Source organism: Semicossyphus pulcher, unplaced genomic scaffold (assembly GCF_022749685.1).
Source record: "Semicossyphus pulcher isolate SPU_LCO1_2020_fin unplaced genomic scaffold, fSemPul1.0.p SCAF_6, whole genome shotgun sequence".
NCBI lineage: Eukaryota > Metazoa > Chordata > Actinopteri > Labriformes > Labridae > Semicossyphus > Semicossyphus pulcher.
Genome location: NW_027211737.1, coordinates 30,950,721 through 31,520,452, shown reverse-complemented (window position 1 = coordinate 31,520,452; position 569,732 = coordinate 30,950,721). Strand labels below are relative to the sequence as shown.

The following is a 569,732-nucleotide window of genomic DNA, read 5'->3' as shown; positions in this document are numbered from 1 at the left end:
TCTTGATCTTCCTCTTATGAACAAGAAAACAAAGATTATCTCTACAGACCAGCAGAGCTTACAGCTGTTCCAATCTTTCTTTGCTGAGCTGTTGTCTGTGTCTTTATTTGTAATGAACAATAAGAAGTCTTTATTCCAAACCAAACAGTACAACAAACACACCACAGCATAAACAGGAGGCCTTTGTGTCGGCCCCTTGTTCCTTTAGGCTCCTCAACTCAACACTGTGATACTTATCTCACCAAACTGAACAAAAAATTATCCAAACAGAAAATTAATCAATTTTACTTTTACACAATATTTTTCAGGTATAGTGATGTGAAGTTGAAAGAACATGTTGTACAGAGTTATTTGAGTAAAGGCCTGCTTAAATCAACATTTTGTCAAGAGTCTAACTACTCATAGCGACTGTTGCTATGGCCTATTGTTTAATGTTGTACAAACTGCTGATTTACACACCCATCAGCCAAAGACAAGTATTTATGTTACCATGGTCTGCATTACAGTGTAATCCACTGCAAGACATGACAACGAAATCTCTGTCTCTCTCCAGTTTCTGAAAGCAAACAACGATAGAAAGGAAGCACATCTGAAACCTTATGAAATGCAACAACCATTCTCCTCCTCAGACGCAACTTCCTGTTTCACCTCCTTATACCATAGACCTGTCCATGTCCACTGAAACCAACCTTCCTCGTTTTTCAGAAGTGTCTGTATCAAATTAGTGATTTCTTTGTCATGTGTTTTCTGCAGAATCTTCTTTTCTTCCTCAGTTTTAAGCTTCTTCATGGCTTCATTTTGTTCATATAGTAAGTTGTTGATTTGTGTCAGATATCCTGTGTTTTTGATCAAAGATTTTACTAAGTTACAAATTTCAATGTGTGATTCCTTTCTGTGTTTCTCTTTGAATTCATTAAACTCTTCTGCTTTCTTTCTGGCCTCCTCTTCATGTGTCTTCTTCATATTCTCCATTTCTGTCTTGTGTTTCTCCTCAGTGTCTTTTTTCTCGTTTTCCTCTTCTTCTCTTCTGATTCGATCCTCTTCTTTTCTTTTCTTTTCATCATTTTTTCTTTCCTGTTCGTATTCTTCTTGGAGCTCTTTTATTCTTGTTCGTTCCTCCTGTCGTCTCTGTTCGTCTTCATGAAGTCGTTTTTCCCACCATTCTTTTTGCTTTTTCTCCCAGTTCTCTTTTTCTTTTTTCATCTCTTCTCTGGTCTCCTCCAGCTTTCTGTCAATAGTTTCCTTGTCCTCTGACTCTGACTTGATCTTTTTCTCCAAAGCTGCTAATTGCTGTTCCAACTCCTGTCGGTGAATGTCTTCCTGTTCTTTTCTCTTCCTGTCTTCTTCTTCTCTTTTGTTCTGTTCTTTCTCTCTCTCCTCACGTTCCTTGTTGATTTTTTCCTCCTTTTCTTTCAGCTGTTTTGCTCTCAGTTCTCTTTCCTTTTCAGTTTCTGCTCTCTGTTCTTCCACTCTTTTTTTCATTGCTTCCATTTCTTCTTCATGTTTTCTTTGAAGTTCCTCCCTCTCTCTCCTCATCTCTTCTTCCTTCTCCTTCAGGATCCTCTCCATCTCTTTCTTTATAGCTCCTTCAGCCTCCTGCAGCATCTCATTGGTGAAGCAGCTGCCTCCATTTTCCTTCACCATTGTGTCGATCTTTGTTATCAGCTCACTGACTTGTGTTTGGTTTTGTTCCTCATAGTTATTAAACACATGGTATCTTCCTCCACAGTCAGTGATCAGTTTCTTAAATGAATCATCACATTTCTTTTCAATGTATTCTTCAATTGATCTCTTCTCATGTTTTAGTGTGTCTCCTCTTGTGAAAAGAATGATGGTGAAATTTTCAACATTCTTCCCAAATCCTTCCTTGATCAGTTTTAATGTCTCCTTCTCCTCTGGTGTAAATCTGCCAATTTGTAACACCAACAGGAAGACGTGTGGTCCTGGAGCCAGAAGACTGATGCATTTTATCATCTCTTCATGAACCTCTTCATGGGACAAAGTCGTGTCAAACAGACCAGGAGTGTCGACCACAGCTACAGGACGGCCGTTCACTTCACCATGTGCTTTATGACATCGTTTGGTGACTGATGTTTGACTTGATTCAGCCTCGAAGTTGTTTCTTCCTAGAATGGTGTTTCCTGAAGAGCTCTTTCCACAGCCAGTCTTCCCGATCAGCACAATCCTGAGACACTCTGGGCTCTGCTTCTCATCATCACCTGAGAAATAAGAAAGCTTTAAGTTACTTTGAATGCTGATGTTTTTAAATGATGGCCTGCAAGGTAAAACGTTAAACAGGTTGTTTATGACCCAGAAAATGTATCTTATTTATATTTATAAAATGTATGTTACTTACAGCTGAGCAGGCTTTTTGTTTTCAGCTCAGCCTGTAGTGTGCTGATCTTCTCTATTTGTGCATAAGCAAATGTTTCTGTTGTGTAGCTGATTGGTTTGTCTTCGTAGAGTCTCATTCTTTCCACCTTGTCCAACAGCTCTGGGATCTGCTGCTTGTCCTTGATGTTGAGAACCAAAGATCTTCCTCCACAGCTCTGAAGGAGCTCCTGGATGTCTTTGCTTTCTTCTACAAAGTTAACAACAGCTGGATCTTTAGGATCTGACTCCACAGTGAACACAATCATGGTGAAGTCATTGACTCGAGAGCTGAAGGTGTTCTGGAGGGTCTTTAACTCTCCCTTGTCTTCATCAGTGAGGGGACCCACAGGTAGGACCAGGATGAAGGCGTGGACACCCTCAGGATCACAGAGGGAGATACACCTGAGTGATTCCTCCATCACTGCCTCCTGAGGTTTTCCATACAAGGCAGGCAGCTCCACCAGGGAAAGCCAACGTCCACACACCTCTCCCTGATGTTTAACACACTCTGATGAGCTGGAGACTGAATGAACATCTGTCTGACCTAAAATGGCCTCGGCTGCTGAAGTCTTCCCTGCTCCTCTCCTCCCACACAGAAGCAGGTTTAGAGCTGCTTTGTTGGGTCCAGACTTTGGTCTTAAGGACTCTTCAGTGAAGGTGAGGAAGGTTCCTTTGTTTTCATGCACAATGTTCTCAATCTTCTTCATTAACATGTTGTGATCATCTTTAAACATGATGTAGTGTCTTCCTCCACAGTCTTTAAGGAGATGATTGACAGTGTATCTTTCAGTCTCCTTGTGTGTCATGATGACCATCGAGTGTTTTAAAGCATCTTGTCCAAACAGACTCAGGATGAACTTCAGTGTTCGTCTGTTCTCCTCAGTGAAATCAGAAGGTTTCACTAACAGCAGCAGAACATTTGGTCCAGGAGGACAAAGACTCTCACAGCTCTTCACCTCTCTTCTCACAGCCTCCTCAGTCAGACTGAACATGTCTGGAGTTTTCACTACTGTTAATGGTTTTTCTCTCCACTGTCCACACGTGGCGACACAACGCCTTGTTGGGGAAGTTTGGTGATGAAAAGCTTGACCGCTGATAATGAAGTTACCAAGTCTTGTCTGTTTGTCTTCACTTTTTCCCAGCAGCACGATCCTGAATCTAGATGCTTTAACACGACAGAGAGAAAATAAATTACAAACTGATAATGAGGCTGAAATCACACCTTGTTGATGTTCAAGTGTTATTAAACTGATTTTGTTCATGTTGTTAATCTAATTTTTAAAACAATTACATCTGGAAAGGAACTGTTTGAAGAATCAGAATCAGAAATACTTTAGTAATCCTTGTGGGAAATTCGGGAGCCTGGATATAAGATGTCCATTGTAACTATACTAAATATGGCAATAGAGAGCTTGAACTAATTTTGTTTTAAATGTGAACATCATCCTTAATTGCTACAAAATGAGTAATTTTAGAAAAGAAACAATCACAGGAATTGTTGTGTTGTTTGAAAAGAGCGAGTGGATGGAAATGTATCTGTTAGCCTTTCACTCATTTATTAGATGTTTTATTTGAACAATTGCAAAACTTTTAGAAAATCAGCACAGCATCTGTTTCATACAACATTACCACAACGCCTCACAACCCTTCTTCAATGCTTTGGTAGATCACTATGCAGCAGCTACTAGCCGGGCTAAAGCCAAATGACAGAACAATTTTATACCAACAAATTGCTGTTAAGTGGCTCTCTGTGTGTGAGTTGTACATTTTACATTTTAGAGGCTTATTATTACAGTTTTGTATTTTTCTGCAATGTAGCAAAGTGATGTTGGTGATACAATTATTTTATACCAGTCTGCAGCCAAATTAAACTCTATATTCAAATAAATTAATGTTATTGTGTGGCACTGAGGCTCAGTGGTAGAGTCGGTCGTCTTTCAGTCAGAAGGTCGGAGGTTCGATCCCCAGCTCCCTCAGTCTTCATGTCAAAGTGTCCTTGGCAAGACCCCCAAATTGCTCCCGGTGGCATAGCCAACGGGTCTGAATGTGATAACTGATTGACAGTCGGCACTTTATGTAGCAGCCTCTGCCATCAGTGTGTGAATGTGTGTGTGGATGGGTGAATGTGACATGTAGTGTAAAAGCAGCTTTGAGTGGTCGCAAAGACTAGAAAACTATATAAGTACAGTCCATTTACTTAATAAATGTAATTGAAGGGAGAGCTGGCATGTGACATGATCAAAGACAAAAATAGTTTATTGCCTTTCAGTGCTGGAGAATTGTGTGACATGTTCGTGAGAAAAGATGAATCTGCAAATACATTATCAATACTGTGATGAATTTACTTACTTTGAGACAACACGTTTTTCTCTGGGAAGTTTAGAGTGATTATCCTGCCTGCAGACAGCCCTGTGAAAAGATGACCTCATTCATTTGCAGCTTAATTCTAAAGATAAGAAAAAACATGTGAACAAGGTGTTTTGAGAAATGTTTCTGCACCTACCAGCAGCTTTAACAGCATCTATGAGAGGAGTCTGTGTTTCCTGTTGTTTTGGTCTTTCATCATCTGGTAAGCTATCTGTCGCTTCCTCAAATACTTCATAGCTGACATGCTCTCCATTGTTCTCCTTTAAGATTTGACCCAAGCGTGTTAACAGCTCTGAATGTTCGAGGTTCTTCTGCTCCAAGTATCTGTATTTACACTTTCTGATCATCTCGTTCAATAGAGGGTGTTCCTTGTACTTCTTGAAACCTGGACTCTCCTCTCTCTGTGTTGATATCAATAACAGTGAATGATCAAATGATCGATCACTGAAACTTTCGAGGACTCTGCAGAGACTCAGTTTGTGTTCCTCAGTGAAGTTTTCAGGCTGTAGAAGCAGCAGGAACACATGAGGTCCAGGATCAGAGACACTCGCACAGTTTGTCACATAATCTGTCAGCTGTTTGTGAGAGATGTTGACATTTAACACATCTGGAGTGTTGATAACAGCTATTCTTTTCCCCTCTAATGTTCCACTAATTCTTTGACACTGGTCTGGTTCCTTCTCAGTGTCGAACACAGTCTCTCCCAGTATGAGGTTTCCCACTGAACTCCTCTCAGACCAGCTGTTCCCCAGCAGAACAACCCTCAGCTCAGACACTGAAAAACAAAGATGAGGAAAAGATTGACTCACATTTACATTTATTTAGAGTTTCATTGCTGTTTAGTTTCAGGGGTTTGGTTACCTACTGACACATGTTACCTGCAAAACACTGAAAACACAGATTTGTTTTTAACATCAGGATTAAAGTTTCACTCACTTAAAGGTGGCAGGAACTCATAGCTGTTTCTGCGCCTCAGAGGATGCAGATCATCTGTGATTGGAAGGACACAGACAAATGTAGTCACAGGTAATCACAGTCTTTCATTGCATTACATTATCACAGTTAGATTAATAAGGATATATAATATAATGTCATGCTGCATGTAATACACCTGCTCATGATAGAAACAACAGTGTCATTGCCATCAGGTGCTCCAGGTTTGTTCTTTGTTCTTTAATCCAGGACTCACTGAGCTGATTCAACATGTGAGCACAAAGCTCTTTGGTTGTCTGTATGATATGTAGACAGAGAGAAGAGAGTCATCCAGACTAATAAAGTCTGACTACACTCACCTGCTGCTGCAGCCGCCATGATGTCACTCTGCTGGAAACATCAACAGGAAACTCAATGCTGGGTTTGAGAGCCTAAACAGAGAATTTAAAAGAATGTTTTTCACAACAAAAGAAAAGATGTTCAGAGCGATATGGAGCCCAGTTTGTTTCCTGCAGACAGCAAACATTGTTCTGTATTTCTGTGTTTCATGTTTCTGTTTATTGTTTTATGTTTAGTGTTACCTATACAATAATTGATGCATGTCTTGCCTTTACCTTTCAAACACACAGGTCTGCCAAAGAGTTGCAGGTGTCAGTGAAGCCTAAGTAAAGCTTCACTTTAAAAAACTTTAACCTGCAGGTGATTTAAACTGAAGGCTTTAAAGTTGAGAGAACAGTTAGACGATTTAACACTCAGAAGGTAACTTTGATCAGAGTTGCACACAGACAGCACTGTTTCAGATGGATCTCTACTTCTCCACAACTCTGACTGAAAATATCTGGTCTGAAGAACAAAAACTAAATAACTTTCTAAAATCATCATTTTCTGGTGTATTGTTTATTTCTGTACTTTTCCATCTCCAGTGACTTCAGATTAAACAAGAGGATTTAAATGTTGGTCCTAAGCTGACGGTGTGACAGATGAAGTTTCTGTTTTACTATCAGGCACTATGATGTGTGTGTCATTGGCCCAATCCCAATCTCCACACTCACGGACTTTGAGGCGCGTTCCCGGTAAGTGCGTGAGTGCTTAGTGCTGTCCCACTGTCAGATCAGCAAGTGTGTGAGGGCTCTGATGCGGACTTTCCGAGAGTCAGCATATCTGCAGACTTTCCTGTGGGATTTACCCAGGATTCATAGCAAACTTGGTGACGTATACAAACGTGATTGTCCAGCCCTCCACTAAATGTAAACAAATGTTTGTACATTGAAGTAGTTCAATAAAGTTTGACCAAAAAATAATAATAAATGTAAATAATTCGAGCATGGACGGTGACGGGAACCGCAAATACGTTTATCTGTAAGTGACAACAATTAAATATTCACAAATGATTAACATCAATGCCTTTCTGACTTTTGATACTTTGTTAAATGAAGCTTATCTTATCTTGAAATATGTAAACACTGTCAGACACACAAGTACCTGCTGCAGGTCGGCTTTTTTACTTCTTAAATGTAATGGCCCATCTGGTTTCCAGGCAACGTGTGATGCCATGATAGTGCGTCCCATTCGTCATTTTTATGCAGTTCTCAGACCCTCACGGACTGACGCACTGGACGCCTGACGCCATTAAAGTCTGTGAGTGTTCAGTGCTTAGGCTTTAGGGTGGAGATTGGGATTGGGCCCTAGACTCTGCTGGAGCCTCCTGCTCCTCTTAGACCCCACCCTCTCACTGCTTCTCCTGTGCACACACCCCTCTGCTCATTATCCAGTCAGCACCTGCAAGCTTCTTCCATGCCACTGACTCTCCCCCTCATTTGTCTGTCAGCCAATAGTTTGCCAGCCTGCTCATCCTGCCACACACCTGTGGCTTGTTAGCTCATTACCCCTCAGTACTTAAACATCCATCTTGCCTTTGTCATTTGCCAGATCGTAGTTTGAGCTTCTGCCTGCTTTGCATCCTCTCTATTTCTGTATGTATTGCCTTTTGGATTTTGACCTGTGTTTGCTGCCTGTTCCTGAACTTGTGCCTGTCGCCTCTGCACTTCTGCCTTACTCTGATTTGTGGTTTTGACCTCTGGAAAGGACTGTACTTTGCTCTGCCTGACAAACAAAGTAAAATAACTGTTGCTGCCTTACTCCTGCCTCTGCCCTGTGATTCTGCGTATGGGTTCTCTCTGATTTGTGACAGAGTGAGCGAACAGAAAGCTGCTCCAACTTGGTTATTAGAGTTCACAAGCTGTGAACGGACAACACCCACCTGAGGACAGGTGATTACATTTAAAGTGCTGACATCAACAATCGCCTTGTGCTGATGTAAAATTACTGATAGAATATTCTACTTTATTTATGTGTCGTTGAGACCTTTGACGGATTATTTGTCACTGAGTGAAAAAAGTCCTCATGAGGCTTTAAACATGTTCAGGGGGCTGGATGCGTGTGGTGCAAGTTGCTTCATAAGAACCTGACCTGAGTTGAAATAAAGATGCATGAGACTAATTCATATTGAAGAGGAAAGATAAACTTGGAACAACTCCACATTATAAAGACAAATCAATGATGCAAAGACCAGAGACAAAGAGAACAAAGATCAACAAGGAGACACAACAGACACCAACAAACAGGAAATGATTAGTTAAAGCAAACACTGTCAACAACATAACAACATAACATGAAGTTAAATCTTTTAGAAAAGTGGATTAAAACAGGAAAGTTACTTTTCACACACCAAATAACTCCCAAACATTCAAAGCTGTGTAACCATGGCTTCTGTTTCCTTTTAAAGTCTATTAAAGAAAGTCTTGATAGATATTCAGCAGGTCTCATCTCTTTGATGGAGCACAAAGACATTTCTTTAAGCTGATACAAATGGCCGAAGAGAAGATCTCACTGAGTCTCTCACATGGAATAACTGCTGCAAACAAAATGTCTGATCACAACTGGAACAACTTCCTCTACTGACGTCTGAAAATTCCTTTCCGCCTAAATGCTTGTCACAGACTTCTCAGTCAATCAGCTCATTTCAGAGACATTTCAGAGATTAAACAGAGACTGAAAAGTCATCAGGACCGCTTGATTCAGACCAAAACACATACAAAACATTTCATCACATTGTTCCATGGATGTTATGTATTTTCACTTCACAACACAAAGCCTGACTTGGATGATCACAACCAACAAGCGACACATATTACATGTTACAGCAGGAAAGTGTCGACACATTAAACCTACACTGGATCATGTTTCCAGAACAGTTAGTTTCTGTCATAAGAAACTGTGAATCTGATGTTAAGAGTCGACTGACGAGAGCATGTTGTGGGAATTCTTGGATAACATGAATCTGGAAAATCCTGCAGCTCTTAAATCAACTCCTCTAACAAACAAACAAACACAGATATCACATCATTACTGTAATTACTGGGTGTTTTTCTTTCTCTAGTTTTGGTCGAGGTCACTCACCTGATGAATTTCTTGCTGCGACACAATCAGCAGTCAAAGTGAAAGTAATAAAAGTCACAAGGAAAGCTAAAAAGAATCAGGTTCTGTGAGATTGTTCACTTTGATTATTGGTTCTCCAGACTCTGTTCTTATTGGCTGTGTCTGATGATACAGACTCCTGATAGGTGTGATGACCACTCCCACCCTGCCTACCTGTCATCACTCACTGCTTGTCTTTCAGGTATTGTGAGTTGGCATGTGGGTGCAGCTGGGCTGGGCCTCCAACACACCATGAAGGCCTGCCTTTCTTACAGTCACAGTGTATTTCTCTCTCAGCTGGGCCGGCTGCATCCTCCTCAGCCTTTGTCCTGTTTGGTTAGCAGCATCCATCACAGGCATCACACCACATTCTCCCTCATCCTCACTCTTCAGACATGACTGATAACTCTCATACTTGCACATCACACCAGTTTGTATGTTTGGTAATTAAAGTTAAATAAATTACTTTATGACTGATGTATGAGTGTGTGGCCTCCCTTTGTGTTACCAGCCCTGAGCCAGGTGGTAACAAATGGGGGCTCGTCAGTAAATTAAACTACTGTTGTGTAATTAATTTACAAAATGTACAAATGTTTTAATATAAACCGTCCAATCTTTCCACATGAAGATTCACAGCAGTTGAGTTTTAAAAGGGATTTGTTCTATTTCACCTAAAAAGGTGACATACTGATAAAGTAGCTGTAACAGTTTAAATGCATGGTGTGTTCAGGTGTTCCTCGTGTAGTTGTAACTGTCTTTATTCATCAGGTGTCTGTTTTAGGGCTGGGGGTTAGTTCGAAAAGCTGGAGCGTTGAAAACATCCTCTAAGTGACTAAAGACACATGATGGTGCAGTTTGTGTGAATAAGACTTCAAAGGCCAGTTTTGTATTGTTGTAACATTTAAACAAATCCATTATTATGTGTATCACACTTTTATTCTGTAGTTAATACATATTTCTTAACATCGTTACAACAAATGAAAAATATTACTGCTCAAGTTCTTGTTTGTAAATTTGTTCAAATCGGTCCAAAACAGAGAGCTTGGGGGTCAGTGGGTGACAGCGATATTGTTTGAACTTGGTATTTCTTCTATTAATAATAATGTCCTACAAAAAATATTGCTATGAAACAGTTAATAGTCTGGTGTGTTTGGATATTTAGTGTTTGTCCACATTCAGTCAGAAATAGGTACGATTAGAGAGTTTAAAACAGCCGAGATGTGGTACGTTCAGAGCCGGGCCTCTGAGGGTTTAGCATGTTTAAACACTCATACACTGGTACTTTTGATTCATGCAAACATTTGAATGCAGGACTTTAACTTTTAACAAAGTTTTTCTACACTGTGCTACTTTTATCGAGGAGAAAGATCCGAGTACTTCTTCTGTTTCAGCCACAGATAAACTACCCCTGCTTGTGAGGGGAGAATTAAGAGCAGCTCTCTAGTTCCCCCTGCTGGCAGAAGAGTATAGCACTCTTATGACAGAGGCTATAGAAGTTAACATGTCTGCAGCCACAGCCGAGCTGTTAAAGACAAAGGCCTTCATTTAATATAATATAAAATAAAAAGCATTAAAAACACTCATTCTGTACGATAAATATAAACTTCCAGTTGTGTTGTGACAGCGGTGATGGCTGACAAACATTACAATGGTTCTTTTTAAAAGAGCGTTTTGACAATTGGCCCATTTTATGTTAAAAAGCTGAAAATCTTTTGCTAATTTATGCAAACTTCTACAATTTGATTTTAATGTTAAATATAAAAAAAAACTTGTTAAAGGTCCAACCTGTCATGTAAGTTTGTTCCTCTATGAATGATCAATAATAAACAGTCATAGTAAATGGACTGTTTTTCTGGTCTTGTGACCACTCAAAGCTGCTTTTACACTACGTGTCACATTCACACACACATTCACACACTGATGGCAGAGGCTGCGACGTAAGGTGCCCAACTGTCAGTCAGTCATCATATTCATACCTGATGGCTACTGCAATTTGGGGTTCAGTGTCTTGCCCAAGGACACTTCGACATGTAGACTGATGGGCTGGGAATCAAACCAGCAACCTTCCAACTGAAGGACGACCAGCTCTACCACTGAGCCACAGCCGCCCCACCGGACATAGCCCTTTCTCTTTAGCTGGTCATCCTTAGTATCAGCCGCTCAGTGGTTAAACAGACATTTATTAATTAATCATTTTGATCTTTTCTTTTATTGCAAAAAAACCCACATCCTGTTTAGAGTTAGCTGGAATTGGATCTAGTCCCCTGCAACCCTCTACGAATAGGCTGTACAGATACTAAATTGCATTAATAAAGTGTGTTTCTAAATATTGAATTCACTATTATCTTGTCAGCTGTAGTTTTAAATGTCAACACTAAACTCTCTTGGCTGTTACTGTTCTTGTCTGTGCGCCACCAGGGGTCCGTTTCACAAAGCAGGTTTATTGAAAACTCTGAGTCTGTTAACCCTGAAATGAGGGAAACTCTGAGTTTTCCGTTTCACAAAGGGAGGTAACTTAAGCTCTCGGTCAGTTACCGTAGTAACAGACTCTATGAACCTAACCTGGTCGCGAGCAGGTTTTCTTCAGGAAACTCAGAGTTTCGCTCCGTCTCCTCCCTCTAGAATATAAAACCCTCATTACTTCTTCATTCATTCAGCCCGTCTCACGCGTGTGTTTAAGCGGTTACCGAATTAAAAGAAGAAACGTTGCGTCTCTGTGCTGCTCTGACCGCTTTGCAAAAGTCTCATATTAAAGTCTAATTATGATAAAAAAAATCAAAAGACAAATCTGTGTCAAAGTCATCATTTGTAGATTTTCCACCACCACTGCCGAGAGCACTCAGATAAGACACCGTAAGTTATTGAAATTTTTATATTTATTTAAACTAACACATTCAGTTTAATCAACATGAATTATAATGTATGTGAAGTCAGCATCATGTTAGGGATAAAGCTGATGCTCATTAAAACAGCCACTGAATGATATTTAATCTGTTTAATATTTAAAATATGATCGAAGTGCTTCCATGTATGTTTTTTTCTCCCGCTTCATTGCTCCTAAATTAATATAAATTTTAGCTTCCGGTCGTGATTAAGTATTAAATAAATAGACCAGTTCAAACTTGCGCATTAACTCGAGCAGCAGTTTCTTCCCACGCTGCTTCTCTCTCTTTTGCAGCTGCAGCCGTGTTACTTTATGTTTCTAAAAACATGCTCGTATTCACTGAACACCCGCATGAGGATTTCGAGCTCCACTGGTGTGACGTAGAGGACCTCTTTTTGTGTACCGTTGCCATGGTGACTCGTGGTGTCGGGGCTCCATTAATGCTGACTTTTTACAGTCAGCGTGCACGCACTGAACTCCGGGTGAACCTACTCAGAGTTGATTGAACTAACTCTGATCAGCTGTTCTGGAACCGAAAACTCAGAGTTTCCTATCTCAGAGTAGATCGACTCAGAGTTCAGGGTTAGACTCAGAGTTTGTTGAACCTGCTTTGTGAAACGGACCCCAGGACACAGGACACTGGATGTTTTCCTTTCAAAATATTTATTCAGTAATCCCCTAAATTAAAAATACGTATGAAAATTAAAATGATACAGAAAGATTAAACCAATGATTATTCCTATCTTTGGGAGGGCAAAAGGTTAAAATATTTTGGGGCATCCATTGATTTTCAACGTCAACAGTGAAATCAGAATCAGAATCAGGTTTATTGCCACGTAGGTTTACACACACAAGGAATTTGAGTCCAGTGTGCCTTAATGTAACACGTAGTCTGAATTACAGACTGAATACTTGTGAGTGTGTTGAGTGACTGAGGGGCCGGATGAGAGTCCGTGTCACGTGGGGGGGTGGGGTGGGGTTGGGTCCTTGTTGATGAGGCTGGCAGCAGAGGGGAAGAAACTGTTCCTGTGTCGGGAGGTTTTGGTCCTGATAGAGCGCAGCCTCTTGCCAGAGGGGAGGGTCTCAGAGAGACTGTGACCGGGGTGAGAGGGGTCGGCCTCGATCTTACCTGCACGCCTCAGGGTCCTGGAGGTGAACAGGTCCTCGAGAGATGGCAGATTGCAGCCCATCACCCTCTCTGCAGAGCGGATGATACGCTGCAGCCTGCCCTTGTCCCTGGCAGTAGCAGCAGCGTACCAGACGGTGATGGAGCAGGTGAGGATGGACTCAACGATGGCGGTGTACAAGTGCACCATCATTGTCTTTGGCAGGTTGAACTTCTTCAGCTGCCGCAGGAAGTACATCCTCTGCTGTCCCTTTTTGATGAGGGAGCTGATGTTCAGCTCCCACCTGAGGTCCTGGCTGATGATGGTAAAAAAACGGTGTTTCCAAACAAAACAAGACAAAACAACGCGCACCAACACAAGAGGCAGCCATCCGCGGCACCATACTTGCCAGGTATTGATAATAAGAACTGGTGTATGTGTTGCTTATGTGCGTCTTAAAAATAAATTGTGTGTTGCATTAAAATTCTTACTCTCTCATTGTCCAGATCGCCTGTGGTTTTACATTATGAGAGAGAGCTACTTATAGTAGGCTATACTGACATTAGTCATTGAAATGACATTGGTCCGTCATCAACCATGAGCTTGAATCCGTGCAAATGTAGCATACATTTTTTTTCATCACCCAGCAGTGGTCTGTCCACCAGAGAGGAAAGGCGGAGTCTAACAACAGACTCAAATACCAACTCACTTGGGTTTTTTTCAGGTCTCTGCTAGCATTGCGAGGAAACAGCTGGCGCTATTTGAAACAGTGTATTAGCCCAACCCTTCTATGGTCCACTGAAAAAGCAAAACAAATGATGTTCCATCAGCTAACGTTAACGAGAGTCGATGGAGAGATCAGAGGATGATACATTTGTCTTTGTATTTTTCTTCCAGTTCATTTCTTGTTCATGCTTTTTCTTCAGGTCCTCTGTTTGTTCTTTTACATGTTTTTCTTTACTTCTTGAAAAGTTTTCTAACAGTGAACTCTTTGTCATGCCTCCCCTCTGCCTCTTGCACTTGTCTGTTATGTTTTAGCTTCAAGTCGTTTATTTCCTCCATGTGTCTCTCAACCAGCGCTGCAAAGTCCTTTGTGTATTTCTATCTGAACTCATTGAGTTCTTCAGCTTGTTTTCTGGCCTCTTCATACTTAGTCTTTATTTCCTCCATTTTCTTTTTATAGTTTTCCTCTAATTCTCTTCTTTCCTTTTCTTCCTGTTCATGTCTCATTCGATCTTCTTTTCTTTTCTTTTCATTCTTTTCTCTTTCCTGTTTGTATTCTTCTTGGAGCTTTTTTATTCTTGTTTCTTCGTCCTGTCGTCTCTGTTCATTTTCTTGGTGTTGTTTTTCCCACCATTGGTTAAGCTTCTTCTCCCAGTTCTCTCTTTCTTCTCTCATCTTTGCTCTGGTCTCCTCCAGCTTTCTGTCAATGGTTTCCTTTTCCTCCAATTCTGCCTTCATCTTTGTCTTTAAAGCTGCATGTTTCTGTTCCCACTCCTGTCGTAAAATATCTTCCTGTTCCTTTCTCTTGCTGTCTTCTTCTTCTCTTTTGTTCTGTTCTTTCTCTCTCTCCTCACGTTCCTTGTTGATTTTTTCCTCCTTTTCTTTCAGCTGTTTTGCTCTCAGTTTTCTCTCCTTTTCAGTTTCTGCTCTCTGTTCTTCCACTCTTTTTTTAATTGCTTCCATTTCTTCTTCATGTTTTCTTTGAAGTTCCTCCCTCTCTCTCCTCATCTCTTCTTCCTTCTCCTTCAGGATCCTCTCCATCTCTTTCTTTATAGCTGCTTCAGCCTCCTGCAGCATCTCATTGGTGAAGCAGCTGCCTCCATTTTCCTTCACCATTGTGTCGATCTTTGTTATCAGCTCACTGACTTGTGTTTGGTTTTGTTTATCATAGTTATTAAACACATGGTATCTTCCTCCACAGTCAGCGATCAGTTTCTTAAATGAATCATCACATTTCTTTTCAATGTATTCTTCAATGGACATGTTGTCCTGTTTTATTTTATCTCCTCTTGTGAAAAGAATGATAATGAACTTTTCTGCATTTTTCCCAAACACTTCCTTGATCAGTTTTAATGTCTCCTTCTCCTCTTCTGTGAGTCTGCCAATTTGTAACACCAACAGGAAGACGTGTGGTCCTGGAGCCAGAAGACTGATGCACTTTATCATCTCTTCATGAACCTCTTCATGGGACAAACTGTTGTCAAACAGACCAGGAGTGTCGACCATGACTACTGGACGACCGTCCACTTCACCATGTGCTTTCTGACATCGTTTGGTGACTGATGTTTGGCTTGATTTGGCTGTAAACTCGTCTCTTCCTAGAATGGTGTTTCCTGAAGAGCTCTTTCCACAGCCAGTCTTCCCGATCAGCACAATCCTGAGACACTCTGGGCTCTGCTTCTCATCATCACCTGAGAAATAAGAAAGCTTTAAGTTACTTCAAATTCTGACGTTTTTAAAAGATGGCCTGCAAGGTAAAACGTTAAACAGGTTGTTTATGACCCAGAAAAATAAGTGATTTATTTTATTTATAATTAGAAATTGTATGTTACTTACAGCTGAGCAGGCTTTTTGTTTTCAGCTCAGCCTGTAGTGTGCTGATCTTCTCTATTTGTGCATAAGCAAATGTTTCTGTTGTGTAGCTGATTGGTTTGTCTTCGTAGAGTCTCATTCTTTCCACCTCGTCCAACAGCTCTGGGATCTGCTGCTTGTCCTTGATGTTGAGAACCAAAGATCTTCCTCCACAGCTCTGAAGGAGCTCCTGGATGTCTTTGCTTCCTTCTACAAAGTTAACAACAGCTGGAGCTGTAGGATCTGACTCCACAGTGAACACAATCATGGTGAAGTCATTGACTCGAGAGCTGAAGGTGTTCTGGAGGGTCTTTAAATCTCCCTTGTCTTCATCAGTGAGGGGACCCACAGGTAGGACCAGGATGAAGGCGTGGACACCCTCAGGATCACAGAGGGAGATACACCTGAGTGATTCCTCCATCACTGCCTCCTGAGGTTTTCCATACAAGGCAGGCAGCTCCACCAGGGAAAGCCAACGTCCACACACCTCTCCCTGATGTTTAACACACTCTGATGAGCTGGAGACTGAATGAACATCTGTCTGACCTAAAATGGCCTCGGCTGTTGAAGTCTTCCCTGCTCCTCTCCTCCCACACAGAAGCAGGTTTAGAGCTGCTTTGTTGGGTCCAGACTTTGGTCTTAAGGACTCTTCAGTGAAGGTGAGGAAGGTTCCTTTGTTTTCATGCACAATGTTCTCAATCTTCTTCATTAACATGTTGTGATCATCTTTAAACATGATGTGGTGTCTTCCTCCACAGTCTTTAAGGAGATGATTGACAGGGTAACTTTCAGTCTCCTTGTGTGTCATGATGACCATCGAGTGTTTTAAAGCATCTTGTCCAAACAGACTCAGGATGAACTTCAGTGTTCGTCTGTTCTCCTCAGTGAAATCAGAAGGTTTCACTAACAGCAGCAGAACATTTGGTCCAGGAGGACAAAGACTCTCACAGCTCTTCACCTCTCTTCTCACAGCCTCCTCAGTCAGACTGAACATGTCTGGAGTTTTCACTACTGTTAATGGTTTTTCTCTCCACTGTCCAGATGTGGTGACACAACGCCTTGTTGGGGAAGTTTTCTCATGATGAAAAGCTTGACTGCTGATAATGAAGTTAACAAGTTTTGTCAGTTTGTCTTCACTTTTTCCCAGCAGCACGATCCTGATCCCAGATGCTGTAATGGAGAGAAAATAGAATCACACAAACCTAATGAGGCTGAAATCACTACACTTTGTCGACATGAGGAGATTTCCAGCCAATGACACTAAAGAAATTGATGATTGACATGAACAATTAACCTTGTTTAAAAGGTGAATAACCAAAAACGACATTTTTGAAAAAAAGATCAAAACCAACACAGAAATATTGTTTGACCAAACTGAGCAGTGTATGTGGAGGTCATGGTGGTGGATGGAAATGTATATAGCCCCTTTCACACAGGCACTCCTGACATTTTAAGGACCGTTTGACCTTTGAGTGACATTACCCAGAGTTGCCCTTTGACACGTCCCTCACAGCGGGAGATTTTTGCCTTTCTGACACGGAGGGGTGGCGGGGGCGGGGAGGGGGCCAAGTTTATTTAGTGACTAATACTGTCGTGTCTTTTTTTTATCTGTCAAAAAGATTGTCATCCACGATCGATTAACTTACTGGACACTCGCCCCTCGTGTTCTGTCTCTCCCATACCTGCAGCAGTGTCTCCCACATGCTCATCAGAAAACACACACACACACACACACACACACACACACACACAAACACGTTCTCTGGTCCCTCCTGTAAATGCATTGATTGAGGAGCGACATCTTTTTTAAATATGGACCTTCTGATTCTGTTTTAAAAGATCTTAAGTGCAGCTGTGTTGTGTCTCATTGGTCGGGTTTGATCGTGTCGACATGTAAAAGGTAAATGGACTGTACCAAAGCTGCTTTTACACTACATGTCACATTCACACATTCACACACTGATGGCAAAGGCCCAAGTGCCAATCTCCTATCAGATCTATGCCCATTCATACCCGATGGCTATGCCACTGGCAATTTGGGGTTCAGTGTCTTGCCCAAGGACACCTCGACATGTGATGTAGCAGTCAGGGATCGAACCGCCAACCTTCCGATATAAAGACGACTGACTCTACCACTGAGACACAGCCGCCCAACTTAACAAGGAGTCTCCTTCACGCGCGGCTCACCTGCTGCTGTGGAAACTAGATGCAGGTGTTTTTTTGGGCGACTTTGTAAAACATGCAGCTCATGATGAATATGAACAGAGCAGACGGATAGGGAGAGAGAAACAGAAAGAGCTGCTGTGTGCAGGTACAGCAGGTAAAGGTGTGTGGGAAGCAGTACCCACCGCCCCCCTCCCTTCCCCTGTCGCTCGCTCGCTCGCAGTGAATGTTCCTGCTGAGTATTTCCTGCTGTGTTCACACATCGGCCGACCTGGACTTTCTCCTGACGTGATACTAGGTCGCTGGCAGGACAAAGTCGGGGTAATGTTGGGGTCAAAATATCGTCCGTTTGCTTTCACACATGCAGCCCACCCGGGTAATGTCAGGAAATGTTCAGGAGGGCAGTGCATGTGTGAAAGGGGCTACAGTTTGCCTTTAACACTCTTGATTGCTGTTCAGTAACAACATTTGGATAATTTGAAGAAAAGGCAGCTTTGAATTATTTTACACAAGGAAAGGCACTAAATATGAACCCATAGGGCATGCTAACTGATTCATGTTAAAAGTTTGTGTTTTTCCTTTTTAACATTGAAGAATTATGCAATGTGTTTGGTCTAATGCTGGAAAAAAGATGCCAAAATCATGATTAATATTGCAATATCTTTACTTACTTTGAGAAAGGAGCTTTTTCTCTGAGAAGTATGAAGACAATCTTTTAACCGCAGACGGTCCTGTGAAAAGATGACCTCATTATTTACAGCTTAATTTTGTCATAAAGGTAAAGAAGTTTGTGTGAACAAGGTTTTCATCAATGTCAAAATTGTTTCCGCACTTACCAGCAGCTTTAACTGCATCTGTGATCTTTTGTTTTGGTCTTTCCTGAGCTGGTAAGCTATCTGTCGCTTCCTCAAATGCTTCATAGCTGACATGCTCTCCATTGTTCTCCTTTAAGATTTGACCCAAGCGTGTTAACAGCTCTGAATGTTCGAGGTTCTTCTGCTCCAAGTATCTGTATTTACACTTTCTGATCATCTCGTTCAATAGAGGGTGTTCCATGTACTTCTTCTTGAAACCTGGACTCTCCTCTCTCTGTGTTGATATCAATAACAGTGAATGATCAAATGATCGATCACTGAAACTTTCGAGGACTCTGCAGAGACTCTGTTTGTGTTCCTCAGTGAAGTTTTCAGGCTGTAGAAGCAGCAGGAACACACGAGGTCCAGGATCAGAGACACTCGCACAGTTTGTCACATAATCTGTCAGCTGTTTGTGAGAGATGTTGACATTTAACACATCTGGAGTGTTGATAACAGCTATTCTTTTCCCCTCTAATATTCTGCTAATTCTTTGACACTGGTCTGGTTCCTTCTCAGTGTTGAACACAGTCTCTCCCAGTATGATGTTTCCCACTGAACTCCTCTCAGACCAGCTGTTCCCCAGCAGAACAACCCTCAGCTCAGACACTGAAAAACAAAGATGAGGAAAAGATCGACTCACATTTACATTTATTTAGAGTTTCATTGCTGTTTAGTTTCAGGGGTTTGGTTACCTACTGACACATGTTACCTGCAAAACACTGAAAACACAGATTTGTTTTTTAACATCAGGATTAAAGTTTCACTCACTGTCAGGTGGCAGGAACTCAAAGCTGTTTCTGCGCCTCAGAGGATGCAGATCATCTGTGATTGGAAGGACACAGACAAATGTAGTCACAGGTAATCACAGTCTTTCATTGCATTACATTATCACAGTTAGATTAATAAGGATATATAATATAATGTAATGCTGCATGTAATACACCTGCTCATGATAGAAACAACAGTGTCATTGCCATCAGGTGCTCCAGGTTTGTTCTTTGTTCTTTAATCCAGGACTCACTGAGCTGATTCAACATGTGAGCACAAAGCTCTTTGGTTGTCTGTATGATATGTAGACAGAGAGAAGAGAGTCATCCAGACTAATAAAGTCTGACTACACTCACCTGCTGCTGCAGCCGCCATGATGTCACTCTGCTGGAAACATCAACAGGAAACTCAATGCTGGGTTTGAGAGCCTAAACAGAGAATTTAAAAGAATGTTTTTCACAACAAAAGAAAAGATGTTCAGAGCGATATGGAGCCCAGTTTGTTTCCTGCAGACAGCAAACATTGTTCTGTATTTCTGTGTTTCTTGTTTCTGTTTATTGTTTTATGTTTAGTGTTACCTATACAATAATTGATTCATGTCTTGCCTTTACCTTTCAAACACACAGGTCTGCCAAAGAGTTGCAGGTGTCAGTGAAGCCTAAGTAAAGCTTCAGTTTAAAAAACTTAAACCTGCAGGTGATTTAAACTGAAGGCTTTAAAGTTGAGAGAACAGTTAGACGATTTAACACTCAGAAGGTAACTTTGATCAGAGTTGCACACAGACAGCACTGTTTCAGATGGATCTCTACTTCTCCACAACTCTGACTGAAAATATCTGGTCTGAAGAACAAAAACTACATAAGTTATAAGTCATAATTTTTCTGGTGTCTTATTTATTTCTGTACTTTTCCATCTCCAGCATTTAAATCATCTTGTACATTAATCTGAAGTCATTGGTCTAAAGCTGACGGTGTGTCAGGTGAAGTCTCTGTTTTACTATCAGGCACTATGATGTGTGAGTGAACAGAAAGCTGCTCCAACTTGGTTATTAGAGTTCACAAGCTGTGAACGGACAACACCCACCTGAGGACAGGTGATTACATTTAAAGTGCTGACGTCAACAATCGCCTTGTGCTCATGTAAAATTACTGATAGAATATTCTACTTTATTTATGAGTTGTTATGAGTTGAAATTTGACGGATTATTTGTCACTGAGTGAAAAAAGTCCTCATGAGGCTTTAAACATGTTCAGGGGGCTGGATGCGTGTGGTGCAAGTTGCTTCATAAGAACCTGACCTGAGTTGAAATAAAGATGCATGAGACTAATTCATATTGAAGAGGAAAGATAAACTTGGAACAACTCCACATTATAAAGACAAATCAATGATGCAAAGACCAGAGACAAAGAGAACAAAGATCAACAAGGAGACACAACAGACACCAACAAACAGGAAATGATTAGTTAAAGCAAACACTGTCAACAACATAACAACATAACATGAAGTTAAATCTTTTAGAAAAGTGGATTAAAACAGGAAAGTTACTTTTCACACACCAAATAACTCCCAAACATTCAAAGCTGTGTAACCATGGCTTCTGTTTCCTTTTAAAGTCTATTAAAGAAAGTCTTGATAGATATTCAGCAGGTCTCATCTCTTTGATGGAGCACAAAGACATTTCTTTAAGCTGATACAAATGGCCGAAGAGAAGATCTCACTGAGTCTCTCACATGGAATAACTGCTGCAAACAAAATGTCTGATCACAACTGGAACGACTTCCTCTACTGACGTCTGAAAATTCCTTTCCGCCTAAATGCTTGTCACAGACTTCTCAGTCAATCAGCTCATTTCAGAGACATTTCAGAGATTAAACAGAGACTGAAAAGTCATCAGGACCGCTTGATTCAGACCAAAACACATACAAAACATTTCATCACATTGTTCCATGGATGTTATGTATTTTCACTTCACAACACAAAGCCTGACTTGGAAATGACTTTAATTTTTAAAAGTACAATTTTACAACAAACTTTTAAAAACCTGTTGCAAACTAAATCATGAAGAGCAGCTACTGATCATTACATAATCAATTAATCTGTACATTATTAATTAAACTAATGGACTATTAAATGCTAAATTAAAAAGTAAAAAAAAAGACAAAGGTGACGTCTGAAAATGTGTTTTGTTGAGAATATTTTTATTAACAAAAGCACAATGAAAAACAGCTCATTTTACATCGAGAAAAACTTAAAATCAAATCTAAAAATAAGTCCTTATTATTTTTACTGGCTTGTTAAATGTTTATAAATGAAAGAACTGACAGTAGAATGCATCAAAGCAAATACAGGAAACACACAAACATCTTTTTCAATAATAGAAACTTTTTTACAAAATAAAACGACCAACACCTCGAGAAAAAATTCTACCATCAATGATTGGAGGAACGGGAACCACGGGTATGATGTGCATTCAAACTGAATTAAGAAGCAGTAGTCAGACACACACTGCAGTATTGATGCCCCGCCCCTTCCTGTACCTGACACACACCTTTACCTTGTGTCTTTGCTGTGTTGGAGCCCTCAGGTGGGCTCAGTCTGCAGCAGAACAGCTTCTTGTGTCGGTCTGAAGCAGATAGTCACTCTTATGGAAAGTTCATATACACAGGGCGCCCTCTTGTGGCAGCTCACCCTCTTAACATACATTTAAAACAGATGACAGTTTGAGTAATGTTTAGTGTCTGAATGACTGAATATTGTAATTTTGAGAATAATTCAATGAGGAGTTGTGAGACAGTTTCAAATATAAAAAAGCAAAACAAAAAACAGAAAGCACGTAAACTTATTGGAAACAATATTTGCTTCATAAATCGACACTTCATCATCTGCACATTACACTGGTCATTAAACATAACCTGAGCTCCATACAGCAGGTTCCTGACAAAAGTTACAATTATACAGCATGTGTGGCTTCCTAGTTGCACATACTGTATATAAACAGAACACTGTGACTGCTGATAAAAAACAAAATATTTGAATTAAGAGAAAAAAATATCAAGCAATAAGACACTATCAGTATATTGCTGCCACAGTCATGAAGATTTCCATTTCAATGAATGTCTGTTATATTGCTCAGGATGAGTAAACACAATGGAGGCTTGTGTATTGGTATTACAAACAGGGTGTGTGAGGTGACAAGGAAAACTAACAGCTGCTGGACAGTTACACGTATATACACGTGGATTTAGGCAGAAGGTCGACCTCAGATGGACAACTCTCCCTAAACAGCAGTAGCAAAACAAACAACCTGATGGGTTGGCGGGACGACAAAATGAAACCCACATTAAGATATTTGATGTTTTTAGACAAAGAATGTAATAATTATGTTCAATAGAATTATTCTGGGTTTTTATCTCATGTCATTATTGTAATAATACTGACTACTGTTTGGAATCTGTCAGCTATCATACGACAGAGATAACCTCTGGGAGCTCTCTGGTGAAGTCAGCAGTTACTCAGATGAGTGATAAAAGATTTCCAGGCCAACGCTTCCTCTTCCTTTGTCTTATGTCTGTGAAGCACTTCGGTCCGCTCACATTGTTTTAAATGTGCAATAGAATTAAACTTGACTGGACTTGTACGTGTGCTGGTCATAGTTTACAGTCCAACTGTGAATTGGAGACGTGAGACAAGTTAGATTATTGCCTGTAATATTAGGAATTTTGTAAGTATTCGATTTCAAACTGATCATTTCTGTGAACTTTGTCCGTAGCGTAAAATCATACAGTGAAATGAGAACTGCACTTGGTGTATTTGTTGCTTAAGTGCGTCTTAAGAAAAAGTGTGTGTTGCATTAACATGAACCAGATCGCTTGTGGTTTTATATTATTATTTAAGAGAGCTACTTTTATATTTGCCACTAAAAGCTCATTGGCCTGTCATCAACCATGAGCCTGAATCCATGTGAATGTAGTTTTTTCAGCACCCAGCAGTGAAAATGAGACCATCAAATTGTTACTGAAATGAAACACAGAAAAAGTCAAGTCCTGTTTATGTCCCAGAAGTTTCTTAGCGGCCTCATTGGACGCATTGATCATGTTGTCGTGTCATGTACATCAGTCATTTAGAAAGAAACATTCAGTGTACTAACCCAACCCTTCCATGTTCCATCAGCTAACGTTATGATGAGAGTCTGATGGAGAGATCAGAGGATGATACATTTGTTTCTGTATTTTTCTTTCAGTTCGTTTATTTCTTGTTCCTGCGTTTTCTTCAGGTCCTCTGTTTGTTCTTTTAGATGTTTTTCTTTACTTCTTGAGAGGTCTTGTAACAGAGTGTACTCTTTGTCATGCCTCCCCTCTGCCTCTTGCACTTGTCTGTTATGTTTTAGCTTCAACTCATACATTTCCTCCATGTGTCTCTCAACCAGCGCTGCAAAGTCCTTTGTGTATTTCTGTCTGAAGTCATTGAGTTCTTCAGCTTGTTTTCTGGCCTCCTCTTCATACTTGGTCTTCACGTCCTCCAGTTTCTTCTTATAGTTTTCCTCTAATTCTCTTCTCTCCTTTTCCTCCTGTTCTCTTCTTATTCGCTCTTCTTCTTTTCTTCTCTTTTCATGGTTTTGTCTTTCCTGCTCGTATTCTTCTTGGAGATTTTTCATTTTTGTTTCCTCATCAAGTCGTTTCTGTTCATTCTCATTTCTTCTTTTCTCCCACCATTCATTTCTTTCCCACTCCCAGTCCTCCTTCTGTTTTTTCATCTCTTCTTTGCTCTGCTCCCACTTTCTGTCAATAGTTTTCTTTTCCTCCGATTCTGATTTAATTTTTTTCTCCAGAGTTTTAAATTTCTGCTCCCACTCCTGTTGTTGGCGTTCGTACAGCCCTTCCTTCTCCCTGTCCTCCTCTTCTCTCTTTTCCTGCTCTTTCCTTCTCTCCTCACGCTCATTGTTGATGTTTTTCTCCATTTCTTTAAGTTGTTTGTGTCTCTCCTGTTCATTTTCTGCTTTCTGTTGTTCCATTCTTTTCTTCACTGCTTCCATTTCTTGCTCATGTTTTCTCTGAAGCTCTTCCTTCTGTTTCTGCATTTCTTCTTCTTTTTCCTTCAGGATCTTCTCCACTTCCTTCTGAATCGCTGCCTCCGCCTCTTGGAACATCTCTGAGGTGTAGTAGCGCTCACCATTTTCCGTCAGCATTCTGTTAGACTTTGTTAGTAACTCTCTGACTTGTGTGCGGTCTGTTTGATTCTTATTATTGAAGACCTGGTATCTTCCTCCACAGTCATTTATCAGTTTTTTCAAAAAGTCATCACTGTCTTCTATGTATCTCTGAATTGACTCACTGAGGTCGTCCCCTCTGGTGAATACAATGATGATAAAATTTCCTGAATTCTTGCCAAAATATTTTTTGATCAGTTCCACAGAGTCCTTTTCTTCCTGTGTCAATCGGCCAATCTGCAGCACCAGTAAGAACACGTGAGGTCCAGGACTCAACAAGCTGATGCATTTCAGAAGCTCCTGTTGAACGTCATCATTGGACAGAGTCGTGTCAAACAAGCCAGGGGTGTCGACCACAGCGACAAACTGCCCATCAATCTGTCCTGTTGCTTTTTGACAAAACTTGGTCACTGACTTTGAGCTGGCAGTGGAGTTAAAAAGCTTATTGCCCAAAATGTTGTTTCCAGTTGCACTTTTCCCATTTCCAGTCTTCCCAATCAGCACCATCCTGAGACACTCTCTGTTCTGAATTCGGTCATCCATTCCCATCTCACTTGGATTTTTTAGATCCCTCAGTTCAGCTTCTAGTCTTGAAACCTTCTCAGTGTGAGCCTTGCTAAACGTCTTTATTGTGAAGGATCTGGGTCCTTCAACTCTCATCTTTTCCACCTCGTCCAGCAGCTCTGGGATCTGCTGCTTGTCCTTGATGTTGAGAACCAAAGATCTTCCTCCACAGCTCTGAAGGAGCTCCTGGATGTCTTTGCTTCCTTCTACAAAGTTAACAACAGCTGGATCTTTAGGATCTGACTCCACAGTGAACACAATCATGGTGAAGTCATTGACTCGAGAGCTGAAGGTGTTCTGGAGGGTCTTTAACTCTCCCTTGTCTTCATCAGTGAGGGGACCCACAGGTAGGACCAGGATGAAGGCGTGGACACCCTCAGGATCACAGAGGGAGATGCACCTGAATGATTCCTCCATCACTGCCTCCTGAGGTTTTCCATACAAGGCAGGCAGCTCCACCAGGGAAACCCAACGTCCACACACCTCTCCCTGATGTTTAACACACTCTGATGAGCTGGAGACTGAATGAACATCTGTCTGACCTAAAATGGCCTCGGCTGCTGAAGTCTTCCCTGCTCCTCTCCTCCCACACAGAAGCAGGTTTAGAGCTGCTTTGTTGGGTCCAGACTTTGGTCTTAAGGACTCTTCAGTGAAGGTGAGGAAGGTTCCTTTGTTTTCATGCACAATGTTCTCAATCTTCTTCATTAACATGTTGTGATCATCTTTAAACATGCTGTAGTGTCTTCCTCCACAGTCTTTAAGGAGATGATTGACAGTGTACCTTTCATTCTCCTTGTGTGTCACGATGACCATCGAGTGTTTTAAAGCATCTTGTCCAAACAGACTCAGGATGAACTTCAGTGTTCGTCTGTTCTCCTCAGTGAAATCAGAAGGTTTCACTAACAGCAGCAGAACATTTGGTCCAGGAGGACAAAGACTCTCACAGCTCTTCACCTCTCTTCTCACAGCCTCATCAGGCAGACTGAACATGTCTGGAGTTTTCACTAATGTTAATGGTTCTCCTTTCCACTCTCTACAGGTAGCCACGCAGTGCCTAGTATGGGAACTTCTTTGGTAATGAACAGCGTGACCGCTGGTGATGAGGTTATCAAGTTTTGTCTGTTTGTCCTCACTTTTTCCCAGCAGCACGATCCTGATCCCAGATGCTGTAAAACAACAGAGAGAAAATAATGACAAAGTGACAATGAGGCTGAAATCACAACACTTTGTTAACAATTATATCTGTAAAGTCAGATAACCCTAACCCTGTAAAGTCTGAGGGAGACTTGATTCAAGAATGAATTTGCCAACAGCTGCTTCACTGTAATTGTTTTGTATCTGACAGTAAAGAACGTGAACATGAATTATCCTTGTTTTAAAGGTTACAACACAAATCCCATCAAAAAAGAAATACATTAAATAAGTAGATACAGCAGACCTGTATTGTTAATACAGACAGCTCCCCATAAGGGTGTTGTAGTTGTGCATAATTAACAGAATATGTTTTGTGTATGATGTGTGACATAATAAGGGGGAGCACTGTTAGAAAGTGGATGCTGTTCAAGAAGTAGAACTGTATAAAATGACAGCTGCTTTGTAGTTATTAATGAAACATCAACAATATGATTGTAAGACATTAGAGGACAACAAGTTTTTTATCTTGCTCCATTATCATGTATGGTACATTTGTGTTGCTCTCTTATCTGTACATAATGCACAAACGCTGCAGCTTGATTGGCTGTCTTGATGTGAGCAGCGTTTACATTTTCATTCTCGCCGCACCACCAGCTTTAACTGCGATTCCAGGTTACCCAGCATGCTTTGAGCAGCAAACAGTTGCTTGGCATACACAATGCAGTGTTTCCCACACATGGCGGTGGAACTCTTGATCAGTATTAGATAAAAAATACATTACACTGTTTAAGTAATTTACACATGTTTGCACCTTTCAATAGTGCTGCATTCTTTACCTGATTTTACTTATGCCCACTTAAATGTACCTCGCTTCCCTTCACCCCCACCCTGCCCATACCCCGGCCCCGCCTCTTTCAGTTTCTCTCTCTGTACGTGTCTGCTGCTTTGTTGACAGGAAACATGGAAGCAATCTAAGAACAGCGTCAAACAGAATGACAGCCCTGAAATCTATTAAAACAGCGGGTCCATATTAAACACGAGGCGTCACACCTCAAGCAATGCATTTCCAGGAGGGATGTACCAGCGGACATCCCTCTCACTATTTCTGTATGTGTGTGTGTGTTTCTGATGAGCATGTGTGGAGACCGTGCTTGTGACCAGGAGGCAGGGGGAGACTGTTCACTAGTTTACCAACATTACCACGACATCTCACAACCATTCTTCAGTGGTTTGGAGGTTATCGAGGTAGCAGCTCCGAGCCCGACTAAAGCCAACTGAATCAGCCTAAAGAAACCAGCTGTCTCCAGCTTCGGTTCATAGGTTAAAGCAGGGGACTAATATTATCTTGTGTTTAAATAATGTTCAGTCTTCTTTCTGGTTTTCTGGACATGTTAAGCTGCAGCTCTCTTTATGCAAATGCTGTAAACTTTCTATGTTAAAGTCTTATTATAACAGTTGTTGTATTTTTCTGCACTGTAGCACTGTGTTAAATACTGCTAATGACATTCTTTTTCAGACCATTTTCTGATCCCCTGCCAAGTTATATATTTAAATAATTTAATTAATATTGACGAGTAGGAAATCCTTCAGTCGGGGGCTGCCTGACTGAGTAAATGTAACTGAAGGGAGAGCTGGCGTGTGAAAGGATAAAAGATATTAAAGGGATTGTTTTTATGGCCTTCCAATGGTGAAGAATTGTGTTAGTGAGAAAAGAGGCTTCTGCAAATACATGAATAACACTGTGATTTACTCACTTTGAGACAAAAGGGTTTTCTCTGGCAAGTTTGCAGTGATTGCTGTTACTGCAGACAGCCCTGTGAAAACATGAGCAAATTCATTTGCAGCTTAATTCTTATTAAGATAATGACAACCGATGTGATCTGATGTGAAGGTGTTTCTCGCCCATTTCTGCACTTACCAAGAGATTTAACAGAGCTCATGATAGAAGTCTTTTGTTTTTTTCTTTCCTGAGCTGGTAAGCTAGCTGTTGCTTCCTCAAATGCTTCATAGCTGACATGCTCTCCATTGTTCTCCTTTAAGATTTGACCCAAGCGTGTTAACAGCTCTGAATGTTCGAGGTTCTTCTGCTCCAAGTATCTGTATTTACACTTTCTGATCATCTCTTTCAATAGAGGGTGTTCCTTGTACTGCTTGAAACCTGGACTCTCCTCTCTCTGTGTTGATATCAATAACAGTGAATGATCAAATGATCGATCACTGAAACTTTCGAGGACTCTGCAGAGACTCTGTTTGTGTTCCTCAGTGAAGTTTTCAGGCTGTAGAAGCAGCAGGAACACATGAGGTCCAGGATCAGAGACACTCGCACAGTTTGTCACATAATCTGTCAGCTGTTTGTGAGAGATGTTGACATTTAACACATCTGGAGTGTTGATAACAGCTATTTTTTTCCCCTCTAATGTTCCACTAATTCTTTGACACTGGTCTGGTTCCTTCTCAGTGTTGAACACAGTCTCTCCCAGTATGAGGTTTCCCACTGAACTCCTCTCAGACCAGCTGTTCCCCAGCAGAACAACCCTCAGCTCAGACACTGAAAAACAAAGATGAGGAAAAGATTGACTCACATTTACATTTATTTAGAGTTTCATTGCTGTTTAGTTTCAGGGGTTTGGTTACCTACTGACACATGTTACCTGCAAAACACTGAAAACACAGATTTGTTTTTTAACATCAGGATTAAAGTTTCACTCACTGTCAGGTGGCAGGAAGTTGTAGCTGTTTCTGCGCCTCAGAGGATGCAGATCATCTGTGATTGTAAGGACACAGACAGATGTAGTCACAGGTAACCACAGTCTTTCATTGCATTACATTATCACAGTTAGATTAATAAGGATATATAATATAATGTCATGCTGCATGTAATACACCTGCTCATGATAGAAACAACAGTGTCATTGCCATCAGGTGCTCCAGGTTTGTTCTTTGATCTTTAATCCAGGACTCACTGAGCTGATTCAACATGTGAGCACAAAGCTCTTTGGTTGTCTGTATGATATGTAGACAGAGAGAAGAGAGTCATCCAGACTAATAAAGTCTGACTACACTCACCTGCTGCTGCAGCCGCCATGATGTCACTCTGCTGGAAACATCAACAGGAAACTCAATGCTGGGTTTGAGAGCCTAAACAGAGAATTTAAAAGAATGTTTTTCACAACAAAAGAAAAGATGTTCAGAGCGATATGGAGCCCAGTTTGTTTCCTGCAGACAGCAAACATTTTTGGGTGTGTTTTAGTGTTTGATGTTTCTGTCTCATGGTCATTGTCTTATGTATAGTGTATCCCGTACAATACTTGATGCGTGTCTTGCCTTCATCTTTCAAACAAATGACAGAAACAGATCTGACAGAAGTCGAGGGGTCAGTGAATCCTTAAAAAACCTGCAGGTTATTTAAACTGATGGCTTAAAAGTTGATAGAACAGTTATAACATACAGACCCCTCCAGTGAAAATCCAGTGTTCCACATCTCCATGTGGTGTCCTGTGCTACAAGACACATCAGGGACAACATAAGCAGTCATCCTGTCTGCTTTTGAACTGCAGTGTACCAAGGACAGGCTGAACAACACGTTTTCACATTGGCAGGTTTGAGACGTCACAAACCTAAGGAGCCAATCCCGTTAATGGACGGGGTGACACTATGCACATCATTATGTGCAACCTACGGCAACCACTTCGGCGATGAGCGAGCCAGCTGTAACCGTCATCGTCATTTTAGTAAACTCGCTACTGACTGCTAACGTTAACGTTACTACTATAATTACTACATTTCAAGCTAGCTAAGTTTCAACTATTAGCCACTAAACGATGGCGTGTTTTGAATTCGGCTGTAATTTTATGAAAAGAGAAGCTGAACATTCCAGAACCAGTTAGAAACGTGCACAGTGGGCGGGGATTCTGCAGATTCAGGAATTTTTAATGAGGGAGGAGGAGGAGGTGCCTTGGGAGGATTTTTACAAGGTAATTAAACAATTTGCAGAAGAACATATCAGACACAATGTATTATTTCAAGCAGAGCATTTTATATGTCTTAAACATGCCTGGAGCTGCTCTTTAACACTCAAAAGGTAACTTTTATCAGTTGCACACAGACACAGCTTTGTTTCAGATGGATCTCTACTTCTCTACAACTCTAAATAAATATATCTGCTCTAAACTAAATAACTGTTTCTAAAATCATCATTTTTCTGTTGTATTGTTTATTGCTGTACTTTTCCACCTCCAGCATTGAAATCCTCTTGTACATTAATCTGAAGTCATTTGTCTAAGGGCCCGATCAGACAGAGCGCGTTTTGCAGGCTGTTTTTTTCTGCTGTTGTTAAGGCAACCACCGAATCATTAGCTGTCATTAACCTAACCGTTACATTGTAAACGGACAGAAGGCCCGCCTCTCCTTTCATCCGATTGGACAATCAGAAAAAACAGCCATGACGTCAGGCGCTTTTCTGCTTTGAGTTGAAGATTTTTCAACTCGAGGCGCTCGGAGCGGTTCCTCAAAAACGCGAGGCGCACAGAGCGGAAAAATGCGCGGGGCTCTGCAACACAAAAGCAGCACGCAAAAAAGCGTCTCATTGAAAACAATGACAAAAAAGCCCCCAACTGCGCTCTGTCTGATTGGGCCCTAAAGCTGACGGTGTGTCAGATGAAGTATGAATCAGGCACTATGATGTGTGAGTGAACAGAAAGCTGTTCCAACTTGGTTATTAGAGTTCACAAGCTGTGAACGGACAACACCCACCTGAGGACAGGTGATTACATTTAAAGTACTGACGTGTGATAGTGCTGACGTAAAATAAGTTCTATTTATCAAAAACTACTGATAGATTATTCTTCTTTATTTATGGGTCATGAGTTGAGTTGAAATTTGAATAATAATTCATCACTTGCCACCATTTCAAGATAAAAAAAGTGGAAGTCAAAACAGTTCAAAGAACGTGTGAATGAAAAAAGCCCTGAAGAGGCCCTCATGTGATGCAAGATGCTTCATAACAACCTGAGTCCAAATAAAGATGCATGAGACTAATTCATATTGAAGAGGAAAGATAAACTTGGAGCAACAAATCAATGATGCAAAGACCAGAGACAAAGAGAACAAAGATCAACAAGGAGACACAACAGACACCAACAAACAGGAAATGATTAGTTAAAGCAAACACTGTCAATTTTAACCTCAAATTAATTATTTTATGAACGTTGATTCAAACAAAAAGAAAATCACTTTCCAGACGCCAAAATAACTCAAACATTCAAAAAGCTGCGTAACCATGGCTTCTGTGTTTTCTTGTAGAATCTATTAAACAAGAGGTCCTGATAGATATTAAGGATGTCTTATGTCTTTGATGTAGAGTGAACAGACATTTCCTTCACATGGAGTCTCTCACATGTTATATTGCTGCACATTTGCAGTAGAAAAAACATGTCTGATCGGAGGTATCGACTTCCTCTGCTGACGTCTGAAACGGCGGCCTGACATTTCCTTTCCTGAATGTTTGTCACAGACTTCTCAGTCAATCAGCTCATTTCAGAGACATTTCAGAGATTACACAGAGACTGAAGACTCATCAGGACCGCTTCAGACTAAAATACACACAATACATTTTTCACATGTTGTTTGATGGATGTCATGTATTTTAAGCTCAACACACAGACTGCTGATTTAGGCCTAGTTGTAAGAACAGGCACAAAACACATATTACATGTTACAGCAGTAAATTGTTCACACAGTAAACCTACACTGTGACAACATGGATCACAGAGACACCACGTCACAGTGATCATAAACGATGAGTCTGAAGAATCTGATGAGAGCATGTTTGGGGATTTTTCAGGTAATGTAAATCTGTAACATTCTGCAGCTGCTAAATCAACTCTTCTGACCCATCACCAACACAGATATTATACATTATAGATTATTATCACTTTCATTACTTTGTTGTTTTTCTTTATCTAGTTTTGGTCGAGTTCACTCACCTCATGAATTTCTTGCTGCGACACAATCAGCAGTAAAAGTGAAAGTAAAAAAGTCTCCCACCAGCCACAGCATGTCGGACTGAACAATGCTTTCATTTCCTGTTTGCTTAGAAATCTGTCAGTCAGAGTCGGTTAACTCAGACTCTGTTCTTACTGGCTGTGTCAGACAATACAGACTTCTGATTGGCTATGGGAAGCAAGTCCCACCCCTTCATGCTACAAGTTCAACTGTACAGTACAGAGAAACAAGAGGAGCTGCTCGAGTTAGGAAGATGTTCACACATCATTTTACCTGTTGATGTAAAACGTGAATGTGACATGTAGTGTCAAAGCAGCTTTGTGTGGTCGCAAAGACTAGAAAAGCGCTGTATAAATAAAGTAAATTAAATAAATTAATGATCTAAATCTTATAAAACACACATAACAGGTTTAACCTATAACGTGAGTATGCTTTTTCTGTGTAGGATACATACACTGTGAGCAGAAATACGGACCGATCGCGACGTCAGAGACGGGTACAGAGCATGAGACACACACAGATCTGTCACATCGTCTCCTCTCCTGATGTCTGTCTCCTCCCCATGCAGCATGATAACTCTGATAAACTACACGTGGATGAGATGTAGTTTAAGCTTTATAAAGGTTAGAACTACGGGACCGATCGTGATCCTATCGAGTCGGGGCGGAGCATTAGAAACACACACAGATCGGTGTCATCACTGCGCTGCATGATTATAAACTGCTCACTGCTGAATCACATTGTTATGAATTCTGATAAACTGCTCATAGATCACACTCTGGATCATCTCTCTCTGACCCGCGCCGTCTCTCCCTCTCATCAGTTCGGGATCGTCCAGTATTAAAAACTTTAAAGCAGTCTCCTTACTGAAGAAAAATACAATGCCACCCGCCAGAGTGGCTGGTAAGAGTGAGTGACTTACCCGCCGCTGCCCAATTCTACCCGCATGTGGCGGGTTGGCGGGTGTTAATGTCAAGCCCTGAGTGTATCCCATATAATAATTGATGCACGTCTCGCCTGCAGAGTTGTAGGTGTCAGTGAATCCTTAAAAAGCTTGACTTTAAAAACTTTACGCTGCAGCTTATTTAAACTGAAGGCTTTAAAGTTTATTGAACAGTTACGAGATTTAACACTCAAAAGATAACTTTGATCAGATTTATTTCAGATTAATTTCCTTCTTACACTCTGAATGAAAATATCAGAGTGTAAATATAAACTATAACAGTGTTTCTAAAATGATTGTACTTTTCCACCTCCAGCATTTAAATCCTCTTGTGCATTAATCTGAAGTCATTGGTCTAAAGCTGACGGTGTGTCAGGTGAAGTTTCTGTTTTACTATCAGGCACTATGATGTGTGAGTGAACAGAAAGCTGCTCCAACTTGGTTATTAGAGTTCACAAGCTGTGAACTGCTGTCATTTTTATGCAGTTCTCAGACCCTCACGGACTCACGCACTCGACGCCTGTTGCATTAAAGTCTGTGAGTGTTCAGTGCTTAGGCTTTAGGGTGGAGATTGGGATTGGGCCCTAGACTCTGCTGGAGCCTCCTGCTCCTCTTAGACCCCACCCTCCCACTGCTTCTCCTGTGCACACACCCCTCTGCTCATTATCCAGTCAGCACCTGCAAGCTTCTTCCATGCCACTGACTCTCCCCCTCATTTGTCTGTCAGCCAATAGTTTGCCAGCCTGCTCATCCTGCCACACACCTGTGGCTTGTTAGCTCATTACCCCTCAGTACTTAAACATCCATCTTGCCTTTGTCATTTGCCAGATCGTAGTTTGGGCTTCTGCCTGCTTTGCATCCTCTCTATTTCTGTATGTATTGCCTCTTGGATTTTGACCTGTGTTTGCTACCTGTTCCTGAACTTGTGCCTGTCGCCTCTGCACCTCTGCCTTACTCTGATTTGTGGTTTTGACCTCTGGAAAGGACTGAACTTTGCTCTGCCTGACAAACAAAGTAAAATAACTGTTGCTGCCTTACTCCTGCCTCTGCCCTGTGATTCTGCGTATGGGTTCTCTCTGATTTGTGACAGAGTGAGCAAACAGAAAGCTGCTCCAACTTGGTTATTAGAGTTCACAAGCTGTGAACGGACAACACCCACCTGAGGACAGGTGATTACATTTAAAGTACTGACGTGTGATAGTGCTGACGTAAAATAAGTTCTATTTATCAAAAACTACTGATAGATTATTCTTCTTTATTTATGGGTCATGAGTTGAGTTGAAATTTGAATAATAATTCATCACTTGCCACCATTTCAAGATAAAAAAAGTGGAAGTCAAAACAGTTCAAAGAACGTGTGAGTGAAAAAAGCCCTGAAGAGGCCCTCATGTGATGCAAGATGCTTCATAACAACCTGAGTCCAAATAAAGATGCATGAGACTAATTCATATTGAAGAGGAAAGATAAACTTGGAGCAACAAATCAATGATGCAAAGACCAGAGACAAAGAGAACAAAGATCAACAAGGAGACACAACAGACACCAACAAACAGGAAATGATTAGTTAAAGCAAACACTGTCAATTTTAACCTCAAATTAATTATTTTATGAACGTTGATTCAAACAAAAAGAAAATCACTTTCCAGACGCCAAAATAACTCAAACATTCAAAAAGCTGCGTAACCATGGCTTCTGTGTTTTCTTGTAGAATCTATTAAACAAGAGGTCCTGATAGATATTAAGGATGTCTTATGTCTTTGATGTAGAGTGAACAGACATTTCCTTCACATGGAGTCTCTCACATGTTATATTGCTGCACATTTGCAGTAGAAAAAACATGTCTGATCGGAGGTATCGACTTCCTCTGCTGACGTCTGAAACGGCGGCCTGACATTTCCTTTCCTGAATGTTTGTCACAGACTTCTCAGTCAATCAGCTCATTTCAGAGACATTTCAGAGATTACACAGAGACTGAAGACTCATCAGGACCGCTTCAGACTAAAATACACACAATACATTTTTCACATGTTGTTTGATGGATGTCATGTATTTTAAGCTCAACACACAGACTGCTGATTTAGGCCTAGTTGTAAGAACAGGCACAAAACACATATTACATGTTACAGCAGTAAATTGTTCACACAGTAAACCTACACTGTGACAACATGGATCACAGAGACACCACGTCACAGTGATCATAAACGATGAGTCTGAAGAATCTGATGAGAGCATGTTTGGGGATTTTTCAGGTAATGTAAATCTGTAACATTCTGCAGCTGCTAAATCAACTCTTCTGACCCATCACCAACACAGATATTATACATTATAGATTATTATCACTTTCATTACTTTGTTGTTTTTCTTTATCTAGTTTTGGTCGAGTTCACTCACCTCATGAATTTCTTGCTGCGACACAATCAGCAGTAAAAGTGAAAGTAAAAAAGTCTCCCACCAGCCACAGCATGTCGGACTGAACAATGCTTTCATTTCCTGTTTGCTTAGAAATCTGTCAGTCAGAGTCGGTTAACTCAGACTCTGTTCTTACTGGCTGTGTCAGACAATACAGACTTCTGATTGGCTATGGGAAGCAAGTCCCACCCCTTCATGCTACAAGTTCAACTGTACAGTACAGAGAAACAAGAGGCGCTGCCCGAGTTAGGAAGATGTTCACACATCATTTTACCTGTTGATGTAAAACGTGAATGTGACATGTAGTGTCAAAGCAGCTTTGAGTGGTCGCAAAGACTAGAAAAGCGCTGTATAAATAAAGTAAATTAAATAAATTAATGATCTAAATCTTATAAAACACACATAACAGGTTTAACCTATAACGTGAGTATGCTTTTTCTATGTAGGATACATACACTGTGAGCAGAAATACGGACCGATCGCGACGTCAGAGACGGGTACAGAGCATGAGACACACACAGATCTGTCACATCGTCTCCTCTCCTGATGTCTGTCTCCTCCCCATGCAGCATGATAACTCTGATAAACTACACGTGGATGAGATGTAGTTTATGCTTTATGAAGGTTAGAACTACGGGACCGATCGTGATCCTATCGAGTCGGGGCGGAGCATTAGAAACACACACAGATCGGTGTCATCACTGCGCTGCATGATTATAAACTGCTCACTGCTGAATCACATTGTTATGAATTCTGATAAACTGCTCATAGATCACACTCTGGATCATCTCTCTCTGACCCGCGCCGTCTCTCCCTCTCATCAGTTCGGGATCGTCCAGTATTAAAAACTTTAAAGCAGTCTCCTTACTGAAGAAAAATACAATGCCACCCGCCAGAGTGGCTGGTAAGAGTGAGTGACTTACCCGCCGCTGCCCAATTCTACCCGCATGTGGCGGGTTGGCGGGTGTTAATGTCAAGCCCTGAGTGTATCCCATATAATAATTGATGCACGTCTCGCCTGCAGAGTTGTAGGTGTCAGTGAATCCTTAAAAAGCTTGACTTTAAAAACTTTACGCTGCAGCTTATTTAAACTGAAGGCTTTAAAGTTTATTGAACAGTTACGAGATTTAACACTCAAAAGATAACTTTGATCAGATTTATGTCAGATTAATTTCCTTCTTACACTCTGAATGAAAATATCAGAGTGTAAATATAAACTATAACAGTGTTTCTAAAATGATTGTACTTTTCCACCTCCAGCATTTAAATCCTCTTGTGCATTAATCTGAAGTCATTGTTCTAAAGCTGACGGTGTGTCAGGTGAAGTTTCTGTTTTACTATCAGGCACTATGATGTGTGAGTGAACAGAAAGCTGCTCCAACTTGGTTATTAGAGTTCACAAGCTGTGAACTGCTGTCATTTTTATGCAGTTCTCAGACCCTCACGGACTCACGCACTCGACGCCTGTTGCATTAAAGACTGTGAGTGTTCAGTGCTTAGGCTTTAGGGTGGAGATTGGGATTGGGCCCTAGACTCTGCTGGAGCCTCCTGCTCCTCTTAGACCCCACCCTCCCACTGCTTCTCCTGTGCACACACCCCTCTGCTCATTATCCAGTCAGCACCTGCAAGCTTCTTCCATGCCACTGACTCTCCCCCTCATTTGTCTGTCAGCCAATAGTTTGCCAGCCTGCTCATCCTGCCACACACCTGTGGCTTGTTAGCTCATTACCCCTCAGTACTTAAACATCCATCTTGCCTTTGTCATTTGCCAGATCGTAGTTTGAGCTTCTGCCTGCTTTGCATCCTCTCTATTTCTGTATGTATTGCCTTTTGGATTTTGACCTGTGTTTGCTACCTGTTCCTGAACTTGTGCCTGTCGCCTCTGTACCTCTGCCTTACTCTGATTTGTGGTTTTGACCTCTGGAAAGGACTGAACTTTGCTCTGCCTGACAAACAAAGTAAAATAACTGTTGTTGCCTTACTCCTGCCTCTGCCCTGTGATTCTGCGTATGGGTTCTCTCTGATTTGTGACAGAGTGAGTGAACAGAAAGCTGCTCCAACTTGGTTATTAGAACCAAGCTGTGAACGGACAACACCCACCTGAGGACAGGTGATTACATTTAAAGTGCTGACGTGTGATAGTGCTGATGTAAAATCAGTTCTATTTATCAAAAACTACTGATAGATTATTCTTCTTTATTTATGGGTCATGAGTTGAGTTGAAATTTGAATAATAATTCATCACTTGCCACCATTTCAAGATAAAAAAGTGGAAGTCAAAACAGTTCAAAGAACGTGTGAGTGAAAAAAGCCCTGAAGAGGCCCTCATGTGATGCAAGATGCTTCATAACAACCTGAGTCCAAATAAAGATGCATGAGACTAATTCATATTGAAGAGGAAAGATAAACTTGGAGCAACAAATCAATGATGCAAAGACCAGAGACAAAGAGAACAAAGATCAACAAGGAGACACAACAGACACCAACAAACAGGAAATGATTAGTTAAAGCAAACACTGTCAATTTTAACTTTAGACTTCTCAGTCAATCAGCTCATTTCAGAGACATTTCAGAGATTACACAGAGACTGAAGACTCATCAGGACCGCTTCAGACTAAAATACACACAATACATTTTTCACATGTTGTTTGATGGATGTCATGTATTTTAAGCTCAACACACAGACTGCTGATTTAGGCCTAGTTGTAAGAACAGGCACAAGATTCATATTACAAAAAACAAAGCAGTAAGGAAAAGAAAAAGAAAAGCCCGCACACTTGCTCAAAAAAGATAACTTGTTAAAAGATGACTTGTGTATTACCATGGTTACATCATCGTACGATGATCCACGACATAACGTGTTTAACAATTGCAAAACCAGAGCAGAGACTGTTTGTCGCCTACATGTAAACTGTAATCAAGCACGAAAACTCGCGTCTCCTGCTTCCTGTCGGCACACACAACCTCACACTGTGTGATGCAGGTGTAGCCACTATATGTAAACACTCATGATCCACTCCCTGAACTGTCCGTTTATGTAACCACAGCGTTAACCAGCACCGGAAGGTGCCGGGAATATATTCACTTACAAGCCACCCCGCATAACAGTAGTTAACAGTAATTAACTCTGTGTACTTTGAGAGCTCATGCTTGTTCACGTGTTGCTGCACATTTAAAACTATAAAACATGTCTTGACACTACATGTCTCAGCACTACTGCTAACTATGGCCTTTATGTTGATGTAAACATTTGTAACAGTCCTACAAGTGAAATATTTCTTCATCTAGTTTTGGATAAAGAGTTTACTCACCTGCTGGATTACTTGCAGTGACGTCTTTCTTTCCTTCTTTAACCTTTGTGTCTTTCATGACCTCTTTAATTCAAAGGCATGTATGCAGCACCTAAAGTTATATGAGAGACAGACGCAGAAACAGAAAAAAGTCTAAAATATTATTTCGAATATTTATTTTATTTTTTTAAGTTGCACCAAGGTTGTATGAATGTTTGCTCATATTTATAGAAAAAATAAGTATGTGTTCAGAAGTATGTGAAGTGATTAATTTTATTAACTGGTATAATTTCAGTTCACTTACAGATACATACAGAGGTACCATGTCTGGATCTCAAATATGTTTGTAATAATTAAGCTTGAAGCGGAGTGTTCTTTAAGCTTGTTGTCATGACGATCGTCCCTCGATAAAAATGTATTTTATGATAGCATGTATTTTTTTTATTGCTAAAGTGAAGATGGAGGTATAAAGTTAATGTGTTGAATGAAACGTTATTCTGAACTTTAGACTCTGGTAGTAAAAAACAGACAAGATTTGTCTGTACATCTATAGACTTCAGTTTCAGCAAATATAAAATACTATTGCAAACCTAAAAGCATTTGGATTCATTCTTTAGTCTTTGCTGCCAGGTACAGACAGCAGATATGATAGACTCACCTGGGACAACCTTTCCTTTTAGCAGAGTGGGCTGGACAGGTGATATCTGTAATGATTTATCAGATTTTATATCAAATAGCCTGGTTAATGTTTAACATTTAAGTACTGGAAATCTCATGCATATCCTCCCTCATCAAAAGTCATGTCATAGTTTTTTTTTAATAACTAACTAACCTGCTTTTCTCAGGATTTTTCATCATTCACACATTCTAAATGTTTAAGGAAAAAAAGTCGTGAAAGAAAAAAAGGTGAGTATCTTCCTCCGTTGGAAAAGGGCTGCGGTAACCCCATGCACAAATGACATCACAACCTGCGTTCACCAGCCGTCCTGCTGTGTGATTATAGGAACAGTTATTGTGTCATTTGGCAGCACTTTTGATTGCTCTCTCATTCTCTCTCTTTCCCACACACACTTGCATCATACTACCCACATGCCTCTCACACACACCTTTAAAGGTGCAGGTAGCTTGGAGACATAACCCAGCCTTGCTTAGGCCATCTTGTGGAGTGATCCAGGCCAAGTCTAAAACATTCTCATCCAACTCTTGCGGCCCTATCCAACATGTTGAACCCGTACAAGAAGCAACCACCTATGTGGTAGCACCAGCTCTTTCTCTCTTTATCTCCCCCTCTCTCCCACACACATATGTGTGCCACTCTTCTTGTTTGGTTTCATAGACTCAGCTGCTTGCAGAGTAGTTGTATGGTAGTTGTTTATTTTGTTGGATGATACGTGATTGTGATTATGCTACTATTAAAGAGCAGTGTTCTGTGATTAGGTGAGCCTCTGCATTGTAGAAACAGCTGGTTATGAAGGTCAGTTGTCAGATTCAAACCTTTAACTTTTAGCATGTGGTAAGGGAATGACTTACTGATCCTAGTGTGGCCTGTAATTATTCATTCCTATTCATGATCTTTATTAAAATGAATACTTTGATTATTTGTCATGTTTTACTTTTAACAAATCTGCTCAAACCAAATCCATATATATATATTCAAAAGTAAGGATTTTAATTGTGTTACAAGGGCTAAAAATATGAGAAAAATAGGCTTCTGTGCTTCAATTAATCATTAAATCAAATATTCAAAGTGTATTTGTATCACCACTTCCAGATTATACAGAGAAGTGCAATTTAAAGTTCAAAGCTCACTTGCATTTATGACATGATTTCTGCTGTTTGATGACGTTAATGATGCTTATAGCTGGAAATAAAAAAGTATCCGTCACAGTGGAGTGTGTTTGTTTGCACTTTAGATTACGCTACACAATACTTACAAGCTGATATTAAGACAAACGTAGACTCTAGAAATATTTATACAAATAAGACACAAAATAAAAAGATTGTATTTATTTAGAATATAAATACAGTAAAATAAGTTGTTAAAATCCTTCATGAAATGATTTTTAATCTTAAGCAAGGCTGCAGAAGTTTGAAGTTCATGTTTACAGATATGAGTGGCTAAAAGCTGCCTCGTCTTGTAAGCTACTTAATGAGGTCCCATTTTTTTCACCTGGTTGTCCACGTTTCAGATGCATGACACAAAGTTTGTTAGGCCATAATTAGTAACATTGGAACCCTGAAGTCCAGTAACAGCCTTTCTGAATGTTTCTAAATGTGTAATGGATTTACTTGTGAAGCTCGGTGCTCCAGTGTTCAGGTTTTGGGAGGTGCTGCAGTAATAAAGGGAGAGATGCACCTATAGCCAGTACTGCAGTACTTGTAAACCCAGAACAAGAGGCCTTGATAAATGTGATTATACCTGGTGTTGACAATATAAAAAAACAGACGCTCTTTGAGGCTCACAGTGTTATTTTAGATGCTGTCATTTAGACCGGAGTTAAACTACTAGTTCAAAGTGTTTCCTAAAAATCCAACTCCTAATTTTAACTTTACAATATGTGTTGTAGGCAAAAACACGTTTTTTTCTTTACATTTCTGATACTAAGTAGATTTTTTCCAGCGTCCACAGTAACCGTAGCTTAGCTCAAGGTGTGAATTAAAATGTGTTTTAGATAGAACCCAGTTCCTCCCACAGTGTCTCCTCTGCAGGGAGAAACAAACTAATGAGCTTTAGTCTGTTTGATCAGTTCATCACATCTTGTATTAAAAACAGATCACACAACAGGGATACACTTCCTTTTTATTCCTTATTAATCTTTTATAACAATAAACACAGAACACAAAGATCAAACACAGAACATACAATTGACAACAACATGAAGGAAATCTACATTTTTTGTTTCCGTGGCATAACAAATATCGTGTTCATACGCTGATGTACAAGAAACTAACAACATCTCTTCTGAACAAGCAGAGTTTACAGTCGCACTTTAATAAACTACATTTTTATTTAATCTGTAACTAACATCACCGAAATTAAGAAAAGCAAAACAGAAGCAAAATCCCACCAAAGTGTTTTTTTTATAAATGATGTCATATTCAGTTATGTGTAATCATTAAGTATTATTAGAGCAGTGGCTGCAGGCTGTGTTTAAGAAGTCCCTATAGTACTGTGGTCAATGTCATAAAATGTCTGAAGTTCATCACAACACAAACCACAACTTCCTGTCCCCTAATTGTTGCTGTTACAATCACATATTGTCTCTTAGTATTACACACAAATAATTATTTTTATTCATTTATTGACGCTAACAAAACGTAGTATTCTTCTCTAGATCATCGTGTGGTGTGATTAGTTAATGTCCGCCATCGAAGATTTGTGTTCAATAAAGGGTCATTAAATTGTTTTTCTTGTCTCCGGCACCAAGTTTCTTATGTCTTATTTAAGCTGTAACTCCAGCCTGGTTAAGCTTTAAGTATATTTAAAGACATGTAAATACCCTGCATATTTCTGGGTAATGAGTCACGTCTGATGAACTTGTATAAGCTGTGCTGTCGTGACTTCTCCTGTGTTTTTGCTCTATTTTGCAATCATGACCACCGGAGATAAACTGTAATTCACCACCACAACAACATGATCAAAGCCTGAGACAAGAAATGTCTGAGCTGTACAACAATGTGAGATTTTACAAATGATGTATTCTGTACTCGGTCAGTTAATGCCATAAGGTTGGTGGATATGGTACCAAGAAACCTGACGGTCACCGAGAATGGTAAGCAATACAGTGTATTCCACGGCAACATTTGCAATGAAATTCCTGTTTTTTAAAGCGTCAGTCTTCAGAAAAAATCATTAATGAGCCCAGGTATAGGAATCGTTGCCAGAATGATCTTTCGCCTTCACTGAATAGTTCTGGCATCATGTCATTTATTTGTTTTTCATGTACTTGCTGCAGACTTTTCTTTTCCTCCTCATCTTTCACGTTGTTCATTTCTTGTTCTTGATTTGTCAGTATCTTGTTCATTTTTGTCAGAGTTCCTGCCTTTTTGGTCACAATTTTCAGTAACTCATATGTTTCTCTTTGATGTTTTTTCTTTTGTTGTTCTTCGTTGTGGGCTTTAAGTGCTTTTAGGATGTCATATTGATAATCTTTCTCTTTCATTTCTGTCTCATGTTTTACCTTCAGGGCTGCTGATTCCTCTTTGTGTTTCTCTTTAAATTCATTAAACTCTTCAGCTTTCTTTCTTGCTTCCTCTTCATGTGTCTTCTTCATATTCTCCATTTCTGTCTTATGTTTCTCCTCAATGGCTTTTTTCTCCTTTTCCTCTTGTTGCCGTCTGATTCGATCCTCTTCCTTTCTTTTTTTTTCATCAGTTTCTTTTTCCTGTTTGTATTCTTCTTTGAGCTTTTTCAGTTTTGTTTGTTCCTCAGTTCGTATCTGTTCATTTTCTTGAAATCGTTCAGTCCACCATTCTTTTTGCTTTTTCTCCCAGTTCTCTCTTTCTTTTTTCATCTCTTCTCTGGTCTCCTCCAGCTTTCTGTCAATGGTTTCCTTGTCCTCAGACTCTGACTTTATCTTTTTCTCCAAAGCTGCTAATTGCTGTTCCAACTCCTGTCGGTGAATGTCTTCCTGTTGTTTTCTCTTCCTGTCTTCTTCTTCTCTTTTGTTCTGTTCTTTCTTTCTCTCCTCGCGTTCCTCGTTGATTTTTTCCTCCTTTTCTTTCAGCTGTTTTGCTCTCAGCTCTCTTTCCTTTTCAGTTTCTGCTCTCTGTTCTTCCATTCTTCTTTTCATTGCTTCCATTTCTTCTTCATGTTTTCTTTGAAGTTCCTCCCTCTCTCTCCTCATCTCTTCTTCCTTCTCCTTCAGGATCCTCTCCATCTCTTTCTTTATAGCTCCTTCAGCTTCTTGCAGCATCTCATTGGTGAAGCAGCTGCCTCCATTTTCCTTCACCATTGTGTCGATCTTTGTTATCAGCTCACTGACTTGTGTTTGGTTTTGTTTATCATAGTTATTAAACACATGGTATCTTCCTCCACAGTCAGTGATCAGTTTCTTAAATGAATCATCACATTTCTTTTCAATGTATTCTTCAATTGATCTCTTCTCATGTTTTAATGTGTCTCCTCTTGTGAAAAGAATGATGGTGAACTTTTCTGCATTCTTTCCAAATCCTTCCTTGATCAGTTTTAATGTCTCCTTCTCCTCTGGTGTTAACCTGCCAATTTGTAACACCACCAGGAAGACGTGTGGTCCTGGAGCCAGAAGACTGATGCATTTTATCATCTCTTCATGAACCTCTTCATGGGACAAAGTCGTGTCAAACAGGCCAGGAGTGTCGACCACAACTACTGGACGGCCGTCCACTTCACCATGTGCTTTCTGACATCGTTTGGTGACTGATGTTTGACTTGATTCAGCCTCGAAGTTGTTTCTTCCTAGAATGGTGTTTCCTGAAGAGCTCTTTCCACTGCCAGTCTTCCCGATCAGCACAATCCTGAGACACTCTGGGCTCTGCTTCTCATCATCACCTGAGAAATAAGAAAGCTTTAAGTTACTTTAAATTCTGATGTTTTTAAATGATGGCCTGCAAGGTAAAACGTTAAACAGGTTGTTTATGACCCAGAAAATGTATCTTATTTATATTTATAAAATGTATGTTACTTACAGCTGAGCAGGCTTTTTGCTTTCAGCTCAGCCTGTAGTGTGCTGATCTTCTCTATTTGTGCATAAGCAAATGTTTCTGTTGTGTAGCTGATTGGTTTGTCTTCGTAGAGTCTCATTCTTTCCACCTCGTCCAGCAGCTCTGGGATCTGCTGCTTGTCCTTGATGTTGAGAACCAAAGATCTTTCTCCACAGCTCTGAAGGAGCTCCTGGATGTCTTTGCTTCCTTCTACAAAGTTAACAACAGCTGGAGCTGTAGGATCTGACTCCACAGTGAACACAATCATGGTGAAGTCATTGACTCGAGAGCTGAAGGTGTTCTGGAGGGTCTTTAACTCTCCCTTGTCTTCATCAGTGAGGGGACCCACAGGTAGGACCAGGATGAAGGCGTGGACACCCTCAGGATCACAGAGGGAGATACACCTGAGTGATTCCTCCATCACTGCCTCCTGAGGTTTTCCACACAAGGCAGGCAGCTCCACCAGGGAAAGCCAACGTCCACACACCTCTCCCCGATAGACTTAGACTTAGACTTAGACTTAGACTCAACTTTATTGATCCCTTTGGGATGACTCCCTCTGGGAAATTCAGTCTCCAGCAGCTTATACAGTACAATACAATAGGAAAGAATCAGCACACAGAGGGTAAAAAATAAAGATCAAAATATATATATCTATCGATATATATATATATATATATATAAAAAAGTACAAACGATGTTTAACACACTCTGATGAGCTGGAGACTGAATGAAGATCTGTCTGACCTAAAATGGCCTCGGCTGCTGAAGTCTTCCCTGCTCCTCTCCTCCCACACAGAAGCAGGTTTAGAGCTGCTTTGTTGGGTCCAGACTTTGGTCTTAAGGACTCTTCAGTGAAGGTGAGGAAGGTTCCTTTGTTTTCATGCACAATGTTCTCAATCTTCTTCATTAACATGTTGTGATCATCTTTAAACATGATGTAGTGTCTTCCTCCACAGTCTTTAAGGAGATGATTGACAGGGTAACTTTCAGTCTCCTTGTGTGTCACGATGACCATCGAGTGTTTTAAAGCATCTTGTCCAAACAGACTCAGGATGAACTTCAGTGTTCGTCTGTTCTCCTCAGTGAAATCAGAAGGTTTCACTAACAGCAGCAGAACATTTGGTCCAGGAGGACAAAGACTCTCACAGCTCTTCACCTCTCTTCTCACAGCCTCATCAGGCAGACTGAACATGTCTGGAGTTTTCACTACTGTTAATGGTTCTCCTTTCCACTCTCTACAGGTAGCCACGCAGTGCCTAGTATGGGAACTTTTTTGGTAATGAACAGCGTGACCGCTGGTGATGAAGTTATCAAGTCTTGTCTGTTTGTCTTCACTTTTTCCCAGCAGCACGATCCTGATCCCAGATGCTGTAAAACAACAGAGAGAAAATAATGACATAACCTCATAATGAGGCTGAAATCACAACACTTTGTCGACATGAGGGAGTCCCTTCAGTCATCTCCAGGCTGAACAATATTCTAGTTCTATTCAAAGTTTAAAGATTCTGTTAAAATGTAATTTTTAAAACACAATTACATCTGGAAAAGCACTGATCCAACAGCGCACTGTTTTTGGAAAGAAATGAATTCATATGTTGTCTAAATAGAGCACAGGGTGGATAGAAATGTTTGTAAGCACATCACTTTTTGATGAGATGTTAAACTTGAACAATTAGATTATTAGAAGATGTAAATAGATGATCTCATTTCTGCAAAAATGTATCATAGTTGACCTGATGGAAAGAGCCTTAGCCCACCAAGTTTTCATTGGTTGGGTTTTCGCAGAAAAAAAAACTAACTCATATTCAATCCAGGAGCTGCAGCTTGACTGTTGTTCGAGAGTCTGTTAGACCTATTTTTAGTGGAACCAGCTGAAGCTTCACTTTTAAATCTCCTGTGAGGAACTTTCAGTTTGTGTTGATTTTGGCGCCCCCTGTGGACGAAGCCGCACCTCTCATCTCTGATTTTTCCCCGTTCATCCTGCTTAAGTGGTGGTTTTTAACCAGAAATCTCATCCTGCTTTCTTTAACAGTCATATGTATCACTCAATTTAATTGTTTGCCCTGGGAAATGTAAACAAAGACACCATGCAGTTTATAGCTTTGACTGACGCCTACCCCCCCGCCTGCAGTTTCAGGCATCAAACATAACTACACAGAAATGATCAAGCTTGTCGCTGATGGTCTGGTTTGCATTTGTAGGTCATATACAGTCATCACATTTCAGTCTGTTTCATAACCAGATAAAAACTCCTCACAGGAGCTTTAAGGAACGAGGCCTTGTGGGTAACGTATGCATGTGATGTAGTCTGTTATTGTGAGTTACAAGTGTGAGGATGCAGCATGAACACAGTGAAGCAAATGTTTCTATGTGTTGTTGAGTAACAGCAGTCAGCAGAAAGAGTCCAGATAAACTCAGGTTCAAGTACAGCGGTTGTGAAAAAAATGGTGCGTTGTGTTCACTGCTGAGGGATTAAAGCACGTTTTATGTAACATTAGCACAACGCCTCACAACCATTCTTCAGTTGTTTCTTAGTTAGCTAGGTGACGGCTTTGTGCCGGGCTAAAGCCAACTGAATCAGTCAAAATGTACTTTTTGCCTTCCAAAGGGGAAGAACTGTGCAAAAGATGTTTCTATATGATTGATACTGTGATGAAGTTACTCACTTTGAGACGGAAGGTTTCTCTCTGAGAGCCAAAAGTTTTGAGTGATTCTTTTAACCGCAGACAGCCCTGTGAAAACATCAGCAAATTAAATTGCAGCTTAGTTCTATAAATAAGATCAGGAGAGCTGATGTGAACAAGGTGTTCATTGTTGTCAAATTGTTTCTGCACTTACCAACAGATGTAACAGAGCTCATGATAGAAGTCTTTTGTTTTTTTCTTTCCTGAGCTGGTAAGCTAGCTGTTGCTTCCTCAAATGCTTCATAGCTGACATGCTCTCCATTGTTCTCCTTTAAGATTTGACCCAAGCGTGTTAACAGCTCTGAATGTTCGAGGTTCTTCTGCTCCAAGTATCTGTATTTACACTTTCTGATCATCTCTTTCAATAGAGGGTGTTCCTTGTACTTCTTGAAACCTGGACTCTCCTCTCTCTGTGTTGATATCAATAACAGTGAATGATCAAATGATCGATCACTGAAACTTTCGAGGACTCTGCAGAGACTCTGTTTGTGTTCCTCAGTGAAGTTTTCAGGCTGTAGAAGCAGCAGGAACACATGAGGTCCAGGATCAGAGACACTCGCACAGTTTGTCACATAATCTGTCAGCTGTTCGTGAGAGATGTTGACATTTAACACATCTGGAGTGTTGATAACAGCTATTCTTTTCCCCTCTAATGTTCCACTAAATCTTTGACACTGGTCTGGTTCCTTCTCAGTGTTGAACACAGTCTCTCCCAGTATGATGTTTCCCACTGAACTCCTCTCAGACCAGCTGTTCCCCAGCAGAACAACCCTCAGCTCAGACACTGAAAAACAAAGATGAGGAAAAGATTGACTCACATTTACATTTATTTAGAGTTTCATTGCTGTTTAATTTCAGGGGTTTGGTTACCTACTGACACATGTTACCTGCAAAACACTGAAAACACAGATTTGTTTTTTAACATCAGGATTAAAGTTTCACTCACTGTCAGGTGGCAGGAAGCGAATGCTGTTTCTGCGCCTCAGAGGATGCAGATCATCTGCGAAGGACACAGACAAATGTAGTCACAGGTAACTAAAGTCTTTCATTGCATTACATTGTCACAGTTAGATTAATAAGGATATATAATATAATGTAATGCTGCATGTAATACACCTGCTCATGATAGAAACAACAGTGTCTGTAATGAAGAGCCCATCATTACTGGTGACTGACGGCTTGGTTGCCATGTAAATATTGCACACTGGGTTTGGTTAGAGGCACAACTTAAATTATTAATGGCACTTAGCACTTTGATAGCGGTATTTGCACTTTATTAGCGATCTTTGCACAGTACATTTATTACATTGCATATTTGCACATTTCAGGATTAAACATTATTTATTGATTGTGTACAAACAGTATTTATCTACGTGTTAAGCCCATGATTGAGGTGGTCTTCCGGCGGGTGCTGGCTTGAGAGCGCTGCTCCGCCTAAAAGAGAGGGGAGTTAGAAAGCTCCGATGATGCTGTTCGTTTACGTGCATTAATAATTAACAAACGGTGACATGTGTTCCGTTTAGGGTTTGCAGTATGTTGTATGTGTTGATCGTGGTAATAAGTGTGTGTATAGAGATGTTTCGGTCCTGAACGATTCGTTCAAAAAGAATGAATCTTTTCAGTGAACGGAATGATCCGTTCACTTTCATGCATCAAAGTCGTTCCTTTCGTTCACTTGGTTCCGCTCGCGGCTCCCCACTTCTTGTTTTAGGAAACCAGACTGATTGATGTTAGCACGAGCCAATTGCGTTTCAGAGGAGGGCTGTTTGTATCACATCTAATGTATCAAATCACCATCATTGGTTAGGAGAATGACTGAACGTATCGCTTGACCGATCGTCTCTCTCTCTCTCTGTCTCTCCCTCGCTCTCGTTCACTGAACGAAGACCATTCTCGTTCACTGAACGAAGCGAGCGACCCGATTAGGTGCATCTGTGTATACAGGTCAATTCACAGATGTGTAAACCACTGACAGATGAACACAAACTAAACTATGTTTATTTATTTATTTAGAAATTATAATGTCAGAAGGTTTTGTAATGGGCAAGTTGGGCCAAGTAGACCAGTAATGCAATGGGAGCCGTATTTTTCGTGAACGAGTGAGAGTGAGTGAGTTACGGGTAAACCGGAAATGTCACTGAACGACCTGGTGAACGAATGTAATGAACGAATCGTTCAGCTGAACGAGATCCGAAGATCCGGGTCACTGAAGTGAACGAGAGTTGACATCTCTAGTGTACTAGTGCCTTAAATGTAGATTGATTTATAAGTTGTGTGATCACTCACCTGTCTTGTCCTGTGTCCGCTCCAGGGTGTTCGGGCCAAAAGATTCCCCCGGGTAACGGACACCCAGATAAACGTTCCGGGAGGGACCAAGGGATAAGATAGGCAGAGGGGAGGTGGAATAGTGTGGTGTATATTTATATTTAGTGTAGATACAGGTAATGGGGTTTATTTGGTGTTAAATAGCAGTCTATGTTTATTGTTAATATTAAAGATAGGGGTATAATGTATACCTATTTCGTCAGCTCATTTTCTTTATTTCATAATATTTTGGAGAGCACCTCCAAATAGAATGGTCCAATACGAGTCTACCAGTGGCACAGTATAAAAGGCGCCATACATCATCTGTCTGGGTTGCTGGTCATAGTTATGTTGGACCCGGTTAACCGCTGCTGTTTTTTTGTTGATGGCTGAATAAACATGTCTTTTGGTACACCTTACCACCGACTTTCTGTCATTTTCCACCCTGTACACTGCATCATCCAGCCGCTGAACGGGTCATTCTAACAGTGTCATTGCCATCAGGTGCTCCAGGTTTGTTCTTTGTTCTTTAATCCAGGACTCACTGAGCTGATTCAACATGTGAGCACAAAGCTCTTTGGTTGTCTGTATGATATGTAGACAGAGAGAAGAGAGTCATCCAGACTAATAAAGTCTGACTACAGTCACCTGCTGCTGCAGCCGCCATGATGTCACTCTGCTGGAAACATCAACAGGAAACTCAATGCTGGGTTTGAGAGCCTAAACAGAGAATTTAAAAGAATGTTTTTCACAACAAAAGAAAAGATGTTCAGAGCGATATGGAGCCCAGTTTGTTTCCTGCAGACAGCAAACATTTTTGGGTGTATTTTTGTTTGTTTGATGTTTATGTTTGCTTTATGTATAGTTTATCCCATATAATAATTGATGTATGTCTTGCTGTTATGCCCCGTCTGGGGGTGGCTGAGACATGTGATGAATGAGACCCATCTCCCTCGAGTCCCAAGCAGCCACAGACAAAAAAGTCAATGTTCAAATACGGCGTATTTAATTACAGCAAAAAAAAGTATATAATTTAACGATGACAAATTAATTCAACTGAACTTCATGGTGAATCAAAGTAACAAACAAACAATTCTAACTCAGAGGGCAAATGATCTAACCTAACAGATCAAAGAAAACAGAAATACAACCACTTACCTCCCCAACTAATATTTCAGGAGAAAACAACCTTAAATAAGATAAATAAGAAAATAAATAAGATTCACCCTACGCTCCGGCTTCTTACGCCAGCTGTTTTCAGATGCAACCAACCACCTGGAGAGGCTGATGATACACCAGCCAATAAGCTCCGGGGACTGGCGCACACCTATTGGAATATACGCTCACTCACAGATGTATTCAGCACAAGCACATACACAACTTAAGAATAATAAATAACAAAAAAACACATTACGACTATACAGTCGTAACACTTACCATCACCTTTTTAATTAACAGGTCTGTTAACTTTAAAAAACCTTAACCTGCAGTTTATTTGAATGAAGATTGATGGCTTTAAAGTTGATCTAACAGTTACAAGATTTAACAATCAATAGATAACTTTTATCAGAGTTGCACACAGACACAGCTTAATTTCAGATGGAATTCTCTACTTACACTCTGACTAAAAAATATCTGGACATGAGAACAAAAGCTAAATAACAGTGTTTCTAAAATCTAATTTTCTGGTGCATTGTTTAGATGTTTTAATGAGATGGTTATGGTTTATTGTTAAATTCACTTGAACATTAATATGAAGTCATTTGTCTAAAGCTGACAGTGTGTCAGATTGAGTTTCTGTATTACTATCAGGCACTATGATGTGTGATTAAACAGAAAGCTTGATTAGTAGAGTTCACAAACTGTGAAAGGACAACACCCACAGGACAATTTTTGATTACATTTTCAGTACTGACGTCAACTAAAATTGACCCTTGAGGAGCACCTTGGCTAAAACGGGAATTTCCAATAACCACATAAAATTTTCTATTTGACAGATAGAAGCAAGTTAGGAGTTAATTAGCAATCAGTTTCGGGGCAATAATTTACATTGGAAAGATAATTTAGAAATCGGCTGACGGTGAGATGGTCAAGATTAGTTTTATTAAAATGGGCTGACTAGTTGCATGTTAAAATAAGAAGGGAAAATACCAGAGGCCATGGAACAGTTCATAGTGGATAAGATGAAGAGACAAATAGTGGACAGTATATATTTTAAAAGCTTAGAGGCAATAATGTCAAGCTGGGAGAAGGATTTAATTTGAGCAACAGTTTTACAGGACAGGGAGCGAAAATGGATGAAGTTTATTCAGCACTGCACAGTTCAAGGGTGAGACAAAGAGGATGCATGTGTCTGAGACAATCAGAGACCTAATAGTCTCCACCATTTTCACAAAACTGCAAAACTAATGCAATATCAATTACCTTAAATAAGATTGTGAAATTGTGGCAATTTCTGGAAATCAAACCTGAAAAATAGGCTGACCTTGCTTCTTTGATAGCAGTCTGATAGTTGGTCATATGACTTCTTAGGCTGGAGATATACTTGCTTTATAAACTTGCGTTCACGCACACAACCGGCTGTGTCATGAACTAAATTGTTCACATACTTGGCTCTCCAGTACGGGTGTTACTGGAGGATACCTCCAGAGGGCACACCAGAGAGCTCAGGCCATATGAAACTTCCGTGCAGGATGTAAACAACAGACATGGCGTCACTCGATGAGGTTACTGTTATGTTAATTCTGAGATAAAGGCAGAACAGCGACAGCCGTTGCCACGGGAATCCACATTTCCCCGGCTCCTACATGTTCCTACGTGCACGGGCGTAACGGTCCGGACTTGTTTCCATTTAGTTTTGCAGGTTTCCACGTCAACTTCTAAAACAGAACTTATCTGTCTGCAGCTGTTTGACAGGCGTGTTTGTCTCTGTGCAGTGGCAACAACACATCGTACAGATTTGGATATTGCGGACTTGGTCTATCAGCTTATAATAAAAACTCAGTTCACTGCAATTGTACATCATACTCATGACTCACATTCCTCTCATCAATGTTTTGTTCGATTTCTTTTTTTGGAACACAAAAACACAAGTGAACACAAACTGGGTGACAGATATAAGTGAATGTACAGCAGTAATGATAGCATATTACAAAATATTACAATGTTACTGTTACGTTTTCCTTTTTGCAGAAACAATAACGCTGACAGCCAACAAAGAAAGAACTCAGGGCGGACGTGAGGCAGTCAAAGAAAAAAAATTAAATGAAAGTAAACAACAAACATAGGTTTGAAAAATGTGGTGGAAGGAGGAACTGTGGGGGTTGTGCAAACAAAATAAACAAAGTACAACAAAATAGGGCCTAGCTCAACTCTATCTGTGAGGAAAGAAAACGAAAACTAAAGGCCTGACTACCTTATCTACAAAGTGTCTGAATATAATAAAAGTACAACAGTGGCAACAACCCATAACCTGGTGTGGTAACAATTTCCTGCTAAGTGCGTGAATGTAAAGGGTACCCCAGCCTTACCTCAGCTCTACCTCCCCACCACAAACCATCTTAGACAGAAGCAACAAGAGGGCAAAACAAAGCAAAAGAGAGGCTTTTAAAATGGTGCCCTACGTCTCTGATTGGCTAATTGGCTGGAGTGTGAGCCAATCCACAGCTCTTCTGGAGCTCACAGGTGGCAGCCAATCTTCCACTTCTCACCTGCAGGACAAAGGGAGAAGAGAGCAAGAGAGAGAGAGAGAGACACCTGCACACACAACTCTATACACTTAACAGTTACAAATATATTACAATGTTACAGGGTCCCTCATTATGTGACTCCAGAACCTAATCCCAATAAGACAATCCATTGCCCAAAATGTCACTTAATCTGTTCAGCGTGCTTTCATAAGATGCCAATTCAGCCATTGCATTGGCCCATTCCTAGTTCAATTCATTTTGACCACGACCTATCACAATCTGCCAGAGCTGAAATGGCAGTTCTTGTGGCTGCAAGGGGAACTGCCTGTTTTTTCCGAAGCAATACATTTCTTTTCCCACTCCTATCGCTTTATATCTTAGGGTTAGGGTTAGGGTTCCTTTTGTTTTCTTTCCCTCTCTTCCTCCTCTCTATTTTTCTGTTCTCTCTTTCTCCTTCTGCTTTTCCTTCTTGCAGCATCTCATTGGTGAAGCAGCTGCCTCCATTTTCCTTCACCATTGTGTCGATCTTTGTTATCAGCTCACTGACTTGTGTTTGGTTTTGTTTATCATAGTTATTAAACACATGGTATCTTCCTCCACAGTCAGCGATCAGTTTCTTAAATGAATCATCACATTCATTTTCAATGTATTCTTCAATGGACAGCTCCTCGTGTTCAAGTGCGTCTCCTCTTGTGAAAAGAATGATGGTGAAATGTTCTGCATTCTTTCCAAATCCTTCCTTGATCAGTTTTAATGTCTCCTTCTCTTCTGGTGTTAACCTGCCAATGTGTAACACCAACAGGAAGACGCGTGGTCCTGGAGCCAGAAGATTGATGCATTTTATCATCTCTTCATGAACCTCTTCATGGGACAAACTGTTGTCAAACAGACCAGGAGTGTCGACAACAACTACTGGGCGACCGTTCACTTCACCATGTGCTTTATGACATTGTTTGGTGACTGATGTTTGACTTGATTTGGCTTTAAACTCGTCTCTTCCTAGAATGGTGTTTCCTGAAGAGCTCTTTCCACAGCCAGTCTTCCCGATCAGCACAATCCTGAGACACTCTGGGCTCTGCTTCTCATCATCACCTGTAAAATAATAAGACCCAGAGTTACTTTAAGTGCTGATGTTTTAATAGAATAGCCTGCAAGGTATTATATTAAACTCGTCGTTTATGACCCAGAACATATATTTATAAAACTTATTGTACTTACAGCTGAGCAGGCTTTTTGCTTTCAGCTCAGCCTGTAGTGTCCTGATCTTCTCTATTAGTACATAAGCAAATGTTTCTGTTGTGTAGCTGATTGGTTTGTCTTCGTAGAGTCTCATTCTTTCCACCTCGTCCAACAGCTCTGGGATCTGCTGCTTGTCCTTGATGTTGAGAACCAAAGATCTTCCTCCACAGCTCTGAAGGAGCTCCTGGATGTCTTTGCTTTCGTTTACAAAGTTAACAACAGCTGGAGCTGTAGGATCTGACTCCACAGTGAACACAATCATGGTGAAGTCATTGACTCGAGAGCTGAAGGTGTTCTGGAGGGTCTTTAACTCTCCCTTGTCTTCATCAGTGAGGGGACCCACAGGTAGGACCAGGATGAAGGCGTGGACACCCTCAGGATCACAGAGGGAGATACACCTGAGTGATTCCTCCATCACTGCCTCCTGAGGTTTTCCATACAAGGCAGGCAGCTCCACCAGGGAAAGCCAACGTCCACACACCTCTCCCTGATGTTTAACACACTCTGATGAGCTGGAGACTGAATGAACATCTGTCTGACCTAAAATGGCCTCGGCTGCTGAAGTCTTCCCTGCTCCTCTCCTCCCACACAGAAGCAGGTTCAGAGCTGCTTTGTTGGGTCCAGACTTTGGTCTTAAGGACTCTTCAGTGAAGGTGAGGAAGGTTCCTTTGTTTTCATGCACAATGTTCTCAATCTTCATCATTAATGACAAAAGGTTGTCTTCAGCCATGCTGTAGTGTCTTTCTCCACAGTCTTCAAGGAGATGTCTAAAAGAAACGCCTGTTTCACCCCCCCCATGTGTGCTGATGACCATCGAGTGTTTTAAAGCATCTTGTCCAAACAGTCTCAGGATGAACTTCAGTGTTCGTCTGTTCTCCTCAGTGAAATCAGAAGGTTTCACTAACAGCAGCAGAACATTTGGTCCAGGAGGACAAAGAGTCGGACAGTGTCTCACCTCACTTCTCAGCATCTTCACAGACGCACTGGAAGCTTTCCCTACTGTTAGAGGCATTCCTCTCCACTGTCCAGCCTCCACCAATTGTTTGGATGCAAAATGCTCTGTTAAAAACTCAGTGATGAAATCACCAAGCTTTGTGATTTTGTCGTCCTTGTTCCCAAGCAGCAACATTCTGAATTCCAATGCTGTTATAAATCAAAAACAAGAAACAGAGCGATATTAAGTCATTAACATGATTTAATTGAAATTTGGAGTTGAAATCTCTTTATCTGGTCAACTCTTTTTTGAAAAGAAATAACTATACACAGAAATGTTTACCTTTAACTTGTTTCTAAATGAATCTTAGCAACACCATACTTACTTACTTACTGACTAACAAACATACATACATATATAAGTTAAGCATAAATAAATGTTACCTTTTGTCTAAGGTTTGCCTCTGTGTATTTACATTATTGCAATCAGCTGATAACACTTTTTTTTTTAAAATATAAATGCTGCATAATCTTGAACATAATTTACTGTGCTTTAATGTCATATAATAACTTTCCACTGCAGCTTCCTTTGCGCACAGCAGACTGGACTAAACAAAGTCCAGTCCTTGTAACAAATAGGGAATTGATTGTGAATCTGGAACCAATTTAAATCCAGAATTTAATTTGGATCGAATCGTGACCTCAACAATCAAATCCAATTGTGAGATATTGGAAGATTCAAACCCTTTAAGCATAACCTCTCTGCATTACAGTTTACCAATTTTCAAACTTTTCTTTACACTTATTTAAATGTTTTATTTTTACATATATCATATCTATCTATATATATATATATTTTTCACTTCTGATCTCTTTATCACCTGTCTTTGATTTGATTTTATAAGCAATATTTTCCATTTATGCGTATTGTATCAGCATTGTTGGAGGGAGACTAACAACAAAGAGTATCACTTTCAATAACAACTGAAACTATTTTACATGACAAATAGAGAACTTGTATCAATAACTTGAATGAATGTCTTACTGAACCTGATTTTAAAAGAATAATAAACTCTCAAATCAAATCAAATGATGCCTGCCAAGCTGTAATAATGTGAGGCTGTTTTATTAAACTTGTATCATGTTTACCAGTTTGGGTTTGCTTTTTTGGTAGTTTACTTACTTTCTCCTGAGGGAGGCGCTGTAACACTGTTATCACTGCCACACTGCCCTGTAAAAAGATGACACCATTAACTTACAACATCATGTCTTCATGTAATCAATAATAGTTTTTGTAAACAATGATTCACTTTTTTATTTGATGCTGTTCCTGCTCTTACTAGCAGAAGTAACAGCGTCAATGATCCCAGGTCTAATCAAAGCAAATTTTATTTGTATAGCGCCAAATCATAACCAAAGTTATATCAAGACACTTTACAGAAAGAGCAGGTCTAGACGGACTCTTTGTTATATTATTTAGAGAGAGACCCAACATGAATCCACCATGAGCAGTACTTAGCCTCATTTTCTCTTGTTCTAGGGTTTGTATGTCACCAGTGGCATCCATGAACACATCACAGCTGACATGTCTCATTATTCTCCTTCACAATTTGACCCAAACGTGTTAACAGCTCTGCTCCAAATATCCGTATCTACATTTTCTTGATATGAGAACCAGTGAATGGCCAAATGATATATCACTGATGAGTTGAAGGACTGCAGAGTCTCACTTTGTGTTCCTCAGTGAATTCTTCAGGCTGTAGACTCACTCACTTTTAAACCTGTAGATAACATTCTAATTCCTGTAAATAATTTCTCTTCTTGAGCGTTTTTTCCTAGAAATATAGAGGTATGGTGTAGGTAACTTTGATTAACTTAAACATTTCTAGTGTTCAGTAAATGTGTTGAGTTCCGCTGTACCACTGCAGAAATGTTGGTGCCACTTTAGAGCTAAACACAAAATCAACTGCTGAAATGTTCTATATATTTTTACTCTGTGTCATAAAGCTCCATTGTTGTCTAAAATGTTCCTTCATTACCCTGAACACACACAGAGGTTTATTTTGACTCAGTCACAAACACTGTCCTGCTGCTCAAATTACTCACCAAGTCTTTTGAAGAAATAAAATATTTATTGGTGAAAAATTAAGTTGGAACATGAACTTGAAGATGAGTGCTGTAGACAGGCTAGGGAAGTGAGACATTTGGAAGAAGAGACAGGCTAACTGATTCAGTCTTTTCAATGAATTTGTTGACCATAAGAAAAACAATGGCATCCTATGGCAGCCCTATTATAATTTATTCTCAAAAGGTTTACGCTGCAAAGGTTTAAACCTTTGAAGACTTGCTGGCATGCTTGGACGGCAATTTAAGCTAGGAGTTGTGGTAGAAAAGCATAAGGAGAAGAGCTACCAGTACTTTGAGAGAAAGGCAACACCAGTTTTGGGTTTTTTTAAGCTAGAATATTGAGCTAATTCAACCAAAATGACAAGGCAGAATTGAAAAACTTGAAAGATCATCTCATCAATCTAAATTACATTAAATTTGAGTCACTTGGTAGTATGAAGGTTAATCATTTACTTAATCCATGTCATATTTCATCCCTGTTTTCTATGAAATATATTTCAGTGTTCAGATTTAATTTCCTGTTATACTTTGTCCCCTTCTCCCTTGTTGTTGTACTTCCTGCTTTTGTGTGTTTTCCTACCTCTGTAATTGTGTGACCTGTCCTTATTGTTTTCACCTGTGTCTAGTTACTCACACATGTGTCTGATTATCCTTATTTTCCCAGTATATGTAGTCTATTGCCGTGTTCGTAATGCCATACTATGCTAGCAGTACGTACTGATTTGGCCAAAATGTAGTACATATGCAAACAAAAGCAAAATGTGCAGTATGACAAAAATAGCCGGATGTCGTACTGATTCGGAAACAATCTCCAGTATGCATCGGCCCAGTCTACCTGACATACTGTATCCCAAAGCAAAATAAATTTGAACAGCTCAATACTACATACTACCGCCAAAAGCAGTATATAGTATGTAGTATGTAGTATGTAGTATGCCATTTCGAACACAGCCTTGTTTACCCCGTTTCTGTATTCCTGGCTCTTCCAGTGTTTTTATTGTTTTTCTGGAACTTGTTACTTTTTTTTTTGCATGTTCATTTTTATCTGCTTCTCTTGGACTCCAATCGTGAGCCTTTTTTTTTTTCTTTTTTGTGTTGCATTAAATCGTTTTTGAAGTCTGTAACAGGGTCCTCTCCCTTTTTGTATGATTACCTTAAATGTGACAATCCTTATATAATGTACTCTTTGAAACCAAAGAGATTCAGATCTTATAAAGCACAGAATGACTTTGACTCACTTTGAGGTGGGAGGATTTCAAAGCTGCTGCATTGCTTCACAGGTTGCACATCATCATGCGACACTGTAAGGGGACAGAAATGAAAGTGAAATGTATTGTGATATTCACATTAATATCACGTTTGTGTAAATATAAAACATTTTATTTTTGCTGTAGATTATAAATGTGAATTCTTCCATAACAACTCAGGGACACATGGACTTTATTTGTCCCATTACAAATTTCTCTTCTAATCATTTTGAATTTAAATCTCAAGGAATCTGGCCAGTGGCAAGTAAGATCAACGGTGTTTACTTCCTAATCTGCAACACTTTTTCCATCACAAAGCAACCTCTAAGGCGTGAGACATTACAATTTTTTTCTTCATCCTCTGTATGAAGAAACTGAACTCCTCCCCTTTGATTCTGAGATTAAAGCTCCTTTTTCCCCTCTCAGGTAAACAGGATAATCATCTGCTTAATTCTGATAATGATGCCGTTTCCCGTCACTACTGATGATGTACAGTTTAAAACATGGTTTTACATTCTCTTGGTGTTTGGTTTCCACTTTACGTATTATTTATTTTTCCATGTGTTTGTGTCATTGTCATTGTGCCTATGTCTCCATGTGTTTTGTTTTTGTCTATAAGACAAATAACCCCTCAGATACAATAAAGTTGAAGTTCAACCATAGATAGGCTGATTCATGTTGGCTTGATTATGACAAACATCATATTTTAATTTAATATGATTATTTGGTGAGCTCAGGCTCCTATCCCGTCCTTATATGTCTCATACAGATTATCGAGGCAATGGTTAATGGCATAAATTTAGAAAACACCCCACATGGAGGATTTTTATCAAACCAGAATCTGTCAGTATGATCCAACTCCATGTTGAGCAGATTAAACAAAAAGATGAACATTTTATTTACTCTGGCCGTAATTTGCTGGCTAGTTGTTGACAGTCAAAGTTAAACCCTATAATTTTAAAGTGGATATTTTGCAGTCAGTAATGTTCTTTTTTTTTCAAATAGTTAACAGATCTGTGAAAACTGTTATTAAAACTTTGACTTAAAATAATAATAATAAAAAAAATAAAAAAATAAAAATTCAGCATTATGAAACAAAAAACAAATTCTGGCAGAAAAGAAGCTGTTTTCTCTTAAAACATTTGAACATAGTGCACAAACCTGGAAATAAATCTGTTATCTTGAGCAACCGCTGTGCCATGGTGTTTTTTTTTTCTTTGGTAAAAGAGTGAATTAAGTAGAATTTCCTTCCAGTTGTTGAAGTAACAGTTTCAAGCTTTGACCGTCCGTCTGATCCCCAGGCCTGGATCAAAAAAACAAATAAGATATTGTTTTTAGTTTGCTGTGGGCAAAACAAAACAGTACTTTGTAATGAGAGACACGAGTAAACAGAAAGAAACCAATGATCACTGTAAACTGTCAAACAAAAGTCTTGAAATATGAAATTTTATCTTTCTAAAAACAAATATGTTGACTCAAGTCTGAGGTTATTTTTAATATTCTGATATAAGAATAGATCAAGTCAAAAAAAAAAAAGGTCAAGTATTAATGTGTCCAAAATCTGAACTTTTGATGTAAACTTTTGTAGTGATGAGAAGAAAGTTGTCAACCCCCCTGAACAGCTGGACATCACCTCACAAGTTTTTGTATGACGAGGTTTACATCAGAAAATCTGTTTCAGATTAGGTTTCTGTCAGATTAGTTTATGTCTGCTTGAATCACCCTTATTTGAAACATAAATATTATTCTATTACCAGGTTAAAGTTGATAAATTATTGAAAGAAACATTCAAAACAAATTGGAAATCAGTGGAAAATCATGTAAAGTTGTATAAATTAATGATCTAAATGTAAAGATTTCAAATATACATAGATACTGATATGCAGGTAACCCTTGATCTTGGACTTTCTCCTGTTGTTTTTTATGAATATGATCCATTCACACTTGGCAGGAACTCACAGTTCATCAACTCATCCATCAAGGACATATTCGGCATTTTGACGTTTATCGGCATCTGCATTTTTTTTTTTTTTAATCCGACGGCCGATAACAGATCAATTTAAATCTGGGTTATTTTGGCTCTGATGCAGCCGCGCCTCTCTGTCTGCAGTCACTACTCTGTCTCCAGCATTGTCAGAGATTCAAAGAAAGCAACTGGAGAACACAACTTTGCCCCTTTTCTTCTCAAACTCTGTGCTCCCATAATCTCAGAGCACATAACACATATTTTTAACTTGACTGTTTTAACTGGCATAATTCCTAAAGTATGGAAGTCAGCTCATGTTTTTCCTTTGCACAAAGGAGGAGAAAAAAGTGACCTAAATAATTACCGTCCCATATCAAAATTGTCTATCTAAAACCCTTGAATCCTTAGTGAACAATCAAATCAAGGCATTTTTCATTAGTTATTCTGTACTATCCCGCCACCAATCAGGCTTCAGATCAGGTCATAGCACCATCTCTGCTACTTCTCTAATTTTAAATGATATTGTGTCAGCTGTAGAAAAAAGGAAGCACTGTGCTGCTCTTTTTGTGGCTTTATTAAAGGCCAGTTTTATACAGTTGATCATTCCCTCCTCCTAAAAAAACTGCTAGGAATAGGATTTAATAATATTTCCATAAGATGGTTCAATAATTACCTCTCTGACAGACAACAGTGTGTTAAAGTAAGTAATGTTAGATCAGAGTTTCTACCTGTTACAAAAGATGTCCCACAAGGTTCTAGGACCTATCCTTTTCACTATTTATATAAATTATGTCTTGTCTTTGCAAACCTGTGATGCCCACCTTTATGCAGATGACACTATTTTGTACTGTTCTGCTGACTCTATCAAATCGGCTACTGAAAATCTGCAGCTTTCTTTCAATGCTTTGCAAGATGGACTCAAAAATCTGAAACTTGTGTTGAATGCAGATAAAACAAAAGGTATGCTGTTCTCCAGAGCCAAAGATATCGAATATGATACCTTCCAAATTTGCACTTTAAATGGTACAGTCATTGAAAGAGTCGAACAATATAAATATCTTGGCATCTGGGTTGACAACAAATTCATATTCAAACCCGATATTGATGCACTCACTAAAAAATTAAAAATGAAGCTTGACTTCTTATACAGACATAAGTCTTGTTTCCCTCTGCTGTGTAGAAAGAGGATTGTGGAAGCAACTGTTCTTTCAGTGCTGGACTATGGGGATGTTATCTACAGACATGCAGCAACATCCACTCTTGCACCCTTAAATGCTGTCTACCATTCAGCCCTTAGATTTATAACTGGAGAAAACTATGGCACCCATCACTGCCTTTTATATCAAAATGTGGGTTGGCCTTCTCTTTCTATTAGAAGAGACCAGCATTTGTTTTTATTTATTTATAAAGGGCTTCTTTAAAAATTGCCTCTTTATTTGTCATCCCTTCTTGGATGGAGAGTTGCAAAACATAACACTCGCTCACAGGACTGGTTAGTGCTGCAGGTCCCCAGAGTTCACAGTGAACTAGGAAAGACTGCTTTTAAATTCTTCGCACCGAATGCTTGGAACAAATTACAGTGCACCTTAAAGCTCGACACTCTGGTTCCAATGGGTCAGTTCAGAAATCTTCTCAAAAGTCTGATTGATTTCAGTTGTGATTGTTTTTAACTTCTTTAACTCGTTTTAATTGACCTTTATTATTTTTATGGCTTTCATTGTATTATACTTATTATGGAAATGTATTGATGGATATTGTACATTTAAATGCATGTGTTTTATGTTTTATTGTACTATTATGTACTCAGGTCTCTCTTGAAAATGAGATCTTGATCTCAATGGGACTTACCTGATTAAATAAAGGTTATTTATTGTCCCACCCCTGCACTGATTGGTTACACGCAGAGCCATGGCACGGGTAAGAGCCAATCAGCAGTGAAAGCTGTGCATACAGAGTGCTCACACACACGGCGGAGAGGAGAAAAAGTTAATTTCTTTGCAAATTGTATTTAACTTTGTTTTATTTACTTTATAAAACTTAGGAAAGGAAGTTAGTTATTTATTTATTTAAATTTTCAGTTAACTTTATAAGAGGTGCTGCTGACCCTGGGAACTCCCTGCGCTTTTTGTTTGTTTGTTTAATAAACATATGCTTAAAGGCATCTAAACAAAGTTAAGTGTTGGAGTTTGTATTATTCAAAATTTTGACGCCAATATTTTCACTTTCACTGCAAATGAATATCGGCTCCAAATATCGGTTATCGGCCTCCTTGACTACTAATAATCGGTATCGGCCCTGAAAAAAACATATCGGTCTATCTCTAATTATGACCACTCAAAAACAAATCACAGCAAATGATTAAAGGCCCAAAGTTTTTTTAAATTATTCAGATTCTTACATACATAAACTCAAAGAAAATTAGAGTCTGACTTTTCTTTCTGTCCCTAATTTCAAAAGTAAATTCTGAAGTGACTCTAAATCTATCTTGAAGCCCCGCAGGGCGTTGTCCACTGACGATAGACCAATAGATTTGTTTGATATCAGGTTTGAATATTAGATCAATAAAGTTTAACTGCAGGTTGTAGTCCACTTTTATTGGTATAAGGTGCTGGAACAGGACCCGATTTTCACTCCTACCCTTGATAGTCTTTTATTATATATTGTTAAAATGGACTGAAGGAATTTCTGTGCAATTAAAATAAGGTTAGCTTGTTATCTGTGTACAGTGGTACTAACTAACATTTATCTAGTACTTCACAATCTATTACTATATTAAGGTACTTTTATTTGCTCTAGTATATCCATTTTGTGCTCTATTGCTTTTCAGACAGAAACATTGTACTTATTACTCCACTACATGCAGCAGCTTAAGTCACTGGTTAATTTTCAGCTGAAATGGCTTATATTTACGATATGTATCCACAGTAATTAAGTCTAATAATAATAGATTAAAAAATGACAAATAATGAAAGTATAAATAAAAAAGGATAAATCATAAAAGGTAAAAAACATATTCATGATGAAGGCAGTTTTCTCTCACTTTGATAAAACTTACTGTAACAGAAATTCATGGAACCAAGATTTAAAATTAACTGTTATAAAGTTACTATAAAGAGAGTATTAAATTGAAAAGAGACATACACCAACTTAGTACAGTCTATACAGGCTGGTGTGTATGATCGAGGTCAATTGAAACCTTGTATGGACTAAACAACCAAATTAAATACTGCTGTTTGTAATCCACTTTGTCAGTTCATTAAATGTATTAAAAAGTGTACTGAACTGTCAAAAGTAACAACACAGACATAAAAACATGGTTGAATGAGAGCTCATGCTTGTTCACATGTTGCTCATTCAAAACTATAAAACATGTCACCTCAGCACTGCTGCTAACTATGGCCTTTATGTTGATAGAAACATTTGTAACAGTCCTATAAGTGAAATATTTCTTTATCTAGTTTAAGTCAAGTTTACTCACCTGCTGCAACAACTTCTTTCTTTCCTCCTTTAACCTTTGTTTCTTTCATGACCTCTTTAATTCAAAGGCATGTATGCAGCACCTGGAATGAAATGAGAGACAGATGCAGAAACAGAATTTAGAAAAGATTTAAAAATGGTATTTCAAATATGAATTGTATTTTTTTGTGTGGAACCAAGGTTGTATGATTGTGCTTATATTTACAGAAAAAATAAGTAGGGTGTTCACAAGTATGTGTAGTAATTTTTATTTACTAGCATAATTTCAGTTTACTTACAAATACATACAGAGGTACCATGTTTAGATCTTTAATTTATGTGTGTATAATTAAGTTTTCAGACGAGTGTTCTTTAAGCATGTTGTCGTAACAATCGTCCCTCAATAAAAAAATATTTTATGATAGCATTAATTTTTTCTATTGCCATAGTGAAGGTTGTTGTGTAAAGTTAATGAGTTACAAATGAAACTTAATTCTGGACTTTAGACTGGTAGAAAAAACTAAGATTTATCTGAATAGACTAATAAAAGCATACAGACCTTTTCTGTGTCAGCAAATATAAAACACTATCACAAACTTTATTGAATCCGGATTTACCTTTTTACTTTACAATTTACAAAACATTTAAAACAAACAATTCATCTCAACGAGGAGGTAGGCGTTACCTGAGGTAGGTGTTGCTGTGGTCCTCGGTTGTCGTTCTCTTGTCGTGGATTTCTTAAGTGATTTACAAAAAGAATATATTCTCTTCAGCTGAATTCATGCAGTAACTCTGATAAACACAGACGATGTATCTGGTCCAGCTAATCACCAGTCCTGAATAGTCAGCACACACCTAAGGATCAGAAACAATCGCTATCCTCAGTAATCCAACAACTTTGTCTTTCTCACAATGAAGCACATTTGTTCGTCTGAATTTCTTTGGTTTAATTTATATTTCTGTTGTGTTGACTCACCAGAAGAGATCGTCTTTGCTGCCAGGTACACCTCAGAAATTACAGACTCACCTGGGACAACCTTCCTTTTAGAAGAGACTGGGCTGGACAGGTGATATCTGTTATGACTCATCAGAGACACTAACAGTTAAACAGCGTAGTTAATGTTTAACATTTCCTGCAGTTCTACCCCGTGAACCAGGAAGCCTTAAACTCCATGTTGCCAAATATATAAATGTATGTGTGAATAAACATATTTATAAACATGTGTGTGTTTGTGTCTTTAGAAATTCATTTTTACCTTAAAGGGATAGTTTTATTTTGGGTTGTATGAAGTTTTTATGAACAGTGAGCTTATAGCTACAGCAGATGATGGTCAGCATGGCCGGAGACTGGAGTACCAACACAGAAGCTAAGCTATATAGCACTGTGAACAGGGTTTGAAGCAAAATGTATTTTTGTCAATAAAAAAAATGTTCCACCTAAAAATATCTATACAAGTGTAAGTGTACTCAATGACTTGTATATTTTCACTGCTTTACGTTGTCGTCAAGTCTTTCACACAGCTGTACAAGTTCCCTTTTCCTACCCAGGCTGCACATAGCTTCAGACGAGCTGTTTGGGTGAGAACGTGCCAGGGCTAGCTAAACTGAAATCAAACTTCACTCTTCTGAATATCTAATCATGCAAGTGTATCTTTCTGGGCTTTTCAAACAAAGAGTGTCCTGCTCACAATACCGATTTCACTGTGTACCGTTGAGCCATATTGGCCTCAGCTGAGGCTAGCTGCACAGAATATAGACTCTATTTAAAGATTCTACATAACAATGTAGAAATTCACCTGTGCTGGATCGACGGAAACATTTCCCTGTGACTTCCTGGAATGCATCAGAAATGATAAATCTGACCTCTCAAGTTGCAGTCGCACCGCTGGCTACACCGGAATGCCAGAAAAGTTCACCTTCACTCTCGGAGGATTTCACCGTCAGATCATCGTCAGTTGATAGCCGTGGGGTTCGGAGATTGCACAGAATAAGCATCGACACTTAACGAGCAACAGAGACAACTCCGCATTACCAGTGATCATTTTTTTTTAAGAGGGTAATGAAAACCACTGTGAATTAAGATAGCTAGACATTTGCTGAACTCACTCTGCAGTGTACACAGAGGAATTAACTATTCCTCTGTGTACACTGGTTCATATTAGTTTCCTCTCGTCTCCACAATTAACGACTTGTCGTTTCCATCATAATTTCATTTTCTTATATGTGTTTGTCTCTTCTATAAACCGCCGACCCAAAAAGCCAGTATAGTTTACAATCAACTTTGTAGATTTGTTTTGAGGTGTCCTTATAGGACCCTTCTCTGTTTTATGCATCAGTTGTTAAGATGGTTACACATTAATCTAAAAAATAATGAACTCTACATGTAAGTAAAGGCACAGTGTTAGTTATCATTTTGGTTGAGAGCGATGTGTTTTGTTTTTCGGCCTTAATTGAGAGCTCCTGTAAATCCCGTGTTGTTCATATAAAGGTGAATATAATTCTTGTTATTGTGCTGTTGGTTTTTCTGTAAAGTTACTGTAAATCCTGTTGATGAATTAGGTACTATGCTGTTCGCTGTAAGACTCTGTGCTTGTCTTACTTGGTGACAATATAAATATAAATATGACTATGAATATATGACACTGATCTCCCGATACATCTGTTACGTGCCGTAGTTTTGTGTTGTGTTTTCTGTGTGTGTCTCTCTCCTGTGCTCCTAAGGTGCTGATCTCCACTTGCTGCAGCAGGTGATCAGGCTCACCTGTTACCACTCCAGCAATCAGGAGAGAGTATAAAGAGCAGCAGAGAGGAGACAGCCAGAGCCAGTGGGCCATTCAGCTTTGTGTGTGACAGACCTCTGCGTGTTCGGGTTATTTTTTCAGTGGAAAGAGGGCGTTTCTTCAAGGCCTTAGTGTTTATTGTTATTTGCAGGTTTTGGATTATGCTATGTGTGATTTGCCTTATAGAACAGCTTCTCTTTTGTTTAGTAGAAGCTTGCTTTGTGTTTCCTTTTTGCTTTAGTAGTTAATAAATCCCTTCAACTTTGCCTATACTTTGTTCATCCCTTCTTTTTCCTGGGTTCTAATTTATTGTTACTCCCCTCATCCCCTAGCCCATTCAGGGGAACGTAACAACATCGACTCGTTCGTGTGAGAGTGGGTTGTTTTTATGAGACTGCTGTCACCGCCTGTCACTGTTAACAGAGGCTACAGGTAGTTTACACACTTCACTGATTAACCTGAGAATTACACAGATTTACTTCAGACTTCTTCATCACACCTGTTTCTGTTTCGCGTCTGCACTTCTGTCCGTGTGTCTGCGCTCTCTGTTTCTCTCTCTCCGCGGGGCTGAGGCTCATTTGAATAGTTTTAAATTAATATTCACGCTTCACAGATGGATATGAAAGTCTATACTGCCCAAAACACATGTTCCTTTGTGAGAGACCTGCCGCGAGACGCAGCACTTTACAGGAAGTATTGTAGACTAATTCATATTGATAATTAAATGATATAAAACAAGGTAAAACATCTGGGAGTCGGTAATGTGTGTATGCTGTTAGGGAAGGTTTGTGAGTGAGGTCTACAACTATTTATTTATTCAAATCAGTCCGACTACAAGCACAAATGATTGATGACATAACAGCCACCTCATTTTACTTTGTGTGGACTCCAGGAAGAATAGCTGTAACTGCTGTAATAAATAACGGGGATCTTTGGTAAATAAATGATCAATAAATAATTATTATTGTAGGTATTTGTTGGGTCATTAATAACTCCTTTAGGAGGCAGATTGCAGCTGAAGTGAGTGAAGCAGTAACCATAATATTATTATTGAATCACTTGATTTGTACTCTGGTGACATTAAACTACTCAGGGATGAACTGACCGTTTGAATTCTGGCAGTTAAAATCCTGCTGGGATTTAAACTTCATGCAGGGAGCATTAGGGAGAATACTCTTTACCTGCACTGATCACCTGCACATGATTGACAGAAAGCTAAGTGTTCTTATTTTTCCTCTTTCCAGTATGTTGGTGCCGCCCTTATGTTCTGGTCCCTCCATCTTCAACATAATCTGTGGAATAATCCCAAACTGGACCAGGAGACCCACCGTCCAGCCTGCAGGTAAAGGTAGGCCTGTTCTATTGTGGGATTAGCTGATTGTTTAACTGACTGTGGTGGACTTTTGAGGTTAACAGAGTTCATCATCAATTTAACACATTTGAGTTATGCTCAGATTTAAGATTGGTCTCTTGATCTTCAGCACCATTAAATAACAAAGCTCAGGTGTTGTTCAGGTGGTTAATAACTCATCTGTCTTTGTCAACATGCAAACTGTGTTATGATACCAAAAGAGCAAAAATCTGATGGTTTACTGTTTAAAGAAATCAGCTCCTCATCACTTTTGTCTGCTAACAGTCAACAGAAAGATATTTTAAATACAGACTAAGGAGGAGTCACGTGAGGAACAAGAAGAAGGAGCTGTGGATGCAAAACAGCTTCCTTCATCCTCATTATTGCCCTCTGACCTCCAGTGGGGCAGAAAAAAATCACCTTATCAAAATGATGTAAAAACCGAGCCGGTTTCTCTACACTTACCTTTCTCATACAAATACACATTAGCGGCCTTCCAGAAATCCTACTGCATAAATAACAAACAGATTTCCTACACGTGCTGCAAAGTATGAAAATATTGTACAAATAAACCACTAAACAAGCGTCAAATTAGGGCTGTCGATCGATTACAGAAACTAATTAATCGCACAATTTGCTGTGATTAATCGCGACTAATCGCTTTTTTCTTCTTAAGACTGAAGCTTGTAATAATGGATATTTAAATGTAAATTCAGAAATTTCATGTCGAATCAACTTAAAACAAGTGTATTTAAGTTAAAAGACTTTTGTTTAATAGCATCTTTGAACTCTAAACACAGATTCTCTCCTGTGAACCACAGATTTCCAATAAAACCCTCCCTGACTGCCTGCGCAGTGCTGCTGCGCACGGGACAAGAGAGAGGAGAGAGAGCAACTCTGAGCGGTTGGCAGAGGAGCCGTGAACTGCGATTACTCTGAGCAGCACACATGAGAAGGAATTACAAAACAATATATTTCACTGGTCTAAAAAAGACGCTGAACTTCGCTTTTTAGAAAAAGTCGCCGAGAGGGAGAGAGAGAGTCGCTAAATTTGGAACACTCCCAGGAATCGCCACAGGAAGTTAACGTGTTAAATATTTCAAATTAATCACAAAAACAAACGCGTTAATTTTGACAGCACTCGTCAAAATACGAGTACTTTAAATCTTTTCTACCAAAAGACCAAAGTTAAACAAGTTAACGTTCCAGGGGTCCGTTTCAGAAAGCAGGTTTAGTGAAAACCCCGGCTTTGTTAACCCTGAAATGAGGGAAACCTCGGGTTTGCCGTTTCAGAAAGAGAGGTAACTTTAACTCTGAGTTAGTTACCATGGTAACTGAGTCTGTGACCCTAACCTGGTTGCGAGCAGGTTTTCTTCAGGAAAGGAGTTTCACTCTGTCTCCTCCCTCTAGAATATAAAAAACCCTCATTCGACTTCCTCATTCATTCAGCCCGTCTCACGCGTGTGTTTGAGTGGTTACCGAATTAAAAGAAGAAACGAAACCACTGCCGAGAGCCCTCAGATAAGACGCCGTAAGTTATTGGATTTTTTTTTTTTAAACTAACACAATTCAGTTTAATCAACATGAATTATAATGTATGTGAAGTCAGCATCATGTTCGGGATAAAGCTGATGCACATTAAAACAGCCACTGAATGATATTTAATCTGTTTAATATTTAAAATATGATTGAAGTGCTTCCATGTATGTTTTTTTCTCCCGCTTCATTGCTCCTAAATTAATACAAATTTTAGCTTCCGGTCGTGATTAAGTATTAAATAAATAGACCAGTTCAAACTTGCATGTTCACTCGAGCAGCAGTTTCTTCCCACGCCGCTTCTCTCTCTTTTGCAGCTGCAGCCGTGTTACTTTATGTTTCTAAAAACATGCTCGTATTCACTGAACACCCGCATGAGGATTTCGAGCTGAAAATGAAGATGAAGAAAGAATGCACAAGGCAAAAACCCAAATTAACCAAGCAGTAGCTCGAATTTAACGTTTGCATTTATCGTCTTCATTTCAACAAGTGTTCCTGCTTCGTCCATTACATGGAGGAATCTTTTGGTGCACCTGTGGTAAACGAGTCTCCCAGCAAGCATCTCACATCAACAAGCAACAGTGATGGAGTTAAACTCACACACGTAAGTTATCTGTTTTGTCTTTAAACTGTTGTTCTTGTCACCATGATGAGGCAGTACTGGGGGGATAATGTGCTGGTGATGGTGGTTGTGTGCAGGAAGGGGGAACCGATTCCTAATCTCACCTGGGCCATAAATCGGGTTTGAGGTGACCCAGGTTTTCCTGCGTGACCTATTCTGTTTTTTTCCATCTTATCTTTGTTAATAATCTTCAACAAAGACCAAAACATTCCAGATTAAGTGTTTTTTATTCTGATAATACACAACCCAATAATGCAGCTGAGAAAAACAAACCTCTTTGAAGCAGACTTCTGAGGCTGATAATGGACATTGTTCAACTTTTAGACACTGTAGCGTGGCATCGGGATAGGCCTGATCCAGGCCTTACCTGGTCATTTGACCCCACCAGGAAGAGAGCTAGACCACTAGCTCTGTTCTGGATCAAAGTGGACACTAATGGAATCAAAGGGGGGTTTACAACCCTCTCCCCCATTTGTTCATACATTCCACAGAGTCGAGAGGTAGACCTCAGGACAACCTCCAATAAACTACAATGATTGTCGTTGTTTAAATGTTTGCATTTGGAATACTATGGTGAGGATAAGTAACCAAATGCTTTTATCCATGGACTGTGAACAACAGGGACGAGTCACACCTCAGATCCCTGGGGCTTGAAAAAGTTTGTGGGTCACTTATCTGCTTTCCCCCCTCTCCCTCACACACACAGGAGAAGGGAGGGGTGAAACAGAGCCAACTCAGGACAGTGAAAATGTTGATTCATCTCTGTGGCTCTTTTGTTTGGTTTTAATAGTCTGTAAACACACACACACACATATATATGCACACACATATCCACACATATACATTCACATATAAATGCGTGTTCACCATGATATGTTCTTTGCTTAAGTAACTATTACTTTCATGAACTGTTTATTTAATCTCATTCTGTGAATCATAACCCAGCGATGTTTGGAGTCTACACACAGCTGAGAGTCCAGAGGTATCAAATATGGGGGGGTTAGATAGATGAGATTAACTACTTTAAGTTTAGGAAGAAATAGTTTATTTAATAAGAATGTTCTGGAGGAAGGAGTGGTCAACTTCACGCCGCTTTGATTGGACACTGCCCTCTTTAAATAGGAGACGACACCCCAAGATCTCTCTCTTACCCCCTCTCTTACTTTTCTCTCTTTTCACCCTTCGCGTTCCTGCATCCTCTCTGACCCGGCAGCTGACGAGCGCCACCCCCTCCTCTCCGGACTTTCTTTCCTTATCTTTTAAGTTTTGACCCGCGAGAAGGCCCAGATCCTGCGTGCGCCTTGCTGCGCTGAAGACCTCGCGAGTAGACATTGCTCAAAGTAAACTTCAAGCTGTTCTAGCCCTGTGTTCTGAAGAACTGAAGACAACAGCTCTCTTTTTGCTCCAATCCTTGCGCTCTGACAACATGCTACCCGGGTTTAAGCCCAGGGCACCTGAAGCTCCAGGCCATGCCGGTCCGACGGCCTTCACACGCCTCACCAACAGCGCGGTTGACCATATCCTCCATCAGAGTAGGTCTGACTTTGCTTTACTGTATATCGGAGTTGATGTGGTAGTATTAAGGGTATTAAGGGTTAGAGTAGAACTTTAGCAAAGATACCTCCCAATATCTCAGGTGCTGCACCGCGCTCCCTTTACAGGTTTCATTTACAGTCCATCTTTCATCATATTCATCCTGTTATTAATCGTTTTCATGTTCATTACCATATTTAGTTATCTCATGTATGTTTAGTAGTATTAGTTAATAAATTCTTCATTTATAAAGATCTGCATTATGTGTTTTGTGTGTGTGAAGTACTAAGCCTCTGTACACCGCGAAACGAACTCCATTCTAGACTGTAGCAACCTTCAGATTATGAGACTGAATTAAAATAATTAGGTAACTAATTATATGTTTGTATATGTTTTCCCTGTTTTATCAAAATAGGGTGGTGCCCCGTTAAATACCTATGATAGATTAAGTCTTTTAATTAACGTTTAAGTTAACTTCTCGTCAATATAGAGTGCAGGCATTCTATGACGAGTCTAATTAATCATTAAATAATTAATCGACCGATTTGCGCTACAACACACAAATACAAAATCTCTTCTGATACGTTCTTAATAAATCGTTGGGTAGAATCCAGACTAAAAGTGCACATATACACAAAAGCCAAAAATAGACCCCACAGACATAATAAAAATCAGTCCACCAAGAAATATGACCACATGAATCAGCTGAAAACTCAGACGGGTTATCGTCAACAGTTTTCCTCAGAGCATAGCTTGCACAGCTGGGAGAGGACACGGCACCAAACAAGTGTACAGTCATTCTATACTCCTCCGAATCCTTGAAGTCTCCATCCGGCCACCAAAGAAAGTGAAGAAAATCTCAATCCTGCAACTTTCACGTGATGAAACATGGCTTTTATGTCACCTATGAATGCCACACGTTCCTGTCTGAAGCGAAGGAGGACTCCCGGCAAAGAGCTGATTATATATTATTTTTGTGGCACTATTTTCTCTCTTGACAAATCCAGTATCACTACACCTGCAGCAGGCCGGGTTCTCAGGTGACGTGATCCATCAGCTGTTTCTAAGAGAACACGCTGGAACTGGTAACTTGTGAGACGACGTTTGTTGTCACAGAGGAAATACATCGAAATGGTGCCAATTTGTGATTTTACTGGCTGTAGTAATAAAAAAATTCCACCGCACGTATTTCATCGTTTTCCTGACACAGATCGTGACCTAAGAGGTCACGTTGGATCCAATCCGTTAGGCCCAATCTCCACCCTAAAGCCTAAGCACTGAACCCTCACAGACTTTAACGACGTCAGGCGTGCAGCGTGTGAGCGCGTGAGGGTTTGAGAACTGTATAAACATCGTAAACACACTATCATGTCATCACAAGTTGCCTGGAAACCAGGGGGGTATACTACGAGAAAGAGATTTGCGGGTATCGAGGTAACTTCAGGGTTAACTCTGAGTTTTCAGTACAAAGGGGGTTCACTTCTTACCGGAGTAGATCACCATGGTAACTTATGCTGACACCGCCTCAACCTCATGTTGGATTTTTGTTGATTCCCTGATTCTCAACAGTGAACCTTTGTTCTGCCTTGTTTTGTCTTTTTTAGTGTTGGAATAAATCATCTGCACCTGGGTCCTCCCCCTTTTTGTTAATACATAGAACTTGGCAGAATATTTGGTATTTATGAACAGGACTGATGCTGATGAAAAGATTTGAGTCAGTGAAAGTGGAAAATTATATGAGAATATAATAATTATTTAATGACAGTTTTTTGAGGTGAGTTGTAAGAATAAAAACAATATATATATATATTAATTCAAAATGAATTTCTGCTGCTGATCATTGACATGTCCCAGACTGTGTTAATCATAAAAACGTTCCTGTCTATCGTTTAGTAAATGGGAAATAATTAGTTTTTGGTTTTTCCCATAAAAAATATAATTGGCATGATGCAAATAAATTCACATTTAAGGTTTAAAGTTCTGAAAACTAAAATGCTGACATGCAGGTGAAAAGAATCTGTAGTCGATTACCTTCAATAAGAATGTATTGTCTCTGTGTTTCTTTACTAAGTCTTGTTCTACAATGTTTTTTAGCTTCCAAAAAAATGATGCCGGATTTAAAACAAACAACAGAAGCATCACATGGTATGTATTTATGGTGTAAGGTAGCAACACTTTCTTTTCAAACTCACCTGCTGATGAGGTAAAACAGCTCATCTTCGCTAACATTAGCATCCTAATTTATAAACCTAAGATTCGGTCGGCCTTCATTGGTAACATTTGAACCCTGAAGTATCGTGACAGCTTTTTGACTTTGTTCCTGTGTGTTTAATTCATTTCTTTCTTTGGGTGAGTTTTCAGGGTTTCTGAATTCCTGCAGTAACAAAAGATATTTGTTGTTCTTGTAAACCAACAACAGGTCTTTATAAATGTGATTATTCAGGATGTGGAATAAATAAAAGCAACAGAAGCTTTTTCATGCGGAGGTGAACCGTTACATTGACTCACTCTGCAGGTAGAAACAAACCGTTAAGCTGGATTCTGTTTCATCAGTTCATCACAGAGATTATTAAATTAAAAACAGTCCACACTGAGCCACACTTCATCTTTTATTCTTTATTCATCTTTTATAACAACAAACATGAAAAACCAAAGATCAAACAGAACACACGTTTAAAGATTGATGTGATCAGTTAAACAGTATCCACTCTGATATGAACAACAACAACAAAAGATGCATCACATAATTAATTGTCTGTCGTCATTCTTCATCGTTTCAAATCATCCAATGAGCTGCTTACATGATATATGTTTTGGAATATTTGCAGCATTATATGTGATTATGGATTACAGAGAAAACAGAGTGAATGACATCTAAACATTTAATTTCACTGACATGACAAATATCTTGATCTTCCTCTTATGAACAAGAAAACAAAGATTATCTCTACAGACCAGCAGAGCTTACAGCTGTTCCAATCTTTCTTTGCTGAGCTGTTGTCTGTGTCTTTATTTGTATTGTGTGTATTTGTTTCCTTTAGGCTACTAAACTTTTTGACACACTGTAATACTTATTTTACAAAACTTAAAAAACAATTAAAACAGAAAATGAATGAATTACATTTTTACACAATATCCCTCAGGTATAGTTTAAGTTTAAAACAATGCATTGTACAGCTTTTACTCAAGAGTCTGACTTCTCATCACTGCTGTTGTTATGCTTATCTGCAGTTTAATATCAGCACAGTTTTGTTGTTGTGACTTTTACATGAAACAAATCTCTTCATGAAATGCAGCAGCTTGATTTGTCCCCTTCACTCATAAGTTCCTCTATCAAGTCAGTTATTTCGTTATCATGTGTTTCCTGCAGAAACTTTTTTCTCTCCTCATTTTTTACTGTTTCAATGTCTTTTTTGTGTTTTTTCAGCAAGGTGGTGATTCTTTCCAGATTTTCTGGCTTTTTGGTCACACATTTTACTAAGTCATGAATTTCACTGTGATGTTTTTTCTTTAGTTGTTCTTGGTTGAGGGCTGAAAGGGCCTTTAAGAGGTCATATTGCTCATCTTTGTCTTTCATTTGTTTCTTGTGTTCTTCTTTCTGAGCTGCAGATTCATTTCTGTGTTTCTCTTTGAATTCATTAAACTCTTCTGCTTTCTTTCTGGCCTCCTCTTCATGTGTCTTCTTCATATTCTCCATTTTGGCTTTAAAGTTCTCCTCAATGGCTTTTTTCTCTTTTTCCTCTTCTTCTCTTCTGATTCGATCCTCTTCTTTTCTTTTCTTTTCATCATTTTTTCTTCCCTGTTCGTATTCTTCTTGGAGCTTTTTCAGTTTTGTTTGTTCCTCCTGTCGTCTCTGTTCAGTTTCTTGAAATCGTTTTTCCCACCATTCTTTTTGCTTCTTCTCCCAGTTCTCTTTTTCTTTTTTCATCTCTTCTCTGGTCTCCTCCAGCTTTCTGTCAATGGTTTCCTTGTCCTCTGACTCTGACTTTATCTTTTTCTCCAAAGCTGCAAGTTTCTGTTCCCACTCCTGTCGTTGAAATTCTTCCTGTTCCTTTCTCTTCTTTTCTTCTTTATGTCTTGTTTCCTGTTCTCTCTTTCTCTCCTCACGTTCCTTGTTGATGTTTTCCTCCATTTCTTTAAGTTTTTTTGCACTCAGTTTTCTCTCCTCTTCAGTTTCAGCTCTCTGTTCTTCCACTCTTCTTTTCATTGCTTCCATTTCTTCCTCATGTTTTCTTTGAAGTTCCTCCCTCTCTCTCCTCATCTCTTCTTCCTTCTCCTTCAGGATCCTCTCCATCTCTTTCTTTATAGCAGCTTCAGCCTCTTGCAGCATCTCATTGGTGTAGCAGCTGCCTCCATTTTCCTTCAGCATTGTGTCGATCTTTGTTATCAGCTCACTGACTTGTGTTTGGTTTTGTTTATCATAGTTATTAAACACATGGTATCTTCCTCCACAGTCAGTGAGTAGATTCTTAAAGGAATCATCACATTCATTTTCAATGTATTCTTCAATGGACAGCTCCTCATGTTCAAGTGCGTCTCCTCTTGTGAAAAGAATGATGGTGAAATGTTCAGCATTCTTTCCAAATCCTTCCTTGATCAGTTTTACTGTCTCCTTCTCTTCTGGTGTTAACCTGCCAATTTGTAACACCAACAGGAAGACGTGTGGTCCTGGAGCCAGAAGATTGATGCATTTTATCATCTCTTCATGAACCTCTTCATGGGACAAACTGTTGTCAAACAGGCCAGGAGTGTCGACCACAACTACTGGACGACCGTCCACTTCACCATGTGCTTTCTGACATCGTTTGGTGACTGATGTTTGGCTTAATTCAGCTTTAAACTCCTTTCTTCCTAGAATGGTGTTTCCTGAAGAGCTCTTTCCACAGCCAGTCTTCCCGATCAGCACAATCCTGAGACACTCTGGGCTCTGCTTCTCATCATCACCTGAGAAATAAGAAAGCTTTAAGTTACTTTAAATTCTGACGTTTTTAAAAGATGGCCTGCAAGGTAAAACGTTAAACAGGTTGTTTATGACTCAGAAAAATAAGTGATTTATTTTATTTCTATTTAGAAACTGTATGTTACTTACAGCTGAGCAGGCTTTTTGTTTTCAGCTCAGCCTGTAGTGTGCTGATCTTCTCTATTTGTGCATAAGCAAATGTTTCTGTTGTGTAGCTGATTGGTTTGTCTTCGTAGAGTCTCATTCTTTCCACCTCGTCCAACAGCTCTGGGATCTGCTGCTTGTCCTTGATGTTGAGAACCAAAGATCTTCCTCCACAGCTCTGAAGGAGCTCCTGGATGTCTTTGCTTCCTTCTACAAAGTTAACAACAGCTGGAGCTGTAGGATCTGACTCCACAGTGAACACAATCATGGTGAAGTCATTGACTCGAGAGCTGAAGGTGTTCTGGAGGGTCTTTAACTCTCCCTTGTCTTCATCAGTGAGGGGACCCACAGGTAGGACCAGGATGAAGGCGTGGACACCCTCAGGATCACAGAGGGAGATGCACCTGAATGATTCCTCCATCACTGCCTCCTGAGGTTTTCCATACAAGGCAGGCAGCTCCACCAGGGAAACCCAACGTCCACACACCTCTCCCTGATGTTTAACACACTCTGATGAGCTGGAGACTGAATGAACATCTGTCTGACCTAAAATGGCCTCGGCTGCTGAAGTCTTCCCTGCTCCTCTCCTCCCACACAGAAGCAGGTTTAGAGCTGCTTTGTTGGGTCCAGACTTTGGTCTTAAGGACTCTTCAGTGAAGGTGAGGAAGGTTCCTTTGTTTTCATGCACAATGTTCTCAATCTTCTTCATTAACATGTTGTGATCATCTTTAAACATGCTGTAGTGTCTTCCTCCACAGTCTTTAAGGAGATGATTGACAGGGTAACTTTCAGTCTCCTTGTGTGTCATGATGACCATCGAGTGTTTTAAAGCATCTTGTCCAAACAGACTCAGGATGAACTTCAGTGTTCGTCTGTTCTCCTCAGTGAAATCAGAAGGTTTCACTAACAGCAGCAGAACATTTGGTCCAGGAGGACAAAGACTCTCACAGCTCTTCATCTCTCTTCTCACAGCCTCCTCAGGCAGACTGAACATGTCTGGAGTTTTCACTACTGTTAATGGTTTTTCTCTCCACTGTCCACACGTGGCGACACAACGACTTGTTGAGGAAGTTTTCTCATGATGAACAGCTTGACCGCTGATAATGAAGTTACCAAGTCTTGTCTGTTTGTCTTTACTTTTTCCCAGCAGCACGATCCTGATCCCAGATGCTGTAAAACAACAGACAGTAAATAATGTGACAATGAGGCTGAAATCACAACACTTTGTCGACATGAGGGAGTCCCTTCAGTCGTCTCCAGGCTGAACAATATTCTAGTTCTATTCAAAGTTTAAAGATTCTGTTAAAATGTAATTTTTAAAACACAATTATATCTTGACTAGCACTGTTCGGAGGAGCCTGGATCGAAGATTTCCATCGCAGCGACTGCACCCAACTGCTGCTCATATGATGAGAATAAAGCACTTGAGCTAATCTTGTTTTAAATGCGTACTTTAAACCTCAATCGCTGCAAATAAAGACAAATAAATATAATAAAATGAGTCACTTTCGGAGTTATGGTTTTGTCTAAATAGAGCATAGGGTGAATGGAAATGCATGTTAGCCTATAACTTTTTTATGAGATGTTAAATTTGAACAATTTGATTATTTTTACAGAAAATGTAAATAGATGATCACATTTCTCCTAAAATGTATTATGCAAAAACAAAGTTGCAAAATAAAAGGGCCTCCATTTAATAGTTAAAGTCAAGGTGAAATATAAAAAGGTAATTTTAATCCCCAGTAATATTGTGCATCTATTTGACAATATAGGCCAGAAAATCAATTTCTTCGTATTCTTATATCAAAATCCGATCATTTTTTCTTCCTGTAAAACAAAATATCACGTGTGCTTACGTAAGCTAGGACCAACCAATTTAACCAATAATATCACGACATCCACCTGTCAATCAATCTGCAACATTTAGCCGCAGAGCACCAAGAACGCTCGGTCAGTTAGCTAGCTACTGCGCTGCGGAGAACGTCTGTCTACGCCCACTTCCCAACGATCAAATCAAATCCCTCTAATGATATGTCCCGCCTGCACGTCCTGTTTCACTCGGAAATACGTCACGATACGGAAGCTAGATACTCTCCAAATGCCGTTTCAGCTCGACTTTAAACAAGTGTTTAATACAGCTAATGTTAAGAGGCTTAGTCCACCAAATTTTCATTGGTTGGATTCCATCCAGGAGCAGCAGCTTGTCTGTTGTCTGCGAGTCTGTTGGACCAATTTGTAGTGTTACCAGCTAAGGCTTCACCTTTAAGGAGGGAGGCCTTGTAGGTAACGTATGCATGTGATGTAGTCTGTTATAGGAATTGAGTCTGTGAGTTACAGAAAAGTGGGAGGATGTACCGTGGAAACACTGAAACAGGCTTTCTATATGTTAAGTTAAAGCAGTCATTAGAAAGAGTCCAGATAAACTCAGGTTCAAGTACAGCTGTTGTGAAAAAAGGGCAGTGTGTTGTGTTCACTGCACTGAGTAATTAAAGCATCTGTTTTATGCAACATCACCACAAAGCCTCACAACCGTTCTTCAATGATTTGTCAGCTATGTGCCAAGCTGAAGCCATCTGACAGATCAATATTTTTCCTGTTTAAATAATCAGTCTCGGTTTTTTTTGGACAAATTGCTGTAAAGTGGCAGCTCTCTTTGTGTGTGAATACATTTTAAAGGCTTATTATTACAGTTTTGTATTTTTCTGGTTTTAAGTACTTTGTCGACAATGTTGTTTATAAAATGATTTTAGACTATTTCAGAACCCCTGCCAAATTATGCTCTATATTTTAAACAAATTAATGTAACTGTGCAACGACAAGGAAATTCTCAAGTCAGGGGCAGCCGTACTGAATAAGTGTAATTGAAGGGAGAGCTGGCATGTGAAATGATTGAAGATGTAATATGTTTTTTTATTGTCTTTCAATGGTGAAGAACTGTGTGACATGTTTGTGAGAAAAGATGCTTCTGCAAATACATGAATAATACTGTGATGAAGTTACTTACTTTGAGACAAAAGGTTTTTCTCTCTGTGTGGAGTGATTTTTTTAACCGTATACAGCCCTGTGAAAAGATCACATCATTAATTTGCAGCTTAATTTTCTAATTAATAAAAAGAAAACATGTGAACAAGGTGTTAATTGTTGTCAGAATTGTTTCTATACTAACCAGCAGCTTTAACAGCATCTGTGATCTTTTGTTTTGGTCTTTCCTGAGCTGGTAAGCTATCTGTCGCTTCCTCAAATGCTTCATAGCTGACATGCTCTCCATTGTTCTCCTTTAAGATTTGACCCAAGCGTGTTAACAGCTCTGAATGTTCGAGGTTCTTCTGCTCCAAGTATCTGTATTTACACTTTCTGATCATCTCTTTCAATAGAGGCTGTTCCATGTACTTCTTGAAACCTGGACTCTCCTCTCTCTGTGTTGATATCAATAACAGTGAATGATCAAATGATTGATCACTGAAACTTTCGAGGACTCTGCAGAGACTCTGTTTGTGTTCCTCAGTGAAGTTTTCAGGCTGTAGAAGCAGCAGGAACACATGAGGTCCAGGATCAGAGACACTCGCACAGTTTGTCACATAATCTGTCAGCTGTTCGTGAGAGATGTTGACATTTAACACATCTGGAGTGTTGATAACAACTATTCTTTTCCCCTCTAATGTTCTGGTAAATCTTTGACACTGGTCTGGTTCCTTCTCAGTGTTGAACACAGTCTCTCCCAGTATGAAGTTTCCCACTGAACTCCTCTCAGACCAGCTGTTCCCCAGCAGAACAACCCTCAGCTCAGACACTGAAAAACAAGATGAGGAAAAGATTGACTCACATTTACATTTATTTAGAGTTTCATTGCTGTTTAATTTCAGGGGTTTGGTTACCTACTGACACATGTTACCTGCAAAATACTGTACAAACAGAGTTTCTTAAACAGCAGGATTCACATTCAGGATTCACAACAGTTTCACTCACTTGAAGGTGGCAGGAACTCGTAGCTGCTACTGCGCTTCTGAGGCTGAAGATTATCTGTGATTGGAAGGACACAGACGGATATAGTCATGGAATTCATTGCAATTACTATCACAGTTAAAATCATAAGTGTATATAATATGTAATGCTGCATATAATACACCTGCTCATTATAGAAACAACAGTGTCATTGACAGAGAGTTATCCAGACTAATAAAGTCCGACTAGACTTGTAGCATGGAGACCACTTTGGACAATGACAACTACACATCTTATTTTGGTGTTTTTTTGTATATCTAGAGAATTGTTGAACATGTATAGTTTAGTGTATCCCATACAATAAGTGATGGCTGTCTTGCCTTTACCCTGTAAATACACGTCTAATGTGAGAACAACTTATTACATTTTTAGTAATGAAACTCTAGTGAAAGTTCAGACTGTTTATTTTTTCATATTGGTTCTATTGGTTATTTCTCATACCATTCAGCTCACACTCCCCTCACATAGCTCATTCTTATTTTTTCTGCAGTCATCAGCTGTTCTCATCACCTGGTCACATCTATCCAATAGCACACAGCCTAATTAACACGTCAAATCAAATCAAATCAAACTTTATTTATATAGCACCTTTCATGCAAAAAGAATGCAACACAAAGTGCTTCACAGACAAATTAAAATCATATCACTAGAATTAAAAACATATCACAATAATACAAATACTGGAAACCTGCCCCTCCCGACCCACCCGCAGAGGCACACATACACTTTATCACACACACAGACAGACACACATGTACACGTATGCACATACACACTCACACACATACACCCACCCACACACACGCTCGCACTCAGGATAAAACATGGTAAAGAGACATGGCAGGACACTGAGGAACAGGTGAGGAAAATGCCACATATGGGAGCCATCCGCACTGGGAGGGGTCACAGTCTACGCCTGCAGGGAGTGCCACCCACAGAGACCACCCCGACCCGGAAAGACCGGGATAGACTCCGCACAAGGTGCAGAACCCCACGGTCCTCCGGGCCTGAGGGATCTCCAGGATGACGTCCCCGTGGGCAGACCAGACACAACTCCCAGTGTGGAGGGCTCCCATGAGGAAACACTGGAGCTAAAAAGTAAAAGGCTAAAAGACAATAAGATGGCTGAGATAAATGTAAGAAATAAAATGATAAAAATAGAAAAAATAAGATAAAATGTAATAAACTTTGAGATAGAAAGATTTAAGAATAAATAAATAAACAAATAAATAAATACAAATAAAACTAAGGCTTAGAAGATTTAATAATAATAAAGTGCAAAAAGAATTAAGAATAAATCATTAAAATTATTAGATATTAAAAATAGATAGATAAAACAAAATAGATAAAAGCATGCATCAGCACCTCCGTGTTAGCCTGAGAGAGAAACAGGCGGACCCTGGCAATATTCTTAAGATGATAAAAACCTGTTTTTGTTACGTTTTTAATGTGTGGGATAAAAGTGAGCTCAGAGTCAAAAATGACGCCCAGATTCTTTACGTGTTGTGATGGTTTAAAATCCTGCAGTTTTGGTAAAAGTTTCTCTCTCTTGCCTTCAGGACCAAAGATTAAAACTTCTGTTTAGTCCTGGTTAAGCTGTAGGAAATTCTCTATCATCCATGACTTAATATCTAAAATACAGTCACATATTTGTTCCAGATAAATTGTTGTTGCAAAATGTTGCATTTTATTTCAGAAGTTTATCCTAAAATTCAGAGCAGCATCTCTCCACATACATACAGGTTTTTAGTGTCTATGTGGGGTTTTAGACTTGTATGTCCAGCCATCCATTATCTACACTGCCTATCCTGTTCGGAGTCATAGGGTGAGAGGTATGGGTACACTATGAACAGGTCTCCATCAATCACAGGGCTGACACAGAGACAGACAACCTTTCACACTCACACCTATGGGCAATTTTAGAGCCACCAATGAACCAAACGAGCATGCTGTCAACGTTTTCTTAAAGTTGTACTACATGGAGATTAGTCATTTATTTTTATGTTCTCATCACTGTAAGCTTTATCGTGTCAGGGTTATTGTGTCCCTTATTGATCCTTATTCTGGACACTTGTACAATGATTAACCTATGTAGTTACTCTATCTATAAACTGAAACAATTTAATAACTACATTAGAGTATAAAACGTTGCTTTTAAAAATGATTTTATTATTGGTGATTTGAATAAATCTGTGGTTTCTGACCCCAAACAAGCAAACATATAAAATATCTCGTAGTGTATTTGACAGCTGTAATCTAATCCAACATATGAACATGCTGCACGTACCTGAAGCTAAAGCCGTCATCATGAGCGGTCCCTCGGCCATTGCGTTATTTTATTTGGTAAAAAGCATAAAAAAGCAGAGACTTCTTCCAGTTTGGTCCATCTGTTCAGGCCTGGATCAAAAACACACATTCAAGATTGTTTCAGTTTGTAATATGCAACACAAAGATGTACTCTTTATTAAAAGATAAACATGAGTGAACAGAAATATAGAAACCTGTGTACACTGTAAATAATTTCCCTGCATAACTGACTCACTGAGAACCAAGAGCAGAGAGGAAACAGAAGGTGTGACAGAAGAAAAACAAGAAACTTGATTGGTCCTAACTTTGATCACTTTTTTATTGAGAAACCCCCTCTTCTTCTGATATGGTTATCACTGGCTACGGACATGCAGTGTTAAGACCCACACCATATCGGGCAAATAATACAGTAAATATATCTAAACATCGTCTCATTTCTTCTCACGTGTAAAATATATCATCTTTATTTGAAGGATAAAGACTACATTTGCATTGCATTACCAAGCAACAATAATAGGTTACAGCAGATTATTTATTTTATATTTAATCTGCAATAGGTTTCAAGCAAAGACTGTTGTCATTGGTTTCAAGTCTCTCTATAATAAACTTTAAATAAAAGTAAGAAAGTGGTTAAATGGAGGGAAGAAGAAACATTGAAAACTAATTGCAGTATAGTTTGGTAATCAGTGGGAAATCATGTAAAGTTTTATAAATTAATGATCTAAATGTAAAATGTAAAGATTTCAAATTAACATAAATACTGATATGCAGGTAACCCTTGATCTTGGACTTTCCCCTAATGTTTTTATGAATATGATCCATTCACACTTGGCAGGAACTCACACCAATAGTCCAATAAATTAGACCTTTGAACTGCAGTTTGACTGTAAAACTCATCCATCAAGGACATTAGGTTTCTGTCTGGTGACTTGACATTATGGCCAATCAAAAAACAAACCACAACAAATGATTAAAGACCCAAAGTGTTGTTAAATTATTCCGATTCTTACATACATAAACTCAAGGAACTATGAGTCTGACATTTCATTCTGTCCCTAATTTCAAAAGTAAATTCTGAAGTGACTCTAAATCTATCTTGAAGCCTTGCAGGGCGTTGTCCACTGACGATAGACCAATACATTTGTTTGATATCAGGTTTGAATATTAGATCAATAAAGTTTAACTGCAGGTTGTAGTCCACTTTTATTGGTATACGGTGCTGGAACAGGACCCGATTTTCACTCATACCCTTGATAGTCTTTTATTATATATTGTTAAAATGGACTGAAGGAATTTCTGTGCAATTTAAATAAGGTTAGCTTGTTATCTGTGTACAGTGGTACTAACTAACATTTATCTAGTACTTCACAATCTATTACTATTTTAAGGTGCTTGTGATGTACCTTAGTATATCAGTTTTATATTTGTCCTCCGCTGCTTTTCAGACATTATTGTACTTGTTACTTGACTACATGCAGCAGCTTAAGGGCCCGATCAGACAGGACGCACTTTGCAGGCTGTAAAATGCGAGGCGCACCGCACTGCCTTTTTTGTGGAAGTAAACACCCGATCAGACAGCGCGTTTTAGCAGCTGGGGGCGGCTTTTTTTCCTACTGTCGTTAAGGCAACTACCGAATCATTAGCTGTCATTAACCTAACCGTTACATTGTAAACTGACAGAAGGTTTTCTGCTTTGAGTTGAAGTTTTTTCAACTCGAGGCGCTCGGAGCGTTTCCTCAAAAACGCGAGGCGCGCAGAGCGGAAAAAAGCGTGGCGCTCTGCAAAGCAAAAGCAGCGCGCAAAAAGCCTCTCATTGAAAACAATGACAAAAAGCCACCCCCAGCTGCTAAAACGTGTCCTGTCTGATCGGGCCCTAAGTCACTGGTTAATTTTCAGGTGACAAAGTGCTTTTCTTATATTTACGATATGTATCCACAGTAATGAAGTCTGATAATAAAATAAAAAAACAATACATTAAAAATGACAAATAATAAAAAGGGAACAATCATAAAATGTAATTAACATATTTATGATAAATATGATAACCTATTATATAAAATAATATACACAATGATTAAAGTACTGAAGTTCATCTAAAGACAAGTTCTGAAAGTGAGTGTATTTAATTTTATGTTGTACTGATGTTTACCTGTACTTTGTCAGTTCATTAAACGATTAAAAAGTGTACTGAACTGTCAAAAAGTAACAATACAGTAATTAAAACATGGCCAAATGAGAGCCCATGCTTGTTCACATGTTGCTGCACATTCAAAACTATAAAACATTTCAACTCAGCATTAATGACTCAGCTATTGACAGCTATATATGGCCTTTATGTTGATATAAACATTTCTAACAGTCCTTTAAGTGAAATATTTCTTTATCTGGTTTTGGTCACGTTTACTCACCTGCTTCTTTCTTTCCTAACATTTGTTTCTTTCATGACCTCTTTAATTCAAAGGCATGTATGCAGCACCTAAAGTTAAATGAGAGGCAGATGCAGAAACAGAATTTAGAAAAAGATTTTAAAATAGTATTTCTATTTTGCGTTACACCAAGGTGGTATTACACTTGTGCTTATATTTATAGAGGAAAAAGGGGAAAGGTGTTCAAAAGTACGTGAAGTAGTTCAGTTTATTCACTGGCATATTTTCAGTTTGATTCATGTCTGAATCTCAAATTGATTTGTTTATTATTATAAGTTTTAAGTTGAGTTTTCTTTAAGCATGTTGTCGTAATGATCGTCCCTCCTCCCTATTTTATGATAGCATTTATTTTTTTACAGTGGTTGTTTAGTTAATGTTTTACCAATGAAACGTTACTGAACTTTAGACTCTGGTATTAAAGACTAAGACTTTAAGACTTATCTGTACATCTACAGACTACTGAAGGCAGAGAGACCTTTTCTGTTTCAGCAAATATAAAACACTATCGCAAACTTTATAGAATCTGGTTTTATCTTTTTTTTTTAAATAAATTAAAAACAATATATAAATATAATTAATCTCCATGTCGCTGCTTACCTGAGGTAGGTGTTGCTGTGGTCCTGGGCTGTCGTTCACCTGTGACATTAATAAATACAGACAATGACTCTGGTCCAGTCGTGAATAGTCAGCAAACTCCTAGGTATCAGAAACAATCGCTGTCCCCAGTATTCCAAAACATTGTTTTTCTCACAATAAAGCACATTTGTTCTTCTCAACTTCTTTGGTTGAATTTATGTTTCTGTCATGTTGACTCACCAGAGGAGATCGTCTTTGTTGCCAGGTGCATCTCATGAATTACAGACTCACCTGGGACAACCTTCCTTTTAGCCGAGTGGGCTGGACAGATGCTATCTGTCATAATTTATCAGATTTTATATCAAACATCTTAGTTAATGTTTAACATTTTCTGTCGTGTTGCACCAAGAACTGGGAAGCCTGATACATATGAGCACTTTATATACTTACCAAGCACACAGTCCTTTAGTTCTACTCCATGTTGTCAAATATATAAATGTATATGTAAAACAAACATATGTATAAACAAATATGTGTCTTTGTGTATATTCCTGTCTTTATAAATTACTTTTTACCTTAAAGGGAGTTTTAAGTTTGGTTTGTATGATTTTTTTATGAACTGTGAGTTCATGACCTACAGTAGATGATGGTCAGCATGGCCATAATGCCAACTGGAGTACCAATGCTGAAGCTAAGCTTTGTATCGCTGTGGATGTGGTTGGCAGCAAAATGTACTTTACCACCTAAAAAAATCTTTATGAAGTTAAGTGTATATTTTGTATATTTTGACTACTTCGCATTGTCGTCAAGTAACTGCACAAGTTCCCTTTTCCCAGGTTGCACACAGCATCAGACTAGCTGTTTTGGTGAGAAAGTACCAGGGCTAGCTAAACTGAAATCAAAGTTCACTCTTCTGAAGATCTAATCATAATGCATGCGTGTCTTTCTGGGCTTTTCAATACGTCTATTTAAGTGTTAATATTAGTCTTATAAAAATGTGTATTGCTTATTGTAGATTTTAAGATATTTATAAGCACTTCTAAGAAATGTATAATTTATAGACAGCTAAAGAGCATTAATAAAAGGTTATACCTTATAGGTTTCTTATAATTGTTTATAATAGCATTACAAACTCCTTCATTCAGTCTTACTTACCTAGACCATTTGTAAGCCTTTACTAAACTTCACAGTTGCTTTATTAAGATGAATACATATTTTACTATGCAGTAATGGGCAAATAACTATGCACTTATTAACAGTTAATTATGCTTTTTTGCCGCTACAGGATCTTAAGCGAGAACAGTGCCTTGTTAAGGTAAATAAATCCTTTATTATGCACTTAGTAACAGTTCTGCTTTTTGCGGCTCCCATTTGTAATGAGCACTACATGGGGGATCATGGTTGATAAAATGTCAATAAATCATTACATACAAATAGAATGTTTTGATAAAAAAAAAAAAAATCACATTTTCAGATAGCTCCTCTAAATTGTTATAACACTTTAATTGTACATGGTTGACACATGCGCCTCAAACAGGCCACTGGAAAAAATTAAGTTATTATATATATAATATTTCAACTTTATACATTTACATTATGTACACAGGAACATACATGTCCCCTGTACTTTATAGTGAGTTAATAATCATGCTTCACCAAGTAAATTCATAACATAATTATATCTTTGTCAATCATAAGCTAATGACTTATTTGAACAGATTATAAGTTCACTTTGGGACAATAGCCAGTAAGAACACAAATGGTCACTACAGCCAGCAATTCACAGTGAATCTGAGTAAGAGGCCTGCATGTCATGACCTGAGAAATAATTAAAAAATAACTTTTATCATCAAAACAAAAATTTTTTTTATAACTGACTAGTTATAATTAAAGGAATAGTTTGGTTAGTTTGAAGTGGTGTTGTCTGAGATACTTCAATAGTAAGTGAAGGCATCCTACAAACCGTGGATGCTGGTCAGCACAGCTCGCGTTGAGAAACCGGCCAGAGTGCCTGCACGGAAGCTAGGCTATATGTCGCTGCAGATAGGGCCACAGGTAACAAGTCATTTATCCACTTATAAGGATGTCCCGCTTAAAAGCCAATAATGGTTTTGATTACCGTATTGTTCTGAACATAAGACGATCCTGGATATAAGACGACCCCCTTTTTCCAAGACAGATTTTTGGAAAAAAGGCTTTTTGATGACAAAATCTTGTTTAACCACGAAGAACATTTTATTTGAAAATTCTAATAAAACATTGACAAAAAACAATATCATAGTGCAGCTCATATCACAATGGAGAAAAAAAATATGATAAAATAAGGTAGACTGTTGTTTATAACAGTATAATAGTGCAATATCTAGTGCATCCAACATTACAGTGGGTGGGGAAAATGAATGAAAAGGTAGGCTGTTGATTTTAACATCTAAATGAAACAATATTGCATCCAATATCTTAAGAAAAACATCTTAATAAAACATTAGGCTGTTTCTAACATCCTGTTCGACAGTGGCAAAGCAACCACAAATTTGCAGCCTTTCACATTTTCAATAAGGGAACCACCCGTCTGTTAAATTTGACAGAGAGGAAAAATCAAAGACATGCCTTATTGCAATAGACCTCTAACTAAACAAAACATCCGTGCAAACTGTTAAACTTTTCTCTTTTCTCTTTTCTCTCCATTTAAGCCTCTCTATTCCTCACAAGCAGCGTCCTCTGGCTCACTGGGTTCATTCTCACTATCCTCCCCATTGTCACTCACCGTCACTGCATCCCCCTGTCCAGTCTCTGCTTCTCGCGGCTCCTCCCACAAAACATCATCCTCGTTGCCATCCAAGGCATTTGATATGCAGCATCGCTTGAACCCGTTAATGATGCTCTCAGGGGAGACGGCAGCCCATGCGTGCAGGACCCATTCACAGAGGAGACGTACTGTAGGTAGGTAGCTTCTTGATTTTTCCAGTCGGGGTTAGGACATGATCACCAGCCAGGAGCCACTCTGTGTATTTTTTACACAGATTATCCTTGAATGGCTTGTTGACGACCACATCCAGCACCTGTAGCTGGCTTGTCATCCCGCCTGGAATGATCACTAGGTCTCCATTCATCTCGTGCGGTGTTTTTTTGACAGGATCAGTCAAGTGTCCGCGGAATGAATCTAACACAAGCATGTTCCTTTCTTTTCTGAGTCCCCCACGCCGTCTGCCCGACACAACTTTGAGCCAGTTCACCACCACCGCCAGGTTCAGTTTCCATCCAGCCCTTTTCCTGGGCACGCACGATAATGCCATCTGGCATCACCTCTTTGGGTACAATCTTGCGTTTTAAAATCACATACGGGGGCAGCTTGGTCCCGTCGGCCAGGCATGCCAACATGACAGTGACACGCCGCTTCTCGTTCCCCGTGGACTTGACAAGGACAGATTTATCACCTTTCTTATGCACAGTGACAGATGTGGGCATGTCAAAAAACACCGGCGTCTGATCAGCAATGCCAATCTGATCAAGGGCATATTTGTGGTTTTTGCGCAACTTAATCACGTAACGCTGATAAGACACCAGCTTCTCATTGAAGTCCTCAGGCAGATGTTGGGCAAATGTTGTCCTGCAACGGAGAGAGAGGCCATTTCAATGCATCATTCTTTTACACCAGCTAAGGCTCGCTTTAAATTCAGTGGGTGGTGTATTGAGCTCTTTAGCCACCTCCACAGCTTTCAGCTGCATTATGGCTCTTGTAACAGGCATACCATCGTTACGTTTTTCTGCAGTGTACTCACACACTCGCCTGTCGATTTCTTGGAAGCGGCCACTATTGGGGCCGCAAAATGCTTTTCGCTGAGTGTTGGTATTTTTAAGACGTTCTTTCTGAGCAAGCCATCTTCGCACGTCACACTCTGTGACTCCGTTTGGCCGCTTGAACATTGTTAGATGCCTTGGCCGCATTCACCACAATAATCTTAAAGTGAGCATCATAACTTTTCCTGATTAGCTTTTTCACTTGTACAGCTGTCGAGCCGCGCCGCTCTGGTATGTTTCTCCTCTCTGTCACTTTGTATGTTACCTGCCACTGTAGGGAGGTTTTGTGGAGTGACAAGTGAGAGAGAGAGAGACAGACAGAGAGAGAGAAGGTGGAGTAGCTGTTCAAAGCCTAGTCCCTGAAAATAAAACGACCCCACTTTTTCAAAGGGGATTTTCCCTTCGTCTTATATTCAGAACAATACGGTATATGCTATATTTATATTTTTCTCCTTGCTTTCCTTTTCAGTAAGAAAGCCTCTTTATTTGTTACTACATTGTGTGGACTGCAACACATACGTGTTACTACGCCTGCAGCATACTGTTAGCCGCTGATCAGCTGTTCTGATCCGAGAGCGACGTAGTGGGGCTGAATTAAATTTGAAGATTTCAAAGATGCTACGTTCCTGTGTTTATCTCGGCTGTTTAAACAAGCTTCCTGGTCACCAGATCTCACCGTATTCCATAGAATGACATCTGCCTTAGGCAACCATGGCTTCTTGCACTAGATGTAAACATCGACACTCCACGTGCTACAGAGACAAGTTGTGTTTGCAGTGACCATTTTTCTGGAGAGTATTATTTAAAACAACGGCCTAATAAAAAGGATAAACACCTACTGAAGGGCCCTGCTCTACCCAAACTTCAGGTAAGCGCTAATTACCAATATGAAACGTCATACAGAAGAACATTTTGGTTCAGGGTGCCTCTCACTCTATACAAGTCACCGACCCTGGATCCAGCAAAACAGCCCCAGACCATGACACTTACTGCTCCATGTTTGACAGTTGATGTCACACACTGTGGAACCATCCTTTCGCCTGCTCGACCGCTGTTAACTCTCAAAAACTTGTCATCAGTCCATAATACCTTCTTCCAGTCTTCAGTAGTCCAATGGTGGTGTTTCATGGCCCAGGCAAGCCTCTTTGTCTTATTCTGACGTCTAAGCAATGGCTTTCTTGCTGCAACCCGTCCTATCAAACCTGCAGCTCGAAGTCTTCTCTTCACAGTTGAAACTGAGACTTGCTTACTACGACCACGATTAAGCTGTGCTTGAAGCTGTTGTCCTGTGAGCTGCCTATCACGCAAGCTGTTAACTCTCAGAAACTTGTCCTCTGATTCAGTTGTGGCTTTGGGTCTGCCAGACCTCTTCCTGTCAGAGTTTCCCCCAGTTTCTGAGTGCCTTTTGATGGTGAAGGAAACTGTACTCACTGACACCTTGACTTTCTTTGCAATTTCTCTGTAGGAAAGACCTACATTTTTAAGTGTTATGATGGTCTGTCTCTCTTCCATTGTTAATTGCCTTTTTCTTTCCATTTTTGTAGCAACACACTACTTTCTTCAGTACAATACTGTTCAACTGATGCTCATGAGGGTATGGTACCACAGTGTTTTCCAACACTGCCTTTATGCAGACAGAGGTGGTTGTAAGTAATCAAGAAAAGTTGGAACACCTGTAGGAATTAGTAGCACCAGCTTTCAAGGCTTGATCAACCTCCATTGCTGCAGAACAGCTTTAAATTGTTAACCCATTTCGTGTGGCCTTTATGTATCATTCTGAAATGTACATTATTTTTCAGTTTTGGGTAACCTTACCTTTTTTTTTAACCTCTGGCAGTTCACCACTTACCTTTGTACCATTTCAAGCTATTCATTGGACTTGAACGACTTGAATTGCAATACAAAACTGGAAAAATTGTGGTGTTCTAAAACTTTTGACCGGTAGTGTAGCTTTTCACAAGCAAAGACCACACCATCAATAGAATGTGATTTAACAGCTGTTTATTAATATTAAATTGATAATGTTAAATTAAGTGTTGTTAAACTTCTTGATGCCATCGTTTTGGGGAAGCTTCTTTGGGGATCCGCCGTAGCACCACCCTCAGGGCCGTACGAATATGAGGACAGAAAAAGAGAGAGAGAGAGAGAGAGGGATGGATGCGGAATGGGAGAGCGAAAGGGGAGGAGAGGGTTAGGTTTGAATTTATGAAAATGCTGGAAGAGGCGTGATTAAGGTGTGGTCCTGCTACTGAAACTTTGCTATGTAGCATCACTAATAGATGACTGCGCAAAATAAATGATGTCTGATCTTGTTCAGGTAAATTCTGTTAATTTTTGATAACGTGGGGACGTGTCTGTCATTTTTATGTCACAAAAAAAATGTAAAGTGTGACACTAAGAAAATGCAACAAAAAAATATTTCAGTTAGTCGAGCAGACCAGCCAGGACTTCAGGAAGGACCTAGTGAGCATGTCTTCCAGCAGACAGGACACTGGGCTGAGGGCAGATGATCAGCAGCCTTGTATCAATCCACCTGCAAACATACCTATATAGCTCCCACCCCAAAGCCAGACAGAGTGATTGCTGGTACAACATCAATTACAGTTTAAAAGCTAAGTTGCATTATGTAGTGTATAAATAAATCATACGTTTTGAATATATTAATGTTTCACATTTTTATTTGTTGCTTTACATTTAGGGGGGAATTCACCAAAAGTATGCGTGGCTTTTGTGCCCGCAAAACCTGTGCAAATGACACAAAAAGACTCAAAAAGACATCATTCTCAAAGCACACACAGAGATTTGAAAGCACCTCAAGGAGCGCTGCAGAGCAAACAGCGTCTCTGTGCTCCGGTGCCGTTTGCATGTATTTAAATGAGTCATTATGTCGACGAGCAGCTGTGGTGCGCTTGTTAAAAAAATGAAGCTGCGTTACAGACTAGTAAACACCTATAGAGTCTGGACTTTACAGTAAGCTGTTAAAGAGTTGTCCCCTCCTCTCCTTGCTCATCATTGATCTGTGAATCTGTGGCTCAGTTGTAGAGTCGTTGTCTCTCAATCGGAAGGTTGGGGGTTCGATCACAGTCACATGTCCAAGTGTCATTGGGCAAATTGCTCCCAGTGGCATAGCCATCGTGTATGAATGCATAGATCATTAACTATCAGATGTACGTTGCTTTGGACAAAAGCTTCTGCTAAATGAAATTGTAACATTGAAACACTGCATCGAGTTGAGATCCATTAGTGTGCGCTCAGCTGAAAGCGCAGCAGAGAGTGGAGGTGCAGACAGCTTCTCTTCACAATCAGACATAAAACAACAGCAAACTGCTGTTGGATCTGTAAATATATCTGCAAATCTAATCAGTGCAATTTGCTTTGTGAATCGGACCTTGAGATGGAGCAGGTAGCGGTTGCAAATGATGCGCAATTTATGGAGCTATCAGCGGTCGCAATTCATTCTTAGTGAATCCCCCCCCTTAGTGTTGAGCACATCAACAATTTGTCATCAATGTGTGTTTGACTAAAATTAAACAAGGTTTAGTGCATCTTCAGATTCTTTGAAGCCTACATACTGTCCATTAGGTGATGGATGTGTATTCCTAACTTTTGTAACTACACATGATGGTAAAGCTGTCTTGTATTCTTTTCCTAGCTGTTGCCCTCCCCACTCAAGTACAACCTGGTAAGCTACCAGTCTGAATTGCCTGAAACAGAACAAAAAAAGACGAATACTTTTGTCAATCATTTTGTTACAAAAATAATGTGCAGCATAACAGTCAATATTATTTCAAATGATACAGAGAAAAATAATACATCACAAAAATACTACAGGCATACCAATATACACTGAACAAAAATATAAACGCAACACTTTTGTTTTTGCTCCCATTTTTCATGAGCTGAATTCAAAGATCTAAGACTTTTTCTCTCAAATATTGTTCACAAATTTGTCTAAATCTGTTAGTGAGCACTTCTCCTTTGCCAAGATAATCCATCCACCTCACAGGTGTGGCATATCAAGATGCTGATTAGAACAGGTGTTCCTTAGGCTGGCCACAATAAAAGGCCACTCTAAAATGTGCAGTTTTACTGTATTGGGGTGGTCATAAAACCAGTCAGTATCTGGTGTGACCAGCATTGCCTCACGCAATACAACACATCTCACTAAGTGCTCACTTACACAGATTTAGACAAATTCATGAACAATATTTGAGAGAAATAGGCCTTTTGTGTACATAGAAAAAAGTCTATCTTTGAGTTCAGCTCATGAAAAATGGGAGCAAAAACAAAAGTGTTGCGTTTATACTTTTGTTCAGTGTACATTGTGATGTTATTTCACATACAATAAATGTAAATACAGTGTAGTATCTGAACCGTTTGCTATGTAGATGTAAAATACAGAGGTATAGTAGGTGTATCAGCAAAGTATTTATAAGTAATGTGTTGATATGTTCACTACAAATATTTGTAAAAACAGGTATTCGAGTGAACTATGGATTGTCTAATTAACATTATCAGGCAATAAAATAGCAGGGAGAGCCATGAACCTACTTTGAAGATGAATTTCCATTTGGCCACTCTGGTCAGGTGCGTTTTTTCCAATTTATCTTCGGTACCACCGATTTCCTCTGATTCAGAAAGATCCTGCTGTTACCAAGTCCCAAGCCCATGGACCCACTAGCTCTCTGGGTCCCTGGGCATGGGCTCACAGTTTACACAGCTACACCTCCAGGTAACCTGGGCTCTTTCCTGTACTCCAGTGACCATTGAAGTTTCCCCTCTCTCTCTTTCGGTCCGTTCAATGTCCATCTGCAAAAGTTCTTCCTCTGTGTATTCTGGTTCCTAAAGGTATCCTCTTGTATCTACAGTAAACGGCACATCGTCTTTGCTGTCAAAATCGCTCATTTTTTAATTAAATAATTTTTTAAAATGTATTTATCTTTTATTCTTTTTTTAAACAAAACATACATCACCAACACATAACAAACATAACCCATCGAGTCACATTAAAGTAAAACACAAACACATAACATATTTATACACCAAATATACTCAGGTCACACAACCCACAAAAGAAAGTGAGGATTATACAAATAAATAAATATTGTACAAATCTCAATCCATAGCAGAAACAAATCCACTCATTATTATAATAAACTTAACAGTCTGTCAGAACGAAAAAAAAATAGATAAAAATAAAGAAATAAAAAGTAAAATTCCTACCAGCCTTCCACCTCAATAAACCTTTTCCACCTTTCCAAATGTTTTTTAACGTCTTCATTCATATTTGCAATCTAACTTTCTAAAATAAAATGATGTTTGATAAACATGAAATTATATATATTCAAGGTATCTGCACCAGCAGCTTTAAAAATAAATATTATTCCAAACAAAATAATCAGATTAATAATATAGCAATCTGTCTTTGTAAGCTAGCCGAATATCACAGAGAAAAAAATCTATTTAAAGGCACAGTTTCCTTACATTGCACATCTCTTTAACCTCCCTCCAAAAGGCAGACACAACATAACAATACCACAACAGATGTACTGCTGACTCTGATCTCATACAAAAAAAACGGCACTCATCCCTTTCAGCAATACCCCAAATTTTTTTAAGGATCTTAAAAATGAATCGCCTGTTGTCCTATACATTAACTTAACACTTGTGTCCATGGTATAGGACAATCAAAAATGTCCTCCCATTTATTATAGGTACTATAGAGTAACTCGAACAGATGTGGAAGTTAACATTTTTTAAAAATAATTGTATCTTATTTCTTCATCCTTTTGACAATCTTGTATTTCTTATAGCAGGTTGACATACCAATAGTTTAGTCATCCCATTATTATTTTTTTGTTTCCAACCTTTTCCTAAAACAAAGGTCAATTGTTTATATAAGTGAGGGGAACAAATAGTAACATACAATTCAATGAACTGGTTGTATCTCACAAGTTTCCCATTTTCACACACAATATAATTTATGAAGAAAAATAATCAATTAAATTCAATTAATTAGGGCAATGTAAAAATTTTAAGGTTTTTCCCTTAAATGGTTGTAAGATCATATCCATCTTTTTTGAGTTTGTTGTTGTAATTCATCGTGCAAAGGTCTCCTACGTTCTCAGGAATCTCAACACCTAAAACATTAACTGGCCCATCAGTCCAGATGCTTGGTAGCTTACACAGCAATTTATTTTTTGTACCTTTCAGCTCCCCAAATCCAGAATTTTACATTTTTCATGATTTGGTTTCAAACCAGAGTACTGTTAAAAAAGTTCCAACAGTTCAAGAAGAGATTGCAAACAAAAGGGTTTTGGACTCAATAGGAAACTACTATCATCTGCATACATTGAAATTCTTGTTTGTATATTCCTAACTTTCACCCCTCTGTGTCAGGGTTAGAACTCAGTTTCGCTCAATTTTTTTATTTGGATGTCTTTGTCGTCTCTTCTGAAACTTTCAGACTGGAACAGCTGATCAGCGGCTAACTGTACGCCGCATGGTAAACATGCGTAGTAACACCAGGGGTGGACAATAAGCACAATTTTCCACTGGCACTCCGGGCCAGTAACTTTACAAATTCACTGGCCCTGCCATTAAAACCACTGGCCCTGAAATAATTTGATATTTCGGTATTATTTTAACGTCAAATGTGTTCTATTTTGGAATTTTGGAACTATTATAAACTCGTAAAAATAGACCAAAATAATCATATGGATATAAAGAGGCTTCTTTTACCACTCTTGGTTCAGCAACTCTGACACCCGCATGAATAAGTAGTAATAGATTGATTGAGTATGTTACCTACCATTACTGACGCTACAACAGTCCGCGGCACGTCCGCTCTGTGAAAGGTCTGTTTATGTAGCCACAGCGCTAACGTGCACTGGGACGAGGTGCCGCTGATAACAGGCATACACGCACTTATTGCCGCCTCACATAACTGCCCGTCTGCCTCGATCATCCCGCAGGCGCATCTGTGATTGCCGGAGCGTCGTGTGCATGTTTACAGTTTACAGGAAGGTGACTGACACACAGACTCTGCATGCACAGCGGTCAGTTTACTCTGTGCTCTCATTAAAAGCTGCACTATGTGATATCAGACGGACTTTTCCTGTTGTTCTATGTGTGGGAAACACTGCTATGGGTGTTTAGTGGCTCATCAGCATTGGGGGAAGTAAATCTCCCTCGCGTGTGTATGAAAACTAAAACGTGTGTTTATACTAGTCCGCGGTAGCTTGCTAATGTCAATTAGCCTGTTCTAGAATGACAGCTGACCTGTCGCGAGTGCAGCGAGTAGCGTGCAACGTGTTGTTGACAGCAGTAGCCAAAGTGCCTGCAGTGATGCTGACATCGGACTGAGATTACCGCGGGGTTCTGCGTAGAAAGTAATTCGTCCCGTTCATCAGTACTGTGAATCTCGGGAGGGCTACTATATTGTCCACATTGTGGGCTTGAAGATCCTACTGGCACACTGGGCCAGTTAAATAGTTAATCTACTGGCCCGGGGGGTTACAAACATACCGTCGGGCCACCGGGCCAGTGCTTATGTCAAGCCCTGAACACGTATGTGTTTTGGTCCACACAATGTAGTGACAAATAAAGATTCTTACTGAAAAGTAAAGCACGGAGAAAAATTTAAATATGGCGCACAATCGAAAACACTATTGGTTTTTAGGTGATGCGTCCTTATAAGTGGATAAATTAACTGTGGCCCTATCTACAGCGGCATATAGCCTGGCTTCTGTGCAGGCACTCCGGCCGGTTTTTAAACACAGGCCGTGCTGACCGGCATCCACTGTATGTACAACCCCACTTCAAACTAACTGAACTATCCCTTTAAGAAGAAGCATATACTGTTGCATTTTCTGACAAGACCAGTTTTTACTACATTTTGTATTCTGTATTCTATGCCTGTCATAATGCTCTGTTTTAACTGTGTAAAGCACTATGAAGTCCTCTATGTATGAATAGTGCTTTGTAAATAAACTTGCCTTGAAACATTTTTTACTGATCTATTTCAAACGGTACATAAAAAACAAAAATACAACGCAGCGTAAACAGTAGCTCTTTGTACCAACCCCTTCTTCCACATGTGTTTCCTGCTCATTGTTCTTTTCCTCCTCAGTTTTAACTTGCTCAATGGCTTATTTTTGTTTTTTCAGTAAGTTGTTGATTTTTTCCAGATTTTCTGGCTTTTTGGTCACACATTGTGTCATCATGAATTTCACATTGATGTTCCTTATTGTGGGCTGAAAGTACCTTTAGAAGGTCACATTGTTCGTCTTCAAAGACGTGTTTTTTTCTTTCGAGCTGCAGATTCCTTTTTGTGGTTCTCTTAAAATTCATTATACTCTGCTGCTTTCTTTCTGGCTTCCTCTTCATATGTCTTCTTCATATTCTCCACTTTTCTATGATAGTTCTCCTCAATAGGTTTTTTACTCTTTCCAAGTCTTGTTCGTTCCTCCTGTCCTCTTCTTTCATTTTCTTTTAATCGCTCATCCCACCATTCGTCCCACCCCTGGTTATCTCTTTTTTCTCTCATCTCTTCTCTGGTCTCCTCCAGCTTTCTGTCAATGGTGTCCTTTTCGTCTGAATCTGACTTTATCTTTTTTTCCAAAGCTGAAAGTTTCTGTTCCCTCTCCTGTCGTTGGATTTCTTTCTGTTGTTTTCTCTCCCTCTCTTCATCCTCTCTATTTTTTCGTTCTATCTTTTTCTCGTGCTCCTTGTTGATGTTTTCCTTAATTTCAAGTTGTTTTGCACTCAGTTCTCTTTCCTCTTCAATTTCAGTTCTCTGTTCTTCCACTCTTCTTTTCATTGCTTCCATTTCTTCTTCATGTTTTCTTTGAAGTTCCTCCCTCTCTCTCCTCATCTCTTCTTCCTTCTCCTTCAGGATCCTCTCCATCTCTTTCTTTATAGCTCCTTCAGCTTCTTGCAGCATCTCATTGGTGAAGCAGCTGCCTCCATTTTCCTTCACCATCGTGTCGATCTTTGTTATCAGCTCACTGACCTGTGTTTGGTTTTGTTTATCATAGTTATTAAACACATGGTATCTTCCTCCACAGTCAGCGATCAGTTTCTTTAATGAATCATCACATTCATTTTCAATGTATTCTTCAATGGACAGCTCCTCATGTTCAAGTGTGTCTCCTCTTGTGAAAAGAATGATGGTGAACTTTTCAGCATTTTTCCCAAATCCTTCCTTGATCATTTTTAATGTCTCCTTCTCTTCTGGTGTTAACCTGCCGATGTGTAACACCAACAGGAAGACGTGTGGTCCTGGAGCCAGAAGACTGATGCACTTTATCATCTCTTCATGAACCTCTTCATGGGACAAGTTTGTGTCAAACAGACCAGGAGTGTCGACTACAGCTACAGGGCGACCGTTCACTTCACCATGTGCTCTCTGACATTGTTTGGTGACTGATGTTTGACTTGATTTGGCTTTAAACTCGTCTCTTCCTAGAATGGTGTTTCCTGAAGAGCTCTTTCCACAGCCAGTCTTCCCGATCAGCACAATCCTGAGACACTCTGGGCTCTGCTTCTCATCATCACCTGAGAAATAAGAAAGCTTTAAGTTAGTTTAAACGCTGATTTTTTAATAGATAAGCCTGAAAGGTATTCTATTAAACAGGTTGTTTATGACTCAGAAAATGTATCTTATTTACATTTAGAAACTGTATGTTACTTACAGCTGAGCAGGCTTTTTGTTTTCAGCTCAGCCTGTAGTGTGCTGATCTTCTCTATTTGTACATAAGCAAATGTTTCTGTTGTGTAGCTGATTGGTTTGTCTTCGTAGAGTCTCATTCTTTCCACCTCGTCCAACAGCTCTGGGATCTGCTGCTTGTCCTTGATGTTGAGAACCAAAGATCTTCCTCCACAGCTCTGAAGGAGCTCCTGGATGTCTTTGCTTCCTTCTACAAAGTTAACAACAGCTGGAGCTGTAGGATCTGACTCCACAGTGAACACAATCATGGTGAAGTCATTGACTCGAGAGCTGAAGGTGTTCTGGAGGGTCTTTAACTCTCCCTTGTCTTCATCAGTGAGGGGACCCACAGGTAGGACCAGGATGAAGGCGTGGACACCCTCAGGATCACAGAGGGAGATGCACCTGAATGATTCCTCCATCACTGCCTCCTGAGGTTTTCCATACAAGGCAGGCAGCTCCACCAGGGAAACCCAACGTCCACACACCTCTCCCTGATGTTTAACACACTCTGATGAGCTGGAGACTGAATGAACATCTGTCTGACCTAAAATGGCCTCGGCTGCTGAAGTCTTCCCTGCTCCTCTCCTCCCACACAGAAGCAGGTTTAGAGCTGCTTTGTTGGGTCCAGACTTTGGTCTTAAGGACTCTTCAGTGAAGGTGAGGAAGGTTCCTTTGTTTTCATGCACAATGTTCTCAATCTTCTTCATGAATGACAAATGGTTGTTGTCAGCCATGCAGTAGTGTCTTTCTCCACAGTCTTTAAGTAGATGTCTAAAAGAAACGCCTGTTTCACCCCCCCCATGTGTGCTGATGACCATCGAGTGTTTTAAAGCATCTTGTCCAAACAGTCTCAGGATGAACTTCAGTGTTCGTCTGTTCTCCTCAGTGAAATCAGAAGGTTTCACTAACAGCAGCAGAACATTTGGTCCAGGAGGACAAAGACTCACAACATTCCTCATCTCTCTTCTCAGCATCTTCACAGACGCACTGAAAATATTTGGAGCATTCACTACTGTTAGAGGCATTCCTCTCCTCTGTCCAGTCTCCACCAATTGTTTAGATGCAAAATTTTCTGTAAAACAGTCAGTGATGAAATCACCAAGCTTTATGATTTTATCCTTCCTCCCAAGCATCAACATTCTGAGTTCCATTGCTGTTATATAATAAAAACAAGAAACAGAGAAATAAGTCATGAAACATGATTTATTTGAAATTTGGAGTTGAAATCTCTTCATCTGGTCACTTCTTTAATGGAAAAGAAATGACTATACACAGAAATGTTTACCTTCAACATGTTTCTAAATTAATCTTAGCAACTCGATAGGACCTCGTTACTTTTCTTTTTGGATGTTCATTTTATCTGCTTCTCTTGGACTCCAACCGAAGTTGTTTTTCTTTTTTGTGTTGCATTAAATCATTTTTGAAGTCTGTAACAGGGTCCTCTCCCTTTTTGTATGATTACCTTAAATGTGACAATCCTTATATAATGTACTCTTTGAAACCAAAGAGATTCAGATCTTATAAAGCACAGAATGACTTTGACTCACTTTGAGGTGGGAGGATTTCAAAGCTGCTGCATTGCTTCACAGGTTGCACATCATCATGCGACACTGTAAGGGGACAGAAATGAAAGTGAAATGTATTGTGATATTCACATTAATATCACGTTTGTGTAAATATAAAACATTTTATTTTTGCTGTAGATTATAAATGTGAATTCTTCCATAACAACTCAGGGACACATGGACTTTATTTGTCCCATTACAAATTTCTCTTCTAATCATTTTGAATTTAAATCTCAAGGAATCTGGCCAGTGGCAAGTAAGATCAACGGTGTTTACTTCCTAATCTGCAACACATTTTCCATCACAAAGCAACCTCTAAGGCGCGAGACATTACAATTTTTTTCTTCATCCTCTGTATGAAGAAACTGAACTCCTCCCCTTTGATTCTGAGATTAAAGCTCCTTTTTTCCCTCTCAGGTAAACAGGATAATCATCTGCTTAATTCTGATAATGATGCCGTTTCCCGTCACTACTGATGATGTACAGTTTAAAACATGGTTTTACATTCTCTTGGTGTTTGGTTTCCACTTTACGTATTATTTATTTTTCCATGTGTTTGTGTCATTGTCATTGTGCCTATGTCTCCATGTGTTTTGTTTTTGTCTATAAGACAAATAACCCCTCAGAGACAATAAAGTTGAAGTTCAACCATAGATAGGCTGATTCATGTTGGCTTGATTATGACAAACATCATATTTTAATTTAATATGATTATTTGGTGAGCTCAGGCTCCTATCCCGTCCTTATATGTCTCATACAGATTATCGAGGCAATGGTTAATGGCATAAATTTAGAAAACACCCCACATGGAGGATTTTTATCAAACCAGAATCTGTCAGTATGATCCAACTCCATGTTGAGCAGATTAAACAAAAAGATGAACATTTTATTTACTCTGGCCGTAATTTGCTGGCTAGTTGTTGACAGTCAAAGTTAAACCCTATAATTTTAAAGTGGATATTTTGCAGTCAGTAATGTTCTTTTTTTTTCAAATAGTTAACAGATCTGTGAAAACTGTTATTAAAACTTTGACTTAAAATAATAATAATAAAAAAAATAAAAAAATAAAAATTCAGCATTATGAAACAAAAAACAAATTCTGGCAGAAAAGAAGCTGTTTTCTCTTAAAACATTTGAACATAGTGCACAAACCTGGAAATAAATCTGTTATCTTGAGCAACCGCTGTGCCATGGTGTTTTTTTTTTCTTTGGTAAAAGAGTGAATTAAGTAGAATTTCCTTCCAGTTGTTGAAGTAACAGTTTCAAGCTTTGACCGTCCGTCTGATCCCCAGGCCTGGATCAAAAAAACAAATAAGATATTGTTTTTAGTTTGCTGTGGGCAAAACAAAACAGTACTTTGTAATGAGAGACACGAGTAAACAGAAAGAAACCAATGATCACTGTAAACTGTCAAACAAAAGTCTTGAAATATGAAATTTTATCTTTCTAAAAACAAATATGTTGACTCAAGTCTGAGGTTATTTTTAATATTCTGATATAAGAATAGATATTACATGAAGTCAAGTATTAATGTGTCCAAAATCTGAACTTTTGATGTAAACTTTTGTAGTGATGAGAAGAAAGTTGTCAACCCCCCTGAACAGCTGGACATCACCTCACAAGTTTTTGTATGACGAGGTTTACATCAGAAAATCTGTTTCAGATTAGGTTTCTGCTTGAATCACCCTTATTTGAAACATACATATTATTCTATTACCAAGTTAAAGTTGATAAATTACCTATATATTAATCTGCAATAATGTTTACCTCTCAGCATATTAGGTTTAAGGAAAAGAAAGAAAGCATTTATATGGAGGGAAGAAAGAAACATTCAAACAAATTGGAAATCAGTGGGAAATCATGTAAAGTTGTAGAAATTAATGATCTAAATGTAAAGATCTAAATTAACATAAATACTGATATGCAGGTAACCCTTGATCTTGGACTTTCCCCTAATGTTTTTATGAATATGATCCATTCACACTTGGCAGGAACTCACACCAATACTCCAATAAATTAGACCTTTGAACTGCAGTTTGCCTGCAAAACTCATCCATCAAGGACATTAGGTCTCTGTTTGGTAAATTGCTATTTTGACCAATCAAAAAACAAACCACAGCAAATGATTAAAGGCCTAAAGTTTTGTTAAGTTATTAGTAATCTTACATACATAAAGTCAAAGTAAATTCTGAAGTGACTCTAAATCTATCTTGAAGCCTTGCAGGGCGTTGTCCACTGACAATAGACCAATAAATGTGTTTGATATCAGGTTTGAATATTAGCTCAATAAAGTTTAACTGCAGGTTGTAGTCCACTTTTATTGGTATAAGGTGCTGGAACAGGACCAGATTTTCACTCATACCCTTGATAGTCTTTTACTATATATTGTTAAAATGGACTGAAGGAAATTCTGTCCACTTTAAGCAACATTTACATTTACTCCAGTACTTCACAATCTATTACTATTTAAGGTACTTTTACTGTACTTTAGTATATCCATTTTATATTGATACTCCACTGCTTTTCAGACAGAAATATTATCATACAGATATATATATATATATCTACTACATGCAGCAGCTTAAGTCACTGGTTAATTTTCAGGTGACAAAGTGCTTTTCTTATATTTACGATATGTATCCACAGTAATTAAGTCTAATAATAATAGAATAAAAAATGACAAATAATGAAAGTATAAATAGAAAAGGATAAATCATAAAAGGTAAAAAACATATTCATGATGAAGGCAGTTTTCTCTCACTTTGATAAAACTTACTGTAACAGAAATTCATGGAACCAAGATTTAAAATTAACTGTTATAAAGTTACTATAAAGAGAGTATTAAATTGAAAAGAGACATACACCAACTTAGTACAGTCTATACAGGCTGGTGTGTATGATCAAGGTCAATTGAAACCTGGTATGGACTAAACAACCAAATTAAATACTGCTGTTTGTAATCTACTTTGTCAGTTCATTAAATGTATTAAAAAGTGTACTGAACTGTCAAAAGTAACAACACAGACATAAAAACATGGTTGAATGAGAGCTCATGCTTGTTCACATGTTGCTCATTCAAAACTATAAAACATGTCACCTCAGCACTGCTGCTAACTATGGCCTTTATGTTGATAGAAACATTTGTAACAGTCCTATAAGTTAAATATTTCTTTATCTAGTTTAAGTCAAGTTTACTCACCTGCTGCGAAACCTTCCTTCTTTCCTCCTTTAACCTTTGTTTCTTTCATGACCTCTTTAATTCAAAGGCATGTATGCAGCACCTGAAATGAAATGAGAGACAGATGCAGAAACAGAATTTAGAAAAGATTTAAAAATGGTATTTCAAATATGAATTGTATTTTTTTGTGTGGAACCAAGGTTGTATGATTGTGCTTATATTTACAGAAAAAATAAGTAGGGTGTTCACAAGTATGTGTAGTAATTTTTATTTACTAGCATAATTTCAGTTTACTTACAAATACATACAGAGGTACCATGTTTAGATCTTTAATTTATGTGTGTATAATGAAGTTTTCAGACGAGTGTTCTTTAAGCATGTTGTCGTAACAATCGTCCCTCAATAAAAAAATATTTTATGATAGCATTCATTTTTTTTATTGCCATAGTGAAGGTTGTTGTGTAAAGTTAATGAGTTACAAATGAAACTTAATTCTGGACTTTAGACTGGTAGAAAAAACTAAGATTTATCTGAATAGACTAATAAAAGCATACAGACCTTTTCTGTGTCAGCAAATATAAAACACTATCACAAACTTTATTGAATCCGGATTTACCTTTTTACTTTACAATTTACAAAAAATTAAAACAAACAATTCATCTCAACGAGGAGGTAGGCGTTACCTGAGGTAGGTGTTGCTGTGGTCCTCGGTTGTCGTTCTCTTGTCGTGGATTTCTTAAGTGATTTACAAAAAGAATATATTCTCTTCAGCTGAATTCATGCAGTAACTCTGATAAACACAGACGATGTATCTGGTCCAGCTAATCACCAGTCCTGAATAGTCAGCACACACCTAAGGATCAGAAACAATCGCTATCCTCAGTAATCCAACAACTTTGTCTTTCTCACAATGAAGCACATTTGTTCGTCTGAATTTCTTTGGTTTAATTTATATTTCTGTTGTGTTGACTCACCAGAAGAGATCTTTGCTGCCAGGTACACCTCAGAAATTACAGACTCACCTGGGACAACCTTCCTTTTAGAAGATATTGGGCTGGACAGGTGATATCTGTTATGACTCATCAGAGACACTAACAGTTAAACAGCGTAGTTAATGTTTAACATTTCCTGCAGTTCTACCCCGTGAACCAGGAAGCCTTAAACTCCATGTTGCCAAATATATAAATGTATGTGTGAATAAACATATTTATAAACATGTGTGTGTTTGTGTCTTTAGAAATTCATTTTTACCTTAAAGGGATAGTTTTATTTTGGGTTGTATGAAGTTTTTATGAACAGTGAGCTTATAGCTACAGCAGATGATGGTCAGCATGGCCGGAGACTGGAGTACCAACACAGAAGCTAAGCTATATAGCACTGTGAACAGGGTTTGAAGCAAAATGTATTTTTGTCAATAAAAAAAATGTTCCACCTAAAAATATCTATACAAGTGTAAGTGTACTCAATGATTTGTATATTTTCACTGCTTTACGTTGTCGTCAAGTCTTTCACACAGCTGCACAAGTTCCCTTTTCCTACCCAGGCTGCACATAGCTTCAGACGAGCTGTTTGGGTGAGAACGTGCCAGGGCTAGCTAAACTGAAATCAAACTTCACTCTTCTGAATATCTAATCATGCAAGTGTATCTTTCTGGGCTTTTTAAACAAAGAGTGTCCTGCTCACCATACCGATTTTACTGTGTACTGTTGAGCCATATTGGCCTCAGCTGAGGCTAGCTGCACAGAATATAGACTCTATTTAAATATTCTACATAAAAATGTAGAAATTCACTTGAGACTGTGCTGGATCAGCGGTTAGATTTCCCTGACTGAATGAATGCATCAGAAACGATGAATCTGACCTCCCTTCAACAAACCAAATAGTTTTCTTCTCCTCTTGAGGACACACCTGACAAAGCTTCATTTGGACTTTTTACAAATCAGCATCATGATGTTGTTATTTCCGCAAACTTAAGAGCCGTTAACTGCAAGTCCATCACAAGAAAATCTGTTTCTTTTTCAGATTCAAAGCGCTGTAGTGCCGCTTCTGTGTAACTTACTATTTACAGTGAAACTGAGACTCACCAGATGAACGAGCGGTCCTCAGCTGAAAATGAGCGCTAGTCGGTTTCCATCAAATAAATCTCTTCAGGGGACGTAATAAAACAAATGATGGCATTTATTCTGCAGACACATCTGGGGTGAATTTCTCTCCTTTTCTTGATCTGAACTCACTGTTGTGTCTCAAGTTGCAGTCACACTTTAAACAAATCAATCAATCAATCAATCAAATTTTATTTGTATAGCGCCAAATCATAACCAGGGTTATCTCGAGACACTTTACAGAAAGAGCACGTCTAGACCGACTCTTTGTTAAGTTATTTAAAGAGAGGCCCAACATGAATCCACCATGAGTAGCACTTAGCAATTCGGCACATTGGCAGAAAAACTTCCTTTTAACAGGCAGAAACCTCGAGCAGAACCAGACTCATGTTGAACAGCCATCTGGATGGGCCGAAAATGCAGCGCACGGACAAGGAAGTCTCGGTTGGAAATCCTTTATCGCTAACCGCTGGCTACACCGGAATGCCAGGAAAGTTCGCCTTCACTCCCAGAGGCTATCATCATCTGGCTGTTGTCAGATGATAGCTGAGAGGTTCGGGGATTGCACAGAATAAACATCAACACTTTACCTAGCAACAGAGACAACTCCGTGTGAGCAGTGATCATTTTTCTAAAGACTGTAATGACAACCACAGTGAATTAAGATAGCGAGACATTTGCTGAAGAGCGCTGCTGTACCCAACCATCAGAAAGATAGCACTAAATAAAAAACAACTTGAAACAACTTACCACAAACAACCACAGAGGATCTCTGTGTCGGCTCGTCACGCTCTGAAAAAAATAATTCCTCTGTGTACACTGGTTCATAAAAGTTTTCTTTGGTCTCCACAATGAATGATTTGTCGTTTCCGTCGTAATTTCATTTTCTTATATTTGTTTGTTTCTTCTATAAACTGCAGACCCAAAAAGCCAGTATAGTTTACAATCAACTCTGTATATTTGTTTTGAGGTGTCCTTATAGGACCCTTCTCTGTTTTATCCATCAGTTGTTAAGATGGTTACACATTAATCTAGAAAACACCTTCAGTTACTCTCGTGGAGCAGGGTAGCTCTCCAGGAGCAGGGTTGGCCACCCCTGTCTTAGGGCATACGGATTAGGCTATCCCTTTTCAGGGAAAATTTGGGTGAGAAAAAACTGTCAGCTGGTTTGGGATGATCCCAACCTTGCTTCTTAATTTAGCTAATTTGCAAACGAATTCCTTTATAGACTTGTGTCTGTTGTGTGTGTGGTGTTATTTGATTCATGCAAATTTTTCCCCATTTAATATTACAATACAAAACATAAATAAATTTGTATCAGGTTAAAATATTGTTATCATCACTTCTGGTAATTTCATATATAATTAGTCACTGCTATATCTCACCATCGTTCTCGATACTATATCCCGTTTCTAATGCAGTAAAAGCTGTAACATCACCTTTTGATCTTGTTGACACCGGCGCCATCTTGTGGAGCCCCTGCGAACTTGAATCAGGAACAACCCCCAAAATCTGCAACCTCCTGTAGTCCGGGTAGACTGTGTTGATCTGCCACAAAAAAATACGCAAATAAATTAAGTTGTGGGTTTTAAATAAGTTGTTTAAGCTTAAAAATGTTTCCATTTTCTGTTGTAAGAGATTCACTTACCATATTAATCGTCTGTTATATGTTTTAGATTGATTTGTTAATCAATGTATCTCATTATTAGTCACTTAACGTACCTAGCTTGATTGTTTCCATGAGTCACGTCGCCTCAAAAGCAGTTTTTGCTGTATCTTCAAGGTAATTTGCGAAGTACAAGTTAGTTGAAGTTTGTTTTCTGTATTTTTGGGGAGAATGAGCCGATGACGCTTTCTATGACAGACCTTCTATAGGCAACCGGGCAGGCTCGGACTGAGTCTGGAGATTCTGGAAAATGCCAAATGGGCTGGTCCAATTAGTTGTCGGCAAAGCACCAAACCAGCGATTTAAGGGGTGGTCAAACATCATGTTCCCATAATGTTTAAGCAGTTCATCTTATTACAAGTTACACGATCATATAATTCAATAAAAAGGCAATAAGCTACCTTCTCTAAGTCTGCGAACAGGTGGAGCTGTACCGACTGTCGTCACCTACCCCCACCCACCTTAGGTGGACCCGTCCATGTAGTGTCAGAGGTCAGGCGGGAAATAAAATAAAGAAAAGAGTTGAATGAAAATACAGTTAAACTGGATATTCAAAGCCCAGAAAGGCGAAAAGGGTCAGAGAGAGATGAAAAGAAGAAAATCTCGAAGCTGATGCCGCAAAGTGTTTAAAGATGACACCATTGTTATTATGCTCAAATAACGTCGTTACCGTCAATGATGCCAGTGCCGAGAAACGTCCTCCAAGCAGCAGCTGTGATACGAGTCCAGCACAACATGAACTCACAAAATGAAGAGGTCATTTTAATCAGCAAAGACAACCAACAGCAGCTGATTCCACCTGAGAACAGGGGCAAGAGGAGGCCGCTGCTCAACAGGTGATGAACTCTACATATAGAAGCTTAGTCTATTACTAAAGCTGCCGATGTGTTTGGCTCCCAGGAGTGACCTGGCTGACGCGCTGTACAGTTCAATACGTTACCGTTTGCTTTGTTGTTTTAAATAAGATCTCTGCAGGCGTCTTAAGTTTGCATCACACAATCCATTTAATTGAATCACCATGCAGCGTTAATACATCATCCAGTTTCCTTATACGATCGATCAACAAATACAAACGATACAGCTGCGGTTTGCCATGCCGCCTGTCATCACAGCGGTCAAAACCGTTTGCCCTTCCGGGGTCAAAAACACCTACATTTACTATCACCACACCTTTTATACCTTAAGCAATAGTGCAGCGACACCCAGTGGCACAAAAACAACAGCTTTCCCAAAAACATGAATATGGCTCTTACACTACATGTAAGTAAAGGCACGGTGCTAGTTATCATTTTGGTTGAGAGCGATGTGTTTTGTTCTTCGGCCTTAATTGAGAGCACTTGAAAATTCCGTGTTGATGATATAACGGTGAATATAATTCTAAGTTTGACATTGTACTGCTGGTTTTTCTGTAAAGTTACTGTAAATCCTGTTGATGAATTAATTACTAGCTGCAAGACACTGCGCTTGTAAATATGCGTGTCAACTGTGTAAGGCAAGGTATGAATGCTGCCATTACTTGGTGGCAATAATTTGGATTTAAATATAAGACACTGATCTACATACATCTATTCGTTAAAACGAGACGGCTGTCACCGCCTGTCACTGTTAACAGAGGCTACAGGTAGTTTACACACTTCACTGATTAACCTGAGAATTACACAGATTTACTTCAGACTTCTTCATCACACCTGTTTCTGTTTCGCGTCTGCACTTCTGTCCGTGTGTCTGCGCTCTCTGTTTCTCTCTCTCCGCGGGGCTGAGGCTCATTTGAATAGTTTTAAATTAATATTCACGCTTCACAGATGGATATGAAAGTCTATACTGCCCAAAACACATGTTCCTTTGTGAGAGACCTGCCGCGAGACGCAGCACTTTGCAGGAAGTATTGTAGACTAATTCATATTGATAATTAAAGGATATAAAACAAGGTTAAACATCTCGGAGTCGGTAATGTGTGTATGCTGTTATGGAAGGTTTGTGAGTGAGGTCTACAACTATTTATTTATTCAAATCAGTCCGACTACAAGCACAAATGATTGATGACATAACAGCCACCTCATTTTACTTTGTGTGGACTCCAGGAAGAATAGCTGTAACTGCTGTAATAAATAACGGGGATCTTTGGTAAATAAATGATCAATAAATAATTATTATTGTAGGTATTTGTTGGGTCATTAATAACTCCTTTAGGAGGCAGATTGCAGCTGAAGTGAGTGAAGCAGTAACCATAATATTATTATTGAATCACTTGATTTGTACTCTGGTGACATTAAACTACTCAGGGATGAACTGACCGTTTGAATTCTGGCAGTTAAAATCCTGCTGGGATTTAAACTTCATGCAGGGAGCATTAGGGAGAATACTCTTTACCTGCACTGATCACCTGCACATGATTGACAGAAAGCTAAGTGTTCTTATTTTTCCTCTTTCCAGTATGTTGGTGCCGCCCTTGTGTTCTGGTCCCTCCATCTTCAACATAATCTGTGGAATAATCCCAAACTGGACCAGGAGACCCACCGTCCAGCCTGCAGGTAAAGGTAGGCCTGTTCTATTGTGGGATTAGCTGATTGTTTAACTGACTGTGGTGGACTTTTGAGGTTAACAGAGTTCATCAACAAATAAACACAACTGTGTTATGCTGAGATTTAAGATTGGTCTCTTGACCCACAGTGCCGTTACACAACAAAGCTCAGGTGTTGTTCATGTGGTTAATAACCCACTTTCTTTGTCAACATGCAAACTGTGTGTGGCGGGTGGCACTGAGTAAAAAGGGGAAGAGCACCACCTAGTGGCGTCTATAGAACATAGGTCTACCTGTGGTGGGAACACAGGTTGTGATGCTTAATTCAGGTCGGTGGAGTGAGGCAGGTGCACACCTCATTCCACGCTGTTGTAGAGGGGAGACGCCAGGTCCAGCATTAATCGGTAGGACTTAACGTGTGTGGCGTTTGTTGTTTCATGTATTTCAGACCTGCTGCCATGCTGGGTTGAAGGCGGCTGGAGGTTAAATTTGGTTGTGTGGCTTTGACAATTAATCAGTTTGTATTTTAACGTTTGCATAATAAACTGTGTGTTTGATTGTTATTTGTTTCCCCGCAGAGCTTCAGTGGTCCATTAGCTGCTCTTTTTTCAGTAATGCTCTTTTGTTTATTTTAGGGTTTTTTCTCTAGTCCGCCCTGGCAAGTGAGCTGGTAGAGGCCAAATAAAGATATGGGTATTGCCCTGGGGGCGGACTAGTTTTCTTTCTTTTTTTGTTTGGTTTGTTTGTTTGGTTTCTTTGTTTGTTTGTTTGTTTGTTTGTTTGTTTGCCATCTGTGTGCGTCACCCCATCGCTTCTTAACCTCACACCAGTTGAATCCTGGTCAGTTAGTCGGGGCAGGCTGAAGGTGTGTTGTGATTTTTTGATATAAGGTTTGCCGTGAAAACAATCATGTGTGTGATCTCTGAAATACCTTGACTCACTGAGTGTGAAAGAATTGATTCGTAAAAGCGCGCACTGCTGTGTTAACAGAATTCACCCCCTGCTCTGCTAACACAACTGGAACATCAGTTCTCGGGAGGTTAAGGAGGGCGAGCGAAAATTTTTAAAGCTGAACATTTTTGTAATAAAAGCTCTTTCATATCTACCTCCTCGGTTTGTTAAGTCATGTGCTAATTACCTGTAGTGGGTGTAACGTGTGTTATGATACCAAAAGAACAAAAATCTGATGGTTTACTGGATCAAGAAATCAGCTCCTCATCACTTTGTCTGCTAGCCTTTAAGAAAAATGCAAAAAGACTTCTCTGTGGGGAATCACTACCACAGACTTTTTATGCACAATCAGAAAGACTTTGGGCATGAGCAGGGGGACGAACAAGCTGTAGAGAAGGGACACTGAAGATCAACAATGTTGAGTTTGTTAAAACAGCTTTTTCCTCTCAGGTAGAGAGCACTGTTTTTTTGTTACACACAGTAAATGTCTGCGGAAAAGGGAAGCGACATAAAGCAGATGGAGTCAGTCAGGCAGAAGTTGCTCTTTATTGTTTAAAGAAAAAAATATTTGTTAGCGTTCAGATATTTAAGTACAGACGCAGGAGGAGTCACGTGAGGCACTGAACAAAGAGAAGCTGTGGAAAGTACAAAATCCTCAAAACTGAACGGCTTCCTTCATCCTCATTGTTTTCTGGTATTCATGTATTTAGTTTTATCGTTTATACTGAGATCTAACTCCGCTGTCATTTCAGGGCCGGCCACTCCCGGCTGTCTGCATCGCTACCTGTAGAGTCACCTCACCTGCCCATTCCCCCTCACTCACCTGTTCCCTATTGCCTGATTAGCTCCCAGTACAATTAACCAGTCCACTTTCACCAGCTCTCTGTCAGATAGTCTTTGTTCTTACGATGTTACAATTTCATGTAGCAGACGCTTTTGTCCAAAGCGACGAACATCAGAGAGTTAATACGACACAAGCAACGACCGAGACAGGAGGGAACGAAGTCAGTAAGAGCCAACAAACAGCTTCAGGTGTGATCGGACACTGGTGCCGACAGGAAGTGTACAGGACGTTTTTTTTTTTTTTATAAAAATAATAATCATCAGCAACACAAGATCAGTATAGTCATCATCATCATCATGAAAATCCTAGTCAGTCATCATCATCAATAGCATCAGTATCAGTAAGGTCAGAGGTCATAAAGAGCTGGGTCTTTAGCTTCCTCTTAAAGGTGAAAGGGACTCTGCGGACCGAATGGAGTTTGGTAGCTCGTTCCACCACCAGGGGGCAACAGAGGAGAAGAGTCTAGTTAGAGACTTAGGGTCCTGTTGTGATGGGAGTACCAGGCGCCTTTCATTGGCAGAGCGTAGTGGGTGGGACGGAGTGTACACCTGGATGAGGGCGTTCAGGTCGGCAGGAGACGTTTGTGTGGCTGTTTTGTAAGCGAGCGACAGGGTTTGAATTTGATGCGAAGCCAGTGGAGGGATATGAACAGTGTGCTGTTTTGGGTTGATTGAAGACCAGTCGCGCTGCTGCGTTCTGGATCATCTGCAGAGGTTTGAATGTGCATGCAGGAAGGCCTGCCAGGAGGGAGCTGCAGTAATCAGTGCGTTCTTTGCCTGAGCGTTTCAGCGTTCCAGTCTGTTTTTTGATCTTTGTCTTAGTTTGTCTGCTGGACTTTGTATCTTTGTGTTTTTTGTTGTCAGTCAAGAGACAAGACAATATCCCTCCCGTCCTTGCAACTTCACTTTACTGGCTCCCTTTTAAGTTTACAAATGATTATAAATTCTTAGATGTAAAGCTTTACGTTGCCTTTTTGCAGCCTTTATCATAGACTTACTCACACCCTTTGAAGTGAGCTACTGCCTGCACACCTTTCAGATCCTTGGTTCCAGGTTGACCAGTTACCAACCCTTACGACAGTCACTAGAAGCAGATCAAAGGATGACACATTTGCTTTTGCTAACAATTATTTCTGGCTCATGTGCTGTCATCGAGCCCCCCATTTCTTTGACTGTCTTTTCCATCTCTTTGAGTTCCTCTTTGAGCTTTGTTTCTTTGTGACTTGAGAGATCCTTCAACAGTTCATACTCCCTCCTGTGTTCTTGCTGAAGAGCCTCCTTTTCCTCCATCCGCTCCTTTATCAGACCTGCAAAGCTCGTGATGTATTTCTGCCCAAATTCATTGAATTCTTCTGCTTGCTTCCTGGCTTCCTCCTCGTATGACCTCTTCATATCATTCACTATTTTCCTGTGTTTTTCCTCTAACTCTTTTCTTCCTTTTTCCTCCTGTTCCGTTCTGTTTTGTTCTTCATTTTTTATTTCCATTGCATATTTTTCTCGCTCCTGTTCATATTCCATTTGGAGAGTTTTGAGTCCTGCTTCGTGCTGCTTCTGTCCATACTCCACTTCTCTGCTGCGGTTTTCCCAGTATTCTTTATGTGTGTTCTCCCATGCTTCTTGTTCCTTTCTCATCTCTTCTCTGGTCTGCTCTAGCTCAGCTCTTTTTTCTTCATCTGATGCAGAATTTTTCTGAATTCTTTCCTGCAAAACCTTTAACTTGTACTCCCACTCCTGTTGTTCGATGTCTTCCTGTTTCCTCTTGTTGCTGTCTTCTTCTTTCATCTTGTCCTTTGCTTGCTCTGTCAGCTGAAGCTCCTTGTTCATGATTTCCTCCACTTCTTCAAACTTTCTTGCTTTCAATTCTCTCTCTTGTTCAGTTTTGGCTCTCTGTTGTTCAATTGCTTTTTCCATCTCTCTAATTTCTTCGTCATGTCGTTTTTTAAGTGCCTCCCACTTTTTCTGCATCTCTTTCTCCTTGGCTTTCAGGATCTTCTGCACTTCTCTTTTTATTGCTTTGTCAGCCTCCTGCAGCATCTCATTGGTGAAGCAGCTGCCTCCGTTTTCCTTCACCATAGTGTCGATCTTTGTTATCAGCTCACTGACTTGTGTTTGGTTTTGTTTATCATAGTTATTAAACACATGGTATCTTCCTCCACAGTCAGCGATCAGTTTCTTAAAGGAATCATCACATTTCTTTTCGATGTATTCCTCAATGGACAGCTCCTCGTGTTCAAGTGTGTCTCCTCTTGTGAAAAGAATGATGGTGAACTTTTCAGCATTCTTCCCAAAGCCCTCCTTGATCAGTTTTAATGTCTCCTTCTCCTCTTCTGTGAGTCTGCCGATTTGTAACACCAGCAGGAAGACGTGTGGTCCTGGAGCCAGAAGACTGATGCACCTCATTATCTCTTCATAAACCTCTTCATGGGACAAAGTCGTGTCAAACAGACCAGGAGTGTCGACCACGGCCACAGGACGACCGTCCACTTCACCATGTGCTTTCTGACATTCTTTGGTGACTGATATTTGGCTTGCTTCAGCTTTGAACTCCTTTCTTCCTAGAATGGTGTTTCCTGAAAAGCTTTTTCCACTGCCAGTCTTCCCGATCAGCACAATCCTGAGACACTCTGGGCTCTGCTTTCCATCGTCTGTGAAATAAGAAGGCCTGGAGTTACTTTTAATGCTGACACTTGCAACAGTATAGTATTAAACATGTTCTATGACACAGAGTTGAAATTCAATGGAATATTATACTCACAGCTTATTGTGGTCTTTGTTTCCAGGTCCTCGGGCTCAGCCTGTGTTGTAGGGATGCTTTTGTCTGGTTGGAGGACCTCATCCAGAAGGATGAGTGTTTCGGATGTATAGGCCTTTGATGGCCTCACCCTTCCCACAGCATCCAACAGCTCTGGGGTCTGCTGCTTGTCCTTGATGTTGAGAACCAAAGATCTTCCTCCACAGCTCTGAAGGAGCTCCTGGATGTCTTTGCTTCCTTCTACAAAGTTAACAACAGCTGGAGCTGTAGGATCTGACTCCACAGTGAACACAATCATGGTGAAGTCATTGACTCGAGAGCTGAAGGTGTTCTGGAGGGTCTTTAACTCTCCCTTGTCTTCATCAGTGAGGGGACCCACAGGTAGGACCAGGATGAAGGCGTGGACACCCTCAGGATCACAGAGGGAGATACACCTGAGTGATTCCTCCATCACTGCCTCCTGAGGTTTTCCATACAAGGCAGGCAGCTCCACCAGGGAAAGCCAACGTCCACACACCTCTCCCTGATGTTTAACACACTCTGATGAGCTGGAGACTGAATGAACATCTGTCTGACCTAAAATGGCCTCGGCTGCTGAAGTCTTTTCTTCTTCTCTTCTCCCAAAAAGAACCAGGTTCAAAGCTGGTGTCGAGTGTTCGGACATAGTTCTTATGGACTCCCCTGTCAGTGTTAGGAAGGCTCCTTTTGTACAACGAACAATGTTTGTAACCTTCTTCATTAACAATCTTTGGTCGTCTTCCAACATGTTGTACTGTCTTCCTCCACATTCCTCAAGCAGCTGATTCAAAGTTAAAGTTTTAATCACTTCATCGGTTGTGATGACCATTGAGTGCTTTCGAGCTTCTTGACCAAACAAACGCAGAATTGACATAAAAGTTTGTCTCTTCCTCTCTGTGAATGAAAATGGTTTCACTATCAGGAGCAGAACTTTTGGTCCTGGTGGACAGAGAGTCACACATTCCATCATTTGATCTTTCAGTGCTGCCATGGATAACCCAAAGATGTTTGGGGTCTTAACAACTGCTACAGATTTTCCTCTCCAGTCTCCATAGGTGACCACAGACTGACTGACTAGAGAATGCTTTTGGAAATGACCCCCTAGATTACTGGTGATTAAGTTTCCAAGTCTTGTCTTTATGCTGTCACGTTTCCCCAACAGGACAATCCTGATTTCAGATTCTGTAACAAGACAAAATAAGAGAGAAGAAGAAATGTTTTAGTGAACAGACCCAGAATCTGTACTTAATTACCCATCTCAATGCTGCCATTTCTATTGTTTCCAATGTTACAATTTCATTTAGCAGTTAGTGGACGCTTTTGTCCACAGTGACATACATCTGAGAGTTAATGATCTATGCATTCATACCAGATGGCTCTGCCACCGGGAGCAATTTGGGGTTTAGTGTCTTGCCCAAGGACACTTCGACATGTGTAGCAGTCAGGGATCGAACTCCCAACCTTCGAGATGACAACTCTACCACTGAGCCACGCCTAATATTTTTGGCTGACCACCGAGGTCAGCCCTACAAATGGGTCTGTATGTGACTGACTGACTGACTGACGGACTGACGGTACTTTCAGAGCCGTAGAGACAGAGAGAGTTGCGACATCGCATTGGCAGATCATGGAGCACATTGGACCTCCACTGATGCCACTCTCTGTCTACATGGCTCTGGATACTTTGTTCAGGGAGTAAGCGGGGCTGCTCGTCCGCTGTGCTCACCTTTGTCTGTAGCACACACCTGCTTGAAATGTTGTCATCGGCCTCATGAGGACAGTCCTTGTAACGCATTGCCCATAAAAGCGCACACTGACCTGCTGCGGTCAGCCACATACTAGGCTTTGATCTACTCTTGTTTAAGAAGATTCAAATCTTTCAGTCTGACTTTTGCTCTCCATATAGCACAAAGCCTGCCCTGGTCAAGATCAAATTTGACTTACTGTTTGACAAAAAGATTAATTTTAATTCTCCTTGACCTGAGCTCAACCTTTGCTACAGTGGACCACAATGTGTTACTCCAACAGGTACCCCTCCCGGGTTGCCATATATTGACACATTCCTTTGCGTCTCATTTATACACACATGGTTTCCTTTTTGCATGTTACAGATGCCAAAGGTAGTGTCATTATAGATGCATTTGTTAGCATCTGTTCTTTTCCTGTCTCACACGTGTCTCAAACATCAAATTGTTTTCCTAGTTAGGTTTAGGCAAAAAAAAACTACATGGGCAAAGGTCTTGAGTTGTTTAACACAGACCTGACCGCCACCCTAAGCAGACCTTTCTCTGTCTCTCTACAAAGTCACTTAAGCCCTTTTCCCACTGGTCAAAAAACTCCCGCTAACACCTGGCTCTTTTGCTTAGTGGGAAAGGTTACAATCGGCATTGAGACCCGGGTCAAATGACTCAGACTCATGACTCATGTAGTTATCGCCTCGGTTCAGATTGGCAATGATAAGAACGAGAAAACCCGGGTCGACTCACTAATCTCTGCCTCCTTTCCGGCGCGATGCTACGACCACCCATCTCTGTCCAAGCAGCGCTCAAAAATCGTTCCAAATTTGTCAGCGCAAAGTTTGATAGACTTTATCAGTAATAGATACAATAAAGACCTAACCACTGTAACATCTTCATTGGTCTCCATGCTGCTTACGAAAGAGTATAATGTAAGTTCTTTGTGCGTACTATTGTTTACCGACCCTGTTTGACGTCAGACGGTGACGCAGCAGAAAAGAGACCGAAAGGAGGATACTCCACTGGCAATAGGAAAAGAGACAATCGGCGTTTATTAGCGGGTTTTCCCGGGTCTGACAAACCAGTGTCAACATGTTTTGATGGGAAAGTTGTAGAAGAGTCGTTTTTCTCAGCCTCTTATATTACGGGGGATGGGTTTATATGACATTTAGGTGAAAGCCGGTTGCTTCACTTGCAGAAAATGAAGGGTTCCTCGTACATCTGTATGAGACACTGGGGGCCATGACAAAGCATCTGTATTTGACGCCTTTGGTATGAGAACAGGCTGCTTAATCATCCAATTGAAAAACTCTGCTGGTATCAGTTATCTGGCTCTGGATTGGCTCATCTGTTTTCTGTCAAACGGGTCCTTTTAGATTATGCTTTGGATGCCCAGTCTTCCCTCTCCTTTGTCGGGTTCCCCAGTGGTCACTTCGTGGTCCTATCACATTAACTACTTGGTACCCTTGGGGCTAAGCGTGCATACACATGAAATCGATTTTGTTATGGACAACAAATGATGACCCTTGTCCCTGAAGGATTATGGTTTTATCCTGTCTGCGTTTATTACTCTTTACAGATATCAGTACTCAGGGAAAAAAGCCCAGAGAGAGCAAAGTCTTCATGTGATAACCTGTCATACAAATGTCCTGGTCACAAGCCTTCGATTGTTCCCTCGGTTTTGGAGCCCACATTAGACCATTTCTCTCTCAGACTGTGAAAAACGAATGTGTGCTTTTGTAACCTCTTGGCCTGACTCTTGCTATGCTCCTTGTTCGGACTACCTAGAAATGTTTTTAGCAGCATACAACTTGTTCAGAACACAGCAGCCGGACAAATCAATATAGGATTCACACTTGAGTCTTTGCTTTAACTAATTTAATCTCCTCAGATGGACTTTGAGCACAAGTGAGACAATAGTTTGATGTCTCTTTTTTAATGTACCTTATTTTGTACTTGTTGGAACTCTTGGAATCTTAGTTACTTTACAATTTTTAACTATAATTTCATTTCTTTATATTGTTTTACCAAACCTGTTGTAGTTTCAACCAACTGACTGTCTTGTGTGTTGATCTTTAGTGCTATCAATCAATCAATCAATCAATCAATCAATCAATCAATCAATCAAATTTTATTTGTATAGCGCCAAATCATAACCAGTTATCTCAAGACACTTTACAGAAAGAGCAGGTCTAGACCGACTCTTTGTTATGTTATTTAAAGAGAGGCCCAACATGAATCACCATGAGTAGCACTTAGCTACTAAGTGCTTAGCTGCTATGCTCTGATATATCCTCACCTACTTAAATCCTATGTGATGTTATTGAAGGTATTTCTTCTTATCTTAAAGTATCTTTTATTATTTTCATTTCAAATCTCGTTGACCATGCCACTACGTTGAACATACCTGTATTTGTTGATAGGGTATTTTTTATTTGAAAGGGTTAACTCCAGGAAAGTGAGATAACACATACTCACCAATAACTTTGACAGAGTTCGGGATAGCAGACATTGCTTGCTGTTGTTTCGGTCTTAAAGCAGATGCTGTATCTGCAGTAGCTGCACAGCTCACATGTTCTCCTTTGTTCTCCTTCACAATTTGGTCCAAGCGTTCCAGCAGCTCTGGAGGTTCAGTGGTCTTTCCCCATAAAAAATGGCCCCTACACATCCTGACCATGTCTTGTAAGGGTTGATAGTTCATGTATTTCACCCATACACCTGAGCTTTTCCCTCTGTGAGTTGATATTAGAACCAGGGAATGTTCAAATGATTGATCACTAATATATTTGAGGACTGTGCAGAGCTTCTGTTTGTGTTCCTCACTGAAGTCTTCAGGCTGTAAAACCAGCAGGAACACGTGAGGTCCAGGATGAGAGAGACTAACACATTCTGTCACATGTTCTGTCACTTTCTCTGCAGAGATGTTGGGATGAAGCAGATCTGGGGTGTTGATGAGAACTATGTCTTTCTCCTTTAACCTTCCTCTGACTTGCAAACAGCCGTCTGGTTCTTCCTTAGAGTCGAACTCAGTCTCTCCCAGTATGAAGTTCCCCAGCAAACTTCTTTCAGACCAGCTGTTCCCCAGTAGAACAACCCTCAGCTCAGACACTGAAATGCACAACAGAAAATCAGGGTCATTGTAGATTAAAATGGTTGGTTAAGGTTAAGATTTAAAAAAGACAAAGCTTGGAAATTTGCTGGCAGGGATGGAGGCTAATGTAAGTGAGGAGTTGTGGTGGAGTAGCACAACGACACGGGCTTCCAGTGCTGGAATGGAAAGGCAGACTGCTGAAGCAACTCAAAGTTTTGTCGGTGTATTCGTTCAAATTTGACAAACATTTGGGAAGGAAAATACATTTCAACCTCCATTTTCATAACATGAACTTAAACTTGAAGGTTTCATTTTAGTTAATGGTACACTTAGTCATAATTGGTACCAAATGTGACAAAATTGTTCTTTATTAAACTGTAAACAAACACAGTTCAGTCTAGGGCTGTCAACGAATATTCTAAATTCGAATATATATATAAATATATATTAATATCCGATAAAAAAGGGATATTCGGATATTTAAATTAATATTCGTTGTGACAAAAAAATCAGCACTACCGCGGCTGCTCGCAAGTTCTCGTATGTCCTCACGCGCACTCTTGGTTACGGAGCATCCTTGAATGCATCACAACGTCACTATGATACATTAATAATTAACTTTAGTCTCGCTGAAACGAGCTAAAACAACAACCGTGTGGCGTGCGGTAATGATGTCGGAGAGATTCTCACCCCCAGCAGAACAGACAGGTGTAAGTATGTTGATTTTTTTTTAAAGGCTATGTTTGAATAAATATACCTGTCACAGCACAGCTCGCTTGGAACGCTGAATGTCCGTTTAAAATTTGTTTATTTTGCAAGGTGTAGGATCTTTTAAAAGGCACGTTTCTGTTTAAATCAATATATCTCAGTTTGTCTCTCGGTGTGTTGGTATGTCCTCTTATTGTGCAAAAATAGATATTCGAATAGTTCGAACATTTGTGGGGTTTTTTGAAGAAATAATCAAACGTCATTTTTGGCCAATTTTGACGGACAACTCGCGTTGTTATAGTTCGAAATGTTTGTTGCAGCAGCAGAACATAGCTTGTGTTTGGCGTCTCGGCTCCGACCTCATCTCTCCTCACAGATTTATTTTACATGCAGAAATTGAGGAATGATGAGATAACATCTTGAACCCCCTATTTGGAGCCTGCATGTCACGATCTGTGGCTGCAGTGTCGGTGTTGTGTGTTTGTGCTTGTGATTGTCTACTTTCAGAGGTGCACCGGAGGGCTGGGCGGAGTTGCGGTCTCGGGAGTGATCACACCGACATGCACCTGCAGCAGGTTGATAATCAGCGCCTGGTTAAAAGCCCTGATCCTCACGCTGTCTGCTGCCAGATGATTTCGTGAACCACACGCGGTATATGGCTCAGTCTTTCGTATTGTTTAGACCTTCTATAGTGCTCCTGTGTTTTTTCCCTGTGCTACAACTAACTTCGTCCTGCTCTGTCTGCAGTGTCCTCCTGAGCACCGACCAACGTGCGACTCCGCTTCAGTGTCTCGAGCCCTCAGCACCTCTGCGGCACTCAACCTGCCCTGCGCTCCGCCGAGCAGCAACACACCTCGCAGCTCCTCAGCCCCGCTGCCACCCGCCACCTGCCCTGCGCTCCTCCGAGCGACAACCTGCCCTGCGCTTCCCCGAGCGGCAACACACCTCACAGCTCCTCAGCAGCTTCAAGCCTCAATTTACAGCAGCTTGTATCCAGTGGTGTTCAAATAAATACCTTGTTCATCCGACCCCAGCCTTGTGTCCGCTTTTGGGTTCAACCCGTTCCTACCGAGTGTAACACTGCAGGTGGATGCTGGGCTGGTGGTGGGGCTGAAAGTAAGAGCGCAGTACTGCTGCAGGGCAGCGATGGCAATGACAGAGCAGACGGAGAGACAGGAAATCTTGCAGCTTAAATAGACGATTGGGAGGAAGTGGTGTCAGGTGACTGTGCAAGTGACGCATATCAATTATTAAATCAGTGCAGCTCGAGTTCTATCTGCCTGAATTAGCTCGCAGGTGTCGCCCCATCAATGTTCTAATTAGACACCACACACCTTATTATACTGTACAGACGGATCATTTGACCCAAAACAAAGTGTACGCTGAGAAACCAAACAGGAAGTCATAATATATACTGTCACAAGATTATAGTGTAATTAGATGCATGCAGGTGACTATGTGCACATATATGATTATGTCTGGCGTTTACCTGTCATTGCAGGTATTCTGTATGGTTGTATGTGTGCATATGAGGTAAATATGTGTATTTATGTGTATGTATGTACATAATTATATATATATATAAGGGATAGACCGATTATCGGCCGGGCCGATTATCGATTAGAGATCAATTTAAAACTGGGTTATTTTGGCTCTGATGCAGCCGCGCCTCTCTGTCTGCAGTCACTACTCTGTCTCCAGCATTGTCCCACCCACAGCACTGATTGGTTACACGCAGAGCCATGGCACGGGTAACAGCCAATCAGCAGTGAAAGCTGTGCATGCAGAGTGCTCACACACACTGCGATTTAACTTTGTTTTATTTACTTTATAAAACTTCAGGAAGTTATTTATTTATTTATTTATTTATTTATTTAAATTTTCAGTGAACTTTATAAGAGGTGCTGCTGACCCTGGGAACTCCCTGCACTTTTTGTTTGTTTGTTTAATAAACATGCTTAAAGGCATCTAAACAAAGTTAAGTGTTGGAGTTTGTATTATTCAAAATTTCGACGCCAATATTTTCACTTTTACTGCAAATGAATATCGGCTCCAAATATCGGTTATCGGCCTCCTTGGCTACTAATAATCGGTATCGGTATCTGCCCTGAAAAAACCATATCGGTCCATATATATAAATATATATATGTGTGTTTGTATATGTATCTGTGTGCATGTGTGATTGTATACCAATCACCTGATCCTGTATTTAAGTTGCCTATTATATTCTATATTCTTATCCGTATAATTCTAAACTTGGCGAGAAGGACAGGCTGTAAGATTTCACGTACCACCCCACGCTACCCCTCTGCCAGGTTTTGTTTGTTATTGTTTTGTCTCTCTGTCTGCAAAAATATTAAATTAAAAAAATAATAATTTTATAGTGTAATTAGAAATACCATGCCATATCTGATCCAACATATACAACATATAGGTGCTGTTCTACTGAAAGACTATTCAATCAGACACCACATTTAAGGCTGCCATTATGGTCATATGACAGCTTGTGATGACATCACAGGCTTCTTTAGACAGCTGTTATACCCGCTCTCCTCTGCAGGCTCCAAACATCACAGACAGAAGGCAGACGCCGTCTCGTAGAGTCACGCTGCTGTAAACTTGCAGGTTTCAGAACATGAAACAAGTAGCTGCAAGTTACAAAACTTTGACTGAACTAACTTTGAGACTAAAGGGTATTAAACAGAACTGACCTGTAAACTTTCGTGAAAGTAAATGTGTATAATAATTCAATCGTTGGATGGAATAGCATCTATGTGTCTCATACTTTAGAACACATGTAACCTTGTACTTTGTGTCTAATTAGGTTCCTAATAAGAGTTCCTGTTTGGTCTCGAACTGAAGAACAATTTGTAATATTGTCTAATTAAAGTATATTTTGGGTTTTATATACAACAAATGTGATTTCTAATCAAAGAATAATTAGGTCTACGGTGTGTAACCTTTTCTATTTGAAGCAAAGCAGAGCTTGTTACGATTTATTAGTGTACCATAAAATAGTGCAACCTGTTTTAATACTGAACGCTGCAGGAAGAAACCGGACGATCCAGGCTCACTTACGTTCAGGTCGCAGGATTTCATTGCTGTTCCTGCGCTCCTGCGGTTTCACATCACCTGACGCTGTAGGAAAACATGTCAACATTTATTGTTCATCGATTCACCAGCACTTTACAGTCACTCTGCTTACGACAGTAATAACTATAGTGCAACAAGTTAAAAAAATATGTTTTTAAAACCACTTTCATTGTCTCACTGCAAACAACTATTAGGACCGTTTAGGTGTGTCAGTTACATGCAGACAAATCCATATTGATCCTTGTAACAAATCGAGTGTAATTTGCCATTAATTAATTAATGAATTAGGTACAACATACTTCACGGTCTGCACTGCGTGTTTCCAAACTCTTACTGTAATTGATGATTAATTGATTGTGAAATTATTTTGGTGGGATCTTTTTGCTCATCTGTCACCGCGCCCCGCGTCTCCAGCTGCTGCTTCAGAATAATGTATCCCAGACTAGTTCATGTTTATGAGATTATCACTAACGTTCAGATACTTTACTTTGTCATTAGTTCATTATTTTGCTCGTGCCCCTCTGCAGCCACCTGACCACCTTCACAATCCTGTAATGTTCACGCTCTGAAGGCTGGAATAAAGGCAGTGAAATAAAAAGCACACCCGGGGTACTTTCACAAAGAGCCTGTAGGATCAGTGTGATCCAACTTAATGCCAAACAGATAAAACCAAAAGCTGACAATGTGCTTGTGCCGTTTAATTGTTGATTCTAAAACGTGTTTATGCTGTATTTCTTTGTCTAAAGTCGAGGTGAAATGAAAAATGTCATTTTAATCCTTTTAGATCACATCCCCGGTAATATTGTGCATCTATTTGACAATATAGGCCAAATACAGAAAATCCATTTCTTCGTATTCTTATATCAAAATCCGATCATTTTTTCTTCCAGTAAAACTAAATTTCAGGCGTGCTTACGTAAGTTAGCACCAAACAATTTCAACCAATCAATCTGCAACATTTAGCCGCAGAGCACCAAGAACGTTCGGTCAGTTAGCTAGCTACTGCGCTGTGGAGAACGTCTGTCTACGCCCACTTCTCAACGATCAAATCAAATCCCTCTCATGATATGTCCCGCCTGCACGTCCTGTTTCACTCGGAAATACGTCACGATACAGAAGCTAGATACCCTGGAAATGCCGTTTCAGCTCGACTTTATACGGAGTTTGGATCAGTTAAACATTCCCATGAAACAGCAAGCAGAGAAACATTTGATTCTGCATATTTAAGTGTTTTCTTTTAAACTCAAAGCCAGAGACGGACGCGTTGCAGATGCAGTTACCGTAGCCTATAGCACTAATACTGAGGACCTACAAACACAATGACTGCTATAGCTAGCTCTGGGTGTTTTGTGTCACAGGGGTGGAACGAAAACATTAGAGCACTTCAGTGGATCCAAAATTGACTTTCAAACCCTAATACGTCATGTATGTTTTCCAGGATATAACCTATTCTAAAATATCAACAAAGCAAAATATAACTTTGATTATTGAAACTTAAATTAGAGAAACTTTGGTCATTTAGTCAAACTGCAGGGATCAATATATTCTCTGCCGTATGGATCGTTTGAATGTAAACTTGATTTTACTCACCAGACGTTTCAGCCATGCTGTCACTCTGCTGCACAGCCACAAGAGAGACGATCAACAGGAGCTGCTGCTGACTGGAAATACAAAGAAAACAGTCGATTCTAGTGAATGACTGAAAGGGCAACAAAGAAACCTTACATTTCTGATTAAAGAAATATGTTGTTTGATAAAGGTAAATGACACTGACTGACAATTATAATATTTTATTGATTTATTTTACACCCTAACTCCTTTAGAATATCTGGTGGTGAAAGGCCACAGTGCAAAACTTAATCAAGTTCTAGCTTTCAGTGTCTTTGACCTTTTATCACAGAAGAGAATACATGTACTTTTCTCATCTCTGCCCTGCTCAACATTGAGTTCACACCACAGGTTCACACCATACAGTACAAATTGATTCTTCGTCTGGTGACAGCTGAAGGAGACTAACAGACAGTGTCTTGCTCACTAACTTTAACTTCTTCTATATTTTTTTGGCATTTATCTCAAGTTTACTCACCGGGAAATGTTGCTGCGCCATTTTCCGTCCAATAAAAGAAGTAAAAACAGAGATACTGACTCGGCTGACAGCAGAGCAGACAGAAGGTGTTACAGGAGGAATCAAGGCACCTGCTTCGAAGGACTTTGATCCTAACTTTGATCACGTGGAGCTTAAACACTCCCTCCTCTCTCACAGCTGTGAGCCTGCAGAAATCTGTACCTGAACTCACCTGAATATTTGTCCTTCAGCAAATAAAGGGAGGAGAAGTCAATTCAACATCCAGTGCAAACGTCATCAGGATAGTTTCACACACATCTCTCCGTGTATGAGCACATTAAGGTGTCCAGCAAAGAACAATACAGTTTATATCATTGTCAAACTTTTAGTACTGTCCTTCTGACAATCAACACTTTTTTCTTCATTTATTACATGACCATCTTCTCCCGACATAAATCAGACACCTGTACAGAGGTGGATTACAGGTGTCGAGGTGGCTGAGTGGTCAGGACGCGACCTCTAAACTTTGATTCCTCATTTACGCTCCAGTTTGGGATCTTTGCTGAGAGTCCCTCGTCTTTCTCTTCTGTTGTTTTCTGACTCTTCTTTATGCAATCCAAAAACAGAGAGCCATAACACTGGAAAAAGTTCAATATGAGTTATTAAAACTTTGGTCCTTGTAGCTATGTTATTGATTATTGTACACAATCTATTCATTATGGGTCTCATTAGTTAAAGAAGAAGATATTACATGATATATGATCGTTTTAACCAAAAAGTTGTCGAACTTGTGTTTGAGTTTAAAGCTCACAATCAGAAATCTGCTTTGGATGAAACATATTTTAAACGCGTTTTAAGGACTTTTTTTTGAGTTCCTCCCCAGACAAAAATCAATAATATATCAGACATTTAAAAGATTCTAATTTGCAGCAAATCTCAAGTCTGTATGTTAATGTTGACAGAAGGAAGGAAAGTGGTCTGAAGAGAAGAGAAACATTCAGAACTTACATACTGATGAGCTGTGCTCATGATCCACTCACACTTACAATCACAACATGCAATAAAAGTGAACTCTGACCTGCAGTGAGACATGACATCACTAAAGGTGTTCAAAAGTCCGTACATTATGATCAGCCCGTAACTGTGTATGAAGATGGACGACACAACTACCTCGTCTTGTTGAAGCCCAAAAAACGCTTAAAAAAATAAAAAAACAATTGCGAAGCTATTATTTCTTTAAGCTATTTTTAAAGTAATAATCTCGAAGATTTTCATGTAAATAAATGTCTGTTAGTGACGCGTTTTCCATCAGCCAGCAGTGGTTGGTCTGCCAGAGAGGGTAGGCGGAGCTAAGCGGCTGCTTTTCCGCTCTCTGCAAGTGTTGCGAGTAAACAGTAATCTACTATGGCTGAACAAACAAAGAAAAGATGGATGACTACAGATACAACTTCAACAAGAAGTGAAAATCCAAAGAAGAAGAAACAAACTCGACGCTCAGATGAAGCAAACAGTCTGAAAAGGAAAGCGACCGTCAGCCAGGAAAAACAAGAGTTACAACCGGAGCCAACTGTGGACGCCACACATGCAGCACTTTGAGATTACAACTTTAAGGTAAAAAAACAGATGCTTGTTATTTCCAGACTCTAAAGTAAAATGGTTTGTTGTGTTTTTCTGTAAATGAAATATGATGTCATTCTGAGCTGATTAAGTCATTTAAAGGCATCAATTTGCACCCAGATACGTTGTTTTAGGCGTTATTCACGTCTCTTGTTTTAACAAAAGTGATGAATGGAGAAAATAATGAGCAGATAGCGAGTTGAAAAGCCTTATTTTATACAAGCACAAACAAAAGTTATCAACTGAGTAACACAAACTTTATATATATAATTCTTTATATGCCGACAATATTTATTATATATTTATTTAGTATATTAAGTACACATTTCTTTAAAGTCCTGTAACTATATGTTGGCCGTCAGATTTATACATATTCAGACAACTCCAAATTAACAAAAGAACCACATTTATTGTTGGTTTGTCACAGACGAGTTCACTTTCCCTCCATTCTGTCACAGAAAAAGATCAGCTGTGTAAATTATTAAGATACCAAACTGTCAAACAAACAAACAAATCAATGTAAAGATTTCCAAACTGTATAAACATGTTTATCATTTAAAGTAACTTCATATCATATCATGAACCAAGGGACAAGCACCTTAATAATGTGATACACCATCATTGAAACAAACACAGAACTACATCAAGAACATTTTCATTTCAATAAACTGAACATTTTAACGTGTTGAAACTCTCAGTCTGTCTCATAATGTGGTCGCCTCCTGCTGCAGAGGACTCTGGTATTTATGAGCCTGAGGGGCCACCTGGACTCCTTCATAAAGCTGCTGGTGCATGTTGGGACATTTTTGGAGTCTGTGGTGTCTCTGTGGGTCCGGAGCCGTAATTATCTGTTTGGTTTCTTTTTTGGTTTTGGCTTCTACAAAAAAAAAAGTGAACATATATTTAGTTTTAGTGCTAACATGAAGCGTCGAGTGTTTAGTGATCAGATCATTTTATTCTCAAAGGTTATTTTCATTCAAGCCCAGCAAATCTGTTTTTTCCACTTTCCAGCAACATACCACAAATTTGGGTTCGACTTATAGATGACGTTTTAATTTTAGGGAATAGTTTGAGGGGTTGTTTTTATGTCAATGAGATGTTTACCATGAAAAAAGACACCACCATGAAATTTAGACCAAAAACCACAGCAGCAAGGTAAGAGATTAAATAAAAGGTTTGGTTCCCTGAAGTATTTAATTTTACATTGTGGTGGTTTTTTATTTCTATTATATTTTTAGCTACTTTACTCGAATGTACATGATACGGTCCATCATGGAAGTATAGTGATAATCTGACTGTTTGGTTTTTCTGCTCCACTTAAGTTTCTTTAGTACAAGATCCAGTGTAGAGCTTTGAAAAAAGATTGTCCGAAAGTGAATACGCAACAATTTCAATCAATCAGTGAATCACAAAAATAATAAGCAACTCAGTCAAAAAGTATTTATGGTTTTAATTCATTTACGTATCCGTCCAATAGACGCCATTTTGAGAGAAGCCAAAAAGTTTGACACAAAAATCTGTTTTAATAAAATTGTATAAATGTTTCGATTGACTGACAACCTGTAGCGCTGCAAACATCTCATACACACCACTGTGAAGATGATTGTGTCTTCATTGTTAATCCCGCCTACAAGCTCTGATTGGCTCGCTTGTTTCTGAGTTTAGCTTCCAGGACTCAGAGACGACGACTGCCGATGTTTTTTAATAACGGATGGGCGATTCAGAGATCTGGAGCCAGATTAATGAGACAGCTTCAGATCTTTAACAGCCAACCATGTTTGTTCACTGGAGTATCAGCGAGTCTGTTTCTAAGCTGTCACAAAGATGAAAGTTGCCCGTACATACGTGTGTTCTTCAAAACACGCTCATTCTGTAAACATGTGCCTGTTAGCAAACATTGTGGAAAACAGATCCAGATGTTTTTCCTTGAAGCCTCGAGCTTCTTAATGAGGAATATGGAGCAGAACGAGGTGCAGCTGGGATTTAAAGTGTTAAAGCTCCTGAAACCTGTGGATTTATAGATCGCCCTTCTGCAACCTGCAGGGTTTTACACGTTCATCACATCTGGGTCAGGAGGCCCTGCATGCCTGCAGCGGCGGGACAGGCGTCTGCATGTCTGCTGTCAGGACGGACGCATAAATACCTGCACACACAGATGCTGCTTTCACTGTCAGACTGTCTGCAGGTGGAGGACAGAAGAGGACGCTGAGAGACGCCAACATGGTCCCAATGAGGCTGGTCGCCTTCGGCTGTGAGTCCGCTCTGCTTTACTCTCATTCGTTCACACGCTTTTGTTTTTAGTTTGGGCAAAAATCTCTCCGGACATTCTGGAAACTTTTCACACAAATGCAAAGTGTAGTGATGCTGTTAGATGTTCAAACTTGTGAAAAAAGAGTTGTAGTTCAGTAAATAAAGGAACGTAAACGTTTCATAACAACGGTGTGCTATCGAGAAATAGCAGACCTCGGAATGCCGTATTTAACCAATCAGAATCAAGTATTTAACAGGCCGTGTCATAATAAATAATCGTTGTCAGAATGTACACTTATGGTGGACTCACGGCTGGGATAAAAAGAGAATACATTTTGACAATGTTGCAACAAATCTATAAGAAATATCTTTGTGAAGAGAAACAACTTCTTTACTTTATCATCAAAACTGTCTTTAAGATTTTATTCATCCAGAGGGAAACTTTACAGCTCTAAATAAGAGTAACAAAAAATATCAACTCAAATTTAAGTGAAATATGAAAAAGAAAGTGTGCACGGGCTAAATGCAAAATCTACAGTGCTTAATATGATAACAACAGTACAATAAGTTACTTACGTTAAGCTGAGTAGAGCTGATGGAGAGTTATGCACTGTGCATATTGTCCACGCTAAGTGTGTTAGACGTTACAAAGATCCACAATGTGAACACAACTGTTTATAAAGCTGAAAGAGCAATAGCATGTTGTTCCTATCATTGTGGTGTAACGTGGAGATATGTGCCGCCTAAAACACAAAGCTCTTCTTGGTAAACTTCCCACCTATTTATAATAATAATAATAATAACTTTATTTATATAGCACCTTTAAAAACAAGAGTTTACAAAGTGCTTTGACAACGAAGCAAAGCAAAACAGGAAAACAAGCAAATCATAAAACCAGCAGATCACAAAAACAGGCAAAGCACAGAATCCGCAAATCAAGTTATCTTCTCTGTAAATTCGTAACGATTCGTAATTATTTTCTCCGCTCTCAGAACTTTTTACATTTCGTTGCTTCCAAAGTCAGAACCGAATTAGCAAAGAGAGCGTTTAGATTCTCTGCTCCGACTGCACGGAACAATCTACAAACTGAGCTTCAACTGTGAAACAAAGTCCCTCCATGAGTCTGAAGGAATGGTCAAATGAGTGCAGGCTGTCTGTGTGTGAATGTTTTATCTCATCATTTGTAATGTCAGTAAATCTGCGTGTTTTTATGTCGATACGTTTTAATGGTTGACACCTTGTTGCTGCTGCTCTTGGACAGGTCTTCCTGATAACAGAGAGCTTTGATCTCAATGAAAAACTAGCTTAACGTGGTCAGCATTCTGCGGGTCGATCAAAGTGTATTGTGTCGTGTAGTCAGCGTTTTGTTTGACGTTTATATTTTGTCATTTTTTACTTTATGTTGATTTTATAGTAAATGTTGGAACTGATGATAAACTGAGCCCACATTTGGATTTTTTCCGTGTCAGCCGGCCACATTCAGATCTTCAGCAGGTTTTATGTTATTCAGATTAAACAATGATAGTGTTAGAAAGCTGTTTTTTAAAAATACTTTCTAATTATCCAGCACCTCCTTTTATTTCCTTCTATATCAGCTGTCATTTTATCAGAACAAAAACTTCGTCAGGTCTTATTTTGGCCGCAGAGCAGAAATGTTTTCATGTCCGTGTCGTCTAAACCGGTTCTTTGTGAAGTCGTTGACCTGTTTTGTGAATTAAATGTTACGCTGCTAAAAGTTGTGACTCAGGTGATCTTGTGTTGTGTTTCAGTGCTGGCTGCAGCCTGGTACTTCACTCGTGCTGCTGGTGAGTGTAAACTTAAACAGAACAGTTTGTTTGAGCCACAAGTTCAGACTTTATATTTATAGTTATGTTTAAATAAATGTGTCTTTCCTCTGAATCATCCACTTATGTAAAATCAAAACAATGAGCTTTAGAAACCACTTTGGATGATTGTTCAAGAGATAAACCGTCGAGTTCTGTCCAGAGAATTCTCTTTCTTTTGTTTTATATCATATTCAATAAATCTGGAATTTCTTTTTGTAATTTACTGGTTATTATGTGTTTTTAAAACGAATAAAAGAAATCACAATAAAAAGTTTTTTTTAACCTTTGAAAGTCCTTCATGGAGCAAAGAACCTTTAACCGCTCAGACTCGGATCGTTCTTTACGTTTTCCTTTAAGCATCTTTGATGTTTTTTTGTTTCATAACAGTGTTTTTTTTTTTTAGAGAAAATGAATTAGCAAAAGAAAACTATGAGCAGTAGAGCCAATTACTCCTCCATTATAGTGATACAGCAGGTTGCATATGTAAAAAACAAACACCATAGGCCATAAATATATCAGTTTTCACTCTAAATAAACTAATTATAGTTTGCTTAAATAATCAAAAGTTTTATGAAACACATAATTCATAACGTGCTAAAAAAGGAATATTGATAAATGACATTAAATAGCTGCTGCTTCTAATTTGATACACACATCTTCTACATGATTTGACTTTAAAATAAGTTAGAAAATATTAAGTTATCACATGTTACCTCAGTAGTTAATGTTCCTCTTTAAGGTTCGGTTACAACTCCCAAACCACACATGGGTCACAGACTGACGACCTCCAAGGAGTCTCATCCAAAGATCCTCTACGTCTTACACTCTGCCCCCTGGTGGATTATCTCTGCACTGCAGCCGTCTGGTTGTATTCAACCGGTTTTTCATGAAAACAAAATATCACACTGACGAGGTAGAGGTCTCAAAAACTTGTGTATCAAAGATGATTCACTTTGGCTTTAAAGGTTTAAATACAGAATAAGAACACAAACAAATCTGAAAGACTCGGCATAATGATGATGATGATGATGATGGTGATGAAGGTGATGATGATGGTGCTGTCACTCCTACCGTCTGACCTGTGTGTGTTTTCAGAGGGAGAGGTCATCTATGCCTGCCATAATGAAACCGCTGAGATGTCGTGTGGTAAGAAACAGTCTTAAAGTGTTTCTGAATCCTGTGTTGTTCTGTTTTATTGAAAGAGCCATCTGAGGACGGGGTTTGCAGAGTAGCTTATAAAAGCTGCTGTGTGTTGCATCAGTTTACTTGTTTCACACTTGTGCCTATACAAATAAACATTAAATGGTTGTTACTCTAATTTAAACTTAATTGTATATTTGACCTTAAAGCAAAAGTTCAGCATTTTAGGATAATCTGAATGTATTGACTTGCACTTTGAGCACTTCTTGTTTTTGTGTCCACACTTTGGTTTTTTTGCTCAGATAAAACAAGTACAATAAAAAATGTTAGTAAGTGAGCTTTAAAGATACTGCTAGATATGTTTTGTTTTTTTACCTCTTGGACAAACCCCGGCTCGCAGCGTTTTGCCATGTCCAGCTAACAAGCTCATGGCTGCAGCTTCATATTCAGCAAACAGACACGGGAACTCTCAGCAACAAAAATAAGAAGAATAATTCAGAAGTTACAAACTTGTTCCTTGAAAGAAAACTTTTAATCTTAAACTATCACTAAAGCTTCAGGTTAAGGTCCTCAGACTTTAATATACACAAACGCACATTAAATCTGCTCCATATATATCTTTGCTATAACAGCCCCTCCCATAACAATATCCATTTTGCGTTCATATTAAAGATTGAACATGCTCTTTAAACCAGAGGGGACTGATTAACAGCTCTGTCACTGCACAGTGTTAAACGCTTTGACATTCATATAACACACGCTGTCACAGTGAATTACACAACTCAGCAAAAAACTCATTTATTCTATTCTGTCTTCCAGACGTCGGCACGAAGATAAAGCTGGAGCACATCCTGTACAAGGTCGGGGTGGGGACGAGGTGTGGGGAGGGAAAGCCCCACCCAGACGACGGACCCGACACCTACTGCTCCTTCCCCTGGGCCGAGATGGTGGTGGAGGATCTGTGAGAAAACTTCTCCTGAGCTTCTCATTAAATGACCTGTTGACAGAAAAGTTGCAGTAACGATGTAATCATTGGATAAATGATCTTTTAGAGGAGACATGACTACAGACCACAGATGTTTGGGTTAGGGGCAGCAGGTTTTACATCAGATTATCCAGTTTTAGTTTTATCTGAATAAATCCTCCACTTTGTGTTGATCCTTCACGATGTTGAGAAGCATTGGGATAACTTTGATCCAAAAGAATCTGGAAGATCCTGATCCCGGCAGAGGGGAGGAGTCAGGCTGGATTTCAGGAACTAAATGTAATTTAAAATAGTCAAACAAAACAACATTATTACGGAGGAGTTTATACTGTAGACGTGTGTTTTCATATTTTTTTCTTGAATTTTATGTATAATAGACACAGTAGACAGAGTTGTGAAAAAATAAAGGATTTAGACCAAATAGTGTCAATATCAGATATCACATATTTACTTTCAAGCAGCAGGGCTGCACGGTGGTGCTTTGGTTAGCTCTGTTGCCTCACAGCTAGAAGGTCACTGGTTTAAACCCCGGTTTGGGAAGGCAAAGTGGGCCTTTCTGTGGGCAGCTTGCATGTTCTGTTCTCCGGGGTCTCCTCCCACAAAGACATGCTTGTAATGCTTCATTGCCCGTGGGTGTGAAAGGCTGTCTGTCTGTCTGAACTTTTATGTAGTGTGGATTTTGCCACCCCCTGTGGACAATGTCGGTAGTGTCTAGTCACATTTAGAGCTCTGGGTATCTGGAATTGGTCATCTCGAAAAGGCTCTATCTGGATCAGATGATTTAATAGAGTTTTATTTTGAAAAACTAGGACAAAGAAAAGATGGATGAGCTGATCCCAGACTGAAAAATGAGACAGGCCTCTGTCCTGTCCTGGACTCATCAGCATCTCTCCACAGAGACTTTTTCTGTGCGTGTGCTGCACTGACTAACGTGCTTCAGAACAGACGGATCACCTCTGACTCTGTTTGACTTCTGGAAAGATGTCAGACTGTCTCTGACCTTCTGTCTTTCTGCCTCCAGCTGTGGGAACAAGAGGTCCTGTAAGGTCCCCGTCACTGAGCGGGTGTTTGGTGAATATCCCTGCATCGAGGAGACCAGGTACCTGGAGGTGTCCTACACCTGCGCCGCACCACCTCCTCCGCCTCCTCCACCTCCTCCTCCAACCAAACCTGACTGTATGTACACACATGCATAAATGCATGCTTTTACACTCTCACTTACACATATCCTAACATGATTCATTTTAACCCTTTAACCGAGTCTTAACCCTCAGACAGCCGCTGTAAGTGAGGAGCAGAAAAATACAACATTTTATTTTAAGTGAACACCTGTGTTCTTCCCGTTCACACCCCCCACACAGACACGAGTTCATATAGTGATGTACATTCTTAGTGTAGTGAAAAATATCTGCGTACTTAATATGTTAACATTTCAGCTCTAAGGTTACTAAATTCCAGAGATGTGGACTTGAGACCTGGTGACTTGGACTCAAGTCGACTCGAGTCACTGTTTTGATGACTTGTGACTTGAGTTGACAAAAAATAAATGACTTGAGGCATGATGACTCGGATGACCTGCGTGTGTTCATAAGTTTGAATGTTAGCTGTTCAATATAAAATGATAAAGTTGTCAAGTTGTACGCAGCGCAAACTGGGAGTCATGATTGGACGACTCAAAAAGCTCCCTGGTATGTGAATGTCATGATTGGATGACTGGCTGTCAGTCAAACTCCTCGCTATGGCAACACGGTCTTAGAGCAGACCATCATCATGGCTGCGTCTGTGCCAAGATAACACAGATACAATTCACTGTCAGACTTTATGAACAGGTTATATAAATTAGCCAATACTTTCATTATTAGACGGGCTGCTGACACCTTGTGTTTTCTCTTTATAAAGACCGGATACTACAGGTAAGAGTGCTGCATCTTGGGCGGAAAAAAAGTGACTTGACTTAACTAAGGACTCGACTTGACTTGACATAACCTGTGACTTGACTTGGCAAAGAAAAAATTACTTGAGACTTGCTTGAGACTTGGAACAAATGACTTGAACAAAGATGACTTGGTCCCAACACTGCTAAATTCTAAGAATCAAATACATTTAAAAACGTAACTTAAACTTCAATGACTTCCTCCCTGAATTATATAATACCTAACCATTGTTGTTTGTTAATGAAGCACTGAATGTTTTATTAATCGACAGAAAATGATCCCGTAATCGCGAGAAAACCAGCTTTGTTATCTCGAGATAAATACGTCGAGATCTGGAGAAAACAACTGAAATGACTCGTTATCGCAGGGAAATAGAGTAAATTAAATTTATGGATGCATGTCCGCTTAGGGCTTCCGTAGGGTTCTATTTTAACTCAAATTAACTGTATTTATTTATATAACAACTTTCATACAGACATGCAGCCCACAAACAAACAAACAAACAGATGACAACAAAAGCTAGATGTTTGAAAGATTAAAAAAATACAGCAAACAACCTTAAAATGTTAGAAATCAATAAATAAAAATCAGTTAAAAGTTAAATGAGGCAAAAGAAATTCCAAGTTATTGCAGAAACAATTAAACATTTTTTATACAACTTATACAATTACTACAAATAAGAAGCCAATATAAAGATAGCTTTGATCTCCAGAGACAGTGAGTTTGACAGTTTAGGGGCATAAAAACAACTTATATAAATATTCTGTTTTATTTTGCTTGAATCCTTTTTCTTAATGCCTTTCTGTCTCATTTAAAATAACTTTGAATCACCTTATTCTGTAAAAGTGCTGTGAAAATAAACCTGCCTGACCTTCCTCTTTCTAACCTAAACCATTCAGACTCAGCGCCCCCTGGTGGCAAAGTTAGAACACTAATATTTCTCCACACAGCTCAAGTTATTGTTGTTGTTTCTTACCTGTTTAGTGTTCTCACTTGTGTCTCTGCAGGTGAAGACAAATCAGCCGGTGAAGCCTGATGATGTTTTATTGATCATCACTTCAGAACAGAAAAGTATGAAGACGCATCCTCACCTGAACATCTCAGATCAGACGTCGTCTCACTTAAACCTCATGTCTCATCTGTTTCTCGGTGACTGTTTCACAAACCAGAAACAACCTTTGATTTTAGATCCTAAAGTTTGAGTTTCATCCACTTTTTGTTTGGTTGGAGTGCGTAAAATGTTTTAGAGCTTTTTTTACTCGAAGGATTTTAAGTCAGTTCAATAAACGTTTTTCTCCAACTCTGATCTTTGAAATGAATCGTTTTCTTCTGTTTGTTTCTCTGTGATGTTTTCACTTCATCTTATCAGCAGTTTGTTGACATGAGAATAACAGCTTTTTAAATGTATCTTAAAAGACATAAAAACAGCGACTTACAGGTTAAAATAAATGATACATTAAAGTTAAAATATGAACAAAGCAGGTGGTTTGTATCAGGATTGTTTCTAACAGCAGTGGAGCCGAATTAGTCGACTAATTGATTAATTGATGGACAGAATGTATCTACAGATCGTGTTCCTCTAAGGAAGAACTTTTTAAATTCTGGAAAGTCCTTTTAAACAATGAGACATAGATGTTTTTAAAAAGTCCTCTTTTATAAACTCAGCAGTTCCTCCACTGGGTGGCGCTGTTGATCCATCCAGCATGGTTCATGGAACAGGTGCTTAGAGTGTGGTCCGGGGACCTGTGAGGGCCTTGATGGGGTTTCATTTTACTTATGACCCTGAGACCTTTAGAAGATCGTGTCAATGACTTCATAAAGCAAGTTTAGAGGCTAAGTTTATTATGATTATGATTTATTATTAATTATTATTTACATTAAAATCAATCAGTGACTTAATCGGTTGCAAATTACCAGTTAATACACAAATCACCGTTGCAGTCTTTTTTGACACTACTACTACTTAATAATAATAATAATAATCATGATCATCATAATAAAATATCATTTTCATATCTTTTAAAATGCTTTACAAAAAGGGAATTGTAACACAATTATTACTTCAAATGGAAAAAGAGAAAATGAACAAAGAAAATAAGACGGAAAAAAAACCACGAATGAAATAATGAATACTAATATTAAAAGTAGTAAATATAGCAAACAAACAAAGAAGAAAAAAGCTGAAAACAAAAGATGAAACGATAACTTGGTTACTTGTTGGTCAATTGAAGAAATATCCTAGAAAGTGAATATTCGATCATAAATCATTGATTAGAAATAAAGCAGTAAAGCAACTCAACTCTCCTGTATCACAACACCTTCAACTTCATGTGAATAAAACCATGTGTGATTGTTATTTCTGAACAATGACTTAATATTTGTTCTTATCACAACTTTACCAAGATAAAGTCATCTCTATGTGCTATTTAAAGCTTTATACTTTATTCTAACGTCGTGTTTCGGTGACTCGTGTGTACTGAGCTAAATCGGTTCCATTTTTCCGTCATTTATCGGAGAAACGAAAGTGAAAGCAGCCTGAAGTCTGAGTTCGCCTTTCCGTCTGTTTGTGCCAGTCTGTCGGTGTGTTTGTACCGGGAGGGCAGCATGGAGGGGATCGAGTGTCCGCCGGTGACCGTGGAGGGGGACTGGAGTCCGGCTCAGGCCAAAACAGTGAAGAACAAACTGCAACTTTACTTCCAGAGCAAGAAGAAGTCCAGCGGGGGAGACTGCCGGGTGGAGGCGGAGGAAGAAGCTCCGAGAGCCGCCGTGTACTTCAGATCAGAGGAGGGTGAGTCTCCGTCCGACGGTTAAACTACGAAACACGAAGATAATCCTCCGCTTAATGTCGATAAATCGGATTTCAACAAAGTTTCGACTCAAACACCGAGTTTAAACACTTATGAACAAGATGACACGGAACAGAAATACGCAGGCCCGAGTTACACTGCGACACACGAGGCTGTGGCAAAATACAACTAAAAACTATAAAACACGAAGATTCATTTTTTTATTTGTTTTCAATCACATGCTTAACTGTGAAATTAAACATTTTCTGATAAAAACTCGTCTCATATCAGATTAAATAAACACCCAGATTTTATCAGCTGACCTCCCAGCATGCACTTGATGTGTGCAGCCACCACTCCTACTCCGTACTGTTCTGATGAGTCACAAAGATTGTGTTTAAGAAGTAGATACAGCATCTGCTTTCATGAGTGAAGTCAGTGCTGGAGCGCTTTAAAGGGGTCTTATCTTTTAAATGGATTTTCTTATATTTTATGGGTTTCACATTTTTGGGTGTTTGTTGTTCACAGTGAAAAAGTGAAAACTGTGTAATTTCGTGTTTTTCCAGAATTGTTAAAAAAATCGCCTCTGAAATGGGCTGTTCAGAACAGCTGCAGGTTTCTACGCAGAACCTTGCTTTAGCTGAAATCGACCAATCGTCATCCACCGTCATTCACCTCAGGCTGCCTTCTTACACGAGCTTGTAGTCAAGTCGTCGTCAAGATTCTGACTTACCATTCCGATACCGCCGATCGATTCTGAATCGTACAAGGCGAATAACCGATCCTAGAGCAGCCATGTTTTCTACAACTTTGGAGTGACAGTGCGGCGGCCACTCCCCTACATTGGATCGCACATGTGGGGGAGGGGCTATGCGGTCACTCCAAATACTTGTAGCCAATCGTGGCTAAGGTCTGACCTTTGAATAGCAACAGCTTGTTGGTTTGAGGAGGAAGGAGAGGCTCCGAAAAATAATTCAATTAAAATATGTATACAGTTTTTAAAATGAAACAAACTTCACCAACGCGATTCGAACACATTAGAGTAACAGAGCCCCCAATATAGATGTCCTCTTTAGACCCACATTTTGTCTAATGGCCAGCAGGGGGCGACTCTACTGGTTGAAAAAAAATGAGCTTGTATGGAAGTCAATGAGAAAATGAGCCTACGTCCCTCCTGAGTTATTACCTCGTTAACATTTTCTTATGAGTTTAATCTGCTGTATCAGCAGGAAATCGTTTTGTTTTTCAAAATATTTGAAAAAGATGTAACATGACAAGACTTTCACCTTTGGTATAAAAAAAAAGAATTGGCTTATTTCCCAACATATAAATGTTTTCCTTTAAAGCTTCCTTGTGTGATTTTGAGTGTTTGGTGTGATTCCAGTGAGAGAGAGAGTCCTCGCCCGTCAAAACCATCAGATCATCCTGGACAACAAAACTGTCGAGTTACGTCTGAGCTCTGCAGCCGTAAGTACAGCTGATGTTAAACATATACAGACTGTTTCACTAGAATCATGTTACAGTCACATTGATATGAACCTCTCAGTGCCATTATGACTACATTTCCCATCAACTTAACTCATGGTCCTCTTCCTAGTTTCTCCCCGACCTTTCAGCTAAGTATTCATGAGCGATCGGAGCTGTCTTAGTTGTCATGACTGGTTGGTCAGTTTCACGATTACAGTAAGTCACATGACGTTGACGACTGAAACATGTCACTGAAGCAAACTCAGATACAGACTGTGAAATACGCCTGAAACGTCCAGGAAAATTCTCTTAGCTGGTCCTTAAGTCAAAAATAGTTTTTCAAAGTTTTAAAATTGTTTTTGTCCCAAAGCTTTGGTAAAACAAGTCCCTGCTAGCAAGCATTGGCATACTAGCACAGTAACTCCTGACATGCTAACGTTTGTTAGCATTAAAAAGTGTTTTTGTCCAGTGTCGTCACCCGGCCCGTAAAGAATTGATTACAAAATGAAGTTAAATGAACTGAGGAGTTTACAAATACTATGAGCTGTGTGAAAGCTGTGGTGTACATGTGGGTGTGTGAGTGTGCTGTGGTAAGATGTTTGAAGAGTGCGCTAACACAAAGCTAAACAAACTATGGTGCTGTCGTTGAGAGAGAGAGAGAGAGAGAGAGAGAGAGAGAGAGAGAGAGAGAGCCGGAAGCTGCGCTGTTTATACCCATGGGGCAATGGGCCCAGGTGCTCCATGTCGCTGCAGCTCATCAACCAGCTCCTCTGCAAGGACACAAATATGCAGTAATACTATGCAGGGGCCGTCACACCAGAGGTTAAAGAAGTGACTGCCAGCAAATGTTAGCGTACTAGCACATTCACTCCATAATCCCCAACATGCTAATGCTTGTTAGCAATCAAAATACTTCCAGTGACTAACTCTAAGTTATTTTTGTCCTAAAGGATCTTACTCGTTAAAAAAAGGACGATCTTTTTTGGGGTCTTTTCCGTATTGTTGTCGAACACCTGGGGTAACAATCGGAGCCTGTCGGTGGCAAAAACGAGCACTGTTAGCGGAGGTACTTTGATCGGGCCCAGTTGCCCCGGTCCGTATCGCAGCTACAGCGGATGCTACCTACTGGACCGATTCCAAAAGTGTTTGTTGCTATGGGTCACTTCGATGCCCAAATTTGTAAAAATAGTAGAGAACTTCTCCTTTAAGGCCACTGGGGCTCGTGTGTTATCATTGTTGTTCTCAGGTCTTAAAATAAATGCTTGAGTCATACATGGATTGTTAAATGATACTGGGAGGAGCCTTCAGGCTGCAGTGGATTCCTCGAGATTTAAATAAAGGTTGAATGAAAGAAAAGTTGGAAAGTTCCCAAAAGTGATTTGGGTGGGGCAGGAAAGAGGAAAGGACAGAGGGAGGGGTGATGTGGCAGTATTTGTTCTCATTCCCTTTAGTCCAAAAACACCGAAAAGTTTGAAGTCAACTGCTCATTTAAGTTTCTTCTTCCCTGGAAACAAATTCCTGGATGAGTTTCTGCAGCAGGAAGTTGGACTCTAACACATCTGTTGTTGCTGATTGTGTGTGTGGACTCTGCAGTGTGACCGGGTGTGTTTCTTTTATAACCTGACGCACTGGCTCAGCACTCTGATTGTCTTATAATGACGATAATAACGTGAAAATCATAAATAATAAAAGAGAGATATCATGTTCATGACTATTTTAAGCAAAGTCACCGTATTCTGATCTATAAAAGATTTGATTTCCACAGTGTCTCATAATGTCACACATGGAGTATTCTCTTGTTTCATCAAAGTGAAGCTAAATAACATTAACACCGAGTGAAACATCAACCCTGTGACATCATTCAGATTTAGTTTCTTTAACCACTTTGGAAAATGTTAAATAAAGTTTAGTTTAACATCAACCTGAGGAGAAAATAAGACATGAAAACTGTCTGGACTTCCTGCATTGGGTGAAACTTGGAGCTGAAACTAACTGATCACCTCAGAGATCTTTACAGCAGGTTAAATATTTACACGGAGCAGCTGTAAAACTGTCCTGTGTCAGGTTGGGCTCTTTTATATCGACATCCTGGCATTTTAGTAGATGTCCGTGTGGAACCAGTGGAAAACATGATGTGCTTTTTACTCGTCTTAACGCATGATATCCCTTTATTTGTACAATTGTGCTCTGTGTGAATACTTTCTCTTCAGATGCTGCACATTTTTCTTTTTACATTAAAATGACCGTATGAAAAAGTTGATTCACTTTAAAGGGTCCTTCTTGTGTTTCGGTCAATGTTAGCTCAGTAAAGACACCTGGTGGTAGATATGTGTGATTGGTTGTTATATATATTTTTAAACTTTTAAAACTTTTTGTTAGTTTTATACTCGTCCTATTTAAATGTTCTTTGTTCCCTGATGAACATTTTGGGGGGTTTGACCCCTTCAGATATTTATCCTTTTCTCCAGAGTACCAGTAATAATAATAATAATAATACATAATTTTTATATATATGAAGTGTAAGTGGGCTGCACGGTGGTGCAGTGGTTTGCGCTGTTGCCTCACAGCTAGAAGGTCACTGGTTCAAAACCCCGGTTCAGACGTGGCGGGCCTTTCTGTGTGGAGTCTGCATGTTCTCCCCGTGCATGCGTGGGTTCCCTCCGGGTGCTCCGGCTTCCTCTCACAGTCCAAACACATGCTCGTTAGGTTCACTGGTGACTCGCCCGCAGGTGTGAGTGTGAGCGTGAAAGGTTGTCTGTCTCTGTGCGTCAGCCCTGTGATTGACTGGCGACCAGTCCAGGGTGTACCCCGCCTTTCGCTCAATGACAGCTGGGATAGGCTCCAGCCCCCCGGGACCCTGAACAGGATAAGCGGTATAGATAATGGATGGATGAGTGTCAGTGTGAGAAATCTCCACCTCGCTTATTTCAAAGTGAAATAGCAGTTTTGATGAGTTCATAGTTTGTATATAAAACAGATGTTTAGAAATGTTCTTTCTCCTCCCATCATTTTTTTCAGTGCGATTAAATTTGTTTTTGTTTTCACTTTTCAGAGTCCAACGAACGATAATGAAGTCTCAGGTAAAACTGATTCTCTGGTGTCCTTTTAAAGTCATGTTAATGGTTATTCTGTGTTTTCATTCTTGTTGTCAAGACTCAACTTACACCTTAAATTCAACTGCTCAAAGATATATTGTTTATTGAGAAAATGCAGCTTAAACAGCTGCTCTGAACTGTAGGAGGTAATAGTGCATTTGTCGGGGACTACTTTAAGCAGAGGATGAATTCACATGCGGTGCTCTGCTGCTACATAGTTGCATTTTTAAAATGCAATAGAGCTCCGTGGAACAGAAGATGTGTCAGGCTTTGATACACAAAGAAGATACATTCAGTGTTTGATTCTGAACATATAAGAATACAGACTATAACCAGCCTTTATTTAAGCTGGAAGTATTTTATTCCCATCCGTCATTTATATGTGCATTCATACTTTTATTGGATGTTTTGGACGTGCTCATCATAACATGTTTTATAAAGTTTAAACACTTCAAACTTTTCACAAGGAAAAACAGCTCATTGGAAGTTCTGAAACGATTAAATATTTTATAAGCACACTGATGTTTTCTGTTTGCTGATTTAACACTCTGCTTCTCTCCTGTGGTTCACTGAGTTTATGTGTTCAGATAATCTAAACCGAACAAACCTGATTGTCTGGATTTTTAGAGTCACCTGCTGATTCAAAGACTCCGGAGACAGAGGTTGCTCCTGAAGATGGAGCCTCTGCAGAGAACAAAGAAAAACAACAAGGTAAAACAATCCGTTGGAGTAAGGGCTGGGGCGACTCGTCGACCTCATCGATTACAGAAATACGTCTATTTGTGTAACGTGCGTCGATGCGTCACAAAAACAAGAGGGCTGAGTTCATAATAATAATAATGATAATAATTATACATTTTATTTATATAGCGCTTTAAAAGGTACTCAAAGACACTTGACATGTAAAAACAAAGTAGCAAAGACAGTAAAAGCAATATACAGTTTAAAACAACTGTTCTTAGGTTCTGGTGAGCGCGGGCTTGAGCCTCAAACGTTTTGAATGAAGCTCCGGTACGATGTTAAATATAAGCTGTTTCTCTCTGCTCCGCTCGTATCTCCCGTCACTCTGCTGCTCGCTCTCTCTCATACTTGCTCGACCACTCGCTCAATAAGCACTTCAGGGCAGCAAGTTACAGCGACAAGGGAAGGAGGGATGCGTTCAGGACCAGTTGGGAAAAACTCAAACTCGATCTTTTAATAGAGGGGAGGGTCAGAAGCAGACCTCTAGTACCTTATCAAAAATAGTTGACTTTTTTGAAGTAGTACGTTCTGTTGTTTATCAGCTCACCCTGCTCGTTTTAAGTACTAAAGTAATAACAGTGATTCTCCAGTTCAGGGAAACGGTTGCTTTGACATTCAAAGATTAAATGAATCTGTGTCACAGCAATCCTTCTGAAATTGAGGTCCAGTATTTTTCTGACCAGGCGTCTGACTGTTTTTTATGTGTCTCCTCTCAGAGTCCGTTCAGAGCGCCTCTGTGGTGTTGGACAACGTTGCGGACAGCATGTCCAGAGATCTGCTGCTGATGCTGGTGGAGAACATCTCAGGTCTGGACGACAGTTTCTACAGTGTGGAGGTCATCTGTGAGACCAACAGAGCCGTGGTCACCTTTCACCGCCCAGCAGGTAGGAAGGAACACGAGACTTAATATGCACATCCACAAAACCACAGTGAGACCTGCAGAGCGAATCTTTAACCACATCATGACCAGTGTATGTTAGAAAAAGTCAGGTTGTAGTTGTGCCTGAATGTATTTCTAACAAACAGGTGTAATGGTCACCAGACTAAACCTAAATGATTAATTCAGAGTATTTTGCAGATGTGGAGAACTTCCTCACTGTGAGTCAGTCCAGCAAGAAGCTGCAGAAACACAAAATGACTGCTTGGTTGTTGGACGCAGCAAAGAGCGTCAGAGTGGAGAGACTTCCTTCTGCTGTGGTTGATGGTAAAAACTGTTAAATCACTGACTGCAACAAAGTCTGTTAACAAAGACTTACACTCTTTTCACAAAGTTTTCTGTGTGCAGTTATTAAACTTCTTTCCTCCTGATCCTCTTGCAGACATGCTGGAGCTGTATTTTGAGAAGAACTGGGCTCTGCCAGAGAACATCCTCATGATCCCAGATGAAGAGGCTGCCATTGTCACTTTCAGTGACTCCAAAGGTTTTTTATTCTTGTTTTTTTACCTATTTATTCAGAGATACAATCTCAAACATTTCAGTTTTGTGCTCTTGAGCGCCACCCACGGGTGATAATCAGACACTTCCCAATTGAACCAGACGTCTACGGCTGGCTTCCTTTGTCACGGTTGTAACTCTTGATTTTCCTGGCTGACGGTCGCTTTCTCTTTCAGACTGTTTGCTTCATCTGAGCGTCGAGTTTGTTTCTTCTTCTTTGGATTTTCACTTCTTGTTGAAGTTGTATCTGTAGTCATCCATCTTTTCTTTGTTTGGTCAGCCATAGTAGATTACAGTTTACTCGCAACACTTGCAGAGAGCGGAGAAGCAGCCGCTTAGCTCCGCCTACCCTCTCTGGCAGACCAACCACTGCTGGCTGATGGAAAACACGTCACTAACTGGGCGCCGCTTTTTTTCCATGAATGTCGCACCAGACACCCAGTCCATAATAATACTATATACTGCACATGCAAAGGCTTTCATCAGTGGGCCATAGGCTCAATCACCATTGTGTTACCTCATTCGGTGATAGATAGTGACTTAACAGACGTTCACCTTCAAGTGTGTTTAAACTAAGTGCAAAAGTGCAAAATAAATGAAGAAGTGTAATGACACCAAACTAAAAGATCTTGGCAAGCCCAGACATCTTTGAGACCAAAGAATAAGAAATACACTATTTGTCGAATTGATTTGGACATCAGTTCACCTGCATGTGACAGTTGAGCCTGTGAGTGGGTCACGACCCCCAGGGCTGAGATGTGAAGCGACGCGGAAATGCAAAAAAATGCATTTCGCTTCTATCGATTAAAGAGAACACCTGCTTTGACTGACAGTGGCTTTTTCCAGGGGTGAATTTCTCCTTTAAGGGCAGGGGTGTATGCGTATTTTTTGGCAAAATTTTATCTTTTCACCTGGATAACTAACTTATATAGAAACTTGATATTAATTCAGTATTATGTAAATGTCTTGTAGCTAAAAACAACTACTCACCCGAGCTCTCCGTTTTTGTCTGCAGCTGTGGAAAGCATTTGCATCAAACAGGACTATATTGTTGGATCCATTCCTGTCAAGCTGTATCCATATTATGAGTCCCTGGGCACCGCCTTGTACGGCAAAGAACGACCAACATGGAAGATGCCTGAGCCCATCACAGAGAGTGTTCACCCTGTTATCTGGAATTTCCTCCTGATGAAGAAACTGTTTAAGACCGTCAACGATCAGATGCGTCCGTACTTCTGCAGCGCCAACATGGAGAACCCTGAGGTGAAGCTAAGCCCTATCCCAAATTTTTTGAGGCAGAAAGGTCTGACGGCCCAACGAGTAGATATGTGGAGGAGCACTGCCCAAGATGCCTTCCGTCAGCAAATGTCTCGGTACACAGCCTTCGAATGTACGGCTACCAGGCCTGCATGGAAAGCTGCAGAGGAAGAAGTCCGTTCTGTTGTCAGGGATGACGCCCTCCTGGTTTTGGATGCTTCCAGGGGTGTTTTGACTGTGGCTGGTCAGGCTGACAATATAAAACAAATCAGGGCTCCTGTGGAGAATATCGTTCTTAAAGCAATGAGTCAGATTGAGCGGCAGAAAAACGGTGTCTCTGAGCAACTTATTTTGTCCCCTGCAATGCTCTACATCCTGCAGCAGGAAGGATTGCAGAAAGCTGCACAGGACATTTCCCCTGAGATGAACCTCTCCTATGATAAAGGCACCCAGAAGTTGACCATTACAGGACTTGCTGCAGAGGTTTTCAAAACTAAGTCATGGATCTTGGAGAGGAATGTGGGTATGAGCAAAAAGCAGATAGATATCCCTCCAAGTCTTTTAGACTTCCTCAAGACCGTCGATGCCATGGACATGTCGCACTCCCTGTTCACATCCCAGGGCATCTGTGCCATCTTCACTGTTGAAAGCAAGGGGGTTTTGCTGTTGGGGAGTTCTGACAGTGTCCTTGCTGCGGCACAGAATAAGATGAAGGAGGTTTTGTCCTTTAAGATTCTGGATGTGGAAGACCAGGAAGTTCTGAAACTTCACAACTGGGCTAACCTCAACCAACAGCTGTTGGACATCTACAACTCCTCAATGAAAAAAGCAGTGTCCATCCAGATCCACCCAGGGAAAAGAGACAAAATAACAGTTGCCGGCTTCCTGAATCCAGTGAAAGAGGTCAGTAGCAGTCTGATGGAATTCCTTGTGAACTACTCACATGTTCAAGAAACCTTTCCTGTAAAGTCCTGCGCTGTTGTTCAGTTCATTGAGAAGAAGAAAAATCAAGAATGGGTCAGTATTGCCAAAGACAACGACGTGAAAGTGAGTTTTGATTCACCAAGGCCACGAATCAGTATCGCCGGGGCTCGTCTTCACGTCCAGAAAGCCAAATCCTGCTTTCAGGAATTGACTAGTGCTCTCTTTAGTGACGACTTCAGTGTGAAAAAGCCTGGAGCAAAGAAGTACTTCCAGTCTCAAGGAAGCCTGTTTCTGTCTACCATAATGACAGAGTTCAGCTGTGTGGTGATGCTTCGTCCAGAGAATCAAGAGGAAGAGGAGGAAGAGAGCTATGAGGAAGGAAAGGGCTTTTGTTATTGCAAAGTGAAGACTGCCAGTGGAGTATTGGTGTCAGTAAGCAAGGCAGACATCTGCAGCTTTGGCGTCGACGTGGTGGTCAATGCAGCAAACGAGGATTTACAGCACATTGGCGGCCTGGCTCTGGCATTGCTCAAGGCGGCCGGACCGGAGCTGCAGAAAATCAGCAGCAACTACGTTTCGAAAAATGGAAAACTACGTGCAGGTGAAGCCATCGCAACAGGTGCATGTAACCTACCTTGCAAGTACGTCGTGCATGCAGTTGGTCCTCGGTTCTCTGACCATGACAAGAAGACGTCAGTGTCTCTTCTGAAGCTTGCTGTTAAAGAAAGTCTGAAACAAGCCGAAAAAGTGAACTGCTCCACCATTGCACTGCCAGCCATTAGCTCAGGTGTGTTTGGTTTTCCCGTTGATCTCTGTGCTGAGACCATAGCTCAGGCAGTGCGGGAGTACTGCGACAGTCCAGGAAGTCCAGGATCATTGACTGAGATTCACCTGGTAGACAACATTGATAACACTGTGAGAGTCCTGGCCACAGCTGTCAACAGAGAGTTCACTGACCTCAAACCAACTATGACAATACCACAGCAGGCTGGAGGAAAAAGCCCAAGGGCTTCAGGGTAAAATGATTAATTTATTTTATAATAATAGATTATAAAGTACTACAAGGATTTGGAAATGGGTTATTTTAAGAATTGATTTCAAAATATGTTGTATTATGTTGTTTTCCTTAGTCCGTTTAATAATCCATCCATATTTGTTTGCTTTAATGTAGGCCTACCTTAGCATCGTTTTGTTTTTAGGATGTCACTGCCTGTCTATTTCCCCTTTCCCACCAAAATTGATTGTGTTGACCCAGGTTTTTCAGACCCGATTGTCTCTTCTCCCATTGTCAGTGAAGTATCCTCTGTTCCGTCTCTTTTCTGCTGCGTCACCGTCTGACGTCACAAACGGGCCAGAGACAGGGTTAGCAAGCAGTGAAGATGTTACGGTGGTTAGGTCTTTATTGTATCTATTACTCATTCAGTCTGTTTATCAAACTTGGCGCCGACAAATCTGGAACGATGTTTGAGCGCTGCTCGGATGGAGACTAGGGCTGGGTATCGATATGGATTTCTCAATTCGATTCGATATTGATTTTTATAATTATTATTAATCGATATTGGGTCACTCAAATGAGAATTGATTTAAATTTTAAACCCGGCCCTAATGGAGACGGGCAGAATTTGTAGCTGAGATGACAAGGAGTCACAGAAGTTAGCGACAGAGCATAGCATGCTGGAAAGGGGGCGGAGATTAGCGTGTCGGTAAGGTTTTGTGTTCCCATCAATGCCGATCAGAGCTGAGGCGATAATTACCCGGGTCTACTGCAGAGTCATTGGACCCTGGTCTGAATGCCGATTGTAACCTTTCCCACTAAGCTAAAAAGCCGGGTGTTCAAGGGGTTGTTTGGCCAGTGGGAAAGTGGCTTATGAGAGACGCTGTGAAAAAGATGAGCTAGGGTTAGGCGGTAAATCTAGCGTACTAGCTACCAGCTACCAGCCAGACTTGAATGATTGCTGACTAGCGTACTGGTTTAGTAGATTTAAGAGATAGGACAGAGGATAGACCTGAACGCCGACTATGAGGGCTTTAAAGATGCTGCCCAGGGATTGTTTGTCAACAGCTGCAGCACGTACAGCCACTAAATCAATCTCCTTTTTACATTCTGTTCAATTGACAACATACAAAATGTAAATCTGACAGACTTGTTGGAAGTTGGATTTTTGTGTGTTTGAACTTTATTGCCTACTTTCCAGCGGACATCAACAGGGCCGAGGTCGAGGTGGACATCATATGCCGCCACCAAGGGCGGCAGTTCAGTTTAGTGAAAGAGGAGGATATCGAGGAGGAGGACGAGGAGCTGGTGATACAGGAGGTAGATTTCAGCGAGGTCATGGTAACAGGGAAGGTCAGAGCCCCAGAGGAAACATCAGACATGGAGGGTAATGTCCTTTGTCTTTACCTTTTTCTTATCTCTTTTATCTTCTTCCTAATTTTTAATTTAGCTCTTTAGCGCCTAAAGAGTCTGTAAAATGGGCCTGCCATTTCACAACAAGCAAACAAAAACACTTCAGAAGCAGTAATGGTGACCATACTCACTGTGGTGACATCAGTTCTGTTTTCCGATTGGCTGTAGGCCGGGGAGGATGGAGCAGACCACAGCTGAGGGTCTGAAGATTGTTCTCTGGAAGGGAAACATTCAGGACCAGACTGTGAGTACTGACTCTGATCTGGTCTACCACTCTGGTGGCGCGTGTTGAGTACTACTATACACCAACCCATCACAGCACCTCTATATTAGTTTAATAGCAAGAGGAGTGTCCCAAGTGTGGCTGATTGGTAACGGTCAGTTAGTAGCAGGATGTCCTTCAGTCATATTGTTGTTGTTTCTTCCTGCACGGACTTTTAATGTTTAGTGTGCCTGTTTTTTTTTTTTGACAACTGAACAAATTTCTCTGATCACATTGAAGCTGTAATCGGCTCACATTAGAACACCAAGGAAATAACTGATCTTTAAGCTGTAATTCTCTCCTTGTGTGTGATGCTTGATCTGCAGACCGACGTCATCGTCAACACCATTGCAGAGGACATGAACCTACGTCAGGGAGCTGTTTCCAATGCCATCCTGCAGGCGGCCGGGCCCGGGCTGCAGGCCGACGTTAGGTCTGAAGCCGGCGTGACCACGATGCAGTACGGAGACGTCATCATCACCGGCAGCTTCAACCTCATGTGTCAGAAGGTCTTTCATGTTGTCTGCCCTGGTTGGGACAACGGAGGCGGCGAGTCAGAGGAGGTGAGCGGACTTTAAGGAGCATGACATTTAACGTACTAGTCCTAAGTCCTAAGGTAACTGATGGTAGGTGAGTACAGTAGAAGGATTAACCTACAGGAATATTCCTTTGAACTTTGAGCTGACAGAAAACATCACTCCAAAGCCCACAGACATGTGCACCTACACCTTCCTGACTACAAATCCAGCCTTGTTACGTAACCTTACTCGATATGTTTCAATAAGGACAGGGATTTTAAGGACAGACTACCTGCTGGTCTGCAACTTGTTTTTTGTAGTGCAGTCTCTCATGTTCTGTTGGTCGTCTTTTTGTGTCAGATGTTAACATCCATCATCAGATATTGTCTGGTTGAGGCTGAGAATCTTCAGATGAAGTCGCTATCCTTCCCGGCCATCGGCACAGGAAACCTGAGCTTCCCCAGAGACGTGGTGTCCAGAGTCCTGCTGAAAGAGATCCACTCCTACAGCCGCAGTCAAAGTCCTCGCTTTCTGAGAGAGGTGGCCATCGTCGTCCACCCGAGTGACAGCCAAACCGTGGATGTGAGTGTTCATCTTATTGAAGACGACAGGACGTGTTTAAGTTCTTATCAAGTTCTGAAAGTAGCAACTATGACTGCATGTCGTTTCAACAAATACCGGGCTTTGATTCTGCTGCTTTCGATGCAACGATCAACTTTCATACAGTTGATTGACAGGTTACCAGGACATGAATGCTATTTATAGATATCAATATTGGAATTGCTGATCCAATACAACCTAAAAAGCTCCTCGGTACCTGAGAGTCGCCCATTGTCGTTCACCTGAGTGACAGCCAAACTGTGGATGTGAGATTTCATCCTGTTAAAGACGATTGATTGACCTCCCCAAAAAATCAGCACCAGAACAGCAATAAAACATAACTCCTGTTTCAGAGTGAAAAAGAAGGTCTCATTTTAGGTACAAACACTTGACAGCAACAAACAACAACAGTGCCAGCGGAGAGAGCAACTTTAATTATAGCAGGCAAATGATCACCTACCAGGGAGTTTTTTTAAACATCAGTTAGAATAATTTAAAACAGCTATCACACAAATTAAAGCAGTTTCTATGTTAAAAATCTGTGTCTGTACAGATGTTTGTATATTTTATCAGAATCCGTTTTGGGAGGATAAAATGGTATGGGAACATCTCCAGGCTGAAGCGTTCCAGGCGGGCCGCCCAAGTACATTTGGGGACTAATTCTATCACTTCTTATTTTAGCTGTCCAAGATCGTCATCCACCATCGATTAATTACTGAACATTCTCCCCATCTCCATCCATTATCTTCCGCTTATCCGGGGCCGGGTCGTGGTGGCAGCAGGCTCAGTAAGGTGACCCAGGCGTCCCTCTCCCCAGCAACATTTGTCAGCTCCTCCTGGGAGATTCCGAGGCGTTCCCAGGCCAGACGGGATATGTAATACCTCCAGTGAGCTCTGGGTCTGCCCCAGGGTCTCCTCCCAGTTGGACGTGCCCTGAAAACCTCCAAAGGGAGGCGCCCAGGAGGCATCCTGACCAGATGCCCGAACCACCTCGACTGGCTCCTTTTGATGTGAAGGAGAAGCGGCTCTACTCCGAGCTCCCCCCGGATCTCCGAGCTCCTTACCCTCTCTAAGGCCGAGCTCAGACACCCTCCGAGGGAAACTCATTTCGGCTGCTTGTATCCGCGATCTCATTCTTTCGGTGACGACCAAAAGCTCGTGACCACAGGTGAGGGTTGGAACGTAGATCGACTGTAAATCGAAAGCTTTGCCTTCAGGCTCAGCTCCCTCTTCACCACGACGGTCCCTACAACGCCCACATTACTGCTGATGCTGCGCCGATCCGCCTGTCAATGCCTCGTGAACAAGACCCCGAGATACTTTAAGTCCTTTGCTTGAGGCAGAGACTCACTCCCCACCCGGAGGGGGCAATGGAGTCACCCGTCACGAGCAGCGCTGGTACATCCCGCCTGTATATGCATTTAATGAGTGCGCCTCCTGTTAAACATGGACCTTCTTACCACTGTGTGGTGACACCAACGTGTCAGAACCACATTGGTTTCGAATTGTTTCGACAGGTAACCCTGATCGATAGGACGGCTGAAGAGAGACAGGACATATTGGAACAGGTGGGGGATGATATGCAGCAAACTGGGTGGGAGGGTGGGAGCCTGAGGCTGCTGAGTCACTGACGATAGCCTCTGTACATGGCACACCTGCTCTACTGACTGAGCTAAACCAGCACCCCAATGAACAATTCCAATGGTGAAATACAGAATATACCTTCTTTAGATGTATTGCATTGTTTGCAATAAAACTATTGATCATTTAAATAGGCATAGATATTGAATAACGTGAGTCTAACATTTTTGTTAGGAGTGATCAAATAAACTGGTGGTAAACTTGGTAAACCAGAGACACAGAGACGAGCTAGTTTTGAGCAGCAAAGGTTGGTTCTGCTCGCAGCACGTGTGATGTTTGAAAAATCCTCTTCATTTAAGTAATGTGCCAATATCTTGCTTGTCAGCGTTTCACCAGGGAGTTCAGAGGTCAGACTGGTGAGAGAAACTTCCAACGTGAAGCCCAGGAATTTAACAATTCACCAGCTGGACAATCACAACAGTCCTCAGGTGAGAAACATCCAACACATTTCATTTAATCGTTTATATTAAAGTAGATTTTATAAATGCCCCATATCACACAGAGCTTTAGCAGCCCAGCGTTTGACTCCGGTTCTGGTGCAAAAATACAGTTACAGCCCCAATTTAAACAGTGTGTGTGTGTGTGTGTGTGTGTGTGTGTGTGTGTGTGTGTGTGTGTGTGTGTCCAGCCTCCTTCAGCCAGGTGTCCTCCCCCTCCCTTGGTGTGTACCAGATGCAGATGGGTACGCTCACCCTCGAGGTGTTGTCTGGAGACATCACCAAGGAGACTTGTGATGTCATCATCAACTCCTCCAATCAAACCTTTAACCTTCAATCAGGTGACTGTTTTTCTCCTCGTCAGCTTCCTCTGTTGGTCCGGGAGAGATTTTCACAATAAAAGTAGTTTACTGAATATCACGTTTGCTTACGTTTTGAGATCATAAATAATATATATAATGATATATTAAATAAATATGATATATATATATATGTATATATTATATTTAAATATAAATAAATAACTGAAAATAAATAAATGACTCGTTATAATGGATAAACGAGTGTATTAAATGTATGGATGCATGTCTGCTTCGGGCTTCCATAGTTACTTGTATGTGGATTGATTATTAATTTGCCCTTCTATTACTACTACTACTATTATTGACTTGTGCAATTAAAAGTTTTGGAGTGGCCCGCAGCATTCTTAAAGGGATAGTTCGGATTTTTGGACACCAAGTTGTTTGATATACTTGCCAGTAGTGTCGTGGATGCAAAGCTATCAGCTCACTCACCGAGAGCCGCAGTCGGAGTTCTGTCCGGTTCTGAACATAGAATAAGTTGTTCCGGTGAGACGCCGGGGTCATGAATCCAGAAAGTTTGACCCTACAGAAACAACACGCAGGCGATGGTGATCCAATTGGTGGTCCTACGATTTCATATACTGCGCTGTTCTTTTGGCACTATTTTCTCTCTTGAACAATCCAGTATCACTACGCCTGCAGCAGGCTGGTTTCTCAGGTGACGTGATCCATCAGCTGTTACTCAGAGAACACGCTGGAACTGGTAACTTGTGAGACGACGTTTGTTGTCACAGAGGACATACATGTCAACATGGTGCCAATTTGTGATTTTCCAGGCTGTAGTAATAAAAAAAATTCCACCGCACGTATTTCATCGTTTTCCTGACGCGGATCATGCCCTTCGAGGTCCCACTGGATCCGTTGTTAAAGGTAAACCTTCCTCATCACTTTCATAGTCCGACATGTTTACTTCAAAATAGCGCCAAAAGAATGGTGCAGTATATGAAATCGTAGGACGATGATTTAGTGTTTAATTGGATCACCATCGCCTGCGTGTTGTTTCTGTAGGGTCAAACTTTTTGGTTTCATGACCCCGGCGTCTCACCGGAACAACTTATTCTATGTTTGGAACCGGGCAGAACTCTGAGCACGGGACTCGGTGCTAATAGCTTCCGAACTATCCCTTTAAGTTTGGGAATGTCTGGCTTAGGTTATGCAGATACTGGGGATATGAAGCTTTTAAAAATACTCAAAGAAATTAAATCACAATAATCTAAAACAACAACACAGGCACTGGTGGACCATTTGTAATGCAGAGGAGATTGTGAGGGTTATTGATCCTTCTATTAAGAACCACTTTGAGCAGTTTTTAAATTATATACAGCATCCATCAATGATTTCTTTGTTCATAACCTCTGACTTGTTTCAGCATCATTTATTGGACTCTTGTTTTCTTTGATCTCTCAGGAGTGTCCAAGGCGGTCTTGGACAGCGCTGGATTGACAGTTCAGCTGGAGTGCTCTCAGATCGGTACGTATCTGAGGATGAACCGTCATCGATCTACACACAGATAAATCTTCACATTCACACAGTGTAGCGCTCTGCACGGGAGCGGCTAAGGTTCCAATGCCTTGCTTTAGGGAACATGTAATAAAACTCATTACACATTAAGGATTTCAGTGTATAAATACAATGCAACACTAAGCTTTTCTTTGTAGAGCCACAGAAATGAGAAAGGGGACACTTTAAACAGAATTAAAACGTGTGCTGAGCTAACTCAGTGTTTCTACGTCTCGATCAGATGAGCTCAGGTTCTTTGCCATCGACTCCACGTTATGTTGAAAATGGGAACATTTCAGTTGGATTTTAAGGAATATTAAATTGTTAAATCTGTTTACGTTGGTTCGGTCAAACTTGCAGGTGAACTTTTCTAAAACAACCCATTTTTCTTTCGACACTTTATTTACTAACTGATGGCGGTTTGCTCGGCAGAAATGTAGGCTCTTACAAGGACTCTGAAGTTGAGCTGAAACGGCATTTCGAGAGTATCTAGCTTCCGTATCGTGACGTATTTCCGAGTGAAACAGGACGTGCAGGCGGGACATATCATTGGAGGGATTTGATTTGCTCGTTGAGAAGTGGGCGTAGACAGACGTTCTCCACAGCGCAGTAGCTAGCTAACTGACCGAGCGTTCTTGGTGCTCTGCGGCTAAATGTTGCAGATTGATTGGTTGAAATTGTTTGGTGCTAACTTACGTAAGCACGCGTGAAATTTAGTTTTACCGGAAGAAAAAAAGATCAGATTTTGATATGAGAATACGAAGAAATGGATTTTCTTTATTATTTTTGGCCTATATTGTCACATAGATGCACAATATTACCGGGGATGTGATCTCAAAGGATTAAAATGACATTTTTCATTTCACCTCGACTTTAAGATATCTGACAGTAGATCTGAATTGCCCTTATTTCTATTGGCTGATGGAAAACCGCAGCACACTTTTAATTTGTCTCCTGCCGATCCACCAACTTTAAGTTACATAGGTAGTCTGTCTCTCTCTATCCAACCAGACTGTGTTATGAGTGTTGTTTGGTTCCTGTCTGTAGTGAGCTCTCCGGGTTACCAGCCTCGTCCGATGATCATGACATCAGGGGGGCAGCTGCCGTGCAGAAACATCATCCACATCGTCGGCCTGAACGACCCCCAAAGGATCAAGGAAATAGTTTACTCGGTGCTCAAGTTTTGCGAGGAGAACAAGTTCAGCTCTGTCGCCTTCCCGGCCCTGGGAACAGGTCTGTACAAACACGTGACTGTTTATTTATCATTTAAATCCGACAAAGAAGCTTTGACTCATCTTTACTCTGTGCCTCCGTCTCCTGAAGGGACTGAAAGAGTTTCTCTCAAACATTTCCATTTTCATCTTTCATTTTTCAGATTAGTTATTTTGATCATTTCACTGGTTCCTCGTGCAGCCGTGCTGTTTGAATTACAGACTTTTATGTTTCTGGTTATTTTTCACTCATCTCGCTGGATTTGATCTGACGTCTTTTAAGATTGTAAAGTAGTCGTTTGGCTTTTTGGAACCAGAAGTGACCATATTTGGACAACAGGGGGGATACGTCTTTATCCTGGTTGACAGGTAACCATTATAACAACTTGTCAATCACAGGTAGCCCCGCCCTAAATCCTCCCCTGCTTCCTGGTCTGAATGACTCTAAATGGGAGCATCAGTGACTAAATGAACATCATGCTGTGTTGAAGAAGACTTGAAACTAGAGACTGAGACGATAAACTCATCAGATCTAAATCTCAGTGTTTGACTAATAAATTATTTTCATGTCAGGCTGTAAAGAGCACTGAAGTCCACCTGTAGGAGACACGATGAGGACACCTTTGAGTTTCTTTTCCATCCTCACCTCATCGTCATCATCCCTGGTCCTTGTCTGCCTGTTAGGTCGGGGAGGGGCCAACCCGTCGCTGGTGGCTGACGCCATGGTGGACGCGGTGGTGGACTTTGTGAGGAAGAAACATCCGAGCTCTGTTAGCAGCGTGAAGATCCTGATCTTCCAGACGGCCATGGTGATGGAGTTTCACAAGACCATGAAAAGGAGAGAGGGAGAGGGGGTGGAGGAGAAGAGCATCTTCACCAAGATCAAAGGTATCTGAACGTTTGAGGGGAGGATGTAAAGTCTACCTACTCTGGAAGTTTGATCAAGTTTATCCTTATTGTGGTTTTGCTGTCTTATCAATTCTTTCTTACTATCAATGAATCTCATTTGCAGTCACTCACCAACCATATGTTGGCTCAATCCCACATCGCTCCTCTTGGCCCAGCCGCTCGATTTGGAGTGCGTTCCCCTGACTTGTGTCGTTTCAGTTCAAAGCTACACGGGATGGAGTTTGAAATCTTTATGAAAGAAATTAGTCTCCACTTTCATGTGATATATTTTATGTGGTGGCGCTCAAAATGAAGGACTAGGGCCAAGAGGAAGACCTGGGATTCAGCCTGTGACTACTGGGACCCACTGGGCACGTAAATCTTTAGGAGCAGCTTAGAAATATCGTTTCATGTTGGAAACAGTCTCAGTAAATAATGAAAACAGCTGATCAATGTAGTTTTTAATCAAACAAACAGGAGGAAACTGCACATTTGTCGGGGACTATTTTCAGCGACGGATGGATACACATCTGGTGCAGAACAGTGAATTAGAATTAACTATAGTGTATGCGTTAATGTATATGTATGTATGAATGTAGAAGCTCCCAGTGACCCAGCATTAGTTTTGAGTTTGAGTTTTATGGCAGAGAGAAAGAAGATAACTGTGATCACAAAACAGGAAGTGTTTGCACTGTTTTAATGTCCTTATGCTGCAGAAACATTAAAACACTGCACTCTACTAACTACTGAAATCTAACTCTCTGCATTCTTCCATGCTTTTGACAGACACTTTCACTTCACTGTTTGCGGGAGGAACGGAGGAGCGGTCCAGCCCTGAGAACCTGGTTCTGTCGACGGAGGAGTTTGAGCGGGCAGAGTTTCAGCTCTGTGCTGACAACGAGAGGGTGAACATGCAATCATTTACTTCTGTTTTACAAAGTATCTCAGCTTTCTGGGCACAGCTTTATCAGCCTGTATGTGACTGAACTTCGCATTAAGACTGGAAACGTGAGAAGCCTCCGTCTTATTTCTCCCCCAAAACCAAACAAATGTCACTGTTAGACGCTTGTCGTCTGGTGGAAGGAGCATTTAAGGATTTGAATCAGGTTGTAGTTTTTTTTATTCTTTTGACCCGTTGCCTTTTTAGCTGCAAACTAATCGCAGTATAGAAAGCCTGTTGGATTCGTCTGTCGGCGACTTGCTAGATACAGACAACATTTGAATCATTTTGATGGACAGGCGCTCCACAGCTGAAACAGACACTGGTAGTTGGTGTCCATCAGAGAAATCCTGGTACTGATCCGAGCTAACAGCTCATCACGCTGGGCACCGGTCAGCCTCAAGGAGCTGGAAGCAGCAGGAGAGTTCATCAGACAGTTCCTGGAGAAAGCAGCAAAACTTACCGAGCTGTGTGACCAGACAGACTTTGTTGTTTTTGTACCTGCAAAGGAGAATATTTGTGGAACTTTGTACCTTTGGTATTTGTCAAGATAAAACAAGGGACTTATTGCAAGTTGTTGCAGGTGTAAGGGCTCATTGACTCCGACTTTAAACACTCACACAAGGAAACCTTGAAAATGTTTTTGCATGTAGTAACCAAAGTCCACATTGCTCCTCCTGCAGGCTTTGAGCCAGGCTAAGGAAAGGATTAATCAGCTGATTATAGCAGAGCAGGCAACGAAAACCATCACAGACCCGTACATCAGTCACCTGTCGCAGGAGGACATCGACGAGCTGAAGGACCTGCACAGGAATCTGAACGTTAGCATCCGTTTGGACAAAGGACAGGAGGACCAGGACTATAAAATCCACCTGGAGGGTCTGACCAGGGACGTCTTCCCCGCTGAGTCTGTGGTCAGGTCAGCGGATTCATTGATTCGACTAAAACTGAGAAAAATATATAATAAAGCTTCAGTCCGGTGTATCAAATGTTGGAGCGTTCCTTTTCTTTATTTCTGTTGCTGTCCATCAGGGAGATCATACGGAGGGTGGAGAAGAAGGAGGACTTGAAGAAAAAGGCCATGCTGGCGAGATCGCTGGTCGAGTGGCAGTTTCAGCACCGCAACGGGACGATGGTCCCCTTCGACATTTACACCAACCTCACACTGGAGGAGGCTCTGGGGACAAAAAAAAGTGTGAAGATCAAGATCAACAATGAAACCTACAATGTTGATGTAAAGTACAAAAAAGCGGTTTCGACAGGTGGTCACAGAGTGGTGGAGCTGCTCAGAAAGGACTTGAAAGGTGAATGATTTTGTTTCCAAAGTGCATGTTTAAAGGTATACGCCACATTTACATGATGTGTAAACACAACCAGGCGTCTGCTTTCATAATCCAACTCGTTTCACCTGACTAAGTGTAACTTATATAAACCTGAAATACATTACCTCGTATGTGAACATGATTTCGTTAAATGTTCATAATCCCACGCTGCTTCACGGCGACATCAAATGCTCTTATGTTACTGTGTTCATGGACAGACCCCAAGTGGCAGCTATTACACACAGTGCATCGAAAGAAAACCATGTTTCTATGGTGTTCGGTGCCTGAATCTCAGGCTGACAAGAAGTGAGGAGGCGACAATATGACCTCTTTCAAAGGACTAAAGGTTCCTTTGGACGTTTGGAGAGAGGCCTTTATGGAGACACATGTAATAGAATCTGCATCTGACTAAAACAGTTGGGCTTAATGTAAGCCGACATTCCATTAGTACTTTGAAGAAATAAAAAGCACATCCTATGACATGGAGGAAGTCACAGCTAACTTGAGTTTGGCATTTTGGTCACCATCTTGTTTTTTGGAGCAATATGTGACTACACTTTGACGAGAGGGTGGAGCGAGAGACGAGCAAGGTGCTAGCAATGCTTAATTATCAGGTAGCGCTAGCTTGCTTAGCAAGGTGCATTGGTGATTCATGCTAACTGTGATATTAGTTGGAGAGCTAAAAACAAGCTTTGAACAAAATGTACTTGCCGGTGTTATCCATGTGTCCTGCGTGATCCAGTCACAAGAGGACAACTGTAAGTGCAGGTGTTCACACCTGGCAATGACGAGCCTCTCCAAACACGTCACAGTTTATTTTCCCATTTTTGTGGACGTGTCCGGAAGAGAACGCTGCCCAAACAGCGTCTCATTTTGATTGGAAAAGAGTGAAACAAAGTCAGCGAGAAGGATAACCTCAACGCCTCCTTCTCGCCTGACTCCGGCTGCTTTCCCTTCCCCTGCCGATCCGCCCAAAACTGTGGACAAGACTTCCACGAATCCACTCGCGTTCACACCGAGGACCCAGCTTAACAAAACACCGAACAGACACATCGCTACGTAGAACGATCCCAAGTAAAAGGCTTTTGTCTGGGCAGAGTCGGTGTTAGTGTGCTCATCATTGTTTGTGAAAAGTGCTGCGTCGTGTGTATTTACTCAACAACGCTGTGCTAGCAACATAAGCTGCTTTTTCCCTCTGCTGCGTTCCCCCGCTGGTTTCTGTAACAGTCTTGCCCACGCCGTCCTGTGGAGTGATGCAGGCCAAGTCTCACACATTTCAACTCTGGCAGTCGAATAGTTTTTAATATTTTACTATCTTCTCCAACTAGATCCCAACAACAGCTAAACCCAACAGCTAAGCAGTCTTTGGTCTAAACATTATTTTCATGTTGACGTATTCTACAAAGACTTGACAACACTAATATAAACACTAACATGAATGATGAGTAAAAGATCGTACAAAACTATAACTGACCCTAAACGAAGCCTCTCATGATTCTCTTTGCAGATAACGCGGCTCTGCCGTCACATTGGGATGACATGAAGGGCAACCTGCTCAAGCTGTTTCCTGTGACTGCAGGAACCAAAGAATTCACTGATGTAGAGACTGAACTTACAAAGACGGGTCTTGCTGCAAACATCATCAGTGTATGTTTACTCTCTGATAATCACAAGTATCTATTCATCCATCCATCCACTGGCATTAGTCTATGGATGTGCCCAACGAAGCTGTTGAATAACAGGTTTTGTAATCGCATTGGCAGATTGAACGTGTACAAAACACGACGCTGTGGCAGAGCTACCAGCTGATGAAGAAACAACTGGAGGTGAAGAACCAACACCAAAACAACGAAAAGCGACTCTTCCACGGCACCGGAGCCAACTCCATCGATCTCATCAACACACAAGGCTTCAACCGCAGCTACGCAGGAGCACACGGTAACAAACACACACACACACACACACACACACACACACACACACACGTTTAAACAATGCAATGTTTACAAGTGCTGTCTGAACACGGCCTGATCTTTCTTGTGTTTTTGTAGCTGCGGTGTACGGCAATGGCTCTTACTTTGCTGTGGACCCGTGCTACTCGGCACGAGGCTACGCTAAGCCCGATACTCAAGGGCACAAGCGCATGTACCTGGCCAGGGTCCTTGTGGGAGACTACACCCGGGGAAGTGGTGGCTTGGCTGCTCCACCCCCCAAGAACACCGGGAATGCTGCAGCTCTGTATGACAGTGTCACTGATAACCCTGCCAATCCGACCATGTTCATTGTGTTCAGTGACTTACATGCATACCCAGAATATCTCATCACATTTACATAAACTGCTTTGATCCTTTTGTGCAACAGCTCTGACAAAATGTGTCTCCAAAAAAATACTAATAAATATGTAATATTGTATAACATATAAAGTTAGGAATGCAACTAGCAGCTACATCATTATCAGTTCATAAAACAACAAACAATTATTCCAATATCCAAACTGCCTTTTGTGTTAAAGATAAAACAAAACCCAGCAGACATTCAGTTTACTTCGATGTAAGAGAAGAAGAAGAAGAAGAAGAAGAAATTTGGAACCATTAAAGACACTTTTTCTTCAGAAATTGACATCAATGATTAATCTGATTATCGATGTGTTTGCTGATTGTGCTTCTGTCTGACGAACAATCCATCTATGGACGATGTAAGCTTTATATATTAATCAATTTTATAATAATACTTAATTTTTCTGAGGGGCAGTTTCATGTTGTATCGTTTGGGTTTTAAACACTAAATCAGATAAATCACTTTATTTGAGTATTTAAGTCAGTTTAAAAATGTTGAAAACAAAAGAGCATATAAATGAATAATTGTAAAACTTAATCTGGCATTTGACACATTATAATTTTTGTTTGTTTGGAAAATACTGAAAAAGTGTTTATTAAAGGAGTACTGCAACATGGTTAGTGGATGGATGGATGTTTTGTTGAGAGGGTGGAGCTGAAGAGGACATGGGGTTCATAACACTCTAAGTTAGCAGCTAATGCTAGTGATAGTTGGGTTAAAAAACTGTATCTGTAACTTACAGTTACTGATATGAATTGATAAGCTAATTTTGTCTAGCTTAAAACAGGCTTAGCAAAATGCAACCTTTTATTGAAAGGTTGCCATGGGAGCAACTTGTCAATAACAGGTAGCCACTCCCAAAACATACTATGCTTTATCGTCTATTTAACTGATATGTAGTGAATAAACGTCATGCTAAATTGAAGTAGACTTGAAACTAGTGATAGAGATCATAAATTCAACATTTGCTGCCTTTTATTTAGAACTTGATAACACCATTGCTCTTTGAGGGCGTTTCCTTTGTTTTTCTTAATTGAAATATACGGTATCTCAACAACCACTGGATGGATTGCCATATTCATATATCACAGCTGTCACTTTAAATTACTTTAGTTTTAGCAAGAATTATTATGTGGCCCCACCATGAATTCGCATTTGTTCTTTCAGCGATAGGATATTTTGAAGACTCAACCTCGGGTAAAATGAGACAAGATTAAGTAAAACAGATCGCTTGGATAAAACAATAAATACTATTAAATTAAAAATAAACCTACCGCTTATTTCCGCTTCTTACCTTTGACATCTTCGGTGAGAACTTCGAAACGGATTCATTCCTGCGGATCGTTTCCACGGTCCGCCATTACTATAAAAAAACAAAACGAACAGGACAGTTGGCGCCACTCGCTGTTAAATATAAAACTTGTTTAAAAAGAGGTAATAAATTGAATTTACTTTATAAGCTTTGTTCCTAAAATAAAGTCTTTCAAGGCCAATCTTTGACGCAATTAAATAAATAATTGGGTCTAATACTTCAGCTAGACAAGTACGTTCAGCTATTGTACATCTTCCCGTTTACGTACGGTCGTAGTACGGCAGCCTCCGTGGGACAAAACTGTCCCAAACACAATCCAGTCCGGTAGAGGCCGACAAAGCGATTTTAAAACAGCGGTCAGTGGCAGGATGGCTGGTAAACTTAACTGTGAGCCGTTTTAAAATGAAAGATTTATATGTATTTTTAAATGACATTGTTCCTGTGAGTGTTTTTGTGAAAAAATGGGAAAGAATGTACCTCCAGAATTTGGTCCAAGAGTTGTTTGGTTTTGAGTCATAATGTAATTATATTTTATTTTAGTATTTGCAACCATAATAATTGTAATTTAATTATAGAATAAATAACTGTAGAACAGACAGAGGGGACAAGTACATGAGCCTGATTTTATTGATATACTTTTACTGAAGTGGCCATTTGCATTGCAAGACTTGTACTGTGAGTGAGGTATTTGTACTTTTACTCTATGGATCTGAATACTTTCTCCACCAGTGTATAGGGGCATCATTTCTTATTAACAGCAATCGCTATAAAGTGCATGAAAGTTGTGATAAAATCCTTTGCAGACAACGTAAATTGGTCCCCAAATGTGCCCTAACACCTTAAACCTTACTGATTGTTAACAGCTGTAGTAAATATGAATCTCAAATTGATAATAAATCTACAAAGTTTTAGTTTAAGATTTATTAAACACCTTGTTTGCTTAAACAGACTGTGTCATTAGGTGTAAAGGATTTACAGTTTGTTGTTTCAATTTAAGTTACGAGTGTTTCTTTAGATTTTAAGGACTCTTAAATCAAATGTTGAAGTTCTATAAAAAAATAACGTTTGTGTTTGTGTGTTTGCCAGACTTTCATACATTAAGTAAATTATTTTTTACCACCAATTCATTTTCTTCCCTGCCTTTTTCCAGCTCTTAATCTGCTTAAAATGTTCAGTGCTGTTACTGTAAAACATGCATTTAAAGTTTGCTTTTAAAGTTCCTTCTGAGTGAAAATATATCGTGCAGTAAAACCAAAGCAGTGAGTGAAAAGGGGCTTTTAAAGTTGGTAAGTCATTTTATTTTATCGGATGTTAAAATAAGAAATATTAAAGGATCCATTTTATAAAATATGCAGGAAAAGTTTGAGAATTTCAGACACTGAATTAAGATAAAAGCCTGAACAAACATTTTCAGGTCCTGCCAAAGAAGCTGCCAAAGATGTTGTGACAGGACAGAAGAATCTCGTCCAAGAATTGTTCTTGAAGAATTACATTGATCAGCTGACTAATTGATTATTTGATTGACAGAAAACTACTTACTGTGAGTGAAGACGAAATAACAATCGACATCATCTTGGGCTTAAGGAAGTTGTGATCGCCATAAATTAATCAGGAAAATATCTGCAGGTTATTTGATTATGAAAATAAGCACGAGCAGAAGAACTTTAAATTGTGGCCATGTTCAAATAAACTGCTGTCTCGCTTTGATTAAATGCAATTTTAACAAAAAAACGATGTTTTCTTGAAACAAATCTGAAATACAAAAATGTCTGCATGAAACGCACGGCAGACCAATCTATAATCACTTACACTTTATGGAAGAAGTGGAGGAAACGTCCGAGGATGAATGTGTCTTTTCACCCTCAGATTTCAGAAGATTTCCTGGATAACAAAACAAAACGCGGAGATGCTTTCGCAGTTTAAATGCTTTCACACATACAGAACTTTCTCTCCACTCGACACAAGAACAGCGACACGATCATTTCTGAGGATGTTTTATTCATCAGTTGCCGAACAATTCACTTCTCATCACGTCTTGTTTAATATTACAGGTTTGTGTTTGTGTTCACCTGTTAAACAAGAACCTCGGTGGAATAAGAATAATAAGTCCAGCAGCTGTTTAACAAGAAAAAAGGAGTTTGAAAATTCAGGACAAACTGATCCAAACTGTGGAAAAAGCTCGACTTTAAACTTAGCATGACCACGGATGTGATGCTTCCGACTCCTGTACCTGGTTTCTCTTGAAAGATCGTCTTAATGCACAAAAAGGAAAAAAGGTAAATAATCCATGAAGACAAAAATCATGATTCAGATTTTTATCACTTTACATCTGCTGAGTGAACGTTTCCAAGCTGCTTTATGTCCGGAAAACTCCTCCTCCGGAAAAATCCTTTGAGCACATCCGGAAAGATCCAGTTTCTCCTCATTCCTGAATTTTTAGAGTTTTGAAGAAGCACGAGGAACTCTTTGTGCTGTCAGACATCTATTGAAATGAAAGATTGAAGATTTGTCCGTCGGTTCGGCCAAATTAAACAGCACTCTGCAAACGAACAAACCTGAAGATACAGGACCTGGAGAAACACTGCTGATGGGGGGTTTATTTGGGAGGGGGTGTTTCGAGTCTTTGGATGATGCACGTTTTTCCCTCCTGATATGAAGATGCGAGTCAGTCGAGTCGCCCTCATTTTGAACCTCGTTCAGCGTCGCTCACAGTGTTCACAAGGAAAAGTCTCTCTGGATTGTCCGCCATGTTGCCTTTGACATCATCCTGTTGAAGCGTGCTGGACCAGCAGTTCATGATTAAAGGAAGAATCCGTCATTTTAAGACCTCAGTTTAGTGACCTCTGACCTCCATGAGACAAAACAATGTGCGTTCACCAGCAGAAAAATAGGAAATAGAAATCAAAGACACGCTGAGGTCGTGATCACATGGGACGCTTTTCTGAACGAGCCTGAAGCGTCTTTTCAAACTCTGCACCTTTAAATAAATCTGATGAAATTAAACCTTCAAATTAACATCCTGTTTTTGCTGCTTGGAAAAAAATGGTCATAAAATGGAACCGGGATCCACCGACTTACAAACAGTGGATTTATGGTTGAGTTACTTTTTGAAGAGAGATTGAGAAGCTGTCAGGATCATGTGACTGATTGAAGGAGATCATGGAAGCTTCACTTGACGGCAATAAAAAGAGGAAACGAGGCCGTGTTGGAGACATGACAGAAGAAGCATTTTAAGTATTTTTAAGATCTTTAAGACCTTACAACTCTTTCATGATGGACTGAAATGTTTTTTTAGATGGACAGAAACTCCTTTTGTTTCCTGAACGCCTCTCACACCCTCTGAACCCGTCGGCTCTTCCTGTTGTAGCGACTATTAGAAGACAGAAGGTCGATACAGAAAGGTTCCCATGTGATCCTGACCTGAAGTGTGCCCTCATATCTGAAGACATTAAACTGCAGTTCATCTTCAGACACCTGAACAGTATTGTCAGTCGTTTCTCCTGACAGGAAGTTAAAGCTCCGCGTGACGACTTCCACAGTAAAATATGGTGTTGAAGATGTAAAAATCATTGTAGTCATCATAAAGCTTCATCTCCACTGTGCTGGTTTGTGCACATGTTTTAGATCTGCAGCACCAGGACAGCAGAGCAGCCGTGTTCTGGTCTGTAAAGAGAGACTCTGTTGGTGAGCCGTGTTTCGCTCGTGTTTTGGGTCGAGTGTGTAAACGAGGTCCGCTGCTGCTGCTGCTTCAAAGTGCCGTTCTGAATGCAGAGGAAGCAGGCAGGTCACCGTCTCTGCTGGCTGTAGACGGGGAAGGCCAGCGTGACGTTGAGCGAGTCGTTGTGTTGGACCAGCGAGGTGTGCTGGTAGTGCAGCACCAGCTCCTTCAGAGAGTTGTACAGGTTGTAAGGCTCGGCGAAACCATAACCGGTGCTCGTCTTGTTGATGACACAGTGTTTCACCTCCCCGTCCACCCTGAGAGAGAGAGAGAGAGAGAGAGAGAGACAGAGAGAGAGAGAGAGAGAGAGAGAGACAGAGAGTCAGAGAGTCAGATACGATGAGACCACAGAGCCATACAGCGTTTGTTAGACGCAACAACTTCCTGACTTTGAAACAGAATTAGTCATTTTGTTTAAAACTTGGACCTTATTTTCACATATTAATGGGTCTAAATGTGGCCAATCTCGTCCACTAAAAGTTCTTGTTGTTTCCACTGACAGGCTCAGATTGTTGTGAAGTGCCTGACAACATTACAGAAAGGATGTCGGGTAAATAGGCAGAAAGAGAGAGGGGAAACTTACACCACAGAGCAGGCAGCGTAGCAGCCCGGCTTGCTGCTGTCTCGGACCAGGAAGGTCCCGTCCCTCTTCCCTCGGAGCAGAGACTCCGCCTGGTTGCGGTTGATGTTCCCCAGACGCCACAGTCGCTCGTCATGGTGAGGAAGGTCCTCCTCATCCTCCACCATGCTGTATTCACTGAAAGAGAGAAGGGGAGGGGAACACAGAGACAATGTATGAGCACTGCTTGCTGTTATATAGTTTCTATTTTTGTTTCTAGTCCTCTTCTTTTAAATTACAAGTTTTCCCTCAGAGGATCAGTGAGGTGCACTGCTTGTCTTGTTCTATCTGCTACCACTGGGGGGCGCCAAAGTTAGGATTATTCTAAATCACAGAGGCTTAAAAGATCCACATCAGAGACTGTTTAAAAAGATGGCCGACATGACAGCTCAAACCCTCTCTGTCGCCCCCTGCTGACTGGCTGCAGTATAGCTCATAAAGCCCGCCTCCTCCATGTTAACAGATGGGACATGAGTCAGACTATAAAATCAAAATACATTTTTACAAACATGGTTTCTGTCATTATAGTTAGTTCTTATCATGCTGATTTATGTCCAAGTGTTCATTTTTTACTTTTAAATAGTTATTTGATGTCATAAAAAGGGGGTGTGACCTCATGATTGACAGCCCTGTTGACAAATGGGGCTCCTGCAGCGTTCTGTTCCTGAGTAGCAGAGTAGAGGAGGAATGGCGAGAGGAGACGTAACTAACACTAACACTACAGTCATTGAACTTTCCATAAGCGTGAATATCTGCTTCAGACCAACACAAGAAGCTGTTCTGCTGCAGACTGAGCCCACCTGAGGGCTCCAACACGCCAAGGACACCTGAGGGCTCCAACACGCCAAGGACACCTGAGGGCTCCAACACGCCAAGGACACAAGGTAAAGGTGTGTGTCGGGTAGAGGAAGGGGGGGATGTCAGTACTGCGGCTCCACTAGCCGATCTCTACTGCACGCACTCTGGATACTAATGAGCAGGATGGCAGCGCCTGCTCCGAGGGGGGTTTGACTTTACTTTTTATAACAAGAGGAGACGCGGCGTCCATCTTTATGTAAGTCAATGGTTCAGACACACATGTAGAGTTTAAGACACAAACTTACTCCTCTGTGGTTTCGTTCTTCAGGCCGAGCCACTCGTTCAGTTTCCTCTGACGGACTCCCTTCTGAGTCAGCCACCTGACAAAAACAAAGCACACAGTTAGTATGTGTCTGAATCGTGACCTGTGTGTGTTCCTGCGTGTGTGTTTCTTACATGAGGTACTGGTCCCTGGTCTTGCGGAGCTGGATCAGGTCCGGTTTGATGCTGTTCATCTTCTTGTCGATCTCTCTGTAGTCGGCCGCCTGCTTCTTCAGGTCCACCTCCAGGTGTCGCTTACTGTCCACGATCTCACTGATCCGAGACTTCAGCTTGTCGTAGTTCTCCATGATCCTTTGGAAAGAGAGGAAGACATTTTATTTGATGTTCTGTCTTACCTAAACCTTAACTCATGTCTGTGTGTGTGTGTGTGTGTGTGTGTGTGTGTGTGTGTGTGTGTGTGTGTGTGTGTGTAAAATCAGCCTACCTCTGGATCTCCTTGTCGTTGCCCTCTCGGCGAAACTTCTCGATGTACTCTTTACTGAATCGCTCCTGAGTCTGACACTGCTCCTCGAAAATCTTTATGGTCTCGTTAAATGCCTCGATGGCCGTCCTCTTCATCTGGATCTCCTGAGGGAGGAAGAGGAGGAGGAGGAGGAGGAGGAGGAGGAAAAGGAAAAGAGGAAGTGGAGTGGGGAGTGGGGAGGAGAAAGAGAAAGAGGAGGGGTAGGAACAGGAGGTGGACGAATAAAAGCAAGTAGAGGAGGAACAGGAGGAACAGGAGGAAGAAGAAGGGAAGAGAAAGAAGGAGGAGAAGGAGGAAGAAGAGGGAAAAGGAGGACGAGGATGACAAATAGGAGGAGAATGAAGAGGAGGGGGAAGGGGAGGAGGAGAGGAGAAGGAGGAGGAAGAAGAGAAGAAAGAGGATAGAGAGGAAGAGAAGGAGGATGACGAAGAGGAGGGGGAAGAGGAAGTAAAGGGGGGAAAAGAGAAAGAGGAGGAGGAAGAAGGGGAGGAGAAAAAAGAGGAAGAGAAGAAGGAGGGGGGGGAAGATGAGGAGGTGGAGCAGGAGGAGAACAAGGAAGAACAGGATGAGGAGGGGGAGGAAGAGGAGGAAGGAGGACGAGGAGAAGGAGGACAAAGAGGAGAAAGAGGAGGGGGAAGAAGAGGGAGAGGAAAAGAATGGGGGGGAAAAGGAGGAGAAAGAGGTGAAGAGGGAGGAGGTGGAGGAGAAAGACGAAGAAGAAAAGGAGTAAGGAGGAACAGGGGGAGGAGGGCGACGAGTTGAGGAGGGAGGAGGCAAAGACGAATCAGTTGTATTTCATCTCTAGTTCTTTGCTGACACATCTCGTCCTGCTGACGGTCGAACCCACAGCGAGTGATGAGGCGCCATCTGGTGTTTACGTCTGTTACTACAACGAGCTGAAACTCACTTAGTGCCTGTTAACACCGATACCGGCTTGGTGTGAGATCACTCCACCACAGTTATCGAAGCGTGTTGTGTAGTGTGTGTTACTGTACCTGTGAGGTCCGGGTGTACTCCTCGTACAGCCTGTCGTACTCTCGGTTCTTCTCCTGGTACTGCAGGTGATACTCGTGGAGCTTCTTCCCCACAGCTTCAATACTGTCCTCCTTCACCACCTGGTCCTGAAGATAAACAACAACATCATCATCAACAATGTGTCCAATCAGACAACACAACAGTCTGAAAACCAGCTAACCGTCACACAGTCTACAGACCTGCTGATGTTTGGAGACCGGGTAGAGCAGCTTGACGTCCAGTTTGGGGTTGTACTGAGCGAGGGACTCGTGGCGGTAATGGTTGATGAGCTCGACCACCGAGCTGAAGGTCAGCGGGTCGGAGAAGCCGTACTTCCCCTCCCGGTGGAAGATCTTTATCAGTTTGTTGTTGCCTCCTTTCCTGAAGGGGATCACAGAATAATCGTTCATAAAACCAAATCAGCGGACAGAATCACATCCCAAACATAAATTTAATTTCTAAGGTGAAAGTACCAACACAGCAGTGTGTTAATACTCCATTACAAGTTAAAGTCAGGCATTTATAACCTTATGTTAGCAATAGTACATACGTTCTCTCAGCTTTGTGTGGATGACGTGTAAGGCCGCGTGTCCACGTAGTGCCAGCGTCTTTTTTCAGTTGATGAGGACAGTGCGTTTGTGGCCGCCTCGAGAAAAAGCGCTGCATCACGCGTCTTTTTTCAGAGCGCTCTGCCCTTTCTGTGCGGCTGCTCCGAGCGCCTCGAGTTGAAAACCTCTGAACAGAAAGGTGCTCGTGTCGCCACCACCGCTTTTTTTCTGGCAACCAATCATATGGGGCTCCACTCGTCGCCCTGGTTACGACCAATCACGGAGGAGCAACTCATTTTAGCCGTTTCTGTTTACCGGAGCTACACTGACAAACAAAATGTGTCACAATAGAGACCAAGAAGCCCGTTTGTGGGAGCAGATCGGCCGGACGCTAAATGTTTCTGCTAAGCAGGGATGCACCGATACAGGCCAAGAACAAGTACTTACATTTGGGCACTTGCCGATACCGAGTACCGATATGAGTACTTACATCACTACTGCTCAGTGTTGTGCTTTTATCGAATTACACGTTGTGAGCTTGCTGTTAGCAGTGTAGTTAGTTAAACTTATTGTTGTCATAGAAACAAAACCCGCGTGCGTAGCATTTTTTTTCTCTCACCGCACAAGCGTTTCATCCCAGCTCTCTCCAGCGCCCAGCCAGCGCTTTTCTGCCATAAAAAGGGTGCTATGTGGACACGAGGCCCAGCAGTAAAACTACAGCAGTGTCAGGTACTTTAAGGTAGTAAAAGTACTACATGATGAGTACTGCAGTACAAACAGAAAGGTGATTTACCTGAGAGTCAGAGTGTAGTCTCCGTGCATCTTGGTGGAGGCATCTCGGACCAGAAACGTACCGTCAGCTGTGTCTCTCAGCTTCTCATTCACCTCCTCTCTACACACACACACACGCACACGCACACACACACACACACACACACACACACACACACACACACACACACATTATAACACCATCACATTTAATTGTGTGACTACAGGCTCTCACTTCATTTATCAGCTGCAGCAATTTTGTAAGAACGTGATCCAGACTGGAGTCATTTTGGACCGAGGATGAAACTGTGTGAAAATGACGACATGACTGAATCTTCTGCTCGTTATTCAGTTTTAGTCTTTGACAACCTGAGAGCTTTAAGTTTGTCTCTTTTTATTGTTTAAGGTGTTTGTATTTACAAAAGGTCCATCTGGGGAACAACATCCAAAACCAGCTCAGGCTATAACTGTGTTATGTGGTGTTAAATACCGCTCTTCTGTTGTGCACAAACTGTTATTTAAGCCTTGGTTTGGATATATTTGTTGAACTTTCATCCTTGATTTGTGTGCGTGTGTTACCTGGAGATGTCTCCCCAGTACCACTCTGCGTCCTGCAGAGAAATACTGTTGTTAAAACTGCTGGCGGCCACCGGAGTTGAAGATTTGACGGGTTTAGGAGGCAACGCTGCAACAAAGACAGAGAGAGACACTAAGGTTAGGGACGGATGTGATTTTCTGGGGCAGCCGTGTCTCAGTGGTAGAGTTGGTCCTCTTACAATCGGAAGTTCGGTGGTTCAATCCCCTCCTTGGGCACTGAACCCCAAATCGCTGCTGGTGTGATGACTGACAGTTGGACACTTTAGCAGCCTCTGGCATCAGTGTGTGAATTTGACATGTAGTGTAAAAACCATTTACCACTTCTAGTTCTGTTGACGTATAAAATGTAATATACTTTGAATTCAATCTTTAAGAAACAATTTTAGGAGTCTCATATGTTTATTTGTTTATTATTAAGAGGTTATGTGAAACAAATATTGTCCCGATACATTTGTTTAGTAAAGTTTTTAACATTCAAATATTGATAAAGTTTGCAAAAATATTGGTCTCAACACCGTAGAAGTTCCACACCAAGTTTTAACGGCAATAATCAATTGTTTCGTCTACTTGTGTCCGTGGAAACGACCTTTAAGTCGATATATTGAACTCCTATTGAACAGAGCTTTAATGTGTTTGTGTTCATCTAATGAACGTAAGTCTAATATTCTCTTTCAGCTCATTTTTGGTCTCCACCACCTCCTGTTAGAAATCTTTAGCTGCTAAATGCTCCTCTACGTTCGTGAGCGAGCCGCTACCTGTGTCAGTGTGCTGTTTGCTGATGAGCAGGAGGTGTACAGCACAGTAAAGTAAAACAACGTGATGAGAGCACAAAGAATGAAGGAGAACAATATCAGCTAAAAAAATCAGCTGTAACTTTAAAGCTCCGTAAAGCAGAGAGGAGCTGCAGATTCAGCTGATTATAAATCTCTGCATCACAACATACGTCTGAATACAATCAATGTTACAGTTATTAAACGACTACATAAAAGATAAAATAAGATAGAACTGTATTAACCTCAAATTTACTACAGGATTAATAAAGTTCTATCTTCTCTTGTCTGTCTGTGGCAGTTTGATAAACGTCCTCACGGTCTAATGCCTCTGCAGACCAGTCACGTTTCACCAAACATGCATCAGTGTTTCCTACAGAATGACAGGGTAACTGTGCCACAGGACGGGGACATATTGTATATCTGAAGTATTTTAAAGACTATTTAACCTTAAAACAAAACAACAGCATAAAAGGCCTAAAATTAACAGGAGAGGTGACAGAACGATCGTGTGCAGGAGAGATACAACACCACAGAACGCCTCGCTCTCTGTGTTTCTCTGCAGGACATGTGATCGGCCCTTCTCATGACAGCAGAAACTATCATTTACGGATGGCATCGCTCTCACAGATGGACAAAAAACAACAACGAATCAGATGAAAATAAAATTAAAACCTGCCAGTTATTGGGAAGACGTCGAGGTCACAGTGCCCTTGACCTTTGCCCTTTCACCACCAAAATCTTGATGCCCGAGTCTAAAGCTGTGTCCATATTCAGGGGCTGCATCCTTCGAAGGATGTATTTTAAGGCCGATTGCGTCACAGCAGTGTGTCGAAGGCTGTTCCCTTTCAAAGGCTCCTTCAGGTGCAGCCACAAAGGATCCATCGGGTGCATCCTTCGCAGCCCAAACGTATCCCGACATTCACTGCGCACCAATTCAATTCACTTTTTCAACTCAATCAAATAGCTATGTTACAAATGTTAAAAATAACTAAAGGGGCCTTGAAACAAATTATCTTTAAACCAAGCCAGTAGCTAGTTAGCCCGCTGGCTACCTGTTGTAAAGCGACAGGTGCAGTGTTTGGTGACGCAAGGGTAAGGGCAGGAACAGCAACAGGAAATCCTCCCTAAACCAGACCGGCTCATTTGAGAATAAATGAGTCAGCTTAAATGTGCCTAATTTGAAGACATTCCCTCCTGGCCTTACTGATATATCGCGTTCACAAGAATGTGACGGACAGACGGACACTTAATGATGTAGAAGAAACAGGAACCAGAAATCAGTCCCCTTCCTCTGACAGTGTGAACAAACCACTAAAGTGTGAAAGAAAACTTCAATTCACCAACGTAAACAGACCGAACAACGACAAGAGGAACTAAATATACTAACTGCAATGAAGAACTGAGTTTCCTCCGCTGACGGATCACATAAAGATGCTTAAATGCAACAGAAATGCTTCTTTGATAACGTATGATTCAAATTATATCTGCATTTGGATGGGATTTTAAATGTGGGCAGTATTGTTACATATTTTGGGTTCTTAATGACTTATAAAAAACTACAAGAAGTTTTGAAACTTCTCCAGTTGATTGCATTAGCAGCAGCCACAAAACAGGCTCTGATGGCTGCAATGTCATCCTTTGGGGCAAATGCGGCGAACCAAAGTGCGTCCACTAAAAGTTCTATTCTAAGTGTCTGATAACATTACAGAAAGGATCCCTACAGAGACAGACCTTTTACAGAGGAAGATGATTTTCTTAACCAGAAAAAGCTGTTAAATCGCTCTCTTCGCAGCCACCAGACTCCATTAAGAAAAACAGCAATTTTACCTCAAAGACTATGGGGGTTGCTGGTCTACTGCTGCCTCGACCAGTTTGTTTCTTTGTGTTATTGTGTGACTCAACGGTTAGTTTGGATCCAAGACAAATTGTGTTGAACCCAAACTAACCGTTTTAAACAACGAACAAATTAACCAGTTAAGGCAGAGGTCGACCAGCAAATACAATTGTCTTTGAGTTAAAATGAGTGTTTTTCTTAATGGAGTCTGGTGGCTAGAAGAGAGCGATGTAATAGCTGTTTCTGGTAAAAAAAAAAAAAAATCAGACAAAACCCAGTCAGACACTTAATAACACTTATTACACTATAATAAAAACAATCTGAGCCTTTCAGCGGATAACACAAGAACTTTAAGCGGACGTACTTTGATCAGGAGCATTTGCCCCAAACAATTGAATCGCTGCCTGCTTCGTGGCTGCAGGCTAACGCAATCTATCGTGTAATTTTTAACCCAAAATCTGTAGAGTAGTGCCCACATCTTAACATACCGTTCAAATGCAGATGTTTGAATCATAAGTTATCAAAGAAACATGTGATCTGGACAAACAGCAGCAAACCCACATCATATCCCACCGGGTGTTGCTCCAGGTTCAGGTCTTAGCTCCTACCTGGACTCTGCATGTTAATGTAGCACAGGATCTTGTCTCGTCCTCTGACCGGCTCGGCCTCGGCCCTGCCTCCCTCCTCTCGCTCCATGTCTGCCTCTAAACCTTCACACACCTCAGCAACACTTCAGAGGTGAAACCGAACCCGGATCCTTCTGTTCTGGATCTCATGACGTCCTGCCTACAGCCCAGCGCTCCGATTCTGCCCCGAAAAAACTGACGTCATCTGGAAGGAAACAGGTCCGGCCTACATTCTCCGAACTGAGCCGTCTTTTTTCGATTGTCACTTTATTTTAAAGATGCACGGATAAATAAAAGCAGCAGGATATCGTCTGTTTCTGCTCTCTCTCTGCACCTGCTGGCAGATCTTTCACACTTTCATCTCAGCTGAGACTCATCCACAGAGAAACCTACAGCCCGGAGGAGGATTTCTCTCCGCATTTATCCAAATCTGCAGTCGTCTTCAGTGTTGAAGATTTAAAACGACGCAACTTTCTCTCCGTCTCTCTCCCTCTCTGAGCACCAGCCTCGGTTCAAAGCTCAGGAGAGCAGCTTGGAGATGTGTGACATCACTGTTGCCCCCAGCCAATCCTGCGATGGCAGTGATATCACCGAGGCAACACCCCCCTCCCCTCCCCTCTTCTCCTCTGCTGCATCTTTCACTGTGTGGATGGATGATGTCATCGTTTCAGTCTGACCGAGTGACTGGTGAACACACTGACTCACAGCCTGACCGGGTGAATGGATGAATGAGTGACTGACAGAATATGTAATTATGTGTCCATAATTTCTATTAGTTAAATGTCAACCACACCAAGAGTCTGCAGCCATGCTAACAGCTTTGTGAGGCTGCACATAGAAACAGTGTTACTTTAGCTAAATGCTAACCCGCTCACAATGACAATGCTAACATGTATAGCATATAGAATGCATTGACTGTATGAATTGTAAGTAAACAGTGACATCAACCACTAGAAAGTGGACTGCTATTTTCAAGCCTCCAGTTTGCATTTTTTACGTCACCATCTTGTTTTTTTTTTATACAGAAGTGACCAAATTTGGACGAGAGGGTGGAGCTGGAGAGAAGCGAGGAGTTAGCATATGTTGAACTATCAAAGTTAGACAGTTTATCCCTAATGCAAATTTGTCAGCTGGTTAATTAGAAGGTAAACAAGCTGAGCTAACAAGCAGGTAAAGATAGGGCAGACGTGGATACCTGCTAGTTAGCTCTTAAGTTACATAAGGATTGCACTCAATTTCGTTGTACATGTACAATGACAATAAAGATATTCTATTCTATTCTATTCAATGGTCCAATATTTGATCCCCCAAAAGGCCTCAACAACACAAACGAGGCGTCAAATTCAGTGACTGGGTTAGCTGAGGTGACACCTAGCAGACAGCTAGCAGCACCTGTCACTTAAAGCAGCCACGCCCCTAATAACTTGACATATATATATTTCGTTTGACTCATCTAGTGGCCACTCGAGGAGCTGCACTTTTGGCACTTTGTTTTTCAGCCCCAGTGGCTGCTGCTTACTATAACATTGAACATGTTCATCAGCCAAGTTAAGCCTCTTTACATGATATTGTTTAGCTGTTAATCAACAGTCAACACACAACCGAGGCGATCACAATCTTAGGCTTCGGAGATGAGACGACAGGTAGACTTAAATACAACCTGAGCTGCTGTGGGCTTCTACACTTGTGCACTAGCGTCTCCATCATTCGGCAATTACAGGGACAAAACAGCAGTTGTCTGAAGGGTCTGCATCCCCGTGAATCTACATTAGCGAGATCATGCTTTACAAAGAAGTCAGCTTTCTTAAGTGACATCAACATTTTGGACAAACTACAGTCAGGCGTCGGGACGCTCTACTGTTAGGAGGACGCTCTGACGAACGAGGAACTCCATGGATCCTTCTGATGCTTCGGCCTTCTATCACAACATGCCTCAAGGATTCAAGTGTTATTACAGTTCATCCAGAGGGAAGGTTTGATGAAGATCTGTCCAACAGTTGTTGAGATATTTCTCTAAACAAAGTTAAAGATTGTGAAGACGCTAGAGGAAACGCATTCAGTGTTTCGTCTCGACCGAAATGTTGCATCAACTTCCACTTTCATCCCTTTAGCCATGCAGCTAACATGGCTAATAATTTCAACATTGATTAGCTCCATTATAGACACAAAAATTACTATATATGACAAAAAAAGCAGAATAACAGAGCTGAGGACGCTTGAAACAGAAGAAGCGAGACTTTAAATTAGAGAAACCGAGCTTCAATCACTGGAGCAGCTTTATCAATAGTAAAAATGACCATTTAAAGAAAGCCACAGTACCAATGAGCACACTACATGTGTTCATCTGCCCCTCCATGATCTCATGTGGAAACATCTCACACTGAACCCTTCAGATTGAGCAACAGCTGTGACTTGTGAGAGTGACACAGATCCAGTGTGACGCTGCTTCACGGCTGCTAGAGGAACTGAAAGCGATCATGGAGGATTTAAAGCAGCAGAAAACGGCTCTGAATCATCCTGACACACCTGACCAGCTATGAATAAGGATTTCGGAAGGATATGATTAATACAGTTACACGTATAAACTCAGACACACACGTACCTGGTGCAGCCTGGTTCATGTTGAGCTCGCTGGTAATCAGAACCTCCAGGACCTGAACCAGAGGATCCAAACTGGACTCAGACCTGCACAGGAACAGAGAGTCACAGTCAGCAACAGCATCACACACACACACAGACAGACAGACAGACAGACAGATACCCCTTTCCCAACGAAATCAGATTTTTCAGACCCGTGAAGACCTGCTAAACGATGCTGATCGTCTGTTTTCCCATTGCCAGTGAAGTATATTCCTGTCGGTCTCTTTCAGCTGCGTCACCGTCTGACGTCATAAACGCGCCAGAGACAGGGTTAGTAACCAGTGAAGATGTTACGGTGGTTAGGTCTTTATTGTATCTGTTACTCATTCAGTCTGTTTATCAAACTCGGTGCAGACAAATTTGGAACGATGTTCAGACGCTGCTCGGACGGAGACGGGCGGAATTTGTAGCCGAGATGACGAAGAGTCACAGAAGTTACCGACGGAGCATAGCATCACGCCGGAAAGGCGGAGATTAGCGTGTCGACACAGGTTTTGTGTTCCCATCAAGGCTGATCGGAGGCAAGTCGATAATTACCCGGGTCTACTGCGGATTCCTTTGACCCGGGTCTGAATGCTGATTGTAGCCTTTCCCACTCAGCAAAAAAGCCGGTGTTAGCGGGTTTTTGGACCAGTGGGAAAGCAGCTAGAGCAGGGGTCTCCAACCCTGCTCCTGCAGAGCTACCTTCCTGCATGTGTTTTAAGTTTCTCCGTACTCTAACACACCTGATTTGAATGATCTGCTCGTTATCAAACAACTGAATCATCTCAGGGGATGGATAATGAGAAAAACATTTGAATCAGGTGTGTTAGAGTACGGAGAAACCTAGAACATGCAGGAGGGAAGCTCTCCAGGAGCAGGGTTGGAGACCCCTGGGCTAGAGAGAAAGACGGTGTTAAAGGGTGTTGTGCTGCGTCTTGAGGGGTAAAGGGCTGCTTAGGTAAAACATTATGTCGATAGGGGTCCTGACATGTATAGAAAGACAAGTGTGTGTGTGCATGTGTGTATGTGTTACGGACCCTGTAGTCTGTCTGAACAGCAGCGGGCTGAAGCTCTCTGCCACGTTTCGGGGGCTCAGCTGGTTCCTGGATCCGTGCAGACAGAGCCGGGCCAGGTGCCGGACCACGCTGAGCAGGGTCAGGCCGTACTGGGCCGGGCAGGACGGAGAGCTGGCCACCCCCCGCAGCACCTGAGCGCAGTCCTCCAGGTCCCGGACCTCTGCAGATGGACAGAGGGGGAGAAAACTGTTCAACATCAAGTCTACAAACGTCCTTACAGGATGTTTAAGTTTGTCAGGACTAGAGGTGCTCCGATACCATTTATTCTTTTCCAATACGTGAATTTGAGAATCTGCCGATACGGAGTACATCGTGCATCCCTACCTGATACCACAATTAATAAGGCATCAGAATCTGAACATCTCTAGTCACGACAGGGCTGGGGAGGGCTTTAATCTGACCTTGCACTGCTTGAATCATGTCAGCCTGCAGCGAGGACGGGAGGACGGGACCGGGGAGATCCTGCAGGAACCGGACCACCCCGTCACACAGCGAGGACACCTCCAGCTGCTCCAGGTCTGAAAACAAACATCAAAGGATCCAGACTTGAAAAAGACTGTTTGCAGTTACAGGTGAAGAATAACAATGATCCTGGTGGATTAGAAAATTCTGCTCCTGAATTTGTGGCAAAACTTCACAGATGCTTTAAATTTCATGTTAGGTGTCTTCCTTAAAAGCCCTCTGAGCATTGTTATGTTACTGTGCATTACTTCTCCTTTGATTTAATTTTGTATAATTTAAGCTTTAAAGCTGTAGTAGGTGACATTATTAAAACTAACTTTGTCATATTTGCTCAAACTGTCACTTTAAACATGCAGTAGTAAATGAGAGAGATAATCTGTTCCTGTGGCTCCTCCTACTGCTCCTGATGGCATTAGTAAGAATCTAACGCTCCCGAAACACACAACCAATCAGAGCCGAGCAGTCTCTCAGGCTGCTGTCAATCACACGCTGCGCAGCGCCGCTCCTCCGCGCATGCTCACACGGTCAAGCTCAGTTTCTTCAGTGTGAGCAGCGTCAGCCGGTTTGTGTCCACAAAGGCTTAAAAACAACCACCAGGAATGAACAAACTGCCCGTCCCTCCACTGCCAACGAGGCTGACACTACAAAGAGCGTTACACCGAAGAAGAGACATGAGGAGGAGCAAGCTAAAGAGAAAGAGTTGGACCGAGACAGAAATGAAACAAGAGTAAAGCTCGGAGCGGCGTTTCTGAGGTGGAGAGAGCTACGGGAGCTGAGAGTTAGTCAGTTCTGCTCCACAGGTAATTACCCCAGCTTCATTTCTGCTGTATTTGTTTCACATTGCTCAGATGTCTGCGGTTTCTGTGACGCTGTGTTACGTTGGTGTTGCAGTCGGGCTAACGTTAGCTTGTTCCCGCTGCTGTTCAGCGTTGTTTCATGGCGGAGTGGCTGAACACATCTCTGTGACGTGCCCAGGCGGTGTGACCGTGTCAGACTTTCTCCTGATAGTTCTGTGTGCCTGTGCTCTCACAGCTAAATGTTCACAACATCAGTTTGCTTCGTTGGTGCTGTTTTTCCACAGTCTCTGTTAGCAAAGTGCTGCTGGTTTTGCTTATTAGCTGTAGATTACCGTTCACAGCAGAAACACTGATTTCCGCTGGTTTGATGTGTATCTGCTTCGATAGTGTTGGTGGTGAAATACAACGGCTGCGGTTGTTTTCATTTCATGTTTTTACAAAGTGTATACCTGGCTCCTTCAGTTGCTGCGGTTCCTAGCCTGCGCGCGCATGACAGCCTCCTCTGCGGGGAGGGCTTTGGAGGCAGGACAGAGAGAGGGGGAGGGACCTGGAGGTTGTGATCTTTCATATTATGAAGCAAAGTCCGCTCTCTTCTCCATCTTACCTACTGCAGCTTTAAACTGTGATAACCCCCTCTCTCCTTCACCACTTCCTGTTTGCTCTTGCTCTTTCTCTCTCTCTCAGTGGTCGATCAAATTAAGGCCAAACTTCTGAGTCAAACATGTCTGACAGTAGAAGAAGACTCCTCACCTGTGTCGGCCAGCTGCCGGGTGTCCAGCCCTCCTCCGCTCAGACTGCGATACACACCTGGACCGTCCTGACCTGCAGCGGCACAGCAACAACACACAACTCATGAGAATTTCTAACATGTGAGGACTTGCTGCTTTGATTAGTGATATCTGTCATATAACTGAATTAATTTGGGGTTCGGTCGGATGTACAGACCAGACTGTATAAAAAAACATGACAGCTCCCTAACAGTGAAGCCAAACCCTCTCTGTCGCCCCCTGCTGACTGGCTGCAGTATAGCTCATAAAGCCCGCCTCCTCCATGTTAACAGATGGGACATGAGTCAAACTATAAAATCAAACATCAAATACATTTTTCTCCAACATGGTTTCTGTCATTATAGTTAGTTCTTATCATGCTGATTTATGTCCAAGTGTTCATTTTTCTGACAAGTTTACTTTTAATCAGTTATTTGATGCTATAAAAAGGGGGGTGTGGCCTCATGATTGACAGCTCTGTTGACAAATGGGGCTCCTGCAGCGTTCTGTTCCCGAGTAGCAGAGTAGAGGAGGAACGGCGAGAGGAGACGTAACTAACACTAACACTACAGTCATTGAACTTTCCATAAGCGTGAATATCTGCTTCAGACCGACACAAGAAGCTGTGCTGCTGTTAGCCCTTTTTTCCGGTAAGTTAAATGTGTGTTTTGGTCAGCGGTAGGGGCGGGACATCGTTATAGCAGCTCCACCTGCCAGTCTCTACTGCACAGACTCTGATGAGATGTCACCAGCGCCCACTTCGGGGGTATTTCGGCTTCACTTCTGTACAATGAGAGGAGGTGGAGACGCATCGTCCATCTTTATAAACAGTCATTGCTACAGACAAAGGAAGGACTGTTATCACCTTGGAGGAGGGAAATTCTAACTAACATGACCTTTCTTATCTTATCAGTTCATCCTTGCAAGTTAAGGTTTGAGTCAAACTTGATACCAGGCTCACAAGTGTAGGACCTTTTGATTCGTTAATGTAAGAGCTTTATGACCGTACTGTTCCAACGTGAAGGGAGACAACTTGCATAAATACCAGAGAGTTCTGTTTATTCTGTGGTGATTAAGGTGACAACCGTTATGTTTGTTACCTTTCGTCTCTACGGCCTCCATCAGTCTGCTGAGGAGGGGAGGGGCTGTGTCCGGGGGCCCGAACTGCTCGGGGAGGTCCGGCAACATGAAGCCTAAAGACAAACACATCAAACACAAACTGTTCAAACATTTCTGTAGGCTAACACGTGGAGGAGGTGAAAGAAACTCCCGTGAATGATCAGGAAAAAAGATGAAAGTGATGAAAATGTCTCCTTTTTTGTCATTTTAGGATTTAATCCAATAAAATCAAGAATGACATAATTAAAACGGTCATTCCTTTTGCTAATTTTACATATTTTGGGGTTGAAATTACAAATTGGTACAGTGGATTTTTTCAGGCAGCAGCAGTGAAACAGGCTGGAACGTAATCCTCGATCGATCAAAGTGCGACCACTAAAAGTTCTTGTTGTTTCCACTGACAGGCTCAGATTGTTATTCAGTGTGTGACAACATGACAGAAAGGATCCCTACAGAGATAGACCTTTTTGTTACAGAGGGAGATGATTGTTTAACCACACACAGACGTTACATCGCTCTCTTTAAAGCAACCAAACTCCATTAAAAAAAACAGCAATCTTACCTCACAGAACATGCGAGTTGCTGGTCCACTGATAGCTTGACTGGTTCGCATGTTTGTGTAATTATGTGTTAACCAAATATTAAGTGGGATAAGAATAAACCATTTAATACACAAAATAACACCAACAAAGTAACGAACCGAGGCAGCAGTAGAGCAACAACTCCTGTGTTCTGCACGGTAAAATTCCTGTTTTTGTCAATGGAGTCTGGTGGCTTTGAAGGGAGAGATCTAACAGCTGTTTCAATTCCAAAACATTTTATACCCAATAGTCATTTAGACCCAGAAATGTGTAAAAAAAAAAAAGGTTTTAAAATACACAAATTTATTGTGAATTAAAACGTAATAATTTTAAGGCTGTTTCTGGCTGAAAAGCATCTCACTCTCTCTCCATGTTAAACTCCATGCTGCCTTCTTGTTAATCCTCTTTCAGTTCAGACTTGAGTCTAAAACGTCAGCAAAATGTTTCAGGTCCGACTCGTGAGCGAGCCGTCAGAACTTTTACACAAACGTTACTCAGGTGTGTGTTGAGAAACAAGACCTGCGTGTTAAACTGCCGTCAGATTAACGCAGAGGGCGTTAAATCTGAGGGGAGCTTATGATGATGAACAGGAAGGAGATCAGGGAGAGAAACATCTCCAGGATCCAGCAGCTGCACTGACTTCACCACTCTTTACAACAGAGGCTCAAAGTGCTTTAATATGAGAGGGTGAACGCAGCAGGAAGCAGAGAGGATTTTAAATGTGGTGTGACAGAGACAGGTACCATCAACAACAACAAGCGCACACACACACACACACACACACACACGGTAAATCAGACGCACACACTTCCTGTGTTCTCTCGTAAGGCTGGTGGAAGCAGAACGGAGCTGAGATCTGTTCAGTCAGCAACCACAACCCTGACTAAACACCAGCTCAGAGTGTGTGTGTGTGTGTGCGTGCGTGTGTGTGCGTGTGTGTGTGTGTGCGTGTTGGTTTTATCTGCAGCATGTGTTTGAGGTTTTCTCTATAATGTGCTTTTTTCCATCTTGTGGTTGAGTTTCTACAAAGTGGAGAGAAATACCCCTAATTCAAACAAACAAAGTTGGTGTGTGTGTGTGGGTGTGTGTGTGTGGGTGTGTGTGTGTGTGGGTGTGTGTGTGTGTGTGTGTGTGTGTGTGTGTGTGTGTGTGTGCGTGCGTGCGTGCGTGCGTGCATGAATGTGCATTAAGCTGCTGCTGAGGAAGCAGCTGAAGGAAACTGTGTGAGTCACACTGAGCCAGTTTTTAGTGTGGAAACAGTTCACCTTCTTCAGTGCAGAATCACGCTTTTCATGACACCTTGAAACAAGATTTTTGTAAATGTTGGGCTGTCGATCAATTAAAGTAATTGATTAATGAATCGCACAATTTGCTGTGATTTATCAGGATTTAATTTTTTTTTTCCTTCTGAAGACCAGAGTTTGTTATAATAGTTATTTTCTTGCAAAATCATGCAATTAATTCAGATTTAAAACAAAGTTAGTTTAAGGGGTCGATCACACAGAGCGCGTTTTTGCAGGCTGTAAAACGCGAGGCGCACCGCTCTGCCTTTTTTGTTGAATGCTACGGTTAAAAAAAAAAAAAGAGAAGCTCACTGCACCTTTTTTTCTACTGTTGTTAAGGCAACCACCGAATCATAGCTGCCATTAAACCAACCGTTATATTGTAAACTGACCGAAGGCCCGCCTCTCCTTTCATCCGATTGGATAATGAGAAAAGACCCCATGACCTCGGCCGCTTTTCTGCTTTGACTTGAAGTTTTTTCAACTCGAGGCGCTCAGAGTGTTTCCTCAAAAACGCGAGGCGCACAGAGCGGAAAAACGCTCTGCAACGCAAAAGCAGCGCGCAAAAAGTTTGTAATTGAAAACAATGACAAAAAAGCCGCCAGCTGCTAAAATGCGTTCTGTCTGATCGGGCCCTTAAGCTGCATTAAATAGAACTGTATTATTTTGACCTGTGCATGTCACTCATAGTTAATATATAATCAAATTGTTTATGTAAATGTGTCTTTTTTTCAAAAACTGGACCTGGTCTGAATCAAACATGCAGGCAGAGTAAACCTGCATGTCGGATCATCAGCCTGACTGACGCTTTCATTCTCACCCTCTGACTCGGAGTCGGTCCTCACTGACGCTGCAGACGGCGGTCTGGGTGGGCGGGGCTTCGGGGTGGGCGGGGACATCCTCTTTCTGCCAACAAACTCCACGTACGTCCCCGGGAAGTCGCCTTTCTCCTGTTAGTAGGAGAGAAAAGTTAAAGGTGTAGAAACATTTACATGGGGCAAAAACACGCTGCTAAATGTTATTATTAAAATGTGACGATAACAGAGTTTGTTAACGACAACGCGCTGACCAGTCACTTCATTATCTGACTTTTTTAACATCTTAAACAGTGACTTTGGGAATGATCAGAGTCCACTCGTTACAGCTTTTAAATCAAGTAAAATTTGTGAAACCTGAAGCTTTTGTTTATTTCTCACCTGAAACATTAAATATTTTAGGTTTTTTAGTTCTTGGACTGTTTGAATATTTCATTTTACAGCTTCAATAAAGACAAAATTATTGTAGAAATGTATCAAAACTAACTGCTGTATACTCTGATGTTGATACAGCTGTCCAATTAAGTTTAAATATCTTGTGGGGGACTCGTGAAGGATTCATTCAGTGATTCTTTTTCAAAAAGATTCAGATAAAATTCAGAATATTTCAGAAGCACAAAGAAAGGAAAATTTGACCTTTTCAAAGCAAAATATCGCCGCTGAAGAATTTAAGAAGCAGGCCTGAATGTCAGAAGGTTTTTGTTTGATCAAAAGATTTCTGAGAGCCCTGAAATGTCCAGTTTGAGCGGCTCCACAGTCGGATTTCCAACATGGCTGCTGCCTTAAAATGTGTTACAAACTGTAGTGAGCCTGTTTAAATATCTCTGGAGGAGGATTTCACATGTTGTAATAATCTGGTCTTGGCAGAGAGAGAGCCGTGAAATAAACTTTAAAGCAAGAACACAGACGACATGTTGTCTCTGCATCTTCCAGCATCCTTCAGCTCCACAGATTTCTATTTCACTTCTTATAATAAAAAGATTTTCCACCTCCTGTTATTCCCTCAATGGTGCCGATATCTTATTTTTTAGTCAGAGTCGCCTACTGTCAAAGAGCGCCGGGCTGCGGCACCTGTGCTCGCCCCCAGGTGATGGTTTATTCAATCTAGCACCACTTTTTTTTTGTTTGCACACAGCCACAGATATTCAACATTTTTTTGACTGCTTGTAATGCTTCTGTGAGGGATTGCTGCCAAACAAAGTTTTGTGTATTGTTTCATGCAATAACCTGGTAATATTTATGACTCGTCTGTTATATTTAAGTAGTTTTGTGAAGCTCTAACCTGACCTAACCAGACTGTCTAACCTGTGTGTGTGGTGTCATACCTGTGTGGTCTCGTTGAAGCCCGGCAGCCAGCCGATCTCTGACGGCCGCTCCTCAGCTCCGTTACTGCAGCCGAGCGCCAGCAGCGCTCCTTTAGTGACCAGCAGCATGTCTCCTACGTGCAGGTCGATGTCCTCCTCCCGCTCCTTCTTGTAGTCGTACAGCGCTCGGTACTGAAAGCCCTCGGAGCTCATCCTGACGCCGGCTGCTCAGTATGGCTTTAATATAACTAACAAAAACAGCTCTGAGTAAAAAATATAAAAATAAGTCTTTCTCTTGTCCTGAGTGGATTTAATGTGGAGAGTCTAGACTACGTGAATATGGCTGTCTGTGTGTCTCCCCTGTCTCCATGTCTGCTAAAGTCCTGTCATCCCTCCAGGCCGAGCCACAGCCGTCCAGTCAGAGCATCCTCGCCGTTCATGAACAGAAGTCTCAGCAGAGGTAGTGGCCACATCTGGGGAGGCGACAAGTCGACCTGTGACACAAGAAGAGGGCAAAGTTTTGAAAAAATAGAGCAGGAGGAAACTGTGACTGGACACATTAAGAGCTGAAGGAATCACTCAATTAACCCTGAGAAGTCTGCAATGAAAATGCAGCATCTTCTAACGCATCAAATCTGTGCAAACGGATTTGTAAGTTATGCATGTCATGCTCTAGCTATTATGTTTTTTATTGTAGAACAATTTAAACATTATGTAAAGGACAATCAAACAGGGCCAGACTGCAAATGTCCCTGCTACCCTCGCTTTGCCATGTTTTAAACAGCATGTAAAGTAATGTCATGACGCCGTCTCCGATGATAACAAGAAAGACAGAAGCCTTAGCTCTCTGTTGCAAAAAGAATAAAGGCCATAGCTGTAACACTTTTTATTTTAGATTAATTTGAACATGTTCATTTGTTTGGGTTTTGGGTTGTTGGTCAGATAAAACAACACAGACATTTGAAGTCATCACCTCGAACTCTGAGGAAAAGTGAGGGAAAAAATAGGTCATATTTTCAAACATTTATTTGACCATATAAATTAAAAATGTATTATTGGGTCGGTAATCTGCCCTGAAGTTTTCAAATACTACTGCAAACACCAGAACCATTTACACCTGTTTACACCTGGTACTAACAAGCTGCATTTTAGCACATGTCACACACCAGTTATTGCTGTCTGGTTTAATAATTTGTTGTTCCTCATGAAAGTCCTTTTGATTGATTATTTCTCATGTCATTCTAAGCATGTGAAAACATACAAGAGCTGCAACAATTAGCCGAATCAGTAAGTTGTTGACTATTTTGATAATTTATTGCTTCTGGTAATTTTATAATTATCTGATTTCAACTTCTGAATATTTTTTTTTAGGTGTCCTTCCTCCTCCCTGGCAGTAAACTAAATATCTTTGGATTGAAGCAACACCTCGGGATTTGGGAAACACTGATCGACATTTTACCCAAATTTATACAAACAACCAAACAATTAATTTAAGAAGAATCTATAAGTTAATCGACAATTGCAGATGTTAAATGTAGTATTTGCTTTAGAGTGTGAATGTGGCAGGGCGGTGAAATCACAGGAGACATATTCTAATGCCAGGTGTGATGACTTAAAGCCGTCTACTTGTGATCCGTTCACACAGGATGCATGTTAACACCAGGTGTAAACAGGACCGGATGTCAACACAGTGTACCAACAAATGCATTTCATGTCTGACATTAACAAAAATATTAGAAAAGAGGAACAAAGAGCCAAAAACCACAAACACACCGACATATGACAAAAAGGAAAAAAAGCGCCATAAAAGATGACGACAGGATTTGAGGACTGCAACTTTTACTAGCAATAAATCTGTCAAATTTTTCAATCAATCATCAAAAAAACTATATAGGTGACATATAAATTTCCCAGAGCCAAATTTGATCTCTTGGAGCTGCTTTTTGTTTAAGATAAAGTCAGAAACTCAAAGATACCCGGTTTACTGAAGACATCAAACTGGAGAAGCTGGAACCGTCACATGTTTGTAGAGCTGCAACGATTAGCCTAACTATTAAAAACTAAAATTACTAAATTGTAACTATTTCAATAATCAAATGATTTTCAAGCAAAAGCATCAAATATTAAATGTGAGCATGTTCTGTTTGATTTGTCATACATGATGAGTTTTGCCGGTGGGACTAAAAAGCCATTTGTCACTTTGTGCATCAGGAACATGAAAAAGGTTTTTTTTCCTCCAATGATTTTGCATTGTGATAATGTCAATTCAAAATCAGGTTGTGTATTTGCATTTATTTTCATTATTTTTTGTAACCACATGATTAATTGAGAAGATAATTCAGTGGTTGAAACAATAATGAATTGCTGGACTACATAAAAGAGAAAAAAGAGAAAATCCTCACATCTGTTTACCTACATTCAGAGAAGTATGGACATTTTCCTGTCATAAATGAGTGAGAAAAATCTAATCAATAATCTAATTATCTTGATATACATTTTTTTTTTTACCTATAAATATTGTATTGATTCTTTAAGGTTTATTATGTACATTACACAAGCATAACAGAGATTAAAAATGTCACTTTTAATAATAAATCTGTTTTTAATTCTTGTCAGACCAAATATAATGTAATATTATATATTATGATGTGAAGCAATTTCAGACTACATTAATCAAGCCGAAAAAATGTAAGCATAGTCTGTAACTTGCAAAATAATTTGTATATTTATGTAATAGATTTAAACGAAAATGCACACAGAACATGCTGCGATTTAAATGGGCTTACGTTAAGTAAACAGTAGAGAACAAGAAAAACGGATGAGACTGAGATTTATTAATTTCCCAATTATCGGCGTTAAACATATTCATAGTTGATATGCCATTTTCGTGACATAAAAACATTCAGTTGGTCGTTTACGAAGTCAAAAGCATATCAGACTAGCATTAGAGAGATAAACTGTAAATCAGTTTTGACTTTAAATCTGAAATTTAACCATCAGTTCCTGTCAGGAGACAAGCAGACCAAACGCAATGTAATATAATCGAACATAAAGGTATTATTTCAGGCTATATTAATAAGGCCGAACAGATACAAAGAAAGTGTCTAACGTGAAACACTATTTATATTTTCAAAGTATAGGTGAATCATAAATTTAAGTTTAATTGCACGCAAAACATGCTCAGTTTTAAAGGGGCTTATGTTAAGTAAACAGTTGAAATCAAGAAAGAATTTATCAGACTGAAATTTGAAGTACTTTCCAATTAAAGGAGTTAAACGAACAAATGTAAAGTTATAAAAAAATTCTAATCTACATTCCCACTGTAAGTCTGTAGGTTAATATGCCAATACGGTGTAAAATCGTGCCATAAAAGCACAGACATGAAGCACAGACGCATTGAATCCCTCCAGGAAACGGGAAACGACAATGCATGCCAGTGCTAGCTTAGCCTGTTAGCTTGTGTCAGTAGCTAAAACGTCTTACCTTTTAGTTTTTCACCAGTTAAACCCTCCAGCGGAGCAAACAATGGACGCCATTATTGAGCGGCGGGCAAATGCGACGTCCAGGTGTTCTCAAAACTGAAATATTCCAATATTTTATCGATTATTTTCAAGATGAAGACACTCGTGGATCAGCCGTCTGAAATTTGGAAGCTAGACTAGTGTCAAGTTAGCAACTGTTGAAAGCACTTCCGGTACAGGCCGCAAAAGTAAAACAGGTTTTATAGAAATAAAACACCAAAACTTCAAATAGTGTTGTTTTTTGAGGGAATAAAGTGATATATGAAATCAAATATATACTATACTTAAATATTTTTTACAAAATCGACGTAAACGAAACATTTTACTAGCTAAAATACGTTATATAACAATGTAAAGGGCAGACGTGGCAAGTTCCGGATTTCTTCAAAATAAAATAGTTATAGCGCACATGTGATGCAAAATTAATGCATTCTACCCAGCTCCAGCGACGAAATAATGGTAATTTTCGAGGGATGATCTTTCTTTTAACAGTATTCCCTTTTGATCGCGTATTTGTTCTGTTAAAGGGCCACAAACATGGATTTGAGAGATTACTACTGATTACAGCTGGGCAGGGAGGCAGGGCACTGATGTCACATCCGTTAACCTAGATTTTAATGCAGTGTGCAGCGCTGTCAAGACAGGGGACCATAGCAACAAAAGAGAGAGAGAGTGTGTATGTGAGATGGGGGTGTTCAGTATTCATGCTAACCTCATTCAGGTCTTATACAAGCATCACAGTGTCTGAAAATAGTGTGTGTGTGTGTGTGTGTGTGTGTGTGTCTGATGGGGGACCATTTTTTTTGTGTGTCAGTTAAAAGCAGGGTGACTCCCGTATCATGTGACTGCTGCTGAGGCTTTTCCAGAACAAACTGTACATCACATGCAGGGCTGAGCATCCACCATCCATCACTACAGACAGTTTATTTAAAATATCAAACCTTTATTGACACCAGGGAGCGACAAGACAATAAATATAAAAAATACAATCATCAGCATCTGTTCTTAAATTAATAAATATACAATACAGGCTGGAGGCACAAAAAGACAAAATGTGTTTGATGGTGCAATCCTCCCTCAGTTCACTTCATTAATTAAGTAGATTTCTATTAAATATTGATGAAGCTCTGCAGATGAGAAACAGAATCCTAAATATAAAAAGCACCATAGCTATAGACAATATAGATTTGTTCATTGTATATTTATAAGCTTTGTCATCTTATAAATAAAACCTGTGTCTGACAAATAACTGATAATGTAAACATGTTTTAATATTTAAAAAACAAATGCTCCACACACTGACACGTCTGATTTTTTAAGTATCTTGGATATGTGTTGCACAAATTTTGGTTCAATCTTAACAGCTGGTTCCAGTAGAAGGCCCTGCAGACGGGAAGCATTGATTTAGAGGAAAGCATCAGGTAATCACTAAAATCAAAATTCCTGCATTTTTTAAATTTGATCCTGTTTTTAAATATTTCAGGGTCCAAATTACTAACAGGTATTGAAACAGGAATTGAAACAGCTTTTACATCGCTCTCTTCAAAGCCACCAGACTCCATTGACAAAAACATCAATTTTACCTCACAGAACACTGGAGTTTCTGGTCTACTGCTGCCTTCATCGGATAGTGTAATTTACACAAATACTGTGTTAGGTCAGAAATAACCATTTAAAACACCAAAATTACACAATAACACAAACTAACTAACTGATCGTGGCAGCAGTAGAGTAGCAACTATCCTTTTCTGCAAGGTAGAAAAGGTCAACCGAGTCTGGTGGCTTTGAAGGGAGCAAAAAAAGCATCTTTCTCTTTAACAAAAAGGTTTATCTTTCTGGGATCTTTTCTATAATGATGTCAGAGCGTGTCAGTAGCTAAAACAAGAACTTTTAGTTGACATACTTTGATGGGGGTAACGCTACAGCCATTACAGCCTGTGCAAGTAAAAGCAATCTACTGAGTTCATTCCAAAACTTTTCATACCTATGGGTTCATTTAGACCCCAAAATTTGTAAAAACAAATAAAAAATATAATAAAATAGGGCCCAGGTTTAAAATGACTGGAATTATCCTTTAAGATTGCAGCATTTGATGATAAAAATCTAAATACGTTTGTTTTTATTATTATAGACACGTTAGCGTGAGCTTAACGTCTGGACCTGCAGACATGTTTATAAAACCCTGAGTCTGTGCTGCCTTTGGTTCAGACTGATGTGTTATTTATTATTCTACCTACAAACTGAAGATGTTCCCCAGTCTGCGAACCGACAGGCTGATCCTCCCTGACAGCTGCAGCTCGTCCTTCAGGAAACGTCCGACCTCCTCAGCCTGGAAAACGTCACAGAACACCCAGATCTCTGCACGCTCCCTTAGGATGTTGGCGTTACAAGCGGGCAGCCTGGAGGAGCTCCGGACACACCGGCTCAGAGTCTGCCACACCTGGAGGGAGAAACCAACGGATGGAATAGGATGAGACAGAAAACAAAGATGGAGGACAGAAAGGTGGCGAAGGAGAAGAGGAAAAGAGTAAAGAGGAGATGCAGGGACGAATTCAAGAACGGATTTTGTTTTTCTAAATAAGTTTCACATTTAATAAAATAATAAGGAGAAAAGTCAACAACACAACAAATAATCCCATCATAAATGCTTAAAAAGGGCAAATCTACATTTTGTATGTCCTTTTAAAACAGCTTCAACATGTAGAATCAACCTCTGCACACATTTTTATTGGCCCAAAAATAATCCGTTTACCGTCGACCATCAAAATGGTCTCAAATTTGATATCTACTGTCTTGTGAGAAACACAAGTAATACAATTCTCAGCCTGATGCAGAGACACTTCTTGACCCTAAGCCCAATCTGACACACATAATAACAACAACAATACTTTTCTGGTGATGTAGTGTGAAGGTTGGAGGTGCTGAACGCAGTGGAAAACAAAGTGAAGGATGGTGGTTCAGATAAAGATCCACATTCACACAGAAACAAACACAGCGCTACAAGCTGTGATGTCAGCGTTTAGCATGAACTGATCCCTGAGTGCACAAAGCACAGATAGGCATACAGATGTTTCCACGACCTACGACCCTTTTTCATGTGTCATGCATTTAAGAATTAGGGTTTGATACCAAGAACATAAACTGGACTGAAATATCTCACAAACTATTGGATGAATTGCAGTGAAACACATGATATGTACGCTTCCCAGAGGATGAATCCACATGATTTTTGGGGTTCTCTTAAGTTTTCCTCTTGGAACCACATAAGGGTGATATTTAAGGTTACAAGGGAAATATTTTTCAAACTGTCAGATGGGTGTGATGGAATGTGTTATGAAGCCACTGTCATTTCACGTCAAAAAATATTTGACTCCAAAGGATATAGAGTAACAGACAGATCCTGATATTTAACTTCCTAGATTTCTCTCAGCATCTCTTAAATCTTTCACACACTGTGGTCGTAGCTGACAGCGAGCTTTGATTTGCATCTGATCTGACTTTGAAGTGCAAAATCCGGGCTGAAATCATGTGATGTGAACTCAGCACATATCACACATTTCAACATCCAGTCTTATGTTCCCTTTGTTGGTGTGTCACTCCTCTCTCTCTCTCCCCTCGTTTCATATCTCTTCCTACTGGCTGTCAAATAAGGCAAATGCAAAATAACAATAACACAATACAAATACTGTGCAGCTCAGGGCCCCGCTGTGAGCTGCCAGCATGCCTGTAGACTTTTAATGGTGTCCATGAATAATCTACTGACCTGTTCGATGTCCCTGGCCGCCCTGCAGTTGTTCTGACTGATCACCCATTTGGCCCTCTGGCGGAGGTGGAGTCTGTGTTTGGACACCGCGTGATGGAACAGCTTGGACATCGACTGGGAACTCTGCAGCAGAACTCCTCTCTGTTTGAAGACGCTCCAGGATCGTTTGCGTGGTGAGTCTGTAACAAGTAGGGCATCTTTGTCTTTGTGTTTTTCAGGAGACAGTCTGATGATCTCCCTCTCTGGTTTGTTACAGAGCGAGGCAGGAAGGAGATGGTTCGGAGTTTCTGAGACGCAGACGCCATCTTCAGGTTTTTGTGGGTCTTCAGGGGATGTTCTGGCTGTCCCTCTCTCATGCAGTCTTTCAGCAACAAGAGCATCAACTTCAGCTTCTTGTAGTTTGTTTCCTGAGGTGTGACTGTGAGGCCTCCTGTCAGAGACCAGTAAATCACCTGAGCAGGTGATGATAGGAGCCGGTCTGGCAGGTCTGATTGGCAGGTGACAGTCTGTGGCGGAGGGGAACAAGGGGGTGAAGACAGGAGGTGTCCGACGGGGGAAAGGCTCCAGAAGTTTCTCTGTTGTTTCTAACAGAGAGCTGAGCCCAGTCGCTGATCCAGGCTTATAGTGCAGAACCACATCCTCCATACAGACACAAAGAGATCAGAGGACTGACTCCACCACCCTCCTTCTCCGCATGATGATGTGGCTTCAGCTAGACCATGAATGGGATGATGAGAATACGCCACAAGTCTGTGAAAGTACACACATAGGTCACTTTAACAGATGCAGAACATTTGTTTAAGACTACAGTTTTATATGACCATACATGATGATTTATCTACTCTGATCGACACATCAACTCTTTATGCTGCAACGTTAATGAATGAATCCAAGGTACATATCCTAAACCCAAAAGAACTAAGAAAGACAAACCAAGAATGTGTCATAATATCGAGTGGCGGCCATATCATAAAATGGCAAAGACAAACCAGACAAAAAGCAATGCAATGTATGGATGTTGAATAGCATTGGATGGATATCAAAAGGTATAATAATGTCTTCACTCGCCACAGTTTGTGCTTTTTTTCATTACATTTAAGGGACATAGCTGAGACTTAAGAATTAGTCGACCAGCTGCGTCTTATCGTAGTCGTGATCTATTTTAATGTTTGTGTTTCTTTTCAGTAGAGATCGCTTAGTTAATTTGGGATGCAACACACAAGCTATTTCTAACCTAGAGACATGTTCTTAGTCATTATTAACACCCACACCGCAGTTAAAATTGTTGTTGAACCTCCTTTTATCTATTCAGGAGTTTATCTTTTAGAAAAGGTGATGCTGAGATTTCAATGTAAAGATAAAACATGAGACCCCATACTCTGAACTGACAGAACAGAACAGTTTGAAGATGACATACTGTATCTATTGATATGAGACAATCCAAAATGTACAGTACAAACCTGTCTTAAATAAACTGCTGCCACCTTGAGCCAAAGACGTGACAGTGAATTTATTAAGATTTATTTCCTTATCACTTCTCGTTCACTCTGTGGTTGTCAGCTGACTTACAGACAACACAGTAATGATGTGATGCAGGAATAATATGAAAGAATTGCCCTATTTAAATTGATTAAAGAGTGACGAGAGATACAGAAATCAGCTCTGGTAACGTTAACTTCATGTGGATAAAATACTCTTAGCATTAAATCTATGACATTTAAGTATCAACGACAGGAAACATGACGTTTAGCATTTCGTTCATACTTTCCAGCTTTAGTTGACTATCACAGTTCAATACAAGATAAGATTTCTTAATCAAACAGACGATCATTTCAGAAGGTTTACGGAAGTCCTCTCACCGGTAGCTAATGTTTTTAGCGTTGTATGCTAACTGAAGGCGGCTAGCTCTCGTTAGCTAAACAAAGATAACTAAGTATATAGTTGCGTTGTTGGAGATTCGACAGGTAGAAATGACTAACAGGGAATAAAACACAAGTATAAAGCTCATTAACACAAAATACCAACGTTTACATCACCTGACTGTTGTGAACTTTGAGAACAGCCAACAAGGAGTTAACTGGAAACTGAAAAGCTAACATGGAGACAGCTTGTTGTGCGCTTCCCGGAAAATCTCGCGATAGTTGAACTAACCAGAAGACAGAGCCTGTAACCGTTCACTAAATTTTGCTATATTTAAAAAACACAAATTAAGATTAAATGAGTTGAGTAATATATATGAAACAATTTGGATCCATCTTGATTTATTTTCAGAATAACTTTTTTCTACTGTGAAATCATATTCTGTTATTCAAATGTAAAAGAACACTGGTTTGGTTTCTTAGTTTATAAAGGCGTCATTTTCTTCCAAAAGTCGAGCAAAGTTTTCACAAGCTTATAAAGTAGGTGTTTGCATTTAAGTGTCCTGACCAGGTGGCTGATTGAATTATAAATGAAGATTAATAAATGACACTGACGCAGGCCAGTAGTTTGTCAATAGGACATTTTTATTTCATACGTCTGTTGTCTTTATTCAAATTACAGTAATATACTTGCTGAGATGACCACCGGCTGCAGCCTGGACAGCTAAAACTGACAGCTGTACTACTTGAAGCAAACTTTTTTTTCTCTTTTTTTCTTCTTTTTTAAAATTATCTTGCAACAGAAAAAAGCACATATGCCATGAGATGTGTGGTGTGGTGGTGACGTCAGGTAGGTAGGGTTATAGTGCTGGTCTAAAAAAACAAAACAAAAACAGAAAAAAAAACAAAAGAAAGGAAACATTGCAATGCGTTGTACATGTTGTAAAAGGATCAGAATATGGCACATTTGGTCCACGTTGGTAGTTTTATTATCTCATTTTCAAACATGTAATAAACAAAAAAAGAAAATAAAGAAAACAGAACATAGTTGTACGTGTTGTTTTTCCCCAGAAGCACAGCATTAAAGACAGCATATTGAAAACAAGACTGTAGAGGGGGCCGCTCTTTAAGTTTCTCTCTTTTGCTTAAAATCTTGGTTCATCAGCCAATCGTTTGTTTCTATTCTCCCTGGTACAGTATTATTATTAATTATATCTTCTTTCCATCCAAGATGAGGGGGGTGGGGGGCAGGGGGGATAGGGGGTGAAGCTTTGTGGATGATTGACAGGTGTAGCTTTGGACATTCACAGGAAGTAGTCAGGAGTGCGTCTGGTCACATGGGGCTCGCCGCGGCGGGGGGCGGGGTCAAACTGAAGGCTGAGGAGGAAGAAAGAGTTTCATTATTCATCTGTAAAATGTTTGGAGCACACAGGAGGTAATCTGAAACATGTTTCTTAATATAGATCAATTCTTTTCCATATAAAAATTAATCTCTAAGTTTTTGTAACATGTCAAATAGTATGACCATTAAAGCAAAGAGCAAAACGGCCAACACTGGGAACAGTTAAAATGTGGTTTTGGTTTTACAGTTAAGCAACTATAATAAAAGACCAACTTCCCCAACAATGCTATCATTTTGTGTTTTCAGACCAAACTACATGTCTGTAAGGGCTCTTTTCACTTTGTGTTCCGACATCTACAGAAAACCGGCCAATGGCTGGTACAGCAATGTCGCATAAGACAACAACATCAACAACATCAACAACATCAACAACATCAACAACATCAACAACAGCTGTGGTTGGAGCTGTGGGTTTGTTGTATGTCATGGGTTACATGACAGTAACAGAGTTGGAAAGGAGACGTCTGAATATAGACTTCACTTTTGGCAAATTTGTCCCTGTTTTGGTCAATTTTTTTAAAGCTTAAATTAAGATCATTAACAGGTTTTAAAGGTGCTGCAGTGGCTCATGTGTTTAACCAATCAAAAATCAATCAATACGATTATGTCTGGAAACAATCACACAACATTTATTCATTCAGGTTCCTTTTGTACTCAAAGAGAATCTACTGAAGCTAAAAAAAAGTCCCTTTTAAATGGCGTTTTAAGAGCTACCATTGTTCCCGGTTCTTGCGGTGCGTAGACACAAAAAGGGGGCGGGGTCTTCCAACTGTTCTTAGAGCTATGCAAAACTTCATCCAGTCCATAAACACCAGGAAACTTCCATGTTCCAAAGTCAGAGGTTTCTCATACTTGATTAAACGTTGAACTCGAAGTGAGTCCATCTCTGAATCCCTCCTGAATCTGAGTTAAACATAGTGTTACATCTTTTATACTTACAAAGAGTATTTCAGAGTGTCGTCCAGTTCCATGATGGCTGCCTGGTTTCCACAGCGATAGCAGTAGTTTGGAGCACTAAAGATGGTCACCACATTCTTATCATGGCCCCAGTTGTAGCCCTGGAGACACAGAAACGCATGTAAGTTAGATTAGTTTCAAAGATCATTCTTCATGACTGGACTGAACCCCTAGAAAGTTACCTATGTCAACTGGTAATAAAATCTTAACGTAAAAATAAACCAGATGAAAACTTCAGTTTGTGCAGCTGCTGAGTGAATCTCATTTTAAGTTTGAGAGACTGTGAGGTGAAGAGACTCTCACAGAACAACAGTGGGAGTGAAACTGGTGCAGAACCCTTATAGCTCCATTATATTCTGTTGCCATGGAGACATGAGGATTTTTAGGATCCTTCAGCACGCTTTAGTGTGAGCACATGTGACTTTAAACACACTGAAAAAGACTAAAGCTTTAAATCTTAAATGTGAGGATTTGTTTGTGGTTTTCTACCTTGCAAATGATCATTTTGACTCTGAATGCACAAACGCTGATCCAGGAGAGGAGGGAGGATTCAACACTTTGCTGCTAAAGCAGAGCTGCAACCAGCAGTTTGTAAAAGAAACTATTTGGTGATAAACATTTGCTGTTTGGGTTAAACGTATGATGGTTAATTAAATGTTCGTCTGTTTTGGATTGTTGGTTAAATAAAAGCAGTTTAAAATGTCTGGAAGTTGTGATGGCTGTTTTATCGACTTCTGAAGTTTCAAGTAGTAATCTATAATCAAGAAAATAATGCATACATTTAATGACAGACTTGTCAACACGCTTACTTTTAACATGTTTCTGCCTTATTTCAAGGCACCCTCTGTTTTGCTGCAACTCTGGGGAATCTCCTGATCATCTATTGCCCCATTTACACTGGAATAGTATCACCAGGGGTGCAACAGTTCCTTCAGACATGATGCCAAGACACCACGTAACCTTCCTTTTTTAACTGTGCTGTTAATAGGCTACCATATAATAACTGTTTGGCCTGTTTAAGCATTGAAAAGACACATATTACTGCATGCCGTCATGTACGTCGTCCAGCTTATCTTGTTCAGAATTGGCTCCTCTGATGGCCTCCAGCTCTCTTTTTCTGTGAATCTGTCTCCTTTCTCTGAAGCAAGTTCATCCTTCAATTTGCACCCAAACACACTATCAAAACTTTTCAGAACTTCAAACTCGGCCTACAGAATTCTGGACTGAGAAAGAGGCAGAACAACTACCTCAAACCACAGACATGCTTTCTGGCATGGGACTAACACATGACCTCTGTTTGTTGTGATAAAGTAGACTATTGCAGTTTGTTCAGAAATTACAGACATGGCAGATTTGCACAGGTTTAAGACAACAGACGAAATCTGCTGTTATTACAATATACAAGTGGTGCCCCTGGTTATACTAGTTTAGTGCTAATATGGCTGTAAAAACAATCTAAACAACGTATTTCAACCAATCTGTCACTACGATCTGGAAACAACAACCAGATTCAAGCTGACTTTAGTGCAGGCAGTGCTTACTTTAGCGTTAACGATAGCTGATGTCAAAGTTTCGCCTAAAAAAAACCCTCTAAATATACCTGCAAATTAAAGCATTTCTAGACGTTTTAAAAGCCTGTATTGGGGATTCAATAAAGGGCATGATGGGTTATTTCCTATCACACTATCCTGGTGTCTTACCTCCATGACCAGCTGATGGGCGCGGGACACCAGAGTGAGGCCGTTGGCGTGGTTGAAGGTTTCAGAGATGTCCTGTCCGAAGGTGTAGCCGGCACCTCGGGGGGAGATTCCCCACCCACCACGGTCATCAGGGTCCGACCACAGCAGGTCACACATCGGGCCCTGAAAGACAGCGTTACTATTAGTTTACAGTGTACATGTTTTTCATGTTGTAAAGCTCACTCTGACAGGTTTTATTTTGTTCCACACAGTGTGGCTGCCATAAATACAAATACTGAGCCTCCGCAAAACATTAAACTACAGATCTGTGAGGGGATTTCATAATGTAAATGTTGGTTTAGCGCTGCACAAGATTTGATGAGAAAAAGACTCAGATACCAACGAATAACCCAAATCTGACTATTGTAAAGTTTTCTAAAGAGTGAGGGAGAAGGATCAGGATTAAGGCCTGTTTGCTGTAACATTTTAATTTGTGGTGACATCCTTTGTAAGTATTTAGTGATGGGTGTGTGTGTGCGTGTGTGTGTGTGTGTGTACCTCATGTGGGACTTCTTGCAGGCGGTCCAGAGCTCGTATGTGATCCAGAGTGTCTATGGAAGGAGACAAACCTCCGTGGAGACAGAAGATCTGAAACAAAAACAGCAGAAACTCATTTTAATTATCCGTCATCAAAAACACAACAGAGAATCTACATCAGTCTCCCTTCAACGCCATGGATGAAAGAATTTCATCACAGCACATATCAAACACGCCGGTTCCCCGGCTGAGCGTCCTACCTGTCCGTCCACCAGCGCGGTGAGAGGCAGGTAGTCGAACAGGTCTGTGAAGTACTTCCAGACGTTGGCGTTGCCGTACTTCCTCAGGCACTCGTCGTAGAAGCCGTAGACCTGTGTGATCTGCCGCGACTCGTGGTTCCCTCGCAGGATGGTGATTCGCTCCTGGAAACGAACCTGAGCGACAAAACAGGACAAATCGGTTTATTATGGGGCTTTAATTACTTTCATTTAGAGCGTAAACTATGAGTCTGTTAGAGGATTTTACAGAAAGTAAACAAGCAATTATTGTGTGATGTGACAGTCAGCTGACCCAGAGAGTTAAGGACTGCTGGTCAGACCAAACATGACATCTGAATGTGACGCTGGAGTTAAGCATATTAATACAGGCATCATTTACTTTTTAATTACATTTGTTGACCAAATATTTAATGGCGATAACAGTCACAGGAAATGATCATGAAAAATTAATAGTTGCAGCCCTTGTTATATTACTTTATTGCCATCTTTATTAATCATTAATTATGTTTGTATGAACATCATAAAAATATTCTCTTTAATGTTTTCAGAGTAAGAAGAGACTTTGTTTTCTTTGACTGAACACCTTTTTTTATTTTGGACTGTTGGTCAGAGGATCAAATTAACCTACAAACATTCCTCTCAGAGAAAATGGAACCAGTGAATATTTGTCAGTTTGACTTCAAATACATTTTTTATTTCCTGTATTGGTGCAGGTTTATCATGATAATGAACTAATCACTTGTTGTAGCTCAAAGAGATTAAACCTTGTTGTGTATTGATTAAGTTCCACGTACATAAGAAACTCCTGTTCTCACATGTTACGTGTACATGTTACATAATCACTGTAATGGAACAAGCTGAGTGCTGTACAGTAAAGCTGTGTCTTACAGAACACAGTGGTGGTGATTCAGTAAAATGTACAAGTAAGAGGAAGTTGGACAGTTTAACTCAGCGTTCTCAGGTCATAATGATTTCAGTGTTCACATCAAAAACACTGACTGAAACATTTACTGATGAACTGCTGAATGTCACGTTTTCCAGACAGATCTGCAAATGGAAACCTTTAAATGATAATACTTTCAGATTATCATGTATATGTATGTAATTTATTCTAAACTACAAATTGCTGCCACTGTTCCTGTGACTGTTTCATTTTTTGCCTGCAAACTAAACTCCCAAACTAAAAAAAGTATACGTTCATAATAATAACTATATTAATGGTTGCTGCTTTAACCCAGACCAAAGATAGGAACATTTAATTAGGCTGGGTATTGAATGTCAGTACTTGGTTAGAACTGACTGGACTAACCTCCTTATTCTGTCAGTTTCAGGCTGTGTTATATTCAGAGTTCTTGTGTGGTTGTTCGTGTAAACTCCTGTTGTTAAATGTGAGTGTTTCTGCAGTGGGAGTCAGGGAGTGGGAAAGGATGATTAACCGGGCCTCGCTGTCAGCTCACACATCACTGCAGCAACATTTTTATGATGCAGTAAAACTTCACAGTAAAACTCGACACACTTAATACAGTAAAGTCCATCTGTCTAAAAACGACAGCGTTTCTGCTCAGAGGGACGAACGTTTCAGTCAGACTCAAAGCTGAAAATGAAGATCTACAGTGTTTCATTGAGGTCAGAGAAACTGGAGGTTTTCTTGTAATCCAGATCTACAGGATCAGTCTCCTGCTTATCAGAGTCGTAACGATAAAGCAATAACCTGTCAGCAGGGCTGTGGCCTCTCAGAGACAGGACTTTGATCCCAAAGCAGCCCTGTGCACCTACTCGTTTGTTGCAGACTTTTCAGTTTGGTCTGGAACAAAATTACAGGTAAGAGAACTCCCCAACACGGCTGACCCATGGTCTGATGAGAAGAGGTGGTTTTGTTCTGGATCAAACTGGTCTGTGGTTCGGTTTGTTTCTAGAGTGAAACCATGGTCTGAATTTGGGTCAGAAAAAAACACCTTCAAAGCACCAAACTAAGGTTGATTTTGCATTCGTGAGTCAAAGAGTCTTGAAAGACTTCCGCCACACTGGCAGGTAAACATTTCTACCAAGATAGTCACAAAAACTTTGCAGCCTGGTTCAGGTGTAGCACGTTGGTCTGTAAACCAGAGATCAAATGGGCTCGCTGTGGGTTAGGGAAGGCTATTGAGGACTGGTACTAAAATGATACCCGTTTCTAATTGGTTGGTACCAAAGTATTGGTAAGCTATGCAGCAATCAATATTTTTTGAGCCGATCATAGCTCGGCTAAATGACAAAGCTGACAGTGTAAGGTAAGGTGAAAAGTTGCAGAAGTGACATCCTGGGCTTCCAAGGTGACAGGGCAAAACACTATGAAGTGTAGGCTCACTTAACTACATGAAATGCTAATGCAGCAAAATTGCAATACATGGAAAAGTTAGGTGCTTTAAAAGAGGGTTATCAGTGCAGCAGGATGCGACCACATCCTCAGTGCAGCTTTTTCTTTACTACATCTTGGTACGTAAAAGTCACGTTTTGATGCCCGTGATATCGAAACGTCATATTTCCACAGTCAAAAAGTAAAATTGTGCTGCTCATATTAAATTATAAAATCCAAGCGCACCATCAAGTGTCTCTCTGGTCGTGCTTAATGTAACATAACCACAGTCTGGTTCTAAAGAGGTTTAGCAGGCTTCACTGACAGTCACCACCTGAGCAGAGTGCGTCGGAGTGCTGCCCTCCATTTCTCTCACCCTAGACCTCCTGAATCAGTTAGTTTTGTTCAATAAAGTCAGTCAGTTTATCCTGTCGTCATCTTGAGACTCAGTTTGTAAAGTTTACAGTGTGATATGGTGTTTCTCCTGCACTGCTCTGTTGACAATGACGCTGCTTTAAAGAACAAACATTCACAGATTCGACTGAAGGCTGTTATTGTCTCAGGACAGAGCATGTGTCTGAAAACACTATTTTGGTTCATTCGACTTCTGCTAAATAATAAAAGTTTCATCTTTCCATGCCTATTTTTTGCACAAATTATGGACAGTAATTTCAATAAGAGTACAGATATTAATCCGCATCTGTGAGTGAAGCCTTCAACAGGAACTGAATTAATGCTGTTGAAGACTTAACACCAGCAGAGACCCTGCACCCGTCTGCTGCTTCTTTATAAACTAGCTACCACACACACACACACACACACACACACACACACACACAGTTTACCTTTAACGTGACGAGCAGCGTGACCGTCTCCACAGAGTAGTAGCCTCTGTCGACGTAGTCTCCCATGAACAGGTAGTTGGTGTCGGGAGACTTTCCTCCAATCTTAAACAGCTCCATCAGGTCATGGAACTGACCGTGGACGTCGCCGCACACCGTCACCGGGCATCGCACCTGAGCACACGGGGAACAACATCACTGAGTCACCAGAAACAGGACTCATGGTGATAACACAGATCAAGTTTACTCTATTTCACCTTAACAAATTAACACTTAGATTTCGTTTCAAAATAAAGCTCTGTTTTGTCTCACTTTGTTCTCAACTTTGGAATGTTACAAACTGAAGGTTCACAGAGTCTCTTCAGCTGTTTATATCATCTATTGATGAAGGCCTCGCAGCAACATTAGCAGGTCATTATTATCCACTGCCAACAACATCGCAGACAGTTAATTTATAGCAATGAAAGTGTGTGATACGCCAAGTATGAGAGTGTTTTTCAGGCCCTATTTAGATGTCAATTCTACTTTTAAGGACAAATTAATGCCGTTTCTTCAGATCGAAAAATAAAGTAAATCTTTTTGGGGTTAAACTACCTTTTTTAGTGTTGTTTAATATATATTTGTGACGGTGGGTCCTGCTTTGTGAGTTGGGACCTCTACAAGAAATGTAAGGTTGTTTTAGGAGGACATATCAGAAACAGTACATTTATACTAGTAGTTATATATTCAGTAATTTAGGTGCTTTAGGTCTCTAAGGACTCTTATTTTATTCAAATAATTTTAAGACATCAGGAGTCAACCCATCATTTGATCTGCAGAACAGTAAACTTCAGAGATAAACAAGGTGACAGTTCCACATTAAAACAGGATGTTGTGAGGTCAAATAAAACCATTTCAGACAACAAGCTGGTCTGCTGTGAAAACACAATTATGCTGAAAAGTTGGACATGTTAGAGGACGGCTTTAAAAAGCTTATTCAACAGGATTTAGAGGATATAATTACTATTATTATGCCTTTATCTGTTTTGTGGTAGAGATTTGTTTCTAAGGAGACTCTGTGGCATTTAAAAAGCAGCGAGTTTGTGTTTGTGTGCGAGAGCCTGCAGCTCAGCACAGACAAAGTTTGCAGTGTAAACAAGGTGTTATATTGTTCAGGCTGCAGAGCTTCACTATTATTCAGCCAGAGGGAACAACACTGAGAGTCAGCATCCACATAACAATGTTTTTATTCCCTCAATATGATGAAGAGATCCATTATAAGGAGAAGAACTGTAGTCAAAAATAACGTCTGTTCACTCCCAAACTGTACAACACTGAAGCATTAAAGAAGTGGGAACATCTCTCATGTTCACCTGTGGGTGTTCACACATGAAAGCTTCAACATTTTCATTTGAGTTTCCTCTCCGCTGTAATTTGGAAACCTTCCAGCAGCTCAACATTTCAACATGAGCAGCCTGTTCAGTCCTGTTCTGCTGCGTCTCTGCTGCTTATTCTCTACTTTGAATTATTCTAATAAAACTAAAGAGTAAAAATAGTTGGATGCAAGTAGAGGATAGGGATGCAGGAAGACATTTTTAAAAGGTCAACTGTAGGGCTGTCAACCACACAGTCGGTGTGAAGAGACGATGTCGACCAAGCTCTCATTGGTCATTCAAAAGGAAAAAATCCTCAAACCCTACTCATGAGCAGCGCCTTGTTGTTGGGGGAAGTTTGTCCACAGTGTTACCAGCTAAGCCTTCCCCTTTAAGGAAGCTGGCCTTGTGGGTAATGTATGCATGTGACATCATCTTTTAATGGGAAGTGAGTCTCTCCCATGTCTAAGTTAAAGAAGGTACGAGGACGTACTGCCGACAAATTGAAGCTTTCCAATTGTTGCTGAATTACAGTAGTCGGTATGCTTTGTAGGAACATCGTCTCACCACTACTATTTATTAAGCTAACAGTAGGCTTCACAAGTGAAGGTATAATTGACCATGCTAGCCTATGTGTGCTGCTAGCCAGGATAAAGTTGACGGAGACAGGAAGCAGATGTTATACTAAATACAAAGACATTTCCTACATATCAAGTCTTGCTGGTTGTTTGACACGTTCAGAATTATTACTCCTGACAGTTAGCATTGTGAAATTTGAATTCAAAAAGCTAATTTTAACAGTTTCGTATTTCTCTGTAATGTAGCACAGGAAATGTTCAGCCCTGATAAAACACATTACACCCTCTAAGTTCACCTTTTCCATCATTGTACTTCATTAGAACAAACTGTAGAGCAGGTACTAAAATATAATTCTCTAATAATTATACTACACAACTCATTCATTAATATTTATTCTACATGTAATAAGGACCATCCATGTTAACCATGTTAGTAGAGCATGCCTTTACTCTGAGGTATTAGTTCAATTTATATTTACAATAAATTATGAATTAATTTCTCACATTTTCCATGGATATAATTAATTTCCTTCCAACCATAATTCGCTAATGAACCAATGGATTTAACCTCTTTCTTCTGATCACCTAGATTTCTATTTCTTGAGCATAGAAGTCTTCCTGCTCTGTAATGAGATGGCCTGTGTGTGGCCCAGCATCTGACAGCTGCGACTAGAAATCAATTAGTAAGAGTTTAATCTTTTAAGGCATTGTGGGAAATCTCACCTCCTGAACGTTGGACTCCTTGGTCAGGATCTCCTTAGCCTGGGAAACACAAAGAAAAAGATTCTTTATTTAATGACTGAACTTTTCTTTAAACAAAACACATGAGGTTGAATTAAACTCTCCAGACAGACACACAACGAGAAAATCAGGTCATACGCATCCACGTGAAGCCTCTATGGCAGTTATTTTGAGGTGTGGAGGCAGCGTGACCTTACGGGCCAAAGTAGTGTTTGAGAAGACAGATAGACGAGCAGAGCGTCTGCTCTTAAAATGTGGTTAATGATGGTGTTCTCTTTTGTGATCTCTCCTGAGCTTTTTGTTTAATCTGGTTCTTTTAAATGTCTCATCTATCAAAAAGGAAATCAAACTGAATTTTAGTTACAATCACCTACTAAAGAAGAAAAGGACCCGCAGATCTTTGCTACCTTGCAGGTATTTTGTCCTTTCTGATGTTTTTCCATTTCAAAACAGGTATTTTTCTTGTGAAAATAATATAACAGTTCTGCTAAATACAAATTTCAAAACAGATTAAAAAAATAAATGTTTTTTTGTACACTGAAACACAGATTCATCTCTGTGCTCTGTGTTTGAATTGTAAAGGGAGCAGCTACATCTCTCCAGAGCACATCCCACTTCCCTGTGTGCTTCTGTTGAACTAGGTTTCATTGTAGAGCTCAATCAATACCTTAGTCAGGGAAAAGGTGTTGCTCATTTATGTCATGTACTTTTTTTCCAGAGTTAAAGGTGACATCATGAAATCATAGGCTATCTGTTCAAACAACAGTAAAAAACCCAGCTGGGTTTGTTTAAACAGCCATATAGGAAACTACAAGGGTGTGGCCATTTGTTCTTTGACAAAATGATTAATAATTTCTGAATAAACATCAGTTTCTTTCAAGAGTATACCACTGCTTTAACATTAAACTAAACCACCACAAGTCTGTGAGGCACAGGTGTGTTCTCAGAAGCTCATAAAAGTTAGAGACTAGGACTGCACAATGAATCACATTATCTTTGTTATGGAGATATGAACATGCACAATAAACACATTACAAAAGACGGATTGTTTTGCCATAATAAAACAATCCTTTCATCTACATGTGCCACTACACATTCAAAAAAATGACCAATCAGATGAAGCCCCAGCAAGCCACCCTCAGAACAGCACTTCTACTATTTGTACTGTGTAAAACGTGCAGAACTGCAGAAAGCGACATGAACAATAAATTACAACAACTATGCATCCTTTGACATATATCCAACTCACATGATATCTGCAGTATTGAGCAATGTTACTGCACATTTCTCAGATTGTACAGGCCTTCAGTAGATGTTAAACACTATTAATTATCTGCCCAATTCAATCAAAGCAATCAAATTTTATTTGTATAGCGCCAATTCATAACCAAAGTTATCTGGAGACACTTTACAAAAAGAGCAGGTCTAGACCGTACTCTTTGTTATGTTATTTAAAGAGAGGCCCAACATGAATCCACCATGAGTAGCAACATTCGGCACATTATTGAATACTCAACATAGTTTTTACTTTGAATTAAGGACTGTAGAAGCATTAAGCCGCAAAGTGAAATAAAATCAATGATTTCCAGCATTAAAATCATGTAATTTACGGCCTGTTGCTCTTCAAAGCTCACGTGAGCTGGTACCAACTGATGCCCATTTTACTCATTATCCATCAACACAACTGAACGAAAGGGATTTTGATTCGTTCCTTTTATTCATTCAGCTCATAAAGGTATCACATTTATTTCTCCACACAATCAGTCAAGAAAATAGTCTACCATTGCCCGGTGATAAAATTTAATACAAGTATAAAAAATGTTTTAAACATTTGAAGGGTCGATGATGCAGGAAAGCGAACGACCCGAGTTATTTAAATAGTGCAACAAACCTGAGGTGACGTCTGAAAACGGAGGTTTGACAGGTTTATGCAATAAAACAGTTGATCGATAAAGACAGGGTGCGGTACAAAAACAGCATGTACAAGTACTAAAAAACACATAATCTCATTACGAAAACAGGAATATGAATCCCATATTTAATCATTAGGGAAGGCCTTAGCTGTGCGTAAAATGAATGTGCGTTAAAGAACAGGGAGTAAAATGGGCTCCGTCTACTTGTTGGTAATGATGTAAAAGATGCAAATTTTCGGCCTGTCCGTCCTGGGACGACAGTTGTCGAAAAACCATCCACATTAGCATAATTTTAATAGGTCGAGTGATCAATATGTGAAAATATCACTATAATAAATACTTGGGTGGCTACATTGCTTTTTAAAACTGGTAACTTCAGGATGACTGGTCGAAAACGGGGCGAAAATAGCCGCCTTGCCGTAACTTCACTCCAGAAATTAGCCAGAGCCGCTTTCGCAATCTAGGCCACATTGAAAGCGAGGTCGATTTAATCAGAAAAAAAACCCGGTTGTTGTAACCAACTTACCTTCTCGCAGAGTGTCCTGACTTGGTTTTCCGATAGCTGCTTACACTCATTTAGCTGTTCGATCCATTGGTCTAATTCTTTAGTAAAAGATTTGTCTTCCATGACAGCCGCGGTAGCTTGCCAAGCTAGCTGTGATAGCTACCTGAAAAAACAAACTGGCCTGTGTCTCAGCGCTAGCTGCTTTAGCCTTTAGCTCGTCGTATTGTTAACCCGATCTAGTCCCGCCAAACCGGTTGGAAAATCAACGATGAGACCTAAAATTAACGAGCAGTTCACTCAACTTCTATCATGATAAATTACTGATGTCAAGATACAGACGTTAAAAAACTGTTTAAATTGGCCGGGGGAGTCAAAAGGGTCGAATGTCCCCGATGCGACAGACCGTAGCGGCAAAAGGCAGCGGCGTCGCAGCGACTAGCCGAATTGCTAAAAGAGCTAGCTACAATAACATCCGGGCATTTCAGCAGCGCGCAGACTCAGCGCACCAGCGACACTGCGTGGATAGACAGTTAACTACTAGAAAAATACATCAGTGCTCTATCCAGTGAGCCAGATCATTTGGTACCTCTCAGCAATGGTCTCTATCTTCCAAACGGCTCTTTATTCAGAGCCACTTATCGTATAAATCTGTAAGATATGAATATTTCAAAAGAAAAATATTTTGACCCATACTAAAGAACAATAATCTTACATTATGTTTAGTACAAAACCTTCAATAACTTTTTTATGTATGTATATTGATAATCAAGTACCTTTTTATTTATTGCAACAAATACATATTTAAGATTCTTCACATATAATGCATTGAAATATTTGTCATATTCATTACCAATGAGTGGGATATGTCCAAAATAAGTACAGGCTACTAGTTGTGCAACAAAAATATAATGGTTAATAAATCATTAAACAACTCTGAATAGCGTAGAATTTTTAAAACAAAAGTCCCCAAAAGACTGGCTTTAAATGTTATTACAAAAGTCAGATGTTTCTGAATCATATTTGACAGATACAGTTATTTTTATTATTATTATTATTCATTTTTAACCATTTAAGGTTTAGCAGCACTGGCCCCTCTAGAAATCAAGAAATCATTTTAGAAAACAGAATTAGAAATAGTATCTTATTATTTTTGGTTTGGAACCGTTTCTTCCCTCTCTCACCTAATCGGGGATATACAGTAACACCGGCGGCACAAGTAGGACATTCAATCAAGCGCACCTACTGGTTGTCAACAGTCGCTGTGCATGTGGATCAGCCTGTTTTACGGCACTAATCAAACCTTGTCTTTAGTCGCTGTATCTAGCGACGAAAGTCGATTGTCTGCTACAGACGACAAACCAACTAAAAAGTTATGGCCCATCTAACTGAAAACCCCGCTGATAAAGAGAGGTGAGTTCCTGTTAAAGCTAGCCTGTTAGCATAGCTAAGCATGAGCTTACGGTGCCCAGCCATTATAAAACTCCTTTAGAAGATTTGTAAAATGAAGGATAACGTGGGTGTTTGCAAACGCAAGTTGGCTATTCATTTTGACTGTTGTAAAATTGTTGACATTGACAGACCACTCTCCAATTCGGCATATATTTAACACCGTTTTATGCTGTTAATCCAACAGAAAACGACTTCTTGGTCAACACGATTTACGACCAACCTCGACGGTCTATCGTTAACATTTGAGAAAAGAGGGGTTGTAGGGAGATTTGCTTTCAAGAATCAGAGTTAAATGCTGTAATCCTGTTTACAAATATTACACATTAAAAACACGGTATCTGATGACTGGGATATTAGGTTATGTTTTCGAAATTTGTGAAACTGTTGCAAATGTTAAAGTCGTGAAGTTTTTCCACTCAGTTTGGCCTGTGGTTCTATTTGCACGACAGTGGCGTAAATTTAGCCCTTTAGCATGACGTGTATAAAAGGTCCTTTAACCTAGGTTTTTACGAGTAAAATACTGATATTGCCAATAATGTATTATAGCTGAAGTAGATAATGGATAATTCATATGTAACATTACGTTGTAAAAATTGTATTACATGAGGTGTATGTTAGGTTTACCTCTCAGGGGTTTAGCATAGGATTGGCCCTTTGGTAGTAAGACACAGTCGGCCATTCATTCAGACCAGTGTTGTGTCTCCCATTCAGTCATGGATTCTGGGCAGAAAATAACACCCTAGTGTGATCAAATAAAGCAACAAACAATCACAGCAGATATTTAATTAGTAATATAACATGTTGAATTACAAACCGGAAGAAAAAAAAAACATAAGCAGCTGATCAGGAGGAAACACTTAGAGAAGTAAAGCAGCATTATGCACAAAAGAACATATAGTTTGTAGATACAATGTTAAACATTTAATAAGTTTAAAAGGTGATAAATAGAAAACGTTTAGTTGCTTAACTGCAAACTATTTTCTTACTTTGAATTGACTAAACATTTAATTTGATTTAGACTCATAGTTCTGATCATGTCCCTGAAGATGATACTTTTTATTCTTGTGCACACAATATACAAAATGTTTACTTTACATCTATTAATGTTCTGTAGTACAATTCATCAAACGTCCAGAAATTCTGTTTAGAAGCATGTTGTGTTTTGTTTTGATTGTTTTTAAGATGCACAAGACATCATGCTGAAAAATAGTTCGGTACATTACATATTTGATCATAATGTTCACTCTCAAGTGTGAGCACTGCAGTGACTCAGTCGTGTGTGTGCTTGTGTTTCAGGTTCATCTGCGTGTATCCGGTCTACATCAACAGTAAGAAGACTCTGGCTGAAGGAAGAAGGATTCCCGCAGAGAAGGTTTCCCTTTTTACTTTCATAATGTTTCACCAGCAGTTTGTGGCCTAATTTTTTCCACCTTAAAAGCTCATTGTTAACAGGGACAGTTTGGCATCTTTAAGGACCCTATATTGTGATTAAATTAGATGAAAGACACAATGTGTGAACTTTGGTGTAACATGTTATAAATACAATATGTGTTCAGGCTGTGGAGAATCCATCATGCGCTGAGATCAGAGACGTTCTGACGGCTGCTGGTCTCAATGTCTACGTAGAGGTAAACACAACAAAAATCACACACTTCCTCCTTGGATAAAAACAGATTATATGATAGCATAAATGTGTGTGTATTACAGAACAAGATGCACCCCAGGGAGTGGAACAGGGACGTCCAGTTCAGAGGTCGAGTCAGAGTCCAGGTGAAGCAGGCGGACGGCGTCCTCTGTCAGGATAAATTCACCTCCCGTAAGTCCGACACACACACACTCTGCTCTGTGTGAGGAAATGACAACAAAGCGTTCTTTGATGTTAGAATTCATGTACTGACCGTATTTGTTAAGAACAGTCAAATAGATTATTAGAAGGGTTTATCTGCCCTCAACATGAGGTTAACGTCCAGATATTGTGCAGAACCAGGGATGTTTTCAGCAGGTTTTTCTGACCCCAGTCCTACACGGTATCTGCTGATAGAGAGTCCACTCTGATACTTAGATTCACATAATTAGATTTTAATTTTCTTTTTGAATTTTTGTGATTACCTCAGGTAAAGACGTGATGTTCTACGTAGCAGAGATGATCCCTAAACTAAAGACCCGGACCCAGAAGAGCGGAGGAGGAGACACCAGCTCTCAGCAGGGAGAGGGAGGAAAGAAGAGCAAGAAGAAGAAGAAATAGACAAAAATCACCTATTTTTCTTTTTTAAATTCATTTTTAATTCTAGGTCACTGTGGGTGTCAGCCTGAGTCAAACCCTGAGCTTACACAGGAGCAGGTTTTTGTGTTGTTTTTGTTTTTAAAGGGTTTGTTGCCATTGTGACCTCAGAAAAGGATTCAGCTGTCGGCTTCCAGAAGTGAAACATCTGTTCCCCCTTTAACTCTTCATATATTTTGACCTCACTGGACATTTGGCTGACCTGAGACCGTTGAAGCCTCCTCACAGCTCATCATGTAGTTTCCAAAAACTCGAGCAGAAGCAGAGAAAGAAACTGATTTCTGTTATTTAATATTGATTCAAAGCTTACTTCATTGTGTCTCTTTAAGCGAGATAAATAAATAGTTCACTTTCTCACCTTTCTGTTGGTTTTGTTTGAACAAATTAACCGTCCTCGAAAAAGCAATTTAACAAACATGTTGTCAGGAGCATTTTGGAGTTAATTTAAGTAAATGTTACTTTATTTTAACATTTGATGAATGTCAGTTTGGTTAGTGATCTCAGTTCAACTTTATCAGAGCTGTTCTGTTTTATCGTCTAACTTTGCCATGGCTTGAACGTGACTACATGCTAACCTGTCGGCCTGTTTGTGATTGCCTAACTTCCTTCTTTTGTTTAAAAGAAACCTCATTCTTTACATGGTGCTGTTGGTAGAGGAAGTACTCAGTACTCAGGTTCTTAATTTCAGTAAAGCTACTAACTTTACACTGTAAAAATACTGGATTACTTCAGTATGTAAGTATTATCCGATAGAGAACATCAAATAGAGTTAAACAGACTCTTTATATAGCCCTGACAGCATGTTTGTAGAAAGGCTAAGTTTAACAGCTGGTTAAGTCCATCATAAACTGCCATAGACAAACGCTAATGTAACAACTGACTATTCTGTTATTGTGTGTTTAAGCCAAAAACTTGGTGTACGTACATTAGTTACTACATCTGGTTTTTTGACAATGGTCTATGAGTCTGCCATAAAAAAACCGTCTTCATGATTTGATCCTATCCGATATCTTTAATCCGATCAGATTACCTTTGAAAAACAGGTCCCAGGTCCTTTAGTTACATGTTCTTTTTTTTCTGAAACTTTATTTAAACAAAAAAAATCTACATACTACGTCAAGCACAAACAAGTACATAACACAATACATGAGGGCTGATAACTAAACATAATATAAAAATAATTTACATATTAACATATTTTTTCTTCGGTTACATTTTGATCGGGAGCCAGCCCGGACATGACGTTTTACTTCCGCTGTGTGAATGCGGTTACTAGGCAACGGCATTCTGTCGATTTAACCCGGTTTATACAGTCATTGGTTTAGATCAACCTGGCCTCATAGTGTTTAAACATCCCGGATGGCCGCCTTGTCGATGGACCGGAGCCGGGCCCCGGTGGCCTTCGGGCAGCGGGCGGTGCCGCGGCTGTTCGAGGAGCTGCAGCAGCCGGAGGTGAGCAGCAGACAGCGGGCTTTGACCTCACTCTGCGACCTGATGCACGACCCGGAGCGTCTCTACCAGACCGTCAATGGGGGTGAGTTTTGTAGTTTTTACTGTAATACTTTATCAGCATTGTAATGACAATACTGCTGTAATAGTATAACAGTGAGCTGGGAATACTTGTGTGATATTTACCTTTAGGAATATAGGTTTTGTGCTTTTGTACTGTGATATTTTGCTTGTATATGTAGCCTACTTTAACTAGGCTACATATAGCGGAGAATACTTTTGTCTCTACATTTAGGAATCTGAGTAGGCCTATACTTGGGTCTTTTTACTGAGATATTTCCTTGTGTTCTTTTACTGTGCAACTTTAATTACATTAAGGGTTAATAGTTTCGTTTTTACTGTGATAGACTACTCTAATTAAGCTGCAGAACCTTTAATGACAATGGAGTATTTTTATCATAGTACTTTAACTTAGGTAAAACATGTTGTTTTTCAGTAGAACAGAGAATTTTACAAAAGGTTTTCCCAATATTTATGTGAAAAATCCACATATCCCAACTTTATTGGACATAACGCATCATATATAAAGGTATGGATGAATATTTACATGTCGTACCGAGTGCTGATCTTCTTCATCTTCTTTTGCAGGTTTTTTGGAGCAGTTGAAGGTTTTGTTGGAGGATGAAGATCCATTGGTCAGAACAAAGACCTGCAAGCTGCTTCATGTGCTGACCGGCCACAACATCGGCAGGTATACAGACACACTAAAGCAGCAGCTCAGTGTAGTTTTTATTAAACAAACAGAAGAGTATAGTGCCATTTGGGATATTTGCAGCAGCAGATTAAATCTACATTTGGTTCTCCTGAGAGTATCTGTAGCAGCAGGACAGAATATGTGGGCTTGAGTCAAAATCAACAGCAGTTTGTGTTTTCATGGTAAAGAGTGCAGGTATAGATGAGTTTTTTAATCATTTTTGGACAACACTGGAGCAACATTCATACCAAAGTGCTTCATACAGCAAACATTCAAACACAGATGGAAAATAACTCATTTGGATTATAACACATTTGATTTTGCAAAATATGAAATAACAACAACAACAAATATAGAATGCTGTATAGTCATATTTTTTTTAAATGTTTGTTGAATGTGATCAGCTGTTAGTTCTTGCTGTACTGTGTAATGTGACCAGCAGGTGGCGTTGTCACACAGCAGGTGAACCTGGAGCAGAAGCAAAAGTTCTGTTACAGTGAATCTTTTCCTTTAAAAATAAGTGACACAACATTTATATTATTTGTCTGTTGTTTCTGTGTCTCCTCCTGCAGACAGGCCCTCCTCTCCTCCTCCCTCCTCCCCCCTCTGTCTGAGCTGCTGGATGACTCCTCGTCCTCCTGCAGGAGAAACCTTCACGGCGTGCTGAATCGGCTCACTCTGCTGCCTGCAGGTTAACTCATCACCTTTCATACAGACTCTTTATTATTAATCAGCTCTATGTCAGGGTTGGAGAGCCACAGATGAGGCAGCGTTAAAGAAGGCCTGGGTTTGAAAATCACAGAATTTGTATTTGATTCACTGAATCAGAATTTAAATCAAAGTATTCATCCATATACTGTAGTCGACTGCATGTTAGAGGTTAAAGGAAAAAAGAAACACAAAGCCAGAACAGATTAGAAACAAAGCAGTTTCTCTTGTTTGAACTTATGTATCTGAGGTCCGCCTGACAGTGAGGAACCTAAAATGATAACAACAAACTCTGCTTACATGTAACACACAGGTCAGAGGTCAGACAGGAAGTGAGTCTGTTAACTGTGATGGATGTTTAAAACAGACTTATTCATAAACACTTTGCTTATCTGGGATTACATCACTGTGTGTCATACTGCAGGTGCTCACGCTCTCCTGACTCTGGTTCCTAAACTGATGCTGAAGCTCAGACAGCAGGAAGAGGAGCAGGAGGAGGAAGATGAAGAGGTGCAGGTGCTGCTCCTCTCCACCCTCAGCTCCTGCTCCAGGCTGGACCCCCTGCCGGCTCTGGCCTCTGACGGTGTCTCTTTGCTGGGACACAAACTCTCCCACCGCTCCCTGAACATCCGCAGGGAGGCAGCGGCGGCCATGATGGCGCTCAGGTCAGACACCACACTCTGTTTTATAATTATATATCTTGTGTAATATTAATATTAATTGTGTAAATATAGTACTGATGTTTTTCCACTATCTGTCTGCATAACAAACTGATGTAAAATCACATTCAAAGTTGTCAAAATGTAATAATCAAAACGTTTAATGCAATATTGTGCATCCTGAAACAAAAGCTTTCACACGTCTGAAACATCCTGTTGTTGTTCTGACGGCTGTTTTCAGTGTGTGTGAGGACGGGAAGCAGCAGGTGTGTGAGGAGGCGGTACTTCCTGTCCTGGTGGAGCTGCTGCAGGACAAAGACGTGGAGGTTCAGAGAAACGCTGCAGGAGTCATCATGTACACTGCCATCATCACCACAGGTACAAACACACACCTGACAGCAGCATCTGTGGAGCTGAGAGTCGAGCAGCTGGAGGACTGACAGGAAGTTATTGATTCTCAAGGCTGGAGGATGTCCATCAGTTTTTCCTCCTATTTCTTTTTGACGCAAATAGCGAGGCGGTGAAATGAAGCAGGGTTGTATATTGATGCCAAGAAGCAGCTATTTTTTAACACATTTGTTGACTTTTCATTCTGATCAAATCTCACCAGAGTTTTACAAGAATCAGAGAAAACCTGTCAGGTTTTTTGCAGAGGATGACTGAATCTTCTCCTGCAGGTAAGCAGCAGTGTCTGGATCTGAACGTCGTCCCCGTCCTCCTCGACATTGTGTCCAAGAAGAAAGAGGAGGAGGAAGAGAAGGATGAGGAGAGGAGGAGAAGAACAAAAGCCCTCATCATGTACTCCCTGCGAGCTCTAACCGCGCTGGCCGAAGCTCCAGACGGCCGCCGCCTCCTGCTGGAGCAGCTCCCCCTGCTGGTGAGGAGGAGCGAGGCTGCAGAGGAGGACCAGGACATCAGGCGGGCTGCTCAGACCGCCATCAGGGTCATCACCTGAGTCCCTGAGACCCTGAAGGCCGAGAAACAAACCATAAAGTCTGTTCTGATTTTTTTATGGTAGATTACATGAAGTTTCAGGAAAGAATATTCACACCAAATATTATTATTATTATTATTATTATTATTTAGAAAAAGGAATAACACAAACTAACTTTAAGAAATGAAACATCTGCTCTTCAATCATAAAACCGTTTATCTTCTAGGGGAAAGGATTTCGAAAGGATTTAACTTCGACACAGATTTAAATGTGATGAATTTTTGGCTCTCTACCATGACTGTAAATAAAAAAGTGGACGTAGCTGCCGTAACCTCACCCATTGTTTTGTAGAGTACCATTTCGAGGCCTGGAGTTCACTTGATTGTTTTGGAGCCTGAAGTGACCATATTTGGAAGTAAAGGTGGAGCATGAGAGGATAGTAGCATAGTGCGCCTGTGATTCAAAGTAATTATGTTATCATTTGATTTCAGCTTTAAAAACAGGCTTTATACACAATTTAAATACAAAAGAATTAACAGTATAATCCTCAGAGTGTCTTTAACTGCAGCCAAAGGCTAAACAAAGCAAAGCAGGTCACAGATGTCGCGACTTGTCGATCACAGGTTGCCCCGCTCCTGCTTTCTGGTCTCTGTGACTCTAAACGGGAGCATCAGTGACTAAATGAACATCCTGCTGTGCTGAAGAAGACTTGAAAAAGATTGAGACCATAAACTCTTTAGGAAAATGTTTACTGAGGGAATAAATCGAGAGAGAAGGAGAACCATTTTCTCATCGACTTCTGTACATTCAGACTTCTGTTTGTAACCAGTGGAGACGCCCCCTGCTGGACATTAGAAAGAACACAGGTTTAAGGCACTTCAGTGCTAGCGTCACTTTACAGACCAGTAGGCTGTCTCCACTTCTGATATGCAGTCTATGGACTCAGCACAGTGTACTCTGACTGTGGAGGCCTCTCAGAGACCCAAGCAGGGCTACAGATCACAATTTGAAGTCCCTCTAAAGTTACGAATCCAAACAAAGTACCCTGAAATTTTGGGCCCAGGAACAAAGAGCTTAAAGGTTCCTTCAGCCATTTGTTGTCCGCGTTTCCATCGAGCCATTTCCATTATTCAGACGACATGTCGGCAACAGTAAGGATGAAGATGATTCGAGTCAGGCTGCTGAAGTCAACGCTGTAAAAGAAACGTACTGGTTTGTGGCTTAAGAGATTTAAAAATGGTGGCTTCATTAAAATCCTGCACGTACGGAACTTATCTGCACTGTGAGCCCCGCCCCCAAAGGTCCTGTGCTTTTGGGAAGTACTTCCTCGGTACATGGACTTTTTGGAGAGTAGAAAAATGTCCCTAGAGCTTAATGTAGGTCCTTGTCCCTGCGTTGGAAACATACTTAGTTCCTCCAAAGGTTCCTGGTCCCTGGGGAAACAGGGTTTAAGTAGAACCGCCTCCAGCAGTGTGTTTGTCCTGATTACCGTCGAGTGCTGCTGAATGGAGTTTCCTCTCTGACCTGCTGCTCTGAATGCAGCTGCTCTCCTGTCAAATTAAGGCCAGAAGTTCAGACACATGAATGAACCTCCTTTATTTAAAACAAAGACGGAGGTCTTACTTCTCTGTGACGCTCAGGGCGCGGACATGCAGAGGACGCATCATCTACAGCTCCACCACAGGAAGCAGAGGTGAGGGAAAGTAATTCAAATGTATTATGATCAGTGCTGAGATAATACCTGAGTGCAGAAGGATTTTACTAACCACAGTTTTTTAACACACTATGTAAGAGTGTTGCAGCTTCGTATCAGGAAACACAAACGTGTGGAGGAAGGTTTTTTTTATGTTGCATTTTCAAAGAATGAAAAATGTTTTATGCCAGGGACTAATTCAGTAAGTTCAACTCTCCTGTCGACATTTCAGTTTCTACTTACTACTAAATGTAACATTTTAAACAATGGTCCTTTATTTTCTTCTTATGCCTCGCTATAATCCTCTGAAGTGAAAGATCTGAATGCTTCCTTTAACACTGACAATAGGGCCTTGAGTTTGATTTACTATTTTTATAATTAGCAGTTTTATAGAAGTATATGATTTACAATTTAAAATTGTGTAGTTGAATGTCATTTGATCAGGAAATACTAAAATAAAAACAATACAATTATTTCAAAGATTTTTAAAGGTGTAATCGGCTGTAATCTGTGTGTTAATTTCTTTGACTTTTTAACAGGAAGTAGAGGCTCTGGCCCCGGGGCCCCAAAGTGAGCTTAGAGACAATACATTTAAGGTGTATGTTTCTGTAATTGGACTGAATTTAAAATGCAAGTTAACGTTCCAAAACAGAAAATGAAACTGATTAGCTGCACAGAGTTTGTAGCTTTAAGATACACAGCATTCGGCATAAAACCACACTACAGTTAGGAAGACACAATAAAATGCAAAGAACATAATATACAGAAAAACAACAATATATCAGAGATATTGGTCAGACTCTTCAAGGTCAAACACTAAGTAGTTAGTATTTATGAGAATATACAGTATTGTTATTATAATTTCTCAAGTGGTATTAGAAAGGATTAACACACACACACACACACATACACACACAGTGTCACTGTCACATGTTGCACTGTCATGTTTAACCCCCCCACTGCTGCAAATGGACTGGTCCAGAGAGAGAGAGAGAGAGAGAGAGAGAGAGAGAGAGAGGTAGAGCGACATAGACAGGTAACGGGCTGAAACAGCAACAGCAAAGTGAGATAGAGAGAAAGAGAGAGAGGCACACTGCTGCTATCACACACGCGCGCGCGCACACACAGTGGGACTATATTTGGGGTTGAGCGCAGTGAGGAACAGTTGATGACGGAGCTGCTGGATGTTTCTGACAAACACCGGTGACAACAAACAGGTAAGATCCGCCTTCTGTTCTCCTCCTGCGGGTATTTATCAATAACATTTTTAACATATAATATGATGTGTGAGCGCTGATATCACCTTTAATAATCCTCTGACACATTTACAGAAGTGCGTTAAATTTTAGAGGAATATTACAGCCTGCATGTCCAGATCAGCCTGTACTTTCACAGGCTACATGTGTGTTAAATAATTGATAAAATACACTAATTATATGAAAACTGAAGACGTGCATATTCGATATTCTGATGTCCGGCAAAACTGCAAAGGACAAATGCATTAAAAAATAGATGTACATTGTATATAAGATATTGTAGCCTAGGAATAAAATGCCGGTGTTATTAGCGGGACTTCGGCACGGCTCTCTCCCCGGATGTGGTCGACCTTGTCCGGGGGAGCCGGCGATTTGAAACTCCGGGCTGCGGTGCCTCGCAGCGGGGCAGAGAAGCTCCCACGTCCCTCCTCCTTCCTGTAGGCGTCTCTCTCTTTACATGCCACCTTTAAAACACACGTCTTTAAGTGTGTAATCATCAGGCTAAGATGTGATTCAGATGCTATGTCTGAAGTTATGTAAGAGGCTGCTGAAAGTGAGCACGCCGCGGAGGAGAGGAGGGATGCAGGATGGAGGATGGATTAAGAAGGAGAGGATGGTTTTATGTAACACCACCCCCCCCACCCCCAACATCTGCCGGCCGGCCTCCACTCTGAAATCCTCCCCATCACACTCCCGTAATATCTCTACAATGTTCCAGTAGGCTGAGTTCACTGGACATTCATTCTATCTATCTATCTATCTATCTATCTGTGCTGACATGTGACTTGATTAGAGGGATGTCGAGATAAATGCTATTAATACTTAATAATAATAATATTTATTTATTAATAATATATTTTAATGCGGTTTAGCTGCTCTTTAACAGTAACATCCTGTTACATTTTTACAGTCAAAAATTATACGTAAAAGTTACGTTTTTTAAGTTGTTGTCAGGGTCAACAAGATTCTTTAGCCATGCTAGCAGCTAGTAGCCAGCAGGTAGCAGCGGTCCAGACTCCAATATTTCACCAGATGGATTGTGATTGAACATGATTCAGACATGTATTATAAGGTCAACATTTTTAAGTCCCAAACTTTGGTTTCTAACCAAATTCCAGCAGATCTATTATCATTCCCATTAGCCTTGGCTATACTTCGAGCTAAGTGCTTTTTAGCTAACATGTTAGCTTTCTAAAATGCTATAAGATTATGTTAAACATGGCAAACATTATGCCTGTTAAACATTTTAGTTTATGTTAGTGTCGTTATTATGAACTTGTTAGCATTAGCTTGTAGCAATGCTGTGGATAAATACAGACCAAGCTGTTAGCGTTGGTTGTAGCTAAATTACAGGCTGTATGCAAAAAGTGGCGATAGCATTTGGCTCTGGAAAGTGAAGCAAATGAGAACTGCCTTAAACTTGCATTCTCACTAATGGCCAACAGGGGGAGACTCTAATGGTTGCTAAAATTGGTCAGATTGTAGAGAAGTCTATGAGAAAATAAGCCTACTTCTCACTTATTTTAAATCCTGTTCTTGCTAGCCAAAATTAGCATCCCAATTAACATCACAGCTAGAGTGAATTACAGACTTATGCACCTCGCTAACTATGCGGTCTCCAGATCAGCTCTCTCATCCAAATATAGTCGCTTCTGGCTTCCAATAACCAAGATGGCTACGGCTGAATTGCTAAAATCCTAAAATCATGCCTTTAAGCTGAGTGACATGAAGGTGGCTACGTCCATGTTATATATACAGTCTCTAGTGTAAATCCTGAGTGTCGTTTGAAAGGAGAGAAAGCACGTTCATGTATAGAAAGGATTGGATTTCAGATGGAGAATTAAAGTTAAGATGCTTTCGAGCCGTTTTAGGCATTTCTCTCATCCTGCATATTTGAGGTCAGAGGTCAAAGGTTACATCACTCTGAGAAGTGAGACTTTGACAAAAACAGCACATAATGTAAAGTGTAACAGGCAGACTAACTGATGACTCTCTGTCCTATTGAACCTACTGTAGCTGTGAATAATGGGTTGACAGTCCTGTGGGAGCTAGAAAGAGCCTGCAGTGTGTGTGTGTGTGTGTGTGTGTGTGTGTGTGTACAGTATGTGCAGCATTTTATTCTCTTCACACAGAGGACTTTTCCCCAAAGACAGACACATTAGGGGATGTTTCATGCTCTGCAGCGGTATTACCAAGTACATTGACTCTAGTACTGTACTACAGGTACCAAGGTGCTTTGGTCTGTATCACTGCCTGGACCTTTAACTAAGCAGGTGTCGAGGCCTTCACTGAACTATGGCTCGAGTTTTGTTGTTGTTAAGAGCAGTGACCATTTGCTTTCCTGGTAATCCGATTTTTTGAGGGTCTAAATCCCAGTTTGGAGCACTTAAGGGTTCACTGTTTGTATCGGTAGCATCATGTACTCGTGCGTTCCCTGAACGTCTCAGCGCTGCGTGGGCACTCTTCTCTATTTCTGGACTCATGAGTCATCTTCACTCATGTTATACAATAGAAACTTTACTCCTCTGAGACTCTACTGCTGCACAAATAGAACTCAAACATTGAACTTTAAGGTGCATTGTGGTTATTATATTTGTAAGTTGCATAACAGAGTTGTTTTTAGGGGTCGAGGCTCCCAGGCTTCAGACCAGTGTGATGGCTAATGCATCCTTCTTTCCTTTCTCACACTCTTTCCCTGCTGTCCTCATTCTTTCATTCTCTTTCTCTTTCTTTCATTTTCAAGCTTGACTCCTGAACTTCTTCTTCCCTAAAGTGTCATTCCTTTCCCTTGCTCATTATTTTCTAACCTCCTTCTTTGCCTGTGTCCTTATCTCCTTCCCTATGTTATTGTTTCCTTCTGAACTCTCTGAGTCCTTCTTTCCTTCCCTACCTCCTCTTCCTTCTTCTCCTATCTCCATTCTGTCCTTGCCTTCTCTCCTTCCCTACCTTCTCTGTCCTTTCATACCCCCTTCTTTTTTCCCTTCTTTCCTTTCCATACTCCCTCCCATACTTCTCATCATTCCTACTCTACCCTTTCCCTTTCATCAATCCCTTCCTTCCTCCCCTACTTTCCTTTCTTTCCTCCTCCCTTTTGCAATGATTCCTTTTTCCCTCCCGTCCCGCCTCCTTCTTGCCATCTCTTCTTTACTTCCCTTCCTCCTCTAGAATTCCATAATTTCTTTACTTCCTTATCTCTTTCCTCTTTTCTTTATCCTTTCTTTCCTTTTCTCCCTCGTCCCTCTTTCTATCGTCCCTTCTTTCCTTCCCTACCCACTTCTTTCTCCATACTCCCTTCTTTCCTTCTCTTCCCCTCCTTCCTATCATAGTCCCTTCTTACCTTCACTACCCCCTCGTTCTTTTCATAGTCCCTTCTTTCCTTCCCTAATCCCTCCTTCTTCCATACTCATTTTTTACCTTCCCTACCCCCTTCTTCTTCCATAATTTCTTCTTTCCTTCCTTACTTCCTCCTTCTTTCTGTTATCCTTTCTTTCTTTCCTTTCTTACTTTCCTTCCATAGGTGATCCTTCTTTTATTGGTCCCTTCCTTCCCTTATTTTCTTCCTGTTCTTCCTCCATACTGCCTTCTTTCCTTCATATATTTCCTTCCCTTCCTTCTCCGTCTCTCCATTATCCCTTCGTCCCTTCTCTCTTTCGTCTACCCCTTCCTTCTTTCGGACTCAAATCTTTCCTTCCCTTTCCCCTTCTTCTTCTATACTTACATATTCAATACTCCACATTCCCATAATCCTTTTCTGTACACTTGCCGCCTCCTTTCTAATTTTCTGTCTTTCTTTCCTTTCTTCCTTTCCTTCCTTTCCCCAAATTCCCAGTTTTGGCATCAATAAAGTACATCTATCTTCTTACCCCCTCCTTCTTCCACTCCCTTGTTTCTTTCCCTTCCTTTCCCCATCCCTCTGACATACTCCCTTCTTCCCTTCCCTATGATCCCTCGCTCTGCACCCTCTGCTTTAGGAGACCAGAGTCTGCAGCTGGACCTGAGCCTGAGTCAGGCCCGTGTGATAAACTTGTGTAAATGTTCCTTTAATAACTGCTGTTGGTTTGGATCCAGTGCGTCTCTGCAGCAGACGGAGGCCTCGGCTCTTATCTCTGAGAGCAGCAGGGGGCCGAGGGGGGACGAGAGGGGTCTAGAGGGGGGCGTGTTGAAGCTGCAGGAATGAGGCCATGGGCACAGCCAGCGGTGGAGCTGCTGTGTGTTGTTGGGGGTGGAGGGGGTTAAACTGTCGCTCAGTGTTGTTTTGGCTGCAGGCGTTCAGGCTGATTCTTCACTGCAGGAATTTTAAGTAGAGTTGTTTGCTGATACGACAGATGGACGAGCTTTAATCAGAACAACACCTTCCTCTTATATCAGAGCTGGACCCTACACGCATACATCTAAACATGCAGCTCTGTGTGGGTGAAACGCATCCTTACATCAGTAATATGACCGACTGCATCTAATCAGGTGTGTTTCTGACACACTGCTCCGTCCTGTGATCGGTTATAATGAAACTCTGGGAGGAAGCAAGAAAGTGAGCTACAAGGAGGGTATTTATATCATTCAAAACATTAATATTAATTACCATACAATATTTCTAAAGCAAAATCCATGCATAAAGGAAACACAAAGTGCTTTTCATGAAGTAAAGAATCATCAAATCTTTATAAAACAAGGATGTTAGGAAGGAAGAGGCTAGTGAAGGAAAGCAGGGAAAGTAAGGAGAAGAAACGAGCTTAGAAATACAAGAAGGAGAAAGAGGACGTGTAGAGGAAGGAAAGGACAAGATAAAAGGAAGCAGGAGCTTGGGATGGAGAAAGGATTTGCAAAGAGAGGAAGGAAACAAAGATGTGAGGAAGGACAGAATGAAGTAAGGAAGGAAATAAGGAGATAAGATGGAAAAGACAGAAGTAAGTAAGGACAGAAGGAAGTAAGGAAGGAATAGATAGAGGTAAAGAGGAAAAGACGGGTCAGACATAAACGAAAGAGGTAAGGAAAGAGAGTGAAGAAAGGACACAAGGAAGGAAAACATAGAGGTACGGAAAATAAGAAAACAATATTGATAAGGAAGTAAGAAAAGTAAAAGAAAAAGATGAGTAAGGAAAGAAGGAAGAAGGGAAGGAAGAGAAGGAGGAAAAGAAATAGGTAAGGAAGGAAAGAGAGAGGTGAGCAAGGAAAGAGTGAGGTAAAGAAGGAAGGAAAGTGGTAAGGAAAGAAGAGATCAGGGTAAGGAAGGAAAGAAGGAAGTAAGGAAGGACTTTTATTTTGAAGGGCAGCTTGTAGGCGTACTGACATAAAAAACAGCTTGTGTGAAAAAGTATTGACCTAGCTGATCAGCTGATTACGTACAGACATCACCTGTTGGTTACTGTTGCCATGGCTACAGCACCACAGTAAACCAGCAATGTATAGAGTACTTGAGTTAACAGTTATGAGCGTCCATTAAATTAAGGCAAGGAAATGATTGAGGTAAGAAAGGCGTTTGAAAGGAAAGGAGACGAAAGATAAGATTGCGAATGAGTAACGCAGTAAGGAGAGGAGATGAGGATGTAGAGAAGGAAAGAAGCAGGTCTGAAAAATATGAGTGAGTGTGGAAGGAAGTGAGGCGTCAGGAAGGAAACGATGAAGGAGAAAAGTAAAGGGGAGAAAGGAGAAGGGATGTAAGAAAAGGAAGAAGGAGAAAGGAAGGAAGACAAGGATAGGAGGGGGTAGGAAAGGAAAAGAAAAGAGTCCAGCTGAAACAAAGACATTTGGGAGGAAAAGAGGAGCTGTGTATGAACGGGATTGAGGCAAGGAAAGTATGTGACAGGAAGAGGGAGTAAGGAAAGGAAAAACACTAAAAGTGGTGCACCTGGAATGTGGATAGGAAAGTAATTTAGGATGTAAGGAAGGATATAAGGAGGTTTGGAAGAAATTAGGGAGTATAGAAGGAAGGAAGGCGTTTGCCAGGAAAGGACGAGATGAAACAAAGGATATAGAAAAGAAAACAAGGGGCAAAGAGGTATGGAAGAAAACAAGAAGGTAAGGAAGGAAATGAGGGAGTATGGAAAGGGATGAGGATGCTAAAAAGGAAAAAAGAAGGTAGGGAATATGAGGAGGAAGGAGGCTTTTGACAGGATAGAAGGAGGTAGGAATGTAGGGCAGTAAAGGAGGAGATATGTAAGACTAGGATGAAAGCAAGGAAGGAGGATGTATGAAAGGAATGGAGGATGTTGGATAAAAAGAAGTAAGAAGGGAGGGGAGAAAAGGAGGAGCAAGGAAAGGAAGTTACTGTTTGGCAAGAAAGGAAAGGCAAGGAGGAGATAAGGAAAAGGAGGAAACCAAAGACAGGAGGAGGTATCAAGTGGTTAAGTGGAAAGGAAAGTAAATGAGGATGTATGTATGGAAGGAAACTTTCTTCTTTCCTTCCCTACATCCTCCTTCTTCCATACTCACTTATTTCCACCCCTTCTTCCTCCATACTTCCTTCTTTCCTTACTTACCTCCTACTACTCCTTCGCTGCTTCATCCTTCTTTCCATAGTCCCTTCCTTTCTTCCCTTATTTCCTTCCCTACACCCTCCTTCTTTCCATACTCACTTCTAAGGGTGTAAGGGTGTAGGGAAAAAAGGTGAAGCAAGTGTTTGGCATGGAAGGAAAGGAGAGGAGGAGGTAAGGAGAAGGAGGAAGCCAAAGACAGGAGGAAGTGGTGTAGGTGTATAGGAAAGTAAATAAGGATGTAGGGAAGGAAGGAAAGATGTAGGACAGAAAACAAGGAGTAAGGAGGTAGGGAAGAAAAGGAGGAGATCAGGAAAGTAAAAAATAAAGGAACATGTAAGGAAACATCCTCCTGTCAATCACAACTTCAAACATCTTAGAGTCGCTCCAATGACGCTGTGATGTCGTCATCATCGGCCAATGACAGCAGTTGTTCCCGACATGATGGGTGTAGTCACATCTGTGTGAGCCGAGATAAAAAAAACCCTCCAACACACACGCACACACACACACACACACACACACACACACACACACACACACACGTCTTGTGATTTCCAGAAAGTGAAGTGAAAATTAAACCAACAGGTCAAAGTGGCAGGCGGCCATGTTGGAAGAACGTACGATGATGTTTGCTGATCAGTTTGATTGATTGAATGTTTATTTATTTATCTATTTATTTATGTGTTTATCAATTGAACAGCTTTGAAGCCCGACCTTTAGTATTTGAAAAAAGTAGGTTGTGAAAAAAGAGAGGAAAGCGTGTGGAGTTTGGTCTGAACGTAGAGCACTGTCTAGTTAATGAGCATGAAACCCGACCATGTCAGTCTGTTCAGAGCGTCGGCTGTGCACGTCCTCAAAAATGAACACTACGAGGTTGCAAGATGCAGTCTGCACATGAGCAGTAGGGGCAGCGTAGAGGCAGAGGGGATGTGACAGGGTCAACACAGCAGCAGGGACAACAAGGGCAGAAAGTTCAGAAGACAAGCTGATAGACCAAGTCTGCATAAACATCTGTACGATGTGTCGCTGCCGCTGCACAGAGACAAACACGCCTGTCAAACAGCTGCAGACAGATAAGTTCTGTTTTAGAAGTCGACGTGGAAACCTGCAAAACTAAATGGAACAAGTCCGGGAGCGTTACGTCCGTGCACGGAGGAACATGCTGGAGAGACGGAGCGGGGACGGTGTGTTCAGTCCACCGGTCATCAGTCACCTGGCCTCTGAGAATTCAGAATGAACATAACAGTAACCTCCTCAAGTGTGTCCCCGTGTCTGTTGTTTATATCCTGCACACACGGTAGTTGCATGCAGCCTGTGCTCTCTGGTGCGCCCTCCAGAGGTATCCTCCAGTAACACGCGTAGTGCAGAGACAAGTATGTCAACAATTACGTTCATGACGCAGACGGTGGACGTGAACCAGTCGCTGACGTGAACTCAAGGTTAGAAAGCAAGCGTCTCTGACCCTACTTTCTGTGTCTTTACATGATGCTTGTGTTTGCATCATGCCCCTCCTGAATCCAGAATAAATCCCCAACACTTTTTATTTCACCAATTAATCTGAGGGCTGATAGCTGATTGGGCTTCATCTGATCAGCACGGCCATTATACCGAGGGCTCCATCCAGTAGTTCAAATCTTTGCATGCTGAGTGAGATTGCGAGGCTTGTTTACATTTAATAATCATTCTTATTCATTGCGAGATATTCAGACGTTTGCCAAGTGTTATTGCGCAGAACCAAATAGTGACTGAGATTCAAGCTAACATGTTTTTAACCTGTTAGTGTAGCATGCAAATATTCAGCATGTTAGCAGTAGATGTGAGAATGTGAAGCTGTGGCAGACGGCAACATTTAAAGCTCAGGATGTTCACACAGAGGTTAGGACGATGGAACAGAGTCAGAGCTGTGAGTGTGAAGCGGTGACTCAGCAGGTTTCAGTCTCTGACCCACTTTCAGCTTCAGGCATCAACACGTTTTACATTTTACTGCATCACGACTCATGAAAACCTCTGATGAGACAAACAGCTTCGAGGACTCAGAGCAGGAGCGAGTCTGCAGATCTGAACCTCCGGGTGGAAACGGGAGAAGATTTAATCACATTTAAACTCCAGATAAACCTGAACATTTAGATGTTTTAGATGTTAGCTCAGTTAGTGTGAATCTGGTTACTGAAGCTGTCGTTGTCTTGAACTAAAAGACTCTCCGACAACAACGACACAAAGGTCATCAGTTCATCCTTTTTTCAGACGTCCTGAAATAAATATGGCCGACATGTTTATATTTATATTTAGGGAGCGAATCTGTATCCAGAGTGTGTGCAGGATAGATCAGCTGGTGGAGCCGCAGTGTTGACGTCCCACCCCTTCCTCTACCCGACACTCACCTTTACCTTGTGTCCTTGGCGTGTTGGAGCCCTCAGGTGGGCTCAGTCTGCAGCAGAACAGCTTCTTGTGTCAGTGTTAGTTACGTCTCCTCTCGCCGTTCCTCCTCTACTCTGCTACTCAGCAAAAGAACGCTGCAAGAGCCCCATTTGTCAACAGAGCTGTCAATCAAGCTGTCAGTCATGAGGCCACACCCCCTTTTGAGGCCACACCCCCTTTTTACAGCATCAAATAACTAATTAAAAGTAAACTTGTGAGGAAAATGAACACTTGGACGTAAATCAGCATGATAAGAACTAACTATAATGACAGAAACCATGTTGGAGAAAAATGTATTTGACGTGTATTTTGATTTTATAGTTTGACTCATGTCCCATCTGTTAACATGGAGGAGGCGGGCTTTATGAGCTATACTGCAGCCAGTCAGCAGGGGGCGACAGAGAGGGTTTGGCTTCTCTTTAAGGGAGCTGTCATGTCGGCCATCTTATTATACAGTCTCAGGTTAGGATAGGCTGATATTATTATAATATGTAAACTTGAGCCTTAAACAGCAGCTGTGGAACTTGGGCATGCATGTATCTAGAATGGCGGGTATGTCAGGGCTCTCTGGCTCTCACTTGGTAAGGTTTAGGCTGAACCACTACTCGGTTAGGTTTATTAAAAGGCCATGGTTTGGGTAAATACAATAAGTAGATGTACCAGCATCCTCTCGTTCTGTTGTTCAGGCATGTGATGTTTTTACATGCCTTATAGAAACACAGTAACACATAGTGTTATTTAGACATTCAGCTACAAATGTTCAACAGTCCTTGAATGCACCACAGAAGATAAAAAAGTTTATGAGAAAAACTAAGAATTTATAAAAGTCAATTTTGCTGCTCTCCGTGGTTGTTCTTTGTGTGTGTGTGTGCGTGTGTGTGTGTGTGTGTGTGTGTGTGTGTGTGTGTGTGTGTGAGTGTGTCAGTCATAAATCCTGATGGAAGGTCTTCACGTTCTCAGGACCTCGCTGTGTTTTCTGTCCTGATGCAGTGACCGACACTAATAACCTCCTCACAGATATTAGCACATCATTTACGTCTCAAACACAAAGAGGAGACGACGACTGGAGACGCCTTCAGGAGACAAACAGTCAGTTAACGTCGCTCTAATGCTGGAGAGTAGCAAAGTACAATTATTCAATTACTGACAGAGAAATTGGAGGTATTTTTAACCCTTCCTGTCCTGTAAAATCTACGGCAGCGTGGCTTGGTTCAGTGTAAAATGGCTAAGGTGGCGTAGCACCGGAGCTTCGTTGCGGTGCTGTAGAAAGTCAAAAGGACCGTAAACTAAGTGTTCCTTTATGTGTTGAGAAAGTTCTTCTTCTTCTTCAGCTTAATAAACTATTTATTCACTACTTGGATTAGCTGGAAAACTATACAAAGCTGAAAACAGGCTGTTTGTCTGAGCGCAGGAAAAGTAGCATTGTTTTTATTATCGATTATTTCCAGTGTTAATCTTTCAGTCAATTACATTTAAAAGTTGTTAGAAATGCACATTTCTTTTTCTAAGAGGTCAAAATGTCGTCTTCAGACTGCTTCTCTTCTGTAACTAACATTTTACAGTCCAAAGGTTCGTCATTTTATGTCTGAAATAACAAATAAAAGCAGAAAAAACTTACATTTAGAACCAGAGCCACTTCATGTTCTTCTAAGTGGCTCAATCTGATTTATCCATCCATCCATTATCTATACCGCTTATCCTGTTCAGGGTCGCGGGGGGGCTGGAGCCGATCCCAGCTGTCATTGGCCGAGAGGCGAGCTTACTCCTGGACTGATCGCCTGTCAATCTCAGGGCTGACACACAAAGACAGACAACCTTTCACACTCACACTCAAATCTACGGGCAGTTTAGAGTCACAGATGAACCTAACAGGCATGTCTTTGGACTGTGGGAGGAAGTGCCCGGAGGGAACCCACGCATGCACGGGGGGGAACATGCAGACTCCACTACGTCTGAACCGGGATTCAAACCAGGAACCTTCTAGCTGTGAGGCGACAGCGCTAACCACTGCACCACTGTGCAGCCTAGCCTGTTCTTGAACTGATCTCATTACGATGTGGGATCATTTATAAAACCGTGAACAGAAAAGGGCCTGAAAAAGGCAAACGGCACTTTAAACGTTTCAACAACTCTGAACCATAAATGTTCTGCACCGCCCTGCCGCCCACGCTTCATCTTCTAGTCTTTAAAATAGATTTTTAAAAAGTAGAAAAAAGCTGACTTCACTTTCCCAGAGCTCGAAGGGAAACCTTTAAACTGCTTCTTTTTAACCAACAGAGAAAAGCTGCAAACGTTCGACATGGCTGCTTGAAGATGGCTAAAAATGATCGATTGAACGATGTGGTTGGAAGCTGTTTTTCTTTTGATCAGTTAATCGATTAATTGATACTTTGCTGTAGATTAAAGAACCCGACAGTGAATAAATTGTAAGAATAACAGCCTTAAACATACAGTGATGAAACATAATAATGATGCAACATTAATCCGAGTGAGGTCATCATGTAACTGAACGTTTTTATGGATCTGGTTTAATGTAAAACTACTTCACATAAACTGATGAAATATTCCAGCTCTGAAGTCAAACCCGTCGTCCTCCTCGGACACGGTTTGTAGTTTCTCTTGTTTCTGCCTCCATTTTGTTTTTTCTTCCCTCCGCAGAGACGGACAGAAAACAGTTTGCGTTTGCAGGAGTGAGACTCACACTTTCACTTTCACCTCCCACACAACCAGCAGCTGACAGCAACAAGCACAGGCACCTCCACTCTGAGCTGCTGCTGCTGCTGCTGCTGCAAGGAACTCTGGGAAATGTAGGAAATCACTCACAAAGTAATAGAAGAGAAGAATCAACCAAAAAAATCCTCAAACAACATAAACATGTTGATAAAGTTTTAAGTGGCAGCTTGATTTATAATCCAAGGCGTGTCAGTCTGGTGGAGTTTACCTGTGACCCCTGCAGTGTGTGTGTGTGCGCGTGTGTGTGTGTGTGTGTGTGTGCTGGAAACAATGTGATGGACACACACTCCCCCTCAGTGTCGGGTGGTCTGACGGTGGGAGGTCTATTTTAGTGCAACATCTCTCTCTTTGTCTCTCCCACATTCCTGCCAGCTGATTGGCCGGCTGGGTGTGGTAACCTAGCAACCTTCAGATATCTCCCAGCATTCCTCTGAGTTATCTCCTGTCCCAGCAGACCCACAGATCTGCTGAACGAGAACATGAACAAACAGTTTCAGCGATCTGTACGACGACGAATCAACAGCAATACATTAAAGATCGTCTGTCATGAATCAAAATAAGAGCACAAAGAACTCTTTAAGGACCCTTCAGGGAGTTTGATTACACTTCTTCTATGTCGACACGCGTGAGGCAAAAAGAGAAGTTTCTTCCTGCATCCTTCAAGGACGTATTTCAAGGCCACGTCGAAGGCCGTCCAAAGGCCGAAGGCTCCTTCAGATGCGGCCGACAAATGTGTCCTCTTTTTCCCGGGCAGCGAAGGATCCATCGAGTGCATCCTTCGTGGCCCAACGTATCCCAGAATTTATTTAGCACCAATTCTAACAAGTTGGTTGACTCTCAAACGGTCGAGGAATACACGTTTTTCAATTCAGATTGAATAGGTGGAGATACAAATGTTAAAACAGTTGTGACGGTAGCTATGATAGTTAGTCCGTTAGCTACCTGTTGCTAGGTGACAGGAGCAGCGATTAGTGACATAAGGGTAAAGGGTAATCTACACGTACAAAGTATTTGAAGCATATTTTTGACACACGTCTGCCGGGACAGAATCGCTCCACTGTTGTTGAATGCTTCAATCTCCAGCAACCGCGTATGCTGAGCCGGAGGCGGGCGTAATACGCCAGTGATTTTCTGCTGCTCCGTTCGTTTTACACGTTGAGTGTTTTTTTCCCCCGCTGCTGCGCATCAGTGAAGCTTAGAAAGCCACTGACTGCTCTGTTAAAACATGCCAACAACCGGGGAATCCATGTTAAACCATGTGATCTCTTCATTTTGGCCAACTTTGATGAGCAGGCAAGACTAATTTGAAAGAGCAATGAATCTGTTCGTTTCCTCAGCATCTGGATGAACCAACCCTATTAATTCATTCTCATTTGACTTCTACATCCTACAAACATTTGTAAATACAACATTTATGCGCGATTAAGAAATAAGTTGGTTGCAAAGTTGTCTTCTTCTACTGTTCCCGGCAGACTGCACACTTTATGGCGTCACTACGACCCCTATTTATGGCCAGGAATCACAACTACCATTGGCTAACTTGCTGTCGTCTCAGCCGGTGTAGACTGCAAAATAGATGCTGCCGTGACGCTTACGTGTCCCGCGTTCGTCTGACGCTACAGCGTCGGTGTAGATTCTCAGGAAGAGCAGGAACAGCTGGTGACGTAAACGGTTAATCCTCTGTAGACCGGACCGTCTCATTTCAGTTCGGCCTTAGCGTCTACACAGACTACGAAGGACTCATCCTCCGTAGACCGCCTCCTTCAAAGGATGAGACACAGCTGATATCTCCCCCCGATGCCATCTGACGTCCAACATGCTGAAAACACAGCAGTGTCTCTGTGCTTCTGGTGTCGTTGTTCTTGTGTCTAAATTGGCTCACAGATACGTTGGACATATACAAATGATTGTGCTTTTTGTTGGTATAAATACAAACATGGATAAAAACGGACTCTTTAGTTTGGGGGTACAGGTGCCTTAATGACTCATAAAGCAAAGTGAACGACGCGCTGTGTTCAAAGTGTTTTCCCCACTGCTGCACCTCAGCCCGTCAGATGCTCACTTGGAGTGGTGCGGCCTGTGAGTCCGTCCGTCATGTCGCCGGTTCATTTTTGTTTCACTTCTTTAGTTCAAACTGATTCTCTGCTCTTTGCTGTCAGTCGAAGTTGTTGCATTTTATTTTGCTGCTTTTCACTTTTTTATTTGAATTTCCAAATTATTTTAAAGCAACTCAGATAAACGTGCAGTTACACGTTGGGTTGCTTTTTTAAACCTGAGCGATGATAAAAACATTTGTCTTTGGCACAGTTTAACATTTTTGAATTTTTAATCCATTTGATTTGCTGACAGTCCTCTATTAAGGCTGATAAAAACCAAGTATTTTGATTATAATTTGCCTAATAATAACAATTAATCAGGTCGTTATGTTGCGCTTGTGTGGGAACAGTTTTCAGGTAATTGTCCCCCTTCTTTCGAGCAGCGACCCCCCGGAGAGATACACTTGGCAGGAGGCTCCTGGCTCACACATTAGTCGTCAGTTTGATGTAGCTCCAAGAGGCTAACGTCGCTAACGCCTCTGTTGTTGTTCTGCACATTATTGTCACAAACATTCAGTAAAAGACGAGTTAATGAGTGAACCAGCGCTCTGTCGTTCAGTGGATCCGGTCAGCCTGAATGTTTTTTATCAGATGGAGCAGATTTCATCTCAAACTCCTGCCAGCACCGTCGCTTAGCAACAGCATCACTTCCTGGAAATAAAAAGTGAATCTGAAAATAGATTTAAAGAGGAGGAGACCTGCAGAAGTCCATTCAAATATCCGCTGATTCTAACAGCTTCACTGTTTAATGATGATTACTCTGTTTCACTCTCTCGTCTTAAATCTCTGTTGGTTTTTTTCAGGTGCTGAAACACGAAATCTGCACGTTAAAGAGAAAATACAGAGTCAAGATGTGAGTAAACCTTCCTGTCTCACCTGAACCTTCATCTCACCTTCACAGAGTCTGATCCCTTATTGGTCTTATTGATTCCTTTGTGTAATAATCCTTTACGTCTGTTTTTCTATTTACTTAATTTATCTATCCGACCTTTTAAAGTTTAAATTAACTTCAGACATTTTCTTTTGACATTTTCTTTTAAAGGGGCTGTATGTAAGATTTTACATATTCATCAATCAAATATCATTTTTTATTGACGATGTGTGAAGGGATAGTAGAGGAACTGATAAACTGAGACCTTCACCAGCTTCCTCCATCGGCCCGAACAGCCTGCGGGCGGATTTTTATGTAAAGCGCTCGGGACGGTTTTTCCGCGAAACAAGAGGATGTGACGTATCTGCGCGCTTGCGAGTACCTCTGCCGAGAGCTCATTCTACGCCTCTACAGCCAACAGTGTGCAACACGAGACAACACAAGCTGTGAGATGGAGATGGATGCAAACAAACAACACCAACACAAACTACACACAAGAATAAAAACAAAAATACGTTTTATCTGGTGAAGCCCGTCTGACCAAACAGGAAGTGACCGACGTCAGGGGGAAAACTAGAGTCAACATCGGCATGCGACTCATGGAGACCTACGATTGCTTTTGGGGATCAAAACAGACCCACAACTTATTGTTGTCATAGAAACAAAACCCACGTGCAGCGTTCTCTCACCGGGTGCAGCTCTCTCCAGCTGCCCCGCCTGGCTAATGTTCGCTAACGCTTGTGATGAGTTTCTGGTTCGCCGGCGTAATTTGCCATTTGGTTTCGAAGCACAATGTGAAAATAAACAGAGCCGGTGAGTTCTGAGACTGAGCATGCTCAGTTTCGTGTCTCTTCAGGAAGACCCACCGGATGCTCGTTCATGCGTGCGAGTTCTTGAGCTTCAGTTTGGAAAAATGCAGTTATACATGTCGCAAAGGTTCAAGTGTTTAACGTACATTTTATTGCTTATTCTTTTCTTTTACTTTCAGTGCAGGACTTTTACTTGTGACTAAGTGCTCGATTTGCGGTATTCCTACATTTACGTTTTTAAGAACCTTTTCCTCCTCTGAGCAGAAGTCTGAAGACGTGTGAGTACCTCAGATCTATGCACAGGGTTAGATCTTCTTAGTCACCTGATGCTGCTCAAGCTGAGCAGTGGCATCAGACTGTGGACAAACTGCTGCAGAGAGAAGCTCTGACACCTGACCCTTTTAGTCGTATCGATCAAATTATTGATCAGCCGGAGACATCAGACTGTAACTGATCTCTCTCAGGAGACAGACACACACCTCTTTCCTCTCTGGACTCTAAACCCTCTCTGTGCTGCTCTCCTGACATTGTCCTGGTGGAGTGCATTTCTGTCTGAATCTGTTCATCCCGACTTTAAGCGACATTTTCCTGCAGCCCTCGAGTAAGTCAGGGTGAGCTGACGTGTGAATGCAGCAGGGAGGTCTGAAACATTCACATCGAGCAGAGTTGGTAAATTGTTTGTGTTTGTTTTGTGGAATAACTCGCTCCAATCAGAGTTCTTCCCCGTGTGTAAAAAGAAAGTCAGGAAAGTATCAGGACCTGATTGTCCTATATTGTCTGAAAGAGTTTGGAGTTCATGAGGCTCTCAGCACTTCCTGTTTTCTGCATAAACATCAGATCGTGCACTTTAATAACTCCGAGTCTTCACACCCTGCAGGCTGAACAGCAGAGAGATGGGTTGTCCATGTTTAGTTCTGTTTCTTAAGTAGAAGCAGCAGCACTTTACGTATACCCCGCTGCTGCCTGTGTCCTGCAGGAGAAAGTGACCACAGTCCGGTGACAGTCAGCCACACATTAACGTGTTAATAATTGAGTGACAGCAGACACCAGCAGAGATCGATACAGGAGGAGGAGGCTCGGAGACAGTCTGACTGAAATCTGTCAAATCTGCAGAAAATCTCAAACAGACGACAGAAAAAGAAAAGTCTGTCCTCAGTGAAGGATCACACTTCACTTCACTGTCAAAGTGCATTCTGAGGATCTTGTACTTCACTTGAGGATCTCAGAGGACATATTTAACTTTTTACTCTCGTACATTTTTCTTCCAGCTGGAGTTATTTTACAGATTCCAAAAGACACGTGAGAGATGCTTATAACATAATGAAATACCAAATTTAAAATATAATACACTGCTGTCATTCACGTTCTCAAGTTAGAAGTCCACTGAAGGTTCACTGCAGAAGTCTAGTTATGTCCACGTATGAGTTTAATGTTTGTTTTTGGTTTTTTTCAGTTTAAGGTTAATTTGAAATTGAAAAGATTTAAAAGAATAATCAAATACTTTAAAAGATGCTAAAGGTATCTTTTTGTGACATGTTTGGTCCTGAAAGCGCAGGTGAGATTTATCCAGGTGTTTGGGATGAGACAGAAAAATAAACTAATATGTACGTGTGTGTGTGTGTGTGTGTGTGTGTGTGTGTGTGTGTTTCAGGTTCTGATCGGGCTGCAGAGCTCTAAAGACAAACAGAGACAGACATGATCCCTTATTCTCCCTGAGGTATGAACACACACACACACACACACACACACACACACACACACACACACACACACACACACACACACTGTACGTCATAATGAGTGTGTGCAAGGCTTTTCCCGTCACTGACCGCAGGTTACCCAGACTTCCCCATCTGTGTGTGTGTGTGTGTGTGTGTGTGTGTGTGTGTGTGTGTGTGTAGACAAAGCTGTGGACTCTGGAATAATCTCTTTGTGTCCGTCGTTCACGTGAGACAATACAGAGCTGACAGCCCTGCAGCTGCTGCAGAGGAGGCTGATCGTCCTCTGATTCAGAGCGGAGAGAGAGATCAAAGTTTAAAGAGTTACTGATGGAAAAAATATTAAGAAATGATAATCGAGCAGCGTGTTCTCTGTTCTCACTGAGTCTGTGCAGCAGAGATCAGCTGGTGGAGCCGCAATATCGACAACCCGCCCCTTCCTCTACCCAAAACACACCTTTACCTTGTGTCCTTGGCGTGTTGGAGCCCTCAGGTGTCCTTGGCGTGTTGGAGCCCTCAGGTGGGCTCAGTCTGCAGCAGAACAGCTTCTTGTGTTGGTCTGAAGCAGATATTCACGCTGATGGAAAGTTCAATGACTGTAGTGTTAGTGTTAGTTACGTCTCCTCTCGCCGTTCCTCCTCTACTCTGCTACTCGGGAACAGAACGCTGCAGGAGCTCCATTTGTCAACAGAGCTGTCAATCATGAGGCCACACCCCCTTTTTATAGCATCAAATAACTCATTAAAAGTAAACTTGTGAGGAAAATGAACACTGTGACATAAATCAGCATGATAAGAACTAACTATAATGACAGAAACCATGTTTGAGAAAAATGTATTTGACGTGTATTTTGATTTTATAGTTTGACTCATGTCCCATCTGTTAACATGGAGGAGGCGGGCTTTATGAGCTATACTGCAGCCAGTCAGCAGGGGGCGACAGAGAGGGGTTGGTAGTTAGCTTGTTGTAGCAGCCCTAAGCTAACACTGACAAACATCCTCCGTACAGTCTCACAGAGTTTAATCGTCAGACGAGCTGCTGTATGTGACGCTCTGCTCCAGCAGCTGTCCGTCACAGAAAGCTTCAGCAGCAGATTTCTGTTTCCAGCTGACACACGAGTCAAACACACACACACACACACACACACACACACTGCAGCTGGTCCCTCACCTTCCTCTGTTACCAGTTTGTCTTTTGCTTTCAGTTTTTATCGCAGTTTGCAGTAATATAATACATGAATATATTCAATATGTCTGTAATATAACACGGTGTTATGTCTGTGTCTCTCTTAGGAACTGACCAATCAGCAGTCAGGATGATGCCCAAGGTAAACACTGGTTTCACTTCCCTACACTTCCAGAAACACCGTCGACTGATTCGGAGGCGGAGTCTCAATATCGCTCCAATTTCTATTTTCAGCCCCTGAAAGTCAAAACTGAGGGCAGAAAAGGAGATATTAATACTTCAGGTTGGCTGTGAGGAGGCAGATCAGGACGCTTGTATTAAAGGGACGGTTATTTGACAGACATTCTGCAGACTGAAAGGACCCAAGTGATCATAAATAAAAACCCAAATAATTTTAGTTTACCTGTAAGTAAAGATGTTTATTTCTGCTGTAAAGTTTGGCATTTGAACATGTGGCTCTATGGGGACTGACTCACTTTAGGAGACCGCCTCTAGTGGACACTTGAGGAATTGCAGTTTTTGGTTCTTAAAGCATTAGCTTAATTTTTAGCTTCCCATCAGAATCAGCTGTACTTTGTAATGCGTGCTTCTTTGTGTGTTAGCAAAGCTCACATGCTAACACGTTAAATTCAAACACTTTATTTAAAATTAAAATAAAAACATTTGACCTGATCCTCTTCCTCGATGGATCAAAGTCAAATTTAGACCATGATATTCGTTTTTATAAAAGCTTGTTTTTTCTACATCATTACAGCTTCTCAGGGCTGCTAGCATCGTAGCTTAGCATCGAGTGTTTATGATTTAATGTGTAAACCTCTGAGTGTTGATTTCACTGAGAAGAAACCTAAACGATCTCCACTGACTCCTCGATTAGCTGAAGCCTTCTTCCACTTGGCTGGATAACCATTTGTGCTTGACCTCTGACCTCTGTGTGTGTATTTGTGTGTGTGGTTCTGTGTGTGTGTGTGTGTGTGTGTGTGTGTAAGCAGCAGCTGGCTCAAACGTCTCCGGGGAGTGTGTTGTCGCTGAGAGGGACCAGCGTCCCAGGATCCCCTGCTGCAGCCATCGTGGTGAGACACACACACACACACACACACACACACACAGATCAAGTTATATTATCCTTCAGATTAATCTTGAGCAGTAATCTGTAATCTCTGCCTGTCTCCCCTCCCCCTCCTCTCTCCCCCTCCTCCCTCCAGGCCAGGGTGGAGGACGGGGTGATCGGCTATAAGGACTTGGCAGCGTTACCCAGAGACAAAGCCATCCTGGACATCGAGAGACCCGACCTGATGATCTACCAGCCGCACTACAGCTACAGCCCTCTGGAGGTGACTGCAAGTTTTTACAGTGTAACTCTCCTGATGTTCAGATTTTCTCGTCATGTTCGGACTCAAACCAGCAGCAGTACGATCGTGTTTGTATCACAGCCTGATTGATCTTCTTCCTCGGTGCCACAGAGCTCCGTTTCTGTCCCACAACTATTAAACACACATCAATGGGCCACACTGTTGCACACTTAATATCACACACACTGTCCCGTTGCCCCCAAGAGCACCAGAGCACCAAATGTGGATTCATCCGCCGCTGAAAATAGTCCCAAACACATGCACAGTTTCCTCCAGTTAATTTGATAAAAATAACAGCGAGTGAACGATTCAATATGAAAATACAAAGTGAAAACATCGGGGCCTTCATGTTCACTAATTGGTGTTTTTTGCACTGGCCACAGCGGCTCAAAACAAGTTCAGCGTTTCCAGCGCACAGCATAGCTGTCACTTCTCCATCATCGACCAATCAAAATCAAGAAGGGGTGGGACTTATGACATCAATTTTGTCAACAAGGGCGGAGGAGAAGCTATTGGTGCGTTCCATTTACCTTGGAAGTCGGAATTCAGAACTGGGAATGACGTCACACCTGAGTTGACCACGTTCCAGTACAACAAGTCGGAAAACCAAGACACGGACCCCTCCAGTAAAACAGCTGTTGTGCTTGTTCTCTCGGAATAAAGACAACTACAGAACAAATCTGAGGTCCACAACATGTCCACAGATAGAAGTTGGACAGTACAGTAAGTGTTCAGAAGAGATAATAAACAGTTAAATACTACAGCTGTCATTTACTGGTGATGCACGGAGCAGCCATCTTTGATTATGAGGTCAGAGTTGGTGAGGTTCCTCCGACTTTCCGAGATGGAAATCTGACCTCAGGGTTGAAATTTCCAACTGGGAACTAGCAAATGCCGACTTCCGAGTCCGAGTACAAATCGAACGCACCGCAATACTTCAGTTTTTTTTCGAGGGGACTATTTCCAGCCGTAGAGCTGCTGCTAACGCCAGGACACGATTCCTGTCACAAGTTTTCTTTGTAAAATTTCCTCGAGTAAAAGCAAATATTAAGCACACAAAGTGATTTAAAACAGACTTAACGTCACTACCGAGGGAAGCAGGAGTGCCGCCAGACAACTTTCGTAACCTAGCAACAGTAAGTGCCGGTGAGAAGCGCTCTGAAATAGAGGCTGTCGGCGCTGCCAGAACAACAAACACTGTTAGTGGACACAGGCGCTAACGCTCATCATCTTCTTTAGGATGCGCCGGCTGATAAGTGTGCTGATAGATATCTGTATACTTATGGTTGTTGTGTTTTTTGTGGGACGATATTAATGTAGCTGATTGTATTAATACGTCTTATCGTCTAGCTTGCAGGCCACTGAATTGTGTCTCATTAAAATCCTATCGTGGCAGACGTCGTAGTGTTGTCCAAAGAACGATATAATCATGCACTGATGAAACGCCTGTTTACACCCCAGTGAGCCGCCGTTTAAGAAATGAGGGAAACTTTTTATTACATGTTTGTTTGAGTCTGAACGAGAGAGTTACTGAAAAAAAGAGAAATATAGAATCATTTAAGACCTGAAGGAAGAGTGCGACGTTTACTCTTGTTGTTCCTCAAAGAGTTTTCTGATGGAGGTCATGTGAGGTCATGTCATGACCCCTACAGTAAGGCGATCTGGTGGCTCTGTTGTGCTTGGGGGGCATTTTTTGGGTGAACTGGTTCACTCAGAGAAGGGGCACCACCCTGGGAACCAGGTGGATCTGCAAGTTCATGTTTTATGTGCCCTGGCAGGTAACACACCTGGTCCCCCAGGCCCAATCAAGGAAGCCCTGAGCGGACATGCATCTATACATTTTATTTACTCGGTTTTCCCGTGATTCAACTTATTTCTGGTCGTTTTCTCGAGCTCTTGACTAATTTTTCCCGTGATCACGAGAAAACAAGCTTCGTTGTCTCCAGATGATGGGCCACATTAATCTGTTAAAATGATAACCAGCTTCAAGTCAAGAGAGTGAGAAAACGACCAGAAATCACTCGTTATCACGGGAAAACCAAATAAATAAAATGTGTAGGTGCATGTCTGCTCAGGGCTTCCGTACACAGCGAAGAGTGAGACTGTTTCCCTAAGATCTAACATTTCCTCAGGCTCTTGAAGAACTCCAGCTTGATGTGTTTAGCGTAGCTTAGCACGTGTTTCTGAGGCGTTAGAGGAGCAGTCAGTGTGTCAGCAGGCCGAGCTGGTCTGACAGTCGGGTCGTTTTCTGGTTGGTTAGCTCGGCGTCTGGCTGCGACATAAGACATCAATCTGCTGCTTACAGACCGGACAGCTCGTTACCACAGCTGAGACCCACAGTGTGTGTGTGTGTGTGTGTGTGTGTGTGTGTGTGTGTGAGAGAGAGAGAGATCTGATCTCTTTGTAAGGGACAACAGACGAGGCCGCCCTGCCTCTCTGTGTCTGTACTTCATACAGTATAGTGTAGATTCACATTATTTACACCTCACTAAAGTTGTCCTGATGACCTGTGATTCATTACATGTAACTGCAATGACTCCAGCCTGGAGGAACCTTGATATTAGAGGAGCAAAGGGGCGATATACAGAGAAAGATGCAGCCCTCTTTTGTCTAGAAGTCAGAGGGAAAAAGTCACAAAATCAGATTTGACTGTTCGATATGAAGCTTCGACTCTTTGTTACCTCCCAGAGTCTCATGTTTGAAGAGACGTCTCTGTCATGTAGAGCTGTATCATTTAACTGAAGAAGGATTTTAGTCAGCTAGTGAGCTAGCTAAGTTAGCGACAGCCCAGCCAAAGAGCGTTGGAGCAACAGTCATTTTAAAGGCCAGTTAAGTTGATTAAGTCTGTGTTTTTATCGGTTTTAATGACCTGAACTGTTTAAAATGTTAGTTTGTAAAGTAACTAAAGCTGTCGGATAAATGTAGTGGAGTTTTCTTCTTTGTTCTTTGAGTCTGTTTATGTGTTGAATCTGTTTTTATGTTTTCTCCTCCTCAGAGATCCTTGTCTCCTCGCTCCATCTCTCCTCCTCCCTCCCCAGAGGTAAGACCCCACCCTCTCTCTCTTTCTCACCACGTCCTCATCATATGGTTTATCTTAAAGTTTTCTCTGTTCCTGTTTACATTGTGATGGTTTGTGTCCACATCCAGAGATACTCGAAACAACAAAACAAAAAACTGACATTTAGAGAAACTGAGAGGAGACAGAAATGTATCTTCTTCCTCTCACAGTTTGTTATTCTTAGTGTCTGACAACATCACAGACAGGATCCCTACAGAGGTAGACCTTTTTGTGAAAGAGGAAGATGATTGTAACCACAAACAGCTGTTCCATCGCCCTCTTCAAAGCCACCAGACTCCATTGACAAAAATAGTAATTGAATCTTTCAGAGCACATAAGTTGCTGGTTTACTGCCGCCTCCATCGGTTATTTTTTTGTGTTATTTTGTGTTAAATAAATATTACGTTGGACCCGAATTAACCACATTAACCCCCAAAGTGAAACATTAATCAAATAACATCACACGATGGAAGCAGCAGTAGACCAGTGTTCTGCAAGATAAAATACCTGTTTTTTTCAATGGAGTCTGGTGGCTTTGAAGAGAGCGACGTAACAGCTGCTTTGGGCTCTGTGTTTCCAGAAGGAGTCAAGAGAGTGGCTGGAGAACCGTTCTCCTGGAGGTTCCTCCCCGTGCTCCACCATCCAGACCAGCAGAACACACAGCTCACACACACCGTCCACACCGCACACACCCAACACACCCAACACACCACAGACACAACCCCCTGGTGCCAAGACCGCCATGCAGCACTTCCACCGGCCAGGTAACTACACTTTTTACAGCTTGATATGTTCTGACACTCTTCTCTCATGTTTACTTCTATTTACATCAGTTATATTATGTCTTTTTTTTTTTAAATAAAGCAGTATTAGTTTATCTTTTTGCTAGTAAGACAGACACATAGCCGTCATTACAGTTGGACCACAAGAGGGCTCCAACAGTTTCCCCAGTTTTAACACATTCCTACCTTCTTTCAGAAAATGGCACCAACATCTATAAGAAGCCTCCGATCTACAAACAAGGTGTGTTCCTCCCACTATCTCAGGATATCTGTTATTTTTGTCAGTTTGAACAGCCAGTAAACAGCACCAGTGCTCAGGTTTATATATATAACAGTGGGTGTAGGTGTTTGGGCGTGCGTCACATGCTGCCTTTAAATGTTTTCCTGAAAGGGTAATTCACTATTTTTAAACCTGAGCCCTATTTTTACATATTTGTGGGTCTAAATGACTAATAGGTATAAACTATGCTTGACTTGCTCTTGTAGATTTCTTCAGCAAGCAGCCATAATAAAATAATCGCTGAATGGTAATCCTTGGTTGCAAATGTGCCTGATCAAAGTACGTCTATTGAAAGAGCTTGATTTGGCCTGGCTTAGAGTTCAGGCCTAAAGAGATCCACACATCCATATTTAATCAGAGTTTTGTACAAAGCAGTTGTTTTGCAGCGCTCCATGAAACAGGAAGTTGTTTTTGATGTGCTCTCAAATGCATGAAATTAAGCAGAGACATCAGATTGTCTGCAATGCCCTACACAGAACAGGAAGTCAGCCATGTTGAATTTATGTGTGTATTTCTATCCATTTATAGGCTCTTGAATTAAAAATGCACATTTAAATAGCCACCCCTCAAATTTGCCAACACCACAAACACAGCTGAGCGGTTACGTTCAGTGACTGAATTAGCTGAGGGGACACTTAGCAGACTTCTAGCAGCTCCCACCTGTCACTCAAAGAGGCCACGCCCCTAATGCTGCATCACTTTAAGCCTTAATATAATGTAAACAGGTGAGCTGTATAAAGATTCTCCCCGTACAGTTGTCATGAAGAGAGAAATGAGCTATAGAGACCCAAACTGTTTTTTGTACCAGGCTGTAAACATGTTTATTTCTGCTGTAAAGTTTAACATGGGGCTCTATGGGGACTGACTCACTGCTGGAGGCAGCCTCAAGTGGACACCAGAGGAACTGCAGGGTTTTTTTGCACTTCTGTGTTTGCTTAATTTTTTATTCCCCTCTGTTACAGCTGACTCAGGAAGATTCATATTTCAGTGGTCTAGCTGTTAAAAACAAACATGGCTGCCGCTCTCTTGACATGTGTGGGGATGAAAGCGGCCTTTAAACACTGCTTACAGCTTTAATTTATTTTTAAAATGTGTATAAAACAGTTCCTATTATCCCCTACAGTAAAGTCAAAGTGGATCTGAATGTCGGTCAGCTGGAACCCTCCTGTGTAAACCGCAGACATGACTTCACTGAGTTTAATCAGCTTAATATTGTCTGTGTGTGTGCGTGCGTGCGTGCGGTGTGTGTGTGTGTGTGTGTGTGTGTGTGTGTGTGTGTGTGTGTGTGTGTGTGTGTGTGTGCGCGTGTGTGTGTGTGTGTGTGTGTGTGTGTGTGTGTGTTGTGTACAGATGTGTCGTCCTCTCAGGTCCCTCAGGGGAAACACATCGAGGATCTGATCATCGAGTCGTCAAAGTTTCCAGCAGCTCAGCCTCCGGACCCCAACCTGCCCTCCAAGATCGAGACCGACTACTGGCCCTGCCCCCCCTCGCTGGCTGTGATTGGTACGGCCCAAACACACACACACACACACACACACACACACAGTAACTCGTGCTGCTGAGTATAAATAAGACGGGTGGGATTTTCATGTATTTTCTCTCCTTGTCCTTCTTTCCTCTACTCTCCTCCATCCTTGTTTCTCCTCTTGTTTCCTCTCCTCTATCCTTTTTTTTCCTCTCCTTTCCTTATCCCTTGCTTCCTTTCCTCTCTGGTCTTTGAGTGCTGTCATCTTCATCCGTTGCTTCCTCCCCTTGTTACCTATCCTTGCCTTTTTCGTGTCCTTTTTTCCTCTCCTTCTTTCATCTATCCTAATTTATCCTCGTTTCCTTTCCTTTCCTCCCCCGTCCTTGTTTCATCTCCTTGTTTTCTTTCCTCACCTTGTGTGTTCTCCTCTCCTCTCTCCTTGTTTCCTTTCTTTCCTCTTGTTTTCTCACTTCCTTGTTGTCCTTCTTTCTTCCCACTCCCACATCCTTGTTTCCTCTCCTGTCCTCCTCTCCTTGTCTCCTCTCCTTGTGTCCTTTCCTCTCTGTAGAGAAGGAGTTGAGGAAGAAGGTGGCTGAAGATGAAGAGGAGGATGGAGAACTGGACGATGAGCTGTGGGGACTCAGAGCTCTTCAGAAACAAGAACTCAACAAGGTACAGAAGAAGAACATGCTCACCTGGACCAGGTGGACTGACGTCCTGTTTAAAGTCACCTCTCATGTTTCGCCAGGTGTTCAATCAGGTTTACCATCAGGTATCTCAGAGCAGGGTGTTTAACCAGGTGTTCCACTCGGTGCTTCACCAGCTGTTGGACCACATGTTTTAGAACCAGGTGTTCCTCAAGATGTCCCACTAGTTGTTTCACTTGTTGTTCAACCATGTTGTCCACTGAATGTCTTAGACCCAGGTGTTTCAGAGCCAGGTGTTCCAATAGTCGTTCCACTAGTTGTTCCCCCAGGTGGTCCACTAGATGTTCCAACAGTTGGTCCACTAGGTGTTTCACCAGGTGTTTCAAAGCACAGTGTTCCTTCAGATGTTCCACTAGGTTTTTTGACCCAGGTATTCCACTAGTTCTTCCACCAGGTTTTTCAGAGCCATGTGTTCCATTAGGTGTCACATCGCCTGTTCCAGTTAGTATTCCTTTAGCTGTTCCACCAGGTGTTTCAGATCCAGTTGTTCCTTCTGATGTTCCACAAGGTCTTTTAGAGCCAGGTGTGCCACTAGTTGTTCCACTAGGTATTTCAGGGGTTTCAGAGCCAGTTCCACCACATGTTCCTCCATCAGGTGTTGCACCACATGTTGGAGACCCAGAAGTTGCACTTGGCGTTCCAGCAGTTGTCTCACTAGAGTGTTTTTCACCAGGTGTTTCAGTGCGAGGTGTTCCTCTAGATGTTCCTCTAGATGTTCCTCTAAGTATTTGACAGTTTTATAGCTGAAGAGGAGCAAAGGGATGTTGGAAGAGGACAAGATCTTATCCACACGTCAGAACAGTATACAGAACATAAAGGCTCTGTGTGATTGTAGCCTTCAGTGTCACTCAGTATTGAATGAATCCCAACGTTTCTCTCTTTCTCTCTTCAGATTCAGTCTAATCTGGGAAAAATCATTCTGAAGGAGGAGTTGGAAAAGTCTTCAGCTCCTCTGAGGAGGAAAACTCGCTCACTGCCAGACCGCAGCCAAAACACAGGTACATTTTTACCCCTCACCTTTACTGCCATTAAACTCTCTAACATACAGGATCGATCTTATTGATTCATTAAACCTCAAACTGCCAAAAAAGAAGAAGACATGTTGTTACTGTTGAGGTCTGACAGCCAAACAGGAAAAGACTCACACACAGCTCTGGTGACACCTTGTGGCCAGCTTGACCACTGCCAACATAAGTTTAGTAGCGTATCTTAACTTAACTCTGGACCGGGCTGTGACCCAAACCTTCGGACTCTTGGCCTTTCTGCACACCTGTGTATTAACCTACTTTTATTTTCCTCCTCCTCTGCAGGGTCCAATGTTTCTAAGTCAGTGTATTTCCCAGCATCCTCTAAGAGCGGCCTCTCCAGGGTGAGTACTGCTGCACAGATCCGTCCAATCACAGCAGAGATTAAAGATGACAAACATGTTTGTGTTTGTTTTCAGCTTCAGTCGGCAGAGTTCAGCTCGACAGAGAAAACTCCTACAGGTACATTTAGACTGGTTTAACCCTCTTTAATTAAACGGGTCAGTCAAAGTTTGAATACCTGTAAATAATATTTTCTTATTTCTTTCTCTCCCTGCAGATCTTCAGGTATGGCCTTATTCATTCATGTTCAAACATTTTCTAATCATCATTAAGTCGCCCTGTAATTGACGGTGATATGAGTCTGTGTGTGTGTCTGTGTTTCTGTCAGAACGGAGACTCCAGGATGGACAGAGGAAACTCCCTCCCCAGCATGTTAGAACAAAAAGTAACAACAGTTTGTTTTTACTGATAAAATAATAATTAGATTTAAAGTGTCGGTTCACCCAAATTAGGCCGAAAAGAAACACCTGTTCCATCTTCTGTGTCCTGTTTCATACAGATGGTTTGACTTTTACTTGTCACAACATGGCCAAAAGTCAGTGGACACCCGACACTAAGAAGGCCCCCTTGCAGCTCCGGGTTTTTCCCTTGCTAACCTGCTCTTCCCCCTAAATCGAGACTCCTTGGTCACATCTAGTTGGACAGAAATTTATATATTGTGGCAAAGATGCACCAACGACAGCGTCACTTTAAAAGTCACCTTTTTACAGTCATTCTAAAGATGCAGATTCAAAGGCTAGGGGCTGGATTTCATGCGCTTGGGGGCAGATTTTGTGGAGGACTTTGTTTACTTCTATTGTAACAAAGTTTTTTAATGACGTCCTGTTTAAAGTCACCTCTTATGTTTCGCCAGGTGTTCAATCAGGTTTACCATCAGGTGTCTCAGAGCAGGGTGTTTAACCAGGTGTTCCACTCTGTGTTTCGCCTGGTGTTGGACCACATGTTTTAGAGCCAGGTGTTCCTCAAGATGTTCCACTAGTCGTTCCACTAGTTGTTCCCCCATGTGGTCCACTGAGTGTCTTAGACCCAGGTGTTCAAATGTTCCACCAGGTGTTTCAGAGCCAGGTGTTCCAGGTGTTGTTCACCAGGTGTTTCAGAGCCCGGTGTTCCAATAGTCGTTCCACTAGTTGTTCCCCCAGGTGGTCCACTAGTTTCACTTTCACCAGGTGTCTCAGAGCAGGGTGTTTAACCAGGTGTTCCACTCTGTGTTTCACCAGGTGTTGTTCACCAGGTGTTTCAGAGCCATGTGTTCCACAAATTTTCTTTTGTAATTTTGGTGAACTGACTTTTTATTTCTTGTAAAACACGTATGAATGTTATATTAGCTTCTATTTCAGTGCTTTATGTTTTAATCAAGTGTCGATTTGTTAATGGTCTGCTTGCTTGATTCCTTGCTTGATTGACCTCTGTAGATCTACCCCTATGAGACGCTGGTAGTGACCCACAGAGGTCGGAGCAAACTGCCCCCCGGTGTGGACAGAACCAGGCTGGAGGTAAAACTGTTGGCTGCACTCACTGCTAGATAATCCTCTGGCTGTCATTGCACTAAACTCTCTCTCCCTGTTCCTCTGTGTGTCTGAATGTCTCTCGCCCCTGCAGCGACACCTCTCTCAGGAGGAGTTCTTCAGCGTTTTCGGGATGTCCATCGATGAATTCGACAACCTTCCTTTCTGGAAGAGAGACGACCTGAAGAAGAAATTTTGTCTTTTCTGACTGACGCCGCATGGACTGCATCCCCCACAATCCCCTGCTCTTCCTGGATCGCTGCAGGATCCGGAAACCACACAGACTCTGAACAAAAACACCACAATCAGCACCGCCGCCATCATCGTCACAGCCGCTCACAGTCAGCGAGGCGCTCAGGAGGCGTCTCAGGCTTCAGGTTTGATGTGATTCACAGTGAAGGTTTGAAGAGAAAACACAGAGTGAGTTTAGATTTCTGCTGCACACACAAACTCCTCCTGTTTCAGAGCAGAGCTGCAGAGCTTCTGTTTAATACGCTTCTAGACGCCTGTGGAAATGTAACAAAACTACTGAGCGAGCACAAAGAATTAACCTGCAGGTCAAGATGAGGCAGCACAGAGAAGAAGCAGCTTTTCTTTAATGGCTTCTTGTTGTGGAGTTTTGTACACCTCGTATGCAAACTGCAACTTACAGCAGAGTAAACTCCTTCAGACACGTGAAGAGTTGTTCTTCTAAAACCCCGGTCACACCAGCACATTTTGGACTAAATTAGTTTAAAAGGCATTCTAGTATCTATAAACCTGGTCCTATTTTTACACATTTGGGGTCTAAATGACTAAAAGGTACAAAGACGTTTGGGAATTGTTTCAGCCTGCTGTCAGAAACAGGCTGTAATGGCTTTAATGTAAGACCTGCGGGAAAATGACAGCTTGTTATTCTAAGTGTCTGACAACATTTCAGAAAGGATCCCTACAGAGATAGACCTTTTTTTGACAGAGGACGATGAATTTTAAACCAGAAACAGCAGCGTTCTCTTTAAAGTCACCAAACTCCATCGACAAAATCAGCAATTTTACCTTGCAAAAACACGAGGTTAAATAATTGGAGTTGTTTCTTTGTGAGGCTTTTTGGCACTTCCAACTGATCTTGTGAATGTTTATAAACTCGCTCAGTTTTTTGGTTGTAGTGGTGGAATTCTGGGAAATGAAGTTCTACTGTTAATCTCACTGGAGGTAAAATGTTAGTGCCACTTTTTTTTAGCATTTAAGGTTTTCCATATGAGATTAAAAATGAAGGATGACGCCTGCTGTCTGCAGGGTTAGACCGACATGTTGGGACTGAAACAGTTTCCTCATGAACATTATCGTACTTCTGCTGTTTGAGATTTATTTCCACCAGACTGGATTCATTCAAACTGAAGTAAATGTTTTATAATCGAGCTTCAAGCTGCAGTCGAGCTTTAGAACAACATTCCTGCTGACTCTGAGTCAGGTGTCAATAAAGCTTTGGATTCTGACTGTAGGAAGAGACCTGTTAGCAATCTTTCAAAAGGATTGTTCCTATTGGCTTAGCCAGCTATGATGTCATAATGACAGCATTCTTTCCCAGCACTTAAAGGAAAAACAAGGAGCCGGTTTGATCGCAGTCCACTAGCATGATGCTAATTATTCTAGTTAAGCTAATATAAAGCAAGCTACTTTCTTCTGCTGTTATTGAGCCCTGACTCGATGCCTTCACATTTAGATATTTCTAAACCACACAGATTAAGAACTCAAAGCCATGGTGTTAGTTCTGTGAGGCTGTACATAGCATTAGCAAGCTAACATGCTCATTTTGACAATGCTAACAATGCCTATGTTTAGCAGATTTACAGTGTTTATCTTCTTGAGTGAAGCTGAAACCCCCCGTTCATATTACTGAAAATGAGTTTATTCTTTTATCAAAATTCAATCATGTTGTTTTCCTGTTAAAATAAATACGATGTGTGCTTACAAAAGCTTGATATTAACCATTCAACTAATCTTCTTCTTAAGCAGCACAGAGCAAATGTTCACTGGTTTGTTAGCTAGCTAGCAACAGCACACGTCATAGTTGTGTCTAACGATTTTAACCAACTGAAATCTTAAAGTTATTGCCCCGCTGGCTGCAATTATTCAATTTGAGGAAACTGCTGTCTGTGTCAGAGCTTTATACAGTGGACTGCTTTGGAAACTACATGGAGTATACAATAGGCGACATCTCCAACATCTTTCCCTGAAGAGGAAACACCTACTTCTTAAATTTAAAGCCACAACCCTCCCAACATTGCGTCCCACCTTCCTTTCCTGTTTACAATAGTAAAGAATAATATAGAAGCTAGATACTCTCAAAATCCCATTTAATCTCAGCTTTAGCTTACCTTGCTAGCATGCTAATATGAGCTCATTACAAAGTGTTGCTATGGTTAAATGTCAGTTAAACCAAGCCTTACTCAAGTTTTACTAATGTTTAATTTGATATTTATATGTTTATGTTCAATAATCACAAATTACAAAAGTCTTTGTATAAAATACTTTGTTTAGACGCTCTTATTTAATCTGCCTGTGTGGGGAGCTCTATGAGACAGAGGATCCAAAGAAGTGTTTAATGATTAAGTGCCATCTAGGAACTCCTAGTTCAAATACTGGAACAAATATTATATTAAACTTCATATCAGGGAGCAGATTAAACCTTCAAACATAATTTAGACCCATCACGAGTCAGGTCTCAGCTTCCACTGACTGTGATCAAACCTCCTCCTTGTTTCCTCTTTCTTCAGCAACAGCCACTGCCCTGTTTTACCGAAGAACACTGCACACACACACACACAGATACACAAAAACACACCTGTGAGAGATGTTTGCAGTGTAGGAGAACAATAATAACCTTAGAACCAAAAGCTCAGAGCAGAAACAGGCCTGACCTGTGTCCCTGCACAGCTCCGGTTTGTCCAATAAGCAGGTTGTAGACTTATAGTGTTGCATAGTGACCAAATGATGTGCAGCTATTTTTTAACCTACATAAGCAAGTGGCATGTTTGTTAATAAAATCTAAATGAAAATATAAAATCACTTTTAAAAGAGTATAAACATGAATGTTGGGAAAAGACAACAACACATTTCCACCATCCAAGAAGACGACAAAGGGACGAGGAAGACACAAACAGGAGGCAAAGATTTTCTGGACTTTTCTGAGGTTTCAACTCAAAGGAGGACAGAGGCATGATGGGAAACACTGGAGACATTTTTCAGTGCAACACCTGAGTTCAACAAAACTCAAAGTGAACTGAACTGACGAACATCTTCATCATGGACATAAAGACATTTTGGTACATCTATAACAGCTTAACACACTGTTGTACATCAAGAGAGTTTTAATACCCATCGGTATCGTATCTCCACACACATGGATGAGTCTGCACTGCAGTACAACACATGGTCTTTAGCACTAGCTTGAAACACCGCAGGCGTTAAAATCAAACCTTAATCTGAACGAAAAATTAAAGGTGCAATCTGTTGGATTTTAGATTTTAATGAATCAAATTCATACAGCTAGCTCGGTATAATGACTGTAAACAAATGAGACGACATCCTGTTTCCCCGCTCCCTGTACAGAATATAAAGTTTCATCAGTTTGCTCCCTCTGTCATGTCAACTGTTCAGTTTGGTAGATGAGGAACAGGGGACAGTTGGCATCCAGGTTTGTTTTCGTGCCAAAGTGAGCTGCATATGCTGTCTATGTTTGTTTTGCCACAAGAACAGGCAACAGTTGAATTCCTATTTTGTTTTTGCTTAAAAGAACTCACCACAGTCGGCATCGATGTTTGTTTAAAGGCCAGTTCAGATCAATGATTCACAGAGCAAGACTGGATGCAACTGCCAAAAGAGTCCCCTAACATCTGATCGTAAACATTCTAAAACTGGGCCGTTCACATCAAAGCAACGGAACGCACACAGACACAGCTGACCGTCTCCATAGCAACGACGCACTGACATACCCCACTACTTCTGCGTTAATACTATATAACGTTAGAATTAGGCCCAGGTTACATGAATTATCGAGTTGGATTTCTGTTATCATTATAAAAAGAAGTGGATGACAGTGACAGTGACGTGCTCACAATGTTCGCTGTAACACTGATTAATAAACTTCAAAGACAGAGAGTTTGGAAAAAGAGGATCTGGAGCCGTCTTTGGCTGCTGCAGCGCCAGAGACAGAGTGCCTACGCCAATTTATGCTGTTTCCTGATTGGCTGAAGTGAAATAGGTACATCATTCCGTTCTAAAACTGCATTTGGAGATTTCACAAGTCAAACCAGCTAACTAACCAGCTCACACCGCTGCAATTTTCTCTGCAACATTCTCAAACAGTTGTGTTGCGTTGCGAATCATTGATCTGAACTGGGCTTTAGAACAAAACCTGCAACATTTGCTGACAGTTTGTTTTGATACAGGTAGAGGCAACGTTTGGCGTCCATATTTGTTTAGCTACATTTTAAAGTTGCTCACCATATTAGTTTTGCTACAAGAACTCACAACAGTTGGAGTCCATGTTTGTTTTGGCACGAGAGCCAACCATGTTTGTTTTGCTACATGTAAAAGTTGCCCCCCAGATTTGTTTTGTGAGAAGAACACATGAAAGTTGGCATCCATGTTTGTTTTGTTAAATCAACATGAGCTACTTGAGTTCGATGTTTTGTCTGAGGACAAATGGACCGAAGGGACTGGTGATCAACCCTTTAAATTCATGTCCAACCCGCTCTACTACCTAAACTAAGTTTCAGAGTTTACAGTCATTTAGCTGTTTTGTATAAGTGTGATTCATTGAAGGTAAAATGAGACTGAGCACCTTTAAAATAAGATTTTAAATGACCTGTGTGAGTTTTAAACAGTCAGACTGAATCCACTACAAACGCCAAAATCACCACAGCCACATCCTGCACCACCATGTCTGCCTCGCCACCACACGCTTCCTGTATCTGTGGATAAAAAATAAAAGACTGGAAAAAAAACAGAAAAAAAAAAAAACACTGGATGAAGACGTGAAGTTTGTCAGTTGGAGTGAGCGAGCATTGGTCACTTTACGTTGATGATTTCCTTTATTCTTTCTTTTGATTTCTCGAGGAATGATTCTGACGCTGGTTGATGATACTGAGAGGATTTTATGCTTTGTTCTGATTGGTTGTGTGTAGTTAGAAACAGGAAGTGGGTTGCTGTGACTAACACCATGATGACACAAAGATTGTTCCAAGTTTTTTCTTTCTTTTTGTACATTTGAAAGTGTTTCTTTTTTTTTAATGAATTATTTCGACACGCAGGGCGACTTTGTGGAGTCTGGTCACTGTCAGCACATCTGACATTTTATTGATGTCATGACGATGATGTCAACTTTTATTTATCCTTTAATTAAGTACATTAATATAACAACAGGATCCCAGGATCTTTGGACTCTGAGGTCAGACTGAGGTCAGAGGTCAGACTCTTTGATGGTGACTCACCTGTCCATGGCCGCCCTGCTGCTGTACATACTCAACCACTGAATGACAAAGTAATTATTGTTGTTGTTGTTTTCATATCTGGATGCAGGTGATGTAACAAACGAATGGTGACGTGAATGATTAACAATGAGTTACAATAAAGAGCATTTCTATTTGCTTTGAGGAGACTCTGTTTCGCTGTATTCAAAGATAAAATACAAAGGTTTATATTGCCATTGATCTGTACACTGCGTTGCCTTTAGCTAAATGCTAATAGCTATCATTATGCTGGCATCACTTAGAAAACTGACAGTGAAATAACAGACTTAAGCCCTTTTCACACATGCGCTCCTGACAATTTCAAGACAGTCCGCCCCTGAACTTTTCCAAAGCTGCCCTTTCACACACGTCCCTCACAGCAGGAGATCTTCCCTGTCAGATGGGGTGGGGATCTCATGAGCCAGATCGTTGCTGCTGAAGTCCCCACAACCGGCAAACAACTTTAGTGTCACAGCCAGACGCTCCTCAATCTCTTCATCCCTCCAGTTCGCAGACGTCTTTACTGTCGTCTTGTAAACAATCCTTCCTCTTCAACCTCTGATGTTTTTAATCAGAGCGTTTCCTCAAAAACGCAAGGTGCTCTGAAACACAAAAGCAGCGCGTAAAAGGCGTCCCTCTCATTGAATACAATGACAAAGAAGCCGTCCCAGCTGCTAAAACGTGTTCTGTCTGATCGGGCCCTTATGTGTCGCTATTCTGGTTTCACACCGGTCACATGATATAAAAGCCATCACCTCGCCCGCTCGCATGTGGTGAATGTTTGTGACTATTTCCTGCTGCGTTCACATATCGGCTCACCCCGACCTCTTGTGGACATTTTACCAGGAGGCTGGCAGGAAAAAGTCTGCATGAAGTCGGGGTGAAAATTTCTTTAGAGAAACATGTTTGTAATTTAGTTTAAGGTGATAACTAGTTCTGGATATAGTAAAAGTATGTTGATCCAACATGAAGAATACTATAATTCAATAAACATTCAAACATTAGATTGGTTCACATGACGTGTTTGACTCCCTCCCTCCTCAGTCATCATGGCTGTGTTGGTCCGTCCTCCCTCTCCTCCCTCCTGTGTTGATGTCACTCAGAGGCAGGACTTCAGGACTCGACTGTCAGAGCTGAAACTCCTTCACACGGAGCAGAGAGACTTCACCGAGGAGGAAAACTTCAGCCTCTGGTTCTGTCTGTTTCTTTGATGTTTTGGACTCTTCAGCAGAAAAATGAGACTGCAGATAAGAACCAACTGAAACAGGCAGACATGGACAAACAGAAAGGTACTGTGCCCACTTTATTATACATTTATAATACAGATATTTACATGTAGATGATATTACACATGCAACACCACAAGTATAATAACATAGAATTACTGAACTACAAGATTTTAGTAAAGTTTCTGTATATCCTCAAATCTTGTTTACATTTCAGATATCTAAACTAAGGTCACAAGAAACAGTCACAGTACACATAAAATAAATAACATTAAAATAATTAAAAAATAAATGTCTATTGTCTTTAATGAATTGTGATATTCAATTATAAATACATTATTTAATGTTACATTACACATATGAAGCGCTTAAAAAGCCTTTATGAGAGTTTATTGTAAAATGTTACATTTTATACATTTAAACAAATTGTTGTTTTTGTGTAATTTTTCACGTTTTTTGATTTATAATTGAATGCAGGTTGTTTTGTTATCACCTCACTATTGACAAAAGTACTCTAAGGCCCCCCTATTGAGCATTTTTGGAAGTTTATAAACATTTAATAATGTTATTAACACTATAATGAAGTTGTTAGTACATGTAACGTATTTTTAAATGTCTATTCATATAAAGTTTTTGTCAAGAAACACTTATTTTCTTATTATAATTACATCTGTTGTTTATCCAGCAGCCTAATGTCATTATAAACACTTATATCTAGCTACATTTAAGTGTCTTATAATACCATTTATTACAGTTTAATTACAGCTCATAAAGTCTAAGTTGTGGGTATTATACTCTCACAGTTTCTTTATAAAATAATAACTTGCAGTAACGTGTAAGAGTAATGATAAAACATCTAAATCAACTGTAACCAAACCTGTTGATGTCATAGTTCTTCTTTATCACATTGATGGAATGTAAACTAAAGCAGTCGGAAACACCCGCCTGTCCTCCTCCATCCTCCGTCCTCCCCCATCATCATCATCATCATCCTCACTTCCTCCTCCTGCTGCCCTCAGGAGACAGAGCTAATGGACTGTTTGGATTCACACCGGCAATTTAGCATTTTTCTCCGGTTACACACGCTCGGACTATCGCTGTAGCTGGTTTTAGGTTCATGACTTCATGTGGTAGCTTGCCAAACCTCTCACACTCATTCGCTCCAGTTTGGTTTGAAACAGCAACTGAAGATCAATGTTTAACTGCCTACATGCTCGGTGCTTCCTGCTCGGTCTCTCCTGATAACTGTATAAAGTTATTATATAAGTTTAAAACTGTATAGCCTAAAGAGCTTCTGCTGGTTAGTGGTAAGGATCTAGTGGTCTCTTTGGAGGTTTAAGAAGTCTCGTTAGCAGTTCTATTTGTCATTAAGAAGGTTATTCAAAACTTACTACAAAAGGCAGTTGGACTTGGTTGAAGTTCTAGAAGATGTTTGACCCCTCATCCGAAAGGCTTCTTCAGTTAGGTAGAACTTCAGTTCTAGGTACAGACATTACGATGGTTCTTGTCGTGCTATAAGACTTCCTAGGGGTCCTTTGGTCCTTGGTTTGTCTTGTAATGTTTTAAGAAAAAAGTTCTATATCTTTGTTGTAGGGGTCCTTTATGAAGTTCTAGAAGTCTTTCAAGGGTTTTCTGAAGATGTTCTGAGGGTCCATTAGATGGTGAAGGGTCAGTGAAAGGGTCTAGAGGTCACTTCAATGGTCCTTGAAGTCCTTTTGGAGGTTTTAATGTCTTTGAAGAGATTCAAGAGATCTTAAGGTGGTTGTATCTTTAACTTTATTCTAGAGGTTCTAATTGTCCCTGTGGAGGTTCTAGAGTGGCTCTGGGTGGTTCTACGTGTCAGGAATTACTTTGTATAGAACTTTAGGTGGTCGTATTTTTTCTAAAGGAGGTTAAAGTGGTCGGTGACAAGGTTCTATGAGTCATTAGATGTTTATATACGTCTTTATGAGGTTCCAATGTCATTGAGGAGGTTCTGGAGGTCCTTTGGTTCTCTTAAGTTGTTAGGGAGGATAGTCTGAGGTCCTTGGGTGATATAATTGTCTATGTAGGAGGTTCTAATGGTCAGTAAAAAGGTTCCAAAGTTCCTTTGGATGGTTCTAGAAGTTTTAAGGGATTGTCAGGGTGGGCAACAAGGTCCTAGTGGAATGTAGGTGGTTATACAATTATTTAAGGAGGTTCTAATGTAATAACGAAGGGCAAAACGGTGCATATGGTTGTTCTTAAACTCAGAGAGGAGATCTTTAGGTGGTTCCGTTTCTTTAGAAGGTTTTAGTGGCCATTGAGGAGGTTTTGTGGGGGTCTTTTGGGTGGTTATTGAAGTCTAAGGAGGTTCTCGGGTTGTTTCTAGTTTTCAGGAAGAAGGAACTTATGGTCAAATAGTCAACAGCAAGGTTCTATGGGTAATTTAGATGATTATATAAGTATTTTATAAGGTTCTTATTGTCTCTTAAGAAGGTTCTAAGTGACATATAGGTGGTTACAGAGGTCCCTTGGTTGTTTTTATTTGTCATTAAGGATGCCGTAATGGTCTTAATTTAATTCTATTGTTTCTTTAAGAGGTTTGAGTTAAAGAGTCTGAGGGTCCTTTAGCTGGTTCCTGGGGTATTTAAGAGGTTCTAATAGTGAGTTACAAGGTCTTAATAGTCATTAAGGTGCTTATTAAAGTCTTATAGAAAGTGCCAATGTAACTTTGAAGGGTGAAGAGGTGCTTTGGGTTGTTCTTTAAGTCAGTGAGGAGGTTCTAGAGATCTTTAGGTGGATCTATTGTTTCTTAAGGAGATTTTAGTGACCATTGTGGAGGTTCTGCAGGTCCTGTAGGTTGTTTTAAGTCATTTAAGTGGTTCTAATGATCACTGACAACGTGTTAGGTGTAATTAAGGTGGTTGTTGTAGTCTTTTAGTAGGGTCTGATATCATTGAGGAGGTTGAAGTAGTGCTTTTTGTGTTGATATAGGACTGTCTCAGGTAACACTGGTTGGAGTTACTGGAGTTCAAACTCAGGACAGAACTGCTAATGCTAGCCTAAACTGTGATGGCACGAACACTGCTTTTAAAATCTGCTTTCAGCTACTGTACAGAAGATACGAATATGATTGTGTCTCTGTGACTACAGCTCCATGTACACCTTGTAGTGGTAAGGTAGTCAGAGCTTCCAGCTGATTGGAGGATTGCAGCTCAGTCAGTTTAAGAAACAAGCAGCTCAGTAATGTAAATGTTTCTGCTGCCCTGTTTTTCTATTTTTACCAACCAGAGGATGAAAGAGAAACTGATCCACACCCTGCAGCACACACACACACACACACACACACACACACACACAAACATTTTAAACTTTTGCTAAACTTTTGAACCTCAGCAAGTTGCAGGACCAGCTTCATTGGTCAGAGAGTCTGAGGAATGTTTACTGATTTAATGATGTTTTCTCTTCTAAATACAGAAGAGAATCCTCATTAAAACTAAAGCCAGTGTTTTCTGTGGATTTTTCATACTAATAATATATAGTCAATAAACCACATTTCATTAACCTTCATTATAAATGTCTTAAAACATCAAACCTGAACACATAAACCTGAAACTATCAGAATGGACAGATACCGCAGGAACGGTGGAAATAAGCTCCTATAATTCCCAGAGTGTTTTCGTCTGTGTGTGTTCAGCAGCATCAAAGCCAGAGACAGGAAGTAATGTTGATGGTCCGATAAGCTGCGTTCAGGAACACAAACTCTTTATTTCTCAGTGCAGCAGCAGTGTTTAGTGCTGTGAGACCATCTCTGTGTCTCTGAGGTGTTTTCTCTGCAGACAGAGCGTCTTTCTGCTGCCGCCGCCGCCGCCACCGCCGCCACTGCTGCTGTTGTTGTTGTTCATGTGTTCATGTGTTGTGGGTGTGTGTGGGTATGTACAGCTCGGTGTTTAAAACAGCAGCAGGCTGATAAGCAGAGCTGTAGGATCCTTAAAATCAGCAGAGAGAAGATAATCAGGAACGTTTAACCTTCATCTCCCACTCTGCTCAGAGTGTGAATGGACTCACTCTGTCTGTGTGAATGGAGCTCAAACACAATCACCGTCTGTTCTCTGCATTTCTTACATTTCCACTCCTTCTGATGATAATTCTGTTTTGAGATCAGCTCAGTCAGACGGCAGGTTTTAAACAACAACAGAACAACAAAGTCAAAGTTTCAGGGCAGACACTTTTCAACCAATATAACTGTTAATGTTCCTGTGTTACCTCATTCAATATGATATAATATAATAATAATAATCTAATGTTGGAATACATTTAAAGACCAGCTCCAGTCATGTTTTAAAAATACCCTGCTTGAAATAATAAATTGTGTCTGATAAGACTGCAAAATACCTTTAATTACCTTTTAATAATCCTTCCAAGGCATCTCCTCCTTCTCCCTCAGTAAAACTTCCTGAATCTGCATAGGCCCCGCCCACTGTGCACCTTCGAACCGGTTCTGGAATGTTCAGCTTCTCCTTTCATAGAATGACAGCCGAAAACAAAACACGTCTCGGCCATCGTTTAGTGGTAACTTGATGAAACTTAGCGAGCTTGAAAACGTTACTAATTAGTTGTAGTAACGTTAACGTTCAGTCGTGAGTTTGCAAAAATTCTGATGGCAGTTACAGCTGGCTCACGCATCAACGAAGTGGTTTCAATAGGTACGTTATGATATGCATAGCTTCACCCCGTCCATCAACATGATCGGTTCCTTAAGGCCAGCTCAGATCAATGATTTGCAACAAGACTGGATGCAACTGCCAAAGGAATCCCTCAACATCTGATCGTAAACATTCTAAAACTGGGCCGTTCACATCAAAGCAACGCAGCGCACACAGACACAGCTGACTGTCTCCATAGCAACGATGGACTGACATACCCCACTACTTCTGCGTTAATACTATATAACGTTAGAATTAGGTCCAGGTTACATGAATTATCGAGCTGGATTTCTGTTATGTTATAAAAAGAAGTGGATGGCTTAGCCAATGCCAATTTATGCTGTTTCCTGATTGGCTGAAGTGAAGTAGCTACATCATTCAGTTCTGAAACTGCATTTGAAGATTTGACAAGTCAAATCTCTTGCAACTCCGTGCAACGGCTTCAGACGCTCTGCAACTAACCAGTTCTAAAACTGCAACATTCTAAAACTGTTTTGTTTTGTTGCGAATCATTGATCTGAACTGGGCTTTAGACGTTCTGCTGGCCTTTAGGGGGTTCTGGTGGTGTTCTAGCTGATTCTAGTATTACTCTCAGACGTTGTGGGCTTACAGTGGTTTGAGAAGTCCCATAAGAGATTCTAATGGTTATGAAGGAGGTTATAGTGAACATGGTACAATTACCTCATTCATGGTAAACCAGGTTGTGATGGTCTTGGCAGGGGTTCAAAAGTCCCAAACTAGGTTCTAGAGGTTGAAGGGGTCTTAAGGTGGTCCTAGAAGTCCCAAATTAGGTTCTAATAGCCATTCAGGAGGTTTTAGGAGTGCTTTAGGTAGATCCAGTCATGGATGGAGGGGCCCTAAACAAAGGACTTTCAATGCAGTGGTGCTAACACTCCTATAAGAGGTTCTAATGGTCATTAAGGAGGTGTAATGAGCCAAAGAGATAAAACACCTGTGTCTGTAAGGTTTCTCATTGGTCAAAACAACCTACAGACCACTTCCTGTTTCTGAATTTCTGTACAGAGACCTTGAGAATTTAAGATGATGTAACATCACATGTACAGTCTTTACTCTGTGTTACACATTAGCAGCATCCAGCAGCTTATCAGTGTGTATCCTGTCACTGCAGTTAACGTGTGAAGGCCAGAACATCCCAGTATTTGTGATGGGAAACTTTGACCTGAACAGGTGCGGTCACTTTGATGTCCAGATCATTTTGTTCACTCAGTAATAAAATAGTTTACCCAAACTTTTTTATATTAAAACAGACCCCACCATAAAGTTTTAGCACATACACTACCATCCAAAGTGTTTTAATGAAGACCCTTATAATAAACAACAACTAAACATAAGTTACAAACAATTTCTTATGTTGTTAAAAGTTTGTTTTAAATTATTTCACTTTTGTTTACACGATAATAACACGCGACAGTTGCTTACATAACGTACAGACATACTTACAGGCACATGAAACATGAAAAGCCAGTCCAGGAGATGTAAGAGGCTAAACATATTAAACAAGGCTCTCTTCAAAGAACTCAAGTCAAGTAAGAAGAATCCCATTAATAACGAAAAATAAAACAAGGCAGAGCTATGGAGATAACCACTGAAGTGTAAAATATTGGTTAATATTTATGGTAAATGACATGTAAAGAGAGGCCTCTCACTCTGCAGCAGAGACACAGAGTCAGTGTTTAGTCACTGAGCAGAGAAACAAAAGCTTCATTCATGACATGACGCTGACTTCATGACAGCTTCCGTGTTTTATCAACCCGCTGACAACAAACTGGACCCCGATCAGTTTCTGTCAGTGAGACTCATGAAACTCACATGAGGACAGAAACACTGACCTGAAACATTTACTGTTCAAAATGTACTTTGGATTATAAAACGAACAAACATCTTTTTAAACAGCAATATGTGGTCAGAAAAGTCAAAGACATGAATGACTTTTTTTCTGTAAAAAAGTATTACTATTAAGCATGTTAGAATGCTAGCTTTTAAATATGCTAATATTCAACATATTAGCATGCTAGCATGTAAACATCCAAACATGCTAAATTTGAAAACAAAATTCTACCATAGCTGTGTCTCGATCGGGCTGCAGCCTTCGAAGGAGGCGGTCCATGAAGGACGCTCCAATCATAGCCTGCGTAGACCGCCAAACTGAAATGAGACGGTCTGGTCTACCCTTGTGTCACCAAACACCGCTCCTGTCGCCTAGCAACAGGTAGCTGGCGGGCTAACTATCTAGCATAACTAACGTTGAGTTAGTTAACCGCTTATTTTAAAGATAATTTGTTTCAAGAGCCTTTTCGTTTTCTTAAACATGTAACACTTGTTATTTGATTGAGTTGAAACCAAAAACTTTAACATTTTAAAGTATATTCCTCGGATGTTTAAATGTCCGCCATTTCGCTCGTCACCCCCACAGAAGGCCCACCTCTCCATTCATCCAATTTACTTCAATTCAAAATCCAACAATGAGGAAAAAAAAAACGTGAAACATAATAAATGCTACATGCTAGAGTTCACAGTGTTTACATATTAGCATGTTTACAGGACAAGCTTTTCCTCTGCACTTTAGCAAGTCATGTATGTTTTTCAGTGTTATTTTAAGTTTACATTTTTAGCGTTTCCTCTCCATACACAAAGTGAAAGAGCAAATAAAAACTCCTTGTGTCTGTGTGAACAAAGACAATGAGAGGCTTTCATTGAGACAGATAGTGAGTGTGTTATCTCGCATGACTCATCGCTCTGCTGCTCCGTCAACAGTTAAACGATGACTCAGTCAGACTCAGATAAAGTCCTTCTTAATGAGGCTAATAAGTCCGATAAGTGAGGAGTGTGTGGGTAAAGCTGTTCACCTGTCTGTCTGTCTGTCTGTCTTTAGTGCTGGCCAAGCTGATCTGGGACCTGCAGTCCTTCCTGTCTGTTCTGGACTCAGAGAACTTGAGTTACATCGCTCAGGCTCAGAAGAAGTCGATCTCAGAGCTGCTGTCCAAACTGCAAACAAACGACACTCCTGGTAATAATCATACAACTGTTACTAATACTAATTATGTGTCTTCATTTCATTTCATCACTCGTATCTCCAGAGCTGCAAAAGCACAAAACAAACATAGAAACAGGCTTCACTTACGTCATTACTGTGGGCGATGGCAGCATTGCATGTCCTGCCCTGTAACATCGCAGTGACCAGCCTGTTGTTCTGATTTATAGGTCGACACAAAATGATGCCGTTATCACGACAAAACCAGCTTTGATACCTCGAGATAACAAAAAAAATAAGCTGTGATCTGGAAAAAAAGAACTGACATTAACTTATCACAGGAAAACAGAGTATATAAAATGTATGGATGCATGTCCACTTAGGGCTTCCGTAGTTTACAATGTTTGCAGTGAAAGTTTAATTTAGAGATAAAGAGATAAAAGCACTTGAATTGTCAGTTAAACTGTCAGTCAAAGCTGGAAATATTTGAAATTGAAGAGAAAGTTCAAACAGTTTGTGGTTTCACCCATTCTACATTCCTACGACACCCAGCATGCATTGCGCCCCTCCCTCTGAAATATGATATAAGCAGTTTAAATGTCAGATAGGTTTCAGTTGAAGAGTGAGATATAAAAGTGAGAACATGAGATGGTGCTTCAGTTTGAGAGATGACACTAGCTAAACTGTTAGCGTGACTCGTAGCACTGTGAGTACAGTTACAGTGAAGTAACTGTAATAACACTGCTGACACAGGTTGTTGTGTTTATCATGTTTCTAGTGGAAGATGCCGAGTACATGATCATGAGCTGTCCATCATCGTCTTCTAACAACGAGCTGACAGACACACCTGGGACAGGTAACACTGCTGTGGGAGACATTCATATTCTACGCAGGACACAGCATCAACTGAATGTTTCTGTTTGTTTGTCCAGAAGGAGGCGGGTCCTCTGAGCTGGTCTTACAGCAGCACTCACCTGTGTGGCTGAGAAACTCGGTGAGTCATCACACACATTTGTAACATCTCTCACCCAATGCATGCTGGGAAACGCTAGTACTTATGTTAAGCTTCTGAAAGCTTCCTCCACAGCTGCAGAGGAGAATCCTTTATTACAGGAATAAAAACACATGAAGCTAAGTGCTGAATTTCTGCAGTTCAGACCGACTTTCCCTCATTCTCTTTGAACTTGTTTTTTAAGTCTCCTGCACTTCTTGACCTCTGGATGGTTCCCCTCGAGGTTAAAGAAAAGTGGTCGGGAAAGAAAAAAGGGCTTTTTTTTTAGATAACAGGAGGAGGAGGAGGAGGAGGTTTGTGATGTGGGTCAGTAATGACAGACTCCAGTCCTCATGAGGTTTGGGAGGAGACGGCAGGGTTACTGTTTGTGTGTGTGTGTGTGTGTGTGTGTGTGTGTGTGTGTGTGTGTGTGCTGGAGGGAGTGACAGGATATTCAGTGTTTACATATGAGGCCATCTCCCCTCTATCTGTCCTCCTATTGGCTGAGAGCTCTGCAGAGGGAGGAAGTGGTCACTGATGGCGGCAGATTAGCATCTGGCCTACGTGATGGATGGAACCACACACACACACAAACACACACACACACACTGACCTGGTCTCCTGGGAAATTTTGTTCATATGCAACTAATTAAAAAACATGTTACGTTCACAGGCAGCGTTTAGCACCAGTGTACTTCAGAAGTGTGACAGTAAGAGTCTGAAGAACGTGTCCTGTCTACTAATTAAAGTCAGCGCTGACTTTTTCAATATTTCAACATGTTAAATAATCAATTTTACCAAGTAGTACTTTAGTGATGGCAGATGGCTGAACCCAAATAATGGATGTATTAAAAATGCAAGATAAAAGCAAGTAAAAGTGTGTCCTGGTCCGACATCGCTGTGGTAAAGGTTCATTTTGGTTTAGCCACAAAAACAAGTTGATTAGGTGGTTTAGTAAAAGTCTGGGGACCTCGTGTCTTCCATGTCTGCTGGAGATATACTACAGCGTAATTGTTCACATACTTGTCTATGCACTTCGCATTTTACTGGAGGATACCTCTCGAGCAGTGGTTCTCAACTAGTCTAGCATCAGGACCCACCACCACCTCCTTAATGACAAATCACGACACAGCTTTCTGAAATTTTTGCAACATAAACGCAACAGCTGTAGGGCTCATAAAACTTCAGGAAATGTAATATGTAAATGTGACTGTAGCTGGGATTACCCAGTGGATCAGTGGATACGTGGAGTGTGATTAAACTACACTACTACTGCACACGCGGCAGGAAATCCATCTCCTTCAGAATATAAGTGCAGCTACTGTATGTGCGGTTTGTAAACAACAGACATGGAGACACTCGAGGAGGTTAAAGTGATGTTCATTCTGAGATCACAGCAGCTTTTGTGTGTTCGGTGGACAGAACCCACCGTCTGCACCGTCCCCGCTCCGTCCCTCCAACATGTTCCTCCGTGCACGGACGTAACGCTCCCGGACTTGTTTCCATTTAGTTTTGCAGGTTTCCACGTCGACTTCTTAAACAGAACTTATCTGTCTGCAGCTGTTTGACAGGCATGTTTGTCTCTGTGCAGATGTGGATCGTTGCAGACTTGGTCTATCAGCTTGTCTTCAGAACTTTCTGCCCTTGTTGTTCCTGCTGCTGCGTTGACCCTGTCACATCCCCTCTGTCTCTACACTGCCCCTTCCATTGATGTGCAAACTGCATCTCATCTAGGCCTACGCGTAGCGGTAATTTTTTAGGACGTGCACAGCCGACGTTCCAAACTGATGCAGGGGACGTGGGGCAGCCAACATACGCACATGAAGGCGTAGTTAAAAGCACATATATCTCTGGTTACGGTGGTTACGTTTCCTAACCTCACCTCAGTAGCCAAATAAGCTCTAACTTCAGAAAATCCTTGTAGAATTATCCAACGACCTCTAAAAAGATCGCCCTCTGACCTCACCTTGTCCACCTGACCTGTTCGTTGTATTCATGACGAAGACCACTTCCTGTTTCCTGTGATGTCAGATCCAGGGTCCTGTGGTGCCGCCCCTCCCTCCAGGAGGTCTAGGTAGTGGTGATGATGATGATGAAGATACGTACGAGGAAGCCGAACCATATGTAGCTGACACAACCACGTCTAACACTGGTAATTACACACACACACACACACACACACACACACAGAAACATGCTGTAAACACTGATTATAAAAACATATTTAAATGTTTTGGTCCCGCCTTCAGAGAAGGCGGATTCAGACAGCAGTCACTACGAGTCGTATGGGGAGGAAGACGATGATGATGAGGAGCCTGTGAAGGACAGAGCTCACTACATCCAATGGAGTGCCTCCCAGCCCTGCCTAAGACCCGTCCCTGAGTCCCGCCTCTGTGGTTACCTGTGGAGGAGGAAGTGGCTCGGACAGTGGACCAAACAGCTGTTCATCATCAGGAACGACGTGCTGCTGGTGAAGAGCTCCTTTGTTTAGAAATGTAGTAAAATATTGACACTTTGTTATTATTTAAACAACATGAAGAAAATATGAAGTAAATGAAATGTTAACAATTTTACAAATAAATCAATCACAGAGAGAAAGGCAGAGAGCAGTAAAATCAGAAGCAGAAAATTTGATTTGATTTTATCCTAAAAATCACTGCCAGAAACCTGCAGAGAACCTAAAAACTGCAGATTTACTACTCAGATAATAATCTTGAGTTTTTAAACAAAACAATTTTTTACTTAAGCTTTTTTATTTAGCTACAGTCCTAGCTTGCTAGATACAGGTTATTATAGCTGCTGGTCTTTAAAGGAATCCACGATTCAGACTGATGTTCACAATGTTTAATCTTCACAGAAGACTAAAAAACACCGTGAAAACTACAAAACAAACAAGACATTTTCAGACATTTAGCTTGAAATAAATAAAGACAGTAAATTATCAAGTAAGATAACCTTGTGTTCACCTGGTAGAACAACAGAAAAGCACAACAACAGACGGGGTCAACAAGTTGCCGCTTCCACAGGCCGGCTCTGTCTCTCTGGCGCTGCATCTCGTTTACGTGCAGCATGGTCACATGACCAACAACAAAACTTTATTGACCAGGACGATCGCAACAAAGGAAGTTTCCTAATACTGTATAATACCTTTAACGTGACAAAATAACTGAAATACCAGTGAAATTAAATTCTTTAGGACTGCAGCAAAGGTAAGATATTACAATAATCATTAAAGAGGAAAAAGGAAAGTTTAGTAACTTTCGCCGTTGCCATGGCAACGTGTGAGGTCAGCGCAGTGTCCGCTACAGTTATGACTATGTTTACAAATGTTCTTCAAATCTATTAGATTCGGGAAAAAGAACCCAGCAAATTATTCACATGGCGGCCATTTTCCTTATAACAGTCGTACTGCTATGTTCCTAGTTAACATGTCATATATTTGTAGTGAAGCTGATAATTATCATTTCCCTGCTTCCTGATTTATCAGCAACTGAAAAACAACAATGAAAAATGAAAATCTTGAGGGATATCGGGCTAAATTTCAAAATAAGAGAGAATATTTGATAACTTATTAGCTAGCGTTAAACCACAGCTAATGTTAGTATTCAACAACCTCCTAGCTAACATAACCCTTTAATACTTTGATACACGATACAATAGGAAAGGAATGAATGACTGGCTAAAGGTAATGTAAGTTAGCTATTAGTAATGTTAGCTAGGAGCGTTTGGGCTTCCCACTATGAGTGTGATATCAGAGGAAAATGGCCGTCCTTTGAATATGGTTGATTGGATCTGAAAGTGCTGAGTCACTTTTAAGAGCTCAGACCGACCGGCGGACAAAAAGACAAATATCATTGTTGAAATCTTCCTATGTGTGTGTGTGTCAGTGTTATAAGTGTGCTCAGGACCTGCTGCCTCAGCTGGAGTTGAACCTGCGTGGCTGTCAGCTCGTCTACAAGTCAAAGAGCAACAGGAAGATCCAGCACCAGCTCAAACTGGTTCTGCTGGGCTCTGAGACTCTGGTGCTGGGATACAGCAGCTTCCAGCAGGCCGATGAGTGGAGGAGGGTACGCAACACACGACAACACACATTTTACTCACCACTGTATTTCATAATTACTTGTGTGTTGAATAAAGTAATTAAGTAAGCGTGTATAAACAGTATTCATAGGGATTTAACAGGTTCATGTTTGTGTGTACAGGTGATGGAGGAGGTAAGTGCTGAGGCAGAAGTGGAGACTCAGAGCTTCTCGTCTTTGAACAGATCAAGCCAGCTGCTGTCCTGCAGGGTGAGACACACACACACACACACACACACACACACACACACACACATATACATATACATATACATATATATATATACATAGAGGGAGAGAGAGACTTTTTTTTTCTTCTAATGGCCAGCAGGTCTATGAGAAAAGGGTCCTACTTCTCTCTTGATTTGTTCCCTCAGTAAACATTTTCCTAATGAGTTTATGGTCTCAATCTCTAGTTACAAGTCTTCTTCAGGACAGCATGATGTTCATTTAGTAAATTACGCTCCCATTTAGAGTCACAGAGACCAGAAAGCAAGGGAGGATTTGGGGCGGGGCTTCCTGTGATTGACAAGTTGCTTCCAGAAAATGTCTATTTCAATGTTTAGGTGTCCTAAAAGAGTCACCTCTTCTCTTTTTCTATGAGTAAATTACATTTCAAGCTGTTTTTTGTTTTCCTAAATTAGCAGTTGCTGATGCACCTTGCTAACCAAGCTAGTGCTAGCGTTAGCTGATAAATAAGTGTTCGGTAACCCTCATTCCTCTCAAGCTCCACCCTTGCATCCAAAAATGGTAACTTCTGGCTCCAAAAAAAAGGCAAGATGGCTGAACAAAAAAAAAGAAAGTTGAACTTGACGCCTCAAAACGGTAGTCCACAAACTAATTGGTGTAATTATGTGGGCCACTTGCACTTCTTATATCCAGTCAATGGTTTTTACCAACGCTAACCCCAAGTATGTGGGGCCTAGTTGAAATCATACATTCCTTAACCCCTAAAAGCTTCCAGATGGTGTTGAATAAAAGTAAAAACTATGAATAAAGTATCTCAATTTGGTGTTCTGTACATTTTGTGTTTCTTCAGTCCAGTACAGTCCTGACTGAGTCTCAGGAGGAGAAACCTTCAGCTCGCTGCAGCCTCAACAAACAAAAAGGTACTGAAATAATTGAACTGTAACCAGGAGAACATACTGTTCAGCTGCCACTTGTGCTGGGAAATGCAAATAACATGAATTTGAGTTGAATTTTTCCAACCCGAGGGACAAATTAGCATTGAGATCTCCCTGACATCCTAAAGCTGCATCAAAAATAGTCAAACCAAACTCCATTCAAAAAACAAACATTTTAAGGTTGCTTGCTTGTCCATGAATTCAGACAGCAGTACAAATCTTAATCTTTATACTTTGGGTTGATTGCGCTGTATTAAGCCAGATTTCAGCTCACGTGTGACTTGCAAGATACAGTGGAAACTGCCACTCAGCGGAGACAGATGGACAGGCGCTCCACAGCTGAAACAGAATGCCGGTAGTTGGTGTCCATCAGAGAAATCCTGGTACTGATCCTAGCTAACAGCTCATCCATCTGGGCAATGGTCAGCCTCAAGTAGCTGGAAGCAGCAGGAGAGTTCATCCAGACAACAGTTCCTGGAGAAGGAGGGGAAATTAACCGAGCTGAGTTGATGTAATGAACCAAGACCAACTTTCCTGAAAGGAGAATATTCCCAGGTTTTGTTAAATTAATGAAAATAAACACAAATTGTACCACAGTCGAATTCATGCATGGAACACACAGCTAGAAATCTGCTTTGCTTTCAGTCCGAACAAGCAGCTTAAAGCTCCTTAAATTCAACACTTACAAAATTACATCATGTTAGAGAGGACAGGTATCTCCCTCTGTGACCTCGGTGACCTGTATTTCCATTTTATGCCACAACATTTCACAGTGAATGTTGTTGATTTTACTCCACTAAAATGATTTGAACTTTTGTGTAAGAGGTATTTAAACCATTTATAAAAATGTAAAAGAGCAGAGGCCCGAGAATAGAACCCTGAGGTACCCCAAATGGGATTGTACTACTTCTTCTTTTTCTTCTTCTAACCTCTGACCTCTGGTTGCGTTTGATGGACAGGTTTCCTGAGCGTGCTGATGAACTGTCAGTGGCAGAGTTTACTGTGTCAGGTGGAGGCCGGTCTGCTAAACATGTTCGGACAGGAAGAGGAGGAGGAGGAGAAGGAGGAGGGAGGGGAGGTGAAGAGGCAGCGGTCGCCTCAGTACACCGTCCAGCTCAGAGGGTGTGAGGTCAAACCTGGACCCGACACTGACCACTCCTACAGGATCACACTGAGCGTGCTCGGTGACCAGGTGGCTGTGCTGGAGGTGAGGTGATGTGGAAGGAAACAGGAAATTATTCATTTTTAATTATTGAGTCTTATTTTGATGTTTCCATCCTTCGTTCAGGTGAGTAGTTTAGAAGAAAAGGAGCGATGGTTAAAGCTGCTGCAGGACGGAGCTGCCATTCACAGTCGCCATGATAACAACACACAGGAGCACACAGGTGGAGCTCTCAGGTAAGAGACTCTATCAATACCTCCAACTGTTCCTCCAGTCTTTGTATACTTTACTTCTCATACTTTTTTACATTCTTTAACACAAATTTGTGGTGCTTGTACTTTACTTTAATATTTCCATTTTATGCCACTTCAAAATGTCACAATTGTATTTACTCCACTACAATAATTTGAACTTTTGTGTAAGAGGTATTTTAATGATTTATAAAAATGTAAAATAACAGAGGCCTGAGAATAGAACCCTGAGGCACCCCAGATGGGATGGTACTGCTTCTTCTTCTTCATCTTCTTCTTCTGTAGTTATTCTCTCACTTACCTCCTCAGTGGGCTTCAGACTCGAAGGTTTCCCACCTCCAACACCTACATGGAAGACCCCTTCCATATAGGTGGAATAGGCCAAGGCCAGCCCATCTACTCCAACACCTCCATACTGGAGCACATGGTACAAAATCCCTCCTTTGTTCACTGCTGTTTCCAGTCGGGTTCATCACTTTTTATTGTGCCCCGGGAACAATTTGCAGTTTCCGTTGTCTTCTGGGCCACTGGCAGCCTTTTTGTATTTGCTGCATTTTTCAGTTTGCAGCATTTTTGTATTTGCTTGGCGTATTCTAAATGCTATGCATGTGTTGTCAAATTAATGAAGATGTTTTCCTTATTTGCATGTTTGTTGTTTGCATGTCAAATTTTCTGGCATGGTATGTAGGATAACAACGTTCCATGTTTTTCATCTCTCAGCTCAGCAGCTCTCAGGACTCTGTTCGCTGCAGCTCTGTGTCTTCCAGAGAATCAGTGACCTACAGCAACTCCATGTTCACCAGCCACAGTGAGTCTCATCTCAATAATACTTGCTTTACAGAAAACATGAAATCTCAAAGGGTAATTTCCGACGCTTTCACGTATAATGAGCTACAATGCTAATGTTACAAGCCACAGCTTTACTTCTGTTAAATCCTCTCTTAAACTTTCTTTTACAGGAAGGCGTTCATGAATTCTTAATTTATGTTCTGTTTTTATCTGCTTTCCTTTTATCTTAGAAACACAAGTCATTAGTGGGTTTTTTTTATTTTATAATCGAAACAAGTAACGGCATGTGAATGGATTTTGAAAATAATCGTTGCTTTACCTGTGATCAAAACTTCAAAGACTTTCTCCTTATATGTGTTGAATTGTTTTCCAAAAAGCCAAAAACTTGATGAGTAAAGATCGTTTTTGTGTTTCAGGTAGAAAGTCGGCAGACGTTGAGCGAGCCGTTCAGAAGCTGGAGCTGACCGGGAGGAGGACGGTGCAGCTGAGGGCGGGGTCAGAAATCAACCTGGCGTCAGCTGGGAAGCAAAACAAGCGCACATTTAGACAGTCGCTGGCCGTCTGCACTGAGCGCGCTCAGGTAGGAAAACAGGGACAGGTGACTTCCTGGAGATTAACCGAAATAATAACATTTTATATCACTGTAACCTCCTCTGCTGGTCCAGGTGGGTTTCCTGAATCCTCTGCTGCGACGGACGGCCTCGGCTAAAAACTCTCTGAGACGGGCTCCTTCAGCGCTGTTCATCGAACACGGGAAGGTTTTCCAGAGAAGGAAGGTCAGATTAACACGAACTGCTGTCTGCTGCTGATGATGCTTCTATTTACAGCCCATTCAATACAAAGCACACAATGTTAACAGCTAATATGATAATTTTTGTATATCTGACTACACAGTTAGCAGTTTAGCTTGCTAGCATTCCATTTCTAACATATTACATTTCACATATAAGCATTTGCATGGTTAGCTTATCAACATGCTAACATTATTTTAAAGAGCGGCTTGAAAGTTTCAGGCCGGTTTGTAAATGTGGATGTGGTCAGAAGTGCTACTGTGCAGCACCTGAAACCACACCCCCAACTGTGATGTCACAGAGTCCTGGAGTTCACATCTACATCACTGCAGCAAAATGAAAAGTTAAACACGAGAAGTGTTTAAGACCCTCTCCAAAAAAACAAAACAAGTTAGAGGTGCATTTAATACTTTTTAAAGGGGGGGGGGTATTATGCTAATTTCAAGTTTCATATTTCACTCTGTGAAACCTGTGGACTGGTTTAGCATAATCTACAGTTAAAAAATCTCATCATGTTTCACACACTACTGCTCTGTGCAGGCCCTTATACAGCCTCTGCCTGACACGAGAGCTCTGTCCCTTTAAGAAACCCCACCCCTACAAGCCCGCTTTCTTCTGATTGGCCAGCTCTCCGAAGCCTGCTGGGGCTGCACTTTGTGACGTCACAAAGTGCAGCGTGTAGAAAAAACTGTGTAAAAAACTGCGTGAAACCTGGCGTTCACAGCAGCCTGCAGGCTGAGCTGAGGAGCCTGAGGATTACTCCAACATACTTTGACCTACAGATCTGAAACTTCACCCACGTTTAGTCTGAACATCCAACAATGTAAATTATATACAGTATATTTCTTAAAATATGAAACCTTATAATACCCCCACTTTAAGGGTTGAAGGGTTGATTTTTTTACAGAGAAAAAGTTAAATGTCATACTGTGACGAAGAGGCTGCTTAAAGGGATTAATGAATGCAGAAAGCAGCTGCATGTGAACATCATTTGTTTTCTGTTTTCTCAGGAGTGGGAAACCAAAGCTGCAGCTTGACTCCGGCCGTCAGATCATCACATCAGCTGAAGAACTTCATAAAATGCAACGTGGATTTAATTTAATTTAATAAGTGACAAACTATGAGATGTATATTCTAGTCTATAAGTCTGTGTTGGCCTTTCTGACTGCTGAAGACTTTAACATATACAATCAGTGGTTCTAACATAATAGTAATCCAGCCTTTATCCACTGCATAATCTAAACATTTGCCATGTATTGAACCTGAAATAGGAAGTTAGCTTTTGCTTTACAGAGAGCTAAATTATGTTTTACAGTCTACATCAAATATTTAGTTATGTTGGATTAGTTTCAATCACTTTCTGCAACCCGTGACGTGAAATTCTTACCTAAACACGTCACAAGCAGCCTAAAATGTAATCGCTACACAGACTTTATGCACTGAGTGTAAGTGTAAACAAACTTTGGAACATGCCCGTATCGTAGACTGTACGTAAGACGTGGCTGTGGCAACCACGATGTCAGCCATTGTTTTTTAGACTAATGTTTTGAAGCCGTAAGTATGGCATTTCTTCAGCTGAAGAGGAGCAAGGGGTTTAGGTTGTGTTAGCATGTGTAGCAAAGTGATCGTTTGTAATTCAGAACTGCTCATTTTGGCTAGCTTAACGGAGGCATTCAACAAAAGTTACCAAAAAAAGCTGATTTCTGACAGTGTCTTTAAGCGTATTCGAACGCTGAACAACTTGTCACTATGGTAATGACGTCTTAATCATAAGGTAGCCCCGCCCTAAATCCCCCCCTGCTTTCTGGTCTCTGTGACTCTAAATGTGAGCATAATTCACTAAATGAACATCATGCTGTGTTGATGAAGACTTGAAACTAGAGACCGAGACCATAAACTCATAACGAAAATGTTTACTGAGGGAATAAATCATGTGAGAAGTAGGCTCGTTTTTGTGTACACTTCAGTCTGACTACTATGAGCAACCAGTGGAGTCGCCTCCTGGTGGCCATTAGAAAGAATGCAGGTTCAAGTTACTTTCACATTAGCTTCCTTTTTCTGAGCCAGAGGTTTCATCCACTTCTTATATACATCTATGATTTTATTTGCAGACACCTGATTGAATATAAACACTACAGAGCAAAGTTATGTTGGTTTATTTTTCCATTCAGAAACACATACATAAGAGCAGTCACAGTTTCTTTATTAACATTTCTGTTAACCACTAATCTGTTTGTCCAATTAAAGGCTTTAATACGTGTTTTCAATAAGATCCATCACTGTAATATCTTGGTGCTTAAGAATCCAGTGTACTTCCTGTTGTTGTAGCCAATCACTTCCTGCTTTACAACCCATCAGAGAGAAGTGTCTGTGTAGCAAAAGTCTGTACAGGGTGAAAATGTTCAGCAAGGCATTTTGCAGCATCTTTCAGGTGTTTTTCAACATGTACTGTCAACGTTTCAGGATTCCTTGAATTCTGTTAAATTATGATGTTAAACTGTCAGGTAGCACATTTGTTTAATTCTGTTTTCTTTAATCCCACACAGTCTCTTTTATATAATTTATGTTTTTATAACCAGTGATGAAGGAAGCTTTCAGGTACTTCAGCAAAAGTATACCACACTGTGAAAGTCCTCCACTATGAGTTAGAAGTCTTACATTTAAAACCTCTGAGTTGTTGTGAAGAAGAAATGTGTCGTTGCATAAATTTGATTTTAAATGACAGTACAGTGCATAATTTGAGTAAAGGTACTTTTCCACCACTTGTTATACCTGAAACAGTTCTGTATATGTTTTTTTAATCTACACAATGTTATTGTATACAAATGACAACAAATCTTTGATGATTTATGTTTATTAAAATGTCACATTTTTGTATACTTTTTATATTTACTGGATTTTATGATAATCTCAGGAGAACTTTTCTTTGTTGATGTTGGACTAAACACTGTTCTGTGATATATATAAAACATGAATTTTACTTCTTTCTTTGTTTTTTGATTTTACCAGTAAAAGTGTCAAACGCTAATGTGGTCATACAAAGCAATAACAGCATATAATGCCACAGTTATAATAATCTGCTACATGCTAAGTCCTAAAGATGTCTCAAAGTACAAAAGTATTAGCATCAGAATATACTTCAATTATCTTGGAGTAAAAGCACTCATGAGGAAGAAAAAATACTGTTTTAAATGAAATTAACTGAATCAAACATAAAAGCCACAGTCTGCTCCTCTCGTCCACGTAGGGGCGGTATACATGCAAATCTCGCGATGTTTCCCCTCTTTTCGCTGCAGAAGAAGAATCACGGAAGAGGGGAAAGGTTTTCTGACGGATCACCGGGCTAACCAGCTAACAAAGATAACTATCAGTCTAATCAGCAGTTTAATCAAGTTTACAGGTTAGATAGAAACCCGAACCGAAGGTAAAACAATTATATTTCTAACAAATACTGTGTGTTTGCTTTATTATTTGATTGTTTTTGTTGTGAGCCTTGATAAAAGTGGCCTCCTGCTGTTAGCATGTTAGCAAGGCGTAGACAGAACTGCAGCTGTTAGCCGGTTAGCTACAGAGCTAAGCTAAGAGAAGGAATTCAATGGTTTCCTGAGAGAAGGAAGTCAGCTGATTGCGTTTAACACTTCTGCTAAAGTTGACTGCTTCCATCCTGAATGACTGTCACGGTGTTTAACGGCTCATGCTAAAGCTGAGCTCGGTGTTTAGCTTAGCTATGTGTTAACCTAGCCGACTGCTTCCTTTTGTTTGTTGACCAGTTAAGTGGTTTCTTTTCGGTCGGTTTAAACCGCAAAGATGATTAATCCGAGGCAGATTGAGTTTAAACACTCCGCAGCGCGTGAACTCTCTTGTTGGACTCGAAATGTGTCAACGGTTTTTTAAATCAGGTTTCTTTTCATGTGTTTTTGCCTTCACAGTATCAAGATGACAGCCGCACCTTACAACTACTCCTACATCTTCAAATATATCATTATCGGTGAGTGACACGGGGATATTTAAGACACTGACAGAAGGAAAAAAACAGGCGTGTGTACATGGAAAAGTGACCAGATTACAATGTTTGAAGGATCCAGATACTTTAAGTACACATACCACTATTTGTATTCAAGCGCTTTACTTCAGTAAATATATTAGTCACATTTAATCACTGCAAAATTGAGTCAGAAGGAATATATAGAACATTCAATATTCAAGATGTCTTCTGAGAAACACATCAGAATATAAAAAACTGCTTCCTTCTTTGTGACATTTAAATGCTCATAATAATTCATGGCCCACAGCTGATATGCTATAAGATTATCTGTTGGTAAACTACTAAGTGTTTGATCTCTTGTATATAACTCCAAAACAGCATACTTAAAGGCCATTCAGTTATTTTTAACCTAGGCACTATATCTAAATGAGAAATATATGAAACTACAGACGGCTGGATTTTGTGTTGTTCTATTTAAAGCCACCAGACTCCACTGATACAATTCTAATCATTGTTCTAATCATCATCATTGTAGTTTGTGTGTATTATTATGTGTCTTTGATGTTTTCAATTGTAATTTCAGATCCAACACAATATTTGTACAACACATAATAACAAAAATAAACTAGCTGATCGAGGCGATGGTAGACCTCATGTGCAAGTTTGTACTGCAAGTTAAAATAACTGTTTTTCTTTAGGGAGTCTGGTGGTTTTCATGTGAGTAATTAATAACTGGTTCTAGTTTTAAAAAAACACCTTACTCTTGAATCGCTGTCGGGATCCTTTCTGTATGGATGTCAGACACTTTGAATAACAACAACTCTTTTAGTGGATGCACTTTGGTCAGGTGCATTGTACATATTGGTCATTAAGAATAGCGGCCATGTTTCAAAATACTTATGTATGGAATTGGAAGCCGTACAGTATTTTTCTTAGCAGTATTTTCACACCACCAGTTTCTGAATTGATTTCCTCCTTCCCAGACTGCGAGAGGCTCGAGTTTTTTTTTTCTATGAAAATTGATTTGCAGACTTTCCATGGATGAGCAGTCCATTACAGACCGACTGCTTCTGTTATTTGCTTTTAAAGCCTCTCAAAGCAGCAGAGTGTAGAGAGTTTCTCTGAACTTCCAGGGTGCTCGCAGTCCTCCTCTTCGCTCCTCTCTGACTTTAGGGTTTTAAATGGTGGATTTTGGAGCAAACACAGCACAGTTACACAAACTAAATATCCAAATGGGGCAGCGGTAGACAAGAATTAAGTCTGACCTCATGCATTAACTTCATATCTCTCTCTTCAGGTGATATGGGCGTAGGAAAGTCATGTCTGCTGCATCAGTTCACAGAGAAAAAATGTGAGTCCTTCCTGCTTCTGCTGCTGTCATCAACCTTTCACTTCCTTATAGGCAGCTTCCTCTTCCCTTCCGCCTACTCTTAATCACATTGTCGTACACCACTTCTCTTGTAACGCTTTCTTTTCCCATAAAAACAAACAGTCAAACATTTTCTTATCACAGCACACATTTTTTTTCCTTTTCTTTTGTAAAGAAGCTATAAAAGTGAAATCATAATCTCTGATAGTTTGGAGAAGTTGCACATATTGGACATGTGAAGTGCATTCAGTATGTTTAAATATTGTTTATATTTATTTATTCTATTCTAATGTGCAGGTTGGAGCGAGCTTCAGCTGGCTTTTATTGTGAAAACTATTGTTGACAATAAAGCAGAAAGATGGACCAAAAGAATATTAAAATTAATAACTTTATCTGTGTGTCGGTGTTGATGTCCCCTCTCATAATAAAGTTTCCTTTGTGTATGCGTGCAGTCATGGCGGACTGTCCTCACACCATCGGGGTGGAGTTTGGGACGAGGATCATGGAGGTCCACGGTCAGAAGGTGAAGCTGCAGATCTGGGACACGGCTGGTCAGGAGCGTTTCAGGGCCGTCACCAGGTCGTATTACAGAGGGGCCGCCGGGGCCCTCATGGTGTACGACATCACCAGGTACTGATGGGCAGATCATATGTAAACACACTTTATGATTGTAACATGATATTTATATATTATGCTCTGAGCGCCTCGAGTTGAAAAAAAAGGAGAGGCGGGCCTTCTGTCAGTTTATAATATAACGGTTAGGTTAATGACAGCTAATGATTCGGTGGTTGCCTTAACAACAGCTGCTCTTTTTTTAACCGTAGGCTTCAACATAAAAGGCAGTGCGGTGCGCCTCGCGTTTCACTGCCTGCAGAATGTGCTGCGTCTGATCGGACCGTAACTGCTTTTGTGTCTTGTGTCTCTTTGTTTGTGTTTAGGAGAAGTACTTATAATCACTTGAGCAGCTGGTTGACAGACGCCAGGAACCTGACCAACCCAAACACAGTGAGTTAACACACACAAACAATCACACTGTGTTTGTCCGGTAAATTACTTAGTTAAAATCTGTTGTGTATATAAATACGTTAAGTAAAATCCCCAGAGACTTTCTTAGCACCAAGAACTACACCTGAGGAAGCCACACATTTAGTCCCTCTTTGCTACAGTTAAAAAGAAGGTCACAGGTCACAGGTAACGTTCCTGTGTTACAAAAACGAGCTATTACTGGAGAATTAGGAGACAGTCCTAAAAAGAAGGGGCGTGGCAGTACTGGCAAAGACTCTTAAAGTCAAAGAGGAATTCAGGAGTTGAGTGTTTAAAATAGCTTCTCAGTCTAAAATGAATAAATCAGCCCATCGACTTACTCACAGGTCAATTTGGAAAAATACAACAGCGCAAACTTTTGGGGACATTTTTCACCATTAATCCAGAAATAACTGACAATTACCGAAGTGAATTGAATACGTGAAAATAATATAATTTTCTGCTGTAATAGAGAAGTTAAAGTATGGATGTTTTTAAAAAGGGAAATTATTTGGTTCAAAAGAAAATCAAAGCAATATAAAGATTTCTGCAGATAAGATAATTCTTTATTGGTCCCACAACGAGGACATTTACAGTGTTACAGCAGCAAAGTGGAAAGTGCAACATTACAATAAAGAGCAAACGTAAACGACCTGTCCTTTACAGTTTCCTAAATGTGTGTGTTTCCAGGTAATCATTCTGATTGGTAACAAGGCCGACCTGGAGGCTCAGCGAGACGTGACGTATGAGGAGGCCAAACAGTTCGCTGAAGAGAATGGTGAGAAATGTTTTTATGTTTGTGTAACATTTCACACGTTTTTACACGTTCGAGTGAAAAATGTTTAAACAAAATTGGTTTTGATGTTTACTTCCTGTTGTTTATTAGGTTTGCTGTTTCTAGAGGCCAGCGCTAAGACGTACGTAAACACAGTTTTCATCAACTGTCCATTACATTGAATCGGCTGGTTTTGGTAGATTGTTCTACTTTTCACAGTTTCTGTTTCTCACTGTGTCCATCCTTTGTCCTTCCTCTTTGTCTTCAGAGGAGAGAATGTGGAAGAGGCCTTCCTGGAAGCCGCAAAGAGGATTTACCAGAACATCCAAGATGGCAGTCTGGACTTAAACGCTGCCGAATCAGGAGTCCAGCACAAACCTTCTGCACCGCAAGGAGGCCGCCTTAATGCCGACAGCCAGCCGGCAAAGGAAGGCTGCAGCTGCTAACCACAGACAGAAACTACAGGCCCATCAAAGAGACGGACGGACAGAATGGACAGACACGTACACAGAGAACCCCTCTCCACACGGCACTAACATTCATCTCCTATCCAAAGTGCAGCAAACAGGATTTAGCTGGATTACGTTTAACATAATCCACCTGTTAAATCAAGTTCAGACCTCCGTTCAGGACCCAAAACAAGATTCAACCATCCTTCATCCAACGGAACATTTACCAACTTAGGTTAAATCAGGACACTGAACCGTGCACCACAACTCTCATCTATCCAGATCTCAAATTCCGTCTCAAATCTGGAGCAGTGTTGGACAACCCCCGTCCTCGACCTAAACTGGATCACTCTGCACAAAATGAATCCCTCCGCATAAAGCCCAGCACTCTTGGTCAACACCTGGATCACGCTGGATCTCATTCCTGTTCCCCCACTCTGCCACAATCCCGTCTTCATCCTGCCCACATTCATGCACGCTTGTGCCACAGCTTGGCCAATCCAGAACATTAAGAGTCCACAATTTAACAGCTAGCATCCCAGCACCTGAAGACTCTTTTCCATGATTTGACTACCCTCCTGACCTCCTGATCTCTTCCACATTTGGAGCGTTGTTGGACCATGTCAAGCAAGGGTTGTCTAAATATGGGACTACCCTCATCTTCAATGAAACACACCCACACGTCTCAAAAGACAAATATAGATTCAAGGCTAAAATGTGAACCATCCCACAGCTCAAAACTGGACAGGCCGAAACTTCTAAAAGGGTTTCCTACCTCTGGACATTTCAATGGACAGATCCATTGCCTAGGCTTAAGATCGACCACCTTTTGTCCAAGTCGAGACTACCTTTAGCTTACATCCAAGGATGCTCGACTCAAAGGTAGGCCAAGATGACTGTTCTGAGTTCTCTGGCTCTAACCCAATCAACAGACTACCCTGTTCCTGGGCTTCCCTCTGGACCCTGTCTGCCTCAAGCTCCATCAGTTGGAGTCAATCATGGGTCACCAACATCTGGACTATCCTTTCCCAAATGCAAAACACCAGAAGCCTAAAAGTTAAATAGATACAAGGCTCACATTTGGTTCAACCCCAGCTCCAATGGGACATTGCTATGGACTGATCCAAAGCCTAGGCTCAAGCTGGACTGCCCTTCAAATTGAGACTGCCTACATCCAGGCTCGCTCGGCCCAAAGGAAGGACCTTTAAAACCCAGTATAGGACCACCGTTGGCATGGCCTTAAAGATCTACTTCCCACATCTCATGGGACACGCATGTCCTGGAGAAAATTTGGACTCAAAGCTTGAATTTTGACAAACCCGCAGCCCAAATCTGAACACTTTCCTTAAATGCGGCTTGCCCCCAAGTTCCCGTGTTCCAACAGACATTCCTACGACCAAATTCAGAGCCTCCGCTCAAACACGACTACCCTCCAAATGGAAGACCACCTCCAATTCCAATCTTAAGTCTGGACCAAATTTTTCCGTTGTCTGATTTGCTTTAATTCCAAATTGTCCTACTGACCCGTTCTGACATTCACCCTTTGATCTGAACTTTTGGATTTATAGCCTTTTTCATGTCTTACTCGTGTGTGAAGTCCCATCGTTTGATCAGCTGGAGAGAATTCATTCTTCTAAACCATAAATTCTAGCACAGAGCGGCCTGGACATCAGAACTCACCTCTGGAATTCTCTACATGAACAGCTCACAGGTTTGCACTTACACCTTGTTAGTAACGTGGATCAGGAGACACATTAACTCCACAGTAGTTCATGTGGATCAAAGACTTTTGTAACTGTTGTTCTTGTGGGCAAAAGCCTCTCTGGGGGCGTTCCAGTTGTATTCACACCTGGAGTTTAATTAGTTTTACTTGTTTGACCACAGTCCAGACCACCTTGAATGCAGGTTAAAGGGAACTTCACTGATTTTGAACATGAGGATCAGTTTTACTCATGCTTTGAACCACTCAGCCTCTGATAATACTTGCGTGTTGTTTATGAAGGAGCCTTAGTCAAGACTATTCAAACTTTTCATTTGCAGTTGCTCTGCGTACACTTTAGGATCCAGGATTTGGGAGTTTACCCCACTTAAAGTCGCTCACAGTCTTCAAATTGAACAGTTCTTCTTTAATATGTCTCTTGTAAGATCTCCAAGCTTAAGTGTGCTTCAAACAAACTGTCTACTGACCATGTCTATATCAATGAAGTACCCCTTCAATCCCAGCTGGAAGGAGGGTTCACATAAACGATAGGAAAGAGGTGACAAAAAACAGACTGACGTTTTATTTGCAAAGCACTAACGTACACATCACAGCTCGTCACAGGACCAAAATGTTAGACTGAAACTGACCTGTGTAAACCCTACTCTGATCCTACATACATATACATATTCAAAAAAGAAACTAGCACCCAAAGACTTTTCCCAACAATCTTTGACTGAACATTATTTGGACCCAGGCTTACTTGGGTCCAGGATTCGGTCCAGAAGCCGAGGGGACCCTAACAAGTACATTAATGGACAGGAACCCCAAACTCACCAGACCCAACATTTCAGCATGTCCACACTTTGCCTTCTTTCAGATCTAATATATTTTAACTAAATAACTCTGCTTAGTGCGACTTTGATTGCTTTGTGGAGAGACAAAGCAACTGATTGATGAAGGTGATGAAGAATCGAACCTGAACCAGAATGTCACTACTGATCCTTCAGTGGATCACAAGTTCAGGATAGATTTTTATTAGATTTTTTTATGTTTTTTTTTTTTTTTTTTTGTCTAACGTGTTTCCAAATATATTCGCAGTATATTTTCGGTGTCGCAGCTCCCCCTTGTGGCCATTTTTTTAACCATCGGGTAAAGTGCGTTTTGAGGGAAGAAAAATGGCACGAGTAGGGAAGCGAGACATATTCGTTTAATTTATTACGGTTTGTTTTATTTTGTTGACTTGTAAGCTTTAGGCCGGGATTTCACTTAACTTGAATGAGATACTTTGATTACTTGTTTATCGCTAAATTGTTGCAGTGAGGGCACCGCACGTCTTACTTCTTTTAGAAACTAAACCAAATATTTTATCATCACGTCGAAAGCTAAAAGAACATTTCAGCGCACGAGTTACAAAACACAACAAACTGCACTCTTAAAGAAACATTATAACGATTAACGAAGTGCAGTCCATCTCAGAATGCAAGATCCTTAATAAGATGATGTGCTTTGAATTCTTCAGCTGTCACTAACCGTCAGTAATCACATGATTACATCTAAAATTAACTGATGGTGTTCAGCGTGACTGTAGCGCTCCGAGTCTGACCGGATCAGTCAGTAAATTATGTTCCTTATGAAGCATTCCAGCGCTAACTAGCTTCACAATATTAACACAGTAAGTCTCAATGAAACATTTTACACTTTTTAAATATCTTAAAGGTGGACGAATACAAAAATAAAGACCTGATATGATTCTTCTCGTTCTCTCAACCTCAGATTTACGCTTAATGTCAAGTTTTCAGGATAAATCCAGTGTCCCTCCAGCAGGGAAAACGCACTGTATAATAACATGTAGTTAAAAAGGTTAAATTCAGGGAGAATTTGGGGATTTTAAAGATTTTACAAATGTATCCCCTCGAGGTCTGTTGGTCCCAATGAGTCCCAGAATCAGCAAATGTCACTAACAGGTTTTCTGATGAATCAAAATAAACCGTAAAATCCAGATGGATGGAAAAATGTTTTCTTTAGCTATTTATTAATAAAAATGTGTATATTTCATCACTATTGCAATTTATTTTCAATTGAAACTCATTAAAAACACACAAATTACAGCCGACCATCTGTTTTCGGAGTTTGTAATCCTGCGAGCTCCCGGTGCGGTCGTTGAGCTCAGCCTACGGAAACGTTGATTGTTGTGAGGATGGATTATGCTAGCATATAACGCAGCCCACTTTAGATGAAACAAAATGTATTAAAAGTGCACCCAATACACTGAATTTTACGATACATTTTTATGCATGTTTTTGTTTTCTCAGTAAACTAATATTTTTAATCATTAAACTACATGAAGTTTTCTCCACAATTTTTTCTTTGTTCTGTTTGATGAAAATGGTAATTATTGAGAGGAAAAAATGTTTTTTCTGCTTATAAACAATATAAAGTCACAGATATGAGATACAGAATCCAAATGTTCTAAAGCAGTTATAGGATGTCAAGTCTGATTAAATCACGAACCTGTAATCATGATCATGAGTGATTTTCTCTTAGTCATTCATTTTAAAGATAAATAAGTTGCTTTATATTTTGAAGTATTAAGATAAGAAATAATTGATTGGATTGACATTATTTAACTCTCTTGTGTACTATTGGCTCAACAGAAAACTTGTTAGTGACGTTTGTCTCCTCTGGGCTTCCGTACATTTGCCGTGGTTTTGAATGAGGCAGCTGAAAAAGTTGTTTTCCTGGCCGGTTTACTTCGATCTCCCCGTCCTTTGTGACACCGGTTCAGATTCTGGTTCCACTGAGATCCTGTGTACATATCCAGTTAAAACCGAAGTGCAGTTTGTGAGGACACCTGGACCGCTTCAACACCTAGTCAGGTTTTTAAACTGTGTCCGCTTCTGTCTGAATGTGGAGTGATCCGTGTGGTTTAACTCTTCTTTGTCCTCTGACCGGTGGACATCCGCCTTCTACAACTGTGATGCTTGATTTCTGAATGAAGCCCCTCCCTCGCTGTAAAAACACACATCAGACTCACAGGTTTTCAGACACCTTGTTGCTTTCATCACTTTGTAACCTGCACGCTGAATTCGCTGGGGGACACAAAAACGTTTAAGACAGACCGTCTGTTTCCCCTTTGTGTGATTTTAGATTTTAACAAGTTTCCATGAACCAAAGTGTCACAAGAGTCGTAACCGGAGGAGTTGCCTTAAGCTTCCCTCGCCAAAGGAAAACACAAGCATTTAATTTTTCTAAATATTAAAAATGTACTTAAACGCAACAGAAGACGGACTCGCAGCTCCAGGACAGTAGGGGGCAGTGTTGCTGCAGTGTAAATGCTTTTAAATTGATCTATTTGTTACAGCTAAATTAAGAAAATTGGAGTGTATTAATCGAGTGACATATTCTGTCTGATCCCCGCTCACTGGCTGTAACATGCTCTGTACATTTCATCTTTTCTCTGTCTGTTGATTTTGTCTGCTAAAGTAACAAACATGCTTCTTATGATTCTTTGACTATTTATATCCTAAATCTGTAATTATTTTCTTCAGCTGTACCTTTCATTGTTCGACCGTGGGGATTCAGTTATTTGTAAATAAAGTATATATACTGTATATACTCTGATGAGTGTGCGCTCTTGTTCTTTACAATTCATCTGCACCAAAGTCCAAATGAATTCTCATAAATTAAGATTTGTAGTACTTTGAACAGTTCAGTACTTTCAATGCTTAACGCTCATTCCTGGCCAAGAAATAATTCTGATCTGAACTGTGACGGACGGATTACTCTACTTAATGTATATATTAATACTCCATTTGATGTACCAAAAAAGGGCCAAAAAGGGGACGTTCATTTATTCATAAAATTTGAAATAAGTTTAAATTGAATTTTCTAATTTCCTCTTTACGTATCTGTATAAATTAAAAAAATATATTTATTTATACCTTCATTAAAACATTTATTTCTTCATTATAAAATTTATTTGTATATAAGTGTATTTATATTTATTTCAAATTTATTTATTTATTTTTTTACTCAAAATTATTCTAAAAGTTTTTTTTTAATGTTTTTATCAAATGTACTTTTTTAAATTTGTTGTTTTATTTACTATTTTTCTTGTCTTGATATTTTTTTGGTACATTTAATAGCATTCATTTTATTTTATATTTATTTTTTATTTTAGCAGCTTCCGTCCTCCATACATAACGCCTCTTAAAACTGCACATTTGCTTTTACACTTTGCAGATTTTGTGAGCTTTAACAAACAATATAAACACGTTAATCAGTGAGTATCAGGTAGACTGGTGGCTGGATTTTCTTTACCTTTGCCAGGTTAGCTTTTCCTTACTGAAGTAAAGACAGAACAACGTGAAAAAGTGATCAGCCTTTGCAGCTGCTTCTATACTTAGTTTACTCTGTTCCATTTCTTTTGATTAAAAGTAAACGGACCTTTTAAAGCCTCAACAGTAACTATTAATTAGCGCTGTCGCCTCTCAGCGAGAAGGTTTGAGCCCCGGTTTGGACGTAGCGGGTCTTTCTGTGTGGAGTCTGCATGTTCTCCCCGTGCATGCGTGGGTTCCCTCCGGGTACTCCGGCTTCCTCCCACAGTCCATAGACATGCTCGTTAGGTTCATCGGTGACTCTAAATTGCCCGCAGGTGTGAGTATGAAAGGCTGTCTGTCTCTGTGATTGACAGATGATTATTTCTAAATTGGTCACTTTCAAAGCAGCTCGTTTTAACAGTTACTCTTGTTATTGAGGAAGATACATGATATTAAGAAAGCAACTGTTTTTGTCCAAAGTTGATTTATTGACACATTCATTCACTTTCACTTTTCAAAGAATATTTGTGTTTTAACATTTAACAAAAACAGAAATAACAGAAGTTTTTAAGCAGAAAAAGGAGTAAAAAGTCACTTTTGGTGGTTTAATCAGAGAACGCCTGATTCCAGGTCAGATCTGTCGCGTACCCTTAAACAAACATCTTCCGCTTGACAGCAGCAGGTTTGAACACTTCTGTCCCTCCGTTTTCTCATCGGAAGGTTTCTCTCAACCGTCTCCTCAAAGTAATTGTTTATTTTTTAAGTAAATGAAGAAAAATATCCACAGAAAACATAAAAACAGCACTTACAAAACTGAGTTCCTGTTCCAATGAAAGATCCCCTTTTATCATATTTAATTACTCTAAAGCAATCCAGAGTAGAGCCTAATATTTATATACTTTGGCCTGTTTTTGTAATATTATAACAATGTATATTGTTATTGTTGTTCTAACAGGAAGTGTTCATCATCAGTTTAAGAAAAGAAGTGTTAAATATAAACAGTTAACACTGTTATGATCCTGTTTGTCTCATCACGGAGGAGGCATGTCCTTAACAGAGAGTCCTCTGACCTCACACACAGCTCACAGTCTGATTGGCTGCAGAGTGTGTGACATCACTACGTTGTTCTGCTCTTGGAGGCGGGCTCTGTCTCCTGCTCGTACTCGATCTCCACGTACGCTCGCTTCTTCCTCGCCGCCGTGCCGTTAGCCGGAGATTTTCCTTTTGACCTGGAGGCCTTCGTCTTCGTCTCCACCTCCATCTCCTCCTCCTCCTCCTCTTCTTCTTCTTCTTCACTGGACTCCTCCTCCTCGTCCTGCTCCTCCTCATCGCTGCTCGTCCTCAGTTTGTTCATGTCCTGAGAGGAGAAACAAAACATTTATATTAAAACAAAAACAGGAAACAAACACAAAACACTTTGTAGCTGTTTTAATCTTAAAACTATATTTTAAAATATTTTAGATTTCTTTTAAATCTTCACTTCTAATGTAAATGTGAGAAGCTACACTAGGAACTACAAAAATGTGTATGCAGGGATGACAATGTTTTGGTTCAGCCATATTTATTCAGACCAGAGTTTACAGCTGCAGAACAGCAACAAAGCAAAAGTTATACTGCGGCTGTTCGTATGCAATGCATCGTGGTACATGTAGGCACTGCCTGCACGGCTCAGTGAGCAGGAGAACTATGCATCAATCCACTACATTTACCATCAACACTGAACTGACATCATGTGTCCTTCAGCCTGCACTGATGCGTGCAAGCAGAGCGCTGAACCTCGTGCATTGTTTACTCATCTGTGACATGATTTACCTCGAAGTCGCTCAGGTCGCTCTCCTCCACTTCTTCTTCTGCTACAAATTCTCTCTGCCCGACATCCTGCAGACGGAGAGGAGACACGTTCAACAACTTAACTCTCCATCAGCAGCTACACAAATAAACTAAACCACTTTGTTTTCAGTGTTTGAGCTTCATTTGATATGATAAAGCCTCCTTCATCACCTCGTCGTCCTCTTCCTCCTCCTCCTCCTCCTCCTCCTCAGACTCGCTCTCTTCATCCTGCTGCTCCAGAGCTCTGTCGAAGGCGTGGACCGGGAAGTTGTAGACATCGCCGTACTGAAAACAAAAAATATATGAATCATCTACTTTAATACATGAGAACATTTCACTCAGTCCGTCATGTAAACATTTATGTTTAGCAAGTTAGCATGCTAACATCAGAGGTGTATTTTGGCAAATACAGGCCGAGGGAGGAGAAACAGGGCAGATAAACTCTTTCTGCCTTTCACTGTGACCATGAAAACAACTGGAGATTACATTTATTTAGTTATGCAACGTTGTTTAAACGTAATCTTTTCACACATATCACTTTTCATTTGTTGTTGGTCATTTTTGTTCTGTTTTTTCAATTCTGGCAATAATAAACTGATAAAGGTGGGTGTGTATCTTTAACAGATTATTTGTTGTACACAGGCTGCAGAGGCCCATCTATAAAAAACATTGTATAAATGGACATGTTGCACCTTATTTTAGGCCCAAATCTGTCCTATAATTTAACAGTTTTCTCATAAAACATCAGCACCATCATATGAAGATATTTTGTCGTACCGTTCCCTGTTTGAGTCTCTCCAGCAGCTCCTTCTCGATGGCGTTATCCAGCTGAGCGGCGATCAGAGCTTTCTCCTACAAGCACAAAAGTTAATAATACACCTTTAATGTCTGACTTCGAATCACGTGAAGAGTTAACGTCCACTTAATCCACGAGTGGAGATCGCTCACCTCTTTCCTCTTCTCTCTCTGCTCCACCTTCCGGCTGAGAGGAACCAACTTCCTCCTGACAACACACAGAAACAGTCTCAGACACACCGATGCTGTGAGCAGGAAGTCGTGTTCATGCAGATTTTAGGATGAGAAGCAAACATCCCGACACATCCTCAACAGTTTTTTTGTGTTGAGACAATTTCCCTCTTTATTCTGATGTAGAAAAGGTTCAAACTGAAAGGCTTTGTCATCGAATTAGAGCTGCACTCCTCCTGCTCAGTGCACTTCCTGTAGCCTGTTATAGTCTGCTGTAGTGTGTTCTAGTGTGTTCTAGTGCGTTTTAGTGTGTTGTAGAACATTAGAAGTACTCACTGTCTCTTGAGGACCAGTTTGCGCATGCGGATCAGGTACTGAGTGATTTTGGTGAAACGTTGTTTGCATTTGTGTCGGAGGAATCGAGGCCAGTAGATCAAGTTCTCATCGATCTGTTCCAGAGCTTTCTCGTAGTTCTTACTGAGCTTCACCTGCAAACACACACACACACACACACACACGGGGAAGGAACACATGAGAAACACAACTCTACTGTACACATTGTTCTACTACTTCCCTGACCCTGCCGAGTCAACTGCTAACACGTCTCACTGCTAGCAGCTCATGTGAATGTTTTGTAGCTTAAATTTAAACTTTGGTGTGTTTATAAAACATCTGTGGACGAACTGAAACACGATTATCTGTTCAATAAATGATAAACAGAGACAACACAAAGCCTCCTGCTCACCTTCTCCCACATCTTGGCGGGAAACGCGGCTCTCTCGATCACCTTCATGTAGAGGAAACACTGACCTGCAACGGAAAATACAACCGTCATGATCTGACTCTGATTATCCATGTATAAAAACAGAACAATTACACAATGTGTTATCGAAAGAGAGATGAAGGTAAAAGTTTTCTGGCACAACAATGTGTTTTAAAAATACAACAGATCAATTTCATATTGTTGCATGTCTGGAATGTAATATGTCTAAATATGAAGCTACAGCCAGCTGCTAGTTAGCGTAGCTTAGCATAAAGATGTTTCGCACAGTTAGGTAGAAGAAAATCGCCCTGAATGTGCAGAAACCATCTGATGCAACATATAAATCAAACGTCTTCAGCTGTAAAGGTTGAACGTGTGAACTCTTCACCTTTCTCCTCTCTGATGGTGGCGTACTGACTGTTGGCCAGAGGGCAGGACGAGCGGTTACACAACCCTGTGATGTTGTACTCATTACGACAGAAGTTCTGACTCTTCGTCCTGCAGAGATGGACGACAAAAGATGTGAATAAAATATGAAATGAACCAAAGTAACATAAAACTGTTCTATTTGGGTCTATTCTATTTCATACCATCAGACAGATTTCAGTCATTTCCATCATCTCGCTCTTATTTCAGTTAGAAGTTTAAGTGCATAACACCAATACTGTCATGACACACCAATAGTGTCATTAAAGTACAAACGGCAAGTAAATCATCATTCATCTCTAAGCTACTGTACATCTTTCGTGCAGAATGACTGAATGAATGAGTAAGCAGGTAAAGTTTCAGACTTACTTGACTTTGAAGGAGCAGAACTGTTTGTTCCCTATAATGTCCCAGATCACCTGCAGGAAGCAGATTTAACACATTACAAACATCAACTGAACTTCATTAGGAGCCCTGGTAAGTTTCATTATGATGTGGACTCATTTTCATAGTGGACATAATTATTAATGAATTTAAGGACACTTCTTTAAAAAGTATCAAATCAGTGAGACATTCAAGGAAGATTTGGAAGACCGCATAAAACAATTATGTCTAATCACTGTAAATATTACAAATAAATTGTACTTAAACAAAACGTGATAATGGGTGGCAAGCTGCCGAAATATAGTTCCCGAATAATTCAACCAATGTGTTTATAGATTCAGGTCCGAACAGTTGCATATGTTTGCAGAAAAGTCATAAAACGTTGAAACAGATATTTTTTAAAACTGAGCCTGGCGTCACGTTGACATTAAACCTAGCTTTGTCTTAGATGCGCTTATAACATCACATTTCTATTCGTGTTGTTATTGAGGACATAAACTATTTAGCTAATAGTCTCCCCATTACAGAGCACATGAAGGATAACTCAAATTTATCCCATTTTTGTAAGTAACCGGCAAGCTAAGTTAGCATGTAGACTTAGAAGCACATTGGCAGCTTCACAGGATTGTATCACACTTACGTCGTCGTGTTGCATGTTTAGTTCCTCGCAGAGCTGCTCGCAGCTTCACCACCGAGTCAACAGTCAAATCTAAACGATATTCAATAAGTTAATATGAAGTTATGATGGGTTTTATCTGTCTCTGAAGCCACATGGACGGTCAGGGAGCCACCATTTTTGTTTGCATGGCAGAGATCTCGAGTGCCGTGACGTCAGTCAAAAGAAGTCTCGCGATACTTGACGATAATTCAAGCGCTTTCTATGCAACAGTGTGGGATAACCGTGGATTGTAGCTTAAAGAATATATTTATTAATTAAAAATCCTAAATGTAAAAACGTACATTAATTAAATCTAATAAATATTTGTAAAATCATTTTTGTTCTCAAACCGAAAATTTATAACAAATAAAAAATTACACAACTTTAAAAACATTCACAATTTACGGTTGAATCATGGAGCATATTATAGTTAAAAGCGAATGACAGTCTGCGGGATATTAATTTTATTTTTTAATTTATCAACTATGAAATTCTTATTTTTCTTTTTGAGTTACTAAGAAGTGATTCTTCATGGAACGTGTTTGATAAAATGCATCTGTACTAAGATCAAGTACTTTGTTATGCCAAAACTGTATTTCTTTCACAAGAGAACAAATAAAAATGTGTTTTGCTTATTTCTCAGCAACATGTTTACCGACATCATTCTCCACTTGTTGCTCTTAATCTCTGACAATCCTACATGAAAACATAAATTGATTTATATTTCATCTTCAACGGATGTGTGGTGTAATGTAATGTAATGTTTAAATTTGACATGATAAAGTCACAATTGTTTTCCAGTCCAGGATCAGAAAGGCTGAGGCGCATAGCGTAACAAGGTAGGGCTGCACCTGACACGGATAAACCGTGATAACACCAATCATCATACTCATGAACTGGAAAGATCATGCTTCCAACATGGCGCTGAAGTTGCCTGTAACTCCTCTCCAGACGTCTGACTGACGGTGTCACATTTTGATACCACAACATAGACAATAATTGTCTTCCAGAATCTGAAGTCACAACATAAAAGAATTTACAACCACCATGCTGTGCATTTAAGTTCAAGTCCTTCGTTATGCCAAAACTGTATTTTTTCCACAAGAAAACAAATAGAAATGTTTTTGGCTTATTTCTCAGCAACATGATTATCGACATTATCCTCCACATGTTAATCTCAGTCTCGCACTAGCCTACACGAAGGCGTAAATCGATTTATATTGCTTATTTATCTGATGTGCGGTGTAATTTAATGTTTCAATTTGACATGAAGCCGGCAAAGTCTCGATTGTTTTCCAGTCCAGGATCAGAAAGGCTGAGGCGCATAGCGTAACAAGGTTGGGCTGCACCTGTCACGGATAAACCGTGAAACCACCAATCATCATACTCATGAACTGGAAAGATCATGCTTCCAACATGGCGCTGAAGCTAGCTGTAACTCCTCTCCAGACGTCTGACTGACGGTGTCACATTTTGATACCACAACATATACAATAATTGTCTTCCAGAATCTGAAGTCGCAACGTCAAACAATGTATAACCATTCTGTGCGTTTGTTCTGGACTTTTCAGCCAGGAATCCAGAGTTTTTAAATCTTTCTGAAGAGGTGCATTATGGGAAGGATGAGGCAAACAGACGCAACAGCTCCCTCTGGCGTCCTGGAGTGCAACTGCACTCCTGTAATACTCACATGTTATTCATATTTTAAATCTGCAAAAATGTTTTTTTCAGCAAAAAAACAAAGCTATGAACACAGACTTATAAATACGTATTCATGTTGGGGCCGGGGAGAGAGTTATATTCTTTGAACACACATTTTAACTTCTTTAGATACTTTAGATTAAAGGTATAACCTGGAAGATTTTCATGTAAATAAATGTCTGTTAAATCACTATCTAACGCCAAATGAGGTAACACAATGGTGACTGAGCCTATGGCCGTCTGATGAAAGTCTCTGCATTTGCAGTATATAGTATTATTATGGACTGGAAAAAAATCACAAGCAGCACCCAGTTAGTGACGTGTCTGCCAGAGAGGGTAGGCGGAGCTAAGCGGCTGCTTTTCCGCTCTCTGCAAGTGTTGCGAGTAAACAGTAATCTACTATGGCTGAACAAACAAAGAAAAGATGGATGACTACAGATACAACTTCAACAAGAAGTGAAAATCCAAAGAAGAAGAAACAAACTCGACGCTCAGATGAAGCAAACAGTCTGAAAAGGAAAGCGACCGTCAGCCAGGAAAATCAAGAGTTACAACCGTGACAAAGGAAGCCAGCCGTAGATGTGTAATTAAATTGGGAAGTGTTCTGTTGATTTTACTGTATGTCACTGAAGGTGCAGTTATTTTGAACAAAATTTTAATTGAATCTTTAATCCACAGCAAATCAATGCATTTTATTTATCATATATTTTTATAAATCATTTTAAACCTTTACATAATGAAGTGCATTAAAATGTATAATATTTAGAGTAAAGGAGTAGAAAGTAGTGAGACAATACTCAACTGAAGTAAAAGTTCCTTAAGTAGAGAGTAAATACTTAGTTATTATCTAAACAATATAAGTTACACATATTTTTTGTTCTATAGAAAATTCTGTTTATGGGTTTTATTAATGTCCTTCAAATATAAATATTTAACTCGTAGCAACAGATGTGAAGCTTCACCTCCAGTTCATTTCCTCATGTCAGAACTATTGTAGCTTATGTGATGTAGAAAATGAGTCTATAAAAATAGAATAATAAACTCTCCAAATACTGAAATATTGAAGACAGGTTTGAAAAAAATATTTCCAGAGTAACCTAATGTGAATAAACTGAAAATGATAAATAATAACAGATTTATTGTAAATCTGTACATATTTCTTTCTTATTCTTTTGAATTTATCTTTAAATATTTTTTGATAATGTGCTGTTTAATACATTAAAATTATATCTTATCATACTTGCACGTTCTCTAAATGTTCCGCTGTATGATTGACATTTGTATGTAATCTTAATAAATATTAAATATTAAAAATGTAAAGAAGAATTAAATTAAGGTCAATTTCTGACCATAGAATCCATGTTACGGTAAGCAGGAAGGAATTTTAATAAAACCACAATGAACATTTGTTTTGATTGGATGGAGTTACTTTTAATGTCCACCAAGAAATAAATAAAAACTGTCTTTAGGAATTCTTTAGGTCAACAAATCTGCTGAAAAACATCTGAAAACATAATCATAAAAGAGTTTTTACTGTCTTCACTGTGAGTTTGTTTCTCCTTTCTCATATTCATGTGTTGGTCTTTTAACTGAAGAACTGTGATGGTTTAATGAATCTAAAATCCAGAAAGAACTGACAGAGTCACGAGTGAAAAAAACAGAGAAATGGTTTATTTTAGTAAATAGTGTGAGCTTTTCACTGCTGTACAACACTGGCATCTGTAGTTGGCACTCTTTAAAGGGACAATCCACCTAAAAACAGCCGTCACAGCCGTCATCACGTCTGTGCTTTTTAACTGCTGTCAAATCTGTTTGTAGGAGGATTTTCTTTGTTTTCATTTTCTATTTTTTTTGCTCAATAACCCCAAAAACACACATCAGCCTCTGGGACACACGGTACAAAATAACAGGGAAAGAAACAGAATAAAAAAAACAGAAATAAAAACAAAAGGCACCCGAAGCCACAACAGACACAATCAGCCGAACAACTGAAAACTACACAGACATGCAACTCACATCGATTTACACTGAGCTAGAATATAGGCATGCAAAAACAACACTGCTCTGAACAGGGGCTGATCGACAGCACACACACACACTCTCTCTCTCTCTCTCTCACACACACACACACACATACACACACACGCATCAATTGTTTGTCTGTAAAATACGAACAGCGTGTCGGCTCCTGAACAGACGACGCCTGATGTCCACATCATGGAGGCTGAGGATCCACCCTGACACTGCTTCTGTTTCCCCCCCCAACATCACCCAGGAGTCCAGCCATGGTTTGTCGGCCTGAAGCCAGGTGCATTGTGGGTAATTCTCCCATTATATCCAAGTCTACTGTAGCTGTAAGGTTAATCAGACACCACCAGCTGATTTTTATACATGTTGCCTCGGTGACGAACCAGAGACAGATAGAGGGCAACAAAGTCTTCTAGAAATGTTTGAGACCAGGTGAGCTGATTAAAAGCATTTCTACCTGAAACAAGATCATCTCCTCTCCACAATACATTACTTTTGTGATATCTAGAAAACAGTTTTGTAATCTTGAGATCACCGTGTCGAGATTTGTGTCCTCTGACATAAACTTTCATCAACGTACAAGTTTGTCCCGTCAGATCATATTCTAAAACCGAAGCATGTCGACTTGTGTGTTTCAGAAAGTTCTACTCTGCATGGATAAATTGTTGTGTATTATTAAATCTCACATCATGAAACATCTTGAAATGCATGTTAAAGAAAGTTAAAGTCTCTCTGAATTTTTAGGTAGCCTACTCTAAGCAAGAATGGAGTAAAACCGACCCCAGATTGAGAACAGATTTATGCAAACCAGATACTGAGTGCTCTAGAATCTGATGTTTGTATTGCACGTAAAGTAAATGTGTTCCTCCCTCAGCATTCTTTTCTGTATATGAACGGCTCACACACATTTTGACTGATTTGGTTCTAGAGCTGTAATAGATGTGCGTAAAGGCAAGATTCTAGAAGCAAACCTGTTCATTTAAATAAGAGTAAACCTCTGGAGCTCATTCTACTGTGAAGGTGTACTCCTCCCAGTGTGTTCTGGTCTCTGTGAATTTGTATCCAAAGCATTGGAAATGTATTGATTTTTATGCGGTCTAATCTATAACCATGAAATGTGAAATAAGGGAAAACGAAACCCAGACTCTGGAATGAGGACTTCATTATTCAAACCAGCTCTAGAATCTGAAGCTGTGTATTTTAAGTAGTGTGCCAATCCTGGGGCTTGTGTCACTGAAGCGCGTTGAAGGCCCAATTCGGAGGCTCCTTTAGATGCGGCCGACTAATGCATCCTCCGTTTCCCCGGCCGTGAAGGATCCATCGGTTGCATCCTTCTCGGCCCACCGTATCCCGAGATGCATTGCGCGCCAATTCAAACAGAATAGCGGACTTTTAAACGGCCGAGGAATACACTTTAAAATGTAAACAAATCAAATGTTTTTGATCAACTCAATCGAATAGCCAGTGTTACACATTTTTAAGAAAACAAAAGGGCCTTAAAATAAATTATCTTTAAAATAATAGGTTAACTTACGTGATGTTAGTTATGCTAGCTAGTTAGCTAGTAGCCCGCTAGCTACCTGTTGCTAGGTGACAGGAGCGGCGTTTGGTGACGCAAGGGTAGACCAGACCGTCTGATTTCAGTTCGGCTTTAACGGTCTATGCAGACTATGAATGGAGCATCCGCCGTGAACCACCTCCTTCGAAGGCTGCAGCCCGTGCATTGGGACATAGCTAGAGTGTGTGGGTTCCTTAATGACAATTCAAAGCTCTTAAAACAAGAACTAGAACCTGTGCTAGAATCACACAAGTCTTCCAAAAAACTGCACGAACACCGCTGGAACCAACACTAAACCTGAGAGGGGGTTAGGGGTTTACACAGTTTTGGGCTCAATGACGAGACTTCAAACTTTCTCATCCCCATGTTCAAGAACCAAAATGTGCAAGTTTTGACAGAATATGTGTCACAATATGAAACAACAGATTCTAGAACAAAAATGAGGGTGCTATAAATGTGATATTTTAGAATCAGGATGAATGATTTTAGCTGCTAAACGGAGTGTTTCAGAGCTTCTGGAGCCAACGCCAAATATTTTCTAGATTAAAGACTTTTATCATCTTTGAAACACTTTGTTCACATTTTTTAGTCCCTTCAGGCACATAAAATGTGGATCAGGCAACATGGCTGTATATGCTAACGTTAATGTCACTGGACGCCTACTGTAGTGGGTGGAGCTACATGTGCTAAGGAGTGTCTAAGGTGAAATGCATGAAAAAGCCTCTGTTAAAAAAAGAAAAGGGGGGAGATGGGGTGATTTAAGGGAGGATAACCCCAATCCAAAGTAAAAAAGAAAAACATTTCCACAAAGGGAAGGAGAGATTTGTCATTCAGCAAACAGCGAAAGATCTAAAATAATCCAACACACCGACCAAATTGAGTTGAGCTGCAGGTAGGATTAAGTCTTCAGAAGTTTTAAACCAGCAAACAACAGCGAACTGGGTTATATACAGTATCCACAGAACATCAAGAGGTCAAATAAAACCGAAGATCATATACAAAGAAAACAAGGCGGTCTGTGTGCCAGCTCATATAAACATATAGACAAAGAGGAAACTATACAGAACGTTGATATGAAGGTAGGAGAAGAGTGAACAGCAGCAGAGGGGAAGGATTAAAAAAAACATGGAACTTTAAATCATCTTCTAACAGATGAACTTCAGATCAGCTGACCCAAGAAACCACACCTGTGCTGGAGCAGAACCGATCTAACCAATCAGAGAACAGCGCTCACGGTAGGCTCAGACAGGAGCATGTTTACAGCTTAACCTGATTCATTAAACATGACTAAGTGTTTGTTTAATCCCCAGTACTCATTAACGTCCTTATTTAACATTTGTAAGCACGTCATAAATGGTTTAAAACACTCTATAATGTTGTTGTAAGCAGATATAAGTGTTTTTAATGTATAAATTAATAGCCATAAGAGTAGGCTAATAAATCAGGACAGTACAAGAGCTCTAATAACAAAGTATTTCTTCATAGTTCAGAGTGCTGAAAAATATCCTTACACCTAAATCATAGTGCATTATAAGTCATGTATTTATTCTTTATACACTGCTTATAAATGGTAAACAAGAGGGTTAATGAAGAGTGCTACCCTGAACACATCATCTGACAAACAGGGCGATTAACCAAAATACACCTGTGTTTCTTTAACCTGAAATCACTCTGATCTGAAACTAAAGGTTTGTGCAAACATGTTTCATTAGCGGGAGAAGTAGCATCCTGGGTGTCAGCGTTCTTTTTGGCACAAATATAAATGCAGGCGTATTAACCTTTAAAATAACCCTCATCAGTCAGACCTTCATGCTGACACCAGAAACTGTTCAAATAACAAGAAAAAGCTAAAACGGCTCAACAGAAAAGACGGGGAAAGTCTGACTTTAACATGGAAATAGCTTGTTAGCATCTTTGTTAGCATCGCTGCTCAAACTGAATCTGGTCTTCAACCGTGAGCGCTACCTGTGATTAGCAGCTAACTGTTTTCTTGGGGGGGAAAGCTAACAATGCTACCGGGCCCTTCGGGAACATCTGATGCATCCACACAAACACACCCTAAAGTCATTATGGGTAATGTAGGAATCAACAGCAATAGGAAAAAGACAAATGATAAAAGAATGGAAAAAGAAAAGAGTCTGTGTCCTCCGGCTTTTCCTTTAGGCTTTAAGGGGGGTGTGGCCGAGGTCAGGAAGATGCTCTCTGATTGGACAAGAGTTTCTCCTGCGTGTCCACTTCTGATAAAGATGGAGACAGCTTCTTCTAAAGGGCGCCCTGTAGTCCTGAAGTCCCATCCCTTCATTAACCCCGGCATACTCAGACCCGTTCACCCCCCTCCTCTGACAGCGGAGGTCTCAGACGGTCTGACAGGGTTTCAGGAAAGGGGGGGAGGAGGTCTTTCTGAGTCCTCAGAGCAGCTTTGACTCTGAGATGAAACAAATTGGTGTCAGGAGACCTTTTAGTTTGGTCCGGAGGGGTGTCAGGATCCTGTCCTCGCAGATCTCTGGACGTCAGAACCCAATTTTTTAGATGTTTTTTTTGTTTCTTTTCACCACAAATGTTCCAGAATGAAGATTTTCTGTTAATCCAAATAACCCTGGAGCGCTGGACTTCTCTGGGTATCAGAGGAAGGATCCTGAAGAGATCTGGACAAAAAAGATGAAAGATGGATGATGTGAAACACCTCGGTGAGTCTTCTGGAGGCTTGTAGCTGGTCTTGAGTCTGGGTGGAGGAGCTGGGTTTCTGGATTCTTCTTGTTTTTAAGGCGTTTCATAAAAGAGTCAAGAGTTGGTGTCGTCTGTCTCGGGCATCTCCGTAGATCGTGGGGAGTGTCGGGGTGTTTTAAACCTTAGCTGTAGTTTGTCTTCACCGGGGAGAGAGGGGGGGTTAGTGGGGTTTTCACTGGGTCTAGGCAGGTCTCTGTAAGTCTTTTTTGGGGGTCCAGGACCGGGCTTTCTGGTCTTAGGAGGTCTTGACCAGGTCGTAGACGTAGATGTGGAAGTCGTCGTCGAACTTGATGAAGTAGACCGACGGCTTGGCCTCCACCTGGTGGATGACCATCCCCGACCGCTTCCCGCCGTCCTCTTTGGCGTACTCCACCTGTTTACCCACCAGACTGTCGACCACCTCGCCGGGCTCCCGCTCCGCCGCCACGCTGTCGTCTACAGAGACGCAGACAGACAGAAGGGTGGAAGAGTCATTCTCTGGTATTTCTACAGAACCATGCAGACACATTCGTAATCTCAAGTTTCAGAGACATGGTTTGGAAATTTGTTGTCAGCTAAACATGAAGTTGTACATTAGAGCTGATTTTGCAAAGAGAGTAAAAAATAAAGTTGGGGAAGGATTTATCAGACGATATCCATTAAAGTAGTTACTGAGTGGCATCCATGTTTACTTCCATATGACAGATTGCTGCTGGTGACGCTATCAGCTATTAACAGATGATGTCTATGAATCTGTAAGCAAGTGAATTTTAAGTGTTGGAAAAGGTTCGGGTTCTGTCGGAGGAGTCTCACTCGCGTTTCTGTGAGCATTGGCGAGTTCAGGAAAGCAAAAGAGGCGAAACCATCCGCCTTGATGACGATTTAGCTTCCTATCAATCTTCATATACAGACATCTACATACAAATTAGGGATGGGTCATGATTTTCGAATATTCGAATAGTCTTTCATTTGTAAAAAATCTTTCAAGCAACTATCATCTCATCTTTGAAATATTTTTTCCCCCATTGTTTTTACCGGCACCTGGTTGTAATGCGATACTACCGCCAGACGGTGGCTGTAGCGCATCTGAGAGCCGTTTACTAACCGCCATTAAATAACAAAAGAAGAAGAAAGCATTAGAGCCAGGTGCCGGTAAAGCGGGTGCAGCGCTGGGAGTCGGAACCGGAGAAAAATGCAGAGACTTCTGCAGCCGTCAAAGAGGTCTGAGTGGAACGAAAGAGAGGTCGAGTTCAAACTTTGAATATAGGTCGAATAGTTTCCAGAGAATATCGATAGTATTTTTGCTCGACAGCCCATCCTTACTACAATGCAGCTGACCAACCAGTCGTAGCCGACACCAACTCCATTCCTGCTTCTAAAGCTGCTCGTCGACTGTAAACAAAGCAGCGCAGGGACGGAGGAAGTCCTTTATCGCTAACCGCTGGCTACACCAGCGCCCCGAAAAGATGGCCGTTGCTCCCAGAGGCTATATCGATGTCAGACGATAGCAGATGCCGTGCTGTTTGATTGGTTAGAAAAAGCTTCAGCTTCAAAACAATGAGGGAAACTCGACTGTAACCAAAACATGCTGAATCCATAAATCAAAGTTTAAAATCAAATCTTAAGTTAATAGTTTTCAAACTAAACCAGGTCCATCAGATCCGGTCTCCGCCTGTGTCCACTCACTGGAGTCGGGCATGATGCGCAGGTCTCCCTCCTTGTAGTCGTCCAGCAGCTGGTACATGTAGAGCACCGGGTCCTTCTCGTAGGTGATGTAGAACCAGGACGTCATGATGGGAGCGCGAGCCAGCACCATCCCCCTCCACTCCTCCTTCGGCCCGTCCTCCGTCTCGAACATGTGCTCCACCGCTTTCCCGATCATCGTCTCCGCCAGCATCGAGTCGCTCACACGGGCCGGGGCTGGACCAATCAGAGAGCGGAAGAGAGGGAGTTATTGATGACATCATCAGGTGACTCAAAGTGCCTTAATGAAATTAAACTTAATAACGTAATGTTTTTAAAGTCCAGTTTATTTGACAGGATTTGCCGTCATGTCTTTAAGTTTTTGGAGCGTTGCTACGACAATCTGATGACGTCAGAATAAAATAAACTTAAAACAATTTGATTTAAACGACAATAATCAAACACACGTGCTCACTTGTTTTGCAGACAGACCTGACAAAGCCTCAACTCAGACTTTTTACAAGTTTACATCATGATTTAGATATTTTCCACTTGTTTGTTTCTAATGCTAAGAAAGAGCTTTTCATGCTTCCTCACCCACTCTGTCGGGCAGGACCTCCAGCCCCACCACCCGCTCGTCGCTGTACAGCTCCAGGCCGTAGATGCAGTCGAATCCGTCGTATTTGATCAGGTAGAGCGAGGGGTTCACAGGGACCTGGTCCAGGACCGTCCCCTTCCACTGGGACGACTTACCTGAGAGGAAACAGAGACACAGATTTATCGAATGAACAGGAGAGAAAAAAGGAGGGTTCGAACTTAATGGAAGCCCCCAAACAAGATTTGTCACCGACTAACTAACTACATCACAATCACATTAAAAAAAGCTTTAGTGCTTTAACCAGTTCATGTCGGGCCTCCAAAGATCTGTTTAAATCACACTTACTGCCCTCCTTCCAGATGTGCTGGATCCTGCAGCCCACAATGTTCCTTCTGGGCTGAGCCAGAGTCTTACTGGGACCAACGCTGGTCTTCGGTTTCCTGCAGGGACGAAGAAAGATAAGAGAACATGACGCAGATGACAGAGCCGAGATGAAGAGAGGAGATGAAACAAGATTAAAAAGCATGGAGGGAAATAAAGGAAATGTATGTTTAAGATCCAACATGAGGGGTTTCTTTAAAATCATTAATCATCTTTTTTTATTTGATCTGTGGCCGTCTACAGACTGTTCAGGTCAGGCGTTTGATTCTGGAGCACAAACAGTTTTAACTGCTGATCAAGTACTGGACTGTTCTCCTTTAACAGCATGTATAAGTGTGGCAATAATATACTAGTATATTGTTCCAGTTCTGACTCCAAGTGGCCTCCAGCCTGGCGGCGGTTTATCTCAGCAGTTAAATTGGCGACCATATAGAGAGGCTATAGTCCTCGATGCGGCGACCCCGGGTTCAACTCCCACCCTTGACCTTTTGCCGCGTGTCATCCCCACTCTCTCTTTCCCCCCAATTCTGCTACTATCCGCTGTCCTCTCTATAAAATAAAAGCATAAAAAGCCACAAAAAAAAATCGCCATCAGCCTGTTTTTTTTTTAAACAGAAACAGCCGTTACATCGCTCTCTTTGAAGGCACCAGACTCCATTGAAAAAAAAAGAGTAATTTTATCTTGCAGAACACCGGAGTAGCCGGTCTACCACTGCTTCGATCACTTTGTTTTTTTGGTTATTGTGTGTAACACAATCATAGTGTTGGATAAGAACCATTGAAGACGCCAACAATGTACAATTACACAAAACAAAGTAACAGATCGAGGCAGCCGCGGACCACCAACCATTGTGCTCTGCAGGGTGAAAGTGACAGGGAGTCTGGTGGCCTTGAAGAGAGTGATGTTAGAGCTGTTTCTGGATCCTTTCTGTCATTCTGGCACACACTTAGCCTTACAGCCTGTTACAGCCTGTTACAGCCTGCTTTGCGGCTGACGGCTGACGCTATCTTCTGAAAAAATTCTAAACTTTTTGAACTTAAAAGCCAACTAGACCCCAAAATACTAAAAAAAACTGTCATTCTGGTACTTTCATCGTCAGCACACGTTCATCAGACTTACTTGTGCGTGTTCTTTTTCTTCATCATGTTTGCAGAAACGCCAGAATGTCCTGAAACACAAACACAACATTCAGCATCCGTCCGTCAAGTGGTGGTACGTTCAAGGACCTTCTGACATCTGAGCTCAGTGAGTCAGGACGTATTCAGGAAATGTTTTAATGTAAACAAAGGACCAAATTAATTTTATACACTTCATCAAAAGTTAATTATTTTAATGGATTTAATACTGAGAGCAGCAGCCGGACGACGATGTCTGAACAGGATCTAAAAACTCATCCAGCAGACGAAGCAGCTTTCACTGGATCCTCAAACCGACTCCATCAGTGTTTTTAGTGTTGTATGTTTTCAGTCACTCACCCCCGTCTGCTCGGGGCCGCGGCGCCGCTGGGCTCTTGAATGGGGTCTTCATTCATCCACCTGTAGGGGGGCAGCCAGCCAGGCCGCCGGTCCGGGCTAAATGCTGGGAGTGGGCGTGTGTGTTTCACCAGGCCGGGGGTTGGGGGGGGGGGGCGAGGATGGAGGGAGGGGTCAGGGGGGAGGAGGGTAGGGAAAGGAGGGAGGAGGTGGTGGGAAAGAAGGAGCACCAGGAGTTAGGCCGGGCCCTGGGCAGGCTGCATACAGGCCGGGTACAGAGTAAGACCTGGAGCCTGAGGCGACGTCGCAGCTGAAGGACTCAATGAGGAAACCGTGTGTTCAGCCTGGAGGGAGCAGAGGGACAAACAGGAGTGTTATATATTTCAGGTTACACAGATTTTACAGGCTTTTCTGTCTGTTAACTCTTCTATTGTAAATTACCTGACGTACTGTGACAACATCACATCAGGACTACGAGTAATGAGATATTTATGAGACGTACGTTGTTATCTCACGGTTCAGATTGTACAGACATTAAATGTCTGAACCTTCATATTAAAGAATCTGGAACCTGTGAATTTGTCTGTTTTTAATCTAGTTTCTGGTGGTTTTTCTATTCATAGACTAATTGTGATTTTGACTTCAAGTGAAATGAGCTGCGTGGACGACCATCCCCGGCAGCGATCGTCCCGCAGTCATGAAGCTAAAAACTCGTTATCAGAGACAAAGTCTGACAGAGTTACAGCTGATGAGATTCTGTTGAAACCTCATGTTTATGCTTCATTAGTACATCGAATATTTGGGCTGAATTCTGATAATTGCATTGTTTTTTTTACCACTCGGAATTTAATCGTTTTCCCCTCGCACGCAGGAAGAGGCCATTTTTACAGTTCAATTTTCCTGACCGAAAACTCCCTGAAGCCATGAAATGTGGTTTGGGCAAAAACAACGAGGTAGGGATCACAGGGTAACTCACGATACGATACGGTATGACACGATACGATGCGTGGCCCACGATAACGATAATATCACGATACGGCGTTTCTGAGATAATTGACATATTGAAAGACAATCGTATAACGATACATCACGATATTTGTCTAACTTCTTCGGCCATTTAATTTCTGTTCATGTTGCCCTCATTCACGTCATGATCGACACCGCGAGGAGGCGTGAAGTAGCGAGTCAAAATTGCAAACTTTGTTTAGAGCGCCAATTTGTCAATCAAAACATCGATATTTAGAACCAGCGAATCACGAGTCAGGATGACGATATACCGTACAACTAAGGGGTTAAAAAGCACAATAAGATTTTACTCGCTCTTCAGCTTAAGTCTCGTTTCTCTTTAATTATAACTCAAATAGTGACAAAGAAAGATTTTTGGGGCCTCGGTCTGTCCCAATAAGCATAATGTATGAAATAATCTGCATTTCCATTTTTCCTGCAACAGATGATTTTTGAATTTCAGGGGCTCTGATGTAAATATAACCTTATATATGCCAAGAACAACCGGCTATGACAAGGTGGCAGTTTGCTGCTTTTTTGAAGATGTCAGGTGTCAGGTGATGGTGACTTTTTTCTGTAACCGTGAACACTTTTGTCTAAACTGGAGGGGTTTGTTGGTGTTTCCTGTATAAAGTCACAAGTTCTTCTGTGTTTCCTTCATGTTAGAAATCAAACAGATATGAAGCTAACTGTTGCACGCGCTCACAATGAAACTTTCCCTCCTACGATGCAGAGTCTGAAAGCCTTTATGATTCTTCTTAACGAGTTAATTGTCAGCGAGTGGTTTCTCTTCATGTGTCCTTCAGCAGTCGGCCATCTTTCCTTCATTCCCTCAGACTGCAGTTAAACTCGTCCTCCTTCAGTCGCATGTTTTCTGTCTCACTCTGTGTCTGAATGTTTAACAGATCTCAGTCAGCATCAGGACATACCTGAATCTGTCCTGTAGTTTGAGCTCTGTGACTAACCTGATTACTGTTTTACAAAGATACTTACCCCCATCACAACCATGGGTCACAGGATCAGGGGTCAAAGGTCAAAGATCAAACAGAAACTGGAGATTTTCTTCTGCATTTTTGCAGAGAAACTAACATCAAAGATTAAACTTCTTCTACCAAAATGCTGAATGACTTGTGGGCTGCATATCTGCAGCTGTGGTTGAGTGAAACAGCTGTTCTGCTGTCTGAATTATCAAAGCAGGATTTTATTAATAGCTTGGTGTTAATTCCTCATTTAGAGGACTGTAAAAACTCACTTTACAAAGGGTACAGTTGTTCCGATACAGCCTAACGTGCAGGATCAGGTACCGGCGAGTGTTGCAGTCAATGCAGCGATCTGATAGCATAAAGAAGCCTCCAAAGAATCAACAATATTAACAGAGCAGAGCGAGCAGAGAGTGTAATCTAACATCAAATTACACCCTCAAAGCTCGTTTTCCCACCAATATTATGTCTATTTTTACCACACGAGTGTTGGAGGGGTATCGGTACCTGCCAGCTCTGAAGTTTAGGTATCAGGAAGGAAGAAATGGTATCAGACATCTCTGACAGGAACGAGCACAAAGAGGTTCAAAACAACCAGACAGAATAAATGCCTCCAAAAATTGTGGGTGCAGCAATTAGTCGACAAAAATGGATTGCCAACGAATTTAGTTGGCAATTAGCTGGTTGCATCATCGTGTATGTTTTTTCACGCTGTGGACATAACATTGTTTCCTGGAGCTGAGTTACTGAGGGGTGAACACCTCTGCTGAGAGTTGTTCATGCAAAGCAGCGACCGGGGAGCGACAGGTAAACAGCAGAATGTTTGCTGCCGATGCAGCACCGTCGCGTCCTACAACTTGTAACGTCTGGGAGCATTTCAGCCTCGGCGCTGCACAGGAACGGATCGCCTGCAGGGGTGTAAAGCGGACCTTGCTTATCACAGGAGCACGTCAGTAATGAGCAAGCATTTGAAGAGAAGGCACGATGGAGGCGTGTTCTTGATTTGATTCATCTGCAAACTTGATGTTGGATTTGTTATTTATCTCTTGTATCAGTCGGAGCCAAATCAGCAGCAAAGTCGATTAAAAGACATTTCTGAATGAAGAACTCTGTTTATTGTCTCTATTGTGAGTCAGCACACGCTTCAAAGAACCTGCAACTACATTTAAAGCCGAGAGCTGAATAAGAGACATTCAGTCATTGTGCAATTCATTATCCGATTAGTCGATTAATCATTTCAACAATCGATGACGAGTCGATTATCAAAACAGTCGTTGGATGCAGCCCGACTAAAAATCAGGATTAACTTTCCTCCAGCAGCAGAGGAGGACAAAACATGTGATAACCAGGGACATCTTTTCTCTTACAAGGTCACAGACACACAGAGCACTGCTGGGAAACACACCAATGATATTAAAGGATGATTCCCCTCTGAAACACACTCCTGCTGTTCTGCAGATAACGGCTTCCCTGCGATAAAATCAGCCATAAACACAAGAGAGTTCTGAAGAGCTGCACGCTGCACGACAACTGCAACACAAACCGCTGAACCACAGACCTCGACACACATGCAGCGCTGCAGTAACACTATCCAGCAGCAGTTCGGGCTCTGATCAGACCAGGATCGACAAGACCGAGGGGGCCACGGGGGGGAGGATTAAAGGCAGAGACCCAGCAGGAGGTACAGATCTGATGTGAGGGATTAAAGCTCAGGACAGAGGCTGTAAAACTGATCGTTAACAAACTGAAGATTTACAGATGCTGCTGCTGATTTTAGCATCAGCACGCCGAGGAAAGGACAAAACTGTGTGCGATTTACTCCGACAGCAGAGCAACACTCAGTTAGTTCAGCTTCGGATACAAGCGGGGACTAAAAAAACAATTAATCTAATATCGTTTTATGTATGAAACATCAGGAAGCAGTGAAAACATCACTTATAGCACCATTAGATGTCTCCACAATCCAAACATACTCTGTTTACAATCATAGAGGATCATGAAAAGCAGTCAATCGACTGTTTCTGCAGGTGATCCAGACACAGATAAAGCTAAACCTGGTTCCAGCTCCTCACAGGTGAAGATAAAGAGACACTGATACATACATACTGTTTTTACCTGTGCTCTGGTATCCTGGTTTAGTCCTGCTTCCAGAAAGTGATCATGAATGAACCGAGTGACTTTATAAGACTCACTCTATCCAGATAATGTTTATATGCACGCTGGAGGTATTCAATAGAAAGCAGGGTACTGAGGCAGTGTTTACAGGAGACACATCAGGAAACAGGGGGGCGTGTCAGCCGACGTGAGAGGAATACAAAGAGCATTTTAGAGCTCAAAGCAGGGCCGTGAAAAAGTCGATTTTAGGGCCAAAATCGGGCCGATATGGGCTTCCACAGGTAAATCAGTATTGGCATTTATGTTTTCAGTTATGCACCTGCATTGAAACCTTTTTACAGAACATATACTGTGATGCAGAAAACCATTCCTATAGTGATTTAGTTTTGGAGTTATCACTTAGTCTAACTGGCAAAGCATGCGCTAACCCCATGCAATATTAACGGCAATATTTTGCATCTTTGGATGAAGCTTTGGATTCTTTCTCACCACGCCGGGCCTCCCAAGAAGTGTGCTGGGCTTTGACGAAAAATTAGACGCAGTGGCCAAACTGTGTAGTTACAACCACAGAGCTGTCACATGACACACACTGGCCTAAAAGGACTTCTTCCTTTTACTTATATTGTGAAAGAGACGTCTATTAAACCACCAGATTTATACAGACGTCTCCTTTGTTGGAGATGGATAAACCTATTAATTCAAACATGTAAATAGCCCTTATTTAAATCATTAAGCTCCTTACACATCCAGGACTTAGGCGGGAAATTTGCATGAAGGCAACTCAAACAAACATGGAGGAGAGTGAAAGTGAAACAACGGGATGAATCCAAACAGGAGAAGGACTCCGATCTGCCAAGACAAAGCAGGAGCTCATACCTAAGAGGGTTAATTTGTCAGGTATATAATTAAAAATGTAATAAAAAAATAGGCCTTTCTTTTTGTTTATTTTATATAAACCATCTGTTCATTGAATATACAGCACATGTGAAATATCGTGACATGTATTGTTATCTGGATTTGACATGACTTATATCGGGATAAAGGTATCTATCAATCTGAGAGAAGCTGCTTCATCTCATCATAACAGACTTTTAACCTATTTTAAAGAAGACATTTAAGGATTCAGTAGTTCGACACGACCAATAGCGAGGCCCATTGTCATGCTACAAAAGTACTCTTGGAAGTGGAGTTACATCCAACTCTTCTGCCCTTCAATAAAAACTGAAACCATTTCAGAATACTTCATTTTCTGTCCATCAACTAATTCATTCAGCACTAAACACAAACACTCCTCCTCCCTTAGTGTGTATGTCCTGGTATGATGATAGTGACAACAACACGCTTCCACAAAATGAAGCTAGAATCCATAAATGATGACCTCATAGATCACTGTTTATGTCACTCAATGTTCAAAGGCTGTAAATCCAATGTTATAAAGCAGCATCACTAATTCATTCATCAACATGATCCAGATGTGACTGAACTACAGAGTGCCCTCACCTGAGTTTACCTGACACTCAGCCCTGTCAGCCAACTGTCCTCCTGCTTTCTCTGCATTTCATTGTTTAGTGTTAGCATTAACTCCACACACAGCCAGTGTGATTTAACACCTTAAAGTATGCAGCTCACATTAGCATCACAGCAGGCAGTCTGCACTGTGTTTCCCTGCAAGTATCTCTGTTGTAGTGATGAGTTGCTGCTTGTTTTGGCTGATGATGAGGATGAAGATGACCAGCCAGAGGTCACAGTTTACCCTCCTAATTACCTGACCGCCACACAAACCCGCCCTGCTGGTAACACCTACAATATTAAAATATGTGCAGAGATAATTGGTCAAACCCCCCTGTAGACAGCAGCCATATTGCGCCAGTATTTACAAAACCCGCATCGGTGCAAAAAAAAAAAGGCGCAAGCGAACAAAGGGAGAGGGGAGGTCTGTGAGGGAAAAAACACAGGCGCTATGCTAGCTGGTCTGCGGTAAAACGTAAAAGCGGACGAACAGCCCTTTAAACGGCTCTCTTGGAGGTGCCAGAGGCCGCAGTTTCTTACCGATGCAGCAATCAGTGTCGCCGCATAATCCCGATCAACCGCCGTAGCTCCAAATTGATCCGCTCTGCCTCCGTTTGGTTCTCCGCTGCGTCAAGCTAGCTGTGCTAAGATGGAGAGAAACCGGAAGTTGGGTGGCAGGTCCTTCAAAATACAGGATGTGAATTTTGATGTATCGTTATTTAAAACCAATATCTTATATATTTTACAAAATAAAGGAATACCAAAGGTGTAATTTTCAAGGAGGAACTAAAATTGTTTTTGCATTTACCATACCATTATAACCATATAGGTAGAACATGGTTTAGCTAATAATTTCAAAGTAGCACTTAACAATTTGGATCCTTCAGCTGTAAGGTATTTTATATTTTTTTAAATTGCAAAATCTTTTTGGGAATTAAAATCACTGCTGCAGAACAAACGTATTTGAATGATCAAGAAAATACCAATGAAGTTGTGAAAAATACGCTTAATTTTAGAACAGCATGATACAAGTGACTGCTTAAATTCATTGTTGTCTGTAATGTATTTAGTGTCAAACATTTTTGTTTAGATTTTTTTAAATGTGTTATACTGATAAATAACTTTGATTTTAAAGTGAATATCTCCATCTACTCCTTTTTGATGGACTGATTGAAGATTTCTATCACTGAGCTTTTTATTCTAAAATGTTCTAACCGGAAGTGTCATTTATTATGCTTGTTGTCTTGACAGTGGTTGTTGTGCAGGTTTGCATTGAAGCCAAAAATTCTTCTACCGCCGCGTCCCGCCTTTCTCTGTCTTGCCAAATAGTGATCCAGGCGGATGTCGGCAGCACGCTCTGCTGGTTTGCCCTTCCTGCCAGATACTGAGACTTTCTGTTGACCTGTGTTCTCTCAAACCGAGCCGTAACAGTAAAATCGTTAAAGTGCGAACAGTATTTGGCATTTGTTGTGCACTGACATTTTAAATGTAACGATACTGAACGCTTCGTACGTTGCTAAGCTAATAATACACCCTCTGCATTGTAGTGTTAGCATCGGCACAGCAGGCGGCGCGCTCTCTATGCCGACAAGGAGTAACTCAAAAGTATGAGCTGACCCAGAGTCAGATTCCTGAGCCTTGAACTATAGCATAAAAATTCGAATTTGGATAAGAGCTGATCTGGGAGCAGCCAACAGTTCACTGTGACACACGTTGGAGGAGCCTCCGCGCGCCGGATAAAGAGTGTTCGATTTATTTATAAGATGTCCCCTTAGAGCGGAGTTTATCCTCTTTTCAACGGTAACAGAGCAAACTAACACAATAGAGCCGCCCACCCGGGAACTCTGGCGATGAAAACAAAGTGACGCAACAATCACAATCGGAGCAGAGGAATTTTGGTTTAATGCCCAAGCCGAGCCCCCCTTCACAGTTTTATCTCTCCGTTAGCGCGTCGACGTTAGCTTAAGTCCATGATAGCGCAGAAACGTATTAATAAATCACGCAGCGGGGCACCCTGGAAGTGACCGGAAAACCCCTGGAGGATGCCGAGTTATTCGAACTTGATGTGAAAATCGTTCCGGCAAGATGTGAGATGAACCGGGAGAAAACAGCGACCGAGGCCAACGACATCATGTTGGTCCGGAGCTCGGTAAGAAGTGCGCTAGCTTGGTTCGTTAGCACTGTCGGCTAATGTTGTTCTCCACAAACACGACAAGTTAACATACCGTTGATCTGTTGACAGCTGCTTGGTGAAATGGACAGACAGTTGTATAAAAATAGAGATGTCATTATCATTTGTTCTTTGCTAGCCGTTGATTATACAGAATGTTAACGCTACCAACCGTTGCCAGCTAAACCAGTTAGCTAGCTAGAGTGAAAGGTAACGTCAACTGGTAATTTAATCGTTCACATCCGTTAACTTAAGATAACGTGCTATTTAGGTCATTCGGGTCGTGTTTGATTCAGGTGGCACGTTACAGCCAACACAGCACTTATTCATGGGTCCAGACATTACCTGTCATTGTTATCTGTTCGTGGAATGGAAGTTAAGTAGTCAGATGTTACCTGAAGACAGTTTGTTCTCACCTGAAACTAAAGGTGTAAGTTTCTTTTCTCCAAATGTGAGGACACATTGTACTAACGTGTGGGTGGGTGGGTGTGAGCGTCGAACACTTTATTTCCTGTATTATGGTGTATTTTCTTTGCATCAAAAACGTTGGAGACATCTTTATTTATCTAATAGGAAAACGCACAGAAATAGTTGATTAATCGAAACAATACAATTACTGGTTCTTCCTGTACGAAGTTCACATTCTAGAATTAAGTTGCCATTATTCACATGCTCATTTAATCCTTGAGTAGTTTAATGTAACGTGCCCAAATCAATGAGAATGAATACTGTTTACTGCTTCACTTCAAATTTTGGTTCAAATTTGACTCCCTGTCCCCTGAAGGGATTATGAATTAACTTACAAATAACTACAATTAGTTCGTATTGTTTCTTCTTTTCAGTGCTTGTATTCAGGTGAGGTTTAAGCTCAGAGAGGTTTTTTTGCCAATAAGCGCACATGCATATAGACAGAAGCACAGACACAAAGCATAAGAAATGCTGTTAAGCTGCATAATTCTCAAGTTTGTGTTTGACCTAAACTACAGCCTGGAGTCTTGTCCCCTTTGTCCCTGTCCAACTCTATGACCTTGCCTGGAACTTTGTGGTAATTAAATGCACCTGTGTTTGTCCACAAAGGTAAACACATGATGTAGAAAAGAACTAGATTTTAATGTGTTAATGGTATTTTTCTTGTGTTAAATTTGCATGTAATTGACTCCTCTGTCTCTCTGCCAGTTTAGCATTTCCAGGCTGCTCATGAGGGAATTACATGGACATTCGACATTTGACGTGAAGCTTTAAAACAGTGCAGCTTTGTGTACTGGATGCCTCTACTGTAGCTAATGTTTAAGCAATAAAGGAATAAATATGGGACAGTGACCTCTTAATGGAATCATGCAAATGGCAGTAAACATGTCTGCAGTAACCATCTCATTCATCCAAATGTGCAGTGAAAGATGTGAAATACCTTCATCTGCACATCCAAAGAGTCAGTTTGGATTAAAATCCTGTGAAACTGAGAGAAGAGCTACTCCCATGGAGAAGCAGACACCAGAGTGTTTGCACAATACATCTTTTTTACAAACTTGTAATATTGTTTCACATTCATTTTCAGTCGTCTCAGCTCTAAAGTTTCATTTTGACTTCACATGAATTTCATATTTCTCTCAACCGATTTGTTCTGCAGCTCACAATAGAAGGAAGGCAAACACTACTTTGATGCTGCATACTGACTCTGCTGTTGTCGGTCTTTAGTGGAAACCAATGAGACCACATCCGATAGTTTCCTCCGCCTCTCAGTTAGAGATAGAATTAGAGTCAGACTGATCCAGGTTCATATAGTAGCTCAGATGTTCCAACACAACTCAGTAACATGTAGCTCACCTTCAGACTGTAGGTTGTTAAAGCTGCTGGTTTAAAGCACGCTGTGTACAATCACTCAGTCAGTCTTTCCTTTATATAACAGACACTCAGTGTACTCTTTAGTGAGCTTTCAACTGAGATCATTTTCCAGCATCATTGACAGCCGTGAATCGATTGTCTTTCTTTGACCAATGAGGTCATGACTTTTTGTCTTTATTCATACACAGCTCGGCTGAATTGGTCAGATTATGTCGGTAATATTATTTAGACAATTAGTGTATCTGTTAATGCTTTATTTTTAAAGGTATCTGCCCTCTTTGGCACTCCTGGTGAATTTACAGATGTGTGTAGGCAGGGAAAGGACTGTCGGGCATCCAGAAGGGTGTACAGTTTAGACTTTGCCTGGACATTAACTTTGCTTTGATTGGCTTTCTCTGTGCCTCAGTGGCCTTTTGATTTGGAGTTTGTTTTGATTTTTATTAGTTGGTTTCAGGACAAATTGCCATTACAGTAACTTAAAAACATGAGAGTCCATGTAGCCTGTAAGTGCTCAAAGTCTCCGATCCAGTGCATCAAAAGTTTCGCTCTTTTCCGGGTCACCAAAATGAGAAGAAACAGTAGAGAGGTCGAGTCTGATCCATCTTCCCCTAATGTAAGCATGCAGTCATCATGTCAGAGTAAACAGCTGGTCGGAGATGTAAGAGGAGATAGATTTGTACAGGAAGTGAGGTTGTTTCCCACAGATGAATACTTGATGTTTCTGCCCCTCTTCTCGCCGCAGCACGGCCGCGGCCGAGCCAAAGTGACTCATGCGGTGGTGGTGATCTTCCTGGAGTTCTTCGCCTGGGGGCTGCTGACCACACCCATGCTGACCGTGAGTGAACACACACCTGAACCTCAGCATCAACACACACATCGCCTCATACAGAAACAAACGTCACCAGCCGAGTCAGTTTGAACACAGTTTCATGGTTTCTTTTAACAATCGGATCTGGTCGACTTGTGCATTCCTCCGTCCTCCAGTATTAAAGGATATGTTCATATTTCCCAGTGTTTCTTTATTCCGTGCTCACGTGGTATTTTGAACGTTTAAAGTTTTTGGTTAATCTGTCTGACTTCTTAAGTTATCACGCGGCTTCAGCAGTTTGACTTATTCCAGCAAGTTTCCTCCAAAATAAAGTCTTTGTGTTTCCACTCTGCGTTTCCTGCCAAGTCACAGCAGACGGACAGTAACTTTGGATGAAAGCCATTTTATTTCTCAGACTGTAGGAGGCTCATTTCAGTTTTTAACAACCTTTGAAGAAGTCTTATTTTACACAGAATTAGAGCAGAATGAACGGTAGCAACAAAACAGCAAACAGCTCCTTCAGTGTTCTCAGAGTCCTGTGAGCGTCGGTTTGAGACGGACTTGGTAAAACGTGAATGTGTCCTTTAACTGAATATCTGATAAGAAGCAGACAGGACTCTGAGAACAATACCAGTCCTTCAAGTTGAAGCAGCAGCGCTCTGTGCTTCACTTCCATCATGAAACTGGAAAATATAATCTGATTATGTTGTATTAATACAGTGTTTGATAAGAACTGGTAAATGTATCACATGCAGTGGAGCACGGGAAAGCCTCTGTTGTGCGGCAGCTGCAGTTCAGAGAAACAGAACATGTATGTGAGATGTCTCAGTTGTTTTTATGTTGAGGGGAAAAGTCCAAAGTCCTTTTGTAAACTTACAAGTCATGTTGATTATCTCAGATTATTACTGTATTAAGGCAACAATCAGACGAGTCGAGATCTGTGATTTTAACGTTTATCAGGTACAGAGGTTTCTAAAACTCTGAGTTCACAGAGGATAAGTTTAACCTCAGAGTCCATGTCACAGTTAAATAGCACTCTTTACGTCACAAAGTCATTCACCAGGAATGTGGCCTTGCAAATATTTGCCACACAGTCGGGGTGTGTTCAGTACAGGATGTTCAGTCAGGTATGCTACTGCGTCGACTGGGAACACCATGCGACATGCAAACACTTACTGACAAATACTCTACGTATGTTTACAGTTGCACACGTGGAACAGAAACGTTTAGCCAAGCTCATGTAGCGTCGCAGTCTCGTAAAGACAAACACAACTGAGAGAGCTGGAGCGTCATCCTTCTCATTTAGATCCACTGTCAGGAGCATTATGGTTCCACAGTTCGTCATAGTTAGAGTAAAGTGGGTAATGTCTGTGGAAATATGGCAAACATGTTGTTTACGACATCACCTGAATGTGTCAAATGTCAGAATGAGACAAAACCAGAGTGGAAGGTGAGTCCTCCTGCAGCGTTCAGACAGCGGCTCACTGCAGGGTCACATGCTGCCCAGAGCAAAAACTAATGCTTATTTTTGGCTGACCGTCAGGGTCAGTCCTACACATGGGTCTGTATGTGACTGACTGACTGACTGACTGACTGACAGACTGACAGACTGACAGTACTTTCACAGCTGTAGAGAGAGAGAGAGTTGCGAAAACACAATGGTGGATCATGGAGCATATTGGACCTCCACTGACGCGACTCTCTGGGGCTTTTTACACTGCCAGTTCAAGGCGGGATTATTGCGGCTCTGTTACGTTCAGTCTTCTATGTAGAACACACGGAGGCGGAGTGGTGGGGCGAAGTCGTTCCGGCTCTGAGCCGACATCAGAGATAGTAACAGAGACGAAACGGCGTCTGTGTAAAGAGCAGAGCCGGCAGGGCGGAACAGCGCCGTGTGTGTGTATTTTAAGCACGCGCTGTTTGTTTACACGTCGCACACGTTTTGCACACTATTTAAAAACACACACTGGGGAGGCTTTACGCCGGCGTTGTGTGGGACAGTGTAGAATAACAAAGTTGGCATGAGGACGGAGCTTCGTTACAGCGCTGAGGCGGAACCGCAGTTTAAAAAAGGCTTCTGTCTATACGGCTCTGGGTACTTTGTCCTCCACTGTCCTCACCTACGTCCGCAGCGCGCACCTGCTTTCACACACGCTGTCGTCGGCCTCATAAGGACAGTCCTTGTAACACATGAACAACAACTACTGAACAAAGTGAGAGTCAGACGTGCTGATGCAGCAGTCTGTGTGAACAGAGGAGGCACAGTATGTGTTACAAGTCTGCAAAGTAGATGATTAATAAAGCTCATCGTTGGAACACTTTCTTAACTAGTCAAACAGCTCTCTCATTTTGATGCCATTTAACACAGTTACTTTTCAAGTGTGTGAGAACATTGAACCTGTGTGAGAGTGTCTAAGATGTTACAGACAGTAAAACATGTGTTGTTGTGTTGAAACAGTTTGTTTTCAGGAGATGCAGAAGGCCTGACCTTGCGTTGTTGTTGTTTCAGGTCCTCCATGAGACGTTTCCTCAGCACACCTTCCTGATGAACGGCCTGGTTCAGGGGGTGAAGGTAAGAGCTCTGTCACAGCACCAGCACAAACACATTTATATAAAACTATATGTATTGAGTCAGAAATAAAGGACAAAGCACAGGTGAACATAAATACAGTGTTTCAGCTACATTAAGCTGTGTGTGTAACACTGCCACACGTTCACCAAGCCACACACAATCACACATCTTCTATCTCAGATACACGCAGGGATAAACTGATCCAACCCTCCTTTACTGATTCTGATACCTGACCTCGTTTTACCTGCAGATACAGAGGACTGACCTGAGACCTGAGCTCTCTTTGTCCAACATTTGAAACCTGTGTGGAGCTCTTTGGCACCGTAGTGATGTCAGCGTTACTGTGGCCCTTTGTGAGCGAACGAAAGAAACTCTTAATTTTAAAATTGCCAAAGAAACTGTAAATGTTGACGGGGTTTCTCTTTGTCGTTAACCGTGTCCCCTTTATTTCATGTTGTTCCCCCTTTTTTTTTCTTACATTTGCGAATACCTTAAAATAAAAGATTTTACATGGACACAGCTAGCTACTATAACAATCTACTGATAAGCTGTCTGGTCTTCACAACATCACACAGCATTGAAATATCTTAAATTAAAATATACACGGTAAATGCAACACTTTTGTTTTTGCTCACATCATTCATGTGTCGAGCGAGCTCTCGCGTGTCCTCGCGCACACGCTTTTGGTTACGAGCATCTTTGAATGCAGACGTCACTTTATACTATGATATGTTAATAATTAAATTTAGTCTCGCCGAAACGCGCTAATACAACAACCGTGTGGTAATGATGGCGGAGAATTCAAGTCCCAGCCCGGCCGGAGAGAGAGAGAGTCTCAGCCCCAGCGTAACAGACAGGTGTAGTTATGTTAATGTCAATAAACGTGTCACAGCACAGCTCGCTCGGAGCGCTGAATGTCCGTTCTACCGTAACTGAATTATTTTATCATAATAAAATAATTGTGTTAAAATAAATGAATCTTTACAAGTAAGTTTGTCTCTCGTTGTGTTGGTCAGCCCTCGTGGACATATTGCACAAAATTAGATATTAAAATAGTTGTAACCTTTGTGTGTTTTTAGAAGAACCGAAAGTCGTTTCTGGCCCGTTTTGACAGCAGAGTTTAAATTTGTGTAACTGAGCGTTTCTTTTTTGCAAAGACGATCCTTCATCCTGACAGGTGCAGCGTGTGAAGATGCTGATTATCACACAGCCACAGATGTTACAAGTTTAAATGGAGCGTGCTCCGCCGACCTGAATATTAATTTCAGAACCATCTGTTGCCTCCACTTTTACAAGAATTGAGCACTTTATCGAACCAGCCTCACATCTGCAGACGAGTTAGGGGCTCCACATCCGGCGTCTTCACCTGCAAGATCGTCTGAGATCTCCTCGACATCTGTGGTGTTGTGTGCTAAAACTCCACAGTTCAGAGAGGCCTTGTTGGAGAAAGTTGTCATTTGAGTGCATCAAAAAAGTCGTAGACTTTGGATTGAAAATGTTCAGATACCATTTTTTGCTGATACAAACTCCTACACAGACCTGCTGATGTCTGATACCACAGTTCACATTTTGTTTGAGGCATTTCCAGTACTGGTGTCTTTAAGTTCAACTCATTAAAAAAGGTGCAAATTCAAAAAGTAAAGTTTTATATTTTTGTTCATTAAGATTAAACAACATTTGACACAACGAGGCAACGTCATGAAATCTCCTGTTTTGTCCAAATAGGATTCAGTTTGCTTTAACAAGAGACCAAGAAAAGCAGATAATTCTCACATTTGAGATCGTTGCTCCGTCACGTTTGGTTAAATGATCCGTTTAGTAGTTTAAATGTATTCCACTGATCAGTTAGTCGTTCACACATGAGTTCTTTGATATATGTACAGGTGCAGAAACGTTGTTCTGTGTTCCTGTTCAGGGCTTCCTGTCGTTTCTGTCGGCTCCTCTGATTGGTGCTCTGTCAGACATCTGGGGCAGGAAGTCCTTCCTCCTCATGACCGTCTTCTTCACCTGCGCCCCAATCCCCTTCATGAGGATCAGCCCATGGTGAGCCAACAAACAGTGTGTGTGTGTGTGTGTGTGTCTGTGTGTGTGTCTGTGTGTGTCTGTGTGTGTCTGTGTGTGTGTGTGTGTGTGTGTGTGTGTGTGTGTGTGTGTGTGTGTCTGTGTGTGTGTGTGTGTGTGTCTGTGTGTGTGTGTGTGTGTGTGTGTCTGTGTGTGTGTCTGTGTGTGTGTCTGTGTCTGTGTCTGTGTGTGTGTCTGTGTGTGTGTCTGTGTGTGTGTGTCTGTGTCTGTGTGTGTGTCTGTGTGTGTGTCTGTGTGTTGCAGCTGATTTCTTTACTTGGACACTAATCTTTATTTACAGATTCTACATAGATCAGAAATGTAGCATCTGTAGGCAGGGACGTGGATTTTAGGGATGGCAAGTTTTGTTGTTTCTGTTTGTAGTCCACTTGTAGTCCGAGTAATATTGACCAATCACGTATCAGCAGGCTGCGGCGTATGCAGGAAACAGTCCGTGAGGAGAACAAAAACATCCTGACTCCCATCAGCTTCAACGATTTAGCTTCTAATGAATCTCTAAAAACAGACATCTGCAGCAAGTTCAGCAACAATCTGTTCTAGGTCTGAAATTCAACTTGAGACAAATCTGCTGGACGCTGTGTCGAAAGCTGTTCAGCGGTCAGATTTCCTGACTTCCCTGAATGCATCAGAAATGATCCGACCTCCGTTCAGCAAACTTGTCATGTTAAAGTAGTTTTCTTCTCCTCTTGAGGACAGACCTGAAAGCTTCATGTTGACCTGTTACTAATCTGCTTCATGATGTTGTTTCAGCAAACTGAAGAGCCGTTAAAGTTTAATAGTCTGAGTCTTTGAAGCGGTGTGAGGAAACAGGCTGATAAAGATGGAGGATGTAAAAACAAAAGATTTCACTGTCCTTAAAGATTTAGTTTTTGCTTTCTAGTTTGAGCGTCTTTTATTGGGATTAAAATGAATAAATGTTATTTCATTGACATGCTTCACCTGCAGTTCAGACTTCCTCTTTCATGCCTTCAGGTCAAATATAACAAGCAGCTTCTGTGTGCGGCTCGTCCTCTTTGTTAGTTTGTTCCTGTGAATTAAACTGACATGAGATCAGACCAGGTTACAGAGCAAACTCTACATCACTGCTTCTTCTGTTTACTAAGACCTGACATGTCTCCTGTTTATCATTGACTCTGAGGGCTCGACTAACAATCATTTTCACTATTGATCCTTTGAGTCCAAAGTGACGTCTGTAAAAGTGTTTTTGTCAAACCAAAAGTCCAAAACTCAAACTTTTCCTTTTAAAAAGCTCCTGTTGGTGTTTTTGTTTTATAAACGAATGATTTGTCCTTTTAAAGACTTTTCTAAGCACTATTCACATCTTAGTCCAACAGGAAAATAAGTCTGAATAAATCTGTGTTTAAGATCAACTTGTAGGTAGAATCCAGAGTGTTGATGTCAGAGTGATCTTCAGGCCTGCACTGTCTCTCAGCGGAGTCTGACTCTGCAACGATCAGTCGACTTAATAAATGATTCTATCCACTGAAAATCAATCTGCTACAATTCTGATCATCATTAATTCATTATACATCTTTTAAGAAATACATCAGTCGTACTCCTTGCTTCATGTTCTCTTTCATGTCACATTAAACTGAATATCTGATGATGTTGGACTGCTGCTCGGACAAAGCAGCACATTTGATGACATCATCTTGGACTAGTTTTTCACCGTTTTTTAATGTTCGGTGTTACTGGAAAGGAGGGAAAATAAGGGAGCGGATTTCGGATCAAATAATTTTGTGTTAGCGCTCATGTGAGTTCCTGCTGGGTGCGTCTGGTCGGGGTGAGACAGAGGTGTCAGGATGGGTCTGTGTCAGGTTCTGTCAGGGCACAATATTCTTCCTTCTCCTTCTTTGCTCTTGTATGCATTCATTCAGACATGCAGCAGGTGTGTTTAACAGGGTTTGAGCAAAAGCTTTCTACTCTGGAGGGGGGGGATTCGGTGGGGATCAGGTGCTCTGATCTGCTGTCCCAAACTAGCCCAGCCTTCTGGGACCACCCAGACATCAGGCCTAATACATCAGGGAGGTTTTTCAGGAATCGTCCAGAATAACCGATTTTCTGACCTCAAAACTTTAAATGGAGCGCTCATGTAGATCTCGTTTACCTTCATGAGAATGTTTGTTTGTTTGTTTTGATCCATATTTGAAAGGACAGCTGAGAACCATCTTTGCTTTGCCATGCTGGGTACAAGCGGGCCATTAGCCGCTAGCTAAGCTAACGCCACAGTTGTTCTGCTTGTGGATAAAGTATGAGCAGGTTCTGACGGTGCTGTTTCTATAAGTCTTCATTACAAAGGCTGTTAAAATATCAAGTCAGTGAGGTCCGGTCCTTCTAAGAAACACGTCAGTCTCTGTGATTCTGAAACTCTAACATGACCCTGCGATGTTGCTCAAACACATATGCACCTCAGATATTCTAGGCTTTGATATAATTTGTGCTATTACACTAGATTTTCTGTTTATTAACTTTTGCACGTCACCTGCCTGGTGGTCAGTTGCAGCCCATGTGACAGCTCTCTGAGCTCGCAGAGTTACAGGAGGCTCTGCTGCGGCCCTCTGGAGTTTAAACCGTCACATGTTGTTCATGTGAGGGCCGAGCATCAGAACGCTGCAGAGCAGAGAGCAGCAGGCAGCCGCAGCATTGAAACACAGTCTCCTCTCATGCTGCTCTCGGCTCGAGCACAGTGTTCATGTGTTCCTGATGCAGAGCGCTCAGTCTGCTCGCTGTATTTCTTAGGAATATTAGACGTCTTGTGTATCCGTGTTTAAACTCCTACGCCTCTGGAATACAAGAAACGGCACAGTATATCTAGATAGCAGCTCAGGCTGTGAAAATATATACTCGGTTTTATTTTCAGCAAAAGTAGCTCCACAAGATCTGCTGATAATAACCCGATTCACGAGGTCGGTCTCATAGCTGCTTTACGTTTCACAAGCCCTCACGTCTGAATAACTCAGTTTGATGCCATGATGGCACCAGTCAAGAGTTCTGTTCTGCACCACTGATTACATAACACTGATGAGACCTGGACACTGCAGGAACTCACAACACATTTCCTTTTGACATCTTTTTAACTCCAAGTTACAGAGACAACTAGTGGTTATCGTTGTTTAATGTCGACCCCATTAAAAATCAGAAAACTGTAAATGACCATCACAACATCTTAGAGCCGAAGGTGATGACATAAGAAGTCTGTTTATGATACAAACATATTCTGTTTATTATGAAGGTGTGTCCAAGAAAAGCACATTCTCACATTTAAGAGCCTGAAACAATCAAATCTTTTAGTTTTCTCTTTGCTTTAAAAATGACCTTCAAAGATTAGTCAAAATAGTTCCAATAGTTTTACATATTTAGAGTAATTTCTGCAGCTTTAAGTGACGGAAGTCCTTCTAATAATCCAGAACAATGCATCAGTTTAAAGGTAAATGACACCTGGAATTCTCTTGGTTAGGGGCAGTTTGACAGGAATGTGTCACAGAAAAGTTTAAGATGAAAGAAGAGGAGTTTTAGGGTTAGAGTCTGCAGTGCAGAAACAATCAGTGCAAGTGTAAACATACAGTTTGAGCACAAACAGAGCGATATCTGTCCACAACAAACACATGTAAAGATTTTTGTGACTGCATAAAACAGGAAACAGTTTTTCACTTGAGTTTTTTATATTGTAACATATCATCTTGCTAACAGACTGCAGAATCGTAAGCGCTGATTGCAGCCCAAACACAGCCCTCGTCTGATGTGTATCTGAGCTGCTGTTTCTCTCTCTCTGTGTGCAGGTGGTATTTCGCTCTGATCTCAGTCTCAGGGATTTTCGCTGTGACCTTCTCGGTGATCTTCGCCTACGTCGCCGACATAACAGAGGAGCACGAGAGGAGCACAGCCTACGGACTGGTAACTATACTGCTCATTCATTACTGCAGGAAGTGAGTTCAGCTTTCACAGAACAACAACTCCCAGGTTGAAAGGTGGTGCTGTGATACCTGACTGAGTGTGATGTAATGCTGCAGAGTACGTACATACTGTAAAGCATATTGTGTGTGTGTGTATCATGGAGGTCCAGTTGTGTGCTCGCAGAGCTTCCTGCGATAAAAGAGGCCTGTTGTGAACCAGGGCCACAGACAACTCATTGAATCCATCTGTACACTTCCTGTTGTGCTTTATGTTGACGTGAAAAGACCAGCAGTGATCGAGTAAACTGACCCGAGCTGCTGCAGTGCATTGTGGTCTCACTTTTCTGCATGAAGGAGTCTTTGTCTTTGACTGCGACTGATGCTGTTTGATTACGGGCTGATTAATGACCGCACACACATACATGTAAACCTGTGGTAATCGGTTTCTAACAGCCACACCGGTCATGTGACCGCAGCATGTGACCACCAAAAGCTTCTCATAGTTTAATGAATAAAGAGAATCAAAGAAGCCGAGCTGCTTTGTTTTAATACATTTGTACACTTTACAAACACGTCTAAGAGAACAAAATACACTGGAAGTAATGGCTCGTTCCAACAGAGTCTGAAAGCGAGCAGTGATTAGCTGTTCAGCCTCGGCCAGGCACAGAACACGCTTCTCACTGAAGCTACTGATCAAATCAGAAACCATCCAGAGAAAAGCTCGAGAGGGAAGATGTGAAACTATACTGAAATGTTGTTTGGTGCTTAAAACCTCAAACGTCCAGCATCTTCTTATGGATGCTTAAACTTCAAAAATCAACAGAAGAATAAAATCTGGGACCTTTTTAAATGAACAATAAAATGATAAATCTTCAGCGTCATTGGTTTGTCGTCGAGACAGAAACACTAAAATCCTCCTGCACTGGACTCCTGTTTGGTTTAGTCCCCACCAGAGTTCACCTGAACAAAGTCACAGCGTCTTAAACAAACAGAACCAAACAGGTTGGATGTGAAGGCTGTGTGTTGTTGTGTCTCTTCAGGTCTCGGCAACCTTCGCAGCCAGTCTGGTGACGAGCCCGGCCATCGGGGACTACCTGTCCGCCAAGTACAGCGACAGCCTGGTGGTGTTGGTTGCCACGGTGGTCGCCGTGGCAGACATCGCCTTCGTGTTCTTTGTCGTCCCCGAGTCGCTGCCGGACAAGATGCGGCTGACGTCCTGGGGCTTCCCCATCTCCTGGGAGCAGGCCGACCCCTTCGCTGTGAGTGAAAGCAGCACAGTGTGACAGAAAGGGGTCAGGGGTCACGTGTGGGTCATGTTTTTATTAGTCCATGTATGAGAATGCTTCGGCCCCAAGTGCCCGATACACTGACAGGGTTGAATTCCCTCTAAGGAAGTGCTGATCTCTCAGGTACTCAGCTGATCACCTGACTGACAGATTGACAGCTGTACTGATGAGCTGTGTTGACTGCTGCTTGTTTCTGTGTTCAGTCTCTGCGTCGTGTTGGGAAAGACAGCACAGTGCTGCTCATCTGTGTCACAGTCTTCCTGTCCTACCTGCCCGAGGCCGGACAGTACTCCAGCTTCTTCCTCTACCTGAGACAGGTGACACACACACACACACACACACACACACACACACACACAGACAGACACACACACGATTTTAACTAGAGTTTTTGTTTATTGTTAATCATGTTTAGCTTTCTATGAGCTTCTGCCGAGAGTGAAGTGTTGATTTCTGAGTGCATCTGTTTTGTTCTGTTTCAGGTGATCGAGTTTTCACCTGCAGCCATCGCCGGCTTCATCGCTATGGTGGGAATCCTCTCTATAGTCGCTCAGGTACAGAAACATCCAGCTCACCAGGATGCAGGAAAAAAGCTATGTAATGTCAGGGGGAGTTTAAGATGTGTAGCTGACTGTGCTATAACCGTGTGTGTGTCTCTCTCTTCCCTCTCTCTCTCTTTCTCTTTCTGTCTCTCTCTCTCTCTGTCTGTCTCTCTCTCTTCCCTCTCTCTCTCTCCCCTCCTCCTCTGTCTGTCTCTCTCTCTCTGTCAGACTCTGTTCCTCAGTGTCTTAATGAGGACCATCGGTAACAAGAACACAGTTCTTATGGGTCTCAGCTTTCAGCTCTTCCAGCTGGCCTGGTACAGCTTCGGCTCTGAGCCCTGGTGAGATGTCCGCTGTGTCTGTGTGCAGGAGTAACGTTACGTAAAGTGTGTGTGTGTGTGTGTGTGTGTGTGTGTGTGTGTGTGTGTGTGTGTGTGTGTGTGTGTGTGTGTGTGTGTGTGTGTGTGTGTGTGTGTGTGTGTGTGTGTGTGTGTGTGTGTGTGTGTGTGTCTGTGCGTGTGTCTGTGCGTGTGCGTGTGTTTGAAGGTTGTTCTTCTGCTCAGCTCAGTTTTTATGAACGTGTGTTTCAGGATGATGTGGGCAGCAGGAACAGTCGCAGCCATGTCCTCCATCACATTCCCAGCTATCTCTGCTCTGGTGTCACACAGTGCATCACCTGACCAGCAAGGTCAGTATACCTGTCTGTCCACCTACATGTCTTCCTGTCTTTCTACCAGTCTGTCTGTCCACCCATTGGTCTTCTTGTCTGTTTGTCTTTCTGTCCACTGGTCAGTGTACCTGTCTACCTGTCTATCTGTTTCTCAGTCTGTCTACATGCCAATCTGCTTGTCTGTCTAGTTACCTGTCTGTCCTCCTGTCTGTCTACCTGTCTTCTTACCTCTATGTCTAGAGGTCTACCCATCTGTCTTCCTGTCTGCCTACTTGTCTTTCCACCTGTCTGTCTTCCTGTTTGTCTATCTGTCTGTGTTCCTACATGTTTGTCCATCTGTCTGTCTTCCTGTTTGTCTGTCTGTCTGTCTACCTGTCTGTTCATCTGTATGTCTACCTGTCTGTTTGCCTCTCTAGCTACCTGTCTGTTTATCCGTCTGTCCACCTGTCTGTCTGCTTGTGTGGGGGGGGGGGAACAGAAATCATGGCAGAAAAGTGTGTTTTGCTTCCATGCCTCTTCTGTCTTGGGTGACATTGTTGTTGATGATTTCTCAACCCTGTGTGTGTGCGTGTGTGTGTGTGGTGTGTGCGTGTGTGTGCGTGTGTGTGCGTGTGCGTGTGTGTGTGTGTTCAGGTGTGGCCCAGGGGATGATCACAGGTATCAGAGGTCTGTGTAACGGCTTGGGTCCGGCTCTCTACGGCTTCATCTTCTTCGTGTTTCACGTGGAGCTGGACGACATGGAGCCGGTGGAAGAAGGCACCACACCAAACACAGAGGTATGAACACACACACACTCACACACACACACACACACACATACAGCTTTAGAGTCTGCAGGTTTGATTATTTTCGCCTGCTGCAGATTACGGCCGCAGCAGCGTCTTGGTTGTCTGATATGAGTTTTATTTCTTCGTCTCGTTGTTTTCCTGAATTCATTAAAAAAATAAACTCTCCTCCCGCTGTGTCTGTAGAAGTTGATGGTCCCCGGTCCTCCCTTCCTGTTCGGAGCGTGCGCCGTCTTACTCGCTCTCCTCGTCGCCATCTTCATCCCCGAAAACCACCAACTGGGCGACATCAAGAACTGCTCCACCTGCAAATCCTCCGCCTCCATCACACACGCTCAGAGCGGCAGCCCTCTGCCCACCAGCGACGCGGAGGACATCGAGCCGCTCCTGCAGGACAGCAGCTTGTGACTGACGAGCAGCCCGGCCAATCACGGCGCTGAGGCCTGAGCCGCGTCTGAAAGTCCCGCCCACTTCAGAACAAACAGCTTTTTATTTTTTTAATTTCTTCAGATCCTGTTGAGATTAAAGAGTCAGGTAGGCGGCGATCACACTGACGAGCTTTATTTCTTCACATGATGGATTATATTTAATCCCTTTGATAAAGTGACTGTGTTCATTTAGCTGCCAAGTGTTCCTCACTTTAGTTCTTACAAATTAAACTCAGACGGGTCTAAACTCCAGAAAATATCAAAGCACTGTTTGTGTCGTCTGACTTTGGCTCCGCTCGCGTTTTGGCTCATTTCAGTTTTAAAGCATAGAAAGTAAAACGGCTTCAGGCTCATTTTTTTCACATAGTTTGGTCACAGCTTTCCTCCGTCACGCCTCCTGCTGGTGTTAGACAAACATAATAAACTAACTAAGAGATATTATTCATGTAAGATAACCTGTAGTCCAAATTTCAGCATCATTGTTCACACACTTTATGCTTCTTGTGGCACCTCCCACAGGTGTGTCGGACAGGTGTAACCAAAGGGCTTTGAACCCTCAGTGGGACGTACCTCCTACCTCCTCTCCATCAGAGTCAGAAAGTAAACGCAGAAACAGAATCTGACGAGTCAGAGGACGAGCAGACGAACTGAAAACAGCCCGTCGCTCATCACTGATGAGAAACATGTTTTTAACAATACGAAGCACTCAGTTTGTATTTTAACATCTTCAGTTCACTCACAGATTAGATGGAACTTGCTAAGATCTTTGGGGTGTTTCAGTGTAGTTGCTGTTTTTCTGCTGTGTAGCAAACGATTTCTTTTTTACAGAAAAAAAAAAGTGTTTTTCCAGCTGAGTGTTTTTAAGGTTTATTTTCTGTATTCTTGATTGGACGACAGTGTGGAGAGAGAAGAATCGGTGTCAAAGCATCACTTGTGATTTAGTTGTGACAGCTCTGATGTAACAGGCACCCTGCTGCGTCTCTGTTCGGGCTCAGCTGACTGTTTCTGAAATCAATCTTCATTTCATTTTCCGAGCTGTCAGTCTGTTTGCCGCCCGAACACTCTGGAGTCAGTTTACCTTCCCTCCTTTTGTATCCTCTGCACCTAACTCCACCCGTCAGGTCTGCAGCGGTCAGCAGATCAAACAGGCCCAGCAGTGACGTGGAGGAGGTGGAGGTGTTAAAGTCACTGCACAGCTGATTCAAAGTCTCCCACAACTCTTTCACCGTGATGGACACACAGGGAGAGGACGGTGAGGTCAGAGCTGCTCGGCATCATGGGATTTCACAAAGGAGAGGTGACTCATGGGAGTAGAAGTCCTTCCAGAGGGCAGTGTTATTTTCTTTTGTCGCTGTTTGTGTATAATCTCCATGACTGACGACAGATTTCTCCTGGATAACTGTCACTCACACTGAGCATGTGCAGGCCCTGACAGGCTGTGACATCATCCTGCTCTGCAGAGAAGATTGACCAAGCAAAGCGTCCAGTCAGAAACCTTTTATCTATTTATGAACTAGATTTAAAGTGCATTTAGTTTCTTCCTGTACGGAGCCGGGCGCTGTCACACAGAGGAAAATACGTGTAGTCTGGATTTATGAACTCCTGCTCTGGATTTATTATCGTGTTATATACTTGTCCTCCTTCCTTCTTGTGTCTCATTTCCACATTTAAAGACACAGCTCGACTCGGCTTCTGTTTTTGATTAAGCAAGCTGAGCCGATACTAAAAGGTGGAGTTTAAACTGCAGGCCACAAGAAGGAAATAAGGATCTCAGAGATCAAATACACTTTTTTTTTTTGCTGCCAAACCTAAATTACCTCCACGTATCTTGGTTGGACATCCAGGTTAGGTGCCCTAACAGATTCGGAAATCTCTCTGTCTCTGTCCTGTGAGCGAAACGCACGTCTCCTAAAATTAGAAGTTTGGAGTGGGCATAAAAGAGGCATCAATCTCCTGCAAGTCAGTGTAACATCGAAATCATTTAGAAGCTGTTATTCTAACGTAAAATAGTTGCGTAATGTTGCTTTAAATCCCAGAGATCCACAGTGAGAGAGTAAAGGAAACACTTTATTCTAAATCCAGAGCTCAGGTGAATAAATCCTTCCTGCTAGTTCATCATTTTTCCTCCATGACTCGGCCGTGCTCCTCTCAGCAGATCACTGTCAGCATCAGATCCATCAACATCTCCTCGTCTTTACTTCTTGTGTTTAAATACTTGAATCAGTTAAGCTCATCCGTTCTTTTTGAGCTTTACCTGAAAGCGCTCCTCCCATCCCGCCTGCCAACCCGGGTGGGAAATATCAAGCGCTCCCAGTTACTGATGTAGTTCATGTGTTTCCAGTCGTCTGTGACATGAAGGCTCTTTCCTCTCGCTGACTTTACTTTGATTTTAAACCGCAGAGACTTTCAGAGACTTCAGAGAAGTTTGAAGTCTGAGTCGGCAGGTTGTTCAGAACCACAATGTGCCATGTTTTTGTTTTGTTTTTTCTTCCTATTCTGTTGTTTGACGTTTTATTAAGAGGTCAAACTGTCATTCCAAAAACATCCAACCTCCCCTACTCAGTCAGAGCTGCTGATGCTACAGCCACTAATACAGAGACAAACCTGTTACTGCAGCTGAGACAACAGATGCTGCTATTGAGCAACAGGTTTTTAACATTTCTCCGTGCTGTACAGACCACAGATAAACTAGCAGATAGTCCATGTTTCCTTCTGTGTTTACTGTTTTGTCTCCAACATGACATAAAGGAAGCATTCATGCTGTCACAGCTACAAAAACACCTGAGAGTCCTGACGATGAGGAAGATGATGGTGTGTAGCTTCATGAAGCACAATCATGTAACAGCAGGAGACAGTTTTCCACCTTGTAAAGAATCCTCAAAGTCAGACTCCTTTCCTCATCTTCAAAATATCTTGATCTTATTTACCTCGAGCTCTCTGTCCGCTCGTCAGACTTTGTTTTTCGGACCCGACTGAGATTTAAATCTCGTCTCATGTTTGACTTTTCTCTCCGTCGCTGCTCGTTCTTTCTCAAAGATGATGTCAAAAACAGGAAGCGGGACCTGCATTATATTTTTATGCAGTCAGTCTGAAATCCTGCAGTTGAGTTGTTACTCAGTGTCCCAGAATGCACCATCTTGTAAGTTCTGATGTTGGATAGTTGTCCATGTAGCTCTGTCTCTGGTTTTATGTTGCAGAGGCGTTCACGTTTCATTGGAAAGTTTACATCGAGATTCTTCACTCTTTAGTTTCTACTGATTTACCAACACGGAAAATGTACCAACATACCAACACGGACAATTGTGTAATTAAAGGATCCTATTTGTGGACCAATAATTGTGTGTCTCTGCTAAACGGGGACTTGACTTCATGCCCAGATTTAGTCCTATTTTGCCCCCAAAACCCTGCACATGCACTCTCATAGCCCCTGCTTGCAATTACATTTTCTCTGCTTGTGCTCAAATCATATGTCATATTTCTAGCACACAGAGGCAGTCTGATTGTGAGTAGAAAGACTCAGGGAGAGCAGCTAGTTTGTGCAGGCAACAAAATATCTAAGTGCAAGCATATAGTTTGTGTACAAGCAGAGCTAATCTTAAGTGCAAGCAGGGGCTTTTTGAGTACGATGGCAGGGTTTTGAGGAAAGCAAAACAAAGTCTAGTTTACAAAGAGGACATAATTTAATAAAAATATGAAAAACCAAATTTCTGCAATAATTAAAGGATTGGTTGCACGAAATTAACCAGCAAGCTGTCAGAACATGCTGTTATTTAAAATCACAGGGAAAGTGTTTCAAGCTTAAATTTGCAGGCATCAAAGTCAGAATGATGCACAGTTACAACAATCAGTTTCTTGTCTTTCTTGTCGACACGTTAAACAACGCCAGATCTGACTTGAATTTGATTTGACTGTTACGAGGTGAAACATGACGTAGAGTTTAACTTTCCATTGGGACGTGAAGCGACAACATCCAGAGAGAGCAGCGGCAGCTGTACCGACGACGACTGACGGAGAACAGACGACTGAAGCTTTTCATGTCAGCACTTGTTACTGAATATGAATCAGTGAGTTTACTGAGACTTTTAGTTTAATCGATGATTATGAAAAGTAACTTATGCAGTCAATATGTCCAGATATAACCCCCCCTCCCTTCTGTGTACATGATGCAGGACGTTTGCTGATTGCTGCACTTTAATTTCTCTGAACGTGTGCCTCTAATCATTCATGTTCATATCTGTTTTTATATATAAACAAAGAGACGCTGAATGACGTCTTCGTGTTGTGTATTTGACGTTGCTTTCTTTTATCTTGTTAAGAACATAATTTTGAATAATATCTATGATAATAATAATAAAGAGAAATGTATAACATTTAGAACGTGGACTCTTGTTTTTATTTAAAGTGTATTGACTGATTTTGTGAGTTTTTTTAAATGACGAAATTCATTTGTTAAAGTTAGAAATAAGTTTATTTGTCAAACAAGACTAACAACCAAAAACTTTTATTCAAATTAAAAAATGTCAGACTCCTCTCTATCAAAGCATAACACAGAAACCTATTTTAATAAAACCAGTTACACAAACATAGAAATATAAAAGGAAAAACATTTACCTTCATTTGAGGATTAAATCAGGTACCAAAATAAAAATGTGCTTGTTGTCATTGTGATGGTTTTGTCTTTTCACATTTACTCACAATCCATAAAAACGCTTATTGACATTTATTTGTAAGTTTGTCGTCTGAACTTAACACAGAAAAATGACCAAATTCAGAAACTTTGTATAATAAATTAAAAAATATTTGCCAAGTTTTAAAACTGTTTAAACCTGTTAATCTGTTTCTTCTCGTAGGTAATCTTTCATTTGTCCAACATTCAGCCTCCTCTCTGTTTGGTCACAATATCTACACCCTCAACCATAAAGTCATTTCATATTAGTCTGTGCATGAGGAGAGAACAAAGCACGCCCACTGCACATAAAAACATCAGAATGATTCTTGAATACCCGATTTTCAACAATGAATTTAAAAAATGATTCAGTAACTCAGCAGGAATCCATTAAATCATGAACTATTGTTTTACACAACCTCAAAATCATTAAATCAGCTTTAATCTACGGAAGTTAAATCTTGCCATAAGAAGAAAAATCAGATTAAATGTTAAAATGTATACAAATATTTAAATGCAAACATAAAAAGTCAAAATAATGATGTCATAGGAATTTTTCTGTCAAAAGCACAATATGTGGAAAACATTTTACTTTCTGCTACTTTTCTTTTTAGTTTGTATTTTTATTTTACTTAATTTGTTTAATCAAAAATGTTTGTCATTGTTTTTGACTTGACTCTATTTAAATACAGAAATTTGGCTCACTATCTCCTAATTTTGAATTAATTTAATTTTAAGAACTTAAAATCAAGGATTTTATTTTTGATTATTTATTGTTTTGGTTTTTTTTAACTAAAATCTCATATCTGAATCTCTTACTCAACAATATCTCTTTTATTTTTGGTGTTTATAAAGTTCAACTTTACTACCCGAATGGTAAAATTTATTATAATTGTGACATAAAATTTAAGAATTATTTTAGTTGATGAATTTTCATTTTTGTATTTTTTATTTGTATTTTTGGCCATTCTAGTCAAGTCATGTCTATTTTATTTATACAGCTAAATATCACAAATCTCTGTGAAGTGTGTGAAGCATAGAACACACACTGTCCTAAAAATCCTCAATACTGATAAAGATCCTAAAAAAAACTTTAATGGAGAAAAATTTAATACATTTTTAATTACAATAAAACAAAAAAAAGATAAAATTTCAATTTTTTTCCTTTTGCAAGAATGAACTTCAGCAGTTTTTGCTTAAGTGCACCGCATGTACACAACTGTCTGCCCCCAATACCACAATACAATGAGCTGCTTTCATCGATAGAACATTACAGATAAGCATCCCTTTAGCTGTAGATCTCAATTTACTGCTCGCCGTAGAGTGCAAGAATATACGAAGGTTGGTTTTGTTTGTTTTTTACCTTTTCTAGTTTTACTTTTAAAAGTGCTTCAAAATATCTTTCAGTCACTCACATTTTGACCGTCAGCTCCACATTCATCCTTCTCTTCAACTTCCTCTTCATCACAGCAGGCAGGAGATGGAGACCTTGGTGGTGGAGTAGGGGACGGTGTCTGGTGAGGAACGAACAACATGTCAGCTGGTTTGTCTGACCATCACTCACCAGTTTGATACAAAGGAGTACTAGGGCCACATTAGAGAAAAAAAAATAGAGATAACGAGAATAAAGTTGTAATTTTACGAGTAGAAAGTCATAAGAGAAGAAAGTCGTTATATTACTAGAATAAAGCCTTAAAAATACGAGAAACAAGTCGTAGCATTACGAGAATAAAGTCGTTATTTTATTAAAATGAGGTCGTAATTTTAGACTATTGTTACCCTAAATATTATAAATATCAGAAGAGCAGCCAGCTGCCTTCATTAAAATGAGGAACGTGTGAACACAGGAGGCTTAACACAACGTGAGTCGGAGCTGTTTTTATTGAGCACTCCAGGTAGCATGGAAGCAGAGCATACATGTACCTCGAACATGCGAGGAACATGCAAGATCGCCTACCTAGTAATGCGCAAGCACATTACACGGCTTTATATCAATACATTAGAATAAGTTTCACAAATATTAAATACTTAATCTTTGGCACATCAGCACCACTTTGTCATAACTATCAGGGCTCTAAAATCACGAGTCATTTTCAAATAAAATCACTTTTTAGTCATTTCAGCGCAGGCGGCTGGCTGCTCTTCTGATATTACCCTTCAAAATAAGATACAGGCTAACCATAGCCTAAAATTACGACTTTATTCTCGTAATATTGTGACTTTTTTCTCATAAAATTACGACTTTATTCTCGTAATAATATGAGTTAATTCTTGTTATATTATGAATTTTTTTTTCTTAACATTACGACTTTATTCTCGTAATATTATGACTTGATCTTGAAATATTAGAGATTTTTTTTCTTCAACATGGCCCTAATACACGTCGTAGTTTGAATTAAATCTTTCCCTTTACTGTCAGAGCAGTTTATGTTGTTTATTACCCACAGTTTGAATCATATACATTTCACTTTTGGTTTAAAATAAATAATATAAAGCCTCAAGATTAAAAAAACATAGTGCTGCAGTTCACCTGCTCATTAATGAGTTCGTTACGATTAATAATAAAGCGTTTTGTCCCTCTGTAGAGTCTCACCTCTGTCCTTCAGCGAGCTGATGTACGCCTCCATGAACTCTTTCTCTCTGCTGTCCTTCACTTCCTCCTCTCTCGGCTCTGTCCACCTCTTCTTGGTCTTCTCTTTTTTCTTCTCCTCTTCTTTCTTCCTCTTTTCTTCACTTGCTGGGTTGTCGTACAGTCGAATAAACCTGCAGGACAAGAGGGAGTTTGGATACCAGCTTTTGTTTCAAACCAGAATCTCTTTGTACAGAATATTCATTTGGAGTTCCACAAGGTTCAATTCTGGGTCCACTACACTTCTGTTTTTATAATACCTTTAGGGCTCATCAACTGCCACCACAGTACTGATTTTATTTGTCATGCAGGCAGCACTTAACTCCATGAAACCCGTTGCAACCTCCAATATCTTGCCATAAAAACTGTATTTCTGACATGAATGGATGCTTTAAGGTTTTAAGGCTTTTAAAACTTGTTTGTCCCCGATTCAGTATTTAGACTCAAAGAGTTGCTGTAGTGATGTGTTTCTTTACTTGATGTCAGGGTTGCAGCACAGTTTTGTTGGGATGCAGTTGAGCTCGTCACCGCTGACAACGATCATCTTGAGCGTGGAGATGTTGGTGAGACAGTGAGGGAGGTAAGAAAGGTTGTTTTTATGGATGAAGAGGGTGACCAGCTGCTCCAACCTGCAACACACAGAACCTGATGCGTTTACACATCCAACTAGTTTGTGATTCATTTGTACAAATTTGTAACAACTAGAGGTCAATGACCAACTGAAAATATAGATGTCTTAATAGTTTCACCGATGTTTGCTATCCTTTTTTCATTACAGAGTTTGAGGTTTTTAGCCTAGCTTAGCATAAAGACCAGAAACGAGAAAACAGCTAACATGCACCTCTTTTAGCTGCCCACGTTCCTTAACCGTACGCTAAAATGTAACCTTTAATTTCTATAGATGTCTGACATCATTGACAGTGCAGTGATGATGTCATCAGTTACCTGTCCATGTCCTGCGGCAGGTCGTTCAGTCTGTTGTTACTCAGGTCCAGCAGCTGCAGGCTGGTCATCCTCAGAGCACAGATGGGGATCGACACAAACCTGTTCTCTGCGATGTCCAGGTGAACCAGCTGCTTCAGGCTGCTCAGCTGACAGAGTGACATCATCAATATAGTGACATCATCACAGCAACATCAAAACTTTAAGCAAAGTATTGATATATTTTCTAGCACCACTCTCATGGCTGTACCGTAAATATGTCACTGGCAGTTAGCCTAGCTTAGCATACACACCGCAACAGGGAAACTAGTTCCTTGACTCTTACAAATGAAGAGGCCGTGTCAGATAAATATTCTCTGCATCTGTCTCACCTCAAACGGAAGCTCGGACAGGTTGTGGTTTCCTGCGAGTTGAAGTTTCTCCAGGTTCTCACAGTCTCCGAGTTCTGGAGGAACTTTGGACAGACGGTTGTAGCTGACGTTTAAATCCCTCAAACCTGTCAGTTTACCTGAGGACAGAGAACAGGGGCAAACAATGAGGTTGGTTTCTCATTCTATTTTCTGTTTTCCTTTGTAGGGGGCTGAGGAAAAGCAAGCACATCTTTGGTATGTGGGGAATATGTTGACATTATCTTCAATGCTCTGATTAAAAGTAAATATTTATTTAGCCTAAATAAGTCAGAAGGATTATTGAACATTTGAGAAACTCAGTCAGGACCAAGTTGAGTTTAAAATTGAAATCAAATGTTTCCCCTGACAGCTCTCCTCTGAAATCATGATTGAAAACGTGCGTTTCATCCTCACCGATCTCAGGTGGCAGCTCCGCGATGGCGTTTTTGGGGATCTCGAGCACGGTGAGCTGGGTGAACAGAGCCAGGTAGTCGGGCAGCTTACGGATCTTTGTCCCTGTGACGTGCCACTCTTTCAGGTAGGTCATCCACTGCAGCTCTTTGGGGAAGTCCTGCAAACAAAATCAGTTATAATCAGGTACACTATATAGAACATCTGTTTCACACCTGAACCTGTTAGCTTACCGTCCAATGATCTCCATCCAGCTGGAAGATCAGCTTGCTCGCTTCCTTCTGTTCCTGCTGGTCTGTTTGTTCCTGCTGCTCTGCTTCTGACCCATAAACAGAACCACCAACAACACTTATGAATAAACAGCAACACATTAAAACAACTTTTAACTTTATAAGTTAATAATAATTCTATTTTATCTTTTAATTAGGATTGCTGAAAGAAATAAAACTGATTAGAGAATGTCCCTCTGAGTATACGTCTGCACACACCTATACCTACCTGTGTATGGTTGCATTTGTCTGCGTATGGCAGTATTTATTTGAGTAAGGCAATATTTAACTGTGAATTAAAGTATTTACCTTTGTTGGTCTACCTGTGAATAACTATATTTACATGTGTATGGTTGTATTATTCTGTTAACATATCTCAGTAGGGCAGTATTTACCTGTATTTACCTGTATACAGCAGTATCTTCCTAGGTACAACTGAATATGGCTGTACCCAGCATGAGTACAGCTGAATTTGCCTGTGTGTGGTTGTATTTACCTGAGTACTGCAGCATTTACCTGTGTAGAGCAGTATCTACCTGCTGTACTTACCTGTGTGTTCAACTGTATATCAGTTATGCTAACTTTTGTACACCTGTAAATCAGTCATGTTTACCTGTGGACACTTATATCAGTTATGTTCGACTGAGTACACCTGTTTATCAGTTACGTTTACCTGTTTACACCTGTACATCAGTCATATTTACCTGTGTACACCTGTACATCAGTCATATTTACCTGTGTACACCTGTACATCAGTCATATTTACCTGTGTTCACCTCTATATTAGTCATGTTAACTGTGTAGGACTGTATATCAGTCATACTTCTATATCTGTACATCAGTCCTGTTTACCTGTGTACACCTGTAAACCACTCATGTTTACCTGTCTACACCTGTACATCAGTCATGTTTACCTGTGTACACCTTTGCATCAGTCATGTTTACCTGTGTATGCCTGTATCTTTGTCATATTTACCTGTGTGCACCTCTATATTAGTCATGTTAACTGTGTGGGACTGTATATCAGTCATACTTCTATATCTGTACATCAGTCATGTTTACCTGTGTACACCTTTGCATCAGTCCTGTTTACCTGTGTACACCTTTGCATCAGTCCTGTTTACCTGTGTACACCTTTGCATCAGTCATGTTTACCTGTGTATGGCTGTATATCAGTCAGCGTGGATCTCTCCAGGTAATGATGCAGCAGGTTGCGTTCTTGGGTCTTCAGTGACTTACAGTAGATACGATACTGCCACTGCTGGTCGATCCTACACGCACGCACACAGACACACACACACACACACACACACACACACACACACACACACACACACACACACACACTCACACACACACACAGACATGTTAATGCGTCTGCAGCTTCGTATTAACGTCTTGTCAGAATTCAGACGGACTGGATGTTCCCGTTCATTCTCCAAACTCGTGACCTTTCTGCTGTCTGGAGGCCAGACGCTGACCTGCTGTACCACAGCACTGATGTTAGGATATAAATAGCAGCGTGTGGTCATATTACTAAAATCAGCCGTGACTCTCAGTCAGCTGTGCAAAAGTCTGACTCAGAGGTTAAAAAGTGTTACTGTTATTGTTTACAGCTGTTTGGGGATTTGTAAACTTGAAAGGGATGTTGGAGGGAACACACTGTACACACATCAGCTGTGCATTTAATCATTACAAGTATTATTATCAAGTATTTCAAGTTTACTTTTACTCATTTTTTATGTCAATATTTTTATTTTTATGTAAGTGAGATTTTGAATGCAGGTCTGAAGGTGACTGACTGAGACAGCTGACATGTTGTAACTTTACAGCTGTGATCGTCTTACTTTGGGAGCGCGCTCTTCTCGATCCTCTCCTGCTCCTTCTTCTGTCTCTGTCGGTGTTTCTTCACTCGGACCTCCCAGAGCCCTTTGAGCAGAGAGAGGTCGCAGACCGGGACGTCCACCTTCCTACCCAAACCCATCTCTGCTCCTGGAGAGAAGGAGGAGGAGGAGGATGTTGTTATCTCGAGATAGAAAGCTGAGAATACTTCTGCACTTTAACTGCAGTATCATAAGTACATTTGGAATTATACATTGTACTTGCAGGACTTGTACCAAAGTATTTTAACCGAGCAATAATCAGTACTTTTATTGTGGTAAATGATCTGAATACTTCCCCCAGTACTGTCAGTATGAGTGCAGTTCTCTGACCTACATGCAGCAGTGAGTCTCGTCACCCAGCGGACATTAATCTGACAAACATTACTGCCGCTGGACGCTGCTGTAGCTGCTCAGTTTTCTGATGAGTCTGCTGACGTTAAAGCAAAGTTCACTCACTGAGAGACAAGAGGGCTTTTATTTTGAAAAATGTCCTGTGGCTGACTTTTATCCATTCTGTTTTTCTTGTATGAGCGTTTATTGTTTATTGACAATAAGATGTAAAAATGTGTCTACAGTCGCCAATATGCAGATGATGTTCAGCTTCACATCTCAGACGTCAAAATTGAGCTATAATGAAACTCTATAAAGACGTGGATAACACAAGATTTTAGGATCCAATTCTTGAGTTTTAGTTTTGGATTATTAGACTTATACTGCTATAAAGAAGGCTTTAAGCTTGGGCACTTCAGATATATGGACATCTTAAATAGCATCTCACCTGTTTAGACTTTGTGTTATTTTCAGCTTACTCTTATTTTAAAGCTCCTGTGAGGAGTTTTTCTCTGATTATGAAACAGACTGTAAATTAATTCTGATTACTCTAGATGACCAACAAAAGCAAACCAGACCATCAGCGACAAGATTGATTATTTCTATATAGTTATTTTTAATGCCTGAAACTGCTGGTGGGGGGGTCGGTGTCAGACAAAGTGATTAACTGCACGCTGCTTTCACATTTTCTACGGCAAACATTTTAAGCGAGAAAAAGAAAGCAGGATGATATTTTTTGTTACAAACCAATACTTAGAACAGTTTCATTCTCTTGGGCGCCCCCTAATGGCGACTTATGGTAATTGTAGGCGCACACTTCCCAGATAACCAGACGTCTTTCCTCGCTGACTGTTTTCCTCCTTTTTAGACTGTTTGCTTCATCTGAGCGTCGAGTTTGTTTCTTCTTCTTTGGATTTTCACTTCTTGTTGAAGTTGTATCTGTAGTCATCCATCTTTTCTTTGTTTGTTCAGCCATAGTAGATTACTGTTTACTCGCAACACTTGCAGAGAGCGGAAAAGCAGCCGCTTAGCTCCGCCTACCCTCTCTGGCAGACCAACCACTGCTGGCTGAGGGAAAACGCGTCACTAACTGGGCGCCGCTTGTGATTTTTTCTGTGAATGTCGCCACAGACACCCAGCCCATAATAATACTATATACTGCAAATGCAAAGGCTTTCATCAGTGGGCCAGAGGATCAATCACCACAGCCCCTCCAGTCTCAGCAGACGTCTGTTCAGCACGAGTCTGGTTCTGCTCGAGGTTTCCGCCTGTTAAAGGAAGTGTTTCTGTCTCGTGGTGGATTCATGTCGGGTCTCTCTCTAAATCAAATCAAAACACAGAGCACGCTCTGGACCTGCTCTGTAAAGTGTCTTGAGATAACTTTGGTTATGATTTGGCGCTATATAAATAAAACTGATGGATACATTTGATGAAAGTAGAGTTCAGACATTTATGATCCTCTGAGGATAAACCATAATAACTATACTGATCCTCTGTCGCCACCAGCTGGTCAAATGTCCACAAATCCATCATCTCAGATCATCAGTCGAGACACCGCTTAAACAGACAGGTCAGTGGGTGTCACCCTGAGCACGCTACCATGCTAAATGTTAGCATATTACACATATTACATGTTATCGCTGACATGCTAACATGCTAAATATGAAGATAGGAAGAGAGAAAGGAACTGGAACTCAATTTCCCATGAATCATCAGTCATGTCCTGTCTGCTGGCTGATTATCAAAGAACGTCCTCCCTGTACGAGCTGCTAATCTCTCTGTATCCTGCCTTCAGAACGTTTCCTGTTTACCATGCTAAATGTTAGCATATTACACATATTACATGTTATCTCTGACATGCTAACATGCTAAATATGAAGATAGGAAGAGAGAAAGGAACTGGAACTCAATTTCCCATGAATCATCAGTCATGTCCTGTCTGCTGGCTGATTATCAAAGAACGTCCTCCCTGTACGAGCTGCTAATCTCTCTGTATCCTGCCTTCAGAACGTTTCCTGTTTGCCTCTGTGTGAAATGTTTCCTCTGTGAATCTGATCCCCGACAGAACGTGAAATAAATCCAAACTCAAAACAAACACGCCTCTGTGTTCTTACCTGTGAGTGTCTGTTCACGTCCTGCTCACTCTCACCAGCTTGTTTACTGAGACCTGACTCTGTGTGTGTGTATGTGTGTGTGTGTAAGTGTGACACAACATGCTATTTTTACTAGCTGAGATATGACCCCTGCCGTGTGTGTGTGTCTCACATGATGCCCCTCCCTCCTCACATTAAAGCATTTATTTGAATCACATCAGGTTATTTTTGTGAAATCTAAAACAAGGTTGGTTAAAACAATCGTAACAAATATATCTTCTGTTTATGTCATTAGTAACGGTGCAAAGTATCTATGGCACTGTTATATTTTGGAAAAACCAGCAATGGGCGAAGTGATGTGTAACACTGGGGGAAGTCGTAACATCACAGTGTATAAATAGCCTGCTACAAGTACTAAAAATAACTATGACCATTAAAATAAAGTACCAAATAAAATGGGCCTCATTTACGAACAGTGCGTACGCACGAATCTGTGCTTGAACTGTGCATACGCACGTTTGACGCACAAATCTGGGATTCATCAATTTGTTCTTACCTAAATTTCTTCGTACAAATGTAGAACTCCCTCAGACCATGCGTACGCACAAATGATGAAAGAAATGTCCAAGGAAATGTTAACACACACCCTTTTAACTAAATGCATACTATATTAGAACTTAATTTATTGAAAAAAAGGCTTTAATAGACAATAATTGAATTTACGAATGTATGGACCAAACGTAAATGCCGTGTCATCCTCATAATTTATTGTCATATAATTAAAATCTTCAATTATAGCAGTTGAATTAGTTTATTAAGTTTACAATAGAGTAGAACATGACAAAATGTTCATATTGAAATGTAAAACTATTAAATTGTTTATTGGCCTTGCTGGAAGATATTGCTGCCCGTGCACGCTCCGGAAGAGTGTGCCTTTTCTGGCCTCCACCTCTGCCGCAATTGTTTCTTTCTGCTGATGTGAAATTTTTCTTTTGACCTTTTGAGGCCATCTTTCAGGTTCTTTCAGCTTCTCCGTAACACCGCTCTCTTCATGTGGCACCAAACAGATGTCCTTATATATAGAAATAGAGGCGTGGCAGTATGCTGATTGCAGATCGCGGACACGCGCCTGTCAATTTAGAATGGTCTTATCAGGGCCCGATAAGACAGAACACGTTGCAGGCTGTAAAACGTGAGGCGCACCACACTGCCTTTTTTGTTGAAGTCTACGGTTAAAAAAGAGCAGCTCGCTTTTTTTTCTACTGTTGTCAAGGCAACCACCGAATCCTTATTATATTGTAAACGGACAGAAGGCCCGCCTCTCCTTTCATCCGATTGGACAATCAGAAAAAACAGCCATGACGTCGGGCGCTTTTCTGCTTTGAGTTGAAGTTTCCTCAAAACGCGAGGCGCACAGAGCAGAAAAACGTGAGGCGCTCTGCAACGCAAAAGCAGCGCGCAAAAAGCTTCTCATTGAAAACGAGTCCTTAATGTTTACATCACTTTAATGTTGCAGCGGGTAAAAGTGGAGCTCATTTTTAGTACTGTATGTTCTGCTAGGTAGCTTATTATTGTAAGATTACAGTATCATTTACGTTAGTTGGTTATAATTTGTAATAATATCCATGAGATTAGAAAAACTCAGGGGAGTAAAAAGTAGCAGAAAATGGAAATTCTACAGAAGCCCTAAGCGGACATAAAAAATTCAAATGATATCTCTTTAAACAGTTTTAATGTTTCTATGTTTCAAGCTTCCAGATATTTTTAAAATATTTTTTTCAGGAACAAAAACTCTCCAAACAGCTGAGCGATCCTGTTTGTGTTGAGCTTCAACTATAAATACCTGCATGACATTTACAGTCAACAAGACATGAACAACAGGTGTGCTCACCTTCTTTAAATACATGCACACGTACTGATGTGAAGCTCTGTACTGTAGAACTAAAAACAGCAGCAGCAGTTCAAACTGCCTTTCCTTTAAAAAAAGATTGTTTGTTCATTTTTGCTCGTTAATTTACTTCAAAATCCAGAATTAAGGTCGAGCAGATTCACACTAGGAGCAAATAAAGGTCAATAATTTAATTGATCAATTGATATTGGAATGTGATGTTAAATCTGGGATTCATTTATCGTAAAATATTTTAAACATTGTCTCCTGCAGGTCCACGTGATACATGTGTCTTCTTATTTGAGTGTTAAAGCCTCATAAAAAAAGTCCTTGTTGTTATTGTGAAATGTTTTTATGTGAATAAAACAAAAACATGTAAAGACGATAAATTCTCTGTTCGTTAAGACGCTCAGTGATTTTCTTTATGGTCTGAAATCTTGTAGCATGATTCATTTACTGTTATCATTTCTCCATTGTAGTGATAGCATTATTATTCTTAACCTGTGACAGGAGGCTGTAGCATTGTGCGACGCTTTCAGGTCAAAGGTCAGCAGCAGTCAGCTGTAGTTCTGCTGTTTCTCCACATGAGGGCGCTGCCACACTGAGCTGCAATGTTTCCCTGGTTTCTAAAAACCTGCAGTATCTTATGTTTGTCCATGAGAGCACGAGCAGAGCTCCGCTGCACTTCACTCCCTGTTAGTTAATACATTTTGAGATGTTATTACTTGTTTTTGAGGCACTTTGTGGATCTGCTCCCTCTTGTTTATGTGATGTTTCTTTAGTTAAGCAGGGACAAAGCACAAAGAACATGAACCTTAAACAAGGAGAGATGTATCCATAGTCCCTTGGAAGGTAGTAAGAGGAGATAGACATTATGAGAAGACTAGACATTAAAAGAGTGCAAAACACATCCCCCACCCCCCAAACACACAAGATTAACCCATACTCACAGAGTAAACAAGTCCCCCCACCCACCCCCTCTCCATCACAATTAAACCAGACCTTTTAATCCCTCATCCTCCTGCACCAACACTCAGGTCCTCGAGCATTCTCAGAAGAAGTCAGATTTGACTCTTTCTTCTTGTTTTCAGCAGAAACGAGTAATGAACCTTTTAAAGGTGCTATGTGAAGTTTCAGCACGTTTCAGTTGATTCACAAATAGTTTTACTTGCTCTGTATTCCCAGTAGATGAACAGACTGTCTTGTAAACCTTCTTGTCGCCTCCTCTGTGACGGACTTGCTTTTGTGTCCAATAGTCTCTCTTTTAGCTCTGTTTTTGGTCTCCACCAACTCCCGAGGGAAATGACGGGCTCTTCAGCTGCTAAATGCTCCTCTGTGTTCAACAGCTTATCTCTAACTGTGTCTGTCTGCTGCTTGTTGATGAGCAGGTAACATACAGCAGCTTTTTATGTGAAAACAACGCCAAGATAGAGTGAACCAGGACATTACCAGGAACAGCTAATTGAGCTAAAACTCAGCGAAAAGTCGAGATTCAGCTGATATCTGAACACCAGAGACATAAACACACTCTCGCATTGCTTTAACATTGTGGTCTGATTTATTGTTTCTCCTGCATACCCACAGATCCCTCTGTTTCTGCTGTTAATCCAGTCGGCTCTACCAGGCACATAACTGGATGTGTTAAATACAGACAGACAGATAACTGCTGTCTCACTGACCACATGAACGGCCATCTGCAGAGGAAGGCTGGCGTGTTGGACGGTCTGTTCGTCCAATAAAGCGCACACAGATTATCTGTCTGATATAATGAACAAATCTCCAAAAGGCTCCAACAGCACAAACACGGCTCAGAGGTTACGTTCAGTGACTGAATTAGCTGAGGGGACACCTAGCAGACAGCTAGCAGCTCCCCCCGTCACTCAAAGAGGCCACGCCCCTAATGATACATCACTTTAAGCCTTAATATAATGTAAACAGGTGAGCTGTATAAAGATTCTCCCCGTACAGTTGTCATGAAGAGAGAAATGAGCTATAGAGACCCAAACTGTTTTTTGTACCAGGCTGTAAACATGTTTATTTCTGCTGTAAAGTTTAACATGGGGCTCTATGGGGACTGACTCACTGCTGGAGACAGCCTCAAGTGGACTCCAGAGGAACTGCAGCTGTTGCCTCTTCCACAACGGCTTCTTTTTTCAAAACCGGAGGTTGCTGCTTGGTTTCCGCTCCTTATGCTAAGCTAACAAGCTGCTAGTTACAGACATAAGAGTGGGATAAAGAGAAGAGCACTTCCTGTCATTCGGTGTCGTTTGTTTAAGGGTCACATAGCGGCAGCCGTGTGACCCTGGCATGTTGGAATTATAACAGACTGTTTATACACCTGTGTGTGCGTGTGTGTGTGTGTGTGTGTGTGTGTGTGTGTGTGTGTGTGTGTGTGTGTGTGTTTGTGTGTGAGTGTGTGTGTGTTTAATACCCTGGGGTAGCATCCAATCACGCCCCAGGAGGGTTTAAATATCAAACATGTGTTATCACCCAACTGACACACACACATACTCGCTCTCACATACTCGCTCTCACACACTCACAAACACACACACACACACAGTTACACACACACTCTTGTAAAGTGTCTTCTGAAGTTCATGACATCATTGTTGGAGAGATCACTTTCTTTTCCTAAACACACAGTGATATGTATCTCTACAACACACACACACACACACACACACAGACACACACACACACACACACACACACACACACACACACACACACACACAGACACACACACACACACACACACACACACACACACACACACACACACACACACACACACACACACACACACACATAAACGTGTAATTTATCTGTAATGATGCAAGATGTGACAGCTGTCAGAGTGCTGACAATGTGTCTGTGTGTGTGTGTGTGTGTGTGTGTGTGTGTGTGTGTGTGTGGGATCTTAACGTTTGCATGATGTCATCTTTGTTACATCTCACATATAAACTGTAGATCTAAACAGCTCCTCCTCCTCAGCTCCTTCAGCTGTTTGTTCTGTGGCTGAATATCAAAGAGAAGTGAACCCTGACAGTGGGATCATTTCAAAGGTTCAACTCTCTGATTTTACTGTCTTATGAATTAAACAATAATCAGTGATTTTAAAACTATTTGACGGTCTTAAACGTGTCAGTCTTTCCCCGTGTTTTCTGGACCTGGTCCCCTTTCGTTGGATGTTTACTTCTCACCTGCTCCTCATGGACGCTCCAAACGTTAGCCTCTTTTTCCCACCAGGTTATAATATTCTTTTGAGTCTGCTGTAGGATCCTTTTCTCTGTATTACTACCCAAAAGGTGCTTTTTGACCAAAAGTACCAGGAACTTCTCGTCAAGGAACTAAATGGTTCCTGTGGCCCATCATTGTCTGTGTTTCCACTGCAGCCTAAAGTCCCGAGAAGATTTTGCAAATCAGGTCAATGTCGTATGGAGAAGTAATAAAAGTAACTGCACTACACCGCCAGTCCAGTAGGTGGCGGTAAGAAGAAGATGAAAGCCATACAACAAAGACGATGTCATAAAACGCGATAAATGGGCCGGTATCATTTGTGCTATACTATAGTTAGCCTGTTAGCATGGAGGAGATTGAACTTGTGCTGTTTTTGATCCCGCTTTATTGTACTGCAGATGGACTCATTGAATCGATGATAACAGTGAGCTTGCAGCTGCTGCCTTTTAAACATGGTGGGTGAAATAAAACGCTGCAAGTACTCGAAAATCAATTACCCCGGAACCAAATGTAGGCCCTGGTTCCTGCTGTTAAAACGCACAGAGTTCCTCAGAAGGTTCCTACTTCCTGGGGAAAGTTCCTGCTGTCGAAAAGCATCTAAACCTGTATTGTATTTAAACAAGAGTCCTCAAGTCGAGTCCTGTGCAGGGGCGGATCCAGAGGAGTGGCCTGGGCCCCCCTTGAAATGTGGTTGGCCACCCCAAAATCCAAAACTATGATTGGCTATTTGCCTTGTCAGAGGCGGGACTTATGTTAAGCCCACCTGTCCGGGCTGTGTTGCAACAGGCTGCTATCAGCTTTCTTTGCATTCCAATGTGGCACATTTCCTTTTGTTACTTTAAATTGTTGCTCTGGACAAACATCTTCTTTCTGAGTCCTTAAAGAATCAAGCTTAGGAGATTTTATTGTTGCCGCTCTCTTGTGTTACTTTTTAAATCAGCATGATAAGAACTAAGTTTAATGACAGAAACCATGTTTGAGAAAAATGTATTTGACGTGTATTTTGATTTTATAGTTTGACTCATGTCCCATCTGTTAACATGGAGGAGGCGGGCTTTATGAGCTATACTGCAGCCAGCCAGCAGGGGGCGACAGAGAGGGGTTGGCTTCACTGTTAGGGAGCTGTCATGTCAGCCATCTTTTATATACTTTTATACTTTTTTATACAGACTAAGGTGTGGAAACATACTTCATGCCACCCCTGCATGAGTCAGTGCCTACACAGCAGTTAGAGATCAGTTCGCTGTCACTCCTAAAGGCTATAGACAATATCTGATGGGCTCAAAGATTGACATTAGGCGAGCGTTACTGTCGAGCACTGAGGTTAGCGAGCCAACTCTCTGTTTATAAACCAGGGGTGGTAGTTTAAAGGTACTATGATAATAAAATCACACACAAAGAAACAAAAATAAACCAGTTTGTTGATTTTACATCGCAGTGTGTCTGTGGCTTCTCTCACAGAAAGTTACTGTTGTTGTAGTTTGTGCGACGTCAGTGGTTTGTTTTTCACCTGTTAGTGAATGATGTTGCTGAAACACCTGTACTCAATTAGCACTAAGTGTGTCCACTGACTTTTGGCCACATAGTGTATCGTTAATTCTGCCCGTCCCTTCCAGCAGCGGTCAGAAACCTCCACAGGGATCTACTTTATTGGCCAATGAGACGCAACACTGGAATCAAGTCAAGTGATAAAAACACTATAAATAGGTTAATTCACACCTCTGATCTCTTCCTCCATCCTCTCCATCCCTCCCTTCCTTCCCCCCCCCCCGTGTGTCCCTGCAGTCCAGTTAAATCCCAGTACATTGTGGGGAGAGAGAGATGGACGAGAGAGCACCACACAGAACCGAGAGGCTGCGAGGCTGACGGACGCTCAGCTGAAGCTCTGAACCAAGGTTTGTGTTTGTTCCCTCAGTTAATCTAAAATATTTCACCTGTTTATCATCAAAGAGTTTATCGTCATTTACAAGCTTTTATTTTTAAATAGTATACATAAACTGATAAACTTAGTAGGAGGGTAAAGAGGTTTAATTCATCTTCTTCATCAGTTAAAAAACAGCTTTAAGAAACAATACAAATATAAAGTTCACTGCATGTTTTCACACAGTCTGCAGCTGCTCTGTGGCGTTATTATGGTCAGATTATAGCGAGACTCATGAAACATTATGTTGCATAGAAACACTTTTTATTGAGTTTGTATTTTCATGCCTGATTTGTTGAAATGTACTGAAGCATTGAACTTAGAGACTTTATTCCAGAATATTTTAAACTATATTTATCTGACAGCTGAAGATTCTTTCTACATCTTTAGTTTATAAATTATCCTGGAATCTTGTTTGTTTAACCAGACCAGCAGAAACATTTAAATACTGTTTATGAAATAAAACACTTTAATATATGTGAAGTGAATGGAACAGATCTTTGAACACTTCAGACGCTTACACATTTGCATGTTCATTGTGATGAAATGAAGCAGAACATTTAATGTAATTTAATGTAAATATTTTCATGGTTTTGTAGTGATACTTTCACTTAAGATCTAAATACTTAGTATTACCATTATCTCTTATTAATAAAGCTATTATTTTTGCTTTAACAAGAATTTACTGTCTTTGAAAGTGCAATTTAATCAGCTGAAAAATATTACACTCATTTACTAAATTTAGGTGCTTTACATTAGTTTTTCCACTTGATGCTACTTTCTAGTTCTTCTTCTTCGGGGTAGGCGGTAGCTCAGTCCGTAGGGAATTCCCGATACGGACCAACAATGGCATTCGGGCTGGAGCTGGAGAGGAGCCAGTTCAGTTCCTGGGCGCTGTCGGCACTGGGGGCACCGAATCCCGCAACTGCTCGGGGTGCAAGTCCATGTGCAGCCCCCTCACTGTGACATCTGTAATGCATACAGGGTCCTGTTTGTGCATGTGTGTATTTCAGGCCTATATGTGTAGCATGTTTATCTAGCAGACTGAAACAGAGTCCTCTGGGATTAATAATGTCTTCATCCTCTTCACTACATCTACTACAATTTCGAAAAGAGCCATTCATAAAAAAGTGTACTTCTACTTTTGATCATCTTAATAATATTTACGTTATTTTACTTGTGGATGCAGAACACTCTCCTCTGCTCGCACTTCTTTTACTTTTGTGGTCATGACAAAAGAAACGTAGTTCTTCATCACGGGTTGTTTTGAGTTTCTCGAGGCCGTAGATTTTCCGAGCCCAGATGCTGCGACATAACTGTTTGGGTTTTTCACAGGTGTGAAAGACTTCACCCAGCAGAGGGCAGTGAGACGAAGCTCTTCAGCTCGGTTTTACGTTATCTTTAGTTGGAGGATCAGTACTGTACTGTTTATGTTGTTGCAGATGAATTTGGCTCTGATCCACGACAGACTGCACATTAAGACGTTCTGGGAGAAGAGGATCGACTCTGAGTGTCAACATGTTGAGAGCGAGGAGCTGAGGAGGAACAAGAGCGCGCTGACGAAGTAAGAAACAGTTACGCTGCAGCCGATGCATAAACGGGCACTTTCTAACTGACTGTTGCAGGTGGTTGATGTGGAGCTGATTTACACACCTCTCCTGTTGAGTAGCATAATATGTTTGACATATATGATGTTGTACATATATTTTAATTTCTAATAAGTTCATATGTTTTATACTTAAAACACTGAAAACGAGCCAAAGCTGTCAGATAGTGGAATTCATCCATACATTATCCATACCGCTTATCCTGTTCAGGGTCACAGTGGGGCTGGATCGTTTTACAGGCAGGGTTACACCAAGGCTTATCAACCTTTCACGCTCACATTCACACCTACGGGCAATTTTAGAGTCACCAGTGAACCTAACGAGCATGTGTTTGGACTGTGGGAGGAAGCCGGAGTACCCGGAGGTAACCCTCGCACGCACGGGGAGAACATGCAAACTACAGAAAGGCCGGCTACATCTGAACTGGGATTCGAACTAGGAACCTTCTAGCTGTGAGGAAACAGGGCTAACCACTGTACCACCCTGCAGCCCTGTAGTGGAATTAGAAGTGCAATATTTCCCTCTGAGATGTAGTTGAGTAGACGTATAAATTAGCATAAAATGGAAATATACATGCAGAGTACAATATATCAGATTTTCAGCACACGTCACTCCACTGTTCATATCCGTCCACTGGCTCCCAGTTGCTGTTTGCACCAAATTCAAAACCCTGTTGCTCGCTTACAAAACAGCAACAAAAACAGCTCCTGCCTACCTGAACGCCCTCATCCAGGTCTGCACTTCCTTCCGCCCACTACTCTCTGTCAATGAAAGGGTCCTGATACTCCCATCACAACCTAAGTCTCTAACTAGACTCTTCTACTCAGTAGTTCCCCAGTGATGGAACGAGCTACCAAACTCCATTCGGTCCGCAGAGTCCCTTTCACCTTTGAGAAGAAGCTAAAGACCCAGCCCTGAACACCTCCGCACTTAATATTGAGGATGTTGTTGATGCTACATTGTGATATTACATTTGGTTTCTACTGACTGATTAATTATCTGGGCCAGTGGCTGTGCTAGCAGCAGGACAGAGGGTCCTCATTCCCAGCCAGACACCCCAGCTCCTAGGGGATCATGGGGTGTTACCAGTCCTGGCGAGAGGTATTATCCCTCCAATTACTTTGAGGTCGGCCTCTTGGCGTCCTACTAGTTGGATGTGCCACAAGCAAATCCACAGGAGATCAGATTCTTCACAACCTCAACTGAGTCCTTGCCAAACAAGCACTAGCAGTTCTACTCAAACCTAATCCTCAGTAGGGTACAAGGCCTCGAGATACTTAACCAAGGGGAGAAACCACAGCCCCCATTTCAACGGGGGTAAGCCATAATATTCCAGAGTCACAACCATGATCTCAGACATGGAAGTGCTGACTCCAATCCCAACTTTGTTAAAGTATAACCCCACGACCCCGAACGAGATAAGCGGTATAGAAAATGGATGGATAGATTACTAGTTGCCTCTTTCCTCTCCAGAGTCCCCAAACTCCTCAACAGACAGGGTGGTTTCCAGTTGAGTCCCTTAAATATTATGGTTCCATCCATCCTTGAACAATATTCCCAAACAAAGACAACCGTTCTTGTGATTTGGAAAGATCTTTCTGCCTCTTCCTTGGGCAGTTTGGCAGGTTTAAAAGGTCAACCAGAAGTCCTCTTCCATGACCTCCCCAAACTCTGCAAGCACAGTAAATGTCCCAATCCATTTGGTCTGATTGGTCTGGTCTGGCTCCATGAGTAAAAGAGAACCAGTGTAATCCAGGGGTAGTCCTTACCTGAAGGTTGAAGATCTTCTGAAACCCCCTTCCCCTGCACCTTTCCAACATCAGGTTTTGGAATGGCTGTGTCCAACAACTTTTTTTTAACTTTCCAAAGCTGGCAATTCATCACCTGTTGCCATTTCATGTTGTCATCGGCCAGCCATGCACGTTTGAGAAGGAAGGCAGGGTTTGAATATCTCTCTGAAGGAGGGAACGCCTGGAAGTAGCACCATTGTTCCCATTTGTACATCGAGAAAGCTATAAACCCATTTTTCTTGCATTGGTTGGACAATAAGATGTTTATTCTTGGTTGTTTGGTGCATACTCCTCCCTAAAGGCCAAACACCATGCGCACACCTACAAGTCCACCTCCAAGGCCTTGATCCAGAAGAAGACATCATTATTGGCAAATTGTCTCTTTCCTGGAGATGCAGGTCTATCGAGTCTCTAAATATGGTCTGTCTGTGACCAAACTCAGAATGAATGTGGTTTCATTTGTGGTTGACATGTGACTGTCTGGCAAATAGACACATCTAAAAACAGACCATGTCATTACCAACAGCCTCTCATCTCTCCACGAGCTGGAGGACATACCAGCACAAGCACACACACTCAAGCCTCTCAGACAGCCTGGTTGTTAAAGGTCTACTGTAATTATGATCACTAATGAGCCGAAACGTCAGCCGGACTGTAACCTGAACTCACAGCACTCTGCAGACTGTACCATCAATAGTTCAGAGTTCAATAATCTGGAGGTTATAACTGTTGTCACGCAGACCATGAACAGGAAAGACGGCTTGATTGCAGTACATTAATCATAAGGTAACTTTAACAAACCTTTTCTGTATTCTGTTTGTTCGACCTTCTTTGTCTGATCTTTTCACACCAACACTTTCCTCCCAGCAGTAACACAAACACAAAAAGGTTCCTTTTGGTGTACATAGGATATATTTTGGACGGCAGGTCTGTTGAGTCTGTTGGTCAGTCCACCACTTTGATCCAGAATGAACTATCTCTACAGCTACTGGATGAATTTGATAATCTTTTGACTATTCTGCTGGAGCCCCTTGGGGTCAACTTTGAGTTCATGTTCCCCTCAGGTTAAATTCTAATAACTTTGGAGTTACTCTGACTTTTGATCCCGCGCCATCATCAGGTCAATACTTTAATTGGTTTGTGACCAAATACTTGCCCATCAACCTCAGCTGTATGTTGTGCTCACTGCTAAATAACAAATGTTAGCATTCTTATAAGCTAATCTGAGATTGTGAACATTGTAAATATTTACCTGCTTAACATCTGCATGTCAGCTTGCTGAGTTTAGCATTTAGCTCAAAGAACAACCGTATCTGGGCTGCACAGTGGTACAGTGGTTAGTGCTGTCGTCTCACAGCTAGAAGATTACTGTTCAAGTCCCAGTTGGGGGCCTTCTTTATGGAGCTACCATGTTCTCCCCGTGCATGTGTAGGTTCCCTCCAGGTACTCCAGCTTCCTCCCACAGTCCAAAGACTCATTACTCATTGGTGTATTGGTGAGTCTAAATTGCCGTAGGTGTGAGAGTGAGCGTGAAAAGTTGTCTGTCTCTATGTGTTAGCCCTGTGATTGACTGGTGATCAGTCCATGTATAACCCTCTTGCCCAATCACAGCTGGGATAGGCTCCAGCCCCTCCCGATAGTGGTATAGATAATGGGTGGATGGACAACCGTATCTAAATACAGCCTCAGAAAGGTGCTAGCATGACTGTAGAGTCTTGATCTGGTTTATAACTTTTTCACTTGTTCAGTTCTGATTACATTTGTTTCTTTTTTTGGTAAGGGTAGCAACATGACGCCAGAGTAATAAGGTGAAGACACAGTTGACATTCTGCTTACTCAGGATCACAGATTCAAGTTAATCAAAACTAAATTCAAAACCAAGCAACAAAGACGACAGACAGTTGCTCACGTAGACTGTATATAAGAAGTTGACGTAGCCGTCCTGTTTCCTGAAGCAGAAAAGTGGCCATATTTGGAAACGCCTTCATCCTGGTGGACAGGTTGCCTTGGTAGCCACATGTCAATCACAATGTAGCATGGCCCCTAAAGTATTACCTGCTTTGACACCTACTTTACTTCAAAAGGGAAGGGACCATAAACTACATACAGAAGCAGGAACATTTTCTCACCCAGTGAAGTGGAAGCTCTGTTCTGGGACCACAGCAGTTTTAATGGGATGCTCCGGCCTATAGTAGCCTATATAACCTCCTATTAAACCTTCACCTCTTAACATTACATCAACTATTAGCCGTATCCCTCCTAACTCCCCTCTTCTCCTTTTCTATCCCCCTTAACCTCACACCACCTCTTCAGCCCATCACACCTAATCCCCCTGCTATCCATTACTCTGTACCCCTAATCCCCACCCTATCAATGCCATGTATCTCTTAATCCTCCAGCTATCTGTTACCATGAGCCCCCCAACTCTGAGCTATCTGCTCCCCCGCCGCCTCTAACCCCGGCTCTGGTCCCTGCTAATTGTGTACGTTATGTGTGACCTGGCCAGAGGCTGGAAAAACTTGTTGCAGAGAGTGGAGGTGATAATCACACAGCGATGACTGATGGAGGCCGGCTGACTCTCCGGCTGCAGCACGGATACACAGAGGCTCAAATTAGAAGATATTCTGCTCTTAACGATAACATCAGGACTTCTTCGGCCAGCGTGTCGGGGGGAGATGAAATTAAATTCTTAACATGTCTTTGATGCAAAGTTTCCATTTTAGTTTTAAGCTGGGGCTTAAAATACACCTTTACTTATTAGTCTAAATACAGAACAGTTAAAGTACAAATCTGCAACTGTTAAAGTTACTGTCAACCAAACGCCTGTAGTCACCCTCCAAATCTGGGTTTAGTTATTTTATTAAGTCAAATTATGAAGTGTCCTGTGGTTCAACATTCTCAATGACAGGACCTGCTTTTCTTAACAAAATATTTTTTTGTTTTTCTGAATAAATTATTGCCTAAAAACATCTTGTTTTGTCTCCGTTTCAGCCCTCTGTCCTTAGTAAGAACATCCTTTTTCTCCCATAAAATAACTTCCATTTTTAAAGTCGAGCTGAAACGGCATTTCGAGAGTATCTAGCTTCCGTATCGTGACGTATTTCCGAGTGAAACAGGACGTGCAGGCGGGACATATCATTAGAGGGATTTGATTTGATCGTTGAGAAGTGGGCGTAGACAGATGTTCTCCACAGCGCAGTAGCTAGCTAACTGACCGAGCGTTCTTGGTGCTCTGAGGCTAAATGCTGCAGGTTGATTGGTTGAAATTGTTTGGTGCTAACTTACGTAAGCACACGTGAAATTTAGTTTTACCGGAAGAAAAAATGATCGGATTTTGATATAAGAATACGAAGAAATTGATTTTCTGTATTTTTTTTGGCCTATATTGTCAAATAGATGCACAATATTACCGGGGATGTGATCTAAAAGGATTAAAATGACATTTTTCATTTCACCTGGACTTTAAAAAGTTCTCCATCGTGGATTCCAGCCTACAAACCCCTTTTCATGGTGTGGAAATCCTTTTCCAACTGTTCTGAGACCAACGCGACTTTACTGGAGCTAAAGCGCTCCCGTCAACTCTATCGTTTGTCGTAAGGTTGTCATACAACTCAGTCCTGGTTGTCTTAAGCCAGTATTTTCTATCAAACGTGCTAATATAAGCAGGAGTTCTTAATATTGGCTTATGCATATAATCAATTTACACATGTGAAATAGGAGGGCTCTTCTACACTAAATGTGAAGCAGCAAACCTGGTACGCAGTAAACATGGAGGGGACTCCGGTGTGCAGCAGCGGTGAACTACAATGAAAATAGGACGGGACAAAATACGTCCCAAGCAGCCTGCTAGCATGTAATGCTAACATAGCTTATAATACTGCCTCAATCATAGCAGATAAACGAGAACACTGCACACACAAGGTTCGTTTGAGCCAGAAGCTGCTGTTGTTTCTGTCTATTATTCTTTTTTCTTCATGTTAATTTCCACCAGGAGCATGATGGGAAATTAGTTGTAGTCTTGTAAATAGTGACCCCGCAGGGTCTTTGCTAAATCTTAGTGTCTGTGACAAAAACATCCCAGATGTGAGACGGGGTCAGACTTTAGTCTTTAAGAACTTTCTGTCTGTCTGTCGAGCTTTGTCTGTCTTTGTGTCCGTCTATCTTTATGTCTGTCTCTTTGTGCTTCTCTTTGAGTCTGTCGTCATCTTTGTGTCTGTCTGTCTGTCTGTCTGTCTCTCTCTGTGTCTGTCTTTATCTTTATGTCTGTCTCTCTTTGTGTCTGTCTGTCTGTCCTTGTGTCCGTCTTTGTCTCTCTCTCTCTTTATGTCTGTCTTTCTCTTCGTGTCAATCTTTGTGTCTGTCTCTCTGTCTGTCTATCTTTATGTCTATATTTCAGTCTGTCTGTCTTTGCTCCTGTCTCTCTCTTTGTGTCTGTCTCTCTTTGTCTCTCTCTTTGTGTCTGTCTCTCTTTGTGTCTGTTTCTGTTGAGGTCAGACGGATTGTCGGCAGCTGAAAGAACAAATGGAATAATCCAGAAAACGCGACAGGAAGGTGTCAAAGAGACGGTGAGGACAGCTGACAGTGAGGGCTAGGTTACAGACACACACACAGCACACACAGCACACACAGCGACGGTGTGTATTAGCTTGATAGTGAAATAAAGATATCAAGAGAAACGCTGATGCGACAGTGATAACTCCCCAGCTGTCACCGAGATACCAGATCTGCCTGAACTCAGCAGCACATTAAACACTCACTATGACCTCAGCGCTGCTGCTGCGCCCGATGTGACGACTGAGCCATCATCAGATTCAGAGATTCAACCTGAAAGAAGCCTCTGAACAATCGGACTTTTCATGTTATGGTCCTTTGTGTTGCAGTTTATATTTATTAGCAGCTTTGTATGAGATCGAATTGTAATGTTACTTAAATGAGACCTTACCTGTCCGTCGTGTCGCCTCTAACAGCCGGTGGACTGATTTTTAATCTGAACTGCTTAACTTAATTAAACTTTGGTCTCTGTGTGTTTTCAGGCTGAGGGGCGAGTGGCTGGTGCGTCTGGAGAATCGAACCAAACACCTGAAGAGCCTCAACGACAGCTACGTCAGGAAGGCGAAGGCGGAGAAATCAGCCGACCAGACGGTTCAAACAAATGAAGACGCTGCTTCATCCTAATGTTTAGAGCAATAAAGTGACTTTTTGGAAAATGAACGACTCGATGGGCTTCATTCAGCTTTTAGACGTTTGTGATGTGAGCAGGAATGTGAGGCTGAATTGTAAAGATGCTTTTTAGTGTTTGTTTTGTTTGAAGTGATGCTGAAGAGACAGAAGTGATCTTTATGCTAAGCTAGGCTAACCACATCCTGACTTCAGATCAGAACATCTCACCCCTGAAAAAAGCAGAATCTTGACATTAAACATGATCATTAAGATTTTATTGCTCTGTTCACATTTATACTCTTTCAACACTCTATTGATAAATAACCATTTCTTTCAGAATAAAAGCTTTTTTCATAAAGCCAACAGTTAGTGTTCTTTTCACAATAAAAGTCCTCTGTGTAAAGTCCCAGAGGTGAACGATGCAGTGATATGATTTGGTCAGTAGAGGCTGTGGACGGGTACGATGGAGGTGTTTTTGCTCATTTCGAGGAGTTTCTCTCTCAGAGTTTGTTTCCGGACTTCACACCAGACATATCGAGGGTTTTCTACAGGCGGAGGCCGCCCCGCCCCCTTCCACTCCACCTTCTCTCCGTCCTCGTTGCGTTGGATGTGGTCGGGGACCAACGCTACCAGAGTATTGAAGCACACGCCATCCGTCTTCCCGTGCTGCCGGCCGTTGTGCTGCAGGCTGAAGACGCCCAGCGTGTTGACGTCGTGATCGTAGTATGCTTTTGGCATGGCTTCCTGCACCACCATGTTGGCCGCCCAGGTCACTGCATGGGTCTTCACCGCCGCTGCCGTGGGGATGTGGGGAGATGGGGCTGCAGGGAGGGAGGGAGGGTTAGTTAATGAACCTTCACAGACAACAAAATACACAGAGAGAAACACAGAGGGGGTGCTTTGTTTTAATTTTCGTCCTGACTGGAGTCTTCTAAAAAACAGTCACTGAGACTTACACGTAATGTAGTTCAGATTAAAACATGATTAAACCAAAAAAAGATCTCAAATGTCAAATATTGTCAACAAGACAAAGCACCTGCAGCAATGCTATCGACTTCCTCATGCAGCGAAAACAAACAACCCTAAAGTCGTTTTTATCTGATGAGCTGTCAGTTACCTTTGATGACCAGGACCCAGATCTTCTCCTCATCGTTGGTGAAGACCAGGACGAGCCTCTGCACAACGTGGCGGCTGCTCATGTCTATAGGTAATGTGACAGGGTGCCAGGGATCCTGACGGTACCTGAAGGCAGCACAGAATCCAGAGTCAGCGTTGGTGTTCAGCCTCATATTTTAACTGTATACAGAAAAATTCAAACCATGTTGGTTCGTGCAGTGTGAGCTATTTTTCCTCCTTAGAAATACTGAAATTAAACCATTTATTCACATTATTGTTACAAAAACTCGGAACATTTGTTTTTGTAGGACAAAATGTAGTTAAACTGTCTTGTTTTCTGTCTTCTCCAGAGTCTGCGATGTGTTTAGCCTAGCTTAGCACAAAGACTGTAAGCTCCAGAGAGAGTCTGATGTCGTACTTGAGTCCGCACTCGATGAGCCGGAGGATGTCTCGTCCTCTCAGTGTGAGAGCAGACTGTCTGTCCCACCAGGACGCCTGGAGAGACTCCTGATCTGCTGCTGACAGATTCTTTAAACTCCCACCTGACAACGAGACAAAAAGTTTATTTCATTAAAACACTGTAGAGAAATGTAACCTAGCACTTAACTTCAACTTTGGCATACATAGATCAGAATCAATTTTCAGTTCAGGGTTAGAGGATCAGGGGATAAATCGTTAGTGAGGGTCCTTATAAGTACAGGAGAAAAAACATGTGAGTGTGTGTGCGTGACCTCTGACCTGTGACTTTTGCCAGAAAGATGAAGCGGATCCATTGTGGTCCCTGTTCCTGGATCAGCAGCAAGGTGATTGGCTCACACTCAAAGCCCGCCTCCTCCTTCACCTGCAGACAAACAGAGCTGCTACTCTGGACAGACGTGTGTGTGTGTGTGTGTGTGTGTGTGTGTGTGTGTGTGTGAGAGAGTGTATAGCCTTTTTCCCACTGGTCAAAAAACCCGCTAACACCCGGCCTTTCTGCTTAGTGGGAAAGGCTACAATCAGCATTCGGACCCGGGTCAAATGACTCTGCAGTAGACCCGGGTAATTATCGCCTCGGCGCCGATAGGCATTGATGGGAACACAAAACCCGTGTCGACACGCTGATCTCTGCCTTTCCGGCGCGATGCTATGCTCCATCGGTAACTTCTGCGACTCCTCGTCATCTCAGGTACAAATTCCGCCCGTCTCCGTCCGAGCAGCGCTCGAACATCGTTCCAAATCTGTCGGCACCGAGTTTGATAAACAGACTGAATGAGTAACAGATACAATAAAGACCTAACCACCGTAACATCTTCACTGGTTACTAACCCTGTTTCGGGCACGTTTGTGACGTCAGACGGTGACGCAGCAGATAAGAGACCGAAAGGTGTATCATCAGCATCTATAAGCGGGTCTTCCCAGGTCTGAAAAACCTTCGTCAACGCGCTAATTTCGGTGGGAAAGAGGAATATGTTTCTCACCTCCCTTCTCAACGCCTCCTCCAGACTCTCCCCGACCTCCACCCTCCCTGCAGGAAGGTACCACTGCTTATAACAGTCCTGCTTCGCCTCTTGCACCATCAGCACCTCCTCCTGATGGACCACAAAAGAAATCACACACGCACACACATACACACACACACACACACACACACACACACACACACACACACACACACACACACACACACACACACACACACGCACACACACACATCTTTAACTTTCGGCATCTGTATGAACCTTAATTGACATAACTCATTTTTCTTTAATGTACTTTACTTTATTCACGCATTCTATGCACTCAAACTTTTAACCTTATTATTATTCAGTTGGTTTTATTCTCAATCTTATGTTGTGCATATTGTTATTATTACATTTCCTGTTTGTAAAGCACTTTTAGCTGCTTTTCTTATATGAAATGTGCTTTACAAATTAAGATTATTGTTATTATAATTATCTAGCCCCTAACTTTATCACAAGTAAATGTCTTACCACTATCTAAACTCCAATGAAACCTTGAATCTGATTACCCAGTATACAGTATACACCTCCCTTCCCACAGCTCCCCCTGGAGACATTAAAGGCTCATTACAAACACATGGAAACATACTGATGAGAAAAATCAGTGACAGCCATCTTTAACGTTTCTATAATTTTGTATAGACCAAATAATAAATAATTAATCAAGGAAAGAATTTGTAGAAATTGGTAAATTAATAATGAAAATGATGATTGATTACAGCTGTTAACTTAGAAGACTTTGAACAGTGCAGCACCACGTTATAAAAAGGTGTTACCTCTGATGTCCTCTTTTCTTGTTTTTTTAGAACCATATATTTTTTTATGGTCCCTGATATAAATGTTTTTCATAATCTAAACTCTCGTTACATCTTTCACAAAACAGAGGCTGACAGGCGAGTCAGGACAGGTGACCTTATCGTTGAAGATGACGGCGGCCACGATGTAGGTGACGGTCTTCCTAAGAGTCGCCGGTTTGCTTTGCTCCAAGCCCACATCACACAAGGTGACCTCTGACCCCTGACCGCTCAACATCCTCTCCATCTGCTCCTCCACCTGCCGCCTCTCCTCCTCCGTAACCTCCATGTCTGCAGGGACAATCATTAGCAGTAGTTATAGTAGTATTACCTGAACTTTGTGTGTAATAATAATAACAATAATAAACAGTATGGAAAGATCTCTCATTGTCTGACAGAATATAGCTACCATCAGATCATCCAACTCTAGTCCTGTTATCTTGTCCCCTTTTTATGTTCCTGTTCTGTCTCTACAGCTTGTTTAATAATCAGTTGTTACTGCTCAATAACGCTTATTATAACACTTATGTAATTTTTCTAGAAATAGCCAATAGAAGTCATTATTCCTTCCAAATGTATAAACATGCAGAGGTTGATGGCTTATAAGCTAAACTCAGAAACGAAAGGACTCTGACGGAAGCTAACGTTGGCTAATGTCCTTAAAAACACGTTTCCGCTTTCTATATTTCTCAAACTTCCCGACAGGAAATGATTATTACTCAGACAAACCAGAAAAGTAAAAGAGATAACATTATGAACCTCTCTGTATTTACAGTCCGTGTTAGCTTTCCATTCAGGGACTCTGTGCTGACTGCTGCTGCTACTCTGTTTTGACATTTGACACCTACAACCTAAACAGGAAATGAGCTTACTCTTCCGGTTCGGGCTATCCAAAACAAAAGCTTTTGGGAATATACGTAACTCCGCATTGCAGTTACATTGCAGGGGCTGAAACCATAATACAAATAAAACAATTAATAAAAATTGTAAATTCACAAATGAAGAAAGATTAAGAGGAAACCACACCAACAAAATGTCAAAGTAGAAATCAGATACTATATAAAAAATGACATGAACTGAAAAATGTGAAATAAATAAAAAGTGCTGACATTTGATAAAGCTTTCAATATGTTTTGCTTATCTCTTTGTCTTTGTGTTTGTAGGCGTAGATGACATTTGCCTGTGTCTTGTCCCGTGCCTTAGTTGACATGTATTTAAATACCTTGTTGCGTGTGAATTAAATAGGATTTTACGAAGTTAAAAGAGAAGGTCAGCATTTGTCTGCACAGACGCTTTGGTAAACCACATCTGCTAGAATAAAAAAATATATATTTTTCGGAGGTCCATACAAACTTTCTTTCATCACTTTTTGTAATATTTCGTGAATCTTTATTACGTTATTTTATTGTGAAATTCAGTACAGGAAGTCGCATTTATGTAGTGTTGTGCTTAGAGCATTGTGTCGTAACGTGTTGTAAGGTCATACAGAGGCTGATTAAAACAGCTAACACGACTTTTTAAAGTAAGTCAGGATGTAGAACAGTTTATATCACTGTTGATTAACTAACCTTTGATTCACTGACTGAAAGAAACAGCGGGAATATTTTGAATCTCTTTGCAAACGCACAGTGTCAAACTGGTGAGCTAACTCTGTTTTATCATACAGTTTACACGCGTTGGCTGTTTATAGGTTATTAAAACGTTGACATTTGGCTGACAGTTTCTATTTTTCGACCAGTTTTACTGCTGGCTTGTACTAAAACATAACTTTTACCTGTATAGTTGTTTAAACGATAATATCTGGTAGCTACTGTTGAAAAATACACCATGGAAGGAAGGGAGGGATATTTCAGACAGTCATTACATGATATTGCTCTAACACATATACTGTGTGTATGGATGCAAAACTTCTTAAAATGAAATGAATCCTACGAGCTAAATGTATAGCTTTGGAAGTTTGGTCATTTCTTGTACTTCTAATTTCTGTGCGTGGTGGTAAATTGATCATATAAGTTAACATTTTGCTGACTGGCTCATAATTGTTAATATGCTGATCTGCCTGCTGTAAATGTTATACTTAGAGCTCCAACATCATTAGCATGAATTTGATTTGTCGAAATACAAAGTTGGCCTTTGTAAGTTGTCAGAATGATGACAATGATTTCTGTATCTTGTGTTTCATTACTAGACTGTAGCTGTCACTGTCTAAACTCACTGGTGTGACTTTAACTCCTACAGTCAAACATCAGATCCTGCCTCCGTCCACTCTGTGTAAGCTCAACACCTGAACACCCCAGAAGACTTCTCAGCCAATCAGAGCTTCTCCTGCACACCCCCAGCCAGAATAAAATAAGTCATCGTGGCTGTTTGCAAGACCAGAGGCCAGAAAACTCAACAAACAAAGCAGAGAAGTGGTACGTTCAGGGTCTTCTGTGTTCAATCTGTGGTTCCAGCTTTACAGTCACGACACAGGGTTCAACATCATCTTTAGTTTCTGTCTGTAATCTTCAATCTGTCCTCAGAGGAACAGGGATCTCCTGCAGGCTGAACCTGTTGTGTTAAAACTTTGAATAGAGAGAAGTTTTGGAGTTTCTAATTCATTCAGTCAAACTCCCATCACAGCATCATCAAGTGGAGATTACAGGAACTACAGCTGAAGGTACTCCAGTTGAGGTACAGCTTCCTGTTGACCTGGTGCCTCTTTTTCAGTTTTCACAGAAGGATCTCTGCTCCCGTGAGGTGGAGTTTGTGCGATGGTGAGGCACAGTAAGCTACAGAAGCAGGTCCTGGCTCTGTACCGGCAGTTCCTTCGGGCCGGCCAGGACAAACCGGGTTTCATCCCCCGAATCCGAGATGAGTTCAGGGAGAACGCTCGCATCAAGAAGACAGACGTGATGCACATCGAGTATCTGTACCGACGAGCAACAAGGCAGCTCGAGCAGCTGAAGGATGTCAACACCAAACAGCTTGGAACCTTCTCCAAACCTGGAGAGAAGAGTTGACCTCTGAGGGCATCATGGGACCCTAAATGACACAGACAAATACCTCTCAAAGACTTGGTTACTACAGCTGGGATGCTGCATTCAATTCCAGTCAGAAAATAAATACTCAGTGTGGAGAAAACTTGTAATGAAATACATATTTTCAATGTTGTAAAGCTGTAGTACAGCAAATATGTGAGTGCAAGTGTTCACTGTCTTTGACTGTTTGGACTCATGGAAATTAATAAACTTTATTTAATGATATTTACAATAAACTCAGTGATGTGCACAAAACTGGAATATGGAAATGATTCATTTTGCAGTAATTATCACAGAGATTTGACAGATTATGGTTTTACAGACAAAGCACATGATTCATTTATGATATATGAAATACTACTGCTACAACTATTACATTTGAACTACTAATACAAATGAAAAATAATGTTGTGTTGTTGAAAGGTGTTAAATGTAATATTCCACTATTTTAAATTAACAGTATATAACATACTATGAGAGGGAAGATCTCTCTCATGGATTTTAGCCTTAAAATACTATCTCTACCCTGTGACATTGCTTCTTTAACTTCAGTAGAAGAGCACCATCTCCACCGCTGTTTTACCCCAATATAGAAAAGGATGTAAGTGATTTGACCGCTAGGAGGCAGTAGCGGTCTGAATCTCCCAGTCTCCGAAACGACACTAACGAAGAAGAAATGTAAACAGGAAATAAGACGCCTCCCATCTTCTAGTCGACAGAATCTTCTCTTTTCGGTGTATACCTGTTAAAGTAGCGAATTTAGCTGCAATTGTCGTTTGTAAAGAAAGAGTAAGATTTGTCTTTGGTCACAACAGTTCTCTGTTTGTTTGTTTTTGTCGTTTATTCGTCAGTTTTTCGGGTTGTCTGTCATGTCGGGTTCACTGAACTCGGGAGGGGAGATGAGCAACGCTCAGTTAATTCAGCAGGTAAGAAAAATACATTAATATCAACGTTAATACATGTGTCCCTAACCATTTAACTTATTTATGGTTGGTTTACCTTCTTGTATTGTGTAGCATATAAACCAGTGTCAAATCACATCAACCATTCAATCAATCTATGGTATAATTGCATTGTGAATTATTACTGCTAAACTTAGTCCACACATGAAAAATTAGATTTCATCATTTTAATTATTAATGACAAAGATGGCACATTCTTTTAAAAGGCTCTCAGAGAGAAACAAAGCCATGACATCCAGCTCCCTTCAAGAACTGTTATTCCCATCACTACTACCCCACTCTCACCTCTTCTTTTATCTTATCATTGAGAGCAAAAGAAAGGACAGTTTTGTAGAGTTAACTCACTAAACATATAGTCTGAAATTCTGGGCAAACGGAAAGAGAGGGAAACAGTGAATGCATGGGCTTTATAAAAGAAGAAAGAAAAACAAGGCACAGAGGGAGGGAAGAACAAGGACATTATTATTATCATAACCTTTATTTAACCAGGAAAAGTCCCATTGAGATTAACAATCTCTTTTTCAAAAGAGATCTGGACAAGACAGGCAGCAGCGTAATAAACACAAAAAGGGACAACATTTAAAGAATACAAAACATTTTTAAAACTTAATATAATTAAATTAAAAACATTGACATCCGAAAGAGTCCACCTCTAGTTCTTTCATTTTGGATTTAAATGCATTTAACGAGATTAATTTATTGAGTTTCAAGTCCTTTTGCAATGTATTCCATGTGGCGTGTGCAGAATACACAAAAGCCCTTTTTCCAATTTCTGTACGTTTGGGACAGAAAGCATAAAGAGATCCTGAGAGCAAAGAGTACTGCCCGACACTTCTTTGTTGAAACTGGCACATAGGTTGTAAGGGAGCAGACCAAGAATTCCCCAAAAGTATACCAATGACAGAGTCTACGAGTGGCCATAGAGGGCCACCCTACCTGAGAGTATAATTCACAGTGGTGAGTCAGAGCTTTACAGTTGGTAATGAACCTCAAGGTAGCATGGTAAGCAGGGTCAACCATATGAAGACACTGAGCAGAGGTATGCATACATAAAAGATCACCATCGTTCGTAACAGTCTCTGTTTCTCTTCCCTCAAGAGTAACCACCAAAGGGGTATTTTTTAGCCGTCGTAAACAACATGAGTTTGGTCTTATCTGCATTAAGAACAAGTTTCAGCTCAAGTAGCGAATTTTGGATTACAATAAAACCCTTTTTTAAGTGTTCAAAGGCCTGTACAAGAGCGGATGCCCAGCAGTATATAACTATATCATCCGCATAACAAATTAAAATTAGCATCTGACATGTTTTTAACCAGATTATTGATATAAATAGTAAATAAAAGTGGGCCTAATACAGAGCCCTGTGGTACGCCTCTGTAGATGGACATAATATCAGAACATAGACCAACATATCTCATGCACTAACATCTATCACTAAGGTCGTTTGAGAACCAAGCGACTGCTTGCTCCGAGATGCCTGAGTTAAGAAGTCTGACTTTTAAGATGTCATGATCCACTGTGTCAAAGGCTTTGGCAAGATCAATAAAGAGAGATGCACAGTGTTGCTGCTTGTCAAGTGCATGTGATGATACTATGTTTTTGTCTAAAGCCTGATTGATAATGAACAAAAACCTGACATGCAACAGATTCAATTAGAGAGTGTTTAAAATCACCAGAATGAACCTTTATAAAAGTCTTCCTCCTTCCTGCAGATGGCGCTGCTGCGCTGGCTGAGCTCACAGACTGAACAGGACCGCAGGATTCTGACTGCAGTGACGGGCGTCCAGGTCGGCAGAGAGCTCCTGAACCGGGTCACCGGTCAGGACAAAGTGGACGCTTACAAGGTACCTGAGTGCTGCCTGCACCTGATGAGTCAGGTTTTAGCATGGGAGCCCTGAAGTCTCATTTAAAAAAACAAAAAAAACACTTTGGTTTTAGAATTATATGAATAGAAAATGTAAATTGAATTAACTTAATAACAGCAAAATAATAAACATCAAATGTTTTTGCTGTGTGTTAAAATAGTATATATTATTCCACAATTGTACTTTTATGTATTTTAATGCTGATACTTTTGTTCTTTTACTGATAACTGTTCAAATCTTAATGTAGTCTTCCTAGCTGAAATTTCTTTCAGGCTCATGTGGTGTGTGTGTGTGTGTGTGTGTGTGTGTGTGTGTGTGTGTGTGTGTGTGTGTGTGTTTCCTCAGAGAGAGTGCATCCTGAGCATCTCACAGTACATCAGAGACAACCCGCGGGCCTCAAAGGACCAGATCAACACCGAGGTGGAGAAGAGAGTTCTGGTTTTCGCCGCTCGTGTCCAAGCTCTGGAGAAAGCTCCGCTATTCTCGCTGAATGTTTAAATGTTAATCACAGATGTTAAAAGATTGTATGTCTTTACAGCTGAAAATGTAAGCCCATCCTACATTTAAAGATATACTTTTATATTTTACAGTATATTTGTGTAAATATCTTGTGCTTTTTAATGATTAGCCAACTATTTAACTGCTTTTATCAGAAACCTGAATTGGATATCTGGAGGTTTTAAGTGGATGTAATTTTGAAAACCAGCTGATTCCTGTAATTTAGCTAAAAAAAAAATCTTCTGTAAAATCCCTGTATATCTTAGTGTTAATCTAGACCTCCCTGACTTCTCAGAATAAAAGCCTCTGTAAGCACACATCCCCACTGTGCAGTTCTTTTAAGAGAGATTTTCTGCAGGTTAAACAACAAGGAGTGATTATAAACTGGTGTGTGAGGAGATGTAGAGCTACTCAGAGACAGTTGCTTCCTCTCTTAGCGGCAGCCCTAGAAGGTGAACCGTTTCCTCCTGCCCCCATTTACTTGTTCCACAGAGATGCCCAAAAACACAGTATGTATGTGTAACTACACGGCAGTGCAAGTTGCATTAAATTTAAAATACAATACAAAACTCCACCTTAATGCCATCTATCTATCTTTTGTCACCGCCCATTAGCAAACTTTTCTCGTGTGAAAAGGAAATATAAATGTTGAACCCTGCAGAGGTGACTTGTCTGGGCATGTGCCAGTGAAACGTGGGTATTGGTTTCATTTTTGCAAAATGCCAACCACAATGATGAAAGGTTGAGCCTTGTGTAGACTATAAGATTTTGAATCACATTAAAAGCTCGTATTTTGTCCACCCCAATTTATAAACACCAGTTTTACATTGAAAAGGGTGTCATATATACCCCCCTTTTAACAAATGTTATATAAATATTTTATCATGTACAGAATATGATCTGTTGATTTTTCTTTTGGTTATGTATTCAATATTTCTGCCAGTTATATGTTTTTGCAACCTTAGAGAGTTTATATACTTAACTTATAATTCATGATAACAAGATTAAGTAATTTGAAACCAAATTTAAACATTTACTACTTTATTTATTTATTTATTTTTTAAAGTTGGTGATCATTGAATTATTGACCTAAAAAATGGTTGACACATTCAGGGTTTACTTTCCATCTTATTACACCTATGGCATTATTTCCCTGTTATTTTACATATTTTATTTGTAGTTTGAAAGGTATATTGTTTTTTTACATTTGTTATTGAATTCGCTCAACAGTAAAACGTTAGATCTATTGTCCATAATTGTGTATAACTAAGACGAGATAAGACAACTTAACTGCACTTGAAATTACAGGAAATCGAAATCTACCTTCGGTATAATTGCAACATCATTTTTTTTTTAAGTAAACCTGGCGACTTCTGGGAATTAAGAACTTTCCAAAACTGAAATTTAGGGACATTCCCTGGGAAAGTTTAATCCAGGCAGTCGTTTTCATCGAGGATGGAACATCTTCCCTTTTCCTGCTTGGTTCAACGCAGATTATTGGCAGTGCTTTGATATATGTCCCGCCTACTGAATTGCCTATAGCTCCGATTGGACAACCAGTTTGTGGCGTCACTATACCGTCCTCTCTGATTCGTCGGGAAAAAATGGCGGGTGAAAAGCTGACGGTTCAAACACACCAACTTCCGAGTCAGTCAATCCTCCAGCAGCTACCAGTGTGTGTGCGTCCTTCTTACCCGTCCATCCCATGTACCGTTGAGACGCTATTTTCTTTAGGATGGATGTTTCTCAACATAACGGCGGAGTTAAGGAGATTTCCGAGAAACTGGAAAAGTAAGTATAGTTCCCAACGTTCATTTTAAGAACTGCTAACTGTTAGCATAAGTACTAACCTCCCACTGGTTAACGCGAGTGACAGCTTAGCCACGTTCAGGTAAACGGTAAAGGTGGTATTCATTTGTGTTTACAGGGATTTTCATTTTTAGTAGAGTCTGAACGCCAAAATATATAACGTCGATATATTTTATGTTTAACTGGGCTGACTGTAAAATCATTCGTACAGTACTAAACACATCTTTTACGGATTTAAGGATTATTTTGTTTATAAGACATTGTTTTCTGGTGATAATACTGATTTAGAACATTCATGTACATTTCTGTCTTAAGTACATTTTTCTGGCGCTTGTACTTTTTACAACATTCACATAACACATAAAAACACAACATAACCGATGTACATATATGTAGGTTTGGCATGTACAGATGTGTTGTACAGCCTGATTGAGGTAAAATAGACCTCCTGTATTTTTCTGTGGAACAGTGGAGATGGAGGAGTCTGTAGCTGAAGTTGCTCTTCAGATTATCCAGCATGTTATGGAGAGGGTCCATAACAGTCCGTAATAGTCAACAGTTTCTCCTGTATTCTGGCCTTAACAACCTCTTCCAGTCTGATGAGCTGCAGGCCAACAGCCTATTTAAACAGTTTATTGAGTCTGTTGTCGCCACAACAGCAAAGAAGGTTGTGCGCACAACAACAGACTGGTAAAACATTTTGAGCATTTTGTTAGTCCGTGTTTACAAATATAATATAATATAATATAAATCATCACTTATGGCATATGCAGACCCTTGTGAGACCCTTCCCTCTGCATCTATTTGTTTTGCTTTGCACCGGACGTTTTCAGGAGGGGCGCTGTTGTGGTTCCCTGAGCCAATCACAGCGTGTAGGTGAGTGTGGGTGTGGCTTAAATTAGCAACTGGGCCCCATTCAGACCGGTGAACATGGTTAAAGAGCGATGCAGAGTTGGCCTTTTTTCTGTTGGACAGGTAGGTGCCTCAAACCGGGTATGACAAGCTAACCGGTGCTTAGCATGGTAGCGCAACGGTAACAGGCAATTAGCTCGGCGGAGTGGGCGTGTTCTAGCACGAGAGAGTGAGAGTGAGCACTCACAACTTCCTCAGATGCAGCCCCAGGTAAATGTTGTCTAAAGCGTTTTTATAAAAACAAAATACAGTCTGACATGTCCAAATTTAAGTCACTAATTGAGACTCAACAATCCAACCACACATATAAAACTATTACTGACTATTGGTAACAGAAAACTATTGAAGTTAAAGATATAGTCTTTAGATCTCAGTTTCGTTCTCTTTGGCAGCACCCATGTCAATAAATGGTAGTTACGGGAGCACACTTGCCAGATATCCAGTGTTGCATGTGTGACGTCCATGGTTGGCTCCGGGTTGTTAGGTGGGTTTCCCTAGCTGACAGTCAATTTCCTTTTTAGACTGCCTTCATCTGAGTGGATTTTCACTTCTTGTTGAAGTTGTATCTGTAGTCATCCATCTTTTCTTTGTTTGTTCAGCCATAGTAGATTACTGTTTACTCGCAACACTTGCAGAGAGCGGAAAAGCAGCCGCTTAGCTCCGCCTACCCTCTCTGGCACACCAACCACTGCTGGGACATTGCAAAACGTGTCACTAACTGGGCGCCACTTGTGTTTTTCTTTCTGCAAATGTCACCACAGACACCCAGTCTGTAATACTGCAAATGCATCAGGCTTTTATCAGTGTGCCATAGGCTCAATCACCATTGTGTTACCTCATTCGGTGACAGATGGTGACTTAACAGACATTTACCTTTTATTATTACTTTAAATACCTGATAGGTGACTGATTACTACTGTCATGTTTTTGTTTGTGGCTGTCTCATGTTTAGGTTTCTGATTTCGGGTTTCCGATCTCTTTAAGGCTGTTTTTTCATAAACAGCGGAGAAGGGAAGATAATAAGCTGTATATTTATATTAGGATGCTTTTTGCATACGTTTATGTTTCTTTCCGTCTAACCTTAACTTTGTTTTGACAGATCTTTAACCATGGATACAGATGACAAGATGGAAGCCTACCAAAGGTAACTGAGAAATTCAATGTTCTTTTGTTTGTAAAAGAAATGCAATAATTTTGCCAGTTAAAAAAATATATTTTTGCCATCTAAGTACATTAAATCTAATGTTCTAATCTAATAAAACAATTGATAAGAGACAGAGGGATTACTATCTCCCTGTACAAACAGTCTTTGAGATCAGCGCTGACACAAACATCAGTAACAAGTAAGTAATATAGTAAACGATGCCCTCAGATGTTTATTCAACATTACAGACCTCAGGATCAATTTTTTTGAATATCAAAGAAGTGAGTTTGGTGATGTACATGACTTGTGGGGAAACAGGATGATTGGTCAAATTTGTGGAAAAGTTGCAGCAATTGGTTGAATTTGAGGGATTGCAACTTTCTGGAGGGACTGATTATTATGAAACATGTTTTGTTATTGATATCTAATAATGTGATCTGTTTAATATTTGATCAATTCATTACTTGGTATCAAGTGAAAATGTTATGCTATATTTCTATCCACCAAACTCACAGTTAAGCTGATTACGTTTTCTGAACCGTCTTACTTAATAAATTGCTTTTTAAAGCACCAGCGTCATCAGCAGTCACATGACATCCCCTCTTTATTACAAGCTACTACACATTGTATTAAAACAGAGCGCTTTACAGGATTTACAGCTTCAGAGCTTTAGTATCATCCACCCATCTCTACAAAAAGACACAGAGAGATTAAAGCCAGAAGGAATGTTGTGGTTGTAAAAGGGAAGGTCAATTAACTTTTAATTTAGAGGAATATCAGTAGCATGACATCAGACATAAAGTAAACACACAATTTTATAAACTAGAGAGTAAAATAGTAGAGCAAAAATAACTATTACCAAAATAAACTAAACCCTGATTCTTTGTTCTTTGTTTGTGAATCTAAAATGTCTCTAGTAATTAATGCAGCATTCCTCTTTCTAAACTTTTAATCGATTAGATGATCATCTGAAAATTAACCAGCAAACATTTTGATAATTGATTTGTAATTTTAGTGATGATTCTTAAAGCAAAAACTCCAATCATTGGGGTTTTCATTGGAGACTCTAAATTATGAGTGTTTGATGCTTAACTTGTTAAACTAAAAAATGTCATGGTTTTAAACTGTTCATCAAAGTAACTTACATTTTTATCACTATTTATTGGATTAATCTTAAAAACTATTGTTAATAAGTAAAGTAACTGAATTAATGATTAGTTGCGGCTCTAGTTCAGTATTTTGTGTTATTATTAAGACACTAATGCCATGCTTTTTTAACCTGCAGATTCATTCAAGACGGTAAAGATGTTGCCAGACAAGGGGACATGTGCAAAGCTCTGGAGTTCTTCAAATTGGCCTACAACATTCACCAGAGTCAAAAACTTGAAAGCCGGATAAAGAAAATTGAAGAACTTATTTCTCAGAATGATTCAGAGGATGAGGATGAAGAGTTTGTCAATGTGAACAACAGTGGTTTGATGCTGTTCAAAGATTTACATGACAAGCTTTATGACTACCAGAGAAACGGAGTGGCCTTCTTGTACAGTCTCTACAGAGATGGTCATAAAGGTGGGATCCTGGCCGACGACATGGGCCTTGGTAAAACCATTCAGGTGATATCATTCCTCTCTGGTATGTACGACAGTGAGCTTGTTAAACACACCATGCTAGTCATGCCGACTTCACTCATCACAAACTGGACCAAGGAGTTTGCAAAGTGGACTCCCGGCATGAGGGTCAAGGAGTTTCACGGAGCCAGCAAAGGAGAGAGGACGAGGAGTTTGGAGAAAGTTCAGAGGAGAGGTGGTGTCATCATCACAACATACACTATGCTTATGAACAACTGGCAGCAGTTGTCGTCATACCATGGTAAAGAGTTCATATGGGACTACATGATCCTGGATGAGGCACACAAAATAAAAACCTCAACCACCAAAACAGCCAAAAGTGCCTACGCTATACCTTCAAAAAACCGAGTTCTTCTCACAGGCACTCCAGTCCAGAACAACCTAAAAGAAATGTGGGCTCTCTTTGACTTTGCTTGCCAAGGCACTCTCCTGGGCACAGCTAAGACATTCAAAACAGAGTATGAGAACCCCATCACCCGAGCCAGAGAGAAAGACGCCACTCCAGGAGAAAAGGTCCTCGGGTCTCGGATGTCTGAGACTCTAATGGCCATAATAAAACCCTACTTCCTCCGCAGAACTAAAGCAGAGGTACAGAAAAGCAAAATGAACGGCAAATATCCTTGCAAAGAGGAAAATTCAGATGACAAGGACAGCCAAGACCGAGATTCTCCAAAAGATTCTGGAGCAGTCATGCCCACACTGACAAGAAAGAACGACCTGATTGTCTGGACTTACCTGAGCTCTGTACAGGAGGACATTTACAGGCAGTTTATATCTCTGGACCACATCAAGGAGCTGCTCATGACCTCCAGATCACCTCTAGCTGAATTAACCATTCTGAAAAAGCTGTGCGACCACCCAAGACTTCTCTCTGCTGCAGCCATATCCAAGTTAGGCCTGGAGGAAAACACACCTGAAAGTCAGCAGAACGAAGATACAGACACTCACAACATCGCTAACGTTCCTGACGACACCTTAATATCTGAGTCTGGGAAACTTGTCTTTCTTTTTGCACTTCTTGAAAGGCTTAGAGAAGAGGGCCACCGCACACTTGTGTTTGCTCATTACCGGAAAGTACTTGACATCATCGAACGCATCCTTGGAAACAGAGGATTCAAAGTAATAAGACTGGATGGCACAATAACACAGATTGCAGAAAGGGAGAGGCGCATCACTTTGTTCCAGACAGATCAACGTTACTCTGTCTTCCTCCTCACCACACAGGTTGGAGGAGTTGGTATTACTTTGACGGCAGCAAACAGAGTCGTGATTTACGATCCCAGCTGGAATCCGGCAACAGACGCCCAGGCAGTTGACAGGGCCTACCGCATCGGCCAGACTGAAAATGTTGTCATCTACAGGCTGATCACCTGCGGCACAGTGGAGGAGAAGATCTACAGACGTCAGGTTTTCAAAGACTCCCTCATCAGACAGAATACCGGAGACAAAAAGAACCCCTTTCGGTACTTCAGCAAGCAGGAGCTGAAGGAGCTCTTCACTCTGGAGGACCCACGCTCCTCATCCACACAGCTGCAGCTTCAGGCCCTGCACTCCAGACATCGACACACAGACCCTGAACTGGACGTGCACATTGCCCACCTCCACTGCATGGAGATGTTTGGGATCTCTGACCATGACCTCATGTTCTCCCTTGATGTGAACCATGACGAAGCCCCAGAAGGTGAGGAGGCACATTACATTGAAGGGAGGGTCCAGAAGGCCCAGAAGCTGATGAAGGCTGAGTCAGAGCTCCAGATGCAGCTGGCAGAGAGCATGGCGTCCAGCACAGAACCCGCCTGGCTCAGGCAACCGGTTGACAACAACAGAGAGCGGCCTCATGAGAAAAAACAGAGAAATTCAAGACCAAGTCCTCCTTATCCACAAAATGACAGCAACGTTAACGGGTCACCAGTTGTGGTAGAATTGGACCAGTCAAGTTCTGGAAAGGAGGACACCCCAAAGAATCTGAGCATCCAAGTTATTGACCTAACTGCAGATGAGGGTATGACACAAGAACAACATGTTGTAGATGTAAGCCAAGACAGGCTTCCCAAGCTGAACCTGGATTCCTTGAACCACCAACCTGTCAAGCACGAGAGGAATTACTTGGACATAGACACCTCTCCCAAGGAGGTGATTGAGGAGTCTTTTGTGATGTCTGAGGCCACTGAGGCAGTAGCAGAAGACCTAGCAGATGCTTCAGTTCAAGAACCAATGGAAGAATCTGCAATGTCTGAGGCTGCAGGGGACGGCAGTCTTGCTTATATTACAGCAGTCGATGAAGATGAACAGCTGAACGGAACTTCAGACTCTCAATACGACTCAAAAATGGACTTAGGCCTTTCTCGTGTCACACCCCTGAAGAACAAAAGACTTTCTGTCTTGCAAGCCTCCAACACAAGTTTCAAAGCAGAAACATCATCCCGAGTCAGCTCGGGACTCGAATCCTTCGAAGGCAACTTCAATTTACAGCTCGAGGAGAGCGACATTTTCTCAGACCAAGAAGTCCAGGATCATCATGAGACTGAAGAAGAGGAAAGGAGGCTGCTGTCTCATTTGAAGATGGACGGCAGTTTTGATGTGAATAAATCCCTTTCTGAGAGACAACATAAAGACTCAGTCCGGCAAAGCCTCAACAACAATGCCTCAGAAATTGAGGAGTCAATGAATGATTCTATTCCAGTAACCAAGAAGAAAAGAGCAGCAGTGATTTATGACAGTGAAGAAGAAGAAGATAATGACGATAGGCAAGAGTTGAAGAGTCAACTTGAAAACTCCTTCCAGGTTCTCGGAGCCTCCACACCTAAAGCAGCGCCCTCAGGCTCCACCCCTCTCCGGTCAAGAAAGAGTGTTGGAGGAAACACCTCTGTGGCCTCACGCCGGTCCCTCCTCCAGTCCATTATCGAGAACACGGGGAACCCCAACCAGGACATGGAAAACGAGGACGAGTGGGAGGACACTAACGATTCAGAGAGGCATTCTGATGAGGCGGAAGAGGAGGACATCATTGACTTAACTCATGATGGGCTTCAGTTGGAGGAGACCGTTGGAGAGACATTAAACACAGAGGGAGAGGAGGAGGTAGAAGAGGAGGTAGAAGAGGAGGAGATGGAAGAAGATGAGGAGGAGAACTCTGAGTCAGCAGATACCGTTGATGAGTCAGGAGAGGAAATGAGCAGCAACCTGGAGGAATCCACCAGTGAGCCTGAGCTAGCCTCCTCAGAGAATATGGATCAGTGCACAACTGAATCAGGAGTCAAGATGGACGGAGCTAAAGACATCATGAAGTCTGAGGACGACAGCTACGACTCCCTGGTCAGCAGAGGGAAGGAGAACTACGGCAAAGGGAAGCTGGATGATGCCCTGGGCTTCTTCCTGAGAGCTATCGACATCAAACCTGGAGATCCTGAAATTCAGCTCATGACCATCCAACTGTACCGGCAGCTGAGTCAGAGAAGTTAACATCTGTTCAGAACAATCCTGCGATGGATTACAACCTCAAACAGGACTACACAGACTGTTCAGCAAATCCATGTGCATACCAAAACCAACAATGTGTTTGGTCGTCTTAAAATACTCCCCTACTTTTCTTCTGTTGCTCCCAGCTCCAAGTCAGTTGGTTCCTAATGAAGATGTCTCACAAAGAATGAGTCTGAGCCATGCTAGCAGCTCTATTAGGCTGTGTGCAGAAACAGCGATGCTTTTAGCAATATTTAACTACAGCTACATAACTTCTACAGGTATATGTTGAAAATAAAAGATATGAAAAAAAAGTTTTGTAAATTGTACCTGCTTATAATTTGAAAGTCTAAGGATTATCAAAGTCATTAGGATTCAACCTTTAGGATCTTAATTGTGAGTAAGGAATAAGGGCTGCAGATATTAGGTATTTTTATTAGTGCTAAATTTTTGGTGATCATTTTCTTGACTGGTTGTTTGGTCAGTCCACCACTTTGATGCAGATTAAAATATCTCAACTCTATTGGAACGAATGTCATGACATTTCTTTTAAAGCTGCCAGAATTCGTCCATAAATTAGCTAGTAAAGAGACAGAAAAGTAATCAGCAACTTTTATGTATTCAATAAATAATGTTTCAGTGTTCAAGCAAAAAAAGGCAAAATACTTAATACTAAAAATGTAATATTTTAGTTTTTTCAGGACTGCTGCCTAGATAAAAAGGACATTTGACAACATCAGTTGGGACATTTTTCTCTGTTTAAGGATGTTTTTTGGAACATCAGCTGCTAGCATGGTTTAAAAGGCTCAGTTGTTTCCTATAAGAGTGTGTGTTCATGGTACTGACTGAGATTTGTTTATATGAGGAAACATGTAAAATATCACCTGAGTTAAACTCTTAAAGACTCTTTCCTTTAACCTTTTTGCTAAAACCTGACAACTTCGCTTTAGAAACTCATTTGGAATTTTTCCTTGTAAACTACCAAACTGATTGAATGGACATCTGGAAGTCTCAGCATCTGATCCTTTGCACAAAATACCATTTAGAACGTTGATGAGAAATTATTTGTTTTGCAGATAATTTTCAAAATCTTGATTTCTTTCATTTTATATATTATTGCTGCTAAAAGCCTGTATAATATTTCTGTGTTGTGTGATTTAAAAAAAAAAAAAGACGTTTGATAATCATAGTTGTTTATGTTGCATGTTTTCAGCTGGTTCAGAATTAAGGCCTTGTTATTGAGCAGCACCTAGTTAAATATTTACGTCATTTTTAGGGAAGAAAATCTAAATGTTTACAGTCCATTATGATAAAAGTTGTTAATAAAATGTTATTACTTATCTGTTAATTAAAAAAAATGTAAACCATACTTGTATATATTGTTTGTTACTAAAATGAGAATGTCCTAGTAAAATAGTTTTTTTGTTAGTTTGGGTTGAAACTTCACATGGACTTTCTGCAGACAGGGAAGAAGATTTCTTAACTGATATATTTATTAATGAGTCTGTAATTTGCAAGTTTTCATTGTCAGTGTAATATTAATTATTTACAGCCCCAAATCCATAGAAATTAAATGTACTTGTTTTACAGAAGCTTCCTGAAAAAGGACTCAAAAGATCAAAAGTGATTCAGTAAATTTACAATTTACAAAGTTTCAGTGTACCTGTCTTTACAGCAGAAATCCTTCATTTTAATTTGTGAAAAAAAGAGCAAAAAGGCTGCCAATACGTTTGGCAATAACCAATCCATTGCTCAGTATCAGTTTAATTGGGGTTACATTTATTTTCAATATATCAAAGTGATAGATTACAAAATAAATGTACCAAAAAAACAGGACCCCCCCCACCCCTCAGATTTAGAGACAGTTTAACTGACACCTGAACGCAACACAATCCTCTTTATTGGGATTACATTTCAGCCAATCAGCGATCACTCTACAAAACTCTCGTCTTTCATAGGCTGAAGGCTGAAGGCTGTAGAGGAGCGTTGAAATAAAGTGTCTGGATCTCCCGGTGGTGTTTCGGTAAAGGTCGAACTTTAAACTGAGCTGTTTAACCTTCGAGATCAAATTATAATAAAGTTATGATGTGAACAAGGGGGCGCTCGGTTTGTTCCACTGTACCGCCCGATCACAAGCGCGTGCGCAGCTGGGGCTTTTTTTCCCCAGCTGGAGATTAGTTTTGTGACGTGACCTCAAACTAACAGCCACTGACTTCTGGTTTAACTAGTTTGACTTCAAAATAAAAGCTCGTGTAGCTGCTGCTCATTTCATAGGAAGAATTCAAGAACAACATAGCGAGGAAGCTTCCAATGCATGTTTCTCACTTTTAATTACGTTACCATTTTAATCATATCAGACGTATTATCAGCAAAATATGCTTAATGTATCAAAAGTAAAATAGATGTTTAAAGGCACAATGTTAGTTATATACTTTAAATATTTAATTATCATTAGCGATGTAATACTTCAGTGTTGCAGCTGGTTGAGTTATCTACAATTTACTATATGGTTTTTATTTTTTTTTCCCAATATATAATTTTTTAAGATTTAAATGGTATTAAATACAACATCTTGTAAGTAAGTAACCAGTAAAAAAAGCTATTAGATTAATGTATTAAAACAAAAAGGACAATATTTAATTCTGAAATAAATTTGATTAGAGAAGTAAAAAAGTAGTACCCAAATAAAAGTAACTTAAAATGTACTTACTACTTGGTAATGAACATTTTTACTTTTTATAGGAAAAAGTGTTTTATTATATTTTAGTTTTATCTTAAATATTCCTAAAGGTTGTAGATATTCCTTCGAGGAATGATAGTTCATGCTTGCAGTTGTCTGGATTACAGGGTTGATGATTTCTTTTCTTTTAAGAAGGGATACTCTTATTTTGAAGTACGTCGCAGGAAGCAGCGTGTATTTCTGATAACTTGAGTCTGGTTGAGATTCCAGTCGAGTTTACAAGGAGAGAAATATCTGAGGACACACTTTGGTGAAACAGGACTGCTGGGTCAAACAGAGGAAACATTCAGACTCACAGTTTGTGTTTCAATTAACAGATTTAACTCCTAAAAACCTCAGCGGGAGACATTTTGGATCCGACTGTTAGCTAAAAGCTAGAATAAAAGCCCGCCGCTGTGACTCGATCATCAGCTGGGACGGGAATGGCTCGGCCGAGGAAGAAAACCTCTCCGGGGTGTTTAGCATGAGGCTCTGCAGAGGGAAACGGCTGGAAGACAACACTGAAAACTACAATAATAACAATAAGAAGAAAAAGAAACAGAGAGACAGGAGGAGGAGGAGTATAGTACTGTGTGTGAGAGCTGCTCGGTGACATTTATTTCTCCAGCAGAAGAAGAAGAAAAGGAAAACGATGGGAGGAAGAGTGGAGCTGCTGGAGATCTGCTGCCTGCTGCTGCTGCTGCTGAGCGGAAACTCACACTGCAGAGGTGAGTGAGGGTGAGGAAGGGTACACTGAGGAGGAGGAAGGGTACAGTGAACGTGAGGGGTGGTATACTGAAGGTGAGGAGGGTGAGGATGATGGACAGTGTGTGTGTGTGTGTGTGTGTGTGTGTGTGTGTGTGTGCGCGCTGACACTGTGTTTCTTATCACTGTCTCAGCAGTCACTCATTTAGTTTCCCCTGTACAGTACTTCAGTACAGCACTGTACATTTCTCTGTACTATAGGCTTCTGCACTGTATATTATTACAAACTGCATTTCACTGTCCTACAAGTTACTGCACTGTACGTTACTACATTTCACTGTACTAGAAGTTACTGCACTGTACGTTACTACATTACTACATTTCATTGTACTACAAGTTACTGCACTGTACATTACTACATTACTACATTTCATTGTACTACAAGTTACTGCACTGTACATTACTACATTACTACATTTCACTGTACTACAAGTTACTACACTGTACGTTACTACATTTCACTGTACTAGAAGTTACTGCACTGTACGTTACTACATTACTACATTTCATTGTACTACAAGTTACTGCACTGTACATTACTACATTACTACATTTCATTGTACTACAAGTTACTGCACTGTACGTTACTACATTACTACATTTCATTGTACTACAAGTTACTACACTGTACATTACTACATTACTGCATTTCACTGTACTACAAGTTACTTCACTGTATATTACTACATACAGCATTTCACTGTACTACAAGCATTTTACTTTTTACTTCATACTTAACTCACAGTACAAGTAACTGCATTCTACGATATCACACACTGTACTACACTGTAAAACGAGGTACTGCGCTGTTCATTACTGCAGGTGTACCATACTATACTACACTATAATACTCTGTAGAAGTACTCTGTGTGCAGTGCCTCATTGAGGTCACCACTAAAATGTGAGGGGACGTGGGGTGACTGACTGGAGGGAAAAGAACAAAAGACAAAGTCCTGATACTAAAATTTAGATAAAATCTTCGACAATTTAACTTTTTATACCATGTGACAAACTACAGCAGCTACTGGTATGATATTTAACTGATTTGTCTTAAACACTGATTCACATCTGTACTCAGACGCTTCAGGCCGTAGTCTGTGTTGTATAAACTGAATGTTTGTCGATTCAGTTCAGCACAAGCAACATGATATAAAGAAGCTGCAGTGATTCAGCGTGTCTGCTCCATGACTCAAGTCAAACAGATCTGAGCAGCAGAGGAGGAGACATCCGGACTTCTTTTAGTTTTGAAATACTCATTCCTACACTTCCCACAATGCACCAGGGTAGAGTCTTTCATTCAGTCCTTGCAGCACCTTTAAATCTACACATTACACAAGCCTGCAGTCACATTATGTCTGTGTGTTAAGAGGTTTAACCTCCGACAGTATGAATGAAAGTTTACAGACTTTCACTGAGGAAGGAAATTTTCTGGGTCAAATTCCACCTGAGAACATTCTGATCACAGACTTGTAGTTCCGTTATCACAGTAATAATCCTTCCTCAGTGAAAGCTTCTGTTAACTTTCATTCATTCTGAGGGTCAAACCTCTTAACACGGAGACATAATGTGCTGCTGGCTGCAGGCTTGTGCAACAGGTGTGGACTTAAAGGTGCTGCAGCGGGTCATTCTTTCTCAGCAGGAGTGCAGATATCCTGACAAGGCCAGAAACACTGTAACTTACTTTTTTAAGTAGACCCCCACTAACTGGTGAATCTCCCAATTAGTTATTTGATGCTATAAAATGGATGATTGACAGCTCTGTTGACAAATGGGGCTCCTGCAGCGTTCTGTTCCCGAGTAGCAGAGTAGAGGAGGAACGGCGAGAGGAGACGTAACTAACACTAACACTACAGTCATTGAACTCTCCATAAGAGTGAATATCTGCTTCAGACCGACACAAGAAGCTGTTCTGCTGCAGACTGAGCCCACCTGAGGGCTCCAACACGCCAAGGACACAAGGTAAAGGTGTGTTCTGGGTAGAGGAAGGAGCGGGTTTGGGCTAAAATAAGATTGTTAGTTTCTTAAGTTAAATATGTACGATGTTTGGGAAACTACTGGTAGTGTGCTGTTTTATTCTGCATATTTACGCACTTCCTCTAAACACAAACACAGTGAGGACACATTGCTTCTATTTGTGTCTGTACACTGAGAGCAATGTTAACCAGAGTCAGATTCCATGTTCGCCAATAAAGCAGATTCTGCTAGCTGCTAGCTAGCTTGTCGATCCTGTTGGACATTTCATAGGGACATAAACATTTAATTAATCTCTTAATGGACATAAAACAAGTATGGCGCCTGAGTTCAGGATGAGTCATCAAGATTTCTTCATGTTTTCCAGGAATTTAAAAACTCTAAAATCTACAATAACTACAATAATACTTTTTTGTCATCGCCGTGACAGATACTGGGTAGGTCAGTATAAGCGCAAGACATAGAACGTCATGGAACTTCTTAAGAAGTCGGCTTCGACTTGAGCTCCAGTCTCAAGGGTGACAGTCCTGCTTGGTTGGGCCCAGCTGCAGCACCCTCCCGTCGCTCTCCATACTGCTTCTAATACTACTTATCTCTGGTAAAGACTAATATGACCACTCGAGGTCTCCACCCAAGAATAAACATTAATACAGCTTAGGGTTGTCACTGTCCCCAAAAATCAAGTACGTAATGGTACACTACATATTGGGTAATAGTGGTACAGCGCTTCTGAAGTGCGTTGGTGTTGAGATGGTTCGTTCTGTAGCACGGCCTTATACTAGTGTAGCTCTGTTCTGGGAAGAGCTAAGCCCGTGAGAGTGGAGTGGTAGAGCGAGGGAGAGAGAACGGAAGTGTGTGTGCACGAGTTACGTGAAGTGTCGGGGACCGGAGCAGCAGAAGAGCAGAGAAAAGAGTGATCGGTAGCTGTATAAACAACAGAACTAATGTACAGTTTAGGTATGCTGCTGGAGTATTAAAGTGACGGGAGTTAGCCCCAAAGCTAGCTACAGCTTCGGCCCGATATATCGAATTTCGTTTGGAAAGTGACAGCCCTCATACAGCTCGTAACAGGCTGCTGCACAGACGACGCATGTGGTCGTATGTTTGGTTCGGACTGTCTCAACCTTTCACATGTGGAAAATATCATCGTTACATCTCACAAAAATTACAATTAGCGTGTTATAACTTTGACTGTAAAAAAAAACTGGTCATTTTTAGTTTTGAAACTTGTTTTTGTGACCGGTACAAAGATTTATTCCTCTTCACTTCAGGTTCAGACAGATTTGTGGTTCTTTTAATGGTTACATTTGTCAGTAGTTATCAATTTGTTTGCTTCTGTTTGTACTGCTAAGCTGCCAGCTCTCCTTTGGTGTTTGAGTTATTAGATTGTGTGTGTGTGTGTGTGTGTGTGTGTGTGTGTGTGTGTGTGTATTTGTGTGTATTTTCAGGTTGTGAGTGTGTGTTTTTTCTGCGTCTTGTTCGGGCAGGTTGAGCGTTAAGCAGCTTAGCATCGTCGTCCACCAGGCGCACAGCCGAGTCCTTCAGCTCCCGACGCTGACAGGAAGTAAACCCTGTTCAACACTCAAGTCTGACAGCGAGTGTGTGTGTGTGTGTGTGTGTGTGTGTGTGTGTGTGTGTGTGTGTGTGTGTGTGTGTGTGTGTGTGTGTGTGTTGACTGTGAGCAGTGAGCTGAGACAGAAACATTCAAACGTCCAGAGAGACTGAATGAATCTTGAGTGATTACATTTACAGGAACCAGCAGCTTTCACACACACACACACACACACACACACACACACACACACACACACACACACACACACTCCCTGTTTCCCTGAATGATGACTCACTCTGTTTTCGTCTCCCTGCTGAACATGAGCAAATCTGCTGTTCACACATTCAGCTCGAGTTAAAGTCTCAGCCTGCAGTTTTTTATATGCCTCTTATCGCCAACATATCCCAGAATGCACCGCTCTCCCTGCTCTGTTTCCGCTCTGCCAGATACCAAATTACAAAATAATCTTGTTGTGTTTGTGGTTGTCGTCCTTGTTGCTGTATGATGTCACATGTGCTTGACCAATCAGGACGGCCATCACTGGCACCAACATCTAAACGTACCTGGATTCATCATCAGGCGGCCAAATAGTTATCGCAGATCTTCCTTACCTGATATTTGCTTATTGGTTTGATTTCTCCCTTAGTGTCTGATCTTTGATGTTTTATAGTAACTTCTATAGAAGAACAAAATAACTGGATACAATACATTCTGTGGCGTAACGTGCTGAGGAGTTTACAGTGTATGTTCTCCTCTCAGGCTGCAGGTATAACTTCACTGTAACACCTGTGTAGCCCCGTGAACACACCCTGACACTCATCACATGAGACATTATTATTGTTGAATAGTTCATTTAAAACTTTCAGTGACATTACTCCTCGTTTTTACAGCTTAATGAGACAAACTGAGCCTTGAAAGTTATGCAGACTTGAAAAGGACGGTCACACTTTAAAACATGTTTCCTGTTTTGTGTCGTTCACGCTATAACACAGAAAAACCTCAATGAATTTAAAACCATCAAAGATTTCCGCGACTTCTCTTTTGTTCTTTGTTCAGTGACACAGATAAAGAAACTAAAGTGCAGATTGCGTGCTCTGAATCTGTTTTATCTTTGGAATTTAATTTTGCTACAACATTTTCTTTAAGATGTCTTTAAATTTGTCCTTAAGTTGTTCTTGAACACAGATGTCTCTTCCTTCTTGTAGTTTTTATTATCCAGCCTTTGTTAAAGCTGTGTCTAGATTTCCTTCCAGATTTGAACATGTTTTTTTAGGATTCCTAAACTTTTTGGGGGCGACCCGCTGTTGTGCAGTTGCCGCACAGCAAGAAGGTTCCTGGTTCGATTCCCAGTTCAGACGTAGTGGGCCTTTCTGTGTGAAGTTTGCATGTTCTCCCCGTGCATGCGTGGGTTCTCTCCGGGTACTCCGGCTTCCTCCCACAGTCCAAAGACATGCTCGTTAGGTTCCTCGGTGACGTAGGTGTGAATGTGAGCATGAAAGATTGCCTCTCTCTACTGGTGACCTGTCCAGGTGTAACCCCGCCTCTCGCCCAATGACAGCCGGGATCGCCTCAAGCTCCCCCGTGACCCTGAACAGGATAATAGATAATGGATGGATGGACTGAACGTATGGATCCTTACCTGCATCCAAAGTGAATATGGAGCAGGCTGAATCCATTTTTTACAACTTACAATCTAAACAATCTGTCTCTGACGTGAAAGCAACTTTAGTCTCAGAGATTAAGCCTGATAATATTATATATATTTAAGCACATTTTAACATCTCCGTCTGCTCTTACTGCAGAGTTACATTTTGATGGATTGGTGGATCGTGTGTCTCTGTGCAGCGTCTCTGTTCTGGATGTGTGACTTGACGCTGGAGGACGGGGAGCAGCTCGTTCTTCCTCTCGGCCTTCACACACTCATCATGCTGCACTTTGTTCTTTCAGCTGCTTCAACAAGTTAGTCGTGTTGCTTTGCGGCGCAGACGCAGGTTTCATGACCTCTTTGATGATTATTGTTTCACTTAAACCTGAAACACCTCCAAACAAGCGCTGACGAGCAAAAGCAGCTCTTCTTCTGTTCCAGACGTTTAACTTTAGTTTCTCCGACCGTCTCTGTTGTTTACTCTTCTTCTCTAAACTGACTCTGCGAGGTAGGTGCTCATCACATGACACACCAGCTCCCCCAAAAGTGAAGCCCAAACCTCTCCATCGCCCCCTGGGGGAGGGGCTGTTAGTTTAGGGAGCGCTTGATATGAGTTTTCTGCGGGCGGAGCATTTTAAACGTCAATATCACGTCAGTCATGTTTATTTAATCGTGGGAAGACAAAATCACGATCAGCATAAATATTCGATTAATGGTGCGGCCCTGATGTCAGGGATTCACACAGCTTCTCACTGGTCGTCAGGTTAAAGAGGTTTGGTGGGATTTGATTAGTGTGTGTGAAGTCGGGTCACGTTTCTGCTGTTCAGGACATCTTAACCCACATGACTGATCCACATCCAGCGCTGAACTCTCTGTGACGGTCTCATCGGGTTTGGTTTGAGGACGGAAAGAAAAGAAAGATTCTTGAACTTCCTGTTGAACCTAGTTAGTGAGTACGGATTTTCTTAAATATGATACAGGTGATTGCTGAAGATTAATTTGGACTTAAATACTTGAAGATTTCTCTTTTTATTCTTAAAGATGTTTCTGAAATATTCTTGAACACTCGCGGAGATTTTCTTCAGGAGTTTTCTCAAAGGTTTCTCTGATTTTTCTTTGACATTTTTGTGAACTTAAAGATATTTCTGGATCATCTCGGGGATCCCTTTGGCGTCTCTTCAGCGTTGATCTGGTTTGTTGGCAGAAGTGAAAGTCAGTGGATGAAGCTACAGTAAATAAGATTAGATTAGACAAATCCTCAGTGATCAGCAGGGGTTAACTTCAGTGTCAACCCAGCAGACAGCAGGATCAGGAAGAGTCTGGAAGACGAACAGAACAAGTTCAAAGTACCGATGGGTTCCTGACTGCCAGTTTTAAGCACCAAACTGGAACCTGGTTCTTCCCCAAAACCAGGACTCTCTGAAAGGTTTGAGTGGGGCTGGGCGGTAGAACGGTTTCCATTGGGTATCTTAGTAAAACATTAGCCTAGTTAGCTTAATTTGCTTCTCACTTGTAAAACAAATAAACACTAAACTATGGTAAACAAGGGGATGGATGAGGATAATATACAGTCACCCTCCAGTCCGGTAAATCATACTAAAGGGGTGAAGGGAGGGAGCTGAAGGAAGTTATAGAAAGTACCACAGAAGAAGAAGTAGGAGGGACTTTTGTGACAGAGAGAGATACAGGTAGATATACGACCCTGACTAAATCTGTGTGAGTTTGAGCTTGAGACTCCGGATGACCTGAGGTAACCTCTGCATGTAGAAGTGAGAGCAGAGCCAAGAGAAGAAGCAGGAAGCAGGAGTAAGAGGGAGGATGTGGTTCAGTGGGTGGAGGTTGACGAGTGGACGTCAGCAACACTGACGGAAAAGGAAATCTAACGTGAACATAGTTTTTGGTAAAAGAGGAAGTTTTGTGATGAAACCAGTTATTGGTAAAAACTTTTATTCAGAAATCATTTGAATTATTCTCCTGAAAAACATTTAACATGCTGATGTGAAATTACATTTTTATTTCAAGTTTAAATGATCATTGTAATACAGTCACTTGAGGGCTTCTATATATATATCTGCAGCTGCCAGTTTTATGTAAGAAAAAGTAAACATGAGAGACATTGATATTACAAACATCTAATTACAGCATGGTTAAGATTTCTCTACATTTATTAATAAAATCCTGTTGAGTCACTTCAGGATTTCCCTAAAATACCCGAAAATGTCTTCCCTACATCTTTGTTAAACCTTTATGTCTGTAACAGACAGACAGACAGAGAGACAGACAGACAGACAGACAGACAGACAGACAGACAGAGAGACAGACAGACAGACAGAGAGGGCGATAGACGGGCACTGAGACGTTGATGTTCCTGAGAGCTGCATGATCATCAAAAACAGGAATCCTTTCAAATAAAAGACCACACACACACACACACACGCACACACACAGACACACACACACACACAGACACACACACACACACACACAGACACACACACACACACACACACACACACACACACACACACACAGACACACACAGACACACACACACACACACACACACACACACACAGAGCCATAAATGCTGCATTCATTCCTTGAAATGAGACAAACAAACAGCAGCTAAGCCGGCAGTAATGTGAACACAAAGACTTTATGTAACAGAGAGAGAGAGAGAGAATGATGGAGGGATGAGCCGGAGCAGAGAGATCTCACAGAGGTCTTCAGTTATCATGTTTTATTTTTAACATTATGAAAGTTTTGATAAACAAACTGATGTCTGATCATTTCCCAGAATCCACCACGTCGTCTGATCTTAGAGGCATCACAGCTCAGTTTCTAAACAGCAGCAGCCGACGGGTTTTCATCGACACGTTTTAATGAATTTGTGTTAAAAAAGTGGAATCATAAGAACTTTTAGAAACAGACATCTGCAGCACGTTCAGCAAACAATCTGCTCAAGATCAAACATTTCAACTTGAGACAAATCTGCTCGACGCTATGTCGGGAAAGCCGTCCAGTGTTTAGATTTCCTGACTTCCTCGAATGCATCAGAAATGATCGATTGACCTCCGTTCAAGAAACGAGCATTTTGAATGTAGTTTTCTTCTCCTCTTGCGGACAGACCTGACAATATATACCGTGTGTATATTTTAAATGCCTGGATGCAGAAGCACAGAGTTTATTGAACTCTATATTAATATTAATTTACAGTTAAGTGTGTACTTTTATTCTTCGTCCTTTATTTTGACTTTCATGTCCTCTACTCCACCTTCAGTGAGCGGTTGTGTAGTTAGTTTTCGTGGGTGATGACAGCACTTTGAGCCAGTTAATGAGAGAGAGGCAGAGCTAATGAGAGAGCACACTGAATCTGTGCCACTGTGTGTGCTGACCTGCTCTGCACCCCCACAGCCTCGTCCTCTGATCCACCCTGTGACTCCGACTGCTAGCAGCAGGGACTCAAACTGATCTGCAGCTGGACACAAACACAGACCCGGTCTTTTTCTGGTTTCAGCGTCGGTTCAGCTCCGACTGAAACTAAAACAAACTTTAAACCTGCTGCAGTTCGGCCTCAGGGTCCAGGTCAGACAGACAGTGACTCAGCAGCAGCAAGGGAGCTAGCAGCACGGCTACATGAAGAGTGAGGTTAAGTGACTGTTAGCAGATGATAGCATGCTAACACGCTAAACTAGAGAGCGATAGATACACAGAATGATAGGTAGACAGAATGATAGGTAGACAGACAGACAGGTAGGTAGGTAGGTAGAAAGGCGGGTAAGTAGGTAGTCAGACAGACAGATGCGTACATAGATAGATAGACAGGTAGTCAGACAGACAGACAGGTAGATAATCAGTCAGACAGACAGACAGTCATGTAGACGGGTTGGTAGACAGACAGACAGGTGGGTAGTCAGACAGACAGAGAGAGAGATTAATAGACAAACAGGACAGATAGGGTAGATACGTGGATGGATGGATAGATAGCATTGTGCAACCTGCTAACATTAGCATGCTAGCATTGTCACTGTGGTCTGTTTGTTCTTGTGGAAATAAAAAAACACGACTCATCACAAATATTTTAACAGAACATTTTTTGGTAATTTATCGGCAAAAATCAACATTAAAAATGTGTGCGATTTGTGTTCTGGGCACTAATGTTTGTTCACCTGTGCTCACCTTCAGTATCTGGCAAGCCACGCGGATGGATACACTGTTTTTCACAAGAAATAGTTCCTTAATGTTGTGTGGTTTTGCATTTGTTTTCAGAGTACACTAACAACATATAGCAAGTTAATCTGTGAGCTTCAGAGGTGTAAGTATGTGGATTAGCCAGGCTAGCTGTTTTCACCTGCTTCCAGGCTTTATGCTAAGCTAGGCTAACTGCACCCTGGCTCCAGCTTTAAAACAGAATCCACTGTTTGAAATGAAGACAAAAGGAGATGCTGCTCGGAGCAGGACGACAGGACAAAGGGGTCGTTAACCACATTCTGCAACCGTTACCATGGTTACAGATTGCTACACACAGAGAGGAGTCCATCCCCGACACATGCATGCATACACATTTACTCTCACTGGGGGTTAGTCTGTCGTGTTGTGAACAGATGGAGGCAAACTGACACTCACACTTTACACACTGTGGATGTGTGTGTGTGTGTGTGTGTGTGTGTGTGTGTGTGTGTGTGTACATATATGTATTCCTATCCCTGTGAGGACCAATAAGAGGTGCAGTATTTATAAAAGAAGGACATGCAGAAACACCTTTAACGCCTGTTCTGCATGTGCTCAAAGAGCTGTGTCACAGGTGTGTTTCAAGTTTCACTTTCAGACTCACCTGCAGTGAACCTACCTGTCCTTGCACTGAACATGTCATCGTGTAAAACATTCCAGTGGTCTGTGTTTGTGTCGGCACGTTGCTGCAGGTAGAGATTAGAAAGTGAAATCTGATCTAGAAGACGGTGTGGTTGGTGTGTGTGCGCGTGTGTGTATGTGTGTGTGTGTGTGTGTGTACGTGTGTGTGTGTGTGTTTGTTTCTGAAGCTCCTTGTGTGATAAATGTGACATCAAAGTTATAAAACAAACACCAACCCTGTTTTAAATGTGAAGCTGCAACTCTGAAGTATTTATCTAAATGCGTTAATGGACCTGTGTGTGTGTGTGTGTGTGTGTGTGTGTGGTCCCCTGCTGATCATGCAGGTGTGATAACTGCAGCCATCCCTGACTCATAAATGATTCAGCTTCCTGCAGAGTCTGACAGGAAGTAGAACCACAACCCACAAACAGGAAAAGTTGCTGTCCTTGAGTTCACCACAGCCTGGAGCATTGTTGTCATGGTTACCTCTGTGAGGGCCTCTGATTGGTGGAGAGGTGTGTGACCTTAAGAAAGCAGCAAACTTTCTGAGGATGTGTCAGTTTTTACAGCAGTTTTATTTATTTTGATGAGACAAAGTGTGTTTTTATTTTTTATATTTATGATGTTGTGTTTCTGTGGACAACACCTGTTTACCTTATTTACCTGCATTTTTATTTACTTCACGTGAGCGTTTCATTTTCTGCCAGTCAGTTCTTCTCAGAGGGAAATGTTGTTCTTCTATAAACCCCTCCTTACCTGGTTTTTCCCTGTCTGTCTGTTTCCTCCTGCAGACTCCCAGCAGACTGAACATCTCTCCTCCTATCAGCTGACCGTCCCTCGACCAATCGGAGGCAGGCTGAGGCGGGACGTGGACGGACGACCCCCCAATCAGGTACTGAGGTTTCCCTCTACTGCAGTGTTTAAGTCTGTTGTTTTCCTTTATAGTAAGTGACCTCTGACCTTCAGGAAACACCAACTCAGCAGGACCACTTCCTGTCTGTGTGTCAGCAGCTCGTTATCTCTCTTCACTTTTACATAAACACGTCAAGAACTCCTCAGTCCATTTAAAAAACCTTGAAAGATTTTTACTTCTTTATTAATCTTGTGTTGTGTTCGGCTTTCATCACTTTTGTGTAGGACTGTCATGGTAACCGCATGGCGGCAACCGCAGGGTGGACCCAGTGACCGTCATCACCACTATTTTATTTTTAAATATGGACCCTGTGAGGTTGCTAGGTACAAGTCTGGCATCACTATCCATGCGCCCCAGGGAAGCACCTTATCTTTCCCATACAGAACGATACATTGTGAACAACAAACTCGTGTTAAAATCTCCGTAATCAGCTAAAGGAACTTTGCTGTCGGAGCATCTAATGGGTGCAGTCTCGCGACATGCTTGTTTAGGCGCTACAACGAACCCGTCACCACAGATTTCATTTCAACAATTAAGCATACAAACTTAGCAGTGCTAAATGAACTCGCGTTTCCACTGCTCATGCTGTGTTGATGATGATGTTTTACCCTCTGGGGGACGCGCTGTAGTTAAATAAACAATACATACTCCGGCAGCAGGCTGGGGCGGCTGTTAACCGCCGAACCACAAGGGGGCGATAGTTTCACCGCTGTTAGAAAAATTCAGTACTGTGACAGCCCTACTTTGATAGAGATGGATAGATATTTGCTCTTGGACTAAATGAGACCGTCTAAACTTCAACATATTTCTTAGTTGTAGATATTTCTAACATTCTGATTGTCAGCGTGAGAATTTCTCAGCATTCAGGTAAAAGTCATTTGGAAATCTGCAGGAAGTCTAGACGCGGTGCAGCCTCGAGCAAATCAAAGTGCATCTTTGTAAATTGATCATCACAAACAAATGAAATATAATCTCTGTTTGAACACACAATAAGTTGTGAGTTCTCCGGTAGCTTTAATCCTCAGGTTCAGACAAAGACAAGATTAATCAACCACTTTTTAAGTTTCGGTTTTATCCAGAAAGTGATGAGACGACCCGATGCGAGCCAACGAGAACGCTCGTCAGGCACGCAACACTCCTGTCACATGAGTCAAAGTTCAAGGTGCAATGTTCAACAACTCGCACCTGTATGCACACTGGGTGCAATGTTTGTCCTGTAGTTAATCTCAAATTTTTGGTGGGTGCGAGAATTTTGGGAATTATGTAAAAGTCTTCTGTTTGTACATTTGTTGTCCGAGTTGTATTGACCAATCCGGTATCAGCAGGCTTTGGTGTAAGCAGGAAAAACAGCCTGTGTGGAGAGCAAATAAAGCGGAACACAACCTGCTGTAACACCATCCCGCTCCCAGCAGAGGTCATCTGACAACAGGGCTGCAACTAACATCTAGTTTGATAGTCGACTAATCAGATATTGAATTGCACAATGACTTAATGGCTCTTATTTAGCTATCAGCTTCCAATGTAGTTGTTAGTCAGCACATGCTGAAAAGAATCAACAATAAAGACAACAGATATGAGTTCTTCATTCAAACATATGTCTTTAATAAATTTTGCTGCTGATTTTGCTCCGACTGATACAAAAGAGAAATAAAAGGAGGAAGAAAAAGTCTTTAAGGTGAGGGACTGAAAAAGTAAGCGTGGCTGTAACTTTGGACTGTTGATGTTTAAAAGAGATGCATCTAGTTCAACTCCAATACATCTCCGTCTACACATAGCTAACGTTAACTAGCTGAGAAGCTAATTATCTTATCTGGGCGAGTCTGCATCATCCACTAGTCTATCATGCCTTCTCTTCAAATGCTCGCACATTACAGACGTGCTCCTGGTCCTCTTCACAGATCCTGCAGGCGATCCTTTTCTCTGAAATGCTCCCAGACTTTAGAAGTTTGAGGACATGATGGTGTTCCATCGGCCGCTGCCATTTTGCTTTGTTTTGTTCACCTGTTGCTTCCGGTCACTGTTTTACGTGAACACCTCTCAGCAGAGATAGTAAGGATGCGAGATGACTCACCCCTCAGCAAACTCAGCTGTGTAAACAACGTTATGTCCGTGCACAGCTTGAAAAACATGTGACTAATAGTAACCAGCTTATTATCGACAATAACATTTGTCATCAATAGTGTCGACTAATCGTTGCACCTCTAACCAATCAGGAAGTCCTTTATCGCTAAGGTTATATCGATGTCGGACGACAGCTGATTGTTTCTGAGATTGAACTGTGTTGAAAACAAAAAGATGTGATTTGAATGCAGTAAAGAATAAACAGCTGGTTGGTGCGCATCCAAAAAGCGTCCCCAGTACAACTCGAGCAGTGAGACGAGGGTTCCACAGAAGAGGAGGAAAACATGACTTTATTAGTTTGGCTCGTCCGTCGCTGATGACGAGGAGTTCTGTGAAGTCACACTTCCTCTGAAATGAGTCAGAGAGTAAGGAGGACCTGAAGCTGCTCTGCTCTGCAGCTCAGCACCAACACAGTTAATGTCTCAGGACCACCTTAAAACACACACACACACACACACACACACACACACACACACTGAGCAGAGACGTGTTGTTAGAGGGGGATTTAATCTGCTGAGTGTGTGTGTGTGTGTGTGTGTGTGTGTGTGTGTGTTTCCTCTGCTGTCATCTTCTTTTCCACCCTGCATGCTGGAACACGTTCAACACACACACACACACACACACACACACACACACACACATACACACACAGACAGACTCACACTATGGTGAAATGTGAGCATGCTCAGAGGGAGTGACGGTGTGTGAAAGTATGATATTAGGGTGTGTGTGTGTGTGTGTGTGTGTGTGTGTCATCCTGCAGCCATGTTTTTCTCTCCTGTTCTGTCGGATGTGTTTGAAACTCTGCAGGCAACAAATAACAACTGAAGTCTGTTTGGTCTCCGACTCTTTAACCTCCAGATTCGGCCTCGCTAACAGTTTGATATCGAAGCATATTTATAAAACAGCCTCAGATATTTTGGACATTTAATCTGCTTTTAATCTTTTTATAGATTAGAGACACTTTGAGCCTCATTTGGACCTTTCATATTGTGCTACATGCTAAACATGCTAAACATGCTAAACAGCAGGTCTAGTGTCACCTTATCTGTGTCTCTCAGTCTGTCAGGTCCAGTCTGTGACGTCCCCTCCTCTCCCCACAGTGCTGATAACAAACATTATACAGTGTGATTTACAGGATTTTCCTCCCAGCTGTGTTTATCCGCCACAATATCTCAACTCTGTCATTTAATGATGTCAACACGTTGGTATCTGTAACACGTCGCCTCCCACTGATCCGCCTGCAGGACACAACACTGTGTAGGAGAGGACAGACTGCTGCTGACATTCAGACACCATAATGAGCATTAGATAGAGATACTGTTAGATTAGAGAGCAGATCATACAGGAAGGACACACACCGTGTAAAAGGGCATCAAACTGACCGTAATAGACCAGAGACTGTAACAAGAAGGACGACATGACAGCTCCATTCATTTCTGTGCAACAGAAAAGCGGCCGTAGCCACTTCCGCTAACCCAAACACACACTTAACTTACGGAAAAAGACAGCAAGGATCCCGCACACCGGCGTGTTTAACAGCAGAACAGCTTCTTGTGTTGGTCTGAGGTTAACGTTCACAGGTATGGAAACTTCAATGACTGTAGTGATTGTTTTAGTTACGTTTCCACTTGCGGATCGTCCTCCACTCTGCTCACCTGGAACTGATTTGCTGCAGGAGCCGAATTTGTCAACAGAGCTGTCAATCATCATTTTGACAGCATCAAATAACTAATTAAAAATAAACTTGTCAGAAAAATGAACACTTGGACATAAATCAGCATGATAAGAACTAACTATAATGACAGAAACCATGTTTGAGAAAAATGTATTTGACGTGTATTTTGATTTTATAGTTTGACTCATGTCCCATCTGCTAACATGGAGGAGGCGGGGCTTATGAGCTATACTGCAGCCAGTCAGCAGGGGGCGATAGAGAGGGTTTGGCTTCTCTTTAAGGGAGCTGTCATGTCGGCCATCTTTATATACAGTCTATGGTTGAGACATTAAAACAGGGGTTACAGGGGTCGTTGAATTCTTGGCGACAGTCAGATTAAAGATGCAGTATTTACATGGAAACCAAAATGTCTACATGTTCGAGATTTTTACTTTAACTATAATTTCTGGTAACTTGCACCAGGGTATGGTTTCACGTTGTTTGTCTGTTTAGTAGGTAGGCCTCTGATGTTTCTGTGGACCGTCTCTTCTCAACACGTCATGTTATGTTTTGATTGTCGTTTTTTAGTTAAGAAACAGTTAAACCTCATGCGTACTTTAGTTTGTTACACGTCTCAGTTAAGAGTTCGTCTGTTAGCACCAAAAAACAACTCAAGTTCAAGTTTTCTTACTTTTCCAGCGTTTTTGAACATTTTTAAAAGCATTGCATTTTTTATCTGAAGGGAAAATATGAGAAGGCAGAAAAAATGTGTTAACTCCAAGAGTCTGTATGGTCTCTGCAGTTAAAAAAATGTTATATCAGTGCCAGAAATCCAAAAAAAAGTGAAAATAAAGACATAAAGTGGCAAAAATCTACTACCATACATCCCTAACTTGGATACAGCAGAAACACCTTTACAGTATTTGGCAGGTATGTTGTTTAACTGGAAATCACTTCAGGTAACAATGAAATAAATAATAAGAAGAATCATTTTGTGAGCAGCAGTTACAAAAAATGTCTCGTTAACGTTTCGAAATGATCGTCATGTTGACGAACTGTGCAGATCTCGTTTGGGGCTGTGGATGCTGGAATCTGCTTCACACTCTCTCTGTTGACCTTTGACCCCTGCTGTGTTGGAGGACAGAGGAGCTGCTGTTGGCAGCTGGGTGATGTAGTCCACCGCTGACTTCCTGTCCTGATTTACCTCAAACACACACACACCATCTGTCAGTGTGTGTGTATTCACCCCTGCAGTACACACACCTGCTGGTAGATGCAGCTCACACACACACACACACAGACACGCAGAGGTAAATGTCTGCCAGGTGAGGAGGCTCAGGTGACCTTGGAGTTAAGTTGAGTTCTTGGACTTTTGGTTTCCTGTTCACACCTGCAGAACAAACCTGATCCTACCTTTATCACCTGACCAGTCACCTCCCTGACAGCTGCTGTCAATCATCTGAACCTAGTCCATGTGGGCGGTATCAAATTAGAGTACATGTGGATTAACTTCCTGCCTCTCTCTATTTTACCTGTATCCCTTTTTTATAACTCACCTGTACACACCTGTCTGTAGAGAATCAAGAGTCAACATTATTATTAAGCTGTACCATTTAAACAGCCCCTCACCACCCAACAGGACACGTCTTTGTACAGTACCAGCTGGACCTCATGAGTCAGTCAGTCATCAAACCACAGATTGTTCCAACATTAGTTCATTAGTTTAATCTATAAATAACTTGTGTGTCTGTGGCAATAATCAGACAAACACAACAACAACATAATTAAAGACACATCAGAGGGCTCATTGTTTCACCAGAGATCAGAGATCTTAAATCAAGCACCACAAAATAAGCCCCTTAGGTCTTACTGACCTGTTTGTTCATCTTGTTCAGACTGTAACAAATACCAACACCCTCCGAGAGCCTGCCCACTCTGAAGAGTCAACACATGAAGTATAAATAGTGTATAATAAAGTTTAATAGTTGTGATCCATTCCTGAGAAGTCTCTTTTGCTTCAGTCCTGTTTACACCGCGGCTCCGCCTCAGCGCTGTAACGAAGCTCCGCCGTCGTTCCACCTTTGCCATTTTACAATCGACCAAGCAACGCCGGCGTGAAGCCGCCCTAGTGTGTGTTTTTATGGCGTTCCGGCATTGAAGCAAAACGTGCGCAAGGTGTAAACAAACACACAAACAAACAAACACACACACACACACACACACTCGTTGCTGTTCTGTTCTGTTCTAGACTCTTCTTCTCAGTCGTCCCCCGGTGGTGGAACGACCTACCAAACTCCATTCGGTCCACAGAGTCCCTTTCAACTTTAAAGGGAAGCTAAAGACCCAGCTCTTTATGACCTCTGACCTTAATGATACTGATGCTGTTGATGATGACTATTATTAAAAATATATATATATACACACACTGCCTGTCGGCACCAGTGTCCGATCCCACCTGAAGCTGTTTGTTGGCTCTCACTGACTTCTCTCCCTCCTGTCTTGATCGTTGTTTGTGTTGATGTTCGTCACTTTGGACCAAAGCGTCTGCTAAATGAAACTGTAACATTGTAACATTGTTCTGCTCTGCCGGCTCACCTGTTTTTTTCACTCACACCATTTCGCCTCTGATGCCGGCTCAGAGGCGGGACGACTTCGCCCCACCGTTCCTCCTCCGTGTGTTAGAAGACGGAACGTAACAGAGGTGTAATAATCCCACCTTGAACTGGCAGTGGAAAAGGGGCAGTACGAGCATTCGCAATAAACAATCACAGAAGTCTGAATTTATTGCAATAAATAAGAAAGAATATTTAATATAAAGCCATGCTTTCTTACTCGGCATGTTAAAATAATTTCCCCTCTTGGATGGAGTCTTGGGAATGATGGCTGTGCTTTCACACCATTTTCAGGCGCTCAGATAACGCCCGGGCAGCTATCAGCTCCCCTTAGATCAATTGGTGACAAAAACATTTATTTCAGATTCAGTATGAACATGTAGCAAACAGGTATTGTGTTAAACATACAGAAGAGCAGAGGGCCTCGTTTCGTGAAGGCCTACTTGACACTTTATTTGTTTTAAAAGTGCCTCTTGGGGGACCGGCTCAAAAGTGGACAACACTAAATTCAAGTGTAAACCAAGACACACCTCGATCTGATCACACATAACTTCTGACCAACAACATTTTGTGGTGAAGGGTTTCATGATTTTTATTCTTAATTAAAACTGAACATTTCTGTTTTACCACCATTTTGTTCCCCAAATTCTATCAAGTCGTCTAATTGGAACAAAACAGAGAACCTTATTCGGGTTGAGTGAAGTAGAAACTTTTTATATTTCTGCGTGTTTTTATTTAAGAAGTGAGAGGAGGAACTCCGTCCTGTTGCTGCAGCAAATGTGTTTATCAGCATTCTCGTGTCGCCTCTCTTCAGGTCTCTTATGTCATCAGTGTGGACGGGAGTGAACACGTCGTTCATCTGGAGAGAAACAAGTAAGTTGTTAAAATTCAAGTGTTTTTGACAAACAGAATCACAACACATGATACTGCCATACTTTCTGACACCCCTGAGTAACATCGAGAATGGGTTAAATCAATGTTTCCCTCTGAGATGTCCTGCAGAGGAGAAATAGTCCATCAAAGTACCGCAGAAATATAGTTTGAAACTTTCCACGACTCCACATTTATAAATACAGTTTGAAGTATTTTTATGTCGTTTGATCGATTTGAATAGTTCAATAAAAGTCCAACGCAGACGGCACAGTCAGGGTGAACAAAGAGATCTATAAAACAACACAGACATTATTTAACAGTTAAAAAGGAAACAAAAAATTCAGTTAAAGTAAATAAAATAAAGAAAACTAATTAAATAATTAAAAACAACGAGTTATTTATGAGTTCTGTGCCGTCTTTCTCTTTGTCTGACCTTACGGTACATTATCTAGTGTGATGTCATCGTATCAGACGCTGCTGATTGGCCAATCAGAGCCATCAGTTCATGATGTAACAGAAGAGAAAAATCTGCTGATTAGCTTTAGTTTTTAATAAACCACTGACGTCAAACATCTTCTGCTTGAGTCAGTATCTGATCGGTGCACGCGTTTCAAAGACGTCTGCAGTCAAAGCTTTGTTCTCTTCTGGTTTAACTGTGAAGAAAATAACTGATACAATAAGTTTGTACAATAGATAAACTGATAATCAGACCGATTACAACAATATAACTCATCATAACAATATAAATAAACATTTGTACCACAATATAAATATTACAACAGAAAGTAGAAACACATTAAAAACTACTGCTGTCGTTGTTTTCAGCCTGCTGCTTCCAGCAGACTTCACCGTGTTCACCTACAGTCTGAACGGATCACTGATCACATCCAGACCACCTGTGCAGGTAACACACACACACACACACACACACACACACAGAAACACACAACGATCTGAGGCCTGCTCATTCTCCAGGGAGCCAATCTCTGAGCAGATCTGATTAACCAGGAAGTGACAGAACCCTTTCATGTGACCAGACGGATAATAAACAGGAAGCTGGGATCAGTAGAGAAGGATGAGTCAACATGAAACAGACTGAAGCGGAAATGACAGAGACACCAGAAGAAGAAGAAAAACTAGTAACAATTTCCATCACAAACCTCTAAATCCGCTTTCACTGGAGGCGACATGCGACAGCTCCAGAGACCAAGAAACCCGAACAGAAGCACCATGTGACCTCAGCGTAAACAGAATAAAGAACGATATTAAAACCACACAGAGCCCCTCTTCTCATAATGCTGCGCCTGTTCTAGTTCATGTTGTGTTTTAGCAGCACAAATTCGCACACAAAATGTTTTCTTATTTCAATTTCCGAGACAAACTGAAATGCAGTGTTCACGCTGATGGAAAGTTCAATGACTGTAGTGTTAGTGTTAGTTACGTCTCCTCTCGACGTTCCTCCTCTACTCTGCTACTCGGGAACAGAACGCTGCAGGAGCCCCATTTGTCAACAGAGCTGTCAATCATGAGGCCACACCCCCTTTTTATAGCACCAAATAACTAATTAAAAGTGTCAGAAAAATGAACACTTGGACATAAATCAGCATGAGAACTTTAACAGCTTGTACCATCGGACCAAAAAATTTGATGCGCAAGGAAAATGTTCTCTGATTGGTCAGAGCGCACAGTCCTCAATAACACTCAACATGATCGCGCACTGTTTTAACATTGTTCTACAGATCGATCAGCTCCACTCTCCTTTTGTTTTTCACTGAACAGTTCGAGTACCTCTGTGTTATTGTGCGTTTGGTCAGCCCATATTTCTATTTCCTCGTCACTGCCCTACGTCTGTCCTCTGCTCATCTTGCTGCCTGGCTGCGTGTCTGTCTCTACCAGTGGCAACACCTGTTAATTAATATTTTAATAAAATATTTGGTCCTACTTTAAGTCCGTTTACACTCTCATCAGAATCAAACCGGACCGTGGTTCGCTTGGAAACAGATCGAGACCCGTCTTTTCTAGCAGACCATGTTCCGGTTGTTTGGTCCGCACCAGAGTTTGATTCCGGCGTTCAAACGAACCGCACCGAGGGGACAAACGCTCCAGGGTTCGGTTCCGTCGGACTAAACGAGGCTGGTGTGAACCCGCCCTTATAGTTTGACTCATGTCCCATCTGTTGACATGGAGGAGGCGGGCTTTATGAGCTATACTGCAGCCAGTCAGCAGGGGGCGATAGAGAGGGTTGAGGGAGCTTAATGTCCTCCATGTTTTCATACAGTTTAAAAGAGGATGTGTAATGCAATAGAAATATTAGTTTCTCTCCAACATCAAAGCTAAAGTGGTTCTATTCTATTTAAGTGCCATTTGAAGAGGTTTTTTAATGATGTTTAAATCATTATCAGGATGTTATTGCCATAACATAAGCCCGGATCAACATTCACTTTTCATATCATGTCAGAAAAAAGTCCAAAACACAAATATTAAAATTGGTCTGCTGACTGAGTGAAGCACGCTGGTTCTCCTCTTTGTTTTACGAAAGCAAAATGTCTAAAAGGGTTCTTATTAAGTGCTCAGAGTTGTGAGTTTTTTGTTTATTGAAAGAAGAGATGCATGATGGGAGTTCTCTCTGACTGAGTGCATTGATATTTCCTGTCAGTTGACCCACTCTTTACCCCCCCCCCCCCCCCCCCTCTCCCTCTCTCTCTCTCTCTCTCTCTCCCTCTCTCTCTCCCTCACTGCCTCTCCCTGTCTGCAGTGTTTGATGAAACATTAATGATTGACGGCAGCTGGACTCTGACTTTAAACTCTCTCATTAAAATACAAATAACTTTATTGGCTTCATTACATTTAAAACAATTGTTTTTACAGCTTAGCCTCTTCCCCTCTTTCACCGTCCTTCCTCGGGTTGTGTCTCTAACAGTTATTATGTTTATACTGATGAATATAAAAGAACACAGTGGTGTCTGCTGCTGTGTGTCATGTCTGCCCCCTGCTGGTGTCTGTGGGACACTGCAGTCTGTACAAACAACATCACTGAACTGTAATGTCTCTCTCTGTGCTGCTGTGTTGTAGAACCACTGTCACTATCAGGGCTTCGTTCAGGACATGGAGGGTTCTTCTGTCGCTATGAGCGTCTGCAACGGCCTCAGGTACACACACACACACACACACACACACACACACACACACACACACACACATACACACACACTTGTCTCCAACACTTAGCTGCAGTCATGGAGGAAGTTCTTCTACTAGTCCTGCATTAAAAAACATTAAATAACATATCTGTAGAAGTTCAAAAGCATCATGGAATGGAATCCAGAGCATCAGTGAGGTCCATCACCTTTGTTGGGCGGAGAGTCGTCACCTCCCACGATGACTGATGGCAGAAAGGGCTTACATCTCCATTTCCAAGCTTCACCTCTGCACCAGCACGGCGACCATGAAAACACCTCTCCATCTCAGCTGGAAGATTTGCTCCGTTTCAATGGAAGAAGCTCTTCTCTTGAACAAACTCCCCACAGAAATAGTTGACAAAATATGATAAAAATACAACAAAAACAAAGTAAAGATTCAGAGAAATTCAGAGCTACCAGACTTTGCTGCTACCAGTTGAAGCGACTGATGATTTAATGACTGTAATAAACAGTCTGATCTATCTTAGAAATACACACTTTACACACACTGTACACACACCGTACACTCTCCCCTCTCTCTCAAGGACAAAGTTAGTTTCCTATTTATATTCTACTCACAGATGGCTCCGTGTGAGAGTGTGTATGTGTGTGTGTGTGTGTGTGTGTGTGTGTGTATGTGTGTGTGTGACCCTGCTGAGTGATTTCTTAGTAATTACTTTGGTAACACACCGGGGCTTAATTAATAATTTGACTTTATGCATAATTTATAAATAATAAACACTGCAGCAAAAAAACAGAAGCTTTCTGACAGAGGAAGAGAGGAAATTTTCGGTGAAGTAACCCTTTAATCCATAAAGTTGTGACCTTTGGTTGACCCCTCTGAGTCTTAAACCTGCAGGTCAAACCATGTGACCTGTGATCATCGGTGTAGACAAACGTGATGTCTCACTCTGACTGAAAAACAAAAACAATACAAACTTTTGTCTCTCTTTTCTTCAGAGGAGTGTTGCATCTCGCTGACAACAGTTACGGTATCGAGCCATTAGACTCCGCCCCCGAGCAGCACCTGGTGTACCGCCTACAGGATGTGACGTCACAGCCCCGGGGGTGTGGAACGCCGCACGATGATGAGCATGACCACGACAATTCCACAGAGCATGCTCAGTACAAACCAGAGGAAATCCACCACAGACAGCACAGCAGGGTGCGTTCTCACACACACACACACACACACACACACTTTAATATAGTCAATGAATTGGTTCTTATAATCATGGAGTTACTTGATGTTGTTTTGCAGATGAAGCGAGCTGTTCTCCATAAGACTCACTATGTGGAGCTGCTGCTGGTGGTCGACAATGACAGGGTAACACACACACACACACACACACACACACACACACACACACACATATACACACACACGTATACACTTCAGGTGGGCTCAGTCTGCAGCAGAACAGCTTCTTGTGTCGGTCTGAAGCAGATATTCACGCTTATGGAAAGTTCAGTGACTGTAGTGTTAGTGTTAGTTACGTCTCCTCTCGCCGTTCCTCCTCTACTCTGCTACTCAGGAACAGAACGCTGCAGGAGCCCCATTTGTCCACTGAGCTGTCAATCATGAGGTCACACCCCCTTTTTATAGCCTCAAATAACTAATTAAAAGTAAACTTGTGAGAAAAATTTACACTTGGACATAAATCAGCATGATAAGAACTAACTATAATGACAGAAACCATATTTGGGAAAAATGTATTTGACATGTATTTTGATTTTATAGTTTGACTCATGTCCCATCTGTTAACATGGAGGAGGCGGGCTTTATGAGCTATACTGCAGCCAGTCAGCAGGGGGCGATAGAGAGGGTTTGGCTTCACTTGTAGGGAGCTGTCATGTCGTCCATCTTTTTATACAGTCTGTGTGCTAACTAACAGCTTTTCGTTAGCTAGGTAGATTTTTTGCTTTTAAAGGAGCTAGGCTAGCAGTTTCCTCCTACCTCCAGTCTTTTTGCTAAGCTAGGCTAAACGTGCTTTTGTACAAAACATCCAGAGATAAAAGTGAAACATCTGACTCACAACGCGTTTGAATTTTCCTTTAAATACAATGTTTTCTGTCTTTATTCAGTATAATTATATGAACAGGAATGAGACAGCAGTGAGGGACGAGATGGTTCATCTGGCAAACTTCATCGACAGCGTAAGTAAAAATAACACACTGTGATAATATTAATGTTCTCTCTTAAAGGTGAAAGTCCTGCATTAAAATACTGAAGTAAAATTATATAAACATAATCAGGAAAATTTAGTAAAAAGATGTTTTATTTGTAGATTATTATTAATTATGCAATGAAATTTTATTCAATGTGATTATACTTTTATATTGTTTGAGGAGGTTTTCAGCTAATAATTATTTTCTTTCTCGACACATTTGCTGATTATTTTCTCCATTAATCGAGTAATTACTTAGTTTCAAAAATAAATAATGAGAAAATGTGTAAGAATTGGGTCCAACCAACTGCTGAAATATCTAATTTATTACAAATTCTTTAAGATTATTCAGATAATTCAAAGAAAAATCAGAAAATCTTCACACAGAAGGGTTAAAACGTGTGTGTGTGTGTATGTATGTGTGTGTGTGTGTGTGTGTGTGTGTGTGTGTGTGTGTGTGTGTGTGTGTTCAGATCTACATTCAGCTGAACGTTCGGGTGGTCCTGGTCGGGCTTGAGATCTGGACTCAGCAGAACCTCATCAGCACCGACGGAGGAGCCGGAGAGGTGCTGAGTCGCTTCACCCAGTGGAGAGAGAAAGCGCTGGTGTCCCGCCGCCGCCACGATTCAGCACAACTCATCCTGTCAGTATATCAACACACTGAAACACACACTGAAACATTAATAATAATGATATTAATGATGATGATGATGTCGCTGCAGGAAGAAGAGTTTCGGGGGGACAGCAGGGATGGCCTTCGTCTCCACTGTCTGCTCCAGGAGCCACGGGGGCGGCATCAACGCGGTACGCGCCACACTGCCCTGCTCTGATTGGCTGACTCACCTGTCTGTCTCTTTACAAGCAGCTTTTTAGTGTTAAAAAGATTTTTCTTGTGTTTAGCAACAGCCATAGAAGTTTTATAATATATAAATGCTAAGCTTTTGATTTTCCTAGATTCCTATTCCCAGACAAAGTTCAAACAGAACTTTCAAAAAGAAGGACGAACAGTTCAGTCACTCCATCTTTATTGTTTTTTTCCCCTTTGCACCATAAGATATATAACATGTTATGTTAAAGGTTACTTTGGGGCACACCATGGTCAGAAGTAACTCAAAAGCCAAGTGAGAGGCCATTTTTGCCAGTGTTTTTACTGTAAACATCTGTTTCATCACTCTCTGCAAAGCCACCAGACTCCATTGACAAAACAGTCATTTTACCTTGCAGAACACGGGAGTTGCTGATCCACCGATCCATTTGTTTTTTTATATTATTGTGTGACTTTGGGTTTTTAAATGGTTAGTTTGAATACATAACACAATATCTGTGTAACTTACATTAATACAAACTAACCAATCAGGGCAGCGATAGGCCAGCAACTTCTTTGTTCTGCAAAGTAAAATTACTGGATTTGTCAATGGAGTCTGGTGCATTTGAAAAAAGGGCTTTAACAGCTGTTTCTGGTTAAAAATCTAATAAAATCTCCGTACAGATCCTTGTTGGGAGTGAGAGGCAGCGAAAGAGTCTCATTTGAATAACCTTTATTAACACTCACCTCCGTCTGTTTCTCTCAGTTCACCAACAACAACGTTCCCTCGTTCGCCTCCATCGTGGCTCATGAACTCGGCCACAACCTCGGGATGAACCACGACGACGGACGCTCCTGCACATGCCCCGTCCCCGCCTGTATCATGAACTCTGGAGCCACGTACGAAGCACACACACTTAAATATACACACATACCAACCCCAATATAACAGATATAACAACTTCCCCTTTTACTCCTCTTCTCCATTTCTTTCTTCTTATCTCCTTCTTCTCCTCTTTTCCCCTCTCCTCTCTTCCACTCTCTTCTTCTCTTTCCTCCTCCTATGTCTCTCCACCTGCTTTGCTCTCTCCTTTTCCTCCTACTTTCGCTCCCTTCTCCTCTACTTCTGGTCTATTCATCTCTCTTTCCTTCTATCTCCTCCTCCTCCTCCTCTCCTCCCTTTTCCCATTTCCTCTCCTCCTCCTACGTCTCTCCTCCTTCTCTTATTTCTCCTCCTTCCTCTTCTCTCTCTCTCCATCTCTTTTTACTCCACTTCCTCCTCTCTCTTTTCTTCTCTCTGGTCCTTTCCTCCTCCTCCTCCTCCTCTCTCTCTTTCTCCTCGTCCTCCTCCCATGTCTCTCCTCCTTCTCACCTTTCTCCTCCTCTCTCTCAATTTCTCCTCCTCCGATATATATCCTCCTCCCGCGTCTCCTTCTCCCCTTTTTGCTTCTCTCCTCCTCTTCCCCTTCTCTACTCCTTGTCTAGTCAGTAAAAATGTAAAAAAAGAATTTATGGGCAGAAGAGTTTCATTAAATTAGTTTGTTTTGAAAACAACTGCAACATAAGACCGTTCTCATATATATATTTATCACATCATATATCTGCTCAATACATAAAATCACTAGATTATAAACTCCTCTCTTTTCTGCAGAGGATCCCGAAACTTCAGCAGCTGCAGTGCGGACGACTTTGAGAAGATGATCCTGTTGACGGGGGGAACGTGTCTCCTGAACGTCCCTCGGCCTGACGAGGCCTACAGCGCCCCCTACTGTGGGAACAGACTGGTGGACATGGGGGAGGAGTGCGACTGCGGATCGCAGAAGGTCTGTCGCAGGAAATCTGCATTAGTCAGATCAAAATTTGGCTTCTGATTCACGTTTGTGAGCGGCCAAATCAGCAGCCAAACTACATTAACAACTTCCTGTTGCTCTGCTGCTGACTTCCTGGAAGAAAGCCACCTGAAAAAAATGATTTTAGAAATCACAACCAAAAAGAAAAACTACAAAGTGTATGTGGCTCAGAAACCCATAAGCACCTGTATATTTGTGTCTGTGTTACAGGAGTGTGAGGAGGACCCCTGCTGTGAGTATCAGACCTGTAAGCTGAAGTCTGGAGCTCAGTGTGCCTACGGAGAGTGCTGCTCCAAGTGTCAGGTAACCATCCAGCTGACCTTTGACATGTCTGACATCATTACAGAAATGATCCCTACAGAGATTGGTATTTTTGTTATTGGGGAAGATGATTTTTTCTTGAGAAACAGCTGTTGCATCGCTCTCTTCAAAGCCACCAAACTCACTTGTCAAAAACAGTAATTTTACCTGGCAGAGCAGGGGAGTTGCTGGTTTACCTCTGCCTCGATTTGTTAATTTGTTTTTGTTGCTGTGGGACTTTGGTGTTTTGAATGATCAGTTCAGATAAAACACAATATTTGTTTAACACAAAAAAAACAACTGGTCACGGCAGCGATAGACCAGCAACTCCTCGGCTCTGTAAGGTAAAATTGCTGTTTTTGTCAATGGAGACTGGTGGCTTCAAAGAGAGCGATGGTTTAAATGTGAACAGCTTCTAAAAATTAACACAATTTGTGTGTGTGTGTGTGTGTGTGTGTGTGTTTTCAGTACCTGCCTGGTGGAACGGTGTGTCGGTCCAGTACAGATGAGTGTGACCTAGCAGAGTACTGTAACGGCTCCTCGTCTCTCTGTCAGAGCGACGTCTTCATCCAGGTGTTCTTTCAGTATTAGCATTTATTCAGTCTCAGTTTACAGATTTACATGTGGCTCAGTGTCAGTGACTTCCTGTCCGTCAAAATAAAGTGACAGTCTGACATTTCTTGTTTTTGTAACTCTTGTCTGTGTGTTTCAGAACGGGCAGCCCTGCAAGAACAAGCAGGCCTACTGTTACAACGGGAAGTGTCAGCACTACGACGGACAGTGTCAGGCCATATTTGGAACCAGTACGTCCTCACGCCTGTTTAAACTTTAAACTCACTGTCTAACTGAATAATTCACTGTACATTTGCTGTGGAAAACACGTTACTTCCTTCATTATTACAATATCTTGTCTTTTTGATACTCTTGGTGATTTATTCTTTGATACAATAGCTCCAGATCTAAATCATTATTCCTGCAGTTTTACATCGATTATTTTTAAGACACCTGGTTTCAACATCATCTGTGCCACGAAAACTTCATTTAGTATCACTTCATATTCATCCTCTCCTCTCCTCCTCCTCCTGCCCCTCCCCCTCCTCCTCTTCCTCCTCAGAGGCGAAGGCGGCTCCTGAAATCTGTTTCAAAGACGTCAACAGTAAAGGAGATCGCTTTGGCAACTGTGGTTACCACAACTACGGCTACAAGAAGTGTGAGAGCAGGTAACACACACACACACACACACACACACACACACACACACACACACACGGGGGTGTCCACAGGCCTGTTGTTAGTCTGTTTTGTCAGTAGTCTTACACTATAGTGAAGTGTTCTCCCTCAGCCTGTTTTATCAGGACACTTTGGATGACGTTTTTCACCCTAAAGGTCAAAGGTCAAATTCTCTTTGACATCATAATCATTGACCTGATGAAATGAGCTTTCTGTCCATGTCCATAGAAACGCTCAGTGCGGGAAGCTGCAGTGCTCCAACGTTCAGGCGGTGACCGTGTTCGGCATCGAACCGTCGATCATCAGCACGCCGATCGCCGGAGCCAAATGTTACGGAGTCGACTTCATGCTGGGATCAGACGTCCCCGACCCGGGCATGGTGAACGAAGGGACCAAGTGTGGAGACAACAAGGTGAGGAGGAGGAGGAGAGGGAGGAGAGGAGACAAGGTGAAGGGGTAAGGAGAGGAAAGGGAGGAGACGAAACAAGGGGAGGACGAGAGGGAGGGGAGGAGAGGAGACAAGGGGAGGAGGAGAGGGAGGGGAGGGAGGGGAGGAGACAAGGTGAAGGGGGGAGGAGAGGGAAGGGAGGAGACGAAACAAGGGTAGGAGGAGAGGGAGGAGAGGGGACAAGGTGAAGGGGGGAGGAGAGGGAAGGAAGGATTCGAAACAAGGGGAGGAGGAGAGGGAAGGGAGGAGACGAAACAAGGGGAGGAGGAGAGGAGACAAGGTGAAGGGGGGAGGAGAGGGAAGGGAGGAGACGAAACAAGGGGAGAAGGAGAGGGAGGGGAGGAGAGGAGACAAGGTGAAGGGGGGAGGAGAGGGAAGGGAGGAGACGAATCAATGGGAGGAGGGGAGAAAGAGAAGGAAAGAAATGACATAAAGAAGAAAAGATGTTGATGTTTGTTTCTTCTTCTGTGGTTTTCAGATCTGTATGAACTTTGAGTGTCGCAGCGCCGACATCCTGAACTACGACTGTGACGTGGAGAACAAATGTCACGGACACGGGGTGAGACACGTTTACCTGTCTGTCTCTCTACCTGTCTACCTGTCTGAAATGTTTATGAGGTCATCACACACTAACCTGTCCATCTGTCTGTCTGTGTGTCAGGTGTGTAACAGTAACAAGAACTGTCACTGTGATGACGGCTGGGCTGCACCTTTCTGCGAGGTCAAAGGTTATGGAGGAAGTGTGGACAGCGGACCCACCTGGAACGGTACCTTCACCTTTAGTCTTGGAATTTTAACACTAACCTGTTAATAACTTATTAAAACTTATAACAACATGTTGGTTAAAGCTATTTTTTCATTGCTCTATTTTTAACTTATTAATGCTACCTTAAAAAGCTACCTAATTAATGCTGTCTTAAAAAAAGCTATCTTATTAAAGCTAACTTATACATGATAACTTACTTAAGCTAACTAAATTATGCTAACTAATTACAGCTCACTTATTCATAACTTATTCATGCTAATGTTTTACTGCTAAATTATAAGGGCTGGCTTATTAATGCTAAATTAATAATGCTAACTTATGAAAGCTTACCTGTCAATGATAACGTATTAATAATAAGTTATTTGAGCTAACTTATTAGTTCCAATTGTTGATGCTAACTCATTGATGCTCACTTTCTAACTTCCTGTTCTGATTTCGCTCCGCTGATGTTTCACACTAAAAGCACCACATTTACATTTGAGATACTTTCTTTTTATGGTGATCCATTAGTTGTAATGAGAACTCCATCTGTCCTCCTCAGATAAAGACACGTCTCTCAGGGACGGCCTGCTGGTCTTCTTCTTCGTGGTTCTCCCTCTGCTCGCTTTGGGTGTGTTTGTTTTCCTGCGCAGGAACGAGCTGCTGCGACGACTCGGGCTGAGCCGCAGGAAGAGGTCGCAGGCATACCAGTGAGTCTGAATCTTTACATCTATAACGACACACAGACAAACGTTCGCAGGTTTCATTAGGAAAGCTTTTTATGATCAAAATATCATCAATGTTGATTCAACGAATCTTCTCTGCAGAGCCCGGCAGGGAAAGTTAGTGTAGTTTATTCATCTGTTATAAATTACAATTAATTTAAAATTCATTTTCCAACTGCTGACACAGAGCTGGTGACTGCTGACATCACTTCCTGTCATCATTCCTCCATTTCCTGTAGTCTCAGCAGAATACAGTCAGTCGACAAGTCAGCTAGTTTTTCTATTTATAATCAGTTCAGACTGACAGACAGAAGCTCTGACTACTGTCCTCTGTGCTGCTTTCAATGACAGTGGGAAGTAAGCACACTTTGACCAAAGCTGTAAACGGGGCTTTTTGCTGCATTTATGGACACTCACTGCTCTTAAGTGGTCCTCAACAGTCCTGAACGGTGCTGCATTCAAGGACATTGACAACAGCCCTTTAACTGTCCTCTGTGCTGCGTTCAATGACACCCTTTAAAACTGTCCTCTGCGCACTAGGACAACCTCTCTAAAATGGTCCTAAAATTAACCTCTGTGTTGAGTTCAAGGACATTCTGACAACGGCTCGAACACGGTCCTCTGTGCTGCATTCAAGGACACTCTGACTACTGTAAAACTTAACACAATGCTGCATTTATGGACAGAAAAACTGTCCTAATATTGTCCTTATGGCTGCATTTAAGGACACTCTGACAACAGCTGTAAAACTGTTCTCTGTGCTACATTCAATTACACTCTAACAGTTGCTCTTAAACTAAAGCAGCTCTGACAACTGTGCTCGGTGCTGCGTTTAAGGGCACTCTAACAATTACTAAAATAGTGTCTCTTTTGCTGCATTTAAGTACACTCAGACTGTAGTTCTGAACCTGTCTTCTGTGCTGCATTCAAGAACACTCTGATAGCGGCTCTAGAACTGAAGCCGCTCTGTCAACTGTACTCAGTGCTGCATTCAAGGACTCCATTCACTGAGATGTTTGTCACTTCCTGTGTTCAGGGCTGACGGAGCAGCTTCAGCCAATCCCAGCAGAGGACCGCCTCCCAGAGGACAGCCTCCATCTGTTGCCCGGGGCAACACCAACAACATCGTCAGAGACGGGGTGAGTTTACCGCCAATGGTGTGACAAGATAGTAGCTAAATGATGAAAGACTGTGTGTGTGTGTGTGTGTGTGTGTGTGTGTGTGTGAGTGTGTGTGTGTTATAGACTAAACTACTGAAACTAAAACAATAACTCATCTTCTCTGTGCTTTAGTGATCAGCTATTCTATTTCTTATCATTCTTAATTAAATTTGCCTCCAAATACAATTAATTAATCACCACTCCTGGCATTAAATTAAGTTCCCTCAGCTGTTAATTGATCAGTGTGTACAAGTGAACCAGTAGTCACCATGTAGACAGTAAACACCATGACATAACAAAAATATTGACATTAATAAACCTGCCTGTGACTCTGCTGGTCAGGAGGCTGATGGTGATGGTGACACTGTGCTCCCGGTAAGCCTCAGGTTTAGATCAGCGTGTCAGTTCTTAAAACATGGTTCTGAAACATGGTCCGTGCAGGAACTTAAACGTCAGTGACAAAGCCGAGGACAGCGGGCACTCTTTAGCTGTGTTCAGAAGTGGAAATTTGACCGCCTTGGTGAAAACACACCACAAATAAGCTCTTTCAGATACTATTGAAAAACCAAACAACGTCAGGTCTGGGTTCAGGACGTCACCTTGAGGCAGACACAGCTCAGTTAATCTCCCCAACTTCTCCTAAACTGTGTCTAGGTGAAATTTCCTCCTGCTTCCAGCTACTTGTGGCTGACCAGTTTGATGAGCTGTTAGCTAGGATCAGTACCAGGATTCCTCTGATGGACACCAAGTACAGCCCTTCTGTTTCAGCTGCAGACGTCTGTCCTCGCGTCTCCTGTCTAGCAAGTCACACGTTTGGTGAAATCTGACCTACGACATCAGTTTGATAAAAAAAGGATTATATTTATTGTACTTGCAATAAATGTGTCGTAAGGAATGAATGAAGGAATGAATTGGTCGTCCTTGGTTGTTTTGATCGGAAGTGAACCCATTAACAGGGGCTCAGCTTTGTCGTAATGTTTCATGCTATTGCGCCCCCAAGCTGCAACACCCTGGCTGCAGCTCACAGTTTCACTGCACTGAGATTTGAAACTGAGCATGTGTAGCTCAAGGGTCTGCATGCAGGGACTTGTATGGACCATGTTTCTGACCTAAGTCCACTGCATTGCCTACTCCTAGTATACCCTCATTCAGTACACAACTCTCTGTTATTTTGTCTTTAGACTAATAATACGTTTATCTTGTGTCAGTGTTTTTGTTAAATATATTTAGTCCTCTTAGTTTACAGGCTGGTCATTCATAGATAGAATAGTCTTATTCGTAAACTGATTGGTCAATCTATCCGCTAACGTTGTGTGTTACTGACAGAACTAATTAAAATGAATGAGTACTCACACCCTCTGCTCTCTCTCCATGTGAAGAACCACACTCAGCTCCTGCCACCACAGGAGGTAAAATACTGCCTTCACTACTCACACTGTAATACTACTGCTAATACTGCTTTTATCTGTTATCCCATCACTGTAATACTACTGCTAATACTGCTGCTGCTTTTAGAGAATATTCATGACTTAAGTGTTCTGTATATTTTTCTGAAGGTTTTAAGAAAATCTCTTACTCATTGGAAATATTTTAAAGTAAAAGTAGTCATGCCAGTGTAGAAAGAAATACTCTGTCCAGCATTTGTAATTCAATATTATAAAGAGGTTATTGTATATCTCACCACCATTTCATTATAATGAAAATATACAGGGTTTAAGCTGAATTGTTAAACTTTAATTAATTAAATTAAAAAGGAAAAAGAAATGTTGATCTCTTTGTGTGTTTGTATTTTCGTGTTTTCAGGTGGTGGAGACGAGCAGGACAGCTCCATCCTACTCTCTGAGACCTCCTCCTCCTCCTCTGTAAGAACAAAACAACTGTTTATCTTACTGTGAAAACAAGACCCTCATTTTAGCCTTCTCTGAAGATTGCAACTTCTTCCTTATGAGACATGTGATGTGATGATCCCTGAGCTATCTCAAGAGAGTGGACCTTGAGTCAGTGTTGTTGTAAAGTTTGATAAAGTTGCCTCCAAGCTCTCTGGGCCGACAGATCCAAGCTTGGATCTCCCAGACAATCGCTAAGCTAACTGGAACAGGAAGTGAACTCTTAGCAAACTTAACCTTGAAATTCAAGCTAAGCTACCAACACATCTAAGCTAGAAGTTTGATTTAAGCAAACTGCCCCTGGAAATCTAAGTTAACTGTACATTGGCAGTTAACTCTAAGCTAACTGGTCCTTGAACTCTAAGCTAACTAGACCTAGAAGCTAAGCAACCTAGAAACAAACTCTTAGCTAACCAGACCCAGAAGTTTAAGCTAAGTCTATGTAATTTTACCTAGAAGGCAACTCCAAGCTAACTGGACCCAGAAGTTTAAGCTAACTCTAAATTTTATTTAAAGGCAAATCAAAGCTAACTAGACCTAGAATTTAACTCTTAACAAATCTAAGCTAACTCTTAGCTAACTTGAACTAGAAGCTAACTCTAAGAGTAAGAGTAGCTAAGCTCCTCAAAGATCCGAAATGCTGAGGCTAACAGAAATCTAAGCTAACCGAATCTGTTAACCGTACCTAGATGTTAACTCAAAGCTAACTGGAGCTAAGGTTGAAAATAGCGCTAAGCTAACATGACCTTCAAGCTACCTTAAAGCAAACTGGGCTATAAGCTAACTCCAAAGCAGGGGGAAACTGTTAGCCGTGCTTCATCGTGAAGAGACGAGACATTTGGGTTCTAGCAGCAGTTAAAGTTGTTGAGTAACGTTTTTCTTTTTCACTCAGAAAACCGAAACCTTCTGCTGCATCCCAGCCTCTGGTGCCTCAAAGACCCGCCCCTGCTCCACCTGTTTAACCAATGAGGGGGCCCTGGCCACCACACCTTGATGACACCCCTCCTCCTCCTCTTCTTCTCCTCTTCCTCCTCAACCTCAGTACCAACCCACTCAGTGCTGGTTACATAGCCACAGCCAGGAATTGATTTCTGGAGCCAAGATGGCAGCCGGCCCGGGAGTTAGCTGCAGCCGGTCTGAGAACCGAACCACACCTGGACTGGTAATTTACCAGAACAAACAGGAACACAGCAGGACTGAAGTGAAGCAGCAATTGTTCTCTACAGTCTATCCTTTTTTCAGTCTTTGTTTCAAGTTCAGTCAGGGGACAAATCTCTGCTCCTTCAGGTGACAGTGTCTGCTCTGTCATCAAACCAGCCATTCATATTTCTAGAAGAAGTTACATGTGACACCATCAAGCCAAAAACCTGATAAACCTGATATTACCCTAACCAAAAAATAATTCATCAGCATAAACATTTTGTATTTCTGCTGTAAAAAGCTGTTTTATTTTACTCCCCCAACCTTTGTCATAAAATAATTTAATGTTAGCTGTCTATCTTCCTGGCTTGCTAGCTAACATTTGCTAGCTAACGGGTTAGGGTTACATGGTCATCGCTAATGCTGGTTAAGTGCAGTGTTTGAAATTACATACTACTGCTAGCATTGCAAAATATCCTCTATATATTTAGCTAGCCTGTTTGCTAACTTATATTTGATAGCTTAGCTATGCAAGCTTACAAGTTAATGAGTTAATGTTAGCTGTAGAGTCACAACACAGATTCATATGTATTTATCATCTTCAATGTTTCGAAGTGGTTTTAATTTACTTCCTGGTGGTTGTTATAACCAGCTAAAGTTAGTTAACTTAATTTTTGCTAGCATACCCAGTTACTCAAACATTTATTCATTAACAGCATTTTTTACTAGTACTTAAAAAAGCTGTTTCCCCCTGACCTCTCAGGGCCTGTGTCCACAAACAGCTTTTTTTTGCGTTGGCAGCTCCAGTTTTTACACAAAACCAACGTAGTTCAGCGTTTTCAGCATTCAGCGTCCTCAGTGCAAAAACGCCCTCAGCGTCAGCTGTTTTCTGTCGCTGCGCTCACAGCGCTCTTAGTTGAAAATAGTTCTACTTTTGGAAAACCGCCATGCTTGTCAATGTCACTTCTCTCTCCCCGACCAATCAAAATCAAGAAGGGGCGGGACTTAAGGTATCAACTTTATCAATAACAATAGTGGAGAAGAAGCTAATCCTTTCGTTTTTCGAGGGTGCAATTTTCAGGTGTTGCTGCTGCTGATGCCAGGACACGACACGTTTTTATGTTTTGTTTGTCAAATCTCCATGAGTAAAAACAAATATTAAGCAAAACAGACTTAATGGTCATTACCAAGGGAAGCGGAAGTGCCGCTAGACAACTTTCGTAAACTAGCAACAGTAAGCACCGGTGAGAAGTGCTCTGAAATTGAAGTCGTGGGCGCTGCCAGTGCCAAAAAACGCCTTTAGTGGACACAGGCCCTAATATTCATGATCTCATGTAATAAATGAGCTTGCTTGTTAACAGAAATTTTCAGCTTTGTCAACTGGGAAGTAAGCTAGCTAAACTGTTTAAAATTTCACCCTACATGCTAACAGTAATACTGTCTTATTTATCTTACATTATTACAGTGTCTGAATTCTCAGTGTGAAAATATAACCACTATATAGCTCCTTCAAAGCCTTGAAAGTGGAACAAGAAAAAGTAGTTTCCACGGCATGTTTGCTCGTGTCTGCTAACGGTCGCCTAATGCAGTTTGATTTTCATTATATAGGCGATAAAATTACTGTGTTACAACTCTTCTCTGGCGTTATTGAGATGAAATGAGGATGATTTGTAAGTGTTTGAAATCTCAATGACAGAACTTACCCAAGCTCAAAAGCCTGATATAAACTTAGCCATGATGCTAACCTAGTGCTGTAATGATATACAAAAAACTGCAGGGGTTTAGCTAACGACAAATACATGCACTGAGAGGTTCTTCACTCTGATTGGCTGGTTTGAAGACACAGAGGTCACTGGAGGCGGAGCTTGCACACCTGTTTCTTACTGTCTTTCTGTCTCTGAATGAAGCACTGGTGCCGTCTGATTGCACTCTCTTCTGCTCAGCACTGTCATAGGAATGTAACGGCACCTGCTGCTGTGTGCGGGTGTGCTTGATATCTCCACCCCCCCGTTCGCCCGGCGCTGTGTCTCCAGAATTGTAAAATCACAGTATGCAACAACGTGTGAGTGCAGAAGTACTCTGAGTTTCTGTCCTCTGGACATGATCTATGGTACTTTGATGTTTGTGACTCTGCTGGCTGACGTCTCCGCAGGGAATGTACTGTACGCGCTCACCTCTGTTTTTTTATCACGGAACTCTCCCCTGAAAGACTTCAACACTGTTTAACCTGATATCTGTGCATTTCCTGTGGCTTAACACAGTCACACTGCTTCTTTAGAGGTTGCTAAGGAGCCTCCTGGGAAATGTAGGCAGTCACTAAAAGAAGGTTTACCGTGTTGCGTTTCATTGCCGGCCCTTTAGCCTCCAGGGTATGTGGACTTTCTCTGATTGCAACATTAATGTAAGCTACAATATTTAAATTATGTTTAATCTACTGCACAGCACAGATTGAAGATCAATGACAGTGTTGAAGTGTCTAAAGGTGGGAATGATCACTGGAACACCTGCTCTAACGACCTGAAAGCGTCCAGACTTCCTGCTGTCTTTAACACCAACGTCACCTGAATGTGAGAACTGAAGAAGCTTTATCAGACTGATTCTGAACATTTAAAAACATTCAGGACCTTCTAGCTTCACTCTCCGCTTGGCGACCAGCATCAAGGTCACTCGACACCATGAGTGATCCAGGGATTTTTACACCACCAGTAAACCAAATGTTTCTGTTTCGATCTGCCTGGCTTCATCTGCTAACGGACTGTTAGCATTGTTAGCCAGTTAGCCGCACTCTGCAGTAAATGAACCTGGATGCACCGTGTGTGAGAGGAGAGCATCATGTTTTATTTTATCTCCTTTAGTATATTTTAAATTGAGTGTTTTTGCACAGATACGGCTGTGATTACAAGGACTTGACTGAGGATCAATAAGTTACTCATAGGGCTAATTTTGTGCCATTTGATCATTTCATGCCAAAAAAAATAATCAGTGTTTCCACTAGATCGTTATTCTTGAGAAAACTGTGGAGAACAGAGTGTTCAGTCTGAGGTTATTTAGAGACTGAGAACAGCTGGAGCTGAAGCTCACAAGAGCATCAAATTACCGTCAGTCAACTGCTTCTGCTGACGGCTGACTTTTAAGGCTGAATAATCTGGTTAAATTCATCATTTTTCTTAAAATCAACAAATCTGATGCGCAGATCGAACCAGCACTGATTAATTGTATGTAGTTAAGCCGAAAGCCACGGACAGGAAGTCAGACAGTATTGAGAGACAGACTATAACATTGTTGGTTTGGGTTTGCACATGAGATGTTTTTAAAATTACGTTAAATAACACCAGACTGAGTGGACTGCAGATTTGGATCCGAGTGTCTCATTTGTTTCCAAATAATAGTTTGAATGTGGGTGATAATTTGTTTGATAACAGAATCAACACCTGAAATTCTCTGAGTTCAGTCTCTCAGGCAGCTTGCTCGCTCTACAGGTGTTTTGGGATATGCCGCGTTGACGTATTATTAAGACCTGGATACGACGCCACCGCCGCCACTCAGATTCAGACATTCAGATTTTGCCCAGTGGCCACTTGTGGTACTGCAACAGCAAATTTTCTTTTCCTGACAGACCACTATTATCGAAAGTCATCTGTTAATCTCCTGACAGCACACATTGAACTGCAAAAGGTCAATTATGACTCTTTCTTGATCAATGGAGGCTTTATATTTGTAAAACTTTCCTCAAGGCAACAAAAGTGCTTTAAAAATGTGTGACATCATCACACTTTGAGGTCTAAACACAAAAAATATTCAGTGAGCCACAAACCCTGGAGGTAAACCTGCAGGCTACCTGTCATGTTCCAGGTCATTGGATTGAAAAGGTGCCATCTTTGGATCTTGTATCCAGGTCTAAATAATATGTCTATAGAATGTAAGCAGCCTGAGAGGTAAAACTCAGGGCAGGAAAGTTTCAGCGTGAGTAAACCCCTTTTGATTGCTGTTATATTTATGCTAAACCTGTGTGTACTCTGTGCGTACCAGTGAAGGTATGAATGGTAGAGAGGGGTCACCATGGTAACACAGAGAATCTCATCACCTTTTTCTATTTTAATAAATGATTTTATATAGGAATTTGTTTTTCTTTTTTTTTGCAAATGTAAACATGTTATCTGTGGTAACGCAAAAACTTTCAACTGAATTTAATTATTAAATATTGCTGTGTCACGTGAAAACCTTGTAAGGCTGATTTTTATGTTAAAAGCTGTTGATGAAAACATTTCTAACCCACTGTCAGAGGGAGATATGGTCCTTTTTAGTGAACCATGTTAAGATTTTTACACCCAAAAACATATAAGAGTTTATAAAATATAATTTTTTGTTATACATCAAACTACCAAATGTTTTATACATGAACAGCTGCCAAATCATCTCAAAATCTAAACACAAGAAATAAAGTCATAAAACCTAAGCCCCATTGTTTTACTAAAACATCAAAATGCATTAGATCATTAAATAATTTACTTTTAGGTAAAAATTTTAATTCCAGGATCCAACCCTTTTACTTAAAATAAAGTGTATTAACAGGGTGGGATTGTTACTTTTAGTATATGTTAATACAGTGTATAAGAAATGTGTTATACTATTTCTATCAACAAAGCATAAACATAAAAGTAATTACTTCACAAATATTATTTTAAACTTAAACTGTAAAATATCTATGATATCTAACCCTATAATGTTATTACTATATTAAAAAAAGGGTTTCAATTCAATCAATTATAAATGGTTTTATTGTATTCGTTTATTTAATTTTAGAGAAATAAAAATGAATCATTCGACCCCCCCCCCCCCCCCTTTTACGTCATGACGTCGCTGCTGCGTCACTTCCACACAGGCCTCCCTTCCATGCTCCGCGCCCCGAGCTGTCATCATTTTACCGGGAGAGGCGAAGGGCATCCTGGATACCGGCCGAGAGGGGAGCCGCTGAAACTCGTTTCTCGAGGTCAGTAACCAGAAACTAAGACTTTCATAACGTCTAAGTGTCTGCAGGAAGCCTACTTGATTTACTGTTTCTCACAGGCATGTATATAGACTTCGGTTAAAAGAAAACTATATTCCGTCTTGAGGAATTTGAGAAAGACAAAACCTGTTAGCATGTTAGCCGCGTGCTAGCTAACGCACAGTCAGGGAAACCAACGTTACCGTGAGGGCTAGGTCATCTGTCAAAGTACTCGCTCAAACTGTCGCAGTAAGTGAAAATTGTGCATCACTCAGTGGAAGAAAAATACTGATATTAACCTTGAAGTAGGTTTTCTATTACCAGTACAAGTAAACTCAATAAGCACTTCTTTAGCCCTAGCCAAACGCGGTAATGGCAATTAATACAGACTCAATGCAGAAGCATTTCGGTGAAGCTAACCGGCTAATTACATAACGTTTACACTGTTTAGCTCTTTAGCCAACCATGTATGCAGCTGGTGTAGGGTATTAACCAGCATTCTTTTGCGCAATGAGCTGTCATGTACACTTTAAAACACCCAGAGGATATGATTATACTATGTTTTGAAAAAGCAGGTAGTAATTTTCGGGAACTCATGACTCGTGAAAGGACAAAGTGACGGACAGTTAGCGTAACCAATGATAAAGCTCTGGAGTCTTATTTCCGGGTGGGATTTCTCTCTGACAGCCAATCAGGAGGCTGTGTAGGCAGGTGGCGGGCGTGTCCAGGCCGGGGTGAGGGAAGGAGTATGGAGGCAAGCAGGGAGTGGGGACCCAGCAAGGTCAAAACATAGACGCAGAAGCTCCAGCTGAGGCAGCACATGAAGACAGAGCAGACCCCAGTTACATTTTTTTCTTGTGTTTAAAGTCTTCTGGAGGTTTTTCGAAAAGTTTACAACCCTGACTGCTTTTCTCACGTCAGTATGTTGTGGGATTCAGATCCTGAGTAACATTTGGCAAGTTCTCAGACTGCAGGCAAACACAAGCACCCTTACTGTGACCTCAGGTGTGTAAAAATATCAAAGGTCAGGAGTAGGTTGCTTGTCCCACTTTTCTCCATGTGGGCTCTGGTGCTTTCGGTCACTTATCCAGGACAATTGGGTATTGTTTCAACAAGGTGTTGTTGATAAAATATTGATCATTTTACTGAGTAAGATGCATTTCAATGAGTAATAATATTGAATATTCATACAAATATCTATAGAAAGGAAAAACATAGAACCAATAGGACACCACAAATATCAATACTGTTGTTGCCCCTTGAACTCTGGAGGAAAGCAGGCTTAGTCGGGTCCCCATCTCGCTACTTGCTTGTAGTTATTTTGAAAGGGGACTAATAAGCAGACATTACCAGCCTGATTTTATGATCATTACAAGAGGGATGGAACATTTTCATGCTCAGCGATTACATACAAAGTGAATGCTAAATCATTTGCGCAACCAGAATACTTTAAAGGTCAGTGAACATTTGGCGTGACGTTGGGATCTTCCTGACCTCCTTGTGTTACATCACAAATGTTTGATCCAAACTTGGTTTAAAACAAGAGTTTTATAAGTAGTTTGCTTGTCTCGTCTTGCTCACAGACCTGACAGAGCATGAGTTTTTACTTTTTTACAAATCTGCAGCATGATGTAGTTATTACAACATCATTACGACCCTCCTGTTTCTGTACATTTATGAAGCGAAGTTGAGATAACTAACACTTAAACACTTTGAATTGGAAGAATCAAAAGTTAAAGTAAGCTTGTTTGTGGTTCCTGGTGTTTGAATGTAAACGCTCACTCTGTCTACCTCTCTGTAACACTCCCTCCCTTCCTCCCTCTCAGTGGACAAACGGACCAGTGGACAGTGGATGCTTGATTCCTCCCTCTCTGTTCTGGGACTGACCCTGCTGGAGTGAGTTTTCTTTTTTCGTCTTTGTTCTGAGGTTGAGGACGTCCGGCCCGTCGGCCTGACCACCACCACCGTGTGTGTGTGAAACTTTTAAGGACTGCTGATGCATCGTTTAAGGACTTGTGCGGCGCGATTGCGTCCGCTTACCGCCTCACAGGCGGCTCAGACTGTCGGCCAGCAGAGGCCAATCACAGTCGCCTCCACAGGTGGCACAAGGACGTTTCAGCCAATCCGGTGCTACACAGCACCGGTGGCCTCAGAGCCGTTCCTGAATGGGACGAGCTCCAACTATGTGGAGGAGATGTACTACGCCTGGCTGGAGGACCCTAAGAGTGTTCACAAGGTAAGAAGCGGTGGAGCCCCCTGCTGGTCTGGAGGGCAGTGTAACTCTGGACTACAACATTTTGATTTACAGCTCGATTGAACCATCGACCGTATATAAGAAGTGGATGTAGCCTCTGGGTCTGAAAAGTGAAGCCAATGCAGAAATGCCTTAAACCTGCATTCTTCCTAACAGCCAAAAGCGGGCAAAAAGAAGTCTGATTGTATAGAAGTCTATGAGAAAATGAGCCGACTCCTCACTTGAGTTATTACCTCCGTGAACACTTTCCTATTGAGCTTATGTTTCAAATCTCTAGCTTCAAGTCTTTTTCAAGACAGCATGATGTTCATTTTTTAAATTATGGTCCCATGTAGAGTAAAAAAGAAGATAAATCAGGGTATGCTCAAGGCTGTGTCAACCTGTGATTGACATGCTGCTACCAGAACAACCTGAAAAACGTTGTGTTCTGGGGAAAAACAAGCTGGCAATTACAAAAATGCTCAACTAGAGGCTTCAAGTCAGCATCAGTCGTCAGGATGACTGTGTCCAGTTATATGCAGTAAATGAAATGAACATACGGGCACCTTAAAAATAATAATAAAACATTAAGTATCATAATCAAAAGTTAGCTGATGGTACTTAAAAGCAGTTAGTCATAAATACCCAGTCAGACAAGCTTTCAAGGATTTATCTGCATTAGATTATTCTGGATCCCGGGGCTCAAGATTTTCCACAGCCTTGGAAAAATTGTCATTCCTTTTCAGGTAATAAATAAACAAGCCGAAAAAATGAATTAACTAATATATTGGGGATCAGTACGAAAGACAAATACAGTATGTAATACCTAGGGATGCACCATATTGGATTTTTTGCCGATATCCGATATGCCGATATTTTACAACTCATTTAGCCGATTACTGATACCGATATTTTTTTCCCGCACACCTAATTGCAGAGATCATCAACTCTCTTCTGTATTGGAATTAGCGTACAGTGTAATGGTGATACTCTTATCACATTTGTTACAACGGTCGGGGTGACGGGTCTTGAGATGGTTAATCAAGTTTGTAGTGTTGAAAGACTTTGCCTTGGCTCCTCCTCGCATCACCGCAGCTGAGCAGTCATTGCAAACAGCAGTTTTCTATCTATTTCGGACACTTTGAAAAACTTCCACACCACGGACATTTTGGCTTCTAACTCTCTCATGCTGCAGGTAGACACACGTGACGTCATCACGCTGCGCCGCGCAGGTCTTCTTCGCGGCGGGGACATTGCGTCGAGGTCGGGCATTTAATCAAGTATGCAGCAGCCCATTATTTTATCGGTTAATTATATCGGTGGATATCGGCCAACACTCCGATATCCGATTCATTTTTAAGCCAATATCGGCCGATACCGATAACGTGCCGATAATACCGTGCATCCCTAGTAATACCAACACACTGGCAAGCTAAAGCTGTTTATTTATAGATATTGGATTATTGTGCTGCAAAGTTGTAAACAAGAGTACTTTATTATCACAGCTGTAACTTCTGGAGAGGCATCCTGATGGCTGTGAGGTTTATGCAAATTACTGGGAGCATTAATGCTGACTTGATATGTGTGAAGCACAGCAGAAGCAGAGCTGTAGGCCTTTTTATGTTTGTTTTGAAGCATTTAATCTAATGAAATCCTCTAAAGCTTCAGTTGTAAGACACTAAAGCAGATCTGAAACAAGGATTTTCTGTTTTTAAAAATGGATGATGCAAAATGAATTATTTCATATCAAAGAATTGTGGAGACATTTCCGACAGATTTTAATGGTGCAATAAACATCTAAATCCCAGCATTAGACGCACTGTTGAATGTGCACCTACGTCCTACAAAGACTGGTGGCAGCAGCTCATGTTTGCCTAAATGCAAATAGTTCCTGAAGGTATTTTTTTTACCTGCTCTTGATATTTGATGAGGTACCGTCACAGCTGGTGTTGCAGTGATCTGTCTGCAGGGACACTAACAACACAGTTAAGTGAGTGGTAAAGGACAGTCAGGCTAATAATAGCTGCCTGAAGCTCTGTCACATGACGGAGCAGTTTTAGCATCAACAGTGAAGGCTGCTCTGCAGCACACAAGGGTCAACTCTTAACCTTTAAAGCAGGTGAATACTGGGGCAGTTAGGTATGTGAGTGACTAGTTAATGGTAAGGAATTAGTATAAGTAAGGAACTTTGTATTTGTGCTCAGTGTTTACAAAGTCTTAAAGTTACAAGAAGATGTCCCAAAGTGTAAGGAAGCAACATATTTTTCTTGGGTTTGTCCTTTTACAAAGTGATCAACCAAACCTCCATTTTTCTCAACATAAATGAGACAATTATAATTAATGTCCAATAATGTATCAGAAGAGAATATCTGCCAGAAAACATGCAAGATGAGTGAATTAAAAAGGGTTTTACAAAATTACACTCCCAGTGTGGTGAAGATAAACAACAACCATTGAGTTTTAAATAAAGAGCTAATCAGGACTTTTAGATGTAAATAATCACTTTATTGGTTGCTTATTTAGAATTTCTAATCCACAACACCTTGGTGTTTTCTGCCACAGATGTTTGATATTTCTGATCAGCTGCAGCTTTAACTGCAGGGTGAACATGTTGATTAAAACACACAGTAAATCCAGTGTTCGTGTGTCATGTTACATGTCACAGTTGTTATGTAAAGTTCGGACAGTGTGACCTTGCTGTTGTCAGATTAGCAAACTAGCTCGAAGCTGCACACACATCCTCACAGACACATCCTTTACATCATAATGTTTAACCTCAGTGGGGATGTGCTGATAAGAAAACAACATTTAATCACCTCATTTTAAATAGAGTATATAGAGCAGGTATAGTTCAATGTCTTTTAAAGATAACAGAGTATTATCATTCAGGGTGGAAAATAGTATCGTCTGCCGCCTCCACTTTAGTTTCCATGTTAACATCATGAGAGACGTGACACCATGAGTTACCATCGCAACCACAGGAATCAGAAGCAGGAGCTGATTTTATACGAGTTCCCTGAATGAGTCACCTCCCTCCAGCTTTTATATAAAGCAGAGTTACCTGTATGTTCAGCTCTACGTTCGATGGGTGTATTGGTTGTGGAGTGTGTGTGTGAGATACACAAGGCTTATTGTCGTCCTTTTAAATTAGGTCCTTCTGCTTCTCGATTCTACGCCCATTATAATTTGCTTCTCGTTCTTCCAATCTTGTTGAGGAGATTTGGGTGGAGCCTGCTCGAAGCACCAAACAAGGCTATGAGAATGATTACAAGAGATTACAGCCTGACACGTTTGGTTTCATGAGTGATTGCAACCATTGTCCAGTGACTGAATAAAATCAGAGATTTAAGTAGTGGGTCTTCCCGGGTCTGAAAAACCTGCGTCAACACGCTCAATTAAGGCTGGAAAGGGGTGTAAGGCCCTGCAGATAAAATAAACCACTGCACACACAAAGGTAGAGGCCAAAAGCTGCTTCTGTTTCTGTTTGTTTTCTTTTACATTTTCACAACGTGCACGATGGGAAATGATCGTGACAGGAATCTAGTTGGATACCCGGTCTTTGCAAAAGCTCATACTCTGACACCCGTCTCACATCTACAGATGTTTCAGTCAGAGTTGTTTGTTTGGTGTGTTGTTAGGAGGGAGGAAGTTACCACCAAGAAAATAAGACGTTTCCTTATTAACATACAGCTACAGGACAGAGCAGACAAAGCAGCAGTTTTTGTGTCTTTATGAACCGACGTGACTTTGTTTGTGTGTGCATCTTCTTCGCGGAGCTGTCTGATTCTTTCTGTCATCGGAAGAGTTTTTCTTGTTTTCTTGTAGTCTGTCTGCTCCTGTGTGGAGAGATTCTTCTTGAACCTGTCTGACTCGACCTGCAGTTTTATCTTCTACCTGAACAAAGTGCACGAGTGTTTGTATGCAGTAAAAGGTAGAATATCTAGTGGGATACAAGTAGAGATTACCTCAAAGTTGTATTTCAGTGCAGTACTTCAATTTTACATCAAATGATCTGCTTTCAATCGTGATATTATTCCAAGAATGAGACATTAAAAGCAGAGTAAAAGTTGTGATGCGTTCAGGTTCAGTCAGTTATGTTCTCTTCTGACATTTAAGCTTTTCCTGAACTTCTGTGATTGTTGTTTGAAACCAATCAGGTGTGTTTGGTAGATTTATCAGACTCTGAGGTCAGGGCCGTGATGGTGGTGTGATAAACTCTGAGATGAAATGATTCAGGCTGTAACGTCCGAGGTGATTCAGATGAAATCGTTTGCTTCAAGGTTGCAGCTCAGTTTTATTATAGACATAAATTTTATTCCATGACCTGTTGCATCATTAATCTGCCAACTTTTAACATCTTCACTGTGTGACCTGTGAGATTGTGGAGAGACCGAGTTTTAAATTAAGGCTCCACTTCAGGTTGGATCATGAAAACCTTATCCTTCACAGACGTTGGATACGTAATGTTTTGAATGCAGAAAAAAGTACCTTTTTATTCTGTCACTGTTCCTCGCAAAGGCTCCTGAGGATGAGTGTGGGGAACAGTGGGCGCTGACGACGTTTTCTGCTGACTCTTGTGTTGCAGCAGCTGAGTCTCGTGATTTGTTGTAGCAGCTGCTTTTAACGAACAGTCTGATCTTTGTCGGTCTTTTAAGATCCTGAAATACTTCCAGCCTGATTATTATCCCATCAGGAACTCTTTGGTCGCTAAAGGTGAATTTAAAAAGCCTCCTTGTGACTCGACCACAAGTCAAACAAAAGAGGAAAAACCAAGCAAGGAAACAAAAGAGATGGAAAGAAGGAAACAAAAGAAGGAAACAAATGGAAATATGTATAAAGGGAGAGGAAGCAGAATAAGGAGAGACGGAGGAAGGAAGGTGATAAAACAAAAGATAAGAATGGAAAGGAAAGAAGAAAACAAAGGAAACAAAAACTACTTCACATGCTCTGCTGCGTTTAGAAACTGTAAAGAACTGTAACACATTCTAACTAAAGATTAAATTCTGATTGAAACATGGCCGCCTGATATGTGCGTGTTTCAAAGAATTTGGTGGTAAATGAAACCAGATCAGATCAAAACAACAGGCGAGCCCTGCTGGTTTATGTGGCTGCAGTCATAGAGAGGGTGTAAACAAACAGATGAACGTGTAGAAAAACATATGTAGCTACATTCTTGTAACCACACCCTCCTGAAGTTGTTCTTGCTGCTCTTGTATGTACAGAAGTGATGTGGTATGTCGGCATTAATGTAGACATAAGCCTCCTGTAAATATTGAGTAATACTTGGAAAAGATTTCACACGCTGGAGCTGCAGAAAGTAATCTGTGTGAAGTGTGTTTAGTTTAAAATGTCTTTGCATGTGCCGAGACTCTGAGCTCATCCCTCGAACGAGATGTTTGTGAGTCTGTGGTTTTTCAGCTCATTCTGTACTCGTGAGTCACAGAGAGGAAACCCGACGCTGCAGCAGGGAAACGGGCGGTGCACATCTCCCTGAGTGCTTCTAACAGGAACACAAATACGTTTTAGTTGTGGAGGCATATCTGGCAGCTAGTGAGGGCTTCCTCTTCACTGACACTCCCTGTTTCCTAATGCAGAACAAGTATGATCAAAGTGTTTTACTTTGAGAGAAAAAAGGGCAAGGCCGCGCTCTTCTTACACAATAATCAACATGCTTAATCGCTCAAAAAGCGACTGAGGGGCGCTGGTTTAGCTCAGTTGGTAGAGCAGGCGTACCATGTCTAGAGGCTGCAGTACTCGACACGCAGGTTCGACTCCCGATCCATTTGGTGCATGTCTTCCCCCACTCTCTACTCCCCACATTTCCTGTCTCTCTTCAGCTGTCCTACATGAGAAGGCAAAATGCAAAGAAACACTTTTAAAAAAAAGGAAGCCACTGACAATGGCAGACTGCTGCCAACAGTGCAGGAAATGCCACGAAACATTGTGCCACAGATACTCATGACTAAAGAAAAAAATCTCCACCTCCTCTCGAAGCCTAAACCCCCCCCGGAGCGGGCGCTGCCATCTTGCTTATTTGTATCCAGAGTGTGTGCAGTAGAGATCGGCTGGTGGAGCCGCAGCACTGACGTCCTGCCCCTTCCTCTACCCAAAACACACCTTTACCTTTAGCCTCGCCGTGTTGGAGCCCTCAGGTGTCCTTGGCGTGTTGGAGCCCTCAGGTGTCCTTGGCGTGTTGGAGCCCTCAGGTGGGCTCAGTCTGCAGCAGAACAGCTTCTTGTGTCGGTCTGAAGCAGATATTCACGCTGATGGAAAGTTCAATGACTGTAGTGTTAGTGTTAGTTACGTCTCCTCTCGCCGTTCCTCCTCTACTCTGCTACTCGGGAACAGAACGCTGCAGGAGCCCCATTTGTCAACAGAGCTGTCAATCATGAGGCCACGCCCCTTTTTTATAGCATCAAATAACTAATTAAAAGTAAACTTGTGAGAAAAATGAACACTTGGACATAAATCAGCAGGATAAGAACTTACTATAATGACAGAAACCATGTTGGAGAAAAATGTATTTGACGTGTATTTTGATTTTATAGTTTGACTCATTTCCCATCTGTTAGAGGAGGCGGGGCTTATGAGCTATACTGCAGCCAGTCAGCAGGGGGCGATAGAGAGGGGTTGGCTTCACTTTTAAAGATGTCATGATGAAATTTGAGGCTGCTCTTTTGACATTATATAAACATTTTGTTTCCCTCTCCCCCCCTCTCTTTCTCTCCTCATTGTCTCTCCCTCCTCTTCTTCCTCCTCCTCCTCCTCCTCCTCCTCCTCCTCCCAGTCGTGGGATGTATTTTTCAGGAATGCTAACGCCGGCGCTCCTCCCGGTGCAGCATACCAGTCTCCTCTGGGTCTGTCTGCAGCTCCTCAGATCTCCTCTCTGGTCGGAGCTCAGCCCAACGTGGAGAAGCTGGTGGAGGATCACCTGGCTGTGCAGTCGCTCATCAGGGCGTACCAGGTACACAGACACACACAGGAACACACAGGAACACACACTCAGGTTTATTGTACTTCCACAAACAGCTTTTACTTGTGTAACTACTGATAACGAATGTGAATGTGAGGGTAGCAGTTTAGTGCTTCCCTTAATTAACACATCCTGGAGTCTAATTTTTCACTTCGATATTGTCTGGACTTTTTTTGAACTGACCACACTGACCGATGGTTCTAGGGCTGCCGATACTGGAAAGAAGTGACCTTGCAATAACTTCTGACACCTGCATAAAAACGTAGAGAGTTCAGGTGGAGCCACACGTTTCTTTATTCAATAAATACAAAAAGACTTGTGGCCTGCAGTTGTTTTACTTATAAGGTCTGTTATCTAACATTTCTAACGGTGTGATCAGCTCGGTACCTTTTTGAAACCAAAGCTCACAGTCTCCTACTTCCTGTCACACACAACTTCACGCCGTGTGCCACTAAAAGTAAACACTTGTCAGCATGTCCGCTCCGTTACCAGCCCGTATATGTAGCCACAGCGTTAACAGCAGCGGGCCCCAGATGGTTCCCATTCAGTATGAAAGTTTATTCCACAGGATCCGTCTCTGGTGCGTTTCCATGTCGATGTTCGTGCGTGTCCCAGAAACGTCTCTCTGCTCTGCTCCGCTAAAGATACGCACCGGGTCTATTTTTGCTGAACAGAGCAGATCGTTCCAAACATGAAGTCACACACGAAAACAGCATACAGCATCCGGTCATTTCAAAATAAAACAGACCGGTACAGACTCCCGCTTTTTTCCGTTTTCAACACACTGAAACCTTGAAAAAAAGAACACTTTGAATTAAGTAGTGAACTCAGCCATGGTGGAAGCACAACAATCTCTGAATGATCTCCACATGAGCAGATAATCAACCTTGGAGGTCAAACTGAACTGCTTTGTGTGTTGCTCTGAGTTATCGTGTGATTTCGCAATTCTCGTGCGATAATGTAGTTCTCCCGCGATCTTGTGATCTCGTCCTCTTGGGCCAGCGCTCCGCTGCGCTGCGGATCAGACATGTTTCCCGTCTTACGGACCAGAACCGCGGCACAGACAGAACGCGCCGGACACAGGTCCTGAGGGATCGAGGCGTTAGTGTGTTGAAGAGGGTTCATAGAAGAGGAACCGGAAAATGGCGGTTTCTGTTCATGTTTCCAGACTTCCCTGTAATCTTTCACAATTCCTATAAATATTTCTCCTTCAAAATCTTTAGAAATAACACAAAGAAAAGTTCACTCTGGTGACGAGAGGCAACAAGAAGACTTTGGCTTTCTTTACCGGCCGCAAGAAAAGATGTAATGTGACTTTAATTTGAAATATAATCAAAAAATGATTAAATTTGAGCCTCTGATATTTGCAGAATGGGATTCTAGTTGGCACAACTTTTTAAAGAAACGTTGAGTCTCCTGCTGTTTGAAAAATCCTTCACATATAAACTGATAGATGTGTTTTATGTTTGTGCTTCCTGACCGCTCATGACTGTATTATATAAATGTGATATTTAACTTGTCTTTTTCCCCCAGAAGCTCGTGAAACATGAGGCTCATTAGAGAAGCAGCTGTTTTCATGGGTTTTTGTTCTTTTATGATGTTTTACTGAATTGAGTTATTACTGGAAGTTGTATTATATTTTCCTTTGATTGACTCCTTGCATGCTGAATATAATTGTATGTATCAAACACACTTGTAGTGAGTGTAAGTTATTAATAATCCCTCAGCATGTGTTTCATTCAGTTTAGTTCAGAGATTTTCAGCCTGAAAGCAGAAAGTTTTTAAGTTCAGGGGATAAAACATGTTTGTTTGGTCGTTTGTGCGGCATTAACAGGTTTGTAAAGTTTGTAAAGTTACAGTTTATGATGAAAGATAAAAAGTGTAGCTCACATTAACATGAAATCTGTCGGTTTTGTTGTCTGGTTGAAAAAGGTTGAGAACCCCTGATTACAGACATGGTTAGTGGAGGTCTTCACAGGTCTAAAATAAAGGGTCGATTTGAGACAGACGAGAAAACGTACTCGATCAGGTGCATAAATAAACACGTTAAACACCTGAGACTGATTTAATCAATAGACTCAGGCCATGTCCACACCTACATGGGTATTTTTCAAAACGTAGTTTTTTCTCGTTTTGGCCTTTCGTCCACACAAACGCCGTTTTAGCTCACTGAGAACGGATCTGTTGTAAAACTCCGGCCAGGATGAGACTTTTAGAAACTCGGTTTCTGCGGAGACGTGTAGACGGGGTAAACGGTGTTTTTGTCTCGTGGCGTCAGGCGGTGCACCGTTATCAATTTTTGTGAGGCAAAATGACGGACGTGACATCAACAGCGATGCTTAACAGGACTTTTTACATGTTTACACATATCTGTACGGTTACTCGTCTACTATACTGAGGAACAAAGGCGTCGGGTTAGATTTTTTCAGACTTTTGACTGGCCGCGATTCTTCTTCTTCTCCTTTGCATGACCGGGTTATATCGCCGCCTGTTGGTGTGGCTGTCTCATGACAGCGTTTCTGTTGTGTTTTCGCGTTTTCGTTTGGACGGGGATTTTTTATAACGTGCTTGTGTTGAGGTTTTTTTTTTAAATGAGGCAAAAACTCTGTTTTCAATAACACCCGTGTACGTGTAGACATCAGAATGAAACAGAAGGTGTAACTAGAGGAGTGTAAGTGACTCACGTTTAAATAAACACTGCCTGGCCAAAAAAAGTCACGCCTGCGCACTGGCATCGTTTTAATAAACGTATGCAACGTCACAGTTATTGCGTCCAGAGTTGCGTTAATTTTTCACCAAGGTCTCGTATTGACGACGGGCGAGTCGGGCCGCTGCGTGAAGTCTTCTTCCGCACATCCCAAAGACGCTCAGTGGGGTGAAGGTCTGGACTCTGTGGTGGCCAATCCATGTGTGAAACTGATGTCTCCTGCTCCCTGAACCCTTCTTTCACAGTTTGAGCCCGATGAATTGTCGCATTGTCATCTTGGAATCTGCTCGTGCCAGCAGGGAAGAAAACATCCATTGATGGAAAAACCTGGTCGTTCAGGTAGTCAGCCGACCTCATTTTTGGGGCATGTAACGTTGCTGAACCTCGACCTGACCAACTGAAGCAACCCCAGATCATAACACCGCCCCCACAGGCTTGTACGGTAGCTGCTAGGCACGATGGGTGCGTCACTTCATCCACCACTGCAGTACTTTTCCATTGGAAGGCTCTTAACTATTTGCTTAGTTAAATCCAGGTCGTCAATAATTTATCCGATTATATTGGCACAAGATTAGCAACAATTTCAGTGCATCAGTGTAACCGTCAGACCCGGTCCATGAACAGAAACAGAAGACTGCTAGCAGGCAAAGGACTCGACTGCATTAGACTGTCGGTTACGTGGACCTGTACAGACCTCCTTTAACCAGGCCTCCCATCAGTGCAGGTTGTGTTGTGATAACCAGGTGTGTGTGTGTGTGTGTGTATGTGTGTTTAGGTGATGGGGCATCACAATGCCCAGTTGGATCCTCTGGGAATCAGCTGTGTGAATTTTGATGATGCTCCGGTCAATACCGGCTTCCAGGACGTCGGTGAGACACCAGAGCTAAACAAACAAACTGCTTCAGTCTGTGGTGTTAATGTTGCGTTTCCCTCCCACCCTCCCTCTCTTCTCTCTCTCTCTCTCCTCCTCCTCCTCCTCCTCCTCCTCCTTTTCTCGAATCTCTTCCTTTCCTTGGTCTTCTTCTTTTATACTCAACCCGACCTCTGCCTTCTTTCCTCTCTCCTTGTTTTTGTGTCAAATCCTGTTTGGAAATCGCTCCCGTCGCTCTTTTCTCCTCCTTTTATTTCCTAAATCTTTTACTCCGTCCTGCTTCTCATCCACTCACCTCCTCACATCCTCTCGCCTCCCTCTATGGCCATTTTGTTGCGTCTTGTTTCCTCCTCGTTGTTTCGTTTCCTCCTCATCCTCCTCACTCCTTCACCTCCATCCCCTCCTCCTTCTCCTCCTCCTCTTCCTCCTGTCCCGGGTGGGCTCTGTGCTGTTGTCACTCCCTGTAGATCCGTGGGCACCATGTGGCCCAGTTGGACCCCCTCGGCATCATGGACGCTGATCTGGACTCGTGTGTCCCCACTGACATTATCACCTCCTCCGACAAGCTGGGTGAGGAGTTGAACCCTTAGAGAACAACCAAAACTTTTACTCCCCTGTCCCCCGTTTTCTCCCGGTCTGCCTCGCAGCCCGGCTGTTTCAGAGAGTTACTGATAGTCGGGGAAGTTTGTGGAATGTTTCTGTGACTTGTCTTGAACTGAAACCTTTTTGTGCATGGGGAGAATTTTCTTGAACTTTCTCGTGTGCTGTGAGTGTTTCAGAAACTCTCAACTGGAGCTGAAACTTTCCTCGATTACTCAAATATTCCCGGAGCGTTCTCATGTAGGAGTAGTTTTTCTTTAACTTAACATAGCTTATAATATTCATCATCTTCTGGAACCTTCTTGTACATCTAATATCTCTCTCTGTATCCTGTTTAACCTTCTCATATACATTTAATTTTTCTGTAACTTTTGAACTTTAAACTTAAAGTCCCCTTAAAGGACTCACAGCTTCCCTGAATCATCCTCAGAACCTTGATCTCGTTGTTGGTCATGTTTGTCAACAAAGATCTTAATTGGATTCACTAAACAGGAATAGATTTGGCCCTCAGGTGTTGTGGGTTTAATCCTTTTACACCTGGTTGTGCAGGAACAGCCATGAGAAGTGGGCCACAACAACAAGATGAGTCATTCTTTACATGTGATAAAAACGTAGACACATTAATCCAGGAACAAGAGGATGTTATGTGAGTTAATTCTGCACAAACAGGGCGCTTCTTAACATCTGTTTACAGTTAATTGATCACATTATTTGATGTAGGGTCAAAAAAACACCCTGAAAAAGGGGCGTCTCAGAAGCGTCTGACCCTTCTTTGGGAGACTCTCGACCCCAGTGAGATGAAACAGTTTGCAGTGTTTTTGTATCAGTTGTTGTTGAGACATTAAATCTGTTGCTCTGGAGTCTGCAGCATTTTTCAGGCTGTGGTTCGATGTGTGTTCAGCTTCGGCTCTTCGCTGTTTGGCTTCTGCTTTGACATGTTAGCTCTCAGCTGCGACCGCGTTAGCTTGTTGTGTTTTAGCCTCTGGCTTCTGTCTGTCGGCTGATGGCTGCAGAGGCAGAGGTCGAGCTCGGCCCTTTGTCACCGCTGTTTGAAAAGGGAATCTTTATATTGAATCGGCTTAATGGGTTCACATGTGAGTCTGTCTTTAGCAGGTCAGAGTGGGTTTGTCTTTATTCTCTCACTGTCTCTGTGGACGACTTCTGAGTTACATCTCAGAGGTAGAAAGAGGATAAGCAGGACGGGAGCAGAACAACAAAAGATGTTCTGAAACATTAGACCATCGTTTAAGCTGATTTAATAGTTTCAGGCCTTTCAATATTAGAAAATGTAGCAAGCAAACTCCTGCACACTGTCTTACTTGCAAAAATTCATTTATTGGCAATGTTACAATACGAGACCTTAACCAGACCACCAGGCATCATCTGTGAATCCATGAAACGGGTGTGACAAGTCTTTTTCTACTTTGAATATTCAAAAACAAAAATCTTTGCAGAGAAGAATTAGATTTGTCTTTGATTTAAAAGGTTGCGAGCATAAAGGTCGACTGACTACAGGCTCAAAGAGGCGGAGTTTATGTCCTCCTGTGTTTTAATACCGCTCTGGAAATAATTAAGAGAGCACTCCAAATGTTCCTTAGATCAGTGTCTCTCTCTGCATGTCATGGCCAGCCCAATCATAAACAAGAACTTGTTTTCTTTGCATTATTTGAGGTCTGAAAAACATCTTTATTTGCATCTTTTAGTTTTCTGAAGCAGTCGTCTTTTTCTGCACATAAAAGACCTAAATGAGAATATTTGATTTGAATATTTATGATTTATTTAAACTTACAACCTGTGCGGCCTCAAACTTCTCAGAAACAAGATGCTGTTTCTTTAAGTCGTTTTAAGTGTTTGAGCAGCTCAAGGCTCTAAAACCAGCTCGACTGAATCAACAGTAAATTAACTTCATATTTTTCTGTTTAAAATAGTTTTCCTGGACGTTGTCACGATGGACGGAAGCTGTCGATTGTTTTATGTGTTTATTTTCTTTGTTGAATCAGTTTCGTCCAAAATCAGGACCTGGTGTCTCTCTGCTGTCTCTTCCTTTGAGCTTCACTAACCGCTGTTAGCTTTAGCGTCGCCTTTCTGTCTGCTTTTACTGAAGTGAATATGATATCTGCACTGTTCACTCCTTCACACTCTGCTACATGACTCTTTACATTTTACATGACGTGAAAAGTTGAAGTGTTTCGGGGTCAGAAAGTCTGCTATGTGAACAAAGTGAAAACTGAGGACGTCAGTGTTGAGTTCAGTGTCCGTGCAGTTCAGGGATTAGTCGCGTCCCTGATGTGGCTTCCTGTTTGGTGAAACCCTCAGCTCGGGTTGGATGTTGTGTGGCTTTTGAGGTCTTTTCAACCGCAGCATGGTGTTAACTGCATCCCTCTTTCTCCACCACCTCTCTTTAAAAAGACGTCTTTAAACCAAACTTCTGGACATTTGGGACAAAGCAAAAAGGTGGTGGAGACGTCGAGATGTCAGGGATTGTGTGGTGCTCTGTTGTAGCTGTAGACGGTTGTGGCGTTGGTGTAAAATGGCCGTGGGTGTTGGGATTTAGCAGGTCGTAGGTCACTAACGTTGTCCGGGTGTCTCTCCCTTTGCTGCCCCCTGCTGGCGACCCTTCCAGACGTGGCTGTGTTCAAGGAGAGGCTGAGAATCCTAACGGTAGGAGGTACGAGAAATGACAACGCTGACGTGTCCCCGCGCAGTGCTGTGAAGCCAGTTCATCTGTCGTAGAGTTTTTAAACTGCAGTAGTGTGTATGTAAAGGTCGTTCGGGGTGTCGGACACAGATCCTGCTGTGTGCTGGATCTCTGACCGACATCCTGAACTTCCTTTAGATGACGAGAATCTAAAGAGATATTTAATTTGGTTCACTGTCTTTGCTTTTATCAAACTTGTGTTTCCAGAAGTTTGTAAACGTTTGGCCTCAAATATTGGCGGCTTTGAGGACCCCTAAGTACCAATGCTTAAGTAGTTTTTCATGATATGTAAGGGTTGTATATCCCAAAAAAAAGGCCAAACTTTGAACATGTTAAACTGACTACAAAGATTTATCTGTTTATACTGTACATTTGTATAAATGTAAAATACATTTAATTAGTAATTTAAGTAATTTCCAGTTGTTTTCTCAAGATCTCCACTTATGATTGATAGGTTGATAAGTTGAGAAAATGAAATTACTTGTTATCACGGGAAAACGGAGGAGATCAAATGTATGGATGCATGTCCGCTCAGGGCTTCTGTAATACAAATATGTTCGGTGACAAATCTTAGTTTGAAATACTTAAAAATGATTCACATCGATGCAGGGATTCATTCTAACCTCTGTCTTCACCTCTTTGTGTTTCTCTTTTGTGTTTCGGCTCCTCTTTATTCCATAAATAAGAGCACCTGCTGCGCTGAAGGTCTACACCTCTGCTCTCATATGTGCAGGCTCACTGCCAGACTGTATTTGCTGATATCAGACGGTGAACCAGAGTGAAATATCTCTTTAAGACCTCATCACACAGGAAACATGAGGAAACATTTGAGGTCAACTGAAAGCACAAATAGTGCTGCCTCTGACCTCTGACCTCCTGAATGTCTCCTGTGTGTTGTGGTATAGTTAGCCTTGTTAGCTTGTAGCTGCTGCTAGCGCCCTGCTCTGTCCAGCAAACAGTAGAATAGTTTGTAGAGATCTTCAAGGCGACATCAGAAGAGTCTTTTTAACTGTGGCCACAAAATGAATCAAGTGTAAGGATTTAATCATGATTACTACAAGGAACTCTCTTTCCCTTTAGAGTCTAAAACATTGTAAAAAGGGCTTTTATTTTATTTTTAATTTTACTGAAGGTAAGAAGGATGAAAGTACGACGGCGTATCAGAGCCTGAGTCGGAGGAGAAGAGGAACATTCAGAGAAAAAAACTTAAATATTCAGAGATTAAAGTCGTGAGAAAATAACTTGAAAGTTTATGAGATTATAAAGTTGTAAACATGTGAGGAACAAAAACTAGTCAAATTGTGTTTATCGGAAACTTTTTGAGCCGCGACCCCACCAAAAAGCAGTTTGGGGTTCTCGGCCCCCTCCCTCTCGAATTACCTGTGTCTCTCTTCTCTGTCCTGTTGGCTCTGCTGCTCACACAGGCGTGCATGGCACGGAGTTTTCTCTGCACACAAGAAACAGACTTCATAGAGGAGAAAGACTGAGCGACTCTCTGCTGCAGAAACACACGTTTCTATGCTCCCCGTTTGCCCCAGGGGTAACAGTCACACATGGAAGTTACCCTGCGCACTACGGCTACTAGAAGGAAACAAACCTGCAGTAGGGACAAAAAATATACAAAACTACCTTAAATCAACTTTGATTACAGTTCTACATTTCATTCAGGATCCGCCCACACAGACGTGACGGCTTTACAAACAGAAAAACATGCAAAAACCAGGGGCCAAAATATTCTCACAAATTAGCTTTTTTTTTCTTGACAATTTACAACTTTAATCTTGGAATATTTCTCTTCTCCTCCGGCGCCCTTTTTAAAATGTTTACGCCAACGTATAAAAGACTTCAAATTAAAACATGCAATCACATTTATTGACATGTTTTACACCAAGCAGCAGGATCTTTAGACAAACACATCAGGTGGTTCCTCTTTATTCGTCTTTTTTAAGCTGATGTAGAAGTTAAAGAAGAAGAGAACAATATCCTGCGACTAACAGAACGAGGGAGCAGTATGTTTGTGATTTCTGTTGTTACAGCTCGAGCTGCTTCTTCAGTAACTATGAACACATTCAGTCAGTTTGTGGCCACGTGTTTAAACACACTCTCCTTTTATAATTCTGTAAGTTTGAGCAGGAAAACTGTCTGAAGTCGACCTGTCGCTGATGATTTTGTTTTAGTCAAAAAATATTTTATATTTTAATTTTGTATCTAATTTTGTTTGTTTCTAGGTTAAAAAAAGACTGTTAACAAAAGTCTTACATAAACATCACTTATAGAACATGTTCAGCCTGTGTTAGCGCTGTTAGCTTCTTTAGCTTCCAGCAGAGCTGTAGCTCTTTGTCTGTTTTGTCTGTCGGTTTGATTCTCCTTTCAGAACTTCCTCTCTGTTTTCTTTGCTCCCATTTTTTGGGGGTCTTTTCTTTAGTTTTGCCCCTTTAACCGTCTGCCTCAACATGTTTTTGAAATAAGAAGACTCGATAAGAAAAAGACGCTGTGATAACAGTGCTGTAGTTCTCACCTGGTGTAAAGGTGTTCAGACCAAAAGGGAGGCAAACGTGATGCAAAGACGATTTCACGCCCGGCAATGCAAGCAAAGGAAATCTCACTGCTACCACCCAAGTATCATCAGGGTTTAAGGAGAATCTTAATGCTGATACACTTTCTTAACACAGCTTCGCCAGAAGTTCTGAAGCTGTTATTCTTGTTGTCCAGGGTATATTAGGCCGGAGATATATTCGCTTTTTAACCTTGCGTCCACGTACACGACCGTCTGCGCCATGACTGTAATTGTTCACATACTTGTCCCTGCACTGCGCGTGTTACTGGAGGATACCTCTAGGGGGCGCACCAGAGAGCTCAGGCCGTATGCAGCTACCGTATGTGCGGGATGTAAACAACAGACATGGAGACGCTCGAGGTGGTTACTGTGATGTTCATTCAGAGATCACAACAGCTTTTGTGGGTTCGGTGGACAGAACACACGCTCATGTGCAGCTCACGTACGCGCAGGACGTGCACAGCCGACACTCCAAACAGATGTAGGGAAAGCAGCCATCATGCACACGCAAACTCATAGTTAAAAGCAAGAATATCTCCGGCTTAACAAAGTCCATTCGCATCTTTACATAATTCACATCATTACTAACTTGTATTCACACGGTATGAAACATTTGCTTCGCTTTTGGGCTGAACACGCTGAAACTCTGTGAGCATAAACCTGATGATTGAAGCCGGCGTGTAGAACTACAATTCTTCCAAACATGCAAGTAGTAGGTTAAGGAGACTCGGTGTGATGCTGTCCTTACTAGCTGAGCATGCGTGTCTAGAGAGGCGTGAATCTGCCCTCATGTTCTCTCATCGTCTGAAACTAAAGAGCTGTGACTGTGTGTTTCAGAGTCAGAGTGCCAGTCACAGTTTAGTGTCGGCTACAGACGGAGCGGTAAAGATCAGTCGGTTTGTGTCTGTTGGACTTTGGCTGAGACGTGTTGTCGTCCTGTTTTGTGTTTCCTCTCCTCCCTCTCTGCCTCCCCCCTCTAAAGAGGAGGAGGGAGGAAAGTGATGTAGAGGCTGAGCAGTGATCCGTCTGTCTGCTGTCTTTAGAGAGATGCTGCTTCTCGATTGGCCAGCTTGGCTGTCAATAGTGTGATTGGTTTGTAGCCATGTCGTCTCCTCCTTGTTGCTCCAATCATCAAAGGAGATGTATCACCTGTGTCTGCTCTCTGATTGGCTGACTCAGCTGTCAGTCTGCCTGTTCAGCCCTCTTATTGGCAGGTTGAGTGTTTCGCTCACTGACAGGAAAAGGTGGTGCTGATGGATTTAAGGACACTGCAGGATCAAAGACTCGCATACACACAAACACAACTTCTCCTTTCTCTGTCGCTCTCTCCTCTCTCCTTCATAACACCTCCTCCCCTAACTGTCCCATAATCAGTGTGAAGATGCAGAATAATCGATGTTATCCTCATAACCCCGACATGCCACTCATGTTCTCATTTCTGCTCTCATTAACACGTCGCTGCTCTCTTTGAAGTGAACTGCAGCTGCAGACTGCCTGTCTCATTTCCCCCCTCAGGCTGTGAACACTTCACCCTCCGTCTTGTCTTCCAGGACACCAGTGCTGTTAAACAGGGTTCAGGAGGGGCTCGTAAATTTAGACCGATGATGGTGGTCTGGATGACATCAGTGCAGCGATCTGAAACCTGCAGAAAGAAACATTCACCTCTTTTTACGTTTCATTTTTGCAGTCAGCCTCGTCTGTGATTTATGATCCTCACTGCATCAGACAGCCCGTCCTGATTTCTGTGTTAGCTCAACAAACATCCAACCTGTTACTCCCATTCAAACTTCTGAGGCAGATACTTTAGATTAAAACGACACCAAGTTTGTTCTTTAAAGACATTTTACAGTGTAAAGCTCAATGTGCAGGAGGTCGGAGAGGTAAGGAGGGGCGAGGTTGTGAATAGATTTGAAAGTATACAGCTAACAATCCATCTCTCAACTTCGTTCTCGCTTCTCAAGTTGCTAGTCGGACTGTAAACGATGGCTACACCGGAAGCTGACGGAAAGTTAGCGGTCACTCCCAGAGGAAACATAGTTTAGTTTAGTTTTTAGTTTAGTCATGTTTATTTCGAATATGTCAATTAAAACAAACAATTCTGCAATTTAAAATCAGAGAGAAAGACATACAAAGTGAAAAACAGATTAAAATAGCAAAAAAGAAGCAAAAAACGAGAACAAAACCGAAAGAATCTAAACATGTCCGAAAAGGAGTGAGAAGAAGTAAAACTTATATACTCTCACCCCTCTTGTAATGACTTACATTAATTAATTACTTACATGTTGACTTCATGGTCGTGAGGAGAAAGCGAGTGACCTGACGTGACCTGCACTGTAGTTTCACCAACATTTTCTGAGAGGAGGGCTTGGCTAACTAGCCCTTAGCCATAACCACATGGGTAAAACTATTATTGGATAATCCTGTGTGAATTAAATACTTGACCAAAAAAAAAAAATTCTTATTTAATTGAATCATGCAGGGTTTCCACTAGCTGTAACAATCGTCCCTGTATGTTGTTTATTCATAAATCAGTAAATAGCGAAGCTGCCCGCTTTATTACTTTGGGCTACAAATGTGAATCAGATGTTCGTCTGCAAGAGAAATAAAGAAAAGGACAGTTATGCCGTGATTATAATCATCTTCTTAAGATTTTGACCCGGACAGATGTGATCCCTCTGACACTCTCCACTGTATAAGCAACAAGCATTCGCAAAAGATTAGCTAAAATAACCATGTGGCTATACAAAGGTAATTTATCGATTTGTTCACTGAGCCCATAAACGTCTGCGTGGCGTATTGGGAAAACTTTTTAATGCTGACTGTGCAGGCGTCACGTCCGGTGTTTTCTGAAGCAGCGCGTGATGACGACGACCGCTCTGTGCAGTAAAATGCTATTGTTCTTCTTGTCTCCAATTCTTCTGCTAATATCTATCAAACACTGAAGCCTGCTCTCCACCACATGCGCTCTCAGCTGAGCGCCCCGCCTCTTCACACTCCAAGCATGCAGGGGCGGGGCAGACACGGAGAGACAGGCCCTCATGCTCGTATTGATTTAAAGCAGAGGTGAGTGCTTCTGAAACCAACAGGAAAAGCAGGACGCAACTTGTTTGTCAAAACTGCTTCAACCAGAGAATAAATTAGTCTGCTGTTTGCCGGCAAGGCTTAGATCATAAAGCGTTGTCAAAATGACAATATATCGTCATATATCGCTCAGCCCTGTCTGAGAGTGTTGGAGTTTTTCAAATGAACCGTCCATATAAACTTTTATTTGTACTCAATTAACTCATTAAAGAGCTGCAGGCAAAATAGAGTGTTCTTAAAGTGTCTGCACGGCTGCCATCCAGACTCACTTTGAACTGATGCTGGTCATTTTTAATCCTCTGAGTATTCTCAGTCCAGAGAAGCTGTCGCCCTGATCCCTGTCGTCCTTTCTGGTTGCTGAAAACAAGATTTCATAGTTGGATCATGTAGATGCAGATCTGTTTAACAAATCTGTACACCAGAGATTTGTTAAACTTCACTCTCCTTAGATAGAAACACTTCCCCTGAATCTAACGTGTGGAGTTGTGCCTGATTCTTCTGAACGAGCTGCAGCTTCTGGGGCGTGAAGAAGCCGTCTGAGGAACTGCTCCGACATCGTTATTATAGAAACGTGTCGTTTCTGGTAACGGGAACAGAACATTTATAGAACACAGTTTGTGTTTGATGTTGTCACCTCCTTTTTAATGAAGAGCTGAGGCCGAACAGATGACAGTGAATGTTTAAAGGGGCAGAGGTTGACCTGCAGCTGAAGGCCAGTAAACATCCTCTTCAGTAAGAAACATATTTAGTCATAAAAAAAGAAAGACGTAACTGTCTTTACATGGAACGTTTCAAAGTTTGAGATTAAAACCGAGCAGCTGAACCGGCTCTTCACTTTCCCCCCCCGGATGGTCGCTGGCCTTCAGAAATCCTGAGCAGTGTCGCCTGTTAAAGGAGCAGTCTGCCGTTTTCCTTCTCCTCATCTGATCTCATATTCAGACTTTAACCAACAACATGTGACTGACTTCCCTCCTCACTTATGTAGTTTAAAAATGGCTCCATAATCAAACAGCTGCTGTGTGCAGCGAACGAACAGGAGGGCATTTGCTAGGGACTACTTTCATCAGCGGAGGGATGGTGATGAGCACACAGATTTAGTGCTGGTAAAGAGAGAGAGTAATCTCAGCTGTGTCATGCCTGTGTTGATGTATTAACCTGCTGACTGGCTCTGATTTATGTTACTAACGATGTCTTTCTTTACTTTTACTTTTCTTTTTAACCGAACTGACCCCCTGAACTTCTCCTCACTCGTCCTGCTGCTGCTGCGACACAAACTCTTCCTCCATCCTAACACTGTCTCTGCTGCTGTCGCTTCTTTTTGCTCTCTCTCCTCATCTCTTCGTCTGTCTGCACGTTTATTGTCTGTCTTTAATAACGTGTCCTGCTGTTACTGCATGTCTTCCATATTGTGTTCATAATGCACATCCATTAATTCATGCATTCATCACTAACCTGTATGCATGTCTTCATTTGTCCACGGCCTGTTTGTCCATCTCTGTCGTGTCCTCTCCCTCTGTCCTGCAACCTTTTCTCACTTCCTTCCCTCTTTTCTCCCTCCTCCTCCCTCACTTCCCCCGCTTTCCTGTGCTGTGGTGCATCATGGGACGTGTAGGCTTCTACGGTCTGGACGAGTCTGACCTGGACAAGGTGTTCCGGCTGCCCACCACCACCTTCATCGGAGGATCGGAGAGCGCCCTGCCGCTGAAGGAGATCATCCGGCGACTGGAGGTGAGCACAGAAAACCCAGGACGACCAAGTGTCAGTCCAGCGATGAGAACTGGTTGGTTTCTGGGTCTCCTGAGTTAAAGGAAGCTTCACCCCCCGCTGCCCGATGTGTTTCCCCAAAGAGAAGCCTCATCAGTCGTACTCGTTACGACTCAACACGGTCTCAGAGCAGACCTCAGATCATGGCTGCGTCTGTGCCAAGATAACACAGATACAATTCACTGTCAGACTTTTTGAGCAGGTTATATAAACTGGCCAATAATATCATTATTAGACGAGCTGCTAACACCTTGTGTTTTCTCTTTATAAAGACCGGATACTACAGGTAAGAGTGCTGGATCTAAGGTGGAAATAAAGTGACTTGACTCGGGACTTGACTTGCCTTAACTAAGGACTCGACTTGACTTGACTTGACTTGACTTGACTTGACTTGCCCAAGAGAAAATGACTCGAGAGTTGCTTGAGACTTGAGCAAAGATGACTTGGTCACAACGCTGTTAAAAGTCAATGAAAAACACGTTTCGGGCCGTTGGTTTAGCTCAGTCAGTAGCGCAGGTGCCCAATACAGTATGTAGAGGCTACAGTCCTCGACGCAGCGGCCGCAGGTTCGAGTCCCGCCCACTCTCTTCTCCTCATACTTCCTGTCTCCTATCTAATAAAGGCAAAATACCCAGTAATTAAAAGAAATAAGAAAAACAAATTTCTGACTAGAGATAGAACGATATGGTTTTTTCAGGGCCGATACCGATACCGATTATTAGTAGTCAAGGAGGCCGATAACCGATATTTGGAGCCAATATTCATTTGCTGTAAAAGTGAAAATATTGGCGTCAAAATTTTAACACTTAACTTTGTTTAAATGCCTTTAAGCATGTTTATTAAACAAACAAACAAAAAGTGCAGGGAGTTCCCAGGGTCAGCAGCATCTCTTATAAAGTTCACTGAAAATTTAAATAAATAAATAAATAAATAACTTCCTGAAGTTTTATAAAGTAAATAAAACAAAGTTAAATCGCCGTGTGTGTGAGCACTCTGCATGCACAGCTTTCACTGCTGATTGGCTGTTACCCGTGCCATGGCTCTGCGTGTAACCAATCAGTGCTGTGGGTGGGACAATGCTGGAGACAGAGTAGTGGCTGCAGACAGAGAGGCGCGGCTGCATCAGAGCAAAAATAACCCAGTTTTAAATTGATCTCTAATCGATGCCGATATGCGTCAAAATGCCGAATATCGGCGCCGATAATCGGCCCGGCTATCCCTATTTCTGACCATTATTCCTGTTCCGTAACATCTCAGCAATACTTTGGTGTAATATCTTCAATTCTGGCACTAATGCGCACTTGGACATCACTGCAACACATGCGTAAAATATCTCAGAAACCCATCACCCATCTCATAAAGCCACCAACTTAGAGGACAATCTTTCCTCGATCCCTCCTGTTCACTCTGCTGTTGTGAGACGGGTCTACTGACACTCACATGCTCTGCAGACACACACAGATTTTCTCCCTGATGTTATTTCCCTCCTGTGATTATTTTGTGTGACGTCTCCTAATTAAGGTTTACTGATGTTTTTGTCTTTTAGAACTTTTCAATATACAGTTATTCACCACGTTGTCACTGACACCTGACTTGTTGACACACTGGAAGGCACACAAATGCCAGGCGGTTAATTTTAGTATATTCAGCTTTAATCACTCACCTGTGCTCACCTGCTCTGTGTCTGCTGTCAGATGGCGTACTGTCAGCACATCGGGGTGGAGTTCATGTTCATCAACGACCTGGAGCAGTGCCAGTGGATCAGGCAGAAGTTTGAGACTCCAGGAGTGATGCAGTTCACTCTGGAGGAGAAGAGGACGCTGCTGGCCCGCATGGTCCGCTCCACCAGGTAACAACACACAGTAACACACCTGCATTTCAACACACATTCAAACCCCTATCAACACAGCAACAAGCCCGCATCCAACCAGGTACGGTGTACGTCTGTGAGAGGAGTCTGCAGGGTTCAGAGGTCCAAACTGTTAATGAGCGCGCGTGTGTGTGTGCGTGTGTGTGTGTGTGCGTGTGCGTGTGCGTGTGCGTGTGCGTGTGCGTGTGTGTGTGTGTGTGTGTGTGTGTGTGTGTGTGTGTGTGTGTGTGTGTGTGTGTGTGTGTGTGTGCGTGTGTGCGTGTGTGTGCGTGCGCGTGCGTGTGCAGGTTTGAGGAGTTCCTGCAGAAGAAGTGGTCTGCAGAGAAGCGTTTTGGCCTGGAGGGATGCGAGTCTCTGATCCCGGCTCTGAAAACCATCATCGATAAGTCATCTGAGAACGGCGTGGAGAACGTCATCATGGGCATGCCTCACAGGTAACACACACACTTATTTATTAACAGTGAATAAACACACACTCAGTTTTCCCTTGAGTTACGCCCTCCTCTCTCGTCTTTCAGGGGTCGTCTGAATGTTTTGGCCAACGTGATCCGTAAAGAGCTCGAGCAGATTTTCTGTCAGTTTGACTCCAAACTGGAATCTGCTGACGAGGTTTGATAACTGCCTTTAGCACCATCACTGCTTCACTTGCGCCTGCTGAAACAGATCATGCTACATTCAGTTAGCTCAGCTAGTTTTTAGGTCAATCTTTTGTTTAGGGTCTCGTTTGCCGTTTGACCTCTGCTGTGGTTTACGTCCTCAGGGCTCCGGTGATGTGAAGTACCATCTGGGGATGTACCATCGTCGCATCAACCGTGTGACAGACAGGAACATCACCCTGTCTCTGATGGCCAACCCGTCTCACCTGGAGGCCGTGGACCCCGTGGTGCAGGGGAAGACTAAAGCTGAGCAGTTCTACTGCGGAGACAACGACGGCAACAGGGTGAGACTCAGAGCGACGCTCATAGACAGATGAATAGAGACTGATGCACCAGTTATTGTGGTTTTTTCTTAACACCAAATAGATAATTTGTTGTTGTTGTCAGTCTAATAAACCAGGTGTGTTTCTCTGTTTGTGTTCAGGTGATGTCCATCCTGCTCCATGGAGACGCAGCGTTTGCCGGGCAGGGAATCGTCTATGAAACTTTCCATCTGTCTGATCTGCCGTCCTACACCACGCACGGCACCGTGCACGTCGTCGTCAACAACCAGGTAACACACACAGACCCACATTAAACACACACATACGCTGACACACGGTCGCAGAACAGACGATTGAGCTGTGACGTCCTGTCTGCAGATCGGTTTCACCACTGACCCTCGTATGGCTCGCTCGTCTCCGTATCCAACTGACGTTGCTCGAGTCGTCAACGCTCCCATCTTCCACGTCAACGCCGATGACCCCGAGGCCGTCATCTACGTCTGCAAGGTCGCCGCCGAGTGGAGAGCCACGTTCCACAAGGACGTGGTGGTCGACCTGGTCAGTGCACACACACACACACACACACACACACACATACACACACACACACACACACAAAAATACAGATGTTATCATTGAAGAGAATATCAGGACACGTTTCTTCATACTCTGTGTGTGCAGGTGTGTTACCGCCGGATGGGTCACAACGAGATGGACGAGCCGATGTTCACGCAGCCGCTGATGTACAAACAGATCAAGAAGCAGAAGCCGGTTCTGCAGAAATATGCAGAGAAGCTGATCGCAGAGGGAGCCGTCAGCAGGCAGGAGTACGAGGTAAGAACACACCAACACAGTCACCTGACTGTGTCCGCTCATTTCCTTTTCTTCAGCAGCTGAGAGATGAAATCCTCCTGTGAACACTGAACCTCTCTGTTCTCTGTTTGTAGGAGGAGATCGCCAAGTACGATAAGATCTGTGAGGAGGCGCACGCCCGCTCCAAAGATGAGAAGATCCTCCACATCAAGCACTGGCTGGACTCCCCATGGCCTGGTGAGGGAGGGGTTTCACTTTTCTTTCTCTTTGTCAGAGTTTACTTTCACGTGATTAACTAGAGCTTAATTACAATTAGAATATTGGCAGCACCATAAATTATTTAACAACCGCAATAGTTACATGGCAGGACGTTAGGCTGTAACTTTATTGTTGCTTGATTCAAAATGAAAACTCGCCTGTTTCTTGTTTTCCATCAATAATCTACAGAAAAAGTTTGTCTGTTATCACATTAGTGCAGCGAGCTGACTGCTGTAGAGTCTGTGTGTCACCTGCCTGTACACTGTAAACAAGCACGCGACGCTGCTGCCGTCACAGATCATCGAGGCGTGATGATCGAGACCTTAACGCTATGGCCACTTAAACAGGGTGTTTACTTTTAGCGGCTTCACCGTGCTGCACTACATACTACATGCTATATTCTATGTGCTATACTGCATACTGCGTTCGGTGGTAGTCTGCAGTACGGAGGAGCTTCTCAAATTAATTTTGCGGTGTGCTACGCCAGGCGGAAGTAAACAATAACCGCCTTTTCTTCAGCTGTAGCGCCCCCTTCTGCTGGAATGCTGCTGCTGTCCGTCATTTCAGCTCCCGCTGTGACGTTCCAGCGCTTTGCATTGTGGGATACGGTAGACGAGGTAGACTGGTCCGATGCATACTGGAGATTTTCTCTGAATCGGTAGACATCCGGTTATTTTTGGCAGACTGCACATTTAGCTTTTTACTACATTTTGGCCACATCTGTACTTACTGCTAGTATAGTACGGCATCTCAGACACAGCAACAGTGTGGTGACAGGAAGTAGGAGACGTCACCGAGCTGATCACGCTGATTAAACATACATTTGAACACTGTTAGAAATGGTCAGTTGGTTTACCTTCTGCACATGTTTGTGTTTATTTTATAAAGAAACGTTTCCCTCCTCCTGAACTCTCTCTTCTCTTTCATGCGGGTGTCACTGAACCAAGAGTGTTAAAAGAAGCAGAGGTGTTTTGTTTTGTGAGAAGAAAATAGACTTAAAAGTCCCAAATAATAAAAAGTATGATCGTTTATTGTTTGCATAAAAAACACTCTGCGTTTATCTTAAATCGGGTTAAATATCTCAGAACAAAAAGTTTACACAGTATCAGTTTTTCCCAGTATTGTGCAGCCTTAAATAAGAAACAGATTTTATGATTTCTGTCTTTGTGACCAAATCTGCAGCGTTCAGTTCTTTCCTCTCTTGATTTTGACACGTTTTATTATTAATAATGATGCTCGAGGACAGTGTTTGTTTCAGGATCTAGTCTCAACGTCTCTGACGTGTTGATCGGCTGTCGTCTTCAGGTTTTTTCACTCTGGACGGACAGCCCAAATCCATGAGCTGCCCCTCCACCGGTCTGACTGAAGAGGACCTGAACCACATCGGACAGGTGGCCTCGTCCGTCCCTGTGGAGGACTTCACCATCCACGGAGGTCTGACACATTTCAAACACTTTATTGTCCTCTTTAAACAAAGACGGCTACTAATAACCTTAAAACTGTTCACCTCATTCAGTCCTGTTGGTTTATTCGCAGCTCTGCATCATTTGAGTTCTGTGTGTATTCAGTATTTTTCTACCAGCGTGGCTTCTTGGAGCTTCTGACGTTTCCAATGTTTTTGTTTAAAATGATTTGCTGTTGGTCCCCAAGTCTTAATTATAGCTTTAACTTTTAAATGTATCTGAAACAAATATCTCTCACGTTTCATCCCGCTTTATTCAGAGCGATTAGAGGACCTACTTATTTATCCAGTTAAGGTTTTTCTTGGGCACAAAGTACATAACCTTAACAAAAGTGCAAGAAAGTTATTTTCTCAAGTTATGTAATCGTTTAAAATCATATAAACGTTGAAAGATTATTCATCACAATCATGTTTGTTGTTTGAGGTCTGAGTCGTATCCTGAAGGGCCGAGCCGAGATGGTTCGTAACCGGACCGTGGACTGGGCTCTGGGAGAGTACATGGCCTTCGGATCTCTGCTGAAGGAGGGAACCCACATCAGACTGTCAGGGCAGGACGTGGAGCGAGGGACGTTCAGGTAAGCCGATCAGGAAGTGAACCACACCTGAAGGTGGATCTGCTTTTCCTCTGTTCTCCACCTGCTATGAGAGCCGATCCCTGAACTGTCAGCTCGACTGAAGAGAACTCTGGATCAAATAACAGGGAATATCTCTGCATTGTATGTGGACGTCTAAGTATTTGCTATACCAACAGAGAAAGCTAAGTTATCCCGCGCGCTGAGCCAGAAGTGCCTCCATGAACCAGGTTGAATTATAGTTGAGCGACCGCAGCGTCGGACTCGCTCTGCTGCATTTCTTCGTCTGTTTACGGGCAGTAATAAAAACATTTGAATATCCACACAGCCAACATGCTCTTCCATAACATCCTCTTTAAACTACCATTCCAATGTTTAGATACAAGTGAAGGCAGATATCAGAGGCTGATATAGTCTGTAGTTCTCCAGTGACACTCACTACGTCAGGTGACGGTACTGGTGCAGGAAGAACAAAAGATTTTGCAGCTGCAACCCAGAGACCCCGAGAACCTACACAACAACCACAGGCGTTTTTACACTAACAACCCAGGAAGGATAGGATCAATGACCAAAGTTCTTCTAAAGTCTTATAGTCTGACTCTGTTTGTCCTCTTTCAGCCACCGTCATCACGTCCTCCATGACCAGAACGTGGATAAGAGGATCTGCATCCCCATGAACCACGTCTCTCCTGACCAGGCGCCATACACCGTCTGCAACAGCTCGCTGTCCGAGTACGGAGTCCTCGGTCAGTCTGAACACACTGCTGCTAAACAGTTAAGATATTAAACATTATAGAAGGTTAAAGGTCAAACCTCCGTCTGTCTGCAGGATTTGAGTTGGGTTTCGCGATGGCGAGTCCCAACGCTCTGATCCTGTGGGAGGCCCAGTTTGGAGACTTCCACAACACGGCTCAGTGCATCATCGACCAGTTCATCTGCCCGGGTCAGGCCAAGTGGGTCCGACAGAACGGCATCGTGCTGCTGCTGCCGCACGGCATGGAGGGCATGGTGAGGGGCACGCACAGACACGTGCACACACACACACACACACACGCACACATGTAGTCATGTAGACATTATATCTGAGGCTGCAGGCTGAACACAGATCTTTCTCTCTGTTATAAAAACATTTAATTGGAGGGTTCAAACCAGGTTAAAACATTTCAGGAGGAGGAAAATAAATATCAGAATTTTAATAAAGTTATCAAGATAAAAAGAGAAGTCATGTTCGATGTAAGACCTGATAAACGGTGTGCTGGCATTAGTAAAAAGTGTTTTCAGAGAGCAGTTTGGCTCTTCTCGTGTGGTTCTCTGGGGACATTTCCAATAATCAGTGATTGTGCGTCAGTGTTGAACAGCATGTTGTGTGTCTGTGAGTCATACCAACAGTTCAGCATGAACGTGAACCCCAGAATCTTTGTGTCTGAATGTCTGTTTTTTGTCCGCAGGGTCCCGAACATTCTTCAGCTCGTCCCGAGAGATTCCTCCAGATGTGCAACGATGACCCCGACGTCATGCCGGTAACACACATGCAGATTTAAAGTGTGATAGCTAACACTAAGCAAAAAAGGGCATCACAAAGAACAACTAGTCACGTCTTTTTACGTTCATTTGTCTAACAGAGAGGCTGCCTTAGCGCTGGGCTTTAGTTTTTCTTATATTTTGGGCTTTAGATATCCGTGTTGCTCCTGTAAATTGTTGTAAACCAGGCTGTCATGGCGAGGGATTTTAACGGTATTACTACTCTTATCGATACTGCTTAACGACCCAATACTTAAACAGCATTCTTATCGATTCAGAAATTAAGAACAGAATCAAGATTTCTTTATTTTCTGAAATGTAAAATAAACAATTATTCACAGAAAAAGAAACAGCAACGTTTAGAACAGATCACTTTTATACCCTCCAATGTTGTGATGATGGAAATATAAAACTCATTTCGTTGGCTGGTAGTGGGCGGGGCTTGTCAATTAACCCGGTTCCTCACATGTACTAAGTTATCTGGGTAACAGCGTCCAGTGAGAAGTGTGGCGCATGTCTCAGCCTGTATATGTTACACTTGTGGCAGTGAGCATTGTCGCCATGGACTCTGGTGAAATGTAACCACACTTCAGAACGTTTATTTCTCTCCCGCAACGTGACGAGCAAAATCTCTCGTGTGTTTGTGTTTGTGTTTGGGAGAGATCTCTCTTCTGGATTGGAAATATGCATCACAGACAAATGTCTTCATGTTATTGCAATTAGAGACGGTTGGTGAGACTAAATGTGCAGGAACGTTTTGTAGCAATAACAAACAGGAAATTTGTTTTCTTTATTTCTCCAGTACCGAAAGCAGAACGGACGTTTATCAATACTGCGGTATTTCATGATTCAGCCCCGGGGGCCGTTTAATACCGGGTTTCAGTCCGCAGCCCTAATCATGGCCGAAGCGTTATTCCTGTAGGCAAATAACAGCCTCATGGGAGATGCATGACTAAAGTCTGCGTGCCTCTGGTTTTATATTCTCTTCACGAATGATGAACATCAATGAGTTGGGATTTTTTCACAATCGTGGTTACATTGAAGGAGAAATGGTTTTTAACTGGGTAATGAAATTTTTATAACCATTTATAAGTCTATCATTTCATTTTGGGATTTCTTTGTGATAATCATGTGATCCTGATTATTTCTTTATTTAGAAATAAAGTTCTTGTTTGTTCAGTTTTAAACCTTCTGCTAGTTAAAAACACCACCGACAAAGCTTTTATTTTGTCTCTCCTCTTCCTGTCTCTCTCTCTCAGACCATCACCGATGACTTTGCCGTGCGTCAGCTGTACGACTGTAACTGGATCGTGGTGAACTGTTCTTCTCCTGGAAACTACTTCCACGTTCTGAGACGACAGATCCTCCTGCCGTTCAGGAAGCCTGTGAGACACACACACAGAAACACACACACACACACACACACAGACATACCTCAGACAAGTCCAGGTTCTGCAGTAGATAATTACCAGTTCCTTTATATTTCCTCCAGCAGGTGAAAACTGAAATAAAACCTGAACAGAACCTTTTTGTAACTTAAAATGAAACCCGATTTTCTGATTTATAATCGTAGATTCTTTCTTTGTGTGGGAGCTGAAAGTTTTCTGAACAAAAACAAACTGTTGTTCTTTTATAGACTTTTATTTTGAAAATCCTAACCATTTTACATGATAAACTTCCTGTTTGTCCCTCCAGCTGATTGTCTTCACTCCCAAATCTCTGCTGCGCCACCCAGAGGCCAGATCCAGCTTTGACATGATGCTGCCCGGTACGACCACCATTAATCATCTCATTATTATTATCAGCAGTGATTGTTAGAGAAGATGCTCAGTATCTCTCTGCTCCTCCTCCTCCTCCTTCTCCTCCACCTCTCTGTAGGGACTCACTTCCAGAGGTTGATGCCAGAAGAAGGCGTGGCTGTTGAGCGTCCAGAGGAGGTGAAGAGGCTGATCTTCTGCACGGGGAAGGTTTACTACGAGCTGACCAAAGAGAGGAAGAACAGAGGCATGGAGGGCACTGTGGCCATCGCACGCATGGAGCAGGTACACACACATTAACACATTAAACACACACACACACACACACAGACTAGAACAAACACAAACACAGTGCAGTGTTGTGTGAAGGACAGTTTTCCGGCCCGGAGAGAAAATGTATGTTATTTGTCTGTTTCGTCTTTAAGTCTCTGTTGTCTGATATACCACAGCTAAAGAGAATCCTGGGTTCTGATTGGCTGGTTTGTGAGCTTCGATGATGATGACAGACTCAATCAATAAGCACTGATGGTAGCATAGGGCTAACAGCTGCTACAACAGACTCCAGATCCTGAACCTGAATTTCCCTCCCCTCTCTCTCTCCAGCTGTCTCCGTTCCCGTTCGACCAGGTGAAGGAGGAGGTGGAGCGTTTCCACAACGCCGACCTGGTCTGGTGTCAGGAGGAGCACAAGAACCAGGGTTACTACGACTACGTGAAGCCTCGCATCAGGACCACCATCCAGAGAGCCAAACCTGTGTGGTAAGAATCACCTCAGTCACATGACTCGATCATCACACATCAGTCAGGGCGCGCTGGTTTAGCTCCTTTGGTAGAGCAGGAGCCCCGTGTTCAGAGGCTGCAGTCCTCGACGCACTGATCGCAGGTTCGACTCCCGTTCTGCCGATCACTTGGTGCTTGTCATCCCTCACTCTCTACCCCCCACATCTCTTCAGCTGTCCTATCCAAAAAGCAAACAAACCTCATCAGTCAGTTCCACTTCATCCTAACCTTTGACCTCTGTGTGTGTGTCAGGTATGCTGGCAGGGAGCCGGCAGCAGCTCCGGCGACAGGAAACAAGAACACTCACCTGATGGAGCTGAAGCGCTTCCTGGACAACGCCTTCGGCCTGGACGCGTTCAAAGATCAGCAGTAGAGCCGCGACCTCTGACCCCTGACCTGCGACATCTGGATCAAACCCTCACCTGTCTGACCTTTGACCCCCCCCCAAACCTTCCTGGATTCAGTTGTGACACTCAAACTGCATCAACACACACATATATAAACACACACACAGTAATACTGTATTGTGGAGTCTGCAAACACTCTGTCCTGCTGCAGAAATACTTTCACGATCTGATGCTTCAGTCTGCAAATACTGTGTACTACTCGGTACACAAGTACTGCATACTACTTAGTACACAGTGTATCCCAACTACAAACAGATTATCACTCCGTCTGTGTTTATTTCAGAATCTTTTGGACTAAAATTTCAGATTTTTGACACAAAAAACAAAAGAAAAAACTGCTCCAGTTAGTTTTCTCGCAAAAAGACGAATCAAACCGTCTTTAAAATGTCAGAAAAAGTTTTTAAAACATGTTTCAGATGTTTTATTTTGTTCAAAAACCCAAAGAAACTGTTTATTTTCTCTGCAGAAACTAATCTGACCTGTTGTATCACCGCACCAGCCTTTTGTATGTGATGATGGATGAACGGTGGATAAAGTTTGTATTTGTTCAGCTGTCTGCATTAGTGTCAGGTTACATCAGGTGTGATACATGTGGTGTCAGTATGTTGTATTAATGAAGGACACATGCAGTAAAGGCAGCAGACACTGTGTACAATTTCTGCATACTAATTTGTTTGCGGTTGGAGTTCACTGTGTACTTTTTTACTTCAACAGTACTGTGAGTACTCTGCTCAGTAGAGCTGCAGAATCGGGCTCAACTCCCCCACAGGCAACTTTCAGAGCAACAAATTGCCTCAATAGTTTTTTAATGTACAAGATAGAGTGAATGTTGCCGTGAAGGAAAAGACAGTTACTGGGAAAAAGCAACTTGTGACAGAACTTGTTTTGCTCCCTGTCAAGGCTACATTAGAGATTTGTATTTGTAGAGCAGGTTAAGCTGCGTTTTGATCTTGTAAGTTAATTAAAACACATCAAATTCAGATGTTATTATGTGGGTCGGCTGCAAACAACTGCAGCTAAACAAGAACTTAACCTGATTTTTGTCGAGTCTTAAATCAGCAAACTTTTGAATGGAGTCTGGTTCTGTCTGATACAAGGATGGTTTTGGTACTTAACGGTTTTTGAAGCACTGTGCTGCAGACGTGTTTCACTCTGTACCCAAAAAACATTCAAGTGTGAAGTCAAGAGCTGCTCTAAAAGTTTACGCAACTTTTCAGGCAACGTGAGAAAAGTTTGCAGAGTTGCAACTTTAGAGGCAACGTTGCTCCAGAAAAGTTTAAATCCTGTGATGGAGTGGAACCTGAAATTTAAGGGTCGGAAACAAACACACTCACTCCTCCGTCCACACACACACACACACACACACACACACACACAAACATCTGTGTTATGTAACAGCAGGTCAGCAGTTCATCTCGCACACAGACACACACAGGATCATTACTCAATCTCCTTCACCTGAAACGTTCGCAGGAAACCTTTTACTTTTTGTTTTTAATACATGGCTCGTTAGCATCGTTAGCGCTCCCCACTGAAAGCGAATGGGAGCCCGGCTAGCTGGGGAAAAGTGAGAGTGTAATATTTGGAGGATTGGATTCAGTACAGCAGGTGGAGGGTTTTCTGCCTTTCAGCAGGTGTGTACGCTCGTTAAGGTAAAGTCTGTAATTAGTCGCCACAGCAACGCTTTACTAGCACACTGAGATTTTATTGTTTTTCGTTATTTTGAAGGGATTTATTTTGGGAGTAAAATGGCCGCGTTCTGCGCTATCAGGCGTCCCTACATGAACCAAATGCACTGCTGATTATAATTTAACCCCTCGGCTTCTGTCTCTCTTCTTCTCTTCTCTCTCTTTCTCTCTCTGGAGCATTTATCCCGTGCCAAAATGGAATCGGAGCGTCTCATGTTTTTATTATTTTACTCGCAGCTGAATGAACTCTGTCGGCAGGAAACAAAATCTGCTGGTTTGAAACAGAACACAAAACGACAACAGAAGATGAAGTCGGCTGCAGGTGGTGTTCTGGGCTTCTGTGAGACAAAGAAAATGATTTATTTATTTTCATAATAGGGGATTGAAATTCTCTTCATTATTTTGCTTCATTCAATAAAGAATCCTGTATGTACTGAAGAGCTGCTGCGTCTGTCTTTATTTACCTTGTTTGTTTTGAAGGGAAACCTGGGACCAATTTTACACACGTTAGGCTCCAAATAAGGAGGAGGTTAAACAGGGTTCAAATGGCTCCCAGTTAAAGCTTTTGCTGGCAGCCAACAAACAGGCTGTAATGGCAGCAACATAAACTTCTAGTGTAAAAAAGCCTGATCAAAGTGTGTCCTCTAAAAGTTATTTTTTCCACTGACAGGCTCAGATTGTTATTCTGGGTGTCTGACAACATTACAGAAAGGATCCCTACAGAGACGTTTGTATTAAACCACAAACAGCTGTTGCATCGCTCTCTTTAAATCCACCAAACTCCATTGACAAAAATGGGAATTCTACCTCACAGGATGGATGAGCTGCTGGTCTACTGCTGCCTTTGTCAGTCAGTTTAATTATTGTGTGACTTCTGTGTTCAAATCAAGACAATATTTATCAAACATACATTAGTACAAAATAACTTCTTGATAGAGGCAACAGTAGACGTACAACTCAATTGTACTTGAAGCTCCTGAGAAGAGCTCTCAGTTTGTGTTGTTTTGGCGCCCCCTGTGGACAAAGCCGTACCTCTGTTCTCTTTGCTGATTTTGTTCTGTACGTTTCTCCCTTTTTTCCTTCTATCCTGACTCCTTTACTTGCATCCTTTTCTTCCCTCCTTCCAAAATTTCTTTGTTTCTTTTTGATTTTTTATTCCCTTGTTTCCTTCCTCTCCTCCTCCGTCCTTTTCATCATTCTCTCTCTTCTCATCTTTTGCTTTCTTCCACCCTTTTCTGATTTTGAATTCCTTTGTTCTCATCTTTCTACTTTAATGTTCCCTCCTCTTCTTCTTCTTTTCCTCTCCTTCCTCCCTACTTTCTCTCGTTTCCTTTCCTCCCTATCTACCTCTCTTCGTTTCCTTTCCTCCCCCCTTGTCTTTCTCTACTTGGTGAAGCTGTTCTTTCCTTGTTTTTTCTTTGATCTCACAAGGTCTGTTAGATGTCAAATGTAATCACTATCACAGGTGTGTGTGTGTGTGTGTGTGTGTGTGTGTGTGTGTGTGTGTGTGTGTGTGTGTGTGTGTGTGTGTGTTTGTGTGTGCGTGCGTGCCAGAGAAAGCGAGAGAATCAGTTGCCATGGAAACAGGCTGCAGATCACAGCAGCATCACTTCAGGCGAGCAGACTGTCTGTCTATACACACACACACACACACACACACACACACACACACAGCGACGTGTGTGTGCTGCTCACCAGAATATCAAGCTGATGATGTCATTGTGATGTCATCAGACTACTGATGTCTCACTCACACTCAGTAAGGTTTGAAAGATGTTCTTTTGTTTTTTAGAATCTGAAAGATGCTGTCCAGGTGCATTATGGGAAACTTAGTATCCAATTTTTCCATTATGTCATTTTTAAAGATTTATGTACGAACAAATTTATGAACCATAAAAAAAAAAGTCTGTGGGCCACAACATTTATGTCTAGCTACATGTTGTTTTACATTGCATTTACATTTTTTGATTTAATTTAATAATTATTAGTAGTTGTATTTTTATTATTCTTTTCATCTGTTGCTTGATTACTCTTTAACTTTAATTTCCCCCAATAAGAGATCAATAAATCTTATTTACTCTTTTCTTATTGTGTCTCTGTGCTTTTAAAAGGAAGTTAACGACCTCTCTTTTTTAATCTGGCTTCATTTCTATCATTGTTTTTACAGTAACTCTATTTTGTCTTGTTCAACTTTTACTGATTATTATTTATTGATTTCTAACATTGTAGTGTTTATACAGCTGTATTATTGCTGCTTTCGTCAAAATTATATCTATTTCTGTCCTTATGGTCTGTTTGTCCCTGTATGAAGGACTTTGGGCTGCATGTCTGTATGAAAGGTGAGGTGGCTCAGTGGTAGAGTCGGTCGTCTTTCAATCGGAAGGTCGGAGGTTCGATACACATGGTTTACATGTCGAAGTGTCCTTGGGCAAGACACTGAACCCCAATTTGCTCCTGGTGGCATCGCCAACGGGTATGAATGTGATATCTGATTGACAGTTGGGCACTTTGCGTAGCAGCTTCTGCCATCAGTGTATAAATGTGTGTGTGAATGGGTGAATGTGATATGTAGTGTAAAAGCAGCTTTGAGTGGCCGCAAAGACTGGAAAAGCGCTGTAAGTACAGTCCATTTACCATTTACCGTCTATATAAATAAATAAAGCTGAGGTTGTTTTAAGAGTTGTGGAAACTGCACAAGCGATGAATTAAAAGACTTATAATGCTTATAATGTAAGCATATAAAGAGAAAATATGATGATAACTACTTTTAAGAGTAGTCTTAAATTTCTTTTTCGATAAAGCTTATAGTTAGGGCTGGCTCGGGATTAGCCCAGCCCCGAGTTATGCTGCTTTAGGCTTACACTGCCGGTGGACTTGATATACCAAGCTCCAATCTCTCTCTATCGTGATGCATTCATATTATCTGTATCATAAACTGTATAAAAAGATGGCCGACATGACAGCTCCCTAACAGTGAAGCCAAACCCTCTCTATCGCCCCCTGCTGACTGGCTGCAGTATAGCTCATGAAGACCGCCTCCTCCATGTTAACAGATGGGACATGAGTCAAACTATAAAATCAAAATACATGTCAAATACATTTTTCTCAAACATGGTTTCTGTCATTATAGTTAGTTCTTATCATGCTGATTTACGTCCAAGTGTTCATTTTTCTCACAAGTTTACTTTTAATTAGTTATCTGATGCTATAAAAAGGGGGTGTGGCCTCATGATTGACAGCTCTGTGGACAAATGGGGCTCCTGCAGCCGTTCTGTTCCCGAGTAGCAGAGTAGAGGAGGAACGGCGAGAGGAGACGTAACTAACACTAACACTACAGTCATTGAACTTTCCATAAGCATGAATATCTGCTTCAGACCGACACAAGAAGCTGTTCTGCTGCAGACTGAGCCCACCTGAGGGCTCCAACACGCCAAGGACACCTGAGGGCTCCAACACGCCAAGGACACCTGAGGGCTCCAACACGGCAAGGACACAAGGTAAAGGTATGTTTTTGGTAAAGGAAGGGGCGGGACGTCAATACTGCTGGTCATCATATTAAAGTTGTTTTTGCTCATATAAGACGTGTCTACTTCCAATCCAAATATATTACTTTTACATTTGTCTGTATTATCTGTCTTTATATTCCTGCTGTCTGTGTGTCTGTCTCTGTCTCTCCCTCTATCCGACTTTCTCAGCCCATCCAGTCGAGGCAGATGTTTGTTCACCATCAGTCTGGTCCTGCCCGATGTTTCTGCCTTTTAAAAGGCTGTTTTTCCTGTTGCCAAGTGCTTGCTCATTGTGGATTACTGTTGTATCTCTGTAAATATTATAAAAAAGAGAACAGTCTAGACCTGCTCTTTGTGTAAAGTGACATTAGATAACATTTGCTGTGATTTCGGCGCTTTAATATTGATTAATTGATTTTCTCCCTTAACCCGATTTTTCTCAATAATCCGGTTTGAGCCTGTCTCTCTCTCGCTCTCTCGCTCTCCCAGTCTGGTTGGCTGTGTCTGCCTGTCTGTCTCTCCCTGTCTGTGTGGGTGTCTCTCTCTCACTCTCTGCTCACTCCTGTTCAACCTGCTGGTCTCACAGCGGCAGCAGCGATGCAGAGGAAACACACAGAAGCGGCTCTAACGTTAAATTCCAAGCAACAGTGAACCGCAGTGTTTGATGTTAGACTTCACGTGTCTCTGTTTAAATAATCGTGGAGCCGCGGGGGATGGTGTCGCCTCCTGAAGCCGGATAATCAGACCCAGAGGCCGGCGGCAGGGAGGGCTAGCTGGCTGGAGTTACAGCCAGCGCTCCTGTGTGAATCTCGGCCTCTGAGCAGGATTTTATCAGGATATTTTGGGGATATTCGGGTCTTCTTTGAGGTGGTTTTGCCGACTGTGTTGGCTGACTGTGCTGGCTTTGTGTGCGCGCAGTCCTTGATGCCCCGGAGGCCCGGAGGAGCTCAGACTGCGGAGCCCCGGAGCAGGGCTCGGACACCGGGGAAGTAAAAGGAGGTAGGTCGGCGATGTGAGAAACAACACTTCTACCCTTCGTGTCTGTGTGTTATTTATACAGCTTTATGTTCCAATTACTGGGGATATATCGATATTGAAACACAGACCAGGCTGTTCAGTTTAGACCCACATGTAAGCTCACATTAGGTGAATGTTTTGTGTTGTAGGAAGAAACTAGCTGCTGGCTAACTGTTAGCCTCGTAGCATTCCATTGTCACAGCCCGTTGGGCTAGCTAGGCTAACAGGCTAGCTTTGTAACACCAGTGAAAGGGTAAAGTATATCCAGTAACGCGGTAATTTTAACATACTATCTGGTGTTTTGAAGCACCCTTACTGACTTATTGAATATCAGTATTTTGTGAATTATTTTCAGCTGTTTAGACGCAGTGGACTGTTGTCGTCTCGTTAGCATGCTAACGCTAACAGCGGTGCTACATTCAGCAAGGAAAAGCCTCATTTCCCTGTGAGCACAGGGAGCTGTCTGCTAGCCTGTTAGCATTAGCTACTACCTGATTGCAACACTACAAGGAATCTCAAAATGTCTCCTCTGACACTGTCATTTTGTTTTTCGTTTCACTGGCCAAACGGAGATACGAGGACGGGATTACGGGGACAAGACCTCCCTGTTTATCTCGGTTTATTCTTTAAACATTAGCCATAACATTATTATTAGACGCGCGCGTGTGTGACGTGCACGCGGCTCCGGGTGGGAGGGGTTGGTAGTTTGAAGGCCAGACAGTGAAACTGGAGCTCAGCAGTTTAGTTTCTACACTTTATACACAGTTTGAAACCAGTGTGTTGTAATTAATTTCACGTATTACAATTTAATAAGGTTTGTTTGTCATTATAGATGTTAAAAATATCCTTAAAGTAACAATTCACAAGACGGACACACAAGTAGATAATAATACAGAAGTTATGAGTGTTGTCAATTCTACAACAAATGTTTTTTTAAATCACAATCAGGAAACATTTAGAAAGCCCCTGAACCCTGTCTGCCTAGCCCAGGTGAGAATTCACTAGTTCATTAGTTCAGTCTGTTAAATCAGATCAAATGTTATGTTCCTGTGGTGCCTTTAGGTGAGCTGGTGTCATTCATGTTCAACTGTATGAGTCCATGGATGTTACTCAGGTGTTATTATTACTTTGGTTATGGATTAATCTGCTGATTAGCAATCCAAGATTATTTTCATTATTATATTGATTATTTTGTCAAAAAAATAGTGGATAATATCGGTCTCAGCTTCATAGAGTCAAGTGTTTTGTCTTCGATGTTGACCAACCAAATAAGTTTACTTTCACTTAAAACCTAAAACATTTACATTTATTTTGGCAGTTTTTAACTTACAAAACAACTGAATGGTTTCTGATTGCCGCAGCTCTAAAATAAAACGGCAAAAAGTACTAAAAACTGAACATAATTTTGTGTAACAGATCAGATGATCAAATGAGTCACATTTTAACAAGTAACTGCTTTTAGGCTAAATAGTGTGTTTGTGAGCTCTCAGAGTCCTGTCTCATGGTGGACGTCATAACAAAGTCCATTCACAAATCTGCCAATTAAAGTTGACCTTTATCAGCAGAGCTACACGCCCAGGGAAAGTTACTCCAGGCGTGTTTCTGTTTTCAGTCGTCGTTTTTCAGACTCTTCAGGGACAAAAACTTCTTATTTCAACACGAAGACTGTTTGTCTAACTAGTACAGGCTCAATGTATCAGCTGTAGATCATTAATACTGTAAACTGCTCAGGTGTCAGCTGCTGTCTGCACCGTTAAGCCAAAGATGGTTCATTAGAAGAAGAGTGTTCAGTAATCTTCTAGACGAACGAGCTAAATGCATGTTCTTATTATTTATCTCAATAACTACAGTACCCATGAGCCTCAGCTGCTGTTTCAGAAGAATCCGTAAATTTATACCGTTAAAGCATTTAATTAGAGAATAAAGCATTACTTTCTGAATTTATCCAAAACTGATTTAGAATTTAATTTAAGTATTCTAATTTATTATTAATTTAATTTAAAGTAATTTCAACTGAACAAGTTTTTTTCAGACATGCTGTAATCTTTAGCTTCCACCTGCCTTTAACCTGCATTAAAAAGATAACTTTATTAGAAGTACATTAGTATTCATGACAAAATGTACTTAAAGTATCCAGTCAGCGTACTCATAATGCAAAATATAAAGGCCCCAGCGAGGGTTTAACTAATACAGTTCGGACAAAACGTGTTGGAGCCCTCCAATAGCAGCAGCAGATATTCACGCTTATGGAAAGTTCAATGACTGTAGTGTTAGTGTTAGTTACGTCTCCTCTCGCCGTTCCTCCTTTACTCTGCTGCTCGGGAACAGAACGCTGCAGGAGCCGTATTTGTCAACAGAGCTGTCACTCATGAGGCCACACCCCCTTTTTATAGGATCAAATAACTAATTAAAAGTAAACTTGTCAGAAAAATGAACACGTGGACATAAATCAGCATGATAAGAACTTCTCCACCTCTGTAAATCTGTCTCTCGTCTATATTGCCCTCCGACTGGCGCAAATTGAAACATCACAGATTTAAACATTGTTTTGGTCAAATCAAAATACGTTGGGAGGAGGAGCGAGTTTAAACAGAATGAAAATAGAACCAGGGTGAGTTGTTGTGTTTTTCAAACAGTGAACGCCTTTGTTTCACCTGACTCACGAGGCAGGTTAGGACATAGGAAAAACTGAAACTGTCTGACGTTTGCTCTTTGGCATCATCTGTTGAGGAATCAGGTTTAAGCTGTTTAAATCTGAAAACTGCTGCACTGAAACTCTCCTTCTGTCTTTAAACTGTGTTAGTGTGAGTCACGTTTCATTCAGAGGAAATCTAAATATCAGTGTGACGATGATGCGTTCAATGACAGTAATAGCCGGTAGAGTTGAATCATACGATGAAGCTGATTGAGTCACTTTGCTGCAGTTTTTAGAGCAATGTGTGAATTAAATATTTAATTAATTAAAGTTATTGGTGCTTTATTATCTGATGGATCTGACTTCTGTTTATTTAACCATCTGTTGGTTGTGTTTGTGGGTAAAAATTATATTTACTAAGCAAATTATTCACCAAAAAAATGTTTAAATGTTTAATCTCCATTGTAGAAAAGAAAACCGTGTGGCAGCAAATATTTCCAACATAGCTTTTGTTGTCTTGATCAACTCTCAACGTGTGTGTTTTGGTTCCTGAGTGTTTGTCATGGACAAGCTTTGGTGGTTAACAGCTTTATAGATCAGTTATTAAGTCTGTTTACTCTATCATTATTATTTGGATTTACTAAATTTCCTCCACGAACCCAAAGTTTGATTTATGCCTCATTTAAACCTGCAGTGACTCTTCTTTTGTTCACTCGATTTCCTCAGAAACGAGGCGTGAACGTCAACATATTTTCAACTTTTACGTTGATGTAAAAACACAGGACGGAGCACTTCCCTATTGAAACTATTCAAATGCCTTTCTTGTCCTGGCATGCTCATGTGGACCTTAAAACCAAACTTCTGTGCTTTTCAGCATCAAATAAAGGCGTTTAATGTTGATATGTTGAACTTGTTAGCAAACAGATCAGTGTATATCCACCTGTTAGTCCAATATTGACTCTCCTTTAGCTCTGTAGTCTGTCTCTCTAGCTGCAAAATATTTAACCGTGTTCTCCTGCTTGTCTCTTTCTTTCTGTCTGCTGCTGATCGGGCCGTGTACTGTGAGCCTTTAACGCTTTTTATCTGAAAACTACACTTAGTGAAAAGCAGTAATGTTGCGGGTTGGAAAGCTAATAATGAGCTAAAACTCACTTGAAAAGGGGAGCTGCAGATTCAGCTGTTGATTCACTGCGAGAAGAAGCACTTGGACGTAAACTTTTTTTGGATTGCGTTTGTGATCTGTGACGTTTATTAGATCCACACTAGGGGTGAGACTCGCAGGGTAACTCACGATACGAGACGTGGCCCACGTATATCACACCACTTGGGGCGACGATATATTGATATTTTGTCCCACCCCTAATCCACGCTGTAAATATATCCACATTTATAGTGTTATATTGATTTGAAACACATCTCTGAGCCTCAGTGTGCGTTCATATGTTCAGGAGAGGATTTTAAATGTTCTTATTTGGCTCTTTAAAAACATTAAATATGAAGTGTTCCTGTACTTTGGATATAATATATGACGTTATTGGTAATTTATGGGTCAGACTCCAGTGCAGAAATAACTAAAAGTAATGTAATAACAGATTCTCAATATGGAGGAGAGAGTTCAGGGAATAAAAAGGTCAAACAGTTTATTATAAAAGCTGCTGTGTCTCTGAAGATACTGATTAATCACATTAATTTATCAGCATGAATCATTTTCTGTTTATTCCTCCGGACTTCAAACAGAGATTCTTAGAAACGCGCTCAAACCAAACTGTAGTTTAATTCTGCGTTAATCAGGTTGTAGTTTTATCAGTGTGACGGTCAGGAGCGGACCTCTGAGTCTGACTGCCTCTTCTGTTTGTGGTTCAGCTGATCTGCAGCAGCCGCGCGGATATGAATAAGATTTTTCATGGTGTGAGTAAAACAGCATCAGATCCAGACTAAACAGGCCGCCTCTCCTCCTCCGTGTTTCCTGTGTTGTTGTTGTTGATGGAGGTTTTTTCAAACTCTTCCTGGAATGTTATTTATCTTATTTTCCATCTATTATTCATTGTTGGTCTTTGATATGAAGCGAGCTGTTTGTTCTAAGTGGGAAAATAAAGTATCACGTTCATCTGTAGTGAAGAGACAAGCTGACAGGTTATTACTTCAATAACTCATTAATAAGTCAAAGAAACTGAGCTTGTGTCTGTGAAGTGTGTCACCACATTCAGTTAGCGTTAGCATGTGAAACTCTACGTTGTAATACTGTCCTCTCAGATCACCTATCTAAGTACGAGAGAAGAGAGAGAAGAAAACTTCAGCCAAATATCTGATTCTGTTTTATTTACCACATCAAAGGTTTTATCAGCAAAATTAACTTCACTTAACTCGTATACAATGTGGCTGAGTAACTTGTATTTAAAGTGGCTGATAAACCAGTAGTGACAGTGGCTGATAAATAAGTTGTTTAAGGTGCTGATGAACTAGTCTAATTAGTTTATTAACTTTTACTCAAAGTAGCTGATAAACTAAAAGTCAAGTTGGCTTATTAACTTGTTGTCAAAGTGGCTGATAAACTAGTAGTGACAGTGGCTAATAAAAAAGTTGTCGAAGTGGCCGATAAACTAGTTGTGACAGTGGCCGATAAACTAGTTGTTAAAAAGTGGCAGATAAACTGGTCATGTTGGCTTTTTAACTATTAGTCAAAGTGGCTACAAACTGTAAACGTTACCAGAGTCCTCAGATCAATATTCAGTTGATCAAGTGACTCTTTTCATTGCAAAAGTATTGGACTCTGATTAAAAGGCTTCAATATTTCAGCGCCAGGGCAGATGGGTAATGTAGTTTGTAGCTGTGTTTGTCTCAACTTGACTGCAGATAATTTATCCACTTCCTGTCTGTCTCTCCAGGTGTTTGTCTGTCTGACTGGACTCCTCCCACCATGAACCCTCTGAACCAGATGAAGGCTGGACTGGCCAACAACCCACACAGGTAACCACACCTCACAGTGATGTCACAATGTACCGACACACCCTGGAGTGTCCTGTCTGTGGCTCCCGGTTCAAAACCTGTTTGTTCCTACTGAAGATCTTTAAACACAACTATTAATACAGGAAGTGAAAAATGTTTTTTAACAAAGAGTTTCATACACACTGATTGTGATGTTTGTGTGTTTCTGCAGCGATGGGTCGTACCCCTATGACCCCTCCAGCTGGCAGCAGCAGACCAATCAGCCCACAGGGTCCCTCTCTGTGGTGACCACTGTCTGGGGAGTGACCAATCCCTCGGCCAGCCAGGTATGACATCACCAAACAGGAAGACAAACAAGAAGTAGAATAGATATTTTAATACTTTAATTTAAACGTTTTGATATTTGTCCATATTTGATTAATTGTGATCTCTTCATTAAGTGTTGTTAAAGACGAATATGTGTTTCTGTGTCTGTCAGGGTCTGGGTGGAGGTGTGATGGGACCCGGGGCCAACCCAGGCGGGGGGCCCATGATGCAGGGCCCCGGGGGTCCAGGCATGGCCGGGGGGCCCGGAGGCTACATGGGCCAGCAGGGCTACGGAGAGCCCAGCAAAGGCTACATGAACCAGGGCATGTACGGCCGGACGACGGGGGGCTACGCTGGAGGACCAGGGGGGTACACAGGGAGGTGGGTGTTTGATGTTTTGATGGTTAATCTTTATGGACTCAGTTGTTTTTACTTTTATCCCATTTTAAATAGACAACAGCTTCTTTGGGTGCATAAGAAACGGCTCACTTGGCTCTTGTCAAGGCAACCAGACTCCATCGACAAAAAGAGTAATTTTACCTCACAGAACACAGGAGCTATTTCTTGTTTTATTGTGTTATTTTGGATTGAACAAATATTGTGTTTGATCCAATATAACCTTTATAAACACCAAAGTCACACAAGAATATAAAACAATAACCAATCAAGGCAACAGTACATACAAAACCCCACATGCTGTGAGAGGTTAAATTACTATTTGTTTCAATGGAGTCTGGTGTCTCTGAAGAGAGCGATGTAACAGCTGTTGCTGGTTTAAAAAAAAAATCTTCTTCCTCTGTAACAAGAAGGTCTCTGTGGGGATCCTTTCTGTCATGTTGTCAGACACTAAGAATATCAATCTGAGCCTGTCAGTGGAAACAACAAGCTCTTGTAAATGAAACTGCACCCTTCACTGTGAATAATCAAATACTTAAATGATCTAAATGAATCCAAAATATAAAATATGACCTTCCTCAGTTACCCGTCGAACCCCGGAGGCTCCAGAGGCTCGGCTGACTTCACTCAGGCCGCTGCTGCCGCCGCCGTCGCCGCTGCTGCCGCAACAGCAACCGCCACGGCCACAGCAACCGTCGCCGCCATCCAGGAGAAGCAAAACCAGGAAATGAACTACGGACAGGTGAGGAGGAGGGAGGGGTCACGGATACTCCTGCTGCTGATTGGTTAGTTAGATAGGGCTCCCTCTGCTGGAGACTACAGGAGGTTATTTTAATCATACAGGTTTATTATTTAGTCATGTTCCCACCTGTCAGCTGCCACCTGAGCTACAGGTGTGTCACAATGCTCTAACAACAATGAGAGTAACACGTGTTTGTGTGTGTGTCAGATGGGAGGTCCAGCCTATAACAACCAGTTCATGGCCCACTCCGGCCCTCGTGGCCCCCCTGGTATGGCCCCTGGAGGTATGGGTCCTGGTCCTGGACCTACCAGAGGCCCCCCCTCAATGGGCCCCATGTATGGACCTGGAGGCGGCCCCCAGAGGGTAGCCCAGCATCCAAACTACGGTCCTGGACCCCAGCAGGGCCACCTGAGGCCCCCACAGGGACTCAAACGGCCCTACAGCTCTGAGGTGAGTCAACTGGATTCATCAGAAACATCCATATTAAACTATTGGAGGACATATGTGCCGATACCGATGTATCTGCGAAGTGTAAATATCGGCCGTTAAAATCGGCAGACCGATAAATTGGTCGGGCTCTTGCAGCCAGTTGTAAACTACTGAAGGAAAACGCTTTGTACCTTTTAAGTAATTTAGACCTCTAAATATGCCAAAGCATGGCCAGAATTACTTTAATGTACCTTAACACTAAGAGCTAACTATCTCACATTCTCTTCCTTTTTGTTCGTCTCTTGGTCCTCAGTCTTTCCAAGGAATGTCTCAGCAGTACGGCGTCCCAGTCGGTTCCAGTGTGAACGTGATGCCAGGTTCTGGTGGTGCCGGTGGTTCAATTCCAGGATCAGGTGGGGGCGGTCATGGTGGACCCGGCCCGTACGCTGGACCCGGCATGCAGTACCACCCAGGTGAGACGTCTAAAGCAGGTGTTGATGACACTTGAAGAAGCCCAGTGAGGAGAAAACGCCTGCTGTGCCGTGTTGATTCATTTTTGTTTTTTAATAGATTTTATGTGTTTTTTTATATTTATTTGGGGGATTTTCAGGCACTATGAACCTTATGTAAATGTTCTAGTTGGTCTTTTCCAAATGTTTGTCTAGCACAAAGACATGTTTAGACTAGCTTAGCACAAAGACTGAAAGCAGAGGGAAACTGCTAGCCTAGCCCTTAGTAGAGTTACGTCTGTAAGTCATAATTCATTGTCTTCTCTGTCTGCAGGTCCTGGTGGTCCAGGCCCCGCCCCTCAGCGCTCCGGCTCCTCCCCCTCCTACCAGAGCCACAAGATGCCCCTCCAACAGTACCCCCCGTCGGGACCCCCCAACTCGCAGTACTACAAGGTGAGGAGCGATAAACACACCTGTTTATACTCTACGTCTTCATCATGAGGCTCCAACACCAATAATACTTAGTTTGCTGTCTGCCTGAATCCACGTGAATGTAAACAATCTGGTGTAGTCATTTATTAAAGTGTTCCAACATATGTGTTGTTGTTTGTGTGTTTGTGCAGCAGGACCAGTTTAATGGTCAGGGTGGAGGTTTGAACGCTCTGACAGCAGGGGGCGCCGGCGGTGTCTACAACTCCTTTAACCAACCGTCAGGGGTAAGAATTTGTACTTTTCATTTCTGTTTATTTATCTCACAGCTTCATATTTTACTTCATAAAGATAAAGTGATGCCTTTAAATATTTAAACAAACAGTTTATAATGAAGTTAAATAAGCTTGAAACCCAAACAACAACAGTTTTATTGCTAGAAAATAAATAATCACTCTCTGTCTGTCTCTCTCTCTCTCTCTCTCTCTCTCTCAGCCGGGTCGAGGTCTGCCAGGTTACCCCTCCTCTCCGGTTCCCGGTAACCCGACTCCTCCCATCACTCCCAGCAGCTCCATGGCCCCGCCCTACATGTCGCCCGGCAACAGTGACGTCAAACCATCGCCAGCTTCCTTCCTGCCGGACATCAAACCCAACATGGCCGGCCTGCCCCCTCCTCCTCCCACAGGTACACACCCATGTAGCTCATCAATAATACAGCCTGTTTGAATCTGGTACAAGAGGTCAAAGTTTTTTGTTCATGAAAACATCTTCACTGAAAAATGATAACTTAAATAATCGGATTATTGTTGGTTTAATATAAGGATTATTGTTTAAAAAAACACGATTACCCTTAAAATATGTTAAATAATAAGTTCTATTTTGTGTTTACTTCCTGTTTACAGGTAACCCCAGCGACGACCTGCGGCTGACCTTCCCGGTGCGTGACGGCGTGGTCCTCGAGCCCTTCAGACTAGAGCACAACCTGGCTGTCAGCAACCACGTCTTCCAGCTGAGAGACTCCGTGTACAAAACACTCATCATGAGGTGAACACACACACACACGCGCACACACACACACACACACACACACACACACACACACACACACACACACACACACGTAAACATTTCCTGTGGATATTTCAAAGTAAAAGTCTTTTACAGCTTTTACTTTGCAACTTTAATCTTTCTGAATATGTACAACATGGCTCATGGGTAAAATTACAACATAGCAGCAGCAAGACTCCATTTACAAAAGCAGTAATTTAACCCCACAGAGCATTTCTGGTCACTGCCTCGGATCAGTTATTTTTTTACCACGATCAAAATAAAGTATGACACAGAAAGACACAAACGAGGAATGCTTATCATGTTTATTTCCTAATTTTTTTTACATGTAATACTTCCTTTGAACGCACAGCTTCTTTTTTTTCTGGAGCATCAGATACTTTTCTGAGCCACCAGACTCAATTGACAAAATAAGCAATTTTACCTTGCAGAACATTGGAGTTACAGGTCTAACACTGCCCTTAGTTTTTTTGCTTCGTTGTGAAAATGTATTGGTTTAATGTTAGTTCAGATCGAAAACAACATTTGTGACGACTTGAGTAGCACAAAAAATAACCAGTCAAAGCAGCAGTAGACCAGAAACTGCCGCTCTCTGCAAGGTAAAATCAACAACTTAGTCAGTGGAGTCTGGTGGCTTTGCAGAGAGCGATGTAACAGCTGTTCCTACTTAAAAAAAATCATCTTCCTCTGTAACAAAAAGGTCTCTCTCTCTGTAGAGATCCTTTCTGTGATGTTGTCAGACACTTTGAATAACAATCAGTGGAACAACAAGAACTTTTAGTGGACGAACACTCGTTGGGTACGTTTGACATTTGAAGGATTACGTTGCAGCTGTTACGGCCTGTTTTATAATCTCTCGTTTGAGACAGTGCACCGTCACTCAGAGGCTATTGTTTGTTTTATGTTTATTTTAAGACTAAATATCTGTGTGTGTGTGTGTTTGTGTGTGTGTGTGTGTGTGTGTGTGTGTGTGTCAGACCCGACCTGGAGCTCCAGTTTAAGTGTTACCACCACGAGGATCGACAGATGAACACCAACTGGCCGGCCTCCGTCCAGGTCCGATCTCCATACTCCTTCACTTTCCTTCTTTCTGCTTTGAGTTTTGTGTTTGTCATGTTTATATTTACCTGCCTCTGTATTCCTCCTCCTCCTCTCCAGGTGAGTGTGAACGCCACTCCTCTCACCATCGAACGAGGCGACAACAAAACTTCCCATAAGCCTTTGTACCTGAAGCAAGTCTGTCAGCCCGGCAGGAACACGATCCAGATCACCGTCACCGCCTGCTGCTGCGTAAGACCGCGTCATATTTCAGACATCTAAAGGTGAACTTCCTGTCCTGATGTGTTTAACTTACCTGTCTCTCTCTCTCTGCAGTCTCACCTGTTTGTGCTCCAGCTGGTTCATCGTCCGTCGGTCCGCTCGGTGCTGCAGGGGCTGATGAAGAAGAGGCTGCTACCTGCAGAGCACTGTGTCACCAAGAGTAAGTTACCCAACTGTATGACTAATTAAAGGAGCAGTGCGGTGAATTACAGCCCTTACCTCTGTCAGTAATAAGAGAACATGCAGTCAGAAAGTAAGACAAGAAAAGTTTTGCATTAAGCAGTAAATAAGTGATGTAGCACTGAAGCATCAACAGAGTGATGCTGATTCATGACCTGGTCCTGTGTCCAGGCTTCGTGTGTGCGTCCTCGTGTTCATGTTCTTAAATTCATGTGTGTTTCAGTAAAGAGGAACTTCAGCAGCGGCTCCATCCCCGGGACCCCCGGGTTAAACGGCGAGGACGGCGTGGAGCAGACCGCCATCAGAGTGTCGTTAAAATGTCCCATCACGTTCCGCCGCATCCAGCTGCCCGCCAGAGGTCACGACTGCAGACACATACAGGTCAGAGCTGCAGCAGATTGGAAATCCAATCCACTTGATTTATATTGCACATTTAAAAAACATCAAAGTTTAAAGTGCTGCACAATTAAAAAGAAATAACAGTAAAATGCTGAGAAACATTAACAGCACGCAGGAAGAAACTGTGAAACATAAAAACTCATAAAACACATAAAAATACAGTAATAAGACTAGAAATGATGAAGAGACAAAGAGCACAAAAACTCTCCTGCTGGGTTAAAAGCCAAAGAATAAAAGTAACTTTCAAGACGTGATATAAAAGTAGGTAAGGGGGGGGCCATCCTAACGATGGGGGCGGAGCTCGTTCCATAATTTGGGGGCCACTGCTGAAAGGAACAACAAGAAGCAGCTGATCAGCCGACCTCAGAGACCTCGAGGGGTTATAAACATGCAGGAGGTCAGAGATGTACTGAGGTGCTGACCCATTTGAAGATTTAAAAACGAACAATCAAATCTTAAAATGAATCCTCAAACGAACAGGGAGCCGGTGGGGGGGAGGCCAGGGGGGGGGTCATGTGTTCTCGTGTACGGGTGCTGGTTAAAAGACGAGCAGCAGCATTTTGGACCAACTGTAAGCGTGCGAGAGCGGCCCGGTTAACGCCAGAAGATGATGTCATGTGACTTGTTTTGGTTTAATTACAGAAAAAAAGACATCACACTTACAAAAATGTTATTAACTTAATAATGCTGATGAATCCTGACGAAGATGAATTTTACAGACTCAATTAAATTTATATTTTCATGTTAGATTCCTTAAAATGATTTTAGTATTTTTAAAAACATGCTGTTTTTAAAAAATGTAATTTAATATCCAAAAGTTGAATTTGAACAATTCAAATGTGGCGAAAAACTCTTTGATTATGAAGACGTTTCACATTTACTCCATTTGTTTTTCAGACTTCTGAATGTTTCTGTTTTCTTCTTTTTATCTCCCAGTTTTTGTTATTTGATTTATAATTTAGGTATTTTTTCTTCAACATGTAAACTCCATCCAACATTTGCTTTACAACTGAATTACACTTATTTTCTCTGGAATTTTTGTACTGATTTTAAATGGGTTTCTATTCAGTAAAGTTTGGGGAAAAGATGTTTAATGTTTCAGACTAAACTGATGTCTGTCTGTCTGTCTGTCTGCAGTGTTTCGATCTGGAGTCTTACCTGCAGCTGAACTGTGAGAGAGGAACGTGGAGATGTCCTGTGTGCAAGTGAGTCACACTCACGCAAACACCGTGTAGATATAAATATTTATGTACATCTTAATAACTCGTCTGTATAACCTGTGTGTGTTTGTGTGTTTGCAGTAAAACAGCCCTGTTGGAGGGTCTGGAGGTGGATCAGTACATGCTGGGGATCCTCATCTACGTTCAGAAGTAAGAAACTGTTTAATCTCCTGCTGTTACCCAAACAGTGCTCATCATGTTCAGAGCTTTACAGCTTAAAGATCTCACAGATACAATCAATGTGTCACAAACACAGACGAGCTAACAAGCTAAGTATGCTGAACTTGGCTACATCATAGACTTCTTGGACAGCCTGTTAAAATTCACCCGTACAGTTATCATGAAAGAGGAGATGAAGGTTTAGGGACAAAAAACCTTCATGTACCAGGCTGCAAACATGTTTGATTCTGCTGTAAAGTTTAACATGGGGCCTAATGGGGGTTGACTCACTTTTGGAGCCGGCCTGTAGTGGCCGCTTGAGGAACTGCAGTTTTTTTTGCTCATCTGCTTTGGCTTAATGTTTGATGTGGATCGGAACCTGAATTTGAAGTGGCTGGACCAGTTGGGAACCAGATACATACTGAAATAAAACATGGCTGAACTCGCTCTGGAGACAAACTGTTAGCTTAATGTTTTTGACCGTTTCTCCTCCTCCTTCTCCTCCTCAGCTCGGAGTACGAGGAGATCACCATCGACCCGGTGTGCAGCTGGAAGCCGGTCCCTGTGAAGCCGGACATCCACGTGAAGGAGGAGTCAGACGGCCCCGTGTTGAAGCGCTGCCGGACGCTCAGCCCAAGTCATATGGTCCTGCCCAGCGTCATGGAGATGATTGCATCACTAGGCCCCTCCTCCTCCACCCCGGCCTCTGCTGCCTCTGCCTCCTCACCGATGCCCTACTCCTCTCTGCCTGCAGGAGGCAGCAATAACAGCAGCAACACGCCAGACTACCCTGGACCAGGTAAACACAAGTTTATACTGTAACACTGAAGAGTATATGGATGATTCAGCAGTGAAGGGAACAACAACATCCATTAACCACTTAAGGATTGATTATTGGATTTGTCCAGGATACATCCAGTAATAATGCAGGTTATGAAAATTTAAACCCGATGGATTTTAAAGGCCTGTGCTGCGTTAATGTGTGATAATAGAAGATCTCTGACAAACATAAAGGAGGAGGTGGTGATGTGATGTAAACAGGAGTCTCCCATGAAGTTAGGTTCAGACCAGAGATAAAAGAAGGGATGAAGTCGCCTTTGGGTTTGAACTTCCATGAAGAGCCAGAAGTGACCATATTTGGACGAGGGGGTGGAGCTTTAGAGGATCTAGGGGTTAGCAATCACTAAGTTGTCAGGGCTAACCAGTCTACACCAGTGGCTAATTTATTAGTCGGCTAATAAACTAGTTAACCATCTTGTTTCACACATAGTAAGAGATGGATAACAGGAAGGAGGTAGGAGAGAGAGGATGGAAGAAGGAAGGGTGATGAGAGCTTGTGAAATAAGCACTAAGAACTCGCCACTTGTTCCGCCTCATCTTTAGGGGGAAATTTAGTGGTGGGTGAGGGAATGTAACCAGGTAACTCAAAATAACAGGTCTGCACCTCTGAGGGGAAGAGCAGACAACCATCCTGAATCCTGAAACAAATATTGAAGGAGCTAACAAGCCGAGGACACCAATACCTGCTAACAGGTGCCTACGGGTGGATTTACTCACCAAAAAAGCTGGACCTCAGCCTTGTTGGACGTCTGCTAGTGCAATAAAGAGAACAGCGAGACAGATTGATCCAATATCTGCATGAAAAAACCCAAAAGGCTCCAACAGCACAAACAGGGCCCAGAGGTGAAGCTCCCACCTGTCACTCAAAGAGGCCACATTCCCAATTATACATCCTTAATATAATGTAAACAGGTGAGTTTGTCATGAAGAGAGCTATAGAGACCCAAAGTGTTTTTTGTACCCGGCTGTAAACATGTTTATTTCTGCTGTAAAGTTTAACATGCGTCTCTATGAGGACTGACTCACTGCTGGAGACAGCCTCAAGTGGACAAGAGAAGGACTGCAGCTGTTTCGACAAAACCACCAGTGATTGATTAATAAAGTGAAACCAAGGGAGGAAATCAATCACCTGTCAGACGTAAATAGATCATTCGGGAAACAAGAAGTGTATCTGATTTGTTGACGCTGCGTTCAAACACGTGACAAGGGTGGGAAACTACAGTACCTGATGGTTGATGTGAATTTTAGTTCATCTGTATTTATAAGCTCTGTAACCAGGTGTATTGAGCGTACTGTACATAACTGAAGGTTATGTTACTGGTAGTTAATCAGTAAATGTCTATAATCAGATGTATTGATCTGTGTGTGTGTGTGTGTGTGTGTGTGTGTGTGTGTGTGTGTGTCCCTCAGCTCCGTCCTATCCCAGTCAGTCTGCTGGTTTCTCAGACTTCAGTGGTCCTGGGACTCCTGGTGTCGGGGGGGACTTCTCCTCCCCCGGTCCTCCCCCTCTCTCCTACCAGTCTGAGCTCTCCAGTGCCCTCCTCACCCCCGACAAACCTCCCCCTCACCCGCTGGCTGGACAGGTACGGTGACACCGACATCATCATCATCATACTTGTTATTGAGAGACATGTTGTGAACCAATTAACGGCTCCTTTCCTCTCTCCTTTCCTTCCCACCAACCTTTCCTCTGTCTTGTCCTTCTCTCCTTAATTCCTTTTACTTTCTTACTCTCCTTTCGCTCCTTCCTTCCCTTTTCCCCTCTTCCTCTCCTCTCTCTCCTTTTTTCCACTCTTCCTCTATCCTGGCTTCCTTCCCTCTGCTCTCTCTTTCCTTCATCTGTGACCCTCCTTTCTTCCCTCCTTTCTTCCACTCTCCCTCTTCCTTCCTTCTTTCCTTCCTACCTCCTTTTCTCCTATCTTTCTTTCTGTTGCTCTTCCTCCCCTTTCCTTTCTTTTATCCTTCCTTTTTTCCTCTCTTCCTCACTCTCTTCTCCCCTCTCTCCCTCCTTTCTTCCCTCCTTCCTTGCTTATTTCCCTGTACTCTCTTTCCTCCCACTGTTACCCTCTTCTCTTCTTCCTCTCCTCTCCGCTCTTCCTCCCTCCTTCCTTCCTTTCCCCCATTTCTAAATGTCTTCCTCTTCTTTTTTTCTTCCTACCTTCTCATTTCCTTCCTTCCTCTTTTCCTCTTTCCTACTTCCTTCATTCCTTCTTCTTTTTCCCTCTTTTTCTCCTCCCTTCTTCTTCCCTACTATCCTCTCTTCCCTTGTCTCCATCCTGTCTTCATCTCTTCCTCCCCTTCCTCCTTCTTGTCTTCAATCTTCTCTCCTTCCTCTCCCTCCTTTCTTCTTTCCTCTTTTGCTCTTTTTTCCTTCCTTCCTCTCTTTCTACCTCCTTCCCTCTCTCTTTCCTTCACTCATTCCTTCCTCTCTTCCTCCCATCTTTCCCTCCTTCCTTCCTTCTTTCCTCCTCTCCTCTCTCAGATGTCTGTGTCGGGCCGTCTGGACTCCACTTCCCATGGTGCTCCTCTCTCCCAGCAGCAGTCGCAGGCTCTCCATAGCAACTCTCAGCTGGGCGGTGGGAACCAGATGATGCAGCGTAGCAGCCATAATCCCCGTCTGCAGGGGGACAGCTCCTTCGGTCTCGGAGGCTCTGCAGAGGTTCCAGAACCTTCTCTGGACGTGAGTAAAAACAGACAATTAAGATTTAAATATGTAAAAAGATTTTTGGGGGTCGGCCAATCAGAACTGACTGAATTCATCTGTTTGTTTCCGCAGTTGCTTCCGGAGTTGACCAACCCGGACGAGTTGCTGTCGTACCTCGGACCTCCAGACCTCCCGAACAACAATAATGACGACCTGCTGTCGCTGTTCGAGAACAACTGAACACACACACACACAAACACTCACACACAGACACACACACACACACACACCTGCAGAACTAGACTTTACTGTAAAATATGAACTCTTTCTCTCCTCGCCCGCCAACATGACCAGCGGTCCAACATGGCCGCCGTCTGCACAGGATGGAGCGGACAACAAGAAGGAAACTTTTCAAACTCTTTAATGTGTGACTATGAACTTGATGGTAACTTTATTTTATTGTTTTTTTTTAATCCTCTGAAACTGTATTTTGATGCTTCATCCTTCATTCCCTGTTGACAAAATATTTAAAGTGACAACCACACTGCTGCGCACACACACACGCACACACACACGCACGCACACACACACACACACACACACACACACGCCCACACTGACTGCCACTGCTGAGCCTCAAATCATCCATCAGTGTTTAAGGTAGATTTTCTTCCAGTTGCGTTTCATTAAAAAGCAGAGAGATGATCGGTCAGTCGGTGTTTGGAGGTTCAGCAGTGATGAGCAGTGACTGTATATAAAGATGGACGACACGTCTCCACCTCCTCTTGTCAAAAATGAAGCTGAAATACCCCCCGAGCGGGCACTGCTATTTGGCTGCCAGAGTGTGTGCAGTAGAGATCGGCTGGTGGAGCTGCAGTATTGACGTCCCGCCCCTTCCTCTACCCGACACACACCTTTACCTTGTGGCCTTGCCGTGTTGGAGCCCTCAGGTGGGCTCAGTCTGCAGCAGAACAGCTTCTTGTGTCGGTCTGAAGCAGATATTCACGCTTATGGAAAGTTCAATGACTGTAGTGTTAGTGTTAGTTACGTCTCCTCTCGCCGTTCCTCCTCTACCCTGCTACTCGGGCACAGAACGCTGCAGGAGCCCCATTTGTCAGCAGAGCTGTCAATCATGAGGCCACGCCCCTTTTTTATAGCATCAAATAACTAATTAAAAGTAAACTTGTCAGAAAAATGAACACTTGGACATAAATCAGCATGATAAGAACTAACTATAATGACAGAAACCATGTTTGATTTTATAGTTTGACTCATGTCCCATCTGTTAACATGGAGGAGGCGGGCTTTATGACCTATACTGCAGCCAGTCAGCAGGGGGCGATAGAGAGGGTTTGGCTTCACTTTTAGGGACGTCACGTCGTCCATCTTTTTATACAGTCCATGGTTTGTAGTTAAAGAGCGGTGTGGTCCTTTAAAGGCAGAATATTTCTGCTCCACATGAGTTTTAAATGTGTCAGTATGAACAGTAGAAGAAGAGCTTTAAAGGAGCGAAGGTGATGAAGAGGAAGAAAGGCAGAGAAAATACATTTACACTCAGCCACAGCGAGAACTGTGAAGTTTCTTAAATACAATGATCATTAAATCTGATCTTATCACTGACGTTTGATTCCAAACAGAACTGCAAACAAGTAATCAGAAAATCATGTTTCTTCTTGTTCATTCTTGTGTGTGAGATCATGTGGTTATATTTTGTAGTAGAACAATAATTCAACTAAAATGACATTTCAAACAACAAGCGACAAAGTCATTGAATCTGTTTTCTGATCAGTTTTACGTGTCTGAGGGGATCAATGGCAGGGAAATCACTCACCTTCAGTGTGTTTAAGGATCAATTTTGTTAAATTTTCTATTTTAACTAAAACTGAAGCAGTTACTGGATTAATCGGTTGGTTGGTCGGCAGGAAAATAAACAGTTGTTGGAGGAACTAGAAGCAGAGAATTTCGCCCTTTTTTTCACTGTTGCAGAAAAAGTGCTGGAAACGACAGGAGAAGCGCAGGACGTTCAACCAGGACAAAGAGTTTAAGTGCTGTGGGAAACTAAAAGTCCTCAGTGACTTCTTGTAAGTTGCGTATATTTCTTATGTTTAACCCTGAACTAGCATCCTGTATTACGTGCAGTCTGAGCACCTCTTTCCAACATGGCTGCTGTCTGACAGGTAAACTGTTGTCAGCTGGTTGCTCTGTCGGCTCAAAGTGGAGCAACATCTCACTAAAGAAAATTGATTTCAATAACAAAGCAGAAGACAGACGAGATATTTAAGAAACACAAAACTATATTTTAAAGAACAAATTTGATAAAAACAGTAAACTAGGAGGTGAAATAGCTGTGGCTGAGTGTAAATAAAAGTGTTATAAATCACGTCACATATGAGACGCTTGATATGAAAAGTGTAAACGGGGCCAAAGTGGACTGGTTTGGTGTCCCTCGTAATCTGAACTCAGCGTCTGCTCCTGCGGTCGAACCTGTGAGCGTGATTTAAACTCACTCCCAGAGGCCGGTGACTTTTTGAGGCAAACGTTTGGGACAAAGTTGCCTGCAACAAAGAAAGGAGAAGAAAAATGTGACAGACAGTTGCTGTTATTGTTTGGAAATATAATAACTGAGGGTTCATCTTCATCCTCCTCCTCCTCATTCTCCTGTATGTTGTAAAGTGACTGTAGAGTCCAGACAGTCGTGGTGTCTCCGCGTCCCAGCGAGTCCTCCAGCTTCTGGGACAAGTTAAACTGTACATGATCACACTGTATGATTCAGTAATGATGCTAATAACAGTAATAATAATAATAATAACCTTTGTAATTTAATAAACACACACTGGAAAGACACACAAAGGAGGACATGTGGTGCTTTAAATAAAGTGTGATTATAACGACTGGACGAAGAAAAAATGAATAGAAAGATCAATTAAATTGATTTTTTGTGTCACAGAAACAAAGCTGCAGCAATGTGTCCACCCACAGAAGACTAATCAGCAACTTTTTAAATAATTGATTATTTAAATAATTATAAAAAACATTTTTCAACCAAAAAATCCCCCAAATTCTCCAGTTTCAGTTCCTCTGTGGTGAAGACTTGCTCCATTTCTCACCTGTGAGAATAAACTGCATTTCTTTCTGTTTATAATTTCAACAAACCCTCTGATTGTTATAATTGTGACATTACTGTAGTTAATCAAATGAATAACAAAAATGAATGGCAAATAATGATCAGTAAGGCAAATAATGGTTAGTTTTAGACGTGAGCAGAAGTACAAGAGAGGTTATGTAAAACTAGAATACAGTATACTTTATTAGACTATTATATAGTATACTTGTTAAAATGGACTGAATTTCGACGCCATCATCCTTTCTGTCCAAACCTTTGCTTTATGACCAAATACCTGCAGAACTAATGACATTTACATCGGATTTAGCTGCACTCATTGTGTACTACTGATTAGCCAATGTAATCATGCTAACATGCTAAACTAAAATAGAATGACAACTTGTGCTAAATGTCAACTAAACTAGGATGGTGAAAATGTTAACATCACACCTGCTAAACATTTTAGGATTGTAATTGCGAGCTTGTTAGCATGCTGATGTTAGCATTTAGCTCTAAGTACACTCTTGCTTCTAACATGGCAGCAGACTTTTAGACTTGTTTAAAAACTACAACAAAAATGTCTTAAGGAGCCGGAGTTTTCAAGAAGGAAGAAATGTAGTGTTTACTGTTAGCTAATGTAAGCATATTTACACACCACACTAAGTTGAATGAAAGGTAAAAACCTGCTAAATATTAGCTGGTTAGCAATGTAATTTTAAGCTTACAATCAAGCTGATGTACACCTTTACAGAGCTGTTAGAAAGGCTGCTAACTCTCTAATTCTTCTTTATACTTAAAAGGTTTCCTTCAGTTAATGGGTAAGATGAATGTCAAGACATTAAACTAAGTTGGTGAATATATAAACATTGTATCTGCTAAACATCAGCATGTTAGCATTGTAATTATGATGATTTTAGTAAGCTGATGTTAGCATTTAGCTCAAAGTTCACCCCAACAGAGCTGCAGGCATGGCACAAAGTAACAATTTAATTATTTCACAGCGCAGAATTCTTTCTTTTCAGACAAGTGCTCTTTTTCATCCTGACAAGCTGACACCATTACAGGACAGTTGCCTGTTTTTACATTGGGTGGTGGATGTGATGGGGGTTGATTTGCCCTTCATGGAGCAAGTGTGCATCACCTCCTCTCTGTGAGCATCAACCAGAGGTTGTCAAAGGTCATTAAAGGTCACTGATCGATACCAGACCCCCGCAATCCTCCACCTGCTCACTTTAAGGATCCACAGCTCAACAGCTCAGCTCCACATGGAAACGAGAACATTGTAGACTCTGAAAAGGCCACAGAGCAGCATGGCTATAAATCAAGTCAGAGTTATGTCCTGAGTACATTTTTGGCATTTTGAACATGTATGAATCAGTAGTTACCTGAATGTAACTCTAGTTCTTTTCTACTTCCATTTTAGACATGTGCAAAGGCACAGTTAGCTGTTGAAGGTTTAACCTGGCTATTGCTATGATAGCTTATTGCTAATGATGCTATAGCTTAGCCCAATAGCCTATCATAATTTTGTCCTCACTAAATCTGAATTCTTGTCTCTGGGGTTTTTAGTTTGTTCAGGCAAGACAATAACAATTTCGAATTTTTAGTTGTGTTGAACAAAATAATAAAAATTTGAGACTTTAGGAGGACCTGGGGGCTTTACTACGAAGCGAGTTCAACATACCCAGGGTCTCTTTACCTGCTCTGGCTTCCCTTAACCTAACAAAGGAGACTGTGCTAAACTGTCACAAGAAGCTGGTTATCAACTAGTTAAGTCAACCCAGGGTTTCTATGAGTGCGTTCACATTAAAGGGCCGTTGTTTGGAGAAAATGACCAATCTAAACAGGGTGAGTCTGCTGTCAGCTGATCAGCATATTTTACAAACTCAGAGCAAACTATGATTTCAGAAAGATATTAAGAAATTACACATAATCCAGACTGTATAAATGTGCAAATATAATAATATCACTGCTCCATCATAAGAGCATGATATATTTATTATAACACTCGTGTGTTACATGAGATGAATACGTCGCACAGATCTATTTTTGTTAGTGGCAGATTTAGACTTTATTATCAGTTGTATCAAACGGACCCATGAAGCAAATATAAAATAAATAGCCTATAAAACCACAATTTAAAGCTGTACAAATGCTTACTTTCATATCTCTTGAGTACAAAAGTACTTCAGGCTTCAGTGTTTTCACCAGTCTCTGTTGTAGATGTACATCAGTAGGGCACAATGAATATCTTTCATGACTATATTAAAAAAAAAAAAACTCCTACGGTAAAGTGGAAGTGTTTTACCGGTCTCTCTCTCCCTCCTCCCTCTAATGATCTACTCACAGAGCTTAAATCAAGAGACCTGATTCGTCAGTAGGTGGTGTGTAGTTCAGGTTAATCTCTTATCTCGGACATAACCGGAGCAGGTTAGGTGTTCAGCGTAAGTTACCATGGTGATCTACCCCGGTAAGAAGTGAACCACCGTCGTAGTACTGAAAACTCGGAGTTAACCCTGAAGTTACGTCGATCACCACAGATCCTGCTTCGTACTATCCCCTCCTTTGTGAGCACGGTGTATAAACTCTTGGACTCATAATCCATGCCCAACAACTGCAAAATGTGAATGTAAAAACCATGTGCACAGATTGCTAAATAAACATGGCTCCCCAGTTGGACTTTGTACATTACACTAAAAATAAAAGCTGCGCAATTTTACATACTGAATCCTGCTGTTGTTGAAAGTGTTTCTATTGTCAGTTGAAACTGATTTAAACTCTCAAAAGCTCAGTCTTGGCTTACTTTATTGAAAGGAGCAATGTTAGTGCTGTCAATGCTGTTAGCTTCGAGCACTGTTACATGATTTAACAGAGCATCCCCAGCTGCTGCTTGTGGAGAATAACTCAATTCAAATAATCAAACACTGGCTGAATAAACAATTACACACAACTTCCAAATTCGATCATTAAAATCCTTTTATTGAGAAAAAGGAATTAATAAATAAGTTGTTGTTTCCCTTGAAAAGGCTAAATCTGTCACCTGTTTGTCTCGTTGTGATTTACTCTGCTCTCCCAGTGACTTTATATGAGTATAATGTGGTTTAAACATCAACTACAAACTTCAGACGCTAAGTTTCCGTTAATTTTCTCATTTCTATTTGCGGATAACGGGACAGACCGCGCCCTGACCGCGTGATCGCGCGTACACATTTCCCTCGCTGGCGAGAGCGTGCACAGACTGCAGGACTTCATGTTCGCTTTCCTCGTGCGCGTCACTTATTGGACGCCGAGGCTGTCAATGATGCATGGCGCCCGCTGCTCCCAGAGAAATGGGGTTTAGTTTTAGACCGGGGCAACAGAGTGGGGCGGTGTTACCAGGCTCGCGCCGTGTGGCAAAGCCTGACGCCATTCAAACTCCGCCGAAGCTTTACTCTGATATAGGAAACAAACATACCATGACATGTGTCTATGCATTAAGTGGCCAGTATAAAGGAGCGTCTGCTGTTCTGGCTGCTGATTCGCTAACGTAGATGCCAATCAATTACTCAAGCCTCAACAATTGGCTCGTTGTGAGTTTAAACCGCCCACCGGCGTCTTATATAAAATTAATCCACTCACTTCCATCTTTTTCGGTTCCTTGTGGCCACCCGAGTCCCCTCGCCGGAAAACCGTTCACTTAAGCCTATCCAGTTCAGCCTGCTGAAATGGCCAAGACAAGAGTCTTCTTCGATGTCACCTCTGATGGTTCATCCTTTGGCCGGATTGTGATGGAGGTAAACTTGTCTCTGTAATACGAGGTGCCAGGAGTGATCGCTGTAGACAGGCTTGTTAATGTTAGTCCGTGGGTAATTAGAAACCTCTGGGTCCGAGCCAAAACCTATGCTTTCTGTCTTTATGCACAGTAAGTTACGACGTACCTCAGGAACCCCGCTTCCAGCTTATTATTGAAGTATTGCCGTATTAAGCATACAAGAGCTTACATTGGCCGAGCTGTCACGATTGTCTAGGAGACCATGTGCACGTGTGTGTGGCTTCTAGCCAGCGCGGCTCAGTGCAAGCTAACGGGACTGGGTAGCGGAACTCAACGGTGCCTGGTGCAGTTTTATTCGGTGAATCTGTGGAGGAATTCATTTACATTTGTCTGTGTGTGATTAGTTTGAGTAATTGCTTTCCTCACAATCTGTCAATGAATGTTTAGGGTATATCTGTACAATCAAATGTATCTGGCATGTTCATTTGCAATCTGAGCAGTGTCAATTGTGGAATGAATTTGATTTGGTGAAGCTACGGTGCAACTAACATAAGCTTTCGTCACGCCGAGGCCCATATAAGGCCCGCAGACATTTATTTAGTGGTTAAAAAATACGTTCGCCGGCCAGTAGTTTGCCACCGCTGTCTTTGCTAATGCTAACTGGGCATCGGTCATTGGGCGCATCAGTTAGCTGCGCAGATAAAGAACAGCTCATTCGCAGCGTGCAGCTCGCGCTGTTCTTTGTTGCAGCGTCTCGCGGCCTTTACCAAGCCCGGGAACCCCCCGCTGCTGTAAATGAGCAACTTCAACCTGTGGGCTACTTTTATCATAGTTTAAGTTTGTGATGGACTCAGATGATTGAAACGCACAATTTAAGAACAAAATGTACTGCTTGCGGCCTTGAGTTTGGTTGCCGCCGAAGCTTAATGCGCCGGTTCCCGTGTGAAGGAGAGGGGGGGTGGGGGGAGCAGTTCTGGAAAGTTCCACGGTGCTGGCGCGGTCGGAGGGGGAGGGGAGGGCTATCTGCATGACTAAAAAATGCGGATGTAGGGAGATGGCCGAAGCAACGGCGATACCTCCTGCCCTTTGTGTCCACCATGAATAAGCATAATGTTACATAACAGATGGTGTATATTACAATGGCCCCATTGTTGCAAAGGTTATTTATACCCGCTCGTCTTACGATAGCATCTGCAAGCTAAAAGCTGCTAGCATGCTAGCTAACGCATCCAGCCATTTTGTGCTCATAGTAGTAGCTGTGCCCCATTATGGGCGTTCCCGATATGTGGCACGAGCTCTTGGTAAAATTTGTACCCCAAGACCCCCTGCTGAAATGTTACACAGCTGCTAATTTCTAACCACTTCAGACACACAGCCAACCTTGGTTATTAATTTTTGTACATAGTGGTGACATGTAATTAGACCTTTTAGTAGGTTCTGTTCTAACTGTGGAACAATTGATATTTAATTCTGTGAAGCTCAATAATATCTGTGTGCAGTATAAATAAAGGCTGCGTTGCATAAGCAGTCAGCTCTTAAATTATGAAGGTCTGGTTTCTGTTACTGCTGAGCAGGTGGAAGGGAGGCTGCAAGTTGCTGTGCTGTTGGAGATCAACTGCAGCTCTTGCTGCACACCAGCTGCTGCAGCCCCCCCTCCCTCTAAACATACTTGCATGGTAGCGTCACTGCTGTGCAGGGCATGCAGATATTCCAGTGTGGTGCAATGCTGCATTCCTGTATCACCTTGACATAACACTATTACTGCAGACTTACCACATAATTACCTGATCTGCTTTAATGGGGTGGAACTGCTGCCTGCAGGCTACAAAAAGGTTTCCAGAAATGTATTCAGTTTGTATTGCTGCACCTGTTTTTCTGAATATAAAGGATTCTTTCTCTTCAGACAATTTTAGCAAATGTAAAGAAATGATTCTTGCATTTCTGTGATTTTAAAATGGCACATGTCCAATATTGCTGGATGCTATTTTGTAATTTGTTGCTTGTACAGAGGCTTCATTTACCTCCCTGCATTTAGAGTATAAGAAACTTAGTTGCTGATTTGTTTTGTGTAGCAAGTGATTGTATAACTTTAAATCTACACAGAACAGAAGGAACAAAGTTCAGTGTCTGATAAACCGGCTCTGGTTTTGGCTCCCTGCCTTGATGGAAACAAGCCAAATGTAAACTCAGTGACTGGCTACAGATTTCACAACTCTGACCTCGTCTTAGAAACTAAGCCGACTTCACACCCCGTATGCTCATAACACTGACTGACTCAAGGTGTATTACTTTGTTTCTGTAGCTCCGTGCCGATGTGGTGCCCAAGACTGCTGAGAACTTCCGTGCCCTCTGCACCGGTGAGAAGGGCTTCGGCTACAAGGGCTCCACCTTCCACCGTGTCATCCCCGGCTTCATGTGCCAGGTAAATACAACCACTAACTCAAGTCAAGTTTTCTTTCTTGGTTTCAGTAGGCTGTCTGTGGTGTTGCAGGGTTTTGTTTTGCATTCAAGATGTAACTTGATGATTTGGCTTCTAAATAACGCAACCACCAGTTCCTTTAGAGTCATAAATCAACAAAGGACTACAACAATTATAGAAATGGCTTGATGACATTTTTTCAGTCAATCTTAATGTTTTTATTGACTGTGTTGTCAAAATGTTAAAATGCTTGTTACATTTTCCTATAGCCTAAGATGGCCTCTTAAAATGACAAACAGTTTAGAATATATTAAACTAAAAGGCAGAATATGCTCACATCAGAGAAGCTAAAATGTGACTTTTCAGTAAAAAGGAACTGAAATGAGTCGGTCATCAAAATGCGTATTTTTGACAGTCAACAAATATGAACTGTTCAGCAGGTTCAGACATCTTTGCTCTAAAATGACAATAACCAAAATAAACATGCTTTCTAAGCCTAAGTGGCATTACACACATTAGTCAGCCACCAGCATTTAATACTACAGCATCTCAGAATGATCCCTTTCCTTTGCCAGTTTAACATGTGTGGTTAATGTTCACAGCCTGAATATCTGTTATATTCCAGAACAAACCAGAGTGCAAACACCAGCAGGAAGTCTACCGTTCATGCTTTAAGTGCTGTCCTCTGGTCAACAGTGAGCTCGGGACCTCTTTAGCCACCATAGGAAAAGATTCTGAGGGACTTGTCTCAGTCAGCCCACATAGTTTGAGGCATACTGCTGTCTCTCATCTCCACCTTCATTCACTGGCAGATTTGCCAACTCTTTATCCGTCTGCCTAGACGATGTCCCCTAATCTTGCGATGCTTTGTCAGTAGTTTTACAATCTTGACAAAGCATTGAGGGTTTTGGTTTCACACTGAATCGGCCTTACCTGAATCAGTGGGGATTTCATAAAGCTCTTGCAAAGTTTGCTGCTCGTCATCCTCTAGCTCCTCAGGCTAAGGTTAAATATAATCTACAGGGAAAGATGGTGACTCAAGTAATTTTTAAAAATATTTTCTAAATTCTACAGAAAAGGCTTTAACTTAGCCTTGACTGACAATACTGACCGAATGAAGAGTGTGTGGTTAGAATCTACATGCAATATTCGGTGGCTGTGAGCCATCAGGCCATGGTTAATATTGAAACCTTGATCTGCCCTCCATTGCTTCCAAGGAGCCATTCTCTACATTCTCTCACACAGACTGCAAGACTTTTTTTAGCCTTACTTTGTACAAGAAACAAGCTCCGGTATTGAAGTGTTTGTTTCAACATGCAGGGTGGTGACTTCACCAACCACAATGGAACCGGTGGAAAGTCCATCTACGGCAACAAGTTTGAAGATGAGAACTTCACACTGAAGCACACCGGCTCCGGCATCCTGTCCATGGCAAACGCTGGACCAAACACCAACGGATCCCAGTTCTTCATCTGCACAGAAAAAACAACATGGTGAGAACACGCAACCCACGTGTTGGCAAGCTCAAAGGCTGCTCGTTGGAGTGTTGATGCATGCACTCCTCTGGCAGCCTGAGTCATCTGAATGGTTTGCATGGTACATTTCCAACACTATATGGCTACATAAGCAGCTTCCATTTGCTGCTGGTTGTGTACATCTGATTAATAATGTGTCTGCCTGCAGGCTCGATGGGAAGCATGTGGTGTTCGGTGAAGTGGTGGAGGGGATGGATATCGTAAGGAAGATGGAGAGCAAAGGCAGCCAGAGCGGCAAAACGTCATCCAAGCTCGCCATCGCTGACTGCGGGCAGCTCTGAGCTGCAGCACTTAACCCTTTTTGCTCACCCTGTAGCCACACCCTGTAGGCTCCAGCCCTGCCCCCACCCCCCTCCAATTCAACATTCCTATTGATGGAGATTCAGCTGACCCACCCCCCCTTTTATATTTTGTTAAATCATGTTGTTGCATTTGTGACTTTGCCTTTAAAGTTTCGTTTGCATTAACGTTTTTTTCCACAAAGTCCCAACGGTTTTTTTGTTAAGTCAAAAAATGAAATGAGAGAAAATAAAACAGAAAAGTTGCCTTGACAATTGAAATGTGTGCTTTTTTTTTTCACTATGGAAAACTGAACAGCCTGTTGTACAAGTTTAAAGTCTGTTATTGGTAAAGTTTGTTCTCTCAATGTACAGACACGCAAATTGACATACTACACTTAAAACAAGAACAGGTTAAATGGGTAACACACCTCGGCACTAAACTACAACTACCATATTCAGGCCTATGGATACAAATGCACTGCTCAAAAATAAGGGGACACTTAATCGTCGGTTAAACTTCAGGGATATCAATCTGTCCATTTAGGAAGCACAAGTGATTGTGAATCCGTTTCAACTGCTGTGGTGCAAATTAAAGGGACAACAGGTGCAGTGGAGAGGCAACAGCAAGACAACCCCCAAAAAGGGAAAGGTTTAACATGTGGTGGCCACAGACGGTTGTTCTCATACTTCCTGACTGATTCTTCTTTAGTCTTGTGTTCTGCTAGTGTCCTTGTCACTACTGGTAGCATATGGCGGTACCTGCAGCCCAATCAGGTTGCACAGGTAGTCCAGCTCCTCCAGGATGGCACATCCATATCAGTGGTCGCAAGAAGGTTTGCTGTTTCTCCCAGAACAGTCTCAAGAGCATTGAGGAGATACCAGGAGACCGGTTGTTACACGAGGAGAGCTGGACGGGGCGGTAGCAGGGCATCAACCCAGCAGCAGGAGCAATATTTGCTACTTTGTGCGAGGAGGAACAGGAGGAGCACTGCCAGAGCCCTACAACATGACCTCCAACAGGCTACTGGCTGGCATGTTTCTGACAAAACTGTCAGACTCCATGAGGGTGGCATGAGGGCCCGATGTCCTCTAATGGGACCTGTGCTCACAGCCCAGCACCGTGCAGCTCCGTTAGCATTTGCCAGAGAACACCAGAATTGGCAGGTCCGCCATTAGTGCCCCGTTCTCTTCACAGATGAGAGCAGGTTCAAACTGAGCACATGTGACAGACGTGAAAGAGTCTGGAGATGCCGTGGTGAACGATATGCTGCCTGTAACATCATCCAGCATGACCGGTTTGGCGGTGGGTCAGTGATGGTCTAGGGAGGCATTTCCTTGGAGGGCCGCACAGACCTCCATGTCACAGCCAATGGTACCCTGACTGCTGTTAGGTACCGGGATGACATCATATATGAACATCAGTAAAGATTTTCAAATTATCATCAAGATCTGATGTTTGATTTAAGTGTTCCCTTCATTTTTTTGAGCAGTGTATTACAAAATATTAATAAATGTACATTTAAAAAAAACTCAATACTTATAGACAAGAGACAAAAGTGCCATCAACAGTGCAGAGATAAATATGGTTTCAGTATTTACAGAGACACTTTGACCAGGTTAACTGTTCATCACAGTGACAGGGAAAGAAACTGGATGTTATGGTGAACAATGGTGTCCTGTTTGGTGGCAGATCCAAACAGTGAGGGAAGTGCTGAGAACAGACTGGATGATGGTGGTGTAAAACATGATCAGCAGCTACTGAGGCATGTTGAACTTCCTGAGCGGACGCAGGAAGTTCATCCTCTGCTGGGCCTTTTTCCTGATGTGGGAGGTCCGCTTCAGGCCCCGGGAGATTGTGGATCCCAGAACCCTGAAGGTGTCCACAGCAGATTGTTGGAGGGGTTTCCCCTTAAGTCCACTGTCGTCTCCACAGTCTCGAGTGGGTTGAGCTCCAGGTGGTTCTGACCGCACCAGAGGACCAGCTGTTCCACCTCCCGTCTGTTAGCAGACTCGGTTGAGTTTGTTTACAACGCAGGTTGTTTTGGAGGACTTGCTTATGTTTTCAGCATCTCAGAGCAGAAATGGTAAGAAGCAAACAACTGCATCTTACAGTGAAGTAGTAAACATAGAATTTTACTAGTGGTGGGAACAAAAGTGTTCTTTGCTTTCATCAGTATATTATTCTGTAGCGGCTGCATCCTCATAAAAAAACTAACTAGTTGAGTTGTTTGCCAAAAGCATGAAATGAAAACTGTAAAATATATGAATTGTGCACTCATACAGCTGCCAGCAGAGGGAGCTCTTTAGCTTCAGTGTTCTGTGTCAGAGCAAAATCTGATGTGTCTGATGGGTTAGTGAGTTTTAGTCTAAAAGATGTGTTTGCATTTTGTTAAGATAGTAAGTTCTTCAAACACATATCTTCATTTGGTTTACTTGTGCTTTTCACACAGTGAAACTTACCTCAGAATTGAGTCAGAGTTGTGTCTTTACAAGAAAAGTTTCAAGTTACAGTTTCATTAAGCAGATGCTTTTGTCCAAAGCAACGTACATCTAAGAGTTAATGCAACACGAGCAACGTGAAGACAGGAGGCAGTGCACAGGGCGTAACTTAAAACAAGTCCAAAAAATAATGCATTTCTATAAACGGTTAATAAGTATCAGGGATATAATATACTTCAGATATTTAGAGTTTGAAAGAAATGTAATTCTTGCCTGTTATAGAGCAACTAAGTACATTTTACATGTAATTGTTTGAATTAACGAATGTTTTGTGGTACTTGAAATGAGTATTTCCTTTTAACTTCATTTCAATAACTTTATTTATTTAATAAATTCAGACTAAGAATACACAATATATTCAGCTATTATACACTGCTCAAAAAAGTGAAGGGAACACTTAAATCAAACATCAGATCTTGATGAACGTATAATTCAAGTTGAAAATCTTTACTGATGTACATTGAATAATTTGTTGAGAACAAAATGATGTAACAACGGTCAATGGAAACCATAATCATCAGCCCATTGAGGGTTGGATTCAAAATCAGTGTACAAAATTTCACAGACAAAAGTCACATGCTGATCCAACTTGCGTGAATGTCATCATGGCGACTCATGATGTGACTCACTAGTGTGTATGGCCCCCGCTAGCTCACATGCACTCCCGACAACGTCTGGATCCAACTACATTGTATCAATGCAACCAGTCTTTTACTGTAGCCGCTCTGCTGGTTGCTAGGCGACATCTCAGTGACAACAGCCTTCCGTAATTCCCTGGTATTAAGAGAGCAGCGGAAACTCCCCACCCGTTCTTTTGCTTATTCACTGCTTAGCTACGCAACAGTTACTCAGCAGTTTTTGGTGATTTACTTGTCCTCTTGGAGCGTTGCATTGTGGGATTGGTTGCAGAAAGTAGTGGACGTGAAAATTTGTTCCAGTGTGGATTTTTTGAGACTGGCACAAAGTACCTTTGGCTAGCTGTCTCCCCCCTGTTTCCAGTCTTTATGCTAAGCTAGGCTAAAAGAATAAGCGTATTGCGTTCATATGTGACGTTGGTGAAGCATATTTTGTCAGCATTTTTTAAGGACATTTTCCAATTTAACTCTTCATTGTGATGTGTGTATTCCTCCCAGTATCAGATCCACAGATTTTAGCTTTAGCGAGTGTGTGGACTTTTTGTGTGTTCAAGTGAATAACAGAAACAGATGACAGCATTCAGAGCAACACTCATTCTTTATTTTAATAAACTAAAGTGCTAAAATACCAAAAAAATATTTGTAACTTTTACTGAGAGCAACACGAAATGGCCCCGGACCTTCGTTTCGGACTCCAGAGTGTGTGCTGTAAAACAGATGTTACTACTTGATGGAAAGTCTATTCTATCCAACCATGTTTGCTATGTCACTAATTTGGCTATGAACCCTCATTAAAGTTTGCAGATATGCAGTCTCACGAAAAGGGAGAATAATAGCATTGAAAAATCCACACAAGGGCCGTTATGCACATGACGATTTGTGGAAAACACCTGAGTCTTCAGACACTTAGCAAGAACACGTCTCAGAGTCCGTGAGTCTGTGAATGGGGACGTTGGGATTGGGCCACAGCGTCTTTGCAAATGATGCCACAAATTGGCATGCTTTTCAGATGGAGGGCAGGCAATATGGCAACGACAACAAACTCAGCAGTATTACATATGCTTTTTGCTTTTTACAGCTCTTCCAAAGGAGAATAAACCGGGGCTACTTTTAAGTCACGTAAATCTATAATAAATAGTACTTACAGAGAAGAAGCAAAAAAAATGACAGAGAAATGGAAACAGGCATGGAGAAAAAACCTCCAGTAGTCGACTTGAAATGATTTAATGTCTGGACATCTGGCTAAAAAAAATCTGTATTTGTAATGTTGCTTCCATGCCTGCAAAATGGGTCATTTTTTTGTGTATAACTTCCAAAATGTGTTTAAATGTTCTGATAGAATCTGCTGAATGCAGGTGCTTTGACTGAAGGCAGGCCTCACTCAACCTCTTACTACACATTGTACTGGATTACGTGAGTTAAAATAAGTTATGAATGTGAGTTACGTTCTGTCCACTATATTCTGTGTGTTACATTCTGACGCCTCGTTGCGTTATGTTAAGTTAAGTGCTGTTCGGTACATAAGTTCATTAATGAACCTGACACTGACCTTTTTCCCTAATGACTATTACTACCACTAGAGACTGCCATTATTCTCTAAAAGAAAATAATTGTCGTAATAAACTTTTGCACGACCTACACCCTTGCTTTCATGATGCAGACAGTCTCCTCTTTATGTGGTTGTTTCCTCCATTTCCCATTAGAGCAGTGTTTTGACTCATTATTTCCTGCCCTCCATCTGAATATCACACATTATTATAGTCACATGATTGCAAACAAGATATTGTGTAAGCACAGTCAGGTCCAACATGGCTGTCAGAGGTGATGGTGTAACCTTAACCGTGGCCATGAGAGGACTAATGTTACTATTTGAAACATCAACAATATTTTCCTACAAGCTGAACCAAGTTAAATTAAATGTGTTCCCATGCTACAGAGTTTATATTGAATCTGTCAGCAGCTTGTGTCCTCTTCTGCTGTCCTCCTCTTCTTCCCAGAATTCCTTGTGTTCCTCTGGCTGGGCAGACACACCCCCTGACCCTTTGCTTTTCCTGACTCCGCCCGGTTGACAGCGGTGCAGGAGAGCCCCACGTCGCAGTCACAGCGTCCCAGCTTCCTCCTCAGTTTGGTGGACCCTCGCAGCAGACAGGCCTCGCCCTCCACCGGGATCCTCTGACACCGTTTACCGGTCAGATACCGGACGCAGCACAGACCGTCCGCACAGTCGCCGGACCGCACACAGCTGGACATCTCTGGAGCTGAGGACACAAACACACATTGCTATTGGTTGTTTCACACAGCAGTGCACTATGGGACTTGAAGTTGACTTAATGTCACTCACCTTTAGTCCTGTTGAATCCGTCGGTGTTGCTCTGTATGTCTGTCTCTGTGTCTCGGTTTCTGTCCACCTGTCTGTCCACCTGTCTGTCCTGGGTGGATGGTCTCCTCTGAGCTCTGTTACTGCACTGCCTCCTCTGATAGATAGATTATGATAAATAGATGATCATTTATGTTGGCTGGCCTGTGTTGACATCTGTCCAGGTGTTATCTGTCTGTCACTGACCTGAGGCACGTCACAGTCAGGGGTTGAACATGGAGGTGTTGATCCTCGATTGGAGTTGGACGTCGTCTCTGTCCGGCGCCGTACAGGTCGCTCCACCTGGTCGCCATGGGAACCATCCTGATGGACAGGTTAGAGTGATGTCAGTGTTAGGACCTCATATATTAAAGATTATCAGTACACTACATGTGTCAGAAATCAACATTAAACTTTGCTAAATGTGCTGCTCAGGTTACTAACACAGAAGTTGCCTGTTACCACTTCTATAAATAATTTAAAATAATCTTTCAACACTTGAATTGAAAATAATCTAATGGAATTTTTTACTAAACCGTGCTTCAAATACATTTGTTAACATTTATTTCCTGTAGAATCAGGAACTGAAGTCACAGGTTGTTTTTGCCCAGTCAGCATGCTAGCAGCTAGCAGCTTTTTTTTAAAAATCATTTGTTGAACATTGAAAAACTTTCAAAAAACTTGTGGCAGAAACATTCACAGTATAATACAACTATTGTTCTTAAAATGGATGGAGATAAAATAAACTAAATGAATAAAAATAAGGGGTCTTTGTTAAAATAAAAGCAGGCTAAAAGCTAGCCTTCTGGTGATCTAACAGCTAGCATGCTAAAAGCTAGCAGCAGAAGTACTTTTTATGCTATATTAGTACAGTTACAGCTAAAACTACCAATAGTGCTATGCTAACAACCAAAACTGCTACTACTACAGATGCTAGTATTCTATACAAGTAGTAGCCTAATGCTAATGCATCTTCTACTTTGCTAATACTACTAGTACCATGCCATAAACAACAAGTTCTTCATATTATCATCAACAACCACTTGTATCGCACTTAAAAGTACCACGAGCACAGCACCTGATGCATGGAGGTGAAACAATAATACTGCAGTATTTTAGTGTTTAAGCCGCAGCAGGTAAATAAAGTGCATGCTGCTCTTTTTAAGTGTTGTTGCTAAAAAACTTGACAGTGGAATTAAATTATTCTGTAATTAAAAGATGAAAGCACAGACAGTGTTTCCGTTTGGTTATGTATTACAGTAATAACAGCCCTGTGTTTATACAAGAATAAATAAAACACATGGAGTTCCCATGGACATTTCACACAGCAGAGTATAATTAGTTCACTGTATAATCACGTGAATAAATCCAGTTTTAATATTGCTTTAATAACAGAGGAGTTAATGCAACATAAACTACAAATCTACTATAAACGTACTATTAAACAGGCAGAGAAGAATCTTTGTTTACTACAAAGTTACTGATAGGAAACTGTGACATCACAGGAAGGGTTCCAGAAAAAACAATGATAGATTTTGGTTTATTAATAATGAATTTTTAATCAATAAATTAATTGAACTAAAGAAAAAAAAATCGTTTCCACATTATTTTCAGAGGTTTTAAAGAAAGAAGCAGAAGAAAATAAACTCAATACAACTATTTTCTCACAAATTGGTCTCTATTTTTAGAATTTTTTCTAATTCAAATTTCCAGTTGTTTCCAGCATAGAGCTGAATTTTATTCTATTCAAGCCAAACCAGCCAACCAATAAGCCAGTTTCTGCTTATTATATATTAAATCTGTTTTTTGTCTCAGTAAACAGAATTTTTGTGTTTTGTTAAGACGCCACATTTTCACTCTGACGATAGTGAAAATGTCAAATAAAGTATATGCAGATATTGAAAATAATTGTGGTTAAAACAGCCCTACAGGCAGGTATAAGGAAGTGTTGACCCTGTTGCGTATGTATACCTGACCAGCATATATGCCGATACAAATATATCCATAATGGGCCCATATCGGCCGTTAATATCGCCAAACTGATATATCCGTCAGGCTCTCGCACATTTTACAGAAATACGTCCCAACAATTTCCAAGATTATACCTCGTCTTAGATCAGCTACAGTCACATTCTCTGAAACTTTTTATTTATAAAGAAATAAAAAAAATCTTTCTTGACTATAATAGAACTATAGAAACTCACAAAAACTCAACTCAAGGTTCATTTATGAGCTTTTCTGGAGCTTCACACTGAACAAACTACTGATGATGAAAATGACCTTCTGTCAAATCAAATCAAATATGAAATCAAATATGTTGATATGTAGGCATAGTGTAAAAGTCGGAGCCCCTTTTACACTGCCAGTTGAAGGCGGGACTATTACACCTCTGTTACGTCTCGTCTTCTATGTTAAACGCACGGAGGCTGAATGGTGGGACGAAGTCGTTCCGCCTCTGAGCCGGCATCAGAGAAAGTAACAGAGGCAAAACAGTGTCGGTGTAAACGGTGTAAAAGACACACTGGGGCGGATGTGAATGTAATATGGCGCCGGCGACATAACAGGCCCTGTGGCAGAATTGCAATGTAAAAAGAGTTAAGTGTGTCATGGGGATGAAACACGACTGTTTTTTGTTCCTAGACAATAAAAGAAATTATATTTACACTAATCTGCAGCCTCTTCTTTCCCCTGTTATACACGGGCTGTGTCAGAATTGATGCAGTAAACTAGAATTCCAGGACTGTAAGGTGTGCACACTTTGTATATTATTAGTCTTGTGTATTTGTACGAGGTATAAATTTCCATTTCCCTGATCCAGTTTTGTGTTTCATGGTCGATTTTTTAATTTATTTAATGCATCGTTATGGTTTCAGAATACATTTCCCCTGATGGGACAATACAAATGAACTTTAACCTTCCTTCAGTCCCATTTACTGTTTGATTTGGTGCTTTTTTTAAATTTCATTCTACTTTATTTTCCCTTTAGGAGCAACATACTGTGACCCTGACAGGACAATAACTTTATATATGAAGTATTCATTACAGTTTGTTTTGCCCATTGTGACCTGGTCTCTTCTATTGCTTTGCTTTGTCAACGTTTGATGTGCTGTTTGAGTTCTCTTTCAAAAAGGGACACAAATCAAGAGAAGCAGAGCCTCCAGTTTTCAGGTAAGCTATGCAATAAGAAGTACAAAGGACGCTGTAGTAGAAGAAGATTCATTCATAGTAATATACTCACCGGCAGCTCGGAGCTCTGCAGCGTCGACTCTTTGGAGGATCTGATGGTGTTTGAGTCCAGAGCCAGACCGCAGACCAAAGACACGCACAGGAAGCTGCGCCACATCCACATCCTTAACGACCGATGGATAATTCACTCCTGTATCAGTTATCAATCACTGGATCCTCCTCCTATCTCCTGCAGAGACACGTCTCTCTGACAGCTTTAAAATATGTTTTCTAAAGTTATTTTTACTCTTCACGAGCAGCTCTTCTATCCTGTGCTGTAAAAACTGATCTGGTTATCATCAGATAAAATCCTTTGAGAAGATGTTCCTGCTGCTTCGACAGAATTAAAGAGGTTTTTTGCTCTGTTGTTAAAGAAGTCAAAGCTGTCAGTATGTGGCCCGACCCTCTCTGTCTGCTGCCTTCAGGTGCGTTCGTTTTTTATACCCTCCCCTCCGCTCTGATCCGTCCTCTGTCAGCTGCCCTTCTCTCAGAAGTTTTGGAGCAACGTTTGAAGCTCGACCGCATCAGTCGGCGGAGACAGCGCCTCCTTCCCTCGCTTCCTTCCTGGAAGCCCCGAGGCCTCAGGTGAGTCGGGCCGTTTGATACCTGACACCGCAGAGACCACAAAGATTAAACACACCTGGCGACACGAGACAGGTAGAGGAGCCGTCTGTGTGTGTGCGTGTGTGTTGGTGTGGTTTTACTTTATGTGGTCTGAAATGTTACCATAAAGACTCATTAGAGCTGAGCCGGTCCCTGGCAGGCGGGCGGATGTGTGAGTGTTTACAGGTGATTAAAGCTGATTAACAGACACAAGTGAATCCGCTTCATGAGGACACCAAACAGGTGAACTGTAATCTCAGATCAGCGTCTCTGAGCACACAAATCCAACACAATAAAGAGACGTAAGAAACGTGTCCAGGTGAATTCATGTGATTGACAGGTGTCCCAGCAGGAGCAGGACAAGGAGGTAAAACCAAACCTGCGGAGAAGATTTGGGCTCTTTATACATGATTTTTAAGTTTTGTTGATGCTTCTCATTCTTACTCATCAGTCTGAATAACTTTGTACATGTGTGTCACTATATGTCACCCATTGCTTGTGTGTCTAAAACGCAAAACCAGTATAGCAGTGCCTTACCGACATCCTTTCTAATGTCCAGCAGGGGGCGACCCCACTGGTTGCAAAAAGAAGAAGAAAATGTTCCTACTTCTCTCCTCATTTATTCCCTCAGTAAACATTCTCCTAAAGACTTTATGGTCTCAGTCTCTAGTTTCAAGTCTTCTTCAACACAGCAAACAAAAGGTCAAAGGTCAATTTTACTGTTCCATCAATGTCCTGGAAAAACATGACAGCAGAAGCTTAGACTTTGACTGTAAACTGATGGATTTTGGTGGTTAAAGGTCAAAGGTCAAGGTCATTGTGGCCTCATATTTGATATTTGAGCAAAACCCAACGTGAATTTTACAACATCAAGTCTATTCTGTTATTTTCACCCGTCCAGAGAACAACACTGTTTAATTTATAGGAGGACAATCTGCCCTGCCTCGACCACTTCAATACCTTTTAATTCTGCTGTTGTGAGCGAGGGGTCACCCGGTCAATCACAGGGTCTGCAGAGAAACACGGAGGAGAGAGAGTTGTCTCTGGTATCATGACCCTCCTGTAAATGATTCTAGTGCAGCCTCTCCTGTTTAATGTGGACCTACTCGTGTTGGGGTTTTGTTTTTAGGGAAATGTATACTTTCAAATGTGTTTGAAACACAAATCTAGCCTCCGTCCCGTCCACAGGCTGTCACTCTGCAGGAAACACTGATGGATGTAAACTGAAACTTTACCGACAGGACAACATTTCTGCTGGAGAAAGACAATCCTAGAGGGTTCATTGAAATAAAATCTGCCTCCTGTCATATTAGACATACTACATGTCATGTTGGTGTTTTTTCTCTTTACACAATCAGGTTGACTCTGGCTCTCCACCTCCTCCGGCCCTGCAGCTCTGAACTGAAACCAGCTGGGAGGAAGGACGTCTGTAACAGCTGATGGATGATCTGTAAAATGATCAGCAGCGATGCGAGGACAGAAGGTTGATTTTATAACAGAAAGAAAACAGTAAAGAAGTCTCTATCTATTGTCGAATGAGTTAACACAATGGTGATTGAGCCTGTGGCCCACTGATGAAAGCCTTTGCATTTGCAGAATATAGTATTATTACAGACTGGGTGTCTGTGGCGACATTCACGGAAAAAATTACAAGCGGCGCCCAGTTAGTGACACGTTTTCCATCAGCCAGCAGTGGTTGGTCTGCCAGAGAGGGTAGGCGGAGCTAAGCGGCTGCTTTTCCGCTCTCTGCAAGTGTTGCGAGTAAACAGTAATCTACTATGGCTGAACAAACAAAGAAAAGATGGATGACTACAGATACAACTTCAACAAGAAGTGAAAATCCAAAGAAGAAGAAACAAACTCGACGCTCAGATGAAGCAAACAGTCTGAAAAGGAAAGCGACCGTCAGCCAGGAAAATCAAGAGTTACAACCGGAGCCAACTGTGGACGCCATTAGAGGCGCCAAAGAGAACAAAATTGAAATCTTTGAGACTGAATCTTTAAGTGAATAATGTAAACATGTAAAACATCTGGGAACTGTTTTAAATAGGGTTTTATGTGTTTATTGTATTATTAACACTATTTTAGAGTTTGGAAAGATTCCATGTCTGAAAACATCAAAGGATCCTTGTTTATCACTAGAATGGCTTCCTGAAACATCGCTCTCTTCAAAGCAACCAGACTCCATTCACAAAAACATCCATTAACTTAACCTTGCTGATCACAGGAGTTGCTGGTCTACTACTGCCTCAATCTTTTAGTTTTTAAGTGATGGTGTACCACGTCAAACTTCTTACACGAGATTATAACAACAGGCAATAAAAATCAAACTACAGGTTCACCAGGTTCTTGTTGTTCCCACTGCCAGGCTCAGATTGTTATTCTAAGTGTCTGACACAATTACAGAAAGGATCCCTACAGAGGTAGACCTTTTTGTTACAGGGGAGATGCTTTATTTAACCATAAACAGCTGTTACATCGTTCTCTTTAAATCCACCAGACTCCATTGACAAAAACAGCAATTTTACCTTGCTGATCACAGGAATTGCTGGTCCATCACTGTAGTCCAGCATCTATTTTTCTGGGTTTTTCTGTGTTATTGTGTGTTACACAAATATAATGTTTGAGCTGAACTCACCATTTTAAATACGAAAGTCAAAATAACAAACTAAAATATCGAGGCAGCAGTAGACCAGCAACTCCCATGTTCCACAAGGTAAAATTGCTGTTTTTGTCAATGGTGTCTGGTTGTTGTACCTTACGTAGTTATTATTATTATTCTACTTCATCCAAAAGGTAAATATTGTACTTTTTACCCCACTGCACTCCTCTGACAGCCTTAGCTTTAACTTTGAACACTGTAGTATTACTAATTGTACTTCCTCCACCTCTGGTTATATCTGGAGAGTTTGACTTCATGTTAGTGGACAAACACATGAAAACACAGACCTGCCGTGTGTGTGTGTGTGTGTGTGTGTGTGTGTGTCAGTAATTGTGAGCATCTGTTGTCCTTTTATTGAAGCCCTGGAAAAACCTGCAGGCTGGAGACCTTATCACACACACACATCTACAAACACACACACACACACACACACACACACACACACGCACACACACACGCACACACACACACACACACACACATACACACACACACACACACACACACACACACACACACAGGTCAGAGGTGTATCATTTGCGTTGCCGATGTGTAGATGTGTGTGTGCGTCTCCATATTGTCTGTTTTGATCAGAATAAAAGAGAGGAAACGTCTACCTCCTCCTCCTCCTCCTTCCTTCAGTCCTTCCTCCTCTCCTCGTCTCCTTGTCTCCTCTCCGTCCTCCTCTCCCTCCTCCCCTGAGGGTCAAATATAAAGTCCGTCCATCAGCAGCTGAGGAGACCAGAACAGGAGCCCCTCTCGTCCAGGTAGGACCCACCTGTCTGTCTGACTGTGTCTGAACCAGCTGCCTGTTGTTGGATTTACATTTGACTTTATTTAATATTAATTCTGCTAATTTATTCGATCAGTGAGTTTACTTTTAGTCACGTTTAATTTACAACATTTGGTCAAGGTTTTATTTTGTAAATTATTCGTATTATTATTATTATTTTTTAAATTTAAAATATTACGGCTTTTATTTTCTTATTTCTAGGATTTTATGTTCCAATAAATTTAGTGTGTTTAATTTAATAACATTAATTTACATTTTTATATTTATTATTTAATTTATTTATCTACTATACATTTTAAGGTGTGTTCAATTTCAGCCTTCACATCTGAAATTAGGACTTTATTTTCCTCAAATTTAATAACATTACATTTTCCATTTTTTGATTTATTTTATTTTAGATGTAAGAGATTTAAATTAATTTATTTGTATTATTAAGGTGTGTCTCAGCTTAAATTTGTTGTAAATTTATGATAAGTTTATTTCTTTATTTTTCTTTATGATACTGTTTATTATTTTTAATTTAATTTAATTATTAAATTAAATAATTGAATTATTGTGTCCTTAAAGTTAATAATTTTTAAATGTAATTTATGATGTATTTTTTAATGATTTAATTGTAATTATATGTATTGTTCTGTTCAGCAGCTGTTCCACACACCTGGTTTAGTATTGATTGTGTATCACTTTGGCTGGTGTTGATTTGTCGTCACCTGTTGCTCAGTAAACAGCTGCTTGTGTTTATTTTATTTTCATCTCTTGTTTTACTTTTTAAATTGATGTTAAAGTGTAGAAAAAAAAAATCAATAACGAGACAATAAATCCGACCAGCCTTTTTATGCTCTCACACACGGAGGATCTGCAGACTCCATCATGTTCTGCAGGTTTGTTTCTCTGCTGCGTCAAACTCAACATCCAGAGACAAAATTACATTTCACAGCAATTTTCCATCAAACAGGAGGGGGGGGGGGGCAAACGAGATGGACAGAGATAGGAGAATAAAAGGTGTGTGTGCGTGTGTGTGTGCGTATGTGTGTGTGAGAGATAAGTGTGTTAGTGAGGCAGGAAGAGCCTCTAAAACAATCAGCAGTCAGAGCAGACAGTCAGCCGTCATGTTCACGGTAACAAGAACAAATCTGAAAACGTGACGTGTTAAAGTTTTAACTTCAGCTTTCTTTTTTGTTTATTTTATTCATATAATTTTGTATAATCTTCACGATCCGTATTAATGTGAACGAGACGAAGATAAATTATTGTTAAACAATGAAAGAAACTACAGTTTGGTAAAAAGCAGCTATGCTAGCAGCTGTTTTGGGCATGACCATTTTTTTAAGACAAATGCTAACATCTGCATGCTAACATTCTCACAAAGACAATGCTAACATGCTAATGTTAAGCAGGTTAAATGTTTACCATTTTCACAATCTGGGTTTAGCGTGTTAGCACATATATATAATATCTGCTAAATATGCGCTAATATTGAGTTGTAATTATGAGCTTTGTGTTTATTTTCTGCACAGATCAACTTATTTCAACACATTATTTTGCATCAGTGAGTCATTTAAACGTGTGACTCGTTTTTTCCCCGTCTCTCTGGATAACTTCGCTTCTTGTTGGAGGCAAACTCTTAACCCTTTAATATAAACAACACTAAAAGAGCCTGCATAGATGCTAGCAGCTCCGTGAATCTGTACACAGCAGTGCTATGAGCTAAATGCTAACAATTAAAATGCTAACATGACATTTACGACACTAACATGCTGATATTTAAACTGTTACAGTGCTCACCATTTTAGTTTAGCATGTTAGCATCCTGACATTAGCAATTAGCCAATTAGCTAATGAGGTATTATGTCATGAAGCAAAGTTTTGGAAACGTTAACGTGTTGACCTGATGATGATGGTCATCCTGAGGCGAACTCTGAACCACATTTTAGCATGATTCATCCAGCAGATATTTCAGGGCGAAGTGATGTCGCTAACGACGTTTAATCTCTTGTTTTTATTTATCTTTTGGTTGACAAAGATCAAATGCTGTTTTAGCACCAACATCTGGTCAGTGATGTGTTGCTTGCTAAGATAAAGCAGTTAGTGTTAGTTCAAGGGTTAAGAAAATACACAGTCCAGAGTAGGAGACAGAACAGGTTAGCTTAGCTTAGCATAAAGACTGTTGTCCAAAGTGTAAAAATAAACCCACAAACAGGCTCCGGATCAGACAGCAGAGCTCGCGTAGAATCAGGCTCAGGCTCATATCTGTGATAACGACCGAGGGTCCTGTAGTTTTATTAAAGATCACATGAGATATGAAGGAGCTCTCAGCTGCTCCTCACTGTCGCTTCAGTACAACACAGAACATAATGAAGACAAATAACAAACACAGACCAACATATTGACTCTGCTGTCTGTCTGTGTATTTAAAGCTTTGCAAGCAAACAGTCTCTGTGAACAGTCAGTGTTTCTTACTTTCATTGTGTGAATCACAGAAAACAAACAAATCTTTTTAAATATACTTTTACATTCAAAGTATTTACATTACATTTACATTTACATTGTTTTTTTCTCTATTTGCTGAAAATATTCAAAGAATGATTTGCTAAGTTGAAGTTACAGAAATGAAGCAGAGACACAGTGGAGGACAGTACGCTGTCATGTTTGATTGTAAGAGACTTTTTATTAGTGCTAATTACAAATTGTTAACTTATTGTTGTTGTTAACTTATGATACGGAGAATGACACGTTTAGTTTGTTGTTTTTGTCCAATAGACGGCTGAAAGGATCCAGAGAGAAGGAAACCAAATCAAGTGTCAATATTTTGATGAATTCTTTTAAATTTGTGTGATTTTGTAATTTAATTTTAAAATTGTTTTTTGGGCCCTTTAAGTCTTTTTTGTGGCTGGTGTTGGAAACAGAGGAAGAGAGAGTGGGGATGACGCACAGTGAAGAGCAGAGGGTTAGCCACGTCGAGGACTGGGCCTCTGTACATGGGACGCGTGATTTAACCACTGAGCTAAACCGACGCCCCTTTTTTATTTAACTTCGAAGCATTCTGACAGATTCTGCTCTTTGTCATGACTGATTTCTAAATATGTCTTTAAACAAGTTGATTTGTACAGAAATGCAAAGAAAACAATCATTTCATAACTATGACTCATTATTTACTGCTAATGTTAGCATGCTAACGTGATACACATATTGGTCCCTCTAGGAAGCTGCAAAGTTGTGTTTCCGCAAATTCAACCAATTGATGCAACTTTTCCGCAAATGTAACCGATCATCCGATTTTCCCGCATTTTAAGTCACCAAACTCACTTCATTGATGATCAGAATATTGATCTCCTGAGGTCTGCAGAGTCGTATAAACATCTGAGGGCATCTTTATTGCTTGTTTCTGATGTTTGTGTCAGCACTGACTTTAAAGAATCATTGTACAGTGAGACAGTAGACTGTCTCTTATCAATGATCAAGAAATAAGAGCAGCGTTGATATCGTGAATAATGTGTAAATTCTCCTTTGAAATTTACCTTTAAATTTGTACACAGTTTATTTGAGTCCTGACACAGAAATCGACTGGAAGTGAAACAGCTCACTCAGCCAATCGGTGGCTTTATTGCAGCGTTTGCCCCAGTCGCTCACAGTGGATGTGTCGTGTGTTTAAGAGGAAATAAATTTCACTGCAACTGTTTAAAAAAGCTACCGCGAAATCAGGCGTTTAATGCCACAACAATCTGCGAAATCCTGGAGGGACTGACATAAAGGCAAGCTACATTAAACTACAGTAAGCCCACATTTTAATGTGTTAAATTATCTTATTTAAAGTAATTTCTGCTTAAATAGAATATTATTTTCATCTTTCATGTTTTTCTGTAACATTTTTTAGTGTCTTTAGTAATTTTGTCGAGAGGAGGGGCAGTGATGATGAGCTGCAGCTTGAATTAAATACTGAAGTTCATAAACAGGACTTTAAACTGATTTAAGTGTTGACGAAAAAGACACAAAGTGACTTCCTGTCTGTGTCCTCTCATCACTGGTGCCAAACAAAGACATGCAAACTTACTGAAGCGCAGAAAACGTGAGAGAAATATGATATAAAGGTCTCTGTGTGCAGACATGGCGTGGCTCAGTCAGAGTCGAGGTTCTCCCAGACTCGTCCTGGTCGTGGTTTGTGTCGCTCTGCTGCTCGACAACATGCTGCTCACTGTGGTCGGTGAGTACGTGCGCGCACACACACACACACACGCACACACACACACTCACACACAGTGAGCTTCCCACTCTGAGTGTGCTGACAAATGGCCGCCGTGTGAATACGCTCACTGATGCTCTGGTGTCTGGATGAGGCCTCGTGGTGCCTCTGACGTGGTTCAGCAGCAGCTTGTCCTCTGATGTTCCTCCATGATAAAGTCTGAGCTGCTGATTTGTGACGTAACTGGAAACCTGCAGGTCACGGCTGTCACAGCGGTTAGAGTCAGAGCTGAATGTAACGGCTGCAGAGGTCACACACATGCACACGTATGACCTTGTGACCTTGAACTTTAAAGTCTGCAGGCTCAGTTCACTGTTGTCTCCTTTAGTTTGATGTCAGATGAAATATTTTCCTCCTCTCTGCTGTTCTTATCCTCTTATGGCTTTTAAGATGCCCAGTGGCGGCTTCACGAGCTTTAACTTGTTATAATTTACCTTTTAACACATTCATTATCTGAACTCTCTCTTTAGGTTGTAGAAGACAATATTTAAACAGCTCTTTGACCTGCCCATGACTTGATAGTGATTATAAAGGTTATAGAAGTCGAGTAGCTTCTTTTGAGTATTGTGATATCATTTAAACTTCCTCCAGTGCCGATCATCCCGACCTTCCTCTACGCGATGGAGCATCCCAGTCCGGAGCCTCAGACCGCCCAGCCATCCCTGCTTCCTCTAACCAGCCTCGGTGCACCACAGATGGGCACAGTGTCCCCACAGTCTCCCTCATCCAGGTCAAACCTCCAGACCTCCAGGCAGCCATCACAGCTCCTTCGGCCCAGCCACAGTGCACCAGTCCTGGGTACACCGTCAGAGCACATACCCCGGTCGTCTCCTCCCTCCTTCCCTCCTTTAGTGTCTCTGTTCGACAACACGACCTTCAGTCTGCAGGAGATTCAGACTGAAACGACCCCCGACATCGAGCCAACAATCGAGACCAGCCTGACCCCAGACCTGCAGATCAACGAGACGTCAAACGCTACGGTAGGTGGAGGTGTACCTCTGATGGATCTGTGTTTACTTTACAGGTGAGCTCATAAGTTCTCCTTCCTCCTCTGCTGCAGGAGTCCACCTGTCTTCAGGACAGTGCGTTTCTGGAAGAGGAAAATGTTCGTGTTGGTTTGTTGTTCGCCTCTAAAGCTCTCATCCAGCTGCTCGTCAACCCCTTCGTCGGGCCGCTCACCAACAGGTATCTTAGTGGTTTATTCACATCACAGACAGTCTTTAACTTCCTGTTATGTGCTTTGAGTTATTTTACTTTTACAGCATCTTGGGTATTTTTGGTATTATGAAACCTTGGGCCTAATTGTACATATTTTGGGGTCGAAGTGACTAACAACATTTAATTTAAGAATTGCTTCGGGTTGCAGCGCTGTGATGTATTCAATGCTGGGAAATGCAACTGATCAAATAACGTCCACTAAAGTTCTTGTTGTTTCCACTGACAGGCTCAGATTGTTATTCTAAGTGTGTGACAACATTACAGACATGACCCTACAGAGATAGACCTTTTTGTTACAGAGGAAGATGATTTTTTAACCATATACAGACGTTACATCGCTCTCTTTAAAGCCACTTTGACCTGATGCAGTTGCCCCAAAGGATTACATTGCAGCCATTACAGCCTGTTTCAGGCAAACTACAGGAGAAATTCCCAAACCTTTTGTACCTGTCTGCATTAAGACCCTAAAATGTGTTAAAACAGGAACCAGGTTTGAATATATTGGAATCACTGTAGTGAAGCTCTTGTGGTTAGGATCCTAGTCAGCAATATGGGGTGTACTCAGGACACGGGAGGCTGGGATATCGTTTGAGCACTGATCTGGTTTATAATATTACGTGGGGGTGTGGTTCTAAAATAAAGAGGAAACAAAAGACATCCACGTTAGCTACGTTAGCTACGTTAGCTACGTTAGCTACATACACGCTATGCCTTCTCTACAATTAACATAAACACAATAAAGACTAACAACTTTATACACTTATAAGAAATAAACAGTGCTAAGCAGGTATTAGAGACTATAATCTATAACAGAAATTCCTCTAAATAGGCTACATACAGGACGGATAAAAAGACTACTGAATATAAACTAGCTTGTTAATTGCTTCATAAACAGCTGGTAAATTTACAATATGATGATAAAAATTGCCAACAGAAACTAAAGTCTTTATGGACAAACTGTGGAAACAACTGAAATGTAACTTCTGTGAAAACGTCACAAACTTTTAGCTGAAAAACACTTTAATGAACCAGAGCGAGCCGTGTGCAAAACCGGTCGTTGCCTAGCAACGGGTTAAACTGCCCATACGTCTTCCCGTTCCCTGAGCCTTTTGCACAATCGCCCTTTAAGACTGGTGATGTTGTTGTGAAGATGCCTTTTAAAATGGAGATTAAATGCAGCATTCACACTTCTTACAAATCTTACAAAAACATCCGTCTTACAGAAATCACAGTCGTGAATGTGTGTTTGAATTTAACAAGTAATGTGTGAATGAGAGTGTTGCTTCAGTTCCCTGACTCTCTGTGTCTGTAGGATCGGATACCACATCCCCATGTTCGCTGGTTTCATCATCATGTTTGTGTCAACCATCAGTAAGTCACACACACACACACACACACACACACATACACACACACACACACACACATACACACACACACACACACATCGATGTCAGTGTGAGTTCTGTAAAGAAATATCCTATCATAAGTGTGTGTGTCTCTGTGTGTCAGTGTTTGCGTTTTCAGGGACCTACGCTCTGCTGTTCTTCGCTCGCTCTCTGCAGGGGATCGGCTCCTCCTTCTCCTCTGTGGCAGGTCAGCGCTTTATGGTTCACATAAACAGTCGTGTTTACCACCACCGAAGAAGAAGACGTGACCTCATATCCTCACCTGTGTGTGTGTGTGTGTAGGTCTGGGTATGTTGGCCAGTGTGTACACAGATGATGAGGAGAGAGGCATCGCCATGGGCGTCGCACTGGGAGGACTGGCTATGGGAGTCTTGAGTGAGACACACACACACACACACACACACACACACACACACACACTCATACTTATCTATATTACCATCAGGGGACTATCAGAGTAGAGAGGCTAAGTGGGGACTTCTTCTTTTTGGTTTCTGGTCATTTGAGAAAACAACAACAACAAAAATACTTCCAAGTTGTTTTCTGATAATTTTACAGCAAAATGATTTAATTTTTTATAAGACATTACCAAAAGGGGACGTGTTAGCTTCAACAATGTCCACCTAACAAAGAAGGGACCTCGGTATACTGGAGTGAAGCTGTCTGTACCCATTCTTTCTCCTACCCAGTGAGCACCAACTGGGATTTCTATGTGAAACATGTGAAAGACCTCATTTCAACCATTTTTCAACCGGCTTAAATACGGTTTCAACATCAACGTGTCAGAAACACATTTTGTTTCATCATGCTGTTAATTTGTTGATTTTAGCCATGAAAGTGACGATTGTAGCGGCATTTCTCCAGAATCATTTTGCTGCGGTGGTGAAATCTGGTCTTCACACAGACGATATTTAAATAAATTATTATTATGTTCAGAGACATCGTAAAGGGAGCAGTTTTAAAGAAGAAAACAGAAGTCTGAGCATGTGCAGGGACTTCAGCTGTGCAGCTCTGAATACAAAGGCAAGACGACCCCAGGGTGCTGACCTGGTTCATTAATACCTGACGGAAAGACGTGTCACATGACCTCGGTGACAGACTGTGATGACTGCTGGCAGTGAATGCAAGTGCTCGTAAGATCGAATCCAATTCGATTTGGAATAATGTTTTCTGTGGTGACTTTGATGCACCGCTCACTTACACAATTATTTTAGCCGCTAAATGAGATGATTCAGTATTCAAGAAGTTTGTTGTCATACGCACGGTAAAAACACAGCGGTTACACCAGACAATGAAATGCTTACTCTGGCCGTCTCCCTTCACTCAACTGGAAAAAAAGTAAAGTGCATCGTGCAAATATTGCAAATACAAGTAAACATGGAGAGTGACATTGCACAGTAAATTTGCATAGTAATGAAAATATTGCACAGAAGTGTAAACAGTTCAATGGTGCTGTTAAAGTGAGAGTGATTGAATGGGGGGGGCAGAACGTTTAATCGTCTTCATATAGTCAGTGAAAATGAAAATGCTCACTGGGTAAGGAGTGTTTGTTTACTATCTAAATAATAATTTACACACACACACACACACACGCACACATGCACGGTAGTTTACTTGAGGAATTCAATTTACTTCTACTACACCGTTACTCTACTACGTCTCTGAAGAATTCTTATTATCTTTAAACTTAACATGTTTATATTAGTGTTACAAATAGAATCAATATTTACAAGTAAAAATAAGATGTATGCCCCTTAAGTTGTACTTATGAATATATCACAAAATCACATATAAATAAAACACTTCTTGTACTGTGTGTGTGTGTGTGTGTGTGTGTGTGTGTGTGTGTGTGTGTGTGTGTGTTGTGTTTCAGTTGGAGCTCCATTCGGCAGTGTGATGTACGAGTTTGTGGGGAAGAGCGCCCCCTTCCTGATCCTGGCCTTCTTGGCTGTGTTTGATGGAGGTAATATTAATAATAATACTAACACATTTCATATGTACAGCGCTTTAAAAGGTACTCGAAGGCACCTTACATGAAACAATAACAACAAAGACATTAAGAGCATTTTGTGTTTGAATGTTATTTACGAGGTTAAACCCTTTGAGATGTTTTTAAGGGGGTCCCAACAGAAATCAAGTTCACAACATCACACTGAAACAATGAAAAATCAAAAGGGATGAAACAAACAAATATATGTATCGAGTGAAAAACAAAGCACAAGACTTACAGCTTAAATACAAACACACATTTTGGTGTCTGATAAACATTTATACACATCCATCTGTTTCTCCACCTGTGCTTCATCTCTGACACTCCAGAGGGGAACATTTACCAGAAGTAAAACTCTGAATATTCTCTGAGATGATCAAATTTAGTCTTAGCCTCACTAAGAGTCATGGGATCTGTAGTTTTTAACGCTAACAGTTATTGTTTTATCTTCGCTAAACAGAGGAAGTGAGCATGCTCTGCTGTTTGTGTGTTGCAGTGTTGCAGCTGTTCATCCTGCAGCCTTCAAAGATCTCTCCTGGGGTGAGTCCGATTTAAGACTACAGTTTGGTCTGGTCCCACCTGATGAAGGATGCTCTGGTTTCTGTTAGTCTGGCCTGGCTCGGATCAGAATGACCAGCTTCTGTTTGTGTGTTGCAGAGTGTGGAGGGGACTCCGCTGCTGACGCTGTTAAAAGACCCGTACATCCTCATCAGTGCAGGTAGGAAGACGCCTGTGACAAGACGTGTAGATCTGTGACAGGTGGGCGTTTACCTGTTCACTCTAATGTGAGTGAGGGTTTCAGGGCATTGACAGTTCTCTGTCCGTCTGTCCGTCTGTCTGCAGGGTCTCTGTGTTTTGCAAACATGGGCGTCGCCATCCTGGAGCCGACTCTGCCCATCTGGATGATGCAGACCATGTGCTCCCCAAAATGGCAACTTGGTACGACCCCACTTCCTGTCTCACTTCCTTTTATAGAGATATGTGGTTCTCACAGGACGGGGGGGCTGTTCTTATAGAGTATGATGCATTGCTGTGGATACAACGAGCCAACTGTGTGTAAAGCAGTTGTTGTGAGCCCAACCTTAAACTTTCACAGCAGTGAAATGGAGCGTAAACGTGATGTTTGGAGCCTCTGTCTTCATCTGGATGTTGAATTTGTTCTTTTTCTTTGGGTTTGCACTTTTTTTTTAAGTGTCACCATCTGTAGAGATATTTTTATGTTTGTTTGCTCAGCCAAAGTTACCATCCTTTCCCAACTGTTTATAAGAAGTGGACCTAAACCTCAGATCTGAAAATACAAGCCGACACAGAAGAGCCTTAAAGGGATAGTTTGTGTTGTATGAGGTTCTTATCAATAGTAAGTGGACTTTAGTTTGTTGCCTCAGGTTGACGTCAGACAGTCGTTTCCCTCGTCACTAAGCCTCACCCTGCGCACCGGCCCTGTATTCCTTCACATGCAGCGCACGGTATCGCATCAGCTGTTCGGGTCAGCGGTTTGTAGAAGAGACAACAAATAAAAGAAAATACAAAATTATGGAAACAACGACCATGTTTTGAGTCTAGAGAAAATGATCCTTTGTTTCTCTTGTTTTATAACCTCAGTAAACATTTTACCTAAAGACTTTACGGTCATGCGAACCCGTCGCTTTCTGTCCACATACGGTCACTTCTGGCTTCTAAAAAACTAAACGTTTGAAATGCAGAACGCGAGGCTTCAGAAAAGCAAGTTTGTGACCTTTCCTTTGCTACTTTCACTTCCTACATACAGTCAGTGCTGGACACCAAAGAAAAGCTCCGTCAACATTGTGTGAACTCTTTCAGAAAAAGAGTCGTACGTTTATTTTGCAGTGACAAAACCACAGATATATCATCACCGAATCTGCTGTTCACTTCAACATGCTTCAGTGTTTGTTATCACACCCCTCCTCTCCACCTCCCCCCTCCCTTCTCTAACAGGTGTGTGTTGTGTTGCAGGTATGGCCTTCCTTCCTGCCAGTATCTCCTACCTGATCGGAACGAACCTGTTTGGTGTTCTGGCCAACAAGATGGGACGGTCAGTGTGTGTGTGTGTGTGTGTGTGTGTGTGTGTGTGTGTGTGTGTGTGGTTCACTTCAGTGCCAAAGAGGAAGACGTTTAATCAGCAGATTAACAGATTTACTTTCCTCAAAAGTCTGACTCCTGTTCAGACCTGATCCCGGAGAGTTCTGGTAAACCTGCAGGTGTAAGACAGACAGACAGACAGACAGGCAGACAGACAGACAGACAGACAGGCAGGGGACTGATGGGTATTTCTGTGTCTCCAGGTGGCTCTGCTCCATGTTAGGGATGTTCATCGTTGGCATCAGTCTGCTGTGTGTAAGTACAACATCCATCCAATCATCTGAATCCATCAAACCGGTTATCTGTTCATCAATCAAGCATCTTAACCAATCAATCAATGACGCAGTAACAGGATGTGAAATTAGACAACTTTCAAATTACCTTATTAAAGTCCGTCCTCACCACCTGCACCAAACCTCATGTAAAAAACATCCAGTTTAACTGCTGGGCCAACATCTCATCATGTTACTGTGTGTGCTTCAGGTTCCTTTTGCCACCAACATCTACGGTCTGATTGGACCAAACGGAGGTCTGGGCTTTGCTATAGGTGACTATCATCCCGTGACATCACTCGTTTGTGACAGGTGGGATCTTTCTGAAGTGGAGGAAATGATTTGTGTTGTCGTCCCTCAGGTATGGTGGACTCCTCCATGATGGCCATCATGGGCTACCTGGTGGACATCCGTCACGCCTCCGTCTACGGCAGCGTCTACGCCATCGCTGACGTGGCGCTGTGTATGGGGTTTGCTATAGGTAACACACACACACACACACACACCTTCACCATTCCTCCCTATGTTCCTCCCTTCTTTCCCTTCTCCTTGTTTCTCTGTTTCTCCCCTTCTTCCTTCCTTCTATACTCCTCCCTACATCATTGCCTTCCTTTCTTCCTTCCTTTCTTCCTGCCACACACACTTTATTTCCTCTTTAGGCTCCTATTTTCATTTGTTCGTCATTTCCTTCTTTCCTTCCTCCTTTTTTCCCCACCTCCCCACTGCTCCCTATTTTCCTTCCTTCCCTCCTTCTTGTGTTCCTCTGGCTTTCCTTCCTTTCCTCCTCTTTCCTTTGTTCCTCCCCTCCTTCCTTCCCTTATATGCCTTCCTTTCTTCCCACCTTCACACCTTCTTCCCTCGTCAGGCTCCTATTTTCCTTTTTCCCTCACTTCCGTCTGTCCTTCCTCCTTTGTCCTTTTTCCAGACCTCCCCCATTCCTCACTATGTTCCTTCCTTCCTTCCTTCCGCCTTATGTTCATCCATTCCTCCCTTCCTTTCCTCCTTGTTCCTCCCCTCCCTTCTTCCTTCTTGTGTTCATTTCGTTCCTCCCCTCCTTCCTTCCTTCCTTCCTTCTTGTGTTACTTATTTCCTCCCCTCCTTCCTTCCTTATATGTTCCTCACTACATCACTGCCTTCCTTTCTTCCTGCCTTCACGTCTTCGACCCTCTTAGTGCTCCTATTATCCTGTTTCTTCCTTCCTTCCTTCCTTCCTTCCTTCCTCCTTTCTCATTTCCCCCCACCTCCCCCACTCCTCCCTATGTTCCTCCCTTGACCTTGTATATAATCGAGCCACCAGCAAACATTTACTTTGCTCCTAATCAACTACTATAATGACATTTACAAATCTTTGTCTGTTGTTCCAGGACCGTCCACAGGGGGCGCTCTGGTCCAGGCGGTGGGTTTTCCTTGTCTCATGGTGTTCATCGGGGTGATCAACATCCTGTACGCTCCGCTCTGCTTCCTGTTACGTAACCCGGCGGTCAGAGAGGAGAAAATGGTAAATATAGATCATTAACCATCGCTGATTTAAGATCAGAACGTCCTGAACTGATCTCACTCCTGCTGACGACGAAGCCTCCATGTGCACGAGGCAAGCTGCTGTCCAAGTTATTCCCATGTACATCCCAACATCAGCCCCATAAGGAGGGCCTCAGTTTGGGCTCAGAGGGCCAGTTCCTGTTTGCACTGACATGTAGCTCAGTTTATGTGAAAGGTCATGTGATGTGTTTGCAGACGTTCTGCTAACACGCTCCGCTGGACGCTGACTTTGTCTGACGTCTCCTACAACAGGCAGTTCTTCCAGTAGCACATTTGTTGTTGTGAGAAACTTGAAAAGCTTCTCTTGAAAAGGAAACGGATGATGTAACGTGGATTTGTTCTGAACCTTCCACAAATGTTGAAACTCTTGATGGAGCTCAAACGGCCGCGGGGTTTAATGCGGCTGCATCCTGAACGGATTCCCAAAAACACTCTGTGTCAACAGCGAGAAGTCGTGTTCACACAGCCGACCGTACACTGGTTATTAAAATCTGTTCACACACACACGGTGTATCGGCAGGTCCTGACAGATCAGCAGGAAGTGTGTGTGTGTTTCTGTGAAGTTGCAGCCAAAGTGTGTGTGTGAAGTCATTACACAGTGATTAGACTGATCACAGATCAGAGGCTGCTGCTTCAAAGCTGCAGAGGAAACATTTCCTCCTAATAAACTCCCAATTACACACAGATTACACACACATACAGGCTGCTTTATTGATCTACTGTGTGTGTGTGTGTGTGTGTGTGTTTGTTGCAGGCCATCATCGATCAGGAGTGTGTGATGCACAGGAAAAGCTACAACACACAGAAGGAGAGTCGTGAGTTTCCTCTGAGCGACTACAGCGAAGAAGACGAGACGGAGGAGTGACACGCGCACACACACACACACACACACACACACACACAGAGCTGAAGATGTTATGTTGTGATGTTGTCTCCAAACATGTTTTACCTCCATCATCAGACTTCCTGTCGTCGCAGTCAGACCAGAACATTCTCCTCTTAAAGGGACAGAACCCATCAAATGTCTTTATGTCCATGTTTAATATAATCTATATTTTGGTAACATTTGCAGCATTCGTTAGATGAGACCAACATGCTGTTTAATTTACTTTAACTCTTTTGTTTTTGTTTTTATAAAAGGTAAATGAAGACTCCAAACTTAGTGTCAGTCTGGACTTAGTGATGGAATAAAACTTTATACGTGCAGCATTAAAAATACAGTCACGTCTCTTAAAGTCGTCTTTAAGGCGGGGTACACACTACGAGATAATCAAGCCAATTTTTTTCAGACTAAAGTCAGAGTCGGACTCTGGTTGTTGGTGAATGAATCAGTTAGTGTGTGGTGTGCTGTTTGGGTCATATCGTTGCTCTCCACACAAAACTGTTCAATCAATCATTATGTGTATGGGCTGATCTTTTAGCGTGGGCCAGCCTGAACACGAAGATGAATCGACGTCATGAACAGAACTTTTACTGATTCGCTTGTTATAAAGATCTTATTTCTTTGCACCAACGTAAACATGATCCAAACGGTTCAAACATTTTGCAAGATTGTTTGTGAAGATTCCCTGCAACAGTAGCCATGTTTTATGTTACAGTGCCTCAGTTTGCAAAGCATTCTGGGAATTTTCTTTCACCACTTCCTTTAGAGTTTGTTTGTCATATTTTGAGATATATTCATATATTTTTCTTGAGATGTAAAGTATACCCGAGTCTGTATCTGACTTCTGACCCCTGTCAACATTAAATCCTGCTGTTCACCTGTGTGTTTGTCTCTCTCCTCACCTGGACTCACATGTTAAACTGACTGTGAGCTCGTCAGAAGCATCCGGATGGAAATCAGCTGGTATGTGTGTGTGTGTGTTTATGTGTGTGTTCACATGCTTCTTATCTCCTCTTTAATTTCCTGTGACGGCGCCTCTGTCAGAGAAAATGACGGCAGGAAGGACAGAAGCTCGGTCAGGTGGAAAAGTAAACAGGAAGTGGATGAATAGCTCGCGGAGACGCTTTCATAACGGGTCCTTTCACAGTAACCACGAACACACAAAACATCATAAGCATTAGCTCTGATACTGTCAGAGTAAAATAGAAACCTTGTTACATCCCAGGATAAATCATGTAAACTTTCAGTGGATCAGCTGACGTGTTTCAGGCAGGAGAAGAAGTTTTTTATAGACACACTCACAGGATATACACTGTAAAGCCTGCCATCGGGAGACTATGTTAGAGCTTCTTGGTGCATTTTCAAAATCCCTCTCATTACATGAAACATTCTCTGATTGAGCATCTCACACACTGACATGATAACACATCTTTGAAATCATTTTTTTGTGAAATAAATGTTCAAATTTCTTTGTTCTCTTCCGACACTTTTTTACACACGTATTGTAGCTTCATCTGGGGCTTTGTGTCCAAGACAAATATGTTTAGTTTAAAGAAATACAAAACAATCCAGCGCACTGATTTCTTATAGCACAGAATTATAATTCGTTTTTTGCAAAATGAGTGGAGCTAGTTGAAAAGTAAACAGGGCTTTTTAAACAAAAATCTTTAAGGCTAACCTTTAGCTCATATAAAAGTAGGTTAACCTGGACACTTAGCTAGCTTTAGCTTCTAGCTGGCTTCAACTCTGACCAATTCTAAACTACCCTGGATCTTGAGCTAAAGTTCAACAAGGGCTAACAGAAACCCCTTCTCAACCTATAGCTTACGAGCAGATGCTAAAACCAAGTTATTCCAACCCTATGCTAACATAAATCTTCATCAAATCTGAACCCCAAGCTTATTTAAACATCAAGCTAACCAAACCTGAAGCTAATGAAGATCCTTTACCATGCTAAACCCAGAAGTTAGCTGGGATAAGATAAACCCAGAGCTAACATTAACCTAAGGATAAATTAAACCCTAAGCTAACCTAACCCTTGATCTTTCTTGACTGTGAGCTAGAATAAAACGTTTTTTTTCCTCAGATTTAAAGCCTCAGCTAAGCTAAACCTTCCATCATACCTTAACCCCAAGCTTATTTAAATATCATGCTAAAGAATATCCTTTACAAAGCTAACCCAGAAGTTAGCTGAGGTAAGATAAAAGCAGAGCTAACATTAAGGAGAAATTAACCCCTAGCTAACCTAATCCCTGAGCTAACCGGCACTGTGAGCTAAAATCTCAGCCAACAGAAATTCTTACCAAACCTATAAATTTTGAACTGATTTAAAAAACAAAACAAACCCTCATTTTTAAACCCGTTAACTAAGCTAAAGCTTTCGCATGCCTGAACAAACTTATTTAACATCAAGCTAACCAAATCCCTGTGCTAAAGGGTTTTTTTTGTTAGCCTTTTATAAAGCTGAATCCCAGGAGTTAGCTGCAATTAACACACAGCTAATATTAACCAAAGGCTATACAAGCTAACCTAACTTCCAAAACAGACTTATATTCACATTCCCCGATCGAAGTGAAAGTGGGAGCTAAAACAAGTTGGGGTTTTTAAAGTAAGCCTACACATTAGCGCTGTTGATGGGATACACCCCAGCTAGCCTAAACCCCAATATTATCTAGGCTAAATACAGTCTATGGCTAAACCATGTTGTTGTTAAGTTGTGTGTTGAGACATCCGACCCTGTCATTTAAAATTCACACACCAGCAGTATGAAGCAATTTGATCCGATAAACTCCGACAGGTTCTCCGTCCGTTTGTTGTTATGAACTTTTTAAATCAGAAATTTGTGTCCAGAACTCAGAAAATACACCTGTGTGTCTTGAAAAATAAGAGTTAGCTTGTAGCAGCTAGCTAACGATGCTAACAATAGCAGACAAAGGTTGTAATAGTAAAAAAATATATAAATCTGATCAAATAATTGTTGTTTGAGCAGTTGTGTGTGTGTGTGTGTGTGTGTGTGCGTGTGTGGTTAATATAAATCAGTGTTAATTACATCCTCTGACAGCAGATCACAGCTTTAGCCCACACACACAAACAGCTTCAAAACATTTCCCCCTGCTTTGAAATATGAATATACACAGCTAATCTGTGTGTTTGTGTGTGTGCGCACGTGTAAGTGTGTGTGTGTGTGTAGTCATCAAAGGTATTTAACCCTTTGTATAGCCGCTCTGATGTGGTCGTGTCTGTGTAAACAGGTAGGAAACGGTCTTTTGCTCTGATTCTGTGATGCTGATTTAAGTTAAACAGGAGATTTAAAAAATCTGTTTTTAGATGTGAAAATAGTTTTTTAATCTGCCACTAATCTCCCCACAGACACCACCACAGTGTGTCTGATGGTCACATTTAGTCTCTTTGATTTCACACATCTTCTCTCATCTGTTAAACATGTCTGAACATGAAGCCCGAGTTTATCTGAAGCCTCTACACTGGTGAGCTCATCATGTGTTTTTTTAATGTTTTATTACAACACAATTGTATTTTTGGACATAAGAATTGTACATTTCTATATTTTATCCTTTAATAACGTATGGCATCTTGTTGGCTGCCTTGTTTTGTCCCCTTCTGTCTCTCAGAAGTCACTTGAAGCATCACCTCGTTACTGTGACAAAATTATTTTTAAACTTTTAAACACATCAAAAAGCTTCAGTTTCGATTATTTCAACAAACTGACTTTTCTATGTAACTCTGACTAAATAACAGTTTCCATATACTTTGAAAAGTCAGCTCTCTAATACAAAGGCCCAAAAGGGGGGGTGTACTTTATGTAGATTTTTATTCTCGTACTTTCGTACTTTTACTACATCAAGCTTTCTAGTATTTGTACACAGTGGTTGTGTGTTAATTCATTGATTTAGAAATGTTGAATTATCGTCGCTCCCTCGGCAATTGAGGTAGGAACCTTTCATGTAGGTTTTATATCCGACCGGAAGTATTTTTCCGAACACACAGTCCCTCACTGCAAAGCGTCCGTGAATTTTGTTTGCATGCTGCTCAGGAATTTAAGAAAAATGTCCTTAAATTAACTAAAACGTCTCGTTTCTTCACATCGATGTTAAACTAAGATTATCGGTGATCGATGACTGATTGAGGAAGCTGATTTCAGGTCAGTTTATTGAACAATTTATGAACAAAATGACGCTGAAATGAGAAACAGATACCAGCCAGACTAACAGTTTATTTACACATTAAGTTATACTGGTAATAACATGATAAACACTCAGGTGTTACTGGGTTAATAGTGCAGATAGGTTGCAAGTAAAACGGCGTCAATAGTGTTTGTTTCTCTGCGTGTTGAAGTTTCAGAGATTTATATTAAACAGTTCAAACTTGAGCTGCTGCTGATTATTATTTTCTACATTAATCAGTTTTGTATTTAAATGTCAAATATTGAAAAAGTCCAACACAGTTTCTCAGTCACGGTTTAGTTTGGTCTTTACTTTATTTTTTACACATATTTTTTTTTTTTACAGTAATAGTTGTCAGAAAATGGTGAAAAATGTCAAGCAAGATGACATCATCAAATGTCTATTTTTATTATTATTATTTATTTTTTTATTTTTTTACAACCCAAAGAAATTCAGGAGGAGGAGGAAAGACCCCCAAAAATATTTACATTTAGAAGCAAAAAAAAAGATGAAGATATAAAAAAATGATTAATCAATTAAAAAATAGTCTGCTATTATTTCAATAGTTGACGATTAATCCATTGATCATATATATCTGTATATATGTATATATATATTAATTGTTTTACAGCAGTATTGTACAGTACAAACCTCAAGGCGTGACAACAAGGAAAATACAAAACAGTTAAACTCTGCAGAGGTTTAAGAATCAAAATATTAGTTTAAAAATATTTTAGTTTTATTTAACTTTTTGATTATTTGGTGGCAAATGTCACATTTTCTGGTTATTTAAAAGTCAGTGTACCGCAATTTGGAACATTTAAGGCTGGAAAGTGTTTAAATAATTCAGACCTACATAATGAAATAAAACAGAATTAATAAACAGTTTTAGTGAATACATTTTAGCCTGACTTGTATTTTCTGTCTTATTTTGAAAATCCTGGCCACATCCTGAGAGCTTCCTGAGTTAGATTTTAGAGTTAAAGAGAAGATTTCGACTTAATTCTTGTGTCTTGGAAGTAAAACAACAGAGTTTTCTTTCAGTGGCTAAAAAGTCTTTTCTGTCTTTATAAAAAATAACTCACAAATAAGTTTTTTAGTAATCACAAAAATGTATTTATTATTATTATTTTTTAACTTCTTAAAATGTCTGAGATTATTGAAGGATCTGAATGACCTTTAAATATTTTCTCATTTTGGTTTATTGTCCGTCAGATGCTTCTTATGTCTATTTTCTGTTTCTGTTCATTTTAAAATGCTTTTTCGTTATGATCTGTGGGCGTTTTTAGATCTTTTGGCGCTGAGAAAAAGTGATAAAGTTTTGATTTAAAAGTAAACAGACACGAAGGTTGATTTTGTTTTTCTCTGATGACCCTCTTTTTCCACTCTTTCCTTTTCCTCCTCATCCCCTCTTCTCTCCTCCTCCACTTCAGTATGGAGCTCTCATCTTTACTTCATGACCTTCATCTCTCCTCCTCTTCCTCAGAGAAGCCCCTCCCCTCTCCCTCTCTTCCTCCAATCACAGAGCTCCTGTCTCGGCTGCGGGAGAAGCTGATTGGTGCGTCATCAGACTCTGAGAAGAGCATTCTGATTCGTCGTGTGGAGCGTCTCTTCCAAACAGCTGACCCTGATTGGCTATGCCCCTCACAAGCCAATCAGGATGCAGGGTGGGCGGAGCTTCAGGCAGCGTACAGCTCTCTGGTCTGTGCTCTGATTGGCTGTGCATCTCTGCCGCTCTGTGAGGACGACTGCAGCTCTCTGCCGGAGGCGGCCTATCAGAGCGTCCCAAGCCGAGCTGAACCTGTATGCTCCGCCCTCACAGCGCTGCTGGGAACTCTGGGAAACGGAGGTCAGACTGGTGTGCTGCTGGCTGTGGCTCCGCCCATCTGTGTGTTTGCTGTCACACATTTCCAGGTGAGAAGTCGAAACATTTCCAAACATTTCTCTTTTCTTTTTATCTGCTCAGATTGAACTGCTGATTTTTTTATTTTTACTTTTCATTTGAAGATAAACTCCTTCAGATGCTTCATCAATAAAACATCAAAAGCAGAAACAAAGATTAAAATAGAAGATGAAATTTGATAATAATGACTTCCAATCTGTCCCTGTGTGTTCAGGATCAGGCGTGGACGAGCTCCTCCTCTAGAGCGGCGGCTCAGAGCCTGCAGGAGGCGCTGCTGAGGGCAGGAGGCTGGAGGGATACCCCACACCTCCTGATGGGGGACAGGAGTCAGCTGGAAGAGGGGGACGAAGGGGGAGAGAGGAGCAGAGGAATAGTGGGAGGAATCCTGGACGTCCTGCAGCCTCAGCTGACCAAGTGAGTAACTGTTTCTGGACTACAGATGAGGAATGTATGTGTGTGTGTGTTTTCAGTCATTCAGGTGAAGAGGTGGTAAAAGTGAAACCATTCTTCACTCAGGTAGAGGAACAGATGTGTTCCTGCAGTAACAGTGTAGCATCCAGGCTGTGAAATGTCCTCACAGTACAAAGTAAACAGCGTCCCTCTGATGCCGGCTGCTTCTGTGCTAAGCTAACTGAAGCTCACCTCATATTTGGAGACTACTGAACTTGAATCATTCCTACCTCAAATAAAATAAAATAAAAACTATGAAGTGAAAAACACTACCTTAAATATGCTCTAATGTGTAAATCAGTTGGACGGGGATGCCTTGCAGCTCGTCATCTCCCTGTCGACATCACAGCCACTGAACCATTTCTCTCTAGTTTAGTTTTTAACCTGTTTTTTTTCATGTTACATCTGATAGAAGTGACAAGACATGTCTTTTCTCTGTGTTGCTGTTCCTTTCATGTAGGTGGAAATCTGTCTTTATGTTGGGAAGATAGTTTCCCTTAAATGCGTTAAAGCTAAATTAATTAAAACACTCGAGTAAAGGACAGATACCTGAAGGCTCCACCTCTGCTCAGGTGTGTGTTCAGCAGCAGATGAGTAAGAGCTGAACATGAAGCGTGATGATCAACTTAAACAGGTTAATGAATGAATGAATGAATGAATGAATGAATGAATGTCTGTGCGTTGGTTAAAAAGTGATTAATATGAAACCAGTTTACACAGAAAGTGCAGGATGTAAAATGCCATTATCTACAGAAAGCTGTAACTGTGTGTGTGTGTGTGTGTGTGTGTGTGTGTGTGTGTGTGTGTGTGTGTGTGTGCGTGCGTGTGTGTGTGTTGCAGGGACTCGTGGCAGCGTTGTGAAGCAGTGAAGTTGGTGTTTGCGTGGACTCTCCTGCAGGTCAGTTTAACCTAGAAAAATGTTTAATATTAACTTTATTATTAAATCTTTTATCTTTTGTAAATCATCTGTGGACAATCGTAACCTTTGATTATTGATTATTTTTAACCTTCATCATATGAGCAGATACATATGCTGCGTCCTTAGGCCTCTGATGTGTTCAGGCACACTGCTGAGTGTAGGTCATCTGGGTTTTGACAGCAACACACATTCACTGTAGTAACTTGTGTAAAATAAAGATCTTTAAAAGTAAATATATACGGATGAGTTCTTTTACTATTATACATAATGTTCTTGTATTAATATTACGGCTGAATTAATGTGTTTGTTGAATTTAACCGCTGTAAAATTTTTGCTGATTTTTAATATTTCATCAAAATGTAACTTTTTTCTGTTGCTTTATTTTTGTACCAAAACTCTTTATAAACTTGGCATTCATCATTTTTCTTTTGTTTATAATTCAAGTTTTTATTGACTTTTATAACATGAAATATCAGCAAAAACAAACAATAAAGACAACAAAACTTGGGCATTAATAATCTTGAATGCAAAGGATTGTGGGAAAGCAGCTCTGCCCTCGTGTGAGCAAAAGAAGGAAGTGATGATGTAACACACTCAGGTGTCAGATTTCTAAAAGTGTGTGTGAATGTTTCGAGCAGGTGACTCGCCCCTCTCTCTCCCCTCACCTGCCGTACCTCCTCCCACCCTCCCTATTACTCAACGACCACTTCAGACCAGAGAACTGCATTCTGGGAGTTCGCTGTCTGCACCACATCGTGCTCAACACGGTGAGAAAAGAATCACCCACACAAACAACAACATGAATGGGTCATTTTTTCTTACATATTTTCGGGTCTAAATGAATCATAGGTACAAAAAGTTGCTCCTGATTAAAGTGCGTCCACTAAAAGTTGTGTTTTTTCCACGGACAGGCTCAGATTGTTCTTCTAAGTGTGTGACAACCACAATAAAGTTGTGAAACGGTGATGAAGGTGATTTGAAGACGAACAAAAAATCTCAGGTGCATCGTGATGGTTGTTGTGTGCGTGTGTGTTTTTCAGCCTGCTGCAGACCTCCGTCAGTTCAACAGAGCAGAAGTCATCTACCAGGCTTTATTTAAACACCTGTACACGACAGAGGCAGCTGTCATACAGGTAACACACACACCTACACACACACACACACACACACGCACACAAAGAATAAAAACTACAAAGCTAGTAAACAGATGCAAGGAAAAGACTCATGTGAAGGAAGCATGGATCCAATTTAAGAGACTCCTGTTTGTGCGTGTGTGTGTCTGCAGCCGGTCCTGTCGTGTTTGCTGGACCTGTTGTTGGTTTTGGAGAAGCCCCCCTCCTCGCTCGCCCCCTCCTCTACCCGCAGGAAGCCCTGTCGCCATGATGACGTCCTGCGTCTGATCTTGACGCACATGGAAGCAGAGCACAAGGTGGCTCTGAGGCGTGTTTATGCCTCTGCTCTGCCTCCGTACATAGACAGGTGGGAGAGTTTACTCCTGGTACAGCTTGTGTGTGCTGCAGGCGAGTTGAGTTTGTTGTTTTGTAGCAGGGTGACAGGGTGTGTTTGTTTTGTTTTACGGGGGCAGCATGGGCGTGGCCGTGTGCAGACACCTGAGGCGTTTGGAGCGGGTGGTGCTGGGATACCTGGAGGTCAGAGATCCACCTGAAGAGACGAGTCGACTAAAGATCCTGGAGGCGCTGCAGAAAACAATCAAAGCTGCCTGGCCACGGTGCGAACACACACACACACACACACACACACACCAGCCCCTTTACACGTATGTGTGTGTGTGTGTGGGTGGGTGTGTGTGTGTGTGTGTGAGGACCCCGATTAACCCAATACTTCACATTCAAAACAACAGAAACTCAGGAGAAAGTGAAAGCAAACTCTGACCTCCTGTGGCCAAACTTAGGAAGTGCTACTAAACTGTCTCTCTTCCTGTCTCCCTGCCGGTCTGTCTCTCTTGCTGCCTGTCTCTCTCTCTCTCTCAGGATGGCATGTCGCGTTGCCGTGCTGCTGCGTTGCCTGTTGAAGTTGCTGCTCGATGTTTCTTCCGACTCTCAGCTCAGTGATTCAGTGCGACAGCAGCTGATGAAACAAACGACCCTCTGCATCAAACAGCTGGACGACGTCTCTCAGGGAAACTTACAGGTGTGTTTACCTGCTGATCCTCTCACCTGGCGTCTGCAGAATCAGCCTTACAGTAACACTTGCATTTAAAAGTTTATGTTGTCGTCCAATCTGTGTTGATTGTAAATCTAATTGAGAGACAATGAATACTCAGTGCGTGCTCTAATGACAGAAAGCTGGATAGTGCCTGCATGTACCAGGATGCATTGCACACGAACAGTAGCCTCAGTCTTACTTCACTGCTTTTCTTCACTTTTATATTCCTGCTGGATCCAACGCATCCTTTAGAAAGAAGGATAATAGTAGAATAAGAACAAACTTAATCCGTCTTTTAAAAAAAAGACAGCAGGTGTTGTTAAGTTCAGCTACTGTTACTTTAAAGAATGACGCATTCAGGTGGCGTGGGAAATGCAGCTTACATACCGGTTGCTTCTAAAAACCTCCCATCTGTAAGTGTTGGCTGCAGCTAAGATTTAGTTAAGTCAGCTTTGACTTTTAATAAACACATCAAATTTCAACTTCAAGTACTTTGAATTATTTAGTTATTAAATAATAATAATAAAGAGAATGAGGTCAACATACTTTAGTCTGTTGAAGGTATCTTTCTTACTTTCCAGTTTACATGAGTGTTTGCCTTTTGATCTTTTATTCTCTCCATGAAAATGTTGTTACACTTGTACTTCAGTTGAAGCAGCTGTTAGAGAGCTCAGTGTGAAAGTAGTTACAGCAGCAGGTGTCGACTCTACACACACACTTTCCATCAAACTGATCACTTGTTCACTTGTTGCCTTTGGGCTGCAGAGCTTTTTACATGTTTACATGTTCACTCACCTGTCTCTCCATCTATCTGTCTGTCAGCCTCTCCTCCAGCAGGTCGACAGCAGCTGCTGCAGCCCTGAAGTGCTCAGTTCCCTAAAACAAATAACTATGACAACAGATAGGTGACGAAGCACACCTGGAACACCTTGAAGTGAGACTGCAACGGAGACAAAGACAGAAGAGCAGCTGTTTCCTGACTGACAGAACTGAGGGCTGGAGGTCGTGTTTTCTGGGAGTTAGACAAAAAAGGCAAAGCAAGGCAAGCAGACAAAAGAAAAAAACACTGAAGTCAACTTAAAAAAAGAGTTTAATTCAAAGATAAATATAAATATCCTTCATTTGCATAGCAGGTGTTTACTATAACAAAGTGTTACACATGTTTTCATGAAGGCGCCACAAACTTCATATTGTTAAGTGCTTCATGTTCAGTTCAGTGTTTTTTTCTTCACAGATGTTGCGTTCACACACCTCGAAAATAATCCGTCATAGTGATGCATGTCTTTGGCTCCACATCACAAACAATAATGCTGCATTCATGTAACACAGATTACCAGATTACATGAAAACAGTGTTTAACATTCGTTCCGTAGTTTTGAAAAATCTGACTTGATGCAGAAATGTTGGAAAATCACAAAGTGCATACAAGAGGTGTGAAGTGACCCAGACGTTCATTTAGTCTTCTTCATGCTCCCTTTAAAGAGACTCTGATCCCTTTTTATCCCCAAAGGACGAATAAGTGCAAAAAGTTTTGGAGTTGCTCCAGTAGATTGTCTCAGCTGGCAGCCGTGAATCAGGCTGTAATGGCTGCACTGTAATCCTTTGGTACAAATTCACTAAAGTCCACTAAAGGTTTTTCTCACTGACGGGCTCAGATTGTTACTCTAAGAGTCAGACAACATTACAGACAAGAGATGGACCTTTTTGTTAAAGAAGAAGATGCTTCTTAAACCAGAAACAGATTTTACATTGCTCCCTTCAAAGCCACCAGACTCCATTGACAAAAACTATAATTTAATCTTGAAGAACGAGGGCGTTACTGATCTACTGCTGTCGTGGTAGTTTGTGTTATTCTGTGACTTTGGTGTTTTAATTGGTTAGTTTGGATGGAACACAATATTTGTTTAACACACAATTACATAAAAAAAACAAACTAATATAAGCAGCAGCAGAACAGCAACTCCCATAATCTGTAAAGTAAAATTACCTTTTTTCCAGTGGAGTCTGGTGGGCTGGCAGAAAGTGGTCTAACGGCTATTTCTGGTTTCATAAAAACATCTTTCTCTTTACCCTCAAACCTGCTTCATGTATGGTTGTTTCATATTTGGATCTCTGTGGTATTAAATCAGTCATGGAGTGTGTGTGAGCAGCGAGTCCAGCTGGTCCAGTCTGTGCTTCAGTCCCAGTAAGCTCTCCTCAGTCTCCAGTCGTTTCACCTCCAGGTTCTCCTGCTGATTCCACAAACTGCAGCGCAGACGAGCCTCGACAACAAAACAACAAACAGTCACTTTACACTCCTCTCACTGGACTGATAGCTACACACAAATCGCTAGGTAAATCTTCTTCTCTGTTTTCTCTAGAGTCAAATGTGCTGCATAGATATTATATAGGTCCAGGATGGGTTTAGCCTAGCTTAGCACAAAGACTGCTAGCAGAGGGAAACTGTTAGCCGTGCACCCATCAAAACACCAGCAGCAGCACAAAATAACAAAAGCCAAATTGTAATAAAAAGACACAAAGCTGGATTTCATCAGATCACATCTCTGGACCGTTCACTGCCTTACTAAGACTTCTGATTTCTGCTTCCCCACTGTGATGATATGTTATATTTTCTTTTATTATTTGACTTTTGTTTCTTCTTTAAGTTAATAATAAAAATCGTGTTTACTTTCAGACGATGCTCTTGTTGTCTCAGTTCTTCTCTCTGCAGCTCCACCTTCCACCTCTCCTCCTGAAAACACAAGGTTAGCTTTGCCGTCAACGTCAACAGATCACCTTTAACAAACTGCTGATTAAAGCTGGAAGAACTCAGTCGTTTAAATTAAAAACTAAAGAGATACTGCACAAGTACAAATGAATACATATACGCATTAAAATAAAACATTTCGTCCTTTTCTGCAAATGTCCCTTTTTATTTATGTGCCTACTTTAGTATTTCTCGTTCTGTATGTTCGAATGTTTGGCTTCGAGTCGACTTCTGGTCTGATGTTCGTGTTTTACAGAGATCTTATTGATCTCATGGTACAGACTAATTACTGTTTTTGAGGACAGTTCAGATGCTTCATTAACTACAGAAGTAAAGCATCATGGGTTTCTGTCTTTGCTTTTTTAATACTCCTTATCAGCTTTACATAAAAACCACATCAGTGCAATTTCAGAATAATGAATGAGAGAACTTCTTCCAGAAACTGATGTTTCAGCTTATTATGGTGAGAGGACCCAGAGGAGGAGAGCACTGACTTCTGTCTGTCTGTGTGTCTGAGTGACAGCTCCTCATACCAACAACAGATTCATACAGAGATGAAGGCAGACAGTTAGAAGGTGTGAGGGACATCTGGTTATAAGCACGTAAAGTTTATAACTTCAGTGGACTCAAGATGCTTCGAAACCTCGTCCAGTTTGGAGAAAAAGCTCTGAGAGAATGAAAAAGAGCAGCCAGCCGGGGTTGCTCCTGTTTTTTTTCTAACTCCTCTGATCCTCCCACCCTCTCCCTCTGCTGCCACTCTGCTGCCCCTGCCGACTGGGGAGGTGGAGGAGGAGGAGGAGGAGGAGGAGGAGGAAGAGGGATGCAGGGAGAGCACACCTTACCTCCCTCCCGTCCCCTCTTTCTGTATATTTACTTACATTTATTTCACCAGTTTTAAATAAATCTGTCTACTAATATATTTAGTAAGGAATTTATCTTTGTATTTATTGATTCATGCTTTAATTTGAAAACGATAATATGACCTCCATTCATTCTCTACTGATGGGACAGTTACTAGAACAATTGACAGTAATTCAAATCATCACTGCAACGTAAAGGATTCAAAAGAACAGTTTAATTAAAGTTGTGATATGTTAATAGGTTTGGTTTTGAGTTCGGACTGGACTCACCTCAGTGCTGAAGGCTGATCTCAGACCAGCTGTAGACAGGTAGAAAGACTCCTCTTCTTCCTCCTCATTCTCTTCCCTGCTGAAATCCTTCACACACGCAGATAAACCCGTTAAAATGTGTGTTACAGTAGATTTTAAAGTTACAAACTTGTAATACATTGATTGTTCTTTATTTTTGATGCTTCACCTCCTTTTCTTTCTCGTGTATCTTTTCCTTCACACAAAGCTCCTCCTCTTTCCTCTGTAGCTCCTCCTCCATATGAACAAGCCCCTCCTCTTTTCGCTGTAGCCCCTCCTCTTGTTGTTTCAGCTCCTTTTCTTTGTCGAGGAGCCATTTCTCCTTCTCGCAGAGCTCCTCCTCTGATGAGTCACGATAAAAACTTAAATCACTGAGGTGTGAATGAAAATCATCTCAAATAGTGTCAGACGGAGACAATTTAAATAAAGAGACCGCACTGATGACTGACCAAGCTGGTTGAGTTGCTGCTGCTGTTCGGTCAGATGGCGCCCCCTGTCCTCCAGCTGACACACAGCAGCTTTAACTTCCTCCAAACCAACACACACCGCCTAAAAGAAACAGCGAAGGAGAGGTGGTGATTAAAGAGAGCCGAATTTATCATTTAGTTAGAAGTGAACAGCAACAGGCAACAATTTAGAAAGTTTATAAATATTTTAAGCAGATTTATTAAACCAAATTCACTGATTTCAGCATCTTGAAAGTCAGCTTTTAATTCTCTTAAATTAAATCAATAAAAGATATTTTGGTAAATAATCTCACTTTTGTCCAGACTTGACACAATGATAGCTTTAATTATTTCTTACAAAACTGAATGAAACCGAATTAAAACTTGTAACAGTGATCATTCAAGGTATGACCTGAGACTCTGTGTGTGTTCACCTGTTTGTGTTGAATCTGTCTGTCCAGCTCCTTCACTTCTTCTTCTCTCTGCTGCTGCTGCCGACTGGAAACACTCTCCTCCTTCAGAACAGAAACACATATTCACATGGTGTAGACAGAGTACAGCCTGTGTGTGTGTTTATGTCTGTGTTTTCACCTGTTCAAGAGTCTGCAGGTGTTTCTTTCTCTCCTCCACCCGTTCACAGAGCAAAGACAGCAGCTCAGAGTTCTCTGAAACACAAACAGGCGATAACGTTTTAACGAGTTTTTAATGTGTCATTGCATTTAAAGTTTGTTTCATCATCAGCAAAGACACAAATGAATACTGATCGTTCAGTGTAAAAGGTGTTATACTCTGTATGTTCTAATCTGGATGTAGCAAGTATATTTATGTTAAAATGTCGTTGATTTTTCTGTGTGAAAGTTAAAATAAAGTCTTAATTTAAATTATTTTGTTATTCTTTTATTATGTTATAATATTTATGTTCTTTATACATCTTTTTAAGATTTTAGACTGCTGTCATTGTTTATTATCTATGTAATAAAGTTCATCCATCCATCCTTTATCTATACCGCTTCTCCTGTTCAGGGTCGCGGGGGAGTCTGGAGCCTATCCCAGCTGTCATTGGGCGTAAGGCGGGGTACACCCCGGACTGATCGCCTGTCAATCACAGGGCTGACACATGGAGACAGACAACCTTTCGCACTCACACTCACACCTATGGGCAATTTAGAGTCACCAGTGAACCTAACGAGCATGTCTTTCGAAGTAATAAAGTCCATTTGTTATAATTAGTATGTTTTACTCTAGAGGTTACAGTTCGTATGTTATACACTGAACTGTAAGAGATGATGTCATACCATGTAGCTGCTCCTGAGCGGCTGCTGTATCTCTGACCACTTCCTGTTTGAGATGGCTGTGCTCCTCCCTCTGTTTGGCAAGCTCCGCCTCCACCGCTGACAGACTCCTGACACAAACAGAAACTCAAGTTACATGTCGCATTCAGTATATAATAATTGTTAACACACTACAGGGGAGAACATAGACTATGTCTTGGCTAAAACTTTAACAGTATGTTAACACTAAAACTGATCTTAATAATGATATGTATGTACCTGTCAGCATGCCTGCGTCTAGCCTCCAGGTGTTTACACTGCTCCTGCATGCTGCTCCTCTCCTCCTTCCTCCTGCTCAGCTCCTCCTGCAGCTGCTGCACATAAAACACAACACAAACTTAGAAACCAGGGATTTATAAATTGTTTTAAAACCTTAAGATGCAGCTTGGTTTCAATTTTATACTCTAAGCTTTTTGCACATCTGTACAGTTTTTGATCACACCTGTTGTACATATTTTAGATTATTCGTATTGTTTTTTATATTTTTATCTTGTTCTATTTAAAGTCTTCCTTGTATTTGTAAACCTTCTTGACAATAAACCCTGATTCTGATTCGGGTTTGACTTCTAAAAATCTTTTCAGTGTCGGCATTATAATGACAAAATAAAAGGAAATAGACAAATTATTTAGAAAGTAACCTGCTTAAAGTCTTTATAGATTCATATGTTTTCAACTAAATCTATAAATACAATCTAATAACACAAATTCACAACGTTTTAAAAGACTGCAACAGGATTAGTTTCTTAAAATATGGGAGGTTTACAAGGATGTGACTCAAAAAACTGTCTGTTTTAAGAAAATACAGTAAACTATGTGTTTATTTTAGGACGATATTCAGGAATCTGTAGGGCACTTAAAATAAAGATGTTTCCTCCTTATAAACATGCAATTACAGTAAAATGAAAACATTTATTAAATAGTCAGTGCACGAATCTTCTGTCTGTACATTCAGTATTTTCCACTAACCTGCAGTTCTGTTCGCTGGACTTTTGTCTCTGTCAAACGTAGCTCCGCCTCCTTTCTGTGGGACTCAACTTCCTGCTGCAGCTCAGTCAGCTCTTCCCTTTTCTTCTCCACCTCGCTCTGCATTTTCTCCAACTCATCCTTCTTCCTGTTCACCTCCTCTCGCTTCTGTTCCAGCTCATCTTTTCCCTTTACAACGTCACCCTTTATGTCGACCAACTCATCTCTCATCCTGTCCAGATCAAGCTGTTTCCCATCCAGTTCATCATTTATACTGTCCAGATCGTCCTTCGTTCTGTCCAGATTGTCCTTCGTCTTGTCCACCTCCATCTGTATTCTGTGCAGCTGATCCTGCTTCTTGTGGAGTCGCTGGAGACTCTGGGTACGTTTGGTTTTCACTTCCTCCAGCGCCTGCTGCTCTGCGAGTAGCTCCTGGAGGACCTGTTTTAGCTCTGGACACACAAATACACTATTTTAACTATAGGCTCTGCTACCGGGAGCAATTTGGGGTTTGGTGTCTTGCCCATGGACACTTCGACATGTGAACTGTAGCTGTCAAGGATCGAACCCACAACCTTCCGATTGAAACACGACCGACTCTACCACTGAGCCACAGCTGCCCTCTTTATTGGTAACTGCAGGTGTTTATGTTACGTGTGTGTTGTTACCTGCTCTGTGTGTGCTGAGTTCAGACTGCACTGTGATCAGTCTCTGCTCCTCCTCTCTCAGAGCGGATACTGTGGACCTCTGCTCACTCAACAGCGCCTCCTGCTGCTCCAACAGCTCCTACACAGACACACAAACAGCAGCAGCTCAGAAACATTGAATTTATATTTGTCTCATAAACTTTTTGTTAAGAATCTTCTCTGAGAGTCTTTTGCCTCTACAGCATCTTACAAACCTGTGACCCAGTGACTTCTGAAGTCCTTCTTCACTATCTATGGAAGTTTCCAGTTTAAACAGAACTACAGGTTCTAAGTAGACTAACTTAAAACAATGAACAGTTTACCTTTACCACAGAAAAGTTCCAACCCTATAATCCAAGGGACTATTTTTAGCGGAAGTAATAAAACATTTTCATTAATAAAATAGTGTTCATATTTTACATTAAATGATTGATTTCTTCAGTAAGTAGCCATGAAATCAGTTAGATAATATACAGCAATCGAGGTTTTATAGCTAAAAGAACCCCCATCTCTTGTTGTAGACGTCTGTGTAATAATGTGATGCCACATCTGCTCGACCAATATGATTGCCGAAAGTCCCTGCAACTCTGATTTAGTGTCGCCTCCTGGACACAGCCAAAATTAAACTCCAGGAACTCCAAACCCAAACGGCAGAGAACAGTCAAAACACACAGAGAACCTATGATGATGGTTAGAAGTTATGTTCCTACAGAAGAAAAGGAAGACAACCGTCTCCTTTGTCTCCTGCTCTCTTCTGATCACCTCGACTCTGTTCCGCAGCTGTTGCTCCTCCTCCCTGACCTCCTCCACTCTGTTCACAGCAGTCTGATGCTCCTCTCTCGTCTGTAGCAGCCTCTGCTCCTGCTGCTCCACCTACAGGGAGGAGGACAGCGTTTACATGTTGTTTTCAAAAATACCGTCATGCTTTCTGATCCACCAAGAGAAAAACAACGGTCCAGTCTCTTCTTCCTTATTTAGTTGAAATATTTGGTTTCTTTGGTTTGGCTGTGTGACGTCCTGCCCTCGCCGCCTGCTATTGGTTTGCTTGACTTCCTGGTTCAGGAGCCAATAGGCAGAGTCGGGAAGGACATCAGGAAACTGCCTGCACCTGAGTTAATTGGGCCTCAGCTTATTTAAGTGGCTTCCACTCTAATGTCTGTCCCTCCTCTCTTCCTCCCAGGCCTCCACCAGCTGGTTCGGTTGTTTCTGTCTTTTGTTTGCATTCAACACTACACTCATCCAAACACTGCATTCATGACTGACCTATCCACCTTACAATAATTATTTACTCTTTAGTTTTACAATAAATGAATATTGTTTAAACAGTATTTCAGTCCCTTCTTTGTCACTGACTTTGAGCCAGTTTGTGACAGTCGCAAGAAAACAAAGAAAGAAAGAAGAAACTCTTCTCATGGACAGTGAAGGCTTCAAAGTCTTTCAGGTTACATTGTCGTATGTTACTTGAATAATAAAGACAACAACACGTAATAAAATAAACAACCAGAAAATTCTAATATTTACACAGTTTAGTATATAACCAGCTGGTGTGCTCAACTATTAATGACTAGAAAAGTCAAAAGAACATGTAAATATTCATGTATTTTTTCTTCTCATATATTAGTTTTTAGTTATAACTGTCAACTTTAATTTCACATACTTGCATGTTTAGTAGAAGCACTGATGCAAAAAGTTACTTTAATAAAAGAAGGTTGTGTTGCCAACTGATTGGCTGTAATTTTTACTGCATTCAACAGAAACTATTTATATTCCATTAAAATTCGATTTCACGTCCAACCAAAGACCTGAACTCTACATTTTCTGTTCATTTTTGGGCCGTAGCCTTGATTCAGTTAGATTAAATGCTAACAATGCTAGAAAAAAAACCTTTAATAGGGATGCACCGATGCATCGGCTGAACATCGGAATCGGCCGATATCAGCCGTGTAGACAGACATCGGCCCATCAGCAAATACGGTGGCATGCGCCGATGTTTTTATCGGCTTTAATTGTGCAGTAAATGTAATTGTAACATAAAAGTGTTTGTTTTTTTGTTAGGCTATGTAAGCACTGAAATATGTGGTGTTTACTATGACCAGGTGATATAAACGGGCTAAAGAGGCTTTTCAGGCTTTTATGTGAAAGAAGTTTAAATAAAAACACGTGTTGGGAATTTGAAAGACTGAAATTCATGCTTTCTCAAAGACTGTGATGAAGTCCTGAATACATTTATTTTTTTAAATTAAAGTTAATTTTGGCCCCTTATCCAGACGAGGGCATTAATAATAACAAATAATACAGTTAGTGAAAAAACATCGGCATCGGCCGAATTGTTGTTTTAAACTCGGTTTCGGCCCCGATTTTCTCAGCTGGTGCATCCTCACTACTTCAGTTTAAAGTAGCTTGTAGAATATGAAGTTGTGAGTTTACCTGACTTTTGACTGAATGTAGATGCTTCTGAGACTCTTGAAGGTCTGACAGCACGTTGGATAAGCTAAACACACACACACACACACACACACACACACACACACACACACACACACACACACACACACACACACACAAACACGCACACACACAGACGCACACAAACACCATTATTTGATTAGGCTTTAGAAAACGATGTGTCATAGGATAAACCTGTTGATAAGAAAAACATATTCTGAGCATAAAAGGCCAATTAAAGAAGTCTGTTGTATCATGTATGTACACCTGTGTCTCTATAAAACACCTCATATAGATCTATTTCAGACTAAAAGCCGGACAGCTTTTTCACTGTAAAAAACTTCCATCTGTTTCACAGTGAAAGCACTACAGCAGATTCCCCGTACATTAAAACATACAACACAGTTACAGATGGATGAAAATGATGTTAAAGATGGATGATGTAGTTCACAGCAAAAAAAATACAGCTGCTTCACAGTAAAATGTCTACAGCTGTGTTATAGAGATAAACACCTACAGCTGTTTCACAACAGAATACTCATTCTCTACCTGTCTGTAGCTGAGTTTATATTTGTGCAGAGCTGTTGGAACTCCTCATCCCTGCTCCTCAGCGCCTCCTTCACCTCCCTCAGAGTGTGCTCCTCCTTCTGCCTCTTCCTACTGAGCTCCTCCACCTCATCCTGCAGCTCTCTGGAAATAATTTAACATGAAGTTGATGACAAAGAATCACATGCTGCTATCTGAGTCTGGAGGTCAGAGGTCAACTTGAGGGATTTGACCTGATTTGCTGTGTGGCCTCCAGCAGACAGGTGGCGCTGTCCTGAGCTATGTGCTGTAACATGGTGGCGTCCTGCTGAGCTGAACTGGCCTAAAGACGACACAAGGACAGACGAGATCGGCTCAGTGAGGGAGAGCAGGACACACTGAAATGATGAGTTGGTGTGTGTGTGTGTGTGTGTGTGTGTGTGTGTGTGTGTCTGTGTGTGTGTGTGTGCGTGTGTGTACCTTGTCTCTGGTGGTGTGAATGCAGCTCTGAGCCTCCAGCAGCAGTCTGTCAGCCTTCCGGAGTTCAGCTCGTCGCTTCAGCAGAGTTTTCTCCACACACTCCACTTCATCACACACCTGCATTACACTCCTGTACACACACACACACACACACACACACACACACACACACACAGACACGCACACACACACACAGATTGATTGATCGATCACAGCCCTGATCGAGACAGTCAATCCCAAAGTCCCAAATCCCAACAGGAAGCAGATTTTAACCTTAATAAAACAGTCTTGATGACGAAAGACGTGAGGACAAAATGTTCTCTCTTTCCATGTCTTAAACTCAGACAATGTTTTCGTCTGTCTGTAGTTTCAGCAGCTCCATGGTTTAATTTCCAACATGGCCGCTGTCAGATGGTCTGTTTTAAACTGTAGTGAGACTGTTTAATGTCAAAGCAGTAGTGCTACACAAGCTTAAGTCTGGATTGTGCCGTAATAAAAAATAAACATTTTGCTCCAATGAAACCTGTGATTATCTAAGACCAACATAATCTTAAAAAAACAAACACAAAACAAACACAGACAATTGAAGTGAATAAATAACTGTGTGCTTGAGTTACCTGTTTCGTCTCAGAGTGTGTCGTAGTTGTTTGGTTTCAATTCGTAGTTTCTTCTTCTCTTCCTCCAGTCGCTCTGCTTCTTTGTGCACACAATCACACACACACCTGTCTACCTCCTGACACACACACAAACACACACGTATTATTCTGTGGTAGCTAACAGCATCACATTAATGAATTACATGAGTTGTTACTTATATAATAAACTGTATTTTATTGTACCTTTCTCATCTCCTGATTGGATTTTATGTTAAACTGTATTGTATATTGTTCTTACTACAATGCAGTATGTTTTAAACAATTCTACATATTGTATTATATTATTTTTCTTCCTTACTGAGACTGCACATGAAACTAGCCTGTTCGGAAGATTGTCCCTTTTCAAACACATTAACACCTTAATTATTTATCGGGTTTTGGCATCATTCTTCTATTTGGCTGTAAGGGATCTTTTCTAGCATATTTGCATCTGTATTAAAAAGTATTTGACTGATTCAGGCTGCAGAGACTGACCGTGTCTTTGTGTTCTGGGATGTTACAGTGCAGTGCGGCGTCTCCTGCTGGAGGACCGTAAACGACAGCTGCAGGTGATCCACAGAGCAGCCAGGCCGGTCCGACCAGGGGAGTCTGACTGTCAGAGAGTCCAGCAGATGCAGCTGTAGTTTGGGCAGAAGGAGGAGGAGTCTGTCTTCTGGGGCTCCTGTCTCCTCCGCTGTCAGTCCACTCTGCTGCTGGAGACAGTTTACAGCTCAGGAAACAGCTGCACTAGCCTCTCAAAAGTTTTAAAACAACACATCGGGGAGCTCGTTTGGCTCAGCTGGTAGAACAAGCGCCCCATATACAGAGGTCACAGTCCTCAATGCACTGATCGCAGGATCGACTCCCGGTCTGCTGATCCTTCAGTGCATGTCATCCCCACTCTCTACTCCCCACATTTCCTGTCTCTCCTCAGCTGTCCTTTCAATAAAAGGCAAAAGCCAAAATCCTAATCTAAAAAAAATAAAATAAAACAACATATGAAATTTGTGTCTATACCTGTGCCTGAGTTGGTGTGTGTCGGAGGAATGAAGACCCAGTACCCTCCTCCTGTGGGCGGTTTGTCCCGCTGTCGCCCCCTTTCAGGAGAACTGAAGTAATGCAGCCCCAAACCAGAGTCGTGAGTCCCCTGAGAAACTAAACTTGGAGCCTGACAGAGAGAAAGTTTTCATTTACATGATGCTCTGAATATCGACCAAACATCAGGCAGGCATTAGTTAGACACATGCTGTCATACAAAAGAGGGTAATAGTCTCCAAAACTCCTCTAAAATATCGAGCAGTTTAGAGCTGCCATTTCTCTGTCAGAAATAAGCGTTGAGAAAAAGTCCTAACTGGCTTAGAAAGAAACTGGAAGATGATACCAGATAAAAACAGAGTATGTGAGTACAAAAAAAAAAGCTGAAAAGTCTCACCCTGAGTCCAGGAGGTACGAAGCACCACTGTCCTCCATCTCCAGTCCTGATCCCAGGCCTGGTCCTGTTTCTGGTCCTGGTCCGATCAAGCTTCTGTCTCAGTCTGCGTGTGTGTCTCTGAGCTTTATCCAGCTCGGCCCTCAGCTCCTCCACCGTGTGTGTGTGTTCAGTCTGCAGCGTAGGTGTGTGTTCGCTGCCATCTAGCTCATCCACAGAGCTCTGACAGGGACAAACAGAAGGACAGAAGTTGCAGAGAAGAAGGGTGATCCTGGTTGTTTTTCTAGTTTTGAGATTTGGATACAGTTTCCAACAATAATAATTATATTGTTTTGATAGTCGGACGTACCTGATCAGAGTGTGTGTGCAGCAGCTCCACTGTGTGGTTCAGATCTCTCAGCTGTTCGATGGTCGACTTCAGCTGTTCTGCAGTCAGCTGATCAGAGTCACACATGGACCTGCTAAGCTGCCGTAGTTTCCTGTTCAGGCGGTGGAGGCTCCTCTGGTGCTCATCGCTCTGTGAACGCAGCTGAAACAAACGACACGGCCGTCAGTCCCAGCATGCACTGCTGCTCTGCTGCCCACTATAGCAGTGCTTTTATTTTGAACCTACATTACTGCAAAACATGTTCTGTATTTCACAGAGTAGTTATGGTTTTTAAAGAGAAGCAGAGGGCAAGTAATTAATCAGTTTTTCATGCAGTAAATCCACTGGGTTAATGGGTTTCTTTTTTTCCCTCTGAAGCGTGTGATGTTTTTTAGAGTTCAGTTAACAGAGCAGACACTTCAAAATAGGAACCTGTGTCCTCTGACCTGCTCTAACAGCGTGTCTCTCTCCTGCTGGACGTCCTGAAGTTGCACTCGGTTCTGCTGCAGCTCCGCCTCCTGCACAATATAAACAAATATCAGTTACTTACTCAGTCTAATTTAACAGTAACAACCACTTGTTATCATAGTATTAACAGGTGTTGCAGTTTGGTCTGGTGTTGAGCCGTTCTGTGTCGGAGTGATTAGTGGACAGAAACCTCAGGATGAAGTTCAGTTCTCAACGAATACTCACCAGTTTGTGTTGGATGTGTCTGTTTCTGCTCTGAGACTTCTGCAGTCTGACTCTCACTCTCTCCAGCTCCTCCTTCAGACTCCAGTCAGACTCCTGGTCCTGCTGCACACCGATGATCACCTGGGCTTCCAGCTGGGCTATCCGGTCCTGATCCTGGACTATCTGGGCCTGCAATCTGGCTATCTGTTCCAGGCTGTGGTCACGGTCTGGTTGGAGCTTCTCCCTGCTGGTCCTGCTCTGCTGGATTATCCTGTAGAGCTGCTCCACACTCCTGGAGCAGATGTCCTCAGGACTGACAGGACTGCAGGGGAACAGGACAGTGAACAGACCCAGACACTCTGTTTGAACACAGCAGCTTTTAGAATCTGACATTTCTAAGATTTAAGACCTCGTTTTTTTTTTTTACTGGTTTCATGTCAGAATAAATACCTGAGTCAGAGTGTGGAGGTCTTATCTCCAGTGTGGAGATAAGACGTGGGAAATTTCTTTAACACTCAACCTCAACACCGTCCTGTGGGAGATTATTGTGAAAGACACATGTAGCTTTCTGAAACCTTTAATCTGACGCCTTTAACACTGACCTCTCTCAGTGACTCATATCAATTTGCATTAGAAAACAAAGAGAGCTTGAAACAGCAGTGGTGCAACTGACGAGGTGGCCGAGTGGTTAAGGCGATGGACTGCTAATCCATTGTGCTCTGCACGCGTGGGTTCGAATCCCATCCTCGTCGGAAGGTCTGATTTTCTAATGTAAACAGAGTTCTGGTGTCTCCTGATTAGATTTGGAATCCAGCAGGGGTTATGTATCACATTTCAATGGAAAGGTGAGGTTAGAAAAAGAAGGAGGTTGTTCTGTCCTTCTGTTAACATTTAATGTATTCATCATCTCCTGTTCACAAAGTAAATATAATCACTTAAATCACCTTAGACCCACTGTGAGTGAGACATTTAAAGTTAAAAAAGAGTCCTTCCTGTCAGATCAACGTATGAAGTTATGATTGGAACATTCATCAGTCCGTGTGCTCTCAACAACTAAAGCCATGAGCTTGAGCAGCCAACAGTGATTGTTCAGAATACAGCAGAGACATTTTGAGTGGACTGCTCCTTTAGATTACAGGGGGAATTAGCTCAAATGGTAGAGCGCTCGCTTAGCATGCGAGAGGTAGCGGGATCGATGCCCGCATTCTCCACAACACAGCTTTTCTGTCCCCTCTACTCTCCCAGCATGTGGTCTGCACTGTAAGACTACACATTAACTAACAGTGTTACTTCAAATTGCATCACAAGTCCTGCAAGTACAAGTAGTGTAGAGTAAGTGTTGCCCACTAAAATATAGTGAGTGTTGAGTAACTTTTCATCACTAGAAACATTGTAGTTTTATGTGGGGGCAATCAGGGGCAAAACAGTTTGAGCCTTGAAAAAGATTTTGAGTGGACTGCTCCTTTAAAACACAGGGGAATTAGCTCAAATGGTAGAGCGCTCGCTTAGCATGCGAGAGGTAGCGGGATCGATGCCCGCATTCTCCAAATGTTTTCACCCTCTCTCAGCTCTGTGAGTCACAGTTCGTTGTTTGTTCTCTGTAGCTGAAACTTGTTTGACATCTGGCTCTACATGCGAGCATTGTGCTTATGATCTTGACAAACTAAGCTAAAAACCTCGGAGTCAATCACTCTGTTCCTTTTGCTTCCAAAGGTCACATTTTATCTCTCCCTCTGCTCAGCTTATCACCTCACTGACTGGATTCAAGTCCCAGACTACATAGTAACTGTATTCTGTACGATATGTACTAATCATTATCAACACATGTGCAGCAACAACCCACAATATGAGGTCTCTTTAAAAGTATCGATCAACTTCAACCCCCACCAGGATATGTGACGAGGTGGCCGAGTGGTTAAGGCGATGGACTGCTAATCCATTGTGCTCTGCACGCGTGGGTTCGAATCCCATCCTCGTCGGAGGGTCTGGTTTTGGTGTAAACTGAGCTCAACAGCTTCATTGTGTTATAATCATGAGAAGCTGACATTCAGGCATTAAAAAGGAGGGATAACTTTGAAGAAGAGACTGCATCTAAGTAGACACAGCCATTGGGAGGTCACCTATTTGTTTGTGGAGTAATGTTTTGTAGCTTAAGTTTTGCATTTTGGTCCTTTGGAACTTATGGTAAAAGTAAAGTCTTAGAGTAGGGTTAAATATAATACCTTCATAGAAAAACACGCAAAGCAGAAGACCTTTTCAGCCGTGTGCATGGAGTGTGTGTGAAACATGAGCAGCACACAGCTGCGCCGGTTTAAACCGGTCGTGACTCATCTGTCAGACCAGTCAAACTAACGCCTCCTGAAACAGTGCCACTGCCTTTTTCTCAAAGTCCCGCCTCCTCTTTGTTATGATTGGTTTGTCCAGGCCATGTGGATTAGTGCTTCTTAATAACCCAGGACCCTCTTGTCTGAGTCTGTTGAATCTAACACGATGATGGTTTAGTTGAATAATCTGGCTCTAGTTCAGCTTCACTCAGGAAACAGGAAGGTGAAGAAAACACGTTTCATGAGACCTGTCATCTTTAAAAGTAGCAATTATTACTGCAACACTGGTACCTGTACTTGTCTTCAATTAGCCCCTCTGCTCCACTCTGAACCTCCTGAGGATCCAACAAGGCGGCTGTAATCTGGTCCAAATGAATTCGGGTCTGATCTAGTTGGATTCTGGTGTCTGTATTCTGGGTTCTGGTCTGGTGTAACTGGGCTTTGGTCTGGTCCACCTGAGCCTGAAGTCTCTCTACTGCTTGTTGAAGAGAAGACTTTTCTTCCTGCAAAGAGACAGACAGACAGACTTTAGGTCTGACATACATCTGACCCATCAAATCACTGACTGTTTCTGCGTGTTAAACGTGTTCAGTAGTTATTATAGAGAATATAAAGACCTGCTGGTTGGGTTTTGACAAACATAGCGTGCATGTGTTTGCACTGACCTGCAGTGTGCCTATGGATGACTGTAGCTGAGACTCTCTGACCTCTCTGGTGTGTTTCTCTTTGTTAACAGCTGCCTGCAGAGCATCACGCTGCAACTACAAACACACACACACACACACACACACACACACACACACACACACACACACACACAGAACAGTCATTATGTTTTGCACCACATACGATCTGTTCTCATGTCGTGTTTATTGAAAAGATGTGAGAATGTGTGAGATAAAATGTTACCTGTCCTAGTGTGACCTGTCGGGTTAGCTCCTCCCTCAGCTGCTGGAGCTCCGCCTCCTGCTCCACCTGCTGTCTGCTGCTCTCCACCTGTCTGTCTCTCAGAGTCTGGGCCTCCATCCGCAACAGAGACAGCTCCTCCAGTTGGACGGACATGTCCTGAAGAAAGACAGACAAAGAGATTCATGTGTATTTAAGAGGGAAATATCAAACAGTACTGTTTTCTCTCTGACACACACACACACCTGTCTGAGTGTTCTGGCAGTGTCCTCCAGCTGACTGCAGTGGCTCTGAGTGACCTCCAGGTGTAGCTGTAGACTCTGGTTTTCAGTCTGCAGACTTTGAACCTGCTGCTGAGCATGACGAGCCTAAAAAACAAATACAGGTAACAGAGAACCCACACACTGGCGCTGTGTCCCAGTCCCAAGGAGGCGGTCCACAGATGATGCTCCATTTATAGCCTGCGTAGACCGTGACAGCCGAACTGAAGTTAACCTATGTGGGCCGCGGTCGCGATGGGCCGCGAAGGATGCACCCAATGGATCCTTCACGGCCGGGGAAATGGAAAATGCGTTTGTCGGCCGCATTTGAAGGAGCCTTAGAATTGGGACAGCCTTCAACGCGCTTGGAAGGCTGCAGCCCCTGGATTTGGACACAGCTGCTGTGTTTACAGACCCCTCATCCCCAGTTTCACCCAACAGCCAACAACAACCTCTGGTGCTATAAAATGAAACCAATATGGAAGTGCCAAGTTAGTAGCTAGTGGCCACTTTGAAGGGCTCCAGTATTAAAATGTCCATCTTTACATCAGACTTAAACATGTTTTCATCTTTGTACAAAAAACAGTCGTGGCCTCTATAGATCATATAATACAGGTGGTTGCCTGTTTAAAGTATTTTATGGCTGAAAGTTATGCTGACTAAGGGCGTGGCCACTTTGAGTGACAGTTGGGTGCTTGAGATCTCAGACATGTTTGTAGTATGTGTGCCTTTCAGACAATTAAAAAAAAAATGGTAACAGCCAAAATGATAAACAAAACAGCCCGTTTTGAAGCCTCATAAACCAATGGTGTCAAAGGGGACTTTGTACCCTTTTCTATAAGTAACTAAGCATTGCAAACATCTTTGATACGTATCCTATATTCCACGGTAACTGATGAAGTAGACATGGTTTTATTAGGACCTAAAATGGTCACTTGAGACATGTGGTGATGCCTTCTAATGCCAGGTCAGAAGTGCCATACCTAAAGCTGTACACACCAGTCGCATGTTAATGTAAACAGGACTTAAGGGTCTACCTGTTCTCTTAGACTCCTGAGATACTCCTGTAGCCCAGAAATGATTCCCTCCAGGTCCCTTTGGAGAGCTTCGTTAGCCAAAATCTGACCTGGAGCAGGAGGAGGAGGAAAGAACACACATGTTCATATCTGTATTAAAAAAACTCTTTACAGCCAATCAAATGGCTCCAGTTTGAGAGAGACTCTGTGATTGGTCAGTGGTCTCCTCACCATCTGTCAGTTGTTGCTCCAGCTCTTTGATCTCCTGCGTCTCCATGGCTATGCGTGACAGCATGGCGTCGAGGCGACCCTCCAGCTCGCTCTGCTTCCCACTCATCATTACCAACAGCTTTTTTAAACTGGATAACCTGGCCGTCACATGGGCCTGAGAGAGAGACGTCAGCCGGTCAGAACAGGCTCAATGGAAACAGTGTTTTAAGTGGTTACTTATTGTTTTAATATTTTACAAGTTTAGGTTTCCTAAAAAATGGCTAAATGGCAAATAGTCAAAACGAACATTTTAGAAAAACACAAAATTTCACAAAAAAACAACAGCAATGTTGTGTTTTCTAAAATACTGTTGTTTCGTGGATGAATTCTGTTCTATGGTCTTTTGCAAAATGTGGTTGTTTCTAAAATGTGAATTAGTTCTCTAAAATGTTGTGTTTTTTTAAATCTCATTGTGTTTCAGTAAAGTTTGTGAGATGTGTTGTGAAATGTAACAGTTTGTTACATAAAATGTATCAAATTCAATGTTTTTGAAATGTCATGTTTTGTGAAATGTGTTTTATGTGAAATGTGTTTTTTGAAAGCTGGTATCTAAAATTGTGTTTGTGCTTTGAATTGTGGCAGTCACCCATTTTCTGGTGCTTGCCATTGTTCCCATTTTCCCACTTAATTTTGGCTGAGTTACTAAGTTGATTAGAGGGTGATTCAGTTCACCACAGGGTGTGGGGGGGCCGGCTCCTAATAATTCACTGAGAGCAGCTTGGTGCATTCTCATCATGGCCAATCAAGGTGTGACGACGCCTTTCTTTAGGTTTTAAAAGAGGAGGAATTGCTCTCCCTGATGTCTTTCTGATCCTTCCTTGACTTGCTCAAACAGCTTAAGTATCAGCTAAGCATGAAACTCTGGTTGGTTAGGCCCTTATGAGAATATTTTGCAAGAATATTAAAATATAAAAGAAAGCAAACAATAGGCTATTCTTCCAACTAGGTCACCTGCATCAGGGCGAATAAGTGCCATTTGTGCAAGAATCTTGCATTCCAATTGATAGCCTAGCGCCTGCAGGCTTTATTTATTCTGTCCACGTTTCTTTTTATTTGTTTGATTTGGGGAAAACTGTAAGAGGCCAAAGCAACATTTAAATAAAAGGCCAAAGAAACAATATTTCGGTTCCCTTTATTATTGAAGAGGCATTTGTTTTTTGGGAAAAAGGCATTCTTTTATTGTATTTTTATGTGGTTGGGAACCTGTCCTCTGGCCTCGTCCTGTACCAGTACCGCCACAGAATGAATTGAGTGTTTGTAAAAAGTTATGTTTTCTGAAATGTTGTTTTTTTGTGCAAAATGTGGTTTTGTTTCTGAGATGTCAGTGTTTTCTAAATGTTGTGTTTTTTGACAAGTCAGTCATTTTAGCAGCTACTCAATGGCGCCCCCTATAAAATTCCAAAGTCAACCCGCCACCTTTAAGTTGACATTGATGTACGTATGTCATTAGATTGGCAGAGGCAACCATTCCAAGCCAGTTTTGAATTTGACTTTGTAACAAAATCCCCCAGGAAAAGCACCCATAGGAATTTGGTAGGAGCCATTTAAAACTATTGTAATGCTGAGCTAAGACACTTTTAAGTTTTAATGCTAGGGCCTTGATTGGGCTTGGCAGGTAATTCTGTTGTAACTTTAACTTTACATCGTCCAATCATCCCCCTACTCACAGGTCTGGTATGAATTCCAGCATGTTCACATCTACGTGCCGATATTTAGTTAAAGTCATAGAGGTAAGAGGCAGGTAGCCTTGTGTGACAAACATTTGATTTACATGAAATTTACACTGTGGTCTACACTTATATGAAGCAACATAATGCATGCACAAACACCTCGTACCATCCACCTCAAACTTGGTGAGCAAGTTGGAAAACCCTTCAGACTAAAAGTTGTTTAAATCTTTGAGCTCAGATCAATATGACAAAAATAAACCCAGTTTCCACATGAAAATAAATGTAGAACAAAACATGAAGCAGAAGTTCTCTCCCAGCTTCAGGTATGGAAATCTTAATATAGACACAAGAAGGTGGAGGGGTTGGACAGAGGGTAGGCGGGGGAGGGAAAGCCAATGGAGGGTCAACAGAAGGGGAGGGGGTAGCGGACTTTCAAGGCGACTTGAGAACAGACAGAAGAAGAACATGAGGGAGGGGGAATTAGCTCAAATGGTAGAGCGCTCGCTTAGCATGCGAGAGGTAGCGGGATCGATGCCCGCATTCTCCACAACAGTTTTAGTCTTGTGTCAACTGTCTGGTGTGAGAGCAGAGACTCAGACATGCAGTCTTTGCTCTGCCTGAAGAGTTCAAACAAGGAGCTCAAGAGTGGATAAGATACATTTGTGTGAGCACTCTATGACTTCAGAAGCACTGGCAGTCTCTTCATAATACGGACATTTGATTGACTTTTATTATAAACCGCAAACCACAACATTTATTCCAATACGTGTGGAGAAACCTGATTTCTGTGCAATGTTAACGGTTATTCAGGTTTCTACTGTGGTTTGTACATGTGAGCATGTGCAGGACTGAGGCTTTAGACAGGCAATGAACCACTGTGAAAATAGTGCAGAGAAAAAGTCACTTTTCAAATTCAAAAGGCTCCTTGTATTCAAAATAAATCTGCTCAGGCTCAGGAGGAACACCGACACCTAGAAACATTTAGACTGCATGTTTAATTTGTACTTCCTCAAAGACTCAGTGTTTTAGTGCACGTTTCAATCTGTAGTAAAGTGACACTGAACCCTATCATGTGTCATGGATGATTCAAAACAAACCCCTGCATGTTTTCTCAAGCAGAGGGTTAGGTATTGTGGAGAATGCGGGCATCGATCCCGCTACCTCTCGCATGCTAAGCGAGCGCTCTACCATTTGAGCTAATTCCCCTGAAAATCAAAGGAATATTCCACTCAAAATGTGGAGTGGAGTTTAAGTCTGTTTTAGCTTTGTTTTGGTTTTACAAATGAAACGCATTTAACCACATTGAAACTGAAACTGTGTTGTATGCGTATATTTAGCTTACTACTTGTGCTATTCTTGTTTACAAGGCACAGAGAATTACTGCCAAACTCTGCATCGTAACAGCCCTTTCAGATCCTCATCTGAACACTGCAACTAGTCCAAAGACTGCACGTTGGGATCTCTGCTCTCATGTGGTAGAGTATGAAGGACAAAAAATGACATAAGCATAAATAAATAAATAAATAAGTAAATAGATAGATAAATGAATAAATGTAAAAATAATTAGATTAATACTTAAACCAAAGCCAAAATAAATACATTTTGGTCATGAAATAGGCTATTTATATATTTTTATATTTATTTATTTATTTATTTCTACATTTATTTATTTATTTACTTCTACATTTATTTATTTATTTCTACATTTCCATATTTATTTATTTACTTATTTCTACATTTCCGCATTTATTTATGTATTTATTATTTCTACATTTATGAATTTCTATATTTCCACATCATTTATTTCTGTGTCCCTGTCCGACGAGGAAAAGGAAATATGTAAATTGAGTGGGTGGTCCTTAGTCACTCTGAATTGGGATTGGTTATATCGGTGTGATTGGATCTACTACTACTGCCTTGACTTGAACTTTGCCTTAATACCTTGAGCCCGCTGCGCCACAAGCCGCTTAGCTAACCAAAAGTTGTCGAGCTTGTTTCACGTAGTCATGGAAACCTTTACTCGAGCCATTGCCAATGATCTAAGATCTTTGGCGAATGATTTTGAGAACAACGCACCCAATGACTACCTTCAGTTTCGTCTGGAAAGATTATTGGAGGATTTAGTTCAGCTCAACGCTGACATGGATTATGAGGTTGACTTAGTAGTGCTAGATAGCCTTCAAGAAGTCGCCCACCAGCTTCACGTCCTGTCGGAGACGGAGGAAGCGACGATAGGACGTCCATCGTACCTTCTACCTCCAGATATAATTAAAGTTCACCTCCTTATGGGGCACACGGCTGGAGACATTGCGCGGTTGTTCGGAGTGTGCGAGAGAACAATTCGTCGGAGGATGGGGCAGTATGGGATAAGGTAATAATCATAATTCTGCCTAGTCCTTTAGTCTTAAGCAGGCTGCAGGAGTTTGAAGTCACCTTTAGAGATATGCATGTGGCGCAGGGATAGGGACAAAATTAAGACTATTGAGAGGCTGAGGGAGGCTATATCCTTGCCGAAGCCAGCTACTGATCTGTTCAATGATAAGCCAAGCGCTGGTAACTGAGAGCCCGGCGGTTGTAGATGAGCAGCCGCCTATTCATTCGACCAGGGTCATGCTTCTAACAGTACAACCCTTTGGATCGGCTGTCAAGGCTGGTTATTAGCTTCCGAGGCTGTCGACTAGCACGCCGAAGCTAGCTACATTAGCCATTGATTTCGATGGTCATTTTCTTCTGTTGTATTTTAGTGGCGTCCTCCACCAAATGGAGGGGTGCGGTGGGGGTGTTGTGGTAATTTTTGGACTTTTCGACCACAGTGTCTGCTGTCGCCTGCTGACTGTGACAGCAACAGAGATGGTAAAGATGTTAGACAGCTGCCTCCATTTATCAGGCAAAAATGTCAGCTATCTCTGGTTTCAATTTTAATTGCAGCTAAGCTAATGAAAAAACAACTGGCCTGTTGTGATCACTGTGTTTTGTTTGTACTGTTGTCGTATTTGTGTAATGTTAACCATATGGTTTTCTTTATGATCAGAGTCCACGATCTATTAACGCCATTGGAGGACAAGGATCTGGATGAAACTGTCACCCAAATTCTTCAGCACCATCCCAACTGTGGGTACAAAATGATGGCTGGGCACCTGCATGCAAAAGGCATTCGCATACAGAGTAAGTGATTGGAGTCATACCCATTCATCTGATTGGGAAGGTCAGAGAGAGAGAGTCAGAGAGAGTGAGAGAGAGAGAGAGAAACAGCTGACCCATGCATGTAGTTTAGACTCTAGTTGGAAGTACTACAGGAGAAAACTTTAGGATTATTGTGCATCAAAAATTACCTGTGTGCTTGATGAAAGGTTTCTGTACTGATTTCATTAACCTGACCATAGACCATAACCTATATGGATTTCATAGACTAAAACATACAAAAACTTTGTGGAATAAAACTAGACTACAACTAACGATAATTCAAATGAATAAAATGTGACTCACTAAACTAATATGCATTTTAGTCAAAAGACTAAGACATAAATTAAATTAAAATTGGTTGCCAAAATGAACACTGCTTAGAATGTGGGGAGAAAAGATGCTTCATTTACTGCCAGGCTACATTTTAGGAGAGGGTCAACTTGTTTTTGAGTAAACCTAATTTTGTGTCCCTTTTTGCATATTATAGGACAGCGTGTGCAGGAATCAATGCGTCGCATGGATCCCCATGGAGTTTTGATGCGCACCCTCCAGCTTAACCCTCGAAGGCGCAGGAGGTACTCTGTACCAGCGCCTAACAGTTTGTGGCACATTGATGGCAATCATAAATTGATAAGGTAGGCTATCTGAAGAATAGTAACAACTTCAACGAGTTTTACAAAATATCATAGAAACCTCAGCACAGTAAATAATATGTTGAAAACGAGATAGATAGCTAACTACTTTAATTCAAAACACTTTACAGAACCATACATTGAATCCAGTTTGAATCCTGGAAATGTCTTGATGGAAAAGGGGTAAGAGATCCATGGTACATGTAGTGGTTGCTCTTAATATATGTCCATACATAAATATTTCAGATGGCGTTTCGTTGTGCATGGTGGTGTTGACGGTTTTAGTCGTCTCATTGTGTACCTGCATGCCGCCACCAACAACCGTGCAGCAACAGTCTTGAGAAGCTTTCTAGAAGCTGTGGATGTCTACGGTGTGCCATCTCGTGTGAGGTCAGATAAAGGAGGGGAAAATGTTGCTGTTGCACGCTACATGGTGACTAACAGAGGACTTAACAGGAGTTCCCATATTGCTGGCAGGAGTGTCCATAATCAAAGGTAACATTTGTAACCCAGATGCCTCCTTTTCTTTTGTACTCAAAATGCATTTTTAAACAGATCTGTGGATTATGTCCATCATTGGTTACTGTTAGGTTGTTTTCACACCAGTAATTTGGAATGACGTAATGATAAACAGTCTTACTTTTTTCAATCAGAATAGAGAGACTCTGGAGAGACGTTTACGTGGGAGTGCTTGATCTGTTCTACACAATCTTCACAAACCTTGAGAGAGAGGGCTTTCTCAATCCTGACAGCGAAGTTCACCTGTATGCTCTACACTGGTGCTTTCTGCCTCACATCCAGAAACACCTTGAGGTTTTCCAGCATGGCTGGAACTGCCACCGGCTGAGCACTGAGGGAAATCGGTCCCCACTTCAACTGTGGACTCGCCATGAGCGTGAGGCACCGCAAGACCCCATGCAGGTTTGAATTTTTTTGTATGACTGTCCTACATAATAGTCAACATCCTAACCACCTTATCTAATATTATACAAGTGTTTCAATTGTTAATGCAGGGACAGACCACTCCAAAGTTCTGTTCTGCACGGCTGCATCTGTAGAATAATGTTTACATAAGTCTCATTTGTTAAATAATATTTCAAAGTGTTTTAATTCACTTTTTTACATTCTTTTAGTAAATGTCAGGTTGCACAACCAACTATATTTATTATTTCCTAGTATTTATTCGACCTAAAATCTTTAGTAAGTAACCCCGAGTTTCTACGGTGGCTAACACATTATTTTGTGGTTATGTTTTGTATTTACATTTCAAAATTAATTTTTAAAATAGGTTTATTTGAAATGTTTTGAACATAAGATGAAGTGTTTTGAAGTTATCGATAAAGTACCATTTTAAATAGTTTAAATAGAGGTTTGAGATTGCAAAACATAAAAGAAAACATATTATTTCAATACACTGAAAATATACTCAGAAAATAGGTTTTAGAGAATAAAGTGATGCACGTCATGAATCGAATATTGTAAGAGGAAATAAGGCACTCAGCCACACTTATGTCAATGACCAAACTACTAAAGTAGTTTGATATCCAGTAACTAAATGGAGCTTTAAAATTGTTGCTACAATGTTGAATTGAGAATTTGATACGTTCAACCAGTTATTTTAAAACTAGGTTTTATTAAGTTACCAGTTACACAGTTTGAGGACGGCTTTCATGTCTTTAGATAATGAATACAATCACTGATTCTGGTAGAACAGACCCTGTAACTGTATCTCCTGTAATTACAGGTTGACATAGAGTATGGAGTTGACTGGCCTGGACCATGTGGTCATCGACATCCAGATGTTGTTGTCCCTGAAGTTGAACTGCAGCGCTCGCTGACTGAGCAGGAAGTAGAAAGTCTACCAGAGCCTGACGGTCCTCTGTCCAATGTGTTGGATGTCTACATACAAACTGTGAGCCTGTTGTCAGAAATGCTCCAGTAAATTCCAAATTCACAAGGTTCAAGCTAAATGGAGAAGCAAGGGGTAGTGAGTTTGCTATACATTTAACGATTATAAATGAGATTTGTATTTTTTGTACTTGTATAACAAACATAATGAAATTTACATTTGACAAATGGTAAGGGCAGGACATCAAGTGTTTTTATGTATTTTATTATCAACAGTCTTCATATAAAATACCTTCTGTAATGTACAACATGCTCACGAACATCTAGAAGGTTAAAACATGTTTAATTCTTATGGTTATCTAACATTCATAAACCACAATAACTGTCCTGTTGTAAAGATTTCTTGTTCTAAAACATTTAGCTGAAATGTAAATAAAGAGACATTCTGCGAATCAGGCAGCACAACAATCTGCTTTTCTACCCTCTTTCAGAAGAAGATAAAAGAACAAGAACTCAGGGTGTCTCACTTTAAACAATGGACTCTTTTTCAATGGAGTTCTTTTGAATTCAAAGTCAATGCAGGAAAAGTACAGGTGTACATGATAATGCTGACATTGGCTGCATTTCATCAGTTGTCCCAATAAGAAATAACAGTGACCCAGCAGGCGCAGTACCCGAGTGCTGAACTATTGTCTAAATGGAATGCATCCATTATTAATGTTATTAATTACACTTGGGTTTTTCCTTTTTTGACAAGGGTTGCACACTGACAGAACTATGTGCTACTTTTGGTCTCACTCAAATGATTTTTAACTGAACTAGTTGCATTTTTTCCCCAGGAACGATAACAGTTTTTAAATAGCCAAAGGCAAAACATTTTCTACAGTTATGGTATGCTGAACTGGGGGACAGTAACACATGCACACTCCTTAGACCAATCCAAAACCAGTATCAACACTCCAGATAGCAGCAAGGATGTCTCTTTCGAAGATATTATAGTCTTTGCAATGTGCTGGGAGTTTAAGGAGATGAAAGCAGGTGGATGACCCAGGGAAGCTGCTCTCCACCACTTCAACATCCAACTGTCTGGGAAGTACATCCCAGCCCACCCAAAACCGCACAAGTTTCCCAAGTAGGTTTGGTGAGGCTACCACAGGAGAGAAGAAAGTACATGTTTATGTTATTAATTTGTAAAATCAGTACAATATAAAACAGACCTCCAGTTAAACAACCTGGGAGGACTCTTACATTAATTACACATCTACTTACCATTCTCAATGAACGTGCGAAGGTATCCTGTGATCCTACATGCATCTTCCAAAGATACATCACTCTCTTCCTCTTGGTCCTGTGAAGGCCAGTTTATCTTTTCCAAGACCATCTGACAAAATAATTTTTAATCATTTATCACCTGCTTTTTCAAACAGCCAAGAAAGTACAATAAAAATGCCATACAGATAAATATAAGACATAGTTGACACACTGATAAAAGCTTATAATAAATATAAATTATTATAAGGATTTTGGATTAATTTCCCTTCAGGTCTCTCCCAAGTATAGGGTTGCAACTAACAATAAGTTTCATTAAACAATAATCTAATAAATATTTTTAAAGCTCTAATCTTAATTTGTCTATGAAATGTCAGAAACAATTTTAAAAGTTACAGTTAAAGTATAGTCGAAATTGAAGTCTTTAAAAATCTTTTTTAGTTGAACTAACAATCTATCATATTTTTAAAAGCTGAGATATACTGCATTTTTCGTCTTTAAAAAAATTGAAGAATGATTTTATTTATTTATGAATGATTTTATGATCAGCAAAATAGTCATGATTATTTTTCAGTCAAGCAACTTATATAATTAACTGAAATGTACTGAAACCAGTGGCTTCCTGAAAGTAGAAAATAAGACCAACTTCCTGGGGCTAGTTGGAGTGTTTTTGACTTTGAGCATTTACCTGTGGTGTGCACTGCATATCAGATGTCCCTGGAAAGAGAAGGGGAATTGTGTCTTTCCTCTCTGTTAGCAAAGGCCAAATCAGTGTCTCCTTTAACCCCCGTCGTAACTGTTTGACTTGTCTGGAAGTCCTTCGAAGGACCTGTAAAACATATGCATCACAACAGAAAAGCCAAGCAGCCTTACTTCTGTTCAACTCGAAGCTCTTATGACAAACCCATCAATGTTTATTTGTGTATCTCACAGGGGGAAAAAAGCCAAATTGCCGAAATGTGGAAAATTCAGTCAAAACTCCATCTCTGTCCAGTGGGATTTCAATGATCTGTTTAGTACAGTATACTCACAGCATGGATGAGGAGTTTGTCCAGCAGCCATCTCCTGTTCTCAGATGTGACTAGAGGCAAATCCCAGGACATTGCCAGCTCATTGATGGTGTCCTTTACATCAGCTGATAATTCTGCTGTACCATCCAGCTTATAATGAAAATTAGAAATTATAATTGATATCTCAAGAACACTTTGTTTTCAAACATTAATATATGAAAAGGTTATTTTTATTTCTAAATTGAAGTTATTAATGAATTGAGTCAGAAAACATTTGTTTCAAATCACATGAAAAATGTAATTATCAGTTTTTGTATTACTCAAGCAAAAACAAAGCCATCTGTACAGAAGCGTAATGCATCCACTTGAGAAAAAAATATTTGTTACGTTTTTCTGATTAAGGAGATGTGTTATTTTCATGAAAATACTTAAATCTATAAAACAATCTCTTCAGAAATCTTGCGAATTTAGAAAAACTAATATTTTTTTCTCAAGTGAATGCATTATGCTTCAGTACAAATGGTTTCTCTTATAATAAGTAATTTGTTAAAATCATGTTTGCTCAAATAACATTTTACAAAATGGCATCTGTCACTATAACTGAGTGATTTATTCAAGCACTCCCAGGTGGTGCAAAGTAGAACATGATTTGATTGCTGAATTATCTATGTTGATCTGCTGAATAAATAGTATTGAAATAGTATTAGTCTAAAAATACTCAGTGACAATTTTGTTCCAATGTCATACTGTTTACTGTTTTACCCCTACTTATTCTTGGTAAAATGTTTTTGAAAAAAGTTATCATACCATCTTGATTGTCTCACGGATATCAAGGTCAGCACAGTCCTTTATATCTATGGTGGCTTCTTCTGGGGATCCACCAAAGAGCACATGCAGGATTGCTGGGCTCAGTCCCCCAAGGCTTGGCCCACCATGTAGAAATGAATGACCAATCATTCGGCCAGCAACAACAAAGAAGTCGCTCTCCAGAAGGAAATGGGAAGTGGAGGGAATCAAATGATCTTTCTCACCCTCAAACAGAAGTGTTCCCCCTGGCGCTTAAAATAAAAGAAAACAGTCAAACCATATATAAGGTAATGTAAAGGAAATAGATATTCTGCTGTCATACAGCATTTGTAAAGTTCATTCCATCAATTAGCAGATATAGAAACAGATATATTCACAAACATGCACATGCAGCAATCAGGCAGGATTATTGTACTTGTCTGGGGACAGATTTTTTTTCAGAGTGGGACTGGCAGAGACCAAACAAAGAACCCCATTGCTGATAAACAAGCTCAGTCACAATGCATCACAAAACATCAGTGAAATAAATAGAATTAAAAATAATATTTTTTACTTACTAAATTTGATGTCAAAACCATACTGAAGTTTGGACATGGTTGTTGCAAAGAAATGGCGAGTCACACCATCACCAGTTGCTGGATCTCCTAAAGAAGAAGACACACATTGCATAAATCAGTAGAAAAAAACATAGTAAGGAAAATATCGTTTGCTGTTTAGAAATCGTATGTGATAATTTGGGATGGCAACTACAGATCTAAATACCTCTACTGCTCCATAACTTACAGAAAATTCCAAATAATCATTCTCTACCCATTTATGACTGCTTTAACTGAGCCTGCACTTTGCTATCTAATATCTGTCATTTAATGTGTTTGTCCACCTCTGTTACTTTCCTTGTGATTAGATGTAACATTACATTTCTATTCCCTGTAGAAGTATAGGTTAAATTAATAAACATAAATTGGTTAACATTTTTTATCTTTAGTTTTTTTTGTTTGTATTAGTGTGTAAGACATTTACCCTTCAGTGTGCATGCCAAAGGGGAAGCCCACTCAACATGAGCCATTTTATAAAAAGCAAGGATTGCCCTTTCCCTGTCTTCTGCACTGTCTCCAAGATCCATGACCAGACTTAGTGGTTTTCCAGTCGCATACTGATTTGAAATCTCTTCTTTGAACTTATTTGCTGCTTCGGCAGGATCTGGCTCAATTTTCCAATCTATAACAGTAAAAAAAAAAAGGAAATACAAAAAAATATGATTTAATCTATATATTATATATATCCATATATAATATATACAGTAATGTGCAGATTTCATGTAACACACCAGAAAAGCCTCTCTCCTCAAAGGGATCTAAATCAATAATCTGAGCTGTAGGCATATTTCCTTGATGGGGCACTGAGTTGTCCATGTTGCTGGCCCTTGCTGTTTGACTCTCCTGCTGTCTTGTCAACGAGCTCACAAATCTACCTTCACGTTGGGGAGTGCGTGGACTCTCTGTGGCAACCTCCATTTGCCCCTCAACACTGCTCTGTAATTGTCTTAGATATAAAGAGGTGATTTTTGTTAGTGTTTTGATCACATTGCAAGATACAATTCCAAAAGAACAGCAATGTAGTAACAAGAGTTGAAAATAAATTTAAATTCAACAGTTAGTTACAGTTCTTAGAAAATATCCAGGACATGCAGAAATCCCCATTTTGCCTTTTACAAAGTGACTTTTTTTAAATAAAAAGAGGACTATTTGGGCCCATACTTTCAATCAAAAGATGCTGTATGTCACAATGTTTGCACTCTTTGTTTTTGAATACATTTCGCACTGCAAGGTACACATACACACAGTCACTATCAAGACACTCTACAACTGCTGGCTGGAGGTGCCCTGCTGTATGCCCCCTTTCTTGATATATGACTATACATGCTGACAAATATGATACATTAACTATGTAGAGCAATACCTCATGCAGTCATCACTATGAGCCTTAATACTTGAAAAAGGGAATTCTTCTCCACATCTGACACATTTCTGAGGTGGTCCAACCAGCTCCCTACTGCATCCTGGTTGACATATCTGTAGAGGAGATCAGAATAAAATTACACACAAAAAATAATCATGTAACTGACATTCATAATCTGCAAGAGCAGTTTTTAAATGAGAAACATACAGGCTCCACATTCAGATTTCTTTGAAGAGGTCGAATGAAAATGGTAGCATGACCAATCTGGGTTTGTGCATCTTTAAGATGTCGGACATGGTAGCCGTCATTGGGACAGGGGATGATGACCAGTTGGCGACTTCGTGTTGCTCCAGAAATTTTAAGCAGTTCAAATCCCCCTCCCTCTCTGAGTTTTGGAAATGCTGCTAAGAGGAAGTCACTGAACTCAGTTGAATTTGTCTGACTGCCTGAGAAGAGAAGACAGAGGATATGTATAACAAAGGCAATTACTAACATAAAAAGTACTTAATATTATAATAGTGTATTACAATAAAATAAAATTTTAATCATAAATTCACATACAGCAGACATCCTCCAAAAAAGGGTCTAAATTGTGATTATGATTCTATACAAACCTTGAAATGTAAGACGTTTATCCCCCAATCCTGCAGCAGCAAGCCTCTGTTTGGCAAATCGATTGGGGACTAGCTCCACATTTTTATCGTTAAGACAGCAGAAGTTATGAGTGTAAGAATAAAGTTGTGCGGGCACAGCAAGGGATCGCCGATCTGTCAACCTTCTCCCTCCCTGTCTGTACGGGCCAAACAGTCTTGAAACTTCGGCTAGGATAAAGTGAAGACAACAGGCATTTTAGGACATAATAATAACTGCACTTATAACTGCACAGCGCAACTGAAGAAACCCATCATCACCGATTGAATTACATATTAGTCTACACAACCAAACTGACACACATTCTTAATTTTTTCATCCGTACAGTCTCTTATTTCGTATCACAAAACGTTAATTGCGGAAACCCACCGTCAACTGGGTGTGCGGGTGTGTGTGATGGTGGAGGTGAATTTGACGGCTGACGTGAATTTGCCGCGTTTACAGCAGCCGGTGCTGCAGAAAAAAATAACAACATGGTCGGTGAATTCAGTTTAAGTTAGTACAGTAGCCTTTGTTTTTTTTGTTATATAACCACTTTTGTGGTCGCACTTGTTAAATGATCGATCTGCACAGGTGTAACTTACTGTTTTCAAGCTGGTTAGCTAAATCCCGCAGCAGATCTGGCAGCGGCCTCCCAGACGAAGCCATTGCGGGAGTAGCAATTATGTTACCAAGGTTAGAGTTGATAGTAATCGATTGCTACGGTCTGGTTTTCCCAGCTGACCAATCCTGCTTCAGAGTGACGTTAGGTCCACCCACTCAATTTGCATATTTACTTTTCCTCGTACGACATGGACACAGAAATACATAAATAAATAAATGTGGGAATAAATAAATAAATAAATGTAGAAATGTAGAAATACATAAATAAATAGATGTGGAAATGTAGAAATAAATAAATAAATGTAGAAATACATAAATAAATAGATGTGGAAATGTAGAAATAAATGTAGAAATAAATAACTAAATAAATGTCGAAATGAATAAATAAATAAATAAATGTAGAAATAAATAAGTAAATTGATTAATTAATATATAATAGCCCTTTTATGTATTTATTTGGTATATATGCATTTATTTGATCATTTATTCATTTATTTATTTATTTATGCTTATGTCATTTTTTGTCCTTCATAGTAGAGTCAAGGAAGGGTTAAAAGTATTGTGGAGAATGCGGGCATCGATCCCGCTACCTCTCGCATGCTAAGCGAGCGCTCTACCATTTGAGCTAATTCCCCTCCCACTCAGTGCCTTCACTGCTCCTTCAACACGACTCCAAAGTCCACCCCCTCCCTCTGCTCTCCTCTCCTCTGCTCTGCTCTGCTCTGCTCTCCTCTCCTCTCCTCTCCTCTCCTCAGTGCTCCTGTATGTGTAAAGAGACTCCTCCTTCTTAAGCAAGGAGAGGACCTCTACGGCTCAGTGTTTAAACATTACTCTTTATTTGTGGTCACTTAAAGCACAGGTAACCAGGATACGGTCGGCTTTTTAAAGTCGGCTGATTGAGTCGACATCTCAGAGATATGTGATTCCTACAGGACAGAGACACTACGAACATATGATGATCTGAAAGCATATGAAGCATTGCTGTCAAGAAAACTAGCCGACACATTATAGAGTAGTTAAAAATAGCACATTAAACATTGACAGTAAAATGCAACACACACATTCAGCTGTAATATCAATCCAAAGAATCATATCTTTAATAGTAATACGATGACAAGGACCATTTTACTGCACTATCAATACTTTTACTTTTTATACTTTCAGTGCATTTCACTGATAATACTTACAAACTTTTACAATTAAGCTTTTGAATGCGGGACTTTAACTTTAAAGCCCCTTCCCACTGGTCAAAAAACCCACTAACTCTTTTGCTTTGTGGGAAAGGCTACAATCGGCATTCAGACCCGGGACAAAAGACTCTTCAGTCGACCCGGGTAATTATCGCCTCGGCTCCGATCGGCATTGATGGGAACACAAAACCTGTGTCGACACGCTAATCTCCGCCCCCTTTCCGGCGAGATGCTACGCTCCGTCAGTAACTCTGCGACTCCTCGTCATCTCAGCTACAAATTCCGCCCGTCTCCGTCCGAGCGGCGCTCGAACATCGTTTCAAATTTGCCGGCGCCGAGTTTGACAAACAGCCCGAATGAATAGTAGATACAATTAAAACATAACCACTCTTCACTGTTTACTAACCCTGTCTCCGGCGCGTTTGTGACGTCAGACGGTGACACAGCAGAAAAGAGACCGAAAGCAGGATACTCCACTGGCAATGGGACAAAAAGACAAAGAGACAAAGAGCATCTGAAAAGCCTGCGTCAGCGTTGACTAATTCCGGTGGGAAAGAGGTATACGTGTCAACCACACACACAAACACAGACACACTTAAACACACAAGACCCAATGGAATTTAAAAAAGTATGCCATACTTCCGAAATAAGTTTGTGCCCAGAGCAATCAGATAACTGCTCCCTGTATAGACAGCTTTTCTAACAACCTGTGTAACTTTAGTTCTTGTCTGTCAGAGTCAACTGATTCAAACATTTGCAATGTCACATACAGCTCCTCTGAGTAATGTCCTGACAAGTTTCTCTCCTCTGTGTAAGGTAACAGGTTCAGGAGTGTATTGCATGTGTAAAATGGGCTTTTGATTTCCCTCTTTCTGCGTGCACATTTAAAATGTCTCCAATAGAAAGAGGCTAATGTTATTAAACAACAATGATTAAATGTACACATACATTGCAGGTACCACTTAATTCATTAAGCTGGCGTGATTGTGACATTGTAAACATTAAAGGGTTTATTTAAACATTTATAAAGTGTTATTTGAAGGAGATTAGCAAATTGAAATATTTACAGTGCGGAGAGATAAAGCCTAAAAATATAAATGTTGCAATATTATTAACAAGAAGCTATATTTTTCAATATGCCACATGCATGTAGAATTACCAGCAGGTTTCCAGGTGTTTACGTCATATCATGGGGTTCCTATATCAGGATGTTGTGATTCAAGACAGACAATGAGTCACACTACAGATCTATTGTACGTCAATTTGTTTACCCAGCTGGTTGCAGGAAGAAACACTGTTTACAAGCAGCACTTTGCTGGATGCTGGTTTGCAATGAAAAGACGTCAAGTTCAGTTTTCAACTTTCTGGCTGAATGACCTGCAGTTTTTTTCCCCTGCAAATCACTGTGGTGTAGGGATGCATGATATTATTGGCACGTTATCGGTATCGGCCGATATCGGCTTAAAAATGAACTATCACAAAAACACCGGGGAGCAATTCCACCTCTTTTATGCATACTTGATTAAATGACCTCGGCGCAATGTCCCCGGCGCGAAGAAGACCTGCGCGGCGCAGCGTGATAACGTCACGTGTGTCTACCTGCAGCATGAGAGAGTTAGAAGCCAAAATGTCCGTGGTGTGGAAGTTTTTCAAAGTGTCCGAAATAAATAGCAAAACTGCTGTTTGCAATGACTGCTCAGCTTCGCTGATGCGAGGAGGAGCCAAGGCAAAGTCTTTCAACTCTACAAACTTGATTAACCATCTCAAGACCCGTCACCCCGACCGTTGTAACAAATGTGATAAGAGTATCACCATTATACTGTACGCTAATTCCAATACAGAAGAGAGTTGATGATCTCTGCAATTAAGTGTGCGGGAAAAAAATATCGGTATCGGTAATCGGCTAAAAATCTAATATCGTGCATCCCTACTGTGGTGTCATCGACAAGATTACAGACATTTTTTTTTCTTTCTTTTGTAATTACATTCTGTACAATATGGTGCAGACAAACAGGGAACTGTTAATGCTTCAAGATGTTGCAACAACCCCTGTCAGCAAGACAACAAAAGTCATGTTGAAGCCATCAAAGATTTGGTTTGTTTTTCTCTTTAACTTCTTAAACAACCAGACAAAGAATCTCCAGCCATGCAAGCAGCTCTGGGAGGCTGTCTGTATGCTAACAAGCTCACAACCACATTGCTATCATACTAATGTTTACTGTGTTAGCATGCTTTATGTTAGCTAATTAGCAGTAAACACAAAAATACAGCTGAGGCTGATGGAAAATGTGTTAGTTCTCTAAGTATTTGGTCAAAAGATAACAGTACTGGACACATTAAGAACATGAGGATTTTGATGATGGTGCAAATTATGGATAGTCTGGACATCTGTCCTGAAGTGATGATGTTCTCCTGCTGAGAGCAGCTCCTCTATTTTGTTTGCAGTGCATTGTGGGACAACATTGTCCATCTGCAGCCCACTCAAAAAACGAGCAGATTCAATCTGCTTACTGACATCTATTAGTACTTTGCGATACTTCATTGGGTCCCTCTACAGTGTGAACACAGCAGAGACTGCGACCTGCTCAGAGTTAGTTTGGATTAGACACCGATAGTGTTTGTGTACTCACAGCAGTCAGTTCAGTCTAACAGTCCTCCTCCCCAGAGACCACACGGGGCTGCTGGGTAACATCCTTCATGTCCTCCCTCCCCCTCCCCCTATTCTTACTCTAACAGTTCACAGTTAACAACAACATCCTACCTCCTCCTTCCCTGTTCTACATAACCTTAACTTATTCACATTTGTCCGTTATCTTCTCCTCTGTCTCTCCGTTACAAACTTATCCTCCTCTCTCCCCCTTCCTTTGAATCAACACAGGAAATCTTTCTCACAGCCAATCACAGATAAGGATGTAGAGGGACAGCTTATCTTCTGTCCAATGGGAGTGATGTAAAGCACTGAAAGCCCCGCCCTTTAGAGTCGGGATCCCCAACGGGGAGGGGTCGGGGTTCTTAAAGAGACAACAACTTGTTGCTGCTGTTGTTTCTGTAGTTACTTGGAACATTTACACAACTTCTTTGGACAATGTTTTACCTTTTCAAACTTTTCACATCACATAACTTGAAACGATCAGAGTTTGTAAAGAGTTTTTTTCTTGTCAGGGTGGATAAACCGGAGAAATTTGGACTGAAACTCTCAAGGACTGCAAAGAGAACATTTCAACTGCTAATTCTTAAAATACTGACTGGCAGGAGGACGTAAAGAGAAAACAACACTCCCCTCTCATCGTCTGTGTACATATTTGAGCTGCATATTTTCCTTCTTTTAACTTAAACAGTTGAGATGTTGAGTTGTTATAAAAACGCATCATACTGTGTGAAACAATCACAGGTTTCATATTTAAATGTGAATCTGTAGAGTTAGAAGTTACTCCAGCTGTTAAATAAATGCAGCACAATAAAAAACAACAACATGGAGGAAATAATAAATAAAAAATGCAAAAATGATTTAGCGTTCTCCAGTAAATTATGTTACACAGGTTTTTGGAAAACATGTAAACAGGTGACTTAAAATCTGTTATACATCGAGCAAATCAGTAATCTGGTTTCTCCACTAAAGACAAAGGTTCTCCGGAAATGCAGTAACTTATTGTAACTGTTTTGTGTATATGTGTATGTTTGTGTGCATGCTCTGTCCCTGCTTCAGAAACAGGAGTCTCTTTGCAGACACAGGAGCAGGGAGGGGGAGGGGAGGAAGTAGACTGTGGTGTGGACTAGTAGAAAAGCAGTGGAGGGTCAAGAGCAGAGGAAGGGGGTAGTAGACTGGAGGCAAGCTAAGAAGGGGAGGGGAATTAGCTCAAATGGTAGAGCGCTCGCTTAGCATGCGAGAGGTAGCGGGATCGATGCCCGCATTCTCCACTAAACCTTTCTATTCTTCACCTTCTGAAGTGAAAGAGGGGCTCCTTCTAAACAGGCTGTTCAACGCGGGACTGTTATGCAGCTACTCTGCCTTGCAGTTCTGTTTAAAAGGTACAAAGACGGCTTCTTTACTGAGATATTGTACAATCTCTGTATAAAAACGCAGAGAGTATGAACCATACATATTTAAAACAACTATTCAAACAAGGAGGTCAATGGCTGTTAAGACACAGTTTGGTGTTAACACCTATAGCCTGTACACATCGAGAACATAAGTAGTAACTTGAATATGCACGTACAATACTGAGTGTCTGTGTGGATGAGTGGGTTCAATATGTGCATCAGGAGAACTAAAGCTGAAAAAAGCTGAAAAAGACAATTTAGAGTTTTGTGCTTCAGTAGCACTGAGTCTCTTCATACATGTATCACAGACTGTTTTGGACTTGTTGACAGTTGTTGCCCCTGTGAGACCCTTCCCTCTGCATCTATTCTGTTGTTTTACTTTGCACGGGACGTTTTCAGGAGGGGCGCTGTCGTGGTTCCCTGAGCCAATCAAAGCGTATAGGTGAGTGTGGGAGTGCTTCAAATTAGCAACTAGGCCCCATTCAGACCGGCAAACATGGTGAAAGAGCGATGCAGAGTTGGCCCTCTTTCTGTTGGACAGGTAGGTGCCTTAAACCGGGCAGGACAAGCTAACGAACGGTTAGCATGCTAGTGCAAAGCTAACCGGTGGTTAGCATGCTAGCGCAAAAAGCAAGAAACATTCTTACTTATTATACCTTTAAGTCATCAACTGAGTAAGATCATGTTCATTGTTTTTTCTTTTATTTACACTTTTCTCACTTCTTCTCACAAGAGCACATTCTGAGACAGCAGAGAGGGGAAAGGGTTAAAAGTCTGATGGAGAATGGAGGCAATAGTTGTTTGCATAAACTTGATTAAATGAACTTCACCTAAATTTAATGGACAAATCAGCTGAAAATCTGTTTTTTGACCATCAGAGACCCCATCTTGTGATGTCCAGTGTCAGCAATTGTGTATTCCCAACAGAGTTACACTCACATGTTGTGGATCTGTGGCGTCCAGTGTCAGTAGTTGCCTCTCCATCTCTTCTCTCTCTGTCTCTGTCTTCCTGCTGTCTTCTATCTGGATGTCGATCTGTCTCTGTGTTTCATCTGCAGCATCTCTCAGCTGCTCCTGGACAGACAGTTTACCGAGGAGACGACACAGCGCCTCCTGCTGTGTTGATAGAAATATTGATACACTCATCTGAGTTGCCTCCAAATGATTTCTGGTACTGAGTAGCTTAATAGTAAAGGTTTACTGTGGAATTTTCTTGTAAACACAAAATAATGCTGTATACACTTACCCTTCTTTTTTAAATTAATTGTATACCCCCACGTCTGAGAGTCACTGTTTACAATGTACGTGTGTTGGTTACCTTTTTGTCTGTTTTGGTTTCCCCAGGCACTACACCATCTGCTTCAGTCTGATCGGTCAACTGCAGGAGATCAGCCTCAGCTACACAAACAGACACACAGATATAAAGACTTCATGAAACAACAATCAGAATATTGAAAACTCTAAAGATGAACCACAAGATGAAAAAGCAAAACATTTTTAAAAACTCACAGAACAACCAGACATGTTTCCCTCCCCAGGCCGTCATTGATTAACAATAAATAGCAGTCACGCATTCAAACTATGACGACCTTTTTGAAAAGAACATTCTTTATTAAAGTCATTCAGGTCCAAACACCAGTTGCTTCTGGTTGTCCTGAGATCTAGGTTGGAGTTGCCTTTGCACTCATAGCTCTCAAACACGGGAAGACTTTGCCTCTGCATATGTTATTGCTTTTCATTGTGCTTTAAAGTGTTAAGTTTGGACTGAACTGACAAAGGTCCATGCTGTACCCTGTTTTTTCTCCTATGTAACTTTGAAAAGATCCAGCACCTCCTGTCTCAAAACAATGCAAAAAAAAAAAACTAGCCCACGCTTTCTTTACTTCTTGGCTAGATTATTGCAATGCACTATTACTACACGGCTCTCAATAAACTCTATAAACTCTTCAGCTACTGACTAGAACTTGGAAAGGAGAACTTGCGCCTTCTCTGCTCTGACTCCCTTCTTCTAAAATTCTTTTTTAAAAGAATTAAAATTACAAAGCTCTTAATGGTCAGGCACCATCACATCTTCAAGAGCCCATAGTGCCATATGTACATATATGTCATATGTCCCCCATGTGCAGGCTCTACAGTCAATGCTGGATGCTCTGAAGGGGGACATATGTGGCAGGATTGACTTGTTGGCAACTAATTTAAGAACTGAAATTCAGTTGGTACGCATGGAGTTGAAAAGTGCCACCGAACCACTTCTGCAGAAAGTGCCTGACCGCAGAGAAACTATTCAAGAGTTGGAACTGGCAACAAGCGACCCTAGCGACCAGCTCTCCTCACTTCATTCCACAAGACAGAAGTGACATTACTGGCAGACAAGTGTGAAGATTTGGAGGGGAGGTCGCGGAGAAACAACCTTTGTTTATTGGGAATCCCTGAGGGTTCTGAGGGTCTGCCGCAACCGATTACTCTTCACCAATAAGTCTGGTTCTGCTCGAGGTTTCTGACTGTTTAAAGGAAGTTTTTCTTGTGGCTGTTGCAAAGTCATGGTGGATCAATGTTTGGTCTTTCTAAATTATATCACAATGAGTACAGTCTACACCTGCTCTTTATGTTAAGTGTCTTGAGATAACTTTTGTTATGATTTACCCTATAAATGAATATTGATTTATTTATTGATTGATTGATAATGGCTTTTTTTTTTTCTTGCTGTGTTTGAAAGAAGACACATACACAATATTTTATTTAAACACTTTTTAATGCACACATTGAAGGAAATTACTGGATTATTTTTCACTGATTATATCTAACATGATTACATGTGACATATAATGTACAATTATTGATTAGGAAATATTGAGGACATTAAAACATATATAATGAATAATGGTTAAAATTTTAAAAGGCTTCCATTTTTCTTTTCCATCTTCTGTCTCTCGTTTGTGAGGCTCCCTTCATCATCATTAGCCTGTTTTTTCTTCAGCCTCGTCCAAGTCCTCAGAGACGGATGTTGCATTGTTCTGCTGAAACACATTTTTTAGTGTGCAAAATATTTGAAAGAAAACTACAAACAGATCACACACACAAAGATTTTTAATTAGTGCCTTTTAACAAAAATAGATGCAGGCACACCTAGAACGACCCAGAATGTGTTTTAATAGCATGTGTGTGTGTTGTGTTGTCTGTTCAGCATAGTATTAAGTGTCCTTATAGACTTGATAGCAATATGAAGGCTATAAAGATACTTAAAAAAACAACGGTACACTTAAATAGCTATAAACCTTACTTGTGACATGCATTCTTATCACATTAAATCTTACCGCAGATCCTTTTTCTCTGCACTTACGGAAAGAGCAGGTCAGCCATTTCATGTATTCTTCTCTAACCTAGAAAACACAATGGAATAGAACTTGCTTAGAGTAATGCGTTACTGCTCCCATAAAAAAACGAGGGCTGTTTTAATTGCTGTCATCATTAGTAGCAGTGCTCTCTGAATGAAAAGCCTGTCAGAGAGCCTTGTGTACCTCCTTGTTGAGCAGACAGTGGACGATGAAGAGGAAAGTGCCTTGCTGGGAGTTCAGAATTATGAAGAGGACCTGAAAGAAAAGATTTGTCTGGTACAGGCCCAGAATCCAGGTACAGCCCAGTATGACAAACTGGGCCAGGATCTTGAAAACTATCACCCTGTAAAAAAAAGAATTTAAAAAACATATTCTTAACCTTTGGATTAAGTTAACACCTCCTCTATTAGTTGTCAGAATGTATTTAACAGTGTGTAGCATTTAAGGTAGAATACCTAATTGTGTATCTGCTTGACACTATCAAATACATCAAACAAACATAATGGAGAGTCTGTAGAGATGTATTGATCTACGGTACAGGGTCATCATTTCTTTGCAGAGACCATCTTAAACACTTGTGGTTCATACCTGGTGTCTTTGGACTGAGAAACATCACTTCTCATGTTGGCCAAGGTGGGTCTCAGACTCCACAGAGTAGCACAGAACAATATCCAATTAAGCTAAAAGAAGATATACAGAGAGGCTGTGCTGAGTTAAAACAGCAAATTACTAGCAAAGAAGAACATGCAGCACTTCTTTTGTTGTCTCTAATCTTAAAGGCAAATCACACACAAAAGAGGAATTTAACAGCTCCTTGCCTAAAAAAGCATTGCTACTCTAGTCATCAGTTTCTAGTCAAATTATTTTGCAGCGTCCAGGCAAATTCAACCTCCTTTGCATTTACTTAATTCTTTTCAATCCCTCCCTTTGTCACGAGTAGGTAGTTCAGTGCTGTCTGCTAAAACTCAATGCTTTGAAAGCCAAATCGCTCACATTCTACATGAAACAAAAAGGGGTAGACTTTCAGTTGTTATGAGTTGGTATGAGCACCGGGACAAGGTGCCGCTGATAACGGGAATACACACACTCAGCCACCTCGCGTAACTGCCCGCTTGCCTCGATCATCCCTCAGGCGCATGTTTGCAGTTTACAGACGGGTGACACACATACTGATATGGGTGCATAAACATGTGTTTATCCCAGTAATGACGGCATTGCAAAATCCATGTCAGTAGCTGAACCAGTGAGGTAGCCTAAATTTGGTTGGATATTGGATATTCAGATTTTCACGTCATTAACTTTTGAACGTAACAGCACACAATCACAAGGATGGCATATTCAGAAACGGCTGATGACGGACAGCAACATAGAACCTACGTTTATCACGATCGGTGCTGTAGTTTACATTCTAGTGAACGAATGAAGCCGAATCTCTGTCTTGCTGTGTGTACGATTAAGGGACCGTCAACAAATTGCAGTATGGGTTAATTTAAAAATGTAACAACTTGTAAACTAAATTACCTACAAACTTCAAAGCACCTAAGCCCTCTGAAAACCTGGGGAAAACCCTGATTTTGTCAAGTTCATTTTAAAGTTGGTGTGCTTTTCAGTTAGATCCAGGCAGGTAACAGTAAGATAAATGAGTGAAAATGTTACTATGTACTCACTCCAAGAACAGCAATCACAGGACCTGTTAAAGCCCAGTTGAAACTGCGCTGTCTAGAGAGCCAACACCTGCAACAGAGTCAAACAAACAAATAAATTCAACCGAGATGCAGACATCAGACTTAAGGAGGAAAGTGATTAAACGCATGTGTTACTCACACGTCAGCCTCAGTAGCACCATATCCATCAGAATATACCAGTGCAGAAACACCCACAATCACTAATGGAACTCCATAGCCAGTAAGGTAGAGAAACGGCCAGGGGAGGCCATCTCTCTGGATGACCTGCACCCTGGAGAGCCTACGGACCAACAGGTGGAGCTGCAGCGCCTCAAGCAGCATCCACACAAAACTTGCAACAACTAAGAAGTGGAGAAGGCCGGCCATGACAGTGCAAGCCAGCTGTGGAGACACATGATGAGAATCTGAAAAACCACGCTCAGCAAAAAGTGCTTAGCATCAGTTGGGCAGCATCTGATACCTGTGTGAGATCCCATTTGGTGTTATTGGAGGAAAAACAACAATCTGCATCTTTACCTTCTGTTCAGTATATCTGTCATTCCACAGCATGAGCAGATGGGACAAGGCGAGGTTGAGGCAGAGGTGAAGACGGGCTGTGTTGTTGATCTTGGGGTTCCAGCTGCACGAGAGGAAGGTGAAGATGGCCAAAGCAAAGAAGAAAAGTCCAACAATCACACAAATTCGGTTTAGCCACTCGAGGAAAGCATTCTCTGGTGGAGGCTGAGAGAACACACACGCAAACATGTACTGTAATCAAACAGACCTTTGCTGTGGGAACCTGAAATATCTGCACATGCACATCCACACACAGATCTTTAATACCTCCCCTATCTGCATGATGAGGGCAAATGTGGAGAGATGAGAGCAGCTGCACACCGTGTAGTTTTCACTGGTGTACGCAACCCAACAACCCTCTATTGACCAACGCATCGTCCTGTTCTTCTCTCCTCCAGTTTGCCTTCCTTCTCCTATTCCTGACTCCTCCGTTTTGTCCTCCCAGTACACACAGGTCACCAAACCAGATTCTGGTACCGTCTGTTGAAACAAGAACATTTTAGATTTTCAAATATAACAGAAGACAGCAAGCTGTATGTTTCCTAAAAAATAGATGAATAGAAAAACTGAGCGGCACCTTCTTGTGACGGATGGTAAAGTTGACGGGCTCTGTGAGGTTGGTGTTCTTCACTGAGGGTAAGATTGCTGTGATGACATCAGAGTACATCTCTGTCGTGTTTTCTGATTCAAAGTATTCATGCCGAAGGAGACTTTCCATCCCGTTTAATACCATGAAGGCAGCTGCTGCAGAACCTGAAAATGTCCATAAAGTGAAGGTTAAAAACACAACACAACCATACCATGGCTACCCTTTCACAAACCCATCATTTCCCTGAGCATGTGGCTTAATTTTGTGAATGTTAAACATATTAAGGACTCAGAAAAAGCTCAGTTTCTCTACTATAAGTAGAACAACTATCGTATTAATCTGCTCATAATGATCATATACATTTGACATGGTGATTTGCAGGTTATAAACGAATGTGAAATCAATGATAACTAGTTGCATTGCAAAAGGTGGGAAGACAAATTGGCAATATTTCTAATCTGTCGGATATGGGAAAATGTACTGGTATGATTCTTCGATAGCTGCAATAAACTTCATTGTGACTTTTTTCTCACCATTGTTTTTTTGGGCCAGACTTTCCAGGTTGATCTCCATGGTGTTTCCGTTTGCAGAGAGAGTAGAGTTCTCTGAACTGTTCCTTCCAGGCCAAATAGTCTTAAGACTTAAATCTAATACACAGATTAGTATTACAACAGCTTCATTATGTCATCCGCTCTGTTAACATGCAGTAAATGTGTACAATGATGATGAACACATCTTACCCACTGTTGAACTCCTCACAGTTATATGGGTTTGGTTGTGACCTGGCCCCATGAGTGCAGACACTAAAAGGTCCGAGATACTCAGGATCACACTGCCAGTCTCCCCGTCTTCTTCACTACTCACCTTGATTGACTTGGCCCCTGGTCCAACATCTGACACTTCCTGCAAAAATTACATTTTTTAATAACTAACCTGCCTGATGATGGAAAAAAAGACTGCAGTAACAGAAGAGTTATTTGAGGAACATTCGATACCATAGATGCAGAGAGGCAGTTGATCACAGTCTGCCAAGAAAGCACAAAGAAAGGAGAAGTTTAAGTGTTAACCACAGAGTTATATGCATAAAACTGAGGCTGTTAAAACTAGCCTTGCACACGTTAACAAGCATCTAACCACATATAATGGTTAATATTATTGCAGCCAATTATCTATCATGAAAAGAAATACAATTTGTATTTTATACGTTTTTTTTTGAGAGCCCCACCACTCTTATTTTTCTCCTCACCTGTACTGGTAAAATGATGCCTTCATTTTCTTTCAGAACATTTTCCAAGTTGTCAAGAAAAGCTCTTTCTTTTGTCTGACCCTGCAGTAAATACACAACTTTGTCTTACAAGCTGGAATGTAGTTTGCAGTGAATAGTATTATACTAACATTTATGTGACATTTTCACCTCACATTAGAAGTGCAGTTGTTGAGTTCATGTGTGTGTGGTGAATGGAACATGCTAGCTGCATACCCATCTAAATTCATACTAAAGGCTAACACACAACAGTGCCACTACTACCAAGTCATTATACTGAGGCATGGGTAGTTTGTCAGCCTAACTTACTTCTCTCGTGTGTATCTTACATCTGTCCACAATATGAAGAAATGAAACCTTAATATGATTCTAACCAGAACCATGAAACACACACGCATGTTCTCGTTGCTTCTTGTGATACACTGTAAATATCATCTGTGTTAGTGTTTGCAGAGTTGGTTGTTTAATATTTACCTCTGGGGGTTTTATCTCATCTAAAACGTCCTGAAGATCTGCCGAGTCAGTGAAGGAGACAGGAGAAGAAAAACATGCCCCGTCAACCTGCACATCAAGGTGTACTGTATATACTGGAACATATTTCATCTAAAGCTCACCTTGACAAAATGAGACACCGTCTATCCACACAATTCCAGTTGAAGGGTAGAATCCTTCACGGCAAGAACAATGGAAGGCCCCTTCTACATTAGTGCACACAGTATCTTTGCCACATATACCAGGTGTCTCAGTGCACTCATCTATATCTGTAAAGGAGAGAGCACACAGTAAAACACATAAAATATCTCAGGATTTATAGATTTTTACTAGCCCAGCAGCCTGACGTGCCTGAGTTGAACCCTAGGGGAGGGTTTTCTTTGTCTGTATGTTTAACAGTGGGACAGCTAAGTTAAGAACATATGTAAATGTAAATGTAAATGTAAATGTTCTTTATTTATACAGCCCTTTACAACAACCCTTTCGGTGGACCAAAGTGCTTTACAATAGATAGTAAATAAAAAGCAGGTGAGCAGGTTCCCGAGTGTTTTTTGTCTTTCTTATTACACGGCTATTTACGCAAGAAATCCATTATTTGACCTGAAATATTAATTTGGAAATTATTTTATTGATTTAAAAATGATTTTATATCTTCCGCAAAAAAAGTCCATAGCAACGGTTAACTATGTAACCTTCTTAAAATGAGCCAGGATTATCACATTAGATTGAACATTTCCAATGATGGTAAAGTGAAGTGAACGTCTGCACGTTTCACCACAGCTCCTGATTGAGGTTTTCCGCCTCATCACTGTCAAAGGCCGTTGATATTTTCTTGTCTTTAAACACTGCCGCATCACAATCGTGTTTCATTTATCGTCTGCTTCATGTGCCGTCTTCAGTTGAGACGATTTCTCGGTCATTTCTTTAGTTGTTTTTGTCTCTTTTCTTTTTTCCCCACTGTAAACAGGCCAACGTCAAATTTACCTGACTACTTTCTGCCGACTGATATGATTACAGTTAGTCCTCCGGAGTTCGTGATTAGAGCTGCACACATAGTAATGTTCAGTAGCCAATCAAGATTTAAATAAAGGTTTTTTTGTCAAGTGCAACACCTTATTTATGATATTATCATTTAATATGCTTTTTTGTTATGTGCTCAGCATTCCAAAAAGCAAATGAGTGCTTTTTGTCAAGTGTTGTAGCATGCAGACAAACATATATTTCATTAATTTACATTTATTTATTTGGTTTTTGTAAAAAAAACATACTATAGGTTTTTGTTACGCTACCTATTTTTGCTTTTGTTGACTTTTTTTCTTAAATGTGCGTTGCATAAATGAGTTACTCATCACAGAACATGATGCAGTCCTATTTTCAAATCTCAATTAACTTTTAGCACTGACTTAATGTTTTAAAATGTTGCTGAACAATTTGCTTAAAACATATTTTTATAGGAAGGCTTTGATTGATTGGTATTTCATATGCTGCAGTCATTTATTTAATTTGTTCTTATTCATAACTTTGTAACTTGCCCATGTTTTTTTATCCTATGTATTTTGTGAAGCACTTTTAAACGGCCTTTATTTTAATTTTGTTTTATTCTATGTATTCTGTAAAGCACTTTGTGACTTTGTGTAGATAAGTCCTAAATAAAGTTTTATTTTATATATTATTTTAATGTAGTTATAGTTGTATTTACAGAAATAAATGGTAAAATGAAATTGCACTAATAAAATAAATTAGCTCGACAAAAACAAAAATAAAAAATAGTTTTTATATCATCAATTTAGTCTGAACCTGTTTCTCTGCCAGAATAAGGAGCCTGATAAGTGCTGGTAGGGGGTGATTAACTGACCTGCTTAAAGTAAGTCTGTGTTTTTTATGGTTGTTGTTGCTATTGTGAGTGTGTGATAATGATATACAGTTAAGAAAACATGAAGCAAGAACTTGTCTTGATTATGATGTTGAACATTACTGTAAACAGACCTTGGCAAACAGAAGAAGGGTCGGGCACATTGTGGTAGCCTTTATGGCATTCACACACGTAACTTCCAAGGTTGTTGGCACAGGTCCCGTGATCACCGCATACGTCATCAATAAGACATTCATTAAGATCTATAAAGAGAAACAACAGGAGTCTCAGCATGTATAGTACCCTGAACAATAAAATAATGTCATTGCAGCATAAGATTTGCAGTCACAAAGACTCCATTTTAATTAGTACCGATGCAATTGTTGGCCGTCCCAAGTGGTAATGCTGGATCTGTTGCACCGTATCCATCCACACAGACACATAAGAATGATCCAATGGTGTTAGTACATTTGGATAGAGGATAACAACTTCCTGCCGCCGTCTGACACTCATCAATGTCTGCCAAGAGATGCAACAAAGTAAAAAATAAATAAAAATAAAATTACTTTCCTGCAGTTGTATGTATCCCCAGATCAGTCAAATAGCAGTTTACAGTTTACACTGATAAGTGTTTCCCATAGAGTGACTATCTTGTGTTCACAAGAATGTGGCAGATGTGATGACATGTGACATTGACCACCTGAATCTAATTTGAACTAAATTTGGAGACGTTCCTCCCAGCACTTGAATTACTTTAATTGATCTACTATTTCAAACAATGTTCAAGAGTGTGACAGTAACTTTTTGAAATGACAGCTCATCGCCTTGTGCTGCCTATGATTCACGCATGCCTACATGTACGTAAGTTGCAGGTGAGGCACCTATAGTTTATATTTTACATCACATCCACTCTGTGAATGGTTTATGTTACCAGAGCGTTAACCTGCACCTAGACAAGGTGTATCATGCAACTGAAGGTCTACCTTGATCATCCAGCCAACATGACCTATGCATGTTTAAGGCAGGTGTCACGCAGACTCTGCATGCACATTGGCCTTTTTGATGTATGTTAAAGTGATGGGCTGCATTTCTAACCTATTATCAGATATCAGACTCTTTTTGAAGTTAAGTTTACATGTTGCTTCCAGCCAGTATGACCTTTGAGTTAATTTGCTTGACATTGCATGTCTTGTGATGTAACTATTTCACATTTGCTCATTGCCATTGTGATGTTTAAACAATATATCGTGCAGCCCAAGCACGCACAGGAAAAAAACTTATTACAGACAGTATAAATGACTTTGATATTTACTACATTTCAGTTAATCCATACATGCACTTACCAACACATCCATATGAATCTTGAGTGGGAAGGTGTTCAGTGGAGAATTCATACCCAGAAACACATTCACAGCCTCCTGAGGTAGAGCAATTAGCAAGTGGTCCACAGGAGTCTTGGTTACATCTATAATGATCTAAACAGAGAAACAAACACACAAACTATGATCATGCGGAATGAAAAAAGTAGGTCTCTCAAACTTCAGTTACCAAAACATGGTAGAAAAATATCAAGGAAATGATGGTAATGACATATTATTTCTTACATGTTGCATAACCAAAACTTCCTTTTTCATGACTTGATGGTTTGTATACATGGAATCCTCCAGGACAGAAGGCAACTTTCATTTCAACGAAAAAAAGGTGGCAAGATACACCCTTAGTGCCCCATGCCCAATCTATTATGGGCGCGACAGTTTCAAATGTTAGATGTTTTGCATTGGTGAACATTTCATATTTGACATGAGCTTTATTGACTTGAAAGCAATGATAAGCGATTCTGTCTCCACCAACCCCTGTGAAGCGCAACCACTTCCCAACAAGATGTTCATCATTTTTTAGAAAGCCAGAAAAGGCAGACGATGGAAATAAGTGGTTGCGCCATGGTTCAGTTATGTTGGTGTACCCATCACAAGAACCTGCATGACACAAAAAATGACTGCATGTCAGTAATAACTCAACAAAATTACAGTTGTTTTCCCCATAAGCAGAATCTGTATTTGATATATTTAAGTGAATTTGATTCATACCAGCAGGAAAACAGTGGCCAGGGATGAAGAGAGCGCCTAAAAAGAACACAAAGAATAATCATCAACATAATACGTCCATTGAATTTGAATAGCAACACAAATTTTCACATAATAAACAAATTATATAATTAAAAATGTGGTAACATTTACAGAGAAAACTGGAAATTAGCTCGATGCTGAACTGGTGCTGATGTTATCAGTGGCAAGAAAAGAAACAGACGTGTATTTCTAAAAGTTGAGTAAAACTACATCATTTCAACAACATATTTGCACATTATAAAAACATAATATGGTTCAAAATACTCATTTAAGTGATTCCAGAGGTAGACATTAATATTTAATTGTGAAGCCGTAGCGGGGTTATAATAGGTGAAAGTATATACTCTCTAACGTTCTCTAGTTAATTAGCATAATTATTCGTTTTCGCACATTATTAACTATACAAAACCTAAATTGACTCACCCAGAAGAAGTGAAAAGGCACAGCAGTTCATCATGACAGATCCCACTCCACCAAAACGATCCCACTCGATCAGCACAGTTTAAGCTACGTTCCTTTTGGGAAATTTGCACATCATCCAAAAACTGTTTTGCAAGGTCTTGCAATGCAAAAAAACAATGCAAATTCGCTCACATGCGATGGAAACGTTTCAGCTCAACACGACTCACATTGAGACTCAAGGAGGGAGCAGAGCATTGACTAGCACATTTACATAACTCTGAAAAATCTGAAAACATCGCACATTGATGGAAAAGGTCTAAGTGCCACTCTCCAATCAGGATCTATGCAGTCATACCCGAGGGCTCTGCCTCTGGACGCAATTTGGGGTTCAGCGTGTTGCCAAAGGACACTTCGATGTGACTGTAGCAGTCAGGAAGCTCCAATCTTCCGATTGAGAGACGACCGACTACCACTGAGACACAGCCGCCAACAAACAATCTTCCAAACAAACT

The 569,732-nt window shown here is 41.2% G+C and overlaps 34 protein-coding genes, 2 long non-coding RNA genes and 10 other non-coding genes across 56 annotated transcripts in view; 22 read left to right on the top strand and 24 right to left on the bottom strand.

Moving 5' to 3' along the window:
• Positions 1 to 3,439, bottom strand: part of LOC138609943 (GTPase IMAP family member 8-like) — a 3,749-nt gene extending 310 nt beyond the window's left edge. Inside the window, exons 1-2 of the mRNA XM_069682631.1 lie at positions 2,357 to 3,439; positions 1 to 2,219 (exon numbers count right to left, since the gene is read on the bottom strand). The exon at positions 1 to 2,219 is cut by the window's left edge and continues 310 nt beyond it. Of these exons, the coding sequence (XP_069538732.1) occupies positions 598 to 2,219; positions 2,357 to 3,365 (2,631 nt within the window). The 5' untranslated portion in view covers positions 3,366 to 3,439 and the 3' untranslated portion in view covers positions 1 to 597. The remainder of the gene's footprint in view (positions 2,220 to 2,356) is intronic.
• A 1,363-nt stretch (positions 3,440 to 4,802) lies between these two features.
• LOC138610058 (GTPase IMAP family member 5-like) lies at positions 4,803 to 5,613 on the bottom strand. Its single transcript, XM_069682753.1, has 3 exons — positions 5,606 to 5,613; positions 4,877 to 5,544; positions 4,803 to 4,819 (listed from the first exon to the last, which is right to left on the bottom strand). The coding sequence occupies exons 1-3, from the start codon at positions 5,611 to 5,613 to the stop codon at positions 4,803 to 4,805; spliced, it is 693 nt and encodes a 230-aa protein (XP_069538854.1).
• Positions 5,614 to 5,696: 83 nt separating this feature from the next.
• On the bottom strand, positions 5,697 to 9,737 carry LOC138609944 (uncharacterized). The gene is made up of 3 exons (XR_011309506.1): positions 9,133 to 9,737; positions 6,033 to 6,104; positions 5,697 to 5,730 (listed from the first exon to the last, which is right to left on the bottom strand). It is a non-coding gene; the product is annotated as an uncharacterized lncRNA (long non-coding RNA).
• Positions 9,738 to 13,897: 4,160 nt separating this feature from the next.
• LOC138610057 (uncharacterized) lies at positions 13,898 to 29,820 on the bottom strand. Its single transcript, XM_069682752.1, is given in 9 exon segments — positions 13,898 to 15,554; positions 15,700 to 16,884; positions 18,714 to 19,340; positions 22,057 to 22,125; positions 23,706 to 26,438; positions 28,161 to 28,220; positions 28,325 to 28,954; positions 29,117 to 29,170; positions 29,473 to 29,820. Coding segments are annotated over 9 exon segments (6,834 nt in total). The 5' UTR covers positions 29,492 to 29,820; the 3' UTR covers positions 13,898 to 14,097.
• A 13,064-nt stretch (positions 29,821 to 42,884) lies between these two features.
• LOC138610056 (uncharacterized) lies at positions 42,885 to 50,500 on the bottom strand. Its single transcript, XM_069682751.1, has 7 exons — positions 50,373 to 50,500; positions 48,367 to 48,420; positions 47,575 to 48,204; positions 47,403 to 47,468; positions 45,430 to 46,104; positions 44,719 to 45,222; positions 42,885 to 44,581 (listed from the first exon to the last, which is right to left on the bottom strand). The coding sequence occupies exons 1-7, from the start codon at positions 50,389 to 50,391 to the stop codon at positions 42,885 to 42,887; spliced, it is 3,645 nt and encodes a 1,214-aa protein (XP_069538852.1). The 5' UTR covers positions 50,392 to 50,500.
• A 3,283-nt stretch (positions 50,501 to 53,783) lies between these two features.
• LOC138610055 (GTPase IMAP family member 8-like) lies at positions 53,784 to 55,781 on the bottom strand. The gene is made up of 2 exons (XM_069682749.1): positions 54,632 to 55,781; positions 53,784 to 54,505 (listed from the first exon to the last, which is right to left on the bottom strand). Exons 1-2 carry the CDS (start codon positions 55,779 to 55,781, stop codon positions 53,784 to 53,786), a joined length of 1,872 nt encoding a protein of 623 aa, XP_069538850.1.
• A 19,018-nt stretch (positions 55,782 to 74,799) lies between these two features.
• On the bottom strand, positions 74,800 to 78,364 carry LOC138610345 (GTPase IMAP family member 8-like). The gene is made up of 2 exons (XM_069683083.1): positions 77,293 to 78,364; positions 74,800 to 77,147 (listed from the first exon to the last, which is right to left on the bottom strand). Exons 1-2 carry the CDS (start codon positions 78,299 to 78,301, stop codon positions 75,487 to 75,489), a joined length of 2,670 nt encoding a protein of 889 aa, XP_069539184.1. The 5' UTR covers positions 78,302 to 78,364; the 3' UTR covers positions 74,800 to 75,486.
• Positions 78,365 to 80,468: 2,104 nt separating this feature from the next.
• LOC138610054 (GTPase IMAP family member 5-like) lies at positions 80,469 to 83,636 on the bottom strand. The gene is made up of 3 exons (XM_069682748.1): positions 83,597 to 83,636; positions 81,270 to 81,327; positions 80,469 to 81,156 (listed from the first exon to the last, which is right to left on the bottom strand). Exons 1-3 carry the CDS (start codon positions 83,634 to 83,636, stop codon positions 80,469 to 80,471), a joined length of 786 nt encoding a protein of 261 aa, XP_069538849.1.
• Positions 83,637 to 98,757: 15,121 nt separating this feature from the next.
• On the bottom strand, positions 98,758 to 101,279 carry LOC138610052 (GTPase IMAP family member 8-like). Its single transcript, XM_069682747.1, has 2 exons — positions 100,112 to 101,279; positions 98,758 to 99,974 (listed from the first exon to the last, which is right to left on the bottom strand). The coding sequence occupies exons 1-2, from the start codon at positions 101,277 to 101,279 to the stop codon at positions 98,758 to 98,760; spliced, it is 2,385 nt and encodes a 794-aa protein (XP_069538848.1).
• A 12,770-nt stretch (positions 101,280 to 114,049) lies between these two features.
• LOC138610051 (GTPase IMAP family member 8-like) lies at positions 114,050 to 125,958 on the bottom strand. The gene is made up of 4 exons (XM_069682746.1): positions 125,943 to 125,958; positions 124,338 to 124,397; positions 115,710 to 116,906; positions 114,050 to 115,599 (listed from the first exon to the last, which is right to left on the bottom strand). Exons 1-4 carry the CDS (start codon positions 125,956 to 125,958, stop codon positions 114,050 to 114,052), a joined length of 2,823 nt encoding a protein of 940 aa, XP_069538847.1.
• Positions 125,959 to 138,738: 12,780 nt separating this feature from the next.
• On the top strand, positions 138,739 to 164,722 carry LOC138610110 (protein mono-ADP-ribosyltransferase PARP14-like). Its single transcript, XM_069682804.1, has 23 exons — positions 138,739 to 138,957; positions 140,340 to 140,422; positions 143,475 to 143,502; positions 144,145 to 144,228; positions 144,975 to 145,142; positions 145,337 to 145,462; positions 145,578 to 145,679; positions 146,709 to 148,890; positions 150,070 to 150,255; positions 150,450 to 150,525; positions 150,870 to 151,106; positions 151,422 to 151,643; positions 153,628 to 153,730; positions 153,931 to 154,080; positions 155,509 to 155,571; positions 156,649 to 156,834; positions 157,497 to 157,700; positions 158,487 to 158,605; positions 159,324 to 159,559; positions 159,673 to 159,944; positions 161,470 to 161,609; positions 161,726 to 161,900; positions 162,014 to 164,722. The coding sequence occupies exons 1-23, from the start codon at positions 138,774 to 138,776 to the stop codon at positions 162,295 to 162,297; spliced, it is 5,610 nt and encodes a 1,869-aa protein (XP_069538905.1). The 5' UTR covers positions 138,739 to 138,773; the 3' UTR covers positions 162,298 to 164,722.
• Positions 164,723 to 165,601: 879 nt separating this feature from the next.
• LOC138609862 (phosphatidylinositol 3-kinase regulatory subunit alpha-like) lies at positions 165,602 to 190,198 on the bottom strand. 2 transcript variants are annotated; one of them, XM_069682532.1, is made up of 17 exons: positions 190,024 to 190,198; positions 186,562 to 187,034; positions 185,242 to 185,371; positions 182,539 to 182,631; positions 181,422 to 181,493; positions 179,814 to 179,930; positions 179,374 to 179,572; positions 178,317 to 178,399; positions 172,464 to 172,569; positions 171,907 to 172,005; positions 170,766 to 170,946; positions 170,547 to 170,672; positions 169,513 to 169,655; positions 169,203 to 169,379; positions 169,052 to 169,126; positions 167,913 to 168,086; positions 165,602 to 167,586 (listed from the first exon to the last, which is right to left on the bottom strand). In XM_069682532.1, the coding sequence occupies exons 2-17, from the start codon at positions 186,751 to 186,753 to the stop codon at positions 167,397 to 167,399; spliced, it is 2,157 nt and encodes a 718-aa protein (XP_069538633.1). In that variant the 5' UTR covers positions 186,754 to 187,034; positions 190,024 to 190,198; the 3' UTR covers positions 165,602 to 167,396. The 2 variants fall into 2 exon arrangements, with proteins under 2 accessions (XP_069538633.1, XP_069538634.1); XM_069682533.1 differs by lacking the exons at positions 178,317 to 178,399; positions 179,374 to 179,572; positions 179,814 to 179,930; ... (3 more) ...; positions 186,562 to 187,034; positions 190,024 to 190,198 and adding an exon at positions 175,697 to 176,027.
• An 819-nt stretch (positions 190,199 to 191,017) lies between these two features.
• On the bottom strand, positions 191,018 to 194,504 carry shld3 (shieldin complex subunit 3). The gene is made up of 2 exons (XM_069683458.1): positions 193,825 to 194,504; positions 191,018 to 192,501 (listed from the first exon to the last, which is right to left on the bottom strand). Exons 1-2 carry the CDS (start codon positions 194,467 to 194,469, stop codon positions 192,295 to 192,297), a joined length of 852 nt encoding a protein of 283 aa, XP_069539559.1. The 5' UTR covers positions 194,470 to 194,504; the 3' UTR covers positions 191,018 to 192,294.
• A 1,803-nt stretch (positions 194,505 to 196,307) lies between these two features.
• LOC138609849 (serine/threonine-protein phosphatase 2A catalytic subunit beta isoform) lies at positions 196,308 to 209,237 on the bottom strand. Its single transcript, XM_069682514.1, has 8 exons — positions 208,824 to 209,237; positions 206,367 to 206,405; positions 203,717 to 203,887; positions 200,519 to 200,692; positions 200,280 to 200,369; positions 199,743 to 199,904; positions 198,025 to 198,143; positions 196,308 to 197,060 (listed from the first exon to the last, which is right to left on the bottom strand). The coding sequence occupies exons 1-8, from the start codon at positions 208,923 to 208,925 to the stop codon at positions 196,988 to 196,990; spliced, it is 930 nt and encodes a 309-aa protein (XP_069538615.1). The 5' UTR covers positions 208,926 to 209,237; the 3' UTR covers positions 196,308 to 196,987.
• Positions 209,238 to 210,046: 809 nt separating this feature from the next.
• Positions 210,047 to 212,889, top strand: srp19 (signal recognition particle 19). The gene is made up of 5 exons (XM_069683280.1): positions 210,047 to 210,212; positions 211,548 to 211,623; positions 211,808 to 211,879; positions 211,959 to 212,067; positions 212,366 to 212,889. The coding sequence occupies exons 1-5, from the start codon at positions 210,175 to 210,177 to the stop codon at positions 212,494 to 212,496; spliced, it is 426 nt and encodes a 141-aa protein (XP_069539381.1). The 5' UTR covers positions 210,047 to 210,174; the 3' UTR covers positions 212,497 to 212,889.
• Positions 212,890 to 213,891: 1,002 nt separating this feature from the next.
• Positions 213,892 to 217,164, top strand: rsph14 (radial spoke head 14 homolog). The gene is made up of 6 exons (XM_069683798.1): positions 213,892 to 214,066; positions 214,630 to 214,732; positions 215,308 to 215,426; positions 215,868 to 216,108; positions 216,344 to 216,480; positions 216,780 to 217,164. The coding sequence occupies exons 1-6, from the start codon at positions 213,892 to 213,894 to the stop codon at positions 217,055 to 217,057; spliced, it is 1,053 nt and encodes a 350-aa protein (XP_069539899.1). The 3' UTR covers positions 217,058 to 217,164.
• A 2,702-nt stretch (positions 217,165 to 219,866) lies between these two features.
• LOC138609960 (dematin-like) lies at positions 219,867 to 254,435 on the top strand. Its single transcript, XM_069682644.1, has 18 exons — positions 219,867 to 219,946; positions 234,509 to 234,558; positions 237,037 to 237,102; positions 238,396 to 238,430; positions 239,278 to 239,358; positions 239,491 to 239,619; positions 242,633 to 242,677; positions 243,276 to 243,459; positions 243,674 to 243,718; positions 245,108 to 245,260; positions 245,791 to 245,894; positions 246,822 to 246,927; positions 247,240 to 247,298; positions 247,374 to 247,416; positions 247,514 to 247,521; positions 247,625 to 247,681; positions 248,709 to 248,789; positions 248,896 to 254,435. Exons 4-18 carry the CDS (start codon positions 238,419 to 238,421, stop codon positions 249,007 to 249,009), a joined length of 1,221 nt encoding a protein of 406 aa, XP_069538745.1. The 5' UTR covers positions 219,867 to 219,946; positions 234,509 to 234,558; positions 237,037 to 237,102; positions 238,396 to 238,418; the 3' UTR covers positions 249,010 to 254,435.
• A 1,003-nt stretch (positions 254,436 to 255,438) lies between these two features.
• LOC138610908 (actin filament-associated protein 1-like 2) lies at positions 255,439 to 275,300 on the top strand. The gene is made up of 16 exons (XM_069683780.1): positions 255,439 to 255,582; positions 263,080 to 263,214; positions 263,957 to 264,034; positions 264,111 to 264,172; positions 266,201 to 266,321; positions 266,419 to 266,639; positions 268,057 to 268,236; positions 268,372 to 268,458; positions 269,288 to 269,357; positions 270,332 to 270,584; positions 270,666 to 270,770; positions 271,095 to 271,212; positions 271,506 to 271,593; positions 271,991 to 272,154; positions 272,240 to 272,350; positions 273,376 to 275,300. Exons 1-16 carry the CDS (start codon positions 255,504 to 255,506, stop codon positions 273,400 to 273,402), a joined length of 1,899 nt encoding a protein of 632 aa, XP_069539881.1. The 5' UTR covers positions 255,439 to 255,503; the 3' UTR covers positions 273,403 to 275,300.
• Positions 275,301 to 275,682: 382 nt separating this feature from the next.
• On the top strand, positions 275,683 to 285,269 carry LOC138610096 (ras-related protein Rab-14-like). Its single transcript, XM_069682789.1, has 8 exons — positions 275,683 to 275,789; positions 276,295 to 276,353; positions 277,648 to 277,701; positions 278,172 to 278,349; positions 278,658 to 278,724; positions 279,433 to 279,520; positions 279,629 to 279,659; positions 279,786 to 285,269. Exons 2-8 carry the CDS (start codon positions 276,302 to 276,304, stop codon positions 279,961 to 279,963), a joined length of 648 nt encoding a protein of 215 aa, XP_069538890.1. The 5' UTR covers positions 275,683 to 275,789; positions 276,295 to 276,301; the 3' UTR covers positions 279,964 to 285,269.
• A 1,727-nt stretch (positions 285,270 to 286,996) lies between these two features.
• On the bottom strand, positions 286,997 to 291,147 carry mak16 (MAK16 homolog (S. cerevisiae)). The gene is made up of 10 exons (XM_069683432.1): positions 290,997 to 291,147; positions 290,342 to 290,391; positions 289,935 to 290,044; positions 289,529 to 289,593; positions 289,120 to 289,271; positions 288,766 to 288,820; positions 288,595 to 288,669; positions 287,989 to 288,102; positions 287,800 to 287,865; positions 286,997 to 287,344 (listed from the first exon to the last, which is right to left on the bottom strand). The coding sequence occupies exons 1-10, from the start codon at positions 291,009 to 291,011 to the stop codon at positions 287,105 to 287,107; spliced, it is 942 nt and encodes a 313-aa protein (XP_069539533.1). The 5' UTR covers positions 291,012 to 291,147; the 3' UTR covers positions 286,997 to 287,104.
• A 673-nt stretch (positions 291,148 to 291,820) lies between these two features.
• LOC138611001 (small nucleolar RNA U13) lies at positions 291,821 to 291,920 on the bottom strand. Its single transcript, XR_011309594.1, has one exon. It is a non-coding gene; the product is annotated as a small nucleolar RNA U13 (small nucleolar RNA).
• A 398-nt stretch (positions 291,921 to 292,318) lies between these two features.
• LOC138610999 (small nucleolar RNA U13) lies at positions 292,319 to 292,418 on the bottom strand. Its single transcript, XR_011309593.1, has one exon. It is a non-coding gene; the product is annotated as a small nucleolar RNA U13 (small nucleolar RNA).
• Positions 292,419 to 294,364: 1,946 nt separating this feature from the next.
• On the bottom strand, positions 294,365 to 309,371 carry spinb (spindlin b). Its single transcript, XM_069683346.1, has 7 exons — positions 309,292 to 309,371; positions 303,146 to 303,486; positions 302,790 to 302,838; positions 301,634 to 301,728; positions 301,288 to 301,443; positions 300,694 to 300,927; positions 294,365 to 299,463 (listed from the first exon to the last, which is right to left on the bottom strand). The coding sequence occupies exons 2-7, from the start codon at positions 303,195 to 303,197 to the stop codon at positions 299,264 to 299,266; spliced, it is 786 nt and encodes a 261-aa protein (XP_069539447.1). The 5' UTR covers positions 303,198 to 303,486; positions 309,292 to 309,371; the 3' UTR covers positions 294,365 to 299,263.
• A 1,306-nt stretch (positions 309,372 to 310,677) lies between these two features.
• mfsd14bb (major facilitator superfamily domain containing 14Bb) lies at positions 310,678 to 330,200 on the top strand. 2 transcript variants are annotated; one of them, XM_069683340.1, is made up of 12 exons: positions 310,678 to 310,900; positions 313,506 to 313,598; positions 316,081 to 316,143; positions 318,059 to 318,186; positions 322,005 to 322,119; positions 323,159 to 323,377; positions 323,608 to 323,721; positions 323,887 to 323,958; positions 324,175 to 324,287; positions 324,537 to 324,634; positions 325,250 to 325,392; positions 325,588 to 330,200. In XM_069683340.1, the coding sequence occupies exons 1-12, from the start codon at positions 310,844 to 310,846 to the stop codon at positions 325,807 to 325,809; spliced, it is 1,437 nt and encodes a 478-aa protein (XP_069539441.1). In that variant the 5' UTR covers positions 310,678 to 310,843; the 3' UTR covers positions 325,810 to 330,200. The 2 variants fall into 2 exon arrangements, with proteins under 2 accessions (XP_069539441.1, XP_069539442.1); XM_069683341.1 differs by lacking the exon at positions 313,506 to 313,598.
• On the bottom strand, positions 323,596 to 339,501 carry lrrc2 (leucine rich repeat containing 2). 3 transcript variants are annotated; one of them, XM_069683343.1, is made up of 11 exons: positions 339,463 to 339,501; positions 336,983 to 337,127; positions 336,291 to 336,406; positions 335,100 to 335,185; positions 334,870 to 335,026; positions 334,438 to 334,574; positions 334,070 to 334,215; positions 333,601 to 333,753; positions 333,089 to 333,258; positions 331,911 to 332,009; positions 323,596 to 323,712 (listed from the first exon to the last, which is right to left on the bottom strand). In XM_069683343.1, the coding sequence occupies exons 2-10, from the start codon at positions 337,117 to 337,119 to the stop codon at positions 331,960 to 331,962; spliced, it is 1,152 nt and encodes a 383-aa protein (XP_069539444.1). In that variant the 5' UTR covers positions 337,120 to 337,127; positions 339,463 to 339,501; the 3' UTR covers positions 323,596 to 323,712; positions 331,911 to 331,959. The 3 variants fall into 3 exon arrangements, with proteins under 3 accessions (XP_069539444.1, XP_069539443.1, XP_069539446.1); XM_069683342.1 differs by lacking the exon at positions 323,596 to 323,712 and having other exon boundaries at positions 330,361 to 332,009; XM_069683345.1 differs by lacking the exon at positions 323,596 to 323,712 and having other exon boundaries at positions 330,361 to 332,009; positions 335,100 to 335,182.
• A 6,881-nt stretch (positions 339,502 to 346,382) lies between these two features.
• Positions 346,383 to 355,080, top strand: LOC138610944 (protein FAM240B). Its single transcript, XM_069683828.1, has 3 exons — positions 346,383 to 346,467; positions 347,936 to 348,057; positions 354,924 to 355,080. The coding sequence occupies exons 2-3, from the start codon at positions 347,936 to 347,938 to the stop codon at positions 355,063 to 355,065; spliced, it is 264 nt and encodes an 87-aa protein (XP_069539929.1). The 5' UTR covers positions 346,383 to 346,467; the 3' UTR covers positions 355,066 to 355,080.
• Positions 355,081 to 355,310: 230 nt separating this feature from the next.
• On the bottom strand, positions 355,311 to 359,294 carry nudt18 (nudix (nucleoside diphosphate linked moiety X)-type motif 18). Of its 3 annotated transcripts, none has more exons than XM_069683177.1 (7): positions 359,219 to 359,294; positions 358,578 to 358,750; positions 357,624 to 357,734; positions 356,905 to 357,007; positions 356,585 to 356,708; positions 356,168 to 356,292; positions 355,311 to 355,871 (listed from the first exon to the last, which is right to left on the bottom strand). In XM_069683177.1, the coding sequence occupies exons 2-7, from the start codon at positions 358,746 to 358,748 to the stop codon at positions 355,489 to 355,491; spliced, it is 1,017 nt and encodes a 338-aa protein (XP_069539278.1). In that variant the 5' UTR covers positions 358,749 to 358,750; positions 359,219 to 359,294; the 3' UTR covers positions 355,311 to 355,488. The 3 variants fall into 3 exon arrangements, with proteins under 3 accessions (XP_069539278.1, XP_069539279.1, XP_069539280.1); XM_069683178.1 differs by having other exon boundaries at positions 359,233 to 359,271; XM_069683179.1 differs by lacking the exon at positions 359,219 to 359,294 and adding an exon at positions 358,869 to 358,991.
• A 625-nt stretch (positions 359,295 to 359,919) lies between these two features.
• On the top strand, positions 359,920 to 361,704 carry sdhaf1 (succinate dehydrogenase complex assembly factor 1). Of its 2 annotated transcripts, none has more exons than XM_069683620.1 (3): positions 359,920 to 360,098; positions 360,698 to 360,873; positions 361,169 to 361,704. In XM_069683620.1, the coding sequence occupies exon 3, from the start codon at positions 361,213 to 361,215 to the stop codon at positions 361,459 to 361,461; it is 249 nt and encodes an 82-aa protein (XP_069539721.1). In that variant the 5' UTR covers positions 359,920 to 360,098; positions 360,698 to 360,873; positions 361,169 to 361,212; the 3' UTR covers positions 361,462 to 361,704. The 2 variants fall into 2 exon arrangements, with proteins under 2 accessions (XP_069539721.1, XP_069539722.1); XM_069683621.1 differs by having other exon boundaries at positions 359,927 to 359,981.
• Positions 361,705 to 370,243: 8,539 nt separating this feature from the next.
• On the top strand, positions 370,244 to 375,048 carry ercc6l (excision repair cross-complementation group 6-like). The gene has a single exon (XM_069683449.1). The coding sequence runs from the start codon at positions 370,259 to 370,261 to the stop codon at positions 373,757 to 373,759; it is 3,501 nt and encodes a 1,166-aa protein (XP_069539550.1). The 5' UTR covers positions 370,244 to 370,258; the 3' UTR covers positions 373,760 to 375,048.
• Positions 375,049 to 376,705: 1,657 nt separating this feature from the next.
• Positions 376,706 to 415,496, top strand: adam9a (ADAM metallopeptidase domain 9a). 2 transcript variants are annotated; one of them, XM_069682807.1, is made up of 24 exons: positions 376,706 to 377,203; positions 388,054 to 388,154; positions 395,380 to 395,438; positions 396,264 to 396,342; positions 398,511 to 398,587; positions 399,578 to 399,782; positions 399,879 to 399,944; positions 400,703 to 400,774; positions 401,259 to 401,428; positions 401,508 to 401,589; positions 402,357 to 402,490; positions 403,242 to 403,413; positions 403,651 to 403,743; positions 404,209 to 404,313; positions 404,453 to 404,543; positions 404,855 to 404,960; positions 405,199 to 405,382; positions 405,897 to 405,977; positions 406,080 to 406,185; positions 406,726 to 406,873; positions 407,925 to 408,027; positions 409,428 to 409,457; positions 409,852 to 409,910; positions 410,827 to 415,496. In XM_069682807.1, the coding sequence occupies exons 1-24, from the start codon at positions 377,128 to 377,130 to the stop codon at positions 410,894 to 410,896; spliced, it is 2,469 nt and encodes an 822-aa protein (XP_069538908.1). In that variant the 5' UTR covers positions 376,706 to 377,127; the 3' UTR covers positions 410,897 to 415,496. The 2 variants fall into 2 exon arrangements, with proteins under 2 accessions (XP_069538908.1, XP_069538909.1); XM_069682808.1 differs by lacking the exon at positions 409,428 to 409,457.
• Positions 415,497 to 416,006: 510 nt separating this feature from the next.
• On the top strand, positions 416,007 to 452,029 carry ogdha (oxoglutarate dehydrogenase a). 2 transcript variants are annotated; one of them, XM_069682343.1, is made up of 23 exons: positions 416,007 to 416,064; positions 417,888 to 418,297; positions 425,082 to 425,258; positions 429,313 to 429,415; positions 439,394 to 439,509; positions 441,240 to 441,394; positions 441,703 to 441,849; positions 441,934 to 442,024; positions 442,176 to 442,355; positions 442,496 to 442,624; positions 442,713 to 442,892; positions 443,016 to 443,168; positions 443,282 to 443,384; positions 444,711 to 444,839; positions 445,292 to 445,442; positions 446,058 to 446,185; positions 446,269 to 446,447; positions 446,888 to 446,959; positions 448,220 to 448,345; positions 448,656 to 448,728; positions 448,839 to 449,002; positions 449,321 to 449,475; positions 449,749 to 452,029. In XM_069682343.1, exons 2-23 carry the CDS (start codon positions 418,058 to 418,060, stop codon positions 449,867 to 449,869), a joined length of 3,072 nt encoding a protein of 1,023 aa, XP_069538444.1. In that variant the 5' UTR covers positions 416,007 to 416,064; positions 417,888 to 418,057; the 3' UTR covers positions 449,870 to 452,029. The 2 variants fall into 2 exon arrangements, with proteins under 2 accessions (XP_069538444.1, XP_069538445.1); XM_069682344.1 differs by lacking the exon at positions 429,313 to 429,415 and adding an exon at positions 428,750 to 428,843.
• A 3,647-nt stretch (positions 452,030 to 455,676) lies between these two features.
• LOC138610724 (zinc finger MIZ domain-containing protein 2-like) lies at positions 455,677 to 474,228 on the top strand. Of its 2 annotated transcripts, XM_069683529.1 has the most exons (21): positions 455,677 to 456,096; positions 461,635 to 461,716; positions 461,907 to 462,021; positions 462,174 to 462,382; positions 462,980 to 463,139; positions 463,347 to 463,589; positions 463,882 to 464,041; positions 464,352 to 464,470; positions 464,641 to 464,733; positions 464,942 to 465,131; positions 465,349 to 465,490; positions 466,492 to 466,570; positions 466,673 to 466,804; positions 466,889 to 466,994; positions 467,238 to 467,395; positions 468,551 to 468,618; positions 468,715 to 468,783; positions 469,302 to 469,591; positions 471,043 to 471,215; positions 472,115 to 472,312; positions 472,409 to 474,228. In XM_069683529.1, the coding sequence occupies exons 2-21, from the start codon at positions 461,667 to 461,669 to the stop codon at positions 472,514 to 472,516; spliced, it is 2,862 nt and encodes a 953-aa protein (XP_069539630.1). In that variant the 5' UTR covers positions 455,677 to 456,096; positions 461,635 to 461,666; the 3' UTR covers positions 472,517 to 474,228. The 2 variants fall into 2 exon arrangements, with proteins under 2 accessions (XP_069539630.1, XP_069539629.1); XM_069683528.1 differs by having other exon boundaries at positions 466,492 to 466,804.
• Positions 474,229 to 478,994: 4,766 nt separating this feature from the next.
• Positions 478,995 to 483,638, top strand: ppiaa (peptidylprolyl isomerase Aa (cyclophilin A)). Its single transcript, XM_069683530.1, has 4 exons — positions 478,995 to 479,152; positions 481,433 to 481,552; positions 482,870 to 483,042; positions 483,233 to 483,638. Exons 1-4 carry the CDS (start codon positions 479,084 to 479,086, stop codon positions 483,363 to 483,365), a joined length of 495 nt encoding a protein of 164 aa, XP_069539631.1. The 5' UTR covers positions 478,995 to 479,083; the 3' UTR covers positions 483,366 to 483,638.
• A 16,604-nt stretch (positions 483,639 to 500,242) lies between these two features.
• Positions 500,243 to 509,887, top strand: LOC138610615 (chromaffin granule amine transporter). Its single transcript, XM_069683405.1, has 16 exons — positions 500,243 to 500,339; positions 500,970 to 501,358; positions 501,439 to 501,563; positions 502,909 to 502,967; positions 503,109 to 503,192; positions 503,288 to 503,380; positions 504,879 to 504,968; positions 505,492 to 505,535; positions 505,653 to 505,713; positions 505,839 to 505,934; positions 506,970 to 507,048; positions 507,299 to 507,350; positions 507,579 to 507,642; positions 507,729 to 507,848; positions 508,732 to 508,865; positions 509,661 to 509,887. Exons 1-16 carry the CDS (start codon positions 500,243 to 500,245, stop codon positions 509,769 to 509,771), a joined length of 1,698 nt encoding a protein of 565 aa, XP_069539506.1. The 3' UTR covers positions 509,772 to 509,887.
• A 3,956-nt stretch (positions 509,888 to 513,843) lies between these two features.
• tti2 (TELO2 interacting protein 2) lies at positions 513,844 to 522,080 on the top strand. Its single transcript, XM_069683214.1, has 10 exons — positions 513,844 to 513,948; positions 515,404 to 515,884; positions 516,088 to 516,287; positions 517,164 to 517,221; positions 517,881 to 518,009; positions 518,283 to 518,375; positions 518,528 to 518,721; positions 518,828 to 518,971; positions 519,234 to 519,393; positions 520,231 to 522,080. The coding sequence occupies exons 2-10, from the start codon at positions 515,405 to 515,407 to the stop codon at positions 520,315 to 520,317; spliced, it is 1,545 nt and encodes a 514-aa protein (XP_069539315.1). The 5' UTR covers positions 513,844 to 513,948; position 515,404; the 3' UTR covers positions 520,318 to 522,080.
• On the bottom strand, positions 520,487 to 531,359 carry cntrl (centriolin). The gene is made up of 18 exons (XM_069682745.1): positions 531,309 to 531,359; positions 530,796 to 530,911; positions 530,179 to 530,308; positions 529,953 to 530,041; positions 529,723 to 529,863; positions 529,156 to 529,219; positions 527,491 to 527,601; positions 526,711 to 526,828; positions 526,046 to 526,494; positions 525,299 to 525,393; positions 525,044 to 525,150; positions 524,340 to 524,413; positions 524,183 to 524,263; positions 523,752 to 523,851; positions 523,472 to 523,644; positions 523,285 to 523,371; positions 522,077 to 522,139; positions 520,487 to 521,669 (listed from the first exon to the last, which is right to left on the bottom strand). The coding sequence occupies exons 3-18, from the start codon at positions 530,299 to 530,301 to the stop codon at positions 521,538 to 521,540; spliced, it is 2,007 nt and encodes a 668-aa protein (XP_069538846.1). The 5' UTR covers positions 530,302 to 530,308; positions 530,796 to 530,911; positions 531,309 to 531,359; the 3' UTR covers positions 520,487 to 521,537.
• A 53-nt stretch (positions 531,360 to 531,412) lies between these two features.
• Positions 531,413 to 532,679, bottom strand: LOC138610452 (uncharacterized). Its single transcript, XR_011309566.1, has 4 exons — positions 532,592 to 532,679; positions 532,246 to 532,464; positions 531,831 to 531,981; positions 531,413 to 531,523 (listed from the first exon to the last, which is right to left on the bottom strand). It is a non-coding gene; the product is annotated as an uncharacterized lncRNA (long non-coding RNA).
• Positions 532,680 to 533,951: 1,272 nt separating this feature from the next.
• trnas-gcu (transfer RNA serine (anticodon GCU)) lies at positions 533,952 to 534,033 on the top strand. The gene has a single exon. It is a non-coding gene; the product is annotated as a tRNA-Ser (tRNA).
• Positions 534,034 to 534,419: 386 nt separating this feature from the next.
• Positions 534,420 to 534,492, top strand: trnaa-agc (transfer RNA alanine (anticodon AGC)). Its single transcript has one exon. It is a non-coding gene; the product is annotated as a tRNA-Ala (tRNA).
• Positions 534,493 to 534,755: 263 nt separating this feature from the next.
• trnaa-agc (transfer RNA alanine (anticodon AGC)) lies at positions 534,756 to 534,828 on the top strand. The gene has a single exon. It is a non-coding gene; the product is annotated as a tRNA-Ala (tRNA).
• A 350-nt stretch (positions 534,829 to 535,178) lies between these two features.
• trnas-gcu (transfer RNA serine (anticodon GCU)) lies at positions 535,179 to 535,260 on the top strand. The gene has a single exon. It is a non-coding gene; the product is annotated as a tRNA-Ser (tRNA).
• Positions 535,261 to 540,201: 4,941 nt separating this feature from the next.
• On the top strand, positions 540,202 to 540,274 carry trnaa-agc (transfer RNA alanine (anticodon AGC)). The gene has a single exon. It is a non-coding gene; the product is annotated as a tRNA-Ala (tRNA).
• Positions 540,275 to 540,860: 586 nt separating this feature from the next.
• Positions 540,861 to 540,933, bottom strand: trnaa-agc (transfer RNA alanine (anticodon AGC)). Its single transcript has one exon. It is a non-coding gene; the product is annotated as a tRNA-Ala (tRNA).
• An 11,318-nt stretch (positions 540,934 to 552,251) lies between these two features.
• Positions 552,252 to 552,324, bottom strand: trnaa-agc (transfer RNA alanine (anticodon AGC)). The gene has a single exon. It is a non-coding gene; the product is annotated as a tRNA-Ala (tRNA).
• A 4,400-nt stretch (positions 552,325 to 556,724) lies between these two features.
• Positions 556,725 to 556,797, top strand: trnaa-agc (transfer RNA alanine (anticodon AGC)). The gene has a single exon. It is a non-coding gene; the product is annotated as a tRNA-Ala (tRNA).
• Positions 556,798 to 559,831: 3,034 nt separating this feature from the next.
• On the bottom strand, positions 559,832 to 569,272 carry LOC138610049 (adhesion G protein-coupled receptor E3-like). The gene is made up of 21 exons (XM_069682744.1): positions 569,242 to 569,272; positions 568,780 to 568,815; positions 568,297 to 568,668; positions 568,036 to 568,167; positions 567,065 to 567,211; positions 566,827 to 566,955; positions 564,963 to 565,109; positions 564,823 to 564,860; positions 564,331 to 564,411; positions 564,080 to 564,109; positions 563,825 to 563,987; positions 563,618 to 563,731; positions 563,073 to 563,248; positions 562,763 to 562,975; positions 562,457 to 562,660; positions 562,080 to 562,321; positions 561,923 to 561,989; positions 560,844 to 560,935; positions 560,439 to 560,598; positions 560,235 to 560,300; positions 559,832 to 559,934 (listed from the first exon to the last, which is right to left on the bottom strand). The coding sequence occupies exons 1-21, from the start codon at positions 569,270 to 569,272 to the stop codon at positions 559,878 to 559,880; spliced, it is 2,697 nt and encodes an 898-aa protein (XP_069538845.1). The 3' UTR covers positions 559,832 to 559,877.
• Between the last annotated feature and the right edge of the window lie 460 nt (positions 569,273 to 569,732).

Coding starts and splice junctions, on each gene's coding strand:
- LOC138610056 (XM_069682751.1), bottom strand. Junction 48,205..48,366: donor TCGCTTCCTGCCACCTGACA/GTGAGTGAAACT, acceptor TTTGTTTTTCAG/TGTCTGAGCTGAGGGTTGTT. Junction 45,223..45,429: donor ATCAGAGTGTGTTAAACATC/GTTTGTACTTTT, acceptor TCTATCGGGGAG/AGGTGTGTGGACGTTGGCTT.
- LOC138610055 (XM_069682749.1), bottom strand. CDS start 55,781: ATGTTGCTGCTTGGGAACAAGGACGACAAAATCACAAAGCTTGGTGAT. Junction 54,506..54,631: donor AGCAAAAAGCCTGCTCAGCT/GTAAGTACAATA, acceptor ATTATTTTACAG/GTGATGATGAGAAGCAGAGC.
- LOC138610345 (XM_069683083.1), bottom strand. CDS start 78,301: ATGTTCAGTCTGCCTGAGGAGGCTGTGAGAAGAGAGATGAAGAGCTGT. Junction 77,148..77,292: donor AACAAAAAGCCTGCTCAGCT/GTAAGTAACATA, acceptor CTTATTTCTCAG/GTGATGATGAGAAGCAGAGC.
- LOC138610054 (XM_069682748.1), bottom strand. CDS start 83,636: ATGGCCGAGGGACCGCTCATGATGACGGCTTTAGCTTCAG. Junction 81,328..83,596: donor GATGACGGCTTTAGCTTCAG/GTACGTGCAGCA, acceptor TTCCAATCACAG/ATAATCTTCAGCCTCAGAAG. Junction 81,157..81,269: donor TTCCTGCCACCTTCAAGTGA/GTGAAACTGTTG, acceptor GAAATTAAACAG/CAATGAAACTCTAAATAAAT.
- LOC138610052 (XM_069682747.1), bottom strand. CDS start 101,279: ATGGAACTCAGAATGTTGATGCTTGGGAGGAAGGATAAAATCATAAAG. Junction 99,975..100,111: donor AACAAAAAGCCTGCTCAGCT/GTAAGTAACATA, acceptor CTTATTTCTCAG/GTGATGATGAGAAGCAGAGC.
- LOC138610051 (XM_069682746.1), bottom strand. Junction 116,907..124,337: donor TGAAATCCTGCGACCTGAAC/GTAAGTGAGCCT, acceptor GTCTTGTTACAG/AATCTGAAATCAGGATTGTC. Junction 115,600..115,709: donor AACAAAGACCACAATAAGCT/GTGAGTATAATA, acceptor CTTATTTCACAG/ACGATGGAAAGCAGAGCCCA.
- LOC138610110 (XM_069682804.1), top strand. CDS start 138,774: ATGGAGGGGATCGAGTGTCCGCCGGTGACCGTGGAGGGGGACTGGAGT. Junction 145,143..145,336: donor CACCTTTCACCGCCCAGCAG/GTAGGAAGGAAC, acceptor AGTATTTTGCAG/ATGTGGAGAACTTCCTCACT. Junction 150,526..150,869: donor GAAACATTCAGGACCAGACT/GTGAGTACTGAC, acceptor CTTGATCTGCAG/ACCGACGTCATCGTCAACAC.
- LOC138609862 (XM_069682532.1), bottom strand. CDS start 186,753: ATGAGCTCCGAGGGCTTTCAGTACCGAGCGCTGTACGACTACAAGAAG. Junction 185,372..186,561: donor GCTTCAACGAGACCACACAG/GTATGACACCAC, acceptor TCCTACTAACAG/GAGAAAGGCGACTTCCCGGG. Junction 172,570..178,316: donor CATGAACCAGGCTGCACCAG/GTACGTGTGTGT, acceptor TCTTTGTTGCAG/CGTTGCCTCCTAAACCCGTC.
- shld3 (XM_069683458.1), bottom strand. CDS start 194,469: ATGGAGGATGTGGTTCTGCACTATAAGCCTGGATCAGCGACTGGGCTC. Junction 192,502..193,824: donor CGGCCAGGGACATCGAACAG/GTCAGTAGATTA, acceptor TTCTCCCTCCAG/GTGTGGCAGACTCTGAGCCG.
- LOC138609849 (XM_069682514.1), bottom strand. CDS start 208,925: ATGGAAGACAAATCTTTTACTAAAGAATTAGACCAATGGATCGAACAG. Junction 198,144..199,742: donor CCCATCAGCTGGTCATGGAG/GTAAGACACCAG, acceptor CTGTGTCTCCAG/GGCTACAACTGGGGCCATGA. Junction 197,061..198,024: donor GACACTCTGAAATACTCTTT/GTAAGTATAAAA, acceptor CTTCCTCCTCAG/CCTTCAGTTTGACCCCGCCC.
- srp19 (XM_069683280.1), top strand. CDS start 210,175: ATGGCCCATCTAACTGAAAACCCCGCTGATAAAGAGAG. Junction 211,624..211,807: donor GAAGGATTCCCGCAGAGAAG/GTTTCCCTTTTT, acceptor ATATGTGTTCAG/GCTGTGGAGAATCCATCATG. Junction 212,068..212,365: donor TCAGGATAAATTCACCTCCC/GTAAGTCCGACA, acceptor TGATTACCTCAG/GTAAAGACGTGATGTTCTAC.
- rsph14 (XM_069683798.1), top strand. CDS start 213,892: ATGGCCGCCTTGTCGATGGACCGGAGCCGGGCCCCGGTGGCCTTCGGG. Junction 214,733..215,307: donor ACCGGCCACAACATCGGCAG/GTATACAGACAC, acceptor CTCCTCCTGCAG/ACAGGCCCTCCTCTCCTCCT. Junction 216,481..216,779: donor CACTGCCATCATCACCACAG/GTACAAACACAC, acceptor CTTCTCCTGCAG/GTAAGCAGCAGTGTCTGGAT.
- LOC138609960 (XM_069682644.1), top strand. Junction 239,620..242,632: donor ACAGCTACAGCCCTCTGGAG/GTGACTGCAAGT, acceptor TCTCCTCCTCAG/AGATCCTTGTCTCCTCGCTC. Junction 247,299..247,373: donor CTAAGAGCGGCCTCTCCAGG/GTGAGTACTGCT, acceptor GTTTGTTTTCAG/CTTCAGTCGGCAGAGTTCAG.
- LOC138610908 (XM_069683780.1), top strand. CDS start 255,504: ATGTTTTGGACTCTTCAGCAGAAAAATGAGACTGCAGATAAGAACCAA. Junction 255,583..263,079: donor AGACATGGACAAACAGAAAG/GTACTGTGCCCA, acceptor GTCTGTCTTTAG/TGCTGGCCAAGCTGATCTGG. Junction 264,035..264,110: donor GACAGACACACCTGGGACAG/GTAACACTGCTG, acceptor TTGTTTGTCCAG/AAGGAGGCGGGTCCTCTGAG.
- LOC138610096 (XM_069682789.1), top strand. CDS start 276,302: ATGACAGCCGCACCTTACAACTACTCCTACATCTTCAAATATATCATT. Junction 276,354..277,647: donor CTTCAAATATATCATTATCG/GTGAGTGACACG, acceptor CTCTCTCTTCAG/GTGATATGGGCGTAGGAAAG. Junction 278,725..279,432: donor ACCTGACCAACCCAAACACA/GTGAGTTAACAC, acceptor GTGTGTTTCCAG/GTAATCATTCTGATTGGTAA.
- mak16 (XM_069683432.1), bottom strand. Junction 289,594..289,934: donor CACCATCAGAGAGGAGAAAG/GTGAAGAGTTCA, acceptor TTTCCGTTGCAG/GTCAGTGTTTCCTCTACATG. Junction 288,103..288,594: donor AGAGACTCAAACAGGGAACG/GTACGACAAAAT, acceptor TTTTGTTTTCAG/TACGGCGATGTCTACAACTT.
- spinb (XM_069683346.1), bottom strand. CDS start 303,197: ATGAAGACCCCATTCAAGAGCCCAGCGGCGCCGCGGCCCCGAGCAGAC. Junction 301,729..302,789: donor AAGAAAAAGAACACGCACAA/GTAAGTCTGATG, acceptor TCGTCCCTGCAG/GAAACCGAAGACCAGCGTTG. Junction 301,444..301,633: donor GCACATCTGGAAGGAGGGCA/GTAAGTGTGATT, acceptor GTTTCCTCTCAG/GTAAGTCGTCCCAGTGGAAG.
- mfsd14bb (XM_069683340.1), top strand. CDS start 310,844: ATGAACCGGGAGAAAACAGCGACCGAGGCCAACGACATCATGTTGGTC. Junction 322,120..323,158: donor GGAGCACAGCCTACGGACTG/GTAACTATACTG, acceptor GTGTCTCTTCAG/GTCTCGGCAACCTTCGCAGC. Junction 324,635..325,249: donor TGCATCACCTGACCAGCAAG/GTCAGTATACCT, acceptor GTGTGTGTTCAG/GTGTGGCCCAGGGGATGATC.
- lrrc2 (XM_069683343.1), bottom strand. CDS start 337,119: ATGGGTTTGGGTAGGAAGGTGGACGTCCCGGTCTGCGACCTCTCTCTG. Junction 336,407..336,982: donor GAGAAGAGCGCGCTCCCAAA/GTAAGACGATCA, acceptor GCGTGCGTGTAG/GATCGACCAGCAGTGGCAGT. Junction 335,186..336,290: donor TGATATACAGCCATACACAG/GTAAACATGACT, acceptor TTTATGGGTCAG/AAGCAGAGCAGCAGGAACAA.
- LOC138610944 (XM_069683828.1), top strand. CDS start 347,936: ATGAATTTGGCTCTGATCCACGACAGACTGCACATTAAGACGTTCTGG. Junction 348,058..354,923: donor AACAAGAGCGCGCTGACGAA/GTAAGAAACAGT, acceptor GTGTGTTTTCAG/GCTGAGGGGCGAGTGGCTGG.
- nudt18 (XM_069683177.1), bottom strand. CDS start 358,748: ATGGAGGTTACGGAGGAGGAGAGGCGGCAGGTGGAGGAGCAGATGGAG. Junction 356,709..356,904: donor CTTTCTGGCAAAAGTCACAG/GTCAGAGGTCAC, acceptor TCTCGTTGTCAG/GTGGGAGTTTAAAGAATCTG. Junction 356,293..356,584: donor CTCATCGAGTGCGGACTCAA/GTACGACATCAG, acceptor TGCTGCCTTCAG/GTACCGTCAGGATCCCTGGC.
- sdhaf1 (XM_069683620.1), top strand. CDS start 361,213: ATGGTGAGGCACAGTAAGCTACAGAAGCAGGTCCTGGCTCTGTACCGG.
- ercc6l (XM_069683449.1), top strand. CDS start 370,259: ATGGGCCTTGGTAAAACCATTCAGGTGATATCATTCCTCTCTGGTATG.
- adam9a (XM_069682807.1), top strand. CDS start 377,128: ATGGGAGGAAGAGTGGAGCTGCTGGAGATCTGCTGCCTGCTGCTGCTG. Junction 395,439..396,263: donor GTTCATCTGGAGAGAAACAA/GTAAGTTGTTAA, acceptor CGTTGTTTTCAG/CCTGCTGCTTCCAGCAGACT. Junction 402,491..403,241: donor ATCATGAACTCTGGAGCCAC/GTACGAAGCACA, acceptor TCTTTTCTGCAG/AGGATCCCGAAACTTCAGCA.
- ogdha (XM_069682343.1), top strand. CDS start 418,058: ATGCATCGTTTAAGGACTTGTGCGGCGCGATTGCGTCCGCTTACCGCC. Junction 442,625..442,712: donor ACGTCGTCGTCAACAACCAG/GTAACACACACA, acceptor TCCTGTCTGCAG/ATCGGTTTCACCACTGACCC. Junction 446,960..448,219: donor ATGACCCCGACGTCATGCCG/GTAACACACATG, acceptor TCTCTCTCTCAG/ACCATCACCGATGACTTTGC.
- LOC138610724 (XM_069683528.1), top strand. CDS start 461,667: ATGAACCCTCTGAACCAGATGAAGGCTGGACTGGCCAACAACCCACAC. Junction 468,784..469,301: donor ATCCTCATCTACGTTCAGAA/GTAAGAAACTGT, acceptor TCTCCTCCTCAG/CTCGGAGTACGAGGAGATCA. Junction 469,592..471,042: donor GCCAGACTACCCTGGACCAG/GTAAACACAAGT, acceptor TGTGTCCCTCAG/CTCCGTCCTATCCCAGTCAG.
- ppiaa (XM_069683530.1), top strand. CDS start 479,084: ATGGCCAAGACAAGAGTCTTCTTCGATGTCACCTCTGATGGTTCATCC. Junction 479,153..481,432: donor TTGGCCGGATTGTGATGGAG/GTAAACTTGTCT, acceptor TTGTTTCTGTAG/CTCCGTGCCGATGTGGTGCC. Junction 483,043..483,232: donor TGCACAGAAAAAACAACATG/GTGAGAACACGC, acceptor GTCTGCCTGCAG/GCTCGATGGGAAGCATGTGG.
- LOC138610615 (XM_069683405.1), top strand. CDS start 500,243: ATGGCGTGGCTCAGTCAGAGTCGAGGTTCTCCCAGACTCGTCCTGGTC. Junction 501,359..501,438: donor ACGAGACGTCAAACGCTACG/GTAGGTGGAGGT, acceptor CCTCTGCTGCAG/GAGTCCACCTGTCTTCAGGA. Junction 507,351..507,578: donor TTGGCATCAGTCTGCTGTGT/GTAAGTACAACA, acceptor TGTGTGCTTCAG/GTTCCTTTTGCCACCAACAT.
- tti2 (XM_069683214.1), top strand. CDS start 515,405: ATGGAGCTCTCATCTTTACTTCATGACCTTCATCTCTCCTCCTCTTCC. Junction 516,288..517,163: donor CTGCAGCCTCAGCTGACCAA/GTGAGTAACTGT, acceptor TGTGTGTTGCAG/GGACTCGTGGCAGCGTTGTG. Junction 518,010..518,282: donor ACCACATCGTGCTCAACACG/GTGAGAAAAGAA, acceptor TGTGTTTTTCAG/CCTGCTGCAGACCTCCGTCA.
- cntrl (XM_069682745.1), bottom strand. CDS start 530,301: ATGCAGGTGTGTGATGAAGTGGAGTGTGTGGAGAAAACTCTGCTGAAG. Junction 530,042..530,178: donor TTCACACCACCAGAGACAAG/GTACACACACGC, acceptor TGTCGTCTTTAG/GCCAGTTCAGCTCAGCAGGA. Junction 526,495..526,710: donor ACTCAGCACACACAGAGCAG/GTAACAACACAC, acceptor TTGTGTGTCCAG/AGCTAAAACAGGTCCTCCAG.
- LOC138610049 (XM_069682744.1), bottom strand. CDS start 569,272: ATGAACTGCTGTGCCTTTTCACTTCTTCTGG. Junction 566,956..567,064: donor GACGGCCAACAATTGCATCG/GTACTAATTAAA, acceptor TTCTCTTTATAG/ATCTTAATGAATGTCTTATT. Junction 562,661..562,762: donor TCATCATGCAGATAGGGGAG/GTATTAAAGATC, acceptor GTGTTCTCTCAG/CCTCCACCAGAGAATGCTTT.